This window comes from Orcinus orca, chromosome 6, assembly GCF_937001465.1.
Source record: "Orcinus orca chromosome 6, mOrcOrc1.1, whole genome shotgun sequence".
Classification (NCBI taxonomy): Eukaryota; Metazoa; Chordata; class Mammalia; order Artiodactyla; family Delphinidae; genus Orcinus; species Orcinus orca.
In genome coordinates, this window is record NC_064564.1 from 115,305,455 (window position 1) to 115,856,150 (window position 550,696).

Genomic DNA, 550,696 nt, shown 5'->3' on the forward strand with positions numbered 1-550,696 from the left:
CGGCGCGCTCGAGCCGGAGCTGCAGACGGCCCCCGGGACCCATTTCTTCCCTCGTCTCACAGAGGCAGGACCCAGGCCCAGGCCGCAGAGTCTGTTAGTGGCTGAACCATCACTTGACACCAGACCTCCCGAGTCCAGGGCTTTTCCACAGGCAACGCGCTCTTCCCTTGAGTGACAGCTCGCAATCTGAAAGAGGGCGTAGAGCGATTATGTTGACAGCCACACTGACGTGGACCCTTCACGGAATCCTCACAGCAGCCTCTTAGGCAGGGTGCGTTGTCCCGTTTTCCCCACGCTCTATGACTGGAGTTTACCTGTCCAGCCACAGCTCACACGTGGTGAGGCCGGGACGCAGCCTCGTGTACACGCTAGCCACGTGGCGGCTGTGCCGGTGTGAAATAAGGGTCTTAGAAGACTCTTCTCCAAAGTGAGAATCTTCCATGAACGTCACCCGAGCCCAAGAAACTTTCTTGGGTCTAGCCATTCTAGGACAGTGGTCCTTAACCTGTTTTTAGGTCAGAGAAACCCTTGAGGACCAAATGAGGACTGCGGATTTAGCCCCAGGAAGATGTACCCGTGTGCGCACACAACGGTGTTCAGAGGATTCTGAGTCCCGCCCTCAAGGTGCAGAACCGAGGAGTGAGTACCCGAGGGCCCAGCCCCCCGCAGGCGGGCAGCTGCTGTTGGTGCTACCGCAAAATACAAGCCTCGAGTGTCAGAGTGTTAAAAACAAAACACTTGCTCTTTCTGACTACCGAATGTGAAATAGCTAGTGGGTAGCAGCCTCATAGCACAGGGAGATCAGCTCGGTGCTCTGTGACCACCTAGAGGGGTGGGATAGGGAGGGTGGGAGGGAGACGCAAGAGGGAGGAGATACGGGGATATATGTATACGTACAGCTGATTCACTTTGTTAGAAAGCAGAAACTAACACACCATTGTAAAGCGATTATACTCCAATAAAGATGTTAAAATATATATACACATAACAAAAAAGAACCCCAAACATTGAAGAACCCCAAACGGGAAACAACCCAAGGTCATGAAGAGCAGGGAGGATAGGTATGTGCGGGGTGTTCACTCCGTGGAATGTCGGGGAGCAGTGGGGTGGGACAAACTCGCCCCACTCCATGGTGTGTCATGCCGGGCGACATGGTGATGCGTCAGCTCCCATGTACTTCAACGGGCATGTAGTCCGGTGTAGAAGTCAGGGGGCGGGTGATCGGGGTGTGGGAAGGAGGCTCGTGCCTGGTCGGGGCACAAGGGAGCTCTGGGGGCAGGCAATGTCCTCTTGCTTAGTCTGGGTGGTGCTGGCTAATGGGTGTGTCACTGGGTGAAAACTCATCAGACTACACTTAGAATTGGGGCACGTTCTGGATGTGTGTTATATTGCGATGAAAGTTTTCTTAGCATTACAGCTCACACGTGAGTGCTTTTAGATATTATAGACGCGCTCTGCATTACTACGTGGAACACCCACACCTTTTTTTTTGTTTAAATGAGGGAGGTTCTGTCACTGTCTTCATTTAATGGGTGAGAAAGCTGGCTTCAGAGATGTGAAGCAACTTGCCCGAGGTCACACAGCACGTGCCAGCTTAACATCTGCTGTGCCAGACGAATTTGTCGATGGTCCAGATGGCCCCAGCATGACTAGCAGAGACCTGGGCTCCAGGGCCAGGCTCCTCCCTTCATCATGGAAGAGAAGAATTCAGAATGACAGCTAGCCCAGCTTTTTGGGTGTCGGGGATATTTTATAGACAGGGTTCCCCAACTGAGTGCTCTGGGGGATCGATTTCTAAATGTCATCTCGGTACAGAAGACATCAGGTGGGACAAGACTGCCCAACCACCGTATCCCCTGCCCATGTCTGCCCTCCTTCCTGGTCGCCCACCATCTTGGGCGGGGCCCCAGCTCCCTGCCTGGAGGGTGAAAGCCCCTTGCCTGGGTTGGGGTCTCCAGTGGAGTGTGTCGTGCAGCATCTTGGGCACCAGCACCAAGTTAGGACGAGGTGGCCTCTTGTTTACTACAGCAGTGCCCTGATGGCTTGCTGGCCACGTGAATCTCTTTTTTTCTTAGACATTTTTATTAACATTTCAAACATACGAGAAAACATAGACAAATATTCCCTGTCTGTTTTAATAGCTAAATACCTTGAGATCTACACACCAAGATGAAGCCTTTTTTGTGTCTTGAATGTATAAAATGGGTGAGTGCAAAGAGCTCTCGGGTGCCTGGGCTGGAGGAGAGAGCACTGCCACGCCAGGTGGAGCGGACCTGGCGGCCCTGGGGAGCTTCATCTCCCCGCTTCCAAAAGAAGTGTTTTCCGAAGAGCCTCACCTTCACTAATCTGGGGAGGAAACTTCCCCACCGAGAAGAGAGCGAGGGTGTGGGGTGGCACGAGAGGCCCCCAAACCTTGACAGAGCCAGTAGGGTGGAGAGGGTTGGGGGGGGGGGTAAAGAGGAAATTTAGCCAAATGTAGTGGGAGTGGATCTAACAGATCAATGCCCTCAGCAGTTTGATTGCTCTGACTTCCAGGGTTATTGAGCTCAAATATACAAGCAACTGGAAAGAACAGCTTTGTTGTTGATTTCTGTTCAATGATGAAAGACTAATGACAGGATATCCTCTGCTTTGAAGGCTCTCCCCCTCCCCGCTTTATCTCAGATTTCTCCATCAAGGCTAATCTAATCCTACTAAATTAAAAACCAGCCCGTGTATACCCAGAGTGGCTGTAAACACATGCAGGAGTGTCTCCACCTTGGTGACCTCCGCGTTCTCACAATTAGTGACCACAGGGGCGGCTCCTTTTGTCCTAAGAGTAGAAGTTGGCGAGAGAACGTCAGCCAGGGGACCTTGCCACAGGGCGTCCCTCTGCCCTTGGCCTCTGGTCTGTTCTGTTTCACCTGGTCTTTCGTGAGCACGTTCTCTGGCTTCTTTGTGTGTATAAATGAGCTAAGGGGTGGGGTAATCCAGGTTGCTGCCCCCGCACCGCCCTTAACAGAGTGGAAATGAGCACATGCTTGGCTCAGAGCCTGAGCTGGGACCGTACTTCCTTCATCCGGCCACGCTGTAGTGCAGTCTCAGCACCAGGGCTGTCCTTTATGGACACCCTGGGGCTCGTTTTCTTGAGATTTGCCTTCCGTGGCTGGAGGGCTGTTTGCCTCTTTCACCAACAGACAAAGACCCACCCCTGTCTGTCACGTTGGCAGGAGGCATCCTGGATCATCCCTTCCTCGACAGTGGCAGAGGACAAAGAGTATGATGTGCCTCCCAGACTCAGTGTCACCGTCTGGCCCCTGTCACAGCGGCCCTGAGCCCCAGGGCCCGTATACCAAGGCATCGGGGGGAGCAGGGAGGAGCCCCAGGAGAAGGCGGCTCGCCTCAGCATAAGGTGATGTTCTGACTCCTGTGTTCCCGTCCCGTCTCTCCAGCCCATTACTGCTCCCCAGTCAGCCCGCCTCTTGTGTGGCTCAGATCCGTCACCCCTTAATGAAGTGGCTTTCTGGCTGTCGAGGACTGAGAGCTGCTACTGGGGAGAAAAGTCTCTAATAGAATGGAAAACACGGTGAAATGCTCCAAGGTGCCAAGCTGGGCCCTGCCTGCTGCGGTTCTAAAAGGCTAATAAAAATCTACCAATTAATTGTGACAGCCCAATGGAAAATTACTCAGTTGTGAACCAGGGGCAAGCAATAGCTCTAAAGGAGGAGGGGAGATGTTGCCATGGGAACATCAATACAGGTTCTCATCTCAGCAGTTGAAGCCAGCCTAGGAGTGAACAGCATCAGACTGCTGGATCTGACTCGGGATGGGATGCAGGACACACCGAAGCAGCCAGCGTTTGAAAGAGGTGCTCTGGCCCCGCCCCCCGCCCCGGGCTGCTGCCACTCCAGGCCCAGCACCGGCTTCCCTCAGGGTAGAGAAGTTGTTTTCAGAATGCTCCCTGCTTAGAGAAAACCAGGGAGAGAGCAATCTAGTGGGAGAGGAAAATGCACTTTGTGTGTGTTTCCCTATACTTTTGGCCATGGGTGTTTTACCAACTGCCAATTAAGGGGATGCTGGGAGCAGTGTGTGGGTACATGCAACACGATTTCCATCTCCCCAAAGTTAAGGCACTTGCAGCTCAGGAAAGCGAAGTTCCTGGGGCACAGAGGACCTGTAGCCAAGAGTCAGGCGGGCTTTCCATTACAGTTTTGCAGTTGTTACCACTTTTATTTCAAAAGATACAACACATTCATAGTCTGAACATTGGAAATGCAACCTTGCTACAGCAAAAATGTATTCCTTCCTCGTTCATCTCCCACGGGACTCCTGGCTTGGCAAATGCTACACCACCGAGGAGGGGAGCTGTCAGAAGGGGATGGGCAGGTGGTTCCGAATGGCATCTCAACACCAGCGGGATGAGGTTTTCCTGCCGGGGGATGTTGTGTTAATGGAATGGAGAACAAGATTTTTCTTTTCCATTGTTAACTTTCAGAACCATACTCTGTGCCCAGCGGAACGTGCTCGCTCACAGTTGCACTTTGGATGTCAACCACTGACGTCCCGATGGAGGCGGTCAAAACTTTGATTATCCCACTGTAATCGCTCAGTCCACCAACCTTCAACTCGGGGCCAGCACGGCCAGTTCTGCCTATTCATGTTGACGGCCCAACGGCATCCTCAGGCATCCTCGGCTCCATGCCACCCCGGCCAGGGGACTGCTCAGAGCCAGCCCCGCAGCGGACGGGGCTGAAACACAACAGTCCGCCAGGGAGCTACACCAGCAGCAGTGTTCTCTTCTTAACTGGGACTTGCTTTCGGTCACCTCGTTTTTGACACCATCCAGAATTTTGCTTCAGCAAAGTTGGAAATCAAAAGTAAGCACCCACCTAACCAAACCCACTGCTATTATAATTCCTGTTATAATTCATTATGCTAATACCTACACCTTCTCAGCGTCTTGCTCGAGGAGAAGATGGGAATGGAAACGGCAGGGGGGCGGTGCGGGTCGCAGAGGAGCCCTTTCTGGGGTGCTGTGGCCCCTTCATCCCCGGCCGAAGCGGAAGCTGAAGCCGCCTTTCTCCCTACTGTAGCCGTCGAGCTCCTCTGCCCGGGTCCCTAACAGGCCACCAGCTTTCTCGCCGTCACCCAGAAGGAAGCCGGTGGCCTCACTGCCATCGTCCTGCTGCCTCCCGAGCCTCAACGTGAAGCCGGCACACGCTCTGCCCAACGTCGGTGGCTCCTCGGCCATGACGAGCAGGGCGTGTGGGTGTGGCGCTCTGGGCCACCCAGGGGAGCCCCAGGGGAAGTGGCGTCCCCCTGCCAGGTCGGCCCAGCATATTTCGCCTCGGATGCTACCCACGGCGTCCACGGGCTCTTCTGTGTCCAGCACAGGAAAACAGGCAGCCAGCGGCAGGAAGAGGAGGTAGGGCAGCGACTAAGGGCTCGCCCTCTGGGCCAGGGGAGAGAAGGGTGGGTCACGTGCTGCACTCCTGGGCCACAGCACACGTCCCAGGGCCCAGGCAGCCGTCAACGGCGGAAGCTGGTGGCTCGGCTAAGCCCCGCTCGCAGGCAGCGAGAGGAAGTGTCACCCTGTCGGGTGTCTTAGCAGGCTCAGGAGCCCAGCGCACCAATTAGGCTGGCTCTGCCTCTCCTGCAGTCTTTGACGGCCTTGGCAACTGAACACTTGTAACGCCGCTGCTGCTGGGATGGCTTACAGACAGCCCCGGGAGAGCCGAGCAAATTTGGGCTCGTTCTTCCTGTATTATAATTACTGATTCTTGGGCCATATCATCTCAGAGCCGTGGGCTAGAAAATTAATAGCATCAATCCCTCGTAGTTTTCAACTTGATAATGAATGGGTCTGGTTAAGCTGTTTAGCCGGGACGCTCTGCTAATGTCTCCCTGACGTGGAAACGAGTTACTCCTGCAAGCAGGCCTAACTCAGACGTCCCCCTGGAGAGGAGTGGCCGCCAGTCCCTGCTGAGCACCACCTGTGTGCCAGGCTGTGAGCGAAACCTCTACGTGCACGGTTGCACTTTAGCTTCACGATAAACCTTATTTTAAGCACGGTTATTCCCATTTTTTTCAGGCAAGAGCACTGTCAGAAAGGCTAAGAGATTGTGCCCAGACCACACAGCTAGAAAGTGGGGGCTCTGGGGTTCCTGATCCTAACGGCCAGGGGGCTTGTTGGCGTGCCAGGCCTGTGGGCAGTGCTTTCCGTCCGTACCTGATACCGTCCCTCCTAGAGGAGGGCATCCCTTATCCCCATTTACAGAGGAGGGAGCGGTCTCAAAACAGGTGACTTGCCCAAACTTGTCACAGTCTTGTAAGTGACAGAGCTGGGATGCTAGCCCAGGTCTAATTGGGCCTGATGCAGGAACTGCCGCTCTACCCCAAGGATGGCGGTCCATGGGGGATTTGAAACAGAAATAGAGCTTCCCAAAATGCCCCTCCCTTGGCAATAATTGCTCGTTCCCTTGCAAAGGAAGCCTTTTTGGTAACGACCACGGTGAGCCTATGCTGGCTGGTCCTCTGAGGCGTAGAACCGAGGCTAGAATAAAGAGAGTGGGTTCTGGAGACGATGGCGCAGACCCCCCAGAGCTCTTTCCAGAAACGGCTCCCTTGAAGACATTTTGAAGTATACTCAGCCAGAAAGCTTAAAAAAAAAAAAAATCATAAAAGCAGCCCTCCTCTTCCCAAATGCAGTCCTCCTAAGCTTCCCTCATCCCCTCTCACCTGCTTCAGGGGAGCCTCTCCATCGGAGCCTGGATGGAGCGGGGGCTTTTCCCAAGGTGTTTCCTCCCCATAGAAAGCAACGCAGACAGCTTTTGGACTGGGTGGGATTCCATCTGGTGGATGAATCCACCTGGGAACGGCCTCTGGGTCTCGAGAAGGGGGGCCTCTTGATGCACAGAAGGAAGTGACACTTCTCCCCTTTGGGGGGACCATGGACCTCTTCAAGAACCTAGTGGAAGCTTGGGACACTCAACACCGAAAATTGGGCCCCAGCACAGAGGCAAGACCGGGGGCCAAGCCCTGGAGGGCACCTGTGGCCAATCTCTGTGCTGCCCTGGGCTGCAAGATGAGGTGCTGGTCTCCGCCTCTGTGGGCCTTCCCAGCCCGGTGGGTCCCCGTGGTTCCTACTGCCCATGCCCAGCTCCTGACCTGGAGGAGGGCCTGAGTGGGGCTCCTGTTGGGGGTGGAGCGGCTGTACTCACCATGCTGTAGGCCTGCTCCCAGGAGGGCCGCTGGACCCTGGGCCGGGCTGGGCAGGGCTGCTCTGGGTTCCCTGCCCAGGAGGTGTGGCTCCCGGGTTCTCCCTGCTTTATATAGGCCCCCTGGGTGCACTTGTGTGGCGCGCTCCGACTGTTGCACATTCCTGACCCTGGGATTCCACTGGGGACCTGGTGGTGAAGGAGGGCGCAGTGTGGACCACATTGATAGAAGACCCAACACAAACAGGATGTGGTCTGATGAGAGGGCCAGACGGGGCTGCCCTTTGCCCAGAGGCCCGCCTTGTTCGGAGGAGTGCAGGCAGCATCCTTAACTATGAGCCACAGGCGTGGCCCTTGAGTACCCTTGGAAGAGGCATCCGAGCCCACCCTGCAGAATCCTAACAGGGGTCTGCCTTTGTGGGGCCCGCCTTGCGCTCGCTGCTCACACACCCGCCGCCCAGCCAGCACCACCGCTGCCGTGGGCTCCGGAGGTCAGATGCCTGTGAAGCCGGCCCTGGCCTTTCACTCTGGTTCCGTGTGAAGTTCTGTTCGGTGCCGTAGCTCACCTGCTCTGGAGCCTTAGAGGGGCATCCGGTGCCAAGAGCCTGAGCTGGGCAGTGGGAGAGGGCGCAGAGGGGGTTTGGCGAGCCCCTCCCTCAAGCCCATGGCCCCCGAACCGTGGTAGGTTTGCTCCTTAGAAGGGAAGCTCAGTCTTCCCATCACCAGAGCCCCAGGGCCTGGCTCGGTGTCTGCGGCCCACTCGGGAAAGGACAGACGGACCAGCGAGTGTTTTCAGAACTCCTCTGCCTCTCTGATGTGACTCACGGAGAAGAGGCTGTTAACCCACTGTGGGGTTTGCCAAGGGCTGGGTGAAGGTCCTGGTCACGGAGGACACCAGCGCTTGTCATCTCCCCAGGTGAGCTTACGGGCCAGGATGGGGCGCGTCACGAGTTGTCCCCTGCACCGCACCCCCACAGTGGGCTTTGGGGCTGGAGGGGGCTGTGCTGTGGGCGCCGAGTCCCTGTGGGATCCACGCTGGTCCAGGCGTGGCCACGGCCGGGCATCCCGCTCACGCCTCAGGGCGCCCACCCCCACCTGTTCACAGCAAATCTGCTGCATCCCTCCCCCTGCACCCGTGTGATCGCAGAGCGTCCCTGGAGTCTGCTCCGGGCACAGGGGGCTGTGCGGCTAAGCCAGGGTGCGGGTCCCGGCTGGGGGGAGCGCTCTGCAGAGTGTTCTCCAGCCACCAGCCAAGGGGCAGGGCCGGCGCCCAGGACGGGGAAGCGCTGCCCATGGGTGCCCTGCTGACTGGTCCAGGAGCGCCCCTCCCCTGCCCGTCCCCTCCTCCTGTCCCACCGCTGCTGGGAGGCCAGCAGCAGACCGAGAAGGCCCAGCGCTGCCCCAGCCTCTGCTTCTCGCCGGGCCTGGATCTTCCCTCCGCTGAGAGTGATCAGGTGCTCGGTGAGGCTGCGGCCGCCCTGCAGCTGTCTGGGGGGAGCTGCGCAGGCCAGGCCGGGGACTGAGCACAGAGCATTCCGTCTCCAGGGCCCCCATCCAGCTGGCCTGTCACCTTTGCCTGTGGGGTTGAGGCAGTGGAGGGACTGAGGGGCGGAAAATCACCCCCCACGGGAATAGACGGCCTCGGAGACCCTTCCCCGCCCCCAGTGCCCTAAGGGAGGGGCCGGAGTCTTTACCCCCTCATGGTGAGAGGGTGGGGAGACCAAGGCTCCCAAGTCAGAGCCCTGTCCTTCGCTCCCCTCTCCGGCCCCGTCTGCGGCAGGAACGAGGTCAGGAACAGGCAGAGAGCGTGGGCTGCCTTTGGACCCCTCGGGATGGGGTGGCGTGCACTCTGGCCTCCCTTGGCAAGGGTGAGGACTTTGAGAGCAGGTGAGGGCAGAGGGTGCACCCATGGGCCAACCGGAGCAGGTGCAGAGCAGGGCTGCCTCTGAGGGGCTGGCATGCGCGTGCATGCACGTGTGCGCACGTGTGTGCATGCGTGCACGTGAGATGGGAGGGGCGGTGTCATTTTATCTCCCTGGTTAGTGCTGGTTTGTTGAGACACCGGGTGCTGGTTAACGATGGCGTGCAGCCTGCAGTGGGTCACCAACTCGCTGTGAGGCCTTGGGCCAGACGCTTGCCCTCTCTGTGCCTCAGTTCCCTCGGGTGTAAAATGAGAGGTTTTGGTTCCCAAGCTGCGCTCTGCGGAATTCCTCAGGGACAGCTGTGGAGAGTGGGGAGGGCAGAGGTGAGGTCGAGCCCCGAGGGCCACACACCCCCCCAGGAGGAAAGCTCCGCTTGGCCGTTGACACATTGGACCCCAAGAAAATTCTGCTGTGAAAACCACCACTGGCCTGGCTCCCTTCAGGACGGGGGCCTGGGGCTCTGGGAAGTGGCCATAGAAGGTCCCAAGTGTTGGGCATGGGTTGCCTGGGGGGCAAGACTGGGGGCGAGTATGACTCCTCGGCCCCAGCCCTCAAGTAGGGGCACCTGGAGCCAAGTCTGATGCCAGATTTGGTGCCAAGCTTCCCAACTCCAGGGGCTGCCAGGTGATCTCCAGAACTCCTGACCCAAAAGGTGGTTTGCAAGCGCACTTCACTGGATCTGGGAAAGATTCCGTGAACCGGGCCAGAGCAGCTTGGCTTGGCGGCGGCAGGAGAGGGACCCACCTGGGGGGGGGGGTGGCCCCTGGGGAGCAGGGTGGCCACAATCACCTCAGTGACTTCCCATGGCCTGGCTCAGGGGTGTCACCCCCAGGCGTCCCGGGGGGCCTGATACGAGCCATCCGTGGGCAGGAGGGCACGCCTGTTGGTGAGAATACTTTCTGGAGGGGAGTAGTTAGTGCTGAGGATGGTCTGGGAGACCTCGGGCCGCACGGCAGAGACCTCTGTCTGCACAGGCGGGCAGTGCGGACGCTCCAGCCACGGGTGCCCTCGCAGGTCGGCCCGAGGCAGGACGTGGGGCACATTCACTTCCCCTGGCCCTGCACACGGGCACTCGATAAATATTGGATTTCATCGCATAACCTCAGGAGATTGCTTTGTCCTTAAGCTTCACATTGGTTTTATGAATAAACAGGCATCAGGGACTGTTTTTTCTTAATAAAGAGTCTCGACTCCTCAGGACTGCAGCCCCGGCCACAAGAGAGACCCACTGGGACCGACTGTGACCCTGGGGACCGTGATGGGAAGCGGCCTCCCCTCCACCCACGCCAACCCCCGGGGCTGCTGGCCAGGTGTGGAGCCGGCTCTGCCCAAGGGTCTCGGGCAGCTCCTGGGGGCACTAAGCTGTCTAGGGAACACTTTCCCATGCAGAAATAAAGGCGCTGGGGAGTCTGGGGAAATGGTGCAGGAAGCGTCTTGGAACGCTGGGGTGTCTGATCCACCCTGTGGGGCGCTGAGCAGGGTGGGGGGCAGAGGCCCGAGTCGGTCACCACGAGACTTTATTGGAGACAGGACCACACATACGACAAGTGCACACAGGTCGCACTAGCATCTGTCCATCGCAAGCTGCGCTGGCCTCTAGCTCCCTCCTAGCCCCGCCCCTCTTCCCACCACAGGTCTTGTGTGGAGTCAGGCAGCCTGAGGGCACAGCAGGTCAGAGCCCGGTTCCCCACTCCCTGCCCCCCAGTCCCGCCGAGGTCCAACTTCAGCCCTCCGGGTTTGCCGAGTCCTGCCAGCTGCGTGGCCACTCAGGGTTTGGGGACGGCCCTCTCCCTGCTAGCGGATGAAGAGACAGGCCCTGGGGAGGCCCCAGCACTCGGACCAAAGCCTCATGTCCTTGTCTGTACGTCCTCCAGTGTGTCCTCCGGTGGGCGTGTGGCTCCTTAAACCCCGCCGGTCCGAGCCCTGCTCCCGTGCCCCCACCTCCGCCCTCCCCTTCTGCTGTAGCAGAGGCAGCTGGCAGTTCTGTTGATGAACCCCACGAATCCTCCGAATCCTGGGTGGCGGGGCTCCCACCTTCCAGGCCAGAGGCCTGCGTGGATGAGGGTGGGTGGCCGTGGGGGACCCAGGAAGAGGTGGGCCCTGGGATATGGATATCGCTTCTGCCCCAAGGCAAACATTATACAACCTATTTACATGCAGCTGCGGGGGGAACATGCAATTTGAGAGCTGCCCACAGCTCTGTCCTCAACTGCTGACTGTGCTGAGGCCATCAGGGTGGAAACCCAGCGTCCGTCCCTCCTCTGGACTCAGGGAGCAGGGGTGGCCAGCTGGGTGGCGCCCCAGAGATGTATCCAAAGTTTGCAGGACAAGGAATGCGGCCATTGGCTGATCCCACAGAACCTACCTGTGCTTGTGGAAAGGAACTTTCGGAAGCTTTGGGGGCATAAATGCACTGCCTGAGGATCCCAGTGTAGAGCGCACCCCTCCCCTGCTTGGCTCTCTCCTCATGGGAGAAGGAAGGAAAGGGGAGGTGGGGTGTCAGCCCCGTCACGTGGTACAACTGGGCCGCAGGTACCCCACCATCAAGCCATCAACTCAGGCATCGTGGGTCAGGGTTCGGGTGCAGTGACCATGGGTCCTGGGTGACCTTTGCACCCATCTGTCATCCCTCGGTCTCGGCAGAGCTGCCGCTCCCCCCGGCTTTCCCAGGGCCCCCTTCCCTTTGTGGTCACTCCCATCTCCAGTGATAGCCATTTGCGCTGAAATCACACTGGGAGCTCCTCCAGGCCAGGGCCCAGGCCTGCCTCGCTCCCCTCAGCCTCCCGGCCCAGGTACTGTGTGTGCTCAGCGCCAGCCTGTGAAGGGATGCCCTTTAGGAAAGGGGGTGCGCTGGCCTTACTGTCCTCACCATGACGGGCTTTGTGCCCATTCAGCCAGCATCTGGTCCGGCCGTGTCCCCAGTGGTGCCAGGCCTGGGCTGGGACCGGGGCTGGTGCTCTCCGGCGGGAAGGAACCAGTGTCTGCAGGTCGGCCAGACGCTCCTGAAACACCCTCACCCAGCCCCCCGCCAGGCCCAAGCGGTGGCACGTCTGTTCCTCGGCCAAGCCCTGGCACGAACGCCCGAGCTTCCTGATGTGCACGCGCATCTGTGAATCCATGAACATCACGCTCACCAGGAGTGTGTTTGATGACAGACCAGAAAGCGCTTGGCACGTTCTAAACAGTGGCTGGCACTGTGAGGCTGGCAGCAGCGGCTCGCCCCAGCCTGGAGCGGGAGGGAGGGGGAGAGGGGGCTCCCGGGGTGAGGACGCAGGGCCCATCCAGCCTCTGCTTCGTGGCGGGGGGCCCAGCGGCCCAGGTGGGCTGCTTCTCTTGGCTTCTAGAGGATGGGAAAGGAGCCAGCAGGGGGTCTCTGGGGTCTTCTTACACACACCCCTGCCACACTGCCCCTACCCGCCCGCGCCTGTGTGCTCCCGTCACCGCCCTGGTGACACTGAGCTGTCATCACCTGTTCCTTGGCCGTCTCTGATGTCAGCTGAGGGCCAGGAGGGCAGGGATGGCGTCTCGCCCAGCAAACCTTGCCAAACGCCGACAGCCAGGTGGGGCTAGAGGGGACCGGCCAGGTCACGTGGCCAGCCAGTGGCGCTCGGGGCCTTTCCTGCTTCCCCTGGGGCCTTTCCTGCTTCCCCTGGCCGTCTCTGAATTATTATTATTGAAGCACAAAGCTTGGGGGGAGGGGAAGGGAGAGCCGAACCCCGCACTCCCCCACTTGGCTGCCTTCAGGTGTCCTGTATCGGAAGCCAGAGGAGGGCTTCCCCCCTGCCTGAGGAGGGGTCGCTGGGCTGCCCACCCTCTGGGCGGCTCTCCAGGCTGACCTCCTGGCCCCCTCGGGTCCCCTCAGGCGGGAACGTGGAAAAGCAGCCCTGCTCGTCCTGGCCGCTGGCCTTGGGAACCTGTGCTTCTTGTTGGGGGCAGCAGTAACAGTACATCGGGCGTTGAGAGGATTCAGTGAGAAATGTCTCTGAGTGCCTGGCGGGCACCTCAGGCTCCCCCACTTGCCCGGCGAGGCCCTCCCTGCCCCCGACTCCAGGTGGCAACACCCCCAGTCACCAGCAGGGGGCGACCTCCCCACTGAGACAGCAGTGTCCGGGCTGACCCGGTAACAGCCACCAAACCCATCTGGGTCCAGGCTTCACCCTCCAGGCCTGCTCCTAGGAGGTCCTAGGGTCCCAGAGTCCCTGCCTGGAAATCGGAGGGCGGGTGGTACAAGCCCAGCCCAGCCCAGCGGCGCAGGCCCCGCCCCTGCCTTCCACAGGCAGGGGAACGGGGTGGGGTGGGGCGGGGCTCCAGCCGCCCGGGGAAGACAGGAGGCGGGCGGGCACAACGGCCAAGGGGACTGGGGACGTCCCAGGCCTGCAGAGACAGCGGGTTGGCTCGGGGGTGGGGAAGGGCTCCAGGGAACTGATCTCAGTCCCCTTGGAGAGCGAGTTCCCGAAGGCAGCTGCACCCCAGCCTGGCCGAGGGGCACGGCGGGATGTGGCCACCCAGCCCATGGGCACAGGCAGCCCTTAGCAGCTGCCACTCCCCAGTCCTTGGGAGAGAGGGCGGACCTCCAGGCACCAGAGGAACGAGGGGGGGTCCGGAGGGCCAGGGAGGCTGGCCTCAGACGTGACCCAGAAAGATCTGACCCTTCCCTCTGCTCAAAGGGCTCCAGGGGTACCATCTGCCCCTCCTCTGTGTGCCCATCACTCCAGGTGTCTGGGCTGGCAAAGTGGAAGGGCTGCCAGGAGCACGTGGCAGATTCCTGGCCCAGGGAAGGCAAACAGCCCAGGAGCCAAAGTCTGGGCAGGCAGAATTTGGGGTGGTCAAAATTGCCCGGCCCGCAGCAGCCGGGCAAATTGTGGGTGGGGACAGTGCGAAGGTGATGTGTGGCCTCACTTGTTCAGGGGGTGCTTAGTGTCGGGGCTGGCCTGGCCCACTCCATCGCGAGAGCGGGTCAGTCATGTGCGGGCAGGCGGGCGGGCGTCTGAGCAGGAGCGGAGTTCGGGGTGGGCGTGGGGATGGCGAGGGGACGGGCGGGGGCGGAGACGGGCGGTGGGCGGGGACGGACAGCGCGCCCGTCTAGCGGTCCTCACGGACCGGCCGAATCTTCATCTCGGAGAACTTGAGTGAGTACTGCCAGCCGGTCCAGGAGGACCACTCGACGCCGTCGGCGTAGGAGGCGTGCGCGCCGCGCAGGTACTGCCCGTTAAGGTTGGATGTGTGGCAGTTGCGGTACCACCAGGCGCCGCGGTAGAAGGCCGCGCAGTTGTTCTCCGAGTGGTCACTGTCTCGGTCCTTGGTGGTGAACCTCATGCCGCTGTGCTTCAGGAGGGAGTCCCCTGCGCAGGTGCACACACAGGTGTGTACTCACGGGGGCACAGGGGCGTGCATGCGTCACAGCTTCCCGTACACAATGCAGTCCCCTGGACGTGCGTCCAGGCTGTGCGCGTGCAGACACGCAGACATGCGCGCCCCCCCACAGGCACACTGGTGCACACCTGTGCGTGCACACCTGCCCCGCCGCCACGCTCGGTGTCCACGCAGCTCACAGGCACGCACGGTGCCGCCTTGGTGGTCCCTAAGGCTGTCCCTGCGTCTAGGCAGCCTCTCCCTCCTCCTAGCTTTGTCACACACTCCCTTTCCTTGCTTTCTTGCCTTGGCCTGAGAGGAGAGACACAGCCCAGAGGGGGTCTAGAGGCTCAGCAGAGCCCAGACTCCAGCTGTCCTGATTCCTGGCTCTGGGCTCACTTTGTTCATCTGCAAAATGGGTGGTTTTGCAGGCGAGGCCCTGCAAGCTTCATGTGGCTGGTGTGAGGACCAGTGGGGACTGGGAGGTGGCAGTGAGAAGCCTTGATCCTGGCGGGGAAAGACCGCCTTTGTCCTCCCAGCTGGGGAGACTGCTAGGCTACCCTTGCCCTTCCCCATCCCCGCCGTAGCCTGGAGCCCCACCTGCAGTGCCCGAGTAGCCGGCCACAGTGAGCGGGTACCCATCTTCCTCGGGGTCCACGGAGAGCAAGCCCACGCCAAAGCTCCCATAGTGGGCGTAGGCTGTGCCGTTGTCAAAGTCCTCCAGGTCCACGTGTAGCTCGTAGGCTGCCTGCGTGGTCAGGGCGTGGATCCTCTTGAGCCCTGGAACGGGGGAGAGAACGGTGGGAGACGTTGGGGGGGCCTAGGAAGCGACCTCCCCAGAGAGAACCAAGGAGAGACAAGAGTTAAGCTCACGTGGCTGCTGAGAGAAAGACAACCACCGCCAAGTGTATGCTGTCAGTCCTGGGCTACTTCCTTCTTCCTGCAGGCCTGTGTTTGGCAGGAAACAGGACTGACAGCTTTTCATGTTTCGTGTTCTCTGTGCTCGCTTTAAGTCAGACTGTGCCTTCCAAATGTTTTAAGCTGAAGGCTGGTAGAAAGACTGCAGGAATCAGGAAGAGTCTGGAAGCTCTTCTGGATTGGGGGTGATGCCACCTTTATCTTCTCTGACACTCTGGGCTCCAGCCAGACGGGATCTGGTACTCACATGCACTTCCCTGGCCTCTGAGCCTTTGCACATGCTGTTCCCTCTGCCTGGGACACTTGGCCCTACTCCTCACCTGGCTACCTTCTGTTCATTTTCAGGTCTCACTTCCTCAGGAAGGCTGCCTGACCTCCTGTGGAGGTTGAGGACCTCTGCCAACCCAGGTGCCCCCATCGGTGGTTATCATTCTGGTCCTGGCCGCCTGTCTCCTTGTCGGGCCTCCCCCCCGTGTGGAAGCTCCATGAGAGAGCAACACAACTGTCCCGCTCACTGTAGAACCCCAGCATCTGAGGGTGGGTCCAGCGCACAATAGTTGCTCAATAAGTGCTGGCTTCGTGGATGAGAGGCAGAAGACCGTGCCCTCTGCCGTCTCTGGGGCCTGGCTCTGGATGGCCCCTCACCACCCCTGGCCCCCTTCCTCCCCCACCCCACCCCAGCCCCCGTCCCTCCCCTCCTCAGTTCTCCTGCGCCCTCCTTGGGGGTCTCACACCAGGCCCTCCCCATCCCCCTCCCCACACTCACTCACACTCAAGGTGCTTCCCTGCCGCTTTGATTACCTCTTGATTAAAAGGGCATTTAATTAAATGCCTTACAAGTTATCAGCATTGAGTGACATCTCATCAGCCGCTCCCCCCCCCGCCCCCCCGCCCCGCTTTCCTTTCCTGCACGGGTCAGCGGGTCAGCGTGTGCACGCCCCCAGGGTGTGAGGGCTCTGCGGCCCCCCCTCCCCACCCAGCCGAGAGGAAAGCCTCTGGTCCAGGGTCCAGGTCCAGGGCAAAGGAGAAGGAGCCATGAGAAGAGCAACCGCCGTACAGACAGCAGACCCGCCAGAACCTCAGAGCAGCCACCTGCGCTCCTCACCGAGGACCCGGCCTCGGGAGCATAAGGGCCTCGTCTCCCTGCCTCTCTCGCTCCTCCCTGGGTGGGAGGCTCACAGCCAGCTGCTGTCCCTCTCTGGGCCCCAGGCTGCACACCCGTGGAGGGAGGGCCAGAGGGCTTTCCAAGCTGTAAAGGGAAGACTATAGGCAACAAGGACAGCAGCTGCCGCCCTACCTGGACGGCACTTACAAGTGCAGGCACTGCTGTGAGCGCTGCACGTGGATTCGTGAAGCCAGTGGGATGAAAACGAGTCCAGCGTAATTGAAGTGTCCCTGTACAGCTCTTAGAACAGCGCCTGGCCCATTGCACACATTATCCAGGTGTTTGCTGCTTCTGTCAGGATCCAATGAGGCAGGTGCTATTATTTATTTTTATTTTTTGCAGTACGCGGGCCTCTCACTGTTGTGGCCTCTCCCGTTGCGGAGCACAGGCTCCGGACGCGCAGGCTCAGCGGCCATGGCTCACGGGCGCAGCCGCTCCGCGGCATGTGGGATCCTCCCGGACCGGGGCACGAACCCGCGTCCCCTGCATCGGCAGGCAGACTCTCAACCACTGCGCCACCAGGGAAGCCCCGGCAGGTGCTATTATTATCCCTGTTTTAGAGGTGAGGAAAATGAGGCACAGAGAGGTTAAGGAACTGGCCCAGGTCACACAGCTGGTAAGTGGCAGATCTGGGATCTGAACCCAGGCAGACTTGCCCAGACTCTGTGCTCTCATTCAGTACTTTTGTTTTTAAGGTATTTCTTCCCCAATTTTAGAACTCTATTTATTTATGTTTTCAAAATGGACACTGCTTTACATCATCATCATGAAAATAACGCATGGTCTTTGTTCCTTTAAAGGAACAAAATCCAGTAGTACGTGAACAATGAAGTGAAAATGTATCTTCCCAACCCATCATCTTTTGTAAACAATTATTTAGAATTAACTACTGTTAACAAGTTGATTGACGTACTCCAAGACTTCAAAAATATGTCCTTCAGTTCTTGCCCAGGACAAGTAATCTGATCCAGGAAGAGGGCAAGAGGGAGAGCAGCCCAGTGGGGATGCTGGAAGATTCCTTTCCCCACCACTGAGTGGTCGCTGGTGCCCATCATTAGCACCCCACTCCTGCGGGCGAATCAGGGCTCCATGCGCAGTCCCAGTGCCCATGAGGGTGCCCTGAGGGAGGGCCGGGTTCCTCTGGGATTTGGTCCCCCTCGCCTCTACCCTTCTTCCTCTGAAGGCCACCTCCCTCCCTGCCTCTACCTCCCCCTCACTCTTTACTCTCTGGGTTTCTCCAGCCCTTGTTGATCTGCCAGGATGCTCACAACACTGGGGGTGAGCCAAGATCCAACCCCATCATCTATCAGAGTTCAGATCACAGACAGTGGGGAGGAAGACCCTGGTGGAAGAATACTGAGATGCCCATCATCACCCCAATGAGCTCCCAGGTGGATTAAAGACCTGAACCTACCACCTAACACTGAAAAAGCATTTAAAAAATACTCCTATTTAAAAAATTTTTATTGATATAAAACTAGGAGGGGAAAGCAGGGCCTAAAACTCAGAAGATATGAAGGAAACGACTAGCAGCATTGACTACATAAAAATTGAAAACTTCTAGGAAATAAGCAATAATGTTACCAAAAAAAAAAAAAAGCTGAAAGACAAATGACCAGGAGTAACTACGTATCATGTGTATCTGACAAAGAATCAATAACCTTAATATATAAAGAGCTCCCATAACTCAATAGGAAAAGACAAAACACACGATGAGAAGGTGACAGGAGAGTGTGGAAAAGCAGAGGCAGGGAACAGCGCAGGGCAGTCGAGGGCTGGGCTCAAGTTGACATTCTCGTCAGGGCTCCCTGTCTGTCAGGAGCTAATCAGGGCCCCGCTTAAATGCTTCTCCCACACCCGGTGGCTGCCGACAGATTTCAATTAAGATGCCGGGAGTGGCAGAGGCACCAGTGCTGCTCCAAGTGGGTGGGTGGTGCTGCAGGAACAGGGTCCCCACCTGGCCAACTTCTCCCTATCTTTATACACCCACCTGGGTGTAGGGGATGGGGAAGGGACTCGCCACCTGGAAGCTTCTCTCCCCTGACCCCTATCCTGCCCTGCTTTCATTCACTCAGTTCAGAGTATGGTTCAGAGCTTGGATGGACTCCAGCGCGTGAATCCGGCTCAGGCTTCCCTGACTCGTGCGCGTGCGCGTGCGCGTACACACACACACACACACACACACACACACACACACACACCAGCCTATGACCTGGGTTACTTGCCACCTCTCTGGGCCTCAGTATCTTCATCCCTAAAAGGAGAGGACACAGCAGTCCCATCCCCCTTGTGTGGGCATGCGGTGTCAGGGCTGATGTATATAAAACGGGCTGAGCGCACAGCAGGAGTGCGGTACGTAGGGGCTGAGGTCACGAGGTCCATCGTGGGGTGTCTGGCCTTTCCTGTGGCTGGTGGTCGCCTGGGCACTGGGGACACAGTGGAGGTCAGGGCAGAGAGGGTCCTGACCCTCTCATGGACTCCAGGTGGGAGGGAGATAGACATTAAGCATATGACAGTGCAAAGCAGGTGCCTCTGTGCACAGGAGAGTGGGCACGCATCTGCATCCCGCCCCTGGGACCCACCTTCTCCTGGGTTACCTGGGACCCTCCTGACCCCCACCTGGAGCCCAGACCTGGGCACCCAGCGCCCCCTGGTTAGTGCTCCCGGCCAGCCACATGCCTCCCCCTTGCTCTCCCCTCCTGCCTGGCTGGGGAAGACTCCCGAAATCCGTGCCCAAGAAAGCTGAAGGGGGACAGGTATGCCATGAGGTGTTCAAGGTCATTCAAACGATGCTCGGGGGTGGGGCGGGGGCCGGGGGGGCACGTGGCTCCAATGACATGTGTTTATTTTATGTTAAAAATATAAATGGGAGATGACTGCTAAAGGGGCACAGGGTTTCTTTTGGGGGTGGAGAAAATGTTCTGGAATTAGATCGTGGTGACGGTTGCACAATTCTGTGAATATACTAAAAACCAGAGGGACTTCTCTGGCAGTCCAGTGGTTAAGACTCCACGCTTCCAACGCAGGGGGCATTCCTGGTTGTGGAACTAAGATCCCCCGCGCAGCGCGGCCAAAGGAGAAAAAAAATAATGATAATGAAAACCACTGAATTGTGCCCTTTAAAATAGTGAATGATATTTCAAACAAACCAAAACAGCCCCAAACCTGACCTCAGGCCACAGCTTGCTCCCAAATATATACATGACCTCCGACCTGCGATGTTTACAGATGTCATTCTTTAGAATGAAATTATGTGAGATATTTACATTTTAAAATACTGAGTGAATTTCAAGATAAATAGTAAGTAAATAATAGTGATAATAATAATATTAACATAAGCTCATTGAGCCCTTACTTTGTGCCAGGCAAGGAATACGTGCCGGCCCCGGGACCGTGGGAGCTGTGGCCAGGAGCGCCGACCGGCCGCTCTTTGGGGAGATGCGCCCGCGGTGTCCAGAGCACAGCATCGGGCAGTGCTGACCCCCAAGCGCAGGGCAGCACTGGGGTCTTCCTGGTCCTCCAGCACCTGGAACAGTGCCCTTGCACTGGCCACAGCTGCCTGATCCGGGACAGCGACCAAGTCCCAGGGCGTCCCCGGCAGGAAAAGCACACGTCTCTGCGGGACACGCCCCCCCGCGAGCGCACCGCCTTTGGTTTCATGCTCGTGGAGCTCCTTCACACTGGACACGCTGACCCCCTCCGCACGTAGCACCAGGGAGGCCCGGACGGCATCCACGTGAGGACGGGGCTCGGACGTGACGGGGCATGGCGCACAGGGAGAGGGCAGGTCACCCCGCGGGCTGGGCATCAGGAGGCTCACCTAGCCAGTGCTCGCCCGTGAGCTTGCCGAAGCCATCCCGGTACGCCTCCCAGCCTCTGAAGAAGTTCACGGAGCCGTCCTCCCGGCGCTGAAACACCTGCAAAGCAAGGAGGAGGATGGAGAGCTAGCTCCAGCTTTCCCAGGACCCCACGTGCGTCCCCCTGCTCCACACTCTCCCTTCACCTGCCTGCTTGGGGACAGCAGGGGCTGGGCCTCCATTTCCCTCCACAGCTCCCACCGGGCCCCAGAGCAGAGCAGGGACTCGGGAGTCTCGTGGTGGCCCGAGGGGGGACGGACCGAATGCCCCCAGGCCCTGAAACGTCCCCTCAAGAAGGAACCGGGGTGGACTGGGGTGCAGTGGAGGAAGCCTGGCTTCCAGGCCCACCTCTGCCGCCCCACTGTGGGACCCTGCACGGGTCCCATCCCTTCTGGGGCTTCGGTTTCCTCACTGGTCAAATAATGAGGGGGTGAGCAAGGGTCCCTATATCTTTTCCCAGGTCAAAACAAAACTGAACAAAACCCCATTCTCAAGTTTTTAAAACCCGATAACACACACACACACACACACACACGCCTGGCCGCCAGAGCTCTCTCTCGATACGCCCCTGCTGCAGTCACGCACTGCACATCCCCCCTTATAGAGAGCCCGGGCAGGGGATGAATGGGGGCTTGGGAAAGCAGAGCCCCGGCCACCTCTCAGGGGAGGACCAGGGGTCCACAGCCAGCGGGGGTGTGACTCGGGTACTGACAAGCAGCCCGGCTGCCTCTGTTCTTCATTTTAATAACATTGCTGGTTTGGGAGTCGGGAATCCCATCGGTTAAATTGCATTGAAATAAGTACTGCGCTAGTCCAGGCCAGAGCTGCCTCGAGTCTCTACAAGATCCACTGGCAATCCTGTTCCCAGCTCGCCCCCCGCCCCGCCCCCCAACTCTTTCTAACAAGCCTTTCTCTTGCTCATTTGCAGAGGGAGGCAGCATCCGCCCCCAGCACCCCCATCCGCGCCCACGCCGGACGTGTTAGAGATCTGGCCGCGGCACCAGCGAGCCGCCCGTTTCATCCCTAAGCAGCCGGATTTCAGCCGCCCGGAGCTGCGTCTGCCCGCAGCCCCGCATCTGTCCGCGGGGACCCATCCGTCACAGCGCTTGGGCAGCTCTGACCTCAGGTGGCAGGAGGGAGGTGACACCTTTTTTTCTTGTTCCGCTACCTGCAACCTGGCCCAGCCCTGACACGTGAAAGCCCTCAGAAGGGCCGGGCGCGGAAGGAAATTTGATCAGCCTCGGAGATCTGAGAGCCGGCGGAGAGAGGTATTGATGGCTGCAGATCGGGACCCTGAGCACGCGCCCCTTGAAAGGCCTGATCCTGGCAGAAGCTCAGATGCTCCCCCGAGAAGGCATCGGACAGCGGAGCCTGTTTCTGCAGGAGGAGGCGGGGGAGAGGGGGGCTGGAGGGGCCGGGGAGGGGGCATGGGGGGGCAGTGGTTACAAACCTGGGCTCTAGAGCTCGGGCTCTGCCCCTTACAGCACCGGCCAGTTACCCCACCTCTCCGAGCCTCAGTTTTCACATCTGTAAAATGGGGGCCCCGGCAGCACCTCCCCCATCGGTGACCCACCGAGAGTAAGCTCAGGGGGCCAGGGCCACCCCTCCTCCCCCTCCCTGGCCCCTGCCCCAGGCCACACCCAGTCCCTCCTTCCAGACTTGGGCCCTTCTCCTCCCGAGCCTCCTGTCCCAGGGCACGTCCCCAAGCCTCATTCATTTGCTCAAATGTTCCACTGAGCATCTCCATGTCAGGAGCAGGGTGGTGAGACCAAGTCAGGGCCCTCGGGGCAGAGGAGCACGGGGAGAGGCCTGGCTCAGGGGACCCCCACCCAGGCGGGAAGTAGGACTGGTCTGACGAGTGGCGTGTGGCCAGCGGGGCCGGCATCTGGGAAGGAATACAGGGTGGCCCTGAGGAAGGGCCGGGTCCTGGGCCCTGCATTTCCCAAGGTGTGGTCTGGGAAAATCATTCCTCCCTCCGCCGCCCCGCGCCCCGGGCCACGCTCTCCTCGCCCACTGACCAGCCCACCTCCCGGGACCTCAGCGAGGAATAAATTACCGAGTGGCTGGTAGTAGTATTGCCATCGGTATTGTTGTTCCTGTTCCCGCTATTATGAAGTAGAAGTGGGGTTACCACGCTTCCAGGCACGGGCAGGACCCGAACCCCAGAAATGGGGACGGACGGGCAGAGTGGCCAAGACCGGCTGGGGTTGAGAGCTGACCACAACATATGCTCGGCGTAAGTCTTCCCTGCCCGGCAACACGCACGTCCTTACCCCAACCCTGGGAGGCTGGTTCTGTGTCCCCTGGGCCCCCTCCTTGTTACAGGAGACAGAAACTGGCCAGAAGTTAGGTGGCCGTGAGTGGGCAGTCTGAGCCACACCTCACCCCTCAGCCTGAGGCCAGGCTGGACACCCGGAGGCCAATGTCCTACCCCCACGTCCACGCTCTCACTTGTCACTGGCCAGGGCTTCCCAAGCCTGCCCCCTTGCCTCCTCACCAGGCCTCTCAAGGCAAGAGCTGACCTCTAAGCCACTGTCCTCGGTCCCTCTTTCCCTCTGCCCTGCGGGGCTGGGCGCCAGTAACAGGCAGGGCCCCTGCTGGAGCTCGGTCTGGGTGTATGATCAGAGGGGATGAGCGCACGTTCAAGGCCACCTGGGCCTCCCTGCCTTTCTCCTCTACCTGGGAAGGTATCTGAAGTCAGCCGCGAGCGGCAGGCATCCCGCCGAGATGGCTCGAGTCCGCAGCAGCTCAGAGGCCACAGCATCATTTGCTAACACGAGCGCTTTACCCTGAGTGGTAACGAAGCATGAACCACCCCTTGAAGACACATCCACGCCGCGTGGCTTTTAGACTTTTGGACCGTGGTCCAGGGAAATGCAGTTCACATCACGACACATACACTCACAGCTGTTCGTATCTGAAACAAAAGCTTCCCAAAGGATATATGCCTTTAAGATGAATAGGCACTAATATTTTCTATCCTGTTCTATTCTATTCCACTCTATTTGATTAAAATAATAATGTCGATCACAACCCATTAAATTGATTTCCCCACCTGCCCACGGAGCACAACGCGCAGTTTGATGTTGCCGGCCTTTGCCACGGGCTGCCCTGATTCCTTGGTTCGAACGCTGAGTGACAGAGCATGCTGGGCCCTGGCTGGGATCTCAGACTCGAAACCCTGGCCTTGCCCTCGAGCCGATCGCAGTGCATCGTGGTCAGCGGAAGCATGTTCCAAGTGAGCACAGGGCACAGGTCATCCACGGGTCCTGCGAGGCTCCCAGGAGTGTGTTTCCTCTGATTCAGAGGCTCAGGGTGAACTGCAGCTGTGGCTTCAGATTCCTGGAAACCAGCTGGACTTCAGGGGACGCCAGATGGCAGGATGTCACCAACGAGAAGGCCTTCAGTCACAGAGCAAGGATCAGCCAGATAAGAAGAGGGAAGCGAGGAAAGGATTGATCCCCCTCCTCCACGCTGCCCACAGAACAGGGGTCTCCACTTAGGCAAAAAGTGGGGGAAAGGTAGGGAAACTAACTGTTAATTTTAGGGCTAAAACATTCATCAGTCTGGCTCCTGGGGCCTTCTCCCTAGGGTTCCGGCTGCAAAGTGATTGATGTAGAAACGCTTCCGCGGCCTCTTGGGCAGGTGCCACGAGTGGGAAGACAGACGGGGTGCGTTTTCTTGGTGCGGATTCTCAGAAGCCAGCAGCCTGCTGCCCGGCGTCTTCCAAGTGCCGCTTCGTGAGGCTCTGCCAGGGGCGCGCTGGGCCCACACGGTCCTGCAGATGGTGCCGGGCGGTTTCAAAGGAAGGAGCGGCTGCACTGGGGCGGCAGGAGACAGGGGGTGCAGCAGAGCGGCTGACTCTCCCGTGTGTGTCAGACGGGCTCCCGGGGCCTGTCTCGTGCTCTGCAGGTCTGGTCTCTGCCGGGGGCCCCTTCCTCAGACGGGCCCTGTCCGACCTGCTTCTTGTTTGCCACGCGGCCCAGAGTGTGGAGTCTTCCCGAGTGTCGGGGCCCGGCTGTGTGGTCACCCCGGTGCCTTCAAGGACAGTCACAGCCCTCCCCGCCACAGCCCGGGAGGGAGCGGTTCGTGCCCTCTTTTGGCAGATAAGAAGAGTAAGGTTTGGAGAGGTGGGGCGACCTCTGCAGAATGGGGGTGCCTCAAGGTGGGGGCCCACTGAGACCAGAAGAGGAGAGACTGACGGTACACAAAGACTGAGGGCAGCCGAGGGGCACCCCACGGCTGAGCGGGTGGACATTGCTCCCCTACCCCCATGAGCCCCCGTGGCCCTTATCAGAGCTGAGCCAGATCTGCTCCAAAAACTGCCCTGGGCTGGCACTCAGGAGACTCAAGTTCTAGCCAGACTCCAGCCAACAGGCAGGATGAGCATCTAAGTCTTGGCTCCTCTCTTCTGCAAAATGACAGGTTTGCTGCTCCAGACCCCGTACGGTGTGCCTGGACTCATGCGGGACTCTGGCCCTCAGAAAGTTCACAGCCCCAGGAGAGATGGACGGATGCACAAGCCAGCAGTCTCAGGGTAGAGCAGCTCCCAACCTGGCATGTTCTTTTGATCCTTGTGCTTCCGTTTCCTCATCTGTAAAACGGGAATTATAACAGCCCCAACCCGCAAGGATAAGTGTGCTGGTTGATACGGGGCATTCCGTAAGGGTAACAATTGTTGTTACATTTGTTGGGAGCTCAGAGGAGGATGAGCCACCTGCTGGGGTGGGTGGGAGGGTGTTCCTAGAGGGCCTCCTGGAGGAGGAGATGCTCAGCTGAACTGCAGACTGAGCAGGGTCTTGGTAGGTGGTCAGAGGAGCTGAGGCGCAAGAGATAGAGGCGGGGTGGGTCCAAACGCTATGAGATGGGGAGGGTGTGTCTCTGCCGCCTGAGAAGTGTCCCCACGAAGCAGCATCTGAGATTTTCCCTCAACTCTGGTGAAGCTGCTGCAGAAACCAATTACAGGCAGAATCGTGTCGGCTGTGCGGCTGCGGCGTCCGCCAGCTTCCCAGGCCTCCCGAGCAGGCGATCCCGTGAGAAGGGGCGGCGGGCTGTGGCAGACGCGGGTTCTTGTCTCTAAAGCGTAGAGAACTTGGACAGGCGAGCAAACGCAGCCCTTCAAGGGCGGCCCCTGGGGAGACTCTGCCCGCTTTCCCGGGAGACAGTCACCCCTCAAATCCTTTCTGGACACCTCTGGATAGCACGCCCCCCCCAGCCCCACTGCCTGGGCTCGCGGCAAGAGCACGCTTTCTGGACTGAGGCCGAGCTGGGTTCACATCCCGGCTCTGCCTCTCCTGGGCTGTGTGACCTCGCACAAGTCCCGGACCTTTCTGAGCCTTAGCTTCCCTCTCTGTAAAAAGGCCCCACCAGCAACGCCTTGGGACCCCTGCAGGATCACGGCAGAGACGCAATGAAGAAAAAGGTGTACGCGTGGTGCGGGTGCGGGGGACGGAGCACAGTAGGTCTACCTTCCCTCCCCTTCAGAACCGGCTGCCAAGCCCAGAAGGAAGTGGGCCCACTCCTTGTTTCTGACTGCAAATGGTACCCCTGGGCCTGGCTCCCCGCCATGCTTCCCAGGCTTGGCAGTCGGTGCCTGCCGGCTCCTGGCAAACACCGCTCAGAGCTGCCGTTTATCAGACGCCGAGGCCCTGGGCCGAGCTCCACGTGCATCACCCCGTCTACGTTCAAAGCTTGAGAAATCCAAATTGCTCTGGACAGAGGCAGATTTCTCTGACCTAATGGGTCAAGGACCAGAGGGGTGCTGTCACCAGTCGCCGTGGTCGTTGTCAGCGTGTGCAGACCTCCGAGGACCCCCCAGAGCAGTTCGGAGCCCGACAACAGCCTGGGGCACTGATGTCACGGCAGGTCCTCCTGCCACCACAGCCTGTGGGACACAGGGAGGAGACAGCACCCCCGGTGGACTCCCAAGTCCCGGCACCCCCAGCACATCCCGAGGCATGCTGGCTGGGGCTGGGGAGCTTTTCATCTGTCCGGAGCCTGATCCCCCAGCTGGGCTGGGCTCTGCTCAGGTGGCGGCTTCTTAGATGAGAGAAGGATTTTCCTCCCACCTGGGGAGCTCAGGTAGGGCAGGAATGGGCACGGTGGGAGGGGAGGGTTTCTCTCGCAGTGGGGCCAATTAGAGGCCTATCTGAGCCGCCTACCCCGCAAGGCAGTAAAGTGCCTGGCAGAGGACGCAGGTTCGGGCCACTCGCTCATGGCGCTGGGGAAGCTGGCTTTGCGGTGGATCCGCGTGGGGGCGCAGAGCAGAATCAATCCTATCGCAGGTCCCCACTGTGGAAGATGCTGAACTGGACCCAATTTCTCTGGCCCCGGCTGGTGATTATGCAAAGATGAGGGCTTGGCAATCAGGCGCAGTTTGCCGCACAGCGGAGGCGGATCTTGGTGGGGACAAGGCTGTGCCTCGGGGCAGGATAGCAGGGGACCCAGTCTGCTGAGGCCGGGCTGGACCCTCCTTCCAACCATAAAACACACATGGGGCCCTGGGCATGGTCACCCTGTTCCCTAGGCCCTGAAATGTGGCCACGTGACATACAAGGGCCACCCCACTGGCTGGACGAGGAAGGGGGTGCCCCAAGAGGGAAGGTGACCTTCCCAGTCCCACAGGGCCGGGGAGATGAGCTGGAAACGGCTGCTTCGTCCCATGCGTCACCTTCCAAATGAGGAAATTTGGCCTCTGATTTTACGAATCTTCTTCCCCTTTAAAAACACTGCTTGAGGGCTTCCCTGGTGGCGCAGTGGTTGAGAGTCCGCCTGCCGATGCAGGGGACGCGGGTTCGTACCCCGGTCTGGGAGGATCCCACGTGCCGCGGAGCGGCTGGGCCCGTGAGCCATGGCCGCTAAGCCTGCGTGTCCGGAGCCTGTGCTCCGCAACGGGAGAGGCCACAACAGTGAGAGGCCCACGTACCGCAAAAAAACCCAAAAAAAACAAAAAAAACCACTGCTTGACTGTAAGATCCTGCAGGGTGGACCCCTGCTGTCCCTTCCCCCTTCCCCTGCTCCTTCCCTACCGGTGAGCACCCTGTGGAGGATTCTGACTGTTCCCACCATGAAGAGCACTACATTAACCCATTTAACAGATGAGAAAAGTGAGGATCCGTAAGGTGAAGTTACACTGCCAGAAGATGCTGACAGTCACCTGTCCGGCAAGTATTTAGGCAGCACAGATGGTGTGCGGGAACTGCGCAGACCCCTGAGCTGCAGTGGCCGCCAGATGACAAGTCGCTGCCCTGCGGAGCGCAAGCCTGGCTGGGACATAGACGGTAACACCTGGGCAGCGATTGCTTAGCCGCACCTGTGACAGGTACAAAAAGGGAGCATGAGGGGTAGACCCAGGAGGCCTTGTACCAGAGGACCTGGCGACCAAGCTGGGCCCCTTGCCCAGGGTCACAGGTCAGCAGGGGCCGGCCTTTCCTTCCTGCCTTCCCCCTTCTTTTCTGGGGCAGGGGTGGGGTTGGGTGTACGTCTTAGGTTCAGGAGTGGCCTTGCTGATCAGCGTGACCCTCTGTGGCCTGGGTCACTGGGGTCGTTGGTTAGTGTAGAGCAGGGCTGGGGCTCAGCCAGGGCCAGTGGCCACATCAGCGGAAAGGCCACCTTGAGGCGTGTGTCCATCTGTCCCCGACCTCATTCCCACGTGGCGACTCCCACGCCCTCAGCAAGGGTTCAGGGCCCACGGACCTCACGCGCCCCCTCCACCCCTCAGCCCCACGTTTCTGGGTCACTCCCTCCGTGGGGAAATTCTGAGGGCAGCAGGAGCCCACTCTGCCCCCCAGGTAAAAGCCCGATTCCTATTGCACCTGCAGAAGCCACTCGACCCAGGCCCTGCCTGCCTCTCCACCTGGCCCTGGCCCCGCGAGCGCCACACACCAGCGGAACGGAGCCACCGCGGTCCCAGAACAAGCCCTGCCACCTCCCTGCTGACCCCGCACGTTTTCCCTTTGCCTGGAACACTGTTCTTGCCTCACCTCCCAGAGCTCCAAACTCCCAGTGCAGAAGCCTCTCTGGTAACCCCAGGTGGCGTGAGGGGCTCCACAGCCCTCACACAAGGCAGCGGATGCGCCCAGCTCCCCGCCCGGCCGGCAGCTTGCTGTGGAATCTTCTGGCCTGTGGTTGGCGCCCTGTGGTTGAGTCCATGAACTGACAAGTGACACCGTGTGACAGTCAGTCCCACGGACTTGCGTGAGGCTGGGCTGCGTGTTTGCTGGGTGGCTCTTGCCCTCTCTGAGGCTGCCCGGCTGGCCTCCAGGGGCTGGAGGAGGGCTGGCGCAGTGCCAGGCAGGGCCGTGGTATATAAACTGTAAAGTGTCCCTGAGGGGGCAGGGACGCCGAGCCACACCCTCGCCCAGGCACGGCCGGCTCTCTGGGAAGCAGGCTCCGGTTGACGTGTGCGGCCCCAGGCGTCCTGTGCACCGGTGTTGGCACTTGAGGCCCGGCAGCTTGGACGTGGAGCCTAATGAGGATGGATGGTATCGGGGTCCAGCAAGGCGGCGGCCAGCTCCCTCCCAAGCAGTTGGGTTTCCAAGCGATTCCGTGCAGCAGGGAGGTAAGCCTGACAGATGCCCAGAGGTATCTGGGACGAGATTGCTTTTGATGGAATACCAAATGGATATGAACGTCTCTCGGTCTCGCAAGCACTTCTCAGCTGAGAATGGCCTTTCTTCCAGGCCAGCTGATCCAGATGTTCTAGAGGGAGGGCTGAGCAGGCCGGCGCAGCTCATCGACTCCCCTCTAATCGGCCCCGAAGCCCGGGCCCGAGGAATTACCCGCCTCCCGGCCCCAATCCTGACCGACTTCCCAGGAGACTGGCTTCAAGTCCACTGGAGTGGAAGATGCATGGCCCAGGCCGGCGTCTTGGTGTTTCATTTAGCCTGTCCTAACCCTTAACTCTGATTTCTGGGCTCTGACTGGTGCATTGGAGCCGTTCTGCCCGCCGAGGGGTTCCCAGACACAAAGGCCATAACTCAGATGTTCCGAGTTAGGAAAACAAAAGCGCTTTTAGGCCCAGAATGTGAATCCAGCACACTTAAACCCTCTCCTCTGGAGCTCGAAGAGAGGTTTAGAGGTGTGTCTGTCTCGGGGTCCTCGGAGGATTCTCAGCGGCTCTCCCACCAGCTCCTAACAGTAGGCTCCGCCCCCCGAGAGAAGCTGCTTGCCCCGCCCACCCGCCTCGCTCAGGCCTCCCGGTCTCGCCTCCTGCTTGCATGGTTAACGATGTCACCCTCACCCTTGCATCCACCATGCAGCCCCCAGGCGTTTTTGCTTTGTGGCTACGTTTCCCGCCCCCGCGAAGGCAGAGCTGAGCAATTGCGACAGAGACCGTGGGAGACCAGTGGGCCGACCCTGCTCTAGAAGGGGCTTCCCAGCTGGCAGATCTGAAGACCCCTAGGTCTTCAAGCCAGGGCCTCTGCCCCACCACCTCCACCCCTTCCTCCTGGCACAGGGGAGGTCTCAGGGCCACCTACGGCTGTCTCACCCCTGCCTTTCCATTGCTCCCACTTCCCTCCCAGGCAGGAACCAGAAGGGGCAAGGAAATCACGACGGCTCCTTGCCAGGAGACCACCAGGGTCTCTGCTCAGGCCAAGGGTGGAAGGCTGGGTGAGAAGCCTCTCAGAGCACCCCAGGTTCATGTGCACAGCCTCCTGGGTCACCCCAGGGTCTGCCCTGACCATCTGCAGGGCCCAAAGGAAGCGGGGCCTGGCCGAGCTGGCCACACAGCCCCGGAGACTCACCGTCCAGCCACCACCGTCAGTGCGCATGTCACAGTAGACCTGGAAGCCAGCGGGGTCGTGTGTGGGGAAGACAGAGTAAACGCCGTCCTCCTGCTGTCCACTCAGGAGGACGTCCAGACAGTCGCGTGGCCGAGAGCCTGAGGCAGGGAAGGCCGTCAGGGCACTGGGCCTGGCACCCGTGTCCCCTCGCCACGGCCCCCCGCGCCGTCCCCGGGTCTCTCTGACTTGTCTGTCCATCCAGCAATGTCAAGTGGGCTCCAGAGCACTGGGCTTGGGGTCAGACCGTGGTCCTGCCTCTCCCTGGGTGAATCTGGTGAGTGAGCACCCTCTCTGAGCCTCACTTTCCTCATCTGGAAAATGGGTACAATGAGCTCCGCCTCATCAGGCTGGGAGAGGGGTCAACAGGAGGGTGTAGGTAGGGCGCTCAGTGCTGCCCAGCAGCAGGAAGTCCTAGCAAACAGCAGCAGTGTTTCCTTGTTAGTGGGGCAGGTGGGGACGAACCTGGGTACCCAGGTCACCCAAGGAAGGCAGCCCCACCCCACTCACCGTTGGCGCAGCCCCGGGGCCGCGATCCCCTGGCAGGCGCCCTCTGAAGGTCAGCCTTGACGTGGAGCCGGCCCAGCCCTCGCTCCCTCTGCAAGGCGTCCAGGACGTCACTGACGGAGTTCACTAGGTGAGCCATGTGGCCTTGGCTCTCGGAGAGAAGCTGCGGAGCACAGGGGTGGGTGGAGCTCCGGGTGGGTGGAGCTCCGGGGTGGGTGGAGCTCCGGGTGGGTAGAGCTCCGGGTGGGTGGGGCTCTGGGAGGGTGGAGCACCGGGGTGGGCGGAGTGCCAGGGTGGCAGGGCTCTGGTGGGCACACAGCCGTCCCAAAGGTGGAGGTGGGCTCCTTGTGGGATGGCAGCCCCTGCCCTACTCTGGCCGCCATCCGAGTCTGTCTCAGCCCCACTGCTCAGAGGGCAGGGGCTCGGGTGGGAGGAGACAGAGTGGCTTCAGCAGACACCTGTGCCCCCGCTGCCCCCACGCCCTGTTTTTCATCCAGTTCTGTGCCTTCAGCCCAAGTGAGCTGACTAAAGGGGGCCCTGTTGCTCAAAACCCCAACTCACCCACTGGCCAGTTACACAGCTGCGGGTGAGTGATTAACCAAGCCTCAAAACGGGGCTAACCTGGCCTCCCGGGCCCAAGTGCTATGGGGACCGGTGACAACGTGGGGAGTACCTAGCACAGCGTGGGGCCCACAGCAGGCACTCAGTACTCAGTACCTGGGTGCCCACCTCACTGCAAGGCACCTTCCAGGTTACAAAACACCTTCACCCAACGTCTCTTCTGACCCCCCAGCGAGGCTGTGAAGGCAGGGGTGATGGGTCTGCACTGGACAGGTGGGGCCCTGGGGACTGCACTCCCACCCATGCCCCATGGCTCTGACTTTCCAGGGTCCTCTGGCGTCCACCCCTTCTCCTGCCCCCCACAGTGTTGCCAGGAGGGAGGGCTTGAGGCGTCATACGCTTGTTACAAATGGGGAAACTGAGGCCCAGAAGGAGCGGTCCCCCGGGGCTGCCTGGCGGGAAAGGAGCGCTATGGGACCCGGAGGAGGGGAGACAGGGTCACGGGCAGGCTGCAGCCAGCGAGCGTGGAAGCATGCTGGGTTTTACACACTGAATCCGTCACTTGTCAGATAATAATAGCTCGTTGGAAGAAGGAAAGCAGAAATTTACAGCGCCGGCAGTTTACAAAATATGATTCTCGGCTCGTCTGGAAGCAGAGACCCTGCAAAGCTTTTAGTTGCCCTGTCAGTTTCTCCTCGACTGAGCAGATGATTCAGTGGGGCTGAGGCCTCGGGGAGAGGCTCTGAGAGGGACGGCGGGAGCATCGGGGCAGGGTGGTGGGCTTCTCCCTGGGCTCTATTGCAGGGTCCAGTAGACAGGCCCTGTTGGGGGAGCCCTGAAGAGGGATGCGGGCCGCCCCAGGGAGCAGGGGGCAGGGGGCTACCCTGCAGGGTGTGGGCAGCAAAGATCACCGGGTGCATTGGTTAAGTCGGATCAGTACTGCCCATCCTTCTGTGACAATGCAGACATGCTCGAGAAACTCAGGCACGGCTGGCTCTTGCTAACGGGCAAGGAAGACCTCAGTTTAAACCAGCAAATGATTAAAGTTGAAAATGTACATATAAACATGCCCGGAATTAATGGGGAAAGTCGGTCCCTGCTCGCTGAGCCGCACAGATGCATTAAGGAGGGATTGGCAGGTTTTGGAGGCAGTGAAATCGGAGTTGCTGCTTCCAGCACTTCTCAGTGGTTTGAGTTTAAACAAAGCACTTCGCCACGCCGAGCCTCAGTCTGTCACTCCGTAGAATGGGGTAATGATCCCCACCTCCTAGGGCTATTGTGCTGCACAGCGCTTATTAACACCCGGTGTGGACCCAAAAAAAGATTTTCAGTGGCGGTCCCCCATGGGCTGAAACTTCAGTTTACAGACAATTTCCACCATCATAATAAAAGAGCTGCTGATATGCAAACAGCCCCTCTCACGTGCCATACGCCAGCCGAGCCCTGTACAGCCACGAGCTCCAGCAACCTATCAGGTATGGACTGTGCTATCCCTGTGTTACAGGTGAGGAGGCCCAGCCCAGGGAGGGCACCTGACATGCCCAAGGTCCCACAGCTGGTACTTGGTGGAGCCTTCACTGTGCTGACTCCAATCGTGAGGACAGAACCTCTCAGCTCTTCCGCTCCCGGGCCAGCGGGCCTCCGACATCCGTGCGCATGTGTCACCCGGGTGGGTGCTTGTTGAACTGTTGGGGCCCTGGTGGGGTTTGGGGGTGAGGTCTAGGGACATATCTTTTAACAAGCAGCTCCGGAGACTCCAGGCATTGCTTTGAAAAACCTGGGTCTGGGCTGATCAGCTAAGGGTCTGGGCAGCTTGTAGAAGGGGAACTAGGAGCTATGGTGACCTAACTGTGCAAGACACATGGTCTCTGAAATCACCTGGAGTCTGTGGGAAATGAGTCAAATTAAACATTCTTGTGAGAAGTAAATATATCAGGGAAGCCAAGGCACTGCTGGGTCCCGGAACTGTTAGTCTCACAGGAGCAGCTCTAGGCCTCCGCATGGGTGGGCGGGTGGGAGGCCCCGGGCCCCTCCCCCCATCCTCCACCCCTGCCCTAAGGGTGAGCGTTTGAGGGCGGGTCTGGCTGACCAGGAGCTGAGCCATGTGGAGAGTGGGGTGGGGTACCCAGAGCCCCCCAAACGTCTGGAGGTCTCCCCGAGCCCTGCTGATGAGGGCGAGGATGTTGCAGATGGAGGGGGGGGGCAGCAGGAGGGCAGCTGAACACCCCACCCAAGGATGGGGAAGCCGCCTTCCCATCAGTCACCCAGACAGGATGAGGAAGACTGTAATTTCTCCAGCTGTAGCCTTCAGAGGGAGGGAAGAGGCCCACTGCTCTTGAGCTGTTGGGTGACCGAATGCCTGGTCACCTCGGGTGTCTGGAAGGGCCTGGGACCAATGGCAGTGGCGGGGCTCACCTCCCAGTCCCGAAGGACCTAAGTCACGGGGGGCATGGGGTACAGGGCTGGAGGCTGGGCGGCGCTCCAGAGGCCAGATGCCAGGCCTGACTCTGGACAAATCACTGCCCCACTCTGGGCCTCAGTTTTCTCTTCTGGAAAATGGCAGAGGGCAATGAGATGATCCTGGATCTCCGATCCTATGAAGGGGGAAGTTCTTGCTGGTGCACAAGGCGTGCTCAGTGCTGGAAACCTTCACCCAGATCTACCTGGTGCTTGCTGGGACCTGGCTCGGCTCTGGGAGGGGGTGGGCGCGGGGGTGGGGTGGAGGTGGTGAGGACAGTCTGCGGGTCTGGTTGAGCTCCTCAACTGGTCCCTCCTTCCCTGGAAAGCTGTGGGCATCAAATGGCAGCGAATGGGGGGATCTGGGGAGGGGGTGCAGCTCTCTCTGGCCACGTGGCACAACTGGGGGGAGGGCTTGCCACTGACGAGCCACATGACCTTGAACCTCCATTAGCCTGACGGAGGCCACGTCCTGCCTTGCCGGTGTCTCACCTGCTCTGGAGCGCCTGGGAAGCCCCTGCAGCCCTGGATTTGACTCGACTGTTGGACGCCGTGGATGCTACACAAATACCCAGGTCACCAGGAGGGCGTTCAGGTAAAGGTTTGAATCCTGGCCACACCAGCTGTGTGGCCTCGGATGACACTCTCACCTGCCTCATTTGCTAGTCCGTGGACGGGAATGGCCACAGCCCCCGGCCCCGGGGCACTTGGGGATTGAGTGATGCCGCGGGCCTCAGGCACCCAGCGGGGCCGGCGTGCCCCTGACTCCCGCCACCCCTGCCCAGACCCCGAGGCACAGAGCCCACCCTTACCTGGATGAAGCGGCCCTGCTCGCTCTGCAGAGCGCTGAGCCCCTGGCCCAGCACGCTGTGCCCCTTCCGCAGCCCCACGCACTCCGCCTGCAGCTCCGAGGCCCGGGCCAGCAGCCGGGGGAGCTGGTCAGCCAAGGTGTCCAGCAGTTCCCGCTCCTGGTGCCCCGCCAGCCACGGCTCAGGCTGGCGCTGGCTCAGCGCCTGCAGCACAGAGGCCTGGGCGCCCTCCAGGCGGGCGAAGCCGTCGGCGAGGTCAGGGCAGCGTGGGTCGATGAGGATGTTGAGGCGCGAGGCGTCGGCCCTGTCCACGGTGACCAGGGCGCTGTTGGCACCGGCTGGCCCGGTGCTGACGAGCGGCGGGGGCGCCGTGCCCGGCGCATGGGCGTGGTTCAGGAAGAGCACGGCGCCGGTGACGGCCACGGCCAGCAGCACGGCCAGGGATAGCAGCACGGTGCACAGCGCGTAAGTGCAGCTCGGCCGCTGTGGGCCAGCCCGAGGCACATGGACATAGAGACAGAGGGACAGACGGGAGAGAGAGGGGGCAGCATCAGGGGCAGACCGGGGCCTCCAGCTCTGCCCGGTGAGGAGGGCCCAGGCAGCCCTAGGATGGGGCCTCTGGCCTTTGTGAGGCCTGGACGAGGCTCAGAGGGTCCCCTTCTTGGGGACGGGGGAAGGGAGTCACACAGAGATGAGAAACAGAGTCCCAGAGGGGAGACAGAGACAGGAACACACCAAAGATAGCAAGATGGAGAGAGCGAAAGTTGTAGGGAGACAAAGATGGAGAGGATGACAAGAGAAACAGAGGCAGAGCCGGGGAGACTGATGGAGAGAGAGGCACCCTTCCCTCGCTACCCCTGTTCTGGCCCACGTGGCCCGCCTGGGGTAGGCACATCTCCCCACGTGGAGCCCTCCTGGGTCTGGTAAGGGCGGGAGGTGGAGACTCCCACTCTGCGGCCAGACGGGCTGGACTCAGGTCCCCAAGCTGTCATTTCCTGCGGGGTGACCTTGGGTGAGGGACTTCACCCCCCTGAGCCTTGTTGTCCTCATCTGTAAAATGGGGACAATACTGACATGCCCACCCCATATGCAGGTACCCGCTGTGCAGACTCAGGAAGAGAGCTGTAACAGTGACAGCAGTGATGCTACAAATCACTGCGCTGTCTCAGCAGAATGAGTGCCTTGGGGTCACGGGCGCCCGTCACTGAAGGTCCCTTTCCACCCAGAGCGCCCACATCCCGAGTCCTGAGGCCGTTGCAGGCGCACAAGGCTGCCACGAGTCCCCAGGCAGAGGGTGGCCACCTGAGCATCTCCCCTCCCCCTTTCCTCTCCTTCCTCCTCCTCCCCCCACCTCTTCACAAAGCACCCCCTCCACCCCCCAGACCCAGTAGGGATTAAGTACAAAGGAAGCTGGAACCCAGTGCAGCTTGTAATTAAAGGAGGCACCATGATGTATAGCAAATCCAGACTCGCTAGACCGAATCACACATGGCCCAAAAGGAGCTTGCAAAGCGATCACTGAGCATTGGACACATGGGGAGACTAAGGCCCAGAGAGGGCCAGGGGCTTGCCCACAGTCACACAGCAGATTAGAAGCAGAGCTCAGACTGGACCCTCAGCCTCCTGCCTCCTCCCCAGGGCCAGGCATCTCGTACCACTGAATTTCCCCCACATTTTCAACTTTCTGAATCCAAGACACATCTTTAAACGGATTAGTATATTAAAGCACTTGGAGCCGTGCCTGTCATGCTGTGTTTAGGCAATAAATATTAGCGGCTTTTATTATCTCATGATCAATGTGCACAGAGCATCTGGAGGTGTTGGGTTTTTTATTTTCCACCCAAAGTGCTATTTCTGTGTCACTGATGCTAGGACGTACCTTCCCTGTTTTATTTTCTTTCGCTTCGCATTTTAACATCTCCGACGTTTGGGGGGAATCTTACAATTGTAATTGACAACTTTCCTTTCTTTCTCGGTGATATATAAAATAGCCTCTTACATCCCGCGTTTTACTATGAGAAAATATGGTAGAGCAAACAGCTTCTTTTCCATAAATTCAAATTCTACAAGTAACTCCTGAATCTCCTACCTGGCACCAGAGGAGGAAGAAGGAGGGGGTCTGTGTTGTTGGCAACATGAGGGAGAGGATTCCTTAGCCTGTCGCTGCAGTGATGGGATTCAACACTCCACCCTTCCCCTCTCCACCCCTGCCCAGGCCCGGGGGGCACATCCATCCTGGGCTCCCCACACCTACGCGATTTACTCCAGCCAGACCCTAAGGTGTCGTCAGCTCTGCACAGGCTGCTCCCCCAGCCCGAGACATCCGCTTCCTCTGCTTCTCTTCCACCGGCCTAAACTTGATCTCTTCCTTCAGGGCTCAGCTGGATGTCACCTCCTCCAGGACAGTTTCCTCAGCCCTTCTCCCGGTATGGGATACAAGGAAATGTGGGACTTGGGGACCCGCAATGCCCAGGTCCAGGAAACCTGCCCTAGACCATGAGCCCCTCCACGCCACAAAAGGCGCAGCGCGCCAGCTGTTGGACTGATGGAGGGACAGGCAGATGGACCAGGTCATTTCTCCGTGACCCTGCTGGCTTGGGGAGGAGGCAAAGGCCCTGGGACCTACGGTGCTTGGCAGGGCAGAGGCCATAACCTCCACGCTGAGCCCTGTGCCCACCTGGGATGGCCTGGCAGAGAATGAAGGCCACCTCCAGGCCCCCCCATCCCTGTCACTGCAGGTCAGCACGTCCCACACGGGCCGGCACTGCCTTATCACCGCTCATCCTTGAGCGCATACGGTGTTCCTGCCACTGAAACCTCCAACACCCGCCTGCTGTGGCTGGATTCATTTCGCAGATGGGAAAACTGAAGCTCAGACAGAGAAGACCCTTGCCCAAGGTCACATGGGAGGCAAGCGGTAGAGCCAGCATTTGAACCCAGGCCCGGGTGACTCTGGAATCGCCCATCTGTGCCGAGACTGTTTGCTGAGCCATCTGACCCCATCCCCGCCTCTGCCAGAAGTGTGACTGGGGTTTGAGAGACAAACCCTGTGTCAGCAAGTGAGTCCCTGTCAGGCTCCTCCCGGAGTCCGCTGGGCGACACCTTGCCCCGAGCTGCTCTGAGCGACGTCCTCCACTGAAGAGCATTAAGGTCCCCAGCTGGCGAGGCAGAGTGGCCGGCCTCGTCCCTCCTGTGCCCCGGGATCCCAGCCCTCTCGGCATCCACTTCCACCCAGGCCCTTGGTCCCTGGCGGGAAGACAGAGGGCACAAGGGAGGGGAGGGGCTGGAGAAGGCTACAAGGTGTCCCCTGAGGGGCAGGGGGACGACGAGCCTGGAGATGAAACAGGCCACTCAGCAGAGGAGAATCAGTCTTCAGAGATCACCTTAAACATGAAGTGCTGTTCGCTTTTATAGGCTGCCGCTTACGTGCCTTGCAAAGAAATCTGCCCGAGATGCTAAGGGGGGGCTTCAGGCGTGAGCAGCCCAGCGGAGCGTGCGGGGGTCTGGCGCTTACTCATCAGCCCTGGGCTGGGGAAGACTGGGTGCCCACACCCCTGGGATCTGCGGGAGGCGGGGGGATGCACACAGGGCCCCCGCCTCTCAGGGGCAAGGTGCCTGGAGATCGGGAAGGTATCCCAGGCGGTGAGCCTCAGAGGAACCAGGGTCTGAGACCCACTGCTGGTACTAAACACCTGTGTGAGCTCCCGGCTGGAGGGATGTGGCTTCGTCCCCTGTGTGAACCCCAGTGCTGGCCCCCGGTCCAAGGCTGCCCGGGAAGTCCCAGCCAAGGGGAGGACAAGATGGGCTCGTGCCCGGGGAGGTGGGGGGCAGGAAGCCCCAGAGCTGCCTCGGTGGAGGGGTGGCATCCGTCCCAGCTGCCTCCTCTGAGTTCCCAGCCTCCAGAGGTGGCCATGGGGTCTGGCGGAGGCCAGGAGAGCTCTGGAGGAAGAGGCTCACGGCCACCGTGCTCCGCCCAGCCCGCACCCCCTCTTCTTCTTTGTTTTTTAAGGAAGCTGGGTCGTGGTCCCCTGGGTAGGCTGAGACTACACTCCTTGTACCAAAGGGGGAAGAAGAAAGTCTCCCCCCTGGGGGAGGCCAGGCAAGGCTGCTCCCAGCCCCCCATCTCCTAGGCACACCCCAGCCACTGGCAGCATGGCTGTTCATCGTGGCAGAAACACACTGTGCGGCTTTGGATTGGGAAATCCAGGGGGGACGTGGTGTGTGCTCTGGGCCCAGCAGGGACTCAGAGCTGCACATGGGCTCATGGATCATGTAGGGGGCAGGCAGCCCAGCCCCTGCCCAGCCTAGAGCCCCTGGGGAAGTCTTCCTCGCCTCTCCCCAGGAGCCCACATCTGCTCCCACGGCCAGGCAAATGACTCCTGACCTGGGCTGGACTCTGATCCCCTGACCCTGGCAGAAGGGGGATCCCAGAGACCCCTTAAAATGAGGAGCTGGATGTTCTGCTCAAAACTCTGGGGTCCCAAAGACTTGGGACTTGTTCTATGAGCCCTGAGGAAGAGTGCCCTGTCCTGCCTCTTTTTTTTTTTTAATAAATTCATTTATTTTATTTATTTAATTTTGGCTGCGTTGGGTCTTCGTTGCTGTGCGCGGGCTTCTCATTGCGGTGGCTTCTCTTGTTGCGGAGCACGGGCTCTAGGCACGCGGGCTCAGTAGTTGTGGCTCGCAGGCTCTAGAGCACAGGCTCAGTAGTTGTGGTGCACGGGCTTAGCTGCTCCGCGGCATGTGGGATCTTCCCGGACCAGGGCTCGAACCCGTGTCCCCTGCCTTGGCAGGCGGATTCCTAACCACTGCACCACCAGGGAAGCCCTGTCCTGCCTCTTAATGTGACCTATGCTGAGGGCCATCTGAAGCCTCAGGCCACCGGGAAGGCCCTGGGGGGAGTGGCCAGAGGTGTTCTAGGGGACAAAGAGAAGGGTCTGGGAGCGGCTCACATCTGCCCCCTCCCGGAGGCTCCAAGCCACCCAAGCTCGGTCACTCCCCCGACAGCACTCAGCTCCGGGTCCGTTTCAGATGCGGGAGGGTCTCCAGGTGTTTCTTGTGAGGGTCTTGCTCACCCTCCCCACCCCCCACAGCTCCAGGCCTCCAGCCCACGGAGCCCCAAACCAGGCTCACTCCACCCCACACCTGAGCCCTCCTGCGATTCCCACCCGGGGATGGTACCAGCCTCACCAGCCGCCCCCTCCAAAACCTCCCTGTGCTCCCCTCCCTCACCCCCGCGCTCAGCCAGCACCTGGCTCTGTCCACTCCACCTCCTCTAATCCCCTGGTCCCCTCTGTCCCCACGCCCCCAGCCCTGCCCTGGTCCAAGCCCCGTCATCTGCTCCTACATCACCACAACCATCTCCTCGTTAGCCCCCCTGCCTCCTCCCGGCCCCGCCAACCAATTCCCCACCCGGCGGCCAGGGACGCTCCTGATGGCAAAGGGCCCAGGACACTCGTGCTCAGACCCCTCCAGGGCTGCGGAGGCCCAGGAACAGGTCCCACCCCGCCTCCCCCATACCAGCCTCAGCTATAGCTGCCCTCCTCCAGCCTCCGCCTGGTGGTTCTCTGCACCTGCCTGGCTTCTGTCATTTCCCCCAACACACCTTGGTGTCCCTGGAGCACAGATCTGGCAAATGCTGCTCAGCTTAAGCATCACCTCCCCGGGGAAGTGGTCTCTGCACTCCCACCCCTGGCCTCCCCTGGCCTCCTGGCCTCCCCATCACAGCCACACCACTGGGCTAGTGGGTGAGCTCCGTGGGGCAGCCCGTGGCCAGAGGAGGGGCGCAGGAAATAGGAGAAGGAAGGAGTCCTTGACTTGTAGCCCCTGTTCTTCACTTACTTCACCCTCCTTCTCTCTCAACCCAGGCACAGTGACCTCAGCCCAAACCCCAGGCAACAAGACAACAGAGGCGTGCATTGTTTCCTTTTTAGTGCCCATCGTGGTTTGTAATAATCCCACGATGTGAGTTTGTCCCTCCCATGAGACTCTAAGCTCCCGAGGCACAGGTTCACAGCTACGTCTCCTAGATGAAGCAGGGACTCTATAAATAGTCACTGAGTGAATTAAATGCAGCAGGCTTTAGGTTAGACATCAAGAAGAACTTCCCAACGAGAATTTTTTTTTCCTTTCTGGAATATTTTTCAAAGTTTTGAAAATATTAGGAGACATGGCCTGGGATAGTTCAGAGGTCGACCTCCCTGTGGAGTGGCTTGACTCAGGGACTGCTCAGAAAAAAGCCCTCCCTTCCCCGCAACAGGGGAGAAGGTTACAGGGTGACTTCCTGCCCCACACTCCAAGACTAGGAGAATCATGTCTATTTCTAGATCCTTTTATCTGAGCAACTCCAAACTCCTGGCAAATATTCCACCGTAATCTCCTGCCCTAAGGCTGTGAGAGCCCCTTCATTCTTCAAGGGGAGAAGGGACGTTCTCACGAAGTTGGCACCTTGTCCAACGTCACCCAGCCAATGAGGAGCTGAGGCCAGACAGGCCTGGGACAGAGCCAGCCTAAGGCTGTCCCTGAAACAGCAACACTTGGATGCAGGCCCTTCAATGGCACTGGGTGCCGCGCATGCCCTGGGATCACACACTGGGCGCTGGAGCCCTCTCCTTGGGAATTACATAATGTGCCTGAGTGAGCTGAGTCAAGGGCAGTCAGCGTCTCTCCCTGCATCTTCCCAATAAGGCTCATCGGCCACCCTGGAGGACCCAGGTTCGAGTCCTGGCTGCGGCTCTCTTAGCCTCAGTTTCCTCATCTGTCAAATGGGTTGATCGTTCCTGCCGCCAACCTCCCAGGGTGGTTTGACTAAGAAAGGAGAGATCTGCAAATGAACCCAGCTGGCACTCAAGAGTGTGGCACTGGCGTCTTTTCTGGAGGAAGTGCCCTGTTAAAGAACCTCAGCCAGGCCCTTCTGGAGGGAACTGGGTGGTCAAGTTGCTTTCCCTGGTGGGCAAAGGGGGGATCGGGACACTGACAGCCTGTAAAAAGGGACAGGCTACTTTAAGAGCAACGCTCCTCAAGGGTGCACGGAGCTTTACAGTTTGCAAAGCACACCAGTATTTCACTCGGCCCTCGTTAACAGCCCTTGTGAAGTGAGGAGGAAGCAGGGATTGCTCTTCCTGTTTTGCAGATGGTAAAGCCCAGACTCAGAGAGGGGGAGTAACTTACCCAGAGTCACACAGCATGTCAATAGTCAAGATGAAACTATTGGAGAAGCAAAGGAGGAGAGAAGGCCAGGCCCAAGGGAACCAGGGCAGGTGAGGTTCTCTCTTCCAACAGTGGGCACAGAAAAGGCCTTGTCTCGTATCTGAATCTTCAGGCGAGCCTGGAGCTGGCATAGGACAGCCTGTCTATATGCTGGATCACCAAAGGAGTGGAGTGGGGAAGTGGTGCTTGATACTGGCCCAGGCCTCTAGGACCACAAGCGCTCGGCAGCCTCCAATGCCAAGGGGCAGACGGCTGGGCTCTGGCCTGGTGTCAGCTGGAATATATTTTCCAGGAAGCAGCGGAGAGGCTGGGGCCTACCCAGGAGGCCTTAAAGCCACATTTCAAATAGATCCCCCAGAAGCCACCTCCCCTTGAGACACATCAGCACTTGCTGGCTCCTCTCCCACAGTTCCTCCTGGCAGGGCTTCATGCAGTTCAATTCAGCAAATATCCCTCAGCTCCCAACCTGAGCTGCATGGAAGGACAGGAGACTGGACTCAGGGGGAGACCCCAGGATGGGGGCCCAGAAGGAGTGCATGTCCACAGGGAGCTCCTGATGGAATAGGGACTCAAGGCTAGGGAACATGGCAGGGAGAGATAAAGGCAGCTGAGCAGCACAGGCTAAATGCTGCTGGGACTTCAAGGCAGAGCCACCAGGCAACAGGGAGGGCTTCCTGGAGGAGGTGGCATCTGAGTAGGTTTTGAAGTATAAGTAGGGTTTTCCTGAGTGAAGTGTGTGTGTGTGTGTGTGTGTGTGTGTGTGTGTGTGTGTGTGTGTGTGTTTGGGGGAAGATGAGACAGCAAAGGTTTGGAAATGGGCAGTCTGGTGTGGGACCAGAGGCTGGCAAAGGACAAGATGACAAGCAACCAGTACCTGTAAGGAAACTAACGGGAAGGGAGAGCGGGCCAGGCTGGAGATGGCTTGAACAAGTCGAGGAGGTAAGACTGCTCTTGCTAAGCTGGGAGAAAGTCAGACCCCAGCAGGAGAGGACTTTTTGTCTGGGGCTGGCTTGGGTGTGCACCTGATTTAACAGAGGAATAGACCAGCCCGGGAAGGCATTGGGACAGGCTTGGGGTCAGACCTGGCTTTGAATCTTTGCTCTCCTGCTAACATGCTGTGTGACTTGGGTGCATGCCTCGACCTCTCTGAGCTACCATCCCCCTGTGACGTGGGCATGTGCATCCCTGCCTAGCCCCCAGGCTGCTGCAGAAAGTGAGATTGTGCAGACGGTTGGGAAAGGGCTTTGCAAAGTGTGGAGGCATGCCACGGCAGTGTCACTCCAGACAGAATGCGCAGGCTGCCGCTCCTGGGAGTGAGGGGCCGCCAAGGCCCGCCCCTGCCACCCCCTTCCTGCCACTGCAAACAAGAACTGTTCCTTCCCCAATGACATCTGTCTGGGAGAAATTTGAAATTTAAAACGGGCAGCTCCATTATTTCCTCTCCTTGCCGAGCGGACTCCTCATCTCGCCTGCCTGCCCCAGTTCCTTGGCAGCCCAGCCTGGGGCAGCCTCAGGGCTGCCCCTCCATTCAGCTGCCCATCTCCAGCCCCCTCTCTGGCCAGCCCTGGAGCTCTGCCCTCACCCCCTTCCAGGCCACAGCCCTGGGCACCCTCCACTGCCCCTGAAGAGGCAGCAGGAAGGCTGGAATGAACAGACCTGGAGCCCAAGGATCCAGGTTCAAACCCCAGCAGAGCTGCATAGCCTCGGGCAGAAGCAACCCTCGCTGAGTCTTACTTTCCTTGTCTTAAAGCTGGAGAATCACAATATCCAGGGTTCTCACATGAGGCAAACATCTATTGATTCTCTACTGTATGGGGTCGGGGGTAGGCTGGCTAAAGTGTGAGGATTCAGAGGAGATGGGGGTGATGGGGCGCATGCCAGCCGCCTAGCACAGGGGGTGCTCAGGGTGAATACTTAGTGGTTCAGATGCCCATTGTAGAGGTGAGGAAACGGAGACTCACACTTAAGGGCCGGTGACACTGTAAACTCCGTAGGTCCCCTACTGCCTCTGCGCAGATGTGCACCTGAGTCCGTTGTGGAGCAAAGGGGCTTCTGCAGGGGTGCCGCCCCATCCACAGCCCGAACCTCAAGTTCAAGCCTCCTATGGAGGAGGAGGAGAGGAGGGGGCCCGCCCCAACCCGGGCCTGTCGAGCCTCACGGGGGTACGCCCCAAACTCCAGCCCAGGTGCCCAGCCCGCAGGCCAGAGAGGCCACTGCCTCGCCCACCGCCCCATGTCCCCACGATCCGGGCCGCGCGTACCTGCGGCTTGTCGCGCGGCCGGTCTTCAAGTTGGGAAGCGCCGCCCACGGTCTTCCACCGGTCGTTGACCATCTTCCGGCAGGACTGGCGGGGACGCCGGGCGAGGCGCGCCGCTGCGGAGCGCAAAGGCGCCGACGTGGGCGCGGGCTCGGACGAGGGGCGCGTTCTGCTCGCCGGCTTCCCGCCTCGGCGCCCAGCGCCGGGGCGGCCCGGGCCAGCGGGCGTGCGTGTGCGGGTGTGCGAGTGTGTGTGCCTGCCGGCGTGTGCGCGGGTGTGTGCGGGCGACAGCGGGAGCGGAAGCGCGAGAGCCGCCGGCAGCCAGCCGCCTGCCCGCCGCTCGCGCTGCGCGCCGTCCCCGCTCCCGCCTCCCGCGCCTCCCCCTGCGCGCTCCTCTCCCTCTTCCCTCTTCCCGCCTCCCTCCTCCCTCCTCCCTTCCTCCTTCTCAATCTCCGTGTCTTTTTTGTCTCGTACTCTCTTTGCCTTTTATTGCTCCCCCGGTCTCCCTCTGACACACACGCACACACTGCGGACGGCGATAAACTCCACCTCCCCAAAGCCTAATAGAGAGGAGGCAGACCGGCCCAGACCCCCGGGCCCAGCCCGGAGGGCAGTAAACAGCCGCGGGCAGCCAGGCCCTCGCCGGCTCCGGAGGGGCCCGAGAGCCCCTGGGGCCGCCTCCTCGCAAACTTCCTCCCGGGCCGGACCCTCGCCAACTCACCGTGCGCGGGGGGCGCGGCGCCGGGCGGGTCCCGTGGGCGCCCGGGATGGGCCGTCGGGCGTGTCTGAGGAGAGGCGCCGCGCTCCTCCTGGCCCCCTCAGGGCGCTGGGCTCACCCTGAGACCCGGGCTGGGCCTGGGGTGTGGGCCGGCCGGCGTGCGCCTCCTGCCGGTCTCCGAGGTCTGAGTCCGGACCCCGGGGCCAGTGCGCCCAGTCCCGGAGTCTCCAGCCACCAGGGACCGCCCCCTCCGGACCCCGACCCGCGAGCCGGCTCTGGGGGCGCTTCGGCCACAGTCGGTAGACCTGTGTCCCGGCGCTCGCGGACGGTGAGCCGGCCCGACGCCTCCCAGCCCAGGCGGCCCGCGGGCTGAATGGGGGTCTCCGCCGCCGCGGCAGCCGCCGGCGCCGCGGTCTCGAGTACCAGCGGCTCCGCGCTCTGCCGCGCTCCCGGCCGATCGCCCGCGTTTGCCGGGCGCGCCCCGTGCTGCCTCAGCCCCCGCCTCCTCCTCTGCCCGGTAGAGGAGGGATTTGTGCCGGTTTCTTAGAGGTTTCTTAGTCGCCCCTTTCCATCGGCAGCACTTTTAAAAGCATTTAATCCGCCCGGTGCAGCCTTCAGAGGTAATTGACAAAGTCCTTAATCTGCGCTGTTAACGAGCTGCCATTGTGGCTTCTGACCGGGAGGCGCCCACACGACCCGACGCCGCGTTCCTGACGGGCCGCCCCCTCCCCGGGCCGCCTCGGAGGCCTGACCGACTGCCACGCCCGTCCCTCTCTGCAGCCCCTTATCTTCTGCTCCCCCAGCTTCAGAATAGACCCCCCTATTCCCTGCCCCCTGCTTCTCCCCAAAGCTGTTTCCCGGCTCCCAGGGCGCCTTGGCCCGCCACGCTGTTCCCTGGCACCATCTTCGTCTCTCTCCTGCCGGCTGCCAGTCTGTCGCCCCATCTTCTTCCCTCTCCCGGCCCCTCACGGATGCAGCAGACTACCTGGGGCTGGGGGTCCGGGGCACCCCTTGCCCCTTGCCACCTAAGCAGACTGTCACTCACCCACAGAAGCTGGGTTCACAACCTGCCAGCTGTTTGTCCCCAGCCTCCTCTTCCTTCCAGGGCTGCCAGCCGGCCTCACCTGCTGCCCCACCCCCTCTGCCCCAAGGGAGGCAGCCCAGCGACCCGGAGTGGGTCCCACGGCACTAGCTGGGAGTCAGGGGACCCGGGTTGGAGTCCTGGCCCCATGGCTCTTTCTGGATGGCATATCTCCCCGGAGGCCTTTCCTGTGGATTGGCAGGTGATGGCTTGGGCCATCAGGCTTGGGCAGAGGGGTGTAGTGGAAAGCACAGGGCCCTGGCCAGATGGCCTGGGGCAATCAGCTGTGCCTCTGAGCCTCAGTTTCCCCATGGATGCTAAAAAGTTAACAGCACGTTCTTCAGAAGGGCTCTCGTGAAGTTCTGAGAGGTAGTGCATTGAAACACCTGAGCAACTTTCCCACTATGACCTGGGCAGATTTCCTGTCTTCTCCAAGCCTCAATTTTCTCATTGAATAAGAAATCACAATCTCCCCCTTCTAAATGGGGGAACTGTGAGGTTTGTAGGCATGAGGATGGGACTGCAAATCGATTCCAGTTTGGGGAGAGGATGTAAACTCCAGACGTGTCTATGCACAGACAGAAGACCACCCTGGGGGGACCCTGAACTGAGATTCTAAGTGTTGGGAGGGACACTAAGGACCGAAAGAGTTTCAGGGTATCTGCTCTGGGTGGGCAGGGAAGGCGTCCTGGAGAAGGAGGGGTGTGAGCCAGGCTGTGAAGGTGGGGACAGCTGCATGTTGGGGGGAAGGCATTTTGTGAAGCCAAAAAGCAAAGGCAGAGGATGGAGAGCGACAGCAGCCTGCACGGGTAGGTGCCAACCGGAGGCCGCTGGCTGGAGCATCGCCTCCCAGGCCTGCAGAAGGGCGGTAGGACAGCTAAGCGGGGGCCACCTAGCGGCTCCTCCTGGCACTTTTTGCTGTCAGGCTGTCTCACGTGCTCGGCCGTAGACTCCTCACTTTCCTGCCCGCGGGGCTGTGGTGAGTGCACGTGTCGTGGTCTTCACCCATCACCCCCTCTGTGATGAGGCCCCTGCTCAGCCCCCCAGAAGAACAGTCAGCCCTGGCGCAGCTCTGCCAGGAGCCTGCAGGCGTTTGCTCAGCGCCTTACACACTGCCCTCACCTGACACGCTTGGGGTGGTGTCTTGGGGAGGGGAGGGGCCCCCCTGTTCAGCGGCCCAAGGAGATCTCAGTGAGCAAAAGTGCAGCTGACCCCGCAGAGGGGACAGTGCCCCGCCCTCTGATTTCCTTTGGACAAAGTTGGTGTCCACAGAGCCCCAGGGATCAGCCCACGTGTGCTCAGCGGGATAGAGTGGGATCAGGGCTTTCCAGCCAGCCCAAGACAGGGCATTCCAGGAACCAGCCAGGACTTCAGGGGATCTGGAACCCAGGACCCCCCAGGCTGCTCTGGCGCCCCAACCGCCCACTCCCTGCGCATCCACTCACCCTTCTCCCTCTGGCTCACCGATTCCCCGTGTTCTTGTCTTTCCTGCCCGTGGCCACCTAGGTGTGATGGCCCCACCAACAGAAAATTCTCGTCTGGGATTTTTAGTTTAAATTCCAGAGAGACGGGCTGTGATTCGACCTGCTTATCCCTTGGAGCCGGGACATATCCATCATAGGTCATTAGCCGGCCGAAGACAGCTGTCCTTGGTCAGGTGCCCACCGTAGTCCAAAGGAGGGCATGGCTGTGGGATCCTGACGCAGGGCACCCCCCTTAGCAGGCAGTGGGTACAGGGCAGGCAGTGAGACATGCCGACATGAGGAAGGTGGAAAGGAAGATGAGAGAGTGTCCAGAGACGCTGGGTGACAGCATCCAGGTTACTTCTGTTTGACTGGCTGTGAGCCGTTGCCCATCTTCCCTACACTCAGCCCTGTGCCAGGCACGCTGTATCCTCCCAGCCACCCTCATAAACAAGAGCTATTGGTATCCTCATTTTATGGATGACAAAACTGACTCCAAATGGTAAGTTACATAACTTGGGTAAGAGTGCTCTTAGTAAAATGATGTAAATAATAGCTACTTTCCAGGAAGCATTTTTCATGTTCTGTGTACCATTCATTAGCAATATATCTCTTTTTTTGTTTTTTGGGTTTTTTTGTTTTGTTTTTTTTCTGTGGTACGCGGGCCTCTCACTGTTGTGGCCTCTCCCGTTGCGGAGCACAGGCTCCGGACGCGCAGGCTCAGCGGCCATGGCTCACGGGCCCAGCCGCTCCGCGGCATGTGGGATCCTCCCGGACCGGGGCATGAACCCATGTCCCCTGCATCGGCAGGCGGACTCTCAACCACTGTGCCACCAGGGAAGCCCCAGCAATATATCTTATTTCATGTAATCCTCACCAAAAACCTGTGGGTGTTATTAATATTCCCATTTTATAGATGAGGCAACTGAAGCTCAGAGAGGTTAAGTAACTCGGCCAAGATCACACAGCAACTAATGGGACCAGAATCTGAACCCAGGGCTCTGCACTGCTGGAGTGTATCTCCCTTTCTCTCCTGCCTCCATCCTTTTGGTTGGCTAGAGATGGGCCTGAGACCAGTGAACGTGGAGCTCAGTGAAAGTGGGCTGAGTGTTGAATACTTTTGTCTCATGGGGCCCCAGGGACCGGCTGGCAGGGTTGTTGGGACCACTGGCCTTCGTCCACCCAGCCTCTTCCCCACGCTGCCAAGGGCACTCGACTCTCACTGAAAAGCTGTCTCAACTTAACTCTGACAGTCACATTTATCATTAAAAATAAATTTATCTTGGCTTCCCGTGGCATGGAAAGCTACTGTGCAATGATTCAATGGGCTTGTCACCCCTCACGGTTAGGCACGGGGAGAGAAACAACTGGATGGTCTCCAATGCCAGCTCCTCATTTTCTGCGGCTGGAGCCAGAAACGTACAGTGCGCTGACATTTAATTTAGCATCCAACATACCTTGACATAAACCCATAATACAAAGGCGGGGGCGGGAGTGGGGACTGCCAAGCCCGGTGGGTGTAGGGACATTCCAAGTGACAGGGCGGATTTCTTTCTTTCTATTTTGTATTTTGCTTTGTCAACACTGAGTGGCGATGACAGACTAGGGGCCGCGATCAAAGGCGAGAATTAGTATGGAGAGAACGTGCGTGTGTGAGTGTGTGAGGTCTTGGCGTTGATGAGCTGTGCACGGGCCGGTGGGTCTGCACCCCGAGTCCACTGGGATTCTGTGTGTGGCATCTCTGCGGCGTGCCCTTCGGAGGGAACCAGAGAAACGCGTGCCAAGGCTGGGCCCTCAAGGCTGCGTCTGGAACCCGGGAGAGGGATAACTCAGGCAGAAGGGGCGAGATGGGACCTCCCCATGGGTCTCCGAGACATAATCAGTGCCCTGGAAACATGGAGCAGGACAGGAACACTGTTATTTTAAAAGCTGGAGGCACAGTTCTGGCTTTTTATTCAGCAGAACATCCTGATGGAATATTTGGGTGTGAAAAGCTGAGGCTCAGGCTTGGCCAGGGAGGGGAGGGCAGGACCCAGGAGGGAGGCTAGAAACCCAGGGAGAAATGTGGTTTTGGCAGAAGCAGCTGGAAGGGGAGGGGCCGTGAGGGAGGGAGAAGGGAGGCAGAGGGAACAAGAGAGGGAGAGGTTGAAGCCCACCCAACCGGATGGGGACCTCGGGAGGAGGCTGGCCTGGGGACCCCATCGCGGTTATGAATACGAGAGGCAGGTTTGTGATTTCCATGCGGTGCTGCAGGAGATCCCATCTGTTACCCCCCGGTCTTTGGTAAGAGTCTGCTCTGCGCAACAGCCTGTGTTCGCAAGGCTTTGGGGGAAATGGAGGGAGTGGGCCCCGCCCCCGCCGAGGTCAGCGCAAGGCGAGGTGAAAGAAAGGTCCAAAGGTCCAAAGGTCCGGCTATGGGAGGGCAGGGGAGGGATGCTACAGAGGTCCAGAATTCAGGCCAAGCAGGAAATCCGACCAGCAGGTGACCTGAACTGGAGCCGTTTCCGTTTTCATTTTAGAGGAATCAGGATAAGTGCCGTTTTATTGAATGCCCACTGTGCCAGGCACCATGCAGGTGACTTGGATTTTCTCACTGAAACCCTCCCAAGAACCTAAGAGGCAGATGCTCTTACTTCTTACGCCATCTCACAACTAAGTACGTGAAGGCCAAGTACCTTGCTCAAGGTTACGCATCTGATAAACATCACAGCTTGAATTTGAGCTCTGCAATTTGGCCCCAGAGCCCACTTCTCCAGAACCCACAGCTGCTGAATTCCCTATGCAGCGAAAGCTTGGGTTCCCAGTGCTTGTTGTTGAATGAAAGGAACTGGGCGTGGAAAACAAAAATCTTGTAGCCAACAAAAATCAACCAACCAAACAAAAATCCCAACTTACAAGCGGCCAGACTTTCCAAAATGGCACGACTTGTTTTCTGCTGCTTTCTGTGTGCTGTAAGATACTGGATCCACCATTCGAGTTCCCGCAGTGTTAATCCTGTCGGTCACTATGTCTGCCAACTCTCACTCATGGTGATTGTTTCCCCGTGTGTTTTGTAATTTTGGATTGTGTGTTCCTTCTTTGTTAGAGCTTTATTTTTGGGAATCCGGTGTGTTCTGGGATGAGAATTTGTCCTTCCCTAGAAGAATGGCTTTTGTTTCCACCGGGCACCTGAGGATGCTCTGAACTCAGGGCTACTTTAAGTTCTCACCCTGCATGTAGAATGAATTCAAACCCCAAATCTTCATGAGAACAGACCTGTAGTTTTTAGTCTAAAGTGGAAACTTTTTTAAAAAAAATTATTTATTTTAAATTTATTTTTGGCTGTATTGGGTCTTCGTTGCCGCACGCAGGCTTTCTCTAGTTGCGGCGAGCGGGGGCTACTCTTCCTCGTGGAGCACAGGCTTCTCATTGTGGTGGCTTTTCTTGTGGAGCACGGGCTCTACGCACACGGGCTCACTGGTTGTGGCTCCCGGGCTCTAGAGCACAGGCTCAGTAGTTGTGGTGCACGGGTTTCGTTACTCCGTGGCATGTGGGATCTTCCCGGACCAGGGCTCGAACCTGTGTCCCCCACACTGGCAGGTGGATTCTTAACCACTGCACCACCAGGGAAGTCCCTAAAGTGGAAGCTTTTACACACATTGTAAAGCAACTATACTCCAATTAAAAAAAAAAAAAAAAGTGGAAACTTTTTCCTTGTTCTCTTCCCTTCCCCCAAAGCTGGAATTTTTCCTACTCTCTGCCCATCTCCATGCAGGTTCCCTGCCACCTTTTGGTTTCTGGCCACTGTTGATCTCCTTTTTTTTTTTTCAGTTTAGCTACACATTTAAAAGAATATTTGTGATATCATATCCAACTTTTGTAGGCTCTTCTGTTGTAGGCATCTAGTCTACCGTATTATTGGAAAGTCCCTTCTTCTCTCATGCCTATTTACCTTTTTTAACTTAAAAGAATGAAGTCTAATTTATAGATGATAAAATGCACAGATCTCAAGGGTAGAGTTTGGTGAATTTCGGCCACCACACCTGTCATTTCCATCAGCCCAGGAAGTTCCCTCACGGCCCTCCCCCGACGCACTGCCCACCCGCCGTGGCCCGAGGTAACCAGAGCTCCGATTTCTATCGCCATCGCTTCGTTCTGCCTGTTCTTACATTTCATGTAATGGAAGCACATGGCACGTTGCTGTTTTGGATCTGACGTCCTTCGCTCAGCATTAGGCTGCTGAGATTCATCCACGTTGTGTATTTCAGTAGTTTGTTCCTTTTTACTGCAATAGTATTTTATTTATGGTTCTGCATAATTGGCTTAACCGCTTTCCTGGTGATGGACATTTGGGACGTTTCCATTTGGGGCTGTCAAGCCCAGTGTGGCTGTGAACATTTGTACGCCCATGCTGGTGCACACGTGTACACATTCCTTGGAATTGCTGGGTGATGGGATGGGAGTAAGTTTAACTTTATGCGAAACAGCCAGATTGCTTTCCAATGTGGCCATACCGTCTGACACCCCACTAGCAGTATCTGGGCTGCAGGCGCCCTGTATCTCACACCTGGTTTTCTCCCGGTGTACCTGTGGGTACCGCGTGGGTAATGGTGGCTCTGGTGTGCCTGCTGGAAGCCCCCTTGCTCACTCACTCAGTCATTCCCCAGATATCTCCTGAGCACCTGTCCCGCAGGCCTACCCCACCTGCCTTGCCCCATTCATCTGGGCCTCAGGGTGGCCGGGCAGCCTTCCCCCATGTGCCGCTCTGCTCGTGCGGGTGGTGTCCTTTCCTATCACGCCTGCCAGAGGGTCTGTGTTGCAGCCGTGGCCGGCTGTCATCTGTGCTCCAAAGTTGGCATCCTGGTCAAACCTCAGAAATGTGTCAGCGTGGGGAGGGGCCTGTCGATCATCGTTCTATCTCCCATTCCACCACTCCCCCACTTTCCAGGTACACTGCCCGGCACCCACCAGCATCAAAGGCCGAGGGCCGGGCCCTCATGGAACAATGGCCAAATGGCTTCCCAGCGTGCTCATAGCACTTGCTGTTCTCATTAGCACCATGAGGGGTAGAATAAATTCAGAGCTTAAGTCTCCATGAGAACAAGCCTGTGGCCACACATTTGCGGGAGACACTTTTTCCTTGTTATTCTCCTGGCTCCTTTACCTGCAGGTGGATTTGTTCTCAGTCTGCCTGTTCACTGAGGGTGTGGCCCTGGCTTTCTGCTGGGTTCTGACTCCCTGCCTTCCTGAAGCCTAAGGCCTTGGAGTGGGAGGTTCCAGGTGCCCCCCATCTCATGCTCCAGGTCTCACCCGGAGTGCCAGGTGAGGCCAGATAGGGAGAGCCCAGCAGGTAGACCGGCCCCTGAGAGCTCCTGCGGGTGAGAATGTCCCAAGCCTCAGCAGGGATTGGACCACCCTCTGGCGGGGCCCAGGGCTCAAGAGCCGTGGTTCCCGTGCAATCCATGCCCCCTTCTGGAGACCCATCTGAAAGCCTCCCACACACCCCCAGCTCCCTGCACCAGACCAGCTGAGCTCCAGGGAGGGTGCTTGCTCTCTCACTTCTTCCCTCACTTCCCATGTCCAACCCATCAAAGAGTTCTTTCAACAAATATTTATTGAGCACCTCCTATGTGGAGCTTAATTCTAATGAACAAATAAGATACTTTCAAATGGTGATATGTGCTCTAGGAAAATAAAACAGGGTGCTGTCATACAGGGTGGTTGGCGAGGAGGTGGTGCTTGAAGGGCAAGAAGGAGCCATGGGAGGCTCTGAGGGAGGGCTCTCCAGGCAGACGTGCTAGCAGGTGCAAAGGCCCTGAGGTAGGATCGAGATCTGCATATGTTAAGACCTGACAAAAGCCTTGTGGTTGGAGCACAGTGGACACGGGGGCAGAGGTGAGGTTGGAGAGGGAAGGAGGGGTAGATGATGGCAGGGCAGGGAATGAGTTTGGATTTTACACTGGTTGCATTGAGAAACCATCAGAAGAGTGTAACAGGGACATGGTGTGAGCTGATGGATGTTTTTGCGAGTTCATTTTGGCTGCCCTGTTGAAGCTGGGCTTCAGGAGGCTCTGGGTGGGAGGGCAGGGACCACGGAGGTTGCTTGCAGCCCTCCTAGTAAGAGATGGAGGCAGCTCAGACTGGGGAGTTAGCAGTGGATATGGAAAGAAGTGGACAGATGTGGGACACGTTTTAGAGATGGAGCCAGTAGGCCTGGCTGATGGAGTGGGTGTGGGAAATGATGTAAAGGGAGAGAGCAAGGGTGATGCTGAGGTCTGGGGCCCGAGACCCAGGTGGACGTGTGGTGGTGCCACTTACCAAGATAGGGGAAGCCCAGGGGAGGCGTGTGGGGCTCTTTGATCAGGAGTTCTGTCCCTGCCATGTTAAGTGTGGGGTGCCTGGTAGACCTCGCAGAAGGGTATGGAGTGGGCATCAATACCAAAGCCTGGGGTTCCAGGGAGAGGTCCAGGCTGGAGTCATCAACTCTGAGCCATGAGACGAGGTCACAAGCAGGTGGTGGGCTCTGGAGTAGATGGAATTATTGCTCCCTCTTAGGGAATCACACAGCCATGCCCCTCGCCTGGTAACTCTCCTGTGTCTCCCACCCCATTGACATTGGACTTGGCCATGTGACTTGCTTTGGTTCCTGGAATGCGCGCAGAAACGCAGTGATGTTCTGAGCCCAGACCTTGAGAGATACCCTCCTGCACTTGTCTCATGACCTTCAAAAGCACATGCCCTGGGAAGCCACTGGTCCAAGGGGTTGAGAGACATGAGGCACAGGCCTGAGCCCAGCAGAGCCACAAACCAGAAAAACTTATGCTGCTGCAGTAAGTCATCGAGTGTTGGGAGTGGTTATTACACAGCATTGCTGCAGCCGGAGCTGACTAATGCACAAACAGAGGCAGGGCCAGCTCCTCCTTCCCAGGGCAGCGGGGAGGAGGAAATGCAGCCGTGCACTTGTGGGCTCAGTGCAGGTCCTGGTGAGTGTGCAGCCAACACCAGTTAGTGTCACTGACATGGAATTAACTGTGAATCTAAACCAGAGATGCTCCCCTAAGTGTCTTCCCAACGCTGGGTTCCTCATGGTCGCCCCTGCCACAATCTGTCCTGTCTATGTTTCTTTCTTCGATTTCATCAGTTTTTCCAGTTGTAAAAATCACCTGTTTTAGTTGTGCCCAGAGACAATCCTGGCTTCCATTTGGGGTTCTTCCTTCCAGTCTTTTCTAAGTAGTTATCGGACACTATGGGCCACGGGACCAGCAACGTCTTGGGAATCTATTTGTATGTACTGATATAAAACACACACGGTGGGGGGACTTCCCTGGTGGCGCAGTGGATAAGACTCCGCACTCCCAATGCAGGGGGCCCGTGTTTGATCCCTGTTCAGGGAACTAGATCCCACATGCCTGCCGCAACTAAGGAGCCCGGATGCTGCAACTAAGGAGCTGGTGAGCTGCAACTACGGAGCCTGCCTGCTGCAACTAAGACCCAGCGCAACCAAATAAATAGTAAAAATTTAAAAAATAAATAAAATTAAAAAAAAAAGAGCATTAGTAAAACAAAACAAAAACACACACACATGGGGAGAGGATCTTGGTGGTGTTTTTTTTTTTTTTGGTGGTGTTTTTGTGGGCAGGCCCGTGGAATTGAGATGGGAAAATACCAGCAGCATTTACTCAATGTTTACCAGATACCAGTGCAGCGGGCACTGCTGGATCTCTGCCCACGTGGGCACTCACCACGCACGGTTCCAGAATGTGCGGAGACCAGCAACTGCACCCTCTCCCCCAAGGGCAGCCCTTGGCGAATGATAGAGGGGAGTCGGGGGAGAGTGAAGGGTAAATACCCCAGCTCCCTCACTCTCTGGCAACGGCATGGTCTACCCCGTTTCCCAGAGTCCCCCTGGGGACCGGTGCTCCAGGTGCCACGGTACAATCTGATACACGACACACCCAGTGCAGGCTGCCTTCCCTCCCCTGCCTCACCCTCCTACTCCCCTGGCAGCGCTTCTTGGGATCACCTCCAAATAAACCTCTTGTATTTACATCTCTGCTTCTGGGGAAGCCAACGTAAGGCACCCAGGTGCTGTGTATATAGGCTTTACGTGTACCTCTGTCCCCTCTCACAGTGAGCCAGCGAATTCTAGCGTAACCATATTCTTGTGTTACCTCTACTGCTACTGTGCGCCAGACACTGACCGTGGCCAAAGCGCTGATGGAAGTGACCCAGCGTCTGTGCCCCAGTGACCAGGTCTCACCCTCAACCCAGAGGAGGGCCTCAGGCTGAAGTGGAGAAGGTTATTTCCGGCGCGCGTCGTGTTCTACCATATGGAGATCATACCATACATACCATTGCATAACCTGATCGTGAGGATTGTCCCATGTTCTTAAAGCTTCCAGAACTCACTTAGAGTTAAGCCTGCGTAATGATGCTATTAGCTAATATGTACGGAAGATGATCTCTCTTTCAGGAACTGAGCTTAGCCTGCGCCGGGTGCTAACTCATCAAACCCTTACAGGGGCCCGTAGCTAAGTCCCGTTATTCTCCCCATTGACAGAAGAGGAAGTAGAGGCACAGAGAGGTCACAATTGTAGACTGGAGATTTATATCCGGGTCATCGGACTCCAGAGCTGGGGCTGGGGACACAGCGTTTATAAGCCTCGCTTATTTTTGGACATTTACTTCTATTTTCTAGTTGTTGTAAACAGTGCCCAGCTAACAGCCTCCCCTCCCCCTCCAGCCCCCCGCCCGGCCCCCATTGCTGTCGGCCTTGCTGATTACTTCCTTAAGGTGGATTTCCAGGAAGAGAATTACAGGGTCAAAGGACGGGACTGTCTTTAACACTCTTCAATCCCAGTTCCCCTGCTCTGGCCTTGCTTTTGGAATCTCTTACCTTCTTTCCCACACTTTCTTGAGCCAAGCATCACTGGGAAGCGTCAAGCCTTGGCCTCTCTCCACCTGGTCCCAACCTGCCCAAGTCTGCACCTGACCTCCAGCCCGACGTCCCAGGTCCTGACTTGTGTCCCCACTGAGGAGGGCCGAGGCTCTCAATGAGGCAGCTTTCTCCCGGAAAGGATGGGCGAGGAGGGGAGGGTCTTAATGGAGGGATTGTGGCTGCTCCTGGCACACAGTAGGGGCTTGGTTATCATTGAATGAACGAGTGAATGAATGAACAAGACCCCTGGCCTGCCTGGATCCACTTCTGGTTCCCCAGCAGCTCCTTGTGAAGCAGAACCCCCACACTCTGGAGCTGGGTGGGGAGACAGGAGGGAAGGGGACATGCAGACCCAAACCCCTCGGTCTGCAACCAAAGCCCTACGGCTAGCCCTGGTTTCATCCCCACCGTGCACCTTTCCTGACAAGTGCTTTTCTTTCTGAGATGGGTGCTCCAGCCAGGGCACCTTTGCTTAAGCCAGACCTTCTCCCCAGGGTACCTTGGAGCTCTGTTTTCAAGTCTGAACAACCAGGGAACAAAAATACCTATTGTACTTGTTATCGACTGTGGCATTACAAATTACGCCGAAACTAAGCAGCCTGAAACAACAAACGTTTATTATCTCACACAGTCCATGAGGGTCAGGACTTCAGGAGCAGCTTTGCTGGGTGGCTTTTGCTCAGCGTCCCCCAGGAGGATGCAGTGAAAATGCCGGCTGGGGCTGCATCATCTGAAGGCTTGACTGGGGCTGGAGGACCCACTTCCAAGGTGGAACACTCACATGGCTGCTAGGCGGGAGGCCTCAGCTCCTCACCACATGGTCCTCTCTAGAGGATGACTTGAGCATCCTCACAGTATGGCCCCTGGCTTTCCCCGGAGCAGGGGATCAGAGAGAGCAAAAGAAGCCACAGTGTCTTTTATGACCCATGGTTAGAAGTCACACTCCACATTTTGTTCATTAGAAGTGAGCACCTAGGTACAGTCCACATTCAAGGGCAGGGGAATTAGGTTTGCCCTAAAAGAGGAATGGAAATTCTTTAAACCACCAGAGCTGCCTCCCAAGGGTGCTGAGAACACATGGAGATGTGCCTGACAAGCACTGAGCCTGGTGCTGGGCACCTGCAGGCCCTCAGTCCATGGTGACTCTTGTTTTATTGTAACTACCAGCACTCAGCCTTATTACAATTACCCAGCACCCAGCACCCAGTCTATGTCAAATGGCACCAACAGTTGAGTCAAAACTCGGAACCAGATTTGTTCACAGCCTAAAAGAATGGTGCACCTGGGAGATCCAGCTGCATGCAACTAATGCAACAGGACTTTCTGCTTTAGGGGTTCAGGAGGAGAAATGAGGCAGAGTCGCCTGGAACACTTGTCCAGGCTGTGCTCTGCACAAGGGCGCCTGGCCGAGAAAGGTGGTGGGAGCTGAAACGGGTGCCTTCTTCTAATTCATTCAAAAGCACCAGGTGGGATGGTGGGGCCCCAGAGGCATTAGCGTGTGTCTAGAAGTCGAGGGTTTGGAGGCGATGGGATGGGCTGACCCAGAACGTTCGAACCAGCAGCAATTCCCAGGAAAGACTGAGACTCTGGACACAAGAGTGTGTCTGACGGGTGGGAGGGGTTGAGTTCAGCTCAGCAAGGGGAAGGGGACTTCGCTCCATGTCAGACCTGAGATGCAAGGCTGAGCCCAGCACTCACGTGGACACAGCTATCAGGGCTGGGTCCTTCTCGCACTGCTGCCTCCTGGGGCTGGGAGAAGGGCCCTGGCCAGGAGCCTGCTCAGGGGGGCTGGGGGTAGGACCTGCAGGCACAGGACCGGAGCCCCCTGCTCCTGCGGCCCTGAGAGCCCACCCCAAAGACTCCAGCAGTAGCCAGGACTCTGAGCGAGGGCTGGGGCCTGCGCTGGGCCAGGCGGACCCTCTAGAAGCATCTGATTCATCCTGGGAGCCTACACGTAGCTGTCATCACCACTACCACGACCGCCACTTCTGGGGGGTAAGGGCAGCTTCTGGAACTTAACCCCAAAGCAGGCACCATTCAGCCACCACAAGCCCCACAGCGTCAGGAGGGATGGTGGGAGGTAAAGGCCCCTCCCCGTGCTGACCCCTGCCCCTCCGGGGTCAGAGACCCCTCGCTCTGACGGCATGAGGATCCCTGCCCTCTGGGCTCACCTGGTCTCTTGCTCCCCGCTGTGTAGTCAATTCAGAGCCTGGCTCAGGCATAACTCCACTGGGCCTCCAGCTCCTGGCTCTCCCCCTGGGGACTGCCATGCCCCCTTGGCCTGAGCTTGGGGGTGCTGGGCCCCCCAAGGAGTGCACCTCTAACACAAGCCCACGCAGCCAGCCCTGCCCACCTGTCATAGCTGCCCCCGCTGAGTTATAGGTTACAAACCCCCTGGCCCAGGGCAGGGGAAGGACAGCCCTGCCCAGAGTGTCTGCTCTGTACCCGGCAGTTATCAGGCAGACTGTCCGCTCCCTCCAGGTGCTCAGGTGATGGGAAAGAGCAAGGAGTGGGGGAGCCATAGCGGGAGGGGTGGCTCAGGGCTGTGTGGCGGAGCCGGGGCCTCCCAGCTGCCCCCAGCTCCTGGCACCAGCTCTGTTCTGCCCGGAGCCCCATGGCTGAGCCCCCGGCTCAGACCTGACAGCCATTCGAATCCCGTCCCAGGCTGGCGGCCGCCCCTGGCCGGGAGGGGGCACTGAGCCACCCGGAGAGCTGGTTTGGAGTCCCCATTCGTTGTGGGTGGCATCACGGTGCCAGCAGACTATCTACACCTGGCGGGTCCCCGGCAGCCGGCCCCAGCGCCCCCAGAGAAGGCAGCTACCTATTAAGGAGAGTCCTGGGAAGGGGGCCAGGTGGGAGGAAGGTTAATCAAGCCTCCTGACTGTAAATCGTCCGAAGGTGCTGCCCTCGTCGCGAACAGGCAGACCGGGGCCTGCCTCTGCGGCTCAGCGGGGCTGCTCCCTGCCGGCACCGCGCTGGGTAATGCTCTTTCGGCATAACTCTATTTAAATTCACATTGCCGCCATCCCCCAGAGGAGCCGGCAAGAGAGCTGAGCTGCTTGGTGTAAAGGATTAGGTGGGGTGGGTGCGAAAGCCGGGAAAGGATTAGGTGGGGCGGTGCGATTTTTTCCCTTTTATTTGCCCTTAGTGATGGAGATGAGGTTATAGGGGGCGGCTGTTCTAGAATCCTACAGCATCAGAGCCAGAGGGCCGTGAGAGGCCATCCAGCCTGAACATCCCCCCAGTGTCCAGATGGGAAACTGAGGCCACAGAGGCCCTCAGCACACGCAGCAGAGCCCCCTCGCCGGCTTCCTTGCCTGACTAACCCCGGGGCGGGTGTCGAGGAAAGGCCCAGAGCCCAGGCTTTTGCCCCTTTGCTAATTGGCAGGTGGGACAACTTCCCTCGAAGCCGCCTGAGCAACATGCCGACCAGCTGAAACCCCCCAGAGACCCAGCCCTTCCCCTGCTGTGCTGCTGGGCGAGCTCGTCAGTCACCTCTCTCCGGAGCACAGCTGGGGCCTCATTTCCTCTGCAGGAGGCCCCCAGGGCCTGGCAAAGGCCGGGGCCTCCCAGGAGCGGAGGAAGGGGCAGGCCCAGGCGCAGGGCCAGATCTAGCAACCAGGAACGTGGCTCCCGGGGGAGGCCGAGGCCTGACAGAGGGCTGAGTCTACAGGAGATGGAGCGTTGTAAGGCGGGGTGGGGGGAGCGGGGAGGAGGCAGGGGGAGGCAGGGAGAGGGGGATCCAGAGAGGGGAGCTGGCCCTCCTGGCCCTCTGCTGCCCACCTGGAGGGTGGGGGAAGCGTAGAGCTGAAGGCAGGCGGCAGCAGGGGAGAGGATGTTAGCCGCATTTGGGATGAAACTCTGAGCCTTACGAATGCCAAAAATGTTCAAGGAAGCATCTGGTTTTGTTTTTTTCAATTTCCCCCATTATCAACAGCTTGGGTGCTGCGGAGGGGGCTGCAGCCCAGCCTGGATGTGCCCACTGCCAAGAGGCCTTGCCAGCCTGGTGGCAGCGGGTTGTGTGTGTGTGAGGACCTCCTCCTCCGAGCAGCCCGTGGGACCCGCAGCTCAGCCACTCACGTGAGGCCCGGGAAAGCTCTTCACCTCCGAGGCTCCTCCTCTGAGACCCGTAGGAGGGGGCTTTTGGCTTGTCCTTAACTGGACTCCAACCCACTGGGATGTACTGGGTCCTCTCCTCTAGGGTGAGCACATTCCATCCAGGGCGGTGGGTGGCAGGGTGGCCTCCTGCATGGATCCCAAGGCTCTGGGCTTCCACCACTCGTGCCCAGCGTGGGCACCCTCCTACAAGTCCGTGGACCAACATTTTGTCCCGTTCCAGGGCCTGTGCTGAGTCCTGACCCAGGCTCAGAGCGGTTGAGACACCCACCTATGGTTGCACAGCCAGGCAGTGCCCTCACCTCTACCTTGTGCTGCCCCCATTTGGGTGTCCCCGTGACCAGGCTGACGGCCCCAGGGAGGTGCTGGGTAGAACCTGGACTGAGAGTCAGGCACCTTGCATTCTAGACCAATTGCCTCCTGAACTGTGCTCCGTGACATCTGTCCAGTCACATCCCCTCTCTGGCCCCAGTTTCCCCATCTGCTAATCAGGTTTACCTCTTAGGACCACTGCGGAGGTCAAAGAAGACAAGGGCTGTGAAGTCAGTCTGTGGAGGAGGTAGTGAGTCACACACTCAGATGCTATCGGGGCAGGCGGGTATGTGAGGTGGCCCAGGGAAGGGCGACTGGGGGGGCGGGAGGGGACAAGGGGTGTGCCAGTTTCCTCCAGCTGGTCTGCCACCTTCTGGCCACCTTTGTCCCTGCAGCGGGGGCCAAATATGAGAGGTTAATGCAGTGCTATGTAGGCAGGCAGACACGGGTTCCTGTCCCTACCTCACCACTTACCAACTGGCCTTGATCTTGAGGAGGTGACTTTGCCAGTCTGAGCCTCAATTTTCTCATCTGTAAATAGGATGATAACACAGGAAGCCACACCTCCTTGGGTGGCCATGAAGATGCAATGAGATAAGGCTCATTGACTCCTTAGGACAGGGCTTGGCACACAGCAAGGGCTCAGTAAATTTTGGGTGCTGTTGTTACTATCATTACTACCACCACCACCACTATCACCACCACCACCATCATCACTACCACCACCAACACCACTATCACCATCATCACCATAACCACCATCACCACCACCATCATCATCGTCACCATAGTCACCATCCATCATCATCACCATCATCACCATCACCACCATCACCACCACCACCATCACCACCACCAACACCATCACCACCACCAACACCATCATCACTACCACCACCATCATCACTACCACCACCATCACCACCACCATCACCACCACTATCACCATCATCACCACCACCACCACCATCACCACCACCACCATCACCACCGTCACCACCACCACCATCACCACTATCACCATCATCACCACCACCATCACCACCATCATCACCCCCACCACCATCATCACCACCACCACCATCATTACCACCACCATCATCACCACCACCACCATCATCACCACCACCACCATCACCACTATCACCATCATCACCATCACCACCACCATCATCATCACCATAGTCACCATCCATCATCATCAACACCACCATCATCATCATCATCACCATCACCACCACCACCATCACCACCACTATCAGCATCACCACCACCAACATCATCATCACCACCACCACCACCACCACCACCATCATCACTACCACCACCATCATCACCACCATCACCACCATCACCATCATCACCACCACCACCATCATCACCACCATCACCACCATCATCACCACCACCACCACCACTACCATCACCACCACCCCCATCACCACCATCACCACCACCACCATCATCACCACCATCACCACCACCACCATCACCACCATCACCACCATCATCACCACCACCACCACCACTACCATCACCACCACCCCCATCACCACCATCACCACCACCACCATCATCACCACCATCACCACCACCACCATCACCACCATCACCACCATCATCACCACCACCACCACCACCACCATCACCACCACCACCATCACCACCATCACCACCACCACCATCACCACCATCACCACCACCACCACACCTCCCCGTTACTTTTACACAAAAGTCCTCATTCCCCCCCTTTCACCCCAACCCTACTCTCCCCATAGACCGTCAGGTACACCCCCAGGGCCTGGGCTGACTCTGAGTGGGCCCTTGAGCAGTGGAGCTCTCTACCCAGCTCACAGGGCCCAGTGTTAATGCCTTGATTATCATCCCAGCTCAGGCCCACCCAGTGGGACCTGCTTATGAAGTAAGGGTCTATCTTTAGCCCGGATTTCCTGCTGGCCTCCCTCCACCCCCCGCCCACCAGTCAGCCCCCTTTTCCATAAATTATCAACATCAAACCTAAGAGGGCTCACAGAGGACCAGGATGGGGTAAACCATGGACATGGCTACCCCAGGGCTCCAGCCCCAAAGGCACCTGGAAAAGGGGATGAGACAGACTCTGCAGGATACGATTTGGCCAGGAACTCAAGGATCCTGCCCCAGACCCTGGTCACCCCACCCCAGAGGCCCCTGAGGGAGATTGGTTCCAGGGACAATGATGGTGAATGGGAGGTGAAATGGGACTTGAGTGTGCCTCCAATTCCAGAAGGTTCCTTGGAGAGTTCTACCTAGTCCTGAGCAACTTGGGTCTAAACTGCCCCGACTAAAGTGAGCTGAGAGGTTGTTCTGACCCCCAGGTGTCCACCCCGAGTCTCTGCCAGGATAGGAAAAGTCAGTTCTCACCTCAGGCCCCTAGAGAAGGGGTATGGGAACCGGGGTGGGGTGGGGTTGGTCTGCCCTCCCTGGGCCGGGGCCTGGACTGCCCGCTCAGGCTGTGACGGGAGGACAGGGCCCCCAAAGGCCGAGAAGGAGAGGAGAGAGCTGTGGTCATGGGCTCTGACAGCCCCACACAGCTCCCTCAAGCATGGTGGCCCAGGGGAGAGGCTTCCTCTGGACGCTGATGGGGGAGCAGAGTGAGGGCGTTTGGCCTCCTCTCCCCGGAGGCCAGCAGGTGCGACCTTGTCTCTCAGCTCACATGACTGGTAGGGAGGGCTCAGGCCAGGGCAGAGAGAACAGGTGGCCTGAGGCCAGGATGGGCTCTGCCGTCCACAGGGCAGAATGGGAATCTCCAGCTCCTAGAATCTTCCAACTACTGAATCTGGGGACCAGAGGATCTTAGAATCATGAAATCATGGGCCTCCCAGGATGTTTGGGATAATATATATATTTTTAAGAGAGATAACAAATGGCAAAGGAATTTGGTAATTCTTCCCAAACGTGAGGACGGCTGATTGCTCTGTGCCATCTTGGAGGGTGGGCGTGGGGTATCTGGGAGGGGGTGGAAACACAGAGGGGGCTGCAGAGGCTGCCAGGACACCTGCTGCTTCCTGGGTGAGAGCCAGAGACTGACACCCACTCCAGATGTTGCCAAGCCCCCCCTGCTCCCTCCTTCTCCTGCTAACTCCATCCCTGCGGCTGGGTCCCCGCTGGCCTGGGATGTGGCTGAGGCCAGGAAGAGCCCCCAGCCCAGCGCCCCCTCCCCCAGGCCCAGCTACACTTTCCCCATCTTCAAATGAGGTCTCTGGATCCGATTTCAGCTGCCACGCTCTGTTTAAAGGAGACCTTTTAAGGAACCCCGCAGTCTAAGAGCAGAGTTGTTCTGGGTTGGGGGGCAGGGGGTACTGAAGGGCCCTGGCCCCCTCCTGGGCTCCCAGTTTCCTCCTTCAGCCCCTCCTGCCTTCAACAGCCCAAAGCCACCCCACAGAACCTGAGACTGTGAGACGCCTTTAACCCCTGGCCTGGATGGGTGCTCTGCAGACGTAACACCCACGCTTCTGCACATTGGAAAGCCCTCGGATTCTAGGATGATGGGGGAGCCCCTCGGATTCCAAGGGAGCCTGGGCTCCTTGCCAGCCTGGCCGTCAGCTCTGTTCGTGTCTATAACCACCTGAGCAGGGACCCCAGATGTCAGCGGGTGGAGGTGACTGAAGGAGGTGGGAGTTGGCGTGTCTGCTCCGAGGAAGGGGCCCTTCCGAGGGCTGACCTTGGGACGCTTGGGGCTACGCGGTGCTGCTCTGGGACCCAGGGCACCAGGCCTGGCCCAAAGCAGGTGCTTAATAAATAGAGATTGAATAACTGGCATGGAAGGGGGTGGCCCATCTCGCATCTTGGCCTGAAGCCAGCTTCCTGGGTGATGCCAGGAATCTTACAGTGGAACCAGCATGCTGTGGGCATTGGGAGGGTCAGCTGGTGGGGGGGGGTGTCCCCCGAGAGCTATCAAGTGCCCTCTGTGATGTGTCCTGAGGGAGAGAGACCCCAGCAGGGTGGGAACTTGCTTGGGGGTCTGACCTGGTCAGGAAGGGTCCCCTGAGGAAGTGACAAACAGCAGGTGAGATGGGAAGGCTAACAGGTGTTACAGGTGAGGAGAGGAGGGAGCCAGGGCCCTGTGCTGTGGTGGGGGGCTGTGGGGGAGGGGAGGAGAGGGGAAGGGTGTGTAATGGGGGCTGCAGGGCAAAGGGACCAGACTCTGTGTCCCCTGCAAGCCCTGCTGGGGAGAGAACTGGGAACTCACCGATGGTTTTAAAGAGGGACTTGATGTGATCAGATGGTGCTTCTTAAAGTCCACTCTGAGGGTGATAGGAGACGGACTGGGGGCCAACCAGGGGCTGCACAGGGGTCAGAAGAGGTGCTGGCCACCTGGGCCAGCCTGGGGAGAGGAGACGGAGTGCGGAGGACAGAGCTGCAGGGACTTAGGAAGGACAGTGTCAGAAACAGGTGAAGGAGAGGCGGGTGTCATGAGTGACCCTAAGACTGGCATGTGGCCCAGGCATTTCAATGACGGGGTGCTAGTCACTTCAACAGGAAACCCGGGTGAGAACCAGGCTTGGTGGGTGGATCTGAAGCTTCCTACTGACACAGTGGTTTGGGGGAGCCCTTGAATCATTCCATGCGGCAAGTTAGAGACCACGGTTAGAGGCAGTTAGAGGTCCAGGTGCTGGACTGCAGGTGCAGGTCGTGTATCATCGCTGCACGCGGGGTGATCATGGGTGCAAGATCTCGGGGCCGAGTCTCAGGGACTCCCAGCTTGAGGGTCGCCATCCTGGGCAGGTCGCCATCCTGGGCAGGTCGCCTGCCGCCTGGCTGAGGGGAGCTTCCTTCGTCAAGGGCCGGTGCGGGACATCAGTCAGGACTGGTGGCCTCCTTGTGGGAAGCCCCCAGGATCTGGGTGGCTCTGAGAGCAGGCTGCAGCCACAGAGTCGTGTGGATGGTGGAGAGCGGCAAAGCGAGTCCTGTGGCCCACGTGACTTTGTCAGAACTCACAGCTGCCTGGACCATTTAGATGCAGGAGGGTCCGCAGCAGCCCTTCCAAGATGCCGTGAATCTGAGAATCCGTGACCTCTGATTCTCAGACGCTGATCTCAGAGTCAATGATTGGAACCCATCACAAGCAAAGCTCCTGGGGGACCGTCCCCGTGCCCCTCTCCTAAGGATGCCTCCAGCTGAACTTCCACCCTCAGCAGTGGCCCCTGACACTAGTGGGGGGTCAGAAGACGGAGGGAGAAGTGGGGGGGATGAGGGGCAGGCCTCCCGCATCTGTCCCCCAGGCTGGGGGCTGCTTGGAAAGGGACCAGGCAGCCTGCGTTGCATCCCTGCCCACGCAGCCCCTCAGACATCCTCATAATATTAATATTATTAATATTAATATTAATCATGAAAGGGCCTGCACTTGGCTCCAGCAGGAGCTTGGAATGCCAAGTTGTCCCCCGCAGACAGATGAGGGAGCATTTGGGCTGCCGCGGGCAGGGCGGCTCGCCTGCAGCCTGCACCCGCCCCTGCGGGGCTGTCTGGGCCGCCTTTAAGAATGCTTTGTTAAGCGCCATTAAATATGCATCGTCCCCATGAAACTTTAATGTCCCATTAAAGGTGTCACATTTTTCACCTCCTGGGATGAGGGAGGGTTGAGCTGCTGAGTGCTGACATCTGGCACTGGGGACCCAGGCCCAGCCTCTCGGCCATCGCCTGGGCCTTGGACGAGGCACAGCTGGGAGACACTGTCCAAGGGTATGGATTGTGCCCCAAACCTCATGCACCCACCCCTGCCCTGAGGACGGGGGGCTCCTCCATAAGAGTTTCTCCTCTGGGCAAAGCTGGGGTCAGCAAACTTCTCCTGTAAAGGGCTGGCAGTGAATGCTTTAGGCTTTGCATGTACATCTTTGATTTCTTTTGGCAACCCTTTAAAAATATGAACACCCTTAGCTCACAGGCTGGAGTTGAATTTAACTCTGGGCTGTAGTTTGCCAACCCCTGGGCTACCATATTGTGCCTAGAGACGGGGGAGCAAAGGACTTTGGAATCAGGCAGACATGGGCCAGGGCTGGTGACCTTTGAAATATTCAGCAACTTGTTCATCTTTGTTCCAACAATGATGCCACCTGAGACCCGTTACCCTGCCTGGGTCCTCCTGGCTTTGCTGCCCACCACCCATCCTGTGGAGAACCCTCACCTCTGGCCATCTGTTTTCTCTCTTAGTGTAAAGTGGGTACACAAACAACGCCTCAGAAGACTGTCATGAGAATCAGAGATAAGGTGGGGAAACACTGACCAAAGCATGCTAGGAGTTTATACCACAGGCTGCCCATCAGAACCACCCAGGTCCTGAAAAAATTCTGGGGGCAAAACCACAGTGAACCAACAAGGCAAGGTTGTCTGCTCTAACCACATCTGTTCAATGTAGTATTAGAAGTTCTAGCCACAGCAAGAAAAAGAAATGAGAGGCGCCCATCAGAGAAATGAACATCAAAACTGGAGATACCACTTCACAACCATTAGGATGGCTATGATTAAAAACAAAACAAGGGGGCTTCCCTGGTGGCGCAGTGGTTGAGAGTCCGCCTGCCGATGCAGGGGACGCGGGTTCGTGCCCCAGTCCGGGAGGGTCCCACATGCCGCGGAGCGGCTGGGCCTGTGAGCCATGGCCGCTGAGCCTGTGCGTCCAGAGCCTGTGCTCCGCAACGGGAGAGACCGCAACAGTGAGAGGCCCGCGTACCGCAAAAAAAATAAATGAAACAGAAAATAACAAGTGTTAGTGGGGATGTGGAGAAATTGGACTCCTGTGCACTGCTGGTAAAAATGTAAAATGGTGGTTCCTTAAAAAATTAAAAATAGAATTACTGTATGATCATCAATTCCACTTCTGGGTATATTCCAAGAAAAATACATTCCCAAAAGAACTGAAAGCAGGGTCTCAAAGAGGTATTTGTACACCCGCATTCCTAGCAGTATTATTCACAATACCTAAAAGATGGAAGCAGTCTAGATGTCCATCAGTGGATGAACGGATGAACAAAATATGGTCCATTCATACAATGGAAAATTACTGAGCCGTAAAAAGGAATGACGTTCTGATACATGTTACAACGTCGATGAACCTCAGAATCGTTATGGCAAGTAAAAGAAGCCAGACACCAAAGGCTGAATATTGTATGATTCCATTTATACGAAATACTCAGAATAGAAAAATACACAGAGACACAAAGTAGAATAAGTGGCTGCTAGAGGCTGGGGGGAGGGGCTGGAGGAGGAGAGAATGGAGACTGACTGCTTTCTGGGTTTCCACTGGGGTGATGGAAAAGTTCTGGAACCAGAGAGTGGAGACGGTTGCACAGCACTGTAGAAGTATTGAATTCCATTGAACTGTACACTTTAAAATGGTTAAAACGGGGCTTCCCTGGTGGCGCAGTGGTTGAGAGTCCGCCTGCTGATGCAGGGGACACGGGTTCGTGCCCCGGTCCAGAAAGATCCCACATGCCGCGGAGCGGCTGGGCCCGTGAGCCATGGCCGCTGAGCCTGTGCGTCCGGAGCCTGTGCTCCGCAACGGGAGAGGCCACACAGTGAGAGGCCCACGTACCGCAAAAAAAAAAAAAAAAAAAAGGTTAAAACGGTCAATTTTACGTTTTGTGTATTTTACCACTGTAAACAAATACCAGATATCCGGGCTGGTGGAACCGGACTGTGCCGTGTGGGACCCAGGAATCTGGGCCTCTGATGTAGAGCCAGGGTTGGGGGGCAGCCACCTAAGGGAGGGGCTTCAGGAAGCGTACGTTTGGAGAGGAAGCTCATGGGTGGGGGGAATAAGCCAGCGAGGGGAGCAGTTTCCCTCTAACCCTCTGTTCTATTGAGCCCTTGGGGCCGAGCAGCATGGACGCCGCCCGCTAAGACAGGAAGGCTGTGCGGTCGAGCTGGTAGTCTGCAGAGAAAGGGCGGGCGGAGTCGGATCGCCGCTTAGCTGGGTTATGGTGACGATTCGTAGACCAGGGTGGCGAAGACCTTTTGCTCCACGCAGAGGCAGGACTCCAGGACCAAGCCCCAGAGACGAGCCTGAAGGGGCCACACCTGTGCAGGCCCTGAGCGAGGACACAACGGCTGGGGGCACGGGCAGGAAGTGTTGCTGGGCGAGGGCCCCGGCCTGATAGACGGGAAGGTGGCCCAGAGCACGGGCCGGGGTCCCAGTTCTGCCGCCACAAGCTGTGCGACCTCGGATGGGACACCTCCCTCTCCCAGCTTTTAAATGAGCCGTGAAGGCGCTCTCCTTCCTGCGGTGGCAAAGCTGAGAGGGGGCCGCGCGTGGGCCTGGCACGGGGTGGCCATCCAGCAGGCTCTCCCGGGGGTGGCTGGAAGGGCAGCCTGCACATTGCTGCCCCGGCCTGACCTGATGGGGTGCGGCAGGCAGGCCCCCCAAGATGGATGCCCAGCTCCAGCCTCCCCTCCCCTCTCTCCTTCAGGGTGCACCAGCCGGGGTAACATTACACGGAAGAGGCTCCACGCGGTTTCTGAGCTCGTAGAAGGAGGCCTGAGGTGGTCAAAAACACTCAGAACAGCCTCTGAGGAACAGTGGAAGGGGCGGGAGATACCTAGTTTCCAAAATTGTTTATCAGGAATCTACACCAGCCAGACACCTCACACATGTTGAAGAAGTGAATGAATGAGTGAGTGAGTGAATGAATGAGTGAGTGCACGGGGGAATGAATGAGTGAATGGCTCTCTGCCCCTGGTGGTGGACATTTGCCTATTTTTTTTTTTTACTGAAGTATAGTTAATTTACAATGCTGTGTTAGTTTCAGGTGTGCAGCAAAGTGATTCAGTTATACATACACACGTATCTGTTCTTTTTCAGATTCTTTTCCCATATAGGTTATTACAGGGTACTGAGTTCCCTGTGCTATACAGCAGGTCCTTGTTGATTATCTAGTGTATATATAGTAGTGTGTATATGTTAATCCCAAACTCCTAATTTACCCCTCCTCCCACCCTCCCTTTCCCCTTTGGTAACCGTAAGTTTGTTTTCTATGTCTGTGAGTCTGTTTCTGTTTTGTAAATAAGTTCATTTGTTTCATTTTTTTTAAGATTCCACATATAAGTGATATCATATGATATTTGTCTTTGTCTGACTTACTTCACTTAGTATGACAGTCCCTAGGTTCATCCACGTTGCTGCAAATGGAATTATTTCGTTCTTTTTAATGGCTGAGTAGTATTCCATTGTATACGTGTACAACATCTTCTTTATCCATTCCTCTGTCGATGAACATTTAGGTTGCTTCCATGTCCTGGCTATTCATTCACCCATTCTTTTTTTTTTTTTTTTTGCGGTACACGGGCCCCTCACTGTTGTGGCCTCTCCCGTTGCGGAGCACAGGCTCCAGACGCGCAGGCCCTGTGGCCATGGTTCAAGGGCCCAGCCGCTCCGCGGCATGTGGGATCTTCCCGGACTGGGGCGCGAACCCGTGTCCCCTGCATCAGCAGGCAGACTCTCAACCACTGCGCCACCAGGGAAGCCCCATTCACCCAATTCTTAACAAAGGACTTGGGTTGCTTGGTCCGCCTGCTCCTAGGACTTGGGTGGTAGAAACAGATTTAAAAATGGAAAGAACAAGAAGGGTCCGTGTCCCGATCTCATCTCTGCAGAGGTAGTTCTGTGGCCTCGGTCGTGTCACTTCTTTTGTTGGCCTCCTTATTCTCATCTGGAAATGGGGTCTCTGTGCCTCACTCTGAAGGTCCTCAGGTCCCCAGATGGACCTGGCACCTCAGAAGCTTCCAGAAAGCATAGCTGCTGCTGGACTAGTGGTTCTCATCGTCTTCACCTCGTTTAACCCTCGAGACCACCCTGGAGGCAAGAGTTGGGGCCTTCCCCCTCCATTTTGCAGATATAGAAACTGAGGCAGGAGAGCGGTGAGCTGGCCTGGGGTGGGAGGTCACAGCCCCGCCCATCCCTCTGACCTCAGGCATTGCTGGCAGGTGGTCCATCGTTCTGTGTCCTGAGCACCGTGTCCTGAGCACCGGGGCAGGGGGATGACCACACACACGCCCCTCACCTGAGGACCAAGGACACTACCCCATAGCTGGCATGACAGTGGGCCCAGGACTCCAGCAGCTTCACCCAAGCTCCCCTGAGGAGGCTCAGACCCCATAGCTCTACTCCCCCCAGCGCCCCGGATCTCCGGTGTCCCCCATTCTCTGGGTGTCCCCCCGTGTCCCTGTCTCTGTTTCTGGGTGTATGTGTCGTGGTGGGGGTCTCAGTCTCTCCCTTTCTCTGTACTGTATCTCTGTGTGTCTCCGTGTTATGTATTTATCTGTGTCTGTCTCTCTCCATCCCTCTGTCTCTGTGGATTTCTGCCTGTATCTTTCTGTGTCGTTTCTCTCCGTGTATGAGTATCTCTCTCTGTTTTCGGCTCTGTTAATCTGTGTTTCCCTAGGTCTCTCGTGTCTCTCTGGGTCAGTCTCTCCCCCTCCCTCTGTCCCTCTCCTTCGGTGGAATATCGATCAGCCTGGCTTATTAAGCCTCATTATCTCTCAGAACATTTGCCTTTGAAATTCCAGCAGGTGGGCTGGGGCCTCGGGGAGCACAGCCCACTGGGGGCCCAGCCGGAGGGGTGCTGGGTCCACTTCCCACTTCCCATTTGTGCAGATGTCAGACCAGCCTTCTTGAGGTCTCTGCCAGCCCCTGTGGCTCCCAGGCTGTGGGCAGCTGTCACCTGTGACAGTGACGGTGATGGTGGCAGGGCAGGGCCATTCCAGGAAGCGTCGCTGTAGAAGGGAGTGGTGTGCAGGGAGAAGCAATGGTCCCAGCACCATGGCTGGGGGCTCCCCTCCAGGCCACCGAGGGCTGATCCCCTCCCGGCGTGCCGTGGGGAAGAGGAATTGACCTAGGTCTGAGGGCACCGGGGTTCACTGAGGCCCCAGAGCAGCAAGTCCCTGGCTGCTAACACAGCCCGGCTTTCTTCCAGAGCGTAGTTGCCCACCCTTGGGCTGGGGGTGGTGGTCCCCTGCTCCCAGCAGCCTCCCATCGGCCCCAGCCCCAGCCTCTACCTCCTGCGTATCCCCAGGTTGTTTAAATGACAGTCCCTCCATCAGGCCTGGAGGCTGGGGGCACAGCTGTGGCCACAGCTGGGACCCTTCAGTGCAGACCCTGCCACCTCCCCGGTGGGACAGGAGGGGCGATCCCCTCCCTTCCTGGCTCAGCCCCACCTCCAGGACAAAGCCCAGACTTGTGCCTGTGGGGCTGCCCACCTCTCCAGCCCCGTGTCTCCCTCCTCCCCCAACCCCCGCCCCGCCAGGAGCAGCCAGCCAGCCTTCCCTTCACACACACTACACACAGGTACTCTGCGTCCTTATTTCCTCAGGGCCTTTGCACAAGCTGCCCTTCTGCCTAGACCATGCTTCCCTGCCCGTCATCAGCAGCTGACTGTAGCTCTGGTTGACCCTTGGGTCCAGTCTTCCCCGACGGCCTGTGCCAGCCCCTGAACTTCCATCACAGCCCGTGGCCAAGGACTGCTCACTCTGCTTCCTGCAGCTGTGGCCAGAGTCATGTCTGTGTGCATCCCCGTGGTATCCCCTCCTCCAGTTCCACTGGCCCCAAGCGGGCCCCCATTGAGGGAGGGGTGGAAATGCTTCCAGAGCTCAGTGTAGGAGGACCTGCCTCTCCGGGGCTTCCTTGGGGACCACACAGCCTTTCCCTGAGCCGTGCTGTCACCTGTAAGCCCTGCCTTCCCAGCTCTGCCCCTGTGGGAGGAGACAGGGAGCGGGAGACACAGAGGCAGCCCCTCGACGGCCCCATGGTGGGGACTCCCCTGCCTTGGTCCCAGGCAAGTGGGAGGCCGCGGGGAGCTCCCATGGGGCAGCAGGAGCCAGGACAGCGATGTCCACCGGACCACGAACCCTGGCCGTTCCGGCCGCTCCCACCTTTTGCTTTGGGTCAAAAATTCAAATTCTGAACCAGCCCACGTTTCACGCTCACTCCTTCCCAAACTCCAGGGACTTCTGCTCATTGTAGTTGATCATGGCCAGGGGATCACAGGTTTGGAAACGTGACCAAGACTTTCTCTCTCAAGCCCTGCCTGGGGTCAGAGAGAAGAGAGAAGGTTCACCTAATGATCCCTCAGGCCATCACCTGATAGCTGCCAGCCTGGTGAGACGTGGCCCTTCTCTCAAGGTGAGACCACACAGGCTCTCGGGGTGGGAGCAGTCTCCAGCAATGTTGGTGTCACACCTTCGATGGGTACGTCTTCCTTGAGAATGCAGACAGGTGAGTGGTTTCTTCCAGATGTGAAACACACCACCATCAAGGCCCCTCGGTGGGAGAGGCAGTTTCCTCAGAGGGCCAGTCCATTTTAACACCCTGTGAATCTCTCGTGGTCAGCAGTACCAGCCTGGGGGAGCAGGTCCAAAGGGCAGGGCTGGGTGGCCATGGTCATAATAGTAACAACTTCAGACTCTGGAAGTTGGCTCCCCAAATCCTCATAATGGCCCTCGGAGGTGGTACCATTTCATACCCATTTTACAGAGGAAAAGACTGAGGCTTCCACCGAGTTGTCCAGTGACTTGTCCAAAGTCACACAGCTAGTAAGAGGGACTGGAAGGGAGGTCTCTCTGGCTCCAAAGGCCAAGGTCTTTACTACCCAGAACCAGCGTGAGGCACATGCTCAATGCTGGAGGCCTGACTCCTGGGGCCACAAGGGCTTCTGCACATGAACTTCAGAGAACACAGACCCTGAGCACAGGGGGCACCAGGCGCTGCCAGGACTGTGGGCAGGAAGGTTGAGTTCACGAGGGTGTTGCCCTATGAAGGGCATGGCTCGTCCATGAGGGGGGGCGGGTCTTGACCTGGGTGTGGACCCCAGGACAGGGGCAGCTGGGTCTGTGTCCCAGTTGGGACAGGCAGAGAAATTCAAATATACCTTCATTGACTCATGGCCACTCGAGGTGTCAACCAGTACAAGACATTCATTCATTTATTCAGTGACTATTTAAATGCCTCCTTTGTACCAGGCACTGGGCAAGACTCTAAGGACACACAGTAAAAAGGCAACGTCGCCACCCGCATGGAGCTTCTGTTCAAGTAGGGGAGGTGGATTGGGAGGAAGCATGGCTTGATGCAGTGGGCACAGGGCCTGGGCAGAGACTAGAGCATCTGGGGAGGGGTGTTAGGGAAGATGGAGGTCACACACGCACGCACACGCACGCTCACATGTGTGCACCCACGGTTCCTGGGCCCCGACTCTGGGCTCTGGGGCTCCTCCACCCTCACGTTTACTGGTTTTTTACTGCAGAGGCCTCTTAGACGTCTGAGATGAGGCCTGAAGGAGGTGTGAGAGCGAGCTAAGATCGCAGGGATAAGTGTTCCAGGCAGTGGGAACAGCCTGTGTGTGGGGTTTTGAGGGACTGAAACAAGTCCAGATTGCCCCACGGCTAGAAGGGAGCTGGGCTGGGGGTGCTGAAGGGACTGGATCCGGGTCCTGCCGCCCCACTTCCAGGGGCATGACCTCGGGCAAGTCTCCTCTGGCCGCTGAGCCCGTTTGCTTATTTGTGAAATGCTCCATCAGCATGACTGTTTGGTAACCAGCCCAGAATTGCCTTAGCTTAAAAGCTCTGGGGACCAGGCGAATGGAAGCTCCACCATTTGGAGGGAGAGCAGAGCCGGGGGTCCCACACACACATGTACCTGCTCTGGTCCAGAAGTGGCCCCCTACCTCCCCGTCAGCTTTCCTTTGCCACACGTCTACGTGTAACTTCGAGAGGTGACAGCCCCCAGAAGCGGGGTGTTGGATCCCACTTCCCAGGGCGTTGTGAGAATGGCAGCCGCCTTGTCTGGGACCGATGCCCCGTATAGGCAGGAATGACTCTTCCAGGAGTGACTCCCCAGCCCTGCCCCTCTGTTTCCTCCTCCCTCCACTGGGCGGCTTGATCCAAACCTGTCACCCGGCCCTATCCATGGGCCAATGGTCACATCATCTACAGAATCGTTTTCTTTAAACCCACTCGTTTGTTTGCTCGCTTTGCAAGGCAAGGAGAGGGGCCCTAATCCAGGAGCGTCTAATTGTCCCTCTGCGCGTGGGGAGTTCTCCGAGTGTGCAGGGCCATAGGGGTATATATCCAAGGCTCCCCCACTGTACCCCCGCCGAGAGTCCCATTGCATAAAAGATACATGAGGCCCTGAGCTACATTTTCCATGGTGAGACGTGTATTAGACATGATACAGTGCGTGGGATAATGAAGGTGTGTCACTTTGGCACCTAAAATATGCCCCGTGGCTTCCTAGTAGAGAGCAGGGAACAGAGGGGACGCCGGCCTCTGAGTGAGGACATGCCAGCCCCGGGAGAGCCCATGCAGGACAGTGGGTGAGAACCCAGGGCTTAGCACCTGGCTGGACTGGGTTTGAATCCTGGCTCTGCCACTTTCCAGATGTGTGACTTACAGCAAGTAAGGCAGAGACTTTGGTGTTCGGCCGGGTCCCCAGAGTCCCCTTTACTGGCGCTGTTGCCCACCTGCCAGCTTCTCTGGCTTTGCTGGTAACAGTTTACAGCCACTGGCTGGTGGGTGGGTACAGAAGCCCAGCCTGGCCCTCGGATGAGACAGAGGCCAAGGGTACAGTCCCGGCTCCAGCGCTCCTCCCGGCATCAGGCTGAGGCCGGGCCTCACCTGAAATCACACCCTTGTCTGCCTTCTCTCCCTCCCCGTCCTGCTTCCCCCACTCCTTCTGGCTTCTCCTGGGAGCTCTTCCTTCATAAAATCACTTGCCCTGAAATCCTTGGCTCAGTTCTGCTCCTGGAAGACCTCGCCTAAGACAGCAGGTGACTTTGCCTCTCTGAACCTCACTTACCTCACCTGTAAAATGGACAGACATAACATTCCCTGCTGCATGCAGTTAGCACGAAGGGCCTTAGCGTAGGGCCTGGCACACAGTAAGTGCTCACTAAATGAAATCTCTTCTGATTGCTGTGGAATGCATAGCAGTCCTGTCAGTATGGACACTCAGGAACGAGACACTGGCCCTCGGGCAGTGGAGGGTGTCCGGGGTCACCTGCACAGTGGTTGAGCAGAAGCAGCTTCAGAAAACGTCTGTAGCCCCTCTCAGCCCCGTCCCGCCCACCCCTCCCCATCAGAGGAGTTCTCATCCTTGGCTCTGTGAGTTAACAGCCCCTCTGGCTCTCAGGCCGAGCGTTGGTGCCTTGGGGGGTGGTCAGTTACGAGAGTGGGTTTGGCCTCTGACACGGTTATTTCCTGGAGCTGTGGTCTAGGCCACGTGGGGCTCTGGGTTAGAGAGTGTGGGCATTTTACTGTGAAGCCATCCTCATTGCGGGGGGACTTGAGGGTCTCTGCACAGACGGCAGAGCCGATGGGCTGTCAGAAAAAAGAGCCATCGGTGGGGGCCACCTGGATCTCATTCCCACCCTGGGCCACCCACCTCGGCCAGAGAAGACTCAACTGGCTGGAGAGCCCAGGGCAAGTCATATGGTCTCCCGGGGCTTGTGGCCACGTCTGTAAAGAGGGACATAAGTGAATAAGGGATCAAGGTAAGAACATGCCCTTGCCCCAGAGCAGGCCATGGTGAGCCTCTCTTCCAAGTCCAAGGGAGATGATTTTGCAGTTCTGCAAACTGCTTCAGAAAAAGAAAAGGAGGGACTTCCCTGGCGATCCAGTGGTTAAGACTCCTCGCTTCCAATGCAGGGGACGTGGATTCAATCCCTGGTTGGGGAACGAAGATCCCATGTGCCGCGTGGAAAGGCCAAAAAAAAAAAAAAAAAGAAAAGGTCAGGCTGGGGCGAGGCCGCACCCCACCACATCCATGATGAGGGCAGTGCCGGCCGTTGGATGGGGCTCCCCACTAAGGGCCTCACTGTGCTCTCTCAGTCCACCCCCACCCCCCAGCCCCGGGGAGGGGTGCCACTACTCCCCCAGTTCTGATGAGGAAAAGGCCGCCCAGCCTGTGAAAAGAGGGGACTCACGGCCAACCAGAGCTGAACTCTAACCACTGGCCGGCCGTGCCCACCTCTCAGGAGCCACACTGGTCCCTCCAAGGCTCTGCTCCCGCCTGGGGGGGTGTTTGGGACTGAGGACTTTGCTCACACCTGGGCCTGGCTTCCCCGGCCCCCAGGCCACATCTCAAACCTTCAGTTGGTGTTTCCTGCACCATCAGAGCTGCCTTTATTCTTATTAAGTCAGCAGCCCCGTGGAAGGAGGGCGTCAGCCTCCTTCTGCCTCTCCCCCCACCCCTCCCCCTGCCCCACGCCCCTCGCTGGACCTTTCATCACAGGGAAAAAAATCCCAAGAAGATGACTAACATCAACTCAGCCCGAGTTACCAAGACAACCTTCCCTGCCCACCACTGGCGGGCAGGGAGGAGAGGCTGGAGGGGCGACCCCACCCACACGCGCGGTGCCCACCCTCCAGCGGGTCCCGCCAGGAGAGACTGGGGCGGCGGGCACCCCTGTGAGGTGCTGCCTTTGCAGCAGATATGATTCTCTCAGGCTCCCGGTGGCAAGATAATTGAGGAGGGGGTGACGAGCTGACGGAACGAAATCCTCTCCACTGTGGAAAGAGCTCGGTCATGGCTGCTTCCCCCTGCCGTTTGCTGCCTCGTTCGGCCCAGGCCCGAATTTGGAGGTCCAGAGCCCTGGGGAAGGACAGCACATGGGCCAGGACCAGGGGCCCGAGGGGTCAGACCTGCCTGAGTGCGAACCTCAGCTCCGCTGTTTCTAAGCTGTGTGACGTTGGGCAAGTTACTTAGCTTTGCTGAGCCCCAGGACTGACCAGACAGCAGTTACAGCCTTCATGGGGTTGTTGAGACATCAAACAAGACACAGTGTGGACAGTCCCTCCCATGACCCTGGCACCTAGGAAGCGCTCAGTCGATGAAAGGGGCTACTGTGGATGCCAGAACTGTTTCTGTCCCCACCCCACCCTCTGGAAGGGAAGGGGACAGATGTTTACGCAGAGCCTGCGGGCCGCCAGCCCCTGTTCAGTGTTGCAGCAGCGATGCCCAGCGTTAGACCCTGTCTGCGGTTGGTTTGTGTAACGGGTGGGGCTCAGAGAGTGAGCTACTGCCCACAGCACTCAGCAGGGAGGGGGAGGCAGTGCAAGCCTGCCAGACTGCTGTGATTCGAAGCCCAGGGTCTTCCCCAGAGCCTGCCTTCTTCAAGCCGCCCCAAGTTTCCGTGGCTTCAGCAGCAGGGGATGCAGGGCCTGCAATTAACGGTGGGGACACTGGAGTCTCCATGAGGGTCCACGGCCCTCGGAGAGCCCCAATCTCCTCATGACCACCCCTTCCTCCTACTCTGGGCCTCTTCCTGGGTGGTGGCCAGGCTTTCTACCCACCTCCTGTCCTTGTGGTGACCTCAGAACTGTGACAGAATCCCTGAGAGACACACAGAATCCAATCACCTGTCATTAGGAGTTCTCCATGGCAGCAGCCCTAACTGAGAGGAGGGATATGAAGAGCTCAGGACAGAAGGAATCAGTAAACTGATTAGCTGAATCCAATCTACTGGGGAAGGGGAGGACAGGATGGGGGGCTTCAGGCTGGGCTGAGCAGAGAGGAGAATGAAGGGCCCAGGGGCACATCCCCACCAGCCAGGGAGCCCCGGGAACCTGATCTTTCCAGGCTGGGTTAGCATCTTTCAGCCTCAAGAAGCTTTAGAATTAAGAACAGGCACCTTTGTGACTTCCCTGGCCGTCCAGTGGTTAAGACTCTGTGCTTCCACTGCAGGGGACACTGGTTCGATCCCTGGTCAGGGAACTAGGATCCCACATGCCGCACGGTGCAGCCACAGGGAGAAAAAAAAAAAAGGCACTTTTAAGAGAATCAAAACAACACTAATATCTTTGTCTTTAGTGTGTGCAGGTTGGGTGGCTTAAGCATTTGTAAGTTTCAGGATTTGCCGATTAAAGCACTAGTCAACCTTGCAATTCGAATTTAAGATATGAAATTGAGTACTTGATTAAGACTTGGGATTTCAGGTTATACTCTTGGGAAGTTTGTAAACAGTGCTGGAGTTTACCACATTTACAAATTCCGTGTATTAGATGTGCAAAGGAGGTACTTAATTTTGCTGAGAAACTGCCTTCTCAGTCAGATCGTTCAAGTACTTAAAAGAAAACTGGATCTATCCAATTTATTTATGCAGTTTCAAATGCTTAAAGGAGTTTGATGAACTAGTTTTGTACATGGGACCAAAGAGTAATCAAATGGCCCTTAAAAGAGACTGTTCAGTTGTGTTACATTTATAAATATAGAAATAGAATAGTAAGATGTAAGGTGAACTTAAAAACTTAAGAAAGAACAGCATTTTTGTGTTTGGTTTTTTTTTTTTGGCCACACCATGTGGCTTACGGGATCTTAGTTCTCCAACCAGGGATTGAACCCAGGCCCTCGGCAGTGAAAGCACCAAGTCCTAACCACTGGACCGCCAGGGAAGTCCCAGAGCAACATTTTTTTAATATGGCACTTTCATGAATCAAATCTGAATGTTTAAAGCCAAAGTCATTGTCTCAGTCATCTTTTCTGTGCACAAAAGTCACCCAGTTTAAAGCCAAAGTCATTGTCTCAGTCATCTTTTCTGTGCACAAAAATCCCAAGCCTACATTCCTGCCCCCATTCAAAACTTATCCCTCCCGTGTACCCCACCTGCCATGTCCCTTCCCAAAGGTGAGTTCTGGAGGTGACAGGCCTGGCTGTACTCATGGGTTTATGGTTAACAGGCTAATGTCTGGCTTCAGTGGGAAACACTTGGCCTTTTGACCCTGGCCTTGGTCTCTAATGGTGGGGCTGCCCCGAGGCCTTTAGTTGACCCTCCTGTTCAAGGGGGGGACAGAGCTCCAGTCGTAACTAGGAAGTGTTCAAGGTACCCAACAAGGTAACAAAAGCTAACACGGCTATGGTGTTATTAACGCCAGGGATATTAACTCATGAGATGGCCAGAGCAACCCATTTCACAGATGAGGGGGCGGAGACACAGAGCTGTGGGTGGCAAAGCTGGGACGAGGCTCCCAAGAGTCTGGTGGCAGGACTCTGGGTCTTCATCACGCTCTTTTCCTTCAGTATCTCCTCCATCCTCCCACCTCTGGGAAGTAGACATCATTGTCCCATTGTGCAGATAGTCAACTGAGGCTCAGAGAGTCCAGAGCCTTGCTCAAGGCTGCATGGCCAGCATGGGACAGAGACTCAGTAGCTTCTGGCCCTTCCAACCTCTGTGTAACCCAAATCCGGTGGGGGGAGATGGATTTCCACATACAGTCCTCAGATGGTTTTGTAATAGTTATTGTCATGGCCAATGTTTTGCAGGCAGAGGACAGGGGCTCAGAGTGCGCGCAGCAGGGAGACCTGGACGGGTCTGGGGACAGGGGAGGCCGGGTGGGTGCAAGGGAGGGAGATGGGGGGCAGGCTGGAGTGGGTAAAGGGACCAGGATGGGCAGCACCCTGGAGGTGCTTCCTGCCTTTGGACTTTCTCCTGAGAAGAGCTGGAGGTGATTGAAAGGCTCTGAGCACGGAAGAGACATGGTTGGTCTTATGTGTGTAAACCGTCCGTCATGGGAGGGCAGCAAGACAAGAGAGGGGCTGCCTTTGGCGTCCAGGTGAGGGAGCTGGAGCCTGGGCCAGCCTAGTGGCTGGAAAACTGAGCCAGCTGGGTGCGTTGAGGTTGGTTCAGTTGGCAGCCTGGACGGGGTTTGGCAAGGGTGGAGTGGGGGAGGGACTGGACATCGAGGAGGACCTCCAGGGCCTGCTTGGGCCCTGGCGCGTGTGTGGGCCCCCTGGCCTGCCATACCAGGGCCCCAAGCCGAGGGCCTTCTGCTGGCCTGGAGTCCAGCGTGGAGGGCAGCCCGAGGGACAGAGAAGGCATAGCCGCAGGGCCGGCTACAGCAAACTGGCCTCCGTCGAGCCCCCCAGCCTGGCTTGAGGTGCCCTCACAGCGACCCGCACCGCTTAACACCCCCCAGAGGCATCTGTGTAATTCAGTCTCTGTGTTTATTCCTACGGTGAGTGCCTCCGAATCTTTCAACTTGACTGCTGACTGTGTCAAAATTCCCGTGGTAATTGGATCAGGTGCAGTCTTTTCCATGAGGATTAAATCAGGCCTTCTGCCCGCATCCAGAACGATCCGCTTCAGAATATAAAGACGCAGGAGATGGCATTACCCAAGGTATTTTTCCTCCTTTAAACTTTCTCCCCCGCTCTTAATCACGGCAGCTCTTTATTTGTTGCCAAATAAATTGGGTCGTCCTCCCCTCCCCCAGTTATCAGCCAAATGAAAGGAAAGATTTCTGCGGGTCAAAGAGGGAGGCCAGGGGTGTGAGGGAGGCGGGCAGCGGTGTGGGACAGCAGAGCCCAGGTTTGCCCAGGACTGTCCCACCTCTAGGGGACCTGTGGTCCCAGGCAGAGTGGTCAACAGTGTGTGTGTTGGTGGGTGGCGGGAGAGGCGGGGGGACAACCAGCCCCTTCCCTGCCCCCAGTCTCCGCATCAGGCCCCTGGGAAGGCCACGTGGAGGGGGACGTTCTGGGCACGGGGATGGGAGCCCCCAGTCAGCCAACTTTCAAAGTGGGACGTTTGGACCATCTGTAAACACCGTAGGAGAGAGCTCCAGGACACAGCAAGACTCAGGGCTGGGAGCTGGAAACTCAAAGACATTTAGTTGTTTAAAAAAATAAAGAGGGGAAACTGTTAAGGTCACATCAGAAGTTGAGGAGGCCACGTTAAAACCGCTGTCATTTGGAACAAGACAGGGATGGTGGTTGCACGACAGTGTGAATGCGGTATGTGCCACTGGACTCTGTGCTTTAAAATGCTTACTTCTACGTTATGAGTTTCATGTTCATTCAGAACAGGGGCTCTGCTAAATGCCATGTTACCTGCCACTGACTCGTTTCAACTGTTCAGCCAGTATTGACTGAGCCTCTGCTCTGTGCCAGGCGCTGACCTAGGCTATGGGGATGCAACAGCGAGCAAAACACAGGTGCTGCCCTTGGAGAGCTGGCACCAGGGAAGGGGGGACAGATGACAATGGTGGGGGAAGGCCCGAGCACAGCAGGACCCATCAGGACCTCAGCTTTTACTTTCAGTGAGCTGGGAGCTATGGGAGGGTTCTGAGCAGAGGAGGGTCTTGACCTGGCAACAGTGTCCCTCTGGCTACAGAGTGCGGGATGGACTGCAGGGGACAGGAAGTCAGCCCAGGGACCCCAGGTGGGAGGTCAGTGCAGTCATCTAGGTAAGAGTCGGTGGTGGAAATACAAATTAAAACGGGCCCAGCGCTCCGCGGCATGTGGGATCCTCCCGGACCGGGGCACGAACCCGTGTCCCCTGCATCGGCAGGCGGACTCTCAACCACTGCGCCACCAGGGAAGCCCATCCTGGTGGTGTTTTTACATACCCATGTAAAAATTCATCAAGCTATGTACTTATGTGTGCATTTCACCGAACGTGAATTACATCTTGGGAAAAAAACTGTCATAGGATGAAAGAGAAATAATCCAGGCTCCAACCAGGTGCCAGGGTGGTAGGTGTGCAGGTGGGAGCAAAGGGCCTGCAGAAACTTACTTCCCTCCATGGGCTCACTGCATCGGGGCCTGGGCACCTTGTAATTCCAGCTACCGCCTGCCCTTTCCCAAGGACCCCGCCCCTTACTCTGGGTGAAGGCAGCCCGGGTGACCAGATGCCTGTCTTAAAGAGGGCAGGTGGCCTGAGGAAGTGCTTATTTATTTTGGGGACGCAGCCCGTTTGTCTAATGGGAGAGGGGCTGGTGGTGAGCATCGCGGGACCGGCTTCCCGATTATAATCTCATAACGGGCACCGGCTATTCGGGAGGTGTTGATATTTATGGAATAAATACGACGTGATGTATGGCTGTATCTCCCTCTGATGTCCCATCTGATATGCAATTCAATTTCTTTTATTGTCTTTGGGCTTTTGCCATGGAGGAGAATGCATAAATAAATAAATATATGGGTAAATGGCAGCCGGCAGGCCGGGCCGGGGCTGCCAGCCCGCTGTCTCCAGTCCCATATTAGGCCCATCTATCACGCTTTATGAAGCCTGAGCCTGTCCCCCGGCTGGGACGGGAGCAGTCATGCTGGTCACTCCCTGTTATTTAGGGGTCTCTGCTGGCAGGCTGCCCTGCCCACCTTCTGCCTGCCACCGGGCCGAGGCGTCCCTACTCAGGACCGAAACCAGTGCCACTCGCTTGCAGGGACCCCTGAGGTCCAGATGTGCCAGCTCTGCTGCGGGTGGAGAACACTGAAGACTCGTGACATGTGCCCCCTGCCCGCGCTCCCGTGGGGACCCCACGCCAAGTGGCCAGGCCGTGCTTCTGCTTGGGAGACAAACCACATCTTGAAGACCAAGCAGCGGCCCCTCTGAGCCCTGGGGGCCTGGGTAAGTCACCCTGCCTGACCCCTGTCTCCTCATCTGAGGAGGGGGCAGCGGCCTTTATCCCGGGGCTGCTTCCAAGATGCAGGGAGGCCCTGCGTACGCTCGCGGCACAGGGCTGGGCGTTCAGTCCGCACAAACGTTGCCCGGGCACTGACTGGTTGAGGGGCCTAGGGAGTGGGCAGACCCCAGCCCTGCCCTCAGCCAGCCCTGTTCTGGGGGTGACAGAAGGGCTCAGTGGCTGGTTCCCTGCCCCTTGCTGAGGACACAGCTGGAGAGCCCTGAGGCTGGCTTCAAGGCTGCCCTCTACAGCCTCTCTGTGGTCCCCCATCTCATGTGGACTCCTGTACCCCATGATTTGAGTAGCCTGCAGTGCCCACCCTGTGCCCCTCGGGGACTGTCCTCCAGGGGCCAGCCTCTGGCCTCGAGTCCCACTCCGCGAGGTGCTCCCATCCTGTGTCTCTCCAACCCAGCAGTAGGTTCGGAGCCCCGCACGCCCCCAGCCGGGCCAGGCCACAGGGTCTAGGACAAGCACCGCTAACTTCAGGCTCCAGGGGATGCGTCCCTCACCCCCCCATCAGTTCCCGCCACTCTTCCTCCTCTACCTCCCACGGAGCCTGCCTGCGGGACCCCACGTGTCTCAGGGCTCCACGGACTTCAGACCATGTCTGTGCCCACCCCCAGCCCAGGTCCCAGCACACACACCACAGTCACACCCATACAAGCACACACCACACACACACAGACGCACACCACACACACCCGCCCATACCCCACATCGATCTCACACACATGGCTCACACTCACAAAGCACACATCGCTCATGCATGCACACACACGTGAATGCACACACACGTGCACGCGCGCGTGCGCACACATCCAAACGGAAGCCTGACGGCTCCAGCACACCCCTGACACAGCCATGAGGGAAGGGCGATTTGCAAAGATGATCCCCATTGAAGAGATAAATTTCCCTGCTGGAGAGCAGGACGGACAATCGACCACAGCTTTGGAAAGGAAGGGGGTGCGGTGGGGAGGTGATCCAGTGGCAGGAACAGCGCATGTGCAAGTGTTCCGTGGCCCAGGCAGAGCACCCAGGATGCTCTCGGGGGGAGAGCATGCTGGGGGGCCGCCCTACATGTGGTTTGTTCTGGAAGTCAGGAAAGGTGGGGGAGGGCAGGCATGGAGGTTGCTAGAGAATCCGAGAGAACTGAGTTCAAACCCCACCTGACCCCTCCCAGCCAGGTAACGCTGGGCTAGTTACCTTGCTTCCTGTGCCTCAATCTCCCCATCCGAGGCATGGGGCCGATACCTGCGCCCTAGTAGGATCCCCGTGAGAAGGAGCCAGATGGTTTGTGTGTCAGGTGGTCAGGGACAGGCCCTGTCCGAGGCGGGGAGGGTGAGCGGTGCAGCAAAGGGGGGCCCCTAACTGCCCGGTCCTCACGGCTACCCTCACCTGTGGGCGGTACCCTCTCCACCTGCCTGTCCTCCAGGTGCCCCACCCTCCTGGGGGAGGCACAGACTCGGCAGCCTTACCGTTTTATTTTCTAGATGCTCCTGCCCCTGCCTTGGCCTTGGACCGGCCCCAGCAGGCGGCACAAATTTCCCGCAGCCCCTGCAGAGCCCCATTAGGCTGGCACCAGGAATGCAAATGGCTCCTTGTGGCCCCAGGCTGAGAACCCCAGCCTCTCCCTGACATGTGTCAGGTTCACGTTTTCAAAATAAAGCCACGTGAAGGGTGAGGTGCATTTGCAGATCACTTCCCAGTCATGGGTCATGGGCTTGCGAGATCCTTCCCCGCCCTTGGCCTTCACCCCCATTTACGGGCAGCCTCACCCCCAAAGAAGAGCCCAGCTGGAGCCTGGGCCTCGCTGCCAGATTTCTTTCTCCTTCCTTCCCTCCCTCGATCCAGTCTGCTTTCCTGCACTCATTCATTCACTCTGTACCATTTATGGACCTCTGTACACCCTGCCTTGGGTGCGCGTCAGGGACAGAGCAGGAAGCCACAGGATTCTTGTCCTCTGGGACCGGGAAATAGGGACATGAAAATAATGATGGGTCTAGAGGTGCCATGAAGCCAGGGGGCAGGGCAACCTGAGGAAGTGACATTATCCCGAGGCCTGAGCCCTAGAGGAGGAGCAAGAATCAGGCTGGTGAGAAGAGCAGAGGAGCGTTTCAGGCAGAGGGACTGGCAGGTGCCAAAGTCCTGGGGTTGGAGGGGACCTGGAAAGCCTGAGGGTCGGAAGGTGCTGGCCGACGATGTGGGAGTTCTGGAGTCTTAGGAGCTGAGGTCTCAGAGACCGCCCTTACCCGAGAGCAATGGGAGCCTCTGCAGGGTCGTGCCAGGCCCTGGGGACAGACGGGGGTCCAACTCAGGCCTGGGGGTCCCATCCTCGTTCCAGCGGTGCTCACGGCAATGTTTAAGAATCCCTGGGGCAGCTGGAGTGCAGGTGTGGCTTATCTGCGCCTTCCCTTCCCTTGCTAGGTTCTGCTGTTGACTTATAATTTCCATTTCCTTGTCCTCAGCAGAAAGAGCTTGGAAGTGAAATTACTGTTTAAGGGTAGCTTCCCTGCGGTGGGGACTGCTGGCACAGACAAGTGTCTGCGTGGAGCTCGTCACTCCACTGGGGACTCTGTGCCCTCATCTGCTGCTTTGTGCCCCATGGATTCATCCCACAAGTGTCCCTGCTGGGCAGAGAAAGGGGGGCGGCACAGTTGCCGCCCTCAGGAAGCTCCCAGTCTGATGGGAGAGACAGACCACAGACAAACAAGCAAGTGTGTGTATGTGTCACAGGTTAGGAAGGAAAACACTGCCCAGTGCAGGAGTAGGAAGCACAGGGGAAGGTCAAGGAAGGTCTGGGCTGGACTCTCCATATCGGGACCCTGGGGCAGAGAGGGACACAGAAATCTGCAGGAGCAGCGCTCCAGGCATAAGGCACAGCACGTGCAAAAGCCTTGAGGTGGGAATGCGCTGTGTGTGTTTGGGAAGGAGGCCCGTGTGGCCGGAGCTGAGTGGCCAAAAGGAGAGGGTGGTAGGTGCAGTGGGAGAAATGGCGAGGGGGCTATGAGGATGTGCCTACTGCTGAGAGGGCAAGGGCCCCAGAACTGGGGGCAGAGGTTGTGTGGGGAGAACCCAGGGAGCAGAAACCCTCATTTCCCACATGCATGCATTCATTCATCACCATCATAATCACCGTCATCATCACCATCATCACCATCACCACCACCATCATCATCACCAACGTCATCATCATCATCACCATCATAATCATCACCATCATCGTCACTTCATCATCATCACCATCATCACCATCATCACCATCATCATCACCATCACCATCATCACCAACGTCATCATCATCATCACCATCATAATCATCACCATCATCGTCACTTCATCTTTATCATCACCATCACCATCATCATCACCAATGTCATCATCATCATCACCATCACCACCATCCCCATCACCACCATCCCCATCATCATCACCATCCCCATCATCATCACCAATGTCATCATCATCATCACCATCATCGTCAATCACACTTACACCCATTCGTTCACCATCCATCCATCCATCCATCCCTCCATCCATCCATCCATTCATTCAGATGCTCTCATTCTTCATGTACTTTTCATTCACTTACCATCCATTTAACATTCGTCATCCTTCATTCATTCACTAGGCATTCTGCAAGCACCCACCCAGGGGATGAGTCACACCTCTCCTGCCTACCCTCCAGGGGCCCCTAGTTGGGGGAGCAGTGCAGACAAATAAGAAAACCCACTGAGGAGCAGCTGGGCTCTGTGATCTACCCACAGGGTGGGCTCCATGGCCTCGTGTTCCTGGCTGGCCTGTGTTGTGGGTGACTTTGGCTGCATGTGGGCAATGTCAGGCACAGCAGAGACATGTCTGTGTGGACTCGGCCGTGGGGTTTCCCCAGAGAGTGCCAGGCCCAAGGATTTCCGTGCTGGACCCTGAGTGTCCAGAGGAAGTGGGAGGGGACCAAGCAGGGGCCAGAGGCTGGATCTAGGGCAGGAGCGTCTCACTGGGGAGCAGGGAGCCTGGACCCCTGGGAGAGGTTGGAGAAGGGAGGCTGCTCTCTGGCAGTCCCCACATGGAGTCCGGCTCTTCATCAGGACATGTGGGGCTGGCCCTTGCCCACCCCACCAGCCCCAACCTGCTTCTTCCCAAACTCCCATCTCCAGCCACCCTGGACTTCCTTCAGTTCTTCGGTTTTGTCTTCAAGCCTTTCACATGCTGTTTCCTCTCCTGGAATGCTCATTCCCATCCCCTTTACTGGCTATCTCCTCCTCTCTGGGTCTCAGCTGAGACCTCACCTCTTCCAGGAAGCCTTCCCTGACTTCTCCAGACTGGGGTAAGCACCTTCTCTTTACTCTCTCTTCCCCAGTGCTCTGATCACTCTGTGTTATAATCACGAGTTTCTTATTGGGACCCCCCAAGTGCAGGGACAGTTTCACCAATTCATCACTCTGTCCCCTGTGCCCAGCCCAGGGCATGGCATGCGGACTAAGTAGATGTCTGTCCAGCGAGTGAATGAATAATGAGTGGACAGCCTTTTTTTTTTAGAAATTTATTTATTTTTGGCAGCGTTGGGTCTTCGTTGCTGCGCACGGGCTTGCTCTAGTTGCGGCGAGCGGGGGCTACTCTTCGTTGTGGCGCGCGGGCTTCTCATCGCGGTGGCTTCTCTTGTTGCAGAGCACGGGCTCTAGGCACGCGGGCTTCAGCAGTTGTGGCACGTGGGCTCAGTAGTTGTGGCTCACGGGGTCTAGAGTGCAGGCTTAGTAGTTGTGGCGCACGGGCTTAGTTGCTCTGCAGCATGTGGGATCTTCCTGGACCAGGGATCGAAGCCGTGTCCCCGGGCATTGGCAGGCAGATTCTTAACCACTGCGCCACCAGGGAAGTCCCAACAGCCATTGTTACCTCCTTTGGAGCCCAGCCTCCGGCCCCTGCACCCCCCACAAGGGGGTGCATCATTTATCCATCTGGGGCCCTTGGATTTGAAGGGCTATCCAGGGTTGACTCAATCCCAGGCCCAGGCCCTGCTCGGGCTGGGGACAGAGGAGGGTTGAGACAGTTGCTGTACTGAGGGGTGGCATGTCCCAAGGCCAACCATGTCCCTGGGCCTGTCTGAACTTGTTAACTCCAGGGAGAAGATGTTCTCTGAGGGTGACAGCTGAGGGGTCCCTGTCAGCTCCCATCAGTGTGAGCCCTCCCTCGCGACCTTGCCTCTCATCCCATCTTTCAGGTCTCCACTGTGCTGTCACCTCTTCCAAGAAGCCTCCCCTGATTGCCCAAACTAAACTTAGCCCCTCATCCTGGCCCCTTAGTGTGGTGTGGTCCCCTCAAGAGCGATTGCCAGGAGCTGGGCAAGGTCAGGGAGCAGCCGGCTGGCGCCTCTTAAAGGAGCCATCATCTCCGGCCCTGCCCCTGTAGGATCAGCCTTTGCCAGCCATGTGGTTCCTGCTTGTTCCCCAAACATGCCCTGAACTATGCTCAGCTCAGGTCCTGGGGACAGGGGGTGAGGCACACGAGGTCCCTGCCCGTCAAGAACTCACAACCCACGGCAGCCGCAGATCCTCTACAGGACGAAGCCCCTGCTCATCACCATGGTGCCCAGCACCCCACATCACCTGGCCTCTGCACCCTGCTCCAGCCTCAGCCCCAGGACCAAGTCCCCACCCAGAGCTGCAAACACACAACAGGTTTGCCCTCCCCATTCAGACGTCTGAGCCTTTGCACAAGCTGTGCCTCCTGCCTGAGATGCCCTTTCCCCTACTCATCCTTTACAACTCGGTCTATTTATCACTTCTTCTAGGAAGCACCCTCCACCTGCAGGCAGAACTAGCCACCCCACCCTCCCTACACCCCAAGCCCCCCATGCACCACTTTCCGTTACATCCTATCAGCCTCTTCATGGACATCAATGGATGTGGTGTCTCTCCCTCACTAGGGGGTGGGATGGGGGTGTCTAATTCACCTCTGTGTCCCCAACACAGTGCAGGGTACACAGTGGGCAACAGTACATGTTTGCCGAGGAACAAACGAATGGAAAACACGTGGCCACAATCCAGTCTTATAAAACAGGCAAGAACAAGCCTTGGAATGTCATCAGGCTGTTTCTTAGTGCCCTGTCTCCCTCTCCAGTCAGACCGAGGGCTCATAGAGAGCAGGATCTTGTCTTCATTGTAGTGATAGCAATTTATTGCCCACCCTCTCCACCCTCACCATGCTGAGCTCGGCACCAAGCACTTGGCAAGCGCTTAGGTGTTTGCAGCAGGAAGGACTGAATGCAGAGAGGTAAGTGCTCAGGGGATGAATGGAAAGACACCAGAAGTGCTGACATCTAGGACATTGCAGAACTGACCCACCTGGGAAGCTGCCACCACCTGAGGCTCTGGGAGCTCACTCTGTAACTGCAATCCAGGGGGCAGAAATAGGAGTCAAGATGCCACGGCTGCTGCTACCACCACACAAAGCCCTCTCGACCCCCACAGAGCTGGAGAATGGGAAGCGCGCTGCTGCAGAAAGCCTCCTCTGTGACCTCGCTTGCCACCAGAAAAAAATCAGCAGAAGGGCAGAGGATGGCCTCTGCCCACTTTTACGTTCCCAGTCTCAAGCAAGGACATCTGATGGGAAGGACCTAGCTGTAAAGGCTGCAGCTGAAAGATAGTCCTGAGCGTGTTTAGGAAGTTTATTACTATTTTCCTTAGAGTTTTTCTGGGAAGGGCTGCTAAGTTTTATCAAGTGTTTTCTCTAGCATCTATTGATATGAGCATCTGGCTTTCTCCTTTGATTTACTAATTTTAATGAATGGAGCATATAAGGGGGCATCTCCTGCGGGTGGGGGGAGGGAAGGTCTCTCTCTGAGGTGATGTTTGTGATGAGACCAGGTATCCTTGGTCACAAATGTCAGCTTAGAATCTCTGCTTTGAGAGCAGAGAATAGCCAGCAGCAGAAGGACTTTTCAGAGTTAATGGAACAGTGGAAACTTAAGGATCTACCCCTAGGGTGACTTCATTGCTGGGAGGAGACGTGCAACGGGAAAGACCAGGTAAAGACCCTGATGCCCCCTTTTATTTCAGGACTTGAAAGGCACTAGTGAGCAGTTTCCATGTCATGAACAGCCATTGAAACCTCACAAGCACGGTAATGAACCTGCATCATTACCAATCCCTTTTTACAGACGAGGACACCGAGGGTCAAAGAGCCAGGGTCCCCCAGCAGAGCCAGGGCAAAGCAGCTGGGGCTGACTCCCAAGCTGAGCACTCCCGGGCACGACCACCAGGAGGCGTGAGCGCCCAGGGACGGAGCGGTCGGGAGGTTGGGGGGCGCTGCCCGCCGTCTGTCCCTCCCTCCCGCCATGGGTCCCGCCCGCCGGGGGAGGCGCGTACTGGGGCCCCGCGCGCGGTCCGCGCCCACCGGAGCGGGAGACGAGGCGGGCGCGCGGAGCCGGGCGTGCACGGCCGGACCGCAAGGGCGTCGGTGCCCTTGACCATGGCGGCGGTGGCCGCGCTCCTGCTGGGTCTGGCGCTCCTGGCGCCGCGGGCGGCCGGCGCGGGCATGGGCGCGTGTTACGACGACGCGGGGCGCCCGCAGCGCTGCCTGCCCGTGTTCGAGAACGCGGCGTTCGGCCGGCTAGCCGAGGCCTCCCACACGTGCGGCCGCCCGCCCGAGGACTTCTGTCCGCACGTGGGCGCTCAGGGAGCGGGGGCGCAGTGCCAGCGCTGCGACGCCGCCGACCCCGAGCGCCACCACAACGCCTCCTACCTCACCGACTTCCACAGCCAGGACGACAGCACCTGGTGGCAGAGCCCGTCCATGGCCTTTGGGGTGCAGTACCCCACCTCGGTCAACATCACTCTCAACCTGGGTAAGCGCGGGCTCAGGGCACCGCCATCACCTCGTCCCCTGTGCGCACCATCGGGGGCTCGAGGCTGCGCGCCCTGGGTTAGCTGTAGGATCCAGATATGGGAGGCCTCAGGAAAGGGACCTGTGCCCCCCACTATCTGGAAGGATAGACTGATGAGTGTCTCTTGGGGCTGGGAGGGGTGGGAAGCCTCCTGGGAGCCCTTTACAGAGCAGCGGATCTGGGTGCGAGGACCATGCCCTGTAATGATTGTCCATCCTAGACCCAGAGCTGTTGTGGGCAAAGAAGGGAGGTGACCCACCAGGGGGTGAACTAGTCGACTTTCTGGGGCAGGGGCTCCTAACCTTGGGGCATCTGGTTGACTTCTGGGGTTCAGTGAATCCCTGAGGCTGTGTGCCGTCCCTGGGGGTGATCTTGGGGACAGAGCCAGCGTGTTCATCACCGAGAAGTTTGCCCTCAGGGCAGGAGCCGAGTTTCACCCGGCTGTTGGGTAACTGGACCGGATGGCATGGCCTCTCTGCTGTGCCCAAGCCTTTCCACCCAACCACACGCCATGGTGCAAGAGCCCTTAGGTCCCCGGGAGTCACAGTCCCGAGTCTGGACCCAGCACCACTCATGGCACCTCCCCCATTTCAGGGAATGGGAATAACCACCTCCCCCCCGACCCCTGGCTCCGTAGCCCTTTCAGGGAGGGAGTGTTTCTATTGGTCCACACTCCCTTATCTGTGGGTTCAAAATCTCCCAAAGCTCTGAAAACTCAAAGTATTTTTTTTATATTTATTTATTTATTTGGCTGCGCTGAGTCTTAGCTGTGGCACAAGGGCTCTTAGTTGAGGCATGCATGCTGGATCTAGTTCCCTGACCAGGGATCGAACCCAGGCCCCCCACACTGGGAGCATGGAGTCTTAACCGCTGGACCAGTGGGGAAGCCCCTCAAAGTATTTTTATAACTCATTTCGGCTGCTAAACCTGACCTGAGGCTACTTATAGACCTTGTTGATCCTAGCGTGAATAGTCATACGTTCTGTTCCTGAGATGTTTGAACATGGCTGTTAGCCCCAGACCCGGCTGGAGGTGTTAACGCAATGCATGGCATAAGGACTGCATCATCTCTCTAAAGTCTGAAGGGTTCTGAATTCTAAACCACATCCGGAGCCAAACGGTTTCGATAAGGAATTATGGGAATGTATCCCTATTTTTCAGATGAGAAAATTGAGGTTCAGAGAGGTTAAGTCTTTTACCCAAAGACACACAGCTGCTAAATGATACTGACATCCGTGTGTATCCAAGATCAGAGCATAAACTTCTTGACGTGAATTCCACCCATTGGTGGAGTTGGCTTTTCCTAGCTCTGGGTGACAGTGCCTTGGGGAGGGCTGGGGAAAGGCACTGAAGTGGTAGGGGGGACACCGAGCCTTCTCAGAAGAGCAGGCTGGTTCCCACTGCCACCGCAAGAAGCTCGGTTGCTCTGAGGCCTTGTTACCACCCATTGACCTGTCGGGCTCTCCAGGTGGGGCTTGTCGATGGGATGGGAGGGATGGGATGGGACGGGTCTCTCTACCCAGGCGTGCGACAGGAAACCAGTGGGGGGAGAGAGGTTGGGGGAGCTGGCTAGACTGGCCTGGCAGGACCCCAAGGCCACAAGGGAAGGAATCTGGGATAGGATGGGGTCTGTGGGAGACAGTTTGTTCCATGACAGAGGATGCGGGATTGGCTGACGGTGTTGCTTGTGTGGGTGGAACCTGGGTCAGATGAGGGGCTCAGGCCAGGCACAGACGAGGCAGGAGCGGGCGGGGGAGGGTCTACGTGTTTGGATTTGGGGCAGTTCCCGTTTACACTTGGTGTGTGCCAGGCCCTACGCCACACACACACACACACACACACACACACACACCATTGTTCTTCCCGTCGTGTTGTGCAACACCAGGCATGTGGGAGGGGCTCTGGAAGGGTCCGCACAGTGAATGAATGAAGGAGGCCCCCACCTCCTCCGTCCTGTGCCCCGGGCCCAGCTCAGGTCTCTCTTTTGCCTGCCTCAGGCCACAGAAGAGGCTTTACACTCAAGCCCAGCACAGCCACTCACTGGGCGGACGCCACCCCCTCCCCGTGCCTCGGCTTCCTCCCTGTGAAATGGGGTGAGAGTTGCCACCTCTCGGGCAGTGTGCAGGTCCTGTGAGCTCAGGTCAGCCAAGCGCTTACAGGAGCTGGGACAGTCCTTGTGTGTGACCAGCAGGACTCTGCTGAGAGCGGCTCAGGCTGAGGTTCCCCTTGGGGTGGCCTCTTCCGAAGGGATTGAGAAATGTTCTCCCAGCTGGCTCCCCAAAGACATCCTGACCCTGGTCCCATTTATGCAGGAGGGGTTCTGGGCACCCACAGCAGCCCCAGACAGACGCGGCCCACATTTGGTTCCGTTCAAATTTGGTTTTCTCCACGCTGAGCCACAGGTCGCATAGTATCAGGGGAGGAAGAGTGCTGGGACCATCAGGGTATCGCCGGTGGGGGCTGGGTGGGTCCTCAGTCAGGGTGGGCGGGAGCCTCTCCTAGCCCTCAGGCCGCCTCTGCTGGCTCTGCCCCCTCTCTCCTTGACCTCATTGGAGGGAGGAGTGGGCAGCGGCTCTAGCCCCGGTCTCCTGGAGGGAGTGGGGTGAGGCCGGGGGAGGGCCGGTCAGCCCTGGACGGAGGTCGCTGCTTTCCCAGCCCCCTGCGAGCTCGCAGACATCTGTTCCAAATCCCTGAGTCCTGTCGCTAAGCTGAGCCTTCCTGTCTGGGATGAAAGGCAGCCTTGGGGTCTGGTGGCTCCCAGCCCTCCACGGAGGCCGTGGGAAGTGAGCAGGCTGGAGCCTCGGAGTGGGTGTGTGGGAGGTGGGTGGTCATCAGGGGTAACACAGTATTCAGGGGGCCCTCACCACGTGCTAGGGACCCCACTAAGTCAGCACCCCATCCCAGCACCGTTTGTTCTTTTTCTTTGACCACGCCGTGCGGCGTGTGGAATATTAGTTCTGCGACCAGGGTTTGAACCCGTGCCCCCTGCATTGGGAGCGTGGAGTCTTAACCACTGGACCACCAGGGAAGTCCCCGTTTGTTCTTTTATAGACAGGGAAACTGAGGCTCTGAGGATGAAATCAGTGCCTAGGGTCCCACCGCAGACCCTGGGACCCTCCCCGCAGTGCGCTGCGTTTGGGGATGATACACGTCCAGGTTATGCCTCAGCTTTCGGCTGGCCTCAGGGGAGTCTCCCTTCTTGCTTGTACACTTTCTTGGATTCCTGAGAAGCTACTGGAAAGACCATTAAGTCCCTGAGCAGGTGAGTTCTGAGCCCCTGAGCGAGGGGAAGTTTTCTCCAGCCTCAGATCCCGGCTGGGGGCTGCCCGTGTGCAGGGCCAGTTCTCCCTGCATCCGTTCAGCATCTGCTCCATCTTCATGGAGCCAGAAGACGAGCTGGGCCCCGGGAACGATGTGGATGAAGATTTATGCTCAGGGGACACACCCGGGGTGAGCGGGCCTCTTGGAGATGTGAAGGGTGGTGGGAGTTGACAAAAGAGTGGCGGGCATCCCAGGTCAAGGGGAGCCAGGAGGCCGCTCTGTGTGTTCTTGGACCTGCACGGCCTGGATGGCCAGAGCGGAGGGGACAGAGGACAGCGGGGCCTGGCCCAGTGGGAGCTGGACGTCAGAAGGACCTGCCGGCCCCAGTGGAGCCTGACGCCGGCTGTGTCTCCTGAGCTTTGACTCCACTGCGTCTTCCTGTCGAGTGGGCGGCCGTGTTTGCATTGGACGAGGCCAGTGCCGGGGCGCCAAGTCCTCCTTCCTTCTCCCTGGGGGTTCTGGCTGGAATGCCGGGCCCCAGTCAGGTCAGGGGTCAAGGCAGCGGCCCTGATTAGCCTCTACCGCCGAAGCAGCCCCCCATGGCCCTGGGCCCAGCTGGCCCTGGCTGGCCTCGCCCCCATCTGGGCTCAGGATGGACCCAGCCGTTGCAGGAGTGGGAAGTCCCAAAGCCCAGGAAGGATGCAGGCAGCCTCCAGATCTCCCCTCCCTCCCCTCCCGCTCTGGCTGCACCAGCCGCACTTCAGCAGGGCTGAGGATGGGCCGAGACTGCCTCTGTCCTCCTGGTCTTTGCCTTTGCTCTTGCATCTGCCCGGCAAAACTTCCTGTTCCCGCCTTCTCCTGGATAACCCGTATCTCATTCATAAACAGAACAGCCTAGTGCCTACTGCGTGCCAGTCCCTGTACCAAGCCCTGGGGATGCAACAGCGGACAGGCCACTATCTGCCCCACTAGGCTTTGAGGTCACCTCCTACAGGAAGCCCTCAGCCCCCAGGATTGGGCAGAGAGCCTGCCTGTATGCTCTTGCAGCCCCTCACCCTTCCCCCGTCACAGTCTAGATCATAGGCGTGAGTTGCTTGTGTCCATCACTGGCTCCAGGCTACAGAGGGAATGCCTGTTTTCACAGCTGCACCCCAGCGCCCAGGGCAGGGCCCCCTGCACAGTGGTGCTGTTGGTTGGGTGGATGGATGGAATGACAGCATTTAGTCATGCGTGTGCCGGGGACTGTGGTAAGTGCTTTGCAGGCATTTACTCATGAAGCCCTTTTATTGTGATACCCATTTTGCAAATGGGGAAATGGAGTCACTGTGTTCAAGACACTTGCCCATTTCACTGGAGGGAGGTTAGGTCTTTTGCCCAAGGCAACAGAGCTGCTAAGCAGTGGAGCGGGGATGTGAACCCCAGCACATCATGGCTACACTGTATTTCCTCCCTGGAAACAAGGAATGAGTGGATGAACGCATGAATGAATAACTCCCCAGCCTTCCAGATCCATCCCAGACTCTTAAGCTGTGGCCCCGCCCTTCCTCCTGGCCCTGCCCCGCACCTGGGCACCCCAGGGCTCCAGCCGCTTCACCTGCCTCCCTTCCCCTGCTCTCTCTCATCTCCCCGCCAGCTATGCCACCAGCTGTGCCCTCTCCCCATCTCATGCCCCTGGCTTTGCCTGTTGGGATCATGGTCGACATTTGCGGCTCCACCTGCACCTCCAGCCCAGTCTCCCACCTGAGCCCTTGACCAGGTCATTCAAGCATCCTCCTGAAAGCCGACCGTTGAATGTCACGCATGGGCCCCAAACGTAGGGTCCAAAAGTAAAGGTGCACCGTGTAAACGATATTCATAGCAGCATCGTTCACAATAACTGAAGAGTGGAAGCAACCCAAGTGTCCACTGATGAACGAATACGCAAAATGTGGCACCGCCGTACGATGGCATATTTTTCAGCCTTCAGAAGGAAGGAGGTTCTGACACATGCTGCTACGTGGATGTACCTCGAAGACATTATGCTCAGGAAGATAAGCCAGACACAGGACAAACACTCTATGACTCCACTCATATGAGTCCCTAAACGAGTCACATTCATAGAGACAGAAGGTAGAATGGTGGTTGCCAGGGGCTGGGGGAGGAAAGAATGGGAAGTTAGTGTTTGATGGGTATGGAGTTTCAGTTGGGAAGATGAAAAAGTTCTGAAGATGGATGGTGGCCACGGTTGCACAACAGTGTGAATGTGCTTAATACCAGTAATCATATGCTTAAAAATGATTAAGATGGTAAATGTTATGTTATATATATTATGTTATGTTATATATATTTTATGTTATATGTATATATTTAAAATTAAAAAGTAAAGGCATCCTTCTTCCTTCCCCCTCGTCTCTCCATGCACCAAAGCAAGGAACTCAGGAATCCGCTGCAGTTCTTCCCTCCTCATCCTTTGACTTCAGCATTCGCCAGATCACTAGATCATTCTCTGGAATGTTCCTTGTCTTTGCCTTCCTCTCCATCATTCCCACTCAGCCCCTCATCTGTTCCCTGATTGATGGCAATGGTCTTAAATGCCCTGACACCTCTCTTGGCAGACTTGTAGTTTGTACATTTCAGTCATGGCTCCATTCAGACTGGACCTCAGAATCCTTCTTAACACAAAGCCCTAGGCAATAATCAATCAGACGAAATCTGTTCACGCTCCCCAGGTTAGACAATAGGCTTGACAATCTTGATATCCATATTTGGGGTTTAGACTCTTGGCCCAAAGTTGAGGGAACTGTCGTGGGCCTGGCTCTGATTCAGCCAGGCTCTCATGGTGTCTGGCACTGTGGTCACAGGGATTCCCCAGCTCTTCGCAGGGATTCAGCGAGCCCCAAATTGCCAAGAGCTAGGATGGGAGAGGAAGACGAGAACAGTGGATGGCCAGATGCTAGGGCGGAGGAGCCCTGCTGTGATGCCTCCTGCAGGCTGGGAGCGGCTCTCCCCACCTGGTTCTCATGCCCACAGTGGGCAGGGCAGCCTCGCCCACGCATTTCCGCTCAGCTCCCCACCCTGTCCCCTGCAGCCCCATCCCCAGGCCACTGCTCCCCAGATGGCTCCAATTAAAGGGCTTTGTTTTGTTTCCATTTTCCCAAAATAAGCCTCTCCTTCGGAGCTCGTTCTGCTCGGTCAGTGCCGGATGTGGGCCAGCCTGCTTTTATGGCCGCCCTGGTGTCATTCCTGTTGGGCTTTACGTCCCAGCTGGCTGGAGAGGACATGGCTTGGTCTTCCTGGTGCTGGCTTGGGCGACCTCTGCAGTTTTCATGGGCACTGGCACCTCCTTCCTCGGCAGCCCTTTCTCTCTGAGCATTGAATGGAGGGGTGGCTCGTTTGGCAACCTGGGGGCAGACAAGCCTGTAGTTGAGCAGAGACTCAGCTGTTTTCTACGTGACCTTGTGCGAGACCCTTTCTCCTGCCTGAACCTCGGGTTCCTTGTTAGTAAGACGTGCACGGTTATGGAACTGTTTGGGAGTCTCTGAGATGGAGTGTGCATAGAGCACTTAACAAGGTGCCTGGCACATAGTAGGTGCTCACTAAATGCTGGCTGTTGTTCAACAGACTCATTCGGGGGGTCGTGATTGGCAGAACCCTGTGACAGCCTCAGTCATGTTGTCAGGCCTGCCTGTCTCCACTTGTTCACTGGATTGTAACCTCCTTAAAGGTACAAATCATGCTTCATCTGGCAAGCATTTATGGAGCGCCTGCTGTGTACCTGGCACTGTGCTCAGCTCTGAGGATTCACTGCCCCGTCCCAAGGAGGGCACAGACTAGTGGGAGGGATGAGCAGGTCTTTACAGAACAGGGTGAAGAGGCTCAGGGCAGCTGGGGAGCACCAGTGAGGCACCCATACCCACAGCTCCAGGGATGAGTAGCCATCGGGGAAGGTGGGAGAAAGGTGTTCCACACAGGACTCAGGCTGGGGTATTTGATCAGTCTGCTAAACCAGTGGGATGAGCAGGGATGCACGGAAGCCAGCCAGGTGAGGAGCAGAGGGAACAGCGTTCCAGGCAGAGGGAACAGCCTATTGGGTGGCTGGGAGTTGAGATCCGTGTGGTCCCAAGCAGTGTCACTCCGCAGTTAACAGGTGGGGATGACGTTTTGGCCCAGCTTTTTTGATGGGAGCACACCTGTCTCAATCACCCTGAAGCTTCATTGGCCCCTGGAGCTTGCAAGGGTCTGGGTTGAGGCTGCAAATTTAATTCTTGTCACTGTTCAGAAGATCTCAGGGCCAGTTCCTTCCCCAGCCTTCGGGTTGCCTTTGGCAGAAACCTTTTCATCGCAAAGCAGGGATTAAGTTGCTTTCTTAGCCCTTCTAATTAACTCTTGGCCCTTCTGTTAACTCTTGTAACAGAAAGTCCCTGCTGCGCCTCTGTGACGTACCTGCATCTTCTCGCACCTGGCTTGGCAAGGAAAGGGAAAAGCCGCGATGTTTCTTAGTGTGCGGTGTTGCTCATTTGCATGAAATCCCGGTGGCGCCTTTTTCCAATCACGCTTCTAGCTGCCAGCTACCTTTTAAGTGACTCCAAGTTCCCCTCCTGAGAGGTGTCTGGCTGCGAGATGTTTACAGAGGAATCTGGGCCCGTGGACCCACGGCGACCTCCACACAGCATCCTTTCGTGAACGCGCACCTGGGGCAAGTCCTCACCTGGTTCCGAGGTCTGACGCCTGCTCAGAACAGAAGCGGCCGCCCCAGACACCGGCTCCGTTGGCAACACATGCTTTCTTTGAAGGGGCTTGGAGTGACAGTGCCAGGCTGTGCTGCAATGTAACTTTGAAAAGCATCTTAAAACAGAACATGGCAAGGCGGTTGCTTTTTAAATTTTTTTTTAATTTGTGTTTTCTCCAGTTTTTAAATTAGAACAAACTTCATGAGAAAAAATTGGGAAAATGTAGAACACTTGAAAAGGGAAGAAAAGTCACTGAGTCCTCTGCCCTGAGGACAGTCATGCTTATGCATTCGATATCTTTCTTTTCTGCTCGTTCTTTAGGGATTTTTAAATATCATCTGACGATTCTAAATGTAAGGTCGTTTGTCTTTTTTTTCATTCAACATTTTCACTTTCCCATGTAATATAAACTCATTGTCAGCTGTTTCCGTGGTTTCAATCATCCTGTGAGTTTATCCCTACAATTTATTGAATCCTTATGGTTCCACTTTTTTCCCTATTATAAAAAAATTCCTTGATGAACTTCTTGATGTAGGTCCCATGCCTTGTTCGAATTCCCAGAAGTGGGATTTTTTTTTTTTTTTTTCCACCAAAGGCCAGGAATATTTTCATGGCCCTTCATCTGTGTCACTACACTGCATTCCCAAGGGGCCAATATGTATACTTTTGCCGCAGCTTTTTCTTTTATTGTGGTAAAATACACATAACATAAAATTTATTACCTTAACCATTTTTAAGTGTACATTTCACTGGTATTAAGTACATTCACACAGTTGTATTATTGTTGTATATTCACCACCATCCACCCACAGAATTTTTTCATCTTCCTAAACTGAAACTCTGTCCCCATTAAATACTATTACTCTCTCCCCTTACCCACCATTCTACTTTCTGTCTCCATATATTCGACTCCTCTAGGGGCTTCATATAGGTGGAATCATATAGTATTTGTCTGTTGATGACTGGCCTAATTTGCTTAACATCATGTCCTCAGGGTTCATCCATGTTGTAGCATGTGTCAGAATTTCCTTCCTTTTTAAGGCTAAATACTATTTCACTGGGTGGATGGACCACATTTTGTTTTTTAATTCATTAATTTAGTTTTGGCTGCGTTGGGTCTTCATTGCTGCGCGCGGGCTTTCTTTAGTTGTGGCATGAGGGCTCAGTAGTTGTGGTTCGCGGGCTCTAGAGCGCAAGCTCAGTAGTTGTGGTTCGCGGGCTTAGTTGCTCCACGCCATGTGGGATCTTCCCGGACCAGGGCTCGAACCCGTGTCCCCTGCATTGGCAGGCGGATTCCTAACCACTGCACCACCAGGGAAGTCCCTGGACCACATTTTGTTTATTCGTCATCTGTTGATGGACACATGGGTTGCTTCTACGTCTTGGCTATTGTGTGTAATGCTGCTATGAACATGTGTGCCCAAATATCTCTTCAAGACCCTGCTTTCAGTACTCTGGGGTCTATACCCAGTAGTGGAATTGCTGGATCATATGGTAAGTCTATTTTTAATTTTTTGTGGAACCGCCAAACTGTTTTCCAAAGCAAATGCACCATTTTACACTCCTACTAGCGGTGCACAAGGGTTCCAACTTTTCCACACCCTCACCAATGCTTGTTACTGTTATCTGATTTTTTAAAATATATTTATTTATTTATTTAATTTACTTATTTTGGCTGTGCCGCGTCTTAGTTGCGGCACGCATGTGGGATCTAGTTCCTCGACCACGGATTGAACCCGGGGCCCCTGCATTGGGAGCGTGGAGTCTTAACCACTGGACCACCAGGGAAGTCCCTGTTATCTGTTTTTTTAAAAAATAATAGCCACCCTCATGGATGTGAGGACCAATTCAGTGCTTTTTAGTGCTATTCATAGACTTGTATACCTATCACCACAATCCATTTTTCAACATTTTTATCACCTCCAAAGAAACCCTGTTCCCGTTAGCAGTCACCTCCCCCTGCCAAGTATTCACCCAACACCCCAGGCCCTGAAAACCACGAATCTACTTTCTGTCCTTCTGGATTTGCCTATTCAGGACATTTAATATAGGTGAAATCATACATTATATAGTCTTTGGGATTAGCTTCTTTTATTTATCACAATATTTTCAAGGTTCATCCACACTGTAGCATGTGTCAGGACTTTATTCCTTTTTCTTGCCAAATGCTATTCCTTTGTATGACATACCACATTTTATTTATTCATTTATCTGTGGACGAACATTTGAGTTGTTTCCATTCTTTGCATTTTATGAGTACTGCTGCTCTGAACATTGGTGTCCAGGTTTTTGTGAGGACGTATGTTTTCATTTCGCTTGGGTACACGCCTGGCAGTGAGACTGCTGAGTCATGTGGTAACTCTGTGTTTAACATTTTGGGAAACCACCAGACTGCTTTCCAAAGCAACTGCACCGTTTTACATCTCCACCAGCTGTGTACGAGGCTTCCGATTTCTCCACCTCCTTGCCAACACTTATTTTTGTCTGTCTCTTTTATTTTATCCATCTTAAGGGAGTGAAGTGGAATCTCATTGTGGTTTTGGTCTGGCTAATGATGTTGGGCATCTTCTCATGTGCTCATTGACCATTGATATATCTTTTTTGGAGAAATGCCTATGTAGATCCTTTTTTCTGTTTTCCATTTTTAAATTGGGTTATCTGTGGTTGTTTTTTTTTTTTTTTTTTGGCTGTGCTGCACAGCTTGCAAGATCTTAGTTCCCCGACCGGGGATCGAACCCTTGTCCCCTGCAGTGAAAGCGCCGAGTCTTAACCACTGGACCTCCAGGGAATTCCCGGGTTATCTGTCTTTTTATTTTTGAGTTGTAAGAATTCTTTAAATGTTCCAGATAAATTCCTTAACAGATTTAACGCTTTGCAAATATTTTCTCCTATTCTGTGGGTTGGCTTTTCATTTTTCTCAGTGGTGTCTTTAGAAGGACACATTTTTTGATTTTGATGAAGTTCAATTCATCTGTTTTTTTTCCTTTGTCAGCTGTGCTTTTGGTGTCACGTCTAAGAAGGCTTTGCCTAACCCAGGTCATGAAGATTTACTCCTATATTTTCTTGTAAGAGTTTTATAGATTTAGCTCTCACTTTGGGCCGAGATGTTTAAACAGAGGATTGAAGTGACTTCTCCTCAGTGCATGAGGGAGACCGTGGACGGTGACAGAGGTGGCAGCAGTGGGAAAGACCTCCTGGGGTATCTGGGACCAGGGCAGAACAGCCAGAGGGAAGAAAGCAGATGTGGGAAAGGGGTGGAGAGAAGTTCTGTGCTGCTCTGGGGAATGGGAGGGCTCCCTCCCTCTCTTGGTCATTCATTCGTTCATTAGTCCATCGGTTTTTCTGTTCTTAGGCATTACTTGCTGACACCTGTCGGGGCAGATGAGGATGTAGGCGGCCGTCCTCCCCACCCTCCCTGCTCCCCAGCCGCATGCCCCTTCCCATCCCAGCCTCCCAGCTCTGAGTAACTGTGGTGGATCTGGAGCCATTGTGAGCGCTCCTGCGGCATAAAGGTGGCAGCTGGGCAGAGAGGAGGGCAGGGTGTGGCCTGAAGATCCCACATCTTGATGTCAGCAGGGTTGGGGAGGGGAGCAGGACTGAAGCCGATGGAGAGGCCACTGGTTGGGGGGGATTGAGCAGAGGGGGCCGAGGAGGGGACTTAGGGTGGGCTGGAAGGAGCAGCCCAGGAGCAAGACCCAGGAGGCAGGGCCAGGAGTGTGGGCTGCACGGAGGCCTGGGGAGGGGGCTTCCAAGTAACAGCGATGATCTATGGCCCAGGAAGTAAGGCAAGGCGTGGTCCCCTGGCTGTGACCACAAGGGGCTGTGGTTGCAAGAGCAGTTTCTATTGAGTGACCCAGAGAAGCTGCACAGCAGTGGACTGAGGGTTAAATCGGGAGATGAGACCATGGGGCCAACAGATACAGACTTCTCTTAAGAACTTTGGATCAAACAGAAGTTAGATGGAAGCAGGAGACAGAGAGGGGTTTGGGGGGGTTGTGTTAGGATTTGGGGGGCTTGAAACAGGCATGTCTCCAGACTCCAGGGGTCTAAAATCACTGGAAGGGAGTGAGACCAAAACGCACAGGTGGAAGGTTTGGTTAATTGGAGCGTAGTGAAAGAAATGACTTTCTAATGGTAGAGCAGGCTTCTTCAGGACGTGGCAACATCCCATTGCTGGAGATAGTTGAGCAAAAAGAGATGGCTGCCTGTCAGGGGTGTTACTCTGCAGATTCCTGTGCAGGGAGACAAACGGGCCTAGTTAAGGGATGGCAAGTACTTGGGAAGCATGCCGGCATTTTCCTCTCCTGTGTCCTTGACAGGCATCACTAATTAATCATGGCACATCCAGCACAGTGCTCCAGGCAGCCTCTAACGATCCATCCAAGATAGTACACGCAGCACAGCCGTTCTGCTCTCCCTGGACCAGGATTCTGACGCTCCCTTCCCTTCTGTAAAATGGGTCCATGTCTTCCCATTGCAGGGAAAGCTTACGAGATCACCTACGTGCGGCTGAAGTTCCACACCAGCCGCCCTGAGAGCTTCGCCATCTACAAGCGCACCCGGGCCGGCGGTCCCTGGGAGCCCTACCAGTACTACAGCGCCTCCTGCCAGACGACCTACGGCAAGCCCGAGGGCCAGTACCTGCGCCCCGGCGAGGACGAGCGCGTGGCCTTCTGCACCTCGGAGTTCAGCGACATCTCCCCGTTGAGCGGGGGCAACGTGGCCTTCTCCACCCTGGAGGGCCGGCCCAGTGCCTACAACTTTGAGGAGAGCCCCGTGTTGCAGGTCAGAGAGGAGTGGGGCTGGGCGGGGGCCGGGTTGGGGCAGGGGCTGGGCTGGACACTCGGGTCCAGGGGACCCCAGGGAAGTCTAAAAGGGCAGGACGACACAGGGGACTGTGAGACCTCCTGTGGTTTTCAGATTTGAAACAACAGAAGCTTTTGTTGTATCTGAATCTTTTGTGGATGACTGATAATGAAATAGATGGAAGAGGGTGCCCTGTGACAGCCACCAACTCAGCTGACCCCTTCCTTAGGCAGGTGTGGGGAAAGGACTTCCCAAGGGCACACATGGGTTGGTGGAAGGGCCCAGCGCAGACCCTGAGGGTCCTGACTCCTAGCTGGGGGTTCTGCTAGAACTCCCTGCTGGGAGCCCCGCTTCCCCACTCTGTGATGGATGGCGTTGCCTGCCCTGTGTGTCTCCAAGGGCTGTGACGGGGATTAGAGGGAAAACACGAGAAGAACGTGAGTTTGGAGTCACAGAGTCCTGGGATCTGTGCTGTCAGGCAGAGCTACGCAGCAGAACCTCTTGCAGCGACAGAAATTATCCCTAGCAGCACCCTCCGGTATGGTAGCCACAAGCCACGTGTCTGTCTGTAGAACACATGGAATGTGACTAGCACGACTGAGGAATTGAATTTTCATTTCAATGAAGTTTAAACAGCCACATGGGGCCAGCAGCTGCCACGTTGGACAGCCAACTGTAGAGTGACCAGCACAGTGCGTGTCCTAGAAGAGATGCTCATTCACGCTTTGAAGATAAGAGTTCGTGAGCTCACCCATCTTATGGCAGAGAGCATGGCAGGCTTGTGGCTGTGTGCATCCATACAGGGCCCCATCCTGCCCACCTGGGTCTACTCAGCTCTGTGGCCCTCCCAGGATAAGCACTCACGCATGTCCACGTTTCTGTGCGTCCGTGACGGTTCATCTGTGGAGGTGGTGGTCTGTTTCATGTTCTGGGCCATTGGACGGCCCTCTAGTCCACTTCTCTGCATTCCGACAGACCTCTGCCGAGAAAAACTGCTATCTTCTTCCCTCGACGTATTCAGAGCATTTCCTTTGCCTGTCTGGGATAATGAGGGGGCTGGGATTAGAATCCCGTTTGTTTCTGGAGGGAACACTGAGGCCCAGAAAGAGGTTGTGCCCCACCCAGGCTGTCCAGCACAAGAAAACACGGTGTCGGCTGGCTTGAGGTCCCCAAGGCCACCCTCAGCTTCAGTGATTCACTGGAAGGACTCACAGAACTCAGAAAAGCCGCTGTACTCACGGTGATGATTTATTACAATGAAAGGATACAGGCTGAAACCAACAAAGGGAACAGGTGCATGGGACGGGTCCAGGAGAGACCAGGCATGGGGCTTCTGGGTGTCCTCTCCTAGTGGGGTCATGGGGACAGTGCTGATTTCTCCCAGCAACTGCATGTGACAAGTGCATTGCCAACCAGGGAAGCTCCCCTGTGCCTTGGGGTCCAGCCACATGCACATGGCGGACAGCCTATGTCTGACCTTGATCTCCAGCCCCTCCAGAGAGCAGGCGGATTCTGTGTGGCCCAAGGCCTCCCCATAAATCACATTGTCAGCATTGACCAGCTGGGGTGGCCCAGGGCCCCAGGTGAACAAAGTTACTCTTATCAAGGAGGACATTCTGAGGGCTTGCAGGTGACCCCCCAGGAGTGGGGGGCAAAGGTCAGAACTCTCTCAGGCAAGGTTAATCCTTTCTGGCACAAAGTCTTATCTCCAGACGCCCAGGCCCTGCTTATCTCATTAAAAACGTTCACTTGTGGGCTTCCCTGGTGGCGCAGTGGTTGAGAGTCCGCCTGCCGATGCAGGGGACACAGGTTCGTGCCCCCGTCCGGGAAGATCCCACATGCCGCGGACCGGCTGGGCCCATGAGCCATGGCCGCTGAGCCTGCGCATCCGGAGCCTGTACTCCCCAACGGGAGAGGCCACGACAGTGAGAGGCCCGGGTACCGCAAAAAAAAAAAAAAAAAGTTCACCTGTGCTCATCACATGATTCTGTTGAAAATGACAATTTCTTCTCCATGGGGCTCCAAGCTCTATAGATTAGAAAACATTGGCCAAGGGCATCTGAAGACAAGCACAAGGGCGGGGCACCTGCTCTGCCTGCATCTGTGCTATCTGGACAGAGGGGCCCCCTGACTCGTTGCCACTTATGTCCTGGATGCTGTCCCTAACGGGAAAACAGCCTTTTCAGAAATGAGACCCTTGCAGCCCCCAGGCAGAAGGACAGAGAAGGTCAGAGAAGGACAAAAAAAGCCAAGCCGCCCCCTCCCCTTCTCTCCCCTCTGGGCACCCCCAGGGTGGCGCTTCCTCTAAGGACGTGGAGCCTTGGGGGTGTGGGGTAACGAGGGATGTGTCCATGCGGCTGCTGTGTCTTGGGTCCCTCTGTCCTCCATGGGGGCCAGGGACCTTGGGGAGAAGGCTGACCCTCTCTGGGCTGCTTGGAGACAAAGCTCCTGCCTGCCGCTTCTGCAGTTAACGCTGCATCCTGGCTCCCACGTCTGTCCAGAGTCAACCCGAGAGCCCACTTGTAGTTTTAGCTGGGCCACTGCAAGTTGCACGAGGTCCTTGCCTCTGCGTACTGGGGCTCCGGTTTGCCCCCAAAGTTACCTCTAAGGCATCGGGGAGTGACCGTACGGTTTGGGCTAAGGGAACAAATTCCCCTTCTCTCTCCCAGCTCCCTTGCTGGTGTCTCAGGGAGATTTTGATGCTGTTCCTATCACCATTGCCTTCAAGACTGATGGAGCAGGTCATAGCTACAAAGCAGATGCAGGAACCCAAAGAGGGGTCACTGCAGGCCGAGACCTTGGGCAGGTCATTGCCCTCTGGGCTCCATTAGTATGATGAGGGCGTTGGAGCAGATGCAGGAAGGCAGGCTACCTAGTAGCGAAAGCTGGGACCCTGGGGTCAGATAGACCCGAATCCCAGCTCTGCGTGCACCAGCCGTGCAACGAGGAAGCAGAGTACTTACCCTCACTGATCCTCAGTCTTCTCATCTGTAAAGCATGGGTAAGAATAACACCTCCCTGTGGGGTTATGGTGAGGACCTGAGCCATAACCACACAATACGCGTCAGCTACTGCACCTTCCAGCTTGGACATCAGCTGGTTTGGGTTCTCTAGGGGCACTTTTTCTGCAGAAAGAAAAGACTCTTAGACCATCAGCTGTGCTCTGCTGGGTTCCCACCCCGGGCCTTAGCCCCCTTGCTCCTCAGCTGCTTCAGGGACCGACCAGCAGCATCAGTACCACCTGGGCACGTGTGGAAATACAGAGTCTCAGGCCCCACCTCTGATCAGAAGCTGCATTTTAACCTGATCCCTGAATGCACACTGACGTTTGGGAAGTGATTCAGGGAGTGACTCCCCGGAGGTTTACAAACTCAGCTGAGCGCTGAGGTCCCCTCTGAAGCTTTCTGGTCCTGGACCCCTCCCTGGCTGAAGCGTCCTCAGGCAGAGACCCTGGGCCCCAGGCCACGGGCTCGAGAGTTGCTGAGCCCAAGGGGATCGGAGAGGCCCGCTGGCCTGAGTCACGCTGGGGTGAGAAGTCAGACTTCGCCAGTTCATTTTCTGTCCTGATGAGCCTGATTGCTAAACCAGCAGCTGCTGGGCTGAATTAAAATGCTGATTAACATTCAGCCTGAGCTACCCCTGATTATAACAGCAGGCAGATGAAAATGTCAGCGTTCACGTGGGCTCTCCCCCACCCCCCACCAGCTCTTCCAGGGGGAAGCCTCTCATTCCGCCACCAGCAGGTATTTATCGAGTGCCTGCCGTGCACCCGGCAGAGCCCGGGCTGGGGGTGCAGCGAGAACCAGGGGCCCTGAGTCCTTGTTCTCTTGGGGCTGTGTTCTGGTGGAACAGACGTCACCTGGGGCAGGTGCCTTGTCTGTGGGAGCCTGATACTTGGAACGTGAGAAGCCTGTAAACCCAGGGCCCACCCCACGCCAGGGCGCTGGGACGCGTCTTCCCTCAGTTGCCCTCTAGAGCGGGGGTGCGGTCCCGCTGAGGAGTCAGGTAACCTGCGTGACACGGTTTTAGATGGGCTGCTCCGGCACCTCGACCGCGTGCCAGATTCCGTGCCCCGCCGCTGACACTGGCCGTCCTCCTCCAGCACCCTCCTGGAGCCGACATTATTCCTTGTCCTATTTTACAGATGGGGAAATGGAGGCTCTGAGACACTGAGCAAATTCCCCAAAGTTGCACAGTTAGGAAGGGGCCGGGCATCCAGGTTGGTGTGACCCAGAAGCACAGGCTCCTTATTTCTGCAGTGTTCTCGGAATTTGTTTGTGTCTGGCGTGTCCCTGTGTCCCAGAAGATGCCCCGGGGAGCCGGCAGACACTCAGGAACCTGCTGATGGAGCCCTTTCCCTTGCATCTTGTCCGCCAGGACTGGGTCACCAGCACCGAGTTCCTCATCTCCCTAGACCGGCTCAACACGTTTGGGGATGACATCTTCAAGGACCCCAAGGTGCTGCAGTCCTACTACTACGCCGTGTCCGACTTCTCTGTGGGCGGCAGGTAGGCGGGAAGCAGGGCAGCGGCCGGGACGCTGGACGGGGTGGCTGCCACGTGGGCTCACCCGGTGGCTACCGTGGAGGGTAAAGAAACCACTTCTGGTGCTCCAGCGGGGGGAAAGAGCAGAAGCCTGGTTCCCGGGCCCGGCGTTCGAGGCCTCCATGACCCGCCTGCCTCCCGCCTCCCAGCCCCGTTCCTGCTGCTTTTCCCACGTCAGCTGTGTTTCCGCTGCCGTCAGCGGGACACACCAGCCCTTTGCACCTGTGGTTCCCTCTGCCTGGTGGTCCGTCCCCCTTTCTTTTCTTTCTTCCTTTTTTTTTGCATCTGACAGTACATTCGTTGACGCCACATGTGCCCGTGTGGGGCAATGTTCCACACTCTCGTCTAACACGTAGAACCTGCTTAAATTTCCAGTCGGACCACCGTTCTGTGGGACAAATGAAGCTGGTTAACAGTGACCATAAGCAGGCGCGGGACCCCAGGCTTTCAAAGCTTCGCTTCTTTCATCAGCCCTCATGAGCTTATAACTGATGGAGCCCGTCAACCCCATTCTTCCCCAACTCTTACGGTAAACTTGGGTAGAGTAGGGCTTCCTGGGGACCCAAGCATGTTTTTTTTGTTTTTTGTTTTTGTTTTTGTTTTTGCGGTACGCGGGCCTCTCACTGTTGTGGCCCCTCCCGTTGTGGAGCACAGGCTCCGGACGCGCAGGCTCAGCAGCCATGGCTCACGGGCCCAGCCGCTCCGCGGCATGTGGGATCTTCCCGGACCGGGGCATGAACCTGCGTCCCCTGCATCGGCAGGCGGACTCTCAACCACTGCAACACCAGGGAAGCCCCAGGCATGTTTAATAAGGCTTTGAGCCATCTCCAAACAGTACGAACGGTTCAGGCCACTCCAAAGCCCCACGGCCGGTGACCCAGAAAGGTCACCGAGGAGGGAGGCACCGCACTTCTACACCCTTCTCATGTGAGGAGAGTCGGGCTGTTCCGTCGGGACCCCTGGCCCTGGCCTACATACTCCTCCAGCTTCGATCAGTGCACATTGTAGTTTAAGCATCTCGCCTCTCCAAGAAGCAGGGGCCGTCCTGTACACACGTGGCCACTTGGTACTGGGCCCTCCAGGCACAAATGACGTCTTCAATGTAAACACTCCCTCATCAGGCTCCTTCTTGGAAAGGAGAGAGGAGACAGATGTGTTCCCGCCCCAGGCAGACAGGAACCAGATCAGTCCCCAGTAATCATGTCGCACGCCCCAGATTAACAAGGATAGGAAGCCAGGGCAGGGTGTGCTGGCTGTCAGGGGGACCACCCTGCAGATGCGGACCCTGCGGGAGGTCAGGGAGACCACCCTGCAGATGCGGACCCTGCGGGAGGTCAGGGGGACCACCCTGCAGATGGGGACCCGGCGAGGCTGGAGATGTGAGGGGCGAGCATCCCAGGTGGAAGAGCCAGCATGTACGAGACCCAGGCTTGACGAACGAGGCAACAGCTCTGCAGCTGGAACAGGGGGCGTGGAGACGGCCGGAAGATTGTCGGGGCCGTGGACCAAGTTTACGCAGTCAGTGGGAAGCTGCTGAGGATTTGGCCAGGGTAGCGACAGGGTTAGATTTCTAAGACACCCCAACCCTTGACATCGCAGGGGGGCAGATGAGAGGAGAGAGAAGGAGCTGGTGGTAGGATGGGAGAGGTGTGGATCTGAAAGCTATTTAGGGTGGCAAGCCAGCTCCACGTGGGAGTGGTGGCCCATGGGGGTAGGGGGCGAGGGGCTTCCAAAATTCAAGGACGTTGAGGTGGCGTTCGGAGAGGTGAAGATGTCTGGGAAGGGAGCACGGGCACAACTGCCTACACGCAGGGTGTCTGCACCCTCTGGAGGCTGGCGCTCGGGAGTGAAGGGGAAATGGGGGTGTCTGTGGGGGCCCCTCTGCTTCTCCTCCTCCCCCGCCACTCCCACACTTGATTCAGGTCAAACCGCCCGGGAGCAGGGCCTCTCCACGGATGGCGGATGGCGGTGAGCTGCAGCGTCTGCCGTCAGGGGGCTTCAGGACAGAGAACATCCGGGCCCCAGCTGCCAGAGCTGGACCACCCTCAGGCCAGCAGCCGGCTGGGGGGCAGTGGCCCGGCAGCCTGTGTCCCATAGCGGCCTGTAGGAATTTCACTCTTTCCCTTGGGATCAGAGGGCTTCGTGGAGGAGGGAGTGTTGGCGATATCCCCTTGGGGCCGTGGGTGGTCCCTTGTCCCAAGACTGCCTGGTGCCCGCCTCACCCCTGCCGGAAGTTCTGGGCATTACCTGCCTACCCTGAGCTCCCAGGGAGGCCAGGCAAGGAAACAGTGCTCTGTGACCTTCCCAAGCCCTGTGTCCCCAGTACCATGGGTACTGGCAGTGGCCAGAGGTTCTTCAACATCCACTTGGGACAGAGCGTGGAGCAGAGCTTATGGGGAGACACCAGGTGGCCGTAGAGGAGTGTCTAGGAGCTCAGGGTTTGCGTGGAGTAGGAGAGGACGGGGTTCAGATTCTAGCTCTGCCGCGTAGCATTCATCACCTCATGGTCTGAGCCTCAGTTTCCTCATCTGTGCAACGTGGCTAGTTATGGCCCCTCCTGCTGCAGTGATGAAACTCCAGAGACATGATGTGAGCTGATTGCTCTGTTGGGGGCCGCTACAGAGGAAGTCTGGGAGCTGGGAGCCCTGGCCATCCTCCGTGTGCCTCAGTCTGGCCCCCCGGGAGGGGGGCGATGACCCCACCGGGTCAGGCTCAGCTGAGCACGCTGTGTGGCCCCTGAGCACCGTCGTTCCTGCCTGATTCCGCCTGTCTGACTCCGCAGGAGCGGGGGTGGGGCAGGCCCAGGGCTGCCTTCAAAGGCACAGGCTCACTGGGGTCTTGAGATGAGCTGGGGGCCGTCCTGTGTAAGGCGCAATCTCCTTCTCATCCCTTTAGACACGAAGGAGGGGGCATGAGGCGCCGCCCTGGCTGCCTGCACCTCCCACCCCCTGCCCTGAGAGCTGGCCCGCCCTCTAGCCAGGAGACTGAGATGACTTCTTCCCGGGTCCCCCTCGGCCCCTGGGTGTGGTGCTTTCAGTGGCAGCATCGAGAACTTGACCGTTACTAAGGGGTGGCCTCGGGCAGCCTCTCTGGGCCTCGGTTCCTCCGTCTGTTAAATGGGGATCGTTGTGGGCTTGTGCAGATGCGGTGGGTTGACACGTGTACAGAGCTCAGGACAGCCCAGCGCGGTCGGTTCCGTGACTGTTGCCCCGGGCACGTAGCAGGAGTTCAGTAAAGCTCCGTAGCTGAGCCGTAGAATGAGGGGCTCACCCGAAGGCGGGGCTCCCTGGTGATGAAGCCCTTCTCCGCCGGCACCTCCCCAGCTTCTGGACACCCCCCACCCCCGTGTTCTTTTCCCAGGTGCAAGTGCAACGGGCACGCCAGCGAGTGTGGCCCCAACGAGGAGGGCCGGCTGGTCTGCCGATGCCAGCACAACACTGTGGGCACGGACTGCGAGCGCTGCCTGCCCTTCTTCCAGGACCGCCCGTGGGCCCGGGGCACAGCCGAGGCGGCCAGCGAGTGTCTGCGTGAGTGTCCTGGGACTTCGGTGGCCGGAGGCAGGGGGTGCAGGCCAGGAGACAAACTCCCCATCCCTGGCAGCGGGGCTGCTCCTGGGGGGCCTGGCCGCAGCTTTTGGGGCTCTAAATCCTGTGCAGGTATGAGGAGGAGCTGGGGGAGGGCTGGAGGGGGCACGTGATCCTCCGTCCTCACCCCCCCAGGCAGCCCCTCAGACCCAGTCTCTCCAGGTAGAGGCATGCGTGGCAGGAGGGCTGAGAAGGACCCCCAACTTGTTCCTTTGTGTCAACTGCTCCAACCACAGCTGTCGATCAAAGCCAGGCCACCCCAGGTCCTGGGGTGCTGACCTGCCCACCCAGCCTCTCCTGCAGGCCCCCAGGCAGCCCTTCGCTGCCCCGGCCCCCATGCGACGTGGCTGGCACTGCCTAACCTCACAGACACGCTGGAGAGGATGTTGCCATCATACTTTTTCCAGGGACGGGGGCCGCGCATGGGGTGGGGGGCTCCTCCCAGCCTGGCGTGCCCCTCCAGCTTCCCTCTGTCCCCAAGCCCTGCCCTCCGACAGTCATCTGGCTTGCTCCGGGCTCCCATGTGTGGCTGGTCGTCACTGGGCACCAGGCTCCAGCTGGCTCTGCTGCTGGCAGGAGGCATGTCTTCATGTGCAGGCACTCCTGACGGCTCAGCCTCTGGACCCACTGTGCTCCTGGGCTGCTGGCATGTAGAGCTGGGGTGGGGAGAGGACGGCTTGTTCCATGGAACAGGATGCTGTCTGCAGGAGCTTCCCGGGGCCACTGTGGCCCTAATGAGTTCCTGCTGCCCTTGCTGGCCTGCCTCCACCAGGAAGTCCTCTCGGGGTCAAGGAAGCTGGCTGGCTCACCCGTTCTGAGTCTGGGGCTCTCTCCATGGTGGGGACACAAAAGGCCAGATTGCTTCTCCCATCAGGTCCTCACCCCTGAGGTCATATCTCCTTCCTCCCAGCCTGGAACCTGCATTTCGTACCTGACCCCTCGCGCTCCCCAGTCCAGGCAGCCCCTGAGCCGCATTCACATCCCCCCAACCCGACTGTGTCCTTCTACACGGCTGACACTGTGGTCCGGCCGGTCACCCCTCCTCTGGGCATCTGAAGCCCCCACCTCCCTGCTCTCCCAGCCCCCATACCCCGCCTGCCGCCCAGCTGAAGGCACTTCACATCTGAAGTGCAGATGCAATGATATTCATCCACGGAGCCCCTTGCTCCAAGGTGAAGTCCACTGACCACGGCTGGCTGCCCAGCCTCCCTGGATCAAGCCCTGGCTGACCCCTTGACCTCATAACTGCCCCTGCGCCCCTCCCTGTCCCGGCACAGTGCACAACGTCCCCACCCTCTGCCCTGCCCATCACATGACATGCCACCCTCCCACGCCACACTGGGTGAACCTTGCTTCTCTGCCTGTGCCACAACTATCCTCTCCCCTCCTGCCTGGGACTCTCCCTTCCCTCTCCTCCCCTCCTTTGCCTGGACACTTCCTTCCTGCTCACCCTTCAGGTCCCACTTAGCTGTGACTTCCTCCAGGAAGGCAGCTGTAGGGCCCTCCTTTCACCTCCCGGAGCCTCCCTGCCTCTCCCATCACAGCCCTTCACCTGCAGGATATCCACCTGCTTGCTGCATCTGACCTCCATCAAACAGTGGGACCATGTGTGCGGGCACTGGTCCACACCATGCTGGGCTCACCACGGGAGCCAAGACGGAGCCGATCTTTGGTACATACTTTTTTTTTTTAACACGAATGTACTTTGTTTTTTATTTATTTAGTTTTGGCGGCATTGGGTCTTCGTTGCTGCATGAGGGCTTCTCATTGCGGTGGCTTCTCTTGTTGTGGAGCACGGGCTCTAGGTGTGCAGGCTTCAGTAGTTGTGGCACGTGGGCTCAGCAGTTGTGGCTCGTGAGCTCTAGAGCGCAGGCTCAGTAGTTGTGGAGCACGGGCTTAGTTGCTCCGCTGCATGTGGGATCTTCCCGGACCAGGGCTCGAACCCATGTCCCCTGCATTGGCAGGCGGATTCTTAACCACTGTGCCACCAGGGAAGTCCCTTTGGTACATACTTTTTAAAAACGTGGGAAAAGTAAGCTGGGACGAAGTGAGAGAGTGGTATGAACTAATATATACTACCGAATGTAAAATAGATAGCTAGTGGGAAGCAGCCGCATAGCACAGGGAGATCAGCTCGGTGCTTTGTGACCACCAAGAGGGGTGGGATAGGGAGGGTGGGAGGGAGGGGGACGCAAGAGGGAAGAGATATGGGAACATATGTATATGTATAACTGATTCATTCTGTTATAAAGCAGAAACTAACACACCATTGTAAAGCAATTATACTCCAGTAAATATGTTTTTTAAAAAATGTATTTATGAGTGAATGAAAGGTGACTTGTATTTTCCGTGCTTCTGAGTGACCTCATGGTCACTGGGGATCAGATTCACATACTCTTATGGCTCAGAGGATCCACAGGAGATCTTGGAGGGAGCCACGCTGCCACTCGAGAAGGTAGCCAGTCTGTGATCCATGACCAGGTGACTGTACGTCCTGGCTTGCCTGGGAGGGTCCTGTGTGGGGGTATATTTATTAATGGTGCCCCCTTTGTTCTCGAGAGTGTCCTGTTTTGGAAGATCAATTGACTGGTCTCCAGATCCTTGATCAAGCCAGGCCTGAACTCCATCCTTGCCCTTCCTCCAGCTGCCTGCTCACTCACCACAAGGAAGCTGATCGGCCCATACTCCCCTCCTACCATGTGCTGCGGCCTCTCTCACACACCCTCCCCTGCCTCCTGCCCACAGCTTGCAACTGCAGCGGCCGCTCTGAGGAGTGCATGTTTGACCGGGAGCTCTTCCGCAGCTCAGGCCATGGTGGGCGTTGCCTCCGCTGCCGTGACCACACAGCCGGGCCACACTGTGAGCGCTGCCGGGAGAACTTCTATCGCTGGAAGCCACAGATGCCATGCCAGCCCTGTGACTGCCACCCAGCAGGTGAGTGGGCCGCACTGCCCCGGCCCCCACCCTCGCCCACTGCCACGGGCTCCTGCTGCCCTGTGTCCTTCCTCCCCAGGCTCCCTGCACCTCCAGTGCAATGACTCCGGCACCTGCATCTGCAGGCCCACGGTGACGGGCTGGAAGTGTGACCGCTGCCTGCCCGGGTTCCACTCGCTCAGTGAGGGCGGCTGCAGGTGAGGGCGGTGGGGACAGTGGGTGTAGATGACCCAGCAAGGGCGCACGATGGCAGATTTGGACTGAATGATGGGAAGCAGGAGGGAGAGTCCCAAGCCCCTCAGAAGGCAGAGTTGGCAGCAGGTGGTTCCCCGGGGGCGGAAGAGGAGGAAGGGATGAAGGCTGACCCCCTGGGGTTCTGCTTCAGGCACCTGGGCGAAGGGAGGCCATTCATGGCAAGGGGAGCACAGGGTGGGGAGAGGCTGAGTCTGCAGTGCTCGTGGGGCATCCAGGGGGACAGAGATGGGCAGGGGCTACTGGGGTCTGGACCTCAGAGGAGGGTCTAACGCTTTACTATCACTTGATTGAGAAAATACACAATGACCAAAAAAAATAAAGCCCTTATAAATTCAGAAGTACTATTAAATGATCTTGGCTTTGGTGCATTGTACCAGTCTCCTTGTATATTTGAAAGGCCGTGGAAATGCCGTTGGGGAGGTTTGGGGAGTCTCAGATCTCTCTCAAAATACTCAGTCGTTCAGGCATAAAACTGGCCATTAGGTGGGGACCTGGATGCTTCCCCAGGGTCTCTGTGGCCTCTGGGCCTCTGTACATGCCACTTCTCCTACCCTGGAGCATTCTCTTCTCCCTCAACACCCTGCCTCTCCCCAGCCTGTGTCTGAACAAAGTCCTACTCATTCTTTAATTTTCAGTCAAGGTACAACTCCCCACCTTGTTCCCACTCCAGACACCTCATTGGTGCTGCCACAGCCTCTTCTTGTACCTTGTCTCCCATAGCTTGTATCAAAGTACAGCATCTACCTGTTTGCCCGTCCATCCTCACTGGACTCTAGGCTCTGTGAGGACAGGGACCGTGTCTTACCAGATGGGGGATGGATGGGTGGATGGGTAGATGGATGGGTGGGTGGATGGAAAATGCATGGATGGGTAAGTGAATAGGTGTGTGGGTGGGATGGATAGAAGGATGGAAGGATGAATAAATGGATCAGTGGTTGGAAGCATGCACAGATGGATGAATGCGTGGATGGATAAGCAGGTGGGTAGGCAGATGGATCACTGTTCAGGTGAGTGGGTGGGTCACTTCCTTCACTCAGTGGGAACAGTAGAGCCAGGGGGCAGGCTCTTGGGTCAGCCTGCCTCCTGTTCCTCTCGGGCGTGGGGAAGGATAGAGAGATTCCTTCCAAGGAGGGTGGGGTATTCCCACGCTGGAGTTGCTCGTTGGACGCTTTCCTCTTGTCCTCTCTCTTTGGCAGACCCTGTACCTGCAATCCCGCTGGCAGCCTGGGCACCTGTGATCCCCGCAGTGGCCGCTGTCCCTGCAAAGAGAATGTGGAAGGCAACCTGTGTGACAGGTGGGTGAACCGATCCAGTAATAAGCCTGCTGGAAGTGACCTCAGTGGTGGTGGGAGGAGCAGGGGCCATCATCCTCCCAGACTTGGGCAACCCCACCACCTGGCACCCTTCCTGGAGCACCATGGATCTGACACCCAGGAAGTTATCTAAAGACTACAATACCATTTATACTTTGACCCACCACCACTGAGAGTTCATAAGCTGTGAAAATACATCTTTTTCCCCCTATCTCAGAATCCTGAAAAGAAAGAGCTAGAAAGGATAGGAGAGACCATCTAATCCAGGGAGAGCAGATACATGGTACTCGTACCACAACCCTCCCATCTCACACTCAGGGCAGACATCACTAGTAGAGCGCTACCACAACCCTCCCATCTCACACCCAGGGCAGACATCACCAATGGACCACAGCAGTTTACCATGAGCTCTACTGTAACCTCAGAATCCTTCTCTACGTCCTGCTCCAAGAAGCTCCCACCAGTTGAGCTGAGATTCAAGCTTGTTTGCCATCCTTGCCATCCTGTCATGGTACAGGCGGAGCTTCTAAGGCTCGACGAGGCAGAAGGACTTTTCCCTGCCCTTCCTCCTTGATGTGTTTAGGGGGCCTCCTAGCCCCAGCAACGGGCTGGCAGACAAATGTGCGTTTACGTCCTTGGGCACATTCTGTCCCCTCTTCCTGGCTTCATCTCCAACCTCTGAAGCCTTTGCAGCCAGCGTGGGGTGTGCCAGGGCCTCTTTGATCCTCTGGCCATGGGAACCTGACATGGCAGTATATTGTGGACTCTACCCTTGCCGGACTGTGTTGGGCCTCTACTGGTTCAGGAAGAAGCCCGGCCTTGACTCTCACCTTGTCCACGCGGGGCCTGTGGGTCCTGGGGTGGGAGGTGGACTCCCTGCTGGGTCTTCCTCCCCCAAGACCCCTCAAGCTGAAGAGACAGAGTGGAGTTGGGGGACTAGATCCCACTAGCTCTACTCCACTGCCTCGTACCTTGAGGAGGTCTGCCTCTGAGCCTCACTTTACCTGTTTGTGAGATGGGGGGGCTGGTGAGATGTGTTCGTTGGAGCTGGCCCAGCTTTGGGGTAACTGGCATCTTCTTATGAATTGGATTCCTCCACCTGGGTCGGCCCGAATGGAGCCCTCATGGTGCAAACCAGGAATATGTGTTTGTAAAAGGCCTCTGCAGGGCTCCTGGGAGAAATGGCTGATTCTGGGACTGGGGCGGGGAAAACACAGGATGGGCCCGAAGCATCTTGTAGAAAGCAGGGAAGTGCTTAAAAACAAAACCAGACAAAGACAAACCCAGAAAACCCCAAACCAGGATGGGGGCCCGTGTCAAATGGACACGAGCGCCAACCTGAAAGAGTTCCCAGAGCTGGAACAAAATAAATAACAACAATATCGGATTATAACCCAAAGTATAAAATAAACATCCACGAGTCCACACTGATATAAATAGATGAGTGAATAAATAAATACAGGGGGATGAAGGGACAACTCTTCCTGGCAGAAGAATTCCACATTAGAAATGGAGAAGGGATGAGGGAAATATTAAAGTACTGTTACGATATCAGAGTAACGATCGCTGTAGGCCAGAGCCGCTGATGAATGCTGACATTCGTGGGCAGAACTTGAGGGAGAAACAGGATATTTGCATGGCCCCCAAATATCTCCCTCAAAATATTTACTAATTACTGTGGTGCTTTCACCATAGGTCCACGATTCTTTTTACTGCCTCCCTCCCAGAGGTGGAGCTTAATTCCCTTCCCCTTGCTCCTGGGCTAGATTTAGTGACTTTTTTTGACGGCTAGAATATGGCAGTTTTGCAGTGGAGAAACCTGGCAGGGACTTCCCTGGTGGTCCAGTGGTTAAGACTCCTCACTCCCAATGCAGGGGGCCCGGGTTCGATCCCTGGTCAGGGAACTAGATCCCACATGCCACAACTAAGAGTTCGCGTGCAGCAACTAAAAATCCCGCACGTGGCAACGAAGATCCTGTGTGCTGCAACTAAGACCTGGCGCAGCCAAATAAATATTTAAAAAAAGAAAGAAAGAAAAGAAACCCGGCAGGCAGCACCTTAACTAAATGGTGAAGGTTAACTTTACCAGTGACGTCATACATGACCAGTGATGTCATACATTACCAGTGACATCACACAGGTATCGTTTACCCTGATATGATGTGAGAAGACGGGCACTTCGCCTCTATTTCTTCCCCAAACCCACAGCCCCAGTCTAATCTTGAAAAACACCAGACAAACCCAAATGGTGGACATTCTACAAAATATCTGACCAGTACTGTCAAAAGTGTCCAGGAAAGACCGAAAAGCTGTTACAGATGAGATTAAGGACACCGTTAAATGCAATGCCATGTCCTGGATGGGATCCTGGAGCAGAAAACAGACGTTTGTGGAAAAGGGGGAGAAATCCTAATAAAATCTGGGGTTTAGGAAATAACGTTAATCAGTGTTAACTTCTTGGCTTTAATAAACGTACCCTGGTAATGGCAGATGTTAACATTAGGAAAAGCTGGGTGAAGAGGCCATGGGAACTCGTGTCTACAATCTTTGCAACTCTTCTGTAAATCTGAAATTAAAACAACTTTCCCCAGTGATTCTGGGCTCCGGTTAGTCTAGCTGGGATCCCCCGAATGTAGCCAATTCATCTGGCCCCCGTGGGCATGTCCGCCTCCATTGCAGATGTCGCCCGGGCACATTTAGCCTGCAGTCCCACAGCCCAGCCGGCTGCAGCAGCTGCTTCTGCTACGGCCACTCCAGGGCATGTGCGGTCGCTGCCCACTTCCGGGAGCACCACATCCTCTCCGACTTCCGCCGGGGTAAGAAGCGCCCGCCCTGCAGCCACCTCCGAGCGCAGCTGGGACGGGCGGTCCTGGGTCCTGCTCTGGGGAGATCCTGCGATGGTGGTATGGGTGGGTGTGGAAAGGAGGGGGCAGCCTCGGACCCCAGCCCGGGCGTCTCCCGCAGGCCCACACACCGGCCGTGCGCCTCGGGGTCCTTCAGTACCCCCAGCACCTACCTGCATCCCTCGGCTCCCTCCTGGCCGCTGGCGTCTTCCTCAGCCGCCAGCAGGGGTGGGGGGTGGGCACCTGGCAGCCTTTGGAGCCTGTGGGGGAATTTCCAGTTGCTCCTTGGCCCCCTAGTGCTGGGGATCCGGGCTCAATCCCCTGGCCCCCATTTATTGAGCACCTGCTATATGCTAGGCACCATGCTGAGCTCGCTTTGTCCATGGAACCTCCTGGATTCCCGGGCAGGTAGATATTCTCATCCCCATTTTACAGATGAGGCACCTGAGGCCCAGAAAAGGAAGGTCACGTAACTTAGTTGTTGGCACCTTGGGTTCATCAGCTCCCGAGTTTTGCTCTTCACTGCTGCGCAGGTCTCTCTAGGTCCAGGGGTGCTGTGGGGACCTGGGTCCCCAGCTCCAGGTGGATCTTTGGGGCAGGAAAGCAGTGGAGCTCTGAACTCTGCATTAAATCATGGCCTGCGTGGGTCCCTGCCATGCCCACCGAGTCTCCCCACCCCAGCATCTCCCCCAGGGAGCTAGAACCTCAGGGCTGGCTCTGGGGCGCCCCAGATGCAGGGGGAGCAGTGCGCCCTCTGCTGGACACTACGCAGAAAGCAGGACCGAGCGGGGCTTGGAATGGGGACCGCCTTGTGGTCACTTGGGCTGTAGTCCAGGATGTCAGCGTCAGAAGGGACTCATTTTATAGATCCTAGAATAACATCACGATCCTCCTCACTTGGAGCCAAGCCCTGGGTTTGGCCCTTCAGTCTCAGCATCTCACGTGATCTCACTAACACCCTCGGCCAGCAGTTCTCAAACGTTTTGATCTCTGGATCCCTTCATGCTCTTGAAAATTAGAGAGAACCTCAAAGTCCTTTTGTTTATGTGGGTTGTTTATACGGATATTTTCTGTATTAGAAATTAAAACAGTAGTTTTTAAATATCTGTGTATTAATTCATTTACGGATGACCGTAGTAAACTTATAACAAAATATAACTTCTGCCTGCGAAAAATAACGCTCTTTTTAAAAGACAAAAAACTTTGAGAAGAGTGCTACCCGTTTTACATTTTTGCACATCTCTTTAAGGTCTGGCTTAATAGAAGTCAGCTGATTCTTACCACGGCTTCTGCCATTTAGTCTGTTGTGATATCACACATCCTGTAGCTTCTGGAAAATTCTCACTGTAAGAAAGAGAATGAAAAACGCAAATAACATTTTAATGTTATTTAGAAGATAGTTTGACGCCGTGGACCCCCCTGAAAGAGCCTTAGGGATCTCCCAGGATATTCAAACCAACTTGAGAACTGCTGCCGGGACCACAGTACCTCATTGCCTCCATTTTGTAGATGAGGCACTAACCGGCTTCAGAGAGGTTAAGTAACTTGCCTAGGGTCACACAGCCAGCAAAGGGGCAGAGCCTAGTCTAGCACGGAGGAGCCCCGGACTTCCCCTTTCTGACCTCTTTCTGTTTCTTCATCCCTCCCTCCTCACCCCTTGGGTGCCCCAGGTGTTGGGCCTCCACCATATTCTCCAGCTGCCCCCCTAGAGAGCACCCTCTGGAGGTCACTTGCTCTGTGCCCGACTGTGCCTGGTGTACTGCCATCACCAGAGGGAGGGTGGACTGAACTGGGACTGGGCTCCCACCCTGACCTGGCCACTTCCTAACCAGGTGGCCTCCCTGGGTGCAGTGGGGCTCGTGGCACGCATACCTGGAAGGACGGGGTGGTGAGGTCACGGGCGAGGAAATCCTCTGAAGACCTGAAGACAAGGTCTAGTCCAGTCTTGTTAGAGACTGCCCACAGTGGGGTCTCCGGGCTGTCCTCATGTCATCATGTGCTCAAAGCCCAGCGAAGGGGACTTCCCTGGTGGTCCACTGGTTAAGACTCCATGCTCCCAATGCAGGGGGCCCAGGTTCGATCCCTAGTCAGGGAACTAGATCCTGCATGCTGCAACTCAGAGCCTACATGCTGCAACTAAAGATCCAGTGCGCCACAGTTAAGACCCAGCGCAGCCAAATAGATAAATATATTTTTTAAACAAGAAAAAAGCCCACTGAAGGGGCAGGGCAGGCCCGGAGGTCTGACTGTGCCCCAACAGAACCGGGTCTCTGAGCCTCCCAGCTCCTCCTGGAGCCACCTCCCACCCCAAGACCCCCATCCTGATCTGGAATGGGGTTCCGAGCTGCCTGGCTCTGGGCACGGAGCGTTTGCTAGCACCAGCTGGCTCTCATCCCCCCCGGCCTGTCTCTAGAACAGTCTCTCCCCTCCCTGGGTCCTGGTGTTTCAGGCTGCACTCAGGCCTCTGGGGGTCGTCCTTGGGACCCGGGAAAGGGTGTGAAGTGGGAGCGGGCAGAGGCCACCCTCCAGGGCCTCACCTCATAGGGGCTCTGTGTGTGTGTTTGCTGTCCAGGAGCCGAGGGCTGGCGGACCAGAAGCATGGGGGGCCCAGAGCATCCTGCGCAGTGGAACCCGAGGGGGCTTCTCCTGGACCCAGAGGGCAAGGAGGAGCTCACAGCACCAGGTACCTGCCTCCACAGGCAGGGGCAGGGCTGCCCGCGTCCATTTCCTGTGGCTGCTGTCGCAGATCACCACCAACTTAGTGGCTAAAAGCAACGCAGATGTATTCTCTTAGTGTTCTAGAGGTCGGGAGTTGAAAACGGGTCTTTCTGGGCTGAAGTCAAGATGTCGGCTGGGCTGGGCTCCTTCTGGGGGAGGCTCCGGGGGAGAATCCTTCCCTGGCTGTTTCCAGCTTCTCGAGGCGGCCTGCATCCCTCTGCTCGTGGCCCCTTCCTCCTCCTCCAAAGCCGGTCAGATCTTTCTCACGTTGCATCTTCCTGACACCACCTCTTTTGCCTTCCTCTCCCCTCTCTGAAGGCCCCTTGTGATTACATTGGGCCCAGCTGGATAATCTAAAATAATCTCTCTACTTGAGGTCCGGCTGATTAACAACCTTAACTGCCCCCACCACACAGCATAACATATTCACAGATTTCGGGGATCAGGACCCGGACACTTTGGGGGGCCATTTTCCTGCCGACCACGTGCCCCGCAGCCTCTGCTTCCTCATCACAGCCTTGCCACCCAGGGCTCCCTCAGGCCACTGTCGCACCCCAGACAGTCCCTGCGCGTCTCCCATCAGCGTCTCACCCCGCCAGGCCACCGCACCCTCATGCCCGGGACCATGGTATTCCTGTAGAAGCAAGAAGTTCTAGATTATTCTGAACCACTCCCCACCAACTAGGGCAGCTTTGGTCTCCTGGAAACTGTATCAGACCAGGAGCCTCCTGGAGCCCATTCTTAGCTCCACTGTGGCCAGATATGGGGTCCGCTGGCTCCCTTCACCCAGTCCTGCCCGTTCCCTCTCTCTGCAAGAGGGGCTAGAGAGGGGCACTCAGACGTCTGAGGATGCAGCACCCGTGTGCCCTGCAGCCAGGAAACAAAGACCATGGGGTCCTCGGGTCCCCTCCTGGGGCAGGTGTTCCAAGTTCAGAAGCCCGAGAGCAGAAAACACGCTCTGTTCCCTCGTTGCTTTGTCAACGGATTTAAGAAGGAGTTATTCACTCAAGTGTTTGCTGGGTTCTCTGCTGGGTGTGCTGGGCACACCGCAGTGGGCAGGGCAGGTGGTGGGCGAACTCAACCGTTTTGATTTCACTTCTTTTTACGCACACATTCAACAAACACTCTCGTGAGTACGGAAGGCCTGAAGGGAGGAAGGATGGGGTGTCTTTCGGTCCCTTTCCTTCTGTGTCATGATTTTTCTGCCTAAGCACTTGGCTAATACAGAGAAATGACCAAGTAAGACGGGCTATGACAGGGCCCCTCGGTCCTTTATGCGTCTGCCTTCTTCCCGCTGGAAGCGAGTTCTGATTCCCGTGGAAAGTGTGGCCCTTGGGGGCTGTCAGTGCCCCTGCTTAGTCACACGTGTAGCGCGCTTGCCTGGTACTCGCTCTGAGCCTCACTAAATGCCATGGATGCGGCTCCCTAGGGATTCTGAGCTCACGGGGTTGGGCGCCATGAGCGCCGTGTGCACGGGCAGGCCTTGCGTACTGTGAGCTTCTCCTCTGCTCCTGTACAGACTCCCTTGTCCCATGACACCACACTTACAAAACCCAAGTTCCAAGATAAAAGTCTTAAGAGTGTCAAGATAGGGACAGCAGAGCGTTAAGCCAGGCGTGGGGCCCCAGGTAACTGCCAGGGTCACATGCCCAGGAAGCCAGCCCTGTCTGCGGAGGTATGAATGGGCCACCCTCAGCGTCTTCTGTGCAGGGACCCTTTGATTTTGTAGTTTTATCTTACGAAGGTTTAATTGGCAATAAAATCATTGTAGACATTTAAAATCCAGCTAATTAATTGAAGACCGTCAAAGCTGCCCTCTCTTGTCTTTAGAGAAGTTCCTGGGAGACCAGCGATTCAGCTATGGGCAGCCCCTCACACTGACATTCCGGGGCCCCCCCAGGGGCTCCCCCATCCCTGCGAGGCTGAGGCTGGAAGGGGCGGGTCTGACCTTGACTCTGCGGCACTCCAGCTCGCCCAGCCCCCTGGACACCAGGCAGCCAGGGGAGGTACAGCTCAAGTTCCTGTAAGTGTCCCGCTCTGTCCTGAGAGATGGGGTCGAGCAGTCGGGGTGGTCCCTGAGGTCCAGGCACACCTGGTTCCCTGGGGTCTGGGGGCTCCCACCCTCCCCACTCCTGCTGGAGGATTCCTGACACCACCTGCCCCGGGCCTCACGTTCTGCTTTGACCCCGTCCCCCTGCCAGGTTGCAAGAGACCTCCGAGGACGTGGACCCTCCGCTGCCGCCCTTCCACGTCCAGCAGCTGCTCACCAATCTGACTGCTCTGCGCATCCAGGCCAGTGGCCACAGTGCCAGCCCTGCCGGTGAGTTAGGGACACCCCCAGCCCCCAAACCAGCTAGGCTCATGGGCTCTTTCGTGCATAGCCTTGCTGAGTCCTCACAGCAGGCGATCATCGTCCCCGCTCTACCACGAAGGAGTCTGAGGCTCAGAGAGGTTGGGACACTTGCCCAAGTTCATATAACCAGTAAGGGCAGCTGGAGGGGATGCTGAGTACAGAGGCAGGGGCTGGACAGGTGAGGGGCCTGAGGATGGACAGCTCTAAGGGACAGGTGCTTGGCCACGAGGCAGCCAAGAGCCTGGCGTGGTTGCACCATGGCAGAGTCCCCCGCTGCCAGGAGGCCGCACCCTAGAGGGCCCTAGGTTGGTGCTGGCCGCAGGGGCTCGGCCAGGGTTCCCAGGGTATCGCTTCCCCCTGCTGGTGATCGGAGGTGTTGCACCTAGAGAAAGCCTGGTTTCTAAACCCTCTGAACCAGCCAGCGAAGTCATCACGACTTCAGTCGGGACCTCTAGCACCTCCCATCCTGGTCACTGGGTGATTGCCCTGATGGTCCTCTGACTGTTCCTGGTTCCCCCCTTTTTCCTTAATATACTTTCTCCTCTCCCCACCCCGTGCCTGTACGTGCCTAGACCAGGGATCCTCCATGCCCCTTTTTAGAACAGATCTTTCATATATAGCACCCCTTTTACTATCTGGAAATGAAATTCACAGATATTATAACCTAGACACAATTTTTAAAAAACAGTATAATATTCTAACTGTAGTACACAGAATAAATAAAAGGAAAGTAAATGATATTTTAAAATAACCGTATGAATTCCAGTCACTGCTTCTAGGAGGGTGATTTGCTCCTTTTGGGAACCCCTGGCTTAGATGGCCAGCCTTTCCTGGGGCGCCTTTGAGTCCAAGGCTTGGGGGTTGTAACCCAGCCCCCTCCAGCCCCAGACCTTCCTCCTCTTTGGGGCTGTGGTTTAATTGCCTTCACCCCCATCATCCTTGCCAGTACTCCCTGCTCCCCAGACCCCCCCTTGCAGGAATTTCATTTTTACTCTTTCCAGCAGCTTCCAGAACTTCCTTCTGTCACTCACTCAGCCGTCAGTTAACAGATGTTTACAAAGCACCTACTTAGGCCAGGCCCGTGCTGGGGGTGAACTGGACACGCACGTGGACATATTGACACTCATCTCACCCCACCCCCCCAAACCTCCTCTGCCCACTGATAACGTTCCGGGGTGTATCACTCCAGACCTTTCTGTGTGCAAGTACTTACATTTGTATTTTTTTAATACAGAAATGTGATCCCACAGTATAGTGATCTGCCGCTCGCGTTTTTCAGCTAACAGTGCATCCTGGAGGTTGCTACTTGCCTTACACGTAGAAAAGGCTGGCTCTGCATGTCCACCGCATATCACTCCGTGGTAGAGACGCCCCATAAAGTCTTACCCACCCCCCTACTCATACGTATTGAAGTGGTTTCCAGCTTTTCACCATTGCCAACAGCGCTGCAGGGAACACCTTCGTATAAAGGTCTTTTATCCTCGTGCAAGTGTGTCTTTAGGACAGATTCCTCAAAATGGAAATGTTAGGTCAAAGAGTGTACATTTTACCCTTTGACACATGCTATCAAATTTTGCTTCAGCAAGGCTGTACCAATCTATATTCTGATGACAAGTGTCCACGCTCCTTCCCTATTTACCTGCTCTGGTTTTCCTCCAGTGTTTGCAGAGAGTTTTTATATTTTGTCCCAAGTTGCTAGTTGTTTTCTGTGGGAAGGTTGGTCTGAGAGGAGCTACTCCCCTGTTACTAGGAGCAGGACCTCCTGGTTTGTATTCCCACAGTCCCGTGCCTGAGTTCCCCACACCCACATCCTCCACTGTCACTGACTGTAACATGCTCACCAATCTGAGGGTCGTGAATGGTAGCAGTCTTTATTTATTTATTTATTTTTTGCGGTACGCGGGCCTCTCACTGTTGTGGCCTCTCCCATTGCGGAGCACAGGCTCTGGACGCGCAGGCTCAGTGGTCATGGCTCACGGGCCTAACGGCTCCGCGGCATGTGGGATCTTCCCGGACCGGGGCACGAACCCGTGTCCCCTGCATCGACAGGCGGACTCTCAACCACTGCGCCACCAGGGAAGCCCGATAGCAGTCTTTAAATGTACACGTCTTTAATAACCAGTGAGAGTGAATGTCTTTCTGGAAAATTCCCAGCCATATCTATTTCTCCTTCTGAAAATTACCTATTTTTTCCTTTGCCCTTGGTCTGTTTTTTAAAAACTATAAGTGATCCATGGACTGCCTCTGTATACGTGGGCCAATAACCCTTTGCCTTTTACATATGTGAATAGGAAGATTTGGGGGAGAAACATGTGCATGGAACTCTCTCCTTCTCTCTCTCCTCGATCTGCAGGCCCAGTGTTCCTGACTGAGGTCCGGCTCATGTCGGCCCGGCGGGGACTCTCCCCGCCAGCCTCCTGGGTGGAGACTTGCTCGTGTCCCAGGGGCTACACGGGCCAGTTCTGTGAGTCCTGTGCTCTGGGATACAAGAGGGAGACACCACTGGGGGGTCCCTATGCCAGCTGTGTCCCCTGCACCTGTAACCAGCATGGCACCTGTGACCCCAACACAGGTGAGTCTCCCTGCATCCCCCCCACCCCCGCAAGGCCACCTGGGCAGACAGAACAGCGAGATGAGTACTGACCTGCACGGGGTCAGCTATGAGCATGTAAGTGATCACGAAAAACAATACCGATAAAATGGTGTCCTCGAGTCCCTCCAATTTTTATATGCTATGTCATTGAATCCTGCAAAAACCCCTGGCGGTGCCGGGACCATTCCTGTCCCATCTTACAGATGAATGACCTAAGGTGCAGGGAGGCTGCACGGCCAATAGATGGCAGAGCTACTCCTCCCACAAGTTCAGTACCAGCTATTCATCCCCACTTGTAGCGGAGGAAACCTGGGGAAAAACCTCGCCCGCAGTCACTGGGCAGGAGATGCCCGACAGGGGCTGGACGCTGGTCCCTCACACAGGAGGTGGGAGGGTCAGCGCCCTGCTGCTCTCCTGGAGCTGCTGGGGTCTCTGAAAAGGGAATGCCTTTTCTCAGCTGGCAAGCACAGTAACCTGGGAATGAACCGGCCAGCCAAGATGGGCATGCACCGGCAACATGAGGGGCCTCCCCGCTTCTTGTGCCCACGGCAGGCATCACTAATCGAGCCAGATGAGACCTCATAGTCCTTCTATGCAGTGCTCCAGGAGAGTTGTCTCATGAGATGGGACTAGTTTGTCATCCCTCAGAGCCCCTCGCCTTGGCATGACTTCCAGCTCCATGTGGGCGAGTCCTCATCTGTAAAATGGGCGCAGCAGCCACTGCTGTCCGCCCTGGATGGGAGGAGGAGTAGTGAGCATGTGGGTGCTGGGCCAGGAAAGCGGGGCAGGTGTGACAGCTCCCCCTGGATGCCACCCCTGCTCCGCTTGTCCGCCCTGCGTCCCCTCTCCTCCTGTTCACCTCAGTCCCTGCTGGGTGCTGCTGGGGGCCTCTGGGAAGTGCTGGTCTTGCTTATCCCCTTCTCGGCCAGGCTCCTCCCTTAGTCCCTGGCAGTGGCTCTGAGAAGACTCCAGATGCTGTGGGGCTGGAGAAGGGGGTTTGCAGAATCCCCTTCATTAGAAACCAGTGGGCAGAGACGGGGGTTCTGTTCTATGAGACCAGGAAGCCTCTGGAAACCCATAGACCCCCTAAACGGGAGCCTCATGTCAAGGCCAGAATCCTGGATCTGTGTCACTGTCCTTGAAGTTAAGAGGACACGGAGGCTTCAATTAAAAAGATAAAGAGGACACAGAGGAAGAGGAAAAGGAAAACTGACAGCAAATGTATCGTCAGCTGGTTCGGTTACAGGTTTTGGAATACAAAATAATAATGACGACAGTGATAATAATTGTGTGCAAGAGACTGTGCAGGGCACTTTGACTGCGTGGCCTCGTTGAATCCTGATGAAAACCTTTGGAGGTCAGAGCCATTTATGCCCATTTTGCAGGTGGGGACGTTGAGGCACAGGGGTGCCCAGGTTCACACGGTCAGTAAGTGGTGGATGTGAACCTGGGGTGGACACTTCATCCCTGGGCTATGCTGCCTCCACCTTGGAAGTGTTCCCACCCCTTTTCTGCCTGGGACGTGCTCTGTGACCCCCATGGCCAGAAGCCTGCCTGCTGTCTCTGGAGCATCTGGGCTCAGGCAGTGGTGACCAGGCGCTCGTCTTGCCCCTCAGGGATCTGCCTATGCGGCCACCACACCGAGGGCCCGTCCTGTGAGCGCTGCTTGCCAGGTTTCTACGGCAACCCCTTCACAGGCCGAGCCGATGCCTGCCAGCCCTGTCCGTGCCCTGGACAGTCGGCCTGCATGACCATCCCAGAGAGCAGAGAGGTGGTGTGTACCCACTGCCCCCCGGGCCAGAGAGGTGAGTGGCTCATGCCCTGGGGCCCCTGCCTCTGCCCGGCCTCCAGGAGTGAGTCCTGGGTCTGGAGTGTGACAGATGACGGAGGGCCCAGCTTAGGGGTGACAGGCCTGACTTCTGGGTGCACTGAGTCTCGTAGCCCCATAGCCAGGAGCCCGGGCTGAATGGGTTCCCGTCAGAACTTGGGCCACTGAACATACCACGTGGGATTTTGGAAATCCTCATGTCCGGTCCTGGCCCCACAGAGCCTGGTTTAGTAGCTTAAGACAGAGCTCAGGAATCCATATTCCTATCAATTTTCCCCCATAGTTAAAGTGGAAAACCTCTGATTGAACTTTCAGCTTTAAAAAAATGTCGCCGTGGGAATTCCCTGACAATCCAGTGGTTAGGGCGCAGTGCTTTCACTGCCGTGGGCCTGGGTTCAATCCCTGGTCGGGGAACTAAGATCCCGCAAGCCACGTGGTGCATCAAATAAATAAATAAAATTTTAAACTGTCACCAGATAATGTGTGAAGCGGAAGTGTCCCCATCCCCAGCTCTCTCCCTGTTCCTCATTCGCGCTCCGGGACTCAGAGTCATCCTAGACATATGATTTTTCTAAAAAAAAAAAACAGCTTTATTGAGATATTATTCACATACGCTATGATTCACCCATTTAAAGTGTACAGTTCAATGGTTTTTCAGTATATGCCAGTATTGATTTTTTTTAAATTTTGGCAAATACACATAACATAAAATTTGCCATTTTAACCATTTTTAAGTGTACAGCTCACTGGCCTTAAGTACATTTACAACATTGTGTAGCCATCACCACCATCCATCCACGGAATTTTTCTTCATCATCCTAAATAGAAACTTCACACCCATTAAATTACTGTTTAACAGTTCTCCCTCATCACAGCCCCTGCCATCCACCGTTCTAGTTTCTGTCTCTGATTTTGACTATTCCGGGTACCTCATGTAAGTGGACTCAGACAGCATTTGTCCTTTTATGTCTAGCTTCTTTGTTTCTTCCTTCCTTCCTTCCTTCCTTGCTACGTTGGGTCTTCATTGCTGCGCGCGGGCTTTCTCTAGTTGCGGCGAGCGGGGGCTACTCTTCATCGCGGTGCACGGGCTTCTCATTGCCGTGGCTTCTCTTGATGCAGAGCACGGGCTCTAGGTGCGCGGACCTCAGTAGTTGTGGCACGCGGGCTCAGTAGTTGTGGCTCACGGACTCTAGAGCACAAGCTCAGTAGCTGTGGTGCACGGGCTTAGTTGCTCCGCGGCATGTGGGATCTTCCCGGACCAGGGCTCGAACCCGTGTCCCCTGCATTGGCAGGCGATTCTTAACCGCTGCGCCACCAGGGAAGCCCTGTGTCTGGCTTGTTTCACTTGGCATAATGTTCCAAGGTTCCCAGACATCTGGTTCTACATCTAGTACCTGTGGCTGCATCAGGACAGCCCATTATCTTGGTCCTGTCAGATGCCTGCTTTGTTGAGACCACTCTGAAAGCAGCTCCCTGATGGCTAGCAGGACTGGGGAGATGCCCCAGAGCAGGGGTCCCAAGAACTGAGGGACTGAGGTCCCACCACAGGACCCTGCCCCCTGCCATCATGATGCCCCTTGGTTTCCATAAACTTCCCCACATTTTCTGGCTCCCTACCTGTGGCTTCCTCTGGTCTGCAACATGAGGGGATCCCACTCAGTGAGAGGGTGGACACTTAGAGAAGTTACCCAAGGGAGGATTTTTGGGGAGCAAGCCACTGCTGTCCACAGAGGGAACCCTGGGAAGGCTCCCTGGGGTCGACGTTAGGCCCTGGGGCTTTGTACCAGTTCCTGTCTTTATCACACCAGCATCCTTCAGGTCCCGCCAAAGCCCTCACCCAGACAGTCTGAGCCGGGACTGACCAGGGTCAAGCCCTGATCCCTGCCTGCCTCACTTGTCTACCATCCTGAACCCTTGCAGCTGCCTCCTACCTGGGAGCTGTCCTCACCTGGTCCCAAGTGGATGGCAGGTTAACTATGGGGACCACATTCTTCATCACCAGCTTCAATCTCCCCCTTGCCCGTCTTACTTTTTTTTTTTTGGCCGCGCTGCACAGCTTGTGGGATCTTAGTTCCCTGACCAGGGATTGAACCCAGGCCCTCTGCAGTGAAAGCATGGAGTCCTAATCATTGAATTCCGCCCTCTTATTTCATTTCTATTTCAGAGTCTCAAAGCCAGACACTAGCCTCTACCTTGAACTCCATTCAGATTTTTCTTTGCCTTCCTTTTCTCTCTTTTTTTTTCATCTCTTCCTTAGTATTCCTCCTCTCCATGTTCAAGGTTGCCTGCCTTTAGTTGCATTACCTTGATTTCAACTGGACCAATGAACTTTGAGGATGCAGGGAGCCCACAACTATCTTTCACCATGACAGTAGCTATTTTTTAAGTTATAAAGTTAGTAATACTCATGGTAACAATGTCAACTGTTTGTAAACGTGTAAAGAGGAACGTGAATGTGCATACAAGCAAGAAGACGACTTAAGATGCCCGTCATCCTGCCACCCCCAGAGTCCCCGCAGTCGTCTGTTTCATGCAGATATACACAGAGAGGTACGTGTACTTACCAAGAATGAACTGACACCTCTTGAAAGCACATAGTCCAAGTGTGTCCTTTTATGCCCCCTCTGTGTTCAGAGTGAATCTCCCAGGCAGTGACCCTCCAAAAGCCTCCTCACACACCTTCTTTTCTGAGACTCACAGTAACCCTGGGGCTGGAAGATGAAGCAGCAGCCCCAGATCAAACCCAGGAAGCAAGGTGGGAGTACGAAATAAACAGTCCAAATGGAGTTCAGAAACCGTGAGAAGCAGAAAAGGCAAAGGGGTCAGAAACCGCAAACGAAAAAGCAACCGCAGCTGAGGGAGGGAGATGGGGGAGAGGATGAGGTACAGAAGGGTGAGGAGGAGGGTGACGGTGATGTTGAAGATGGAGACAAGGAAGATGATGATGAAGGTGATGAATGACCAAGATGATGGATGATAATGATGAAGATGGTGGATGGTAATGATGACAGAGATGATCAAGATGAAGATGACGTCGACAAAGGCAAGAATGACGATGATGATGAAGATGGTGGTCAAGGCGCTAATGAAGAGAATGGTGATGATGATGAGAATGTGGGTGATGACACGATGACAAGGAGGGTGATGATGGTGAATGGGTGATAACAGCCACTACTGTTGAGCACCAACCATGTGCCAGGATCTGTGCTAAGTGCTTTGCACAAGTGATCTCACCAAACCTTCTCAACAGTCCTTTGAGGTAGCTGCCATTATTGTCCCCACTCTGCAGACAAGGAGCCCAAGTTCAGAGAGGCACAGTGACTTGCTTAAGACCACACAGCCTGCTAATGGCCCAGCTGGGCCCTGGCCCCAGGTCAGACTGACCCCAGAGCCCCTGCTCTGCTCCACAAGGAGACTTGAGGGAGCTCACTTTGGTTCATGCCCGGCCTCACCCTTCATGGACCCAGCGGGCTGGGTTCCTCAATCACACAAGATTTCTCCTTTCCCAGGGTGGCGCTGTGAGATCTGTGATGATGGCTTTTTTGGGGACCCACTGGGGCTCTCTGGGGCCCCCCAGCCTTGCCAGCTGTGTCAGTGCAGTGGGAACGTGGACCCCAACGCAGTGGGCAACTGTGACCCCCTGTCCGGCCGCTGCCTGCGATGCCTACACAACACGACAGGTGCCCACTGTGAGAGCTGTGAGGAAGGCTTCTACGGGAGCGCCCTGTCCCCTCGGCCCGCAGACAAATGCGTGCGTGAGTACCCCCCTCTCAGACCCACAGGGTGGGGCGTGGTGGGCCCCTTCTCCACCAGATCCAGCTGGCTGCTCTGCAAGGCTGTGCAACCTTAGGCAGATTACTCACCTTCCCTGTTGCCTTGTCAAGAAAGTGTAAGGGTTTGCTCTTCTCCGAGGTCTTTCAGCCTTGGGATCTGATCAACTCTGACCCTGTGATTTTTTTTTTTTTTTCCTGCCCGGATAATTTAGCACTTACCTCACGCTCCACAGTTGGCATGCAAGACTGTCCCAGATGGCCTGCGGCACTCATTATGTTTGTCCTGCCCCTGGGCTTCCTGTCAGGCCGAGATGCTCAGCCCTCCGTGCCCTCTCAGAGGGCCACAGTGTGCGTGAGCTCGTGGGAGGCTTCCAGAAGTGCTGCAGGGAGCAGCTCAGTATTTGCCCCAGACTCACTTGCTCCTGAGTCCTTCAGCACCTGTCGCCTCTTGTTTTATGGGACCCAGGAGAGCAGAGACAAGGGGCCCAAAACAGTGGGAACAGAGGTCTGCCCCTAACCCCCAACCAAGTTTCTGGCCTTCTCTCCAGCCTGTGGGGGCTCAGGGCAGGCTCAGAAGGGCCATCTGCCACCACGACTGTTCTGGGCTGTCTCTCCAAGGACATAGAAAATGGGCTGAGGCTTGACCCCAACCCTAGAACCTTTTTTCAGAGATGCTTAGGCGTCTGAGCTGAACGTGAGTCATCTCTGTGGGCTCCCCATCTTCTCTGCCGCTCCTGGGTCCCCAGAGGTTGAACAGATGATCGGCATGGTTCCCCACCACCCTTTCCTGCTCCCACCCCCAGCCTGCAGCTGCGACCAGGCGGGCTCAGTCGGCGAGCAGAGACCCTGTGACCCGGTGACCGGCCAGTGCACCTGCCTGCCTCATGTGACCGGACGGAACTGTGGCCACTGCAGCCCTGGCTTCTACGACCTCCAGCCTGGAAGGGGCTGCCGGAGGTGGGTGGGGCGAGGCTGTGGGTGCCCTTCCCCTGGGTGTTTCTCCAGGATGGACGAAATCGCCAGGGAGCCTCCAGAGAGGGACCTGGCTTGGCATGTGTCGTCCCAGGCCCACTGCCAGGTACACTGTGCCCTGCACTGAAGGGGGACAAAGGGACGGTCCCTTGGGGGTCAGATTCATGGCCCTGCCAGCCCAGGCTGCAGGCCAAGAGCAGCCCTAAGGGATGCCCAGGTGGGCAGGGGCTGGTTGGGTCTCTGATTCCCTTCTCGGTAACTCTGTCGCTCTGTGACCTTTTGGGCCACAGCAGCAGCTTAGATACCATCTTTAGGGAGCAGTGGAGAACTCCAGGGAAATGCCCAGTGAAGCAAACAGGTTTCTTCCTGACCAGACTTCTCAGGCCTTTAATATGCTAATTGCATTGTGACTTTCCAACTGAAGGGTATAGTCCAAATGTATATATGTCCCCATACCTTTTTTTGTGGGGGGAGCATTTTATGAGACTGTGCTTTCCGGGGCCCAGCCTGAGGGAAGCTGTTTGACATGTGCAGACACAGAGATGGGACCTTGTCAATAGAGGCGTGATCACCAGCCCTGGCCGGCAGAGGTGGGACTGGGAATGGCCCAGAGCTGGACTCAGACCTGGGTCCCTTCCCTTGTCATAGCTGCGAGTGCCGCCCGCTGGGCTCCCAGGGGGACCAGTGCCACCCCAAGACCGGGCAGTGCCCCTGCCGCCCAGGCGTCGAGGGCCAGGCCTGCGACAGATGCCAGCTGGGTTTCTTCGGCTTCTCCATCAGGGGCTGCCGGGGTAAGGAAGCCGGGTCCTTCCCAGGCTGCCTAGAGAGTGAGGCTTCTAGGAAAGAGGACCAGTGGGGCAGATGGCCACGCCGCAGGAGAGAGATCAGATACGGGGCAGGTTTTCTTAGAGCAGCCGTGGGAACATGGAGTGAGTGAGCAGCGCAGAAGACGGCATGGGAGGCCAAGAATCTAGTCCTAGACTCCACTGCTAAATCCCTGTGTGCCTGGGGCCATCAGGTCACCTCTCTGGGCCTCATCTGTATGGTTAGACTGCATGGCAGTCCTAAACCTGACTGGTCCTCAGATCCCAGGGGCACTGAAATAACTCAGGCTCTCAGCCGTCACCTCCAGCCTTCTGAATCAGTCTCCCAGGAAGGACCCAGGAATGTACTTGAGCTGCCCATGGGGTCTGAAGCAGCCAGGCGCAAGGGTGCGGGGGACCTGGGGGTTCCAGTGTGGAGTGGCCATCAGGGCACCCAGCGCCGTCTGCCCCGCCCCCCAGCCTGCAGGTGCTCCCCGCTGGGCGCCGCCTCGGCCCAGTGTCACGAGAACAGCACGTGTGTGTGCAGGCCCGGCTTTGTGGGCTACAAGTGTGACCTCTGCCAGGACAACTTCTTCCTCACGGCCGGCGGCACACACTGCCAGGAGTGCCCGTCCTGCTACGCCCTGGTGAAGAAGGAGGTGAGCCCTCCCATCCAGGCCCTGCCCAGGGCCGCCCCACCTTCTGTTCATTTCACGCCCCCAGTGAGCACCAGCTCTGTGCTGGGCACCGGGAAATGCCCACTTACCCACAGCTCTCAGACCTTCTGGGACCACCGGCCACCTCCTTCTTGTGCCCACCCAGCCATCTGGCCCAGCCCCACCTCTGCCCTTCCCTGGCTCCTGAGCGGACAGGAGAAAGGTGGCTTCTGTTGCATGTCCTTCCCCACCACCCAGGCCGAGGTCTCACACTTTCTCAAGTTCAATGGGAACGAGACCACAGAAGGCCCTTTGGGGGAGGGTCAGGAGGAGGGCAATGCCCACTATGGGACACAAGCAGTATCTCAGGCAGGGAGGTGGTGTCGTGCAGGGGTCAGGAGCATGACCTCTGGGGTTCCCCTACCCCCCCAACCCTGTTAGTTGTCACATGCCCAGGCAGGTGACAGCCTTGGTAAGTTTCAGTGTGTGTCTCCTACTCCAAACTGAAATAGTTCAGGCCTGCAGCCCCTTAACCTGAATCCAGTGATGGTTCTGTAGAAAGATAGGATGGTGTGTGCTGAATATTAGGTACCACTCCCAGCGGTGCCTGGGCCGGCCCCCTAACCAAACCCAGTGATACATCTGCAGGGGAACAGGTGAGTAGTCACACCAAGGGGGTAAATCGAGATCATAAGTAGCCTTGTTCAGAGCAATTTTTTTTCTAATTGAGTGCAGGGTTTTTTCAACCTGATTCTGCCACCCAGTAAGGAATGGGAAGCTTTGCAGGTTTTCAGAGCATTTTGGACTTTGGAATCGAGGACTGGGCTCGGGACCTGTATCCCCTGCCCCTTAGGGCGGTTACAAGGTGAATGTGAGCTGGTGCGTGGCCAGCGGTCGCTCACACCTGGCTCCTAGCAAGTGCTCCGTAAATGCGTGTATTGTTCATATGATTGAAAGAATGGGGCTAGGAGACGTTGCAAAGCACACTCACTCGGCCTGCAAGGATCACATGCCTGCTCTGTGCCAAGTCCTGGGAACATAGCAAAACAGACAGAAATCCTCCTGGGGCTTCCCTTCCCATCCCTCCCTCAGTAGGGCAGAGGTGTGGTCGGCTGAATGCCAGCAGGGGCTGTGGGTATGAGAAGGGAAGGGGCAGCTCTGAGGACAGGGTGGGCACAGCTGGTTCTCAGAGGTCCTGTGTGTGCTTAGCTTTGAGGCCCAGGGTAGGATCGGAGAAGGCAATGCTTGGGGTGGGCAGGCCAGGCAGAGGTTTCCAAGCAGGACTTTAGGCCACCAGCCTCACACACCGTTCCTTCCCTGACCTCTCCAGGCTGCCAAGCTAAAGGCCAGACTGACCCTGATGGAAGGGTGGCTGCAGGGGTCAAACTGTGGCAGGCCCTGGGGACCACTGGACATTCTACAGGGAGAGGCCCCACGGGGGGACATCTACGAGGGCCACCCCCTGCTGCAAGGTACAGTGGGAGAGCAGAGAGGAAGACTGGGAGGCAAGGGGAGGGGGCTGGCTGGTCAGATGCCCCCTGTGGAGCCCTTCAGTCTGACCTCAGTCGGGTTCACCCCTAGGAGAATTCACTTGCTGGGAGAGCCTGTCTGACCTCCCCAACTAAGTGAGTTCTTGCTGCTATGCAGTCCTGTCATCCCACGAACCTCTCTTTCAATATCCCTCACCCAGTTGTACTTTGTAGCTTTATACAAAGCTACAGAATATAGCTCTGACTACAGCCTCGGTCCCCATGCCCCCTGCGCCACCTACACTGCACCCATAAAGCTCAGTGAGGACGGGGGGTGCGTTTATTCGTTGAGTCAGTCACACAACAAATAATCATTGGGGCGCTGTCCCAGGTGCTGAACAGGTAAAGTTCCTGCCGTCTTTGACTGTTGGCTGTTTTGCTCACTGCTGTATCCCCAGCACAGAAAATAAATGGGTAAATAAGAAAAAAGATTGTCATTAGGTCCACGTGCAATTTGTCCCTGGGACACTGAAATTTAGGAGCATCAAACGTGAATTGCTTATTTTCTTAAATTTCGCGTTCACAAGCACCTGTACTGTAGCAGCCGTAGGTGAGCTGAGCACCTGTTTGCAAGACTAACAAAATAGGGAGCCATCAGATGCTGTGTGTTGAAACTCCCACACTGAGCCACGCTGCGAACTACGGAGCTGACTCAAGGCGGGTTTTACTGCTGTCTCAGGTTCAGGAATTGTTCGCTGTGGATCTAGAAGGCCTGGATTCCTTCTGGTCCTTCCTGTGTGGCTGACTTCCTGTGTGGGGGACCTTGCGTCATGATTTGCCGTCTGTGGGCCTCAGCCTTCGCATCTGTAAAATGGGGAGGCCTTTCCTTTGGAACCAGTGCTCAGGCCTGGTGATGGAGTCAAGCTGTGCCCAGGAGGAGTAGAGGACACAGATGGGGCCCCTTGAAGTTGCAGGCTTTATTGTGATATCTCGACTGCTCTGTGACTTCTGGACTCTGGGCTTTCTGCAGGGGCCCAGGAAGATTTCCTGGAGCAGGTGACAGGCCTTGAGGGTGCTGTGAAGGCTGCCCGGGAGCAGCTGCAGGCACTGAGCAGGAAAGCCCACTGTGCCCAGGCCAGAGCTGAGAAGACCTGCGTCCAGCTGGCAGACCTAGAGACGGTGCTGGAGTCCTCAGAAGAGGAGATTCTGCATGCAGCCACCATCCTTGCATCTCTGGTACCCCAGGGGACCCCTCCCCAACTCCTCCCCTCTGCTGAGCCTGGGGCATGCCCCCGCCCCCTGCTTTGGGAGGCTGTTTTCTCATCTGCAAAATAACGGTCACACAGGGCCTCCTCTGCCGATTCAGTGAGATAATATTTGCAAAGAACGAGCCGTATTCCAAGTAGACAGTGAATGCCCAGCAAGTGGTAGGCGTTGTTATGGTTATTTCCAAGCTCTAGGGCTCTGCCCACTGGATGCTGACTTTGTAGCTGGCTCTGAGCGTTTATGAAATAAGTGACATGGCCCAGGTCTGCCCAACAAGTTAGCCAGATGTGGGCCCTGCCCCTCAGGGATGGACCATCAGCTTCCTCCTATTTCTCTCTCTTCTCTAAAGGCGATTCCTCAGGAAGGGCTCGGCCAGCCCACCAACTGGAGTCATCTGGCCATAGAGGCCCGTGCCCTCGCCAGGAGGTGAGCCCCCGTGCCCTGGGAGCATGGTGAGGTCCTGGCCACACAACCATGAAGGGAGCCCAGCCCTTCTGCTGGGGGCTTCCAGGGTCAGGGCCAGCCCCATAGGTATCCCCACCCCGGGAGTTGGAATCACTTGAGTACAGAGCTGACGTGTCATTGCCATGGGAAGGAGAGGTGTGCAAGGATGGCATGAGATGCAAGGGGTCGGGGTGGGGGTCTGCCGACATTGGTCGCCTGAAGGCATCTGAGAGCCTTCCCTGGCTATTTTTTTTATAACAGCTTTACTGAGATATAATTCACATGCCACGCAAGTCAACCAGTTCAAGTACAGTTCAGTGGTTTTCAGTGTATTCACAGAATTGCACAGAATTGTGCAACCATCTCCGCAGTCAGTTTTAGAACAGTTTCCTTACCCCAGAAACAGGTACCCATTAGGCATCGCTCCCCATTCCTCTTCGCCCTCCTCAGCCCCTGGTAACCACCAATCTACTTTCCGTCTCTATAGATTTGCCAATCTGGACGTTTCATATGAATGGAATCATACACATGGTCTTTTGTATCTGGCTTCTTTCATACAGCAAAATATTTTCAAGGTTCACGCCTATTGTACCATATATCAGTACTTCATTTCTTTTTTACAACCCAGTAATGTTCCATTGTACCAATATGCCACATTTTGTTTATCCAGTCATCCGTCGATGGACATTTGGGTTGTTTCATCCACTGCTTTTAAGAAGCAGCTTAAGATTCTAAAGACACAAGCTCTGAAGCGATTTGTCCCTTTAGCTGTACTTTAGGGACTGTAGACCCATTTTACAGATGAGAAAAGAGACTCAGAGAAGTAAAGTGACTTGCTTAAGGACACGGGGTTAGAAGTGATAGGGCCAGATTCAAACCCAGGCTGTCTTTTCTATGCTCTCTTTATTAGGGTAACCGTATAATTTATTGTCCAAGCTGAGATCTTATGTGTGATCAAAGGCCCTATTATTTATTATGCCAGGACAACAGGCATAAACCCTATATAACAGGAGCAGGGGCACGGGTCCCCTTCCCATCAGTCTTCACTGTGCGTCAGGCAGAGGGAGGACAGGAGCCTGGCCCCCGTGGCTGTACTCCCTTTGGGACGGCAAGAGGCCCATGCGGTGGCGGGGGGTGGGGTGTGGGCCCGGGCCCCCTCTGTGTCAGCCCCTGGTGATGGTCGGGCGGGTATTGTCATACAGTCACAGGGACACCACCACCAGGATTGAGGCCACTGCTCGGAGGGCCCTGCTCACCTCCAACAGCAGTTATGCGCTTCTCTGGAGTCTGGTGGAGGGGAGAACAGCCCTGGAGGCCCAGCAGGAGCTAGAGGACAGGTGAGGAGACCTCCCAGGTGTGGGTAGGAGCTTGGGTTGGCTTCCTGAAGCCGGCAGGGCCTGGTCAGAGGCCACTGGTTCCAGAAGCGGCCTCCTTCCCTTGAGTCCTGATGTTCTTTAGGGTGGGGTGCGATGCCTAGGGTCTTAGGCCTGCTTGGGGGTGCGTTAGAGGAACCCACTCCTGCCGGGGTGCAGCTTAGCCTCTGGAGAGAAGGAATGAGAACCTAAACAAGGAGGTTCCAGGTCAGCTCATCCTCGACCCCCTGAAGCTCCCCTGCCCCTCCCCAGACCCCTGGGGAGCTCCTGTCAGGCACCAGCTTTCTTCTTGGCCTCTGCTTCTCTGCTGTGGGTGGCCCCCTTGTATCCAGCTCATTCAGAGGGTCAACGGAGACCCACCAACGTCTCAGTGAGCCCAAGTGGATTTCCTAGATGAGAGAATCTGATTGGCCCAGCTTGGGTCAGGTGGCCAGTCCTGAGCCAATCGGTATGGTTGGGTGGATCACATGACCCACTCCCAGGGACGGGGTGGGGGGGGGGCGGGGGCGGGGGGGCTGGCCCTGGGGATGAGGGATGGGAGGCACCCTGGGGACAGGGGGTGGTCCAGCAGTACCCATGGTAGGGGGAGCTGGGTGGGGCAGGGTGTGGACAGCTGGACAGGAAAGCTGTCCTGGTTGGTTGATTACAGCATTTCAGGGAGAAAGGGCCCCAGAACAGTCATGCAGCCCAGAGGTCTCCATTTACCTGGAGAGCAACATGCCCAAGGTCACTCAGGGGCATCAGGGCCTGGGCCGCTATCCCTCCAACAACACCAGGCATTTTCCTCTTCATCATTCGTCCAGAGAAGCCAAACATTTGCAAAACATGTGATTCTCAAGTGGAAACCAAGCGGGAGCTCCTTCAGAAAAGCGTGATTGAATTCAGTGAATGAGGAAACAAGAAGGCAGCCCCTCGGCTGCCTTCCCCATTCATTAGACAGCTGCGGAGCAGCCAGTTTCCGAGGCCAGCTGCTGGGTACCAGCTCCGCAGACGGCGGTTCTGCCCGGGAAGTTGCCAGAGCCCCTTCAACCGGGAGCTCCACTGGGGGGGCCGGGACAGCAATGGGGAGGGATGGCCTGCGTCCTGCTCCTGGGCCATCCTGCCTCTGTCTCCTCCCAGGTACCAGGAGGTACACGCGGCCCAGAGGGCGCTGGGCACGGCCGTGGCAGAGGTGCTGCCTGAAGCTGAGAGGGTGCTGGCCGCCGTGCAGCAAGTCGGCGCAGATGCAGCCCAGCGCCTGGCCTCACCGGCTGCCCCTGCAGCACCGGTCAGCTCAGCTGTCCTTGGAGCTCTGCATGCGGTGGTTGTGAGGGAGAATGTGGCAGCTGGGAAACCAGTGCGGCCCAGGCAGAGGCAGAGGACGTGGCTTATTTCTAACTCTCTAGCAGTTGATTAAAAGTTCCCAGCCAATCTTTGTTGTTGATTATAATGACAATATCAAGGCCGAGGCCTCTTCTTCATCATAGTGGCATTGGCAATGACACCAGACGGACATGGGGCCAAATCCCAGCTCCGCCACTCTGGCTCTGTGACCTTGGCAAAGGACTTCCCATCCCTGTACCTCGGTTACTTTGTCCGTCTGTCGGCTAGAGCTCACCCATTTGGTTATTTCAGGCCTGCGTCCATGAGGGGCTGGAGGGGATTCCTGAGCAATGCCCTCATCCTCTATGTGCCTGTCACCCTATGCTGCTTAACCTCTGGATAAATCAGCTCCTCAGGCCTTCTCAGTAATCCTGAAATTCCAAAACTTGGGAGCTAAACTTTAAAAAAAAAAGACTAAACTTATAGAAATGCATCTGGGGCCCAGCCTGCCCAGGACTGACGGCTCCCAGGCTGTTTACTCAGGGTGTTTGATCCTCCCACTGTGTGTGAAGAAGGAAAATGTAGGTGGTGACATGTTTGGCCCTGAGCACTGCCCCAGATACTGCTGAGGGCGTTAGGTAATAAGAAGTCCCCGCAGGAAATTCTGAATTCAGAAGTACGTCCGGCCCCAAGGTTTCAGCTAAGGGATTGTGAGCCTGGGGAAGGAAACACAGGTCCGGGAGGTTAGCTGAGTCTGTGCTTCTAGAAATTGCTGGTGCTAGAATCAGACCTCAAGTGACAGCTTCCCCAGTTTGGCTTCTCTTGCCCTGGCCCCTCTGCTTCTTAGGGTCCACATGCAGCCCTGCCCCACACGGTCCCTGCCCCTGGGCTTCTCCCACCCAGTAGAGGACCTGCCCCTCGGACCTTCCCATCAGGCCTTGTCTGAGCCCTCCATCTCCCGGCAGCCTCAGAAGTCCCAGGCCAGGACCCTGGGCCTGAAGGTGCAGGCCCTGGAGAAGACGGTCACGTCGAGAGAGCGCGTGGTCACCGAGGCTGCCGGGGCCCTCCAGGCCACCGCCCAGGCCGTGCTGCACAAGACAGAACCCCTTATGCAGGTGGGCTCTTGTCCTTTGAGGCAGCACCTGGAGAAAGTTGGGGCTGCCCCAGGCATGATCTGGGCTCAGGGGTTGCAGGGGGAGGGAAGGGCAAAGACCAGAAGTAGTTCTTTCCACCCCTCCAGTGCCTTCCCCCAAATTCCAGAGAACCTCAGTTAGCTCGTGCCAAGGCAGGAGGTCCCGATTTCCCGAGAAGGCGTAAAGGTGTGAGAGGAGGCAGGATGGACAGACAGACAGAGCCACGCCCACCACCCTTACTCAGTGTTAATTACAGCTGGGATGGGTCTCATTCACTTATTCTTGCGTTCATTAGTTCACTTGCCAGATATGTTAGCGAGCACATACGTTGCTCTAGTGCTAAACCCCACTGTTTGGCATTTACAACCCAGGAGGGGAGGCAAGACTAAATAATCAGGGAATTCAAGAATCATGGAGTGAATTGAGCCCCAACCAGTGGTTTCCAACCTATTAAAGTATAAGCACCCCTTCAAGTGTTTTTTTTTTTTTTAACTTTCCACCTTTCATCTAGACTTAGAAAAAGGTTGCAGAGAAAGCACAAAGAAGTCCCATATACCCTTCACACAGATTCTCCTTCTGTTAATGTTTTACGCAGCCACCTTACAAGGATCAAAATAAGGAAATCAACATGATATAATACAATGAGCTAATCTACAGACCTTTTTCAAATCCCAGCAGTGGCTTATCCCGTAGCCATCTTTTTTTTGGGGTGGGGGGAGGCACGGAAGATCTTAGTTCCCCGACCAAGGATCAAACCCATGCCCCGTACAGTGGAAGTGCGGAGTCTTAACCGCTGGACCGCCAGGGAAGTCCCCTGTATCCATCTTTATTTTCCTTTTAAAGACAAGAAACAAGGCAGAAAGCTGTTGCCTGCATCCGAACAGCTGGGCCTGGTGCCTGTCACATACTGGGAGAGCTGTGCTGTGTCGGGGCCCCCTGGGGTGGTACCCATTGATTTAGTCCATCACCCTGGTCTGGGGCACAGATGAGGCCACAGCAGAGTCAGGACCAGACCCCAGTGCGCAGTGCCCCAACACAGTGCCTCCCACCTTCCTCTCCCATCCTGCTAGGCATTTGGAGTAAGACTTAAGACACAAGGGATCCCAGGGCAGCATCTGATGGCTCTTCAAACCCACATGATTGTGACTTCCCTGGCGGTCCGGTAGTTAAGACTTCTCCTTCCAATGCAGGGCATGCAGTTTCCATCCCTGATCGAGGAGGTAAGATCCCACATGCCTCACAGACAAAAAAAACCAAAGCATAAAACAGAAAGAGTATTGTAACAAATTCAATAAAGACTTTACCAAAAAAATTTTTTAAACCCCGCATGACTGATGATGGATTGAAATTCACATCACATAAAATTACCCATTTGAAAGTGTACAACACAGTGGCATTTAACACATTCCCAATGTTGTGCGATCACCACCTCTGTCTAGTTCCAAAACATTCATCACCCCAAAGGGCGACTGCTTATACCCATTGAACAGTCGCTCTTCATTCCTCCCTCCCCCCAGCCCCTGGCGACTGCCCATCTGCTTTCTGTCTCTATGGATTTTCCAATTTCAGACATTTCATATAAATGGAATCGTGCCATATGTGACCTTTTGTGTCTGGCTGCTTTACCATAATATTTTCTAGGTTCATCCACATCGTAGTATATGTCAGCACTTCGTTCCCTTTCATGGCTGAATAATATTCCGTTCTGTGGATACACCACATTTTGTGTATCTATTCATCCATCAGACCCGTATTCTTTAAGTATCCAGCCTTTTTTTAGTGGCAATGGGGAAGAAACTAATTTTCTATGAGTAAAAGTTGTCTAATAAACAGATTCACTACTTCACATCCTCTGGCTGAGACGCGGCAGCGTTCTGACAAGAAATTTTCAGTTGTTCATCTTTCTTTTAGTTCTTAGGTTTCAGTTTTTTTTTTTTTTTTTTTTTTTGGTTTCAGTTTTCCTCGGAGCTTTTGTGAGACAGGTAACTTCTTGGGAGAGATATTCAAGGTTTAATATTGGAATAATAAAACAGATCAGATGTTCCTGGTAAACAGCGTAATTCAGTGTCAGAGTTTTGGTGATGTTTTGGGACCTTGTACATGTGGGTTTGGTGCCCACCTGACCCCTCTCTGCCCAGCACGCCTCCAGCACCACCTGACCAGCCTCTCTCTCTTCTCTCTCCAGCTGCACCAGGAAGCCAGAGCTGCCCTGACCCGGGCTTCCTCATCTGTCCAGGCTGCCATGGTGACTGTCACAGGAGCCAGGACTCTGCTGGCTGACCTAGAAGGTATGTGTGCCCTGCTTCGCCCCAGGCTCATGGATGCACAGATGCCCATGACAGACACTGGGGCAGGCTTGGCGGCAGAGGACAGAAGTCCAGTCATGTGGGCATAAGCCAGGAGACCATTCCCTCTGCCTCTAAGGACCTCCCTCTCCTGTGGCTGCTTTGTCCCTCCCCATCTCACATACCGCTCACCAGGTTCTTGCCTACGTGGCCATCCATCATCAGACCACACACGCAGAGCCCCTCAGGACCAGATGGGAGGAGAATCTGATGCCATCAGCTGTCCATCCCTGATCTAGGCCACTCTGGCTGGGAGTCTGGTTACCTGGTACAAATATGGCTGCCCTGGTCCAATGTCCAGTGGGGCTATGGGAAGGGATGCAGCGTTTCTCTTTAGAACGTGGGTTGATGGGTTGATGCCAGTACAGGTCTCTTTTGAGCTGTAGGAAAAGGAGGCCAAGTACCCCCATTTTACAGTTGGGTAGACCAAGAAAGGAAATTTTACTGAATGAAATGTGGAACAGCCCCTAGCCTGCAGCTGCTCTGCCAGGAGAGGATCTGTGTTCAAATAAGCTTAGGAAATGTCACGTGCTATAGATCCCCCCGAGGCCTTGCAGTGCACACCTGAGAATATTAAAGGCTCTGAGAAGTCCTTCAATAAAGAAACCGGGTTCACTTTATGTAAACTTAATTTCTCCTAGCATTTATCAACACCCTGTAGAATTAGGGCTCCCCAGTGTGCACTTTTTTTCTTTTTTTGGCTGCGTTGGGTCTTTGTTGCTGCGCACGGGCTTTCTCTAGTCGTGGCGAGCGGGGGCTGCTCTTTGTTGCGGTGCGCGGCTTCTCACTGCAGTGGCTTCTCTTGTTTCAGAGCACGGGCTCTAGGCGCGAGGGCTTCAGTAGTTGTGGCATGAGGGCTCAGTAGTTCTGGCTCGCGGGCTCTAGAGCTCAGGCTCAGTAGTTGTGGCGCACGGGCTTAGCTGCTCTGCGGCATGTGGAATCTTCCTGGACCAGGGCTCGAACCTGTGTCCCCTGCACTGGCAGGCGGATTCTTAACAGCTGTGCCACCAGGGAAGTCCCCCCAGAGTGCACTTTAAGAAATGCCAATTTTGTGTACAGGAAGCAAAGTAGATCTAACTTTTGGATTATCTTCATAGAATGATTATGTAGTATTATGTCCCTGGATATTAGAAGCCTTGATTCTTTTTTTAAAAAATATTTATTTATTTATCTATTTGCTGCATCGGGTCTTGGTTGCAGCCCACGGGATCTTTCGTTGCGATGCGCGTGGGCTTAGTTGCCCCGCGGCATGTGGGATCTTAGTTCCCTGCCCAGGGATCGAACCCACGTCCCCTACACTGGAAGGTGGATTCTTAACCACTGGATCGCCAGGGAAGTCCCCTTGATTCTTTTTAAATTTTGACTTTGTCTACTATAATCAGTACTCCTTAGGATAAATCTCCCTTAGAATTTTATCTGAAAGGAAATGAAAAAGCCTTTCTTTCTATATAGAAGGAAACTACTTCTTATTAGATAATAAAAACCTATGTGGATTGTAGAATTTCTCTTTTTGTCTTGGCCGCTAGGGGCTAAAAGGTAAACAGTGCATTCGGTACCTGCACCGTCATTATCCTAACTTTCTGGCGCTTTTCACTTCTCATCATCCCCCTAGTTACATACGGCCTTTGGTTTATCATTTTAATGGTCCAGTGTTTGGTCTGTTCATCACGATAAGCTGCCTCAAAGCCTATTAGAAATGCGTGGTATGTAAAAACAAGGAACTTAATGGATCTTGCTGTGTACCGTGCTATAGCTCCCATCTCTACCACTGGCCCAGGCATTGACCAGCATGCAATTCTGTGACTTTAGTAAGTATCATAATATAACATGAATCTTTACACTCACAGGGCAGTATGTCTCACTCATTTGTTTTCCCTGGGTGAGCCTGAGAAGTTTACACACAGATCTCATGCATCTCATACCTCTGCTGACGTTGTCCAAGGGTCTGGGGTTGGTCAGACATCTGGCAGTGACCACCCCATGGGCTCTCCAGGCATGAGCCCAGCCCTCCTGACACAGCCTCGGTTGGCTTTACAGGAATGAAGCCAAGGTTTCCTCGGCCCAAGGACCAGGCCGCACTGAGGAGGCAGGCAGCCGTTGTCCAGGACAGGCTCCTTGCAGAGTCCAAAAAGAAGACCAAGCAGGTGGAGAGGATGCTGGGAAATGCGGCATCTATCTCCTCCAGTGCCAAGAAGAAGGGCAGGGAAGCCGAGCTGTTGGCCAAGGACAGTGCCAAGGTCAGGGCCACGGATGTGACTCCAGGGGCGTCCCTGCCTTCTGGGCGTGCGGGAGGCCTGTCATAGAAGAGATGCCCTTCTGTAGGGTAAATGCCCCTTCTGTATGCAATGCTGAATACTCTGCACTTACTAAGGGGTCCCAGGCTCTGAGCTCTGGCGCTTCACGCGGGTGACCCTGTTGATTCCGCATGAAATAGATGTCACTGCTGTCCCCATGGGACAGGTGAGGACCCTGACGCCCAGCCCAGTTCAGTAACTTAACATAACCAGGACTCACACCTCAGTCTGTTTGGCTCTACTCCCTAAACTTCTAGACTTTTCTTGTTTAATTCAGGCCAAATTTGAATCAATAGGCGTCTTCCCAGCACCGTCACTCAGGGCCCAAGTGAACTGCCTCTACAGCTCCCTAGAGACAGTGCTGGATTGAAGGCGTCCCCAGGCTTGGTTTCTGGTCCCGCCATTTTGAGTTTGGCCAGCTCCTCCTCTCTGCACCTCTGTTTCCCCATCTGTAAATTATTGGAATTTCTCCTCTCGGGGGAGATGGGTAGTGTCCAGCAATCTGCTCTTTGCCGGCATCTGGTACACAGCTGTTGAATGAATGAATGAATGATCTGGTGCGTGAATCTATGACCACTGGGCAGGGCGGTCACCCTTTACCTCTAAAAGGAGTTTCTCCACTCACACTCCCCTCCCTGCTGCTGCCGCCCACCCCGAACGTAGCTCGCCAGGGCCTTGCTGAGGGAGGGGAAGCAAGAGCACCGCCGGGCTGGCCGGCTCTCCAGCCAGACGCAGTCGATGCTCCAGCAGGCCTCCCAGCAGGTCCTGGCCTCAGAAGCACGCAGAGAGCAGCTAGAAGCAGCTGATCAGGTACGTGTGCTGAGACCCCAGCACTCCTTCTTTTGTGGTCCCGGGAGCCAGCCAGGAGCCGCTCAAGCTTTTCTTCCCCTCCCCCCCCAAAAGGTGGGTGCCGGGCTGAGCGAGATGGAGAAGCAGATCCGGGAATCACGCACCTCTCTGGAGAAGGACATCAAAGCCTTGTCAGAGCTGCTTGCCAGGCTGGGTAAGGAGACCCCAAGGCCGGGCCCTGGCCCCCTGGGTCCACGGTGCATCTCCGGGAGCTTCCTGGGAGGCCCCGTCCTGGGGAAGCTTGCCTCCTAGCCCTCCTGTCCATGGTTCCCCCATCCCGAGCCTTGTGCTCGATGACAAGCATTTGTAACCCCTCCAGACCCCCTGGGGCGAGGCAGGGATGGTGTCCAGAAGCATGCTCACTTCGTCCTCCAGGGGCTGCTAGTCAGGAGGAGAGGAGAGACACAGAACACTCACCACCCACAGAACACCTGTAGGTACCAGGTGACTAGGCCCTGCCTCAGTGGAGGGTTTCAGAGAAGGAGAGAGAATGTCACAGAAGCAAGTCTGGCATCGAGGATCAGGTGCTGGTTTGGAATCAGAGAGACTGGCATTCCAGTCTGGCACTTTCCCTTCCTTGGCTGTGGGACCTTGGGAAAATCACTCCACCTCTCTGAGCCTCAGTTCCCCCGCCCGGGAAATGGGAGTAACAGTGGGGTAGTTTCGAGAGTGCTTTCCACACTGTGTGTGATGAGACAGTGAATCGTGAAAGGGACAGCCCCCAAGACGTGGCGCCCTCAGAGCAGGGGCGAAGGGACAGTGTCAGAGCAGTTCGGCGGAAATGAACAAGCAGTTTTCAGAGTTGGGGTAAAATACACAAAACCTAAAATTTGCCATTTTAGCCCCTTTCAGCGTACAGTTCACTGGCATTAGGCACAACCTTCACCTTACTGTGCAGCCATCGCCACCATCCATCTCCAGAACTTTCTCATCAGCCCAACATGAAACCCGCCCCCCTTACACACAGACTCCCCATTCCCCCCTCCCCCAGCCCCTGGCAAGCCCTGTTCTACTTTCTGTCTCAGTGAATTTGGGACTGTAGGCACCTCACCTCAGTGGAATCATGTAGCGTGTGTACTTTCGTTCCTGGCTTACTGCGCTCAGTGTAACGCCCTCAAGGTTCATGCATGTAACAGCGTGCATTTCGGTTACCGTGATCGATAAGACGAGGAAGAATCAGCAGGTTCTGCATTGTGGCTGGATGCCAGGCTCCACCAAGCTATTTGCACACATGATCGTAGCTCATTTTAACTTCCGAGGCAAGGATCCCCGTGCTCTTGCTATTTTGCAGATGAGGAAGCTAAGGCCCAGAGAATTTAAATGATGGGCCCAGGGTCCCCCAGCCAGTCAGTGGGGAGGCTGTGGATCACGCTCAGGTCTGACCGATTCAGAGCACCCGCTCGTAGCCACAGGTCTCTACCCGCAAGAACTCAGCTCGCTGGACACGATGCCCAGCACGAAACAAACGCTCTGTGTGGGTAAACCACGCTGGCCGTTGTTGTTGTCATTTATTCTTTCACATCGGCACTATGCTCGACTCGGGGGTGCAGGAGTGACCACGCACACCTAGACCCTGTCCCCGCCCCAGGAGGCCCAGCTGGGCAGTCAGAGTGGAGGCTGTAACCTCCTCAAAGGCCAGGCTGTTTGGACTTGCCCGTGGATGGTGGGACCTCTCCGAGTCTCGGCTGGGAGCAGGGCCTGCCCGGCAGCAGGGCTCAGCTTCTCTCTGCTTCTTCCTGCCCTGGGGCTCAGCTCTTGCAGTCGCCTGTCCTCCAAACCAGCCTTCATTGCCCAGGAGACTCAGGGCCATGGGGAGCCCTGGGGCCCAGGGGGGTCCTGTGGGATTCGAAGGCATTGAGGATTTGTTTCTGTGACTCCAGCACTCTCCCACCTGGCTCAGCTGTCTTTCCATGGAATGCCACCTTAATGACAAGGTGACAAAGGCCAGGTGGGGGAGACAGCCCGTGGATTCCGTGCCACCATCACCAAGTTCATATGTGAGCACCTGGCCCCACCCCCTCGGTTTACACTTGGAGAGGCTCCTCCAGGAAGTCCTAATGTGTGCTAGGCCGGGACTAGACCCCCGGGGCCTGCTGCCCAGGCCTGCAGCCCCTCCTGCCCTGTCTGCCTCACACACCCTCATTCTGATGCCAGAAACCTTTCTTTTCACCCTGGCCCGCAAGTACCATCTGTAAGTGTGGGCTCTCAGTGAATTGAAACAGTGTGTGGGAGCCGCAGGCATTATGGGGCCTCTCCCACTCACACTGCTTTACAGGTGAGGAAACTGGGGCTCGGGACTCACCCAAGGCCTTCATTTTTTAACAGTAATAGTAATACCAACAACAAAAATTAACAGTTGCCCAGTGCCACCCAGGGGGAAAGTTCCGGGGCCTGCACGTAAGCCCGGTGGGGTGCCCAGGCCAGGCCCTTACCTGCCTCACCACGCCGCCCTCTCGGTCCCTTGCCTCCTTGTAGATCGTGGGCACTCGGAAACCTGGAGGGTTTGGGCTGGGGAGGGCTTCTGGGGATGGGGCCTGAACAGGCTTCTGGGGCCTGCAGGGGAGCCAGCCCACCCTGAGGCTGTCCGTGCCCCTCCACAGGGTCACTGGACACCCTCGGAGCCCCCGCCCGGGCCCTGAATGAGACCCAGCGGGCACTGGAGCGCCTGAGGCTGCAACTGGGCCCACCAGGGGTGCTGCAAGGGAAACTGAGGCTCTTGGAGCGGGAGTCTGAACAGCAGCAGCTGCAGATCCAGAGCTTCGAGAGCAACCTTGCTGAGATCCGTGCTGACAAGCAGAATCTGGAGGCCATTTTGCAGAGCCTGCCCGAGAGCTGCGCCAGCTGGCAGTGAGGGCAGCCCGGACCCACGGTGCCCCCGGCCCAGGGCATGCACGCCCGCCACAGGTGCGCCATGCAGGCACGCTGCCCAGATCCTGCTGCCGCGTACCCGCCCGAGTCTGTGCCCACAGCCCCTCCACACCGGCAGGAGTGAGTGTGCATTCAGAGCTCACCCAGGCGGCTGCGGTGCGCACACACCCATCGGTGTGCTCTCCCACCCCACACACACGCACACACGCACAGGTACATGCGGACATGTGCCCGTGTGTGCAGTGCACACGTGTGCATGTCCATCCATGTGTGGTGCCCCCCCCGGATGCTGGGGGTGTTTGTTATGTTATGTTATGTTATGTTATGTTATGTTATGTTATGTTAAATGCCCTGTGACACTGACATACTCAGGCAGGGTTGGTACCTGGGAGGCTGGGACCGGGCAGGGTCGGGGGGTCATCCGCAGAGATCCAGGGCGGGTTCAGCAAGAGCCAGAGCCCCCAGTCCCAGCCCTGCCCTCTGTCCTGCAGCCCCCTGACCAGTGTGTCACCCGCCACGAACACCCAGCAGCTCCGCATAGCTGAGGGACCAGGCAGGTCAAAAGACACAGGATTCTGGGGGGTTCTCAGCAGAGGAACCTGAGGCCCAGGGCTCCTGGGGCCGTGGTGCAGCCTGCTAGGCCGGCCGGGCCGTGGCCCACCCATGCAGGGGTATCTTTGGCTTTGTGGAATACTTCCTTCTCAAGATCCTGGGACTGGGTCAGACTCACTGAAGGAACCCCCTGCCCCAGGCCCGGTGCCCCTTTTGGGCCATGGCCTCGTGACCTGAGGGCCTGGGGCAGGGGGCTCAGACAGGTCGCTTTGGATCTTCCCTTTGTGACCCTGCCCACCCTGGCGGGCCTTTGACCGATCGACACTTCCCAAACTGGCCCTGCAGCCCTGGGGCCCCATCTGCCACATGGGAGGCCCTGCTGGGCGTGGAGACCTGGCTGCCTTTCTAACCTGTCAGGCTAGGGTCTCCCCCTGTGGCTAGGCCCTGCCCAGGGTTCCCGGCATCTCCTCCTGGCACTCCTCCCCTTTCCTGGGCCCTCTTCCAGCAGACTGCGGGGCCTTGGCACTGGGAGGATGGGTGCCTCGGGGGGCCCAGCCCCTTCCCAGCGTTCTTCCTGCCCCCCAGCAGGGGTGACAGGCAGCAGCCCAGACCATTTCTGTTTACCCAACTCTGTTTAACGTGGCAATAAAGGGCCCCTTTACTAGCTGGTGGTGTGCCTTTGGTCCTCCGGTGCTGGTCGGCAGCAGGAGCCCCGGCTGTGGGTACAGACTCACCGCCTGGCTGTGGGTGCACGTGCCCCCCCCCACGAGTGAGTCAGTGGCAGAGGGTTCAGTGATTCCTCTTGGCCCACATGAGGTAGAAGGAAGGTGACAAAGCTGAGCCCATCGGCTTTGCCAGTGTCTTCCCACTGGGGGGACTCTGCTGGGGTCCTGCAACCCCAAGCATCTGCCCTCTCCTCTCTGCTCCGGGGGGCTTATTAGGCAAAGTCTAGGGCCTGGGGGAGTTTGCGGGGTGGGGTACAGAGAGGTCCTCAGGTGACCTCTGGCTCAGGCTGGAGACCCCGAGGCAGGAAAGGAACTCAAAACCAGTGTCCAGCAGCGCAGAAAGGCTCAGGGAGGGACACCAGTGAGGAGAGGAGGAGGGCTTTGGGCCAGGCCTCAAAGGGTGGGGAGACAGCGGGGAACATTCCAGGCAAGAGGGTGGGCAGCAGCGCGGCACTTGCAGGGTAGGGGCCTGGCCCGCACGGGCCACTCCAGGAGCTCAGGTCGCGGGCGGGATTATGGTACGTGCTCAGTCAGGGCTCTTGACCACGAGGCCTGCCCCCCTCCTGGGTTGGTTTAAGCAGAAAAGGGGAGTTCGTTGGGAGGACTTGGGAGAGTCTCCTGGAATCCTGGGGTAGGAAGGGCTGCCAGGCTCAGAGACGGTCAGGGGCCGGGGGCTTGCCTCGCCCTTCCTCCCGCCCCTCCCCTGCCTCGACCTTCCCTCCCGCCCCTCCCCTTGGTCTCTGTCTCTGCTCTCTCCGCGTTTACTTTGTTTTCTTCTCTCTGCAGAGCAGCTTTCTTTGCTTTTCTTGTGCTTGATGGGAGAGAATGTCCCCACTGCCCCCACTTGGACCCACCATGGCCCCCATGTTTACTTGTCATCAGGTCAAAAGCTTGGCAGAGACAAGCTGGAAAACTGACCTGATTCCAGCTTCCCAGGAGGGACCAACCCAGCTTAGGCCGGGTCCCCTCCCTACTCCTGTTCAGAAAATCAAGGGTCTCTGGGTCCAAGGCCATAAAATGAGAGCTGGGCTGTGCCTTCCCCACCCCCGCAAACTCACTGGGGGAGAGCATTCAGAGAAGAGGTGCGCTCCTCCACGGAGAAACTGAAAACCGAGGCCAGGGGTAGGGGGGTTGACGTGATGCACGTCAATGACCCAGGGAGTAAGCTGGTAGGTTTGGGAGGGAGGACAGGGGGTGGGGAGGCCAAAACAGGAGGTTGCTGCTCTACTGTGAGTTTGATGATTGATGTCTGGTGTAAGTGGTGTCAAGGAGATGGGGGTGCTTTGCAGACCTCTGGGGCGGGGTCTGATGCCCCCAAACCCTCTTCCCTGTTACCCAGCTTCTCTGCTGACAGAGGCACACAGCTGTCCTGATGCCTGCTCTTGGCCTTAAACCTTTCTCTGCTCAAGCCGTGGGGGGCTCAGCAAGGCCCAGTTTCAGCATCCCCAATGGGTGGAGAACAGGCTTCCTCTCTGTCCCGCGGTGACATACCTCAGACCTGACATCTCATGACTCATGCAGTCCAGTCATGCTTCGGGTGTAGAGAGCCACTCTGTGGCCCCAGAGGTGGGGCTGTGGCTGGGTGGAATGTGGCAGCTGCTGAACATCTGGCTAGCAATGCAGCCCAGCAGCTGAGCAGTTGAAGATGGGGTGGCCTCTGCCCTGCAGAACCAGTGACTGGGGCCAACCAGCCCAGGGCAACAGGCTCTCTGAGCCTGAACCAGGAAGTGCATTATGAGGGTCCCATTCTATGTCAGCTGTCTTCTCTGACCTCCAGACGGGACATCTCCCAGCAACTAAGGGTTATAACTCCTATCTGCTTAAACCACCCTGATGGTAATAAAATGTATAACAGCCCCTGCTGGGTGAAAAGCGTTGTTTCCTCCATTCCATTCTGCAGAACAGAAATGCCGAGTCCTGTTTCATAGAGGTTTGAGAATTAAATGATGTAACACATATATCCTGGGTTGTGGCAAAGTGCCTGGTGCCCAGTGAGCGCTCGAGAAAAAAGGTTTTATTAACAAAACACTAATTCGTTCTAATTGATTTCAAGTGTCACTGATACCCTAGAGGCACTTTGTCATTATGCATTTTCTCAAGAAACTAAAAGTTTGTTCATCTTTCAAGAGTTCAGAGTAAAGTTTGGGAACCTAGGCCTCCCTTCCAAAAGTGCGTGCTGCGCAAAAGGCGAAAGGCACGTTACAGCTCCCGGCAGCTGGGACCCGCATTTGATCTTTATAGCCATCCCACGAAGTGCGTACTAAGGTCGTCCACGGTCTGTTTAAGGGGAAACCGCGGCCCGGAGCGGGAAGGGACTGGTCGAGGTTCCTGCAGGAGCGGAGAGGGAGGTGCTCACAGGCGGCCCCCGCGCCGTGCATTTTCCGCGTCCTCCAGCAGAGGGGCCGGCGGCGGGCTCGGCGTCCAGCATAATAGCCGCTTTGATGCCGGGCGGCGGGGAGGGGAGGAGAGGGGAGGCGGGTCGGGAGGGGTGGGAGGGAGGGGAGTGTCCGGCCGCCCGCGCCATCCCTCCGCCCCTCGGTCCCACCGCCACACGCCGCGCGAGCTCGGACCAGGCGCCGGCCCCTCCTCCTCGTCCTCGCCGCGGTCGCGAAGCCCCGAGCCGGCGGAAGCCCGGTGCTCACCATGTCGGTCGCGCTCAGCAACAGGTTCCAAGGTAGGCGCCGCTGTCCCCACGCTGTCCCGCGCCCCTGCCCACACCCGGTGTCCCCCGCCCGCCACCTGTGCGCACGGGGCGGTCGGTGGGGTCTGCCGCGCGCGGGAAGCGGGCGCGAGCCGAGGGCGCGCGGCCCGGGGAGACCCCCGCTTCCCCGGCCGCCTCTTTGTCTCCTCCAGGAGGGAAAGCGTTCGGTTTGCTCAAAGCCCGGCAGGAGAGGAGGCTGGCCGAGATCAACCGGGTAAGCGCGCGCCGCCGCCTTCGCTTTTCCAGCCCCGCCGCCTCCGAGGGCAGCTGGCGAGTCGGCCCTAAAGCTCCCAGCGCTCCGCGGGTCCCACCTCCGTCTGCGCGGCTGTGCCTGCCGCAAAATCAACCCCCCTTCCTCTCCTTCACCCGGGCTTCCCCCGATTTCTTTCCTCCAGCCCCCTCCCTGTGCCTCCAGGTAGGTCCCCCTCCACCCCGTCCACCGCCCTCTGGTCTCGGGTTGCAAGTTGTTACTCATAGACTAGGGAGGTAGGGCCCTCCCGGGAGCTCTGAGGCCAGCCTGGCCCACCGGCCCCGGGCTCCCCAGGAGCCAGCCTGGGACCAGCTGCAGGGACTTGGCGCTGGAAGGGACCCCTGATGTCTCGAGTAATTCCCAGTTTTACAGCGAGGGACGGAAGAGAGGCTCAGAGAGGTGAGGGGGCTGCCCCTAGATGGCACAGCAAGTCTGGGTCAGGCTGCAGTTAGAACCCTGGGCTCCAGACTCACAGGCCAGTGCTCGCTCCACCCAAAAAAAGGTTGGCCTCCGGCCTCTCCCCACCCCCCAACACACACACACACACACACACACACACACACACACACACACACACAACTCCTTCTCACTCAGGCTTTTAGGAAAGGTTGCCTTAGAGACTTGGTGCTTTTCATCCTGATCCTAGTGGATTTCTAAAAAGAAATCCTTCCGGCTGTTGCCAGGCACACAATGGGACGTTTTAGACCTTTGCTTAAACACCATTCAAATGGGCTCCCCTGGTGGCGCAGTGGTTGAGAGTCCGCCTGCAGATGCAGGGCACACGGGTTCGTGCCCCGGTCCGGGAAGATCCCACATCCCACATGCCGCAGAGCGGCTGGGCCCGTGAGCCATGGCCGCTGAGCCTGCGCGTCCAGAGCACACGGAAGAGGCCACAACAGTGAGAGGCCCGCATACCACAAAAAAACAAACAACAAAAAAAAAACACCACCATTTAAATTCTAGAAGATATGGAAAACTGTTAGGGCCTGCCTGGATTGGCCAAAACTCAAAGGCAGCACAGCAAGACTGGGGCTCAGATCTGGTCTCCATTATGTACTAGCTCTGTGGTCCCCAGCGAGGACCTCTCATCACAGAGCCGGGGGCTCCGTGAGGGCTCCATGAGGGAAGGCATGTTACGTGATTGGTCCAGCACCTAGCACAAGAGAAGACCTCCATGGATGGTACTAGGATACTTCTTGAGGAGGATGTCTCCAGGTTTCCTTCTAACTGGTTGCAGAATCATGCCCACTGAAACAAGGCTGGACATTTCCCCTGCAGGCTCCCCCGGGCCACTGGGCACCCAGCTCAGAGTCCCAAAGTGGAAGGCTGGTGAGGGTCAGCAGGGCCCTGGTGGAGTCCATGTGGAGGTGGGTCCACGGTTGGCAGCACGGTTGTAGTATAACTCTTGACAGGGGCTTGCAGTCTTTATTCGCTCCTTGATTTCCTTGGACTGCCTAGAGCTAGGCAGCCTGCCTGGTTTCATTCCACTGGCCGTAGGAATCCCATGGAGGGTTCTGGGGACCCCAGGGTCCCTCCAGGTAAACTCTGGCCTCCTCATCGCCATCCTCATCTGGCCTCTTAGTGCCATGTTGAGCACAGCTGAAAGGGAGCCTGGGCGTCTGGCTGGGGCTCTCGGGGGTCCAGGCTGCTGGGCTCCCCCCCAGTTCACTCTGCGGCCAGCTCAGCCTTGGTCTTGGCTGCTTTGGTCCTCTGGACAGGAGCCTGGAACCCTGACCTCATACAGCCCCCTGGGCCACTCAGCAGGCTGGGTTCCAAGCCAGTTGAATCCACCCACAGCCAGCGGACCCCGAGCCAGAGACAGCTGGAGATGGGGGAGAGGGGATTGTAGTTGGACAGACCAGAGGAGCTGAGAGCGTGTGGGACTTTCCATGCCAGCCCTGCCCTTGGGGGGATGGGGGGATTAGGTGGGGTGTGGAGGTGAGGCCACAGGGCTGTTTTGGGAGGTGTACTGGCTTGGCTCAGAAGGGGGAGGGGCTGTGGCTCTCTGGGGCTGGTCTGGATAGCGCTGAGATTGGGGAAGGTGAACAAGAGGGGGCTGTGTCCAACCACCTCGGGACCCCAACGCCCAGAGAGGGCAAGCAGCTGGCCAAGGCCACACCGAAGCCGGTGACAGAGCTTCCAGCCTAGCGTCCTTTCCCCGACTGGATGCTACTCTGAGACCCACCGTGTGAGCCCGGGCTACTGTCAGGTTGCTGGGACCCAGGCTCTGGGCTCCCGGAGGAAGGAGGCTCAAACCAGAAGCTTGAGCTGCTTCCCACCACAGCAGGTCAGGGTGGCCCCACCACAGTTTAGAGTCATGGGCAGAGGGGGCTGTTCACTGGCTCTGTGACCTTGGGCAAGCCACTTGAGGTGATGGTAGCAGGTTTGTTGTGATTTTGCAGCGGAGATAATCTATGTAAAGCACACAGGAGAGCGGGCTGCTGTCTTGATTGCTATCATTGGTTTGTTTGGGACTTAAAAGTGTGGGAGTGGAAACCCAGGGGCAAGGTCTGAGGTAGACTGGCTGCTCGGCCTGGACCAGACCCCTTTGTCGGGCAGAATCTTATCTTCCCGTGTCTGAAATGGGAGCAGAGACCCCTGCTCTGCTCTAAGTCCCTGCAACAATCGGAGGAGATGAACAGACGGAAGCTCCTTGCAGACACTTCAGGGAGTCGCTGTGTTTGAGGGTCTGAGTCGGTTTTACCCACGGCCACGGCCATGGTGGAAGTTCCCTTGGGTGGATGGATTCTGGAGGGAACCACGTTGGCAGTCCAGATTGCCTGCCTTTGGGCTGCAGCTTCACTGCCCCACTGGAGGGGGGCTTCCGGGGGGCTGGGCTGAACAGCTGCCCCAGTGGTCCCGTGGAAGCCAGAAGGCGTGAAGGATGGGGCTTCGTGACTCACTGTATGTGCTTGGGCACCGCTGTGGCTGCTGCCTGGGGCAGAGCCCAGCCTGGCTATGAGCTCTGGAGGCTTCTCTGGGCCAACCGTTCCTCTGGGGCCTTTCTCCCCGCTGGGATGGGCCAGCTTCCAGAGGGCAGTGGGGTAGCTCAGTCTTGGCTATTGTGCTTATAAGGGATTCAGGAGTCAAAATAGAAGGGGACTTGGGTGGACCTAAAGTCCTGGTGGAACTGTATGAAAACGCACTTTTTTGGGGTTTCGCTCTAGATTTTGCTCTCATTTTCTGAGCCCTTGGCGTGTGCCAGGCAGTGTGCCAGGCGTGCTTCAGACATTATCTCGTCGGATGTGCACTCCAACCCTGCGAGTGTCTGTTCCCATTTTGCAGGAGACGTCAGAGGGCCTGAGTAAATTGCCTGGGTTTAAACAGCCACACTTGAACCCAGGCTCTTCTCTCCATTTCTGGCCTTGATTGGGGCTCCTCTGTATGTGCCCGCCCCACCTCCGGGCTGTATGTGTGTGCGCGCGCGTGCGTGCTCGCGCGTGCTCTGCACCACTGGAGCGGGCAGGACCAGCGCGCGTCTCCTACTCCCCCACATAGCTGACATTCCCCGCGCCCTGATGGCATGGCAGGTGACCCCGGGCCAGCCGGGGCCGGCCTTATATGGCAACGGGACAAATTCCCTCCAGCTTCCCACAGGGACAGGGGGAAGCTGTGGGGCTGGGTGGGTGCCCCTCAGAGTGCCCTTAGCCTTGGAATGGAGCAGGAAGACACTGGAGGATGGTGAGAGCCGTGGCTTTGCACCCGCCAGAGGCCAGGATCTTTAACAAAACAGCATGAGTGGTGCCTTTGCTCCGGACCTGGCACTTGACGTAAATCATCTCACAGACTCCTCTCAATGGAACACTGGATTAGATAGATGCCCAGCCAGAGTCTGTAAACTTCCCCATGAGACAAGGATTACTAAGCCTCCCATTTTACAGATGAGGAAACAGAGGCTCAGCCAGGTGAAGTCACCCAGCCAGGAAGTGACACAGCCGGGATTCTGTCTCCGGACGCTGCCCCTGGCCCGCCCTGGCCCCTGTCCACCAGGTGGCTGTGGCCTCGCTGTGACACAGGCCTCTCTTGCTTATGTGGATAAGGATCTCTGGCTACTGTCTTGCCCTCTCAGCCGTCCTAGGTCGAATGAAGGGCACTCAGCATTCCCTGTAGCATATCGGTGCCTGATGGTTATTTCAGAACCCACGTGGCACCTGTGCTGGGAAGAACTGGGTACGGCAGGCTGGATAGCTCTACCTGGGGTGAGGCTTGTCCCCAGCCCTTCCCCCAGTAGTGGGGGACCTCTGAGACCTGACCCAGGCACTACACAGGTGTGTCTCTTTTCCTGTGTACTGGCAGTGCCACCCTGTCCCTGCCCAGGTGAATGTGCCCAGCTGGCATCGCCGGGCACCCGTCTCTCTTGCTCTTCCTTAATATATTATAAGGGAGATGGTGATAAGGGGCCACGTGAGCTTCTGAGGATTCAGTGTCCCCGCAGGTCCAACCAGTCTCGACCTCGGTGTGGCCATGTCGCAGGAAGCTGGAGATGGAATTTCTGCAGGGTCTGCTTCATTTGTGTAGTCAGTGGGGGTGTTTTTCTCCAGCTGCCCCATCTATTGGCGAGGGCACAGCGTCCGGATGAGGCCCCAGAGCTGCCGTGGGGAATGTGAGCCTGCTGTCCTCGTGGGTGCATGTTACAGGCTCCTGCTACACGCCAGGCACCAGGCCGGGCGTCTGTGGCCTGGCCCTGGCCCTTTAAGAGCCTGTGGGCTGCATCAGAGGCCACATGGCCAGGCATCGTGCTGCCTGTCCTTGGGGTTTTCCCCCAAGGCTTCAGCCACCAGCCCCTTGGATGGCCTCCGAGATGGTGCTTATCTGCCAGCCCTAAAATTCTGCTGCGGCTAATTCATAAAGGCAAGCCTGGAGGGCCAGGAGCAGGTGCTAGAGGTACCAGCCCAGAAAGAGAGTTAAGTCAGGGTGGGCTTTGGGGGGTGCAGGCAGGTGGCAAAGGTCTGGAGGCCAGGACACAGCAGGGGCTGCCAACCTCTGCTGGTTGGGGAAATAGCCCCTCCTGGTCATGAGCACTTGGACGGGGCTCTCAGGGGGTGGGGGGAGTCTCTGATGTGCATCGGAGGTTGCAGATGACCAAGAGAGGCAGCAGTGAGCCCGTGCAGCTGCAGGCACCGTCCCTCGGGGCTGAGATGGGTGCACTCTGCCCTCCGTGGATGGCCAGTCACGACCAGTTCAGCCATAGGTATCCAAGGACAAAGCAAAGTTTGTCCTCGAGGAGGAATGACCAGAGAGAGGGTCAAGACTCACCAGGAGGACTTCGTGGCACAGTAGGGGACAAAGAAAGTTGTGGGTGGGTCTCTTCTCTGCCTTTCCCCAAGAGTTGTCTCTCGGTGTGGCTTGAGTTTGGGCGATCCAAACGCACAGTGATAATCGCTAACCGTTAGTAAGTATACTAGGAGCCAGGCTCTTTCTATGCAGTTCGCTCATTTAATCTTTACACCAACCCAGTGAGGAGGTTCTATCTTTATGATTCCATTTTGCAGATGAGGAAACTAAGGCCCAGAGTGGTAAGGCAAGTTGCCCAGGGCCACAGAGCTAGTAAGTGCTGGAGCTGGGATTTGAGCCCTGGCAGCCCGAGTCAACCTCCCTGCCCCGTCCCTCTGCCTTGCACGCCCTGTACTTGCCTAGAGGAAGGATGGTTTGATCAAGACCTTGCCCTCTGGGCCTCAGTTTCCCCAGCTGTTGAACAAAGAGAGCAAGCCGGATGCTCTGAGGAGTCCCTTCTGGGTTCTGTGACTGGGTGGATGTTGGAACAGCTCTGCCACCTCCCTGGGCCTGGCCTGTGGACACTGGCTTGAGAAGTGACTGCCTGGTTCAGAGCTTCCTGTTTTCAACCCCAGGCTCCTCCCTGCTTGCATTTCCTGGTTCTTTGCCAGGGACTGACCAGGCCACCAAGGCCTCTAGACTTGCCACTCTCAGAGCCCAGGGGACCCCTGCATCTCTCATACCTGGAGACCCTGACAGCAGTTTCTACAGCCTGAAGAACTTGTCTTTTAGGACGGTGGGTTGGAGTGGGAGAGGGGCTAGAATAAACCATCTACACACACCCCCACGCCCCTAGAGGGCTATAAAGTGGTTCCCTGGCCTCTGGAATAACATCTTTCTGCCCAAGAGGAAAGGTAACTCCCAGTATTGACTTTCTTTGCCCAGAAACCTGTGGCCAGGCCTTGTTTGGGGCAGGGAGGGAGCTGGGATGGTGAAGGGAGATAGACCTTGAATTGTGAAAACGTTGTGATCTTTAGTAAGTTGAGCAACCTCTCTGGGCCTCAGTTGTCCCATCTGTCAAATGGGAATACCCAAAAAGGAGAAAGAGCAACCATAACCAGCCTAAGTTAGGGGAGGGGTTTCCTTCCTAATCTATTTAATAGTCAGTGATGGTCTGGATGATGAGCTGTGGGTTGTAAGTGGACTGAATGTATATAGATGTTAGCCGATAATAATAATAAATGACTAACATTTATTTAACATTTACTAAGTGCCGGGCACTGTGTTAAGCACTTTAGATCTGTTTGCTTACGTACTGTAATTCTCAGGACAAGCCTATATGGTTAATACTTTTAGCTTTCCTACAGATGAGGATACTGAGGCACAGGTAAATGAAGTCATTTTCACACAGCACTAAGTGTGCTCAGACCTAGGCATTCTGGCTCCAGTTTGCCCTCTTTTTGTTTCTGTTTTTGTTTTTCTTCCAAACATCTGGAGCAACTTCTAGCTCCATCTTCTCTGCCTGGGGGCCCAGAGTTAGGGCAGGGCGGGGCGGGTACAAGGGATCCGCCCAGTGGGCGTGGCTGCGCCCTGAGGCTGAGCTAGGAAAAGGGGGGAGGACCCCTGGAGGGAGGAAGCTGTGGGCTGTGCATGAGCAGGAACCAGGAATCCAAAGCTCGGAGGTGGGGTGGGAGCTGGCAGCCCAGCCAGTGGAGCCCCTGTGCCTGCCACCCGCCTTCCTGCCTCCCTGGCCCCCTGGTCCACACAGCTGCCCACCCACACGTGAACGAGTCAGCTGCTTCTCCCACCCCCCCGTCACTCTGTGGCTCAAGCATTTGTCTCTGTTGGCTCTAAGGAAATGTGTGTTTCCAACCTCTGAGGCCTTTCCAGCCTCTGTCATACACACACACATGCATTTGCAAAGCTGCCTTTCCGTTGCAGGGCTGAGAGTGGAGAACGTCATTCTGGGCTGAACGGCAGTATTCTCCATTCATTCAGTAATGTTTATTGAGCACCTACTGTACGCTGGACACTGCTGGGTGCTAGGCATCCGTGGGGCAGAGACAGTAAACACATCCTCCTGGATGTGTCCTGTGACCAAGGACCTGCCTCCTCTCAGCATCCTTCCAACACCCACTTCCTTGGGTCACTTCTACTCCCCAGCTCTGCAGGGAGGGAACCCAAGCGGCCTCTGCAGTGGAGCTGAATCCCAGCTCAGCCACCTGTGAGCTGTGCTTCCTTGATGAGCAAGTTGTTCATCCTTTCTGAGTCTCAATCCATTGACCCTTCCTGCAAATATTTATTGAGCACCTACTATGCAGAACCCGGCAGGGGGAGACAGATAATGGACAATACCCTTAGTAAGCAATTACACCGTAAATTGTGTTAGGAGATGACTCATCATGGTATAAAAGGTGTTATCTTAAGGTGGATTGGAAGTGGAGGAGGGGACTCCAGTGGACGGAGTGGATGGGGTTGGCCTCATTGAGGTGGCGACAGTTGAGTAAAGACTTGAAGGAGGTGACATGCAGATATGTGCGCTCCAGGCAGGGCACACAGCTGGAGCAAAGGTCCCATGGTGGGAGCACGCCTGGCATGGGAGAGGCACAGAAGGGAGGTCAGGGTGGCTGAGGCTCCCACTCTGGTGGAGAGGGGTGGGGAGTTGGGGACAAAAATGAAATACCATGTTAGATGGTGATTGGTGCTAAGGAGAAAACCGGCTTCATCAGCGAAAAGACAATAATCCTGGAAGCCCCGGGGCTGCCGAGCGCACGGTCCTGGGGTCAGGTCCAGGGAGGGGTGTGGCTATCAAGCACCCTGTGAGCTCTTGTCTGTCTCTGTCTGTGTCTCATTTGTCTCCAAGACCCAGGACCATGTCCTACCCCTCGAACCCAATCTGTCTGGATCCCTAGAGGTGATCAGTGTCTATTACAGACAGGCTCCAGGCTGGTGCGGGATTTCGGGTCCACCAGAGCCTGGGAATTTGGAGGACCCCCAGGTCTTTCCCCAGAGGTTCCCAGATGTTGAGCCTTACCTGGGTTCTTGTGCCTCCCCAGGAAGGCTTTCCAGTTCCTAATGTGGTGAAGTGAAGGGAACATAGGGACAATGTGGTGAGTTGAACGTAGGCTAAATGGGTTCTACTTAAAACTTCGGAGATGGTGAAGTTCCTACTTTTACGAAATATCCTTTTCTGAACTCGTGGCAACAGTCCATGGTCATCATTTAAAGTCTTTACTTGGCAAAATAAAATCTTGAAAGCCCAGTATTAGCACCTTCCCCCACGCTTTTGTGTTTTTTTTGGAAACGTTTCTTTCTGTTTCACCCCAGAGTCTGGGAACCATTGGCCAATTTGTACCTCCGCTGGACAGATATGGGATCTGTGACCCCAGGAGGTGCCTGGGTTGCTCAGGGTCACAGACAAGAGTTAATTGCCCTACTTTTGGTCAGGGAATGGGGGTGGGGGCCTCAGTGGAGAAGACCTACGAGAGGAAGCCAAGAGGAAGGGAAGGACAGACAGAGCCAGCCGACAGGAGGGCAGCCTTCCAGGCTGCAGGGGAAGGTTCCAGCTCCGTGGAGCTAAGCGCAGACAGGGCTGTGCATGGCACACAGTAATGAGGCTCTGAGTGAGGCTGTGGCCGAGCCAGCTGGACCCCATGGGCCCTGGAGTCTGATGGACACAGGTTCCAAACCAACCCTGAGCTTCCCCAGGACCTGGGGACCCTGGACATGTTATTAGCTCTCTGGTCCTCCTGTTGTCACCTGTAAAATCAGATAACAGTGGCTGTGAGGATTGAATGGGATAACATAGTGCCTGCCAAAAGCAAGGGGGCTATCAGAGGCCCCCTGACCCAGCGAGGGAAGCCACATTGGCGGGGGGTTCCTTCTACTCAGTCAAAGGCTGCTGAGTTAGTGTGGAGGAACTTGAACCCTGGAAGGGATCAGATTCTGCCCTACACGGAATTGTACCTACTGTTTACTGAGCACGGACGCTCGAGCCAGGTGCTAACTGCCCGCAGTGGGTTGTCTCGATTGAGGGGTAGGTGTCTGAGGAGGTGGGTACCCGTGAGCCCCTTTGACAGCTAGTAAGGAGGGGGCTGAGGATCCAAACCCAGAGGGCTTCATCCTCACTTAGGTTCTTGTCCTTGTCCCATTCTACCTTCCATTTACAGTGACTGGAGAGGTAGTGAGTTCCCTGTCCTAGGAGATGTGTAAGTACAGACCTGGTCATCATTTAGTGGGAAATGACGGCAGGAATTTAGAAACATATTGAGTGATTGACCCAGATAAATTTTTTTTCATTTAAAAGATCATTTATTGAACTACAAGTACATATTTGTATGGAATGTTCTAAAATTTAGAATTAGAATTTTTTTAAACCCCTCAAAATTCACTTATAAGATGTCTTTGGTTGGCCTGGTCATAGTAGGAAAAACATTCAAGATGGTAGAAAAACCAAGTTCAGCATAATGATTACCTCTGGGAAGGAAAAGAAATGGGATTAGGGAGGGGCAGAAGGGTCCTTCAAACTGTGTATCAGTTAGACCTAGATAACATTTAACATCATTTTGTTTTGTTTTATTTTATTTATTTATTTTTTGGCCGTGCCACGTGGCATGCAGGATCTTAGTTCCCCGACCAGGGAACGAACCCGTGTCCCCTGCAGTGGAAGTGTGAAGCCTTAACCACTGGACCGCCAGGGAAGTCCCTAACATCATTTTAAACAGGGACTTCCTGTAATTTTAGGATAAAGTTTAAATTTATCCTAAAATTATCCTTTAGGATAAGGACCTTGTCTTATTCACCTTGGTCTCACCTGCTCCCTGGATGCCTAGAATAGAGCAGTGTATACTGTGGTTCCTCAAAAACTGTTGAAGGAATGAAGGAGTCACAGCCATGTCCAGTTAACTCAACGAGGAAAGCAAGGTCCAGGGAAGTAGAGGGGATTTGTGGACTCTGGTGCCAGGATGGGAACACACCCTCTGTTTCCTCATCTGAATGCAGGTTCTAGGGACGCTTAAAGATTAGCAACAAGGCAAGTAAGATACCTGGCCACTGCGCCCAGCCTAGCAAGTGCTAATTGTTAGTTTTTTGTTTTGAAGCCGGGCGAATACCTGCTCACTGCCCATCTTTAAGCGTCAGGGTTAAAGATAGATGCAGGCTCTAAAGTCAGACAGAGCTGACTTGAAGTTCTGGCTCTGTGAACCTCAGTTTCCTCATCTGTAAAATGGGAGTAATAATAGTTGCCACCTCTTGGGCCCACTGAGAGATCCGGAGCGACCATGTGGGTTAGTGCTTCGTTCTGGGGGCTGTTGTTAGTCCCCTCCCATCTCCTCCCAACTCCATCTGGTTCTGAAAAGACTCATTTGAGTCTCTCCAAGCATCTGAGGGGAAGGTGGGGCCTGTTTTACAGGTGAGGACACAGGTGAGAGGGTAAGTGATCTCTCAAGCAGTGGACAGTTATTTTCTGACTAGAGAGAGACTAATAATAATAATATAGCAGTTGCTGCTTACTGAACACTCTCCTTGGATGCTCATGCAAGAAGACGCTATGACCGTTATACCCATTTGGCAGATAAAGCAATAGAGATTCAGAGAGGGATCAGTGTGTTCAGGGTCACACCCCTAAGACGTTAATGCCAGGGCCAAGCCACGTGTCTTTGGTTGCTCATGGCTTCATGGATCTTGGAGCCGGGGTGCCCTGGGGGGAAGCCCAGGTCCCTGCACCCGTAATTCAGAGGTTGACTGAAGGTGTTTAGTCTTCTACAGCGGAACCTCTGGGCCCCACCCCCAGCTGCTGAGCAAACTTCCTACCCATGGGGTGGATTGTACCCATCCGCCTCTGGGGGTTGACAGGAGGCCAGGACTACCACTGCCCTGCGCGGCCAAGCCCAGCCACCTGGCGGGAGAGGAGGCGATGGGCAGTGGGCCTGTGTGTTGGTGAGTTCTGCCTGCTGACCCCTTGCTCAGTGCTGTCCTCTCTCCTCTGTAGGAGTTCCTCTGTGACCAGAAGTACAGTGATGAAGAGAACCTGCCGGAAAAACTTGCAGCCTTTAAAGGTGAGCTGGGGCTGGCTGCCCACCCTTCCCCCCAGGAGAGCTGGGTGGGCCCCTCCACCCCCTTATACAAATCCTCGCCCGCAGGGCCAGGCTGCACCCGTGTTGCATCCACAATACCCCTCTTCCCGACGGGCTGTGAGACGGGATGCCCAGCCTGGGGGCACAGGCCCCTCGTCCCTCGCCTGCGGGCCCCGGCCGGCCCTGCCCTTCCCTCCCTTCTGCTGCCCAGCAGGGCTCAGGTTGGCTCCTGCCCGCCCCTGCCCAGGCCCTGCTCGCTCCCGGGGCCCCAGCACACAATCAGCTCTTTGTAGCAGCCCTTGTCTCTCCCCCTGCGCGGTGGAGCATCTTGGGAGCCCCTGCGGAGAATGGACGTTTGTGTCACCACAGTGGGGCAGGGGGCAGAGTTTCTGCCCATTGAATCTCGGCAGCACAGGATGAAAAGAAAACAGGGCCCGGGAGTCCGCGCGGGGAGGGGGCGGCATAAAGGTCCTTCTGTTCCGGGCCCTGGCGCTTGGTTCTCAGCCAGCAGCTCGAAAGGAGAGGAGCTGTGCACATAAGGAGTGGGACAGACCCACCTTTCCTGTCCGGGAGATGCACTCGCGCTGCGGGGGCCCTGGGCGCGCTGGGGGACCACGTGAACATCCTCCAGGCTGCGTCCCCCCTCCCCCCCCAGAGTCTTGGCAACGTGGACACCCTCCCTGCTCCAGGGCAAGGAACCTGCCAATGCTCCTCAGACCGCTTATAACGTAGCCATCCTTAGGCAGGACACCAGTGGCTAAGCATTTGCTGAGCGTGACCTTGTGTTCAGGGTTGCGATCTTCCTGCCTCATCCCAATCCAGCCAGGAGGGAGATGGTGAGAGCTTTAGTTTACAGATGAAGAAACTCAGGCTCAGAGAGGTGGGGTCATCTGCCTGGGGTCACACAGCTCACCTATGGCAGAGTTGGGGCTTATACCCATATTGGTTTCACTCCAAATCCCCTGCTTGTCACCGTTACACAATGGTGCTTTTTACGTGGGAAGGAAGGAAGCGAGGAAGGAAGGAAGAGAAAGAAAGAAAGAGAGAGAAAGAGAAAGAGAGGGAAAGAAAGAAAGACGGAAGGAAAGAAAAGAACTAGAAGAAAGAAAGGAAGGAAGGAAGAAAGAGAAAGAAAGAAAGGAAGGAAGGAAGAAAGAGAAAGAAAGAAAAGAAAGAGAAGAGAAGAAAAGAAAAGAAAAAAGAACTAGAACGAAGACACGCCCACCCCTGGCTGGTTCCCCTGCCCCATCCCTCTGCCCCTTCCCCTCCCAGTGCAAAGCAGGAGCAGCCAGTCCTTTCCCTTCTCCCTGGATACCAGTAGGGTCACTCTTCAGAGGTGGCTCTGAGAGGAGGGACAGAGGTCCCAGGGGTCTAACGACCGTTCTCCTTGTCTTCATTGGGCTGTAGGATAAGGGTCCATCCTGGGACCACAGGAGGTTACCTTGGAAGCCAAGGGACTACGGAGGTTTCAAATCATTCACTCATTTGATCTCCAAATGAGCCTTACTAGGCACCAGGCCATCTGGGGCCTGGGTACACAATGGAGAAAACACAAGACGGCCCCTGGCCAAAGGAGCCCGTGTCCTAGTGGGGGAGGGGTGGTGAAGAGAGAGCAAGGAAGTAGAAAGTGTGTCAGATGGTAGCAGGTGCTTTGCGGGGGTGACTGACGGTGCCCAGTTAAAAAGGCTTGGGGGCCCTGAAGGCGTGAGGAGGAGCCCTGAGAATGCCCAGGAGGAACATGCCAGGCAGAGGGGCGGCAAGCCTGGGCTCAAGGGTCACTGGCAGGACCTTGGCTTTCTCATGCTGGCTGCTGGTGCAGAATAGACCCTGTGGCTACTCAAGGCCGCACGACTTGTTTGCCCCCACTGCCTGGTCAGGAGACACCAAGCTCGTTGCTCCGACCCCTTGATCAGGGAGGTTTAACTCAAAGTCTGCAGGTGAGGTTTGCGGGGAGGGTCTCTGCGCCCCGGGCACTGTATTTGCCACTTTGTAATCAAGGGCAGGTCTGCGGGCATTTCTCCAGAGAGAGCATCAGATTCTCAGTGGTAGCCATGACCGCCCCCCCACCACCAAAAGTTCAGAACTACAGGGACTTCTTAAATTGGGGGTTCTCACGCCTAGCTGCCCATCTGAATCGCCTGAGATACTCTGAAAACACACCAATTTCTGCCTCCCAGATCCTGCAGATCTGCATCTCCAGGGCCGGGAATTTATTCTGGTCACTTTACAGCCGATTCGGATGCAGCCAGCCCACACTGGGGGCCTGGGGGGAAGCCGCTGCCCTTCTTGGTACAGGGTCAGAGTGGCCCCCGGGCACCTTTCTCCATGGTGCCTGTGAGCAGGTGATGCAGGTGGGCAAGCCCTTTTCCCAGAGACAATGGTTTTCCCCAGAGGAATGACGGGACTTGTGTCAAGACCCCAACGTGGGGTGAGGAGGATGGTGTGGGCACCCTGGGGACCCAGCCAGCTGCCCTCAGGGGAGTCCCTGGGACCCTGCAGGGGGCAGCCCTGCTTCCCAGTTAATGCCAGTTTTTGCTCTGTGATTTCCAGAGAAGTACATGGAGTTTGACCTGAACAATGAGGGCGAGATTGGTGAGTGAGGCCTTGGGTGAGCGGGCGGGTGGGGTGGGGGAGAGTGCTCCGTGGGTAGGGGGTGTGGGCGTCCAGAGAACCCCACTGACTCGCCTGCATGGGTGAGCGGCCTGGGGCTATATTTTGAGGATGACAAGCACCGACTGAAGCTTCCCCGATGGGCCAGGCCAGCCAAGCTGGCCTTGAACTTGTCTGCCTTTCACCCTGGATCCCCTGCCCCCCAAACTCCTCTCCCCACTGCTTCCCTCCCCGACCCCAGCTCCCTGCCCACACCCCAGCCTCCCACCCCAGGTGCTCCCCGGACTCAGGATAGAGGTGCCACCCAGCCCAGGGCTGGAGATGCTCAGGCTGTTGCCACCCTGGCCCAGGGGCCTGGCATTTCCTTTGTCCCCAAGCCTGTCCTTCCATTTGAACACTGTCCTGCAGTTGACAAGGGCCTTCCATGGACATTGGTCCTCTCTTCCAGCAGACCTTTATTGTGTCCTGCCGTCCAGGCGCTAGGGGTGACAAACACCTTTTCCATGGCACTTATGTTCATGACCATACCTTGACCTTCACCAGTAGTGACACGGTCAAGGTCGGTTTAATTGTTCCCATCGTACGGATGAGGAAACCGAGGCTCAGAACGGTGAAAGGACTTGCTTGGGGCATGTGGTCATTAAGTGGCAGCCAGGGCCCAGATCCCAGCCTGTGGTTTCCGAGTGGGTTCTCCCTCCAGCGTTTCTCCCCCTCCTCTGTCTTCTCACATTTTTCTCCTTTTTGAATATTTTTATCCCTTTTTTTCTTAAAGCGATGTATCAAATGAATACATCGTCATCCTAAAACGTTTTGGCAATCACAGCAAAGCACAAAGACAAAAATACATCGCCACAATCCCACCTCCCAGAAATAACTGTGATAAAGATTTTGGTTTATATCCTTCCATTCTTTGTTCTAATCACAAACACCGTTCGATACCATTTTAGGACCTCCTTTTAAAATTTTGTACAATATATTGTTAGTATTTTGACATATAATTCATTTTTTTTTAATATAATTAATGGCTGCATGATATCCCATTTGGGGACAGACTGTAATGTATTCAGCCAATGCCTTAGTATCACCCATTTAAATGATGTCTGGTTTTAACTCATTGACAATCCTGTGAAGAACGTCTTTGTACATGAATCATTATCCACATTGCTGATTATTTCTTTAGAGTAAATCTCAGGAATTAGACCTTCTGGGTCAAAGGCTTTTGAAGCATCTTGCCAAATTGCCTTCCAGAAAGGTCTTGCCAATTTAGAGTGTGGCCAGCAGCGTGTAGGAGACCTTTCACTTCTTCCTGTAGAACACTGCCCAGCTTTCTTTGAAATGTCCTGGACATCCTGGCACCTAAGGGTCTGGCACCAGTCGTGCTGGCCCTGCCTCTCCGGTGAGCTGGCCCACTACTCCCCTGATCCTAAAATTGGCCCCTTGCTCCACCCGCACTCCCACTGTCCTTTGCTGACCTGACGCATTGTTCACGGAACAATCCGAAGGAAATTGCCTCAGATCTTGGGAGCCAGGAGGTCAGAGGCACCAACTCCTCGGAGTGTAGTGACTTTGGTGCCTCCCTTGTTTTTCTTGAATTTTGTTCTTTTGTTGGTTTTCCTGCTCTGCGGGATGTTCTTGGCATCCTCTCCCTTCCAGCGAGGTGGAGCCAGGGACCGCAGGGTGGGAGTGGCAGGTGGGGAGAAGCTGCCACCGCGCCCTGGAAAGTGACTCCTGATGCCTGGGTCAGGCCGACGCCCTGACCCCACCTCACTGGGCCGTGACTTCCCGGGTAGCTGGAGCCGCAGGCTCACGGTCACCTGAACCTTAGGCAGCAGCAGAGAGAACAACAGAATGAAGAAGAGAGGCTGTGTTCCTGGACACCTGCTGTGTGCCAGGTGCTTCTGCTGCATCCTCGCTCCAGATGATCCCATCAACCCATTTTACCACTGATGGGAGGAGGGGCTCAGAGAGGTTAAGTAGTTTGTCCCAGGTCCCACAGCCAAGAATAGCAGAGCTGGGTTCCAACCCAAGTCTGTCTGACTTTAGAAGCCCAAGTCCCTAACCACTAGTCCATACTGCCTCCACAGAGAGCAGGGAAGGTGTGATGGGCTCATTCTCCCTGGAGGAGAAAAGCTGTCGACTGCAGTCTCCAGGGATGGACTCTCCTGCCGGGCTTGTTCTGGGCATGGGGGTGCCAGAGGGGAGCTTCCCCACTCAGCCGGGCCCCCTGACTCCACTTAACGGCTCTGCTTTTCCTCCGGCAGACCTGATGTCTTTAAAGAGGATGATGGAGAAGCTTGGGGTCCCTAAGACCCACCTGGAGATGAAGAAGATGATCTCGGAGGTGACGGGCGGGTTCAGCGACACCATCTCCTACCGAGACTTTGTCAACGTGATGCTGGGGAAACGGTCGGCGGTCCTCAAGCTGTGAGTACCTCCCACCTCTCCTGGGACCTCTGGAGGCAAAGTCATAGTGTGTGGAGAGGCTCCTGGCTTGGGCGCCTCAGCCAGTCCCTAGCCAGGAGGTAATTCACTATGTGATCTGCTGGGCAAGATGCTTAATTTTGATGAACATGATTTTCTTATTTGTCAAATGGTCACATTAATATGTACCTTGCAGGCAAAATGAGCCTGTAGCAGAACCTCTGGTAGAATCAGTGCTCAGTAAGTGGCCGACTGTGACGGTGACGATGATGATAAATGCACTGCTGAAACCTTCTGAGCCTCAGCTTCCTTGTTTGTAGAGCGACTCTACCACCCCATGGGGTTGTGAGCATAACAGAGTCAAAAACCGGCTCTAAAGGGAGGTATTGTTCAAATTTTGATGCTATTTCTTGCTACTGAAACGACCTTGGGCAAATTACTTTCCTTCACCTATAAGACAGAGATGGTCATAAATATCTTTTTTTTTTTTTTTTTTTTTTTGGCGGTACGTGGGCCTCTTACTGTTGTGGCCTCTCCCGTTGCGGAGCACAGGCTCCGGACGCGCAGGCTCAGCAGCCATGGCTCACGGGCCCAGCCGCTCCGCGGCATGTGGGATCTTCCCGGACCGGGGCACGAACCCGTGTCCCCTGCATCGGCAGGCGGACTCTCAACCACTGCGCCACCAGGGAAGCCCCGGTCATAAATATCTTGCATGAAGTGTTGTCCTGAGGGTTAATGAGATAATATATATGAAGCGTCTAGCCCAGTACCTGGCTGACGGCAAACACCTAGTGTATGGTGGCCAAAGTCACACTTTGCGGGTACTTCCCCACTGGAGAGCAGCAGAGAAATTCCTTGGAGAGTCCCATGGTATGTGTTCAAGCTGTAAAGGACACTCACTTGGCTTTTACGCGATAAGATTAACTTTTTCTTAAAAAAATTGAAGCATAGTTGATTTACGATATTGTGTTAGTTTCGGGTATACAGCAAAGTGATTCAGTTATACATATGCATGTTTTTTTCAGATTCTTTTCCATTATAGCTTATTACAAGATAGTGAATGTAGTTCCCTGTGCTACACAGTAAATCCTTGTTGTTTGTCTATTTTATATATAGTGGTGTGTATCTGTAAGATTAACTTCTTCAAATGTACCAATGTAAAATATACCTGTCTCATTTTACAAAGCGGGAAGCGGGGTGACCTGCTGGTAAGCCCACGGTTCGGGCTGGTCTGGTTGGAGTGTTTATTGTCGGGAGGGATGGGGCAGGAGGGGTGGTGGGAGAACCGTCCAGGTCAGATCATGCTGCACCTGAGAGGCCAGGTGGTAGCAATAAGAGTGGTGATGCTATTAAAAACCACACCTAAGATTTAGTGGACATTTACTATGTATTGGGCACTTCCAATCTGATCCATCTAGTCTGCATAGTGACTCCTTAGATGAATCATTCATTCATTCAGCAAATATTTATTAAGCACCACCTGTGTGCCAGGAATTATGCTCGGTGCTGGGGACACATGAATTACTTACATTCTGATGGAAAGAGACAGACAAAAACAAACCACAACACCAGATTGCAACAGTGCAATACAAAGAAAAATAAAGTGGGCGAGAGGAATAGAGAGGGGTGGCATAGTAGGCAGAGAGGGTCTCATTGAGCAGGTGACATCTGACCTCCTGCGCGAGGGAGATGTGAAGAAACGAGCCATGTGAATATCTAGGGGAAAGCATTCCAGGCAGAGGAAGCGGCAAGGGCAGAGGCCCTCTTACGCTCAAGGAATAGCACAGAGGCCCGTGTGCCGGAGTGCAGTGAGTGAAGGATGAATCTGCAGAGATGGGCAGGGGCCAGGTGATGTGGGCCACGGTTGATTTAGCATTTTGTACTGCCGTGGAGGGATGCCATTGGAGTACTCTAAGCTAGGAGCTGCCTTTTAAAAGGCCCCCTCCGACTGCGGTGGGGACAAGAGTGGCAGCAGGCAGGCCGGTAGGAGGCTCGTGCACTTGTGCAAGTCAGAAATGGGGCTCTCAGCCTGGAGAGGCTGTAGTGGAGGTGGGCAGGGGCTGTCAGAGTTGGGAGTGATTTTGGAGGTAGAGCTAGAAGGGTTGTTTCCAGGTTTAAAAGAAAACAAGGAGTCTGATGGTTGTAAGGTCTGGGGTCTGAGTTAACTGAGTGATGGTGCTGTTTGCTTTGAGAAAAGAGCAGGGGGGAAGGTGGGAATTGAGCTCAGTTTTGATGTATTGAATTGGAAGAGCCCCTAGACACGCAAGGGGAGGGGTTGAGGAGGGAACTGGCTGTGCAGATCTGGAGCTCAGAGGTAAGCCGTTTGTGGACTATCACGCTTTGTTGTTGTTTTTTTAAATTTTATTTTTTAATTAATTTATTTATTGGCTGCGTCAGGTCTTCGTTGCTGTGCATGGGCTTGCTCTAGTTGTGGCGAGCGGGGGCTACTCTTCGTTGCGGTGCGCGGGCTTCTCATCGCGGTGGCTTCTCTTGTTGCGGAGCACGGGCTCTAGGCGTGTGGGCTTCAGTAGTTGTGGCTCGCAGGCTCAGTAGTTGTGGCTCGCGGGCTCTGGGGAGCAGGCTCAGTCGTTGTGGTGCACGGGCTTAGTTGCTCCACGGCATGTGGGATCTTCCCGGACCGGGGCTCGAACCCATGTCCCCTGCATTAGCAGGCGGGTTCTTAACCCCTGCGCCACCAGGGAAGCCCGACTATCACACTTTGGATGGGATTTAAAGCCAGGGACTGAAGGAGCCCACCCAGGGAGGGAGTACAGAGGGTGAAGGGCACTGTCACTTGGAACAGCTCCAGGATGCAAGTGCTTTTGACATCCTCACTTTCAGTTGGAAACATTGAGCATCGGTGGGGTTGAGTGTCTTGCAGGAGTCACCAGCTAGGAAGGAGTAGGGCTGGGATTCAAATCCAGGCAGTTTCCCTCCAGAGGCTATACTTTGAACCCCCATCCTCTTCTGCTGCCCAGATTTTACTGTCAGAGTAGTGGGAGGTTTTTGAAGATCTGAAGGGGTTTTGAGCAGAGCCACGGCCCAGCCGAGCTCTGCTTCCTCCAGGCAGTGTGCTCAGGGGAAGGCGCATGACCTAGAAGTCCAAGGTCTCGAGTGAGTGTCGTCCTGCCTCGGGCTGCCTGTGTGACTCGGACGAGTCTCATTGCCCCTTTGTGTCTCAGCTTTCTCCTCTGTAAAATGGGACTAGCAGCCCCCTCTGTGGAGTTGCCGCATGGGCTTCTGGGAAAATCTCGCTGGAGAGTGGATGCAAGGGCATTCTGTGGAGGACCCTGCAGACGTGAGGGCTGGGATGATCTTTCCCTGGACGAGGAAAGGAGTCCTAATCCTGTTTTGTGTTTTCTTTCTTTTCTCCGTTTCTGAACCAGAGTCATGATGTTTGAAGGAAAAGCCAACGAGAGCAGCCCCAAGCCAGTTGGCCCCCCTCCAGAGAGAGACATTGCCAGCCTGCCCTGAGGACCCCCGCCTGGACCTGCCCCGCCCTCCCCACTCCTCTGCCTCCCTCCTGATCTCACTGCCCTTCTCGACTCATTGCGATGTGTCTTATTTGTTCTGTTTGGTCGTTGTGCGTTTGTTTTTTCATCAGCAGAGTCAGTGATCTCTTTGTATAGCACAAGTTATCTGCCTTAAAGGGGCTCTGGGTTGGGGAGTCCAGATCGCCTCCTTCTCTTTTTCCATGCATCTCCCCTCCCTGTGCAGAAGGGCTGACATTAAACCAAAAACCAGAGGGTGCAGGGCCAGGACAGGGAGACTGGAAACCTGTGATTCCCGCACTTGAAGCTGGTACTGTTTGTCCTTCCAGGTCACTGAGCTAAGTCCTGGTACCCTGGCCTGGCCCTGGTGAGGCCCTCTGCCCGTTTCAGAAGACCCTGGAGTCGGGATAAGGCTGCAGGGCCTCGTTAGGGTATCCTCGGACAGCTCTGTGGTTCCAGTGCTCTTGGGTGGGCCAGGATGTGGCCACACAGTGTCCCACCTCCTCAGCTGGTGCCCTCTCAGTCCACACTTCGTCTTATCCTTAGTGAGGTGACAGAAGGAGAAAAGGAGAGGGACTTGGCAATTTGAGCCCTTCAGGAAGGTTCCAGAGGAATCCTCTAGCCTTGCCCCCTGGCCACACCTTTACAGGCAGCTCAGAGGAAGGGTGCAGCTCCCCCTGACCCTTGCTGGGGCTTCAGAGGCAGAGGGGGTCCAGGGGCCTTGGGGGAGGGGATTCAGCTCAGTCTAGTCCCACATTTTATGGAGGATGTTGAGGGCTACAGGATAGGAGGATGAGGACTTAAATGCTCATGGCAAAGAGAGGCAGCACCACTGTTAAGCCAGGAGCTGAGAAATAGGTTGCCTTTCTGATCCCAATCTGCTTGAAACCTGACTCTGCTTCCCCATTTGCCTTCACACCTTCCTTACACCATTCATTCATTCATTCATTCACTCACTCCGTCATTCAACAGGTATTTATTTACAACCTATTATAAGCTTTAAGTCCCCCCACTTTGTCCTGACATGTGCCATGTCCCGTGTCTCTCTAATTCATCATTCTGTTTCCAAATCACTCAAAACCTTGAGCTTGGGGATTAGATTGTCACCTGTGTTTTTTATTATGGACTAGGGTTTTAGAGCCCTGACTCACCCTGTAGGTTAGCTGGGCCAGGCCTCTCAGTTCACAGGTGAGGAAACTGTGGTGACCCACAGGGATTAAGTGCCTTGCCCTAGGGCAGGGGTCAATCTGGAGATGGAAGATCCGACCGGGGCCCAGGTGTTCAGATGCCCTGCCCATGCCTCAGTCAGTGATGAAAACAAGGGAAGGGGCGGAGAGGGGCAGTCTCCTAGGTCAACCCTTGGGCGAGGCCCTGGGCCAGGATTCACCCTTCCCAGTGCCTCCGAGGCAGCATCAGCAGGGACCCCAGCCTTGACCCCACCTGTATTCTGGAGTCCCTTCCCCTGCCCACTCAGGACTTAGATGCACTCATCCATTGAACGTGTTTATTAACCACCTGTTATGGGCCAAGAGCTAAGAACCCAGTAGTGAAATGGACAGACTCATGGAATTTAGAGTCTAGTGGGGAAGTCTGACCCAGGTGATGAAAGTTAGGAAAGAGGAGGATATGAGGTGACTGCAGGGCAATGCTGGGGGGCCTAACTGGGCCCAACACTGGGCAAGGGTCTTGGAGAAGCCTTCACAAACCTGAAGAGGAGAGCTGTGGGGGGCGCTGGAGCCCCTGGGAGCTCCCTGTGACTCCTCTGACCTGTAATCAAGGCCAAGGAGCTGACTTTACAGCAGCTGCAGGGAGTGGAGCAGGTAGGGGATGGGGAAACGGCCAGGCTGGGTTAATCCACTGGTCTCGGCCAGTTCAGGAACAAGATTATTTGGCCACGACTGGCTGATCTTCGGCCTAAGAAGGTACTTCAAATGCATAAGCCTAGTTGAAGTTTAAACCCCAGCAGAACATTCCACCCTGTAAATGTAAAATCTGACCTCCACTCCCTCCCCTGCCTTTTTTTTTTTTTTTCTCCTGAGATCCTTAGGTGAGCAACTGCCTGTCTCCACCCCTTCCCACTGCCTCTCCTTTCTGGGACAGGCTGAGACCTTTGAGCAAGGTAATGCCTTCCTTGACTACCCATCATAGTCAGTGTATCTGTACCTCACTCAGACAGGAGGACAGAACCAACCAGGCTTATTTCAGCGGGTTACACACTTTACAAGACTGCAGGAAACCTTCTTAAGGGAGGAGAGCAAGTGGGTGTGTCCCCAGCTTCTAGAAAGGGCAGGAAAGAGTTCTCTCATTGGATGGGGAGTGTCCTGGGGAAACTTTACCAGCTCCTTCCTCATTTGGAATTCAACTTCCAGAGGGAGAGGGTCTCAAGAGTGGTCCCTGGAAAGGGGGTGTGGTCTGCATGTATTTCAGGTTGTGGCTATTAGCTCTAGGACTCTTACTTCTCTGGCTAAGGGCTCAGCTTCTAGGAGTTCAGCTGTCTTCTTTCTGAAAGACCAAATCTAACTAATGTAACCAGCAGCTTGGGGACTGCCGAGTATGGCTCTGTCCCTGCCATTCAAAAGGAAGGAGTGTGTCGGGCAAGTTCAAGTGGATGCAGTATGTGTGTGCGGGTGCGTGTTGAGTATGTGTGGTACTGGACTGGAAATAAAACAGACAAACTTATCAACGTCTTGACTGGTGTATTTTGGGGGTGGTTCCGGGGTCAGCAAATTCAGAAGAGCTAGCTGATATAGTGACACGACTGAATGTGTCCTGTGTGCCTTTACTCCTCACAGCAACCCCATGAGTAAGGTTCTATCATATCATCCTAGTTTGATAAATGAGAAGCAGGCTTGGAGCAGAGAAGCAGTTTGCTGAAAACCAAATAGTAAGTGGCAGAATACACCCCCCCTCCCGGAGCTGACCCATGGGCTCCAAGTTAAGAATCTCTGTCCTAGAGCATTTATAATATAATTCAACTACAAAAATCTCCACGTAGGACTGTGTAATAGCCAGCAATCAGCAAGGCTGAATTCTAATCCAGCCTTCACCACTTTCTGACTGAGGGGCATTGGGGAATTTTCTTAACTTCTCTGTGCTCCCAGCTGCCTCATCAATTAAATGGCAATGATAACTGCTAGGTGACTAGGATGTCTTTGCGCAGTGTTTCGCGCAGTTTCCAGGCTTGTGACTCCAACGAGTAAACAAAGCTGATCGCTGGGGCCCTTTAATATCCCCTTTCAGCCTTCAGACACGTAAGGGTCTCCTTGGCGAGAACCCGGCCCCCCGACTTTCTGAGAACCTTTTTCTTCCACACTCCTGTAAAGCCTTTCTCAGAAGCTACAGCCCCTTGGAAATATTTGTCAAGTTCCCAACTCCTCTGAAATCGGAACTATTAATAACCACCTACATCCAAAGACTACTACGAAGTTTCAACGAAACGAACGTGGAGGACTCGCGCCTGCACTTCCCAGTATGAGAAACCAACAGGAAGCAAGCGCGCTCCACCTGAAAACGCGGTGGCGGCACCTGGACGCTCCCGGGCGCAGGCGCACAGACCCCGGGCCACGCCCCATACTCTGTCAGAGCCGGCCAATGGGAGGCGACGGCCAGAAGAGCTCGCGACTTTAGACGGTCCCTCCACCTCCCTCGGCCCGAAACGTGTGATGTCATCAAAGCGCGCCGGAAAATGCGTCATGCCCGCGCGCCGCTAGAGCTGAGGGAAGGAAGTTGGCCTGGGGGCCGCCTGGGCTGTGTCTGCAAGGACGCGGGCAGCTGCGGTAGCTGCTTTGACCTGTTGAGGGCGGCGCGATGGGAGACGAAATGGATGCCGTGATCCCCGAGCGGGAGATGAAGGTCAGACACTGGCCGGGGCCTCCCTCCCTTCCTTAGTTCTGGTGTTGCCTTGGAGCCCCGCTGACCCGGGAAGCTCGGACGTCCGCTGACCCGCCCCGCCCCCCCCCGCCCCCGCGCCTCCTGCTTGAACAATTTGCCGCTTTCAGAATTCTCTTTACCGCGTCCTGGAGCGCTCTTCAGTGCAGTCGGCGTGAAAGCCCCACCGAATGCGGTTTCCGCGTCCCCTGTTGGTCTTGTGCGAGCCTCTTGAGTTATCCTAGCCCCTTTAATGTGGTGATTGGAGTACTGGTACTAACTACTGTTTACTGAGCGTTTACTGTGCAAGGCACTGATAATTATCACAGCAACCCCACGGAATACTTGTTAATGTAGAGGAGCAAATTGAGGCTCGGAAAGTAACTTACCCAAAGCCGCATTTGACAAGCGGGCTGAAAACCAGATTGTTGTTACTGTTTTTAAGACCCTCCTCTCTCACTGTACTAGTAAGGCGGTCTACGCTTGCCTAATGCAGAGCCAGGGTTCATCACTTATCCTACAAGAGCTTTAGTTAACTAGAAGCGGAGGGCTGTTTCGGGACAGGAAATCAGCCTGAAGTCAGGAAACTTGAGAGGGCCAGGTGATCCAAATGATGGTTGTAAACACCGGAAAGGAAATAAGTTGTAGGAATATTTTAGGCATTTGAACAACAAATCACTGAAATGCATTAGGGAGTAGTAATCCACACCATGTTTAGAATAGTGATGCCCTCGTTCTTCTTGAGAATCACCGCCAAGGGTGAGCAGCCCAGTGAGAGTGTGCCATATTTCATATGCTGGAGCAGAAGGATGAAAAGGTTTTAGAACCACAGACTTAGAAAATGATGGCCTCCCTTTGCGTTTCTGATTACAAGACCCAAGTAGGATATTTGGGATTATCAGGATGAGAATTAACAAAAAAGGTTGAAAATTTTGTGGTCTGACCTGGAAAGCCGTGTGGATTTCTGATCACCATACTCAGTGGGAATTAAAAGAGTATTTCAGTTAATCTTTTAGCAAATCTGTATTAAACATTGAATCCAAGGAAATTAGTATGTGGGGTATGTTAGGGATCCTGGATGAAACACTGTAAATGGACACAAATGAAGGCTGAGAAAGGCTGTCTTTGGCTTTTACAATTTTTAGAGTGTAAGCAAAAGGAGATTCATATTCTTTTCACCAAAACCTTGACTTAAAGATAGGTTTAGAGGGCTTCCCTGGTGGCGCAGTGGTTGGGAGTCCGCCTGCCGATGCAGGGGACACGGGTTCGTGCCCCGGTCCGGGAGGATCGCACATGCCGCGGAGCGGCTGGGCCCGTGAGCCATGGCCGCTGAGCCTGCGCGTCCGGAGCCTGTGCTCCGCAACGGGAGAGGCCGCAACAGTGAGAGGCCCACGTACCGCAAAAAAAAAAAAAAAAAAAAAAAAAGGATAGGTTTAGAATTGAAGAAAAAAAATGTGTATATATATAATACAACAACATAATGCTTGGTAAACGTATGGAACTCTTTTTACCAAGAAGTGGTACGCACTGAAAATACTTTGAAAGCAGATCAATAAATTCATGGAAGACTGGATGAATCAGACGTTGACAGGAGGTTGGGGAAGGCTCCCAGGCCCTGAGGGGCTAAGGACCATGATGGGAGGAAATGAAAACTGGAAATAGGTGGGGGGTGGGGGTGGCACTGGATGTGGCAGAGGTGATGGCGCAGTTGTGGGAGGGAAGCAGAGTATTGTGAGGTGAGGCTCTGGAAGTGGACGAGTCAAGCCATGTTGGCCTTATAGCCTGTGTTAAGGGGTTTGGACTTGATTTTAGATGTCCTCATAGCATCTAGGTATGTTTATAGGTCTTGAACACCAAGAGATTGACCTCTTCTGTGGTGGGAGTTTTGTTTAGTGTCTGATGCAGGTAAGCCAGTTTGGGATTTGGTTACCGTTCAGTGGCCATTATTTCCATGTATCTTTGTTGAGTACTGCACTGGTAGTTTGAGCTTACAGGGTAGTTGAGTGATGCTTTCAATATTTAACAACAATTTATTAAGCACTACTCTGTATCGTAAGACATACCACGAAATAGGACAAGATTGTAAATAAAAAAGTGCAGCTTGTGTGGTGGTTCAGACAATAAATTAGCTAGGAATTCAGAAAAGGAAAAGATCAGTGTTATCTGGGTTAGTCAAGGAAGGCTTCATGAAAGAATTTTTTTAATTTAATTTATTCAGTAAATACTAATAAGCACTATACCGGGTGCCACAATATCACAGGAAGCTTAAAAATGACTGAGCCACACAGCCCTTACCCTCAGGGTAATGTATATTTTGTTGTACTGGAATTGGGTGTACTGAAATATAATGACAGGTGTGATTTAATTTCCTGTCTTCCCTGAATTGATCTTGCTTTGACCCCGCACCACAGGATTTTCAGTTTAGAGCCCTGAAGAAGGTGAGAATCTTTGACTCCCCCGAGGAGTTGCCCAAGGAACGCTCGAATCTGCTTGCCGTGTCCAACAAGTATGGCCTGGTCTTCGCTGGTGGAGCCAGTGGGTTGCAGATTTTTCCTACTAAAAATCTTCTTATTCAGAATAAACCTGGAGATGATCCCAATAAGATAGGTAAGTTCCTTGGTTTGTGTTGCATGATAGAGGAGTGAAGTGCTAATGTCACTTGATTTACAAGAAATCATTCTAGTAGTAAAACTGCTGTTAGTCCTGAGATTGACCTCAAAGAAGAGGAAGTTCTAGGTAGGCTTCTGGAAGCCCTCCTGGGTGTTCTCTTTGGTCCATTGTATTTCTCTTTTGATGAGCTGTCCCTCTGAGCTCAAAGGGAAGAACAGCTTACCATTGTGCCATGCTCAGTTGAACTTGGGTTCCAGCTCCCTGGGAGGAGAGTTTCATGGCGTGGCTTTTTAGTTGTCACAACAGTGCCATCCAAACAAATGGGAATGTGTGCTCTTTGGAGCATTGTGGCAAAAATACGGTACAGGGCACTGTTTCCAACAAGGGCTACAGCCATAGTTAGTTTTCTCAGGTCAGATGAGGAAGAGTCCCTATGATACTTAATGCGACATTATACATCTGTAAGAAAGCTACGATTTATCTGTACAACTTGTTATCAGGGTGTGTGCATATTTTTATGTAGATGTAAAAATCGTTTCACATAGACCTGAATAGAGAGTTTGTGGCTTATGCTTAGAACATTCCATTTTCTGCTTTGTGTTTTTTTATGTTTTCATAGTTGATAAAGTTCAAAGCTTGCTAGTTCCTATGAAATTCCCGATACATCACCTGGCCCTGAGCTGTGATAACCTCACACTTTCCGTGTGCATGATGTCCAGTGAATATGGTTCCATTATTGCTTTTTTTGATGTTCGCACTTTCTCAAATGAGGTAAGCTGCTGGCAAACTGTAGGGACCTAAGAAGATTTCCTGGTATTGAATCATAACCTAGAAGTTCTTGGTTGGCCTTTGAATTCTTTTTCTAGATTAAAATATGGATTTTTAAAAGGCCCTTAATTACAGAATCATAGATCTTTGGAGATAGAGGTGACTTCAAGAAATTATTTCATAATACCACCTGCCCCAAGATGTTACCATTTCTCATTTATATATGAGACAGCCAGAGCCCAGGGACCCTTAGGTGACTTGCCCAAGGCCATAGAGTTAGTAGTTAATGTCAGAAGTTCCTACATCCTGGATCTCTGGCCTCCTAATATAGTGTTCTTCCATTCCAGGCCGTTTAGTAATGATAATAGTCAATACTATTGAGTGTTTATACTGACTTTGTGCCAGGCCCTGTACTAGTGCCTGACATGCCTTGTTCTCATTCATGCCTACCCTTCATGGCCTTATGCAGTAGGTACTGTCATCTTCATTTCATAGGTAGAGAAACAGGCCCAAAGAGTTTTAAGTATTTGGGGTTCTTGTGTGTCTGTTTGTTTGGGGTACCTTTTATATCAATAATCTTTCATTAACCTTCCACAACAAATCTTCAGTGAAGCTCTTTTGGAATTTTGAAGCCTTTGGTGGTTTCTGCCTACCAGTTAAAATAGGTATAATATTTTAAGATGAGAGCTCTCTAAAATTCAAGGGCCCAACACTATTAAGAAGCAGAGCCCAGATTTTTATTTAGTGTCTGCTCTTTATGGATTATTTTGCATTTGTGCACTCCTTTGTTGCGAGTCCCTCTGAGTGTGCTATAACGATTGATTGCCGTTTTCAAAGCTGTGTTAAAATTGTCTGTAACAAATAGACTGTTGTGCAGAGCTGCATTGTTTTTCATGGTCATGGAGAAAGGGGAACCGTAATTCGAGAAAACTTGCAGATTCAGCAATTTTCTTTGACTATTAAATGTCTCTGTACTTATTAATTTACTGATTTATTTTTGCTTCTGGGCATGTGTTTTAAAAGGCCAAACAGCAGAAACGCCCGTTTGCGTATCATAAGCTCCTGAAAGATGCAGGAGGCATGGTGATCGATATGAAGTGGAACCCTACTGTTTCCTCCATGGTGGCAGTTTGCCTGGCTGATGGCAGCATTGCTGTCCTACAGATCACAGAGACAGTGAAAGTGTGTGCGACTCTTCCTTCCACAGTAGGAGTAACATCTGGTGAGTAATAAAGTCTTCTCCTCTGTAACATATGGTAATGGTGATCTAGTTAAAATTTAATCTCTGGAAAAAAAGCAAATGGGGTTTTTTGTCATATTTGTTGTTCTTTGGTAGAAGGAGAGAGTGTTTTTTATTTCCGTAGTTAATGTCCTTGAAGCCAAATAGCATACATGATTTAACTTGAATGTGCTTGGGTTTTCTGGAGAAAGAAATATTTTAGTATAGCTGGTTTAGAACTGTGTTGTTAAGAATAATTGTTTTGATCTAAAAGGGTTGTACTCTGAAACAGTCATTTGTACCTTTGAGGAAAAGCATTAGAAAATATCAAACAGGAGCAAGAGAATGACATCTTGATATTTGAGAACCTTCTGTATTCTCCTTGTTTTATCTAAAGACTACAGAGTTTTCTGTACTTTACAGCTTTCTGGGCAGTACTCCATTGAAAAAGCATTTTTAACAGCTGATTCAGTGGCCCAGTGATAAATCACAATCGGCTTGTATCATCGAAATGATCTTTCTTTTTTCACTGTGCCAAGTAAGGATGATCTCACAGTCTTCCATGGACTGACAGAGGAACAAGAAGTGGTTATTATGTAGCTGTTTCGGTACAGATCTCATTGGTTTGCTCCATTTTATTCAGTTTTTAATTGGTAGCATTCTCTTCTTTACCCAGTCTGCTGGAGCCCCAAAGGAAAGCAGCTGGCAGTGGGGAAACAGAATGGAACTGTGGTCCAGTATCTTCCTGTAAGTCTTGCCTTGGACTTCAGAACTTTTTTACTTAAGTTACCCACTGTTTTGGGGGTGGTTTCGGAGTATGTTTGCTGTTTTTTCCTATTAAAATGTAACTTACACTCATTGCAACAAATCTGTCAGTACACAAGTGAATGCAGGAAAGAGTGTTGCATGTGCACTCGGTCAGCTCTCCCTGTGGTGAGCTGCGTCACCTCTTCCAGAGGTGATATTCATGAATATTCTTCAATGTAAATCGACAAAGAATCCATATATATCTGGTCACACCCGAATGGGAAGGAGGGGTTCACAGGCAATGCCGAGGCCTGTGCTGTTGTGTATTCCTCCTGTTCTCTGAGGGGTTGCAAAGTGGTGAATGTGGTGGAATAGGTTTGAGGTTAAGGTTTTGTTTCTTCTTTGTCATCACAAAAAGTTGTTATGTGACATTTGGTACATATTCTTTTAGGACATTAGCCTGTAAAAAGTTCATACAGGGCTTCCCTGGTGGCGCAGTGGTTGAGAGTCCGCCTGCCGATGCAGGGGACGCGGGTTCGTGCCCCGGTCCGGGAAGATCCCACATGCCGCGGAGCGGCTGGGCCCATGAGCCATGGCCGCTGAGCCTGCACGTCCGGAGCCTGTGCTACACAACGGGAGAGGCCACAACAGTGAGAGGCCCGCGTACCACAAAAAAAAAAAATTAATACAGTTGGTTTAATTTTATTGTTTGCTTTTTTTTTTTTTTAAACTTAATAGTGTATTGGAGGGACTTCCCTGGTGGTCCAGTGGTCAGGACTCCGCTCTTCCACTGCAGGGGGCATAGGTTCGATCCCTGATCGGGGAACTAAGATTCCTCATGCTGCGCACTGCGGCCAAAAAAAAAAAAGTGTATTGGAGTCTTTTTCTTCCAGCTCATTACATATAGAGCTACTTCATTCTTTTGAATGGCTGCATAGGACTCCACTATGTGAGTATCTCTGTTCCATTATTGATGGTTATTTGTATCAGCGTGAGTGGTTTTGCTACTCTGAGTGGTATTGCATTGAGCATCCTCATCACCTACGTTGATCACGTTGCTGTGAGTGTTTCCATAGGGTAGGATTCTAGAAGTAGGCATCCACTTGTCTCTGTATTCATTCTCTCCTGGCTGGGGAGATGAGACTTAAGTGGTTTCTAGGGGAACTTATTGGATTTGACAGTTTCATTGGTTTGGGGATTGTTTCATTCGACTCTGTTTTTTTTCAAATCTCTTTCAGACTTTGCAGGAAAAAAAAGTCATTCCTTGTCCTCCATTTTATGAGGCAGATCATCCTGTCAGAGGTAACACATCTGCTTTTCTTACTGGGCTGACCTCTAATGAGGTGCTGTCCTTATTGCAGAAATTTCAGATCATGTGATGTACCTGCATACCTGATCAGGGAAGTGTTGGTGCCTCCTGTATGAAAACTCCCATTATTTCAGTTAGCTAATTAAGTTGCTGTAACAATAATCCTCTGGTAGACACCTGTGTCTCTTGGTAAATGACATTAAATGGATCCTGATTTTTTAATTAGAATTCTTCATTATTTGCCTTGATTATAATCCACCAGAAAAAAAAAATACCACTTTGGGATGAATTTGGGCTTCTTGAGTCTTTGTGAATTGTATTTAGTTAGTGAAATCTGGACCTTTTTAAAAGCTATAGGAGTTGGATTTTTCTTTTTTATCCATGAGATGGTAGTATAATGTACAGGGGTTATTCCAAGCACAAGATGGTTTATTAGGATGTGTGTCTTTCAGTTCTGGATGTGCTGTGGATTGGTACATATGAATTCACAATAGTATATGCTGCTGCAGACGGGACCTTGGAAACTGCTCCAGATGTGGTGATGGCTCTGCTCCCGGTATGTCTATGCAAAGGATGTCTCTGTTATTGGAGAATTTTAGAAGTCTTCTAATAAAGTTTGCAGTTAGGCTTCAGTTTCCTTTTCTTGCTGGCAGTGGTCGTGCAACTTGAGGTGTAAGATTTTAATGCTGCACTGGGAGCCTGGGGACCAAAATGGTGGTGTTCACTTAGAGCGTGTTCTACTGTTGAGTCACAAGGTGGAAAAAGTCCTAAAACTTACTTTGCTTAAGTTGCAAACTATGAGTTGTGGTAGATGTTAACATGATAAAGACATTTTAGAGAAGCAAGAAAGCACCTTGATTTTCAAAATTCGTTCACTTATTTATTCATCAGATATTTATCAAATGCCTACACAGTGTGCTTTAAAGCTGAGAATACAGCTGCGACCAAGGCAAAGTCCTTGCTTTTGTGGATCTTGCATTCGGATGAAGGTGCTAGTCCACAGACAAGGGTCGGATCAAGGAGTGATAGGGGTGATGGAGGAAATAAAGCAGGGTAAGGGGTGGTTGGTTGATGACTGGGGTGTGATTTAGCTTGGGTGGTCAAGGAAGGCCTCTGAGGAAGAGCCATTTGAGTGAGGGAGTGAGTCATTTTGAAGGACAAAGAAGGACCTGAATGATAAGATCTACACTTCCTAAATTGCAGTGGCATTAAAAACAGCAAATGAGGCAGGGCTTATATTTCCAAATCATGTTAACTTTCAAAGTCTAGAAAAACATTAAATACATACATAAAAGTCTAAGTATAACAAAAGTGGAAGTGGCACTAGCCATTCTGTTTTGCAACCTTGTTTTACTTAGTAAACTGCAACTACCTTTCTACCTCAGTAAATCTGAATTTTGCTTTTGGGCAGATAATCAATTTATTTAGCGCTTCCTCTACTGTTGGATACTCAGGTTGCTTTCAGTTTTTCCCTGTTTTAAAGAATACTAACACTCTTTTATGTACACTTAATGGGATTATGTTTATTTTTTAGGATAAATACCTAGAAATGAATTTGCTAGGTCAAGCAGTGTATGCTCTTTTGATATAGGCTTTTGAAAACACTGCCGAAGTATCTTTTAGAAAAGTTGTATCAGTTTGTACTCCTACCACGGTTGGAACTACCAGTGTCCCAATATGTGTGTCAATATGTAATGGTACCATTTTTAATCTTTGCCAATCTGATAAGAAAAAGTGCCTTGTTTTTATTAACTCTTTTGGGTTCCTGACAATATTGAATTTTAAAAATAAGTTTATTAAGATGCCTTATTTCAAGATATCATTAAGATTTTCTTTTCCCAGGGATCATATTAACACTAGCGTTTATTGAACACTCCTTATGTTCCGGGTTAGACCGGGTTACGTGCTTTATGTGTATCCTTTCATATCTCACAGCGGCCTTTGATGTAGGTTTTTTAGGTCCATCGTACATGAGAGAAAACATTATCAGAGAGGTTGAGTAATCTGTCCATGCTAAAGTGACAGAAAACTTTGAATTCAGTTTGGTCAGTGGCCAATGCTTCTGTTCTTTGTACTGCTCAGTGCTGCCTTTATATAGTGTCTATATATTTTGAATGAATTTTCTCATAAAACTTAAATGATTTTATCTTTAGAGATTCTTAACTGTGTAGGATTCAAGAAAAATCGCCCATGAGATTTTTTTTTTCTCGTTCTGTTCATTGTAGAAAAAAGAAGAAAAGCACCCAGAAGTGTTTGTGAACTTTATGGAGCCCTGCTACGGCAGCTGTACAGAGAGGCAGCATCATTACTACCTCAGCTACATTGAAGAATGGTGAGCCGGGTACCCAGGGAGGGTACAACCTGCCCTCACTGTCAGGTCACCCCTGAGTCACGTGGTCCTGCTTGTTCTGTTTTGTTTCCTTTCTGTAAGGAAGGAAAATAGAGGCTGGAGATACCCCGAACGTTTTCAGCTCATGCTAGATAATGCCTTTCTGACTACTACTTCTGTTTTCCCAGTCTTGAATTATTTAGCTCAAATACATACTAAACTTAGAAATCCCATTTTCTCATTAACTCCGATGATGACTTAAGAAAATACTGATATTTAAGGAACATACTGAAGTTTCCCTCTGAGCAGAAGTGTCCCTTTGAAAGATAGATGACTTGAAGCAAAGCTTCTGTTCCTCTAATTAGATTATTCTCTCTACAGGGGGGTATTATATTTATTGGGAACTCTGACTTGATTCTGTTGTGTTTCTCCTTTGTCTTAAGTAGGGAGGCAGTTGGCTGAGTCTCCAGGGCTCTAGCCTATGAACTAAAAAATAAAGCTTTACATCCAAAATCTTCTTACCTTTCTTCAGCCAGGTAGAAAACCTTGCTTTTTTCCTTCACGTCCCAATGAAAGCCTTGTAGATGCTACCAGTGACTCAAGTCAAGGTACAACTGTTGCTGTTTGAATTTAATGGTCTTCCGGTTTTATTCTTTGAAGGGATTTAGTGCTGGCAGCATCTGCAGCTTCAACAGAAGTTAGTATCCTCGCTCGACAAAGCAGCCAGGTAAGTGTCTCTCTTTTGTCACTTTTATGTGATACCTTTCTGAGAAAGATTTTGGAGGGGTTTAACTGAAGTTAAGATTTAGATGAAGTCACATGAGTTTCTGATGAGAGCACAGCTTAAATGACCAAGAGCCCTGGATCAAATGGCTTGGATATTGCATTGGACAAACATGGGTGTCAGATTTAGCCGTTCCTTCAGTGTCATCAAAAGCCCTTCTGTTAGGTTAGGATGTATCCACTGTGTGTGGAAACATACTAGTAATCAGCCTCCAATAGGAGTGTACCTGGATGTGTAGGAGGTTTTTTCTGCCTTGTTCTGTTCAACCGTCTTTATTTTCTTCCTATTACTTGAACCTGCCTCTTCTATTTGGTTAACTATAACCCATCCTTGACTATGGAAGAGAGACATGCAAATCAAACCAAATTGTGACTCATCAGAAATACTTTCTGTTTGACTTTGGAAAACGGCCAGAAAGCTAAAAGCACCTGTGCAGTTAAGCACCATCTCCCTTCTTCCCCTTTGTGCTCTTTGCAGGCCAGGGTGGGCTGAAGTTGTCATGGTAAGCTCTCCTGAGCTCTGGTAGATTATGCACAGTGACTACACAGGAGACACAATGAAAGGGAAGCTTTTCTTTCTTTCTTTATTTTTTTAATTGTATAATTAGTAAAGGCCAGGTAATGGTTGTATTAAATTTGGGTACACATCAAGAATAAACTTTTTTTTTTCCAGAAGCCACAAAACATTTTTTTTTTAATTAATTAATTTATTTATTTTTGCTGTGTTGGGTGTTTGTTTCTGTGTGAGGGCTTTCTCTAGTTGCGGCGAGCGGGAGCCACTCTTCATTGCGGTGCGCAGGCCTCTCACTATCGCGGCCTCTCTTGCTGTGGAGCACAGGCTCCAGACGCACAGGCTCAGTAGTTGTGGCTCACGGGCCCAGTTGCTTCGCGGCATGTGGGATCTTCCCAGACCAGGGCTCGAACCCATGTCCCCTGCATTAGCAGGCAGATTCTCAACCACTGTGCCACCAGGGAAGCCCCACAAAACATTTTGAAAAATTGATCATATCAAGTCAGATGTAGAAATGACATTGCACTGTTTCTGACATTGTAATAAAGCTGGATAATGACACAATTTTAAACAATCAAAACAAAATTACAAAATACCGGCAAATATATATACATGTATATGAAGTCACTAACTGAAATAACTCAGGTCAAAGAGAAGCTCAGAGCTACAGTTGCAGACTACTTAGAAATAATGGCAGAGACAAACTAAAAACATACGGAGCTGTTCTTAAAGAATAAGAGAGAATGAAAACTCAATAAGCTACAGAAGACCAAATCAATAAAATGTTTTATTTAAAATGTGAGCCAAATTTTAGTGCCTCTGCTGCATTTTGTAAAGGATTATAAGAAAAGGATGCAGAGAATTTTGAATATGGGTCAGTTACCTATTCACCTAATCAAAGTGAGTACAGAATTCTGCTAATTTTAAATATTTTTTCTTACTGCTAAGAAAACCAGGAGAATGACCTAAAATTTGTTTCGCTTCTGAACATTAAAATGATGAGCTATTTTTCTGCTACTGTCTTGGTGTTAGGTGTGGCCACGTGACTGAGTTCTACCTATTCCAATGGGAGCAGCAGTTTCTGTGCTAATTCTAGGCCCGGCCCCCAGGAACTATGGGCCTTCTCCATTTGTTCTTCTCTTTGTCACCTGGATACAAAGTTGGTTAAGGACTAAAGTAATGGCTTGTGTAGCCACAAATGAGGAGCTTGGATCCCTGAATAAAGCTGGTAGGACAGCCACTCTGCCAACTTGAATACCCAGTCAAACTCCAAAAATCTTCTGTAATGTTGGCTAGTGCATACTTGGATCTATATTTGTTACAGGGTGTTGGTATACCCTAAATAGTGAACTAGGCAAAAAGAAACAAAATAATACATGGACCAATAAAATACAGATGAAGTAGTATGTGTATCAGAATTTGACATTGCAAATTAAATACCACTACATTAAATAACGCATTAAGCAAAAGAATTATATGCAATAAGCAAGTGGAGTTTATTCCAGGGGTATTTTTCTATCTCATATGTAAATGTCTAAGTGGCAACTCCTCTTGTATTTTTAAGAGGTATCTTAAACTAATACTGTCTGTAACTAAACTCTTGTTTTTCTCCCAATACCTGCTCCTCCCTCAAGTTTTTCCCTTCTTTGTAGGTTAATCTCCATTCCATCAATTGCTCAAGCAAAAATTATGGTGTCACCTCTGACTCTCTTTCTCTCACATCTCACATCTATCAAAAGGTAATGTTTGGTCTACTTGCAAAATGCATCTGCATTCTGACCATTTCTCACAACTCCTCAGCCAGAAACTTTTCTTTTTAAAAGTCTACCTTGAGTTTAAAAATGTTTTGTGCACCCCATGCACAGGTACATATGCCTCTTCAGTCATTCAACATTTATCCATCCTTCTCTGGGCAGCAAGATGGCTAACCATAAGTGCGTAGTCCTCAGGGTCACAGGCGAGAGTTCAGCAGTCTGATTTGCTGCTCTTGGATTAACTTCAGTCACAATTTCTTAGTAGCACAAATACTTTATGTATTCACACATTGAAAAACACTTTTATTTTTGCTTTTTATCAAAATAATTATGTTCATGGTTGAAGAATCAAATAGTGGAGAAAGGCTTATAAGTGAAAAATCACCACTGCCCATCCTGTCCTGATCTGTCCTGTTCTCGAAAGGGGACCACTTTTTTTGCGGTACGCGGGCCTCTCACTGCTGTGGCCTCTGCCTTTGTGGAGCACAGGCTCCGGATGGCAGGCTCAGCGGCCATGGCTCATGGGCCCAGCCACTCCGCGGCATGTGGGATCCTCCCGGACCAGGGCACAAACCCGTGTCCCCTGCATCGGCAGGCGGACTCTCAACCACGAAAGGGGACCGCTTTTAACTTGTAAACTTTTTCTTTTAATGGTTACCTCCTTATCCCTAAATAATAATTTGCTTTATCACTAGTTGTTGATTATTAATGTTAAACTATTGGGCTGTTAGGGCAAATGAGGATTTAGCTCACATGTGGCCTTCAAACCCTCCCTCCTTCCTTTCAGTAGGGTTATAGCACTGTTTTAGTTTCTTCTATTTGTTATCTTTGAACTTTAAGTAATCATTTTTACCTTCATTTCTTATGGTATTCCCATACAGCATCTCTCTTGATCTTCCGAGCTGTGAGAGGAACATGTCAGCGCCCCACCCTTGCCTTTAGCACACCTTCCCCACTCCCACCTGTAAGCTGTTGTCATCTGTGTCTCGTCTTTCGCAAAATCAAAGCTGATACTGTTTGTATTCTGTTCTGTAGTGATTAGCAAGCCTTCTTTATTTTGTCTATAGATTGTTTTTCCAAGTTGGAATCCATTTTGTTTACGTTATTATGAATGTGACTATTGACTCCATAGCTAAGTCATGGAGCATAATTATGTTCCCTTTCCTGAGCAGTTTTTTGTTTTTCTGTTTCTCATTGAGCATTATTCCCCTTTGATTCATGCTGCCCAGTTTTGGTCAACGTTGAAAGGTTAGATTTTTAAAAACCAGGAATCATTTGTTGCAAGGAACAGATCCCACTCGAGCAAACTTGAACGAAAGGGGAGTTTATTGGAAAGATGTGGTGGTTTCTCAAGGAATCCAGTGGCAGGATGATTGGCCAGTGTGAGGAACTGACACCAGGAACTAGGAAGACAAGAACTAAGGTTACCTTCTGTCTCTGTGGTCGAGTGAGCACAGGGCATTTGGCCAGCTTTATAAGCTGCTCTGCTCAAGACCTCACTGGAGATCCCCTGGAGATCCTGGTTCCCGTCCCAGATTTCTAGGAGCAGCTACTGACTGGCTTCGTGCAGCTGTTAGATTCACCCTCTGTGTTCAGGAGTCTACCTGGTTGTGGTGGACAGTACTTCAGAGAGTGTTCACAGTAGTGGTTATTTATTCACAAGGCAGGAGGTTCGTATGCCAGGAACAGACAGAGAGGTTGACTTGGAAAAGTAACCCCTCGCTTGCTGGAGGACTCACAGCTTTTAGACTGTTTTTCCAGATTTCAGAGTCTCAGTCAACATACAACTCTAAACCATGTGAGCTGTCTTTTTTCTTCTCTCCTGTTGAGCAGTGCTGGAGAAGGCTCTAACCAACATGGCATTTTCTTCTTCTCCTTGTTCTTTTGTCCAGAGTAATTGGGAATCTTGGCTGCTGGAGGATTCTAGCCGAGCTGAACTGCCTGTGACAGACAAGAGTGATGATTCCTTGCCCATGGGAGTTGCCATAGATTACACCAACCAAGTGGAAATCACCATCAGTAAGTATAGTCTGACACAGCTTAGCGCAGAAGTGGTCTTCTTCCCATCATGGTTAATATTCAAATCCAGCTCTACGTTTTCATGACAGAATCTATCTGCTGTGCACTTTTAACTTGTACCATGTTTCTACTTAAAGAGTGAGACGGTGTGTTGTACAACGCTCATCTAATTTGAATGGATATTCGTTGACCGAGGTCACATACTCTGTGTGTCTGAGTGTCTGAGTGTTGGCGTGTCTGTGTGTGCTTTAGAATACGGCTAAAATACACAGTGCTGATTTCATAGTTTTGTCTCTGTGCCCCTTCCAGGTTCCCAGTGCCTCCCAAGGGGACAGCGCCCCACGGCACTTGGGTGCTACATACCAATACTTGGTTCGAAGGCCTGGTTAGAAAATGGAGGCCTCAGGCACAGGCTTCCAGATGGGGCCTGAGCACATGCTTTGAGTCTGTCTTCTCCCCTGCTGAGGCTCGGCAGGGCCGCAGTCTCCTGAAATGTGAAAGTGAGACAAGACTTTTTTTCTCACAGATCTAGAGAACAAACTAGTGGTTACCAGTGGGGAGAGGGGAGAGCTGGGTGATATCGAGGTGGGGGAGTGGGAGGTACAGACTGTTGGGTGCAAGACAGGCTACAAGGGTGTATTGTACAACATGGGGAAAATACAGCCAATGTTTTGTAATAACTATAAATGGAGTGTGACCTTTAAAAATTGTATAAAAAAATACAGTAAGAGAATAACAAAAAAGAGAGAGAGCAAAGGAAACAGGATAACCAACAACATAACGAAAAGGCAGCCTGTGGAATGGGAAAAAAAATTACAAACCATATATCTGATAAGGGGTTAACATCCAAAATATATAAGGGACTCATACAACTCAATAGCAGAATAAAACAAAGTAAACAATCTGATTAGAAAATGGGCAGGGGACCTGAATAGACGTTTTTCCAAAAAAGATGTACAGATGGCCAACAGGTATATGAAAAGGTGCTCAACATCACTAAGTACCAGGGAAATGCAAATCAAAACCATAATGAGTTATCACCTCACACATGTTAGGACGGCTGTTAGCAAAAAGCTAAGTGATACCAAGTGTTAGCAAAGATGTAGAGAAAAGGGAATCCTTGTATACACTGCTGGTGGGAATGTAAACTGGTGCAGCCAGTATGGAATGGAGCATGGAGGCTCCTCAAAAAATTAAAAATAGGGCTTCCCTGGTGGCGCAGTGGTTGAGAGTCCGCCTGCTGATGCAGGGGACGCGGGTTCGTGTCCCGGTCCGGGAGGATCCCACATGCTGCGGAGCGGCTGGGCCCGTGAGCCATGGCCGCTGAGCCTGCGTGTCCGGAGCCTGTGCTCCGCAACGGGAGAGGCCACAACAGTGAGAGGCCCGCGTATCGCAAACAAACAAAAAAATTAAAAATAGAACTCCCATGTGAGCCAGCAGTTCCACTTCCCTTTCCAAAGGAAGTGAAATCAGGATTTTGAAGAAATAGCTGCACTTCTATATTCATTACAATGTTATTACCGCAGACAAGATATGGAAGCAGCCGAAGTGTCCATCAGTGGATGAATGGGTAGAGGGAATGTGTTATATATACAATGGACTGTTCAGCCATGAAAAGGAAATCCTGCCATTTGCAACATGGATGGACCCTGAGTGAAATAAGTCAGACACAGAAAGACAAATACTGCACGATCTCAGCTATATGCGGCGCCTAAGAAAGTTACACTCAGAGAAGCGGAGAGCAAGAATGGTGGTGGCCAGGGGCTAGGGGGTGGAGGAAATGGGGCGGTGTCGGTCAGAGGGTAGAAACGTTCAATTATATTAGGAATAAGGTCTGGGGATCTATACTTGAAATTTACTAAGGGCGTAGATCTTAACATAGACACACTCCTATATATAAAATAGGCAACTAATAAGGACCTACCCTATAGCCCAGGGAACTCTACTTAATACTCTGTAATGACCTATATGGAAAAAGAATCTTAAAAGAGAGTGGATATATGTGTGTGTATAACTGATTCAGTGTAGCAGAAACTAACACAACATTGTAAATCAACTATACTCCAATAAAAATTTTAAAAAAAAAAAGTTTTCACCACACACACAAAATGGTAAAGTACGTGAGGTGGTGGATGTGTTAATTAGCCTGGTTGTGGTGATCATTTCACAGCGTATACATCCATCAGACCATCATGTATACCGTAAACACGTGCGATGTTTGTGTTTTATCCCAGTAAAACTGGGAAAAAATATTTGTTTACAAAAGGCCATATTCTTTGTGCTTTGTGCTTCATTTTAGAAAGGTGTACCCGTCAGACACCACTAAGTTCCTTGTCCTTTCCCTGGTCAGGCTGTTTGGTCTGATTAGCTCATTTACTCTGATTCTCGTAAAGACTTAATTGACAAAATACATGCTTATGATTCAACTGTGAATGAATATAAAGTAGTGGGACTCACTTCTCTGTGCCCTACCATGTGTTTTCCAAAGAGGCTCATCTGTCATTTTTTTTTTTTTAACTAAAGGAGTCGCTTCCTGGAGACTCCTGTCTTGGTCAGGGGAATGCTAAACCTACCTCCCAAACACCGGGACACACGTAAAAATCAGAGGTTTGGGAGTCAGAGCTACTGCAGGACTGCTAGGGCTTCCCTGTAGGGCTGGTGGGACGGTGCCATCTGATCATGGCAGTAGCTCTTCTTTAAGGAGCTGTTTCATAAAAGGTTGTTCAGATCCAAATCAGAACAAACCAACTCGAGCTACTGTAGAGATGAGTCCTGTGAAGCGTCTTTTGCTTCCGGCAGTCTTCCGCTTCTGGGCCCAGGCCCTTCAATCTACTTGGCCCTTTTATCACCTTTGTTTTCTTTTTTAACAGATGATGAGAAGACTCTTCCTCCTGCTCCAGTTCTTATGTTACTTTCAACAGATGGTGTGCTTTGTCCATTTTACATGATCAATCAAAATCCTGGTGTTAGGTCCCTCCTCAGGACACCAGAGCGGCTCTCATTGGAAGGAGAGCGACAACCCAAGTCATCAGGTGCGTGCCTCCCCCCATTTTGGCCGAGAAGGGGATACCGAGGGCTTGTACAGGAGTATTTGCTGGGATGAATACTGTGAGGACACACAGTGGTTATCTTTATCAGCCAGTCTATCTTATCGAGGCAGGACTAATCTTTTCCTCAGACACATGCACATACTTGCCTTCTCTCCCCCCCAAGCTTTATTCTCCAACCTTTACTTTAGAGAAAAAGGAATCGCAGCCCGATGGATCCCATTAGGTAATTTACTGACAGTATCCTATTATAAGACCCTATATTATATGGTCTGAAACCTAACATGTTTAATCATGAGAGGTTGGTTAAATAAATGATTGTACATCCATACAGTGAAATGCCATGTAACTATTAAAAATGTTATATTTATTGACAAGGAAAGGACAGAACATATTGTAAAAGAGCACTGTATACTCTGATTCCTTTTTTATGAGAAAAATATGTACATAGAAAAAATACTTGAAAGATGTTAAAATCTAAACAGTGGCTATTGCTGGGTGATGAGAACATGGGAATTTTCTCTTTGTATTTAATTTTCTTTAGTTTATTTTCCCCCTCCTCTTTGAAGATATCGCTTAAGTAATATATGTTTATTGGAGAAAAATTAGAAAATACAAAGACAGAACCACTTCAGAACCCGTCAAGCAATATAGCCAGTCAGCATTTTGGTAGCTATGCTTCACATACATAAATGCATGCATGTGAGTGCCCATCTGCGTCTTCAGAATTCTCACAACGGCAGTGGGTCACTTGTGAGAACAGAATGAACTTTCTAGAAGGGCATTGTTTCATATTGTGGAATTTTACTAATATTTCTTTTTTTGAATTTTGTGAGTATATAACTAGTAAGTTTTTTCTCTTCTAATATAGCTTAAAAAGCTCATACTGCCACCAATTCTATATCTAGGAAGAAATGTTGACCAGTTGGGTTAGATGTGGTGGAGAACACTTAGGGGATCTTTTCTCACTGCTTCCCAATGCAGAGTGAGTTGTACTTCATAAATAGAGCCACTCAGATACTTGGGCTCCTATCAACTGGCAGTGTGACCCCAAGTAATGTACCGGGTGCCTTGCATAGACTGTATCAGTGTTGTTGTGTTGGGATATCTCCTTATCTGCAGTGTGTACTCTGAGTTATTTTTTCCCCTTTAAGTGGTCCTGAGTCCCATGAACTACCTATACTCAGTTGCTGGGTCTGTCTGTAACAAGCAGTGTACCCTGTGAAGTCGGGAGCCTGTGGGATGTTTGTTTCTGAGCACAGTTCAGTGTGAGGGGCTTGCTACAAGCCCCTTATTCCCTGAGCGCGAGCGAAGACCAGTTTTACTGTTTGCCTCTCCTAGAGAAACCCCGTGTTCCCTCATGCTTAGCCCAGAGGTAACAGCCATGTTTAGATGAGAGGAAGAGGGCCACTGAAGGGGGAGGAGGTGTCCCACCAGTTCACCAGCTCTAGATGAAGCTGGCTCATGGGTTCAGAGGACATCAGTGCTTCTGCTTGCTCCCACACTCCAGCGCCAAGGATGCTGGGTTGAATGATCACAAAGAGCAGCATGATGGTTTTCAGATATTTAGTTCCATTTTCAGTGGGGAAGATGCCTGTGATTTCTTTGGGGTTTGGCATATGCTTTTTGTATTGGTCTACTAAATGCATGGAAGTGATTGACACATATGCTTGGGTCTCTAAAGAGGTAAGCTGTTGTTGGTTCCATATTTATTGTGTAAAGGAAGTATTAACAGAATAGATAGGCTTGCATTATATACTGTCATCGAAGTGACAATTTACCTGGGGGTCGTTGTTTTCAGAAAGTGGCGTTTTCATAGTTGTACCCTAAGCATTTCCTTGCTTTAGACATAGTGAAGGTAAACTGTCACCTCTGACAAGTTGGAAGAACCAAGACCCATAAATGTATTGACAAAAAATACTGCTTTCTTAGTTAGTTATTTACTTTGGAGAATTAACATGTTTATAGAAAGTTTGGAAAATAGAAAAAAATTTAAACTTGCCTTTTATGGTATTCTCTCTCAGTGTTTTTTCATAAACATCTTCATAGTTGTGATTATATTGTATACAAAATTGGTATGCTGGTCTTTTATTTAAATTTTAAGTGTTTTCCAGGTTCTTAAGTAATTTTTATGATTCATTTAGGAGTGTTTAACACTCTGTTGAATATATTTTACCATTTGGGTTGTATTAAATGTCTTTTTCATTTTTTAGGTTATTTCCGTAGTCTTTATTCTTAAAATTGGGATTACTAGGTACATGTTCTGTGATTTTTGAGGCAAAATGCTAAAATGCTTTCTAAAAGACTGTGCTAAAAAGGTACCTAGTAGTGATAAAAAGTTTCAAGTTTGTTTTACCCTTTCAGACATCGGGGATTATATATATTTTTATTTTGATAATTTAGAGGACAGCCAAAAATATGCCTCTTTTAAATTTGTATTTCTTTGATTAGAGAGACTGAATATATTTTCTTTTTATGAATTAGATTCCCAACTTATATCTATTAAAGTCTCAAATTTTTTTAAATCTCAATTTGTATGAACTTTAAAAAAAATAAAACATATTACTTGTCATTTGCTGCAAATTTTTTTTCATTTACCTTTTGGTTGTATAACTATTTCTGTACATAGTCAAATCTTTATCTTTTGTGTTTTTTTTGGGGGGGTCACTTTTAGGTTTATCAAGTTGATAGACTAAGAGACAACTCACTTTTTGCCTCCTTTGTGTTGAGATATAGTTATATATATGCTTTTGTATATGTGTGTATCTTTAATTAACCTAGAGTTGTTTTAGTGACTATTATGAGGTGTAAGTCTGAATTAAAGGTTTTTCCTGATAATAAAATATTGCAGAATAACTTATTTTTCACTGTAACATTGAGAAGTGTATTTTTTCTACATTACTCAAGTGGGTGTTCATGAAGTCCTATTAATCTAATGTCTTTTTGCATTTCCTTTTTCCTTCAAAGTTTTAGACATCTTACCATATGGAATGTTTGCTATGGAAAGTCCAACATCAACTCCATTTCCCTTTTTTTTTTCCCTTGTGGAATGAGAACCGTTATTTCTGGCTTCATTCTTCCACAAACCCACTTGCTTTCTGTGATGTGGACCTCCACTGTTACGGGGTTAACTTCTCCCTTCCTTTTTCTCCATATTTCCCATTGCAGGAAGTACTCCTACTACTCCCACCTCCTCTCAGGCCCCGCAGAAGCTCGATGCGGCAGCAGCCGTAGCTCCTGCCTCCGTTCTGCCTTCATCACCGGCTGCTCCCACCTCCACCTTCTCTTTGCCTTCCGCCGTGGGAGCCCCTGCTGTGTTCTCCTTTGGTTCTTCATCCTTGAAGTCATCTGGTTCTGTCACTGGGGAGGCCCCTCCGTGTTCCAGTGCCTCTGACAATTCCAAAGCAGCCTTGGGCCCTGGAGCATCCTCCTTCTCTTTTGTTCCTCCTCCTCAAGCCTCCCTCGTGCTCACCCCTGCGGCCTCTCCCATGGCACCCTCGGCTGCCTCATTCTCCTTTGGATTGTCGGGTTTTAAGCCTACCCTGGAAAGCACACCAGTGCCAAGCGTGTCTGCTCCAAACACAGGAATGAAGCCCACCTTCCCACCATCAGCCTCTGCAGTCAAGGTCAACCTTAGCGAAAAGTAGGTAACACTTAAAGTTTGACGGGTAGAAATATCGCTTGTTGTTCACTAGAAATAGAGTCACTGTGAGTGGAGTTATTGAATAGATTTTCTTTTCCTTTTTCCCATGGTAATACTTGCAAGTGGTAAAAATGCAAACAACATAAAGGTTTGCATTTCATCAGTGGACAGAGTCCAGAGATGTCTCTTAGAATTTTTTTTTTTTAACTGTTAGAAGTTTATATTTAAATGCTTGTTTTGCTTTTGCAGGTTTTAAATGTAGGAGGTATTCCTTACTTTTAAAAAATGAAGCAATACAGACTATATATCCCTTAAGGAAATTGAATCTCTCTAGTCCTTTTTCTCCCTTGTGTCCACTCTTGACTCTCTGAACTGTTTTCCACATAGCCACTGAGCGATCTTGTGAAATTGTAAATACATCAGATGACAGTCCCCAGCGGCTTCTCATTGCTCTTTGAGTACAATCCAAACACTTCAGCGTGGTATTCCACTTTCCTCCAGATCTGGGTCCTACTAACTCACTCATATCTTACTTTTTACTTCTTTATCTGCTTGTTTTGTTCTCACCAGTAGCATGTAAGCTTCTTGAGTGAAGTAATCCCTTATACCTTGTAACCCTTCCTAAGATAGCCATTGAGTGTAAACGCTACCAGTTTTCCCCCACTCTTCTGTATTATCTCTTATTACTGTGAAGGGGCTGCTGGCCGCTGTCATTGTTCATATTAAATTTGCCACACAGCCACTTCATTCTAAAGGTTGCCTAGTATTCCAGTTTGTGGCCACACCGTAATCTATTTGACCAGTCATCTGATGCTGGTTGTTTACATTGTTCACAGACGTTTGCCCTTTAGGTGGAACTTACCTCCCCTCCCAGTAGAGGGTCAGCATCCCAAAGAGGGTGACCTGCTCTCCTCTTCCTTCCTCATTCCCCAGAGATGATCACCCCACAACGAGTTCTCAGTAATTTCCTTGGCAAAGGGAGAGCACTAAACTCTCCTAAGTCCAGTAGAGTCCCACCCTCTTTCTTTACTCAGCTTGATAGAATCGACAATAAATGTTTTATGCCGTGATAAACTTAGTTTCATCATCATGTTAAGTACTTATTAGATATTTTCACTGACTTTTTCATTCCAAATAAGCAGATGATAAAAGTTTTCATGCAGCTTTCACCTTTTATAAGAAATAGCTAAATGTTTGCATTTCCTGAAGGCAAAAAAGTATGGATAGTAAGTTATCCTTTGATGATCGCTCATGACCAGTGTGAAAGGATCTCACAGCAGCAGGCCATTTTGATCCATTCGGGCTTCCATTTTCAGGTTCACGGCCGCGGCCACCTCTGCTCCTGTTCACAACTCACAGAGCTCACCCTCAATGCTGCCATTCTCCTCGGTCTCCAAGCCAGCATCCTCTGGACCTCTCAGCCACCCTGCACCTCTCTCGGCATCATCCAGTTCCTTGTCATCCAAGTCCTCAGTCTCTTCCTCAGTATCGGGTATGATTTTAAGCAAACTGCTTTAGAGCTCAATCCTGAATTCCCAGATGTATATTTCTCCAAGCTGTGGGACTTCCCTGGCGGTCCAGTGGTCAGGACTCTGCGCTTTCACTCCCAGGGGTGCGGATTCAATCCCTGTTTGGGGAACTGAGATCCTGTAAGCTACACGGCACGGCCAAAAAAATTTTCCCAAGTTAAAAATCCTTACTTTTAAGGACTGTTGTTTAAATCCTTTTTCTTGCTTCCTGTAACTCACACTGAAGTTCTGTGGCTTTTGTACTCTGGATTGGGAAGGTTCACAGTGGCCTCAGTGCTGCCATGCTGTCTCCATCTTGTTGTGGGACATTTATCTTCATGCAGAGCCTGCCCTACGTGAAGGTCAGTCACAGAGCAAGTCTTTAAGCCACATAGAGGAGAAGGAGCCTACGGTGGCTTTATGCTTATGTCCTCTGATGACTGTCTTTGGGTTTTCACACTCAGCCCTACCGCAAGCAAATTTATTAAATAGAGATCATAAATGGGAATAACGATTATAGCCAAGTTGAAGTGCGTTATAAAACCCCATGAGTAAATGTTCTCAGCCTATCTCTTTCTTCCTTCAAACCTACAGAAAGGTTGCATAAATTATATTCTGAATACCATGCCCTTCCCTGAGAGTCAACACTTGCTAATATTTTGCACCATTTGCTTTATGTCTTTTCCTTTTTAATGTAATTTTTTTCTAAAACATTTGAAAGTTAATCGCAGACATGAAACACTTCACCCCTAGGAACTTCAGTATGTTTCCTAAAAATAAGGGTACTCAATACATTGTCACACTGAGGAAATTTAAGAGTAATCCAGTCTACAGCCGATATTCGCATTTCCACAGTTGTCCTTTTAATGTTCTTTGTAGTCGTTTTTTCCCTCCCTCCACTCCAGGAGCCACTCAAGGACCACATGTTATGTTCCGATTTTGTCTTGTTAGTCTCAACCAGTTTCTCACCTTTTTTGTCTTTCTCAACATTAACATTCGTGAAGAGGTCAGGCCAGTTAGTTTTGTAGACAGTCCCTCAGTTTGGATTTGAGTTTCCACATGGTGAGATTCGCATGAAACGTTTTGAGCAGTAATACCACATAGGTGATGTGCATCACATCACAGGATTTCTTTTTGTCCTGACGTAAGTGATGTCAGTTTGCTCACATGGTTGGGGTGGTGTTTGTCAGATCTGTCTCAGTTTGTAAGTTGGTTGCTTCTGTGAATTCCAGTGGTAATACCTAGCCAGACATACTTGGGTAGCCATTTGGTGTTTGAGCGTCAGGAATCATTTTATCTTGATAGATATTGAGCAAGCATTGAGCTGTGAAATTCCTGAAATCTCTCTTACCTATTGCTCAGGAGAAAGAGCTGCCTTGTGGCGTTTGCCAAAGTCACCTCATTCTGGGACTTGTCATCAAATTCTGGAAAGCACCTGTCTGTGACCCAAAAAATTAACAAGCCTTCCTCTAGTCTTTTCCCATGTCTTTACAGTTTGGGAGAGAGGAGATGTACCGTAACACACGTACATTTTCTCCGTTTCCACCGCTTACCACCCAGATCTCCCTACCCCCATTGACATATTTAATTCTTACAGTTTGGTGGGTCTTGCATTATTGGATTGCAATCCCAGTTGTACACTGGACGCAGTGGGGGATCCCCTCCCTATCCGTTTAATCAGGCTCTCTGGAGATGAGGCTTGGGTATGAGTTTTGGTGTATTTTTTTAAAGAACTCCTAGGTGATTCTAATGCACAACAGGGTGAGACTTGTCCTAGAGGCTTCCAGGAGGGTCCTGAAGACCTGTGAGTTCTTACAGGGTGATGGGGATTACTGTTCTGGTGGTCTTTAAACTTTGCCCCCAGTTCCCAGAGGTGCATCAGGAGCCTCTGGGGAGTAAGGATGGGCCAAGTGGGCAGCCTCCTGGGCCTGCACACCACCCACACACCTATGATCAGAGACACTCCAGTTCTACCTGCTTTACAAAGGAGTTTCCCGTTTTAAAATGTAATACGTGTTTTTTAGTTATTTGGGAACTGTGGGTGTCACTCTTGGTAACAAAGATCATAAACGGGGGCTAGGGACAATGAGAAACTTTTTTTTTTTTAGGTTTGAGGAAAGGATGTTTGTGATAGGAGAAATAATGGGAATAAATACTGTTGGTTTTAACTGACTTCTTGTTCTAGCAGGGCGGTCTGCTCAGGGTAGTCCAAGTGCAGTGCCGTCAACGGTACAGAAATCACCCAGGATAACCCCTCCAGTGGCCAAGTCAGGCTCTCCCCAGGTATGTTTAAACTCAACCTACAATGCTGTGTTTATTAATTTACTGCCCAAAACATACATGTTTATAAAATGGGTTTTTGTGTTTTAGAATTCACACCTTTGAAATAGTATATAGGATTATGTGATAGGAAATACCAAAGTATGATCTTTGAATATTTGTAATGTGAGCTCATAAAAGCCATTTATCTCAACCCTAGAGTCTTAGAATTGTTTTCTCTGCTGGTTCCTGAGCTTATCCATGTTATGTTCCGTTTGTTGAATTCTCTTTATGTCTGAAGACTGTGGTGTAGCACCTGATTTTTTTCTCTCATTCCCAAAGTAACCAAGAAATCTACCCACTGCCTTCTTTTTCTTTTTCTTTCCATAACAACTCAGTTTATTTTAGTTACTTAGTTTTTTACTAACATAGAATACACATGGGGGTAAAAAAGGATACACGTGACACACGTCCACCTCAGTGAATTGTCACCAGCTGAATACACCTTGGTAACTAACACCCAGATCAAGAAATAGAACATACTAGGGTCCCGGAGTCCCCCTCATGTTCACCTTTCTGGTCACAACTCTTGCCAAACGGGTCTCACTATATGATTTCTAATAGCATAGCTTAGTTTAGCCTGTTTGTACCTTCTGTAAAGTGGAATCATACAGTATATATTCCTGTGTCTGACTGTTTTGCTCAACATTATGTTTGTGAGATTTTTCTGTATCATTGTTGCTGTATGGAATTCATTGGGCGACTCTACTACAAGTTTCCTTCCATCCTTGACAGGCATTTGAGTAGTTTCTGGGTTTAAGTCATTGTGAATAGTGTTGTTATAACCATGCTAGCTGACGTCTTTGGGTTAATATGTGTATGCGTTTTTGCTGGGCAGTTACCTAGGAGTGGAATTGTTGGGTCATAGAATACTCATATGTTCCTCTTCAGTACGTTCCTACTAGGAGCATGTGAGTTCAGCTGCTCCACATCCTCGCCAGCCTTTGTATTTTTCATTGTTTATTGTTGTTGTATTTTGTGGTTTTGATTAGTATTTCCCTGATGACTAGTAAAATTCAGCTTTTTTTTTTCATATGACTCTTAGCCTTTGACTGTCTTCTTTTACAGGGTGTCTTTTGGGTTGTCTTTTTCTTACCGATCTGTAAGAGTTCGTTCCTTGTTGGATATGCACATGCATGTGCAAACACATACGTATAATGCAAATACTAATACTTTCTCATTCTCTGAATTGCCTTTACATTTTCTTTGTGGTGTCTTGTGATGACTACAGTTCTTAATTTTACTATAATTCAACATATCAATTTTTCTTTTATAATGAGTGCATTTTGTGTTCTGTTTTAGAAATCATTTCTTATTCCAAGGTCAAAACGATGTTTTCCTGGGCTTCCCTGGTGGCGCAGTGGTTGAGAGTCCGCCTGCCGATGCAGGGGACACGGGTTCGTGCCCCGGTCCGGGAGGATCCCACATGCCGCGGAGCGGCTGGGCCCATGAGCCATGGCTGCTGAGCCTGCGCGTCCGGAGCCTGTGCTCCGCAACGGGAGAGGCCACAGTAGTGAGAGGCGCACGTACCGCAAAAAAAAAAAAAAAAAGATGTTTTCCTATGTTTTCTGAAAGTTTTATTATTTTACTTTTCATACTTAGATCTGCAGTCTGTCATCTCCATTTATTTTTATGGTTTAACTTAAAGAGCATTTTCTGTCCATTTCCCACTTGATTACTTGAGTGTCCTCAGAACAGGAGTCATGTCTTTTCCTTCTGTCCCTCTCCCAGTCAACCTCTTCCTGCCCCCAGCATACACCTGTACAGGCTCCACAGTAAATGGCCAGTTTACAGGTGTAGGTTTTGGCATAAAGCATGACACATGGCATTTATGAAATAAAGCTGTTTTAATGAATGCTTATGCAGTCTGAAAACTCTCCATGTGTTACTTGCTGTAGGTATCAAATAATCTGAAAGCCATCTCAAGTTATAACATCTCCAAAGCAGAATCCTTGATTTCCGTCTTCCCCAGACCCTGTTCCTTTTCTAGTGTTCCCATGTCAGTAAGCAGCACTAACCAGGTAGTTTGCTCTACCCCCAGTCCAGAAGTCATCCTAGATTCCTCTCTTTAGTAGCACCTCCCCCAGTCCATACTAGCAAAGGTCTCGCCAGCTCTGCTCTGTGATGTGTCATATGTCATAAATCCACATCTCTGTCCCCTGCTAACATCGTATTTCAGACCATTATCATCTCCTCCCTCATTAGCCTCCTGACTCCTCTTCCTACTTCTTTTCCTACCTGTCACTGTCATCCATGCTCTATTTAGCAGTAGGAGGGATCTTTTAATATCGTAAATCAGAATAGTTTAAACTCTCCTAAAACTCCGCTAGTACTTTTCCAACACACTTAGAATAAAATCCAGACTCCTTGGAATAGCTTTACACGACCTGCCTCTGCCTGCCCCCAGCTCCCTCCCTGACTTGATGTGCCCACATTCACTTTATATCTTTGCCTCAAACTTGCCGGAGTGTTTCCTGCCTCAGGTTCTTTGCACTTGCTCTTCTCACTGCCTGGAGGTGCTTCCCCTAGAGCTTTCCATAGCTTTCTCCCTTTCTTCAGGTTTCAGTGCAGAGGCAGTGATCAGTGAGAGCTTTTGGGCTGTCTCATGTCAAGCAGTGCCCACTTTTATTCTCTCTATATGTTCCTGTTTAGTTTTTTCGTATCACTTATCACTAGCTGAAATTACCTGAGTTGTTTGCCTCTTATTATATGTCTTGTCCCAATAGATTGTGAGTTCCATGAGGGTAGGGACCTCATCTACCTTGTTTACCTCTATCTAGAGCATATCTTTTTTTTTTTTTTTTTTTTTTTGGCGGTACGCGGGCCGCTCACTGTTGCGGCCTCTCCCATTGTGGAGCACAGGCTCCAGACGCACAGGCTCAGCGGCCATGGCTCACGGGCCCAGCCGCTCTGCAGCACGTGGGATCCTCCCGGACTGGGGCACGAACCCGCGTCCCCCGCATCAGCAGGCAGACCCCCAACCACTGTGCCACCAGGGAAGCCCTAGAGCATATCTTATACCAGGAAGGTGCCCAGTAAATACGGGTTCAAAAGAGTGAATGGTGGAACAGTGATGGTATTGTGAGAGCGCCACACCTGTGATAGACACTGAGCCACCTGCTCCAGGAAGCCATTACTTGGGGGGTGGGGTGCACTTTAAAACCTTTGCCTTTCATTTCAGGCAAAATCACTTCAGCCTCCTGTTACAGAAAAGCAGGGACATCAGTGGAAAGAGTCAGACCCTGTGATGGCTGGAATCGGGGAGGAGGTAAATTTGTTCCTGCAGATTTTTCCAGAAGTAGCTCTGATAGTGAGACTTGACTGGCTCTGAGTGTGGACTCATACGTGACTGTTTTATTCTGGCATTGAGCCTTGGCTTGTCCCGGGAGTCTGTGCTGTTAGTGGGCCCAGGAGCAGTGACATGACTGCCATGCCATTCAGACTGAGCCGTCTCCTCATCTGTGGCCTCTGCAGATCACTCACTTTCAGAAGGAGTTGGAAGAGCTGAAAGCCCGAACCTCCAAAGCCTGTTTCCAAGTGGGCACTTCTGAGGAGATGAGGATGCTGCGAACAGAATCAGATGACCTGCACACCTTTCTTTTGGAGATTAAAGAGACCACAGAGGTTTGTGTTTTTGATATTCTTCCTAAGTTGAATTGCACATTTGCAAATTGTTGTCCTAATACTCCACGGATATATATATTTTCTCTCTTCAAGAACCACCAGTGTTGTTTTTTATGTGGCTGAGTGGTTTACCTAGGAATGCCTGACTTCAAACCCTACCTTTAGCACTTAATAATAAATTATGTGACTTTCGGCAAATTATTCCAGCTATTCTATGTTTTAGTTTTCTCATGTGGAAAATGGAATAATAAGTACTTTCTACCCCATTGACACTTACAAGGCACTCCATAAAAGTTTATTCTAGTTGTTAATTTTGTTTACAGATATATATATATATTTTTTTTTTTTCTTTTTTTTTTGCGGTACGCGGGCCTCTCACTGTTGTGGCCTCTCCTGTTGCGGAGCACAGGCTCCGGACACGCAGGCTCAGTGGCCATGGCTCACGGGCCCAGCCGCTCCACGGCATGTGGGATCTTCCCGGACCGGGGCACGAACCCGTGTCTCCTGCATCGGCAGGCGGACTCTCAACCACTGCACCCCCAGGGAAGCCCTAGTTTAGATATATTTGAAAATTTACTCAGTCTTTTTTCTTGGTATAAAAGCAGACTTTAATGAAGGTACTGTGGGTCATTTACAGGAGAAAATTTACTGTTTTTTATAGTAAATTGTTAGGTTATAAAGGGTTAGGTTTAAAGTAAAAGCAGGATACTTAAGAGCATATACAGTATAAAAGTAACAAATATTTGTTGTTAACTGTTTATTTACTGTGTTACAATTATTACTACTTACTATGTGCCAGGCATATCTATATTATCTCATTGAATCCTCACAGCTTTTCTGTGTGGTAGGCACTATTATTCTTTTTGTTTTGCAAGAACAGGAAACCAAGGCTTAGAGAGATGAAGTAATTTGCCCAAAGCCACCCAGTTACTGAGTTATAGAGCCAGGATCCCAGTTCAGACCGCCTGACTCCAGAGCTCTGGTCTTAAGTAACACACTTGGAAAGAGGAAAGTTCTCAAGGGTGGGGAAGGGATAAATTGGGAATTTTGGATTAATAGATACTACTATATGTAAAGTAGATAGACAACAAGGACCTACTGTATAGTACAGGGAACTATATTCAATATCTTGTAATAACCCATAATGGAAAAGAATCTGAAAAAGAATATATATATATATGTATATATAACTGAATCACTTTGCTGTACACTTGAAACATCGTAAATCAACTGTACTTCAATAAAATTTTTAAAAATTAAAAAAAAGAAAGAGGAACGTTCTCCACGGTTTTAACAGTGATCATCTTTAGATGGCAGGATTACCAGTACTTACCTTATTTCCTGAGTTTCTGATCATTAGAGTATGTATTTTTTTTAGTGAGGAAGGAAAAAAAAATGAGCATTAGTATCTTTCTTTCCAAGCAGTGAAATTCACTTTTTGCTATATTCATATGTTCATCACGTTAAATATTTGAGAAATACCACCTTCCTTGATCTAGAAAGAAAGGTTTATTTCTTGGAAATAACTTTTGTATCAATTCATCCTCATACCTTTTCTAGTCTCTTCATGGAGATATAAGTACCCTGAAAACAACTTTACTTGAGGGCTTTGCTGGTGTTGAAGAAGCCAGAGAACAAAATGAGAGAAACCGTGACTCTGGGTATCTGCACTTGCTCTATAAGAGGCCGCTGGACCCCAGGAGTGAGGCTCAGCTCCAGGTAAGGAGAGCCCCGCCAGAGCTGCTGAGAACAGACTCCTAGACAGGCACTCCTTTGGGAGGTACAGGCTTGCCCAGCTGCTTGTAAAGTTGTTCATTGCCTGCGAGTGTTGACCCACTTGGCGTAGACTCCCTTCACCGTCACAAAGAAAATGCCACTTTCCCACTTAAGGTTTTCTGGATTAAACAAAAACGTAATTCTTAATTAAACCTTGGTAGAGAGTAGCTGTTGAAAAAGATACATTTAGAAATCAAATCAGGAATAATAATTATTAAACTAGCAACTGTTCACTGGGCACCAAGTACCCAAGTACCCTGTGAGGTGTGGGGTTTTTTTGTTTTTTTTTTTTTTTATAAATGTATTTGTTGATTTATTTATTTTTGGCTGCATTGGGTCTTCTTTGCTGCACGCGGGCTTTCTCTAGTTGTAGTGAGCAGGGGCTACTCTTCGTTGCAGTGCACGGGCTTCTCATTGTGGTGGCTTCTCTTGTTGCGGAGCATGGGCTCTAGGTGCGTGGGTTTCAGTAGTTGTGGCACACAGGCTCAGTAGTTGTGGCTCGTGGGCTGTAGAGCACAGGCTCAGTAGTTGTAGCGCACGGGCTTAGTTGCTCCGCAGCATGTGGGATCTTCCTAGACCAGGGCTCAAACCCGTGTCCCCTGCATTGGCAGGCGGATTCTTAACCACTGTGCCACCAGGGAAGCCCTGTGAGGTGTTTTTTAATACATTATTTCTAGTCTTCAAAACCTGCTGCTCTGCAAGGTGAGAGTTACTGATCCCATTGTACGGATAAGGAACTGGAATATCATAGGCTAAGGAGCTTGCCCAAGGTAATGTTGATACTAGTAAGAGTGGGACCAGAATCGAAACTTCTACCTGCCGGGGCTCCTTCCTGTAACTATTAGCAAAGTTACTTTTCTCATTCTTAATTATTCCTATATTCTCTTTGAGCGAAATCTGAGTTTTGTTTCCATCTTTCAATTTATTCAAAATTGTTGCATCACAGCTTTAGTAGGGGTCATCTCCCACCACCTTGCATTTCCCTAGAATCAGGTAGGAAAGGGTGCAGGGGTGGCAGCACTGGCCTTCCTCACCTGGGACCTGAGGGCCTGTGAGTGTGGTGAACCCCCTCCTGCCTCGGAGGATTGGAGGCTGCAGACTCTACTGTTGCTGTCATTTCCATCCCCCACCTGGTAAGCATACTGATAGTAGGAAAATGAAAGAAGTGGAGGCCTCCCGGAAAGGTTGAGGAACCCCTGCTGTGTCCTGCCACCCTTGAGGTATTCCTAGGTGTGTCCTTCTCCTGGGGATGGTAACCCTCTTAGCAGAGAGTGCCGACCACCTGCCTACCACTCATCAAATTACAGGCCTCCACATTGAATCTGGTTACTCTTTCTTCCTATGTGCCTTTTCACCCCTTGCTCTGTGTGCAAACTAAAAGAATTCAGCTTTGGGTGAACCAGTTTCCCCATTCAAGGGAAATAATTTTCTCTTTTCCACAGTGCTAAGTAGATAATAATAGCTAGCATTTATTGAATGCATACCATATACAAAAGAAAGATAAGGAATCAGAGACACAGGAACTACCCAAGTCTCACCACTAATAAATGCTGGACCCTGGAGCCTGGGGGGTCTGGCTCAGAGCCTATGGTGTTCAGCACTACACTACAGCTGGATTAGTAGCAGCAGAAAGATCGACTTGTAAATATAACGTGGGGTGTGTTGCTATGGGATTGCAGATGGGGGAGCAGCTAAGCCACAGAAAAATATTTGTGATAGGCCTTAAAAGAAAAGGTTTTTTTCCTGGCAGACAAAGTTGGGAGGGCGTTCAGAAGAAACAAGATCAGTTAATGCACAGAGGTATGGTCACATTTGAAGTGTCCACAGTAAAGGGCCTCCCTGTAGTCATGGAGCATTGAGTTGAAATTTGTATTTGATGCTAAGGTTACTGCTGCTTCCTGGAATCAGCCTGGCTCTCTTTACATGACATTTTCTTCTTCAGTTAGGACACATACCCTTATCCGAAAATAATTTTGAAAATACAGTTAAACACATTAAGATCTTTGTACAGATGTAAAGCGTGTTTTCCACTGTAAAGTACATTGTCTTCATTTGTACACATGTTTAATGGAATGCTATATTTTTTTAGTTTTTGAGAGTCAAATGGTATAACCATGAAGGTTAACACTGGACCAATATTTAAAGAAAATTATTGCAGGCCTAAAATGAATTAATAGGTAAGACTTTTAATAATGGCAAATTCAGTTTCTAGTGCTGATACTATTCTTTGTTTTTGAGAAATGGGTTTTTCCCCACTGGTGAGATGACTTATGTGTTCTACTCTATGAATAGATAGGTGCAGAAGTATTTTCAGCACTGTTTTGTAGAATAATTTTGTCTGTATTACAGTTAATTTCAGGGGTGGGAGAGCAGAAGCTAAATGGGTGCCCTGTCGGAGTAACAGAGTGCAGTGGAAAATTCCTAGGCCATGTGGAGGTACTTTACAGGAGCTGAAAATGAGAACTAAGCAAGAACATTGGCTCCCTAGAGGCCCTAGGCCGATACGCCCTTTCTGTTTCCCTTTTCTTCACACCACCTCTCTGTCACACGCTTTAAAAGGTTGAGTTGCTGTTTTTCATTTCAATTATAACATTCTAATATTGTATTAAAGCCTATTACGTTTTCCTTGTTCATTATGGTTCTCAGTATAAAAAGACTTCAAAGTCATTTTAACTGTTTTGATACACCTTCCTGCAAGCTACTGGACAACTGAATCATTTTGACGTTTCATTTTTTTCTTGTAGGAAATTCGGCGCCTTCATCAGTATGTGAAATTTGCTGTCCAAGATGTGAATGATGTTCTAGACTTGGAGTGGGATCGGCATCTGGAACAAAAGAAAAAACAAAAGTGAGCGAGGTCTCTCATCCACTGTGTAGATAATTGCTGTAGCCCTTTTAAAAGATCACTTAGGAGGATTTATAAAAAACCCTACAAAGGTTCATTCTCTTTGACCCAGTCATTGTACATCTAGAAATTTGTTCTACATAAATAATAGCAATATTCACAATAATTTACATAGAACAGTTTCTATTACAGCGCAATTTGTGAGAGTGAAAAATGGGATTCAACCTAGTTACCCAGAAGTTAGAGGAGTAGCTAATAAATCTGGGCACATTTTTTTCTTAATGCAGAATACGGTGTAGCCATTGAATCTCATATTCTCAAAAAAATCATATTAAGTATATTGTGTTACATGAACTATACAAGATACATAATTCTGTAACTATTAGGTATAAAATACAAAATATGAAAAAGGTAAGACATAAAATCCTACTAGGTGACCTCATTGTGGAGGTCTAATGTAGAAAAGGCTGGAAGTAAATCTGTCAAAATACTCATAGTTACACCTGCAAGACGAGATCAAGAGGAATGTTTCTTTTATACTTTTCTGTATATTCCAAATTTTCCTTTGGAGGAAACATTCCTAATTAGTATGGGTAACGAAAAGGATGAGAGGAGTGGTAACAGAGGTAGAGGAAAATCTTCTATCCTGATCTTCCATCCGTGGATATTTGGTTTTATGCCTCGTGTTTTCCAGAAGGAATAGAATGCAGTACATTGTGAAAGCAGTAAGGTGCCCACAAGAAATGTGAAAACCAGGTCAGCCCTCCAAATGCTAGATTTCTGAAACACCTATACTTGATTAATGTGATTAGCCTTGTAAGGAAACAAACCAGGAAATGGTCTATTCACTTGTTTACAAAGCCGTGAGGTCACAGACTTTTAAGTGGGGCAACCTGGGTGTTGTGTCAGGGGCAGGGCTAGAAGGTGTTTAAAATTCAGTAAACAAAATTTAATACATTATATTCCACAACGTGGAGAAAAGGCTTTGTGCCCGACATGAGGAGCATAGATATGGGAAGACAGAGGTGAACATTGATCCTCCAGACACTGGCAGGGGGAAGGTTCTGTGGCCTGGAGCACTTGTCCCCGTGGGCAGTTGGGCCCCTTTAGAGATTTCAGAGCTTACTCCCCTGGTTCTGAATTCATGTTCCTCCCCATGTGAGAGAATGGCTTGACCTGACAGTGAGAACATTCTGCTCTGCTTGACAGTTGGATTTCTCTTTGCTAATTAATAGGTTGGCTTTTTAAAAAGTGCATCATGGGGAATTCCCTAGCGATTCAGTTCTTAAGACTGAGTGCTTCCACTGCAGGGGGCACTGGTTCCATCCCTGGTTGGGGAACTAAGATCCCACAAGCTGCACGGCCAATAAAATAAAATAAAATAATAAAAAATTTAAAAATGAAAATAAACAATAAAAAGTGCATGATGCAAACAGAGAAGCCAGGCTCTTTGTTCTCCTTTAAACAACCCCATGGATTTTCTACTTAACGTGCTTTTTTTTTTCCCTCTGCACTTGGGCTTTCTCTAGTTGCGGCGAGCGGGGGCCACTCTTCGTTCGTTGCGGTGTGTAGGCTTCTCATTGCGGTGGCTTCTCTTGTTGCGGAGCACGGGCTCTATCTAGGCACATGGGCTTCAGTAGTTGTGGCTCGTGGGCTTAGTTGCTCCCCAGCATGTGGGATCTTCCTGGACCAGGGCTCAACCCGTGTCCCCTGCATTGGCGGGCAGATTCTTAACCACTGCACTGCCAGGGAAGTCCCTTAATGTGTTTTTTTTAAGTTCCCTTTCTGTAGAGTTCAGATTCTTAAATCTGTACAATTTTTCTAGCACTTCTCTGTTTGGGGCCCTTCTCTAAATATTACCTTGTACCCTATTGAAATGCCTGTTAAAAATATATGTTGAACTAACTACCTTGTCACCAGAAAGAAGGGGGACAGTTGTCCCTGTCTTCTTGTAATTCTTTTGGGTGGGTGACCCCCCTGTTGCTAAATCGTGTGCTGTTCCTCTGTTTCCTTCTTTTTTTTTTTTTTAACATCTTTATTGGGGTATAATTGCTTTACAATGGTGTGTTAGTTTCTGCTCTATAACAAAGTGAATCAGTTATGCATATACATATGTTCCCATATCTCTTCCCTCTTGCGTCTCCCTCCCTCCCACCCTCCCTATCCCACCCCTCCAGGCGGTCACAAAGCACCAAGCTGATATCCCTGTGCTATGCGGCTGCTTCCCACTAGCTATCTACCTTACGTTTGTTAGTGTATATACGTCCATGCCTCTCTCTCGCTTTGTCACAGCTCACCCTTCCCCCTCCCCATATCCTCAAGTCCGTTCTCCAGTAGGTCTGTGTCTTTATTCCTGTCTTAACCCTAGGTTCTTCATGACATTTTTTTTCCTTAAATTCCATATATATGTGTTAGCATACGGTATTTGTCTTTCTCTTTCTGACTTACTTCACTCTGTATGACAGACTCTAGGTCTATCCACCTCATTACAAATAGCTCAGTTTCGTTTCTTTTTATGGCTGAGTAATATTCCATTGTATATATGCGCCACATCTTCTTTATCCATTCATCCGATGATGGGCACTTAGGTTGTTTCCATCTCCGGGCTATTGTAAATAGAGCTGCAATGAACATTTTGGTGCATGACTCTTTTTGAATTTTGGTTTTCTCAGGGTATATGCCCAGTAGTGGGATTGCTGGGTTGTATGGTAGTTCTATTTGCAGTTTTTTAAGGAACCTCCATACTGTTCTCCATAGTGGCTGAACCAATTCACATTCCCACCAGCAGTGCAAGAGTGTTCCCTTTTCTCCACACTCTCCCCAGCATTTATTGTTTCTAGATATTTTGATGATAGCCATTCTGACCGGTGTGAGATGATATCTCATTGTAGTTTTGATTTGCATTTCTCTAATGATTAGTGATGTTGAGCATCCTCTCATGTGTCTGTTGGCAGTCTGTATATCTTCTTTGGAGAAATGTCTATTTAGGTCTTCTGCCCATTTTTGGATTGGGTTGTTTGTTTTTTTTGTTATTGAGCTGCATGAACTGCTTGTAAATTTTGGAAATTAATCCTTTGTCAGTTGCTTCATTTGCAAATATTTTCTCCCATTCTGAGGGTTGTCTTTTGGTCTTGTTTATGGTTTCCTTTGCTGTGCAAAAGCTTTGAAGTTTCATTAGGTCCCATTTGTTTATTTTTGTTTTTATTTCCATTCCTCTAGGAGGTGGGTCAAAAAGGATCTTGCTGTAATTTATGTCATAGAGTGTTCTGCCTATGTTTTCCTCTAAGAGTTTGATAGTTTCTGGCCTTACATTTAGGTCTTTAATGCATTTTGAGCTTATTTTTGTGTATGCTGTTAGGGAGTGATCTAATCTCATACTTTTATATGTACCTGTCCAGTTTTCCCAGCACCACTTATTGAAGAGGCTGTCCTCTCTCCACTGTACATTCCTGCCTCCTTCATCAAAGATAAGGTGACCATATGTGCATGGGTTTATCTCTGGGCTTTCTATCCTGTTCCATTGATCTATCTTTCTGTTTTTGTGCCAGTACCATACTGTCTTGATTACTGTAGCTTTGTAGTATAGTCTGAAGTCAGGGAGCCTGATTCCTCCAACTCCGTTTTTCGTTCTCAAGATTGCTTTGGCTATTCGGGGTCTTTTGTGTTTCCATACAAATTGTGAAATTTTTTGTTCTAGTTCTGTGAAAAATGCCAGTGGTAGTTTGATAGGGATTGCATTGAATCTATAGATTGCTTTGGGTAGTAGAGTCATTTTCACAATGTTGATTCTTCCAGTCCAAGAACATGGTTTATCTCTCCATCTATTTGTATCATCTTTAATTTCTTTCATCAGTGTCTTATAATTTTCTGCATACAGGTCTTTTGTCTCCTTAGGTTTATTCCTAGATATTTTATTCTTTTTGTTGCAATGGTAAATGGGAGTGTTTTCTTGATTTCCCCTTCAGATTTTTCATCATTAGTGTATAGGAATGCAAGAGATTTCTGTGCATTAATTTTGTATCCTGCAACTTTACCAAATTCATTGATTATCTCTAGTAGTTTTCTGGTGGCATCTTTAGGATTCTCTATGTATAGTATCATGTCATCTGCAAACAGTGACAGCTTTACTTCTTCTTTTCCGATTTGGATTCCTTTTATTTCCTTTTCTTCTCTGATTGCTGTGGCTAAAACTTCCAAAACTATGTTGAATAAGAGTGGTGAGAGTGGGCAACCTTGTCTTGTTCCTGATCTTAGTGGAAATGCTTTCAGTTTTTCACCATTGAGGATGATGTTGGCTGTGGGTTTGTCATATATGGCCTTTATTATGTTGAGGAAAGTTCCCTCTGTGCCTACTTTCTGCAGGATTTTTATCATAAATGGTTGTTGAATTTTGTCAAAAGCTTTCTCTGCATCTATTGAGATGATCATATGGTTTTTCTCCTTCAATTTGTTAATATGGTTTATCACATTGATAGGTTTGCATATATTGAAGAATACTTGCATTCCTGGAATAAACCCCACTTGATCATGGTGTATGATCCTTTTAATGTGCTGTTGGATTCTGTTTGCTAGTATTTTGTTGAGGATTTTTGCATCTATGTGAATCAGTGATATTGGCCTGTAGTTTTCTTTCTTTGTGACATCCTTGTCTGGTTTTGGTATCAAGGTGATGGTGGCCTCGTAGAAGGAATTTGGGAGTGTTCCTCCCTCTGCTATATTTTGGAAGAGTTTGAGAAGGATAGGTGTTAGCTCTTCTCTAAATGTTTGATAGAATTCACCTGTGAAGCCATCTGGTCCTGGGCTTTTGTTTGTTGGAAGATTTTTAATCACAGTTTCAATTTCAGTGCTTGTGATTGGTCTGTTCATATTTTCTATTTCTTCCTGATTCAGTCTTGGCAGGTTGTGCATCTCTAAGAATTTGTCCATTTCTTCCATGTTGTCCATTTTATTGGCATAGAGTTGCTTGTAGTAATCTCTCATGATCTTTTTTATTTCTGCCGTGTCAGTTGTTACTTCTCCTTTTTCATTTCTAATTCTGTTGATTTTAGTCTTCTCCCTTTCTTTCTTGATGAGTCGGGCTAATGGTTTATCAATTTTGTTTATTTTCTCAAAGAACCAGCTTTTAGTTTTATTGATCTTTGCTATTGTTTCCTTCATTTCTTTTTCATTTATTTCTGATCTGATTTTTATGATTTCTTTCCTTCTGCTAACTTTGGGGTTTTTTTGTTCTTCTTTCTCTAATTGCTTTAGGTGCAAGGTTAGGTTGTTTATTCGAGATGTTTCCTGCTTCTTAAGGTGGGCTTTTATTGCTATAAACTTCCCTCTTAGAACTGCTTTTGCTGCATCCCATAGGTTTTGGGTCATTGTGTCCCCATTGTCATTTGTTTCTAGGTATTTTTTTGACAGCACTCTGAAGAAATGACTGACTCCCTAGATTTCCCTGTACCCTTGGGCTTTTTTTTTTTATTTCATATAATTTACATACAGAGAAATATGCATATCCTAAATATATAGCTGGATGAATTTTCCCCCATTGCTTCCCTGGAACCCATCTGAGGTTCTGTCTGGCTGTGCTGTCCTCTGCTGCAGGCCCGGTCCTGCACATGCTAAGCTGCTCTTTCCTCCTTACACTTTATCCTCGTTAGGCTTTCATCCCCTTTTTATGTTCTAATAATTTCTTGATGTTTCTTTCCCACTAGTGGTTCTCCAGTTCAGTCTTCTCACTGTTACAGCTGTAGTCTTTTTTTTTCCATTCGGTGGGGAGTTCCTTTACTTGAACCATTCACATTTAATTCTTTCCTCCTTGCTCTCAACAGGCGCCTGTTTGTGCCAGAGCGAGAGACGCTGTTTAACACCCTTGCCAACAACCGGGAAATCATCAACCAACAGAGGAAGAGGCTGAATCACCTGGTGGATAGTCTCCAGCAGCTCCGTCTTTATAACCAAACCTCCCAGTGGGGCCTTCCCTTGGATGTCCCCTCGCAGAGCAGCACTCACAGGTGTGCAGGAGGATGGGCCTGTTAATGCCACGTGCACTCAATAAATGTGGTTTGATGAATGAATAAATAGAGTTAGGTGGAGTAGTCTTAGAATGGTTCACATGTGGCTTTGAAAGTGACTCTGCTGTCTTTCACCTGTGTGAGCCTGGTCAGATTCCTCACCCTCTCTGATCCTTTGTTCCTTTGCCAAAAAGTAGGGCTAACAGTACGTGCCTCATGGCATTACTGGAGAGTTTAAAACTGAGTCTTTAAAGCACCTAGTAGTGTGCCTGATGAAACAGATGCTCATTAGATGATAGCAGATACTATAGTCACAGTATTATTGTTCAGTTGAAAATTAACTCTCAGGATTAGGTTGACCAATTTGTCTTGAAGCTCAGATTTATCATTTTGCAAGAGTGTGGAGATTTCAGACTCTGCAGTTAGAAAGTTTACCCCCGAAGTTACCAAGGTGGTCTCGTGTTTCTGCCTTTAGGCTGAATGTGTAGATTTTAATTGCCCTTCCTGCTGGAGCCCCGTTGGTGGTGTGTTTGCTCTGGGGATCGGATATAATATTGAGACTGTGATCTCTTTCCTCTTGGATTAATTTCCTTGATTGGTCAGATTTTCCATTTCTGTATTGGGATGCTCTCACATCTTGCCTTTATATTTAGGAGGATAATGTACCACCACCACCACCCCGATTTCTCGGGTCGTAGTTGGTTCATATGTAACACTATCCTATTTCAGTTTTGACAGCGACCTCGAAAGCCTGCGCAATGCTTTGTTGAAAACAACCATAGACTTTCAGACCAAGCCCTTGCCCAAAGTCGCAGGTAAATGAGTTCTTCCCGGTCTTTAAACTCTCTTTGTTCTCTTTCATCTACTGACATCTTAAAATCCGAGTCTTACGCATTTATGGGTTCATGAATTTCTTGCAGCTAAACTGTCCCCCGTGAAACAGGCACAGCTGAGAAACTTCTTGGCCAAGAGGAAGACCCCACCGGTGAGATCTACTGCTCCAGGTAGAGGAAACTGGTCCTGAATTTTTAGGATAAACCATATAATATAGTACATGGTGTGGGAGTAGGATGGTGTGTGTGTGTGTGTGTCTGTGTGTGTGTGTGTGTGTGTGTGTGTGTGTGTGTGTGTGTGTGTTTTCCTTTCGTTCTTGATGGGAGACAGAGATCCATTTGAATATTGGGGTAAGAAGCAGCTTATACATGGTCAATGAAGCAGTTCAAGGTAGTTATTCTGGCGTTTACACTGTGTTTTCTGTGGTCCTTAGGTTCTGTGGCAGTGGTTCTCAAGGGTTTTGGGGGAAGCTGAGCTGGCTCCAGGGGTCCTAGCCTCTGCTTTACCTAGAGAAGCTTTACTTTTCTGATTGGTATGGGGTTTTGAGTAAGGCTGCATTTGAAAAAAAGATGTTCTAAGAAAGAAGAAAAAAAACCTACAGATTAGGGAATGATGGCTAAAAACACTTGCTGAAAAGAAGCCATATACCTGATAAATATTTTGTCATGAAATTGTCTATATAATTACCTGAATCTGCTTTTAAAGAAATATTTGTTAGATGCAACTTTAGGCATAACCCTGCTTTGCTCTAGTGCCTATAACTGCTTTTTTCTTTGAAACTATGTTTTGAGTTGAAATTTTTATTTTTTTGGCTGCATTGGATCTTCGTTGCTGCACGCGGGCTTTCTCTAGTTGTGGCGAGCAGGGGCTACTCTTCATTGTGGTGCGCGGGCTTCTCATTGCGGTGGCTTCTCCTGTTGCGGAGCATGGGCTCTAGGCGCGGGCTCAGCACGCGTAGCCAAGCTTTTTGGTAAATCAGGATCCAGTTCAGGATTGTACATTGCATTAAGCCGCTGTCCTCCTTAGTCTCCTTTATTTTTCCTTTTTGATAGTTTTACTGCTTAAGCTTGCCTCCCCAAACACCGTAATTTGGTTTTGCCTGTTTTTGGGGCTTTGGATACTGCGGAAGTCCATTTATTTATTCTCTGGATGGGTTTCTCTTACTCTACATCAGGTTTCTAAGAGTCATCCATGTTGCTGCATGTAGCTGTTCGTTTTTGTTGCTTCGGTGTATGAATATACTGCATTTGTTTATCCATTCTCCTTTTGGTGGACATTCACTGTTTGCAGTTTTTAGCTGTAACATAGTAGAATGTTGCTCTGAACATTCTTGTGCTTGTCCCTTGAGGTACACGTGTATGTCTTTTATGTGGTCTTGTGGCTCCGAGTGGAGTTGTGTCTCGTACTCTGTCCCTGTGCTCAGCTTCAGATTCTGCGTGCAGTTCTCTTGTAGCAAGTCACACTTGGCCATCAGTGTATGAATATTCCAGCTGTTCCACAGCCTTGCCAAGCTTGATATTATCAATCTTTTTCCTTTTAACTCTGCTGGTGTCACCCTTTTATGTATTTAATTACCATTTGGGTATCTTCTTTTGTGAAGTGCCTGATTAAATCCTTTGCTCATCTGTCTGTTGGATAATCTGTCCTGCTGATTTGTAAAAGTTTTTATCAGTTCTTGATACCAGCGTTTTGTTGGTTATACGAGTTTGTAGTTATTCACTTTGTTGCTTTTTAGCCTCTTAGTATCTTTTGGCAAAGAGAAGTTCTTAATTTTAAAACAGATTTTTCAGCCTTTCTTTTATGGTCAGTTCCTGTTGTTCTGTTGAAGAAATCTTTCTCTACCTCTAGGTAACAAGAGTATGTATGCACCTTTATTATTGTCTAGAAATGTTAATGCTTTGCCTTTCAAATTTAGATCCGCTATCTACCTGAAATTGATTTTTTTAAACAACTTTATTGAGGTATAATTTGCGTATCATAACATTCACCTGTTGTAAGTGTGTAGTTTGACGATTTTTGGTAAATTTACTGAATTGTATAACCATCACCACATTCCAGTTTTAAAACATTTCCATCACTTAAGAAGTTGCCTCATGCTGTTTGTAATCAGTTCCTATTCTGCTCCCAGCAACCACTGATCCGTTTTCTTGCTCTGTGGAACTGCCTTTTTTAGAAACTGCGTATAAATGGAATCATATGTAGTCTTTTGCTTTAGCTTCTTTCCCTTAGTATAACTTTAAGGTTCACGCATGATGTGTATCATGTATTAGTAGTTCATTCCTTCTTATTGCTGAATGGTATTCCATTGTAGGGGTAGACCATATTTCGTTTATACTATCTGGAATTGATTTTTGTGTATGATACAAAGTATGGCTCTCATGTCATTTTTTTGTATTTAGATATCTGATTGTCCCAACACTGTTTAGTGAAGATTCTTCCTCCCCGCTTAGTGCCCGCCTTTGTTGTGAATCGGTTTTCCTTATACTGTAGGTCTGATGGTCTGTACACTGATTAGAAACCACTGCCACCACTCTGCCTCAATTAACTGGTGCTAAAATAAGTCTCAATACTGGTTTTTTTCCTAAATCCTAAAGCTATGCTGTTCAGTATGGTAGCCTATTCAAGTTTAAATTAATAAAAATTAAATAAAGTAAAAAATTCAGTTAATCCCAGCAGCCACATTTCAAGTGCTCACTAGGTACACGTGACTAGTGGCTACTGTAATGGGAAACGCAGACATAGAACATTTCATCATCACAGAAGTTTCTACAGTCTCGAGTATGGGTTGGCAAACTGTTTCTTAAAGAGCTGGATAGTAAATATGTAGTAAATATGTAGTTTCTATGGTACCTAGTGAACTCTGCCCTTGTAATAGGAAAGCAACCACAGACTGTATATAAACAGATGGGCATGCCTATGCTTCAGTAAGACTTTATAAAAGCAGGCAGCTAGCTCATGGTTGTAGTTTGCTGACTCATGATCTAGAATGTTCTGGCTCTTCTTGGTGCTTTCCGTTTCCATATTAATATTATAATTGCCTTGTTAAGTTCTACCACCCTCAGCCCTCAAAGAGTTGAGATTTTGATGGGGATTGTGTTGAATCTCTAAATTGACTTAGAAGAATTGACATTTGTACAGTGTTGATCTTTCATTTCCTAGACATGGCGTATGTTTATTTGGGTCTTTAATTTTTCTAAATGTTTTCTGCATGGAGGACGTGCACATCTTTTGTTAGATTTATTCCTAAGTTTGATATTTTTGATGCTTTTATAATGATGGGGGCTTTTTCCTTAAATTTCACTTTATTTTATGTTAGATATAGTATATAGAAATGTACTAGATTTTTTGGTATGTTGACTGAATCTAGCATCTTGGCTGACTCATTTCAAATAATATGTCTGTAGCTATTTCTTGGACTTTCTGTGGAAACAATTATACCTTCCATGGATATGAACACTTTTGTTTCTGCTTTTTATTTAATTTTCTTACCTTATTTCACTGGCTAGGACCTCCAATGCAAAGTCCAATAAAAGGGGTGAGTGGGCATCCTTGCCTTTATCTCAAAGGGAACACTTTCTGTAGTTCCTCGTAAGATATGAGGTTTGCTGCGTCTAATGACATGATCATGAGTTCTACCCCTTCTTCTTCCTGTTAATGTGGCTTTCTGCCTGTCCTGATCTGAGCTAGCATTTAAGCAGAGTAAGATTCTTTAGGTTTTGGTGGGGCCCCCTTTCTAGTGCCAGGAAGGTAGCTGCAGCCTTGATCACAGCAGGAAGCAGCATGTGTCAGCTGTGGAGGCAGCACCATTGGGACAATTGAGCAGACCAGGCTCCTGGCCTCTGCAAGTGAGCATGACCATTGCATTTTTCAGTTGATGGGTGTCCCTCCACCCAAATCCAATGAATGGCATCAAAAAGATGAAGGAAGGAAACTGAGAGCACCCCCAGGCGGTATCAGACCTTGGGAGTGAAAGTTATTTCCATTTTCTATCCAGTTCCTGAAGGTGGTGAGTCTGAGTCATCTCTTGTTGCTATTAACTCTCAGGAAGTGGGATTTTAGAGAAATTAGTGAGAGCAGTGTGGCCCTAAGAGAGTGTGGGGTTTATATTAGTTTTCTGTGGATGCCGTGTAACAAATTATCACAAATGTAGTGGCCTATAACACCACCTGTTTATGATCTCACAGTTGTGTGTGTCAGAAGTCCAGGCGCAGCATGGCCCTGCTGGGTCCTCTGCTCGGGGCTCACAGGCTGAAATCAGTGTTGGCTGGTCTGAGCTCTCATCTAAAGGCTCTGGGGAAGATCCCGCTTCTGAGTTGTTGGCAGAATTCGGTTCCTTGCAGCTATAAGACTGAGGTCCTCATTTGCTTTGCATGTGCCCCCGGCCCCCTTCCTCTGCAGTCCAGCAACAGCGCATTGAATGCTTCTGTGCCCCCACTTCTGCCACCTCTCTCTGCTTCCTCTTGTGCTTCTTTTCTCTACCTTTAAGGGCTCTTGAGATTTTACACTGGGCCCACCTGGAAAATCCAGGCTAACCTCTCTGTTCTAAGGTCAACTGATTAGTAACCTTAATCGTGTCTGCAAAATCCCTTTGGCCGTGTAATATAACCATCTAACAGAACATAACCATGGGTGTGGCACTGGGGGCAAGGGTCATGGGGTCAAAATTCTACCTAGCACAGGGTGTTTTATGTATAACAGAACATGGTCTTTCGAGTCGGATACACGCCAAGTTTGAATTCCAGCTCTACCACTTACCAACTTCGTGACCTTGGGCAAATTACTCAGCCTTTCTATAACCATAAAGTCAGATAACAGGAATTTCTAATTTAGATGCTTTGAGCAGTACCTGGTACCAGGTAAGTTCTCAATAAATGTTAACTGCAGTTTTACTGGTGGTGCTGGTGGTTATGGAGGGACTTGCTAAGTGACCCTGCTGCACACTGACCTGCATCAAAACGCTTTGGTACAGTGCTGTCCCGTAGGACTTCCTGCAGTGGTGACGATGTTCTGGGTCTGTGCTCTCCAGTATAGCAGTTAAGCTGTGGCTCTTGAGCACTTCAAAGGGGGCTGGTGCAACTTAGGATTCCAAGTTTTCATTGATTTACTTTACGTTACTTTTAATCTAAACAGCCACGCATGGCTGGTGCAGCAGCAGCAGCGCCAGCACACAGCGTTGGTTTTCACTTGCATTTATTTATGTTCCGGTTCCATTATGACAAATAAAATCTTGCAGAGTGATGTGCCTATAGGGCAAATAAGCCAGTAAATATTAGCAATACTTTAACATAACTTGAGGAGGAGAGAGGGCTGTTTTTTGTTTGGTTTTGGGTTTTTTCCAATATACAGACAGTAACATGACTTCTGAAATTCACGGTAGAAAGTAACATGGCATATTACCCCATCATTTATGGAAGGAAAAAAACAGGGAAGGTGAAAATCAATCTTCGATTTCAGTGATTTTTTTGTTTTAACCGAATTGATTCAGAAGAATGATTAGATTTATGTGGCAGTGTTTGAGACCCTCAACATTGAGGACATGATGTCTTTTCCAGTTTGCGTTAGGCCTGTTCTCAGAAGTTTATTGATGGAAAGCAGTGGCAGCACTGCGACTGTTTACTCTGCTCTGGAAGCTTGTCTGTTGCTTTTCTGACACCGTGTTATTGCCTGTGAACTTCCTGCTTTTACACCAGCATGCATCCCCTCTCTCACCTCACATCATTTTTTTTGTTTAACAGTCAAAATGTTCTTGTCCTACACAGCTCGGTTTTGTAAAGCCCATTTGAGCAAAAAGTATCTTTGTTCGCATTCAGCAGCAGCTGCTTCCACATAAAATAAGTAATAATTAAGTCAATTTATAAATTGGATATTTCTCTAGCGGCAGTGAAAATTACATAGCTTTTGGACTTGAATTGTCTTTTGGACTTGAATTGTCTAAGTTGTGTTTTGTTTTGGGCTTTGTAGCCAGCCTGTCTCGGTCAGCTTTCCTGTCTCAGAGGTATTATGAAGACTTGGATGAAGTCAGCTCAACGTCATCCATTTCCCAGTCTCTGGAAGGTGAAGACACACGGGCATCCTGTAAGGATGACGACGCAGTGGTCCAGGTTCCCCGGCATGCTCCCGTGGTGCGGACGCCTTCCATCCAGCCCAGTCTTTTGCCCCAGGCGACTCCTTTTGCTAAATCTCACCTGATTCATGGTTCACCAGGTGTGATGGGAACTTCAGGTAAGTAAACAATGAGACAGGAAATGATCTTTTTTTCCCTAAGAGATCTCTAACTCCTGTAACTGGGTTTTATATTATCGCACCCATAAGTCATGGGTTCCAGCCCATTTCTGTTAATATTCTAGAAATTACAGGACAGATTCAAGAGGTGTGTTCCCCTTGAAAGTGGTTGGTAGGACCTGAGGGAGAGGATACCCTGCAAGGTTCACAGTTACTGCTTTACTGTGGAGCACAACTTGTGCCTTTCACGTCCCACCTCCTTTCAGCTCCTCCATTGTAGCCATGGTGTGCCTCAGAGTTCATCAGCCAGAATGCTCATTGTCTGTGTTGGCTCGCTGATGTGACCTGTGTTGTGCTGTCACACCTTATTTCAGAGCATCAGGACTTTGTATTGCAGTGACTTCTAAGAGGACAAAGCCGGGCATGAGGTACCAGAATGGAGAGATTTTATGAGAGGAGAGCAGGACATTGCTCTGTTTTGGCACAAAAGTTATGTCTTGCTCAGTGTCAGAGGAAATGATCATGTGAAGTATTTTCACTAACAGAAGTAGGCAGGCAAATTGCCTGCAGCATCTTTGAAAGGTAAAAGTGCCAGCCTGTCAAGTTGCCAGTACTTTCCTGTGTTAATGCTTAAGGATTTTTAATCTTAAGATTTTCCCTGCAACCACACATGGAGAATTTACCATTTTAATTTTTGTGTTTTCTTCTTCTCTGACCCACTCTCTCACTTAATTTATCTTTTTTCCTCAGTGTCTGCACCTGCTAGCAAAATTATTCCCCAAGGGGCTGATAGCACAATGCTTGCAACAAAAACCGTGAAGCATGGCGCCCCTGGCCCTTCCCACCCCATCTCTGCTCCCCAGGCGGCCGCTGCAGCAGCCCTGAGACGGCAGATGGCCAGTCAGTCTCCAGGTAAAAACATCTATTGCAGGGGCTGATGGTGAGCTGTCTGAGCCCCAGGCCAGGACACAGGTGCCAAGAAATGGCGGGCTCTCTTTGCTGCCCTTCAGAAGAGAAGGCTGATGTGACAGGTCTCTCACCTTTTGGGGGAGAGAGTTCTGCGAAGGCAGAGGCTTAGTCGGGAACTTTCGTTTGAAGGGGCAGTATTATCTGCCACATTCAGTTAAGTGGGAGATCAGTGGGGTTTTTTGATGGAGTTGTTAATCCCTACTTTGGAATAATGTCTGCTTTAAGCCCAAAATTAATCTTCGCAGTTAGATCACCTAGTAACTTTAGAGTTGTCTGATGGTATCTGAAGGATCCCAGCCACCCTCTGAGGTGGGTATAAGTATGCCCATTTTGCTTTTGAGTAATGTAAGGTTTGGAGAGGTGAAGGGCAGCTGACCAATACGTAACAAAACCCAGACTCCAACCCTGTGTAGTACAGCTTTTTCTTAAGACTGCAAATTTAAGATGGAAACTTGACAGATGAAAACTCTAAGAAGCTAATCAGCTTTTGCATTTTGTCAGTGGTTTGTGGCTATCCGTAATTTTCTGCATTAAGATTTATAGGTAGTTCGCCTCGGGACCTCAGTTATCACTGGCTATCAGTCTTTACAAGCCAGTGGTTCTCAGCCAGAGGCTATTTTGCCCCACCCGTCTCCCCTCCAACAGTTGGCGGTGTTGCTGCCATTTAGTGGGTAGAGGCCAGGAATGCTGCAAAAAAATCCTAAATGCACAAGACAACCCCACAACAAAGGATTATCCAGCCCCAAAATGTCAATAGTGCCAAGGTTGAGAAACTCGGCTGTAAATCAAATATTTTTGTTTTAGCTGAATAAAATTATTTTTTAGTTCTGTAACTGCTTAGAACACATACCAATTTAGACTAAAATTTTAAAAGACTAAAAAAACATGATGGTTTTATTTAGACAAAAAAGAATTACCATTATATAATAAAGATTTCTAAGAAAAGTTCAAATATTAAAACACTTATTTAGCCATCTAAAATAGAAATGAAAGAGCAAAAACCGGAGAACTTTTAAGGCACTTTTGAGCCGTCTGAAAAAATAAGAAACCTTTGATGTTTTAAATATTTGTTGGACCAAGCAGAATCTTAGCATTGTGCTGAACAGGCCCCAAATAAAGCTGATTGAGTTGGTTATTTATAAACCTAAATCTGTCAGGATTTAGGATTATTCCACTCTCAGCAGGAGGTGGTGTGATGTCTATTATCATTTTGGAAGCAAATATGTCTAAGGTGTAGGCACCTCTGAATGTGAAGGATGAAATACATGCGGTCATGGGCAAGATGTCCCTGGTTACCTCTCTGAACAAGGGAGTGAAGTGAGCTGCCATGGACCCACCGTCCTACCTGGGCTGCAGCTTTCAACTTTGCCCAAAGTATAGTTGGAAGAGATCTAAGAGCTTTGCTTAGGCCTTCTTAATAGTTAATTATGAAATATCATTGTCTTGGGCCACAGCTTTAAATTATAAGACACAAAAAAGGAGATATGAAAGCTGACAAGCCTAAGATAGGTAAGGAGGTGTCAAGTCAATCCCTGTTGCCATTCCTTAATTCAGGCCTCTTGGCCTCATTTTTCACATTTTATTCACCATGTCTGTCTCACTAAGGCATGAGCTTCTTTAGACAAGGAACTATGTTTTAGACCTTTTTTTGTATTCCCAGCACCTGAGTCCGACAATAATAAGCTCATGCGAAAGAGTGGTTGAATGAATGAATGCATGAGGGATGGCAGAAGCCCTTAGTCCGAGCACTGCTAATCCTCTAGCTCCTTCTGCCCTTTTCGAGGGCGAGCCAACAATATGGCAGGTATCTCAGCTCTACTGTATAAAAGCTGGCTAGGGAATTCCTTGTTTCTAAACTAGTACATTTGCTTAAATTGCATGAAGCTTCACCAAGTAACTTTTCTGAGTGGAGTAGGCCAGATGCTCCGCTGAGCACAGTGCTGCAGGACGACCTAGATTTCCTTTATATAGTAAGTGCATTCTGCTTGAGTTTGTGTCCTAGTGATTCATTATACCTAGAATTTTTGATCCTTTACTGCAATTAATGTGCCTTTCTCTTCTCTATTTAAATAGCTGTCAGTACTTTGACCGAATCAACTTTGAAGAATGTCCCTCAAGTGGTAAATGTGCAGGAATTGAAGAATAATCCTACAGCCCCCTCTGCAGCGATGGGGTATGTTACTACTTTTCAGTGTGTTTAAGCCCGTGAATTATTCTGTAATAGTCGTGAACTGCCTGCAGGGGGCAGCATTGCCATTGTCAGAGTGTGCCTATTTTTCCTGCAGAAATTTAGGTTATAAGAGGGGTGGAGTGGACAGCTAATCTTGGGTACACAGTTGGGTTTTCAGGAGATTGTCCTCTTCAACTGGCAGTAGCAGTTGCCTCATAAACTTTCAAAGTCTTGGTGATATATACTCAGTATGCTGTTTGTCATGTGTAAGTCTACATACGATACACATTACAGTTGTTAAGTCAGGTAAGGTGTAGGGTTTGATTTTTGACTTTTTTTGTTTTTTAATACTCTTGGGGCTCCTGAGTTGGCAGTTCGACTCTAATGCAGACTTGATTCTGAAAACCCAGTGATGATCTTGAGATTGACCGTCTCTCCTCCCTTCCTTCCTGTCTCCAGGCATTCCTGTTCTTTCAGGTTTCTCATACCTTTTGTATGAAAAAACAATCTTTTAAAAGACACCAGCTCTGTTTGGAGACTTCTAGCTTGACTTCCTGCCATATCTGAGGGCCAGATCATTGCTGCCAGAGCTGACTTTTCTTAAGTCTGAATCTGTGTTTAGAATTCAAGGTATTGAGTCCGTGTCACTGTTCTGGGCAGCACAGTTCATAGAATATGCTTGTGCCCTGTTTGCTCTGTGTATTTGTAGCCAGGAGCTCTTCAGTGTGGCTGAAGAAGGAAGAGTTGAGGGCCGTTTCCTCAGTCTGAATGTAGGGATCGTGAGAACCAGTGTCATTCAGGCATTGAGAGTCTGGTGCCCATTACTAGTCCAGCGGTGAGATGAACAGCCACAGACCCTGTGTTTTTTCCAGTTTACATTAGCTCTCTCCTACTCCCCTGCCCCCAGGTCTGCTCACTGTTCTGTTTTGGCTTTATCGAGTGGCCCTGCTGCACTAGGCCACTGGCCTCTTTTTGCCACATTGGTCCATTTATCAACACTGCCAGGAATTTCTTAGTTATCTCAGGGCCATACTAACAGCCAAAAACAAGCCTACTCGCTTTCCTATCTTGTAGTGACCTTGAAGCTTTGGTATGCTGTTTCGACCAAGATGGCATTTGTGGTCGTTGTGAACTTCTCAAGGGAAAGAACTATGCATTAGAGTTTGGGAATTATAGCCAGATTCCTAGTGTAGGGTAGGCAAAGAAAAGCCACTGCAAGGCAGAATATTACATAAGATAGGAAAATCCAGCTTAATGGTGAAAGAAATATGGTCTGGTATTTCTGAGATATTTTAGCTGTTAACCATGTGTGAGAAGCACCTATTGGTGATTTCCTTTATCTTATCTCAGGCTTTGTTTCCCTCCAGGGTTCATCTGAGCTAATCATTGATAAGGGCTTTGTTAAAGGAGCAATGCTGAGTTTGCCCTTTTTTCTGACTTAAGAAAAATAGACACAAAACTTAAAAAGGAATCAAAGAAAATCTCTTCCTTTCCCAACAGAATTTGGACTGTGGTGCAGTTATTTAACTCGTAAGCCCAGAGTGGTGCCTGGAATGCAGTTCCTTTTTAATAACCACTTGTTGAATAATAGGTGAATCTAAGCATAATTGACAAGTGGAAATTGGTATTTACCACCTCCCCCAATAAGAAAGCTTGAGAGGGAATTACATTCATTATAAAATTACTTTCAGATTCTCTTAAGCAGTAGTTTGGTAAGTGTATTTTAAATATTTAATTTTGCATTTAACTTTTTCTGAGTAATATCTTAAAGAGATTTATTATAAGATGAGCTTACACATTTCTTGCAAATCAAAACTACAGTGAGGTATCACCCCACACGGTCAGAAGGGCCATCATCAAAAAAACTACAGGGCAGGGCTTCCCTGGTGGCGCAGTGGTTGGGAGTCCGCCTGCCGATGCAGGGGACACGGGTTCGTGCCCCGGTCCGGGAGGATCCCACATGCCGCGGAGCGGCTGGGCCCGTGAGCCATGGCCGATGAGCCTGCCATCCGGAGCCTGTGCTCCGCAACGGGAGAGGCCACAACAGTGAGAGGCCCACATACCGCAAAAAAAAAAAAAAAAAAAAATCTACAAACAATAAATGCTGGAGAGGGTGTGCAGAAAAGGAAACTGTCCTACACTGTGGGTGGGAATGTAAATTGGTTACAGTCACTATGGAGAACAGTATGGAGGCTCCTTAAAAAACTAAAAACAGAACTACCATGTGACCCAGCAATCCCACTGCTGGGCCTATACCCGGAGAAAACCATAATTCAAAAAGATACATGCATCCCAGTGTTCATTGAAGCACTGTTTACAATAGCCAAGACACGGAAGCAACCTAAATGTCCGTCAACAGAGGAATGGATAAAGCAGATGGGGTACATATATACAATGGGATATTACTCAGCCATAAAAAAGAACAAAATAATGCCATTTGCAGCAACGTGGGTGGACCTAGAGATTGTCATACTGAGTGAAGTAAGTCAGACACAGAAAGGCAAATATCATATGATATCACTTATATGTGGACTTTTTAAAAAAAGCGTACAAATGAACTTAACAAGACAGAAGTAGAGTCATGGAGGTAGAAAACAAACTTATGGTTACGAGGGGATAAGGGGGGGAGTGATAAATTGGGAGACTAGGACTAAGATATACACACTACTATATATAAAATAGATAACTAAATAAGAACCTGCTGTATAGCACAGGGAACTCTATTCAATACTCTGTAATGACCTATATGGGAAAAGAATCTAATAAAAAAGGAGTGGATATATGTGTATGTATAACCGATTCACTTTGCTCTACACCTGAAACTAACACAACATTGTAAATCAACTGTACTCCAATAAAAATTTTAAAACAAAAGCAAACAAACAAAAAAGATGAGCTTACACATTTCTGCCGTTGGTATGTCTTATGTTCATTGGCCTCATCCCTTATATTCACCTCCTGTTTTCAGGAAGAGGGTTTATCTGGAGCAAACCCATGGCTATCTAGACTCCTCTCCAGTGCTCAGTCACTTGATTCAGCAGGTTCCTAAGGGGTGTCTGCCATGAGCATGATAACACCCTGGGTATTTGGGATCCAGTCGTGAGTAAGACATACCAGGTCCCCACTTTCCCGGCACTTAGATCTTAGCAAGAAGACAGCCACTAAACGACCCATTACATCGACAGTTCTCTAACTGCAGTGTAATAAGTTGGATGAAGGAGATGTACAAGGTGCTAAGAAGGCACACAGTGAGGCCATCTGGTTGAATCTGGGGCTGATGAGGAGGTTGGGAAGGAAAAGGTGTTTTAGCTGAAAGTTGAGCAGTGACCAGAAGCTGCTAGGCAGAGTAGAGAGAAGATTGTTATAAACAGAGGGTGCAGGATGTGTAAAAGCCCAGACCTGGGAAAGGACAGAGCATGTTTGAGGTGAAGGTAAAAGAAGGCCAGTATGTCTAGAGACCTGGCAGGAAATGGAGGATGAAGAAAGTAGGGCTGAATGAGGTTAGAAATACGGTGGGATTTTTGGTTGGTTGGGTTTTTTCCCAAAGCACACCGGATAGATCATTACTTTCAGGAATTTTGGCATTCGTTTATTCATTCTTTCTACAAATACTTTATGAGCATTTCCTGTATGCCACACACTGTTCTAGGTGCCAGGGATAAAGCAGTTAACAAAACAGATTCCCAAAAACCCCCAAACCTTGCCCTTGTCACAAAGAGACAAATGGTACGTAAAATATATAGTATTTTAGGTGGTGATAGATATGATGGAGAAAATTAAAGCAGAGAAGGGGTTTAGGGACTGTTGTCTGGACATGGGTTACAATTTTAAATAGGAACAAGGAAGGCGCTATTCATACATAGCTAATGACTAAAATATTTCAGAAATATCAGACCATATTTCTTTCACCATTAAGCTGGATTCTCCTGTCTTATGTAATATTTTGCCTTGCAGTGTCTTTTGACACTTAACATTTGAATAAAGACCAAAGACCAGAGAGCAGGTCACATGAATATCCTAAGGAAGAAAGCCCCAAGCACCAGGTGTGTAGTGAGAGCATGTCAGGCAGGTTCAGGAAGGAGCCAGACAGCCACTGGTGGCTGGAGGGAGAGGGATAGCAGGGTCGGGGCCCAGGATACAGGTCTTGTAACATCTAGTAAGCCTCGGTCAGGACCTGGCTGACCAATGGATGTTGAGCAAACTGATCGGATTTATGTTTCCTTTATTAAAAGCAGTTTTAGCAATTTTTTAAAATATTGGGGCGTGGGCTTCCCCGGTGGCGCAGTGGTTGAGAGTCCGCCTGCTGATGCAGGGGACCACGGGTTTGTGCCCCGGTCCGGGAAGATCCCACATGCCGCGGAACGGCTGGGCCCGTGAGCCATGGCCGCTGAGCCTGCGTGTCCAAAGTCTGTGCTCCGCAACGGAAGAGGCCACAACAGTGAGAGGCCTGCGTACCGCAAAAAAAAAATAAAATAAAATATTGGGGCGTAATTAACACACAGTAAAATTCACCTTTTTTTAGTGTAAAACTCTATGAGCTTTGATAAATGCAGATAGTTCTCTTGACCTATGGTTTTAGCAGGAAGCTTCTGGTTCTTATATTGAGAATAGATGAAAAGGGCTGGAGTGAGGAATGGTAGAAACAGGGAAAACAGTTAGGAAGCTTTTTTTTTTTTAATTGTAAAATATATGTATAACAAAATTTATTAATTTAACCATTTTTAAGTGTACAGTGACATTAAGTACATTTACAGTGTTGTGTAACCTTCACCACTATCTGTTTCCAGAACTTTTTCATTATCTCATACAGAAACTGTAGCCATTAAATAGTAACTCTTTACTCCCCCTTCCCTCTAGTGTCTGGTAGCCTTTATTGTACTTTCTGTCTCTAAGAATTTGTCTGTTCTAGGTACATCATATAAGTAGAATCATACAGTATTTGTCCTTTTGTGTCTGGCTTATTTCGCTCAAATTTTCGAGATTTAGGTATGTTGTAGCGTATGTCAGAATTTCATTCCTTTTATGGCTGAATAATATTCCATTGTATGCATATGTCCTATTTTACTTACCCATTCATCTGTAAGTTGACACTTGGGTGTTTCTCCTCTTCTTGTACAAGTATCTGTTGGAGTCCTTGCTTTCAGTTATTTGGGGTAATGTTTTAGGAGTGGAATTGCTAGATCATATGGTAATTCTGCATTTAGCTTTTTGAGCTAAACGTAGTTCAAACTGTTTTCCAAAGCAGCTGCACCATTTTACATTCCCATTAGCAATGTATGAGGTTCCAATTTCTCCCCATCCTCACTAATATTTGTTATTGTCCATCGTTTTGATTATAGCTATCCTAATGGGTGTTACATGGTATCTCCTTGTGGTTTTGATATGCATTTCCCTTATGACTAATGAATGATAATTGGGAGTCTATTCATGTGCTTATTGGCCATTTGTATCTTCTTTAGAGACATGTCTATTAGATCCTTTGCCTGTTTTTTAATTGCGTTATTTATCTTAATTGTTGAGGTGTCATATTCTTTATGTAATCTAGATTCAAGTCCCTTATCAGATACATGATTTGTGAATGTGTTTTCCCATTCTTTGCATAGTTTTCACTTTCTTGATAGTGTCCTTTGGAACAACAAAATTTTTAATTTTGATAAAATTCAGTTTATGTTTTTCTTTTGTTGCTTGTGCTGTAGGTGTCTTACATATAGGTATGTGTTTAAGAAACCATTGCTTAATCCAAGATCATAAAGATTTACTCCTGTGTTTTCTTCTAAGTTTTATTGTTTGAGCTCCCACATTTAGGTCTTTGATCTGTTTTGAGTTAATTTTTGTAAATAGTGTGACTTTGTGGTCCAAAATCTTTCTTTTGCATGTGGGTATTCAGTTGTCCCAGCACCATTTGCAGAAAAGACTCTTTTCTTTTCCCCCTTTGAATTGTCTTGGTGCCCTTGTCAGATTGATCAGTTTTCTTTTTTTTTTTTTTTTTTTTTTGTGGTATGTGGGCCTCTCACTGCTGTGGCCTCTCCTGCCGCGGAGCACAGGCTCCAGATGCACAGGCCCAGCCGCTCTGTGGCATGTGGGATCCTCCCTGACCGGGGCACGAACCCGTGTCCCCTGCATCGGCAGGCAGACTCTCAACCACTGTGCCACCAGGGAAGCCTGATTGATCGGTTTTCTAATGTTAAACCAATTGTTGGTAATGATGTATTGTCCTTTTTTTTAATATATGGTTGGATTCAATTTGCTAAAATTTTGTTAAGAATTTTTTCATGTCTTAATGAGCGATATTGGTCTGTAGATTTTGTTTTTTTGTAATATCTTTGTTTAATTCTGTTATCAGAGTAATGCTGGCCTTACAGAATGAGTTGGGGAGTGTTCCTTTTCAGTTTCGTGGAAGAGTTTATGTAGATTTGTTATTATTTCATCCTTAAGTGTTTGGTAGAATTCACCACTGAAGTCATTTTGGCTTGGAAATTTCAGTTTCTTTAGTAGATATAGGACTATTCAGCTTATCCACTTCTTGAGTGAACTTTGGTAGTTTGTGTCTTCCAAGAAATATGTTCATTTCATTTGAGTTGTCAAATTTATTGGCATGACATTTTTTGTAATAGTCACTGATTATCATCCTTTTAATGTGGATAGAATTCATGATTTCAGTTCCCTCTCTCCTGTTAGTGGTAATTTGTGTCTTTTTTTACCTCATCAGTCTAGCTAGAGGTTTATCAATTTTATTGATCTCAAAGAAACCAGCTTTTGGTTTCATTGATTTTTTTTTCCTATTACTTTTTTACTTGGTCTTTATTATTTCATTTTCCTGCTTACTTTGGGTTTTATTTACTCTTTTTTCTAGTTTCTTAAGGTAGAAGCTAATGTCATTGATTTGAGACTGTTCTTTTCTAATACAGGCATTTTAGTGCTATAAATTTCCCTCTAAGAATTGCTTTGGCTACATCCCACAGATTTTGTATATGTTATTTTTCGTTTTCATTCAGTTCAAAATACTTTTTTTTTATACTTATGGATTATTTTGAAGTGTGTTATGTAGTTTCTAAATAGCTGGACATTTTCTAAATATCTTTTTGTTATTGATTTTCAATTTAATTATTGTGGTCAGAGAACATGCTTTGTATGACTTGAATTCTTTAGATTTATTCAGACTTCTTTTATGACCCATAACTGGGATCAGCAAGGGTTCTTTTTAAGGGCCATATAGTAAATATTTTAAGTTTGTGGGACATATATTCTCTGTCTCAACTACTCAACTCTGCCATTGCAGCCTGAACGCAGCTGTAGACAAACTGTAAATGAATGGGCATGGGCTTTGTTACAGTAAAACTTTATTTACAAAAACAGGCAGCCGGTCTTTGGTCTGTAGTTTGCCAGTCCCTGACCTAGAATATCAGTCATCTTGGTAAATGTTCTGTGTGCACTTGAAGAGAACATGTATTCTACTCTTGTTGGTTGGAGTGTTCCATAAATGTCAATTAAGTTAAGGTGGTTGATAGTGATAATTTTCTGTCTGCTTGTTCCATCAGTTAATGAGAATGGTGTTGGTATTTTCAACTATAGTTGTGGATTTATTTTCCTTACAGTTCTATCAGTTTTTGCTTCATGTTGAAGTTCTGTTATTAGTTACATAAATGTTTAGGATTGTTACATACTCTTGAAGAAATGACCCAGTTTGTCATTATAAAATAACTCTCTTTCTCCCTTGTAAGATTAATTGCTCTGAAATCTACTTTCTCCTATGTTAATGTAGCCAGTCCAGCTTTCTTTGTTTAGTGCTAGTGTGGTATAACTTTTTTATCCTTCCTTCTATTTTAGACCTATCTTGTGTCTTTATATTTAAAATGGGTTTCTTGTAGACAGCATGTAGTTGGATCTTTTTTTTTATCCAATCTGACAGTCTGTGACTTTTAATTGGAGTACTTAGGTCATTTACATTTAATGTGATTATTAACATGTTTGGGTTTTAATCTGTTATATTGCTATTTGTTTTCTGTCTGTCCCATTTGTTCTGTGTTCCATTTTCCTCTTTTTCTGCCTTCTTTTGGATTGAGTGATATTTTTATGATTCTCTTATCTTTTTCATTGGCTTATTAGCTATACCTCTGTGTGTTATTTAAGTAGTTGCATTAGGGTTTATAGTACACATCTTTAACTTATCACAGTCTATCTTCAAGTGTGATTATACTGTTAAAATATAGTAAAAGAATCTATAACAGTATTCTTCTATTTCTCCCCTCCCCACCTTTGTGCTATTGTTGTATATTTTCCTTCTACCTATGTTATAAATCCCATGATATGTTGTTATAAATAGTTGATTATCTTTTAAACAGAACTAAATTAGAAGAAAAATATCTTTTCTTTTCCCATATAGTTATCATTTCCGGTGTTCTTCATTCCTTTGTTCAGTCCCAGGTTTCCATCCGGTATGATTTTCCTTCTGCTCAAGGACTTCTTTAACATTTCTTCAGGTTTAGATCTGAATTCTTCCATCTTTTGTGTGTCTTCCAGAGTCTTTATTTCATCTTTATTTTTGAAAGATATTTTTCCTAAGTAAGGAATTTTAGGTTGACAGTTCTTTCCTTCACTGACTTAAAGATGTTGCCCCACTTTAAAAATAATAACTATAGTAATTACCATAACCTTAAAAAAAACTTTCATTCTTTTATTTTTCTTACTACAAATGTTCATTGTAGATAGTATGAAAATCTCAGATAGTTAAAAAAGAACAAAATTTAAATTACCTTTATTCCCACTGCAAATGTTTAATCGCTGTTTGCATGTGTCTTCATCTTTATTCCATGAAAATTTAGTTTTTTAAAGTAAAATTTGGAGGGAGTTCCCTGGTGCTCTAGTGGCTAGGATTCCTTATTTTTACTGCCGTGGCCCAGTTCAATCCCTGGTCAGGGAACTGAGATACCGCAAGCTGCATGGTGTGGGCAAATAAACTTAATTGTTAACATTTTTCCGTGTCATTATAAATTCTTAACAATCCTGTTTTCATATTTAATATAGGTCTTTTTTAAAGCTCTAATACAGTTCCAACTTGCATTATTTAAGTTACTTGGCACCTAGACATGTGTGCAAAAACTACAGTTTGATTTAGCAGACTTTTAGATGATATTTTGGAAAGCATTTGAGTCTTCAGAGACATAAAATTTACCAATAGGGCACAATAGTTGGTGGTAACAAGACATAAGAAATGCCTAAAAGTGAACTGATAGCTTTTTTTTTTCTCTACTGACTGATATTCAGGGATGTGCTTCTTATGTTGTTACCAACAATGCTAAAATAATTTGACACTTAGATAATTTTGCATGCTTGCAGCCGTATCTGTTGGATAAATTCTCAGTTGTAGGACTGCTGAGGCAAAGGAGATATCCATATATGTGAGTGTATATACATACATATAATTCTTACAATTGTTGTCAACTTTCTCTCAGTAGAGCTTATACCAATTTCTCCTTCCCACAAGCAGTGTATGACAATCTGGTTCCCCATATCTTTGCCAAGATTATCAAACTTTACGATTACTACAGTCTGATAGGTGAAGAAATGAACTGAGAGCTTTTGTTTTCAATATCTTCTATTATTTTCTTTTTCTCTCCTGATTTATTTCTTCAGTTGCTCTTGTTAAGTAGTCCTGTCCCCTTACTTGCTTCACCTTTAAATAATTACAAAAAATTCATAGTTCATTAAATAGTTAACTTTAGCAGCTTTCACAGTTTAGATCCACTGTGTCATATGTGAATTTATAAAAAGGTGTACATGATAATGAATCAGACTTACCAAAATAAAACATAACCAGGTCTGTTGTTTTTTTAAGCTCTTTAAAATGTTGAAATAGGTAGAAGAATGAGTAGTTGGCCCCTTTCACAACAATAGTATGAATATTTGCCTTGTTAAAGTTCATTAAAGTTTAAGGGACCACTAAGAAAGGGCCTAGGCAACATTTTAATGCTTCACAATCTTAACAACTCAATTTTATCATTGTGTGTAGAGTACACAGCCCTAGAATGTGTGCATTAGCCTGCCTGTGTCAGCAGGCAGTGCTGATAGGGTGTGGCAAAAAAACAAAAAATGGCTTTCCTGTGTTCCAAGGCAGTGTTTGAACGAGGTTTGTTGTGACATTTTTTGATGTTTATCATACTTGATATGTTCACCTCCACTTGTGTATTAACTTTTATCAGGATGGTCTGGGTAATGGAAAGTCGGAGAACTTAAGTTCGGTTGCAGTTGTTTTTCTCCAAGAACCTAATTTTACTACTCTTAGTGACCTGTGTAACTCCATTCCTCCTTTCTAAAGCAGTGCCCTAGTGTTGGCAGTAGTTTAAATGTCATTTGTAGACTCATGTAGTAAATATATGTGACAGTGCCATTTTCTGCCTGTGGTCCTTTGGCTTCTGCTTTCAGCTGTGGAACAGAACATTTCAAATGAATTTCCAGTGATCTCTTTTCAGGTCCATACTGCTAGAAAGTAGAATACAGTCCTCCAAAATAGGACAATTCCAAGTTTAGCATTTCCATCTTCTCTTGAACATTGCTAGCTGTTGATTTCCATTGTTTTGGTTCACAGTCCCGCACAGGTCTTTGAACACGTTTGTTTGGTAGTATACTGTTCTTTTCTGTTTGTGCTCTTGGATCATCGTGGGTCCGATTAGTCAGTAGGTTTGTTAGCTGATGGCACTGAGCAGCATTTCTCTGCAGGGTTGTCATATGGCCCGGTGTGTAAGTACTGTGAATCCTAATTTTGTGTGTTTGGGGATTTAGGACACCCAAGAGATTTATAGCATTATCACAAGTAAATAGAACAATAATTACACTCAGTCTGCTTCATCCATGATTTAATTTACCGTCATGTCATAACTAAGTTTAGGGTGCAAAAAATGTTCTAAAATTGGGTGAACTGCTGCTTTTCTTTTTATTTGTAGTTTATTTTTTGCTTATCTTTAAGAAAGCGTGCAAGATTTTCATTGCCCTCGTGACTCGCCTGAGCTGCAGCCATTTTTCCACCTAAGTCTGCTGTGTCTGCCCAGGGATTTCTCAGTCCCAGCATCTCACTCACACATTCCTTTTCTCGTTGGAGAGTCAGCAGATGAGGGGAGCAGTGTCCCTGCGTACCTCTTTGGTAGAACATCTCAGGGGCACAGGGGTGTGTCTCTTCAGAGAGGCACACATTTACAGCTCCTTCTCTCTTCAGTAGGAAAATAAAGAGGTTCTGTTTCATTGAAAATAACTGCCTTTTTTCTTCTCTCTGAATCTAATAAAGTTTGTTTGGGAAGGTTCCTGTATTATTCCAGGAGAGTATCCTGAGGTGACTGTAAGATTATTAAAATGTTTGATAATTTTTTTCTATGAGGCATGGGCTTATTTTTGTCTTTCCTCTTCCAAGTTAATCTTTCAATGGAAAATTATTAATTCTCCCTAAATGAGAGTTCTGAAAAATAAAACCAGGTCCTATAATTGCTATTCCTATGCATACTAGTCAAAGTAGCTCTGCGCTGAGGACAGATAGATTGATGGAAAGAATTGCTCCCAGGAGCCAAGAATAGAGCTTTGCGTTAAACAGGTGATTTTTTTTCCGTCACATATTAATACTAAGTAATTATTGAAATAACAGTTCCCTGCTTACTGTGTTCAGGGGTAACAAAAGATGGTGAGAACTCTTTCTACACACACTGGATGCACTTTTCATACCATAGCAGAAGTGCAGGTCGGGAACGGAACCGTGGTATGTTTGACTCTTGTGTGCTGACGTCGTGAGCGCTGGGCTCCCAGGGCTGGTTGCTGTGAGAAGCTGAGGTCTCTTCTTTGAGCCCGATCATACACATCCCATAGATCCTGTTGAACATTTTCTCGGGCCTGGAAAACAGAATCAGGAAGTCCCCACGTGGTCCGGAATGGCGGTGGGTGTTGGGGAGGAGGTGCAGAAGGCTGAGTCTCCAGATAAGAAAAGGATCTACTTCTGAATATTCATAATTTTTTCCTAGGATTACAGGTCGCTGCTTTGACTTTTATGCTAAAGACCCAAATGTCATTTAAAGAATTTAGTCTGCAATCCGAAAAATGTCAAATGACTTTGATTAGGGTCCCAGACATCTATATTCTACCCGCAAATTGATATTATGTTTTGGACAGAAGGTTGGCTCAGGGATGAATGAATGTGATTTACACCCAGTCATGCCTTTCTCTTGAGCATATGCTTTGTGTTTTTCAGTTCTTCAGTGCCGTACTCTGCAGCCAAAACACCTCACCCGATGTTGACCCCAGCGTCTGCTCACCAAGCTAAGCAGGTAACCTGCTGCTTTGGGCTTTGCTAACGTGGCCTGCAGTGACCGTCTTTGTAACTGAAGACAGTGCTGTACTAGGTCCTCATGTTGTTTAAGGGAACTGTAAGTCTGACAAAGGCCTGTGATCCTTTCCCCACAGTTTATGCCAGTCTTGACCTGGTAGGTCAGTTAGGACCTGATACTGTCTCTGTAGGCCATGTGACATCCTGCACCTAGTAATCTTGGGTCATAATTCTGTATTTGTATATGGGGTATCTGTATGGAGTTGAAATTTACTTTCATTTAACATTGTCTTAGTTAACCCATACAACAACCATATAGACAAGACAGGTGTTCAGCTATGTTTCACTAATGAAGAAGCCGGGGCTCAAGTGACTAACGCAGGCTTCCACGGTTTTTATTAAATGATGGAACCAGAGCTGGAACCCAAGTCTTCCAACTTCTTCCTGTCCACTGCTTTGTTCGTTGTACCTTCCCGTGTCAGCATCCAGGGGATAGGTTCTCTTGCTTTCTCTTGCAATCCGTGTTTTTCAGACCTTGCATCTTCAGTGATGTGTGTTATGTCTACTTTCAGGCTGTTGCCTGATAAACATTGTCTCTTACAAAGATAGGTTATATTATAAACAGTTATGCAATCCAGAAGAAAATCATAGGAGATGGTGAAAGGTAGACCAAGCTCTCTCGGAGACTTTCCCTAAGAAACCTGGTTGCTCTGCTACTCATCTCTGTCTCTAGAAATAATGGTAGATTGTGTTTGAGATTGAACATCAGAACTTGCCTATTGTGAGTTCTCAGACGTGGCTGTCTACTCCTTAGCTTGCCGTGACTTAACATGACACTTAAGCGGTTAGCATTTGGTCTTTCTTCTGGAGGTTTCCATGTTCACCTTGGAGGACACATGGTAAGGCACAAATCCTCTTGCCTTGCCAAGAGGAAAGGAACATTGACTGGAGGTGGATAAGTTGAACAGTTTTGCTTTCTAACCTTATTATAAGTTTTGTTGAGAGCCAGGACCTATTTCATTCATTAACTTCTTCCTTCATTTGTGTATCAAATATCCCAGTGCCTTTTACGTGCCAAGTCTTGTGTTAGGCACTGAGGAAATAGCCACCAGCTAAACAGGCCTGACTCTGTTTTCTTGGTGCTTGTGGAATATTCCCATCTCTGATACGATCTTACATGTGGTAAGCATTTAAAAATACTGACTTAAATTGAAACGGAAAAAACAAAATTAAACTAAATCAAAGTGTTTGTGCTTGCTTATTTTAAATTATGTTATCATTTTACATGTTCCTTTATTCCAAAGGCTCGTTTGCGGTTTCACATAAATGTCTTGCTCCTGTTATAGGGATCTCTGATAAACGCCTTAAAGCCGTCTGGGCCCACACCAGCGTCCAGTCAATTGTCATCTGGTGATAAAGCTTCAGGTAAGTTTGCCCTTTTGTTTTAGTGAAAATAAAGGTGAAAGATATGCTCCACAGTAGAGTTCATTGTTGTGGATCACAGAGGCAGCTTGATGTGAAATCACGTACAGTAAAGACATATTTGAAAGGCCTCAGTTGATGTAGAATATTCAGGAAATTAGTGAGCCCTTCAGCAGCTCTGCAGACTTCTGAAATATGAGAGCAATAGGAGAAAGCCTGCCTTTAAATGTTTTTCCTAAAAAGGAGCACCTGCCTTGCTGGATAATCAAAGTTTAGAGAGGAGTGGATCAGAGCATTGAACTCTACTTCTTCTACTACAAAGGAAAGAAAAACTCTCTGGGTTTACGAGGACAGTTCAAAAGCTGGTAAAACACAGAAAGTAAAATGGATCTGTTACAATATAAGACCTCAGAGTAGATCAAATTCAGTATTAAAAGACTGTGGCTTCACATGCTTCCAGCAGTCACTCAGGCGTAATTACTCTTAACCGAAATTAGTTTTTACAGTCACCATAAAGTGCTCTGACCAGGCATCCACGCCGCCCTAGCCCACTTGACATAGAAGTGTGCTTACACGTAGTGCCTAGTTTAATGTGGGCTCTTCCTCAGCAGCCCCTTTTGTTGACCCTGTGTTAGAGTCCGCTTCATTTGACATGTGTTACTTTCTGCTACGGCCCAGAAAATGCTAGACTGTGCTGCCTGCGGTCCAGCGTTCTCACCATGCTCTGGACTCTAGCTTTTATTCTGATTAATGCTCTCCAGTGGGTCTTCAAGCTAGTAAATTCTGTTCGAGATGCTGAACTTCACACTTTAGCAGCCTGCTTTCCGTAATCTCTACACAATCATACCATCATCCCAACTTCTCTGTAGTCAAATCTTTCTCATTGGATATTGGGTTTATCTTCAGAAGTATTCCTTGCACTCAGAAGAAAACCATTATTGTGTAAGCCCAAGTTGTATTCTAGAATTCGGATTAATGGAGGAGCACAGTTTTTATCATGTAAGCCTTCCATGAGAAGGTGTATAGCACTTCTTAACTAGCAGCTAAAACTTTATGTTAGAAGGGAAATTTCAGTGGAATTTGTCGAAGACTTTTGAATCGGTTAGGATTCAAATTAAGCAATTTGTTTCCATTTCTAGCTAATATTTTAGAAAAAATTTTTGAAAGATTATGTATCTTAACCCCTTTCAAGGATTTTATTGGAGAGTTTTTTGTCACTCCTGAAGTTAAGAATCAAGGACATCTAAGGGGCTTTGTTTTGTGCATGTCTAGGCAGTTAGCATGACTTGCAAAGAGATTTCTAGGATTCACCATTCAGTGATGATTGTGAAATATTCTCTGTCCTTGCTGTGTGTTTCATTCTGTCCTCACTTTCTGGAAACAGACTTTTCTTAAGTAGGAAAATTTCCCTGAAAAGTACTATTTAAGAGTTTGCAAAAACTTTCTTTAAAAAAAAAATGCATTTCTGAAACTTCTGTAGAATAATTGCCTTATTACTTAATAATGGAAATACCTTCATTGTTTTACTGATTATAGAACTATTACAAGTCCACAAAAAGTCTATGGTGTAGAGCTATATAATGTAGAAAACGAAAGCTGCCCTATAAGTTCCCTGTTCCAGAGATAACAGCGCTCAGCGATTTGATGTGTATCTCTTGGGGTTTGATGTGTATTGTTCTTTTAAACAAAAATAGTCATTTCCTGTATATATTGATATGTAATCTGTTTCCCCGCCCCCCCTAAAGTAAATATCGTGTTCATCTTTCCAGATCTGATACAACTCTACCTCACTCATTTTAATGGTAGCCTAAGACTTCACTGTGTAGTTGTACCCTGTTAAGTTTTAATAGTACTCTGCAGATAGTTTAGATTGTTTTTAACTTTTCAAGATTATAAGTCAGGCTGCCTTGGACAGCCTTGTACACATCACATTGTATTATAGTGGTTTGTTAGATAATTTTACAAATATTTATCCCATACTTACTTAAAGGGAGGTGCATTTTCTTATTGTTTGGTTTGGTTTGATTTGGGCTTTTTTTTATTTTATTTTTTTTGCGGTATGCGGGCCTTTCACTGTTGTGGCCTCTCCCGTTGCGGAGCACAGGCTCCGGACGCGCAGGCTCAGTGGCCATGGCTCACGGGCCCAGCCGCTCCGCGGCATGTGGGATCTTCCCGGACTGGGGCACAAACCCGTGTCCCCTGCATCGGCAGGCGGACTCTCAACCACTGCGCCACCAGGGAATCCCTGATTTGGGCTTTTTAAATGTAATTCCCCCATTCCCGTCCTCCTTTTAAAAGTAGAGCGATAGGGGAAAGATTGTAGGTAATACCCCAGACTATTAATAAGTAGTTACAGTATATTGAATGTGGGAAGGATGATGGATTGCACTTTTAACTCTCTATACTTCTCTATATTACAGCAATCATATGTTACCTCTGTAATTAAAAAAAAAAGAACTATTATTTAAATACAAAAAGTCTATGGAAAATACAGAAATGCAGAGAGAAAGCAAATAGCCATGAAGTCACTACTCAGAGATATTAAGTTATCCTATTTCTCTTTGGAATTTTGTTTTTCCTTTGGTATATATTACTTTTCGGTAATTGTAAAAGCTACTTTTAAAGCCTTAAATTTGAACTGCACTCCAGCTATTTTGACCTCTTTCCTGCAAAGGGGCAAGCGTGGCATGTCCTGGTTTGGAATTGACAGTGACTGAGCCAGAGAGCAAGTTCAGAGACCTTGAGGCAGCATGACTTAGGCAGCGCTGCGGCCACCGACTTGTCATAGAAAGTGCGTGACCTGGGGCTGCGCTCTACACGGCACCACGCATTCGCTGCCACAGAGAATTAAACTAAAATGGTGATTCTAACTGGTTTTTTGTAACGTTCTTATTTTTTTCCATAATTTCAGGACCAGTGGCAACCAAGATAGAGACAGCTGTGACGTCTACCCCGTCTGTTGTTGGGCAGTTCAGCAAGTCTTTCTCATTTTCTCCGTCAGGGTCAGTAGTGAACTAAATTTTGTGACATCACCAGCAACCTTACAGATAGCTGTCCCAAATCCTACAGTCAGTAGGTATACTTACATGAAGCCAGAGTTCTTATCACTGCAGTGATGCGTTTGGTAATAGTGACAGTAGTTTAGTGTCCTGATGTAAATCTGTTTCCCCTTTTGATTCCGGTTTATACATGTGTCATTACATACTGGCTTATTTGTTCTGTTTTCTAGGATACGCTCCATTTTCTTTGGATAGTGAGTCTGGTTGATCAGGTTTATCACACTGAGGTGTCCTTCTGACACCGTTGGGGGCTGGGTGAGAAGCTTGGATTGGCTTTGCTGCCTTGAGAGGTCACGTCATATGCAACTTCTGAGAGAGCAAGACAGTAGCCATTTGAAAATTTGGGTTTTATATAGATGTGGGGACATACATTTCTGTTTCATTTTTTAAAAGTAATGATGGCTATACTTGTCAAGTTGAGTCATCTTTAAAAACAAAAGGGTCTTCTAACCCTCATTCCAAAGGGAGCTTTTATTAACCTTGGAAGGAGAGTGCCTTTTCTCTGTGCTATAAGCACTCATCTTGAAACCTGTGAGAGTCGCCAAAGCGTCCTTCCCCTTCAGGGGTGGAGTTAGGCTCTGTGTGGCTGAGATAAAAACCCATCCAAAGATTGTTTTTACTGTGAAGAGTTGCATGTTCAGTTCCATTAGAAAAGCCTCTTAAGCTCTTTCAGGTCATGCTTTTGTAACTGGAATCATATTGACCACAATCTCTTTTTTCCTGACGTGAATTTGTTTCTTGAGCATCCTTCAACCTAACCCCTTAAAAGAAAGGAGGTGGTTAGAATAGAATTTGAGGGGAGGAAATTATATATATTTTACTGTCAATCGTTATGTTTTCTACTTCCCAAAGGTAGTTTGGAGCAAATTTTAAAGAGTAGGTCAGTGCCAGGGGTTACTGCATCTTTTTTTTTCCTTAATAAATTTATTTATTTTATTTATTTAATTTTGGCTGCGTTGGGTCTTCATTGCTACGCGCGGGCTTTCTCTAGTTGCGGCGAGCAGGGGCTAATCTTTGTTGCGGTGCGCGGGCTTCTCACAGCGGTGGCTTCTCTAATTGCGGAGCACGGGCTCTAGGCACGCGGTCTTCAGTAGTTGTGGCTCACGGGCTCAGTAGTAGTGGCTCACGGCTCTAGAGCACAGGCTGCAGGCTCAGTAGTTGTGGCGCATGGGCTTAGTTGCTCCGCGGCATGTGGGATCTTCCCGGACCAGGGCTCGAACCCAAGTCACCTGAATTGGCAGGCAGATTCTTAACCACTGCACCACCAGGGAAGCCCTGGAGTTACTGCATCTTTTAATCTTTACTTCTGTGAACGGATAGTCTTCTTGCCATTTTTAAAATAACCTGAAAAGGTTTGGGTCATTGGGTCAGTGGCTTACCTCTATTAGATAAAATTTCTTCACCAAGTTTGAGAAAAAGAAAGAGAATTGTTTTCTTTTTTGATGTGATGAAATGTTTAACACATCCTCTTAGGTGGTCTTGGTCCATTTGACGAAGCCAATGATGGGTTAAAAAGAAAACTCTAAGTCCAGTCCTTACCATTTCTTACCATATTTGGTATGCTTGGTCCCTTACATTTTAAAGCTGTAGAGTTTTAAATTTGCTGTTTGAACTTTTCTCACAGTGAATAGTCTGTTCTGGCTCAGCTCGTGCTGCGTTTTCTTCTTTGGCCATGGTGTCTTCATTCATGGTGTAAAGAAAATGTACAGAAAGAGACGACGTGATGACAAGAGTCAGAAAAGCTTTTGAGGGCCGTTTCCTGGTGGTCTAGTGGTTAGGATTCGGCGCTTTCACTGCCAACGGCCCGGCTTCAGTCCCTGGTTGGGGAACTGAGATCCCGCAAGCCGCGAGGTGTGGCCAAAATTTTAAAAAAAGAAAAGAAAAGCTTTTGAACCAAATTTCCCAGCCCAGAACTAAGCATTCTGTCAGAACGGCAGAGACAGTGGCTCCTGTTCCGTGCTGTCCGTCACCTCCCTGTGGCGTGCACTGTCCTGACGCGCTCTTTGGTCTCGGTCTGGGTCATAGAGGTCCTCCAGCCTGTCTCGTCTTCCTCACTAGGTGGGCCATCTGCTCTGGCCACTCTCCCCACAGAAACATTCCCAGTGCATTTCTCCTACTCCTTTGCTTTCCTTGGAATAGGTCCCCACCCCAGCCTCCCCCGTGGAAAGCCCAGCTGTTCCTCCAAGGTCTTCTCACCTGCTTCTCCCTTCTTACCTCACCCACAAATTGTCTCTCCCCGCTTAGAGAGCTTGCGATGGCTCTGCTGCTTCAGAGATAACGTGCTTTCACTTTGTTGACGTTTATCTTCTAGATTGTAAGTCCCTCGAGAACAGTTTGTGTGAATGAATTATAAAATGTACTTTAAAAGGGCAATGTTGTGCCTTGGGTTTGTTCATTTTTAGCTTCTTTTCTTCCCCTCCCTAGGACTGGCTTTAATTTTGGGATAGTCACACCAACACCGTCTTCTAATTTCACGGCCACACAAGGTACAGTCTCTGCATGGCATAGCATTACTTTTGTGTTTCCCCCTAAACAAGTGCAGGTTTTGGGGGTCAGATGTGTTGACATTTTGCTTGCTGCTGCGTCTTGCCTAAAGTATCTGCAATTAACCTGGTGTTGATATTATGCATTAAAAATAGGCTAGATTTACAAAACTAGGGAAGGACTTCTACTCTTCATAATTAAGTACAAGGAAAGGATTTGCTTCTAGAAAAGCAAGGCTGTGCTTTAAATGTGAATGTTTACATGTGAATTATTTTTTTCCATCTTTTTCCTATGTCATTTAAAATTGTATCAATTCATAGGATGAGATAGACTTAGTACTATAGATATCAAAGACTGAACTCATCTTTTTTCCTTGATAACCTAGCAGAAAACACACTGGTCTCATGCATGTTGTTACAGATCTACCAACCAGCATGTTTTTAATGTTTAAAAGAATTTGAAGACCTATAAGGAAACCAGATGTACTTTTTAAGTGTCTTCCAGTTCTCAGTTTAAGTAATTAAGCTTACTTTTCTTTTATTTTAAAAAGAAAGCTTTTATTATAAAAGTGATTGTTATATTTTATTATAAAAGTGATGTGTTCTAGAATCACACATTGTACCTTAACCATTGCCATTCGGTTATATTTCCTTCTGGGGTTTTTGCTTCCACTCTTATTTCATTTAATACAATCTCTTGTGAGTTTTCCAGTATTATTGAAAATCTTGTGTAAATGTCATTTTTGATGGCCACATAATTTCTGTCTTGTGGATATGCCGTAATTTATTTAACTATTCACCTTTTGGACATTTAGGCTCTTTCCAGATTTTCCCTATGATAAATAAGACAATGACCATTTTTCATCTCTTCATTCAACACATATTTTTATGAGTGCTTTCTGTGTGTCAACCCAAGTGGTAGAAGTTTTTTTTAGTAAAAAAGGGATCTCCTAAAACCTCCTGGAGGGAGATTAGGGAGCTGAAAGCATAGCAGACTTCCTAAACCTGAGCTGTGTGTGGCACTGAAAGGGTTGTTGATCTCATTCCTTTCTCTCTGGAGCAGTGATTCTTAAACTGTTCTGCCCACTTAGATGTGGCTGAATACCCTTGAGGCCTGCCCTCTCCCCAGTCTCACTTTCTAGAAGAAAAACAACTCAATGATATAAAAAGATTGGAGAGGAACAGAATAATTTCAAAAATCCTAAATGAAATAAATCAGTACTAAAACACAATAGTAATTCCATAAACATTTTCACTAATACAAGAATAGACAACGATCCAGAATCATAAACAGCTCAGTACAACACCAGTGATACAAAGAGGGGTTTCTGGAAATTACCTGTATACAGTAGGGGCTTTGCAGTGTTCTCAGGAGTTTGTGATAGACAGACTTTTTTTTTTTTTTTTTTTTTGCGGTATGCGGGCCTCTCACTGCTGTGGCCTCTCCCGTTGCGGAGCACAGGCTCCGGACCGCGCAGGCTCAGCGGCCATGGCTCACAGGCCTAGCCGCTCCGCGGCATGTGGGATCTTCCCGGACCAGGGCACGAACCCGTGTCCCCTGCATCGGCAGGCGGACTCTCAACCACTGCACCACCAGGGAAGCCCCTAGACAGACTTTTTTAAAGAGCATGGAGTTAGAAACATCAACCAGCACTTTCGATAGACCAATTTCAGTTTGTAAGTATCAAATTAGTCTTTATTGATCAGTTTTTTGACCAGGCCTTGTGAATGCTTTACCTGTATTTCATTTAATCTTCATAACAACTCTGTGAGGTACGTACTGTTATTAGCTCTCTCTTCCAAATGGAGAAATTGAAGCCCAGAGAAGTCAATTAACTTTTCCAGAGTTGCACAGCCAGCAAGTGGCAGAGCCCCCAGCCTCAGAGCCCACGTATGTCCTTGACCATCTGGCCACACTGCTGCCATGAAAGCACTTAGTGAGGAGAGCACTAGGAAGTAGCCCTTAATTATAGGTAAAAATGATTGCCTGTGGATTGACACTCTATCTGTCCATAAAACCAAAGGAGGAATTCCCTGGTGATCCAGTGGTTAGGACTCCGTGCTCTCACTGTCAAGGGCCTGGATTCAATCCCTGGTTGGGGAACTAAGATCCCACAAGCCGCATGGTGCGGCCAAAAAAAAAAAAAAGGATCAATTCCTGGTCTCTCAGGAGGTCCATATGCTAGTACTGTTGCCAGGAATGTTATTGCGGCGCACACACGGGGGAAATGTGGGAAGATGCCTTTTCTTTCTCTTTTGGGCCACTAGGTTAATTTCATGTACTCTAAATAGAGATGTATTTGTTATTATTTAATGGTCATAAAGAGAACATTCGTTCATCCCACCTCAGTGAGATGACTCAGAGCTAACGTTCCTGCGGAGAAGCATTTGTTCTGTCTGCTGCTGTCAGAACAAGCTGTCCCTGACAGTATCAAGGGAGGAGAGAGGCTTTGGCTTAGAAAAGTCAGTGAGACTGTGATAGGTCATATTTTGTGAAATCCAGTCCGTTTCCTAATTTATTTTTCTTGCTAGTGGCAGCACCCCCCGGCAAAGAGTCAAACCCGCTGGACACATTCTCCTTTGGCGGGACAGGCAAACCTTTTTACGAGGCCATTCCTGAAAGCTCCCCTCCCTCGGGAATGACGACGTCAAGTAGCACGGGAGCTGCTGGTCCCTCTCCTGGGGAGTCTGCTCCATCCAGCGGCAGGCCTGTGGCACCTTCTGGAATTGCTCTTTCCACCCCCTCTGGCAAGGTGGAAGCTCCGCCGTCCAAGTTGGGAGAGCTTCTGTTTCCAAGTTCTCTGGCTGGAGAGACTCTAGGAAGTTTTTCAGGACTGCGGGTTGGCCAAGCAGATGATTCTACAAAGGCAGCCAGTAAGGCTTCATCCCCAGGCGGGACTGGTGCTAGTGCACAGCCCACCAAGACTTCGGCCGTCCCCTCCGGGTTTAGTTTCACCGGCCCCGTGGTGCTGGGGAAGCCCGTGGAGCCTCCCGTGACCTCCTCTGTGGCTGCCACCACAGTGACCCTGGCGGCTGCGGCCGGCCCCAGCCCCGGCAGTTCCTCAACTGGCGTCTTTGGCAGCCTGCCGCTCACCAGTGCGGGACCCTCCAGCGTAATCAGTTTTGCGGGGCTATCGCTAAGCGGTAGCAAGACCAGTTTTCCGTTCGGAGGCCAGCAGACAAGTAGTACAGCGCCGTCCTCTGCCGCTGCCGCTGCCACACCCCTTCCTACATCCCTCCCCGCCTTGTCGTTTGGCAGCCTCCTGAGTTCAGCATCTGCTCCCACCGTGCCCACGTCCTCCGCTAAAAGCACGGAAGCAGCCACATCATCGGCTCTGCCTGAGAAGCCAGGTGGTAGTGAGGCCTTGGTGTCAACAGCCTCCCTCCTAGGGCAGCAGCCATCCGCCCAGCTTCCCCAAGCTCCTTCTCAAACATCTGACTCTGTGAAGAAGGAGCCCGCTCTCGCCCAGCCTGCGGCCAGCAGCCCTGGTACAGCGGCGCCCAGTGCCACCGTCCTAGCGCCGTCCGCGGAGGCCGCGCCGTCCGCGGAGGCCACTCCGGCAGCCACCGGGGCCCCGGACGCCAAGACCGAACCGCCGTCCCCTGCCCCCACCCCGGCAGCGCCTGGGCAGATTGCCGTCGCAGCACCTGCCGTCCCAGGTGCCGGCCCCGTGGCCCCAGAAACATCCAGGCCTCCCGCCACCTCCAGCGCTGTTTCCGGTGATGCTCCAGGCCCAGCCACGGAGCCCGCAGTGTTTGGGGCGGTCACTTCGGGCTCGCCTGTCTTTACTCAGCCACCGGCCGCCAGCTCTAGCTCGGCTTTCAGCCAGCTCACCGGCCACACAGCCACCGCCCCCTCGGCGACCCCCATGTTTGGGCAGGTGGCCGCCAGCACTGCCCCGAGCCTGTTCGGACAGCAGGCGGGCGGCATCGCCAGCACGGCGGCTACCGCGCCGCAGGTCAGCGGCTCGGGGTTCGGCAGCCCAGCGTTTGGCACCTCCGCCCCGACGGTCTTTGGACAGACGAGCTTCGGGCAGGCCCCGGCCTTCGGGCAGCCGACCAGCAGCCCCGCGAGCGGCTTTTCCTTCAGTCAGCCCGGCTTCAGCTCCGTGCCGGCTTTTGGTCAGTCCGCGTCCCCCACCCCCGCGTCCACCAGCGGGAACGTGTTCGGTGCATCTTCAAGCGCCAGTAGCTCCAGCTCCTTCTCATTTGGACAGTCTTCTGCCAACACTGGAGGGGGACTCTTTGGCCAGAGCAGCCCTCCTGCTTTTGGCCAGGGCCCTGGCTTTGGGCAGGGAAGCTCTGTGTTCGGTGGCGCCTCAGCCACCACCACGACAGCGCCATCCTCTGGGTTTAGCTTTTGTCAAGCTTCAGGTAAGAATTTATGGAAGATTTTTACTTTGTTGTCCTCTGTATTATTTGAAACATTTGCAGCAAATCTGCATTAGTTTGGTGATTAAAAGAAAGGAAAGGAAAACAGAAGAGGCTCTGAAAAGTCCAGAAGGGAGCCTGGCCACTGGCAGTCTCGGGCATTTCTTTGGTCTAATCACTGCAGCTCCAGTTGTGCTTCTCAGCAAGTTCTCCACTCTCCTAGCCACCGGAGTGCCAGTTTCATGGGGGGAGAAAAACAGATGTAAAGTCATGGCAAATAACAAATGACTCATAAGTATGAAATTTTACATTTGCAAGGTCATTATGTCCAAACCTGTCAGGCCTCGAGGTGACTGATCTAATGTCATTTAGTGCCAGTACTGGAGCCAGGACTAGACTCCAGAGCTCCTCATCCTAGTCCTCTGCGCTGCCGGTATTTCATATTTCCACTGACACCACCTTGCTTTCTAGAAGGGCAAATAGTGACATTTGAGAAGTTGGATTATTTTTCTATTTTCAGTGTAATTCTTTTTTTTTTTGCGGTACGTGGGCCTCTCACTGTTGTGGCCTCTCCCGTAGCGGCCTCTCCTTTTGCGGAGCACAGGCTCCGGACGCACAGGCTCAGCGGCCATGGCTCACAGGCCCAGCCGCTTCGCAGCATGTGGGATCCTCCTGGACCGGGGCACAAACCCGTGTCCCCTGCATCGGCAGGCGGACTCTCAACCACTGCACCACCAGGGAAGCCCCAGTGTAATTCTTTTAAAAAAACAAATCTTTAAATTTTACTATTTTTGAAAGTAAAATGTAATCCTCACTATTGCATGTCCAATCTTAGCAGCTGCTTTTGCTCCTAAAACCAGTAGACAGGACAACTCAAATATCTTTTCTAATTTTCCTTTCTCCATGGTTATCTTATGAAAGGCATTTCTTCAGCCATCAGGCTCAGGGGATGGGGGGCGGAATCAAAGATTAATGATTTGGTGGACAGGATTACAAGTAACTGCGCGTTCATTCCTTTGGTGAAAATTTATTGGAAACTGGTTCATAACTTATTAGAAAGGAAGTCATTTCCTTCCTGCCTTCAACAAATGTTTGTGAAGCTCCCACTATGTTCCACTACAAGAACACAGTGGTGCACGACAGTTTGGGGATCCACCTGATGCCCTGTGAAGAGGCTGCTTGGCCTGTTTGAGTGACGGGAGGAGATGTGATAAGTTGGTCTAGAGAACGGGCAGGGAAGAGGCCTTGTGGGTCTTAAAAGAGACTAGGATAGTTAACGCTGTCGCTAGTCATCTTTTTGTTCTGCAGTCAAAACTTGAGAATCCTCGTTCACAAGTATAATCAAAACTATTTCAGTACAACTGAGAACCTCTGAAAAACCCTTCTTTCCTGCAGGAGCTAGGTGGAAAGATAACCTGAGCGGCCTCGTCCAGCGCTGGTTGAGGAACTGAGCCTTGCCTGAGCTCCCCTGCCTAGACCAGTAGCAGAAATGAGCGTGGAACTCTTGTCCTCCAGCTCCTCATCTGGGGCTCTTTTGTTATAAAATATAGTTCTTCCTGATTCTCCCAGGCCCTGTTAACTCAGCACCTCAACCACGTTATGCCACCTAGAAGAAAGATAAACTACCCTGAAAGAATCTGGTATTTGAGATTAGAGGTAACCAGGAAGTAGGAGTATTCATGGTTTTAAGTCAGACACTGGAAGCACTTCTTGGCAGCTCTAAGTCTAGGGGAGCTATGCTGAGAGACCTCACCCACCTGGGGTTTGGTAGGAGACAAGGATTCAGTCCTTGGGACTTTTTTTTACTATTATAAAATTCTAGCAATGAAAAAAAGGGTTTCTTTAAATTATTTACTCATAATTTTCTCCATTTCCTAGGTAGGAAAACAGATTTTCTTCATGAGTTGATTTATTGTGAGGCACTTTAGCACACCTAAATGCCATTTAAAAAGTAAAAAACAAAACTTTGATATTATAGAAGGTTCATCCAAATTAAACTTTGGTTTTCTTTTTATTTTACAGGTTTTGGGTCTAGTAATACTGGTTCTTTGTTTGGTCAAGCAGCCAGTACTGGTGGAACAGTCTTTGGCCAGGTAAATATGGATGTTTGCCTCTATTCACGTCAACATGTATCAAACCCATTTGCGTCGTTCCTATAGGATACAATCAGTCATGTTCCCGTAGGATGTAACCGGTCCTGTAGGATGTAACCAGCCCCAACAAACAGCCCTGTTGTTCTCAAGCTCTGCCTTCTGTAGCTCCCTTGGGGATGCAGAAGTCTCAGCCTCTGATTTGAGAGAATCACTACAGTTTTGATCCTTGTGTGAAAGTCCTCTCGGGAAGCACTTTAAAGCACATTGCCTGATTTCCATCAATCTTCTGCCTGTTGTTAGGCCAGGGATTGGCAAACTATGGCCCATGGGTTAAATCTGCTCCTTGGCCTTTTTTTTTTTTTTTTTTAAGGCCATTGAGCTAAAAGTTTTTATTTGTTGAAGTCGTTGTTTAAACAAGATGAAGAAGGATATGCAACAGAAACTGTATGTGGCCCCTGTGCGAAGCAGTATATAGTCCAGGGACCTTTCGGTGACCTGAGCCGTTTCACTTTGTCTAGCTAGTGGTTATCTATGTGCTGGGTGTGGTTTTAAGTGCTGTACACGCACTGAGTCCTGGAATCGTTAGTACTTGTATAAGGTAACGCTGTTATTATCCCCATTTGACAGATGAGGACACGGAGGGCCCAGAGGGGTTAAATTTACTGTTGTAAAAGCTAGCTGCTGCGTTTAGATCACAGTAACTTCATAAGGTACTCTGATATATTGGAAACGATTGAGACTTTCTAAAGGTGGGGTTGGTACTTGTCCAGTAGTTAAGAAAGTGGTAGCCATATTATGTTTCTTCCAAGTCTTCAGTAGGAGATTTTCTCTATCACCTTTTTCCTTAGAAGATGGGCCCTGCCCTAGTCAGTGATCCTTGACCGAGAAACAGAACTTCTGGTTTTCAAGTTCCCCACTGAAAACAGCTAAAAATGGCTACATAAAACGTACAAACCAGTTTCAAAAGCACTTATAAACTAATAAGGTATTTAACCAAACCAGATTAAAGGGAAAATGGGAACCTGTAGAAGTGAGTGGAGCACAGAAGCCAGTTCTGCCCTGAGAGCATGTACTAATCTGAGAGCACCTGAATTGCCTACGTTAACAACACCAAAAGGGCAAAGGGGCAGACATCATCCGCCAAGACGTGTACAAAGTGGGAGGGCTAAAAGAGACCCTCCCCACGATAAGCTGTGATTCCAGATTCACCGGTCTCGGCCTGAGAATGTGGCCTTGACCCGATCCGAGGATGGCGGTGTCTCCAGATGTCTGGCAGAAGAGCACAGGCCACTCTGAAGAAAAGTAACTGTAGGCCTCAGATAATTTTTAAGGACACTGATTCCCACACGTAAATTCATCACAACAGGAAACAAGGAACTATGATCAAGAGCCAGAATAAACATGAGACACACATTTCCAAAGACTTCCTAGACTATAAAACAGCTGTGTTTTACGTGCCGTAAAGACATAAAAGACAAACTTGAAAATACCAGGTACGGGAAGATCCCACATGCGGCGGAGTAACTAAGCCTGTGTGCCACAACTACTGAGCCCGCGCGCCTAGAGCTTGTGCTTCACAACAAGAGAAGCTACCGCAACGAGAAGCCCGTGCACCTCAACGAAGAGTAGCCCCCGCTCACCACAGCTAGAAAAAGCCCCCGCGCGCAGCAACGAAGACCCAACGCAGCCAAAGAAAAAAAAAGTTGAACATCATAAACAGTTATATGTCAAAATTCATTGAGCTCTGTACATAGAAAACTTAATAGAAAACACAACAGAAAGAAAAAGGACAAGAGACGTCATAAAAAAGGGTAGTGTTGGTTACACAGCATTGTGGAATGTACTCAATGCCACTTAAAATCCTTAAAATGTTGCCCCTGACCTGGGTCGAGTGGCACCTAGTTGCTGGTGCCTGTCTCATATCAGCCGGGGACAAAGCAACTCCTTGTTTATCCCAGCTTGGCTTTTGGTTTGTGCCCATGCCTGGTTCATGCCCCAGACGCATGGGGGAAAAAAGCTTAAAATGGTAAGTTTCATGTATATTTTAGCACAATTGAGAAAAAGAGAGAAATAAGAAAACATTTTTTAAAAAGGATAGCCAGAGGACCGTAAACATATTCAACTTAAGTAGTAACACAAAGTAAAACCACTAAGAGATGCACACCTGTAACGCAGCAGAAATTTAAAAGTCCAACAATACCAAATGTCAGCAGATATGCAGAGCCACAGAAACTCACGTACACTCTTAGCTGGGGCGTAGGTTGGCACACCACCTTGGAAGATAGTCTGGTGTGATCTAGTAAAGCCCTGTGGTTCCACTCCTAGTTTGTTCTTTAGAGAAACTGATGCACCTGTGCGCCAGGGTACACTGTTACAATAACAGGACTAGAAGCAACCCAGACAGCTATGGCCATTCCACTGGGCAGATGAACTTATATTACTCTGTAGTAGAACGTTACTACATTGTGGAAATGAACAAATTAGAGCTACATGCGTGACTTTCACAGGCATAAATTTTTTCTCTCTCTCGCAGGCATAATTTGAGCAAAGAGATTTAAAGCTCACTGTCATAAACTCCATATTGGTTACTGCCCTGCACCTCATGTTCTTCCTTCACAGAAATTATATTTGCAATTGGAGGGGCTAGAAATTCAAATGAGTTTTTTTTCTATCATGGCAGGGGCTTTATCTGTTATATTTGTTGCTGTATCCCCAGTGCTTAGGACTGTGGCTAGCACAGGATAAGCATTGTAAAAATGAATGAATTTTCAGGTAGTAGGGGTATTCTCAGAAAAATCTAAGGATACAGGTAGATTCTGGCCAGGATATAGAAGAACTTCATTTTCATCATAATACCAAGAAAAATCCAGATGGTGTGAAAATCACACTAATTCTGTGGATATTAGAATTATCTAGTGCTGTGTAACAAATTACCCCAAAACTCAGTAGCATTCTCCAGTGGTTGGCTTGGCTGTTAGTTCCAACCTTAACTGGAACTCTTGGCTACAACATCTACATGTGGCTTCTCTGTATGGCCTGGGCTTCCTTGCATCATGGTGGCTGGATTCCACGGAAGAATATTCCAAGAAAGAGAGGGAGCCAGGCAGAAGCTGTCCTCAGAAGTCACAGAGCATCATGTATACTGCATCTTCTTGTTCAAGGCAGTCACAAAGCCCCACCCAGGTTCAAGGAGAGGGGAATAGACTTCACTTCTTGCTCTAGAAGAGCATTTAGGTCTAGAAATACTACTGTGACCATCTTTGGAAAATATAATCTGTCACAATGGGACCATGAAAACATGGCAGAAAGCCTTGTTGAGTTGATTTCCAGACAGGGGAGTTAATCGTAGGTGAGCTTGATAGTACAGCAGCTTTTGGGGGCAAATGTCAGGTCTGGGTTTAGGAAGTGGAAGAGAGGCCTTGCCGAAGGAAATTTACTGGCTGGAGAAGCCAGAGGAAGCTATTGGCAACAATGAGGGCAAACAAATGACCAATAAACACACGAAAAGATAATCAGTAGTATTATAAACATTAGGAAAATGAAAATCAAAACCATAATGAGATACCACTCCACAACCACTAGGAGGGCTATAATTTAAAAAAAAAAAAACAAAGAATAACAAGTATTGACAAAGATTGGAGAGATTGGAACCCTCGTATATTGCTGGTTGGAATGGAAAATGGTACAGCCATTGTGGAAAACAGGTTCCTTGAAAAGCTAAACATAGAACTGTCATATGACCCAGCAGTAGAACTCAGACACTTGGTCACCATTGCTCATTGCAGCATTATTCACAGTGGCCAAAAGATGGAAACAACCCAGTGTTCATCAACAGAGGATTGGATAAACAAAAGGTGGTCCGTTCATACATAGGAATATTATTCAGCCTTCAAAAGGAGTAAGGTGGTGATTCATATTACACATGAATAAATCGTGAATACATTATGTTAAGTAAAATAAGCCAGATATAAAAGGACAAATATTGTATGATTCCACTTGTATGGAATATTTAGAATAGGTAAATCCCTAGAGCCAGGAAGTAGATTAGAGCCTACCAGGAACTGGGGGGAGGAGGGACCAGGGAGCTCTTGTTTAATGGTTACAGAATTTCCGTTTTGGTGATGAAAAATTTTAGAAATGGTGGTAATTGTTGCACAACATTGTGAATATAATTAATACCACTCAATTGTATACTAAAAGATGATTAAAAGGGCAAGATTTATGTCATACATATTTTACCACACGTTTTAAAACTTAAAGATGTAATATACCAAAACCATTGAATTTTATACTTTATAAATTTATTTATTTTTGGCTGCGTTGGGTCTTCGTTGCCACACGCGGGCTTTCTCTAGCTGCGGCGAGCAGGGGCCGCTCTTCGTTGTGGTGCGTGGGCCTCTCATTGTGACGGCTTCTCTTGTTGAGGAGCACAGGCTTTAGGTGCGCGGGCTTCAGTAGTTGTGGCGTGTGGGCTTCAGTAGTTGTGGCTCGCGGACTCTAGAGCTGAGGCTCAGTAGTTGTGGCGCATGGGCTTAGTTGCTCCACGGCATGTGGGATCTTCCTGGACCAGGGCTCGAACCCGTGTCCCCTGCATTGGCAGGCAGATTCTTAACCACTGTGCCACCAGGGAAGTCCTGAATTTTATACTTTAAATCAGTGAGTTGTGTGGTATATGAATTATATCCCAGTAAAGCTGCTTTTAAAAAAACAACAACAACAACAAATTGGAGTCTGAAAGACTTGCAAGTTCAGTATAAAAATCCTCTATTCACCTCTCCCCCAATTTTGCTGAGAGAAAGAAAGTAAAGCAGAAAGAACTTGCAGTCTTGCAACCTCCTGTTCCCTGAAACTGTTGAATCCAAAGGTAGCACTCCAGCCTAACTGCCCTCTGGCTCCAGGCTCCAACACTTACATGACAAATAAGCTAAGCCCTAAGCAAAGGCAGTGTTTGGCTAACCAGAGGTGGGTTCGGTCTAAATCTGTGAACCAGTTCCCGATCAACTGGACACTTAGGGAGATCTGAATAATTGGTCTCTCACTCTCTGGGGAACACGCTAGCATTCCTCAGTCACACACCACCGTTCCTCTGTATAAAGTCCAGTATACCTAACAAACAAAAAAAGGTATGTAACACGTGAAGAAGCAAAATGAAAAGGGGGACCTACGGTCATACTTTAGAAATCAGCCAAAAAATAACCTACAGATGATCCAGTATTAGAACTAACAGGTAGAGACTTTATAATAACTGTCGTGCTCAAGGATTTACAGGAAAATTAAAGAATGGTTGAATAAGGAATCTCAGAAGAGAAATGGGAATTACAAAAACAAATAGAAAGTCAGTCTGTATCTGAAGTTTAAATCTAATATCCAAAATAAAAAACGATTAGACAGGTTAAACAACAGAGTGAATACTACAGAAGAACAGTGAACTTGAAGATATGTCAATAGAAATTACCTAAAATGAAGCTCCGAGAGACTGAAAAAAAATTGGACGGAACGTCAGTGACCTGTGCAACAGTATCAGGCAATTCAGCATAATGCAATCAGAGTCCCAAAAGGAGAGGAGACAGAATTGGTGAGAAAAAAATTTTTTGAAGAGACAATGGCCAGGCTTTTTCAAATTTGTTGAAGAACAGGAATCCACAAATCCAAGACACTCTGTGAACCTCAGAAAACCACCCCTGGACACAACCTGGTTAAGCTTCTGAAAACCAAATACAAAAAGAAAACTTTTAAAGCAGCTGAAGAAAGAATATTGATGACATAAAGAGAAACAATGTATTGTGCAGTTAATAACAAGGTATTAAATATGTGACAACCGTGGCAAAAAGGCAAAAAGAACATCTTTGCTACCTTGGAGTAAATCAGTGCTTCTCAACCGGTATCGATTTTGCCCCCCGGGGGAATTTCACAATCACAACATCTGGAGACACGTTCCCCGGGGGAATTTCACAATCACAACGTCTGGAGACACGTTTGATCCTCATGAGTGGGGGACGCTACTGGCATCTCGTGGGTAGAGGCTACACATCCTACAGCCCTCCAAAACAAAGAATTATGTGGCCCAAAATGTCAATAATGCCACTGTGAAGAAACCATTAGGAAGACAAAGATTTCTTAGAACACAAAAAAGCACTAACCATAAAAGAAGAAATTGAAAAATGGGATTTCATTAAAATTACAAACTTATGCTCATCAAAAGACTTTGTTATGAAAATGAAAAGGCAAGGTATAGACTGGGAGAAAATATTTACAATACATAAATTAAAGGACTTCTGTGCAGAATATGTAAAGAACTCCTATGACTCAAAAATAAAAAGACACCTCAATTTTAAAATAAGCAAAATACTTGGACAGCTACTTTACAAAAGGGGCTATGCAGATGGCCAATAAGCACATGAAAACTTGCTCAGCATTGTTAGTCATCAGAGAAATGCAGATTAAAACCATGAGATACTATGTCATACCTGTAGAATTACTGAAATTTAAGAACCAACAAGACCAAATGTGGAAAAGATCTAGAGTGACTAGATCTCTTAATGTGTTGCTGGCTGGTGGGAAGGTAAAATGGTGCGGCCACTTTGGAAGACCATTTGGCAAATTCTCAGTAAGTTAAATATACACTAATTTTAGGGTTTAGCAATTCTAGTCCTAGGTATTCACCCAAAAGAAATGAAAATATATACTCACAGACTTCTATCAGAATGTTCATAGCAGCTTTGTTGATGATAGCCCACACCTGGAAACAGTCCAGATGTTCATCGGCAGGGGAATAGTAGACCCTGGCGTCCTCACACAGTGGAATACTATTCAGCAATAAGAAGGGAAGGACGGCTAATGGCATGCAACCATAGGGGTGGCTCTCAAGAGCATATGTTGTGTGTAGCGAGGTCATTTAGGCAAGAAATGAAGTAAAGGCATCCGGATTGGCAAGGAGGAAGTAAAACTATGCATCTGCAGGTAACATGATCATGTATATAGAAATCCCAAAGGAATCCACTACAGAACTAGAACTAATGAATGAGACCAGCAAGTTTGCAGGATGCAAGATCAATATATAAAAATTAATTGTATTTCTGTACATTTTCAACAAACCATCTGAAAATGAAATTAAGAAAACAGTTCATTTTCAGTATCATGAAAAGGAGTAAAATACTTAGAAATACATTTAACAGAAGTGCAAAACGTGTGCTCTGAATACAATGAAACATTGTTTAAAGAAATTAAAGGTGATCTAAATAAGTGGAAGGACATGCTGTGTTTATGGATCAGAAGATTTAATGTTGTTAAAATGGCAGTAGGGAACCAGGACTGTGAAAATTAATTTAACATTCATGCCGGGATTCAGTAATGAGTAAGACAGACAAAAGTGGTTAGCTATGTCCATAGAGCTTACATTTGGCGGGGTGGGGAGGGGTGTCAGTCTTTATTAAAACAGTTTCATTTCAAATAGTTAATTTAAGTACTATGAAGACAGTAAAGCAGGATGATGTGGCAGTAATCAGGGAAGCTGATTTAGGTTCGATAGTCAGGAAATGCCTTTCTGAAGAAGTCTCATAAATGTCTGTTTTTACGTTTGTTTCTTTGAATCAGGATCAAGTCAGTCTCACTCACTGAGATCGGCTGGTAGTTCTCTTCAGCCTCTGTATCTATAAATTGCCCTCCCAGGACCGCCTCTCTTTTATTTCCCCTCATAGTACAGTTGATGAACAAAGCAGATCATTGGTCCTTTGGAGATCCCCGCAGTGTAGCACCCTGTTACTTCCTGTGAAATGGTGCTTGGGTCTGGAGGCTGGACGAGATTCACAGGGTTTTTTGGCAACTTTATTAGGCTGGATCTTGAACACTAGCTCTCTATTCAGTGATATAAAGGAATTAATTTTTTAGACACGATAATGTTATTATGGTTATGGTTCATGTTTCAGAGCTTTATGCTGGAAGATCCGTGGATGAAATGGTGAGATGTCTGGGATTTACTTCATACTAATAAAGGTTGAGGGGAAGAAAATGGGGCTCTAGGTAACACTCAACTGGCTGTGAGTTAGCGGGTGAAACTGGGTGATGGGTACATGGGTTCATTATGCTCCTCCATCTATACTTTTGAGATTTTCCATAATTTAAAGTTTTAAAAACTATTGTTATTTATTGTAGTTAAAATGAATGGAATACTCTAACCCGCTTCTGAGGATGCAATAACTGTCGATTCACATTCACTTCAGTGAAGTGCTACCCGTTTCTATTCATTTCTGCAGATATCCATTACTTTTCAAATGATGTTTTTAAAAATGAGTTGAGCCATCTGAAATTGCTGCGTTCGGTGGGGTTTTTGTTTTGGTTTTTTCCTTGTAGGGCGAAAATGTCCGTATATTGGCAGTTTCCTATGTTTCAGCCTGATGCGTGGAAGTCAGCCAAGAAACCTGATATTTTCTGTTTTCCGCGTGCATGCGTAGTTGTCACGTCTTCATTCCTTTGAAAGTCAGTTTACTAGTTATCAAAGCCTGTGCTCTTATGGTTGGATTTCATTCCAAGTTTTAAAAAGCTGTTACTCGTCATTAAATGGTTGTAGTAAACAGTTACTGTTGTTTTTAAAGAAGTTTAAAGAGGGGGAAAAAAAGGAGAGAGACAGGTAAGTGCATTAAGTATGTTGCCCTCAGGTAAAAATTAGCTTGTCGTGTCCAAGGCACAAAAGACTGGTGTGACTGTACCAAGTGCGGGGGGGTGATAGAAGACGATGCCAAGAGATGGATGGGGCCAAGTCATGTGTATCTTTCAGAATTTGTAAGCAGGAGTGAAATGTTTTGACTGCCATTTTCAAGGATTAATCTAGCTGCTGTGTGAACACAGATTGTAGGGGAAGCAGAACGTCAATAAAGTTGTCATATGGTCCAGGCAGAAAGTCACGGTACGGGGGCTCAGAGCAGGGATGTGCTGGGGCATGTGTCAGGGGCAGGCTGCTAGAGGTTTGACCGTTGTGGGGATTAAATAATTATTTGTAAAGTGCGTAGAAAAGTGCCTAGCACAGAGAAAGTGCTCGGTCATTGGTTCATTATCGTCATTGTCAAAATACTGAACAGCAACCATTTTTTGAGTGTGTAAATTACATCTTAGGCACTTTTCTGAAGGGCACTACCTTCCTAGCTCATTTATTGATATTTCACTCACTGTTTTGAGGTGGGTGGTTTATTTTGCCAGAAAGAAGAGGGACTTGTACACTTCTCTGGTTCCCCCCCCCTCCCCTTTGAAGGGACTCCTGTAAGGTTCCTGTGCACAGCGACCCATTTCTAATGGCCCATCGTATTCCACGTTATCAGCCAGGGAGATATCATACTTAACTAATCATTAATTGTCCCTCAAATCTAGCCCTGGTCTCCCTTAAAGAACCAGTTTCTAAACAAAAATACAGTGTGTGGTGCCTGATACAGCTTTGTGTCAGCACGTGCTCACCATCCTCTGAGCATAAGATTTGCAAACTTGGACAGAATTCAGCTGTGGTCATCGTTTCAACAGTGGAGCTAATTTAAGCTCATTTCTGCAGTACTGGGGAAGTCATTACGAAATAAAAGCGCGCAAATTGGGAGAAAAGACAGTGTGAATCCCTTATCGTCGGTTGCTGATGAGGTCAGCCAAACACTAGAGGAATTAAAATAATTGGTGCTCATCATAACCTAGACATGTTTTTAAACTTTCGCATTTGGGGGCGCTTTTGAGGGTTTGGTTTTCCTGCCCCTGGCGTCATGTCCAGCAGAGACTGCAGGCAGCAGGGCAGATGAACTGTTAAAACTCCCACCTACCATAAATGATGTTTTCAGAGAACTGTGCACATAGAAGAACTTGAGAACTTGTGATTGTAGAGAGTGTTCCTGTGCAGAGCTCAGCTTCCTTTGTGGGTGTTAGAGCATCTGCACCAGAACTAATCAGCGTTCTCTTGCTTCTTCCACTTGCGCAGCTGGGAGTGCCTCCTCTCCGTGGATGTGGCCTGCCATTGTGCCGTGACCTCTCATCTTATCGTGCTTCCTGTCCCTTTTGTTTTTTAGCAGTCGTCCTCTTCCAGCGGCAGCGTGTTTGGGTCTGGAAACACTGGAAGAGGGGGAGGTTTCTTCAGTGGCCTTGGAGGGAAACCCAGCCAAGACGCAGCCAACAAAAACCCATTCAGCTCGGCCAGCGGGGGCTTTGGAGCTACAGCCACCCCAAGTAAGTTAAGAAAGTTTTCCCAGTCTCTTGGTCCCCTGACGTCATCGTCATCCTCGTGGTGTTATCAAAGCTTCAGTGACAAGTGTAGAAAGGAAAGAAAGGTCTAGAAGGCCCATTTAAAATATCTGCCCCGAAGCAGTGTGATCTGTTTTGATTTTGTTTTTTATTTTTGGTTTTCTAATGAGATGTCCTATATAATCATGGAAAGACATCAGAGCTGCAGGGAGAGAGGATCTGTGTATTGAGCAACTCCCCTCTTCTCTCCCAAGGCCCAAATTGCTCTGTTTCTTAGGATTGAAATGACTTGAAATGAATGCAAGCAGACAGGCGTAAAAGAGCAGCAGAACCAGCTGGGTGTGCTTGAAGGAGCATCTGGATTTTCATTTGTGTTGGACTCTCTTTGAATTTGCTTTAAAATTCAGCTACTGTAGAGAAATGTCACACAAAAGTTGAAGCCGTCATTATTTCTCATCTCTCAGGTTTTCGTCTTGTTTTCAAATGAAGCTGTATCTTTCTGCCGGCACTTTCTTCTCCAGCTGATTCCTTGTTGATGTCTGTTCATGGTTGGAAATGAAAGAAATGTGTTTGTTTAAATCTTCTAAAAATATATATCCTGCTGCCAGTAGAGACTGAGATGGGAAGTCGGGCACCTGTCACCTTCATCTTAGCTTCTCTTGTTTAATACGCTCTACCAGAAGCTTCTCTCTTCTGTTGTGCTATACGCGATCTTCATGCGAGAGCTCGTGTTCCATAGACAGAACAGATGTTTCCTTGATATTAAGGCTCATGTAGTTAAAAAGCAAAACTCTTTGCTGAGACTCCTGGAGTCACAGATCAGTTATTTTGATGTCACTGTTCATCTAGTAATATATAAGGAGAGATTATAGTGAAGACACACATAGCTTTAAACTTGTGAAATTATATAATCAGAAGTTTGTGTTCTGCTAGGAGGAATTTAGAACCCTTGAATGAAGGGATCTCAGAAGTCAAGTCCAGTAACAGTTTTCAGAAGCCGTTTCTGCAGATGAACTCTTACGCAGAATCCTGATACATAAAACAGAGAAAAACAGGGTATTCAGAAGCAGGGGCCAAGAACCAGCAATACTCCTGGGTGGTTTCCCCATCTTTTTCCCAGCTATCAGCACACAACTGCAGGGCTCCATGGCACGTACTTTGAAAACATGATCCTCGGGTGTCAGTCTCCCTTTTCCAATCAAGAAACAAGCCCAGAATGGTTAGGTGATTTTTAGTTACAAAGCCAGAAAGTGGCAGACCTAGAACTCAGCTAGATCGTGCATAAGGTGCCAAACACAGCGTCTGGCACAGAACAGGCATTTGATAAAACATGCTAGTGAGAAATGTGGGTTTGTCCCATGGGCAGATTATTGTCTGCAAGATTGTGTTACTAGCCTATTTTGTTAAAACGTGGGTGTGTCGTATCTTTGTAAAAAATCCTTTCCTCCTGTCAGATTCACCTTTAATGCCGTGGCTCTTACTTGGCAGAAAACGGCCTTCTCTCAGTGCTGGGCTGGAGCTGGCCTGTACCGGCTCAGGAGAGCCAGCTTGCACGTTTCTCCCCAGCTCCCTGTTCAGTGACATCAGGGAGTAGTTACGTACACCATAGTAACTGGACAGTGCTACAGATCGGGGACAGACGCCCCCTGCCCAGCCCCGACCTGTTGTTCGTAGGCACACCATTGTTTCTAATTCTTTAATTCTGGTTTAAAATAAACATATATCTGTTCTTGATACCAGACACCTGCAGGTCTTCATCTCCTAAATGTCAGCTGTTGTAAACCAGCAGTTTACTTTCACATTTAAGGGAAGTTTAAGTGAATTTGAAAGTATGCAGGAAAGATTTAGCATTATTTTGGTTTTTAAAACTGCGTAATTTGCTAGTGAAACGGACAAGAGCTTCTGTAGCCCTGAGGACCAAGTGCAGGATGAGAGGAAGGAACAGTGGAGAAGGAGCTGGACGGCCCCTGGGGAGGACACTGGCCTCGCCACAGAACTGAGAACGCTTTCTGCAGGTCACAGGGGCGGCCTCTTTCTCCTCGGGCGACCGTGCGGTGTGTGATCCTCTGAGCAGTACAGTTTCCTGCCCTGTGTGGATGGGCTCCCGGCTCTTTTCCTGCCTGCCAAACACTTCCTTCCCTGCTCTTTCCCTCTCCTTTTTCCCTGTCATCGTGGGGTGTGTCCCCATTGTCATCCAGGTTATCACAGGAGTCTCCAGACTCCCCTCTCTGCCTGCTGTCTCCTACACTGTGGTCTGGAAACCTGTACCAAATTGAATGTCTTAAAACTCTTTTGTTTTGCCACTCTCCCTACTCAGAACCCTTTGGCAATGTCCCACTAACTATAGAACCAAGTCCAGACCAACTCCTTGGGCTATAATGCAGGGCCCTCCATGAGCCCTGACACACTTTTCTGACTTCGAATTCCTTCGCCTGCGCACGCGCTCACACACACACACACACCCTCACTTCTCCCTGCTTCAGTGCCAGGGTTCACACTGCTTCCCACACGCCGCTCCTCTGAACCTGCCGCTCCTTTCAGCATGAATGTACGTCTTCCTCTGCAGCGTGGCCGAAAGGTCACGAGGATGCACAGTGATCTCTCCCTCTCTGGAATCCTGCAGCCCTTATGCTCTGTTCTTTCACGAGCCATCAGCAGAAGGGAACTCATCTTTACTGATCACCTGCTGTGCGCCAGTTGTTCAGTGTGTGCGGTCTAATCACCTCTCACAACAGTATTTTCAGATGTGGCCGTCCCCATTTTACCAATAAGGAAGTAGGTTCAGAGTGGGAATGTTGACTTCCAGTGGTAATAGCCATTAAGTGGCATAAGGAGGGTTTCATCCTGGCATGTGTGCAGAGCTCTGATCCACTGTGTTGCCTGCTGAGATCGTCTGGCCTCGCCATGGAATGGAACACCTCCCCATGCGCCTTGTCTGACAGCCCTTGTGATCACTCCGCATGGCATCGAACATGCTCCCCTGCAGATAGATATCTGAGCACAGATTGGGCGGCCAGCAGTTCCCTTGGTGACATTTAGGCCCCAGGCTGCCTGGTCCTGGAGCTGCCCTCTTTAGGCCTGAGGAGTAATTGGAACTATGCATTGATCGAGAAAGACAAGCTAGGAACATTGGTGCTTGGAGCTGGCGTGTTCTATATCCAGAAGCTCACACTAGAAAGGTTTCTTCTCTCTCTCTTCCCCGAGACTCTACCATAGATACAGTTAACCCCTGGGGGTCCTGTGAATTGCTACCTGTAAGGCCCTATTGCCTCCTTGAGTCTTGTCCTAAAGACACTGGTGAGAACAGTTCTCAGCACATTCTTTCTGCACAGGGGCTTGAAAGACATGTTTGTGTGAGGATGAAGGAGTCATTTGATGAGAATCCTTTGGTCCCACAAGGCTCCTTCTACTACTGTTCTTTAAGAGAATGTCTTGGGAAGGTATCCTGGACGAGGGCTTCCTGAGAACTGCCTTCTCAGTGTGTGTTGAATTCTCGTCTAGTGACTTTAGACCTGCAGAATGACGTGGGACCTGGTCTCTGTGATGTTATTTATATCAAGTATCATTTAATTTAAATTGGGTCAGACCCTGTTGTTGGATTTTGCTAGTGTTTTTGCCAAATAAAAGACCATGGAGGATCCACGTTGCACCAGTGGGGGGAAGCCCAAAGCGGATGCCAGTGTGACCCATTCTTGGAACCCCCAGTGGAGGTCATCCGGTGGCTCTGCAGAGACAGGCTTTCTTACTGGCTAGTTCACAAGTGAAGAAGTCTCTTCCACAGTGAAATATTGTTCCAACAGCCAAGACACCATATTCTCAAGAGCCAGAGACTGTTATTTTGGAGCCACTAGGAGAAAACTGAGAAGCACATTGTTGGCCATAGAGACAGAGAGAAGCAGACATCCCATCGTTTAATGCTACTTTGTTTCAGAGCAGCTTAAATAAATCCTAAAATGTTTCAACATGCAGAGCTCCTTTGGAGACTACAAATGACAGCTGTTACAACTTGAATGGCTTGATTCTAGTGATCTTTGCAAAATGAAAAGGATTTAACTTTCTGCAGCTGACCTGCTCTGTTTTATTGTATTAAACTTGATTGGGATAGGAAACATGATTGGCAGGAGAAAAGTTAAACAGAGAGGGAAGTCCTGTTTTCTAGGACTACCTTATGCCTGACTAGGGGCTTTCCATACATTAATTCATTCAGTCTTCCCAGCAGCCTTGCCTGGGCACAGTGGCTGTCCCATTATATGTATGAGGAAACTGGGACTCGGGAAGATTAAGTCCTTGCCCCACAGTTATTAGGTTTTCGAAGCCAGGGCTGACTGCACAGCTCATTTATTCCACTGTCATATCTGTGAACATCTTAAAGACAAAGGAGTCTTAAAGAGATAAAGGGATAAAGAAGCCCGAAGACTTCTAAATGTTCTCTGACTTCTCTAGAATTTGTCTTCCAGCACTGTCCCAGTAAAATCATTTCATCTCTGTATTTCTGATTTCTCCAAGAGGAGATCTAGCCTCTAATCTTGTACTTGAATTTGTTTGCTATTTGGAATTTTTGCCTTGGTAGCGCTAACAAAGTCAGAAAATTGCAGTCCTCTGTTCTTGAAATACCAAATAAAAGGAATGGCTGAGAAGCCTGGTTTTGTACTGCCATTGGAGGAATCTGATGTAACCTCCAGCCGGCTCACTAGGGGAAGGATCAGACTGCTCAGGAGGGCATTTTGCAGACTCTACCCGAGGGTATATAGTCCCGTGCGACCGTATGTGAAGGTGGTGAAAAGGAATCCGTTATCCACTCCTGCTCTCAGTGCCTGACCTACTCACAGCCAAGCTCCCACACTGTCAGCAATAGCTTTACAGAGCAGGTGAGCCTGCGGTGGTCCGAGGCTCTGTGTTATTGGTGCCTACAGACATTTGAGGTGGTTGTGTCCCTGAGGTGAGGCTCCTCACTTCTTGGCCTGCAGGTCAAGAGCACTGCAAGCGGAAGTAGTAACGGAGTTGCATCTCACACTGGGGTGGGATTGGCAGCAGAGCGAGATGAGAGACCCTGGCGCTGACGGGCTAGTGGTAGACCACCTCTGCAGACGGCCCGACTTGCAGAGTTATTCGCCCTCCACTCTTTTCCTTTCCGTCACCTTCTCCGTGAGCGCCTGACAGGCTTGGGGGAAGACTGGCCTGTGCAGGTGCTTGTAGGCCTCGCTTGGTGACGTGGAGTCAATGCCCCGTTGCCACCCGGAGCACGTCATTTCAGCCTCCTGTCCATGCCTGTGGCTTTGGGCAGTGATCCCATTTCAGCAGAGCTTCTTGCTGCCTTACTGTGGGTGCAAACTCATTTTAATAAAACACGCATCCAAACATGGTGGGGAAATGTGAGTTATCCCTCCCCTCTCCCCCCGGAAAAGAGTTAAAGAAAAATTCCTGTTACTTAGTGTGCTGTTTGTACTCTCTCCAAGCACTTCTGTGTATTTGACTTTGGCTGTTTATACGTTGCCTGTCAGATTCACATTTCTTGTAACAAAATACTTCTCACCCATCTTGGTTTTTAGTAGTTCACTTATTTTTTTTTTAATTAATTAATTTATGTGGCTCCAGTGGGGTTTAGTTGCGGCACGCGGGATCTTCGTTGCAGCATGTGGGGTCTTTTGTTGTGGCACGAGGGCTTCTCTCTAGTTGCAGTGCACGGGCTCAGTAGTTGCAGCACACAGGCTCTCTAGTTGTGGCTCGCAGGCTCTAGAGTGTGCGGGCTTGGTAGTTGGCAGCGCACGGGCTTAGTTGCCCCGCGACGTGTGGGATCTTAGTTCCCCGACCAGGGATCGAACCTGTGTCCCCTGCATTCGAAGGCGGATTCTTAACCACTGGACCACCAGGAAAGTCCCTCATTTCCGTTTTTCCTTTAAGTCTTGGAGCCGATTCAGTGTGTAGCTGCAGGAGCGACCCACTAGATAAGCCTCTGAAAGGTCAAGGGCTTAACTTGAACCTCTTAGAAAGAGGAAATCAGACTGGAAGTCTTGCTGGCCCCTTACATTCTTCAGAGCATGCCTAGCTCCTATCAGATCAGAGGTAGGAGCAGCAGGGTTTTTCCTGTTCCGTCTGCCGTTCTCTGCACAGATCAAGCAGTGGCAAGCATGCCCAGCTAGACGGTAAAAGCAGAACGCTGGAAGCCACCGCGCTCGGTTTGGATTCGCTCTTTGTCTTCTCTAGTTTGACAAAATTTGAAGTTGGTCTTCATACGAGGAGATCCATGAAAACCAGCCCTGTTCTTCAGAAGCAAATGGTCTCGTGTGCAGCTGCGGGGTTGGTCCTGTGTTGGACATACCTGTGATACCTGTGGGCACGCAGGTACCTTTCTGCAGAAGAGCCTCTTCACTGGGACCTGTTGCGGCCCCGTTGTTTTGTGCCTGTAGAATCACGCCAGGAAGTCCTGAGCCTGAGCACCGGAATGATTAAAGACTTGTCATCAAGATGCATGCAGGGCTTCCCTGGTGGCGCAGTGGCTGAGAGTCCGCCTGCCGATGCGGGGGACGCGGGTTCGTGCCCCGGTCCGGGAAGATCCCACATGCCGCGGAGCACACAAGGTCGTCTCAGCGACCTTGGATCCTCGACTTCTCTATCGTTCCCTTCTCCGCAGACACCTAGTGAGGTTCCTTCCTTCTCTGTTCTGAGAAGCAGATAAGGACATTTTTCTCCCTCTGATCTCCCTCATACGTGTTCTTCATCTCTTCAGATACCTCTAACCTTTTTGGAAACAGTGGAGCCAAGACGTTTGGTGGCTTTGCCAGCTCATCATTTGGAGACCAGAAACCTGCTGGCACCTTTAGCTCTGGAGGAGGAAGTGTGGCCTCCCAAGGCTTTGGGTTTTCCACTCCAAGTAAAACAGGTACTCCTATGCCTGTTAGCTGTGGTTATTGTTAGATGCGTATTTAACATTGCATAGACCTCTGGAAGGAGAGCTCTCTGGGGTGTTCTCAGGGGAGAGTATGGAGTATGGATGAAGGGACCTTTTCCCCAAAATTCATTTTCTAATTATCGAGCATCTACTGCGTTTCTGACGCTGTTCTAGGTCTCCTGAGACATGTTAAAAAGCACAGAATGCACAGCATGCAGCCCTGAAGAGAACTTCATGTTTTCTTAGGGAAGAAAGCATTGTGAATACTTAGTTGCATTTAACAACCAAAGTGAGGGAACATATAAGACCGTGATAACTGAAATAGAAACAAGAAAGCATCCTAAGTCAGATTTGCTTGGATGCCCATTACCTGTGATGGGCAAGACAGATTATTTAATTTCTTATGTCTATATCATTTGTCCTCCTTCCCAAATCACTTTTTTTTGTACTTGTGAGTGTAACATACATAAATGTATTGATATTCCTGTACATATACAGTATCCACATATCATAACTCTGCAGCTCAATTAATTTTTGCAGTTGGAATATACCCATGTAGTCAGGAATAAAGAACGTTACAGTACTACTTTTTATCCCAGCATTACTTTTAAAGTATACATTTATAAACTGTGTGGCTTCTTACAATCATGTATTATTACACTTATAATTAAAAATTTTAAAGAACAATATATGTTTACCTGCAAAACCGTACTTCATCTCTGTCAGCTGCCCCTCTATCCTATTTCTGTCTCTGAGATCTACAGAGGGGATCTGTGCATACCTGCCCTTGTTGTGTGGAAGATTGTGTGAAAAGACTTTTTTAAGGCAGGGGGTCAAGGGGGAGGATATTTGCTGAGCAAGCAGTTCTTCAAAATAAAGCAATTGCCCCGCAGGTGAGCGGGCAGGATACTTCTCCCTTGTGTGTATCTGAATTTATGGGGGGGGTTGCAGAGGAAGGACCCTACCCGAGGAGCAGATGCCTGGGTGGCTCTGACTGAGGAGCAGAACTGCCCCAAATTAGTACCTGGAATCCCACCTTTTAGAACCGAAATTGCTGAGGTTTCTGCACGCACTGTGCACCTTTACTCAGACCCGTGCCTGGGCTGGGTTAGTCTATGAGTGCTAGTTTTTTTAAACTCCTTCCTAGAATCTAAAATGGACTAGAAATGAGCATCACAGCTTTATTCTGCCGCCACCCTTCCCTGCAGTGAATGATTTAAAAATGAAAGTGCTACAAAGGTTTTGGTCCTGCTTGACAAGGCAAATATTATTTGACTAAGAAATTTTAGGTTATTAATCATCAAGACTTTTAAATTTACTTTTTCAGGAACCTGATCATGTTTTCTTCGATTCTTGTGTTTATCTTCTATGTTGTTCCTTATCCTGGGATCATGTCCCAGTTGATCTGAGAATTTGCCCCTTTTATTTTTGCAGTCTGAGAGAAAATGTGTCCTCCCATGTTTCAGGATATTTTTCCTATTTGATTACTTGCCCCATGAAACCACCTAGATTGAGGTCTCGAGGGATTTTTAGATTGATGGTTTGGATGGGTCTCTGAAATCCCAAAAGTGCCCATCCTCCCTTGAGTACAGTTGCAGTAGAAAATAATACCACTGGAGATCATTTGAGGAGAGAACAGGAAGTGGGACAGACTGAAAATGACCTTCCTGCCACCCCCAGTCCACTGGGGTCACCCCACTGCTCTGTCAGTGGAGTTGCTGGATTTGGTGGTAGTGGCAGGGGGCAGCGTGGCATGTAGTGGTGAGGGGATGGGTAGTCTTGTGAGTCACTCAGCCCTGTTCCAATCCCAGCTCTACTGCTCACCAGCTGGCTCAACGTAGATGAGAGACATGTTCTCTGAGCCTCGGGGTCCTCACCTGTGAAGGAGGGAGTCCCAGGTTTGTTGGGAGGATTGAAACAAACTGGTGTATAGCACCTGGCACGTGGAGGGCCCTCAGTAAATCAGAAATCTTATTATCATTGAGTGCTACTAAATTTCTGTCTCTTCTGGAGGAGAAAAAATATAAGCATCTAATAAAATTGGAACCCCCCTAGCATCAGGAGTGAGTTGCCTGTCTCCAGAAATAAAGCCCAAGTGACCATTCTCTTCTGTTTCACATAGCTGTGACATGGATTCGTTGTTTTGGGGGCATTTTGTGTGTGTGTGTGTGTGTGTGTGCGCGCGTGCATGTGTGCGCTTAATCTCCTCCCCTTCCTGTCCAGTATACTTTCTGTATCATTGTGACTTCTCATTTTTCACTCACCTTCCACCAAGAACTCTGAACACTATTGAGTACAAGGCACTAGATAAAGGCCTGTGTGTCCAGGAAGAAAGTGTAACCAGATCTGTGATCAGTCTTAAATAATTCAACTGCAAGGGTTTTTTAGCACTTTTTTTTTTTTTCCAGTCTGTTATATTTGTAACCCAACAGTCTCCATTATCATGGCTTGGAATTTCACTCAAGGTTTTAAAATACAGAATGTAAACCCAAGCGTGAGCCCGCACAGAAAGCACCTTCTCAGTTGTGCTTCTGCTGTTCATGGTAAATAAGCAAACGATTGAACCACAAAGTAGCAGCTAACTAAGGCGTTCAGCTGACAGCTTTTCGTGTCCAGCGGTTGATCTTCCCTGTTGCAGGTGGCCGAAGCTTGTGCTGTGATTACGCTCGTAGTAAGAAGGCCTGAGTGATCCCTCTGTCAACGGGATTCACTTTCTGAAGGGACGAGAATGAGGTCCCCGTCTCCCTGGGCAAATCGCCTCCTGGCTCTGCCTGGGCCACCACTCCTCCCTTCAGCATGTAGCTCCTGGGCCGATGGTCACTGTAAGAAATGCTGCCCTTTAGAGCACACGTCCTGTACCGTTTTGCTCTGTTCTGCTCAATAGATACTCAGCAAGTGTCTCTGCTAATAGCCTAGAGTGATGTATGCAGTATCTTGGGGTTTGGGAACCCTCCCCAGGAGCAGAAGGAACAGTTAGGGAAGGACCTTCTGTCTTCCCGCCTGATGGGCATCCGGCAATCAGGGGAGGTGGCCTGGGCACGCCTGGCCCTTCCTGTGCGGTCACCTGCATGCGTGCCACCCCTGCAGGCCTGTGTCCACGTGAGTGAGAGCGCTGGGAGCCTGCCCAGGGGGTCGTGGACTCAGGGCTCTCCTCCCGGCTGATTGATTGCCTTATCACATTTATGCAGCAGCCTTCCTCCAGACAAGAAACGGCGTGCTTTTTTATTGAGGAGTAGTTCCTGACTGCAGAGAGAGAGCATTTTTTAAAAATTCTTCTGTACAGGGAGAGAAAGACTCCTGTGAGAGATGTGAGAGCTCTCAGGCTCTAAATAAGTAAAAAGCACCTGGCCGAGCGTCAGCCTCTCCATCTCCTCTGTAACCCGGCTCGCAGATTCTCCCTGAGAGGGGATTTGAGCCTCTAATTTTATAATTTGTGTTTCCATGAAGCGAGATGCCTTGCCTATGTGATGATAAGTAATAAACTCTGACCACTTTGACAGCTGGGTAGGGATTGGCGCTTTTGAGCGTGACTTTTCAGTGAGGAGTCTCAAAACATGGCAGAGGGTCTGGGCGGGGGTCTGCCGTGCGTGGGGTTGGTTCTTGGTGGCAGTCGGATCTCACGAGACTTGGAGCTGATGAGTCCAGCTTGCCTCTGGGAGGGCCAGGGAGCTCGCAGACAAACATGGAGTCTGCTGGATTCTTAGAACTCCAAGGAGCTCTCCTACATGGACCCCAGACCCCTCTGCTAGAAATGGAGGGGGTGGCGGGTTGGGTTGGGTTTGGGTTTGGGTTTGTTATTTTGCTGGTAGAAAGGGTGTTGCCCTTTGCTGTAGTGTTTTGAATCTGAGTTTCTAACGTACTTTCCCCTTTCTCCTCCCTCTTTTGATTTGGTTTCTCACTGCTCATTGTCTTCTCTTCCTGTCTCCTTCTTTCTTTCTCCCTGTTTCTGTTTGTTTGCCTCTGTTTTGCTCAGGTGGCTTCGGTGCTGCTCCAGTGTTTGGCAGCCCTCCTACTTTTGGGGGATCCCCTGGGTTTGGAGGGGTGCCAGCATTCGGTTCAGCCCCAGCCTTTACAAGCCCTCTGGGCTCGACGGGAGGCAAAGTGTTCGGAGAGGGTACCGCGGCCGCCAGCGCGGGAGGATTCGGGTAAGCCCCCCATAGAGGCCTGGGCAAACCCACAGGCTCAGGTCAGCAGAAGCACTGGGGCCCAGTACTGCTGCTTTGAAAAGAAAGTTCTTGTTTCCCCTACTCTCGACTAAGCTGAAAGCCCCTCCCTTGAAATCAGCAAACCAGTCGCTCCAGGATTCCTGTTGTCTCCAGGGGAAGGTTCGTGTCTTCCAAGGCAGACTCTGTCCAGTACGCGGTGGACGTCCGCCGTGTTGCTGTCCCCTGATACGTGGCGTCGTGGCTGGCAGATCCCTGTTCTCCTGGTGGAGCTACAGGGTTGGTTAGAGGAAGAGAAACAGTCTCACCGTGGCTGCTTTACAGCCAGGATTGCCCCTTGTGTGGTGACTTCTGTTAGGAGACTCTGAATGAACAGTTTCTAATCACATTCTTTCCTCTTGGGATTGTTGTGCAGAAGGCCCATTGTCCTTGAGCAAACAACTCCTTGTGTCCCCTGCTCCGCTCCAGACCCCCAGAGTGGGTCTTCGGTGCACAGTCCCCTGGGCCAGCTTCCTTAGGCACTGCCTGGGCCCCGTGCGTGTTTCAGAGTCTCCACGACTGCTCAGCCTTCAAGGCGGCTCTCACTCCCTTGTGCATATCCTCACTTGAAAATGCCATATTAGAGATTTGCTTTTAAGGGCCCCAGAAATTTGTTCTGGTTACCAGAACCCCATGGAGAAAATAGCCTTCACCACACCACAAATTCCCAGTAAAATATATGTGGTGATGACTACAAAGTGTCTCCTTCAAAGGAGGTGTGGAGTCGGAGATTAACGTCTTACAGGCCTCTCGCTGTCCCTGTCCTCAGCACTGGCTCAGGATGTGTAAAGCTAGAGGGTTGGGGAGTGGAGCCAGGGGCTTGTTTGGGAGAGCTGTCAGGGTACATGGGATGAGGGTTGGCCAGGTGAAAGCATCTTTATCTTGAAAATAAACTCAAGTGGACTCCTTATTCATACCCTTTCCTCTCCATGAAAGATGCTGGTGCAGCAGTGCTGGCGAATTTCAAGGAAAGTGAGCAAGTTGATGTATTGCTTCTTAGATTTCATGCAGAGACCAATGCGTCTTTTAAGTTTCTCCCAGGAAGTCAGGAAACCCCAAGACTTAAAGTTAAGAAAAGCTTTTAAAGGAGAGTTGGGATCGACTTAAGCCAGTATCCTGGCAGGTTCTGACTGTTCTCGCCAGTGACCGCCCGGCACATAATGCTGCAAAGTTGGTGGAAGGTTCGTGGTTGACTAGGAATCTTGAGGTTTTTATTTATTTATTTGAAACCAGCTATTTTCTTCACTAGTTAAAAAAAAAAAAAAAAAAAGTATCAGATTCTGCCTTGGCTGGGGGCTCTCCCACATAAATCCTGACTGGCTGGTTCCATTTTTTCCAGCAGAGCTGAGTACCAGCCTTGGTTTGAAATCTCCGAAAGAGCCTGTCACCTTTTTTCAGGTCCCTGGCCAGGAAACTGTATCTGACCCCGACTGACATCTGAGGAGTTCCCACAGGCGTACACGAGAGACCCGAGGCAGGAGAGGGATTAGAGTAGGACCAGTGACCTGGAATTTCCAGACAGTGGAGGAGAACTCAAACACTGGGCAAGGGGGGGATTTCATATGGCGTCCCTTTATTTTTCTTCCCGAAGCTGAGGTGAAGGTTGGCTCTGGGCTCTAGCCTGTTTGTTCTGAGAGGCAGCCACTTTAAACCAAGCAAGTTACCTCGAATCACGCGAGTCTCACTTCCTGAGACTCGGGAGGGGGGATGAGGCCGTCGGGCGGCAGAGCGACCGCGTGGCCACGCTTAACCGCAGCCTCATTTCTCGCCGGAACCCAGGTTTGGGAGCAGCAGCAACACCACGTCCTTCGGCACCCTCGCCAGTCAGAACGCCCCGACGTTCGGATCGCTGTCCCAACAGTCTTCTGCGTTCGGGGCCCAGAGCGCGGGATTCTCCGCCTTCGGGTCAGGCAGCGGAGGTAGGCAGCCAGACCTCTTCCCTCACCGTGGTCCCTCCTTTCGTCTCCTCAGTAAATGCCTGGACACCCCCGGCCCAAAAAAACAAGAATGAGTGGTTTTACCTGGTTGTTCAGTGTAGTATTTTAAAAGCCAAAAGTACTTGAAAGACAAAATGTTCTTTTTAGGTTTTAATTAGATTTGTAACGCTGTGCTGTTTCTTACCAAGTAAAGAAATGGCTGACCTGATTTTTCTCTCAAGATTTGAGGACCCCCCAAAATAACCTTGATTTAAAAATCAGGTTCTACTAAACCTTAAAAATCAGACTCAAAAAATAAGATATAGAAAAAAATAAAAATAAGACGTAGAGACTTTACAAAATGTCTTTCATTTGTTTGACACTCCGCTTCTCCACATAGTACAGTGTGTGCATTCTGCTTTTATCCTTGCACCACACTTATTAGACACAGAAGTTAGGCATCGTTATTATTTTACAAATGACACAAAAACTCCAAGGAACCAGTTTGCCCAAAGGGCCAGACGGTGAGCAGCAGAGCCAGGCCTAGAACCCGCGTGTCTTGCTGCTCTGGCCTCAAGAAGGAGAGGAAGCAAGTGGATGGGAGAAGTAGAAAAAACATATTTTCCCGACGCAGTGGATCTGTGTGGCATGGTGCAGCAGTGAGAGGGTGCCTACCCAAGACCCTCTGCCAGTGCCTGCCAGGGAGGGGGGAAGAACCCTGAAATAAAAGACCACAGCACTTCCTGCCCGCCCGGACCTGCAGGCAGTGCAGGAGGAGGGAGACAAAGGGAGGGAAAGAATGCAGCCTAGAGACCACCTTTGTCTTCCAAGTGTGTGGTGGTGGGTTTTTTTGGGGTTTTTTGTTTGTTCTTTTCTTTTGGCTGCGTTGGGTCTTTGGGTCTTTGTTGCTGCGCGGGCTTTCTCTAGTTGCGACGAGCAGGGGCTACTCTTTGTTGCGGTGCAGGGGCTTCTCATTGCGGTGGCTTCTCTTGTTGCAGAGCACAGGCTCTAGGCGTGTGGGCTTCAGTAGTTGCAGCATGCGGGCTCAGTAGTTGTGGCTCGAGGGCTCTAGAGCGCAGGCTCAGTAGTTGTGGCACACGGGCTTAGTTGCTCCGCGGCATGTGGGATCTCCCCGGACCAGGGCTCGAACCCGTGTCTCCTGCATTGGCAGGCAGATTCTTAGCCACTGCGCCACGGGAAGTCCCGTGTGTGTGTGTGTTTTAACTGCACCCTTTTCCTCTTTTTCAGGATTTAGCTTTGGATCATCTAGCTCGTAAGTATCTATCTTCAGTTATTTTGAGTCATTAATGAAGGATGAAAGAGTGTGTGGTATGTGAAAATACTAGTTTCTGCTCTGTTTGTACGTTTTGTGCCCATTTTTCCTGGCTTAAAAGCTTGTCCTAGCAGCATGGTGGTCTGGCAGCAGGCTTTGGGTTCTGTGGACTTGCTGATCTCGGGCATGTGGCAGGAGGTGCCCGGCTTGGCCTCTCCTCAAGGGCTGAGCCTGAGAGAGGAGATCTTGCCTTCTGATGAGCAAAGTCTGGAAGGCAGGACTCGAGAGATGCTTTTGCTTATTTTGCTGTTGGTGTCTCAGGAGCTTCCTGGGCTCCAAGCCGATTACCAAGTCTTATTTTTTTGATCCTCGCTCTGTGCTTCTGTGTAGAACTGCATGACATTAAAAATTCAGGGTCCGGAACTTTGAACACAGGGAGTGGCACAAGCCCCGAAGCCCTTCCTCAGAGCAGGAGCTGATCTGCCTCTCCCGGCGCTTCCTTGCAGGTCTGTCCAGGGCTTTGGTGGCTGGAGAAGCTGAGTGGGTGTCGGTGTTCCTTTCCGTTCCTGTGACCAACTGCGTTCTCAGCTCCCCTTCACTGAGAAACGCTGGAGCAGTCCTTTGAACTGGACGTTCTCATTGAAATACACACCCCGAAAGAAACAGCAGAAACCAAACTCCAGAGATGCTTGACTGCTTGTTTTGTTTTATATTTTGTGTTGGTTGTCCCCCCACCCCACCCCCCGCTATTAAACTGTTTGGCCTGTTTCCATACAGAATGTATGTGGGCTTTTTCAGGTCACAGCCAAGGAGAGAGGTTTCCTCATTTCTGTGGGTCTGAGAAACCTGCACAGCCTGCCATCAGCCAGCAGCATGTATCTTCAAAGACGGCTGCCAAAAGGATCCAGCATAGGTTACGGATAGGCAGGCGCTTCTCCCAGACAGTCTCCCCTGGTCTCCTCGGACTGGGGCCCTCCCCAGGGGGAAGAGGTTGAGTGCTGGCCAGCGCCTTTTTGAGGCCATAACTCGGTGTCTTTTCTTCACGTCCTTTATGCTATTGAGTATGAGGCCCTTCAAGGTGTCAACTTCGTGATTGAGTAGAGGGAAAGAAACTCACTTATGCAGGCATTAGCTGAGTTTCGGAAGAGGTATTAACACCTCAGAGTACAGGTAGCTGTGAGGCAGGCGTGGAAAACCTGCCAGGGGGTGCTGGTGACAGGTGTGCTGCCCTTGGAACACCTCTGCTCATCCTCTCAGTTTGGCTCTTGGGCTCTGTGTGTCCCACGGCTAATTTCTTATACTCTGGCGGCGAGGTGGACAGTTGATTGAGAAACAGCTTTTATCTCCAGTAGGTGACGGTGACATTGGTGACCACTCCTTACTCCTGTCTATGAACCGCAGTGCACATAACCCTTGGGTAGACCCGGGAGTTGAGAAGATGTTGCTACTGCCCGATGCCACCAGGCAGGTGTTGGCTAGGGTGGCCTAGAGGTCGTGACTTTGGTCTCATTAAAGTGCTTGTAATGCAGTGTTCTTAGGCCTGTGATGTCCTAGCCAGTTGCTGGCAAACAAGGACTGCCTTGCACCAAAGCATAGGCATAAGAATTTGTTATCTTTCAGGCTCAGAATAGGACAGCGCTTTGGCTTGGGTCATCAGCAGGGGAGGGTTGGAAAGGGACAGTTATTTAGATTTTTATATATTGGAAAGTTGTATTTTGAAAGGTGTTAATAAAAGTTTTCCATGTGATTGAATTTGTCACATTACAGCCAGTATGACCTGGCTGGTTCTGTTGGCTCGTTGGGAGGGTAGACCCTGGGGAGGTACCCTGGGCCACAGCCTGCCCTGCCGGTCCTCGCTCTGCTAGGGGCTCTGTGTAAAGTACAGACTCAGAAGCCCCAGTCTGGCAGGTTCTGATTCAGTAGGACTGAAATTGGTGCTGGACGCCCTCCGGCTGAAGGCAGTAGTTTCTTACACTCATCAGAAGAGGAGTCTCCTAAGTGCGGCACGTTGGGTTTCAGGAATCCCAGACCGGAATTGGGCCCCTGGGTGACTTATCCTGTTTTCTGTGCAGTTTATGAGAGGAGAGTGAGAGTCTGTTCGTATGTTCCATTAATCAGGGTGTCTGCCTCCTTCAAAGAGCTTGGACTTCAGTCATTTAACGGGTACCCTTTTTGGTTTTTGTGGAACTGAAGAGCCCGTCTCCACCTGTTCTCATGTGAGGCCCCCCCAGCCACAGAGCCAGTCCCCAGACGTCCACACGGGGCTCATTCCTCCCACGTGTGCTCTCCCTAGTTCGTACACAGGGCCATCTTGAGACAAAGGAATTCGAGCGTTGATGGGAACAGCTCACGGTGGAGGGCCTTGCTTTAAGGGAGCAACGTGACTAAATGGCAAGAGCTGACCTGCCTCCGCGTGTCCTCCTCCTGACCGGCACCCAGACAGAGCCATCTCCTGCGCTTATGTTTCCCCCCAGAGGCTCTTTTTTATAAATAGAAGCTGGTTTGGCCTAAACCCTTGACCTCAAATTCTATGTGTAATCCTCCATCGAGGTGGCATGTGACATCTCTCCCTAAGGCCATATCAGCTGAGCTCGGCCAGATAACGCCCCCGCACTCACTGTGGGGCGCGGCGGCCACCAGGGAATGGATGGCTGGTGTGGGAGCCCCTCTGAGTTCCTTTTTTGGGGTCGATTTCGCTGGTGGGTGACAGGGGTCATCTCAGAGCGCAGCCAGCATGCGTCCCCTGAAACCCAAGCTCCCAGGATGCTGGGCAGGGAATGCACGGTGGCTCCAGCCTGCCCGGGGAGGAGACGGTGGGGCTGCGCCTTCCCCAAATAGGGGCAAACGGAGAGCAGCCGCGAGTGTGAGGGTCATGTCCCCGTGAGAAGGGACCGTGACCGCAGATGGGCCCGGGAGGGCACCTGCTTAACCAAGCTGTGGCACAGGAGGCCTCCACTTCAGTCTTGAGATTCTGCCTCAGCAGAGCTGAGTTGGTCCCTTCAAGCTGTGTTTTCGATAAGCTTCACAGGTGATTCCCACGCAGATGGTCCATGGTCCACATTTAGAGAAACCTGTTAATGGCAATAACTATAAATATCTTCTTCCTGTGGAGCGTCTGAAAGAGACCCGCACTCCCACGGCTGTGTTGATTTTGCCGTGAGTCCAGGGTAAGGGATCTTTCTGAAACTGTTGATGAGGGGCACTGAGTTTAAGTTTCAGCTGCATTTTGGGCACCTGCTCAAAAAGGAAACACAAAAGCACAGGTGGGCTGTCAGCGCCTTCCTGTTCGGCAGCTTCTGAACGCCGCCTCTGTGAGGTCTCCCCGATCAACGGGTGGGAGGAGGTCCCCTCCTTGACCTCATCCTGCCTCCCGACGCGACTCAGTCCCTCTGTCTCTGGTCGCCACGTTGTGCTTCAGACAAAGTCCTGGAGGACGAGGGGCAGGTGTCCTGCACCCTCCTGAGCTTGGCTCTGTCACCCTTTCCTTTTCTCTTCAGTTCCCGCTCGGTTTCCTCACAGAGCGCCTGCCCAGTGCTCCCGGGCATCGGCCGGCTCTCCTGCTGCTTCTGGGTGTCACCTGCTGGGCGGAACGCAGGGGCAGGTGTACCTCCCGGCCCCGGGCTTCCGGGATCAGTCTCTTCTTCCTCCTCCTACCCCGGTTCGCTCTGATTTGTCTGTTCCTTCATCACTCACAGGAGGAAAAAAAAGCAATTAGACTGAGATGGTTTTAGCCCCCAAACCTCCTCTGTCTTCAGAATGTTTCCTATACTCAGCCAAAATAAGAATGGTTCCACGGTCAGATAAGTTGGGGAAAAGAATGAACAGAATGAAATTTAACACGTCTTTTTATCGGACTCTTTTGAGCCTTTAGTACGCACATTTGCTTTGTAAATCAGTAAGATGCAAGAGTCTGCCATTTCCCAAATACTTTTACCGTGGAACCTTTCTGCTGGAGCCAGCTTCCTTGAAACTCATCCTTGCTTCATCGTCAGTGTCGCTGGACAAAAGCAGAGCTTATTTACTTCTTGCAGGTTGTGTTTCCAGTACACATTCCTCTCTCTCGTATTCAGTGATAATAGTAGTGATAGTTCGTTGAATGATTACTGTCTGCATGTTTAACTTAACATCTTCCAGATGAGAGTGAGACCAAGAGAGTAAGCAGTTTGCTGAGTCCTAAGCCGGGCAGCGGTGGAGCCAGAAGGAACCGGGGCAGTGCCTGCTGCCCTGCCCCGCACCGCACCCACCTGCCCTCGGCTGGGCCCTGGCCGTCCACCGCTGGCTCTCGTGATCGTCCTCCCCCAAGGTGGTCGTTCATTCTAGAGGCAGTACCTACCCAGTTGTGCCAGGGACACTGCCGAGCCCCTCACATGCCTGTTGTGTCTACCCCCACGGAAAGGAGCTGACATTGGGTGTGGACCACGGTAAACGCGCTGCCCGTTGTGTAGTCGGTTGCCGCCGTTCTGCTGCTCCAACTTGTGTGTGATCGTCCGACTGAACCAAAACCCCAGCGGGGCGGGACGGGGGCGGGGCTGAGTCTCTGGTGCCGGCGTTGGCGCACACCATGTACAGATGGGGGCTCGCGTCCGCTTCCGGAGGAGGAAGGCGATCAGACCCCGGATGAAGCAGCTGGCCCCACGCCCTCTGGCTGTCCAGGCCCCTCCTTCCTCCGCTGTTTCCTCCGGGCTCTGGCTTTGAGGCTTTCCAGAGTCCCACAGGCGGTCGGCCACAGACCCACCGAGGCGGCAGTTACTCCATTGTTCCGCCCCTCTCTGCTCATGAGTGGAGTCCCGTCCATTCCACAGCCCTGGCCAGAGATTCTCCACGTCGTTCGCGGCCCTAGCCCGCCAGCTGCAGAGAGTGAGTCAGTGTGGTGATGGGGGCGCGGGGCAGGCCCGGACCGCACGTCGCGGCGAGTCCAGCTCATCGCTCCTCCCGGCCTCCCTCCACCTCCGCTCCCGCTGGCCCAAGCGGGAATCAAAGAAGCCGGCATCTGGGGGCCGAAGATGATCCTGTTCGATTCTATCCTCAATACAGAAGGGAATTCAGACCCAAAACAGGGAAGAAAGTGACTCAATCTAGCAAGTAGAGTTTATTGCTTAAGGTCATGTGTGTGTCTGGGCTCGAATCCCATCCTAGCTGTGTGACTTAAGGCAAGTCACTTAACCTCTCTGAGCCCCAGTTTTATCATCTGTAAAAAGGGGGAATGATAATATATTTGTCTAGGTTTGTTGACGATTAAATGAGACATTATATATAAAGCTGGTGTTATTATTATTATCATCATCATTTATTAGAGTGAGAGCAGAAGGCTAAGTTCCCCATTCCTGACCCACTTCTCATTTACGGCACTCAGTATAATGGCAGTAATCAAAGAGCTAAAATGAGTCTGCTGCAAGATCTGAGTCGCTTGCTCTCTTAGCTGTTTATACTCCAAAACAAATGAGCTCAACTGTCCAGAGGTAAAATCTTGCTCAGAGCATTACAACTTAAAGATACACATGATGGCTCAGCTTGTGCAATAGATGTTCCCTGGATAAGAAAAGTATCCACAGTTAAACTCGTGGTGAACATTTTATTTTCATGTTTTCAGCCATGCAATAAAAATCAATTATTGAAAGTCACGGGAATTCCCTGATGGCACAGTGGTTAAGAATCCGCCTGCCAATGCAGGGGACATGGGTTCGAGCCCTGGTCCGGGAAGATCCCACATGCTGTGGAGCAACTAAGCCCATGTGCCACAACTACTGAGCCTGCGCTCTAAAGCCCGCAAGCCACAACTACTGAGCCCGTGTGCCACAACTACTGAAGCCCGTGTGCCTAGAGCCTGTGCTCCGCAACAAGAGAAGCCACTGCAATGAGAAGCCCGCGTACCGCAACAAAGAGTAGCCCCCGCTCGCCGCAACTAGAGAAAGCCTGTGCGCAGCAACGAAGACCCAACACAGCCAAAATTTAAAAATAAATAAATTTATTTTTTAAAAAAAGTCTCATCATGGGAATCTAGCTATAACGTGGGTCCCTGTGGTCTCTGAAGGACTAAGGGGTGGCAGGAACACGTGGTCCATTTGAGACTTTGGCTTGTCCACGGGTGCCTGTCGCTCAAAGGTACAAACCAGTGGGCCCTGCCTCCTCCCACTTTTGGCAGTTCACCCAGAGCTGTCCCTCATCGCTCTTGGGTGTCCCTAAATGCCCTCTCTGCACAATTTTCCCCAATGGAATGGCACCCATGAAGGTGAGATTTCACTTTCCAGTAGTCCATGTTAAAGTGAGGTCTCTCAAAATGCTCTGGGCCTGAAACTGGAACCTGCAAATACACAGAAATTAAAACCCTGCCTTTGAAGAAGCTTCTAGTCTGATTTTTACTGTACAGATGAGCCTTTTCATGATGGTGTCCATCCACTGCCTCTTGGATATAAAATCAGAATGTACCTTGGGCTTCTCTCAAACTCATTTTTATTTCCAGTGGCTCATCTTACCTATAAAGGAGTATTTTGTGTCACAGTGATTGGATTGGGGTATCTGGAATGAGAAGGGGCCCCAGCTCTGCTCATCATTTAATGCTGATCAGGGCATCAGAGCAACTTGCCTGAGTAGATAGAGTTATTCTGTCCGAAAGTCAATTTAATTTCCAGTTGGATTCTTAATCAAAGATGTTTATTTTATCTTAAAGCTAAACTTCTATCAAGAACAAATAGAATAGTCAAAGTATACTTGACTTAGCTGCCTAGTAACAGGAAACAGGACCATGGGGACCTATGTTATGGTGATCCATTGCCATTTGTAAGTTTATTAATACTATCAAATAGTGAGTGACTCCTGTTTATTTCCTAGCACTAATATCAGATTGGAGAGGTAAGAGAGGCCAGAGGGCTAGAGAGGAAGACAAAATTTACACTGCTCATCCTTAAAGTAAAGCTCCTTCAATCTGTATCTTGGCTACTGACACCAGAGCTATGGACCAAGTGCCCAAACCTCTAGGCAACATCCTTTAGAAGGGTCTATGGATCTAAAATGGAAGTCTGTTCTTCAACACAGAACTCCTTAGGTTTCCTTCACATGCAAGGAAAATGACTTACTGAGTTAGAAAAGGTTACCCGTATTAGGTATTCACAGGTTGAAAGCATGGGGAAAGCCTACAGAGAACTCTAGTTCCCTGTTGAGATGTCTAGCTGTCGTGCAACTCTCCACTGCATGAGCGCCTGTCAAGAGGGTGGGAATTCTTGCAGTTTGGGGGAGGGCCAGATGTTTTTCAGCGAGCAGCGTTGCCTTGAATTGGTCATGGTTTTCAGTTGCTGCTTATGGATGAATTCATAAATTTTAGGGTTACTGTGGTTTTCCCTTTTGGTAGATCATTGTGTTCTTGTAAAATTGCTGCAGTAATAACCTTTAAAAAAAAAAATCAGTCCCTCTAATTCTTGGTTATTTCAGAGTTCTTTTCCTCCAGAAATTGTGGAAATGCGTGACCCTGGCCTACAGATTCTTTTATTTCCAAGTAAGGTAACTTTGTTTCCAGCAAAATGAGTTAGTAGGTACCAGATTTACCTTCTTTCTGAAACAACTAAAATACCAGTCAGTTTTCAAAACAGTTTGACATCAAGCAGCAAACAACAATGACCCCTGGGATTCAAGAAACAAATGAGGTGAGCCCTACAATTGCCCTAGTTTCCTGCCTAGGGAACATTTCCAGGTCACAGCATTGGGAAGAAGCATCCAAGTAGAGCCCAGTGGTCTTTCTGAGTTCATACGGCAAAGTATCAGAGAGGACAGGGCTGCACAGAGAGAGCTCTGGACTCTGCAGAGGGACTGTCTCAGGTACGAAGTACTGATCAGCGCATGCATGTGAGGAAATCCCATGTCTGGAGAAAAAGCAACATGAAAGGATTAGAGGCAAAATCCTAAGAACTTTAGGGCATAAACTTAGGGCATAGGAACTTTTGGTTCCTATCAACCAAAGTGGAAAACCACATTCACTTAGCATTAGATAGAGTACTCAGAAGGGTTTTACTTCAGTAGTAGGGGAAAATCAGTCATAACAAGATGCCAGTCTTATCTAACAAAGCTTAGAAGCAAAGCCCAAATGAATAAGATTGTTTCCAAGTAAGATCCCAGAACTAAGCTCAAGAAACTTACAGGAATACAAAAGTACCCAGTACCCAACAAAATAAACTTCATAATTTCCAGCATCCAATCAAAAATTACCAAGTGTGCAAAAGGAGAAGTATCTGTAATGAGAAAAATCAATTGAAACTAATCCAGAAGTGACCCAGATGATAAAATTAGTGGCCGAGAATTTTTCAATCATTATTAAAACTGTATATGTTTAAGAAGCTAAAAAAAAAAAAAAAAAAAAAGACTGAACATGTTAAATAGAGGCATGGAAGAGACCCAAATCAAACTAGAGATGAGAACTGTAATGTCTGAAATGAGAATATCCTGTATGGGATTAACACAATAGTATACACTTCAGAGGAAGATTAGTGAACTTGAAGACATAGCAATAGGAACGACCCAAAATGAACCACACAAAGAAGCCTGAGAAAAAATTGGAATAGAGCGTCAGTAAACTGAAGAACAACTTCAGGCAGCCTGAGATGTGTGTAATGAGAGTCCCTGAAAAGGGAGGAGAGATGGGGGGGGAAATACGAAAGACATCAGAAATGGTAACTACATGAGTAAATATAAAAATTGGGAGGGGGGGTATTTTTCAAGTCTCTAAAAGATAACTATTTAAAGCGAAAATAATAACGTATTAAGGGCTTTATAACATGTAGGAAAAAATTTATGACAACAATAACAGAAAGGCTGGGAGAGAAGAAATGAAAATACACTGTTGTAGGGTTCATCAACTACCCCTGAAGCACTATGTTAGTTAAAGACAGATTATGGTAGGTTAAAGATGTATTGGTAAATCCTAAAGCAACCACCAAAATAGCACAACAAAGAGTTATAGCTCATAAACCAACAAAGGGGATAAAATGGAATCATTAAAACTAATCCAAAAGAAGGCAAAAAAAGAAGGAAAGTAACAAAAGGAAAACGAACAACAAGATAGTTGATGTAAACCCAGCCATATCAATAATCACATTCAATGTAAATGGTCTAATTCCCCAATTAAAATCTCAAGATTGTCAGATTGGATAAAAAAGCAAGATCCAACTACTACATGCTTGCTGCCCGTAAGAAACCAACTTTTTTTTTAACTTTTTATTTTATATTGGAGTATAGGTAATTAACAATGTTGTGTTTCAGGTGTACAGCAAAGTGATTCAGTTATACATACACATGTATCTATTCTTTTTCAAATACTTTTCCCATTTAGGTTGTTACATAATATTGAACAGAGTTCCCTGTGCTATACAGTAGGTGCTTGTTGGAAGAAACCAACTTTAAGTATAAGACACAAGTAGGTTAAAAAGAAAAAAGAGGGACGAAGATATCATGCCAACATAGATTTTTCTGAAAAGCTGGAGTAGCTGTATTTATATCAGTTAAAGAAGATTTCAGGGCAAAGAATATTATCAGGGATAAACACGGTCATTTCATAATATGTCAGTTCATGAAGAGGACATGAGTCCTGAATGTTTCTGTACCTAATAACAGCTTTAGGATACATAAAGCAAAACCATTAGAACTGCAAGGAGAAATAGATAAATCCACAATTCTAGTCAACGGGTTCAACAACACTCTCAGTAATTGATAGAACTAAACAGAAAATCAGTAAGTCTTCAGAAGAGTTGAACAACACTATCAACCAACTTGGACCTAATTGACATTTATAGAACACTCCACCCAACATCAGTAGAATATATGTTCTTCTCAAATGTACCAAGATAGACCATATTCCAAGTCATAAAACAAGTCTCAGTCAATTCAAAAGGAATCAAATCATAGAAAATATGTTCTCTAGTGTATGAAATTAAATTAGAAATCAATAACAGAAAGATACCTGGAAAATCCCTAAATATTTGGAAGCTAAATAACACATTTTAAAATAACCCATTATTCAAAGAAGAAATTTAAAAGGAAATTAGAAAATGTTTATAACTGAATGAAAAATGAAAACACAACCAATCACAATTTGTGGTGCTAAGGAAGTACTTAGAGGGAAATTTATAATACTAAATGCCTATGTTTAAAAATGAAGAAAACTAGGAAACTAGAAAAAGAAAAGTAAATGAGACCCAAGATAGGCAGAAGACAGGAAATAAGGATCAGAGCAAAAATGAATAAAATAGAAAACAAAACAGGACAAAAAGGAGAAAAATCAATGAAACCAAAAACTGGTTCTTTGAGAAAAATCAATTAAGTTGATAAGCCTCCAGCCAGACTGATCAAGACAAAAATAAATAACAAATTACCAATGTCAAGAATGAGAAAGGTGACGTCACTACAGATTCTTCAGATATTAAGAAGACAGGTAATATTACAAATATCCTATGTCAATAAATTCAACTTAGATGAAATAGTCTTTGAAAAACAAATTATCAAAGCTCAGTCAAGAAGAAATAGATAATCTGAATAGCCTTACAGCTACTAAAGAGATTGAATTTATTATCCAGAATTTTTCCATAAAGAAAATTGCAGGTCCAAATGGCTTTCCTGGTGAGTTCCAGCAAATACTTAAAGAAGAAATAATGCCAGTTATATACAAACTCTTCCAAAAACATTGAAAAGAATGGAATGCATCCCAATTCGTTCTATGAGGCTAGCATTACTTTTATACCAAAACCCAACAAAGATATATAATATAAATGAAAATGACAAATATCACTCATTTAGATAGATGTAAAAATTTTTAACAAAGTTTAGGCATCAAATCCTAAATAATATTATATTAAAATATATAAAATATATTTTATATAATATATTTAAAAAGATAATGCATAATGACCGAGTGGGGTTTGTTCTAGCAATTAATGGTTAAACATTTTAAAACCAATCAATACAATTAACAGAGTCAAAAATAAAAACCATATGATCATCTCGATAGATACAGAAAAAGCATTTGATAAAATCCACTGTCCATCTCTGACAAAAATTCTCAGTGAAATAGAAATAAAAAGGAATTTCCTTGACCTGATAAAGGGCATCTAGGAAAAACCTACTTTTAATATCATGCTTAATGGAAAGAATGCTTTCACATCAGATTTGGGACAAGGCAAGAATATTCATTACCTCTTCTGTCCTACATTGTACAGGAAGTTCTAGCCAATGCACTAAGGCAAGAAAAAGAAATATAGGGATCCAGATTAGAAAGGAAGAAGTTAAGCTTTGTTTGCAAATAACATGATCATCTATATAGAAAATTCTATAAAATCTATAAAACTACTAAAACCAGTAAGTGATTTTAGCAAGGTTGCAGGATATAAGGTCAATATAAAAAAAACCAATTGTATTTCCACATACTAGCAATGAATAATCAAAAATTGAAATTTAAAAAGCAAATACCATTTACAGTAACATCAAATACCTATTACTTAAGTATAAATCTGACAAGATGTACAAGACCTGTACACTGAAAACTATAAAATAATGCTGACTGAATTTAAAGAACACCCAAATAAAAGGAGAAATATATACTTATGAATAAGAAGACTCGATATTGTTAAGATGTCAGTTCTCTCCAAACTGATCTATAGATTCAGTGCAATCCCATGAAAATTCCAATAGGCTTTTGTGTGTGTGTGTGTAGCTGATTCTAAAATTCTTATGGAAATGAAAAGAACCTATAATAGCCAAAACAACATTAAAAAAGAAAAAGAGAACTTAAGCTATTTGACTTCTAAACTTACAAAGTTATGATATTTAAAACCATGCAATACTGGTGTCAAGATAAGCAAATAGATAAATTATACAGAATAGAAGATTCAGAAATAGATGCACACATATGATCAATTGATTTTTGACAAAGGTGAAAAGGCAATTCAGTGGAGGAAGGGTAGTCTTCAGCAAATGGTGCTGAACAATTGAGGGTATATAGAAATATAATTGATTTATATTAATTGACTGTGTGCTCTGTAACTGTGATAAATTTGCTTATTAATGTGTGTGTGTATGTGTAGATTTCTTTGGATTATCTGCACACAGAGACATTTCGTTTCACTGCGAATAGTTTTCTTTTTCCTTAACCATTCTTTACGCATTTTATTTTTCTTTCTATCTTGCTCTGTGCACAAGGTAGAACAGAAGTGGTAAGAGTGGCCATCCTTATCTTGTTTCTCCTACCTGCCCTCCAGGCAGCCACCGTGGTGTGCCATATTGCTGAGCCTTGGCGATGGAGAGTGTGGGGTGGGATGAAACTAGTACCCAAAGGGGTTTTCTGTAACACCCAGCTTTCTGGATTCTCAGGCTGGATTTTCAGGACCCCTGTCCAGCTAACAAAGAAGAGGTGCTTCTTCCTAGGGTGTCCATCTCCCTCAGACCCCCCAGGGAAGGAAGATGGATTGTGGGCAGGATTCAGGCCTTTCTGGGTTCCCCGACCATCAAACCCATCAATTCTGCCAACCCTACCACCATTTCCCACATCTGTAGTTCCTATAGGAGCATCAGCTTCTATAGGAGGAGTTGGATTCTACTCCTCCGTCACCATCAGAGGGTGAAGGAATGTGTCCACATGGCAGAATTACTGTGCCACACAGTGTGGAGCCATGTTTTAGGAGGACAGCTGAAGAAGCCTAGTCAGCCGCCCCTCATTTACCTTTACAGGAATTGTCAGGCTGTTTACAGGGCAATCCCTTCACCTCGCAGGTAACAACATCCTAAGTGCTGCGTTAATCACTCAGTCCACCTTGCCAGCTGCCATACTTATTCTCTGAGACCCCGCCGTGCAGAGCTCCTAACTGATCAGAGGCACCAGAAGAAGTCCCAAAGGGAGCTCGTTTTCCATTGCTGACAGCCAGATCTGCAGGCAAAACCAAGTGATTGCTGAAAATCCGGGCAGATGCCCCTGCCCCTAACCACAGCCTCTGGGTCCCCCTCCTGTCTCCACCACATCTTGTGATGGGCTTTATCCAGATTAAAAGAATCAGGGAAGCCCAAGGTTATACCTGTAAACACCTGCCCCTGAGGATATAAGAAAGGACCTTATCAAAGGTCACCCTGAAGTCCAGATTCACTATGGCATTTCGGAAAATGCTTCCTCATACTCTTACCTTCTTCATGCGTAGAGCTAATAATTTCATTTCATGGTGAATAGCCTTTTATAAATGAGTTTTCTAGATGAGAAAAATTTCTCTCTTTAAGCACTTTGTATCTTATTATTTTAACCAGTTGGAGGGAAATCTTCCAAAGTGGACCACACACGGACGTCCTCGCACAGCTCTAGAATTTACCCATGTGTTGATGACTCGCCGTGAGCAGCAGGGACGGGGCTGTAATTCTGGGAAACCTCTGGGTAGTCAGGACCCATGGAAGCATGGGTCAGAGAGAAATGCCTTAAAAAGGAAAGAAATGCTGACACCTGCTACAATATGAATGAGCCTTGAGGACAGGATGCTAAGTGTAATAAAGCAGACACAAAAAGAAAAAAGTGTATGATTCCACGCATATGGGGTCCCTAGACTAGTCAGATTCATAGAGGCAGAAAGTACAGTGGTGGTTGCGAGTGGGACTGGGGAGAGGGGGATGGGAAGTTATGGTTTTTTTTGTTTTTTTAATTTATTTTATTTATTTTGGCTGCGTTGGGTCTTCGTTGCTGCGCACAGCCTTTCTTTAGTTGCAGCGAGCAGGGGCTACTCTTCATCGCAGTGTACAAGCTTCTTGTTGCGGAGCACGGGCTCTAAGCACGTGGGCTCAGTACTTGTGGCTTGCGGGCTCTAGAGCACAGGCTCAGTAGTTGTGGCACATGGGCTTAGTTGCTCCGCAGCATGTGGGATCTTCCCGGACCAGGGCTTGAACCCGTGTCCCTTGCATTGGCAGGCAGATTCTTAACCACTGCACCACCAGGGAAGCCCCGGGAGTTGTTGAATGAGTATAGAGTTTCTGTTGCGCAAGATGAAAAAGTTCTGGAGATAGATGGCAATGATGGTTGCACAGCAATGTGGGTGTTGTGCAGTGTTAATGGCACAGAACTGTACGCCTAAAAAGTGGTTAAGGTGGTAAATTGTATGTTACCACAATAACAATAATAAACAATATACCATCCACATTCTCAGCTAAGGATGCCAACGATGTTCAGGGAGGGTAACCCACAAGCCAAGATGGCAGACGGTGGAGCCAGCAGTCTGACTCCACGGCCACACGCATCTGAGCTCAGGACAGTGGTAAACATTAACTGAGCCTTAAGCACCTGGTGGGCACAGGGCAAAGCCCAAAGACACAGGCTGGCATGGCTGCAGGGAGGCCTGGCTGCCCATCTCGGGGAGGCTGCCACGAGGAGGGGTGCTGGAGTGAAGTAAACACGCTGCATCCCAAAGGACACACGGTTCACCACTGGCTCTCTCCAGGACAGCCTTTATTCTGCCTCATGTACGCCCCTGAGCGTGACTGGACAAATACTGGCCAAAGTGATCCTTGGTCCCTCAGCACATCCAGCACAGAGGAGCAGTACTGCTTGTATTGTATTTTACCTTCCATGTCTCAGCTGAAATTGGGGCAGAAAAGAAAACCATTTTAACATCCGGGTTACAAGGTCAGTATCAGCTAATGCCAGTTGGGCACCTGGCTACATGTGAGCACAGTAAGGCTGTGCTTACTGATCCCACTGAGTCCTTCCCCATGAAGAGAGCCCCTTAGCCCCATCTTGCAGATGAGGAAACTGAGGCTCGGGGGCTTACCCATATTAATAGCTCAAATGCCCTGAGCACTTACTATGTGTCAGGTACTGTTTCACATGCCTTGTATCCATTGACCTTTGAACACCCACCACAATCCTGGGGTAAGCTACCTTTTGCTTTTCCTTCATGCAATTTTAAAGTTTAATAATTTCAGAACCATAAATTCTACAAGCTTAATAAAAATTTGACTGTTTAAGTATTTACAGTTCTTCTACACTTACTTAGGTTTGTGTATTTTGAATGATAGATTTTTTTATTGAGGTATAGTTGATTTACAGTATTATATTGGTTTCAGATATACAACATAGTGATTCAAAATGTTTATAGATTTTACTCCATTTAAAGTTACTATGAAATTTTGGCTATATTCCCTGTGCTGTACAATATATCCTTGTAACTTATTTATTTTATACATAGTAGCCTGTACCTCTTAATCCCCTACCCCTGACCTGCCCCTTCCCTCTTCCCTCTCCCCACTGGTAACCACTAGTTTGTTCTCTATATCTCTCAATCTGTTTCTGTTTTGTTATATTCACTCATTTGTTTTATTTTTTAGATTCCGTATATAAGTGTTAACATATGGTATTTGTCTTTCTCTGACTTATTTCAGTAAGAATAAACATTTCAGATCCATCCATGTTGTTGCAAATGGCAAAAATTTTATTTTTTTATGGCTGAGTAGTATTCCATTGTGTGTGTGTGTATGTATGTGTGTGTGTGTGTGTATATATATATATGTGTGTGTGTATGTATATATAACACCACATCTTCTTTATACATTCGTCTATTGATGGACACTTAGGTTGCTTCCATATCTTGGCTACTGTACATAATGCTGCTATGAACATTGGAGTGCATGTGTTACTGAACCAAACTTGGGTCTCTTTGACTGTGTGCAGTAAAGCCAACCTGTTGACACTGGGTTGTGGTGAAGGAAATTGCAGCATTTATTGCAGACACCAAACAAGGAGTCCGGGCAGCTAATGCTCAAAAGATCTGAACTCACCAATGGCTTTCAGGGAAAGGTTTTTTAAAGACAGGGTGAAGGAGAGGGTTGCAGGGTGTGTGATCAGCTCGTGGACATTCTTGGGATTGGTTAGTGTTGAGTTAATAAGGAGTTAACATCATCAACCTTCTGATTCCAGCCAGTCTGGGGTGTCTGTGTGCTTGTGGGCACTATACTGTTAACTTCTTCCACCTGATTGGGGTTTCAGTATCTGAAAAACAGCTCAAAGGATATAGCTCAGAATACTATGTAGCCCCTGAGAAGGAACTAAAAGTCCTTGACTTTGTTTAACAGCTAAACTTATTATTTTGTCTTATTTGTTTCATTTGTTTCTGCATTTTCTCACTTCTCTGATTAAACATGTTATTTGAAATGTAGGGAAGGCCTGGGAGGCTAAAGTTTGTCTATAGACAAGAGGTAGGCAGGGGCGTCCCTGGTGGCGCAGTGGTTAAGAATCCGTCTGCCAATGCAGGGGACACAGGTTCAAGCCCTGGCCCAGGAAGATCCCACATGCCATGGAGCAACTAAGCCTGTGCACCACAACTACTGCCTGTGTTCTAGAGCCCACGAGCCACAGCTACTGGAGCCCACGTGCCTAGAGCCCGTGCTCCTCAACAAGAGAAGCCACTGCAGTGAGAAGCCCTTGCACTGCAATGAAGAGTAGCCCCCACTCACCGCAATCAGAGAAAGCCCGCGCGCAGCAACAAAGACCCAACGCAGCCAAAAATTAAAAAATAAATATATAAAATAAATAAATTTATTTTAAAAAAAAGAGGCAGGCAGAGGACATGGTGGGGGGTGGGGGTGGCAGGTGTCTGTCCCAGGAAGGCCCCATAGGGTTCTGCTTGGTTACACATGTATCTTTTTGAATTAGTGTTTTTGTTTTCTTTCGATACATACTCAGGAGTGGAATTGCTGGATCATATGGTAGTTCTATTTTCAGTTTTTTGAGGAACCTCTGTACTGTTTTCCATAATGGCTGCACCAATTTACATTCCTACCAACAGTGTACAAGGATCCCTGTTCTCCACATCCTTGGCAACATTTATTATTTGTGGTTTTTCTGGTGATAGCCATTCTGACAGGTGTGAAGTGATATCTCATTGTGGTTCTGATTTGCCTTTCTCTGATGATTAGTGATGCTCAGCCTCTTTCCTGTGCCTGTTGGCATCTGCATTTCCACTTTGGAAAAATGTCTGTTCAGTTGTCCTACCCATTTTTTATTCAGGTGGTTTGTTTTTTTGAAAATGAGTTGTATGAGCTGTTTATATATGTTGGATATTAATCCCTTATCAGTCATATCATTTGCAAATATTTTCTCCCAGTCAGTAGGTTTTCTTTTCGTTTTGTCAATGGTTTCAGAATTTCCTTCCTCTGCAATTTGTTTTTTCAATAGTTTGAGAAAATAAGTGTTAACTCTTCTCTAAATGTTTGGTAGAATTCACCTGTGAAGCCATCTGGTCCTGGACTTTGTGTTTATTGGGAGTTTTTTAAATTGCTGATTTAATTTCATTACTGATAATTGGTCTGTTCACGTTTCATATTTCTTCCTGGTTCAGTCTTGAGAGATTGTACATTTCTAGAAATTTGTCCATTTCTTCTAGATTTTCCATTTTATTGGCATATAGGTGTTCATAGTAGTCTCTTATGATCCTTTGTATTCCCATGGTGTCAGCTGTAGCTTCTCCTTTTTCATTTCTGATTTTATTGATTTGGGCCCTCTCTTATTCTTGATCAGTCTGGCTAAAGGTTTATCAATTTTGTTTATCTTTTCAAAGAACCAGCTCTTAAGTTTCATTGATTTTTCTATTTTTTTGTCTCTATTTCATTTATTTCTGCTCCAATCTTTATGATTTCTTTCCTTCTACTAACTATGGGTTTTATTTGTTATTCCAGTTCCTTCAGGTGTAAAGTTTGGTTGTTTATTTGAGATTTTTCTTGTTTCCTGAGGTAGGCTTGTATCACTATAAACTTCCCTCTTAGAACTGCTTTTGCTGCATCCCATAGATTTTGGAACATTGTGTTTTCATTTTCATTTGTCTCCAGGTGTTTTTGTTTCTCCTTTCATTTCTTCAGTCACCCATTGGTTGTTTAGTAGCATGTTATTTAGCCTCCACATGTCTTTGTTTTGGGGGGTTTTGGGGGGCAGTTTTTTTCTTATACTTGATTTCTAGTCTTCTAGCATTATGGTCGGAAAAGATGCTTGATACGATTTCACTTTTCTTAAATTTACCAGGACTTGTTTTGTGGCCTAGCTTGTGATCTGTCCTGCAGAATGTTCCATGTGCACTTGAATGTGTATTCTGCTGCTTTTAGATGGAATGGTCTATATGTATCTATTACGTCCATCCGGTCTAATGTGTCATTTAAGGCCAGTGTTTACTTATTGATTTTCTGTCTGGATGATCTGTCCGTTGGTTTAAGTGGGGAATTAACATCCCCTACTATTATTGTGTTGCTGTCAGTTTCTCCCTTTGTGTCTGTTAATATTTACTTTATGTATTTGGTGCTCCTTTTTTGGGTGCATATATATTTACAATTTGTTATATCTTCTTGGGTTGATCCGTTGATCATTATGTAATGTCCTTCTTTGTCTCTTGTTACAGTCTTTGTTTTAAAGTCTATTCTGTCTGATATAAGTATTGCTACCCCAGCATTCTTTTGATTTCCATTTGCATGGGATACTGTTTTCTATCCCGTCACTTTCAGTCTGTGTGTGTCTTTAGATCTGAAGTGAGTCCTGGGGTTAGTGCTGGCTCACTAGTGGGCAGAACCAGGTTCTGAGGTGGGTGGTTGTAAGGTCAGAGTTCCTAGAGCTATTGTCACCCTGCTGGTGGAGGCGGGGGGGCAATTCATGACACAGCTGGATTCAGGTTCTGGGGTGTCCCAAAGCTGGTGCTGGCTCACTGGTGAGTGGGGCTAGATCCCAGGGTGGCTTGCTGAAGAGTCCAAGGTATCTCACAGATGGTGTTGGCCTACTGGTGGGTGGGGCCCAGGCCTGGAGGGTCGCAGGCTGGTGCCAGCCTGCTGATGTGTTATCTGGGTCCTGACAAGGCAGATCACAGGGCTGCAGTGGTCCTGGGGCTGGTGACCACTGATAGTGGATGGATTTGGGGCCCAGGAGATTTCAGGGCTAGTAGACTACTGGTGGGCAAAGTCTGGTCCTGGAGTCTCTGGCTGCAGGGCCCAGGGGTCCCAGAGCTTGTGTTGGCCCACTGGTGAGTGGGGTGAAATCCCAGGGCAACTGACTGAGGGGCCCAAGGTGTCTCAGAGCTGGTGGTGGCCTGCTGGTAGGGAGGGCCAAGGCTCAGTGGGTCCCAGAGCTGGTGCCAGCCTGCCAGTAGGTAGACTGGGTCCTGCTATGGCAGGTTGCAGGGCTGTAGTGGTCCTGGGACTGGGGTCCTCCCACCAGTGGGCAGGCCAGGGCCCAGGGTTTCCTGAGTCTAATACTTGCCCACTTGTCTGTGAAGTTGGTCCTGTAGCTAGATCTGGCTCACTTATGGGCAGAGCCAGGGCCTAAGGGATTCCGGGACTGGTACCTGCCCACTGGTGTGTGGAGCTGGGTCCTGGAATCTCTGGCTGCAGGGCCCTAGGAATCCTAGGTCTAGTGCCCGTCCATTGGTGTGGGGGGCCGAGTCCTGGGCCTTCAGGTGAACAGGACCATGTCCAGGGACAGCAGCTGTAGCCTCAGGGGATCTTAAGGCAGCCTGCCCACTGGTGGGTGAGGCCGTGTTCCTGCCCAGCTAGCAGCTTGGCCTGAGGTGTCCCAGAACAGGCGCCGACAGGCTGGTGGGCAGGGGCAGGTCCTGGCACTAATAAGCTCGAGGGACGATTCCAAAATGGCCCTCGCCATCCACATGGTAGAAAGAGCTCCCAGAAGTGGTTGCTGCTGGCATCTGTGTCCCCAGGGGGAGCTCCAGTTGCCTCCTGCCTCTCTGGGAGGCTCTCCAGGGTTAGCAGGTGGGTCTGATCCAGGCTCCTTTCAAATTTCTGCTTCTGCTCTGGGTCTCAGAGTGTGTGAGGTTTTGTGTGCACCCTTTAAGAGTGGAATGCCTATATTCCCCACAGTCCTCTGGGCCTCCTGAATGTAAGCCCTGCTGGCCTTCAAGGACAGATGTTCTGGGGGCTCATCTTCCCATTGCAGGACCCCAGAGCTGGGAGCCTGATGTGGGGCTCAGACCCCTCATTCCTTGAGGGGAACCTCTGCAATTGTAATTATTTTCTCGTTTGTGGGTCACCCACCCAGTGGTGTGTGTCTTTCCTATACTACGACTCTGCCTCCTCTGCCCGTCTCGTTGTGATTCCTGCTTTTATATCCTTTTTTTTTAATTTTTTTTACTTTTTAAAATTTTTGACCGCACCGTGCATCATGTGGGATCTTAGTTCCCCGACCAGGGATCGAACCCGGGACCCCTGCATTGGAAGGCAGAGTCTTAACCACTGGACCACCAGGGAAGTCCCCCCACTTTATATGTTTAGTCATAGATCTTTTCTGCTAAATTCTGGTCTTTCTCTTGAATAGTTTTTCCGTAAATAGTTGAAATTCTGGTGTACCTGTGGTAGGAGGTGAGCTCAGGGTCCTCCTACGCCACCATCTTGGACCAGAACCTCATTAAGCAACCATGTTTATCCCCATTCTCCGTAACCGTATCCGTATATCTTGCTCAAGGTCACATGGCCAGGGAGGGGTGGAGCAGGCCTGCAAACCCCGCTGAGGTTGCCGTGACCCTCTCCTGCCTGTGCAGCCGGCCGTGTCAGAGGGAGCAGGAGCTGCCATCTGGGGAGGCCTGAGAGCTCCCCTTGGCAGGCAGGGGCTCCTGCACGTGGCCTCCATCGTTCTCTCCTTCACAGAATCGTTTCTCAGTCATTCACAAGTGATGGGCACCACGCTTACCCCGGGCGTAACCTGGCACCCCCTTCCCTCGCTGCTCCTAAAATAACAGGAGCTCCTTCACCAGGCCTGGCTCTGCACCCGGCTGCTGTGTCTCCAGTTGGTCTGCAGCCCCCAGGGCGCTCTCCTAACTCAGAGCCTCTCCAGGCAGCCCTGCTTCCTCTCCCCGCGCTCACAAGGCCCAGACTCTCCGGTCCATTCTCCAAGTCTCCTCCAGAAGGCCTCTTCCCCGGGGAAGCCTTCCCCACCTCCCTTCGCAGCCCCTGCTGACTGTCAGCATCGCGCTAGTCCTTTGTAACATTTCATTTGTCTTCTCGGGACTGTATGCTCCAGGCTGCTGCTTCTCAGGCACCCAGCAAAGCACCTCGTTCACGGAAGATGATCAAAAGTGCGTTTGTCAAAAAGGAGGTGCTGGTGCGTGCCGTGGCACGGTGAACCTGAAAACGTGCTCGGTGCGGAAGCCAGGCACAGAAGACCACCCGTCACGTGATTCCATCTGCATGAAATGTCCAGAAGAGGGACATCTATAGAGACAGAAAGTAGATGAGTGGCTGCTTAGGTCTGGGTTGCTGGGGAGAGGGGCCGCGGGTGATAGTTAACAGGTACAGGGTTTCTTTTTGAGATGAAAATACCCCCAGATTGACTGGTGATGGCTACACAACTCTGTAAAGATACTAAAAACCGTAGAATTATACACTTTAAATGGGTGAATCATGTGGTATGTGAATCATATCTCACTAAAGCCGTGAAAAAAGTTTTTTTAACACACCTGTCTGGCTGACGGGCTGGCATTCGGTGTGTGTGTGTTGAGGATGCCCAGGGTCCTGAATAACCAAGTCCTGTCATCGGGATGTTGCCGTGACTTTTAGGCACATTGAGAGAGACGTCTCTGGTCTCTAATATAAACCAGGGTCCAACGTGACTGTTTTCAGGCAGCCCCTCCTGCACATTCAATACCAAGCACCACACCCCTACGCCTGGCTGGGTCCCGACAGGGGAGGGAAGGCTCGGGGTGCGTGTCCCAGCTTGCAGATTGGGAAACAGGCATGGGAGGTCTGGCGACCAGCCCGACCTCACTCAGCAAGACAAGTGGCAGCCAGGAATAGCGCAGGGCTTCGAACTGCGTCCCGCTTGCTGTAAACACCGAGCCACGCCCCGCTTCACGTGTCTGATTTTAAAAGGGGCCATAACATGGGAGCCTGGTAGCAGCGGCCCCGAAACCGAAGTCGGGCTCGAGCCGCTGGAGGCACTAATCCCGTCTCTGCGTTCCAGTCTGCAGGGACAAGTGGGGAAGGCCCGCCGGGTCGGAGCTGGGCCGGCTTCTGCCAGGACCGGTGTCAACTGTGTGCATGTGTCTCTCCAGACACGGGCGCAGAGGTGGAGCTCATCACTCAGATGTGTCTTTTGCATTCAGTAATTTCCTTCTTCCAGTGCCAGCGGGGCTACTGACGACTCCTGTGAAGCCTCGTGCTCAGGGACCTTCTGTGCCAGTTAATGAAGGAATGGTTAAGGGCAGTGTGGTAGAATCGGGGTGTGGAAGAGCTGGGGATGGTGTAGCCTAAAGAGCAGTGACAGAGCCGCGTCAAGAGACAGCTATTGGAAAGCAGCCCAGCTCTGTGACTTCCCAGCTGAGCCATCTTTAGCAGGACCCTCGGCCCTCTGGGAGGGTCAGTTTCCTCATCTGTAAACGGGGTACCATTCGATGAGGTTTGGGGACAGAAAGGGGCCGTGGAGGAGGCAAGCGCTCGCCCTTTGCACGTGCTTTGTCTTGGGGGATTTCGTCGTGTCGATGATTCGGATGTGTCCTTAGTGGATGGTGTGTGGGCACTGGGGTCTGTCGCTCCCCACAACGTTTGCCTTAATTGAGGGCCCGGACCCCAGCCATGTGGGAAACGGTCTCTTTGGGGCCATTCAGGCAGGATAGATGAGGACCAAGAGACAGCTCAAGCCGCAGGTGCGAGAGAGTGCCTGGGCCATTAGAAATGTCCAGGGACCTGAGAGCGCCACCCGCCTTCGCCTTTCTGCAGTTGCCAGCAAGCTGTCTCCCTCTCGGACCCAAATGGGGTTTTCCTCTAGGCCTCAGGGCCGAACCTACAGGGACTCTTTGTCCAGAGCAGAGGTTGGGCTCTACCCAGAAGTGACTTTACTGGTAGAAGGCAGGCTGGGTGTGAGGTTGCAGTGAGCCTGTTTCTCCGGGCGTCTTGGGGCAGGTCGGCCTGGCCCAGCCTGGACAGCCGGCTCCCCAGGCCTTGGCTCCTGGCAGGGGTGGGGAGAACGCTGCAACAGCTGGCTGGAGCCTGGTGTCTGTGTCTCATCCCAGTCTGGGACTTCTAAATTTAACCTGCTATCAGCTTGAGAGGCTGGAGGCTTCCACTGTGTGACGAAATGCCACTTGGAATCCATTTTACTTGTAACCACTCCCCCTGCGCATTCCCCTCCCAAATGTTACCCCCAAACGCAGGCAGCCGTCTGAGCGTCCTGCCATGTCAGTGTGAAGGCTCGATTGCCTGAGCAACTCTGAACCCTGATGGGATCCGGCTCAGCTCCCTCCTGCCATTGGCCGGGGCTGCACCCCGTTCTCTGTTCACACACACGCACACGCACACGCACACACCATGGTCTCACAGGCAGAGCGCAGGAGCTGAATCCACAATCGAAAGCCAAACCACGACAGTGAGCTGCACCACCCATAAGCCATCTGGGTGGAGGGCGGCCAGTGGAGCCTATTATGCAATTTCCTGCTTTGGTGTCTCAGAGGAGACACCCAGGAGACAGGATGCAGAATGCCGTTGGGTTGCTGCAGTGTGGGAAGCCCAGGGAAGAAACCAACTCCCCGACGCCCAGAGTGAACGGGGCGCCTCGTGCTCCGTGGCGATGTTGAGAGCCCACCGCCCACCCAGCCGACGAGCCCGTGGCCTGCAACTGACCAGGCAACCCCTCACAGGCAGGGACCGAGCGGGCTCACCGTGGGCCACGGAGAACTGACAGCACAGACTTCCTGTGGCGGGGGAGGAAGGCACTTCCTGCCTGGGGAACCCAGGATGGAGTGAGCCGCAGGCGGGGGGTTCTTCTTATTAATAGGTGCCGTTAATTATTGAGCCCAGAACGTGTGCTCCACAATGACTCGCTGAGGTTGAGAGCACACAGGGGAAGGTTTGGGCCCTGGGGCCGGGGTTCAAATCCTGACTCTGCATCTTCCCAGGTGCGTGGCCTTGGGCAGCTTCTGGACTTCGGCTCTCCCTCAGTTTCCTCATCTGTGAAATGGGGATCGGGATAACATCTGGGGTGTTGTGAGGATTTGGTGAGTTAACACCCAGAAACCGAGTAGAATAGGGTGTTCTCACTGTGTCAGGTAGGAGGCGGCTACTCAGAGAACCCCCATCTTCCATACAAGGTAAACGGAGTCAGAGGGGCTCAGTGTCTTGCCCAGACTCACAACAATGACCTTGAATCCATGGTCCACCTTCAGAGCCCACACCCACTCCAGACCTCTGGGCTGCCCCACCTCTCATCCTTCCATAAGGAGGTTCCAGTAGGAGGAGAAGATATTTACTGTCAGTGCTCTGGCCACACGACCCCTTTCAGCAGCTACAGGCGAGGGCAGGTGCAGGGCCACGGCCTAGGTTGACCTTGACTTAGCAACCGCGTCTCCATGTGAAGACGGGTTTGCAAGTCTGTGGGTAAGGACCCAGTCTAAACACTAACCCCTCTTGTCGCACAGGTTTCTACTGTTTGCCAAAAAGCCAAGCTGCCCCCAGTCCTAGCTGCACATCCAAGTCTCCTGCCCCTCCTCCACACAGGGCCCCAACCAGGGGGCACTTTGGTGGGGACTGAGGTCCAGAGCTGTGGAGAGCAGAGGATGCCATCTGTGAAGTGGCCCACCTCCTCCTGGGTTCCTCCAAGGCCCTTAGCACCAGAACCCCCAGGCTCCAGCTGTATACCCACCCCCCCCCCGATACATTCACTCCCCAGGCCAGAGATCCAGGGCCGTCAACCCCCAAATGAACCGCCACTTCAGAAGCATCTAGCTCCTAGCCAGGCCTACTTGAAAATTACATTTTATTTCTCTTTGTGAATATTTGTTGTTGTTTTAAAAAGGTTCATTTTACATTTTCTTCAGGAGTCTTGTGCCTCCTAGTAAGTGCATTGGTCTGTTTTCACAGTACTCTCCACGACCACAGATGGTCCTTATTGCTGGAGGAGTGTGTCCACGCCGGGGAGGGGGACACCAGAGGGATCGGGGACCCAGAAGCCTGCGCTCTGCATTCCTGACATGAGAAGCCGAGGGACCAGACCCAAGCTAAGCCGAGCTTCCTCAGCGGGACCTGGAGCCTCCCCAGGGCCCTCCCAGCCCTGTCTTCCGAAAGGCTAGGAGGGGCAGAGAGCAAGGGGCCGGGCAGTGAGGGGCGGGGCGGAGCAGCAGGGCTCCTCCCAATGGGCCCAGCTGTGGGCCCCTGCCCAGGGCCTGCTCACACGCAGGAAGCGCGGGCTTGGGGGACTCTGCCCCCAGACAGCTCAGGAGCACCACTTACTGTTGGTTCCTACTCCCACCCCTACCCTAGTAAGAACTCCTTAGCGATGACCCAGCCCAGAACCAGCACTCCGGTCCCTGACCCCTCGCCCAGGGCCCTTTCTCCTTTGTAGTGCAAGAAAGACCTGAGTGCAGAGAAGGGCCGTGCCGTCAGGAGGCCAGGTCCCGTCCGCGGCAGCCGGCCACTGCCACCCTGACCCCTCCGCAGCCTGTGCCCAGAGGGGGAGCTGGGACCCATCATGCCCCTCACTTGAGGCTGTGGCCTCTCTGGGTGGCAGGCCTCCCTCCGAACACACCAGGGGGAACTGGCACTTTCCAGGGGGAAGGTCCCAGTCCTGACGGGTTCCCGAAGCACCAGGCCGGCAGCCGGCCGCACGAAGCTGTTTCCCGTCCAGAGGTGCCAGGAGAGCCGCACGCGTCCCGTCAGGAGCGGGGCGCTCGGGCGATGGCTGGACGTTAAGCACCCCTCGAATAAATACAGTAGCCCGTGGGTAGAGGAGCAGAGCAAGGACTCCGTGAACCACGCCCGCCCATGCTGTCCCTGGGGCTCCTACATACGGCTCATCTGCAGCAGAGATGGATTATTTCTCTCATCTGACAGTTTTCTGGGCTCGATCATTATCGGTCCGAATGAGGAACCCAGGCGATGTAGCTGTGGGTTTGTCAAGCTTGGAGGAAGGGGGCCTCCCTCAGCAGGGTGTCCCCTCAGCTCCTGCAAGCAGCCTTCAAGGCAGGCATTGCTAAAAAAGCTTGGCGACACTCAGGACCAGGTCCTGGGGCTCCAGAGGACCCAGGACCCGAAGGAGGGTGACCTCAAGGACCAGCCTCAACCCCAGGCTCACTTCATCACCCTGGCCGTGGGTGCTGGCTCGCTTCTGTGAGGGCCGGCAGCAGGGGGTCTGCCCCTTGCCTCCCGCCTCCCCAGCCTTACCAGGTCCAGGCATGCCCATCTGTGGGTGCCCTCACCTGCAGCACTGCGGTGCTTGGAGCCCATCTGCAGGCACCCCCCGGAGAGCCCGGGAGGGGCGTCCCCGAGAAGGTGCTGGGTGGCAAGGGCAGGCCTTCTCACCTTTGAACTAACTACAGCTGGGTAATGTGGCTGGCCCTCCAGGCGTTTGGGACAGTGTGGAGGGAAACAGAAAAGCTGCCCACTGAGATGTGCCGACAGAGCCAGCTGGCGATGGGCGCTGAGGACCGAGACGGTGGGAATTCCCTGGGCTCAACCTATAACTCACGGGACACTCCCTCTCTGCTCCTAGGCCCACCCAAGGCAAGTTCCGGCTGCAGAGGAGAGAGGAGAGAGAAGCCCCCCGCAGATCTACCCTGAGCCCGAGCTCACAGCTTGTCTCTGCAGGCACGGAGTAGGGTAAGGGTTCTACCTGGGGTGGAGAGAAGGGACTTTGGGGGCAGAATCTGCCTGTGGTTTCGGCTCAGCTAAAACGGAAGAATGAGCAGCCAGTTTTAGATCTAAATCTGTAGCCCAACCCCCTCCTCCCTCACCTCTGGCGGAAGATGCAAAGTCCAGCAGAAAAGACAAACTGCTCTCTTTGTTTCCGGTTTTTTCCTTTAAAATCGGCTTAAGGCAAAAGTTTGGCAAAGCAAGTCTACATAAGGCCGCGTGACAGAGGATGAGGGGAGCTGCCCGGGCGGGGCGGGGCCGCCGCGGATCAGCCCCGGTGGCATCAGCCCCGGTGGGATCAGCCCCCGTGGGATCAGCCCCGGTGCGGTGCGACCAGGCTCCTCACCAGCTCCTCCTCGTCCCACCCCTGAACCTCTTAAAGAGGCGTTAAAAAAAAAAGGAACAGAAAAAGCAGTTGTTTCAGGGAGTCTGTTGCAAGTGAATGACGGAAATTGCGAGGAGAGGAAAGGAGACCCAAGGTGACACTGAGGGCGCACGTGGAGTGGTCGGTCCCGCCTGGGTCTCCCCCCTCCGCCAGGGAAGCAGGTCCCAGGAGGGCGGGGGGCCATCGCCGCGCGTTCGCACAGTGAGATCCGCCCGCTGGAGAAGGTAGAAAGGTTGTATTTTGCTGAAGGACTGCAGAGTCCGTGCGGGGTGTTTGCGTGGTGTTATTATTTGGGGGTCACCTCGCGGGTGCCCTGGCTGTTACCGGTGCTTGGGCGGGATCACCACCAGCGCCGGCCCGTACTTGGGCCGCCACATGAGGACCTGAGCGTCGTTGGCATTGGGCTTGACCAGGGCGCTGGGCGGGATGGGCTCATTCTTGCTCAGGATTTTGGGCTGGTCCTGGGCGATGGGCTCCCGCAGCTGGGCGCGCTGGCCCAGGGGCCGGTTGGGGTTCACCTCGATGCTGAGCTGCATGCGCCAGTGCAGCGTCTGCAGAATGATCATGTCGTTGGTCGAGGTGTTGGTGGCTACCAGCCACGTGATGAAGCTCTGGTCCCGGTAGACGTTGGTCAGCTTGGCCACATTGCTCTCGCTGACGGGCACGGCCCACGTGACGCTGGGGTAAAAGTTGTCATTCATGCTGATGATGAACTTGGAGTCTCTCTTGGTGGGGCCCACGATGGTGCAGGTCTCCGTGGTGTTCCCGTACCAGGGGTAGTTCACCCCGTCCGAGTCGCTGATGGCCTCAATCTTGCCCTCCTGGAGGTCTGGGAGCTCCCAGCTAGACCTGAGGATAGGAAGGCCAGTTTACTCAGCCAGCCATGCACAGGCTCGTCTGCATCCCCTTGTCCCTGGGGCTTACCTCCCCAGGGGGCCAGACAGTAAACAGACACCCAACATCATGTCAGGGAACTGGGGCTCCCCTAGACATGGCCCCCCTCAAAAGCCACATCCTGTTCTCTTGCATCATCTCAAATTGGTCTCCCCCAGAAACCCCTGTAGACAGGGCTGGATTCTGGCTGGGCTTCGGGAAGCCCTAACTGCCCCTGCCCTCAAGGGAGGGGCCTGGGGGCAGCACAAAGTAATGGGGGGCCCTAACCTGCACTGTGCCCCCCCGTCCCATGTCCCAGCGGCTGGTGGGACGGCCACATGCGACCCCGTGACCTTGGTTAGGGCGGAGGCCACTGGCGCCGAGAGGCTGGGGTGGGGCTCCTCTCCTGGCCGCACAGCGCGTCAGGGCGGCCTGGGTGGGAGTGCAAGTGGCAGGAGTTTCTTCCTCTTGCTTTAGGGGGGCCCCCAGGGGCCGTGGGGTCGGCACATCTGGGAGTGATTTCAGCCCCTCATTGACCAGCGTGTGACCGGGGTCAAACGCCCGCCTGCCCCCGAGCTTTGGTGTCCAGCACCGGGGCCAGGGGCATGGGAACCAGCGCTCAGGGCCCTCGCCAAGGCTCTGGCCCCTCCCCTCCACATCTCCTCCACCACACGTGGGCCTGGGCTCCCTGGCCCTCCGCCCAGCAAGACCAACACCGTGGGCGGTGCCCTCTTCTCCCCACCACCCACCCTGCCCCCGCCTCGTTTCTGCTCATGCCTGCCTAGAATAGGAAGCACAGCTCAGCCAGAATGGCTCCCACCTGGCTGGCCCCTGTCTGCGGAGCAGTAGAACCAAGAAAACCTAACCAGCCAGTCTCAAAACTCTGCTCTCAGTCCCAGCCTCGGGGCCAGCTTTACAATCAATGCCTCCTGGACTTGCTGCAGCTGCCGGGGAACCTGCACTTGCAGCTTCGGGCCGGGCTGAGAACCAGCAGCACTTGGTCAGCCCAACGTGCTTGCAGGGGGCTCAGCCTCCTGGCAGCCGGGCTGTCCAGAGCTCGGACTCAGGAAACCTAGTGACCTTGCTGAAAGTCTCAGCCACCCTCTCACTGGTGTGAGACCCTGGGCAAAATCCCAGCACTCCCTGGACCCCAGGCTCATCACCCACTTCCCACCTGAGGTCATGGAAGGACACAGGCAGGAACATGCCAGTCCAGGGCAGGGCACAAGACAAATGCCAGTGATTGGTGCCTGCTAGCACCATTGCTGTCACTATTGTTACTATAATAATAACTCTCTGACAGAAGAGGACTGTCCTAAGTTGCTCTGAGGACACGTGGCTGGGGGCACAGCAGCGTCTGGGGAGCCCACCCCTTAGAAACTCATCAACAATCACATCCACCCCACCAGACAGATAAAGTAATGACAGCTGGGGGGGGGTGGTCTTTTTCCCAAGTTGATTTAGCTAAGCAGTCAGGCCTGGGCACCTGCCATACCAAAGATCAGGACACTTTGACCCCAGAATTCCGCACACCTGTGTACACCAGCGGTGCTCTCCAGAAATACTCCTTTACAGAATGCATTCCTGTTCATAGCAGCATTATTCACAATAGCCAAAAGGTGGAAACAACTGAAGCGTCTGCCAACGGATGATGGACAGAGTGGTCTATCCATGCAATGGAATATTATTCATCCTTAAAAAGGAAATTCTGACACACGCTACAACATGGATGAACCTTGAAGACATTATGCCAAGTGAAATAAGCCACACACAAAAGGACAAGTGCTGTGTGATTCCACATATATGAGGTCCCTAGAGGAGTCAAATTCATAGAAACAGTAGAATGGCGGTTGCCAGGGGCTGGGAGAGGGAAACGGGGGAGTCAGCGTTTCATGAGTGCGGAGTTTCAGTTGGGGAAGATGAAAATGTTCTGGAAATAGACACACAACAATGTGGATGTACTTAATGCTGCCAAACTTAAAAATGGTTAAGATGGTAAATTTTATGTATATCTAATCACAATGTAAAAAGTGCATTCCCCTACTGAAATGCATCGTTTAATGTTAGCAGTTAGCAAATTTGGGGCCACTACAGGAGGGATGATCAGGAATGTGATTTTGCTAATTTGTCTGTTTATTTCATTAAAAAGGTCACAAAATTAGGGTAACACCTGCCTAGTAGGCCATCTCCTGCCCGGGGCCCTGAGCTCATCAAACGCCAAGGAGGAGGTCACAGTCGTGAGCCGGCAGATTCGGCTGCCCCCGGGGGTGGCCGCCATGGACCAGAGAAGGGGGCCAGGGTCCCTGTCCCGAATTTCTCAGAAGCCTGTGCCCCACCCGTGCCCAGCCTCCTGTGGTGGAAGGCACCCATTCTGTCTTCTCACAGTGGTTACACTTGCTTATAAAAGTGGCTTTTGTTTTGTTTTGTTTTTAAGGCAGAAAGCCGTCTTGCCAAAAGACCTTTTCTCTTGCCTTTGCCCTCTTTCACTTCCTAAGAGCTGGCTTGTTGTGGGACGCGGGGTTGCCACCAGAATGGCCTCTCTCTCTCAGCCTCTGACCCCCAGCTTCAGGTTTCCTTTTCCGCCTCCCAGCCCCCAAATGCCCAGGTGCTGGCTCAGTCACAGATGGGTGACAGTCCCCATGAGCTGGCAGACAGCAGTGTCTCATGTGGGGTATTACTCAGAACCAGGGCCAAGGGCGTCTGTTTTCAAATCATCACAAACCAGCTGGGCTGGCTCTGGGCCCCGTGGTCCAGTCTCCCCATCAAGGTGGTGTAGGGAGCATGGTTAAGGGCACAGCTTCTGAGGGACGTGGACCAGCCCGGGTCCAGTCTCCCCCCGGCTACTAGTCACAAATCTCTGAGCCCCACATTGGTTCACTGTGGATAACCGCACCCACCTTCAAGGTTTTTGAGATGATTAAATGCGTCAATATATACTACCTGGTACACAGTAAACAGCAATACGTGGAAACTTCCGGAGACCATTGGAGTGAGGCTTGCCTCTAACACTAATGGATTTGCCAGCCCTGATGTGACCTGAAGCCTTTTGACCTCATTTATGTTTTCAGATTATCCATGCTCTGAAAGGAATGATCCCATACAGCTCCTGCCTCTAAGACTTCCTGTGTGTTCTGGAATGACCTTGGGCTTCAAGGCAGACCCTCAGTTTTCCAGCTTCTGGGTGGAGGGGTGAGTCTGGACCCTGGTCCTGCACACCCTGAGCCTTCCTGTTTGCACAGCAGGGACAATACAGGTGCACAGGCCAACGAAAGGTGGAGGCAAGGCTCCCAGCTCCGTGCCCGGCACGCGGAGGCCCAACCAGCAGGTTTAGGTGGAGGAGGGGCATTTTGTGAACACGAGCAAACGCCCATTTCTGCCCCAGCACCTTCTCTCCAGACCTCAGGGCAGGTCGTGTCAGGCCTCCAGGCCAGCAGGAGGCCCTGGTCTCCCCCGTGTCCTCCCCCTTTGCTCACTGGCCTGTGCTGGTCTTCAGGGCAACACTGGCTACAGAATTTGTGGGACCAGGGGGTGAAGTGAAAATAGGAGGCCCCTTGTTCAAAAGTCAAGAATTGCCACGTAGTGACAGCAGAGCATGGAACCACGCAAGGGACCCTTCTGAGCACGGGGCCCAGTGGGACGGTGCAGTCCCCACGCCCGGGAAACTGGCCTGCTTCCGTGGACCCCGTCACACTCCCACCCTCATCCCAGGGCTGTGGGAACCCAGAGGACAGCAGGCAAGTCCAGGCTTGAAGCTGGACCTCAGAATGCTTTCTGGGGCCCCCGTGCAGCACATCTGAGACAGACTCCTCAGCGTCCCTCAATGCCCATTCCTTCTGCAGCCCCATCCACCATGCACTCAACAGATGTTTGCAGGGACCTGCCATTGACGCTGGTCACGATGCTGTGAAAGGGAGACAGAGCTGCTGACCTGGTCATCAGTGATGCCAGGGGGGCCTGCACCCTCTGGGCGCCCAGTACCATCCCTGACTCCCTCTCGCCTCCAGACTGCCCCCCTTCTGCTCTGCCTTCGCGCTGGCCACGACCCCTCACCTCTCCCAGCCTCCTCTTGCCACCTGCCATGCTCTCCTCCCTGAAGCCTGAGTGATCTTTAAACAGAGATCTGATGGCACTGTTCCTCCCTCCAACCCTGTTAAGCCTGCCATGACTCCCCAAGGCCCTGAAAGCCAGATGCAGGTGAGGCCAAGGGTCTTGCACGCAAACACACACACACACACACACACGCAAACACACACACACACGCAAACACACACACGCGCGCGCACACACACACACACACACACACACACACACACACACACACACACACACACACACACACACACACACACACACACACACACACACACACACACACACACACCCTGCCTCCCTCCCTCCCCAGGCTCCAGACCCACCAGCCATCCCTCTAATGGTCTGTGCCCTCCCGACTCAGCGTCTTTGGCCACGAGCAGCGTCCCCCGCCCCCCTCCTGTCCTAGCCAGTGGTACCTACGGCTCATCTCTGGAGCCCCCAGGGAAGCTCACCTGGACCCTTCACACGAGGCCTGGCGCCCCCATATTCAACCTTTGTCCCACTGCTTCCTGGGACACGCACGGGGGGGATTTAATAATCATGCCACCCTTTGTTGACGACCTCACTCCCAGACAGACCACAGGGGCCGAGAAGCAGGGGCCAGGCCTCCAGAATCTATCCTGGTGCCCGGCCTAGAGTCAGACACAATAGAGGCAGGTGGCCTGGATCAGTGGCGGTGGGCAACCTGCCCCGTTTCTCCTTCAGGGCCTGAGCCCCACAAAGGGGTCCCAGTGATGAGTTTAGGGTGCCCAAAGCTGCCTCTGCTTGTGTACTTTCTCACCTGGAGCAGCTGCGGCTGGGACAGCCATGCCCAGCACAGGTCGTCCCCACTGCAACACTGGTGACAGTGGTCACGTTCCCTGAGCGCATCAGACGTGCTGGGCGCCCTGCATACATACATCCACACAGGCTTCTCCTCAGTCACCCCAGGGCTGCAACTGAGGGTGTTTTATAGAGGAGACTTGGGGACATCAGAGGCCTGACCCAGGGAAGCCACCAGGCAGGACCCACAGCCCAAGCGAGCTCTTACCCATGGCCTCCAACGGCCCCTCACCCAGCACACACACGCATACATGCATATGCACGCACACACACATATGCACACACACACGTGCACGCACATACACGTAGACACGCACATACGGGTTCTTACCCATCTGGCTTCCAACAGACCCTCACCTGAAATACACACACACACACGCACACACACGGCTCTGAGCAACGTGACCTAGAGTGTAAGTCTGAGGGCCCTGGGAGCACACCTTTCCCAGCTACTTTGTGCCAGGCAGGGTGGCAAGCCTGGGCCTGAGCTCTCTCCTAGGCACGGGTGGACCCTTGTGCCCCCATGGGCCCTCGTCTCTCCCAGCTCTCTGACTGCATTTTGAATTCTGGACAACAGAGCACCTGGTCTCAGAGCAGAGTTCCCAAACTTCACATCTCTTTCCTCATTTTGGTCCTGTTTACATATCTCCTATGCTATTATTCACTTAATTGTTTTTCCTTGAAATTAATCACTTTTTAAAAAAACTCAACTAAATTTAGCTTTTCCTATGGAACACCTTTGAAATAACAGGTTGGATATATTGGGTATATATATATTTTTTTTTCTAATACACATTAGAATAAATATGTGGCTTTAAATTACAATCATACTTAAGCTGAAACGAGTTCTCCTAAATATTATTTCACTTCCCACAAGTGGCACCGTTGGACACTCTAAGAAACACATTTACAGATGGCGACTTGGGGCTCGAGGGCAAGAGGGCTGCCCAGGGCACAAGGTTCTTCTGCCCAGTGCTGGTTTCAGTGCCCTCCTGGGGGCCAGATGGGCGCTTAGGGATTTTCTCACCTGGTCCCCAATTTTACAGAGCTTACTGTTTTTTTGCAATTTGCAAAAAGTTCCAATTTTGTAAAATGTTTGCAATTTTACGAGAAATGAGGCCCAAGAGCCCCCTTCCAAACCAGACTGGGACCCTGGTTTCCTGACTCCTGCCCTGGGCGGCCGCCCACTGTGCTGGCCCCTGCCCACCAGACAGGTCACCAGAAGCCCCTTCCCTGGGGGAGGAGCTGGAGGTGTCCCCTCCCCGCCTGCCCCTAGGGTTCCCCCAAACAACAAACACCACTTTTTCTTCCCACCTTACCCTTCTTCGCCCAGGCCCCACTCCCAGGGCCTAACACGAGGGGGAAAGGGCCAACAGCGTTTTAGTTTTTAGTTATAAAAGCTGCGTTTTTGTTTAAAAAAAAAAAAAAGCAAGCCATCGAGAAGTACAAAATGTGAGAAACGATGGGGCTTCCCTGGTGGCGCAGTGGTTGAGAGTCCGCCTGCCGATGCAGGGGACACGGGTTCATGCCCCGGTCCGGGAAGATCCCACATGCCGCAGAGTGGCTGGGCCCGTGAGCCATGGCCGCTGAGCCTGCACATCCGGAGCCTGTGCTCCGCAACGGGAGGGGCCCCAGCAGTGAGAGGCCCGCGTACCGCAAAAAAAAAAAAAAAAAGTGAGAAACGAAAGTCCTGTCTTCCGTGCTTCCGCCTCCCTCGCTGAGGTTACTCACCACATACACTCTGATAAACATCCTTCTAGAGCATCCTCCCTGCACACACACACAGTAGATGTTCCCGTTTCTAGCGCTTTTAACAGAAATGGATTCCTACCCTACATCTTTTACAACTTCTTTTAATGCAACGACGATAATCTGATAGGGAATCTCTAGCTTCTCTTCTTCATGTGTAAGAGCCTCGGCCTGTTCTGCCCTGGAGACAGACCATAGTTTCACCCCCCTACTGATGGACACTTGGGGTGCTCATGGCTCTTCAGTGATGGACAGGGCTGGAGTCTCTGGCCCCACACATACGTCCTTCTGCCCTGCTTCCTGCATTCATGTATTCGTTAATTCACTTACTTGGGAGATTTCTGTGTGTGCCTGCCATACTCCAGGCACCAGGCCAGGGGCTCAGTTTCTCTAAGACAGACTCTAAAAGTAGGACAAGAGAGTTGAAGGGCACGTGTGCTTGAAATTGTAGTGGACAGAGCCAAGCTCACCTTCCGGAAGCTGCGTAAACTGTACCCCCAGGAGCAGCACCGGAGGCTGTCTACTCCCCCCGCCCCACAGCAGGCATTACTGATCTTTTGTATTTTTACCCAGATCCGATCAGCAGAAACGAAAAGCATCTCCGTATGTCATTGCCGGTTCCCTGATCGCTGTGCTGTCAGAGCCTCCTCACATGTCTCTGGAAGCTGCCAGCTTTTGTCTTCAGCCCTCAGAAGGTGAGGGTGGGTGCGATCGCTTGGCCGGGGCCGGTCCAGGGGGAGTTCTATTGGGGCCAGGCCGTCCCCCCAAACTTCCTCCCACCCCAAAGCCTGGAAACAAGAACTTCCCTCTCCTGCCTCCGCCAGGGCCCTGCAGATGGGGGAGGCTGTCTTCCGCTCGCAGAGAGGAAGCATCGTCCTCAATTGTTCTGCACGGGCCCAGGCTGCAGGAAGAGGCCACATGGTCACAAGGGCCATTCCTCCTGACCCGGCCCCTGACCACTGGGGCAGAGCAAGCCTCCTGGGGCAAGTGGCCTCAGGTCTCAGCGGCCCTGGCCTCACCATAAAATCGGGACCTCACGGGGTCCTTGGGAGACCAGAGAGTGAACGGGGAGCTGGGGCAGCCACACAGCATCACCTCAGCTCCAGCATCCCCTGGCCAGAGGCCTCAGGTCCCCCCACCCCTGCCCAGCCCTTTCCCACCAGCCTCATAATCCTGTGACAGCAGATGTCACCACAGGTTCTGGCTGGAAAGACCCTCAGAGGTCTCGTCGCCCGACATTCTCATACTGTAGGCGGGTATGTGAAACCCAACCCAGGAGAAGAAAGAACAGTAATGACTCCAACACGGCAATCTCTGTGCTGACTCTCTGCCAGGCACTGTGTAATTGATGATGAATTATTACTAGTTACGGTATGGAGAGCGACCACATATAGTATCTCATTTAATCCCTCAAACAACCCTGCGATGAGGGACTGTTCTCCCCATTTCATAGGAGGGAACAGTGAGGCTCAGAAAGGTTGAGAGCCTGGCGCAAGCTCGCCACACCCGTGGACGGTGGAGCTGGAGCCACGCCTGGCTGGACAAGGGCACAGGCGGGTGGCACTGCCAACCCAGAGAGACCCCGTCTCCTGAGCTGCTCTCCTCCCCTCACCCCAAGCCTGACCTGTGGCAGAACCCTGAGCCAGAACCAACCTTGACCTTGGCCGTGGGCCAGATTCTCTGGGGGCTCCAGAAGAGGGCAAACTAGGGATAACGTGAAGCATCTCCCACACAGGGGAGAAGCTGTGACTCGTCACTCGGAAGACTGTGCCAGCTGACAGGTGGCAGCTAAGGATTGTGGAGGATGGGGTGGTGGATGCAGGCGGATTCAACAGTGTTCTGGGGGGGGGGGGTGGCTTTGAAAGCTATGTGGGTTGGACCCCAAACCATATAGAATCCTCTCAAGCTGGCACAAGAAACTCGCCATCTTCTAGCTCTCGTCTGTAAGTCGGGGTATTACTGGGGTGGCATGTGGCATTGTTCCACTGCAAATATTTCCAACCCACGACATTCAAAAGGGTTCTCCTCCTGGATTAGAGATTAATTTCAAGCAGGGATAATGTTTGGGGGTATTATGGGTTTTGCTGAAGTATTTGGAATTAATATTTTTAATACAAGCCCATTTGGCAAGAACAGAAGCCCTAACCTAACCTTTGCTACATTGCCGTTCCCTCCCCAGGCCATTAAAGCCCAGTGCCCATGTGGGTTTCGTTTTAAGCCTTCAAATTGTCTGGGTCTAGCCCAGTAGTTCTCAACCAGGGGTGACTTCACACCCCTCCCGGGGACATGGGGCAGTGTCCGGAGACACGTTTGGTTGTCAGAACAGGGGGAGGGAGGCTGCTGGCATTGAGTGGGTAGAGACCAGGGACGCTGCCCAACATCCTGCAGTGCACAGGACAGCCTGGTCCCGGCGAAGTTAAGGGACGGTTCCGGGCAGCCTGGGGCCGCTGGTCATCCCAGCGCTCACCATCCCTCACTTTCTTTCACGTCACGGGTCTTAAAAATATGAAGAAGCTTAGTTACCACAGGAGGTTTGGGGTAGCGGAGATGGGAAGGGTATTTTCATCACATCAAAATGCTTCCGTTTACATTCGAGCAGGTGCAGCTGTCCAGGCTTATTCCGGAGGGCGCCAGTTGAATACAGAGCCTCCCCATGGGCTGGAGGAACCGTGCTATTTGGTAATTCAGTTTCTTAATATAATTTTGTTGATTAATAATCAATCGAGCAGTTTCCAACTCAGCATTTCAGCCACGGGTGACCTACACCTGTCCTCTCCCCGAATCCTCCCAGCAGCCTAAGGGGGGTTCTTACCCTGTCCACAGATGGCAAAAGCAAACCTCCTAGAGGTGACCCGCCGAGGCCCCAGAGCCAGTACTGGGCCGTAATTCTGACCCCGGGGCCTGAGCCCATTAATGACCAGTCCATCCTGCCCCTCCAGGGAGCCTCGAACTCTGCCCTTTCTCCAGGGCTGGTCCTATCCCAACCAGGAGTCCAGTGGACCCAGGAGAACGAGGTATGCGGGACACAGGGGTCCCTGCGCTGAAGGCGTGTCCCGAGAAGGGGAGGGAACAAAAGGGAACACATGGAACTCAAGGAAAACAGCCTTCAACCACTTGAAAACTCAAATCATCCATGACTTACACTATTATTAAATTCTTAAAAGTCAGGGAGTGGGCCCTCTGTGAAAGAGGAAGACCTGGGCTGGGGAGAAAATTCCACACAAAGAGTAATTTACATCTGTCCAAATTCTGTCGTTTCGGCCCTGATTCTCAACTCGTTACATATCCCATCACCCACTTCGCATCCGATAGAAGAATCAGAATGGTAATAACACTGTTAAGGACGACAGTCACATGCAGTAACTGTTGACCGTGGGCTTGGCGGAGTGCCGGCTGCTTGACCAATGTCATCTCCCGTAATTCAATAAGCCGTGGTGCAAGGACTGTGACTGGCCCCAATTTGCAGACGAGGAAACCGAGGGTCAGAGTGGCTCAGGTCACACCCTGGAAAGTGGCACAACCTGGACTCAAGCCCAGGTCTGCTTGACTGCAGTCTAGATGTGCACTGGGTTCCTCTAACCGGGAACCAAGGACTGGCACAGACAGAGAAAGGTCACCTCAGGTCTCCCGATGCACGCCTGTCTCCAGCCATGGCGCTTGGATGGACTCAGAGCCAACAAAGGGAGCACAGGGCCTTGAAGACTCTGTAAACATCCCCCACCCGCCCACCCCCGTGCACAGATGGGGAAGCTGAGCCTCCAAGCCAGGCCCACTCCCTCCCCACCGCACACCACGTCCGTCTCTGCAGAACTCAGTCCCTTTAGCTTTCCCCAATGTTCTTCCTCTTGGAGCTTGCATCTTTCCAAGTTCAGAAGGACCTCTGGCTTCCTTACCCTTTCTAGGGAAGAAAACAAGCGGAGCCCAAAAGCCCTAGGAAAACCTGTGTGTCTTGCCAGTTGCCCCAGAAGCCTTGCAAAGCCTGAGGAGGTTTTGGGCTTAAGGCTTCTTAGGGAAGGTCCACAGCAAATAACTAAGAACCATGTTTCCCTTCTTGGGATGGAAAGTCAGCCCCCAGCCTGGTTTAAGAGCCACTTGGAGAATTAGACTTGGATGTAGACGTCGGGTGGACAGAGGGGAGCCGATGAGTGTCCAGATATGCGCCATGTGCACCTCTGGGGCGGTCATGGTTACACCTAGCTTTAAGTTTTTCCATGATCCTCCTGTTGCCCTTGCAACTTCAGTCATCTAGTGGAGAAGCCACAAGATTTGGTGTCCCCTCCCCACCCTCTCTAATTTCAGCTGGCCCAGAATATTCTCTTCTTTTTGTGGTACGCGGGCCTCTCACTGTTGTGGCCTCTCCCATTGCGGAGCACAGGCTCCGGACGCGCAGGCTCAGCGGCCATGGCTCACGGGCCCAGCCGCTCTGCGGCATGTGGGATCTTCCCGGACCGGGGCACGAACCCGCGTCCCCTGCATCGGCAGGCAGACTCTCAACCACTGCGCCACCAGGGAAGCCCAGGATATTCTTAAATCAGTGAAGAGTTCCAAGTCCTGGGGAAAGTCTCCTCCATTCCTCACCTGCGGGACCGGGGAGGGATGCTGCACAGGGTAGAGACCCCGAGAGACAGGCTGTGGGCGAGTGTCCATGGCCAGCCATGGGAGTCACAGGGGTCAAGTTGGGGGGCTGCCCTTGGGGCCTGCCTGGTGCTCTCAGAAGCATCCTCGTGCTCAGAAACAGCTATTGTCACCACCCTGTCTTAGGCGGCCCTTCAAGTTAAGTCACCTCCCCGTCTGTCTACAGCTGCTCTTGCCACACGCAGGATGACCATCTCTAGGGTCAGAGAACATGCCAGGGGCTCAGGGTGCCGCACCGAGAGGTACACCCTCCTGGGGACATTCTGGGGACTGGGCTGGACAGAAGAGGTCTGTGGGCTCCTCTCAGCTCTTAGGGGCCCACTGGAGCCTTCTGGACACAGACACTGGCTGTCCACATAAAGTGGCCTTCTGCTGTGGAGAGAGAAAACACTGCACTGAAAAGCACACCGGGTTTCTAAAACCCTCTCAAACAAAACTCCATCCGGAACAGAGCAGAGTGTTCCCCCAGGTCCTGATGTGCCTCTGAAAACACCAGGGGACGAGTTCAGGTCCAACACAGAGCCCTTCACACTAAATCTGGAGGCTGCAGAGGCCCAGCTCTCCTTCCCTGAGTACCTGCCGCGTGTGCAGGTCTGAGCCAGGCCAAGCCGCAGCCTCTCTAGTGACCCAGGACAGCATGCATGCTTTGCCAAAGAGGAACCTAGTGGAACGTCCCTCTGCTTTCTGGGCGTTTTGCAGGGAGGGTATGGGAACCGCAGGGGGCCAGGGACAGTGGAAGGGACGGTCCTAGAGCCGTGACCCCAATCTGAATCAACAGGCAAGCCCTCTAGGTCACCTAGCCAAGGAGGAATCAGAGGCCACTTCCATGTCTGCCTAACACTTCCCTCTGGCCCTGATGGGACCCCTCTCTAACCCCGCCGAGCTCACCCCCAGACCCCCAAGCTCCCCCATCCCAGGGGCCCCCCGAAGCTTGCTCCTGAGCAGTACTCACATGCCCTGCTCCCCATACTGGTTGTAGAACTCCATGTGGCTGCACGCCTGAATCCAGCCAACTATCCAGGTCTCCTTCTTGGGGATGGGCGGCATGACCACCTGGGCCGAGGCACGGAAGTGGGGTGTCCGGTAGCGGAGCACCACGCTGGAGGACTCATCGATGCTGGTGGGGACGGGATCGATAGAGGCCTTGACGTCGATCACCGTGATGCCTTCCCGGAAGACTCTGGCTTTGCCCCCGATGCTCTGAATACAGCCCATGGCACACAGTACGAGTCTGATCTCCAGGGAAGGCCAGCAGTCCCAGAGAAAATCGGGCATTGAAAGGATGGAGGCTGCCGGACCCAGTGCAGACGGTACAGCTCTCCAATCTCAAATCTCAAGACTGATATCCATAGGATAGAAAATTCACTGAGTAGAGGGGGTTTGCATATCACTACCTCGGGCCTGATTATAAATAAGGATTTTGCTGCATTTCAAGGGCCCTGGGTTCTCTCTTCTTCTGCTAGCAGTGGACAAAAATCACCGATATTCTTTGGGTTAAAAAAAGAAAAGTTTGGAGGTTAATGGATAATCATGTTGTTCAGACATCCAGCCCTTCCTTCTGTGCCTCACACGCGGGGAACGCAGCTCAGAGACGCTCCCTGAAGTCTTGAGGCGAAGAAGGCAAATGCCGGCAGGCACATAAATAAGGAAGGCTCCGTCGCCTGCGCGGTGCCGCCACCCTCGCTGCAGAAGACCGACTTCCTGCCCTTCTGCCTTCCGCACGCGCTCGGGGCACACGCGCCCGGCCGCTCGCCCAGCCCGGCCGAATCAATGGAAGAGCAGTTTCTGTTCAATCCGCCGAGGTCTGGGCGCCCTCGGTGGCTTCCAGGAGGCGAGCGCCCGGCTCCCGCGGGGTCCCCAAGGAGCGCGGCGCGGATCCCCGTCGGCGACCACTCGCGAGCACGCCGCGTCCCCTCGCCGCTGTCACTGTCGCCGTGCGGGGCCCCAGGGCTGCGCTCGGGCCGCCGCCTGGTTCGCCGCGACCGCCGAGGACCTGGTGGGAGGTGGAAGGGACAGGGCGTCAAGGCCCGCCTCAAAGTTGAGCCGAACTTTGCTGCGGGGGGCGCGCGGGGCGGCGACGCGTCTGCGCGGGGCGCGGGCTGCGGAGCTGACGGCGCAGCTCTGTGAGGTCTGCCCGGAGGCGGCGGCCCGCCCCCCCCCCCCCCCGCCCAACCCGTCAGTGGCGGCCGCACGACCGCGCGCACCAGCGAATAATCGCCGCCGGTGACATCTCCGCTGACCCCTCCCGGCCCGTAGGCGGGGTGGGGCGGGGGGCGACTGGCTGGCACTGCAGTGGGCCTCGTGGACTTTCGGGTCCTGGCACTACTCCCACCAACTAGCCGCCGGCGCCCCTTCCCCGAACGGGTCCCTTCGGCCCCCGGGGGGCGCAGTGCCACCCCGCAGGCCGGTCTGATCGGGCGCACGCCCCTTCCCGGGCCGGGGTCCCCCGACTCCCGGAGGGCGCAATGCTCCAGCCCCGCCGCGTCCGGGGCTTCTTGCCCCCCTCGCCAGCCCCAAGCGGCCCCTGATACCCGCGCGTCCGGCGCGCTCGCCGCTGCCGGGAACTTTGGCGCGCACACCCCCACCCGGGCGCCGCCGACTCACCTGCCCCTCGGGCCGCTCCGCGTGCCCGGGCTGCCGCCCTCCGGACGCCCTGAACCCGCCGCGGGCACGTCCTCGGGGCGCCCCCCCACTTCCCCAAGCAGTGTCCTTTAGCTCTACTGGGGTCTGGCGCCGGAGTGGGCGCCCCCGGCCCCCACGTCCTCCTAGCTCGGGGCTGCTTGGGGGTGGCCGGGGGCGGAGGGGTGAGGCTCGGAGCTCTCTCGCCCCCACCCCGCGCGCCTGCTTTATTTTATGATCATTGTGAGCGTGCTGTAGCCGCTCAGCCCCGCCGCCGCGCCGCAGCCGCCTGGCGCGCCCCGCGTTGCCTCGCTCTGCTGCAGCATCGGAAAGGCAACCAGGTCAAACTTTGCAGAAACTCAGCCCCTGCGCCGGCCTGGCCCCGTGTCCGCCCGTAGCCGCCGGCCGGAGCGCAGCGCACGCAAAGACCGCCGCCCGCTCGCCGGCCCCGCGGGGATGCAGGTCCGCAGGCGGCGGCGGCGGCGGCGGCGGCGGCGGCGGCGGCGGCGGCGGCGGCGGCGGCGGCGGCGGCGGCGGCGGCGGCGGGCGGGCGCCGCCTCCTCCTCGCCGCCCGCCCTGCTCTCCACCCTCGCTCCCCGAACACAGCCCGCCTCCCCCTGGTAATCCTCTCTCCCTCTTCCCCCCCTCCCTCTCTCTCTCTCTCTCTGTCTCTCTCTCTCTCTCTCTGTCTCTGTCTCTCTGTCTCTCTCTCTGTCTCTGTCTCTCTGTCTCTCTCTCTGTCTCTGTCTCTCTCTCTCTCTTTTTGCAGCTGCGGGGGGGGGAGCTCAGCCTCTCCTCGCAGAAACGACATTTCCTTTTCGGCTAGCCGCGGGAATTCTGGGTAGTGTAGTTCGGCTTCTGTCTCGGGTCCAGGTGGGCTGCTCCTCGTGCCCTTTGAACTCAGCTGGCTTTCCGGGGCTCAGGGTAGGCGGGAAAGGGTTGCTGTTGCCCTGGCATTCCTGGCCTGGCTGGGTGGAAACAGTGCAGGGCTCTGGAGGTTCCAAGGCTGGGAAGTTTGGGGGTGGGGAGAGAAGTTCTAGGAAAAAGGTCCCCGTGTTTCTTGCTCTGTGCTGGGCTTCTGGGCGCCCTGACAGGTGGTCAGGCCAGTCGATAAGCACTGTACAAGCTTGTGATAAGCACTGTACAAGCTTGATCACTTCATCCACCATCAACCACCCCTGGGTAGGAAGCCTATGGTGTGTACTTCACAGAGCAGGACTCCAAAGCTGGGTGATTCCCAAGACCTGCCCAAGGCCTCCCCCAGATGGGTATCCCAGCCGAGACCTGGGAGATCTGTGTACAGAGGTTCAAAGGGGTTTGACCCTGGATGGGGGAGGAGAGGGGGGATCGCTGTTCACCTCTCTAAGCATCTTCAAGCGAGTAGCCCCACCCACACCTGGTAACTACCCACCGCCACTCGCAAGCCAGAGCATCTTGAGTGCCAGTGAGGGCAGAGATCGGAGGAGCAGAAGGTTATGGCCACTTCGAGGTGTTTTCTCTGAGGGGCGATCAGCCAGCCAAATGACCCATCTGTACCAGCACCAGTTCAGGCCACAGGCAGGAAGTGGCCTGTTGAGGTGGCCACTGCCTCTCGGCCAGCTGCACCCCTGCCCTCGCCCTCAGCCTAATGAGGGGTCATCCCTTTCCAGGTCAGCTAGTAAGTAGTTTATTCCTAGCCCTGCTGACTGAGACCAAGGTGGGGTGGCCTCATGGTCTGCTTACAGCCAGAAGATGGGAAGAGCACGGGTCTCCGAAGGACCCCATGTAAATTTCCATTTCCAGGAAGAAGCCTTCCCTGGCCTCTAACCCACAGCGTCCTCTCCCTGCTGTGAACTCACGGCCTCCACAAAGCATTCTGCCCCTCTTTGACGCACTTCAGCCTTCACATAATTATTATGCTAATAACCTTGGGGGTGTCCATCTCATCTGCCCACACCATCACCCCCGGTTCCTGGAACAGAGAAGACCCCCCTGGCTGGGGTGCCCCCTGAGGGCAGGGACACTGTCCTGGCCACAAGGACGTGAGCGCCCCGTGCACATGTGCTGAGCTGCACCTGCTCATCTGACGTGACAAGAGCAGAGGCCAGAGCCCTACCTGCTCACTAAGCGGCCAGGCCAGAGGGGATTTCCTGGAGTCCTCGATGCCTGTTGGAAGTGAGGTGACACCCTGCAGCCCTGGGCTTGGTTGGCCTGGGTTTGTGATGATGATAAAGCGCTCACTGTGTGGTCTGCACTGCTGAGTGAGCATTGTCTCCGCTATCCTCCTTGACCCCAGGAGGAGGGCTGGACAGAGAGACCCAGGGGTCACGTGACAGTGGCTTTCCGGAGTCTTGGACGCACACTCAGATCTGGCCAAGTTCAAAGCCCACTTATTTCCTCCTCCAGGCACGCCGCCCTTGCCTGGGGGCCAGCCCCTCCGAGCCCGGATGGAAGTGACGTTAGAAAGCCCTGTGTCCGGTAAGTCCCACCAGAAGACTGCTTGGGTGCCCACGGGGTGAGCAAAATAGAAAACCCCTGTCCCTCGGCCCCAGAGCTGTCTCCTCCGCTACGTCACCTCCTATGCAGTACTTCGTCCTGGGCTGGTTCGAGGGCCAGTTCTGCAGAGGGAGGGCCCAGGCGGCGTCTTTTTGCCAGGCTCTGAGCTGAGGATGGGACCCCCCGGGGCCAGCTCTGACGGACGGAGGGTCTGAAAGGGCTTGGCCCACGCCAGCATCCCCTGTCCTGGCTCCCCACTGGCCCTCCAAGGTTCCAGCTGCTCCCCCAGCTCTCAGCCCCTCCAGCCCTCCTGCAGCCCTGCTTCCTGCTCAGCGTTTTCTGGAGTCTGTGGGTGTTGGGCACAGACCCACGGCTGTCTCAGCATATGTGAAGGCCCGTGATACAGCCACACGAGAGGGAAGCGCTGGCGTCTGCAGAACCAAGGAAGGGGACATCTGTTTGTGATGTGCCCAACACCACGGGGACACCCGCACGGCCCCCCAAACCTCTCCCCCTCCCTCAGACCTCAGTCTCCCCAGCCTCCTCTGCCTTGATGTCACCAGTGAATGGGAAGGAGCAGGGCTCTGGAGGCTCAGCCGCCACCCTCCTCGGGGATGGTGAACCCCCCGGTGTGGCAACTTGGGGGTGCGAAGTGCTGTCGGTGGGAAGACAAGGTCCCTCAGTTCCCAGCATGTTGGCCCGGAAAGGCCGTGAAAACCCGAAGTCACACAGCAAACCAGAGGAAGAAACAACCTGACCTCACCCAGCTGGGTTTTAACACGCAGCCCCAGTGAGTCCAGAGTCCTCCCAGGTCAGCAGAAAGAGCCGGATGCAGGGTCTCCTCACTGAGCATCGCTGCGGCAGGGCCTTTGCATGCATCACCTTCGTGGCTCTCCACGAGGACCCCGTGAGCCAGTCCCGTTACCATCCCATTCCACAGGTGAGGATACTGAGGCCTGGTGAAGAGGGTGGTGTGGATGGAACCCGCCCCCTGGCTCTGAGACCTGGAGGCCGGAGGATTTGATATAGCAGGCGCTCTCACCAGCGTTCCCTGCAGTTGTAGGGACCAAGATCTCAGGGCCACAGCTGATCCTCCAAGAGCTCTCAGCCTTCAAGGGTGCAGTCATCAGGAGACCGGAAAGGCACTTCTCAGGTGGGAAAATCCCTTTGTTCTGCAGATGCAAATGCTATGTGCTGGGATTCTGTTGCCCTGGGAGACAGGGTTATCTCCTTAACTGTTTAGGACCAGGCCGGAAGCCAATGGTGAGGCTTGAAATGTCCGCCTGGGAGACGCGGGGGCAGGGTTGGAGGGCCAGGTAGGTGGCTGGAGGGGATGGTGCATCAAGAGGCAAGGAGGGGCTTCCCTGGTGGCGCAGTGGTTGGGAGTCCGCCTGCCGATGCAGGGGACACGATCCCACGTGCCACGGAGCAGCTGGGCCCGTGAGCCATGGCCGCTGAGCCTGCGCGTCCGGAGCCTGTGCTCCACAATGGGAGAGGCCACAGCAGTGAGAGGCCCGCGTACCGCAAAAAAAAAAAAAAAAAAGAGGCAAGGAGGCTGCAGGGCCCACCTGGCACCACTGAGGCACCTCACCTCTGCAGAGAGTGGGCTCAGCCTGGCCGAGCTAGCACATCCAGGATCTCCGAGAGGGCTGGTCCCACAGCCTCCCTACAGATGGGGAACACGGGCCGGCAGGGTCATACAGGGAGGGCTCCAGAACTAGATTCCAGGTCTCCTGGCCCCCAGGTCCCTGATAAGCTCACTGTCCACAGAGGAGCAGAGGTGTGGTATGGGGCCCTGCGCAAAACCAGTGCCTGGGGTGGCCACATTCTTGTAGGTCGTGTTAGGTTTGGGACTGACCAGCTGGCCTCCCCACCACCTCACGCCCGTGCATTCCTTCCCCAGTATTGACTGGGCACCTGGGCTGGCCGCTCAGAGACACGAGGGAACACAGCCAGGGCCTGGACACACAGGAGGCATGGTCTTCTCAGCACTCACATCCCTGTGGGCCAGAGAGATGCCAAGGGATAACTCCGAGAATGATGAACGGAGATGTTAATTAACACGAATAATAAATGGGTACAACTTCATGCTCAAAACGATTGCTATAAATCAGGACGTAGATGGGTAAGTTGTTTTGATGTGTGTGTGTCCAGTACTGAGCTTGGGGAGGGGAGGGTGTGAGGGGTGTGACGGTGTGTGAGGCAGTTAGAGTGTGTTGGTGAACGTGTGTGTAGATGAGTGTGTGATGATGTGAGTGTGTGTGACAGTGTGAGTTTGTGCGTGTCTGTGTGTGAGGGTACATGCAGCAGTTGTGTGTGACTGCTTGGGGGTGGTGGTGTCTATGTGTCTGGGAAGGTGTATGTACGTGTGTCCATGTGGGTGTGTGTATGAGGTGTGTAATGGTGTGAGTGACCACAAGTGGTGTGGGTGTAGATGAGGGAGTGTGTGTATATTGTGTATGGCAGTGTGTGCCTTGTGTGACGGTGTATGTGAGAGTGTGTGTGAGTACAGAAGGACACGTTTGTGTTCTGGTTGTGCGAGTGCATGTCTGTGTGAGTGTGCCCGATGGTGCGTGTTCACGTGTGTCTGTGAGGTTGGATGCGAGCGCGTGTGTCTGTGGGTGAGAGTGTGTGTCCGTGCAGATGTATGGATGTGTGTGTGATTGTGAGTGGAGGTGAGCACGTTTGTGGGTGTGAGTGGGTGGGATGTAGGAGCGTGTGTGAGTGTGCATGTCTGTGCACGCGGGTGTGTTGGATGTTATTTTGGGGCTGGAGGGGATCGTTAATGTGCCTGGGGGATGGAGATCCAGGGCCAAATCGGGGTCAGGACGGGCGGGGGAGGGGTTGCTTCTCTCAGCCTGGCTCACAAGGGCGGTCCCTCTGGCCCCGCTTCCCCGTCGGAGCCACAGTTCTGAGCGAGAAACGCCTGCTCCTCCCGGGACGGCCTCTTGAACGCACCACCGTCCCCCCAGGCGAGGAGCGGAGGCTCAGCGGCGCCCCGGGTCCGGCGGCGGCGGGGGCAGTGAGAGCAGGTGCCCGCCCTCCCGCCGCCCACCCCGGTCACCTGGCGCCGCCCCCGCGCCGCCCGCAGCATCCTCGGGCCCCCCATCACTGTCCCGCGCGCCGCAGATGCGGGAGGACGCGGGCGCCGCGCTCCGGCGGGGCCCCCCGCGCGCCCCGCCGCCCGGGCAGAACGGGGACGGAGGCGGCGTCAGCAGGCTGGGTGCGGCCCGGGATCGGGTGCGGCGCTGGGAGTTCTCCAAGGTGCTAAAATAAACCCAGAGAAGGATCAGGTTTCCCGACCGAAATAACCCAGGAGCGGCCTTAGAAATGCGAACTGACAAAGCGATCCGGGGCGGGAGCCGGCGGGGTGGGGAGGCGGTGACGAAAAATGCTTTTCTCAGGGCTGCTTCGCCGTCCTGGCAGGGACCCCCCGCCGCTGCCCCTCCCTGCTCTCCCCTCCAGCTGTGCATCTCCCCAGAGTGGAGCTTCACACCCCTTCCCCTCCTGTTTTGGGGTCATTACCCCAAATAACCCGACTCCTCTTGGCCATCGTCTTTGATGGCAAGGTTTGTAGTAGATCAGAGTCCAGCCTTCAGAATCAGACAGCCATTCATTCAATACATATTTATTGAATGCCTGCTAGGTGCCACGCGCTCCTTGGGCACCTTGCCCCATAAAGGAACAGATAGACAACAGACCCTGCCTCGTGGGCTGACACTCTGCTAGGAGGACACAGACGCTGGGCACACACAGAATAAATAAGTGTATGGCATGTGAGAAAAGAAACTGGCCAAGGAAAAAGGAAAAGAGAGGGAGAGGGGAAGGGGGGTTGGGGTGATGTCTGAATCCCGGGGTACCTCGCTGGCTGACTCCGTGGTCCAGAGAGAATCCCTTAACCTCTGAGCTTTGGTGTTCTCACGTGTACCACGGGGACTAAGAGCCTGTTTATGAAGTTGCAGGGACTGTTGAGACACACGTATCTCTGAGTCTGGCACGGAGCCGTGTGAAGTACAAATTAATGATGAATATGCTCAGTAGTAGTCAGCCTATCTTAAACATTTAAAGACCACAAATAACAAGTGACTACAGTGTCCAAGTGGCTCTAGGTCCCAGGATGCTGCCAGAAAACCTCTCCTGCTTTCAGGTGACAGGCAGTGTATCCAAATGCTTGGGGCAAGGGCTTTGGACTGAGGCCTGAGTCACTTCACTGCATACCACACCCCTCTCTCAACAATGGACAGTGCTACAATAGGGAGGTGATGTGGACCTAGGGCCAGGTGGGGCAGTGATTCAGGGCAGGCCAGGTGGTCTGCACGCGTGGGGCCACCTCAGAGCCATCTTTGGACTTCCCACTGGTCCTTGCATGCGGAGAGGGCCTGACACACAGCAGACCTCAAAAAGTATTCCAGGGATCTCCAGTGGTCCGGTGGTTAAGACTCAGTGCAGGGGGCGTGGGTTCGATCCCTGGTCGGGGAAATAAGACCCCACGTGCTGCATGGCCAATAAATAAATAAAAATAATGTTTTTAAAAAAGTGTTCCAGGAGTGAGTGAGCGAATGAGTGAGTGAAAGATGAGGTCAAGCAGACAGGGAACGGAGAAGCTGTGGGATACCTGGCCAGGAAGACAGCCCACAGGCTCAGAGTTACAGGGACCAGCCAGCCCACATCCTAACTCTGGCCTTGCCTGACCAGCTCTGGGGCCTCACAGGTGATGTCACCACTCTAACCTTCTCTTCTTCAACTCTAACAAACCCAGGAAACGTGTGGTTAGACTTGCCATGTTGGCTGGAAGTGTCTCCGACCCTGTGCTGCTCTTCCAGGTCTGAGCGCTGCAGTAGGTAGCTCAGGATGACCCACTGGACTTCATGGGGTTGCATCTGAACACACTTTTATTTGGTACTTGCCACTTTAACCACTTATTTATCTCCTGCTTTAGTGCACAGGGGTGTATATAGAAGGATAGCTAGGCCATAATAGTTTCAAATAGTCACAAAATGCAAACAACCTACATGTCTAATAATAGGGAATGGCTTACATAAAGGATGGCCCATCCACATGACAAAATGCCAAGGAGCCATCAAAAAATGATGGGTTGTCATGGAGACATTGCCAGGTTTATATATACATTTTTTGTTTATTTATTTTTGGCTGCATTGAGTCTCTTTTTTTCTTTTTCATAAATTTATTTATTTTATTTATTTATTTTTGGCTGCGTTGCGTCTTCATTGCTGCACGCAGGCTTTCTCTAGTGGCGGCGAGCGGGGGCTACTCTTCGTTGTGGTGCGTGGGCTTCTCATTGTGGTGGCTTCTCTTGTTGCAGAGCACGGGCTCTAGGCACATGGGCTTCAGTAGTTGTGGCTCACGGGCTCTAGAGCGCAGGCTCAGTAGTTGTGGCGCACGGGCTTAGTTGCTCCCCAGCATGTGGGGTCTTCCAGGACCAGGGATCGAACCCATGTCCCCTGCATTGGCAGGCAGATTCTTAACCACTGCGCCACCAGGGAAGTCCCAGCAGGTTTATATTGTTAAGTGAAAAGGGGAGGTTATTTTTTAAAGGATATATAATACAATCATATTTTAAAAGCATATATCTTTATATATATAATATATATAGGTATAGTTTGTTTAATAGATATTCTTTCTGATCATTAAAGTAATACTTGGTTGTCATAAAACATTTCAATCATTGGAAATGAGACAAGTGAGAATCCCTTTATAACCTGACCACCCTCATGTTAACAGTGGTGGTCTCCAGGCAGTAGGATTATATCTAGATCATCTGTATTTATTGAATTTATTGCAGTAAGACCATAACATTTTGACAGTAGGAAAAAAATAAGGCTATCGGTAAAAGTATATTGTTTTATAAACTGGCTAGCTATTTCACGGGTGTTTATCCTATCTCCCCAACTAAACTGCAGGAAGAGATCAATGAAAGCATCAATTCAATGAATGAATGAATTCTAAGACTCTTGAGAAGTGGAACTGTGTGGACTATGGTAGGTGCTCATAAAGGGATGGTGCCTGCTTCTCAGCTGTCTGAGAGTGTGAACAAGGTCACCCTAACTTACAGATGGAGGAGAAGGTCTCAGTCTGAGTGAGTGGCTCTCACCAGCCCCCTGAGGGGGAAACAGAGGCCAGGAGTGCTAGCAGCACTTGCCTGCAGTCACTAAGGTAGAGGTTGCTGAGGGGTTTGAACCCAGGGTTGTCCCAGCCCAGAGCCCACTTTTCACCACTCTAGGCCAAAGTCCAGTCAGACTCCATGGCCCTCCCCAGCATGGAGCCCATTGTAGCCCTCAGAACCTGCCAGCAGCTCTTTCCAGGCCAAAGTGCTGACACAGGCCTCTGGGTATTAATAGCCCCTTTCTGGGCTGGGCTCCTCCTCCCCTCCTGAGGTCAGCCCAGGTCATGGGCCCCACCCAGGGAGAGTGGGGTGAGTGCCCTGGTGGACAGCTAAGTGGGCACATCCAGGTCCCTGTGGTCTGAGGCATCTGAGTCTGGAGGCCCTTGTATCCCACCCCAGGGACTTCTTGGGAGTTGGGCCTCACCTCTTTTGGGTCTCACCCCTCTGAGCCTCAGCTTCCTTGTCTGTAAAGTGGGGATGATGTCCTGACTTCACAGGAAGGTTGGTTATATGGTGTCAATAAACTAAAGCAAATAGAGAGCACAGTACACTGCCCACTACCCATGCATTCTGTGCACATCTTCATGTGCATCTGTCCAGGGTCCAGGATGAGACAGCACAGGTCATTTTGGCCACACCCAAGAGGGAGGGATGTGACACAGCCTGGGACGTCCCTCTCTGTGGGTGCGTGTTCTTAGGGGAACACTCTGCAAGAGAGGTGCCGGGGAGTCCACGAGGAGCCCCAGACTGAGGGTTCTTGGTGTCTGGCTTCCCAGCCAGGTACAGAGTGGGGGCCAGACCTTGGGGGTGAGTCCTTCTGAAGGGGGCGCTCAGAGGGAGAGAGGACTTTGCCTTGTTCGTTAAACAGGACCAATTCCTAACCCACAGGCTTGAAGGCTCACTATGAGGCAGGGACCCTTCTCAGCAGTTTACAAACATCAGCTCATTGACTTCACAACAGCTCTTGGAAGGTGGGCACTAGTGTCCCCATGTTACAAGAGGAGAAAACGAGGCCCAGAGAGGCCAAGTGACCTGCTTGAGTTCCCACAGCTAGTTGGTGGCAGAGCCCCAGGTTATTCCTCATCTGTCTGACTCTGGAGACCCCAGGCTGGTGCCCGGTGACCACAGAGCACTCACTCCCACCCCAGGCAGCTTCCTGTCCTTGGGAGGCTCTGGCCCTGGTCCCTGGGAGGCTGTGGGGGTGGGCCTGGGGCTTCACGGGGGTCTCCACGCTTGGAAGGACTCCCGCCTTCATCCCCGCTGGGCAGACAGGCCTTGGGTGCCGCGAATCATGAGACCAGGGCGTTCACCCCTGACTCTGCTGCTTGCCCTAAACCAGTGGCTTCCCCTTGAGGCCTGCAGTCAGGGAGGCCAGACTCAACCCCAAACCCTCGGCTGGGCCCTCGTGGTCTGCCCCTCTCTGGGTCTGCAGCCTCTCTTGCCCCCTCGGTCCATGTACTGCCACACGGGCCCCCAGACCTCGCAGGAGGGCAGGAGGTAGGCTTTCCCTCGCCCAGGGCCTCTCACCTGCCTTTCCTTCCGGGGGAAAGCCCTCCACAACTCCCAGGCCAGGCCCAGAGCCCTGTTCTATGATCCTGCAACACATCTGCACGCTTGCAATTATTCACACGTGTCATTCGTTTAATCCCCTCTGAACTGTGAGCTTCCTGGGGACGGGGACGCATGCGATGTGTTCCACTCGCTGCAGTGTTCCAGGCACCTAGCACAGGTCCAGGAGCTCGGGAACTAGTTACGGGGTTGCCTGAAGCTGCTTTAAGTGATCCTGTCCTTCGCAAAGCTTCCGGGCAGTGGAGGCCACCTCCGAGGGGCAGATCCATTACCAACCAATTAATTACCCCTCCCTCTAATGGAAATCGAATCTTACAGATTGCCCTTTGATTGAATGGTCATGCCCTGAGGCCCGATTCAAGACTGATTGAAAATAGAAAAGCCCAGCCTGCCAGCTTAATGAAATGCTGTCACAGAGGGGAGGGGCTGGGCCCAGCCCCAGTGGACCCAGGGTGATGCTTTCAGTGACGTCATTCACTCCATCTGGTGTCCGGAGAGGCCTTTGGCCTGGACTCCACCGTCTAGTCCATGGGACCAGGTCCAAGCTGTCCAGGCCAGTGGGTCAGGCGGGCCTGGCTCACAGGGGTCTGGCCTGCTCAGAGGGAAGCTGGTCAAAGCAGGGCTGAGTCGGGGGCCGCCATCTAGGCCTCTGGCCTGGGGCACAGCCGAGGCCAGAGCAGCAGGAGGACTACATTTCCCAGAGTCCCCCAAACCCCGGGAGCGAGCCATTGGAAGATTTAAATAGCCCAGGCCCGAGGCAGCCGGGCTGCAGCTGTGGACGTGTCCACCTCCTGGGTGGCTCCATTGGCGCTGGCCCGCACTGGGGGGCTCGATTGGCTGCCCAGCTGGCACTGACATTCCCTGGGAGCCTGGTGGCAGCCGGAGGTAAGGAGCCATGTGCAGTCCCGCACTCTATATTTAACAGCTGCCGCAGAGCAGGAGGGGAGGCCGGGAGCAACGGAGGCTCCAGGCTTCCGTCTTTGGAGAGAAGGGCCTCACAGCCAGGCTGGCACCGGCCCTCGCTGGGTGACTGTCACCATGCCTGCCTCCCAGAGCCGGGCCCGGGCCCGGGACCGCAACAACGTCCTCAACCGGGCCGAGTTCCTGTCCCTGAACCAGCCCCCGAAGGGGGCGCCGGAGCCCCGCAGCTCGGGCAGGAAGGCCTCGGGCCCCTCGGCACAGCCCTCGTGCCCTGGCGATGGGGCCCGCGAGCGGCGCCAGTCTCAGCAGCTGCCCGAGGAGGACTGCATGCAGCTGAACCCCTCCTTCAAGGGCATCGCCTTCAACTCCCTGCTGGCCATTGACATCTGCATGTCCAAGCGCCTGGGGGTGTGCGCCGGCCGGGCTGCGTCCTGGGCCAGCGCCCGCTCCATGGTCAAGCTCATTGGCATCACAGGCCACGGCATCCCCTGGATCGGGGGTACCATCCTCTGCCTGGTGAAAAGCAGCACGCTGGCCGGCCAGGAGGTGCTCATGAACCTACTTCTGGGTGAGTGTGCCCGCCGTCCACCACCCACCCCGCCAGGCCCGGGGAGGGAGCCCACCCCAGCAGGACCAGCGGGGCCCTCAGAAACCGACTGGAACAATTTAATGAGGTTAGGCAGGGAGGGTGCCCCAGAAACAGGCAAGCCTCCGGCTTGGGGAAGAGAGAGCTGAGGATGCCCAGATGACAGCCCCCTGCAAAGTGAGGGCCTTGAGAATGCGGGGCCCCAGCGGGAACTTCTAAGGAAGGGCCCTGCTCTGGGGAAGGAGTAGCTTGAACCGCCGCCCCAGAAGCAGCTTGAACAGGGGTGCTGGAGGCCGTGACCTCGAGGGAAGTGGCCAGGAGTCTGGCGGGTGCTCTGCAGTGAGGTGTCTAACCCTGTAACACCCCATCCCATAGGCTGGGGTCCTTGAGTTCCTAGGCTTCTTGCAGGCAGCACTTGTGAGCTGCTCCCATCAACCCGCTGCTTGGCTCAGGGACCCTGCAAGCCGCCCAGGATCCTCCCACAGGGCCTGGGGGTGCAGGGGTCCAGTCTGGGGCTCCCACCCACTCATGGCCTTCTGGAGTCCTTACGTACCGCTTCCCTGGGTGAGTCGCTGGAGGAGAGGAGGGCCTGGTGAGCTTTGGTTTGTTTTTGCAAAGTCTTCGTCACCAGCGTCTTTCAGTTGAGCTCTGCCCTGTGCCAGGTGCCACGTGGGCGCCATGTGGAAAGCAGGCCTTCCCCTCTCTCCAGGAGGTGATGCCCAGCCCCCATGCGGCCCACCCTCTAGCCACCTCCAGATCCCCCAGGTGCTCGGGGACCCAATGCTGCCACCCTCCACGGTGGGCCATGTGGATCTCCTGGCCCTTCCCAGCACAGCCACGATCTGGGGCACAAGTCGGGGGCGGGGGGAATGGCTCAGGCTAAGCAAACACTGACAAGGGGTCCCACTTCCAAAGGGGTGTGTGTTGGGCCACTGAGAACTGCCATCCCAGGGGAAGTTGCAATACAGTGTGGCTCCCCACTCAGGTCTCAGAGCATCTGGGGTGGACACTCTGTGGGTGGGATGTAGGGAGGGGAGAACAGCAGTTGCTCGTGCAGGAGATGGCTGGGTCTGGTACCATCTTGTTCTTATTCCTAAATGGTTTACATTACTTGTTACTATGCCAAACAGTCCCATGGGACTGGTGCTATTACCATGCCCACTTTACAGATTAGGAAACTGAGGCTCCTGTAAATAAAGCAACCTGACCAGAGCTTCAGAGCGGGAGATTTGCACCAGGTCTGAAGATCTGCACCTAACATCCAGGCCTGTGCTCTTTTCAGGCAACGTGCCCTGGGCTTGGGACAGAGGGACAGAGCAAGGTGGCCCAGGTGCTGGGCCGGGTGTTTGCGGGGGGCACAACCCTGGTCTCATTACCCACAGTTTCCCCGGTGCCCGCTGCAGCCTGACACAGAGCAGTAGCTCAAGAAAACTTGTGTTGGGGGTCAGGTGTCCAAGGATGGGGGTGGGAAAGCATCCTTGAGCCACCCCTCAAACCTGCTCCCTAGACCTTGTCTGCACATTCCTTCCGCGTAAGATGATGGAGGTGGTGAAGCTGTGTTCATAATTTGCTCAGCGCTTACTCCGGGCCCGGTTTTGCATAAACCACATCATCACTCCTACAGGGAGATGATTTGTCCACAGCCACGTAGCTAGTCATTGATGGGGCCAGGACTAGAGCTGGGAACAACTCTTAACATCTTAACAGTTTGTTGAGATGCGGCTTCTGACTCTTTCCAGCAACCAGATTCTGAGGACACAAAGGAGTTTGCTTCATAGGGTGAAGAGCAAAGTTCGAGTTGCCTCCCTTCTTGAATAAGAAGGACAGTCATTTCTAAGTTTTTAAAATCATCATGTATTGAGCTTCACTATGTACCAAGTACTATGCCCTGAATGTCCTGTATTTCATGATTTTAAAATCTTTTTAATACCGTGTAATGTAAATATTAATACACCCACTTCACAGAGTTAACTGAGGCTCAGAGGGGTCAAGGGACTTGCCCGCCCCCACGTGCCCGTAAGTGGTAGATCTGGGAAGCAAATCCAAGTCCTCCAGGCTGCAAACCCCTTGCCCCCCACCGCCCTCGCCATCCGTCTGCGGGTCGGGCTTACCACGCAGTCCATGCTGAAGCTTGTGAGTAGCGAGGAGGCGCCTGGGAAGAGTTTTCTCTTTTACCAGCACCTTTGCTGGCGCATCCAGGTACCGACATGACAGAGAGACAAGAGCCCGGCACAGAGCAGCTGCTCAGAATGGACAGGGTGGTCTGTGGGCCTGGGGCATCTCGTGGGGATGTGGACCCTGTAAACTGCAGCAGATAGCCAAGGCGGGTTAATCCCACAGCTCTGACCTGACCCGCCAAGAAGAGCTGCCCGCTCCACTCTCTGCCCAGGGAAGAAAGACCATCCGTGGAGCACAAACTGTGCACAGATCTGTCTTTGCTTTCGTCTTTGGGGGCCTGGGCGGCCTTTCAATCCTGGAGCTCTGAGGTTGGAATGGACTTTGTCCGGGTCCTCACTCTGACCCTTACTCGATCTGCTCAAGTCCGTTCCCATCCCCGAGCTTCAGTTTCCTCATCTGTACATGGGGCTTCAGGACTGTGGTGGGGATTCAAGGGGAGCTGGTGAAGCCCTTAGCACAGTGGGTGGCAGGCAGACCTGGAAGCTTCAGGGCCCTGAGGGATGAGGGGGCCCTGCCTGGTCCCGCCCGCCCTGCTCTGAGCACCAGGGCACCCAGCAGAGTCCTGAGGGCAGAGCCCTTCCCCTCTACAATTGGCACTTGGGCTCTCCTTGGCCCCAAAGCGGAAAACTCAGGAGCCTCGGGAAATGGAGCTCCAGACACCGGACCCGGGAAGAGTCCCAGCTGGGCCGGGAGGAAGTTCTCTGCTCTGGTCCCTGCGTTCCTCCCCAAGAGTGTGCGGTGCTGCCTAGACTGGAAACGTCAAAGCCAGAAGGGATCTTGGCAGCTGGCACAAGCTTGGCTCCAGAGTTGGCCGGACCTGGGTGCAAATCCTGGCCCAGCTGTGGGAACCGGGGCAAATGACTTTGCCTCTCTGAGTCTCATTTTCCTCATCTGTCTAGTGGGCTGCTGGGACACTTCCCTGAAGCATTACACGAAAGTGCATGGCTCATACGAATGCCAGTTGATGCTTGGGCATCAGTGATCACCATCCTCATCGCCATTGCCAGCATCAAAAGAAGTCCCAGGTCCAGGGTCCCTCCAGGTCCCCTCCAAGATCTAGACACCTGTGAGATGACCTGATCCCCTCCTTTGTCCTTCCCCTGCAACACCCGACTTGATGATCCCAAAGGGGGCCAGGTGACAGGGGACCCAGGCCATCCCCATTCACCAAGCCCACCCTGGTTCCCCCATGGGCCTGTCCTTGGTGGAAAATGGCTTCCATGTCTTATTTCCATGATCTATAAAAGAATCTTTATTGAAATGTCCCTGATTATAAAAACTATACATTCTTTTTTTTTCTATGTCATTTTTTAAATTTTGGTTAAATAGACATAACATAAAACTTACCATTTTAACCATTTTTAAGTGTATACTAGCATTAAGTACATTCACATTGCCAGAACTTTTCCATCTTCCCAAACTGAAACTCGGCTCCCATTAAACACTAAATCCCCATCCCTCTCCCCACAGCCCCCAACACCCACCATTCTGCTTTCTGTTTCTATGACTCTGACGAGTCTAGGGACCTCATATCAATAGCATTATACAGTATTTGTCTTTTTTTTTTTTTTTTTTTTGCGGTACGCGGGCCTCTCACTGCCGTGGCCTCTCCCATTGTGGAGCACAGGCTCCGGACGCGCAGGCTCAGCGGCCATGGCTCACGGGCCCAGCCGCTCCGTGGCATGTGGGATCTTCCCAGACCGGGGCACGAACCCGTGTCCCCTGCATCGGCAGGCGGACTCCCAACCACTGCGCCACCAGGGAAGCCCCCAGTATTTGTCTTTTAATATCTGACTTATTTCGCTTAGCAGCCTGTCCTCAAGGTTCATCCGTGTCGTAGCAGGTGTCAGCATCTCCTTCTTTTTTAAGGCTGCATGATACTCCATGGTATGGACAGACCACATTTTGTTTATCCATCATCTACCTTCTGGCTATTGTGAATAATGCTGCTATGAACATGGGGGTACAAATATCTGTTCAAGTCCGTGCTCTCACTTCTTTTGGGTATAGAAGCAGGATGGAATTGCTGGATCCTATGTTTAATTTTTTGAGGAACCCCCAGACTATCTCCCACAGCAGCTACACCATTTTACATTCCCACCAGCAGTGCAAAAGGGCTCCGGTTTCTCCACAAGTGTTCTTTGCCAGCACTTTTCTTTTTATATAACAGCCATCCTGGTGGGTGTGAAAAGTGGCATCTCGTTGTGGTTTTGATTTGTGCTTCCTTAATGAGGAGTGGTGTTGAGCACCTTTTCACTGCACTTCCTCACGGTAAGGAAAATTCAGACGACGACAGGTGATGAAGAAAGTGACTGCTTCCCTTAAGCCCTTTCCCCAGGAATAACCTCCGTTGCAGTTTGGGTCATGGGTCTCCGGATTTTTCTCTGCGCCCAAACTAGCATATCATATGCTTCTAAAATGACCTCCTGTGGCGTTTTGCCCAGCTTGGCCTCATTCTCATGGCCCTACTGGGCCTTCTGGGCTATGAACCTCCCATCTCGGCCCCACTCCTCCCTTCACACCAAGCACGAGGGGTTCAGAAACCAGAACCTGCACCCTCAGCCTGGCAGCGCCGCCCCCACCCGCCCCAAGCATCTCACAGCATCCCCTCCCCCCCGGCCCTTGCTCACCCACCCTCCATATAATCTGTCGTGTCAGCTGTCTCATCCCAGCCCACCGGCCCCTGCTCTTGGGCACAGCTTAGGTGACAAGCCCTCCAGGAGGTCTGCATAGCCTGTCCCTAGTTGATGGACCTTTAGACTCTGATCCCAAACCTTCACGGTCAGGAGCCCTCCTGCTGGAGACACGAGCGCAGCTCCGCAGAGGTAGGACGCTCTCCACCCTGCCCCCAGCTTCACTTCTCATCATCGCAGCGGGGCTCAGCGAAAGGGTCCCTCCAGGCTAAAATACACATGACATAAAATTCACCATTTTTAAGTGTCCAGTTCAGTGGCATTAAGTACATTCACATCGTTGTGCAATTGTCCCCACCATCTATCTCCAGAATTTCTTTCATCTTCCCCAACTGAAACTCTGCACCCGTTAAACACTAACTCCCCAGCCCCCCTCCCCAGCCTCTGGCAACCTCTAATCTACTTTCTGTCTCTATGAATCTGCCTACTTTAGGGACCTCATAAAAGCAGAATCATGCAATACTTGTCTTTTTGTAAAAATAACTCTTTTTTTTTTTTTTAACTTATTTTATTTATTTTTGGCTGTGTTGGGTCTTCGTTGCTGCGCCCGGTCTTTCTCTAGTTGCAGCGAGTGGGGGCTACTCTTCGTTGCAGTGTGCGGGCTTCTCATTGCAGTGGCTTCTCTTGCGGCAGAGCACGGGCTCTAGGTGCGCGGGCTTCAGTAGTTGTGGCACGCAGGCTCAGTAGTTGTGGTGCACGGGCTTAGTTGCTCTGTGGCATGTGGGATCTTCCTGGACCAGGGCTCGAACCCGTGTCCCCTGCACTGGCAGGCAGATTCTTAACCACTGCGCCACCAAGTAAGCCCAAAATAACTCTTTTTAAATGTGCACAAGTCATGCACCTTCATGCTAAGAAGAATTTTAATGCAGAATTACAGAAAGACACCAAAAATCGCCCTCATCAACCCACCCAGCTAGAAGCGCTGTTAACATTTAGCGTGGTACCTTCCAGACTTTTTTCTCTGTATAAACACATTAACATCTTATTTTAGAAAAACGGCATCGTACTGTAAATCCAGTTTGGTCGTTGGCCTTTTCCACTTAAACCCTGTAGCTATCCTTCGGTGGCTATAAATACACGTCAGCTTCATCATTCGCCCCAGAGTGGCCCCAGAGAGCTCCACCGCAGTTTCTCCCATCTGTCTCCGACTCAAGGGCATTGGGTTGGTTTGGGGTTTTCAGTGTTACAAAAAACGCTGCAGTGGACATCCTTGATGTGGGGCACATCCATAATTACTTCCCAAGGAGATAGTCTTACAGATGGAAGGCCTGAGTCAAGGGAGGCCTGTTGGAAAGACTTCTGAGTCTGAAGCCAGATGCCCTTCAGAAAGTTTAGACCGATTTACAGCACCCCCACAGCACTACCGGGGCTGGTTCCCCAGCTCCTGGAGAGGCCAGAATGGGGGATCAGAGGCCAGAAGAGCTGGGACCCCCTCCTCCCAGCCCCAGCCACTAAGAGGTATCGGCTCTGTCTTTGCTCCTTGCAGGGTCCATAGCTACCCCTCCCCCACCCCTAGCCCAGCCTTATTGCTGCCGAGCTGGTCCCATGGAGCACATCTCAGGGGAAGCAGCTGAGCGTGAGGGGCCATGAGGAGTCGTCCTGGCAGCCCCCCAGCCAGGCTGAGAGAGAATAGTGGCCACCAAGGCAGCACAGCAGGGCCTTGAGAATGGGTGTGCTTCCTACAAGGAGGGTTCAGGCATCTCAGCCCTCTGCTCCGTGAGAGGGGTGGAGAGTGGAGATTATTGGGAGGGAAGGCGTGAGAGGTGATGGGGCCCAGCCCTGCAGCCCAGGCGGCGCTCAGAGTAACTTCTGGAATGATCCCCATTTTATCAACCAAGGGAGAAAGCTCAGCGGGAGAGACGTGCCAAGGTCATGAAATTCACAAGCAGTCGACCTTGAGGCCGGTCTCTGATCCTGGAGCCCAGGTGTGCAGCCTCTGCCCTGAGGCCCAGGGAGGGTAGGTGAGCAGCCCGGGTCACACAGCAAGTCGGGGCAGGTGGCGTGGCTTCGGCCCCTCCTGACTCTGGCCCCTGAGCTTGCTGCCAAGAGGACCTTTCCCCACAGGGGCTCCCTGCCCCCCTCCCATTCCAGGAGGGAATGTAGGTCAGGGAGCTCAACAGGCCGTGTGAGTGGAATTCACGGAGCCTTGAGTGACGGGGCCATTTGCTTCTATTTCTGGGCCCCAGATTATGCGCTGACAGTGTCAGAATCAGAGTCACACGAGGGATGGCCGTGGTGCTGGAGGGGGTGCGAGCAGCCTGCGGGAGTGGGGGGAGGGGCTGTGAGTGGAGCGGCGAGGCCCCGGGGGCCACCAGCTCTGCTGGAGAGCCGTCCCCCCATGGCCTCTTCTACACCCAACTCTCAGAACCAGAGAGCAGCAGTGTGATGTGGGGAGAGGCTGTGGGCGTGCCACACCTTGAAAGGAGCCCCCGTGTTAACGACTGCACATCTTCCCCACCCTCACCGCCCAAGCCACCTGGCACCCTGCCAGCCTGGTTCACCAGCCCCAGGCCTGGCCCTCGCCTGCCATACTCAGGAACCAGCGAGGCCCAAGACCTGCAGCTCAAGTGAATGAATGAACCAAGCACAGGCTGGGCCGGGCCAGCTGGACAGCCAGGCTGACCCGATGGTCCCGAGAGGCCCAGGTCAGTGGGGCCGTCCCCACCTCATTATGGCCACGAGGGACAGAGCCAGCCAGGAATAGCAGATTCCCAAAGGCCCAGATGTGGGGTTCTCAAGTCACGGCACACAGCCAGCCCCAGAAGCTTCTCGAGGGGGCAGGGGAGGGTCCCCCACCCCCCCAGCTTCAGCCACACGGCGGCCTCTTTCATCTGCTCACATACTGAGTCTCTGTGTATCCTTACGTTGGGGAAACATGTTTTGCTGCTAAAACAGTTTGAAAGGTGTGGGTCTTGCTCCTTCTTGGCCTGTGGGTCTTGACAGCCCACGAGGAGCAGTGGGACACCTGGGGAGGCCAAGGTACAAGCCCGCCTTGCCTTCAGACACCACGCGGGAGCGAGGCCCTGAGCATGGCTTCCCCCCTGGGCAGCCCGTGGACGCACGATGCTGCCCCTCCCTTCCGCCTTCCTCCTGAACCCAGCAGCTTTCTCTGGGCACCTCTGCTGTGGTTTACACTCGTCTGGGAAGGCAGATTTAAATCGACAAGAACTTGCCAACTTGCTGAGCCCTGGTTTTCAGCTGAGAAACTTGGGCACCAATTAGATAGATGACCCACACCTCCCAGTGGCTAGTGTCATGGTTTGATCTGCCTTAGGGCCTGATCCTGGCCCCCATTAGCCCGCTCCAGACCCTGGCCCAGGATGCTCTGACTTTCCTCCAGGTGGTGAGGGTCTCGGAATTTGGGCCGCATCATTTTTTTTTTTAATTTTATTTATTTATTTATGGCTGTGTTGGGTCTTCGTTTCTGTGCGAGGGCTTTCTCTAGTTGCGGCGAGCGGGGGCCACTCTTCATCGCGGTGCGCGGGCCTCTCACTGTCGCGGCCTCTCTTGTTGTGGAGCACAAGCTCCAGACGTGCAGGCTCAGTAGTTGTGGCTCACGGGCCTAGTTGCTCCGCGGCATGTGGGATCCTCGCAGACCAGAGCTCGAACCCGTGTCCCCTGCATTGGCAGGCAGATTCTCAACCACTGCGCCACCAGGGAAGCCCTGGGCCACATCATTTTGATGCTGGTGAGACCTCAGAGAAGGAAACCCTCTCACCAATGCCCCTGCTTGATGACACCCAGCCTGCAGGGTCTGAAAGCCTTAAGTTGCTTACCTGGGTCAGGCCAGGCTGGGGCTTAGGAGTAATAACAGCAGCTATGGCATCAAACGCCCCATACCAGGCTGTTCGAAATACTTCGCAGACACTAAGGAGCTCATTTCATCCTGTGATAACCACTGTTACAGGTGGGTAGACGGAGGCTCTGACAGGTGAAGGGACTTGTTCTTAATGAGCAGAGGAACTTGAACCCCCCCCTGTGACTCTGAAACCTGCAAGTTTAACCCCCCACCTGTGAACTGCCTCCTCCCCAGGTGGAGAGAGCCTGTCACAAGGTGAGGGAGGGGCAACTTTCAAAAGCCTGGCCTCCTGCCTGGGCTGCTCCGTCAGCCTCAGGGTCCCTGGGGTCAGGTGCAGCCGCCTCCCTCCAGCTCCCACCTGCCCTGTTGGTCCCTCCCTCCTGCTGGGACTGTGACCGCCCCCCCCCACCCCCCCACGGGCTCCAGATGGCTCCCAGCCTGGGCCTGGCCTCCACCTGGGTCAGCAGCATGCAGGCTGGGAGGCCTGGCTCCCGGGAACCAGTTGCCATGGAAATACGGGGCGGGGTGTGGAACAAGGTTCCCTCCCTCCCTTAGGCTCCTCCCCTCATGGCCTGGCAGCCTTTCCATCCACCATTTCCTGCTTCTGCCCCTTCCCTGGCTGCTCCGGCACATCCCAGGGTGGGCAAACGTCAGCTGGCCCTATGGCTAGTGAGAGGGGCAGGCCCCGGGGAGGCCAGGACTTCAAATCCCAAACCAAGAGCCCAGACTGCGAGCAGCACCCCTGCAGAGGGCAGGAAGAGAGTTCTGCACCGACCAGGGAGCACAGTGTTACCCGGGAGCAGTGTAGACATCCAACGCTGGGACCGTCAGGTAAATAAGCCAGGGCACTTCGGACGCTGCAGCCATGGGTGTCCCGGGGGGTGTGACCCGGCATCTTTCAAAAGCAGGTTACAGAACGTTGTGTGTAGAGCACGTTACAGCTTTTATTAAATCTACGCTCTATAGATGGAGAGAAGGTTCTGGAAAGGTGGCTACCTCTGGGTGGCAGGATTACAGGTGATTTAAAAATCTTATTTTTGTCTTCTATTTTGTAAATTTTCCACAGTGAACATCTATCGTGTCATTTTTTTCCCAAAAGGTTTTTTTTTTTGTTTTTGGGGTTTTTTTTTCATTTCTGAGCAGCAGGGGTTGCAGCAGCAGTTTCGGTATCTCCTGTAAAGTTTCCAGGGAAGTTCCCAGAGCCAGGCTGCACTGAACTGGCATTTGGTCATAATCCTCCCCCCTTCTCTGGCCCTCCTGGTGCGCCAGGCACCCGGGGGGACCACCTCGTCTCGTTTGCTGGGACTTCCCTGTTTTAGCCCTGAACTTCTTATGTCCTAGAAACCCCTGTGTCCCAGGCAAACCCAGGACAGTCAGTCACCCTGTAGGCACTGTGTCAGACCCCGTCTGGGAGGCAGGTGTTTGGGATACCTTGTTACAGGTGAGGGAAGTTAGACGACTTGTCCAAGGTCACAGTCAGGAGGCTCCGAGGCTGGGACTCGAACCCAGGTCTCTGTGGCACTCGCAAGCCCCCACTTTGGCTGACCGGGTGCCACTGTGATCAGCTGGATGAAAGTGGGCCCTTGGCGTGGGCCTTCGTCTAACGGCACAGAGAGGCAGAGCAGCCTCTCCAAGGCCACACAGCGGGGTGGTGGTGAACAGGACGGACAGAGATCCAGTTCTCCCCCAAGCTCCCCAAATGGGAAAGGAGCCCGCCCCTCTGGCTCCGCACCCCAGGCCAGCGACTCAGCTAACATTTGGAGACTGCCGTCCTGTGTCTGGCCCTGGGCATATGCCTACGAACAGAATAGATTTGGCTTGACCCCCCTTCTGTGAAGTGATGGTGGTGGGGAGGAAGTGAGGCGTTAACCCCAAACCTCTCACCACCCAGCGGGTTCCTTAGTTGCGGCTGGGTAAGTGCCATGAGGAGAGCGTGGGCTGTCTGGAGGGCAGGGAAGGTCTCGCTGGGGGTGTGACGTTTAGGCTGAGGCCTGGCAATGACGGAGAAGTCAGAGGGAGGGAAAGGGAAACATCCAGAAAGAAGGAGGAGCAGGCAGGGGTGCTCCAACCCCCAGGGCTTCGTCTCGTCTTCTGTAAAATGAGGACAATATGGTACAGCTGCCATGGAAAAAGGTTTGGTGGCTCCTCAAAAGACTTTACATAGGGAATTCCCTGGCGGTCCAGTGGTTAAGACACGGAGCTTTCGCGGCTGAGGGCCCGGATTCAATTAATTCCTGGTCGGGGAACTGAGGTCCTGCAAGCCACGAGGCGCAGCCAAAAGAAAAAACAAATTATACAAAGTTAACACGTGATGGAGCAATTCCGCCCATAGGGATGTGCCCAAAAGAACGGAAAACGGGTTCTCCACAAATACTCGTACACAGATGTTCATAGCAGCATTATTCACAGCAGCCAATATGTACAGACAACCCAGATTCCATCAGCAGTGAATGGATACGCAAATTGTGGCAGGTCCAGACAATGGAATAATAGTCAGCCATAAAAAAAGGAATGAAGTTTTGATACCTGCTACAACATAGATGGGCCTCAAAAACATTACGGTACGTGAAAGAAGCCTGACGCAAAAGGTCACGTGTTGTCTGATTCCATTTACGTGAAACGTCTAGAAGAGGCAGATCCATAGAAACGGGAAGCAGCCTGGTGGTTGCCAGGGGCTGGGTGAAGGGGGGACAGGGACCACCTGCTTGATGGGAGCTGGGTTTCTTTTTGGAGCTCGATAGAGGTGACGGTTGCACAACATTGTGAATATACTAAATGCCGCTGAACTGTACACTTAAAAATAGTTAATTGTGGGGCTTCCCTGGTGGCGCAGTGGTTGAGAGTCCGCCTGCCGATGCAGGGGACACGGGTTCGTGCCCCGGTCCGGGAGGATCCCACCTGCCGCGGAGCGGCTGGGCCCGTGAGCCATGGCCGCTGAGCCTGCGCGCCCGGAGCCTGTGCTCCGCAACGGGAGAGGCCACAAGAGTGAGAGGCCCGCGTACCGCAAAAAAAAAAAAAAAAAAAAAAAAGTTAATTGTGTGTTATGTGAATTTCAGTTCAACTTAAAAAAGATGGCGATGGTAACACCCTGTTCTGGGAACTGGTGGGGGCTTCAGTGAAGTCCTTTGAGAAAAACCACCAGCCCAGGGCCCCATTTGTCAGGATGAGATCCTCCGACGGGCCCCCAGTGGCCCACAAAACCCCTGATGGCCACTCTCTCATTCAGCACTTTTATCTGTCCGGATATCCCAGGGGAGGGCCTTCCAGGTAGAGGGAACAGCACAAGCAAAGGCCCCGAGGTGGGAACCTGCCCGGAGGCCCGCGTGGTTCAAGTGAAGGAAGCCCGGGCGCAGTGGGGGGAGAGCACGCAGGAGGCGGCGCTGACGGCCTTCGGGGCCTCTCTCTCCTGCCCGCAGCCCTGCTCCTGGACATCATGACGGTGGCTGGCGTGCAGAAGCTCATCAAGCGACGCGGCCCGTTTGAGACGAGCCCCGGCCTCCTGGACTACCTCACCATGGATGTCTACGCCTTCCCCGCCGGCCACGCCAGCCGCGCGGCCATGGTCTCCAAGTTCTTCCTCAGCCACCTGGTGCTGGCGGTGCCCCTGCGCGTCTTGCTGGTGCTCTGGGCCCTCTGCGTGGGCCTGTCCCGGGTCATGATCGGCCGCCACCACATCACCGACGTCCTCTCCGGCTTCGTCATCGGCTACTTCCAGTTCCGCCTGGTCGAGCTGGTCTGGATGTCCTCCAACACCTGTCAGATGCTCATCTCCGCCTGGTGAGCCGTTCATCTGCGGCTCCGGGGCCGGGGGTGGCCCGAGGGGCAGCAGGAGGACATAGGGCTGGCAGGGGAGGGGGGACCAGGCAGCCCCAGCCCATCTCCCCGTGGGCCGGTGGAGGCTGGTGACCTCAGGTGGGCCCACCAGTGACTGGCACGTCCCTCCCATCACGCTGGGTGCCCCCTCCTCCTTCAATCAGACCCTGAGTCCCTCTGTGGACGGGCTGGGGCCCAGCCGTGCGGATAGCCCTGCTCCGCTTCTGCTCTGGAGGTACCAGGTGAGAACCGGGATGGCGGGAGAGGGGCCGAGTCTCATCTTGTCCTTTCACCATCACGACTGTTGAGTTCCTGGCTGTGCCCACCTGACCACAGCACACCGCCCAGCGAAATGCCCACAACCCACCACCCAGCACAGGTGCCATTGCCATTAATGGTCATCGATAGCTTAGGGCAGTGCTTTCCAAAGGGTGCCCCACCAGACACCAGCCTGCAAGACACGTTGGGAAGAGAAATGGTCTTGTGGTCAAATAACTTTGGGAAATGCTACACACTCTGTTGGACATTCACGAGGGCTGGGATTGTCGTAAAGGCAAAAGTCCTGTAGAAGAGCTTCCGTGGAATCTTGTTTAATCCATGTTTCCTAAACTTATCTGACTACAGAACCCTTTTCTCAAGGAACAGCTATTAACGCCCCCCCAGGGAACCGCATTTCCCCAGACGCATTTTGGGAGATGCAGCCCAGGAGCGGAAGGGCCTGAGGCGTGAGCTGGCCTCTCCCAGCGCTGGGCCCCAGAGCCCGGGGAGGCCAGGTGTCTGTGCCACCGCCTGTGGAAAGCCCAGGGCCCATGGGCATCGGTGCCACTTTGGCCCCCAGGGGCCGGACTCCGTGTGACCTAATAGGTCGTTTCCAAGTCAGCCGTTCTGGACGTGCACTTCATGTGACAATACAGATGTGCAAACAGGCCCTCTCCTGTGTGTTTTTTTTTCCTCGTTTGATGCAAGATTCCAGGTGGGAGAGTCCCTGTTAACATGGGGGTGGGGAGTGATTTCTTTACCCCCAGTCAGGCCACGGTGTCAGGTGGTCAGGGGGCAATGGGCTCCTAGGCGTTTCCGGGCTGCCTGGTCCCTTCTCCCTGAGAAGCCCTGCTGGGGCTCCCTCCATCCCCGGGCCCTGCACTGGCCACCCTGCCCAGGGCCTGCGTCGTGATTCGTTTGGAAAAAGCCCTCACTGTGGTGCTGAGGGGCTCTCCCCTGGGGGCCAAGACCCTCTCACTCCCCGCTGACCCAGACCCTGCCCCCAAGGAAGTGGTCGCTACCAGGACAAGTGGGCTCAGGGCGAGGTAGACATTAGCACCGACAGAGGATGGGTTCGTTTCCTGTCTACCATAAGGAGTAACCACAGCCAACCGCGTGGCTTAAAACAACAGGAGTGTGTTCTCTCTCAGTTCTGGAGGTTAGAAGTCCAAATTCAAGGTGTCTGCAGGGCCACGCTGCCTCTGAGACTCTGGGTAGAATCCTTCCCCGCCTCGTCCAGCTTCCGGTGGTGGCCGGCAATCCTGGCTGTGGCCACGTCACTCCAACCTCTGCCTCTGTCGTCACAGGGCATGCTGCCTGCGTCTGTGTCTTCCTCCTCTTTTGTTTTTTTTGGCTACACGGTGCGGCATGTGAGATCTTAGTTCCCCGGCCAGGGATCGAACCCGTGCCCCCTGCGCTGGGAGCACGGAGTCTTAACCACTCGGCTACCAGGGAAGTCCCCATCTTCTCTTCTTACCATGACAGCAGTCCTATTGGATTAGGGCCCACCCTACTCAGAATGACCTCATCTTAACATCTTAATCACATCCGCAAAGGACCTTTCCAAACAAGGTCACGTCCGTAGATACTGGGAGTGAGGACTCCAACATCTTTTGCGGGGACACAGTTCAGCCCATAACACGCAGGATCCTTTGGGGGGAAAGACAACTTCCTCTCCCAGCCGCCCCACTGGGACAGGACAGGGGTGTAGCGCAGTCCCATCCGAGGGTCCAGCTGCTGCTGACGATGAAGGGCATCGGATCTCCTGGGCCCAAGCCCTCTGCAGGCCCAGCCCTCAGGCCTGAATACCTTCCCCTCCCGCTGCAGATCCCACACCCTCAGGGGTCATGGTCCCCCAAGACCGATGGCCCTGCAGGTAGGACCCAAGCCGCCCCTGCTCGCCCTCCCAAGGCTCCTCTCTGGAGCCTCCTTTGCGTCCAGCCCTGCTGGGGGTGCAGGAGATCTGCACCTTGTCTTTTCCCTAAAGGAGCTCGGGGATGCCAGACCCGGCTGGGCCACCACAATGAAGACCCCCCAACCTCCAACCTTGAACACTGGCTGGTTGCAGAGTCTTCAAAATACATTCTGCCCGTTCCCATAGATGCTCCCGGGCAGCGCGTCCATGAGACGCTGAGCAGGAGGGGTGACCCTCGGGAATCCGGGAACCCGTCATCCAGGACGAATCCGGCTCCAGCTTTGGGCTGGGGACGGGCTGCTGCCCTCCAAGGCCCACATCCCCAGCGGGTCCCCAGGGCCTCTGTCTCTGCAGGGGTGGATGGTGGTCTCTGGAGCCTTTAAGATGAGGAGGGGGTTTCTGAAGAATGGAGGGCTCTCAGCAGACCCCTTAAGCTCAGGGTGGGCAGTGGAATCCAAGTGCCTAACAACCGATTAGGAGAAAAGTCTCCCTGGAGAGGCGGTCGGCATCCTGTCCTGTGAGGTGTCAGCAACACCAGGTGCTGGAGCCCTGGGCTCAGCGCCAGCACTGACACAGCAGTCACATGCCCTCTCCAAGCCTGGTGTCCTAATCTGTCAGACAGGGATGACAGTGGTCCCTGTCGGGTCATGTATGACTCAGGGATACTCCCTACCTGGGCACCTGGCGCAGGGTCCACCCTGCCATCCTGGACGGACCCCCTGGGGGAGCCCTCAAGAGCAGAGCCGGGGAGGGAGGGAGGAACTCGCCGTCACACCCGTTCCTGGAGAGACCCTGGGCGGAGGCGGGCAGGCGGCGGGAGGTGGGGTGACAGCCGAGAGGGCCCCAGTGATGGAACCGGAGACGCGGAGTGTGTGTGCTGCCTCAGACATAGTTAATGAGCTTTGGTGATCGAAGCCAACAGCCACTCCCCCTTTTTTACGGTCAATTATAATATTTGGTTCTCAATGGGTAAACCTATTCTGCGTACCTGGGGTAAACCCCAAGTGGTCAAGCTGCACTGCCTTTTCTAAATATCACTGCTTTGCGTTGGATAAAGGTTTTGTTAAGGATCTTTGCCTCTCTATCCATGGGGGGTGTTTGTGTTGTTTCCTCGATCTGTCTGTGTCCGCTTCGGTTGTCAGGGTGAAGCTGGCCTCTTCTGTTTTTCTGGAGGGGTTTGTATAGAATCCGTATCATCTCTTTTTTTACCCCTCGATTTCTGTCTATCATTCCTGACCTCTCAGAGACCAGCCTCTCCATGGAACTGACGTCCGACTCATGACTTGGGTTGGGGGTGGGGTGCGGGGGGTTACGACTTCCTAAATCCTCCACCTGCCTCATCTCGCTGAATCCTTATGACGACCTTACCCCTATTTTACAGGTGGGGAGACTGAGGCTCAGAGAGCAAAAGTCATTTCTCCAAGGTCACTCAGGTAGGACGTGGCAGAGTCAGGATTAGAACCCAGGCTGCAGAGCAGAGAACCCTCTGGAAAACAGAAGCGCAGGGCACGCACCAACGTTGAAGGGAGGCTGGACTGGTGAAGCGGCAGCACAGGGGTGGGTTGGCTTTTGTCTTTTTTTTTCTTTTTTTTTTTTTTTTTTTGTGGTACGTGGGCCTCTCACTGTTGTGGCCTCTCCCGTTGCAGAGCACAGGCTCCGGACGCACAGGCTCCGCGGCCATGGCTCACGGGCCCAGCCGCTCTGCGGCATGTGGGATCTTCCCGGACCGGGGCACGAACCCGTGTCCCCTGCATCGGCAGGTGGACTCTCAACCACTGCGTCACCAGGGAAGCCCGGCTTTTTTCTTTTTTTAACAGAGTCAAATCCCACTGTGCTGGACGGCAGCCTGTGTTGTCTGAGGTCCACCTCGGCCGGACTCCGTGGGTCCCGCCTGACCCGGATGTTGGGTATGGTGGGAACAAGGCCCCCCCCAGCCCCTGAGTAGCCCCCAAAGCTCTCCCTCAATGTGAGGCGTCCTCCCCCACTTCCTTGCTCCAACCCACCTGCTCCTCCTGGAGCCTGGAGTTGGTCCTGAACTTGCCCAGTGCTCTCCTGCCTCCTGGCACCACCCCCAGCTGCCATGGCCAGTGCCATCACTTCCCAAAACACAGAAACCTCCCTGCATTTCCTCTGTCGAGGTCACGTGGTTGGAGGGCCGAGGGGGCTCAGGGACAGGCTGGGGTGGCGGTTTGAGCAGGGTGGTCTCGAGGGAGGAGCACACACATGGGAGTCAGATCCCCGGGTTCAAATTCCGGCACTGACAAGTCGCTGAACCCTTCTGAGCCTCAGTTTCCCCCTCTATAAAATGGGGATGATGCTTACCTTGCGCAGGTGTGAGGATTAACGCTAGAGCACCCAGAGCACCCAGCCCTGGGCCCGGCTCACAGAAGGGTTGAGAAAGGAAGGCAGAGCTGCTTGGGCCACACATACCCCCAAAGGACCATGAGTCCCCGCTGGGCACTTGGGACAGGACAGGATGCTTCGGGGCTTGGATGGGCAGGGGTCAGTGGGGACTGGAACCTGGAGATGGGCACCTACCCAGGTCATGGTGGGCCCAGCGGCCTCTTTTCACACATGGAGACACTGAGGCCCAGGAAGTGTGTCAGGGCCATACCAAGTGCCCCAGGCACTGTGGAGCCTGCCCTGAACACCCCCCCCTCAACCCCGCGCTCCCTGGCTTCAGGCTAGGGGTGGGCAAAAGGGGTGTGAACCGACCCCTCCCACCCTGAGCTGTCACGTTTCCCCTCCATGCTGTCCAAACCATCCTTCCCACAGAAATGGGGCTCAGGGCTGAGGAGGTCACCTCTGACCTGGCTCTGCATCTTTGTAGTGTGTCTGTTTGGCCCCCAGTAAAGTTCTCAGTTGTCAAAATAAAAAGCAGGAAATTGGGGTTCTGAAGACCCCCGACAGCCATTGCCTGGCGCTGGTGCAGCTGGGAGAAGCCCGCTCCCAAGAACACTCTACCGTGGGTGCTAACTGGCTGCATTGTGCCCTCACCCCCACCAAAACATTCGTATATCGAAATCTCAACCCCCAGGACCTCAGAATGTGACTGTATTTGAAGATAGGACCTTTAAAGAGGCAATGAAGTTAAACTGAGCTCATTAGGATGGGCCCTCATCCAACAGCACAGGTGTCCTTATAAGAAGCAAAGCTGGACGGAGACACACAGAGGGAAGACCGTGTGAAGACACAGGGAGAGGACGGCCCTCTGCGAGCCAAGGAGAGAGGCCTCGATCTCGGACTTCCAGCTTCCAGAACAGTGAGGAAAGACGTGTCTGTTGTTAAAGCCACCCAGTCTGTGGTCCCTCATGGTGACAGCCCTGGGAAACTAATACGTGGGTTTATTAGGTCAGCTGGCTATCGCCTGTCACCTGGAAGAGGGAAAAGCTCGGGGGAGAATGGGACACAGGCCAGGTGAGTTGGGGGCAGGTCTGCTCTGGGGCGATGTAGGGAGACCACTGAGCTAAGAGCTGCCCTGGGGGCGTGGGCATCTACCAAGACACCATCACCGAGCCCCTGCCTGGGGGAAGCCACTTCCCAGATGAGGCAATTGGTCCAGTTCAAGGTCCCTGTGTCCCCAGCCCCTGCCCTGCCTGGGGAAAAGTCCAGAAAGGGCAGGAGAAGGGGACGGCAGGAGCTAGAAAAATGCAGAAACTCCCAGATCAGCCGCCATCTGGCTCCAGGAGGAGACAGAACATCTGGCTGCAGCTCCGGGCCCCAGCGTTTACGTAACCCACGTGCAGGCACACGTGTCTGCCAGACAGGGCGAGGCTGGGGCTCTGGCCACGCTGCACCTGAACTTCCCCTTGGGAAATGGGCCTCAGAAGAAGGCGGCTGCTGTGGTGATTGTGGGCCGCAGTGCCTGGCACGAGGTGACAGTCAGAGAGCCTTCCCGTGCTTGCCACCACCCCCAGAGCTCAGGCACACTCACGTGCGTGCACACACACAGGTGGTCTGGCTGGCCGGCCTCGGTGTTCTCACATTTACAATTACGTGCGCGAGATCTCCACGCTTCCTTCCAGCTTCAATGTCCTGTAACGTGCATGTATGTGAACACTTCCACATCCGACACTTCATGTGCTTTGGTGTACACACACGTAGATGCAAACGTGGAAACACGTACATGATCATCTTTGTACACAGATACTTTTATACACTCACTTAACATACCAAAGGTTTCACAGCCATGCACCGCTCACACACAGTGAAATCTCTACACCTGCGTTCTGGTGTGCACGCACCTCAGTGTCTATGCACACACCTGGCCTTGCCTACGTTTATACACACACGTGTGTGTTCTTGCACAGTGTAGACACTTGCTAGTTCTCTGCAAGCCCATGTTTACAGGTATCAGGCTTGCCAGATTGAGAAAATAAAAATAAAACAGGATGCAATCTTTGCTTATACTAAAAAACTGTTCATTTATCTGACATTCACGTTTAACCAGATGTCTGTATTTTATCTGGCAACCATAACATGTATACATTCGTACACACACACACACACAGAGACACAAATTCATGAAGTCATCATGAGGCCCAGCCCAGGACATGCTGTTTCCCTGGGAGAATTTCTAAGACCTTCTCTTGATCTGGTAATTAGAGCCACAGCTGCTCCTCTGGCCACAGCGCAGCTCCAGGCCCCCAGTTACGGTTTTCAATAGTCTGGCCCAGGACTCAGCTTGCTGGTGGGAAAAGGAAGGGCTTCCGGCAGGAGTGGGGGGCTTGCTGGGACCCTGGGAAAGCTCCTCTCACCAACAGCCCAGCCGTGAGATGTGGCAGCAACGGCCAAGCCCTGGGAAACCCCACCCTGACCCGAAGCCTGGGCTGGGCCTCAAGCAGGGACATCCAGCTGGGGTCAGAGATGCAATCTGAGCCCCCGAGGCCAGCTTGGCCTCATCCCCATCCGGTGCTGCTTCTATTGCTGGGGGACAAGTCAGGGCAAGTGTGTCTTGAAGTCCTGATTCCTCAGCTTAAATCCTTCAAGAAAGTTTTGTAGAGGGACAGGGACCAGCAAGTTCCTAGGAGGGGCTTAGCTCAGGGAGAGGGGGTCCTGGGGGAAGATGCAGACCTGCCCCTCCACACGTGACCTGGGCAGCCTCCCCGCCTCCTCCCTGGCAAGAGAGGAATTCTAGTCCTGAGCCCGGGGCCAACAGATGTGTGATGAGTCTCCTGAGAGTCTCGCAGAGAACAGGATTAATTTCTTTAAGGAAGTATCTGGTTATCATGCTTTTTGGTTACATAAGAAGACATTTTCATTATTTCATGACAAATACAGGAAAACCAAAAGCAAACATGTTTTGCTTATTCCTTGCAAACGTTTTTCTTCGCGTTCATAAAAACAGAGACGTATTTTGACAAAAAAGCCATTATACGCCATAGTTTTGTAACCTGCTTTTATCATTTATTAACGTATTGTGAACATCTTCCTGCACCAATAATTCAACATCTCCATCTTGACTGATAGCAGCCTCAAGTGGTTCCTTGTGTGGAAGAGACCCTTATTTGATATTCAGATTGCTACCAGTTTGTTTGTTTGTCTTTAATTGCAGTGCAATTCATATAACATAAAATTAACCAATTTAAAGTGTACAGGGGACTTCCCTGGTGGTCCAGTGGTAGAGAATCCGCCTTGCAATGCAGGGGATGCGGGTTCTATCCCTGGTCGGGGAACTAAGATCCCACATGCCGCTGGGCAACTAAGCCCACGTGCCACAACTACTGAGCTCGCGCCCCTCAACTAGAGTTCGTGTGCTGCAAACTCCAGAGCCCACGCGCTCTGGAACCTGCACGCCACAACTAGAGAAGAGAAGAGAAAACCCGTGTGCCACAATTAGAGAGAAGCCCGCACACCACAACGAGAGATCCCGCATGCCTCAACGAAGATCCTGTGTGCTGCAACTAAGACCCGGAGCAGCCAAAAAAATTAAGTGTACAATTCAGTGGCACTTAGCACATTTGCAACGTTGTGCAACCACCACCTCTGTCTAATTCCAAAATATTTTCATCATCCACAAGGAAATCCAGGACCCATCAAGCAATTGGCCCCCGTCCTCCCTCCCCCCAACTCCTAGAAGACATCAGTCTGCTCTCTGTCTCTATGGAGTTGCTTATTCTGGACATTTCATGTGAATGGAATCATAGACTATGTGACTTCCTGTGTCTGGCTTCTTTCAATTAGTGTAATGTCTTCAAGGTTCATTCATGTTGTAGCAGGTATCCGTACTTTGTTCCTTTTTATGACTGAATAATGTCCCATCGTGTGGATGGACCACAATTCGGCTCTCCATTCCTCCCTTGATGGACACCTGTGTTGTCTGCCTCTCTTGGCTGTGGTGAACAATGCTGCAGTGAACATTTGTGTACAGGTTATTTGCTGAGAACCTGTCTTCAGTTCTTTTTGGCACATGCCTCAGAGTGGAACTGCTGGGTCATTGGTAATTCCATGTGTGATTTTTGGAGGAACTACCAAAGTGTTTTCCACAGTAGCTGTGCCATTTTACATTCCCTCCAGCAGCGTATGAGGGCTCTTGTTTCTCTCCATCCTCGCCCACACTTGGTATCTGTTTTTTCATCATAACTATTCCTAGTGGGTATTGAAGTGGACCCCAGATTTTCTGCAAATATGGGTAATGCAGGTATAACCCTTCTCTGTACCTCTCCGAACAGGACAGCTGCCTTATTTTGTGTTGAATTTCTGGCAGTGGAATTGCTAGACCCAGCAGTGTGTGTGTGTGTTTGTATGTGTGTATAACTTTTTAAAAGGTTTTTGATATTACCAAACAGATCACCAGAAAAGTTTCACCAACTTACTCTTTCTCTAGTAGGGTAAGAAAATGATCACACAAAGAGTTCTCTACCTTTATAACCACGTCAATCTGATTGTAAGAGTTTATACTCCCTTGTTTTCTTTTTGCCTCTCACAATCACTGTGCTAAGGAAACTGCTATAGGCTGAATTGTGTCCCCTACCCCAAATTCACGTGTTGAAACCCTAACTCCCAGGACCTCAGAATGTGACTGTATTTGGAAATAAGGCCTTTTAACATGTGATTAAGTTCAAATGAGGTATTTAGGGCGGGCCCTCGTCCAATGTGACTGGTGTCCTTATAAGCGAGGCACGCACACACCCAAAGGCCACGTGCAGGCCGAGGAGCGAGGCCTCAGGAGAAACCAAACCTGCTGACACCTTGATCTTACACTTCCAACCTCCAGAATGGTGAGAAAGCAAAAATTCCGTTCTTTAAGGCAGCCGGTCTGTGGCATCTTGTGATGGCGGCCCTGGCAAACTCATACAAAGACTAAACCTTTTCTCTTAAGCTTGTTAACCGTTTGTATTTGTTCCTTGTGAATTGCCCACCCCGTCACGTGCCCTTCCCTTGTTAAGGAGTCTAAAGTGTGTTGAAGGGCCCTCACCTGGGCAGGTCAGCCGCCTGCCACGCTGAGAGCAAGGTCACACTAGTGAACAAAATTAGAAGTCCCTGGAGGGAGGTGGCTTCTCCTGGAACGTGAAGAACAGGGCGGAGCACGGGCTTTCCAATTATTAGAAAAATAAGGAAGCCCAGGTCCCACCTGCAGAGGGTTGGATGTAATTGGTCTGGGGTGTGGTCTCCAGACAGGACATTTTTTTTTCAAGCTCCCCAGGTGATTCCACTTACAGGCAAAGTTGAGAACCATCAACCCTGACCTCCAGGACCCTCAGCTGGAAAAGCCAATGGCGTCCATCTCGGGCATGGCCTGAGCCTCTGAGACTTTAGTCTCAGGTTTCGGAAGGTCTGGGCACCTAACTCTACCGTCCTCACTGTGCATGAGAAGGAGGGAAGGATCCCCCCCGGAAACTGGTTTGTGTGTATCCTGCTTGTGGAAGACGTGCTACTGCCAGAGGCGCTGGGCTATTAGTTCAGTCGTGTTTGCTCCTGCAGATGAACCTAAACACCGGCTTTGGGTCAGCAGGTATGGGCTGCAGCACTGACTTCCCACCAGTGTCTGCGCGACTTTGGGCAAGTCTCTTGACGGCTCAGATCCTCAGTTTTGGCATCTCTAAAATGGGGGGAACGGGGTTGCTTTGAGAATCGGCTGCCCCAGAGTCTCCATCCTTGGACATAACTCTTGGACATCTCAGGTGGGTAAGCAGATCAAGTCTCTTCAGTTTCCTTTATTAATGATTTATAGTCCTCAGCATATGTCTTTAACCTCCTTGGTTAGGTTTATTCCTAAGTATTTAATTTTTTGGCTGTGACTTTTAAAAGAGATTGGTTTTTTTACATTCCCTTTCTGATATTTCATCGTTAATGTAAAGAAACTCAACCGATTTCTGTATGTTAATTTTGTATCCTGCTACCTTGCTGAATTCGTTTATCAGTTCTAGTAGTTTTTGTGTAGTCTTTAGGGTTTTCTATACATAGTATCATGTCATCTGCACATAATGACAACTTTACCTCTTCCTTTCCAGTTTAGAAAACGTTTATTTCTTTTTCTAGTCTGATTTGCTGTAGCTAGGACTTCCAATACTATGCTGAACAGAAGTGGTGAGAGTGGGCATCCTTGTCTTGTTCCAGATTTTAGCAAGAAGGCGTTCAGCTTTTCACCACTGAGTGTTACATTGGCTGTAGGTTTGTCATAAATAGCTTTTATTATGTTGAGATATGTTCCCTCTATACCCACTTTGGTAAGAGTTTTTATCATGAATGGATGTTGAATTTTATCAAATGCTTTTTCTGCATCTATTGAGATGATCACGTGATTTTTATCTTTTGTTGATGTGGTGTATCCCATTGATCGATTAGCGTATGTTGAACCATCCTTGTGAACTTGGGATGAATCCCACTTGGTCGTGGTGTGTATGATCTTTCTAATGTGTTGGATTCGGTTTGCTAGTATTTGTTGAGAATTTTTACATCTATATTCATTAAAGTTATTGGTCTGTAATTTTCTTTTTGGTGGTGTCTTTGTCTGGTTTTAGTATCAGGGTGCTGATGCCTTCAAGAATGTCTCTGGGAGTGTTCCCTCCTCTTTAATCTTTTGGAAGAGTTTGAGAAGGACTGGTATAAGTTCTTCTTTGTATGTTTGGCAAATTCGCCTGTGAAGCCATCTGGTCCTGGACTTTTGTTTGTAGGGAGTTTTGGGTTTTTTTGTTTGTTTGTTTTTTGTTTTTTTTGCGGCACGCAGGCCTCTCACTGTTGTGGCCTCTCCCGTTGCGGAGCGCAGGCTCTGGACGCGCAGGCTCAGCGGCCATGGCTCACGGGCCCAGCAGCTCCGCGGCATGTGGGATCTTCCTGGACTGGGGCACGAACCCGCGTCCCCTGCATCGGCAGGCGGACTCTCAACCACTGTGCCACCAGGGAAGCCCGAGAACTGTCATTTTTATGCTATCTGACCCTCCTGTCCGTAAGCATGGGTTATCTGTCCTTTTGTTTTAGTCTTCTTTAACTTCTTTCCATGAACTAGTATAATTTTCTGCCTAATTCTTACCACTAATGAAATATTAGACTAATGAAATTTTAGACTTATTCTTAGATACTTAAAATTTTCACACTCTTCAGACTGGCCCCACCCCCTTTTTTAAAGTACATTTTCCATTTGCTTGGTCCTAGTATCTAGAAATGTAGTTAACTTTCGTGTATTGTTCTTATATCTAGGTATCTTGCTAAACTCTCCTTTTTGGTTTTCTATGTCGTTGAGCATATCCGAAATAACGTGTTTTGTTTTCTCTTTCCCAATCCTTGTGTTTTTTAATTTATTTCTTATAGTCTTATAGTTAGGGGAGGATTTCCAGTACTCAGTGTTAAACAAGAGCAATAATGGGAAGCATAACATTTCTTAGTTCTAATCTCAGAGGGAATGCTGCTAATGTTTCCCCATTTATCAGGCCAAGGAAGTTCCCTTCTATTTCTGAATTACTGAGAAGTGTCTATCACAAATTTATGTTGAACTTTTTAAAATACTTCTTCAGCATCTGTTAAGATAATCCTGTAGTTTTTCCTCCTTTAATCAGTTAATGTGTTAAATGACATTGATTTTTCTAATATTAAACCATCTCTTGCAATTGTGGGATAGAGCTAATTCCATCATGTATATTCCACTTTTTATATACTATTCTATTCAGCTTGCTAATGTGTTAGTTAGTAGTTTTACCCTTATGTTCATGAGTGACATGTGTCCATAATTTTCCTTTCTTGTACTGTTCTTGTCTGGTTTAGTGTTTCAGGTTATATCAGCCACGTAGTGTGACTCTCCATCATCTCTTCCCTTGGAAACTGTGTGTGATATTAGAAAGATCTGTTCCTTAGATGTTCAACAGAACTCACCTGTAGATCACTGACTCCTGGTGTTTTCTTTCACTCTTTTATTCTTTAACATGATACTTAAAAGAATATTTAATTCTCTTTAATAGTTATATTCAAGTGTTCTACTTCTTGGATCCATTTTGGTAGGTTATATTTTTTCCAAGTTTTGGACCATTCCATCTACATTTTCAAATTTATTGACATAAAGTTATCGATCGTATTCTTGTACTATCTTTTTATTCTCTGTTCTTTGTAGTTAGACCCCTCTTTACGGCCATAATGTTGTGCCTGTGTCTCTCTCCCCTCCTGGTTAATCTTCTCTATAATATTATTTTCTTTTAATCTCCACTCTATCATTAATATCTTCTTCCTTCTACTTTGGTTAGGATTAGTCTATTTCTCTTTGCTTAGCTCTTAGGTTGGGCACTTTTTTACTTTTCAGCCTTTCTTTGTCATATAAACATTTAAACTTTAAAGTTTCCTTGAGGGATCATTTTCGTGCATCCCACACATTTTGTTTGTTTGTTTGTTTGTTTTTTAGTTTTTTTTTTTTTATTTGGGGCTGCATTGGGTCTTTGCTGTGGCGCACGGGCTTCTCATTATGGTGGCTTCTCCCGTTGCAGAGCACAGGCTCTAGGTGCGCGGGCTTCAGCATTTGTGGCGCACAGGCTTAGTTGCTCCGTGACATGTGGGATCTTCCCAGACCAGGGATCAAACCCGTGTCCCCTGCTCATTGGCAGGCGGATTCTTAACCACTGCGACACCAGGGAAGTCCCCATCCCACACATTTTGATAGGCATTATTTTTCGCTTTTTTTCAGTTCTATGTATTTTTATATTTTCATTACAACTGGTTCTTTTATCCATGAGTTACTTGGAAGTCTTTTAGTCAATTTTCCAATATAGGCAGATTTTATAAGACATCTTTTTGTTATTAACACATATGAATTGTGGTGAGAGAATTTTTTATTTATTTATTTATTTATTTAGGCTGCGCTAGGTCTTCGTTGAGGCATGTGGGATCTTCATTGCAGCTTGTGGACTTCTTAGTTGCAGCATGTGGACTCTTAGTTGTGGCATGCATGTGAGATCTAGTTCCCCAACCAGGGATCGAACCCAGGCCCCCTCCATTGGGGATGTGGAGTCTTACCCACTGGACCACCAGGGAAGTCCCCCGTGGCGAGAGAATTTTTTAGAAGAATAGTATCTTAAATTTTTTTGAAATGTTTAGGGTCTAATTTCGATTGATTGTTGTAAACGTTCCACCTGTAAAGAAAGTAATTTCTCTAGTAATTAGATATAGAATTCTATATATGTCAACTACATCCATCTTGTTATCTGAGCTGATCAGATCGTCTATGTATTTGCTGAGTTATTTTATTTTTATTTTACTTTTTTGGTAAAGTGATTGAGAGGGGTGTGTTGAATCCCTGTGAAAGTGAACTTGTCTGTTTCTCCTTGGTGGTCTGTTAGGTTTTGCCTTAGGTATTTTGAGGTTATTTCAATATATATATTAAGATTAACATATCTATATATAAATATATATATTTAGGGATTGACATATACACACTACTATATGTAAAATAGATAAATGATAAGAACCTGCTGTAGTGACTTCCCTGGTGGTGCAGTAGTTAAGAATCTGCCTGCCAATGCATGGGACACGGGTTCGATCCCTGATCCAGGAAGATCCCACATGCCGTAGAGCAACTAAGCCCGTGCACCACAACTACTGAGCCTGTGCTCTAGAACCCGCGTGCCACAACTACTGAAGTCCGCACACCTAGAGCCCACGCTCCACAACAAGAGAAGCCTACACACCACAACGAAGAGTAGCCCCCACTCGCCACAACTAGAGAAAGCCCGTGCACAGCTACAAAGACCCAACGCAGCCAAAAATGAAAATAAATAAATAAATAAATTTATTTTTTAAAAAAACAAAAAAGAACCTGCTGTATAGCACAGGGAATTTTACTGACTACTCTGTGATGGCCTATATGGGAAAAGAATCTTAAAAAAAAAGAGTGGATATATGTATATGTATAACTAATTCACTTTGCTGTACACCTGAAACTAACACAGCATTGTAAATCAACTATACTCCGATAAAAATTTTAAACAGAGGGCTTCCCTGGTGGCGCAGTGGTTGAGAGTCCACCTGCCAATGCAGGGGACACAGGTTCGTGCCCCGGTCCGGGAAGATCCCATATGCCGCGGAGCGGCTGGGCCCGTGAGCCATGGCCGCTGAGCCTGCGCGTCCAGAGCCTGTGCACCACGACAGGAGAGGCCACAACAGTGAGAGGCCCGCGTACCGCAAAAAAAAAAAAAAAGAAAAAAATTTAAAACACAAAAACAGAAACAAAAAAAAACCAGACAGATCAAAATAAAATTTAAAAAATAAACAAATAAGGTATTTAGATTTATTACAACTTGTGGATAACTTGAACCTTTTTCATTATGTACTGACCGTCTCTATTCTTGATGATGCTTTTAAAGTACAAGACAAATTTGCCTGATATCAAAATACATGTTTTCATATGTATGTATATATGTGTGTGTACGTGTGTGTGTGTGTGTGTCTGTGTGTGTGTGTGTGTGTGTGTGTGTGTTTATGTTTAACCATCCTTTTATGTTTAAACTTTCTGGATCTTTATGTTTTCAGCACATCTCTTCTAAACTACATCAGTCTGGATTTTCTTTTTCCCGCTCAGCCTGACAGTCTCTTAACTGGTGAGTTGAGTCTATTTACGGCTATTCATATTATGGATATATTTGCACTTGTTTCTACCATCTTTTTTTTCCCATTTTCTATGTGTTCTACCTTCCCTGTTTCTCTCTTCTCCTTTTCTTGCCCTTTCCGGAACTGAGTTTGTAGCTGGCTTTTTCTTTTCACTTTTCTCTCTACTGATTTCTATTGCTTTGTCACTGTCAGAAGGTTGGTAAATTTAGCTTCAAGTTTAAAGGTTACAGGTCTTACCCTCCTTCCCAAACAACACAGGCCTTTAGCTTCAAACCACCTCCATCTGGTTCGTATAGATCACCAAGTAAGCCGAGTGTGTCCTTTTGTTACCCACCCCTGAGGAAACCCCCGTTACTCCACGCAGTATTGGTTTTGTGTGACCTCCACAGTTAGCCCTTTACTATTTACGCTTCCTTCTCAGGCCCTCAGTCACCCCATCATTACCCTTCTTCCTGAAAGTGTACTCCAAGCACATCCTCTAGAGCAGGAGGCAGCAGACCTTGCAACTGTGTTTATGTATAAATGCAAATGTCTTCATTCTCATTCTGGCCTTCGTGTCTCGGCTCTCTTTCGTGTTTTCCCATTCTTCTCTATTTTTTATTGCATTCTGAGAAGGAATTCAAAAATATTTTCCACTCCACTTGTTTTTGTTCCAGTTGTGTCTCTTTAGTCAATTTACAGTTATTGTGTCCTAAATCTACTCTTCACTCCTAGAAGTACCATCTCTGTTTGCTTCTTAAATCTGCCCATCCATGGGAATTCCCTGGCGGTCCAGTCGTTAGGACTCCGCACTTCCATTACAGGGGGCACGGGTTCGATCCCCAGTCAGGGAACTAAGATCCCTCAAGCTTCTTAGTGCGGCCAAAAACAAAGACAATCTGCCCATCCATCCCTGATGGTTGCTTTGTGTCTGCTTTATCACTTGCATCCTTGGTCTCTTTACCTTGGTAACACATCTGCTGCTCTGCATTCTGGATCTGACCATCCCAACAGCCACTGTCCTTGAACACTCTTGTTTCTACTGACTTGCTTCGTGTGTCATTACTGTTTAAGATCAAGCCATGAGTTTATGAATAATCTGTGAGCATCCCGGGGGCCTCATTGGGCCATGGCATTTTCCTTCAGAGAAGATTGGCTTTGCTTCTGCTCGTAGCCTGGATGTCCACTCCGGGCTCAGAGCTGGAGCCCCAGCTTAGCCCACCGCTACCTGCATCCCTTGCCATTGGACTGGCTTAGGTACCCCACAGCCGTGTTGCCATAGGAATATGGCCTCCGGGCACCCCTGCCTGCCTGGGTGCTCACTAGGCTGGACCATTTTGGGACTCTTTCCAGCTCCCATCCTTATGACCCCAGTACCTGGCTACCGGTCACTCTTCAGTCACTGAGGACCCAGATCACATTTGCTTACATGTCTTTTTTGGGGGGTTGGAGTTCCATGGAATTTTCTCCTTTTTATGAGACCTGCAATGCTTCCAAAAATAGTCTCCATCTAGGGCCAGTATGGGGAAGGTATATTCCTTAGAGCTCCGAGAGTCGTAATTCAAAAGTTGAGGACCTCAGATTTCCCTGGTGGGCCAGTGGTAAAGAATCTGCCTTCCAATGCAGGGGACGTGGGTTCAATCCCTGATCGGGGAACTAAGATCCCACATGCCACGGGGCAACTAAGCCCACGCGCCACAACTACTGAGCCCACGCACCACAACTAGAGAGCCCGCGTGCCGCAACTAAGACTCGACACAGCCAAAAATAAAATTAAAATAAATTAAATAAATAAATTTTTATTTTAAAAGCTGAGGCTCTCAGGAGCTGAAATTTGAGCCTGCTCGCGTGCAGCTGGAAACCGCCACCCTCTGCTGTGTCTCAGGCTTCTCATGGTTGGTGACTCTGCCGTGACCCCCTGGAGGGCTGACGCCTTGTCACGGGCTACGTGCCCCACGCTGAACGGCCAGCCTCCTTTGCTTGTAGAGTTCTCACGCCTCCCTTCGAAAGCTTTCCTGCACCTGCCTTGCTGCCAGACCCTCTGGGGGCACTTGGTGCCGTGGCCGAGTCTGCCTCACCTTTGGGTCCAGGCTCGCTGCAGTTTGTGCAAAGCGCAACCCAGGATCGAAGCGCCGACCCTTCTGTGCTGACTTTGTGCAGGCCTTTTTCTGCATATTTTCTTGGCCACTGTTAGGGTGAGACCGCTGGAGTAGGAAACTGCTGTGTGGACAAGGTGATAAGTGAATTCATTTGAAGGCATGGGACTGTGGCCATGGAGAGCCAGCACGTTGAGGTCAGACAGACTGGGACCCAACCCTGGCTCTTCCACTTAGACCTGGGTGACCCTGGGCTAGTAACCTCATCCGTCTAAGCCTCAGTTTCTTTTTTCTTTTATTTTCTTTTCTTTTCTTTTTTTTTTTTTTTCTGACTGTGCCACGTGGCATGTGAGATCTTAGTTCCTTGACCAGGGATCAAACCCACGCCCCCTGCATTGGAAGCACGGAGTCTTAACCACTGGACCACCAGGGCAATCTGTAAGCCGCAGTTTCTTCATTCCATACGATGGGAATCACGTCAGTCTCCTGATCAGGGAGGCTGGGGACTGTTAACGGTGCTCGTCCACGTGAAGAGGCGGGCGTACACCTGCCATAGAGTTAGTGCTGAATCAACGTGTGTGCACGCCTGCAACCCACAGAGAGAGGTTTCCAGGGGTGCCTTCCGGGTACCAGCTCCATACTTGGCCCTCTGCAAGCATCCAGCTCACAGCCCTGAGAGGTAAGCACTTCCATTCTCTGTAATTTGAGCCTTGATTCTCTTATCCTTAATGGGTTGGACAGACAGGTGTGTGAGGACAGCAGTACTTTGAGACCCTGCCCAGAGGGACCTCCAGCCTCTGGCTGAAAGCCCCGCCCTCCTCACCAGCCACATCCCGGTTCCCGGAGCAAACATCAGGCCTGCAAAGCAGCAGCTGTCCCTCCCCCAGCCCCACCCAACAGGGTCACCTCCTCTGAAGGGTCACGCTCCAGCCTCCGGGGCTTTCTCACACTGGCTGAAGAACCAAGCCAGTTCCGGGGCTTCCTGTTGTGATAACCCCCTTCCTGCCCCTGGAGCGCCCCTTCCCCACTTGGCAAAACTCAGAAGCGGGGCCGGAAGGTGGCAGGCTTTATCTTCCCCTCCTTACAAGGGGCGGCTGGCTTGGAATGTGTTTCCTGATAACGGGTTGCGAGGGGCTGGGGCGGGGCAGGCTGCCCGATGTGTGGGGCTGGCTGATAAGGGCTCTGGAGAGCCTTCAGAGCCAAAGCCCCCTTCGGACAAGCTGTGAGTAGCGTCTAAGGAGGGTCCGGTATTCATAGAATTCCTTCCGTCCATCAGTGTGCAGGGGGCACAAACTTGGGAGGCCAAATGAGCAAGGGGGGCCGGGACAGAGAGGACCCAGTGCAGGGGCCTGAGGATAAGGACACAAATAGAGGAATTCTCTAGGGATGAGATTTTTATTCACTCATTCATTCCGTCAACCAATGCTGAGCTGAATGTATGTGTTTAGAATCAAGGTTAAGAGTAAGGGCTCTGGACTCATCCAGACCTGGGTTTGAGTCCTAGCTTTATCACCTAGTGGCAGCTGACTTTGCCTTGTGGGCCTCAGTTTCTTCATCTGTAAAATGGGGAGAACAGGCATCTTGTGAGGCTTGGAGGAGATGACATGTGTATCTCACTCAGGCCGGGCTCTGGCACCTGGGAGGTCCTCAGTAAATAGTTTTAGACCATGATTGCAGAACTCCGAGGGCCGGGTGGTCAAGAAATGATCCCACCACCCCCGCCTTTACAGGGCTATGAGGAAGTCTGCGGCAGCAAGGAGGGTGTTGCGCGGGGGATGCAAGGCAGCCTCCTGGAGCCTGGGGCAGGAAGTGGGTACAGAGGGCTGGGAACCAGGGGCTGGGAGGCCTCTCTCCTGCGTCAATTGTCTTCTGATGCATCTGCCTCATTTCACCCTCTGCAGTCTAGCCCCCTCTGTTGCCATGGACACCCCCACATGGGTCCCTCACCACCTCCCTCCCTGAGTCCAGATGCTCTTCCCTTCAGCCAGTGCCCACCCCACACGACCAGAGTCCCCAAGAGCCAGTTCCAAATGTCTGGGAGAGCTGATCAGTTTGGCCATCGGAGGGGTCCCCGGCTGAGCCCAATCAGCTGTGGCTGCTGTCTGGGGGCCCACACTGGGCAGACAGTGAGCTCTGTGAGAACCGGACCGAGCTGCCCCCACTGCAGGACGCCCAGCCACAAGGACAGGGCTGGCCCACAGCAGGGCCTCCGGAAAGGGCCTTTTCTGGAAGAGCATCTCCTGCCTCTTAGCTCCTCCTGTGTGCCAGGCCACGGAGGAGCAGTGTCTGAACGGGCTTCCTGCCTCCACTTCGTACGTAGTCCGGTGAAGTGACTTGCCCCCAGGCCACATGACCACTCAGAGCACAGGGCCCCCAGCCTGAGGTGGGAAGGTCAGGGGGAGAGAGGATGCTGGAGAGTCAAGAATATCCCTGTCGTGCTCAGCCTCTGGGTCTTGTGATGCCGAAACTCAAGAGCCCCTGACTCAGCAGGATATTAATAAGCCTGGCGGGCTCCCAGGGGGCCAGCTCTGTCAGGGGCAAAAGCGGAAGGACTGCTCCCAGCGCTGTGACCTGGGATCTCCCTCCCCTCATCCACAGCTGGCTCCACAGCACCAGCTCCTTCCCCGGGACCCCCTGGTGACCCCATATCCCAGCCTCTCTAGGTAGGGAGACCCCTCCCCACTGCTCAGTAGACCTGGGTAAACCTCACTGAGTTAAAGGGAACCATCTAAACGGGACCCAGGAGGAGAGAGAGGCAAACAGCAGGGGGGAGCGGGGGGCATGTGCTCAACACTTCGGGTTCTGGGGTCAGAGTCAAGTTCAAGCTTTAGCTCTCCCACTGCTAACTTGGAGACTTGGGACAAATCGTTTAACAACGCTGAGCCTGTTTCTTAATCTGTGAAGCGGGGTTCCTAACAGTACCTAGTCCTGGATTTACTGCGAGGACCCAATGAGGTGGTTGTCACAAAGGGCAAGTCTCGGGAATGACAGCTGTTTCTCACCTGTCACCACTGCTGGTCTCAGCTGACGAACTGATTGGTCCATTCCGGATCGGGTTTCTGTCCCACAGCGCTCTCTAGTGGGAAAAGGTGATTATTGCAGAGGTTCCCTACAGGTTGTGTGGGCTTTGCTGCTTCTCAGCCCCAAAAGGTCCGAGAGGTGCCCTTTCTGATTGCCTCAAGTTCATGGCCCCTGTGATGCACTGGCAGGGCCGGCAAAGAGGAAGAAGACCCGCTCCCTTCCCTTTGAAGTTCAAAGTACACGACAGCCTGGTTTGGCGTCAAGGACCTATCTAAGTCCTGTCCTGGGTCGTGCCCCCTCCAGCCTGGACAAGCCCCAACCTCCCTGATCCTCACAGACATCATCTACAAACGGGAACACGAAGACGTGAGTGCCATGCACAGGAGCTGGACACTCAGAAGGTGGCAGTGGACAGGTGCCTGCACACCAGCACTTAGGGGCTGTGTGATTCACTCCAGCCAGAGGCCCTGATGTGGGTGGATTCAGAGAGCACGAGGCCTGGGTCTCTGGGGGTCCCTTTCCAAGGCTGCCCCAGTGGAACATTTGCCAACAGCAGAGCCAGCGTGTCTTCTCGCTGCCTCCTAGCCCTGCCGCTCCCCAGGCTGAGCACCCTGTGCGCTTAAACAGTCATCCGCTTGCCAAGGGTCCCCAGGGAAACCCTCCCGCCTCCCTCGCCCCCACCCAGGGTACTTTCTAGGTCTCTTCTGTTCCCCACCCCGATAAAACCCTTTCCATCTCTGGAGCTGCCGAGGGCAGAATCGGGCCAGTGAGCACAGGCAGGCAGGGAACAGAGCTCGGGGCCGCATGGCAGGTCCTGGTGACCCCCCAGGGCAGGCAGTGAGTTCCCCTCTTTGGAGGTGTTTATGCCGAGCAGTCGACCACGTGACCAGCGTGTCAGCGAGCTGAGCCCATTTCTGGAGAGCTGAACGAGCTGAGCTCAGGGGCCTCTTCCAACCCAGAGGGTCTCTGTTTTCTTCAAAATTAATTTCCACTAACTTATGTTTTTACCAAAGTAATAAAAGAACGGAGTTCAAAAAGAAAAATGTGGGGCTTCCCTGGTGGCACAGTGGTTAAGAATCCGCCTGCCAATGCAGGGGACACGGGTTCGAGCCCTGGTCCAGGAAGATCTCACATGCCGCAGAACAACTGGGCCTGCGTGCCACAACTACTGAGCCTGTGTGCCACAACTACTGAGCCTGCGTGCCATAACTACTGAAGCTCGCACGCCTAGAGCCCGTGCTCCTCAACAAGAGAAGCCACTGCAATGAGAAGCCTGCGCACCGCAACAAAGAGCAGCCCCCGCTCGCCACAACTACAGAAAGGCCGTGCGCAGCAAAGAGGACCCAACGCAGCCAAAAATAAATAAATAAAATTTTTTTTAAAAAAAGAAAAATGTGGCACCCCAATGTTCATTGCAGCACTATTTACAATAGCCAAGACATGGAAGCAACCTGAGGGTCCATCGACAGATGAATGGGTAAAGAAGATGTGGTACATATATACACTGGAATATTACTCAGCCACTAAAGAGAATAAAATAATGCCATTTGCAGCAACATGGATGGACCTGGAAATTATCACACTAAGTGAAGTTAGTCAGAAAAAGACCAATATTATATGATATCACTTATATGTGGAATCTAAAAAATAGTACAAATGAACTTATTTTCAAAACAGAAACAGACTCACAGACATAGAAAATAAACTTGTGCTTACCAAGGGGGAAGCTGGGGTGGGGAAGTATAAATTAGGAATTTAGAATCAGCAAATACAAACTACTATATATAAAATAGATAAACAACAAGGATTTACTGTATCTCACAGGGAACTGTATTCAATATCTTATAATAACCTTAGGGAAAAGAATTGAAAAAATATATATATATATATACATATATATAAGTATAACTGAATCACTTTGCTTTACACTTGAAACTAACACAATATTGTAAATCAACTATATTTCAATTTCAAAAAAGAAACATATGCATAAAAGACATAATGAAAAAGAACCGCCCCACTTCTCCATCCCCCCCAGCTGGTTCCCCAGAGGCACAACCGTCAGGTTTCCAGCTGTTTCCCTGAGTATTTTCCTCCATCTTCCCTAATAACATGTTTATCCAGCTCTTTCTTGATTTATCAGTTTCCAACCTTACCTGTTAACTTCCCATCATGACACCTAAGCACTTACCTTTCTCACCTACCCCCTACCCCCACTGCTGACCTTCCCTGTATCCCCCCCACCAAATGCTACAACCCACCCTCCAAAATGGTTTCTTCACAGGTCTGGTAATAACCAGAGTTTATCATGATTATGCAAGTATTCTTCCCTGCTGAATCAAGTATTTCACTAAGATCTAGTGAAAAGGCTACAGATTTTCTTTTTTACTTTTTTTTTTGAGATTTTTTTTGACGTGGATCACTTTTAAAGTCCTTGTTGAATTTGTTACAATATTGCTTCTGTTTTATGTTTTGGTTTTTTGGCCGCGAGGCGGCGTGTGGGATCTTAGCTCCCCGACCAGGGATCGAAACCACACCCCCTGCATTGGAAGACAAGTCTTAAGCACTGGACCACCAGGGAAGTCCTAAAAAAGGCTACAGGTTTTTACCGAGCACATTTTATGTGCTTCCCACTGGGGACTCGGCAGTGAACCAAACCAAGCATGTGCTTACTTTACAATGGGGAGAGGGGTGGTGGTGATATATATGTAAACAAATAAATATGTAACATTTCATGTGATGAATTGTGTAAAGAAAAGTAAAAGGGGTTAAGGGAGGGTGAAAAGTGACAGATATACTATTTGAGGCCACATGAGAGGGTTCCATCCTATTTAACATTTAACTGGACTTTTCCTTGAATGTCATATTTTCTTTTTTTTTTTTTTTTGCGGTACGCGGGCCTCTCACTGCTGTGGCCTCTCCCGTTGCGGAGCACAGGCTCCGGACACGCAGGCTCAGCGGCCACGGCTCACGGGGCCAGCCGCTCCACGGCATGTGGGATCTTCCCGGACCGGGGCACAAACCCGTGTCCCCTGCATCGGCAGGCGGACTCTCAACCACTGCGCCACTAGGGAAGCCCCGTATTTTCTCTTTTTTTTCTTGCCTTTCCTTAGTTCGAAATATCTTGTATAACATGAGCATGTCCCCACGGTTCTGACCCCACTGTCACATGTCTCTTGGGGAGTTTCCACACACGCACCAGTGGTCCATTTCTCCCGAGGAGGCCTTCCTCTCCCACCAGCCAGCCTCCTGTTCCTCCAGGGCCTGCTGCCCGCTCTCCTCCCGGGGCTGGAGCCTGCTTTCCAACGGTAAGTGCTGTGGAGAGGGGCTCAGAAGAGCCAGGAGGAGGCCTGCACTTTTATTTTTTATTTTATTTCATTTTTAAAATTGTTTTAGCTATTGTAGTTCCTTTGCCTTTCCACATACATTTTATTTATTATTATTTTTAAAATTTATTTTCGGCTGCGTTGGGTCTTCGTTGCTGCACGCAGGCTTTCTCTAGTTGCGGCGAGCGGGGTCTACTCTTCGTTGCGGTGCACGGGCTTCTCGTTGCAGTGGTTTCTTTTGTTGCAGAGCACGGGCTCTAGGTGCATGGGCTTCAGTAGTTGTGGCAAGTGGGCTTCAGTAGTTGTGGCTCGTGGGCTCTAGAGCGCAGGCTCAGTAGTTGTGGTGCACGGGCTTAGTTGCTCCGCGGCACGTGGGATCTTCCCAGACCTGGGCATGAACCCGCGTCCCCTGCATCGGCAGGCGGACTCTCAACCACTGCGCCACCAGGGAAGCCCAGGAGATTATTTTCAATAACTACATACTATAGCACTATTGTATATATTTTTTGGAGAAATGTCTATTCAAGTCCTTTGCCCACTTTTTCATTGGGTTATCTTTTTGTTGTTGAGTTGTAAGCGTTCTTTCCATATTCTGGATATTAAACCCTCATCAGATATGATTTACAAATATTTTCTTCTATGGGTTATCTTTTCACTCTCTCGATAGTATCTTTTTTTTTTTTTTTTTTTTTTTTTGCGGTACGCGGGCCTCTCACTGCTGTGGCCTCTCCCGTTGCGGAGCACAGGCTCTGGACGCGCAGGCTCAGCAGCCATGGCTCATGGGCCTAGCCGCTCCGCGGCATGTGGGATCTTCCCAGACCAGGGCACGAACCCGTGTCCCCTGCATCGGCAGGCGGACTCTCAACCACTGGGCCACTAGGGAAGCCCTCGATGGTATCTTTTGATGCACAAAAGTTTTTGTTGGTTTTTTTTTAACATCTTTATTGGAGTATAATTGCTTTACAATGGTGTGTTAGTTTCTGCTTTATAACAAAGTGAATCAGCTATACATATATCCCCATATCTCCTCTCTCTTGCGTCTCCCTGCCACCCTCCCTATCCCACCCCTCTAGGTGGTCACAAAGCACCGAGCTGATCTCCCTGTGCTATGCGGCTGCTTCCCACTAGCTATCCATTTTATATTTGGTAGTGTATATATGTCCATGACACTCTCTCACTTCGTTCCAACTTCCCCTTCCCCCTCCCCGTGTCCTCAAGTCCATTCTCTACGTCTGCGACTTTATTCCTGTCTTGCCCCTAGGTTCATCAGAACCAATTTTTTTTAGATTCCATATATATGTGTTAGCATATGTTATTTTTCTCTTTCTGACTTACTTCACTCTGTATGACAGATTCTAGGTCCACCCACCTCACTACAAATAACTCATTTTCGTTCCTTTATATGGCTGAGTAATATTCCATTGTATATATGTGCCACATCTTCTTTATCCATTCATCTATAGATGGACACTTAGGTTGCTTCCATGTCCTGGCTATTGTAAATAGAGCTGCAATGAACATTGTGGCACATGTCTCTTTTTGAATTATGGTTTTCTCAGGGTATATCCCAGTAGTGGGATTTCTGGGTCACATGGTAGTTCTATTTTTAGTTTTCTAAGGAACCTCCATACTGTTCTCCATAGTGGCTGTACCAATCTACATTCCCACCAGCAGTGCAAGAGGGTTCCCTTTTCTCCACACCCTCTCCAGCATTTATTGTTTGTAGATTTTTTGATGATGGCCATTCTGATACCTCACTGTAGGTTTGATTTGCATTTCTCTAATGATTAGTGATGTTGAGCATCCTTTCATGCGTTTGTTGGCAGTCTGTATATCTTCTTTGGAGAAATGTCTATTTAGGTCTTCTGCCCATTTTTGGATTGGGTTGTTTGTTTTTTTGATATTGAGCTGCATGAGCTGCTTGTAAATTTTGGAGATTAATCCTTTGTCAGTTGCTTCATTTGCACATATTTTCTCCCATTCTGAGGGTTGTCTTTTCATCTTGTTTATGGTTTCCTTTGCTGTACAAAAGCTTTTAAGTTTCATTAGGTCCCATTTGTTTATTTTTGTTTTTATTTCCATTCCTCTAGGAGGTGGGTCCAAAAGGATCTTGCTGTGATGTATGTCATAGAGTGTTCTGCCTATGTTTTCCTCTAAGAGTTTTATAGTGTCTGGCCTTACATTTAGGTCTTTAATCCATTTTGAGTTTATTTTTGTGTATGGCGTTAGGGAGTGTTCTAATTTCATTCTTTTACATGTAGCTGTCCAGTTTTCCCAGTACCATTTATTGAAGAGGCTGTCTTTTCTCCATTGTATATTCTTGCCTCCTTTATCAAAAATAAGGTGACCATATGTGATGCACAAAAGTTTTTAATTTTAATGAAGTCCAATTTATCTATTTTTTGTTTTGTTGCCTGTGCTTTTGGTGTCACTGCCAAATCCAAGAGATCATTGCCAAATCCAACTCAGGCAGATTTTCTCTTGTGTTTTCTTCTAAGACTTTTATAGTTTTTCCTCTTAAATTCAGGTCTTTGATCCATTTTGAGTTAATTTTTGTAGATAGTGTAAGATAAATGGCCAACTTCAGCCTTTCACATGTGGATATTCAGTTTTCCCAGCACCTTTTATTGGAGAGACTTCTTTCCCAACGAAGGGTCTCAGCATCCTTGCTGAGCATCAATTGACCATAGATGTGACTGTTTAGCTCTGGGTTCTCTCTGTTCCCTTGATCTGTGTGTCTAGCCTTATACCAGTACCACCTATTTGATTACTGTCGCTTTGTAGTAAGTTTTGAAATCGGAAAGTGTGAGTCCTCCAAATTCGTTCTTCTTTTTCAAGATTGTTTCGGCCATTCTGGGTCCCTTAAAATGAAATATGAATTTTAGGACGGATTTTTCCATTTCTGCAGAAGCACCATTGACGTTTCGGTAGAGATTGCATTGAATCTGTACATTTCTTTGGGTAGTGTTGACATCTTAACAATACCGTCTTCCAATCCAGTCACACGACATGTCCTTCCATTTACGTAGATCTCCTTTCATTTCTTTCAGGAATATTTTGCAGTTTTCAGTGTACAAGCCTTACACTTCCTTCACTGAATTTATTCCTAAGTATTTTATTCTTTCTTTATGTGATTATAAATTCATAATTGTTCTCTTCATTTCATTTTCGGATTGATCATTTCAGCATACAGAAATACAACTGATGTCTGAATGATGATTTTATATCCTACAACTTTGCTGAATTCAGTTATAGCTCGAATAGGTTTATTGTAGACCCTTCTAGGATTTTCTAGGTATAAGATCATGTCCTCTGCGAATAGAGAGAATTTCACTTCTTCTTTTCCAATTGGGATTCCTTTTACTTTTTGTGCTTTTGCCTAACTGCTCTGGCTAGAATTTCCAGTACAACGTTGAGTAGAAATGGCAAAAGCGGCATCCTTGCCTCGTTTCTGCAGAACCTGAGCCTTAAACCTATGCCAGACTCTCTCTTCTAGTTCAACCTGATTCTTGGTTCAGGCAGGAGATTAAAGTGTGTGCTTCTAAAGCTAAAGGAACAGGTGGAAAGGGAAGAAGCCAGTCCATTAACCAGCTGTGTAGGCTTGTGGTATTTTTGTCCCACCCAAATGCCCTAATGGAGGGGTGAGAGGCAGCACTGGTCTCAGCTGTGGAATGAAGTCGGATTTTGGACAAGTGCCCCAAAGCCTTTGCCCTTGAAGGCTGAGTCACTGATGGAGGACAGCCTGGCCGCCTTATGGGCCCAGGGGAGCTGTGACGGTGCAGTGGCACTGTGAGCCCCTGCTCTTCCGGGGGTGTGTCTTGGAGGAAACCCTTGACCACATTAATATAATATATTGAACAACCCACAAGAAAATGAAGTTTAAAGGGTGGAATAAAATAAATAGTATTTTTAAAGGATTTGCACTTTATTTTCTTTTTAACATACAAAAACATTTCAGCTCTCACATTTAAATAGGACTTATAATATTTAATAAGATAGCTATAATAATATACTTTATTTTCTTAAGTCTTGGTTTAATGCTTTCATAGAGCTAGACCCCCAAATTCAGTTCAACACTTGGCCCTAATGTCCATGACAACTGGAAAAGACACTCATCAGGGGCTTCCCTGGTGACACAGTGGTTGAGAGTCCGCCTGCCGATGCAGGGGACGCGGGTTCGTGCCCCGGTCCGGGAAGATCCCACATGTCGCGGGGCGGCTGGGCCCGTGAGCCATGGCCGCTGAGCCTGCGCGTCCGGAGCCTGTGCTCCGCAACCGGAGAGGCCACAACAGTGAGAGGCCCACGTACCCCCCCCCCCAAAAAAAAACCAAACAAGACATCAGGACACATACTAGGTCTGAAAGGAAGAAGAGCCCCCTTGCCATGCCCAGAAAATCATGCCACTATTTTTTTTTCAGTTCCATCTACCAATTACACAAAAGTTCTTGGTTGTTAACCTCAGCTTGTTAACTTTCTTTTTTTTAAACTCTGCATTATGCAGAATTGTGAATATATCCAAGAGTAGACACAGTAGTATAGTAAACCTCCATCGAACCTAATACCCAGCTCCATCCGTCCTCAACCAAGCCTGCCCCATCCACTCCCTGGCTCCCATGTTATTTTGTTTAAAAGCCAAACATTGTATCATTTCATCCACAAATAATTCTATATGTAGCTCTCAAAAATGTTTTAAGAAAACACACCACCACCAATATCACACTTAAAATAATAATTCCTTAATATTATCCAATATCCAGTCTGTTCAAATTCCTTGTCATCTCACAAATATCATAATTGCATAAGATGATGATTATTATTAATAAGGATACAAATAAGGTCACAAGGTGGTTGATTGATATGGTGGTGGGTTTACTTTTTTGTGTGTGGTAAAATACATGTAACTGATTGATACGGTTTTAAGTGACTTTTAGTCTATAGGTTTCCCGTTCATATTCCCTCCCTCCCTCTTCCCCTCTGTCCCCTCCTGTGTTAGTCGGCTCAGGCTGCCATAACAGAATACCACAGATCGAATGGCTTAAACCACAGAAATGTATTTTCTGACCGTTCTGGAAGTTGAAGTCCAAGATCAAGGGCCAGCACGGTTGGTTTCAGGTGAGGCCTCTCTTCCTGGCTGTCAGACAGCCCCTCCTCACTATCAGATTAGGGCCCTAACCTATGACTTCATTTAACCTTAATCACCTCTTTTAAAAAGCCCCGTATCCAAATATAGTCACATTAGGGGTTAGGGCTTCTACATATGAATTGCCAGGGGACAAAATTCAGTTGGTAACACCCCCCCCTCACCGCCCGCCTTTGCAATTTGTTAGAGAAACGTGATCATTTGTCCTGGAGAGTTTCCCACACTTTGGATTATGCTGACATCACCCCCTTGAAACTTTAGTGTGTTCCTTTGTCCTCTACCACTCCTATAACTTGAGGGCTGCATCTAGAGGCGTCGATGAGATTCAGGTTCAGGATCTTAGTTCCCTGACAGGGGCTTGAACCCATGCCCCCTGCTGTGGAAGCACGGAGTCTTAACAACTGGACCACTAGGGAAGTCCTGAGATTCAGGTTTGGTTTTTCTGCTTGTGAAACTATTTACTAGGAGATGTAGTTTTATTGCGTCAAGAGACACATGATGTCTGGTTTGTCTTTCTTTTTGTGAGATTAGCAGATGTTGATGTTGAATACCTAGTTTTGACTAATAAGGTTCATCTTCCATGATGTCAACTAGCTGTCCTGACAAACTAAAAAGGTGTCACATTCCTATGTTATTAATAAATGGATTGAAAATCCCCTTAAATTGTTTGGAAGATTTTTAAACAAATTAGGAAATTCCATTTTCGAGTTCTTTAAGCTTGCAGATAAAAGAGCTTTTATATGTGACCAAATCATATAATAAAAGAAACATTCCCAAACATCCATTTTTCACCATGCCCTCTGAATAGCAAAAATTTCTGTCAGAACAGTTTTTGTACCATTCTGTGCTAAAATGGCCCATTAAATTTCAGACAGCATATTTGTTTGTCTATATGTTTATTGTGAAGTTTCTATTGAATAGCACACTCCTGACATCTACATGTCATCATTGAAAAGACCAGTAAACTTGAAACACACAATTTTTTGTAAAAGAAAAATGCAAAACTCATGTTGAAGTGAGAGAGTCCTTGTAGAGTCTTTACCTTGAGATGACCGATGAGCTTTTCTGTGGTACAAAAATTGCTATGGTCACCCCCTCCTCTTTGAAAAGTATTGAAAGAGTCTAGGGCTTCCCTGGTGGTGCAGTGGTTGAGAGTCCGCCTGCTGATGCAGGGGATGCGGGTTCGTGCCCCGGTCCGGGAAGATCCCACATGCTGCGGAGCGGCTGGGCCCGTGAGCCATGGCCGCTGAGCCTGCGTGTCCGGAGCCTGTGCTCCGCAACGGGAGAGGCCAGAACAGTGAGAGGCCCGCGTACCGCAAAAAAAAAAAAAAAAAGAAAGAAAGAGTCTACTATTTCAAGTGTAATTTGTGCCCTCCTGGCTTCATTTCTTTCCCAGGAATGAGACATTGAGTGACTTGAATGTTGCTGCCACCTCAGTAGCCACACCCCAGGATCCTTGCTTTACTCTAGTCCGAAGCAGCTGCTTCATCAATAATTATACTTTTCCTGTGAAGCACAGTTTTTATTAAATGAGTCCCTTGCTGCTGAGGCTATATCTCCTCTAGTTCATCTTTGTTTGGGGGACTCACAAAAATTAAGTACTGCTTTGATCTTTCATTATAGAAGCAGAATCTAGCAAATGTCACCTGCAGAGACACCCTAAAAACATCTGTAAAATCCATCTGACTGTATGGTACCCTGCATATTTCGCCCCGATATGTGTTCCCTCAGCCGTGCTTTCTGCCATCTTCCTTCCAATAACATTTGCTGGAGAAATACATTTTAGTTCTTTGCCAGATTGTTTTTTATTTTTGTTACAGTTTTCACTGCAGACATTTTTACCACAGCAGGAAGAACAAACGATTTCCAATGGTTCTGAAATGTCTGCTTTGGCTATTAAGAAACCTCAACAAAGGCTTCAAAACACTTATTAAGTTTAAAGAAATTTTGGAAGTTACTGGATTGAGTATGACACAACTTTAAACATCACTGGAAAAACTTGAGGTCTGTCTGAACGTTTGACTTTTACATGTGAGGTTCTTCATTTAAAGAGACTTGCTATCAGGAATTCCCTGGCAGTCCAGTGGTTAGGACTCTGCGCTCTCACTGTCAGGGTTTGATCCCTGGTCAGGGAACTAAGATCCTGCAAACCATGCAGCATGGCCAAAAAAAAAACAAAAAAAAAAAACAAAGAGACTGACTATCGATCCACATTTCAAAAGTCTTCTGGATTAATTCCAACCCTGGAACTAGCAGAAGGGTCTGCTCTGACATATTTTTATTGTATCTCCTGCTTTTTTTTTTTGGCTGCGTTGGGTCTTCGTTGCTGCACATGGGCTTTCTCTAGTTGTGGTGAGCGGGGGCTACTGTTCATTGCGGTGCACGGGCTTCTCATTGCGGTGGTTTCTCTTGTTGTGGAGCATGGGCTCTAGGTTCGCAGGCTTCAGTAGTTGTGGCACGCAGGCTCAGTAGTTGTGGACCACGGGCTTAGATGCTCCGCAGCATGTGGGATCTTTCCAGACCAGGGCTTGAACCCGTGTCCCCTGCATTGGCAGGCGGATTCTTAACCACTGTGCCACCATGGCAGCCCCTGTATCTCTCCTGCTTGTATCATCGGTACTATCCTCACCTATTCGTTTCTTTTTCCTAGATGGCATACGGTAAACTATACATACTTAAAGAATACAATTTGATGAATTTTGACATAGGTAGACACCCATGAACCCGCTGCCACACTGATATAATATTTCCACCTCCCTCACAAGTTTCCTTGTGTCCCTCTGCAATCCATCCTTCCCTCCTCCCCACCTCACCCCCAGGCAACCACTCATTTGTCACTATAGATCAGTTTGCACTTTCTAGAATTTTATATAAATTGTATTATACCATATGGGCTCTTTGTCTTACTTCTTTCATTCAGCCTACTTAGAGATTCAGAAACACTGAGTGTATCTATGGTTCCTTGACTTGTGGCCCCTTCCTCCAACCTCTGCTCCCGTTGTGACACCTCTCCAACCCTGGCCCTCCTGCCTCCCTCCTCTAAGGACCCTTGTGATTACATTTGGGCTCACCTGATCATCCAGGATCATCTCTGTATCTCAAGATTCTTAATTTAATCATATCTGCAAAGTCTCTTTTATCATGTAAGGTAACATATTCATAAGTTCTGGGGATCAGGACATAGACATCTTTAGGGGCCATTCTGTCCCAGCTGCTATGGACATTTGTGTACAAGTATTTGTGTAAACATATGCTGGCATTTATCTATGAATAGAATAGTTGGGCCGTAGATAAGTGTATGTTTAACATTTTAAGAAACTGCGAAGGCTTCCCTGGTGGCGCAGTGGTTAAGAATCTGCCTGCCAATGCAGGGGACACGGGTTCAAGCCCTGGTCCGGGAAGATCCCACATGCCGTGGAGCAACTAAGCTTGCGAGCCACAACTACTGAAGCCCGCACGCCTAGAGCCTGGGCTCTGCAACAAGAGAAGCCACCGCAATGAGAAGCCCACGCACTGCAATGAAGAGCAGCCCCCGCTCACCACAACTAGAGAAAGGCCACGCGCAGCAAAAAACACCCAACTCTGCCATAAATAAATAAATAAACAAACATTTAAAAAAAAAAGAAAGAAAGAAACTGCGAGACTGGTTTCCAAAGTGGTTGTACCACTTCACATTCCCACCAGGGTGAGAGTTCATGTGCTCCACATCCTTGGAATGGTCAACTTCTTTTTTTTTTTTTTTTTTTTTGCGGTATGCGAGCCTCTCACTGTTGCGGCCTCTCCCGCTGCGGAGCACAGGCTCCGGACGCGCAGGTTCAACGGCCGTGGCTCACGGGCCCAGCCGCTCCGCGGCATGAGGGATCTTCCCAGACCGGGGCACGAACCCGCGTTCTTTGCATTGGCAGGCGGACTCTCAACCATTGCGCCACCAGGGAAGCCTGGTCAGCTTCTTTTGTTTTGTTTTGTTGTATAATTCTAGCCATTTTAGTAAGCGTGAAGTAGTAATTCACAGGCGTTTAATTTGCATTTCCCTAGTGACTAATAGTGTTGAGCATCTTGTCATGGGCTTATTTGCCATCCATATATCTTCTCTGATGAATTGTCTATCAAAATCTTTTGTCATTTAAAAAACTGAATTGTCTTATTACCTAATTGTATCCTTTATATATATTTAGATATGAGTTCTTTGTTGGATATATGTTTTGAAAATATTCTTTCCCAGTCTGTGCTTTTTCATTGGAAAAAATTCAATTTATTCATAATTTTAAAAAAACAAAAACAATTCTCAGTAAACTAGGAATAGAAGGGAACTTCCTCAACCTGAATAAAGAGCATCTATAAATACCTTTCAGCTAACATCATACTTAATGTGGAAACATTGAACGTTTTCCCCTAAAATCAAAAACAAGGCAAGGGGGGCTTCCCTGGTGGCACAGTGGTTAAGAATCCACCTGCCAATGCAGGGGACACGGGTTCGAGTCCTGGTTTGGGAAGGTCCCACATGCCGTGGAACAACTAAGCCCGTGCACCACAACTACTAAGCCTGCGCTCTAGAGCCTGCGAGCCACAACTACTGAAGCCCATGAGCCACAACTCCTGAAGCCCACGTGCCTAGAGCCCATGCTCCACAACAAAAGAAGCCACCGCAATGAGAAGCCCACACACCGCGACGAAGACTAGCCCTCGCTCGCCACAACTAGAGAAAGCCCATGCCCAGAAACAAAGACCCAACACAGCCATAAATAAATAACAAGGCAAGGATATCTGCTCTCACCAATGCAATAATGCAAACCAATAAAAGTCCTGCATATTGGAAAGGAAAAAATAAAACTGTCTCTCTTGGCGGACTGCACGATTGTCTACATAGAAAATCCCAAAGATATACGAGGAAGGTACTAGAACTGATAAGTGTGCTTAGCAAGGTCACAAAATAGGGTCCGGGACTTCCCTGGTGGCACAGCGGTTTAGAATCCACCTGCCAATGCAGGGGACATGCGTTCGATCCCTGGTCTGGGAAGATCCCACATGCCACGGAGCAACTGAGCCTGTGCACCACAGCTACTTAGCCCGCGCTCTAGAGCCCGCGAGCCACAACTACTGAAGCCCGTGCACCTAGAGCCCATGCTCTTCAACGAAAGAAGCCACCACAATGAGAAGCCCACACACTGCAATGAAGAGTAGCCCCCGCTTGCTATAACTAGAGAAAGCCCGCGTGCGGCAATGAAGACCCAACGCAGCCAAAAAATTAAAGAATAAAAAAATATAAGGTCAGTATATAAGAGTCAATTGCATTTCTGTATACTGCTCTTATCAGTTATCTCTCGCTACATAATTACTCCAAAATTCCGCTTCCTAAAATAGTAAACTTTCATTATCTCACACAGTTTCTATCGGTCAGGAATTGGGAAGTAGCTGAAATGGGGATCAGGTGCTCTCAAGAGGCTGCCGTCGGGATGTTGGCTGGGCTGCAAACATCTGACAGTTTGGGACTGAAGGATATGATTCCGTGGAGCTGGCAAGTTGGTGCTGGCTGTTGGCAGGAGGCCTCAGTTCCCTGCCACATGGACCACTCCCTAAGGCTGCTTGAGCATCCTCACAACCAAGAGACAGCAAGGCAGAAGCTGAAACGGTTTCTGTTTTATGATCTAACCTCGAAACCACAATCTGTCATTCCTATATTATCCTATTGGTTGCATAGATCGGTCCTACTTAGCATGTAAGGGAATTGCACAAGGGAATGGCCACGGGGGGCGAGAATCACTGAGGGCCATCATAGAGGCTTGTTCCTATGCTAGAACTGAGCAACTGGACACCGGCATTTTAAAAAGTACTGTGACCTAGAATAGTCAAATTCATAGACTCAAAGTGCATTGGTAGATGTCAGGGGCCAACACTGGTAGATGTCAGGGGTAGTGGGGGAGGAATGGTTAGTTAGTGTTTAATGGGGACAGAGTTTCAGTTTAGGAGGGTGGAAAAGTCGGGAGATAGATGATGGAGAGAGTTGCACAACAATGTGAATGTACTTAGTGCCACTGAACTGTACAGTTAAATAGGGTTAAAATAGTATGTTTTATATTATGACTTTTACCACAATAAAAAAAGTGTTTTTAATGTAATAACCTATACGGGAAAAGAATCTAAAAAAGAGTGGATATGTATGTATGTATAACTGATACACTTTGCTGTACAGCAGAAACTAATGCAACACTATATATCAACTATAATAAAAAAATTTTTAACGGAAATAAAAATAAAAAGTACTGTGTAGGGGAGTTCCCTGGTGGTCCAGTGGTTAGGACTCTGTGCTCTCACTGCCGAGGGCCTGGGTTCGATCCCTGGTTGGGGAACTAACAGCCCACAAGCCACACGGCATGGCCAAATAAATAAATAAATAAAAATTAGAAAGTACTGTGTACAACAGCACCAAACACATGCAGTACTTATGTGTAAACTAACAAAATAAACATACTAATACCCAGTGGAGATTTGCTGCTCATCGGCTATACTCATGCAAAAGGTGCATTTTTAACCCTTTAAATTTTTAACAAAAGGAAGAATTCCTCTGCATAGAAAATGAAATGTATAAGAACCAATCCCTGTGCTTTGGCCTATTCTACAACACTAGGGAATTAAATGCTGAACTTTTTTTTACCTCCTGAGTGGATTTCAGAAATGACCTTTTACCAAGCCCAGGGCGGATGGGGCCCCCATTGTTGTCTGACGTGGGACAGAGTTTTTTCTTTCCCCTGGCAGTGTATTCATGTAGTTTACCCAAGAGTTGGTTCTTTCCCATCTGAAGGCATTTATCTTACACTATGTGAAGTAATTTGCAAATTTCTGATTGCAAAAGATTTCAGATTATCAAATGCTAGAGCAGGATTGGGCAAACTACAACCTTTGGTCCAAATGTGGCCACCAGTCTTTGCCGGAGCATGTCCCTGTGTGCCATCTTGGGGAGGTGGTGTAGCACAGTAACTGCCTAAATTCTCTAGCCCTCAGTTTCCTCATTTCTAAAGTGGAGGTAATAATAGTACCTGCTTCATAGGGTTGTTGTACGGATCTAATGGACTAATGCATATACAGCACTTGCCCAGTGCCTGGACGCAAACAGAGAGCCTTGGCTATTTGTGTAGTATTAGTTATTATTATTGATGTTTCAGCTTATACGCCCCCTGCTGGTTCTGAAGAACACACAGATTTGTCAACTTTGGTTATCTGACAAAAGTAAAAATATGAGTAGTCCTAGACAGTACTCACAGAAAAATCTCAAGTGTTTTTATTTTTTAAATTTAAATTTATTTATTTATGGCTGCATTGGGTCTTTTGCTGTGCGTGGGGCTTTCTCTACTTGTGGCGAACGGAGGCTGCTCTTTGTTGGGGTGCATGGGCTTCTCATTGTGGTGGCTTCTCTTGTTACAGAGCACGGGCTCTAGGCACGCGGGCTTCAGTAGTTGTGGCACTCGGGCTCAACAGTTGTGGCTCACGGGCTCTAGAGTGCAGGCTCTTAGTTGCTCTGTGGCACGTGGGATCTTTCCGGACCAGGGCTCGAACCCGCGTCCCCTGCATTGGCAAGAGGATTCTTAACCACTGTGCCATCAGGGAAGTCCTCAGGTGTTTTTAATCTTCCTAGAAAACTTTAATGCTCTGGAATGCTCTTAATGACCTGATTTGTGAGCATTTTCAAAACAACTGTAAAGCAGAAAGCTCAAGTTGTCTTAGTTCTATCTTATACGGCACCCCATTATGTGCATCAGTCTCACTGTTTCCACAAGTCTCTTGGAGATACTATCATGAAGATGACTGGCTCAGTGGACCTCACCTTTTAGTATCATTATGTCCTTCTGGTATGGTATGTTATGCTGGTTCAAGGCCAGAGAGCACCCTTTGCAGGGATTTTCACTTTCATGGGAAAGTCAGCTTCAGCTTATTAAATGTAATCAAGTGGTATCACAAGATCTATCATTATTGTTTTCTGTTACCTCTGATAACATGGAAATTTTGCCCTATATTCAGGCCGTTGCTGTTGCCATTCTTACCACTTCAATCACACAGGCAAGTACACTGTGAGTCACCGAGAACTTGGAGTAAGTCTGCAAAAACACTTCTCTCAGAAAGTGAATCGGCTCTGTCTCGAGCCTCAGACATCTCACAGATAAAAAGCTAGATCCAGAAAAACATCTGGCTTTTTGTACTGATGTATGGAGTCTTCCATTTAACTTCTTCAACAACTTTATTATGACCTTTGCAGATAAGCTCATTCCCCCCAGATGTTTGCTCTTCTGCAAGGATTATGTCCAGGACAGGGTTTATTTGCCCCCACGTCGCAGAGCTTCAGACAGGAGAAGCTGTGCACAGAGTTCTGGTCATATTTCTCCTGGATCCTTCTCCCCTGGCCAAATGTCTTCAATTCCCCGACTTGGCTCTGGAGATGAGTTTGTAGGCTGAGGCCTCGCTGTTAGCAATTAGCTTTTTGATTTGTTTCTTCCAATTCCCTTGCTCATAAGCCACTGGCACGCAGGTCATTCGTCCGCCATGGAAGCTCCACCAGCTCAGTCAGACTCATTTTCCTGTAACTGCTCCCGACGGGTGGTGGCCATCTGCTTGAGCAGAAGCCTCCAATCCTGGGTTCCAATCCATTTAGGGCTTCCCAGGCTGGGTGGCAAGGTGGTGGTCTTGCTAGGGGTCTCGTGTCAGACCACGACGTCTAGTTTAATCGCAATCTCCTCCACCACGGTGCCCACTGGCATCCACGCAGGTCCTTCCCGGGACAACGGCCGCCATCCCGCCTCGCCTGCAGCCCCGGGTTCTCCCGGCCCCTCCAACCTCGGGCCGCACCTCCTAACCGGCCCCCTGACACCCTGGGCCCTGGGCTCGCCGTGCGCCCCCAAATCGAGGCACCCGTTACTGAGCGCCCAGAGCGGCGCAAGCCCACTCCTAGCGTCTCAGCCTGGGTGACGAGTAGGTTCGGCCAACCCCTCTCAGCACCTCGGCCAATCGAGGCTGTCCACCGGTCGAGGGGCGGCGACTCTGCCCAATTGTGTACCTCCGACAACCCGCGGCTCGCCCAATCGCAACGTGAAGCACCCAATGACGCCTCCGGAAGAAACAAGGAAGGCGGGGGAAAGTGAAGGGGTGTGGCCACAAGGCCCCGCCTCCCACTCTGCGATGTAGGGGTTCTGGGCATGCTCGAGGGAGCCTGGGTTGTGTAGGGTGGAGGCGGTGCCTGAGTTGGGCGTCTAGTCATCGTTAATTCTTTACAGGAATCTTTTAAAACCATTGGTCCACACTGTGAGAGCTAGCTCAACTAAAACTAAACATACCACACTGATCCATTTATCCAAACACAAGGTGTGTAGGTGACACTTTCTGTTTCTGTTTATTGTAAAAAAAATAAAATAAAATAAAATCAGTGATATTAAATTTTACTAGTATGTATTATGCAGATTGATCCTCAGCTGAGAGAGGGCGACAGGGTCAAGCTGTATAATACATATTAGCAAAGTTTAATATCACTGATTTTTTTTTTAATTTTTATTGAAGTATAGTTGATTTACAATGTTGTGTTTAATTTCTGCTGTACAGCAAATTGATTCAGTTATACATATATATTCTTTTTCATATTCTTTTCCATTATGGTTTATCACAGGATGTTGAATCTAGTTCCCTGTGTGATTTCTTTTTTTAAAGAATAAAAATAAAGGTGAATAGAAGGATCATAGTTCCCTCTCGCACCCCACTGGACCAGCTGGACTCCTCCCCAGGGTACTAGTGCCTCACTTTGGAGACTGTGCCCTACAACAATTCCTTTTGTTTGCGGAGGCAGGAGCGGGGCAAAGCTGGAGCCTCTGGAGAAAGACTGCCTAGAATGACCTCAGGCAAATCACTTAACTTCTGTGTGCAATTTCATCATCCTTAAAATAGGGGGATTGGGACTTCCCTAGTGGCACAGTGGTTAAGAATCTGCCTGCAGGTGACACGGGTTCCAGCCCTGGGCGGGGAAGATCCCACATGCTGCAGAGCAACTAAGCCCGTGTGCCACAACTACTGAGCCCTCATGCCACAACTAATGAAGCCCGGACACCTAGAGCCCATGCTCCGCCACAAGAGAAGCCACCGCAATGAGAAGCCCGCACACCGCAACGAAGAGTAGCCTCCGCTCACTGCAACTAGAGCAAGCCGGAGCGCAGCAACGAAGACCCAACGCAGCCAAAAAAAAATTACAAATTAAAAATAAATAAATAAATAAAATAGGGGGATTAACAGTATTTATCTCATAGGCGTTTGGGGAGGATCCAGTGAGTTGATACAATATTAAAGTGCTTTGAACAATGCCTAACCAGCACACTAATAAGCTCTTAAATGATGATGATGTCGAATGAGTAGGTGTAGTCTCAGAGCAGCTCCCTAGTGTTAAGCTGTCCTTACTTCTTTTCAGTTACAGGCTTTGGAGTTAGAACGATCTGGTTCCACATTGATTCTCCAAGCATGAGCCTTTCGCCTCATAAAATGTACTTAAACTTTATGAGCCTCTGTTTCCCTCTCTGTAAATGAGAGGTGATGTAAGGATAAAATGACAACTGAATGTAACTTATTTATCACGGTGCCTGACATTTAGTAGATTCTCAGTAAAAAAAAAAAAAAAAAAAGAGCTACAGCAGAGACTAATGTGTTTAGCAGTCCTCACTTCCTTTACCTCCGGGGTACTCCGCTAGACTACAATCCCCAACCTCCCCTCCCGGTAGGTGGGGCCACAAGACGGAGTTCTAGCCAATGGAATGTGGGTAGAACTGATGGCGCACACTTCCCGGTCTGCCTTTCTCTGGAGTGAGAGTGGAACAAGTAATAGCGGAAATAGTGATAGTGATAGCGGATGGAAGGTTCCTGAATCCCCACAGCACTACTTGGAACGGAGTGACTCGATCAAGAAAACCCACGTGGGAGAAATAAAAAATAAACTTGAATTGAGATGCACCGGTAAAATGCGGGGGTTGCTTGTCACAGCCATTAGCCAACCTGACGCATAGCCGTTTCTCTTATTATTGTACTTTTTTTTTTTTGGATCTCTCAATGACCTCACTTGGCACAAGATTCGTTGTACCTTTTGAAGGTATGCTGTTTGGTGATGGCATTTTAACTGTGTGCACGCTGCTCCTCAACAGGTTTGTAAACCCCTCTTTGAGCTGTTTCTTTTATGCACCCTCCCCCCAGCCCTATGCCCTGTATCCACAGAGCCAGTTCCTCCAGCACCGCCTGGGCAATGATGAGAGTGTAAGTATCCGTAGGTGGGTGCAAAGGTTGTTCCCTACTTCATCACATTCCTATTTCACCTATTTTTCTCCTCTCCTCTCCTCTCCTTTTCATGGGTTCCTTTTTCTTTTTTAATTTTTATTTTATATTGGAGTAGAGTTGATTTACAATGTTGTGTTAGCTTCCGGTGTACAGCAAAGTGATTCAGTTATACATACACATATATCTATTCCTTTTCAAATTCATTTCCCATTTAGGTTATTACAGAATATTGAGTAGAGTTCCCTGTGCTATACAGTAGATCGTTGTTGGTTATCTATTTTATATATAGTAATATGTATATGCTAATCCCAAACTCTGAATTTATCCCTCCTCCCCCCTACCTTTCCCCTTTAGTAACCATAAATTTGTTTTCGAAGTCTGTGAGTCTCTTTCTGTTTTGTAAATAAGTTCATTTGCGTCACTTTTTTAGATTCCACATATAAGTGATGTCATATGATATTTGTCTTTCTCTGTTTAACTTACTTCACTTAGTATGATCATCTCTAGGTCCATTTGTCTTGCTGTAAATAACATTATTGCATTCTTGTTTACAGCTGAATAATATTCCATTGTATGTAATTACCACATCTTCTTTATCAATTCATCTGTCGATGGACCCTTAGGTTGCTTCCATGTCTTGGCTATTGTAAATAGTGCTACAGTGACCATTGGGGTACACATATCTTTTCAAATTAATTGTTTTTTCCAGATACATGCCCAGGAATGGGATTGCTGCATCATATGGCAACTCTAGTTTTAGTTTCTTGAGGAACCTCCATACTGTTCTATATAGTGGCTGTACCAATTTATATTCCCACCATCAGTGTAGGAGGGTTCCCTTTTCTCCACACCCTCTATGGATTCCTTTTTCATTTGCTCATTGAGTTAGCAAATGTTGATTGAGCTCCTTCGTACTCTGTGCCAGTGTGAGATTCAGGGATATAGCAGTGAACATGCAAACGCCATCCCATTCCAGAGGAGCTTACAGCCTAGTGGGCAAGTATTTTGAATGTAAAACACTGGCCCATAAGCTCTGTGAGCATCATATCTTTCTTGTGAGCCTTGACATCCCTGGTAATGGTGCCTAACAAGCAATGGAGATATGGTGTTTGGAGGTGGGTAGCAACAGGAAAGGGCTCTTAAAGAAGGTGATGTCCATGGGAATTCCCTGGCGGTCTGGTGGTTAGGACTCTGCTCTTCCACTGCAGGGGGCACAGGTTCAATCCTGGTCAGGGAACTAAGATCCTGTATGCTGCGCAGCACAGCCGAAACAAAATAAATTTAAAAGTAAATAAATAGATAAATAATTAGCAGGGAACATTAAAAAAAAAAAGAGAGAGAGAGAGGTGAAGTCCAACCTGAGTCCTGAGGTTTGAGTAGGATTCCCCCGAGCAAAGGAGGTTGTGTGGGGCTGGGGACAGTTTCTTCCAGGAAGAGGGAACTGTTGGTACCAATTCTGCAGGCTATGACTCTGGAAAGTCAGGAGGTGAGAGATGAGCCTGGAGAGGTCAGTAGGGGTCAGATCATATTCCAGAAGGCCAAGGAGTTCGGCCCGAGGCATTAACGAACACCTGGGAAGACTAGCAGCTGGTGTTTCACTGGTGAAAAGAATGGGTATAACCTCAGGAGTGATCCAGCTTAGCTTCTCAGGGAAAAGCCTGAGAGCAGCCTAGCTGCTCTAGAAGAACTTTGGTAGGTGTGGCCCCTGACCTGTGGGGACCCAGCCCAGGGCAGTCCAATTGTCTCACTATTTTTGCTGCATTTTGGATTCCACACCTGGGCCCCAGTGGCATGTCTTTCTACCTCTGGCTGTTGTTTGTGTCTGGTCCTCCCCTGGCATGAAAAAGGCCTGTACACCCAGCCCTTGTGCGGGATCTTGGTTCCCCAACCAGGGACTGAACCCGGGCCACGGCAGTGAAAGCATCAAATCCTAACCCCTGGGCCGCCAGGGAATTCCCCATCGTTCTTTTTTTTTAAAAAAGATTTATTTATTTATTTATTTATTTTATTTTTGGCTGTGTTGGGTCTTAGTTGCGGCACGCAGGATCTCCCTTGAGGCACATGGGGTTTTTCGTTGCGGCGCGAGGGCTCTTCATTGCGGCGCGAGGGCTTCTCTCTAGTTGTGGCATTCGGGTTTTCTCTTCTCCAGTTGAGGCACGCAGGCTTAGCTGCCCCGCGGCAAGTGGGATCTTAGTTCCCTGACCAGGGATCGAACCCAAGTCCCCTGCACTGTAAGGCGGATTCTTTACCACTGGACCACCAGGGAAGTACCCCATCATTCTTAATATACCCTCTTTAGACCAGCCTTGCAATTAGCTGCTAACCCACTGGCCCAGGCGAATGGGACACATATGTCTTCATTGAGTTTGTTGGCTAGGAAATAACCAATAGATTTATGTAGGCAGCCTAGTTATTCAAACTTATTTCCAAAACTTTCTTAAATTTTCCTCTCTTTTTCTCAATCTAACTCTTGTCCAAAGATTTTTCTGCCAGACAGATTTAGTATGGCACAATGGTTTGAAGTCAGACAGAACTGGGTTTGACTCCTGATCTGGTCATCTTTAGCTGTGTCGGCTAGTTCCTTACCCTCTCTGATCCTTGCTTTTCACATCTGTCAAATGGGGATGCTAGACCCAATGAGACAATGTTTGTAAAATGTTTAGCGCAACACCTCGCCTGTAGTAAGCCCTGTAGGTGGCAGCCACTACTCAAGATTCAAAAAGTGTTTATTGAGCACCTAGTAAGAATCATGTGCTCAAAAAGTAACTCTACATGAGCCTGCTTCTTCTGGGTAGATTTCTCTGTTCTGCTTTTAAATTACCAGGAGAAGGACTTCCCTGGTGGTTCAATGGGTAAGACTCCATGCTCCCCATGGAGGGGGCCCAGGTTTGATCCTTAGGGAACTAGATCCCGAATGCTGCAACTAAAAGATCCCACACGCTGCAACTGAAGATCCCGAGTGCGGCAACTGAGACCCGGCGCAGCCAAATAAATAAATAAATATTAAAAAAATAAATGACCAGGAGAGAAACATGCTTAGGGAGATAATTTCCAAATTGTGGTCTACAGACCCCTGGGGGGTCCTCTCAGGGAACTGCAAGGGTCAAAACCATTTTCGTAATAATACTAAAACATCATTTGCCTTTTTCACTGTGTAGACACTTGTACGGTTGGTGGGTAAAACTGCTGGCCCCTTAGCATGAATCAAAGCAGTGGCTCTAAATGGTACTATTAGCCATTGCATTCTTTTTTTTTTTTTGCGGTATGCGGGCCTCTCACTGTTGTGGCCTCTCCAGCCACTCCGCGGCATGTGGGATCTTCCCGGACCGGGGCACAAACCCGTGTCCCCTGCATCAGCAGGCGGACTCTCAACCACTGCACCACCAGGGAAGCCCCAGCCATTGCATTCTTCATTGCCATGCTCTTGCAGGAAAAAAGGAAGGCCAGTTCTACTTTAGAATGTCCCTGATGAAGCAGTAAAAATGATTTTATTAAAGCTTAACCCTTGAGGACATACCTTTTTAGTATCTTGTCCGACAAAATGGGAAGTACACAAAAGGCACTTTTCTGAGGTGTACCAAGGTACGATGGTTGTCTCCAAGAAAAGAACTTGTATGACTCAGTTGCCCGCTGAACTAGCTGCTTTTCTCCGGGACCACCATTTTTAGCTGAAAGACAAACTATGGCTATTCAGATTGAGATATAAAATAGATCTGCCATCCACTTGACTGCCCCTCAACCTGGCAGCCTTGTCATCATTGGGGCATCTAAACCCACATGGGGACCCAGGAGCCTCCTCAGATGCCACAGGATGAAGGGTCGCTGGCTCCACAAACCCCACTTCCCCTTGGACCCAGACAAGTGAGCATTTTAGAAATAGAAGGAACTCCCTGGTGGTCCCGTGGTTAGGACGCCATGCTCTCACTGCTGAGGGCCTGGGTTCAGTCCCTGGTTGGGGAACTAAAATTCCATAAGCTGCAGCGCGCCCAAAAAAAAAACCAGAAAATGTATATCTCCCTTAAAACCTAAATATCACCAGGAAGGTTGGAAATCTAAATGATAACGCACGTGAACAAATGACGGTAACGTAACTGACCAGGGTACCAGCAAAAGTGCCATTTCAATGAGATTATTTTTATTGTGGTAAAACACACATAACATAAAATTGACCATTTTAACTACTTTAAAGTGTGCAGTTTCGTGACATTTAGTACACGTGCCATGTGGTACAACCATCCCCTCTAGTTCCAGAACTGTTCCATCATCCCAGGAGGACATCCCACAGCCATTAAGCGGTCAGTCCCCATCCCCCCTCCCCCCAGCCCCTGGCAAACACTAATCTGCTTCCTGTCTCTGTGGCTTTGCCTGTTTGGGGTATTTCGTATAAATGGAATTATATAATATATGGCCTTTTGTATATGGCTTCTTTCTCTTAGTGTAAAGTTTTCAGGGTTCATCCATGTTACAGCACGTAACAGAACTTCTTTCCTCTTTTTTTATTTTTTAAAGTTTTTTTAAAATTTATTTATTTATTTATCTTTTGCTGCGTTGGGCCTTCGTTGCTGCGCGCGGGCTTGCTCTAGTTGCGGCGAGCGGGGTCTACTCTTCGTTGCAGTGTGCAGGCTTCTCACTGAGGTGGCTTCTCTTGTTGCGGAGCATGGGCTCTAGGAGTGCAGCTTCATTAGTTGTGACACGCGGGCTCAGTAGCTGTGACTCGTGGGCCGTAGATCACAGGCTCAGTAGTTGTAGCTCATGGCCTTAGTTGCTCTGCGGCATGTGGGATCTTCCCGGACCAGGGCTCGAACCCGTGTCCCCTGCATTGGCAGGTGGATTCTTAACCACTGTGCCACAAGGGAAGTCCTAGTACTTCTTTCCTTTTAATGGTTAAATAATATTTCAGTATGAATCTACCACATTTTGTTTATCCCCTCATCGGCTGGCAGACATTTGGGTTCTTTCTATCTTTTGGCTATTGTGAATAATGCTGCTATGAACATTCCTGTATACGTTTTTGTTTGAACCTCTGTTTTCTACTCCTTTAGGTATACACCTAGGAGTGGAATTGCTGGGTCGTGTGATAATTCTGTGTTTAACTTTTTGAGGAACCACCACACTGTTTCACATAGCAGGCACACCAGTTTACATTCCCACCAGCAATGTATGAGGGTTCCAGTATCTCTCCATCCTCACCAACACTTGTTATTTTCCATATAGCCATCCTAGTGGGTGTGAAGTTGTATCTCACTGTGGTTTTGACTTGCGTTTCCCTGATGGCTAATGACGTTGAGCATCTTTTCATCTGCTTATTGGCCATTTGCTTATCTTTGGAGAAATGTCTATTCAAGTCCTTTATCCACTTTTTCATGGGGTTGTTTGTCTTTTTGTTAGTGAGTTGTGTTCTTTAGATATTCTGGATGTAGATATATAGTTTGCAAATATTTTTTTCCCATTTTGGGTTTTCTTCTCCCTTTCATGATAGAAAGTTATATTTTGAAATCTATTATTTCTCCAGTACCTACATTTCTGGGATCCTGACACAGAGGGCAAGACCTGATTCCTAAATTCTCCTGCCAGTGACCTTCCTTTATTCTACCTTTATCCTCACCTCCCCATCACGTGTCATATCCCTCAGTTGGTATGGCTTCCCGGGGGGCTCCATGTTGAGGAAGATTCTGACATGGTTCCTTGGGAAGGAGGTCCACAATTTGGGAACTCTGCCATTGGTACAGAAGGGGAGCAGGTGGGATGCCTTTCCGGTACTCGCCATCCCATCCTTTATTTAGGATCCTCCTTAGTGAGCTTCTTCTTTCCTTTCGCTTCCCAAGCCATATCCCTCAATAATTTTTCACTGCCTTTTCTCAGCCGAAGTTGCCAAGTTTTGTTTTCATGAAACAATATAATCAGGCAACTTTGAACTCTCATGAGTTATTTGACAATGTTAAAAAAATGCTGGGGGTTTTAGGTGTGATTATGATATCATGGTCTTGTGATTTTTTTTTTTTTTTTTTTTTTTGCGGTACGCGGGCCTCTCGCTGTTGTGGCCTCTCCCGTTGCGGAGCACAGGCTCCGGACGCGCAGGCTCAGCGGCCATGGCTCACGGGCCCAGCTGCTCCGCGGCACGTGGGATCTTCCCGGATCGGGGCATGAACCCGCGTCCCCTGCATCGACAGGCGGACTCTCAACCACTGCGCCACCAGGGAAACCCCTGATTTAAAAGATCTTTACCTTTCTAGAGATATACACTGACATAATAATATTCCTTCTACTTTTACATACATTTGAAATTTTCAATACAAAATAAAATAATACAGAAAAACAATCACACCGAGTGCTGAGCAGAAGGAATGGAACGAGGTGCCCAACGTCTTCTGCTGTGTAAGGTGGTGATTTGTTTTACTTGCCCGAAGTTGCCAAGTTTTAAGTCTTATCCTCACACTTCTTTTATTCCCCAGTCTTGGCTCTCTCCTTTTCCTGGGTCTTTCTCCTTAGAGGAAAATGGAGGGCACATTCCTAAGACTCAGGTGTGATGTGACTAGAAATTGCCGGCATTCCCTGTCCTGAACTCCCTTTGGCATGAGCCCCGCAGAGGAGACCTTGCTTTTAAGCCCACCTGTGTCAGGTGCTGAGACCCAGATGCTGTCCACCTTGATGTGAGTGCCAAGGTCTGTGCTGGGCCCCCTGCTGCCTGTTCAGATCCAAGTGTCGTATTTTTACCTCAAGGCTCCCATTCCTACTGGAATGCACATTCCCTGGGATGTGGCCACTTTTCTGATGGCCAGCAGCCAGCCCGTGGTCCCCTCCCAGTGCCCAGATGCTCCCATCTCCAGGCCTTTGTTCAAGCTGGTCCCTCCATCTGGAATGTCCTTCCCCAGTCTCCTCTGATGAAACTCCAGTCTTCCTTCAAAGCCTGGTGTCAAAAGCACCTGCCCCAAGAAGGCTCCCCCAGCCTCCCCAGCTGGAACCGATTTCTCCCCGGAATAGGATTCTTTTTTCCCTCCAGTTAAGATGACTACATTTTCTGAACTGTAATTGGGACTCACACTCTCTGTCATTAGTACAATTGCCTTTTGGAGAACAGGTGCAGAGAGTATGAGAGCAGGCCCATCCAGGACTCCTGGCACATACGATCACTGCACAAATTGTAGGCCTCACATTCCTAGATTGTACTGCAAGTTACTGCAGTTCTGGGCCAGGAGGATGCACTAGACCAGCTCAGAGCCAGGCTCCAACGATTCAGACCCAGCTCGGGCCCATGCCTATGTGATAGGAAAGAAACTTTGTATTCTATTACAGGTTGATCACTAAAGGGATGTTGCCTATAAGCTTAAATTATACATCATGGCCCATCTCTGGGAACCCTGCCTCCCAGGTAATGAGCATTAAGCTAAAATATCTTTATTTAGCTCACAGGAAACATCCTGATCAGGCCCACCTGAGAATGACTGCAGGAAGGAAGAAATTAACACAACCCTCCTGGAGGCTGACCTGAACCAGGAAATATTGACTTTACTCCTTCCCCTTTCGGTATAAAAGAAGCCTGAATTCTAAGTCAGGCAAGATGGTTCTTTGGGACACGAGTCCACCGTCTTCTCGGTCTGCTGGCTTGATAAAGGTGCTATTTCTTGGCCCAACAACTCATGTCTTGATTTATCGTCCTGTCTTGCCACAAGCAGTAGGAGCTTGGACTTGGTAACACCTGGAGGTAGTGAGAGCTTGATGAATCAGTTTTTATTATTGTTGGGTTTTTTTTTTTTTGGAAAACCCCTTCACTTGAGAGTTTCTTGAACAGAGGGATGATTTATTTATTTTTAATTAATTAATTAATTAGGCTGCATGGGGTCTTAGTTGTGGCACCGAGATCTTTGTTGCAGCGTGTGGGCTCTCTAGTTGTGGCATGCGGGCTCTAGAGTGCACGGGCTTAGTTGCCCTGAGGCATGTGTGATTTTAGTTCCCTGACCAGAGATCAAACCTGCATCCCCTGCATTGGAAGGCGGATTTTTAACCACTGGATCACTAGGGATGTCCCAGATGATTTATTTCTCATCTTGCCATTTCTCAGCACTCTGACTGGTCTTGCCATACTAGATCTCAGTAAATATTTTTTGCAGTCAGATGGAATGTCTTCGTTAGACAGAATGAGTGGAGGTTTGGATAAGACATGGGGTGGGGAAGCACAGAAGGTCCTGAGAACCAGAAAGATTATCTACAAATAATCCGCCATCAGCCTTCCCCTCTCTGTACACATATGCTGCTCCCTCCATTGGCAGTGGGGGTGGGGGAGTTCTGAGGTAGCCCTGTGACTCACTTTGACTGACAGAATGCACTCCTGAGAGGCCTGTCAGCTTCCACGTACACTCCTTTGGAAGCCAGTTGCCATGCTATAAGGAAACCCAGACTGTTCTGCTGGAGAGAGAGGCCACAAGGAGAATCCTGGAGCATGAGACACCTCATGGTGGAAGAGACAGTGCAGCAGCGTGAGTGACCCCTGTCAGTACAAGGTGGAAGAGAAGACCCTTCCAAAACACCACCAAGTGGTGAGAAATTACAATTTGTTCTTTCAAGCCACTAAGTTTTGGGGCTGTTCGTTACACAGCAAGTGATCACTGACAAGGGAAGCTCCAATGTGTCTGAGATGAAAAAGGAATAACAGTAAGAACCAACATGTGCTGAATGCCCACTAGATGCCAGCTTGTGCCAACAGCCAATATACGTCATCTCGTTCAACTTCTCACGACAGACCTCTTCCCCAATTTTCAGAGGCTCAACAAATCAGAGGCACTTGTCTAAAGACACACAGTAAATGAGGATAGAGACAGAATCTAACTCAGGTCCGTCTGACTCCAACTCCCGCACTTTTTTTAAACCATGGTTCCATGCTGGGGGCAAGTCCAGGGGAAAGGCATAGACCCAGTGCCTGATTCTGGCTTTAGCTTGGACACCCACTGAGGAGGTGAGCTGAGGTGAGCTGGCTGGGCCTCTGTGCTTGCTGGAGCCTGTGGGTGGTGTGCATGGCCATGCTGTGGACAAGATGCAGGCTCTGAGTGGCTGAAGGGCGGCTTGGCCTTGAAGCTAGATGGGGCCCCCAGGAGAGGCTGCGGGGGCTGCCCCCAGGCTCTGGGCTGGACCAGCGCTTTTAAGGCTGGCTCCCTATTTGTGGTCAGTGTCTAGTGGTCCTCCGCTTCTCTCCCCTTCAGTTGGACACTGATTTGCCAGAGCTTTCTGAGGTCTGGATGGCCAGAGAGGCTCTCCTATCCATCTGACAGCCAGGCGGTGGTGGGTGAAGATCCGGTAGCCTCAACCGATTGATCTGTAAAATGGGGTTGATGATAGACCCTAACTCACAAAATCATGGTGAAGAGCCTGGGATATACAGAAAGTGGGTGCAGCCACAACAAACCCTCAACAAATGTGCGTTCTCCTTCCTACTCAGCTCTGTCACCAGCTCCCTGTGGGAACTCAGGCAAATCACTGAATCTGTGTTTTCATTTCCTTACCTGAAAGTGCTCAATAAAAGGGGAGTATTCTTGATGGAGGGATGAAAGAAACCCAGCAAAATCTTAGACTCTCCAGGCAGTGGATTGATGAGGGAAAGCTTTTCTGGCTTTCTTTTGAGGCCGGGACTGGACAGAGCACTAGCAGAGGTCAAATTCTTTCTCTGAGAGTCTCAAGATTCTCTCTCCCTTCATTTTTTTTCTTGTTTCGTTCAATCATCTTTCGTTAAGCACCTACGAAGTGTCACAGATTGTGGTCCAGGTGCTGGGGAATTAAAAAATGAATAATTCAGTGAGTCTATTTGGATGAGCTCCTAGTCTTGTAGGGGACACAGATATGTATAAAAATGACGACCATCGGCAAGACTGGGGCTGTGATCGAGGGAATGTCGGAGTGTCCAGTGGGGGCTAGAGAAGAAAAAAGCAGAGAAAGAGAAAGAAAGAGAGAAGGGAGGGAGCATAAAGGGAGGCAAATTTCCAAAGGAGTGAAAGGAAAAATAAGACCTGAATCTGACCAATGACAGGGCTTCCCATATTCCACGTGAAATTAATGCAAAGGAGATCCATATCTAGCCATAACATGGTTTTAAAAAAGAAAATCATGAATAAAGAAATATATTTAAAAGTATTTTTTAAATTAATTTATTTATTTTTGGCTGCATTGGGTCTTCGTTGCTGCACGCGGGCTTTCTCTAGTTGTGGCGAGCGGGGGCTACTCTTCGTTGCGGTGCACGGGCTTCTCATTGCGGTGGCTTCTCTTGTTGCGGAGCACGGGCTCTAGGCGCACGGGCTTCAGTAGTTGCGGCTTGCGGGCTCAGTAGTTGCGGCTCGCGGGCTCTAGAGCGCAGGCTCAGTAGTTGTGGCACACGGGCTTAGTTGTTCCACGGCATGTGGGAATCTTCCTGGACCAGGGCTCAAACCCTTGTCCCCTGCATTGGCAGGAGGATTCTTAACCACTGTGCCACAAACAGGGAAGTCCCAAGAAATATATTTATAAGTATTATGCAAAAATATTAAATTTCAGTGTAACAAAAAACAGTGATCACATTTTGGGACAAATAAAATTATGTATTCAAGAAATCTGTAATTTGCTGTGAGAGGTAGATGAAATTCTCCCTTGGGCTCAGTTTGGGGGTCCAAAGAGATTTCTCCACTCACGGGCAGAGCTGCAAGTTTCCTGATATGTAAAAGCAGCAGAAGAAAAAAAGAGCCTAAACTGAGCAAACTCTTGCCCATTGGTTCATGCCAGCTCTCCCCAGCTTTGCCCTGCTCGGTGCACTCATTCCATACCTCCTTTCAGTGTTCCAACCCTGGGTAGTGCTGTTTACTTTTTAATAACTTTAATGAAATGAAACCGTCTCCTTGAATGTCCCTCTCTACATCGCAGGCAGTCTCTTGGAGCTAAATGACCCCAAGGTCCAGCCTTGGTCCAGGCTTCATGCTCTGCTCTCTTCCTCCTCTTTCCTATCTCTGTCCTCTCTGGGTCCTGGGTTCTGGGAGAGCTTAGATGGGCACCTTCACAGTCCTAGAGAAATCCCAGGTGCCAGCCCCGGTTGACGGCATCAGGTCACAGACAACAGCCCCCCTACTTGCCCCAGCATCTTAGCCTTGTTTTCCCCAGGAAAGGCTCAAACGTCAGAGTAGAACTGCTGGGTTCAAATCCTTGCTCCACCACCTATGCCATTAGTGACCTCGATTTCCTTAAAGTGGGAACAATAATAACTGTCTCCCAAGCATTGAATTATCTCTTGTAAAGTGCCTAGCAGCCTGCCCAGCTGGGAAAAGTGCTCAATAAACAGTACCCATCATCGTGGCTGTTGTCACCCCAGAGAAGTGCAGAATGAGAATGATTTCCTGAATCCGTGACAAAACCTGGGGTTTGTGGTACAAGTGAAGCACCCGCTGCCATTTAAATCCCACGGACTTAGCAGCCTTTGCTGTCCCCAGAGGGCGTCACTCCCCTTCTCGATCTGCCACCAGAGCAGAACACTTGTCCACTTGACTTTCTCTCTGCTTGCCATCTGTAATATTTCCTCACCTGTCTTTCAGAGCACTCAAAGCCCTCCAAACTTTTCATCTTTTTTTTGGTTCTCTCTCACCAGATAATAAAAAGAGGTAACCTCCTGGTTCTTAAAGAGTTCCTGAGTCCCTTACCTCCCAGCCAACAAGGTCAAGGGCCAGACACTCATTCCTCCATTCAACAATACTCAAATATTAAAAAAAATTATTTATTCATTTTTATTTATTTATTTATTGGGCTGCGTAGGGTCTTAGTTGCGGCATGCGGGATCTTCTCTAGTTGCCCCACTGCATGTGGGCTCTTAGCTCCCAGACCAGGGATGGAATCCGCGTCCCCTGCATTAGAAGGTAGATTCTTAACCACTGAACCACCAGGGAAGTCCCCAACTACATTCAAACATTTATTGAGCGCCTACTGTGTGCCAGGCACCTTGCTCAGTGCTAACCATAACCTTAACCGTAGTCCTACTCAGGCTGAAATGGGTTAACTTTCCTCCCAGGTCTGACTGTGTGGCCTCAGGCAAGTTACTTAACCTCTCAGAGTCTCCATTCCTCACCTGTGAACTGGAACAATAATATCTGCCACTGAGTTGGGATTAAATGAGACCAACCACTCCCCTGCGGCTGGCGTTCACCGTTGGTGTTTACGGTGTATATGGACAATTGCCAGAAATGATTTGGATTCCAGGCTCCAGATACGTTTCTTTTTGTCTTTGCTTTTTCAAATCGTTTGTTTTCCTAATTGCCAAAGCATCTAGAATTAAAAAGTGAGTATCCCCCTCAGCCCTCGCGACCTCACACCGCAGAGGTAACCAAGAGCAGAGCGCATTCTCCCTGACCTTTTGTCTTGCATTCACACAAATACACAAACACTCAAGGGAATTGGTTTATTACGTTTCATCTTACGAAAATGGAATAAAGTATCTAGACTGTGCAACAACCTTGCTTTTGAAGTAACAATGTATTATTACTTCAGTTTCCTTTCCGTGCTTACATCAAATACGTATTTTAACAAGATCCGGGCTCACGGTCTGGCAGCAGGCGCTGCGGTTCTGCAAGGGGAGGGGGCGGAGATCCGGGCTCTCACCCCTCCCTTCCCAACCCTCCCTGCGTCAGGGCCTCACCCGCCCCGGCCCCCTCCAGCCTAGCCCCCCTTCTTCCGGACCTCTCTCCCTGCCTCTCGCCCCAACCCCCTTCACTGGGCCTCCTCCCCTTCCCCGCCCCCCCCCCACCCCACGGATCCCTCCCCCTTCTCTCCGCGGGCCCCTTCTAGGGCCCCCACCCCGGGTCCTCTTCCCAGGCTCCTTTTCCCGGCTCCGTCCCCTGGGCCCTCCAGCCCCTCCTCCGGGCCCCTCCCGCGAGCCCCTCCCCCTCCCAGGTCTCCCGTCTCTCATACCCCTCCCCCTCCCGGGACCCCAGCCTCCTCACGGGCCCGGGGGCGGGGCGGGAGTCGCGGATCCCGGGAGGCGCGGCAGGGGGCGCTGCGCTGGCCGAGGCGCGGCTGCGGGCGGCGGCGGCGGCGGCGCCAGGAGGAGGCGGGGGCGGTGGCAGGCGGGGGGCGGGGAGCCGAGCGCGAGAGGGAGACGAGCGGCTAGACATAGGCTCCGAGGCTCCAGCGAGCGAGCGACGAGCGAGCCCGGGAGGGAGGGAGCGAGCTAGCAGCCGCGCCGCCGCCTCGCAATCCGCCGCCATCCCGCCGCCTCCGCGCCCGACCGCCGCCCGACCGCCATCGCCCGGCCCAGTCGCGCCCGCGGAATCAGACCAGGTGGGCCTGGGGCGCGGGGCGGCGCGGGGCCGGGGCGGCGGCGGCGGCGGCGGCGGCGGGCGCGGCGCTAAGATGGAGGCGGCGCGGCCCGGCCGGCTTTGTCTCGGCGGCGGCTGACTGACAGCGGCGCCCGGGCCCGGCCGACCTTTGTCCGCGAGCACCGGGCTCGGCCCGCCCCGCGCCGCCGCCGTTGGCCCGCGGGGCCGGGCCGGGGGCGGCCGGGGGGCGGCGGGTGGCCAGCTCGCCATTGTTGTGGCGGCGCCGCGCGGCTTGGGCTCGGCTGACTGCGGGGTCGGGCCGCTCCCCACGCCGGGCCCGCAGCCCCCGCACCCCGGGGCCGGGCCTGGGCGCAGCGCGGCTGGGTGCCTCCGGGGGAGGGGCCGTCGGGGCGGACAGGTCCCCGGAGCCCCCGGAGTCGCCTTTCCACCCCTCATTCCGGCGGCCGCGAATGCTTCGGCGGTCGGGGGCGTCGGGGCTGGTTTCCTGCCGCCCGGCCCCATCTTGCTTCCTAGCGAGAGCGGCTCCGGGTTGCAGAGCCGGGGTCGCGGCGACCCTCGGGGCCGGCGGTCGGAGGTGGAGTCGCCTAGCCTTTTCGGGTCCCCCCGGGTGTCCCCGAAGTTGATGGTCAGGGGTGGCTGGCCTGTGTGCCAGGGACAGGGGGTTAACAGCCGCCCAGACGGCCGCGGTTTGAGTGCGGGAAGAAGAGGATTATTTTCAAAACACTTAATGCTCTGTTGCTGAAAATGTTTAATAATAAACAGGATGTCGCTGCTCAGGGCCTGCCAGATGGGTTTTTTTTCCTCCTTTCCTTTCTTTTTTTTTTCCCTGCCTCTGCCTTCTGAGTAAAACCTAGCACTGTTGAAATCGCGGGTCTCTGAAGAGTGTATTTGCCTACGTAAAATTGGAAGGCGTTTTTTTCCTTTTCTCCCTCTTTCTAAATATCGTGGGAGGTCCGAGCCCACCTTAGGCAAGCCGAGGAGGTGTTTTTCAGGGGAATGGTTCGCTTGAAGGAAGTGGGAGAAGGGCTGGGGGAGGCTCTCCGGAGTGTGTCATTTGCTAAATGGCTGCCCGGGAGAAACCTTTAGAAGGCTTTGGTTTACAGGATTGTTACATTGCCCCTGAGATTTTTTTTTTTTTCCTTTAAGGTTTGGTATGCATTTTAAGTGCTTTGTATATTATAATCTACTTTGGTTTTTGTAATCATCCGTTTGAAGTCTTAGCGTGGTTTCTCCGAATACAATTGCAGCCATCTAGCCCAGTGTGCGCAGTGCTGTGGTGGAAGGAGGGACTGGGGAGGCCCAGGCTTTGGGGTGCAAATCCTGCTTCTGTCGGAGAGCTCTGGAATTCTCGGAGCCTTCATCGGCATACGTAGGGACATTGCATCCTCCCCCTGAAGGTGGTTGAAGGACCTACTGCCACACAGTTGGTGCTTAATAGTTGCTTCTCCTGTGGCTGTTTGTATGCCTGCCATCAAGTCCTAGGGTGGAAGTTAGCCACTTGTGGTGCCACCCGTTGTGCTGAGCCGTCAGGTGGATGCCACAGGTGCTGGGCTAAGGCATGGCCAGGGGAAGACTTCAGGGCACAGAACATCACTGGGTTCCTGCTTATTACGTGCTGGGCCTCTGTGGGGAGACAAGGATGGGAAAGAGCAGTATTTGGAGCCCTCAAGGACTACATAGACCTGGGCTGTGTGGTGGTAGGTCTCTGTCCTTGGATCCGAGGTGCCTGCCTCTTCTGAGGCTGTTCCTGCAGCTCGGGTTAAGGCACAGCAGAACAGTACAAGATACTAGATGCTAAGGACAACAAGCAGAGGCCCAGGGAGTCTCTGCCTCTTGGGGATAACTGTTTTCCTTTGGGAATGGCAGAAAATCATTTGCTTGTTTGGGCAAGTGTGTCTCTTGGAGCCTGGATTCTGGTCCTCATCGGGTTACCGTACACAAGTTTCAGTCTCAGCTCCTGCATCTGTAAAATGGGAATAATTAAGTCTTGCCTTGGGTATCTGTTGGGTCCCTTGGGAGCCTCACATACTATTTGCAGCAAAGCACTTCCGTCCACTGGAGGATGATGAAAATGTATGGTTTCGGTTACCTAGTTTTCTGGTTTTTTTCTCCTAGTTCCTGATCTTTTTCTCCTGTTACCTTGGTTGGTGGAACCACCTCAAATTCTATCCGCAGCTAACGTTTTGATTTTGCCTGGAAGCACCAGAATGGCCTAGAGGAGCAAGGCTACTCAGCCAATTCTGGGTTGTGTGCTGTTTATGGGAGACCATAGGAAGGACTGAGGCTAATCCTCAGGGAGACTGACCCAGCCTTGGTCACGGGTGAGGGCTGAGGCCCAGGTTACCTCTGGGCCAAACCTGTAGCTGTTTGTAAAGGGCCTTGGAGACAACTCTGCTTGGACACACGGTGGTTCTGCAGTTTAGTGGGAAATTTGTTTTGGTGCATTTTGGCATTCCCACAGACATCTTGGTTGTGTTGTGTTGTGTTTTTTAAACCTCCTTGGAACCTCCTCCTGGCTGTGTGACTGCGACATTCTAGCGGGTCAGGTCATCCTTTTCCTGCTTCCTGCCTCTTGGCCCATTCTTTATATGTGATTTCAGTCTGGCTCTGCACTGTTGGTTAGCTGGTTGGTTAGGGGAGGTGATGAATTAGCTCCGTCTCCCACAAGCCTTTTTGATTACCTGTGAATTTCAGTTACCACTGGCTCCCTAAAGCTGCTTGCATGGTGGAGGGGCCTGTCATGCCCTGCAACATTCTGGGTCCTCTCCGGGCTCCTTCAAGTGCAAACGGTTAAAGGAGAGCCTGGGGAAGGAAGAGCCGGAAGACCTTGGGAGAGAGGAATTTCAGGAATGGCAAGTCAGAACCAGTTCCAAGGCAGTGTAGTTGCCTGGAGCCCAGCGGGATGTTTGTTATGCCTTTTGGTTGGTCCATCCCCCCACCCCCTTTTAAATTTCACTTCTTTTTTTCCTGAAGGATTATTTTATTGTGCTTTCAGGATTTTTTTTTTTTTTTTTGCCTTGCACAAAGTACTGACTCATGTTGCTAATGGCTGTATGCTGGTTGTGTGTCTCTTTATTCTGCTGGTTTAGGATTGTTCATTTCTATGTTTGTTTCTGTTTCAAACCAGAACAGGCCAGTTGGGCCAGTACACGTATTTCTAAATTTGATAATGAGGCTTCTCTACTTTCAAATGTGCGTATCTTGTTATGGGTGGGCAGGTGTTAAATAGGCCCATCTACACTAGATTTTAAAGCGATGCGTTTCCCTCTGAAGAATAAAATTTCCAGCAGAGATGTGTCGGGGTTTGTGTCCTGAAATCTCATATTTTAGTCAGGGCGAACTAGACTATCTTCTTTTCCAATCATAACTTGATTTCTTTCTGAAGAGCCTTTTCTGGGGCTTGTACAGACTTGGGAACCTTGGGTCTGTCATTTGAACAAATAAATAAGGGCGTAATCTGAAAAATACATGTATGTATAACTGAGTCATTTTCCTGTACACCTAAAACTAACAATACTGTAAAGCAACTATACTTCAATTAAAAAAATAGATAAACAGCGAGGATTTACTGTATATCAAAGGGAGCTACATTCAATATCTTGTAATAGTGTATAAGGGAAAATAATCTGAAAAAGAAAAAAATATATAACTACATCACTTTGCCTTACCCCTTAAACTAACACATACTTTAAATCAACTATATTTCAAAGAAAAAAAGGTGTGGCCTGTGGTGCTGGAGATGAGAGCGAGGTGAGAGGTGGTAAGCCTTCTGGTGAAATAAAACTGTTTATGACAAGCTTTTGGGTGTACAAAGTGCAGTTTGGACCGGCCTCCTCCCCTGGGAGCGTGGAAGACCTGGGCTGTGCTGTCGGTGATATCACCGAGTCTCTGTGGGTGGCACGTCGGAGTCTGCTCGGGGAGGGAGGCCTGCCCTCGTGACTTGAGCCAAAAGTCTTGGTCGAGTTTGTTCTTAACTGTACTTGTTGATTTTTTTGTTTCATTTTTTTCCGTGTGGCCTGAGCTGAGGGCTGGGTTGCTCTGTAAGGTGCCAGCAGCGTGGTTGGCTTGTGAAGCTTGTGCGTGCAGCAGGAGGTGTCTGTGGGCAAAGTGCAGTCTGAAGTTGCTGGCTGTCCTGGTCCTTCACATTCTTTTTCAGATGACTTCTTTCCGCTCTCACCTCTACAGCTGGTTTTGTAGCTCTGCTCTGTATCCTTTCTTCCTCCTTTCAAGAAAACTACCAGCCTTTTTCTCCTTGTGGTGGTGCAGAAGCAGTATGTATTGCATTTAGAAGTCACTGCCGCACATCGGCCAGGCACGGTGCGTTTTTCCCCATTCATAAAAGGAACATTTTCACTGAAAAAAAAAATTGCAAAATACTGAAAAGTATAAAGACAAAAATAAAAACAAAAATCACCTGTAACTTCACCATCCAGAGATACCTGCATTAAGACTGGTGTATTTCTTTCCTTTGATTTTATGGGTTTTTTTTCAAAATTAGAAAAATATACTATATACACTATTTACGGATCATAGTTCCTCTTAACGTTATAGTATGTTTCTCTAAGTTACTGAAAGATGATTTTTTAATAATTGCTATTATATGGATATGCCATGATTTGCTTAATTCTCTGTTATTAGACATTTAAGTGGTTGTTACCCATTTTTTGTTATTATAAACATAACTTTAGGGAGCATCCTTGCACGTAAACCTTGGGGTTCACATTGCTGATTATTTCCCACAAGTGGAATTTCCCGGTCGGAGGGTGTGCAGGCCCCTGCTTTGGCTCTCTCTGGGGCAGCACCAGTTTCCTCCTTGGTCACTCCATCTTCAGCCTTGGGCACAAGGCAGCCTCCTTCGTGGACCACTGAGTTCTGGGTGTCTCAGTCCTGGCCAAGCCTTTTGATGAGTGGGGCTTGGGGTCTTACTCCATTTCCTGGTATGAGCCTGGACGAGTGTCTTGACTTAAACGTTTATTGTTCTGGGGACGCAGATGTGGATGCCCCACTTGTGTTCCTCAGGAGCTCATGGTCCGGTGCGGGGAGGCAAGCACCTCCTTACAGAGGCCTTCGGGAGCTCCTCAGCCCAACTGCATCATCACCGCCTGTTGCATCATCTTTCTTAACCCTGTTGCTTTTCTATTTTTTCTTTTTTAAAATATTTATTTATTTATTTGTCTGCATTGGGTCTTAGTTGCGGCACGCGGGATCTTAGTTGCGGGCATGCGGGATCTTTAGTTGCGGGCATGCGGGATCTTTAGTTGCGGCATGCGAACTCTTACTTGTGGCGTGTGGGATCTAGTTCCCTGACCAGGGATCGAACCTGGCCCCCCTGTATTGGGAGCGTGGAGTCTTAACCACTGGACCACCAGGGAAGTCCCCCCTCTTGCTTTTCTTTACAACTCTTTTCACAACTTTACAGTTTTTTTAAACAATTATTTTATTGTGGTAAAATACACATAACATAAAATTTATCATTTTAACAATTTTTAAGTGTACAGTCCAGTGGCATTAAGTACATTCACAGTGTTGTGCAACCACTGTCCATCTCCAGAACTTTATCATCTCAGTAAATTGAAACTCTGCACCTATTAAATACCCGCCGCCCCCCCGCCACCCATTCCCCCTGCCCTAGGCCCTGGCAAGTGTCATTTCACTTTCTGTCTCTATGAGTTCGATTAGTCTGGGTCCCTCAGATAAGTGGAATTATCCAATCTTTGTCCTTTGGTGAATGGCTTCTTTTACCTAGCATAATTTTTCAAGTTCATCTATCTGTGGTGTTGTGATGTGTGTCTGGATTCCATTCCTTTTTAAGGCTGAATAATATTTCGTTACACACACACACTCCACATTTTCTTTATCCATTCATCTATCGATGGGCGACAACTTGGAAATAGATTTTATTTTTAAATTTATTGAATTGTCCCTCTGCCCCGGTGGAGTGAATGAGTGTCACATGAAGCAGATTCTTTTGCTTCTGTTCCTCCCTGTGCTCTGTGTCTCACACAGAGGGCACTCCGTCAGCACGTGTAGGATGAGCGATGGGGCTACTTAAGGGGGTCTGGTGGGAGCCCACCGAGAAGTCGAGCCCAGCTCAGCCTGGGTTCCAGTGGTCAGGGAAGGCCTTCTGGAGAACGTAGCAGACTTGAAGCAAGCACCTCTCGCAAATCGTCAGCGAGCCCTGGAGTATTAAAAATGTGTTTCTAAGTTGAAATCAGAAATGCATGGGCCACAGAAGAACGCTGGTGGGTCAGCTTGCTTTCCAGAGTCTCAGGCCCTTCGACTGTGGACGTGGTGGGAGTGCTCTGGTGGGGCGGGGGCCGGGGCCACCCAGGAGGCAGTTAGGACTTCACCTCAGTCATTGAGTTGATTCTCCCAGCGTGCTTTGAGCTCATCTCCGTGTGGAATGGGGGGTGAATCTCACTGCAGGACCAACTGGAAAAAGGAGGTCATCTCCTGCGCTCTTTCCACAGTTCCTTTGTGTCTTTAGAGCTTTTTTCGGCAGGTGTTGTTTACATCCAGTTCAGAGCTTAGAGAACTGCTCTGTTCCAGGCCGCGCAGAACATGCAGGCCAGTATGGGAGGGCCGACCTGTCAATGGGACTGAATGGGCTGAGTGTTCAGAAATAGTTGGGGAGAGTGGAACGTTGCCCTGAAGCATAAAGTGGGATTCTTTCTGATACAAAATTAATTACAAAAGTATACTTACTGGAAAAAAAATTAAAAGAAAAAGCAAGGGTACATAGAAAAGTGACAGCTCTTCCTTCTGTCTTCCCAGGTGGTAGCCACTATTTATGGTTTGGTGTGTTTATCCTTCATGTGAATATGGCCCTTTGTAGGCAGGTTTTTTTGTTGTTGTTGCGGTACGTGGGCCTCTCGCCGCTGTGGCCTCTCCCACTGCGGAGCACAGGCTCTGGACGCGCAGGCTCAGCGGCCATGGCTCACGGGCCCAGCCGCCGCGCGGCATGTGGGATCCTCCCGGACCGGGGCACGAACCCGTGTCCCCTGCATCGGCAGGCGGACTCTTAACCACTGCGCCACCAGGGAAGCACTGTAGGCAGGTTTTTTAAAGAGCAAAAATGAGATCATACTAGTCTTTCTTCATTTTTAAACTTATCATGAGCATTTTTCTGTACTAACATATACAGATCTATCATACTGTTAATGTTTTAAAAATAATACTTAGGAGGTTTTTAAAAATATGCAAGTGTATGGAAGAAGAAAACAAAAATAGTTCTTAATCCCTTGGTCCAGATATTCCCAGTTGACTTTTTTTAAAAAGTAGTTAGAAAAATTCAATCTGTATTGAAATGCATAAGGGTTCCTCTCCAGTCTCTCTGAAAGGAAACCATTATTTGAAGTTTCTTGTGATTCCTAATAGAAAAAAAAATTATGCATATCATCCATCCATATATATATATATATATATATATATATATATATATATATATATTCTTCTTAAAGCAGGTTGCCCTTTTCAATTAATGTCCTGGTGTGCTCCACGAGGGCCTTTTTAGATGTATTACATCATTTATTTTAGCAACTACGGAGAATAGTCTGTGGATATACTTGATTTATCCCGTTTCCTATTGGTGGACAGTTGGGCTGTTTCTAATTTTGGGATATTACACAATTTTGGTAGAATTCAGTCAAATTTCTCTTCAAAAACATGTAATTTGTATATAATAGCATGTGAGAGCATGTTCCTGTAGTGTGGACTCTTCCTGTTGAATAGCGTTTTGGTAAGAATTCTGTTAAACTCTTTTTCAAAAAACTTTGTGCCAGTTTATATACAATAGTATATGAGAGCGGGTGTTTCTGAACTGTGGGCTTTCCTAAATGGACAGCTTTTGGGGGTCATTTTGGGCATGCGCATTTCCCAAATCAAAAGCAGTGACTGTTTCAGGCTTCCTGTAGTCGGTGTAGGATCTCAGGCTGTGATTGGTGTGGACACGTGTATCAGAAATGGCGTTTGCTGTGGACTCCCAGTGCAGAAGTGGCCCTGGGCATCTCATTAGGTAAGGCCAGTGGGGGAACCGGCGGGGGGGTTGTGGGGAGGGGCACAGGAAGCCAGATCTTAGTTTGATTTTCCTTATCGACTAAAATGATGGTACTTGGCACAGAGAGCCTGGCAGAGAGAATTCAGAGGCCTCCTCTGTCTGGAGTTCTCACATAGCCCTTCTGGAGATTTCTGAGGCTCGCATTACAGCCCTTGGTAGTCTTGTTGTTAATGCATCTTACTGTGGAATTTATCCGGAGGCCTGTGCTCTGTTGTGTTCAGTTCTCAACTCAGCCAGTTGGCCGCCGGCCCCGACTTTCCCGGCCTGGTTATTCTAGGAGATCACACCTAGTGGGCGAAGTGACTGTGGAAGTGAAGCCCCTGGAAACGCCTGGGTGGTATTTCATCAGGCTGGGGCCTCTGGTGAGGTGAGTGCCCCGGGGAGGTGCCGACTGGCCCTTGCGGGCTGTTATTGTTAGCGCGAATCTAGAGAGAAATCGCGGGGAGAGTTGGGGATGCCTCGCCCCCCTCCTCTGCTCCTTTCCTGAGGGAGAGTAGCCCTTGCCTTTGATGGTCAGCTGCCTTCAGATCCAGGTTCTTCCACTTGCAAGCTGGGTGATTAAGATTATTTAATCTTTTGGAGTCTCTGTTCTCTTTCTCTGCAAAATATCACAGTAACGCCTGCCTCCTAGAATTGGGGGAGGATTCAGTGGGTCCTACACTGAAGTGTTTCTAAGGTGCCTGGCACGAGGCGAGCAGGCTCAGTAAACAGTAGCTATTAATGGTTCCTGGATTCAGCACTAGCTGAGGGCCTGGGGGGTTGGAGTAGGCAGGCTTATACACTTGGGGCTCTTTTGTTTACTAGATGCTGGCGTTTCTAATTGTGTGCTAAGCCCTGTGCTACATGCTGAAGATTTAGACCCAAGTCAAACAGCCCCTGCCCTCACCTCCAGGAGCTCAGACACCTTACCAAGGGCCTCCCCTTGGGGCAGGGGCATCGGGGCTCTTGAGAGGAATGAAGATGAGATTTGTTAAAGTTCATGGCATCAGGCAGACAGGAGTGTTCATTTTTGCTGTTTACACCTTCCTGGACCTTGAACAGGCCTCCTTTACCCCTTTGAGCCTCTGTTTCTGTATCTGCCGGGTGGGGATGGGACCTGCCTCTCCGTGTTGCTGTGATGATGGCACGTAGTCAGCCCGGAAACAGGACGATGTGTTGCTACTATATTGCTCAGTTTACCTGGATCTTAAAACAATGTAACAGTAACATACAGGCTTGTTACAAAAAACCCAAACACGCCAGAAGTACACAAAGCAGAAAGTAGAAGTCATTCCTTCTTGCCGCTGTCCTTCAGATTGAGAGATGATGAGTGCTGTCTTGAAAACAGTTTCGTTTTCCAGTAACGGGAATGTTTTAATTGAACGTGTGAGTTTCATCCCTGAAGTGACCACCGGAAAACAGGAGATAGGAATGTTTATAGGTGTACTTAAGACATTTCATATGTGGTTCCCCAGCACTGTCACTTCGGTCCTTTCCTGTCTTCTCAAGGAAAAAAGAAAGGGCCGTGGTAATCCTTTGTCCACCTGTATGAATCCTAACGCTGTGTTGGTCCTACTAGCGGCGGCAGAGAGTAGCTTTAACCAAGTGCTGCCCTCCAGAGATCTTAAGGCAATGTGATGAGCTTTTGATGCGGGAGTTTGGGGGAACGGGGGCAGGGTGGGCCATGTGGTCTGTGATGTGGACTTGGTAGGGGAAGGGGCAGCAGAGTCTGTGATAGTTCAGGAACTGGGGAGAGATGATGGAGTGGGACGGGACTGGGGGCTGTGAGAACAGAGTTCTATCAGGATGGGGAAGGTCTTGTAATGCCCGTTTATCGTAAATAACCAATGAGTAAAGTTGGTGTGCTTAGGTGAAGGCACATGTTCCTCTTTTCTTTTGCTGAAATGATGGGCTGGCATCCCTCTGAAAGCCCCTGGGCAACACTTGGCCCTGAATTTTGGGTTCTTCCTTTTCATAACTTCAGACCTGCTCTGCCTGATTGGTGGCCCAGGGACTGTCACCATCCTGGGTTTCCTCTAGAGTCTGAGGCTTGGAGAATAAATAGCATATGGGTTCCGGGGCTGTAGTCGTTTGGGCTTGTTGGAGATCATTTAAACCAACCCAGCCCTTTTAGCCCCCCCGCCTTCAGTATATTTTCTGAAGAAAATAAGTATTTGGTTTTATTTTCTTAAAAGAGAAGGTGGTTTGCGGGGGGGTGGTGGTGGTAGTTAGTTGTTGAAGAACCATCTCTGTATCAGCAGACAAGCTCCTGCATGTGGCTTAGCTCTGAGATGGCGTGATAGAGTGAGAAAGGGCGCAGGGCGACACCGCGGCCTGGTACTTCACCCCTCAGCCTCCGTTTCCCCAACTAAGTGGGGCCGACAGTGAGGACAGCCACCCCGGCGGTTGTTGGCATGATCCTCTGCACAGCTGGAATTGCTGTTCCTCCAGCCTGATGGAGTACTTCCTCACTCCATTAGTGGGAGGCATTACCGTCCAGGCGGAATGGTTTGTTGATAAGAGGTCTCCTTTGGGACACCTCTTCTGCCTCGTGCAGTCTGAAGGTGGGAGGCTGCAGGTGGAGGAGGGCTCCTGGAAGGCACCAGGGTCCTGTTGTTTTGAGTGAACTGGGTCCTGCACCCCTGTGGGCTTTCGCTCCTGGAGGGCATCTGCCTCCTGTGGTGGGTGCCTGATTAGAGGTCGGGGTCTAAGCACTGCTGGTTTCTCAGGGCAGGGTCGCAGTTCTCATCTCCTTCCTTACCTTTCTGTCTGCCCTTCAGTTCTCTGGGCACAAACTAAAAATATGCTTCGTAGAAATGTCAGGTGGTACACGAGTATTGGCCCAAGCGTAAAGTTACACGTACCGGGACTTGGGTTGTAGCGTTATCTGTCACAGCACACGGTTGGAGATGATTACACGTCTGTCTGTAGAAGGTGGGTAAATGAAATGCGGCACAGCTATGCTGTGAAATGCTAGGAAGGCACTAAAGAGTCTCAGATTGGTACGTGTTTTCTTGAAAAGATGACCACAGTGTATTAATAAAAGAAAACAAGTTGCAGCATAATATAGCAACAACCCACATTTGTAGAATAAAAATTGAAGACCACACACAAATTGCTGATAGTTTTATGTGGGCTGAGAAGAAAGGCGTGGAGGATATCCACCAAGTTAACATTGGTTACCTTTTGAGTTGGATTGACTAGTTTTGCATATTTTAATACCATTTGAATTTGTTATAGTGAATGTGTATTAGAAACACTTATTACTTACAGAGATAACTAATTACAGAGGTAACTCATAAATGTAAAGAAAGAGACATGCCTGTGGGCCAGGCCCAGGGGCTGGTGCATTATTGGCTTTTTCCTGGCAAGAGCTTCCTCCCGGCTCCTTGTTTTACTCAGACCCACCCCGAGTGCCTTGGCTTCTGATGCTGGGACCCTGATGGTTCACAGGAATCCAACCAGTTCAGTCATGTCTGTTTATGTGTCAGTGGTCCTTGGAAACTGCTTTGTTGATCTGGTTAGAAGGAACAATCCAATACAAATCCTGTCTCCAATTTCTGTTCTCTCCTGAATCAGATTTTATAATATAGAGCATAGATTTTTTTTTTTAATATCTGTTTTATTTTATTTATTCATTTATTTATTTGGTTGCGCCGGGTCTTAGTTGCAGCTGGTGTGCTCCTTAGTTGTGGCATGCAAACTCTTAGTTGAGGCATGCATGTGGGATCTAGCTCCCTGACCAGGGATCGAACCCGGGGACCCCTGCATTGGGAGTGCGGAGTCCCATCCACTGCACCACCAAGGAAGTCCCTTTTTCTTTCTTCCTTCTTTCCTTCCTTCCTTTCTTCCTTCCTTCAAGTCATTTAAAATACATGACTTCTTACTAAAAATCTCCAGTTCATATAACCAAGGGGTTTACAACTTCTTTAAAAGTTGTATTCCTGGAACTTACCTGGTAGTCCAGCGGTCAAGACTCTGCGCTTCCAACGCAGCAGGCATGGGCTCAATCCCTAGTCCGGGAGCCAGGATCCCACATAGAGCATAGATTTTGATGGCATTTGCAGAGTGCTTCTCACTTGCTAATTCACCATTATTTGTAGGTGGAAAAGGAAGGAAAAACGGAAATAGAGCTATGTGTCATGTGTTTCTTTTATTTGCCATGTCCTTGGTAAATTTTGCCCCTGGGCAGGGAGGCCTATGTGTGGCACATCTGTCCAGCTATCCATCCCTGGCTGTATATTGAAATTGCCTTTTTGAGTTTTTTATTTAAAATTTTTTTCTGCTTGCTGGTAAGTTAACTGCATATTCAAAAGGTGAGATAGTCCAGTAGCTCTTTGCAGACTGCAAATAGATTTCTAGCTGGAGTCCTCTCAGGCTTCAGCTCAAGCCTGTGTGCCTGTGAGCTAGGTGGGTAGGGACTGACCCCACTGCTCATGAAGGAAGGAGCTGTAGCAGTTTAAGTTGGTCACTAGCGATGACGTTGGTCACTGGAACCATCAGGCAAGTGCTGTGCTTAGGGAGACTCAAGACAGACCCCTGTGGGTGAGGAGCCCGGAGCCCGCGCACACCCTGGGCCCACTGGACCCTGTGTTAAGAGTAGAGTTCCTACCTGATGCGGTGCACCCCGGGCCAGACTTGCCCTGCACGTTCACCACAGCCCCAGGGTACACACAGAGCCTGGGCCTACTGTGGATATTTTATTCTGGGCCTCAGGGCCCCTTGGTGGCTATCGTGGACCTCATAATCGCAGTAGCAGGCGTTTCTCTGAGTGCCAACTGAGTGCCAACACTTCTGGACCAGTGCCTAGATGTCAGACTGACCTGGGTTCAAGTTCAGGCTTTGCTATGCCCTAACTTGAAGATAGTGACCTTGGGCCAGTCATTTAACCTCACTGAGCCTTGGTGTCTTGTCTGTAAATTGAGGGTACAAATACCTTTCTCATTGTGGTTTATCTATTTTTTTCTTGTTTCAGGGACCTGCTGTTTTAAAATTCAGCTTTATTCAGATGTATTCATTAAATTACTTTTGGCTTTTTTCTTTGTGAATTATTTCTGCTTTCCTTCGTGTTCAGTTGTGTCTTTTTTTCTGACTCCTCGTATCAGATGCTTAATTTCATTCTTTTCTGTTAGGAATTTTAAGTTTTTAGATGATTAAATTTCCTCTGAGAACAAATTTGTCTCTGTTTCAAAAGTTTGGTGTGTAGTGTTCTTTTCTCCATCTGTGCTATTTTCAAGGTATTCTGCAGCTATGGTTTTGAATTCCCCTTTGAGTCAAAAGTTTTTTAAGACGGAGGTTTGAGTTTTCCAACTGATAAGGTTATTTTTTCTTCTGCCTTCATTATATCTTATTCTGTTGCGCTGTGGTCAGAGATTTTTGCTTTTCAGAATTTGGGGTTTTCCTTAAAGTCTCATTTGTAGTCACTTTTTGAACATGTTTGCTGATCTACCTTGATCAGATCATCTATTACTGTCTCTGTTACTGTTTTGAGTGGGCTTTGATCTATCAACGTGTAGCGATTGCTGTGTTTTCCATTTAAAATGTTTTTTTTTTTTTTTTTCATTTTAAAATTGCTCTGCAAATACAGGTTCGTGCTAGTTATATTTTCATCATGGATTGTCTCCCGACCCATGACTTTGTTCTGCTTCTTACTTTTTTTGTGTCTGGCTTCTTTTGTTCAATGTTATATATTTGTGAGTTTCACCCATGTAGTTGTGTGGCGTTTATTCCTTCTCATTTATTTTTTTTTCCAGTTTTATTGAGATACAGTTGATAAGCTGTACAGGATAATGATTTGACTTACATACACTATGAAATGATTACCACAGTAAGTTTAGTGAACATCATTTTATTGAATATATGGATACAAAATTAAAGGAATAGAAAAAAATTTTTTTCCTAGTGATGAGAACTCTTCAGATTTCTTCTCTAACAGCTTTCACATATAACGTACAGTGTGTTAATTATATTTCCATGTTGCACGTCACATCCCTGGTACTTATTTATCTTATGACTGGAAGTTTGTACCTTTTGACCACCTTCATCCAATTCCCCTTCCCCCTCCCTCCACCTCTGGTAACCACACATCTGATCTCTTTTTCTATGAGTTAGTTAGTTACTTAGTTACATAATTACTTTGTTTTTGGAGTATCATTGACCTACAACTCTGTATTAGTTCTTGGTACACAGTATAGTGATTCACTATTTCTGTGCATTTCAAAATGATGGCCACGATAAGCCTAGTTACCATCTGTCTGTTCCTTCTCATTGTTAAATAGTATTTTGTTATGTGAATATAATGTTTATTCATTCTAGCCGTGATAGACTTTTAGCTTGTTACCAACCGTTTTGAGTTATCCTGAATACTGCTGCCATTAACATTCTCACACATGTCTTTCGATTGCGTGTGTGTATGTGTTCTGTTGGGTTCATACCTAGGAATGGAATTGCCAGGTCACAGGGGAGGCATATGTTCAGCTTTAGTGGATGGCTGCCTGTTTTCCAGAGATGGTACCAATTGGCACGCCTACCAGCAGTGCAGGAGCCATGTCCTCCCTCCACACACTCACCTGCACTTGGCGTTGTAAAGATGTCAGTTCTCCCTGCACTGATCTCTAGATTCCATGTAATTCCAACCAAAATCCCAGCAGGCTTTTCTTTCCTCGTTGGTTGTTTAGAAATTGACAAACTGATTCTGAAATGTATATGAAAAGGCAAAGGGGCCAAGAATAATCAAAGCATCCTTGAAGAACAAAGCTGAAAGGACTAGATGTCAGGACTTTGTAAAAGCTACTGTAAGTAAGGCAGCACAGTGTTGGCAAAAGGATAGACAAATAGACTGATACAATAGAACAGAGATCTTGAAACAGACCGCACATAAGTAGTCATTTAATTTATGACAAAGGTGCCACTAGACAGATGGAAGAGGTGGCCTTTTCAAAAAAAAAGGTACTGGGAAAATTGGATTCTCTGTATGGGGGGCGGGGAAAGAATTTTCTACCTCAAATCGTATCCAGAATCAGTTTTAGGTAGATTATAGAGCTAAACATGAAAGAGAAAACAGAGATTCTAGAAGAAAACAGGAGAGTTCGATCTTGGAGAGGACAAAATTCTTTAAATAGGATACAGAAGGCACTACCAAGATAGAAAAGATTGACAAATTGAACTCTCTTAAACCTTCTTCTATCTTCTACTTTTTACAAATGCTTCCGTAAAATGCAACAAATACTGTTTTATAATTGCCCAGATACATTAGATAACCTGTTCCGTTTATCCGTTGGAACCCTCTGTCCTGCTCTCATCAGGACCGTTCCTCTCTTGCTGTAGTGCAGCTGCCATCTTGGGCTTTCTGTGGTTGTCACTCTGGTCTTGTCCTTCTGTGTTGGATCTCTTGTTTCTTTGATCCTATGTGTATGTATATCAGCTGGGGAATGTGAGCGTCAAATAACAACAACTGTCTTAAGCTGCTTTCAACAATAAGGAAATTTATTGGTTCAGGTAAGTAGAACTCTAGAGGTGGGCAGGTTCCAGATTGGTTGGTCCTGTGTGAGGTGTTGTCCCTAAGGAACCAGGTATCTTATTTGTCTGGGTGGGTCACTGGCAAGGGGGGGTGGGTTTCTCCCTTAGACAGGCATGCCCCTCCCCCAAGCTGGGTGTGGGTCAGCCTTCCAGCTGCTGTCTGCCTGGGAGAGGACTAGGTCACTTCCTCTGGAAAGGAAGAACGGAGAACTAGCTTCCAGAAAGGCAGGCAGGAATGGCTCCTGCAGCATATACCTCTGTCTTGGTTTTCTCTCTTGTTCATTAGAGTATCTTTCTCTGCAACTTTCTAAGAAGGTAAATAAATGTTTTGAGTCCTTGTGTGCATCTGAAAAAGTCTTTTTCTATCCCTGCACTTGACTTGGTCAGCTGGGGACTGGATTTCCGAGTGAAAATTGTTTTCTGGGGCGGGGGGAGGCGGGGATGATGCTGATGAGAATCACGGTGCTCCTGGGGACTCACTGCCGTTCCCCTTGTTCCTCCCTGGGACCTTTTTTGTGGGGGTGGAGGGAAGGTCGGCTTTCAGCAGCTTTTGGGTTCTTGTCTTCATCCCTAGCGCACTGAAGTTTCGTGTTGTACCTTGTGCTCCTTTTACACGCCTTACTCTGAGCACTGAGCGGGCCCTCGCAGCCTTGGGTACTTCAGCTCTGGGAATTTCTCTTGTAATTTTTATTTGATAATTTCCTTCCTTTTGCCTCTGTGTTTCTAGAAATCCTAGTTAGATTTGGATTCCTGGATTAATCTAATTCATCTCCTTGTTATATTTTCTGAGAGATCCTTGACTTTATCTTGCATTTCTTCTATTGAAGTTGAAGTTAAATTTTTAAAAAAAAATTTATTTATTTTTGGCTGCGTTGGGTCTTCGTTGCTGCGCTGCTGCGCGTGGGCTTTCTCTAGTTGTGATGAGCAGGGGCTACTCTTCGTTGCGGTGTGCGGGCTTCTCATTGCGGTGGCTTCTCTTGTTGCGGAGCACGGGCTCTAGGCGCGTGTGCTCAGTAGTTGTGGCGCACGGGCTTAGTTGCCCCACGGCATGTGGGATCTTCCCAGACCAGGGCTCGAACCCGTGTCCCCTGCATTGGCAGGCGGATTCTTAACCACTGCGCCACCAGCGAAGCCCCCCTCCAGGTTCTTTAGTTTACTTGGTTTCTGTCTTTTATTTGAGGTCTCAGACACAGCTGATTGGAAACTGGGTGGGTGGGTCAGAGGGGGCTCTTGGGAGTGAGGTGGGTGGGTGAGAAGCCACCCTTTTATTCTCCAGCCCCAAGGTCCGCTCTGTAGGTTTTCGAGAGAAGACTCCCTCTTTGCCAAGGGTGTGGAGGGAGGGAGGTAATTGGTTTGTCTACCAGCTCTTCTGAGAGGCCAAGAGCAGAGGGAGCCTCAGGCGCCTCTGGTTTGCTCCTCAGGTTTGTACTTAGCTTCTTTTTTTAGCTCCTTTCCTCACCCCCACCCCCTTTGACCCTGGTGTTCTCAAGTCTAGACTTCTCTTGTTTAATTTATCTGGGGGGGAGGGGCGGGCAGGGAGGCGATGTGGAGGCAGGCTCTTGCACATGCAGCCTCTCTGCAAGAGCTCCCAGCTTTACCCCCCCGTCCCCCCCGCAGTCTTCCAGGGCACCCACTACTCTTAGGACCTTCCCAGCTCTCTGGGGTCCTCAGTTCCTAGGATCTGTAATCTCCTAAGTCTATGACTACTTATGTCTGTTCTCTGCCAAAATCGTCCCTGTCTTTGGGGGTCTCTTTGTTGTCATTTTAGAGGGTTTTGGAAGGGTGAGCTATAAATGCCTGTGGTCCTTCTGCCATGTTTAAACAGAACATCCCTGTTTTCTAGATAGTTTCTGTGAATGAAGTGGAACTGAATTAGGGTCATTTCTGGGGTGTGTGTGCACATGTAGATAAGTACACAGTCACATTTATGTACGTATGTGTTTGCATAATTGTGTGTGTGTGTGTCAGTTATACCGCTCGGCTGCCACGTGATCAGCGGTGGTTGTCTTTTTGTGTCAGAACCTCCGGAGCCGCCGTTTGCCATAGAGGCTGCAGAGTGCTGTGAGGCCCTGAAGAAAGGGGGGTGGGGATGTCTGATCATTGGTCACTACCTCCTTGCAGAAAGTGAGCTCTCAGTCCCTGCTTTCTTGAGAAGGGAGGGAGCCTCAAGGTGCAGAGAGTGTAGAGGGGTGGGGGGGAGGGACAGGGCCTGTTTGAGGGGTCCCTTGTCTGTGCCACCGACTTCTCTTCACACCTTGGGGCCATTATCTCCAGTTCCCGCAACAGCCTTCCAAAGTAGAGCTTCTGTCCCCACTGTGGCATTTGGACTCACAGGCTCTTTCCATCCTGGCAGTGTGTGTGGAGAGAGAGCTGCTGCCTGGAGGAGGGAATTCATCCTTGTGGGGAGGGCTCGTGTCAGGGAGTTCATGTAGGCAGCAGTGGCTGTTACTTGGTGGATGATGGAATCAGTCTCTCTCTCTCTCTCTCTCTCTCTCTACCTCTCTACCCCCCTGTGTTCTTTCAGCAGTGAATGAATCTGTGAGAACCTGGGGTTTGGGAAGGTGGAAGGAATGCTTTCTCCTGGGCTAAAGAAAAGTACTTCCTGCCAAGTAGTCCTCCCTCTTCTAGAGCCCAGATGCTAGCTGCTACAGGTGACGTCATTCCTACGGGAAAGGTTTTGGGTGTAAACAAAGTCCCCGCTGGCTGGGACAGCATCCTGCATGTGCTTCTGCTTGGCCTGTCTGCGGTACTCCCTAAGCTTTCCTTAAAATCATTTTCAAAATTTTTTTAGACAAAGAGCAAATCTGTTTAGAATTTATATAGTGTCTTATGACCTTCATTGCTAAACTCTTGAAATAGGAAACAAAACCACAGTAGAATAGAGTAGCAGGAGGCAGGATAATTGGCACTGCAGCATGGTGGCCCCTGAATTTAAGTGACTTGTGCTGGTGAAGAGACATCCAGCAGTGTGACTGGGAGCTGGCCGACGGGTGACCACTTTTTACTTTTTTAAGGTTTTGCAGTTTTACTATATCAAGCGTACATTCCTTTTGTTGTAAAAACGTTATGGGTGAGCAAATGAGCAGGACCGCGGTTATCCACCTCCATGAGGCAGTCAGTCCTAACGCCAGCGTGTGCTTGCGTTGCATATCCCTGCTTATCGCCCCCAAATGGGAAACCTTGAGACTGGGGCAGTTTAGTGCTGTTTAAAATGGGGTCACAGTGGAGTGTTGATCTCGAGGGTCTTCTGAGCATTAGAGTGCATCTCTGTCTCCTGAGAATTAATTAAAGGGGTCCACAAGCAGATCCTAAACACCCGTGAATTTTCAGTCGTGGTTTTGAAGGTCTGCTCTCTGCACCAGGGCCCTTAAGCTGTGAGATGGCAAAGTGGGGTCAGGTCCCTGGAGCCCCAGGAGCCCAGGAGCCCAGAGGTAGGCGGGGAGTTGGAGGCTTCGCTGGTTGCATAGGAGTCTGGAAGGGTGAAGGAGTGTTGCAGGGCTGATGGTCGGGCAGAGCCAGGGTAGTAGCTGCCTACGGTCGAGAGCCTTCTAAGGGCGAGCGAGAACTGGGTCACGTGTTGTTCGTTCTTTCATTTATTCCTGATGTCAGACCTGTGAGGTGGGTAACAGTATATTCATATCCATTAAGTCAACAGAGAAACAGGCGAGTGTGGAGGCAAGATGCAAACCCCTGTTTTGGAGAAATGAAAGTGGCGGGGGATGGGGCGGGATGAGACTGGGTGGTGGTTTGGGGCCGTGTGTTGGCTTAGAGCAGCGGTCCCCACCGTTTCTGGCACCAGGGACCGGTTTCACGGAAGACAGTTTTCCCACGGACGGGGTCTGGGGGGTGGGGTGGGGGGGGCGATGGCTCAGGCAGTAATGCCAGCACTGGGGGAGTGGCAGATGAAGCTTCGCTCGCCTCCTGCTGTGCGGTCTGGTACCAGTCCACGGCCCAGGGGTTGGGGACCCCTGGCCTAGAGGGTTTGGATTTGACCCCGGAGCAGTGGGATGAGGTTGGAGGTGTCTGAGCAGGTGCTTGTGACCTGGTTTGGCTCTGGTGGAAGGGTTGAGGGCAGGACGGGGAGCGCTGACTCTGAGGCTCAGGGAAGCAGGGGTGGGGCTTGCAGCCCCTGAAGTGTGCAGGAGAGCTGGGGATGGGGAAGTGCTTTGGTCCCTGCAGCTCAGGCCTTCGTCCTTATTTTTAATTGCTGTAGGTTCCTAAGGTGTTGCTGTTCCCTCAGAGGTGTGGACCTCTTCGGGTGGTGGCTCGAGTCTCCTTTAACCCCAGCCCTTTGTTGGTCCTCAGGCCTTTATTTGCAGGCAGCTTGTTCTTGGAGAGGTTTGTGCTGGCCTGTCCCGCAGAAACCTCACCTGCCTGGGCTCCTGCAGGTGGGTTGCCTGGGCCCAGGCTCCAGCTTTGCAGGTGGGCCAGCTCCTGCCTCCTAGGGGCTGGAGAGGTGTGGGGCCCTGTGCTTCTGGTGGGCCGCCCTGGTTTTCTGACTGGGGCCCTGTAGGGAGCCCCTGGAGGCTGGAGGTGTGGAGTTGGTCATGCTGTTGCTGAGTGAGGGTGCAGAAGCTTCCCTGCAAAGCCAGGTGGGATTCCCCATCCCCACCCCCCACTCCTGCCTCGTCCTGGGGCATAGTCCAGGGGGATACACGAACCCCTTTTTGTTGAATCCATTTTACTGTGATGTATTCTTTTCCACATCTGATTCTCCCTTTAGACTAGGAGTCAGCCAACTGCAGCCCCAAATCCAGCCCCCACTCCTGTTGTTGTAAATAAAGTTTTATTGGAACCCAGCTCTGCTGCTTTGTTTATGTTTGTGGTTGCAGCAGCGCTGGGCGGTTGAGTGGCGGTGATGGAGATGCTGCTGTCTGGAGCCTGCTCTGGAGGGCAGGCTGGGGTCTCGTTGCTTCCACACCCCCAGTAGCCCCGTGTCTGCTACACAGAGCGGGCAGCACACATCTGATAACTTGAACTAGGTGATGTGGGGCGTCCCCCGTGTTGAAGTTTTTTTTTTTTTGGCAGTGTTGGAGAAGGATGGAATTGTTTATTCATCTTGTACCCAGATTTTGTGGGGGATGGTTCTTTATGTTCTGACTGAGACTGGACAAGCATACTGTCTGACGCCCAGGGCCTTTACTGACCCACGTGCTTGTTTCCTGACCTGTTTATCCGGACTGCTCTCAGCTTCCCTTCCTGTTTGATTACGCTTTCCTTTTTCTCCACGCCGGCCGGGGGCTTCTGCTTGTGTCTCGAGCCGGTGGCACTTAGTCTGAACGTGCTGTTTCTGTGGCTCGTGGGTCTTCCCCGGTGACTGACCACCTCCACTCTGAGAGGTGGGGTCCAGGCTGGAGCTCGCATTGGGTCCTTCATTGTCGGTGGTGATGGCTCCAGGTGTCCTGAGGATTGAGGACTGCTTAGGAAAGCAGGTGATGTGACCAAGTGTTACCGGGCTCAGGGAGACCTGTGAAAAGCCGGGGTTTGCCCCGGTGTAAATCTGGCTGTGGGCAGCACCTGCGCGTATAAAAGGTTCATCTTTGAATGGCTTGTCCGGTCCGGTCATCCGTGCAGTCGCCCAGAAGGCAGCCTTGAGCTGGCGCTGCCCTGCGTCAGAACCAGTGCACTCGCCCTCCCATGGACAGAGCCTCAGCAGCCTGACATCAGGGCCCCTCTGTGGCCTGGTGTTCCTGCCCAGGCTCCAGCCTGTGACCCTGGGCAGGGACTTAGTGTCCTCCTCTGTAAAGCAGGCTGATGACAGTAGTGTCTTCCCGAGAGGATGGAGGGCAGTGAGTGTCAGCAGGATGCCGGCCTGCCTTGAGCGCGGAGCGCTTCCCCGGGGAGTCCCTGGCTGGGCGGGCGTCTGCCGCTGGCTGGTACCCAAGTGGGAGTGAAATGAATCCTGTTACTCGGAAATGGCTTTTGATAAGCTGGAGGGCGGGAGGTCCTCCCTCTGGTGGACCGAGGGCAGGCGTCTGGTGACCTGCTGGACGGCTGGGCCTGCCGTCTGGAGGCTCGGCGCCTGGTGACTAAGTTGCCCTTGTTGGTGAATCTTTCTGGTTGTATTGCTCCAGCAGAGCCTGGGCCTCTCAGCACTTCTGTAGGTGACTTGCCAAAACGGGCAGACTTGGAATTGTGTTAAAATGTCCTTTGCTTCGTTCCCCAAAGCTGTCTTCACACGGATTTGGGGTCCTTCTTTCCTGTTTCTTTTAGGCGAGCCATTTTCACAGCCTCGGGGCCCAGGCGGGGCCACAGGTGGCTGCGTGGGAAGGCAGGCTTCCAGCAGTGGGGGCAGGACTAGGGACGGTGCTCCCTTGGCTCGTAGCTGCTTTATATGTAATACCGAGCTTCCAAATTAGATCTTGTTTAGGAAAAAAAAAATACAGAAATGAATTCTGTTGCCTAGAAAAGGAAGAGCAAGCAGCGTGAAAGCCGTGGCTGTGCTCCAGGCTTGGTCTGTGCTGCCTGCAGAACCCGGTGTCTCAGCCGACTCGTCCGGATCCTGGCACCACGAGGCAGGCTGGGATGGACACGCCTCTGACCCACCCAGAAGTGTGTTCCCTCGCCTCCCCAGCTTCATGAGTCACACCCCCATGTTTGCCTGCAAGTCTCTCTGTTATCTGACAGGCTAATGGAGCACGTGCGCAGCGCGTGTGTGTGTGTGTGTGTGTGTGTGTGTGTGTGTGTGTGTGTGTGTGTGTGTGTGTGTGTGTGTGTGTGTGTGAAAACCGAGGGGCAAGCAGAGTAGCCAGATGGGTGTGGGGCAGAGCTGGGCCCCAAACCTGACACGGATTCGCTGGAGGAGGTACATACCTGCAATACCGTTGGGGAAACCAGAGTGTTCTTATTTGTATTTTGGATTTGTATCCAGTGAAATCTGGCTTAATAAATGAACCCTTGCATGCCCTGAGGCTGGTGTCTGTAATCTTGCTTTGTAAAGGGCCGGGTAGTAAATAGTTGTTGCTTTGTGGAGCATGCTGGCCTCTTGCACATTCTTTAGGCTGACTGTAATTTGCCCACCCTGCTCTAAGAGAGAACTGGGGCTGAAGGGTGTTCATCTGTGCAGTCTGACTGTGGAGCGCTGCAGTGAACGACCATCGACCATCAGGCCCCCTCCCCACAGGTGTTGTCTCCGTAGCAATGGTGGCTCAGTAGCGTTGCTTGTTAGCACCCCAGATTGCTATAGAAATACAGGATCCAGTCCGATGTGTGGTGAGACATGGCTGCTTTGACAGTAAGTTGTGTGATTCCATGGCTGTGGGTTATTAACATTGACATGGGTTTTTTTTTTTTTTATCTTTTTTTGTTTACATTGACATGTTTGATTTTAGAACCCGCTGGCATTTGTGAAATCTTGTCTTGGCCCCTCAGTTCTGTAGGTGGGGAAGCTGAGGTCTAGAGAGGCCAGTAGTGTGCCCAGCAGGTGCAAAACTTGGTTAAAAAGTGGGAGAAGGGTCCCTCCAAAAAGTGCACGTATGGGTTTAGTTGCAGACGTTAGTCCAGTGTGCTCCCTGTTTTGGCTTCACGGAGGGGCTCTTTTCAAAAGGAATAGAAAGCATATTCCCTGAACATAGTAGGTGCTGAGTAGGTGTTGGCTGAATGGCTGAATTTATTTAGAGGACGTAGTTCAAGCAACAGCTGTTGACCAACTGATACCTCTTAGTGCCCCTTGGCCAGGGTTTTCTTTATTGTTTTCTGGGGTGCAGGAAGCGGGGGTACAGTCAGGCTCCGGTCTCCTAGTGCTCCCTGAGGGTGAGTGTGGGGACTGGTCAGTTCGGAGAAGCGTGGTGTCACCGGGAAGACCCACTGAGAGCTCTCTGTGTCTACTCTAACCTCTGCCCATGGACCCAGGAAGTACAGAATCAGAGAAAGATCGGTTTGTATCAGTGAACTGGCAGAAGTTTGGACTGACAGGCTTTTTTTTTAAGATTTATTTTTTATTGAGGTAACATTGGTTTATAACATTATATGTTTCATGTGTACAACCTTATATTTCTACTTCTGTATGCCCCAGTGCGTGCCCACCACCATGTAGTCTCTGTCCGTCACCAGACGTTGATCCCCTTTGCCCATTTCGCCCTCTCCCCACCCCTTCCTTTCCGCTAACCATTGCTCTGTTCTCTGTATCTGTGTTTTGTTTGCTTTGGTCTGTTCATTTATTTTTTCTGTTTGTTGGTTTGGTTTTTATACTCCACACATGAGTTGAGATCACACAGTGCTTGTCTTTCTCCGTCCGACTTATTTCACTCAGCATAATGCCCTCAAGGTCCATCCATGTTGTCACGCATGGCAGTTTCATCTTTTTTATGGCTGAGTAGTATTCCATTGTGTGTGTATACCACATCATCTTCATTCATCCATTAGGCTATTGCAAATAATACTGCAATGAACATAGGGGTGCATGTAGCTCTTCAAATTCGTATTTTCATATTCTTTGCATAAATTTCCAGAAGTGGGATTGCCAGCTCATATGGTAGTTCTGTTCTTAGTTTTTGAGGAATCTCGATACAGTCTTCCATAGTGGCTACACCAATTTACATTCTTGTGGATTGACAGTTTTTTTTTTTTTTTTTTTTTTTTTTTTTTTTTTTTTGCAGTACGCGGGCCTCTCCTGCTGTGGCCTCTCCCGTTGTGGAGCACAGGCTCTGGACGTGCAGACCCAGCGGCCATGGCTCACGGGCCCAGCCGCTCCGCGGCATGTGGGATCTTCCCGGACCGGGGCACGAACCCGTGTCCCCTGCATTGGCAGGCGGACTCTCAACCACTGCGCCACCAGGGAAGCCCGGATTAACAGATTTTAAGAAGACTTTCTAGTACTATCTATAGAAACAAGAATTTTTCTGGTCAAGTTTCAGAATTATAAGACATTTGATTTTTTAAAATCAAGCATGTTGGGCTTCCCTGGTGGCTCAGTGGTTAAGAATCCGCCTGCCAGTGCAGGGGACACGGGTTCGAGCCCTGTTCCGGGAAGATCCCACATGCCGCAGAGCAACTAAGACCGTGTGCCACAACTACTGAGCTTGCACTCTGGAGCCCGTGAGCCACAACTACTGAGCCCACGTGCCACAACTACTGAAGCCTACGCGCTTAGAGCCTGCGTTCTGCAATAAAAGAAGCCACTGCAATGAGAAGCCTGCGCACCGCAGCAAAGAGTAGCCCCTGCTCTCTGCAGCTAGAGAAAGCCTGTGCACAGCAGCAGAGACCCAACGCAGCCAAAAATAAATAAATACAATAAAAAAAATTTTTTTAAATCAAGCATGTTAAGATTTAATGTAGCAATTTGATGGCCCAGGATGTCTGGTGAATAATTTTTATTTCTCTTTGTTGGTTTGGTTTTTAATTTAGTAAAGAACTAGTTATCTGGATTTAAATGAATGATGCGGCATCTGTAGTCCTGCAAGTTGTGTGGCTGGGAAGGAGACATCACTGGCTTTGTTCAGAAGTGTTTGTAGGTTCAGTGGTCAGGTGAAAGTTGTGGTCAGAGACAGCAGAGATGTAGCTGTAAGTTAGCATTTTCCATCATTGTGCTGAAGTGAGGGATTCTGGAACGTGCTTCTTATTAATCGGCTGTGTGACCGTGGGTGAGTCCCGTCATCTCTGTAGGCTGGACTTTGGGTGGAGCGTGTGTCCATTTTATCCTCTGCTGTATCCCAGTCCCAGCTCAGGGCTTGGGCACATGACAGTGCCTGCCTAGTAAAAACGTGTTGAATAAACGATTGTAATACTTTTCTGTGGTCGCTGTGACAAATTACCACAAATCTCGTGGCTGAAAACAGCACAGATGTGTTCTCTCCGAGTTGTGGAGGTCAGAAGTCTGAAATGAATCTTGCTGGGCTGAAATCGAGGTGTCGGCTGGGCTGGGCTCCTTCTAGGGCATGCTCTGGGGGAGAATCCGTTCCCTGGCCTTTTCCAGCTTCTAGAGGCGGCCTGCATCCCTCTGCTCGTGGCCCTCTTCCAACTTTAAAGAGCACCCCTCCGGCCTGTGCTACTGTTGTCAACCGCTTAGGGTCTGACCCTCCTGCCTCCCTCCTGTAAGGACCCTTGTGATTACCTTGAGCCCACCCAGGTAATCCAGGATAATCTCCCCAGCTCAATATCCTTAATTTCATCACACCTTTGCCTGAGAAGGGGACATATTCTCGGGTTCTGGGAATTAGGACGTCAACGTTTTTGTTATTCAGCAGGTCACACTAGTTTGTAAAGAGTGCCAGCAGTCCCTCAGTATCCCATTTATAGCCCATGGAATGGTCTCCTATGGATGAATAAAAGACTCCATCCCTCTGCCGGGGCCCCTCCTTGGACCCCCGCTGGAGCTGTAGGGCCTCTTCAGGGCTGCCCTCTCAGGCTGCCCCATACATTTCCCACCTGGAAACCTTCAAAAGTGCTTATTTAAGGCTTTTCCTTTTACACCCAGAGTCAGCAAGTTTGCAGGCCACTTGTCCTGTTGCATATTTTTTGTTTCTTTAAAAGCAGTATGAAAAATGTAAAAAAGCAAGTAATTTTTAGCTTGAGGGCCTTACAAAACAGGCCATTGGCTGGGACCCTGACTGGTGTTTGCCAGCCCCTGTTTTAGACTGAGCTGTGCAGGCTGGGGCCACGTGTGGCCGTCACCTTGGTGGCAGTCTCAAGGACTTTTGTTCATAGTGGAATGTGTGTGTGCCCATGGGTATTGGGAGGGATTCATGTTCCTACCCCAGTGATCTTTTCTGTTGGTTTGATATGACAAGTGTCTAAAATTAAGATCTCATCTAGTCTTAATGGAGAAGTTCAGGTTGTTTTCCATTTGAAAGCCTAGTAATTACTGGTCTGACACAGACACGATACAGTCCCTTTCCTGGAGGAGGGGCTTACAGCCCAGTCGGGGGAAGCAGCCAGGGGAGGTTATTACTAGTTCTGACTTTGGCAGAAACTCACTGGATCCAGCTTCGGGGAGGGAGATTTAAAGATAAAGGGGTGTGTTCTGGAACCCTTGGCATCAGAACTCGAATTTGGACACTTTTGGCTGGTTTCCCTCCCTGTCATCGCTGTTCCTTGCTCCTGGTACGGGAGGCAGGCACTGGGGAGGGTGGCTGGCATCGAGTGCTCTCACGTGTAAACTTGGCGAGCACCTGAGCGTTTCTGCTGGTTTGTTTCTTCGTGGAGCCCTGTCTCCTGGACACTGCAGTGTGGTCCGCTTCCTGGGGATTGGGTGCTGCACGTGAGCCTCTCCCTTGGCTGGCTCTTGCTGCACCTGGTAGGTGACCCCTGCACATCCTGTGCAGCTCAGGACGCTCACCCCTAGGCATCCATTGAGGTGCCTGAGTGTTTCCGGATACACATTGCGTGCTTATCTGTTCCTGTACCTGAGACAGTGACCAGCGGGTCTTGAGTATCAGGTTTCATGTGAAATGAATGAAAGGATGGATGTACCCAGCTCACTGGATGTGCTCTTCTGGCCGGCGTGGCTTCAGAATAGGATCAAATGACAGACCTTCGTGCTGCAGCTGCACCAAGTGCCTGTTATGAGTCATGGATGTTTTCACAGTTACCTCCGTCCTGTCATTTTACCGACATGCCCAAACTGGTGCTTTAGCTTTCTTTTCCATACACTAATTCTAATGGGAGGTAATGGTCACTTGTACAAGTTTTAGTTTTCCATGGTCAAGTTTAGAGCCAGTGAGGCCAAGGGTGAGGGTGGAATAAAAGGCACTGGAGCTGGCACGTGGCCTTACTGAGTATTGAAATGGATGAGCGAGGAAGTGAATGAGGAAAGTGCTCCTAGAGGAGCCTGTAGAAAGTTAGAAGGTGGCAGAGGGGAAAAGCTTCTTCCTTGGTCGGTTTTTCAAGACGTTCTCTGAGTGGAAGGCAGGAGTGGATGGTGAAGCCGCGGGGGCTCTGCACCGGGAGGCCTGCTCTCTGTTTGCCCCGTCTGCATCTCGGAGTGCTGGTCCTTTAGTGTGAAAGGTACCTGCACCCGGCTGTTCCTGGGTGATTTCCTGACTGTGTGCTTCCCTTTGCTTTGGGTTTGCTCATCCTTGAAATGGACAGTAGCCTTCCATAAGGACGACCTTATTTTCGATGTGACGCGGATGTGCTACAAGGGGCGAGCATTTGTTTTTCCACCTTGCGGAGCTGTCCTTGACTCAGGGAGCGGACTCGGTGTGCAGAAGTTTACATCTCAGTGTGGCTGGTGAGTGATAAGAGTCAGCTGCTTTTCAGGCAGGGAGGGTTCTTAGCGTTGCTCTTTAAATGTGAGCAAGGCTGCCCGTGCGCGCTAAGGGCAACTTTCTAGGGACAGAGTCCGTCCAAAGCGTTCTTCAGATCTTTAAGGAGATCCGTGAGCCCTGAACGATTCCGTCCACTGGATCAGAGGTTCTGGTGGATTAACACTCTTTTTGTTTTTTTTTCCCCCCACTTCAAAGGCAGATCAGGAGCGGTGCCGAGAAAAATTTCCTTACTAGATGACATTTCATCGCAATGTCCGATCGTTTGGGGCAAATAACCAAGGGCAAGGATGGGAAAAGCAAGTATTCGACTCTCAGCCTGTTTGATAAGTATAAAGGAAAATCAGTAGACTCGATCAGATCCTCAGGTAAGAGGGGGTTGGAGGCCAGTTCCTTATGCTTTCCCTTAAGCGAGAAGCTCCAGGTCAAGGATCAGGAAAACCTAGAGTCCCCTGTCTGGTCAGACAGGAATGGTCCATGCAGACCAGTCTGCTGGGCACGTGGAGGTCATCCTGTAGTTCAGGGGAAACACGTCACCCTCTGCTCCTAATTGATGTATGATTTCAGAGCCTGGAATATCCTGACTCTGCTGTACTAGGATTATTTCCTCCTCTGTCTTATCTTATTGAAGCCATGGATATTTTGAGCCCGATGGGCAGAATGGAATTTAATTTGCATTAGAGTTACCCCTTTAGGTTTCATGGTTCTAATATTCCGGAGCTTGGCGGGGAAAGTTCCTGTTGATTCTGTCCACACCCCTTGAGAATTTTATGAATGCCGGGGGCCCTGCTCAGGCTTGGCTTGGGTCTAGGCGAGGCTGTCCCTTCAGTCCTGCTGTAACGAGGCCAGAGCAGTCTCCCCTCTGCACAGGGCTAGTCATTCTGTGGGATGGAGGTTTCTAGGCCTGGCCCCTCCCCCATGTCCTAAACGCCCTGAGCCTTCTGCCCACGAGCAAACTGGAAGCCTCCGCACAGACTTCAGCAGCTCCTGTGTCTCTGAAGTCCTCGGTGAAGGGCTTGTAAAAGGACTGACTACAAGTGACCACCAAGCACTTTTTGTGTGTTTGCGTGGCGGGTCTGTCCCTTGTTTGTTGTTTGGTTGCCTCTGTCATTATCCTCTAGAGTTTGGAAGAGCAGCTGAATGAACCCGGCATCTTTCCTTCCATGACTTTCTGTGCAACATCTCTTTCCACCTCTCCCTCCACACAGTTATTCCTAGACATGGCTTACAGAGTCTCGGGAAAGTTGCCACAGCCCGGCGTATGCCACCGCCTGCAAACCTGCCAAGCTTGAAGTCTGAAAACAAAGGAAACGACCCCAACATCGTTATAGTACCCAAGGACGGGACGGGATGGGCAAACAAGCAGGATCAGCAAGACCCAAAGAGGTGAGAGCAGAGGGGCGGGCGGAGGGCCGGGAGCTGGAGCTGCGTCCGTGGCCGGCCCCCTCTCCTCCTGCAGGGGCAGCTCTGGAGAACTGGGCAGGTTCCAAAGGAAGCTTCTTTCACCCCGACTCCTGCTACTTAGCAGTTTCTTGCTCCCTGCCTTCATTTTTCCTGGCTCTGGGAGCCGATGCAACAGTGTTTCTGTGAGCTGCCTTTCCCTGGTGACCAGTGTCCCCTGTGCCTTGTTAAGAAGGGCTCACCTCTCCCAGAGGAGCCACTGTGGGGAGAGCTGAGTGCTTCACCTGGTTGGGGTCCCTGGGTGCTGGGCCCCAGGTAGAGAAGGTGGAGCCGTCCCAGCTGTTGGGGCAGCAGCGCCCCACACAGGTGTCTGCACATGCTCTGTAGGACTCAGTTACGAGGACAGCCGCCCCAGTCCAGGCACTCGGGGTCAGCGCGCAGCCTCCCTGCAGGGCCACCCTCTGCCGGCACAGCACTTACGGGAGCCTTAGGAGGCCCGGGATCTGGCACAGAGATCATCATTAGAGGGAGGTTGTGTGGTGGCGCTGAAAGCACGAGTGTGCCGCCTGAGCCTTCGTTCCTCCTTCCGTGGCCCGTGGCCCGGCTGCGTTCCAGCCAGCGGTAGGGTGTCCAGGAAAGAGGATTGGGGTTTGCGCTGGGAGGGGTTTGGGGAAGGACGGGGCCTCTCTGAGGCTGGCAGGCAGAGCCCTGCTGCTGGGCTTGGCCGTGAAAACAGAGCAGTCCAGCCTCATACCCTCTCCTGCCCTGTGTTTCCCCTGTGGTCTGGCTGCTGATTGATACTCAGGACCCAGAAAGTAAAAGTGGCCCAGAGCACAGCCTGCCAGCCAGGGTCCTTTTCTCTAATTGGAAGTGGCCAATAGCTTCTGTAAAACTTCTGTAGTTACTTCAGACAATATGTAGAGAGTGAGCCAATAATTCGCTCAGATGATCAGTAATAACTGAAATTTTAAGACAGTTCCTAACCGTTGGCTTAGGGATCATCATCCTGATTGACGGTATAGTGTGACTTTTAGAACTGGACAGATGTGTGTGATTTCCAGCCAGGCCATTTGTGGGACCTGGTTTATTTGACTTCTGAGCATCATTGTCCTCCTGTGAAGTACAAATAACACCTGGTTCCGGGGGTGGCTACAGGAAATGGATGAGATTTGCCCAAGTCACGGGTTTAGCACAGGGCCTGGCACAGAGGTGATACGTGGCGGATGTCCTCATTCTGTTCAAGTGTAGACGCTGCAAACAGCTCAGTGTAAGCGTTGAAATGCCTCTGCTACTGAAAGTTCTAGAGAGAGAGGACAAAGCCTTGCTCCCTCCTTTTATCCAGTCTTATGTACCAGTAGCATCGAAAGCGTCAGGCATCTTCAACGAGGCCAGTGTGCTGAAGCATGTTTGCCAGCCAGAGGTGAAGAGTGAGTGTTGGCGGGGGCAGCAGACCCCGGCGCTGCTTCTCTGCCTCCCCTGGGCCACATCCTCACGAGGCTGTCAGGGAGGTGGCCGAGTAGGGGGGCCACACCTGCTGGGACTCAGTGTTTGGAGACCACAGAAGTGACACCACCTGGAAGCATCTATTTCAGGTAGAAGGTGATGTGAGAGAGGAGGGTCAGTGGCCTTCATTGTGTAATAATCACAGGTGGTGAGTTACTCGGTTGAGTAAGCCTTGGATGTGTGTAGAATTTGCCTTCAGCTGAGCCACCGGCATTGGGTGGATTCTGGCCAGGGGATTGCTGTCCTCCTTGAAGCTCGTCGCATGGAAGGTTGAACAGAACGAGTGACTGGAAGGCTGCAAGTTGGCAGAAATCTTCCTTCAGAACCCTTTCTTATTGCTCTCAGAATATGACTTGTGGGGTATAGATCGACAGACGCACCTTTGCTGGAGGGTAGCTCCACGGTATCTTTTAAACTTTAAAACGTCTTTTGATCCAGCTGTCCCACTTCTAAGAACTTAGACTACTGAATTGCGTACACACAAGTTTGCCAAGATGTGTACACAAAAATGCTCATTGCAGTTTTATCTGTAATAGAAGAAAAATTGGAGGTTGGCACTTTGTGGCCCATCCACCTGTACTGTGTCATTAAAAGAAAGCAGTAGATCCATGTGTGTTGTCACGAAAAGATGTCAAGGGCATTGAGTAAAACACGAGTTGCTGGACTGTGTGTATGGTGTTACCCTACTTGTGTTACAAAATGCTATGCTAATATACGTAGAAAAATCTGCTTGAGTTTCTCTCCGGAGGATGAGATCGTGACAAATTCTGTGTTACATGTATTTATTTATTTTTATCATGAGCATATATTTCTTTTATAAGCCAAGAGAAGGTTTAAAAAAAAAAATCTGCTCATGCTTCAAAGAGATCAGCCCCTGAGGAGCTGTGAGCTCTTGGTCAGGAGCGAGGGGCGGGAGCTCCGAGCCCATTCCCTGCCCCGACGCAGTCTCCCTCGTGACATGTCCTCCATCACTTCGTTGTTGGCCGTGAGCTTTCAGTCTTCGCAGACAGAAGGCTCTGTGGAAAGGCAGAGGGCTGGCCTGTCCTATCAGGCGTCGGTGAGCAGACCTCACAGGTGGTCCAGTTTCTCGTTGCCTTGGCCAGCCTAGGAGTCCGCCGGGGAAGGTATCTTTATTGGCCAGAGGAGGTCTTGCTCCCAGCCAGCGAGCAGCCGTGTCTCTCGGGAATGTGGAGGGACCTTGTGGGCTTGGCCGGTGCCTGTCTAATTCCTGTGTGTGTCCTGCCTTTGTCTAGTTCCAGTGCGACGGCCTCTCAGCCGCCGGAGTTGCTGCCGCAGCCGGGTTTGCAGAAATCTGTCTCCAATTTGCAGAAACCGACACAGTCGATCAGTCAGGAGGTAGGTGCTGGGGACCCGGTCCCGATGCTTGCCTAGGCGTCGGCGCCTCTGAGCTCCCTGGCGCTGGGGACCGATGGGAGCTGTCGCTGAGAAGCGTGGCTCTGCGTGACGTGCTCATTCCAGAGGCAAACCTGATGAGTGACTCTTGAGAAAGACCCCAGATGCAGAATAGAATATAGACGCCTAATTTGATTCCAGTTGCCTTAGCTTGAGGTGAGTCACTCTGGCAGCTACAGGCTAGATCGGGCCCCCCGCAGTGTCTCCCCGGAAGCAGGTGTCAAAAGGAGACAGCAGGTGTTAGGCTACAGAAGGTTCAGTGGTCTGGTGAGTTTGGAAAACAAAATGAAGCCAGCTCCTTTGCTTGGTTTTCTTAATGTCATACTTTCTCTCGGTGTCTTCAGTATGCTAATGTGTCCTGTGAGTCTCCGAGAAAAGGACATCATGGACAGCGGTCCCGAAATGTATTTATCCTTGGAAACCTCTTTTCGTCGAACGTCTCTAGAGACTAGTGTCTCTCAGAGCATGCTGTGGGAAATACCAAGCTGTGATCCTTTATTTGTTGCTGCACTTCATACGCCTCTAAACAGAGTCATGATTTAATCAAGAGCTCATATCCTACTTGGCCCACTGGTGTCTGTCTGTGGGTACAGAGGCCGGTATCTGGTAGCTAGAAATCTAGGCAAGGTGTCTGAATCTTTTAGAAGACCAGAAAAAATCTAGACAGATACCTGGCGTTCACTGGCTCCCTTGAAAGAATGACTCAGTTTGCATTGCTGCCTGGGCAGTAGAAGGACCGAGGTGCCGTCCCCATCTGCGGGGAAAGCTTATGGCTTTACCAGAGGAACACCCTCCCTGCCCAACACTGAACTGTGCTTTGAAATTAAAGGAGAAGCAAGAAGAAATCCACATTCATGCGAGACTGCATGTTCATTGGCCTAAATCCACTGGGACCTGCTGATCAGTCAGAGCATGTAGTGTGGAGTTCGTATCTGTTTCCCAGAATTTGAAGCTGAGTGCGATTAAGGAGCCCTGGTTGTTTCTGGAGCCCTGGTTGTTTCTACAGCCCTGGCTCTACGTCAGACTCACCTTCCAAGCTTGTTAGAGACAAACAGGCCTGGGCCGGGCCTGCGTGCGGCTTGGGCACCTGTGGAGCACGGGTGCCGCGGGGACTGCGGTCGGGTCGGGCCCTGTCCTGCAGCTGGCACGCGGGCCCTCCGCCTGGCGCTTACCAGCTCTCCTCTCGTGCGGGGACGGTGTTGGGAGGAGACCCCCGGTGGTTCCCAGCTTTGGGGTGAGATTTGCCACAGTGTTGTTAACGCCTTCGTGGCCCCTAGGCCTTCTCTTCCGGGGGTGAGGGTGGGGGCCATCCCTGTGGCTTCAGGCTTGGCTGCAGACCCCGAGCCGGAGGCTGTGGGATGGCAGTGCCCTGGGGCCCCCTGCTTCCCGCTGGTCTGGAGCCTCGCCCTTCCCAGCAGGGGCTGCCCTGCCCCTGTCACGGTGCTGGCGTTTCCCTTGTGTGGTCTGCACGGGGGACCCTGGGCGTTCCAGGCCTCTCAGGTCAAGCACTCAGGGCAAGTCTGTGATAAATACGTGCGTTATTGCACCTACTCAGCTCTGCATCGAAGGCAAGAGAGACAGCTGTCTGCCTTGAGTGTGTGTGGCGGCAGAGGCAGGGGGAGGATGGGAAGGGGTAACTGTTTATCCAGGATCTAGTCCAGTAAGTGATGGAACGTCATGCTGCATCAGCTTGGATTTGTGTATCTTTACCTTCGGTTGTTAAGTAGCATGTTGTTGGGAAGACAGCTGAGTTCAGTGGTTGGGGACCTGAAGGGGCTTTGGGCGCGGGCAGGGTGGGGACAAGTCCTGGTCCCGCCTCACTAGCTGAGTGTCTAACCCAAGTGACCCAGGTGTGCCTAGCACCATGCCTGGCGTGCGGTGAGCTTTCAGCAGAGGTGAGCCGAGCCGGGCAAGCCCAGATGAGTGGAGGCGGAAGGCCGCGCACCTGGGGAGTGGTGCCTTGTGGCACGGCAGTAATTGTGGAAAGTGGTGCTGCCGCCTGGCCAGCGACTCGTCACGCACGTGAGCCTTCTCGCGCGCGTGTTCTGTTAGCGGCGCCACCCAGTTTTTCAGACACACTAGAATTGGGGTTTGGTCTTGTCCCTGGAGCAAGACAGAGTAGCTCTGTGTGGGCATGAGGGGCAGCCTGGCAGCATGTTCCGAGCGCACCGCTGGCTCTGCCGTGGGACCCTGAGCTGGCCGCTTGCCCTCCGGCCTGCCCCTCGTCTGTCATGTGGCCGTGGGTCCTGACCCTGGACTGTTGCCCGAGTGGGAGGCTGCGTGGAAAGCCCGCGTGGTTGGACCTTACCCCGCTGGTGGTGGTGGGTACATCAGTGTAGGGTCTGGACCTCAGGTGAGGATCCGAGGGCACCTTGTTCTGACTCGCTCAGGGAGTGGACCGCAGACCCTGTTCTCATTGTCTTCCTTCTTTCAGAATACAAATTCAGCGCCAGGTGGACCAAAGTCATGGGCACAGCTGAATGGAAAGCCAGCAGGACACGAAGGTGGTAAGTGTGTGTGTGGCGTGGCGTGGCGGTGGGCGGGTGGGAGGGAGGTGTGCCTTTTCTGGGCTGCTCCAGTTCTGTCCAGGCAGTCTTCGGCTTGCAGCTTTGTGGACTCTCCTCCCAGAGCGAGTTACTGCCTTTGCCCCGGCGGTGGAAGTGCTGATGCTGCAGAGCACGTCAGCTCTTTGGTTTCACTGAACATTATTGCTAAGGACAGCCCTCCCAAGGTGTGCGGAGAGACCGGGCGCTGGCCCTGGGCTCCCTCGTCGGCTGAGCCGCCATTGGAGCGAGTCCCCAGCCCCCAGGGAGGAGGTGTTGCCTGCGGGGCACTGGTTTTGTACCTGGGTTTGCACATCAGCAGCCTCGGGAACTGCTTGCTTTTGGGCAGTGACACCAGAGCATGCGGAGGTTGCGTGGTGTTTGTTACCATTGGTGTCCCGCCTGACAGAGGGACTCAGACAGCTGCAGTGGTTCTGCACAGCCGATGTGGGGTGAGTGGAAGGGGAAAGCATCCCGAGTTTTAAGTGAATGCCGAGCAACAGACTGAAATGGCTCCAAGGCAGGCCCAGAGCAGAGCGGCCCCCGAGTGGCATGGCTGAGGGGCGCTGGGGCAGAGGGAAATCTGGCTCCCCTCCAGCATCTAGAGCCCTTTGAGAATGTGGGCCCAGGGTCCACGGGTGTTCTTGAGAGGAGCCAAAAACCCAGATTCTTCTACATGAACTCTCCTGGTTTCCCAGTGTAGGCGTGCGTATTTCTAGCACACTGTGCAGAGCACGCTGGGCGGCGCCCCAAGCTGGATGGAGAGGGACGGTGGTGTGAGTGGCTACACCGCAGTTGCTTTTTTTTCTGTAAACCAACACGGGCTGCCTTTTTTACCCTTGGCTCCTGTCCCGGCACTGCCCTCTGTCTTCTGCGTATCCCTGCTGGCCAAGGCCTGGCCAGACTTTACGTTTTATGGCTTAGAGTAGAAAACCAGCTCCGTGTGCCACCTTCCCCACACACCCCTGCCACTCCGATGCCCCAAGGACGGGCCCCTCTAGCCTCCGGTCGCTGTGCGGTTGAAGGCCCACCCCTTCCTCAGCCCGAAGGTGTGCCGGGGGCTTTGGAGCCGCAGCTCGCCTAGAGGAGAAAGGGCAAGGGGAGCTCAGCTGGCTGCCCCAGCCTGGAGGGTGAGCGGGGCCAGGTGGGGCGGGGATGCAACAAGGCACTGCAGACGGGAAGCAAGGTCTTCACAGAGGCATGACGGAGATGATTCACTGGACTGTTAACAGTGGTTCTTTGCTTTCTATAGCCTTCATTTCCATAAGGTTGCAATTTCCTTAAGTAAATGGAATATTCATTTTAATCTAACAAGAACTTACAGAGATTAAAAAAAACTAGTGTAAATTGGCACTGCCCGTCACACACCAGCACGAATACCCTTTGACCTGGAGGTTCCACTTGGAGGAAATCACCCTGTAGATGATACTTAACAGCTGTGTGAAATGACATGCACGAGATTATTCATTGCAACGTTGTAATAGCAAAAGATTGGACACAGTCCCTTGAAATGTGCGTCAAAGGATGGTACTTTAATGAAATACTACTTGGCTGTAAGGAAAAAAAGCAGTTTTCTACCGATCTGGCAAGATCTCCAGGACATATTCTTAAGTGAAAAAAAGTGTGGAATAGTACGCAGAGTATATTACCATTTGTGCAAACAACTGGGGAGAGGGAAAGTACGCTTCTAAAAATGTTGTATGCGCATTAAAAAAAAATCTCTGGAAGGAAACATAAGAGGAAGGGAGAGAAGGAACGAAACAGAAGACTACCTGTTTTGTGAGGGTGTTTGAAGTAGGCAGATGGGGCACGAGGGTAGGAGGTAGGCTTCTGTTTATGCTCTTTTAAGGCTTTTTACCTTTGAACCTTTTGATTGTATTACCTATCAAAAGAAAACTTGATTTAGAAAATAATCCTAAAACACAGTAAAATACTCCGTAAACATGTGATAGCTCGTCTGGGAGACGGCAGAGCCCAGTAGCCCAAGAGGAGAGAACAGACACGTGCCGACCAGGTGGGGCCGGGGCGGGAACCCGGCTTCTGGTTCCCCTCCTATGCCGGGGTCACAAGCCCGCGATGCCACCAGGGCTGTGGGATTTGGGGGTGTGGCCCACAAACATTTTCATGACTCTTTGGAACTCAGAAGGGTTCTTCCTGAGTTGACAGACTCTCTCCATGTAGAAGGTGGTCGTTTGGTCTGTTTCACTTGGATCAGGCCCAGGAGGCCTGCTTGTGTGGTTCAGGCAGAGGCCAGAGGCACATGGCTCGTGGGCTCTGCTGCCAGAGCACCACCGGCGGCTCCATCTGGGGCCTCAGAGAAGCCCCTGATTTCACTGCCTCACTTTCTCATGGCAGAGAACAGATGGTAGGAGGGATTGGTGGGTGAACATTACAGGGTGTTCAAACCTTAGGAATACTACTACTTTGGTTTGAGATTTTGAGTTCTTCACTTTATCTTTTTTATCTGTGGAGGGTAAGTTTAATTCATGATTAGAATAATACCTTCATGACTGTTGAGGCAGAAAAAAAGTACTAGGCATTTGCTGTTGTTGTTGCTGTTGTTTTTTAACTTCAAATTATCTCCTTTTTTTCTTTTCTTTTGGCCGCGCTGCACGGCATGCAGGATCTTAGTTCCCCGACCAGGGATGGAACCCGCTCCCCCTACAGTGGAAGCGCGGGGTCTTAACCACTGAACCGCCAGGGAAGTCCCTCTACCATATTTTAAAAGCAAGACTTTCGTATTTCATTCTTGCCAATGACCTTTTAACATAATGAAGCAACTATGTGAGCAGTAGTGCTCCTTTGCGACACTTGGCGATTATCTCTCAGGTTAATCATTGGTTAATAATGTGTCCAGTTATCCCCCCCGGCATGTTCATTTGACCCTGGACCTTTTTACTAAGTGGGATGGTGGATGAATCACCGCCTTGTGCATCTGCACTAATCCCTGCTGCATCTTTCCGGCAAAGTCTGCCTGAGTTAGCAGGTCCTCAGATCAGTAATACCTAGGGACAGATTTGGCTGTATTGTCTAGGGATCAAAGCATGTCACAGTTGGACATTTTACTGTGTGATGTTGCTGTTATTAAGTTTGTGTGGTGCTGGACATGCGCTGTGTATTCCAGGAGAGGGACCAAATCCCACTCTAGACCCTAAAATGCATCGTTTATTATTATCTATTCATTGAAAAGACGATTGCGGGTTCCCGGTGCTAAGTGCTGTGAATGATTGGAACAAAGTTAAGAAAAGGCTTCTTCTCTGCAGAGTTCATAGTGTAGGGGAACGAATGAAAGAACAAAGAAGTTGTTCCCAGATCGCAAGAGTGAAATGTTTGGTCTTGTAGGGCTTGAGGATCTCTGTAGAAAATAGTCAACTGGAGTGGACAGACGAAGAGGCATAAATCTAGGGTGAGGGTGTAAATCTAGGGTGGAGGCGTTGGGGGCCAGGGCATTACCTCCACCCAAAAGCAGTTGGCTTCACTGGGCTGATTTCACCAAAGACCGTGCTTATCCGCCCCCCAGGGCCACTGGAAGGACCTTACTGCCTTCTTCCAGGAGTGGGAGGGAAGGATCTGGGCTGGAACCGCTGCCATACCTTACCCCCTGCCCTTTGTGACCAGCTCCTGCAGGGTGGCTGGCAAGGGACCTGGTGCGGTCTGCGGGCAGCCTCCCTTTGTCAGGGAACCCTAGTGCCACTCTGCGGGCACAGAAGGCCAGCGCAGACAGCGCCCCAGGAAGGAGCTCCCTTCAGGGCAGCGTGGCTGCCAGCGTGTGCCGTTGTTAAAGCAGAGAGCTGTTGATGCCCATCTCACTTGCTCCACACGTCTTCCCAATTCTCTTGACAGGTTTAAGGGCCTCAAGCCGACTATTATCCTTCTCTCCCGAGGAATTTCCGACGCTGAAAGCAGCTGGAGGGCAGGACAAGGCTGGCAAAGAAAAGGGCGTCTTAGATCTGTCGTATGGGCCAGGACCAAGCCTCCGCCCTCAGAGTAAGTGAACTGCAGCCCCTGTCTGGGCACCCACGGGAACAGCAGAATTTCCCCTTGTCTTTCTGCCCTCGTAGAAGCATGCCGTTTCTCGAGGAGCCAGGCTCCCTGCCTGGAAAGCACGCCCGTTGATCCTGCACCTGATCCATGCGTCTGCTGGACTTACTCCCTGGGCTGGGCTGGAGGTCGCTCCTCCTTTCTTGTCCTTTGGGTCAGGCCAGGCCTGTCCGCCTTCCCAGCAGGCATCAGATGTTAGTTCTGCTGTGCCTGGGTGGTCACGGCGAGGACAGACAGACCAAGGGTCAGTTAACTGGATTCCCGACTCAGGAGCTTGTTTTCTAACCAGCGGCTCCCAAACTTGGCTGAATCCTGTCAGAATCACTTGGGGCGTTCGTTAAAAAGTCTTGATTTCCAACCCTCGCCCATCCCCAGCCAAATTAGAATCTGGTTTTTTTTTTTTAACACGTTCCCCTGGTTGAGTAGCCGGCCCAGCACTAGCCTCCACGACCCCTCATCTGGGGTCTGGCCAAGGGGTCAGCAGGATTGTGTAGCAATTCTCACTGGTACTATTTTTTTCTTCGTGGTCTTGGGTGGTTAGTATTCAAGGTGTTGTTTAGGAATGGGATTTTCCATCTGTTCTAATCACGGATTCTGAAGTAGCCCTTGGGGGGGGGAGCTGATCAGGTTTTGAAATACGAGAGACTTTTATCTGCTTGTTTTGATTAATCCCCAAGGTATCCCAAAGTGAGAACAGATATCCTATAAATGAAACAATCACCGTGCAGCTCTCATAAAACATACGGCCTTTTCAGCGGCCTATGCTGGGGTATTTTGGCTGCTCCAAATACATAATCAAATTCCTTAGGCCAGGAACTCTAACTTTCTGGGATTAATTAAGATGAGCTGCTATAGGATTATAACCGTTTAGAAGTAGAAGCAGCTTCTGGGATCACTCCCATCTCCTCGTTTGAGAAGATGAAGAAGCAGATGGCCTGAGGGGTGACCAGGGCTTGGCCAAGATCACGCACAAGGCACCTGAAGAGCTGGGAGCAGTCTGTGACCTTGTGGCTCCGGTCCTGGGTTCCATTTTCTTAGGGGTCAGGTACTCAGGGACCTCTTTCAACTCCTAACTACAAGTTGACTGGAAAGAGGAGTCTTTTTGGCTCATCTGATTCCTCGTTGGCCTCTGAATTCCACCAGGCTTTGCTACATTTGCAGTGGAAAGCCTCGTCTTAAAAAGATGGTCACAGAGGGTTGGCAGGTTTCAATCTGTGACCTGTGGGAGGGCCCCACAGGCCGCTGCCAGAGCAGGTGGGGTGAGGCCCGGTGGGTAGGGCCCCAGACCCTTCCAGCCCCCTCTCGGAGAGGGGAGAGCAGCTCTGCTTTACTTCACAGCTGGGGAGTCTCTGACTAGAGGTGCCACTGCTGAATGGAGCTAGAACACGTGTCCGGAACTCTCTCTGGTTCTAAAGTCCAGTCCAGTGCTGAGCACAGTGCTGGTCTTGTTGGGGTCAGCATGATTGTGGAAGAAATGACCCAAGGCTGCTTTCACTGGGGCCGTCTTGGTTTCTTTGGAGTGTCAGGTCTGAGGTTGTGTAGTTTCTGAGAGTCGATGAAGACCACGTCTCGTTGACACTTGCCTTCTCTCTGAGTGGGCCTTATTTTGTGTCTCTCTGACAGCCAGACCCCCTCAGCACGTTCGTACTCGTTGGCCAGGCGCCTGCCCACCTTCCCTGGCAGGCTTGACCCGTCGACTCGATTCTTCACTTCCGTTTTTTTATTTTTTTAAATTTTTTGGTGAGTGAGGGGGGTCCCTTGACCTTCAGAACCTCATGCAATCCCTCCTCCCCCTCCTCTTTCCTCTCCCCTTTTGCCCCCTTTCAATTTCCAGATGTGACAAGCTGGAGGGAGGGCGGTGGGCGAAACATAATTTCTGCCACGTCTCTGAGCGCCTCCCCAACTGAGCTGGGCAGCAGGAACTCGAGTGCGGGAGACGGAGCCCCCTCCTCGTCATGTACCAGCGATTCTAAGGACCCCTCTCTCCGCCCGGCTCAGCCTGTCCGAAAAGGGGCTTCACAGTTCATGGGGAATGTATACCACCCACCTACATACCATGACATGCTTCCTGCTTTTGTAAGTCTTCGGAGTGTGCATTTTTTTCCCCATGAGGTCCGATTGTTCATGTCCAGCAGAACCTACTTCACGTGGTTGAATGTCCACCTTGGGTTCTCCCTCCCAGTTTCTTTGCCCTGATACCCTACTTTGGAGGCTTCCATTACTTTTGCATTTTCTCTCCTTCTTTTCAAATCTTAAGGGCCTCTGGCTTCTTTCCCTGGTGATGTGGATGTTATCTTAGCCTTAGCTCTTTAGAAGAAGGAGAGGCAGGTATATTCCCCAAGGCACAGGTCCCCAGATTTGCATACTGACAGCAGGAAAGAAATGGGGGAGATGGTGATTGATAGGATTAATTGGAAAACCCCAAGACTTTCCTGTTTCTTTTTCCCATTTTCCATTTTCCAAAACAAATTTTAATGCAAGTGGAACTTAGAATCTGGGTCATTACCAGAAAACCCTGTTCATTGGTGTTATGTTTCAGATGTGTTCGCCACAGTCATCAGAGAACCAGGGTACAGTGGAACGAGGATCTTTTCCCCTTCCCCAGCTCCGTCTTGAACCCCGTGTTCCTTTTAGACAGTTCCAGATGAATGACCAAGACGGGTAAGGTTATTGCATTATAGTCACGTATGTAGAAATTAGCCTGGTTGGTGATACTGGACAAGATACTGGGCTTACATATGAAAGTGCTTAGTCTTCTGGAGACCTCAGAGAAACCAGCTCAAGACCCAGGGAGTGTGAGAAGGCTGGGGCAGGACAAGAGATTTCAGGTTCCTGGCAGGTGAAGATTTGGCATGTGTTTATTGCTGCTACCCTAGACATCAGCCTGAGCATATAAAACTGCAGAATGAAGCAGAACTTCCTTCGAGGATGTATTTGTTCACTGTGTGTTCTTTAAAAAGGAGACGGTTTTAATATTAGGGGCACACATGAACCTTTGCAGTGTAGGATTTAGTTTTGGAAAAGTACTTGGGTTTGCTTCCGTATGTATACTTGACACGAGTCCAGCATCTTTACCCTTCTCTCTCTCATCAGAAAAGAAAACAGGCTGGGAATGACTCGCCCGATCCGTCCGCTGAGGCAGCTGGTGGAACGGACGCCGAGGCCCACCATCATCAATGCGGAGAACCTGCGGGGCCTTGACGACCTGGACACCGATGCTGACGACGGCTGGGCAGGTGGGTGGGGGTGTTTGCTGGTGGGCTCACAGCTGAGGGTTTAGGAGGGGAGGACTGCGGTCTGTCTCTGCTTACCAAGGTTGGAAGTCCTCTGACACCAAGCCCACTGTTTTCCTCGGCAAGGTGGAATGAAAACAAGGGGCGGGGAGCAGCCTCGGTGCCCTGAAGAGATCCTTATTGGTTGGCACTCAGACGAGCAGTTGCTTCCTGACAGAGCCATGTCTTCTTTTGTCTTTGGTCTTGACCTTAGAGGGGGAAAAGAGACTTTGTATAATGGAAAAGTTAAAACAAACAAGTGTAATGAACCCCAGGTAGCTCCCTGTCACCGAGTTTCAGCATTTCAGCAAATGCCGACATTCTGCATTCTTATCTTCACCCAACCCCACCCCCCAACCTGATTATTTTCTTTTAAAATTCTTTTGGATTGTTTGTTTTCAAGTAAACTTTAACGGCATTGAAAGGCACACATTTAATTTTACAGTTTTGACAGATGTATACGCTTGAGTAGCACAGCCGAGTCACGATACAGAGCACTTTCCTCACCACCCAGCCCCTCCCTAGCCAGTCTCCCTCCCGGACTGTGTCCAAGACTCGCCCAAGGCCTCCCTGTCTTACGATGAATCTTAACTGCAGACTGCAAACGAATGGAGTCCCACAGCTTTCCTTCTCCTGTGACGTTTGTGAGATTCATCCACGTTATGTATATCGATAGTTGCTTTTAATTACGGAGGTATATTTCAGCATACCTCAGTATAGTATCAAATACTATCATTTGTTCAAATACTATAATTTGTTTACCCATTCAAAAGTTCCATTATGAATGATATGTTCATTTCTCTTGGGTAAATATCTAGGAGTGGAATTGTTGAATTAAAGGGTAGGTGTGTGATTAGTTTTATAAGAAGCACCCAAGCCTTTTTCCATGGTGGTTCGTGATGCCATTCCCAGCCTCGATTTTGAGAATTTAGTTGCTCTGCATCCTCACAACACTTTGATGTGAGTCTTTTTATTTTTAGCCATTCTAGTGGGTGTGTAGTGGTATCTCGTTGTGCTTTTAACTTTCATCTTGCTGATGACTAATGATGATAAACACGTTTTCATGTCGATTTGCCTACTGGTGTCTTTGTGTGTCTGTGTGTGTGTGTGTTCGGATACAAGTCCTTGGAGACTTAACATTTCACAGATATTTTTTCCAACTGCCTGCCTTGTCTGTTCATTTTTTAGCACTGCGTTTTGATGAGCAGAAGTTTTCAGTTTTGATGAAGTTTAACTTACAAATTTGTTGTTTTTTATATGTTTTTTACTTTTGTGTCCTTTATAAAAAAATCTTTGTCTCTCCTTGGTGGCAAAGATACTCCCTTATGTTTTATAGTTTTAACACTTATTTTTGGATCTGTGATCCGTGTTGTATTAATTTGTATATGGTGTAGGATAGGGGTCGGAGTTCATTTTAATAAATTGGGTTGTCTAATTGTTCTGCACTGTTTGTGATAAGACTTTTCTTTCCCTATTGAGTTGCTTTGACACCTTTGCCAACAATCAGTTGATTGTATAAATGTGGGTCTATTTCTGGACCCTGTTTGTTCCTTTGATCTGTTTATTCATCCTTATGCCAATAGCACGCTGTAGCTTTATAGTAAGTTCTAAATTCAGTGGTGTAAGTTCTCCAGCTTTGTTCATGTTTAAGATTATTTGACTATTCTAAGTTCTTTTCATTCTCATGTAAATTTAGAATCAACCGGTCAGTATTTTAAAAGCCTGCAGGCATTGTGGTTAAGATTGTGTTGAATTTATTTCTGGATAAATGAAATCTTAATTTTGAATCTCTTGTCCAGTAACTTGGTGAAACTTTCTCTATTAGGGCTTTCATTTCTCTCAGCAGTGTTTTATAGTTTTCAGTATAGAGGTCTTGAACATCTTTGTTATGTTTATTCCTGAGTATTTTATGTTTCTTGACGCTATCGTAAATGGTACTGGTTTTAAAAAAAAAGAGAAAAGTTTTGTTTTTTAGTGTTTGATGCTATTATATAGACATACATAGAGCTGATTTTTGTGTGTGGACCTTGTACCAGACAGTTTGCTGAATGCATTCATTAGTTTTACTAGCTCTTGTTGATTTCTTAGAATTTTCTGCATAAACCATCATGTTGCCTGTAAATAGGGACAGATTAAATGCCTTTTCTTTTTCTTGCCTTATTGCAGTGTAGTACTTCCAGTACAATGTTGTATTCAAGTTCTGTATTCCTGATCTTAGGGAGAAAGTGTTTAGTGTTTCACCATTAAATATGATGATAGTTGTAAGGTTCTTGGAGATGTTCTTTATCAGATTGTGGAGATTCCTTTCTATTTCTAGTTTGCTGATTTTTTTTAATACATTTATTTATTTATGGCTGCGTTGGGTCTTCATTGCTGTGCGCAGGCTTTCTCTAGTGGCGGCGAGTGGGGGCTACTCTTTATTGTGGTGGGCGGGCTTCTCATTGTGGTGGCTTCTCTTGTTGCAGAGCATGGGCTCTAGGCTCGTGGGCTTCAGTAGTTGTGGCACACGGGCTCAGTAGTTGTGGCTCACGGGCTGTAGAGCACAGGCTCAGTAGTTGTGGCGCACGGGCTTAGTTGCCCCGTGGCATGTGGGATCTCAGTTCCCCAACCAGGGATCAGAGCTGCGTCCCCTGTATTGGAAGGTGGATTCTTAACCACCGGACTACCGGGGAAGTCCCCCTGATTTATTTTTTTAATGCTAACCAACCTTGCATCCCTAGAATAAATTCCACCTACGTCTAGATTCAATTTGCTGATATTTTCTTAAGATTCTTGGTGCCTGTGTTCATGGCGGATATTGGTCTGTAATTTTCTTTTAATATCGCCCTTGGGTTTTGATATCAGGTTTTGCTGGGCTCATAAGATGTGTTGGAAAATGTTCCTTCTCTACTTTCTGAAAGAGTTTCTGTTAGATTGGTATTAGTTTTTTCATAAATGCTTGATAAAATTCGCCAGTGAAACCGATTGGCCCTGGAATTTTCTTTCTAAAGACATTTGTGATAATAAATTTAACTTCTTTGATTAGTTATAGGGCTGCTCAGATTTCCGATGTTTCTGTGTCAGTATTTCATAAGTTGTGATTTTCAAGGGATTTGTTCCTTTCTTTTGAGTTGAACTTAGTGGTGTAAAGTTGTTGATAATATTCCTTTTTTTTTTTTTTTCCCTGATGTCTGTAGGGTCTGTAGTGATACAGGTATCAGCCTTTTTCATTCCTGATAATTAGCTAATTTGTATTTTTTCTCTTTTTCTTGTTCACTTCTGCCAAAGGCTTAGTAGTTTAATTAATCTTTACAAAGAGACAGCTTTTGGCTTTAGTTTTCTCCATTGTTTGATTGTTTTCTAGTTCACCAATCGTTTTAATTGGAGCTTTCTAGAGTTCTCATTTAATTCCATTGTAGTCAAGAGACCATATTCTGTATGACTTCAGTTCTTTCCAACTTATTAAGACTTGTTTTATGACCAAGATATATGGCCTATCTTGGTGAATATTCCAAGTGCATTTGAAAAGAATGTGTGTTCTATAAGTTGGATATCACATTCTGTAAATATCAGTGTAGTCAAGGTGGTTGGTAGTGTTGTTCAGATCTTATATACTTACATTTTTGTCTAGTTCTACCAGCCTACTGAAAGTGAGGTGTTAAACTCTCTACTATAATTGTGGATTTATCTATTTCTCCCTTTAATTCTGTCAGTTTTTGCTTCATTTATTTTGAAGCTGTTATGCACATTTATCATTTTTATGATTCTGACATATTGTCCCTTTATATTGTTTTCAAATATCCTTTTTTATCTCTCGTAACACTTCTTGTCTTGGAGTCTGTTTTGTCCTATGTTAGTATCATTGCTCTGACTTAAATTATTTATTGTTGTCATGGTGTATGTTTTCCATCCATTCCCTTTAACCCACTTGTGTTTGTATATAAAGTGATGCTCTGGGAAACAGCATGTAATTGCACTTGCTTTATCGTCAAATCTAACTTGCCTTTTAATTGGATTGGGCTTTTTGTCGTCGTCTCCTTTTTTTAACGATATAATTCACTTGACAGATTTTCATATTACGTAAAATTTACCCTTATAGGGCTTCCCTGGTGGCGCAGTGGTTGAGAGTCCGCCTGCCAATGCAGGGGACATGGGTTCGTGCCCCGGTCCGGGAAGATCCCACATGCCGCGGAGCGGCTGGGCCCGTGAGCCATGGCCGCTGAGCCTGCGCGTCCGGAGCCTGTGCTCCACAAAGGCAGAGGCCACAGCAGTGAGAGGCCCGCGTACCGCAAAAAAAAAAAAAAAAAAAAAAAAAAATTTACCCTTATAAAGTCTAAAATTCAGATATTTTTCATATATTAACAGGTTTGTGCAGTCATCCTCCCTGTCTGATTCCAGAGCATTTCTGTCTCCCACGGAAGACGCCCATATACCCATCAGCAGAGTCACTCCCAGTTACCACCTGCCCTCCACGCACGCCCTTCGGCAAACGCTCATCTCCCTTCTGTCTCTGTGGATCTACTTTCTGTCTCTGTGGATTTGCTTGTTCTGGATGTTTCCTATCCATGGAATCCCACAGTAGAATACCTGGCTTTTCACATTGGCTCTGTCACTTAGCATAATGTTTTCAAGGATCACCATGTTGCAGCATGTGTCTGAACTCTTTTAAAATCTTTTTTTAGTGGCCAAATACTCTTCCATTGTATGGCTCTACCGCATTTTGTGTACCCACTCATCAGTTGATGGTGACTTTCTGCCACCTGAGCCACTTGGGTAGGGGAGGGCCCTGGGGCAAAACGGCCACCCACGAATCTCACTGTTCAGGTGTCTGTATTGCTAGGGTGGCCTCCTGGCTGGCTTCTGCCTGCTTTTGCCCACTCTCCTCACCTCCAAATACACTTGCAGAGTATTTTGTCTAGATTTAAGAGCTGTTGTCTTAAGTCTAACCGGGGGGTGTTAGTCTAACCAGGCTACTTTGCTGTTAGCTGTGCCAGCACTGTCCTTCATTTTTTTTTTTTTTTAATAAATTATTTATTTACTTATCTTTGGCTGCGTCGGGTCTTCGTTGCTGCGCGGGCTTTCTCTAGTTGCATTGAGCGGGGGCTGCTCTTTGCTGCGGTGCGCGGGCTTCTCACTGCAGTGGCTTCTCTTGTTGCGGAGCACGGGCTCCGGGCGCGCAGGCTTCAGTAGTTGTGGCTCGCGGGCTCTAGAGCACAGGCTCAGTAGTTGTGGCACACGGGCTTAGTTGCTCCGTGGCCTGTGGGATCTTCCCGGACCAGGGCTCGAACCCGTGTCCCCTGCCTTGGCAGGCAGATTCCTGACCACTGCGCCACCAGGGAAGCCCTGTCTTTCATTTTTATCCACAGTGTGTGTTCTGGTGGTGGCAGCTGGGTGGTGTGCCTTACCCAGCTGGGTTGGTGCAGTTCCTGACTGGAGGAAGCTCCCCAGTGGCGACCTTAGCACTGCTGAGACGCGCATTTTGTCTCACTTTCCCTGGCCGTGCTCCTGTTGCAGGCCTCCATGAAGAAGTGGACTACTCAGAGAAGTTGAAGTTCAGCGATGATGATGAGGAGGAGGAAGTTGTGAAGGACGGCAGGCCAAAGCGGTAAGTGTCCCTGTGCCGCTGATCGCTCCGCTCCCAAGGAGCGTGACCTTAGCGGGATGTAAATGCACCCGTGTTCGTGGTGCTGCCGTGTGCCTGTCACCATGCCAAGTGCATTTCCTGGTTACCCCAGCAACCTCACAAGGGCAAATACTCCTTCCATTTGCAGATGAGAGGGCCATAGCTTTTGAGGACAGCTGTTCAGGGATGGAGCCAGGATTTGCACCCAGGCGTGGCTGGCTGGCTGGCTGAGTCCTAGTGATTTAACCACTGTGCCAGTATTTTCCCAAGGGTGTCTTATAGACTGCTTGTTCCATAGATTGCTTTGGGTGTAGTGCCCCAGGAGGCTTCTCTGGCCAAGCAGATTTGGGAAACTTTGCTTTCCACTTAACTGTTTACTAATAAATAGTTCCAAGGTTGTCCAGAGCCTAGAGTGTGCATACTGCCATGTGCTGGGAATCTGCGGGGAGGCGGGTATGCCACATTTCCTAAACTTATTTGACCACTTTAATCTCTTCTATCTTTTTTTTGTTTTTGGATCATTCCATTGGACTGATTTTTACTCACAGCACCTTTTGGAAAATGCTTCATTGTAATCTAGTCCCTCTAGTTTTTAGCATGATACCAGTAGTATTGGCTAGTACTTTTAAAAGAGCACCTATGGTTGCTTTAATTTGCTCCCCCCCGCCCCAGTACTGGCAAGAATGCTTCTTTTTGCGTGAAATTGCCTGTTTCCTTTGTATATTTATCTGTTAGACTTACTCTGCTTTCCGTTAAAATGTGATTACTGTTTTATATTGCTTAGATATTAGTGCTTTAATATTTTTCCCTTTGTCTCTTTTATTGTCAGTAATTGAATGTTTATGTAGTTGGGTCTGCAAGTCTTTGTTATTTCATCTTTCGCTTCAAAGCTCCTCTTGCGCAGGGAGCTGGTAATGATCTTCTGCCACTCTCTCAGATGATACACAAACAATTAAAGAATTGAGGCTTCTGTAATTTATTTTAATGTTGCTTGATTTCAGCTGAAGCTTTGGATGCACTTGGGAAATAAATATCTATGGGTCAGTTTTTGGAACACTAAGCTCAGAAGGAGACGTGATCAAGAATTTAAATCAATGGCAAGCAAAGTTTTGCAGATTTATTGGAGCAGCAGGCCACTCTCTTCTTGTCTCTTTGAGTTGATGTGAATTGAATGTTCATCTGAAAGAGTTAGACCTGGGTTTTGGACCCAGTTCACCACTGGCTGTGACCAAGGACACATCAAATTGAGTCCACCAGCCACGACCTCAGTGTGTTCCCTGAGCTGGTTGAGACTCCTACTACAAGCTCCCCAGTCTTCTTTGACATTTTATTTCCCATCCACGATGGGTTCCTGAAACTTTCCTGTTCCATCCCTTCCTGTTCATTGTCTCGGGGCCACTGGGACCCACATCCTTCCTTTGCTGCACCATCGAGAGGCTGGCCAGCTCATGTCCTTCCTTCCCTCTCACCCTCACACTGTTCCTTAGTTGTCTTCTGCAGACTCGATCTCTCCTGGTGGGTCAGGAGGCTTCGTGTGGGCGCCCGCCTCTGGCTGCAGTCCGGAGCCGCTAGCAGTTGTTGCCCCGTCTGTGGTGTCCCGATCCTCACCCGCCCCACCTCCCTTCCACCTCCCGTGCGTGCGTGTGTGCTTGTGTGTGTGTGTGTGTGTGTGTGCGCATGCATGTGTGCTTGTGTGTGCGTGTGTGTGTGCGTGCGTGCGCACCTGCGCAGACATGTACATTAGCCAGGTCTGACTCCCTGCCTTCCTCTGCGCTCCTGCTGGGTTTAGTGGGCACCACTGAAGAAGAGGTGCTGAGTAGATGCACATGTGTTTTGCCCCAGGGCCTTTGTTTACACTGGGGCATGTGAAGGTGAGCGCTGCACAGGCCTCCCTTCGGTTCGAGCCTTCCCGTAGCCTCCGCTGGGCATCTCTCCTCCTTTTCCACGCTGTGTGTGCTTTCCTTTGTTCCTCCTGCTCTTTATCATGAACCAGCCAGTGAGCCGCCTTTTGCTGTTGCGAGGAGCATTTATTAAGCAACTCCTTTATGCAGAGCACAGGGCGGGAGCTGTGGCGTAAAGAGAAGGGCCTTCAGTGGGAGTCCTAGGCTCAAATCTCTTAGCTCTTCCTTGTGAAAACAGCTCCCCAACCTGTCGGAGACTCAATTACCAACTCTTTAACATGGGGGAAGTAGAGACTTTTTTTTTTGGAGTAAATAAAGTAATGGGTGTGAGGCATCCTGCCAGGAGCTGTGTGTGTAAGGCTGACTTGGTAAACATTGGTGCTGATTTTGGTGCTCTGGGCATATCCTCTCACCTATAGAGGGGGTGCGGGGTAGGTCTGCTCTCATGAAGGAAATTGGCATGTAGACAGCCAACTTTGGAATTCCTAAGGGCCTGACCAGTGAGGCCAGACCATGCTTGGGCAGACTGGGAGAACTAACGCTCTGTGTGGTTTGTCCCAGGAACAGTTGGGACCCCAGGAGGCAGCGGCAGTTGTCAGTGAGCTCTGCAGACAGTGCTGATGCCAAGCGCACCCAAGACGAAGGAAAGGACTGGGGCGAAACAGGAGGCAGAACCCGTGTCGTCCGGAAGGTGCCAGAACCTCAGCCGCCTTCTAGGAAGCTTCACAGCTGGGTGTCAGGCCCTGACTACCAGGTACCGTGGGCACTGCAGGGGTTCTGTGCCTGTGATTAGCTGGGACACACACACACACACGCGCGTGCGTGCACACACATACACACACAAACACACACGCGCCCTTTCAAGTTCATTTGACCGGAGATACACACACACACACACACACACACACACACACACACACACCCTTTCAAGTTCATTTGACCGGAGATACACACACACACACCCACACACACACACCGCCCTTTCAAGTTCATTTGACCGGATACACACCCACACCCACACCCACACCCACACACACACACACACACACACACACACACACACACACACACACACACACACCCCCTTTCAAGTTCATTTGACCGGATACACACACACACACACACACCCTTTCAAGTTCATTTGACCGGACACACACACACACACACACACACACACACACACACCCCCTTTCAAGTTCATTTGACCGGAGGTCCAAGGCAAAGACTCCAGCAGGTCATTTAGTTGGCTGTCCTGTGTGTTTATGTCTCACTGAGTTCAGTGGTCGGGCTTCTGAAAAAGCCTAGGTGGACATTCCTTTTTTTTTTTTATTTAAAATTTTTCTTTTAAAATTTTGAAAACAGTCACAAACTTAACAGAAAAGTTGGTGTAATACAAAGAGTATTTTTTCTGAACCATTTGAAGAATAAGTTGCCAGCCTGATCAGCCCGTCACCACGGAACACTTTGGTATCTATTTCCTACCAAAACATGACATTCACTCTAGGTAACCAGTCAAATCCAGGAAATTAGCATTGATACATCACTGCCATCTAATCCTCAGACTCCATCCCCCTTTTACCCATTGTCCCATTCATGTTCTTCATACAGAAGGATCCAGTTCAGAGTCACACACTGCCTCAGGTATCCTGCTCTTGAGTTCCCTTCAGTCTGAAGCAGCTTTTCAGCCTTTGCTAAACCTTCATGACATTGATACCTGGGAAGATGACAAGCCAGCTATTTTGTGGAATGCACTTCAAATCGGGTTTGTCTGGTGCTTCCTCATGATTGGGTTCAAGGTTTCCATTTTTTTGGCTAGAATCTCTCAAAACTGTCACTGACTCTTCTCATTGCATCCTACTGGGTGACCGTGATTCCACTCTGCCCGCTCTGACAACCTTCACTTTGATCTCTTGATTAAGGTGGTGGCTACCAAGTTTCACACCATGGAACTTTCACACACTCTTCCAGATTTGTAATTGATAGCAATTTTGTGGGGAATTACTCTGAGACTACGAATATCCTGTTTCTCATCAAATTTTAATTAATTAATATCGGTGGGTTATAGTCTGTTGCTCTCATTGTTTCTTTTGATGTTCAGATTGTCTTTGATTTGGGAGCGTCTTCAAGCTGGCAGCTGTGTGCTTTTTACATCTCCATTCTTTTTTTGAGGAATTCCTTGCTTTCTGATAGAACAAGTTTTTTTTAAGCTCCTTTTGTCCTTATGCTACCTTGGCCCTGGAGTCAGCCTTTAATGATATTTAGAAACTAATATCTGGGCACCAGGAGTACTACTGCTGTTAGAGTGCCACAGCTCCTGGACCTTCTCCGTGGACAGTCAGGAAGTGTAGGTATGTGACACACACACATGAATCACAAGGATATCTCAAGTTCCACAGAGGTCATTCTAGCTGTTTGCCATTGTCCCTAGTATTTGTACCTATTCGGTCAGGCTCCCTGTTTCTGCCCCCACCCTCTCTCCCTTGCACAGGTGCCCTCCTCAGCCACTCAGATGTCAGTGCCCCCCACCTCCACGTGGCTCTGAATTTCCCTGCTGGGCCATCTCTTCTAGGGGTTTCTTCTTCACCCTGCTTGGTTGGGCCCCAGCTCCCACACCAGCCACATCTCCATGTGCACACTCTCGTCACCTGCCCTGGGCTCTAACCACCTGCCCTGAGCTCTCTGACTCCCGGGCACCAGGTGCCTGCCTTGTTCTGCCACCTCACGTGACTTTCGGACTAAATTGAGCAGGAGGGGCAGAGCTGGGGATGGGAAGGCGTTAATTTAAATACGCTTTGGCAGAATTGCCCTTTTCGATGCACTTTGCTATTTAAAGGGCTCCTGTTCCGCATCTCGGTATAAAGTAACAGTGCTCGGTACAGGGGACGCAAGTGAAGATAGACACAATACGACTCTTGTAAATTACCTTGCAGTTAATCCAAATTTCATTCACATACTGGGGTTGCTCAGTGTTCAAAAGAAGGTTTCACTTTTATCTGCTTATAACAACACTGAATTACCTGAATAGAGTCAACAAAGATAAAATCTCTATAACTTTTATGGATCCAAATTTCTGAAAAGACTTTCATACTTTAAATATTTTGCAGAACATTTAGTTTATAAAATGATAGCTCATCTTCGGGCAGCTCTGAAAGGCACATCTGTAGTCTTGATGATGTGCCTCAAGAGTATAGCCTTTGATTCTGCTGTTTCATTTCTGGGAAATTCTGAAGGGAATAATAGTCAGGGATAGGCCTTAAGGATCATCTGCAAGGATGTATTGAACACCAGGGGATAAGGTAGGTCATGGGATAGATGAGCCATGGGGTGAGACAGGGCACAGCCTTTATGGAGCATGGACAGATGGCAGCGGTCAAGGGCAAAGGAGAAGAGTGCACACTTTGGTAAAAAGTACCTTCGTGCTTCTAAATTAGAAGTTTTTAATCTTGTGATTGTAGCAATTGTCTCTGGATTATGAGAAGTTACTTTTTAGGAGAAAACTCCTTGGCTACAGTCACTGTGTGACATATTGCTTTTATGGAGGTGTAATTAACATACACAAAAAGGCATAGATCTTGTTTTTTTATGTTTGATGACTTTTTGACAATTATATACATCTGTGTAACTACCGCTTAAAACAGGAAGTTGTATATTTTTTTTTGCTAGTCATACCTCATTGGAATTCCGGTGGCTGGGGTCCAGTTAAACACGCCCGTCATCTATTATTGCATGTTCTGCCTGCAGCTTCACTTCCTGCCAATCAGTGAGAAATCTTCCCAGTGTTGGTAGTTTTTCACGCTGCATTGGTGGCACCCTGGTTGTTTGTCCAGTAACTGACAACGAGCGGGAGATTCAAAAGTGGATGAAATATCCAAAAGGGATGCTTTTAGAGATGCTTATTTATTTTTATATATAAAGAATCCCTTTGAAACCTTATGACTGAGTGTGAATTTCACTTTCTTGTGGCCCTTCATATCCAGAGGTGTATGTATTGTCGTGGGAGAAGCAGTAGAGCAGTTTTGTGGCTAAGAAATGATGAGTGTGTGCTTTCCTGCTCTTGGTATTTAGCTGGGGAGGCCCTAATCTTTTTTTTTTTTTTTTTTTTCTTGGTACACGGGCCTCTCACTGTTGTGGCCTCTCCCGTTGCGACGCACAGGCTCAGTGGCCATGGCTCACGGGCCCAGCCGCTCCGCGGCATGTGGGATCCTCCCGGACCGGGTCACAAACCCGTTTCCCCTGCATCGGCAGGCGGACTCTGAACCACTGCGGCGCCGGGGAAGCCCGAGGCCCTAATCTTGTGTGCTCAGTAGTGGTGGTGAGAGCGTCCATTTTCTCAGTGTTTCCTGCGTGTCTGTCACGGCGTTGAGTGCTTTGCAAACGACTCAATGTACCTTCACAATCCCGAGGGCTTCCTTTATTACCGTTCAAAACGAGAAACTAAGGTGTAGAACATTGGCGCTCACCCAAGCCTCATTCCAAATATAGTAAAGGACAGAGCAGGATTGAAACCCAGGTCCGCCTGCCGCGGGGCCGCGCTGCCTCTCTAAGGTGCGTGAGGGTCCTGGGAAGGAGAGCCCATCCCATCCTGGGGGCGCCGTGCCCGGGTTTTGATGTGCATTTCATCTGAGACCGTCTCCTCTCGGCAGAAGTCCTCCGTGGGCAGTGTGTTCCGGCAGCAGTCTGTCGAGGACAAAGAGGACAAGCCACCCCCGAGGCAGAAGTTCGTCCAGTCGGAGATGTCCGAGGCCGTGGAGCGAGCCCGAAAGCGCCGGGAAGAGGAGGAGCGCCGGGCCCGGGAGGAGAGGTTGGCCGCCTGTGCCGCCAAACTCAAGCAGCTGGACCAGAAGTGCAGGCGGGCTCAGAAGGCGGGCGGGGCCCAGGAGCCGGCGGGGAAGGAGGCGCCCCGCTCTCCAGGCACCCCACAGGAGAATGGCCCAGCTGTCCGCAGAGGTGAGCTGTAGGGCCCCGTCCCATGACCTGGAAACCCTACGCTGTGTCGCTGGTTGGTTGTCTGCATCTCCCTGGCTTTGTAGCACCACCGTGGCTCACAGCTGATGTGTGGGGGTCCCGGTCGTTAAGAGTCTCGGCCTGGGCCAGGTGCCTGGGTTCACATCCCATTTCTACCACTTAAACCAGCTATCCAGGCGCCTCACGTCTCTGGCGCGCGTTCCCGAGTCTGTGAAGTGGGTTGACGAGAGCTTGTACCTCCCCGCATGCTGAGGGGCCACGGGGGAGCCGTGTGCACGAAGCCCTTGGCGATTTCTAGATGCAGAAAAGCACTCACGTCCTCACGGCAACGCCACCGGTTTTGTCATTGCCGGTGTTACCACCCGGCTCGACTGAAGACGCGGGTGCCGGAGGACTTCAGTAGGAGCACGGGATCTCTCTCGGGACGTTGAAAGAAGCCTGCCTGCTTGTCAGCATACATTTTCCCCGACAGTTATTCTAAGAGGAGTGGATCGCGTGGCTGCGCAAGAGACGCTGAATAGCGTTAGGTGGTGGAGGGCGTCTCTTGCTGCAGTTTTAAAGAACGGGATCAGCTGTGTTTTTTGTGACTTTCTTGAATCAACTAAAACCAACTCTCAAGTAGAGAGGGGCCTGATGTTAGTTTCAGTCGCTGAGAGCTTCTCCAGGGAAGTCTTATTGGTGATACGATGGCCATCAGAGCCCTTCTGGCCGAGGAACTCAGAGAAATCGACCCTTGTCCTCCTGTAAATAAATGTCCTGTCACTGAAGTCTGAGTGAAGCCTGGGCCCAGTGTCAGGGACTCACTGAGCGGGGGCAGTGGAGAGTCCAGGAAGTAGATGGCGGGGAGCGAGCTTGGGCCTGGGTGTGGGGTGTGCCCTGAGCCCCTCTGCACCTGCCCTGCCTGTCAGTGTTCCGCTGGGACGCTGGGTCCCCAAGGCTTTGCATTGGCGTTTGTTTGCCTCCTGCGGTAGATTTAAGAGCACAAAATGTCAATTATATCTCAATAAAGCTGGACAAAAAAAAGAATGCAAAGCTGGGATGGGGCAAGAAAGAAGGGACTTTCAGGGAGAAGAGTGATATGGCAGGCTGTGGTGAGTATTTACTTCTTGTCAGGCACTATTTTAAGTGCATTATGTGGATCGTCTCAGCGAATTAATTCTCCGGAGGCCCGGTGGGGTAGGTGCAGTTGTTGCCCTCATTGAACAGATGAGGACACGGGCCAGCGGGGCTGCCTGGCCGGCCGGCTCACACAGCCTTGGGTGGAGGGTGGATGTGGGGCTCTTGTTGAGCCCCGACCGCTCTGCTTTACTGGGGTCTGTTTTAACAGAGCCCCTCCCACCCGGAACCGCATCCCGGCTCTCCTGCTGACTGTGTGCCCTCAGGCGGTTCCTCTGATCTCTCAACCCTTAGTTTTCTCCCCTCTGGAGCGATGACGATGTGGGGGAGTCCGTGAGCTTGTGCGTGGGGAGCATGTAGCACAGTGCCGGGTTTGAGGACTGCCAACCGGAAAAAGCGTCTGCCCTGGACATCGCTCAGCTGAGCTTTGGTGAGCTCACCGGGCCGTTTCCCTGCTTCTTTGTTCTGCAGGCTCCCCCGAGTTCTCTGCCCAGGAAGCCCCCAGCACGTTTTCGGAAGAAGCCCCTACAGCTCCTCCAGCTGTGGCTCAGAGCGGCGGCAGTGACGAGCGGGCCAGGGAGCCTGGGTCCCCCGCGCAGGAGTTCAAGTACCAGAAGTCGCTTCCGCCCAGGTTCCAGCGCCAGCAGCAGCAGGTAAACAGGAGTCGCTCAGTAGGTGTGAACAGACCTGCCCGTGGAGTGGCTGTCTCCTCTCCTTTCCCCACGCCCCCTTCCAGTAGAACAGACAATAGAAACCCACCCTCGTATATGCCAGTCAGCAGCAGGGGTGCGGGGGTGAGGGCCTCGGGGCGTCAGCCCCTGTGGATGAAAGCCCCTGGTGGCAGTTCATGGACCCTGTTGTCTACGCCGGTAAGGACTGGGTAGTGGTGCCTGAGTGTATTTCATCCAGAGTTGCACACGGTGGCCACTCCCTACACTGACAGCGGCCGCACCCTGGGTGCCTCCCAAGGAGTAAGGAAGGCCTGCGAGCTGCTTGGAGAGCCTCCGAGAGAGGCGTGTTAGCGTTCCGTTAAGAATGTAGGTTTGTAGGTTTTGAATCAATACAGCTTTGGGTTCTGGTCCTGCTGGTGCAGCTTATTCAGCTGTGTGTGGCTTTGGGCGGGTCAGTGTAAAGCGGAAGGAATGAGTCCCTGCCTCTCGGCACAGCGGTGAGGGTTCTATGATGCCTGTAAAGTGGTTTACCGGTGTGATCAATATCATCTTTAATGGTGCTCCATGAATCTTACGAAGGACCTACTCTTTGCTCTGAGGAAGATCGTATGGGTAATGGTTGTAATTCCAGCAGTCTCTTACAGGCCTGGTGATATTGCTGAGCTGGAACCACTCACCGGCAGTTGTTTGTCTTACAGGCATAATCGGTGAAGCTTATTACTGATGAACAATGCATTTTGGTGGGAAACAGGTCACGCGTGGACGTTACTTAGTTCAGCAGCTAGGCGTGCAGTAAATTATTGTTAATAATCGAAAAAGTTTCAGAACGTGGGTGCCCTGGAGACACAGATCAAAGTCTCCGCCTTTCCCCAGAATCTCTTTTAGTTGCCTTTAAAACGTTCACCCCCAGACCCTACTTTCCTTGGGCTCCTAGGAAGCATTCCAGAAGCTCACCATGTCCTGTGCTCTAAGCAGTAAGTTACATTCATCGTGCTCGTGTAGCATTGTGCTGTGAGCAGGCGCCGTGCAGTTACTCCCGGGCTTGGCGAAGAATTACTGCTGACTGGAGAGATCTCTGGAGTAACTCGAGCCAGACACAGTAGTAACAGTTGCTCTAGGTAACTCTTCTGTGGGGCAGTGACAGGTAAATCCGTCCTTAAGATTAGAAAGAAGTCTGACGTGTCAGAGCAGCCTGAAGGAGTCTGGAAAGCAGACTGTCTGGTCAGCTTCCCTGGGGAGCTGGGGTCTAGACAGGAGGAGGAGCTGTGGGCAGAGACCAGCGGAGTTCTGCTTACTGAGTTCTGAGTGCTCCGAAGAAGTGCCCTGAGCCCTGGCGAGCCTTCCAGGGAATCCAGCCCAGGCTGGGATTGTGCCAGCCGGCTGGCAGGAAAGGGTGTGTCCTCCTTGTCTGACTCTGCACCTGCATCCTGCCAGAATGCTGGTTCGGGACGCAGTTGTGAGGGCAGCCCTGGAGGTCACTGGTGCTGTGGAGCAGGGTCTGAGATGAATCCTCACTGGGTCCAGGTTCTTGATTTTTAACACTCTATTGATGCTCTACGTGTGTCCTTTTGTGCAGTGAATTTTCCTCCTACCAAGTCTGGTGGTAGAGGTGAGGATACTGCAGTGAACTTGCCATGTAGTCTCTTGGTTTAGGGAGGGAAACAACCAACAGCAGTTCCACAGGAGAAGCACCAGTGCCGTGGGAGCCGAGGACGGGGGACCTGGTCTTGCCTCAGGAACTGTGGCGGGTTCGCAGAGGCAGTGCTCTTTAAGCCAAAACCTGAAGGATGGGTAGGGCTGAGCGGGTTTGGGGCCGGAGGGAACAGAGGGCCCGGCGTGTTTCCAAGACCGGAAGCGGGCGGGCGGGCAGGCAGGTGTGTGGAGTGGAGGGCCGGGGCAGTCGTGGGAGGCGATGCTGGAGAGGCGGGTGGGGCAGGACCCGCAGGGCCCTGTAGGTCATGTGCAGCCCTGTCGGACGCGGGCTGTTAGAGGCAGAGCTGTGGAGGACCCTTGAAGACTCCTGACGTGGTCAGGGCGTCGGAGTGAGGAGGGTGGATTGAAGGGGCAGAAGGAGGGGAGGCGGAGGAGTGTCGTCTGGTGGCGGTGCCGACAGGGAGATATGCCCTGGGAGCTGTGCCGGTCACATGTCAGCTCCAGGAGAGTGTTTGATCTAAATGAAAGCCCAGCCTGCAGAGGAGCCTAAGGGCCCAGTTGCGATGATGGCACGACTGTCCGTCAGTCCTGGGAGAGAGCCAGAGCCTGAATGCTGTAATGTCCCTGGGGCCTCCCCTCTGTGGTCTTCTGTTCTGGGTGGGTTGTCTCTGCCACCTGATGGAAAGCTGGAAGAGTGTGTGTGCGTGCACACGCACTGCCTCTCTGCCCCGCAGCACCTGCCCAACTGGGTGTCTCTCCCTGGTCAGGAGCAGCTGTACAGGATGCAGCACTGGCAGCCGGTGTGCCCTCCGCCGCCCCACCCGCAGCGCACCTTCTACCCGCACCATCCTCAGATGCTGGGCTTCGACCCCAGGTGGATGATGATGCCTTCCTACATGGACCCACGAATCCCACCCACTCGGACCCCAGTGGATTTCTATCCCTCAGCCCTACATCCCTCGGGTAAGCACCGTGGTCCAGTGGGCCATCCCTGTGGAACTCAGGACAGTGTGGTGTTTAAGGGTATTGCCTTGGGAGGTAGACAGACCCACCTGGATTCCAGTCTGACCTCTTTGCAAGTCACATATCCAGTCTTGAGTTTTACTTCCCAAAATGAGGGTACGGTAGTACCTCGCACAAAGAATCGTCAGGAAGAGACCTTAAGATTATGCATTGTAAATTGCTTTAATTAATTTTTATATCTCTGCCATGTTGTTTTGTCCGTCTTTCCATTCTTTAATGTTCTTTGTGTTTTCTCTCTTATTTTCCTTGATTAGTCTTTCCCAAGGTTTGTCTAATGCCCTTTTTTAAAAAAAAATTAATTTATTTATTTTTGGCTGCATAGTGTGTTCGTTGCTGCGTGCAGGCTTTCTCTAGTTGGCGGTGAGCAGGGGTACTCTTTGTTGTGGTATGCAGGCTTCTCACTGGCGTGGCTTCTCTTGTTGCGGGCTCTAGGTGCGCAGGCTTCAAGTAGTTGTGGTTTGCGGGCTCTAGAGTGCAGGCTCAGTAGTTGTGGCGCACGGGCTTCAGTAGTTGTGTGTGGGCTCAGTAGTTGTGGCGCACAGGCTTAGTTGCTCCGCGGCATGTGGGATCTTCCCGGACCAGGGCTCGAACCCGTGTCCCCTGAATTGGCAGGTGGATTCTTAACCACTGTGCCACCAGGGAAGTCCTAATGTCATTTTTTTAATGCTGGTTTTTTTTTTTTTAAATAAACTGAATTTATTTTTTATTTATTTATTTATTTTTTTGCGGTACGCGGGCCTCTCACTGTTGTGGCCTCTCCTGTTGCGGAGCACAGGCTCAGCGGCCATGGCTCACGGCCCCAGCCGCTCTGCGATATGTGGGATCTTCCCGGACAGGGACACAAACCCGCGTCCCCTGCATGGGCAGGAGGACTCTCAACCGCTGCGCTACCAGGGAAACCCCTAAAGCTACTTTTAAAAAGCATCTTTTGGATTTCTTAATTCCTGTATTTTATTTGGTTTTTATTTCATTAACTTCTGCTTTCTTTTCCCCCTCATTATTTCCATTGAAAGTATTTTGTTCTTTTTCTAACTGATTATGTTGATGAGCTCATTAGTTTCTGACTTTTCTCATGTATTTAAGTCTCACCTGAGCTATGAGCCTCTATGAGTTTTAAGATACATTTTTATTATCGTACAGTTCTAAATGTTAGTCTGATTTTATCTTTTTTTGAGTGACTTTTTATGGCATGTTGTAAAATTTCCAAATGTAAAGTTTTAATACCATCTTTATGGTGTTAATTTCTAATGTGGCTGCCGCGTGGTCGGATAACATGGTCTGTATGATATAGACCAGCGGTCACAAACTTTTTCTGTTAATGCCAGTTAATAAATATTTTAGGCTTTGAACTGCTACTCAGTTTTGCTGTTGTAGAGCAAAAGCAGCTGTAGACAATAGTGAGTGAATGGGTGTGTTTGCTTTCCAGTAGAACTTTATTTTTAAAAGAAGTGGCAGGTCGAATTTCACTCAAGGGCTTGAGAAGAATGTATTCTCCAATTGGACGTGGTCCATTACATCGTGCTTGCTAATTGTGCTGTACAAATGTCTGTATCATCACAATGTTTTATCCCCTTGATCAATTACTAAGAGGTGTGTGAACATTTCCCACCATGATGTGGATTTTGTCAAATCTTGTAAACCTGTCAGTTTTTGCTTTATCTGTCTGGAAGCCGGACTTCATCTTGTTCCTTTTATCTTCTTATAGCACCTTTGTTATCATTAGTTGTGCTTTCTACCTTTAATGTCTACTCTACCTGGTAATCATTTTATTCCAGTTTTCTTTCGATTAGTATTTATGTGGTATCTTTCCCCCAACTTTTTACCGTCAGGCCTCTCTGAGCCCTTTTTGGAGGAGAATATCTTTGTACGTGTAAGGTGTGTATGGTTTTATCCACTTTGAAGCTCTGTGACTTCAGTTGCCGAAGTTGTTCCCTTTAGATTTATTGGGATTATTATATTCAGATTTCCTACTCTCCTATTTTATGCTTTCTGTTTATCCCTCTTTTCTATGCTTTTCTTTTTCTTTTTTTGGTGATAAGTTTTCCTATTCTTTTTGTTTGTTTTCCTTCTACATTCTATTTCTACTGTGTGAATGGTTGCATTAAATTCTAACATGTACCCTTGACTTAGCAAAAGCTAATCAGTATCGTTACCCTGAACCTGAACTCTAACTACCTCCTCATCAGTCTTGTTATTTTTGCCTGGAATTTTAGTTCCACTTTTTTTTTATGCCCACCAAATCAGCTATTATTTGTTGTTTTGTTCGACCTGTTCTTGTTCAGATTTGCCTGGATGTTTACTAGTTTCTTTGCTGCTTATCCTTCCATCTGGGTTCCATTTATTTCTTCATGAAGTACATTCTGTCCAGGTCTTCAGGAAAGTTGTTTTGGCAGTAGATAGTCTTCGCCTGAGAAAGTCTTGATGTCACTCTTTCTCTTGAATGATAGTGTAGCTGGGTATAGAGCTCGAGGTTGGCAGTTACTTTCTTTGAGTACTGTGAAGATAGTATTCCTTGTTTTCTGGCTCATGTGTCTGATTCGTGTCTGGGTAATCTGCTGTTTTCTTTCTGGCTGCTTTTAAGATCTTCTCTTTGTCTTTGGTCTCCTGTAGTTCCTTCTCAGTATGCTGTGTCTAGGTATATACCTATATCTATCCTTACCTTATTCTGCTTAGAACTCACAGTGCTCAAATCTGAGGATGTATGTCTTTCATCACTTCTGGAAAATTCTCTTCTAATTATGTCAGATTTTGCTTTTTCCTCATTCTTTATATCCTTTCTTCCTAGGTCGCCCACTTAGATTATTTTGTGCCTTCTCATTCTGCCTTCCAAGTCTCTTAAATATATAAGAGAGCTAACCTCTGTGGTGCCTTCTGGGAAAATCCTTCAACTATTTTCCAATTCTCTTTTCTCTCCAACTGTGTCTGATCTGCTCTTTTTTTTTTTCTTTTTTTTTTTACTGTCCAGTGAGTTTTTAATTTCAGTGACTCTGTATTTTTATTACCAGAATTTTTTCCTCAAATCTGTCATTTTTTCTTGTGTCTTATATTTTTCGTAAGTTTTTAATTCCTTCCTTTATGCTTGTAATCATTTAAAACATAATTTTCTAGTGCTTCACATTTTAATTTGTTACCTGAAGTTCTTGAGGAAGGTATATAATCCCGTGGGCTTACCATGGACTCATAGCGATTGTTTTCCACACAGTGTTCTGGTAATTTTGGATTGTGAGTTCATTTTCAGCAGAGCTTTATTTATTGTGGGGATCTAGTGTAGCTTGGTTTGAGGGTATATCCCTCCAGTGTGGTTTTATGTTTTCTTCCGCCAGCCTAGAGCTACCCTTTATTTTAACTCAGGAAGTTTCTGGAACATTCTAGGGGTATAAATCTGAAGTTCACCCTCCTGCCTCCAGACCTGCATGAAAGCTGGCATGTGGGTATGAAACAGTCCTCACGGAGGACTGTTTTCCCTACCCTAGCCCAGGGCAAGACACAAATTCAGTCATCTCCCTGTACTAAAGGGCATATATTTTTCTGATGCACCTTTTAATTGAGGGCATAGCCCTTTGAGGGCCTTTGTTTAAGCAGCATCTCAGCTGCAGCTCTCTGCCTTGTGCGGAAAAGCCCCGTCTCCTGTCCTGGGGGGCATTTAGGAGCATGCCCGTGGGTTACTAAATCTGATGGATGTGTCCCTGGCTCCCCTCTAGGGAGCACCAGCTTGTGGCTTTGGCCGTGGCTGTGGTTTCAGCTCCCTGGGGGTTTCCCGGTTTTGGGGGAACAGAGCTCTGCGAGTGAAATGTTTCATGTGTTTTGTCCAGCATTTTTGTGACAGGAGGTTTTTTCAGGTAATATGAGCTGCCATATTGTCAAAAATAGGTCCATGTACTGTGTGGAGCAGTTCCGCACACCTTGTAGTCAGTACTTAATAAATGGTGTGTAGTTCTAGGATTCCAGAGAGGGTCCCCACCATCACCTGACTCAGCCTAACTTTGTGCTGGAGTCATATATTGATGGCATTGGAACAGAGCACTCCACAGCTATAAAAGAAAGGTTAAAGCCGTTGGTCTAATGCAGAACCATTTTCCTGGTCAGATTATCTCAAAAGATGGGCAGAAAAACACTGGGGGCCAATAATTAGCTTTGTGAAGTATTTGAAAAATCAGATCTTCTTTTCTCCACAGAATCTGGCCCAGTGAGAGACCTTTAATGTCGTCTGCAGCAGCCCAGCCCCCTTGTTTGATAGATGTGGACAGAGGGGCCCGGGGAGGGCGGGGGTGCCATTTCCCTGACTGGTTTATATCTGGTAGGACTGAGACATCAGCATGTCCCAGTCTCCTCGGGCCAGCTAACAGTTTAGTGTCATTTGTGTATCCCCCACTGCCCTTCCATGTACAAAATGTGGAGTGTTACTGTCGAGCTTAGGGGTAGAAATAAAAGGAGCTAAAGCCCCAATCCTTTTCTGAATCTTCTTGCAGGGGATTGGAAGCAGGTAGACGCTGGCTCCTTGTCGCATGTAGGCTCCCTGGAGCGTAGCTCATCTTCCTTGTGTCTGTGCAGAAGACCTTCAGGCATCTTGCGTTGCTGGCTGACTGGCCCCCCAGCGTTCCGCTGACACCCATGAGCTCTCCCGTTTGATAGTTCCAGTTTCCATTTGCCAGTTTGGTTTTTTTTTGTTTGTTTGTTTTTTGCTGTATGTGGGCCTCTCACTGTGTTGTGGCCTCTCCCGTTGCGGAGCGCAGGCTCAGCGGCCATGGCTCATGGGCCCAGCCGCTCCGCGGCATGTGGGATCTTCCCGGACCGGGGCACGAACCCGTGTCCCCTGCATCGGCAGGCGGACTCTCAACTGCTGCGCCACCAGGGAAGCCCCATTTGCCAGTTTTTTATAGCCTTCAACACAGGGGCTCTTCATCCAGGAACTAGCATTGGACCTTACAGGTGTTTGAACAGGCCTTTCAGATAGCATGTGTGTGTGCCTTCAGAGGTTCTGTGATCAGAAAGATGGGACCTCAGTGATGTTAACAGGTGGGGTCCATGTGAGAGTTGGGGCAGCTTGTCTCCTTTGGGCCTGTGGTTGACCCATGGCTTGCTAAACGAGGTGACTGATTGGTTCTTTGCCTTCTTCAGGATTGATGAAACCCATGATGGCCCAGGATTCTCTCAGTGGAACGGGCTGTCGCTCTGAGGATCAGAGCTGTGTGCCCCCACTGCCAGAAAGGAAAGTGACCACCATCGATGCAGCCCCTGTGTGGAGCCCCGAGGGTTACATGGCGTTGCAGAGCAAGGGCTACTCGCTCCCCCACCCGAAATCCAGTGACACTTTGGCCATGGACATGCATGTCAGGTGAGGCGAAACTTGGTCCTACTGACCTGGAACTGAAGGAGGGGTCTCCAGGTCCTCACTGAGATAGGGCTCTGGGAAGAGGCCCTGTCCCAGGAGATGGTGCCCCCTGGGGAAGGAGAGTGAGATAAGGATGGCCGGATGCTTTTGTGTGAGAGGCGCTGATGGCAGCTGAGGGCCCGGGAGAAATCCTGGCGTCAGAGGCAAATCCCGCGGAACCTTGGGCAGGACCGAGGGGTGGGGGCCTCACAGGGCATGCGGGGTTGAGTGCGTGTGTCGTGGCTCCTTCCTGTGAAAGTAAAGGCGAGCTGGCTGTGCTGGCCCAGCGCCCCAGCCTCTCCGTGGACGCCCCGGCTCCAGCTTGTGTGAACCAGAGGATCCCCGGCTGCTCGCTGAGTCCACCGGCCACTGACTTCTTCACTCTCTGGACTCCAGGGGCCGCCACCAGCCCATGGCCCAGCATCTCTGAGACCTGTTTAAAGATAGAGCGAATGTTGGTGCCTATGTTTTTTTCTTTTTCTTTTTTTTAAAAATTTTTTTCTTTTTAAAACTAAACTGTGTTCAGCATGGAACCCAGGAACCAGGCTCCAATCACATTGACTGATTTTTCTGGTTCCTTTTCAGGAATGAAAGCTCTTACTCTGCCTCACCTGGAAGGTCAGGGGGCGTAAGTGCCCGGCGCGATCTCCTTGAGGAGAGAGGGGAGGAGTACTTGAGTGCTTTTGACAAGAAGGCCCCAGCAGACTTTGACAGCTGTGTCTCTTCTCAAAGAATAGGCCAGGAGATTTTGTTTCCACCCCAAGAAAATGTTCAGGAAGCAGGCGCGCCTGGGAGTCACACCACAAACCTCAGGTGTTCCACACTGGAGCCCGACTTTGCCCCGGCTGAGAAAAAACCAGAGTATAGCGATTGGGACGTGAGCCGCCAGCCGAAGGCCGCCGACCCAGACACCAGGGTCGAGAAAGAGGCGCCCCAGGAGGAGCTGTCCTTCAGTGTCTCCTCCTGGGAGAAGGAAGGGAGCCCTGGCAAACAGCCGGCCCTGGAGCCCGAGTGGACACCAGAAGCCCGGGGCACCGGCAGTCAGCACCCGGAGCAGACCAGCAGGACCCGGAGGTCCGGCCCCATCAAGAAGCCCGTCCTGAAGGCCCTCAAGGTGGAAGACAAGGAGAAGGAGCTCGACAAGGTGAAGCCGGAGCTGGGAGAGGGGAGCGCCCGCCTGGCTCGGGAGACGGGGCCCGTTTGCGAGGCGGCCGAGAACCAGGACCAAGAGAACGCCCCCGCGCTGGCCAGCGTGGCCCCGGCCGCCTCAGAGGACCGGGGCTCGGCCCGTGCTGCCTTGGGCCGCGAGGCCAGCCGGCCGGAGGAGGATGGCCAGCCCGACGGGGCCCGGGCGGCCAGCCACACCCCCCCTACCAGGAGGAATAACTGGATCTTCATTGATGAGGAGCAGGCCTTTGGGGGCCGGGGGCAGGCCCGGGGCCGCGGCCGCGGGTTCCGAGAGTTCACTTTCCGCGGGCGGCCCGCGGGCGGCGGCCTCTGTGGCGGGGGTGTCCTTGGGGCGCGGGGCCTCTATGGCGGCAGCCAGAGGAGCGGCCGCGGCCGGGGACCGCGAGAGTTCGGGCTGGCAGATGACTTCCCCCGGGCCAAGCCCCGGCGGAGGATCGCCAGTGAGACCCACAGCGAGGGCTCTGAGTACGAGGAGCTTCCCAAGCGGCGACGGCAGCGGGGCGCCGAGACCGGGGACGAGGGCGCGCTCCCGGAGAGGGAGGAGGCCGCCGGGAGGAAGGGTGACTTCAGGGAGTCCTGGAGGTCCGGCAGGATGTGCCCCGAGGAACACGGCGGGCCAGAGGCCAAGAACCGAGGCCCGCGGGCCTTCGGGCGCGCCCTCCCCCCGCGGCTGAGCAACTGCGCATATGGCCGGAGAACCTTCGCGGCCAAGGAGGCGGCCCCCTGGCCGAGCCGGGGTCTGGGCGCCTCCTGGCAGGAGTCCGGCCCCCCCGACACGTGCGGGGCCCGGCGGCCCTCAGACAGAGACTACATCCCGGACGCCTACAGACACCCCGACGCCTTGGGCACCCGGGGCTTCGAGGATGGCCGTGTGGAGGACAAGAGGGCCTTCTTCCAAGATGACCACGCGGCAGATTCCGAAAATGCCGAGAACCGGCCCTTCAGGAGAAGACGGCCCCCGCGCCAGGACAAGCCCCCCCGCTTCCGGCGCCTTCGGCAGGAGCGGGAGGCCCTGGGCCTGTGGGGGCCGGAGGATGAGCAGCCCCTGCCAGCGGGCCAGTGGCCGGGCCGGCCCAGACCCTGTCCCGGGGACAGGAGCGGCACCACGGGCCGCAGGTCCCCCGAGCTCGCCTGCCAGAACTCCTCGGACCACGCCAACGAGGAGTGGGAGACGGCCTCCGAGAGCAGCGACTTCAGCGAGAGGCGGGAGAGGCGGGACGGGCCCGGGCCCGGGTCCGAGCCCGACCCCCAGGCCGACGGCCTGCCCGGGGCGAGCACGGGCGAGAAGAAGGAGCTGGCCAAGCGGAGCTTCTCCGGCCAGAGACCCCTCGCTGACAGACAGAGCCGGAAGCTGGAGCCGGGAGGGTTCGGGGAGAAGCCTGTTAGGCCAGGTGGCGGTGAGACTTCTCCCCGTTATGAGAGCCATCAGAGTGGGACGCCTTTGAAAGCCAAAAGGTAAACCGGAAACAGAGTCCCGGGTTCTTTTTTGTTGCTGTCGTTCTGTTAGCCGGTTGTCCCAGCGGCACTTCATGCATGCGTGTCCCGCCGTGTGTCAGGGCCCCGACTCCTTCCCCCTCGTTGTGCTCCAGGAGGGCGCCTGCCCGCCGAGGCCATTGTCCGTGAGCGTCTCCATCACTGGCTCTCGCACTGCTGTCTGCTTCTTTTGTGGCGTGCTGCTGCTGCTGTGGCTTCAGAGCTAAGCCTAGAGCCCCTGCCCCGCCGGTCCCCCTGTGGTTGTGGTGCCCATCCCAGTCCTTGTCTCACGAGCTCAGCCCCCGTGTGTCTCCTCGGAGTCCAGCCGAGGGGCCACCGCCACAGAGGGGCGCTCCCTGTTCACGGCCCTCGTGAGTACCAGTCAGTCCACCAGGCTCCTTGGCTCCAGGCTGCTGCCAGGCGGCGTCCTCCAGGAACACGTGGGGCAGTGCTGGCCTCCTGGCCCCCGCAGAGATCGCTCTTCCCTGAGTGGCTTTGCTTCTCGACAGTGACGAGAAGCAGCGCCGCTTTGGGGATTGCCACCTCGGCCTGGTGAGAGCCAGGCAGTAAGCGGAGGGAGTGAGCTGCCTGAGGCCTGCTGAGCACGTCTCGTTTAGAATTAGAGGCTTTGGTGGGTGGTGACAATCGTTGCTCGGTGTCGGCTCAGTGCCCAAGCCTGGCCCGGGATCAGGGCACGGGCAGACGCTGTGGAGCCTGCATTCCTCATCGTGCACAGGCCACGCCCCAGCATGCTGAGGAAGACCGCTTCCCACCTCCCAGCCTCCTTAGAATTCAGGGCACCGAAGCCTGGCCTGTAATTAATCCGTACCCCCAAAGAAGGAAGCACAGAAGAATGCGGGTTCTTTTAGGTGTCCATCTAGACTAGCTTTCTCGGCCCCAGATGCCAAGACTTGGCTTTGCTTCTGATTTCTACCCCAGTAGCTGGGCTGGCGGTAGGGCGAGGCCTGGGCTCCTCTCTGGTCAGTCTTAGGAGAGGAGCAGAAAGTTCTGCAGCCCCTTTCTAAGCATTCCCCCTTCTCCCTCTCCTTTCTGTAGCCCTACTGGGTTTGGCACACAGTGGGAAAGGACAGAAGTATCAGCCCTGGGAAGGGGCTGGGGAGAGAGCAGTTTTCCCGTGGGCTCTGCCGTAGCAGTGGTGCTGGGGCAGCCTCCACACGGGCTTGCAGAGCGCGCTACCGCCAGCAAGTGGCTTCTGCTGAGCGGAGGGGACGCTGAGAGGCAGTGACAAAGATCAGGGCGCTGTGCTTGTGTGCGTGCTGTGCGTGCATGTGCAGTTTTTCCTTCTCTCTCCTTCCCCAGCCTCTGGTCACTTCTGAGCTAACGAGACCCTCCTTCCTTTGTAGGTCCCCGGATGACACCTTGCCTGGAGGTCTCGGCTGCAGCAGTGGGAGCGGCCACTACACGCTGGAGCGGGCAGCCCATGCCACCTCTGACATCCCTGAAGCCTCCTGTGAGAGGGCAGAGAAGGAGGCCCAGCTTGCTGCCCAGAGGGCAGGCGAACAGGGAGAGACCATGAAACCGTTTGACCTGAACTATGGAAGTGAGTGTCACCTCACATCTTCAGGGGAAGAAGAATCCGGGCCACATGGGGAGCCGTGGCCGCCTCTGTGGGTTGCCGGGTTTGCCCTTTCACTGAATATCTTAGCTTCTGGGCACGTACTGGGTTAAGAGCAAAACAGAAAGGATTCCTGCCTTCATGTCGCTCACAACCTTGCTGAACCCCCGTAACAGCCCTGCAGTGTCCCAGTTTTAAAGATGGGGAAGCTGAGGCCCAGAGAAGTTGAGTGGTTTGTGCAAGGTCACACAGCTGGTTAGGAGCGGAGCTGGGACTTAAGTATGTCTGTCTCCGAAGACTGTTTTCTTAACCGTAGCCTCTTTGATTTGAGGTAACACTGTGTTAAAGAGGCCGTGAGAAGGGTGTAGAAATCATAGCTGGGTTTCCTAGACCCTGGTGAATATGCTGAGGCCCAAGCCAGCTAAGAGCCTGGCCTCTGAGCTGAGCCGGTCCTTAGAGATCAGGTATCTGTAGGGTTGGGTTATTCTTGGCTCCCAGTAAATGGAACCACTCACTGTCTTTCCTTGTGAATCTTGGTTCAGATGCCGGCGTTGAAAACTGCGGATCCAGCCCCGGAGAGGAGGGTGAGGTGGGCTCTGTGGTGGGGGAAGGCTTCATCGAAGTCCTGACCAAGAAGCAGCGCCGTGTGCTGGAGGAAGAGAGGAGAAGGAAGGAGCCAGCCGTGCAGGTCAGGGCGCGAGGCGTGGGCGGGGCCGGGGCGGATGGGGCTTCTGAATCAGGCCCAAGACAGGAGAGGAAGAAGGCATGTTTATTAAACACGCACTGCCTTCCAGGGCCCGCTATCCCCGTGGCTCCACGGCAGCAGATGGTGTTAACCCTACTGTCCGAGAGGGGGACTGGTCCGGGGTGACACCCGCCGAAACAGGGCCGAGCAGGACGCAGGCCTCCATCAGCCCCGAAGTCCATCCTCCTTCCACTGTGCTCCGGCCTGAGTGGGACGAGACTCATCACCCTGGGAGTCACGAGGGTTGGCGACTCTGTACTCGAAACGGAGTCGGGGCCGAGCACTGCTCACTTGCCCCGCAGTCCCAGGTCACAGCCCACCGGTCGCTTCCGGGGGCGGTTTGGTTGGCACTGCAGTTCCCACGTGGTTGAGTCTTGGCTGACGCTGAGGTCTGGCTGTAGCGCCGCTGGCTGTAGCGTCACTGGAGCAGTTTCCGGGGGTGTGGTTCTGGTGCCTGGGATAGTCTTCCTGGGGAGAGCTTGTTATCCTTCACGTCTGAGGTCGAGGCTGGACCGCATCACCTTTCTTCTCCTTAGGTACCTGTCAAAGGCCGAAATCTTTCCTCTCGTATTCCTCCTCGGTTTGCGAAAAAGCAGAACCACCTGTGCCTGGAGCAAGGTGATGGAGCTGTGCCTGGCAGTAGCCTGGGTACCGAGATCTGGGAGAGCAGCGGCCAGGGTAAGAGCCCGGGGTCTGGGCCCAGCCGCTTGGCCCACGGCCGCCTCACAGGCTCAGGGCCTCTTATTAGGGAGCATCCTGCTTTGGGGCCGTGAACGCAGACGGAGCATTACCTGTTTCCTGGCTTCCTCTGCTGAGTCAGGGTGTTGGATGCCATCTTAGCACCACGTGCTGCTGCAGCCTCTGAACGGATGTCAGATTTTCCCTGCCTGAGATTTGGTGGAGAGGAGAGCATTCCATATCCAGTGATGGGAAAGGATGGCCCCCACCCCCGCCCAGCTGAGGTCGCTCGGGGAGTTGGCTTGACTCTGCCCACACCAATTATCCTTCCTTCTTCCCTTGAGGAAGAGCAGCAGACGACTGCTCAGAACAGGAGTCCAGAAGCTTTCCTGTCTGTGCTGTGTGCTCTTTCCTCAGCAGAAGGAAGTTTCTGTCAGCTCCTCCCCAAATGCTGTCTTAGGTTTGAAACCAGACTAAGGTGGCCTTTACCTTTTAGAAAATTTGTTTCCCTGAAAAAATTTCTTACCCAGTGCTATTTCTCTGGTAATTTTTCATTTTATAATACAAAACCATTTTAATTGAGCAGATCCTTCTTGAACGCCTGCTTTCGGCAGGGCCCTGCAGGGTGTATAGGGGGAGCTCGGAGAAATCATCCATTTGCAGCTCTTTTATTCCAAGCAGCCGAGGCTTCCAGAGTGAAGTGACAACCTCAGAGCCATGTGACAAACACCCAGGAGCCTAGGTTCTGGGCCTGGTTCTTTCAGTTTTACCTCATGGCCTGTCTTCACGTTCCTGGTTAAAAGCTTGCTTCCAGCACAGTGCAGAATAACAGGGAAATAGGCAACTCTGACTGAAAGTACGATAATTTTTAATAAAATCTTGATCGGTCAGTTTGGTTGTGAGAGTGGTGGGTGTCATGGTATAAATGTCCAAAGGTACTTACCCGCCGTGTTGCTCAAGCAGAGTGGGCTAACTCCGGAGTCACGCTCTCCCTCCAGGATTCTGCAGCATCTCATTGGTTGCTCGGACCAGGGGTCTGTGGGTGACTTCAGAGGACCCCTGGATCTTAAGAAGAGCATGTGAGATTTCATATGCACACACAGGGTCCATGGCTTTTGTTGGGTTCTCAGGGTGGTCTGTGAGCTAACAGAAGTTGAGTAACATCAGCTTCAATTTTTCAGAGACTTGTAGAGGCGCCAACGTGTAGAAATAAGTGGTTTATGGCAGAAAGCTTCACTGCAGCAGAGGTAGTGATAGAGCGTTCTAACTGGTGTGAGTGAAAAGTTGCTGGTGTGTTTGGTAGGGCACATTGTCAGTGAAATCACAGGAAGCACGTTTACCGAGATCCGCCTGAGGATGCTGGGAAGTCGGGTGAAGGTATCAGACCAGCTCCTCTTTCGCTAATGGGTCGATTGCGGTGGGAGCGGGGGCGGCTCAGAGACTTGGGTTTGTGTGAGCGGCGCCTGTGCTTGTATTTCTGGCTTGGTTGTTCCTCTTCGACGTCCTGACTCTCTGTCTCTTCCTCCCTAGCAGCCCTCCCCATTCAGGCCTCGACCGGCGACTCCTGGGCCAAAGCCGCCACTGCCTTTGCCGGCACCGAGCCCGGCTCTGCCGAGGTGAGTGGCCGCCGGGCGCCGGGCGTGTGCTCACGTCCGCCGCCGTCCCAGAGGCCCGCCCGTGCTCTCCCTGGCCGGGCAGTGAGCCTGGCTCGTCACTGGTCTGCAGTCTTGCTTTCGGATCTGCGGGAGGGGCCTGTGTGGGAGGGAGGAGGAGCAGAGATGGCCAGGGAGCGGCACCCACCCTGGGTAGGCGGCGTGAGGGCCTCTCCTCGGCATCTGGCGGCGGTCACACGCGCAGTGGGTTTGTGGTCTCCGTCCAGGGCCCACGCGTACCTGTGATCGTGGGCTCGGGCCGGGAGACGTGTCGAGCGGCCTGGGCTCTGACCCTCCTGTGTCCTGCACAGCAGGGCTTTAAGAGCAGCCAGGGAGACAGTGGCGTTGACCTGAGCGCCGAGTCTCGGGAGTCCTCAGCGACCTCCTCGCAGCGCAGCTCCCCGTACGGCACTCTGAAACCCGAGGAGGCGAGCGGGCCTGGCCTGGAGCCCAAGGCCGATGGCCACAAGGAGCAGACTCAGAAGCAGTCGGAGCCGAAGGTAACCTGGGAGTCTGGCTCTCAGGGGCCGGGCTGGGCGGAAGGGCTGGTATCTTTTGTCTTCTTCCCCGACTCCTGGTCCCTTGGAAGCTGGAGATCAGGGTCATTTCCAGGCTGTGCGTCTCAGCTTCTCTGCTTTTCCATCAAGGATTCCGAACAAGGCTCAGGACAGAGCAAGGAGCACAGACCAGGCCCCATCGGCAATGAGCGGTCTCTGAAAAACAGAAAGGGCTCCGAGGGGGCTGAGCGGCTGCAAGGGGCTGTGGTCCCCCCTGTCAATGGGGTGGAGATTCACGTGGACTCTGTGCTGCCAGTGCCCCCCATTGAATTTGGAGTCAATCCAAAGGTGAGGCTTTGATTTGTTTTCTTCTACCTGTGCCCCCACTGCCGCCCCGCACCTTTGGTGCTTGGAGAGGAAGGGGGGAGCTTAGGGTGGGCTCCTAGAAGGAGCGGGGACATGGGCGCTGGCAGTGCTCCAGGGGAGCGTGGCGGGTGGCTTTGCAGGTGAAGAGGTGCTGTGAGCTACGTTCTCCGTCTCCCTGGGACACCAGGCAGGTTCTCAGGCCGAGCAGGGAGCCGGGCAGAGAGAAGGGGGCGGCCTCCTTTCTAGGGCCTTCGGGAAACATCTGGCCCTCTTGGTCATGTGGTGAACGCTGCTCAGTGGGTGTTTGAGTTGCTGAGACTGTGGATCACAATAACGTGGGTCTCTGACAGAAGGTGAGCCACAGTGATTTCTGTGGGCTTTGTTCCCTTTTTTTTCCAGGACTCTGATTTCAGCTTGCAGCCCGGTTCTGCCTCTGGTCCCGCGGGGAATCCAGTTGTCAAACTTCAGGACGCGTTGGCCAGTAACGTAAGTCTGTGCTTCCACCTCCAGCTCTGTCGTCCCCGTGCCAGCAGGCCCTGGGCAAAAAGAGCCTCGTGAGGTGTTCCGAAACCAGAGGGGGCGAACCAGCCACGGCTCTGGGGTTGGGCGGACGTGGTTTGAGTCCTGATGCTGTCTCTAGCTAAGTTACACGTCCTTGAGCAAGTTGTTCCACGCTCTGGTTTTGTGAACTTAAAATGGGAGAATGTAACTCCTAAGGTCTGGTTTATCTGGCACTTTGTGATTTAAAACCTCCCAGGTTCTGTGGTCGCACATGTTTGAGAATGCTGCACTAAACAGGTTTCTTTACTCTGAGGTTTCTCAGAATCCCCGTATCGTGCTGGTGGGCGCTGGGCACTGCAGGAGGAGGGCCTAGCAGTTGCATTTCCGAACATGTGTTACCAGGACCTCTTTTTCACAGTTTTTGGGGAGGGGGCTGAGACAGGACCTGGTATCTCCATGCCACGTATTGGTGCCTGCGTACTGGCAGTTGGCGGCCCTGCTGGAGGGCTCGGGGTGCGGGGATGAGGGAGGCTCTCCACGGCCTTCTTTCGAGAGAGTCGGTGGAGGCAGCCATTTGGAGGGGTCTCGCGTGCACACGACCAAAATGGAAGGCGCGTTTGGACACGTCGTCTCGCTTTCTCTGGGCCCGTCAGTGTCCTGTGGTCTCCTTCCCCTTCAGGCTGGGTTGGCACAGAGTATTCCCATCCTCCGGCGCGATCATCACATCCAGAGGGCCATCGGCCTCTCCCAGATGTCCTTCCCCACCGCTGACCTCACTCTGAAGGTAACACTGGCCCCGAGCAAGGCGGGGCCACCGGTGCCTTGGCTTGTGAAGGGGCAGGAGCGGGTGGCCCCGCCCACCTCCCCGGGCTTAACTTGTGCTGTCCGCTGCCTCCCGGACGGTAATTTTCGTCTCCCCCACCTCCTTGCTTCTGAAGATGGAGTCTGCGCGCAAGGCTTGGGAGAACTCACCCAGTTTGCCGGAGCAGAGCTCTCCAGGAGGCACTGGCTCGGGCCTGCAGCCTCCATCCTCCGGGGGAGCCTCCAGCGGGGTCACCTACAGCTCCTTCGGTGGGGTCTCCATGCCCCCCATGCCCGTGGCCTCGGTCGCACCTTCTGCGTCTCTTCCAGGTATCTCCCCCGCGCGCCAGCTCAGGGAGCCTTCTCCATTCACTCGAGAGAAAGGCTGGATTCTCAGCCCTGAGTACCACCCCCGCCTTGACTTAAGGAGTGTGTAGAGGGGGGCGTGTTCTAGGCTGGGGGTCGTAGCTTCCCACGTGCTCAGGTCACCTGCCTCCTGGGCTGGGAAGCAGGACTGTGCGACTTTGGTGAGGCTCTTCCATCTCCTGCAGAGGGGACTGATCAGAGACTTGGCTTTGGGTCAGACCGTGCCGCATGAGCAGCTCTCTGAGCTGTGCCCCCTCCTCCGCGACATCACACAGGGTGACGGTGGCCCTGGGTGGGGTCGCCACGCCAGTGAGACGAGCTCACGTCTGGGAAGTGCTTTGTATCAGCTGAGCCCAGTTTTATCCTGTCACCATCCTTATCACTATGTTGGTGCCCCAAGGGAGCCTGTGGGGGTTTTGAGGGCCTGGCTGCCAAAGTCTCAGTGATGTAATTCCAATAGATCCTTCTGACCCTCCACTGTGGACTCAATAGCAGGGAGATGAAGAGGAAGGCGACTGAGAGACCCAGGCAGCCTTCCTTTATAACGAACCCCCCTGGCCCCTGTGTGCGGGGCCGTGGGTGAATGGGTGAGGTGGGAAAGGCAGGCTGCAGCCAGCCCCTCTTCCTGGGCCCTGGGCCACGCAGGAGCACAGGGTCAGCAGTGCACACACTCCCTCCTCCCACTGATTCCCAGCACCTTCTGGAACAGTGAGACTTGATCCTGTTTCACCCCCTCGGATTCTGTTTCCAGGCAACCACCTGCCACCTCTCTACCTGGATGGCCATGTGTTTGCAAGTCAGCCCCGGTTGGTTCCTCAGACGATACCTCAGCAGCAGAGTTACCAACAGGTGATGACAGCGAGCCAGGTGGCCCCGCGCGGGGGTGGGGGAAGGGGTGCAGCACACGGTGTAGTTACCTACCTTCTTCATTTATTTGTTCGTGGTGTGTCTCATTTTTTGTGCCCCTCGCGTTAACGCTCAGTACCTGGCACGTATGGCAGCCAGTCAGTATTTACTGGATGAGTACATGAGAGACGAGGAGGAGGATGGAGCTGAGTGCTCCAGACTCTGCTTAGCTTTCCCTTCTCGAAGCGCTTCTGTGCCCTAGCTGGGGAATTCACTGAAACGGAATTCTCTTTGGTGATCAGGTATCCTTCTGATGAAGAGAAGAAAGGCCTAGACTCCCAGGCATGGATGCGTTAGAAAGAGGTAGTTGTAGAAGCGAGCAGGTGTTTGTTTTTACGCAGAATTGGCACACTTTCTGTGCCGCGAGGGGGTGCTTTTTGGAAGTCTTCCTCCTGAAGCTGGTGCTGGGCCTTCCTAATCGTCCTGCAGCCCCACCGACCCGTGTGCCCGCACAGACCAGGATGAAGTGCTGTTTTGGGGACGGAGGACTTGGCCTGTCCTGATCTCTGTTCATAGCATATTCTTAAGTATTACGTTGTTTGGTTTTGCAAGACCTCGCTCTTCGCATAACTGGATCATACTGCACGTGTTTTTCTTCTTCACGCACATTTTCCATCCACCGTTGCGTTTCTGAAACCCACCTCTGTTGATACGTGTAGCCAGTGTTTCCACCACTGTACAGAATCCAGTATAGGGATGTGCCCTGCTTTGGGATTGCTGCCAGTTTTCTGCTTTCTCCCAAGAGTGAAGGAAGCACAGGCAGGACATGAGTTTGCATCGTGGGCGGTGTTGGCTGCCCGTGGAGAAGGGCAGGCGGGGGTGGGAGGCGGGGGTGAGCGTCAGCCTGGAGGGCAGCGCGATGATGGCCTGGCCCGCCGTCCACAGGCTGCCGCTGCCCAGCAGATCCCGATTTCCCTTCACACATCTCTGCAAGCTCAAGCCCAGCTCGGGCTGAGGGGCGGGCTCCCCGTCTCCCAGTCTCAGGAGATCTTCAGCTCCTTACAGCCCTTCAGGTGAGACGCCAGGACTTGGGGGCTGGCAGCTCGCAACAGGGCTTTCTGCCTACCCGGCCTGTGGGCCTTTTCCCTTTGCCGGCTGCTGCTCTGCGCTGCCCCGCTTGGGGGCGGGTGTGGGCGGGGTGTGGCCCGGCCTTGCCCTTGCTCTCTGTGTCCTCCGGCCCCCTCCTTGCTCTCCCGCCTCGCCGTACCTTGCCGCCTCTGGCCCACTCTTTCAGTGTCTCCTGTTCTGTGCTGTTCAATCCAGTGATGCTCAAACCGTGGGCCCGAGACCAGCAGCACCGTCTAGGAGCTTGTTTAAGTGCAAGTTCTCAGGGCCCATCCCAGACCTTCTGAGTCAGAATCCCTGGGGGTGAGCCGACAGCCTGTGTTGGAGCGATGAGCCCTGCGGGGATTCTGAGGCGTGCCCACACGTGAAATCAGCTGGTGCAGTCGTGCACCTGCCCCGACCGTCTGTCTGGCTTTTGCAGATCTCAGGTGTATATGCACCCCAGCCTGTCACCGCCCAGCACCATGATCCTCTCCGGAGGCACAGCCTTGAAGCCCCCCTACTCGGCGTTCCCAGGCATGCAGCCCTTAGAGATGGTGAAGCCCCAGTCCGGCTCGCCCTACCAGCCCATGAGTGGAAACCAAGCCCTGGTCTACGAGGGCCAGCTCGGCCCGGCCGCCGGGCTCGGCGCCTCCCAGATGTTGGACTCCCAGCTCCCGCAGGTCAGGAATTCACTCACTCCCACCTCAGAACACAAGGTCTCTTTTCTTTTTTTTATTTTTTTCTTAATTTTATTTATTTATTTATTTTTGGCTGTGTTGGGTCCTAATTGCTGCGCGTGGTCTTTCTTTAGTTGCGATGAGCAGGGGCTACTCTTGGTTGCAGTGTGCGGGCTTCTCATTGTGGTGGCTTCTCTTGCTGCGGAGCACAGGCTCTAGGTGCGTGGGCTTCAGTAGTTGGGGCACGCGGGCTCTAGAGCACAGGCTCAGTAGCCGTGGCACACGGGCTTAGTTGCTCCGCGACATGTGGGCTCCTCCCAGACCAGGGCTCAAACCTGTGTCCCCTGCATTGGCAGGCGGATTCTTAAGCACTGCGCCACCAGGGAAGCCCTAGGTCTCTTTTCTTCACGATCATTTCCCCTTGTATCTGCCTCGTGATGCCCACTGACTTACATGCTGCTTGTAGCCACTGCCACTAGTCCTTGGGCTGCCAGACCAGGGCCAGCTGCTCCGCCTCCTGTGAGCAGTCCCGAGACTGGGCTTTCCCCGAGAGCGAGGGCGCCGCTTCTCCTGCAGCCTCTCTGCCCTCCTGCTGTGGCCGTGGGGGTGGCTGCGTGTCTCCTCTGCGTGCACACGCGTGCTTCGAGGCCACTCTCCCTGCCTGCCCCTCACACCCTGGCTTTGGAGCCCACCCCGTAGACTGTACCCCCGCTGGCCCCCGTGTGCCACGGGCACCACGTTGCTGAGTCCGTGTCCGGTCCCACATCCTCCTCCCCCCGACCTGTGGGTGCATTAGACGGTTCTGAGGGTCACTCCCCTCCTTTGGCCCGTGGCTCAGTCTCCAGCACGTCTCCCGTTGTAGTTCTCAGGGGTTTTGGTGTCTCTGTAGGTGACCCCTCACCCCCAGGTCTCTGCCCCCAGTTCCACGGCCTCACCACCAGTGCCTGCTTGCCTCCGGTCTGGACTGGTCACTGCCAGTCGCTGTACCTCTCCCGTGGTCTCGGGCCGAAGGGTCCTACCTGCTCACCACCTCTGACTTTTCTCACTCCCTCCATCTAGTGACCCACGTCCAGCCACCTTTTAATTCTCCCTCCCCCATCCCTGCCCCCCGCCCCCTTCAGCAGAACCGCAGACAACTTCCTAGTCTTTTTTGGTTTTTTGACCGCGCCGCGGCACGCAGGATCTTAGTTCCCCAACCAGGGATCGAACCCGTGCCCCCTGCAGTGGAAGCGTGGAGTCCTAACCGCTGGACCGCCAGGGGAGTCCCCCTCTCCTTGTCATTTGCACTCAGCTCCGCCCCGCCCCTCCCTCCCTGTGCTCACCTGGGTTAAACCCTGGCCCGCCTCTGCCCGGCTTCCTGCGGCTGGCGGGAAACGGACCCTGTCAGACTGGATTCAGGTTAAATACAGCCGCCCTCTGGAAAGCCAACGTTTGGGCACCTCCCCACCCTCCTCATTGCCTTCTCCCCCACCGTGATTTTGCATCCTGTGTCGTCAAAGAAATGAGTTGTAACGAGGAAAAGAGAACATCTGCAAGCTCCCAGCGCCACGTCTCCGAGCCTGCGAGGGGCCCTGGGGTGAGAGCGGGCAGCCCATCCTCTCCACCCGCCTGGGAGCTGCTCCAGCTAGCGTCTTCTTCCCGCCATCAGCACGTAGAGGTGCTGCAGTGCTGCCGTCCGGCTGTGAGGGTCCTTCCGCCACATCCCCAGGCAGCCCAGCCTTTCCTCGTTTTTTAAGAAACAGAACGCTTCTTTAGGGACACCGGCAGATTCCACGTTCCTGAACCTGGCGGTTCTTCACCCTCCTCCTACTGACCCATCAGTAGCATTTGACCCAGTGGTCACTCCTTCCCCCGAACCACACTCTCTGGGTTCCGAGGACACTGCTCCTGGCTTTCCTTCCACCTCCCTGAGGCCTCTTCCCGGTCTCCTTTGCTGTTTCCCCGTTGCCTCCCCGGGCAGTAACTCGCTGTGCCTTCTGGGCGCCATCCTCGGGCCTCTTTCTAGACCTGTGGCTCTAAGCCTGACCCAAATCCAACGCTTCCTGGTTCTCCCGAATTTCTGTCTCCTGGACCTGAACTCAGACCCAGTGGGCTGCCCGTCATCTCTGCTCAGGTCCGGCATGGGGCATCCCTGGATCCCTGCTTCTGCCACGCCCCCGCTGATTCGTCACATCCCGGCAGCCCTACCTTTGAAAAGTATTCAGAGTCTGGCCCTTTCTCTTCCCCTCCACCCCACCCCCCACCCCCCACCCCTGCGCCCAGCTGCTGCTCTCGGCTGCCAGTTTGTTCTCAGCACAGCAGCCAGGGCGCCTCTTTAAGACTCACATCGGCTCACACCGCGCCCCATGCCAGCGCTCCAGAAACGCTGAGCCACCCCTACCTTCTTCCCGCACCCAGCTGTGCGCAAGGAGGGGCCCGGGCCTTGAGGTCCGGCTGCCCCACGTCTCAGTGATGCCATTCCAATAGGTCCTTCCGACCCTCCACTGTGGACTCAGTAGCAGGGAGATGAAGAGGAAGGTGACCGAGAGACCACAGTTGGCCGGCCCGCCCGCCCCGTCCCGAGGGTATCCTGGCCCACCTCCTTCCCTTCTCGCACCTCGTTCTGGACTTCAGGAGAACAGGCTTAAGAAGGCTCCAAGACTGCAGGAACCCTAAACCCCAGACCCCAGTTGTTTTCTGTCACCTTCGGAGGCAGAGCATGAAGTAGTCTTGCCTTTTTGTGCTGCGAAAAGGGGCACAAGGATACCCCTCCTGTGTAGCTCCCATCTTTGGGGACTCGCTTGGGCACTGCTTCCTGAGAAGGCTTCTAGACCTTCCTGACCTTTCTCCCCGCCCCCCGCCCCCCAACACGCACACGGGGTTTGCCGCCCGCCTTCCGCACTTGACACCCGTAGCTGTCCTGCTTATTTTCTAGCCGTCCGAGTTCTTTTCTCACCAGCTAAGGCTTGCCCCCTACCACTGAGAGTATGCAGTTTAGGGTGATCTCTGCTGTGTTCTATCCAGAATCTGTCCTACTGTGGGAAGGCCTTGCTTCCTTTCATCTGCAATGAGAACGTGAGGTGGGATGCGCGGTTGCTCTTGGACGCGTGTGTAAGTGGTGGTTTGTGGCCTCCTCCCCCTGACTATCCCTGTTGTCCAGCAGCTGACGATGCCGCTGCCTGGCTCCCAGCTGCCCCTGCCTCGGTACGGCTCTGGGCAGCAGCCCCTGCTCCTGCCGCAGTCCATCCAGCTGTCACAGGGGCAGAGCCTCTCTGTTGGGGCCCCCCGAAGAATGCTCCCACCTGGCTCCCAGCCTTCGGTCCTTAACACCAGCAGAGAGGTGAGGATGACTCCGTCTTGCTGTGGCCCTGGGGTGGGGTGGGGCTCCCGTCTCGGAGACCCTTTCTGGCCAGTCAGGAACCACTGTTGCGGGGGCGAGTGCCGGCGGTCTGGGACGCAGGCTCCGGGCCTCGCCAGACCGCCGGTGGCCCACTCGTTGCCCAGTCCTCTCAGTCCCGTGGCAGGAAGCCCTGGTCACGTGTTACTAACAACGTGAACAGGCCTGCGTGAGCAGGGCAGGGAGGAAGGTGCTTGCGGCTGAGGTCTGGGGGGCCGAAGTCCTTGCCAGCTCCCGGGGTGCTGCAGCGGGTGGCCTCCGGGGCAGAGAGGGCCCGTTCACTGCGGCCGGTGCTCAGGGGTGGCGCACAGTCTGCCCTCCCAACCCGTGCCAAGGGAACAAACACACGTGGTCGCTCCTGCCTCCAGCCTGCACTGGAAGGCCAGGCGTGCACGCTCCTTGACGAGATGCCTCTCTGTCCTGAAGCCCTCGTGGCCCCCACTGGCTCTGCCCAGGGTGGTTGGTGGCGGGGGCAGCTGTCCCCAGGGCGTTCCAGTGACAGCCCATCACTTCCTGGTGTCTTTAGTCCTCTCAGATGGAGATGAAGGGCTTCCACTTTGCCGACAGTAAACAGAATGTTTCTTCAGGAGGCTCCATGCCATCACCGCAGACCTACAGGTAAAGAGACGCCCTGGGGGTCGGATGCTCACAGCTGAGCCCTCGCTGTGGAATCGCGGGCCCAGGGAGAGCAGCGCGAGGGCACTGAGGCTGGGTCGCCTTTGTCAGCCTGTGTGTCACCGTGAAGTTCCAGTGCTGGGACACAGGAGACTCAGGAACTCTGGGGCATGGCTTTGCTTTTAATCATCATCATAAAATGTTCTGGTATGGAAGAACTTTCTGGAAAGGCAGGGAAAGGAAAGGCTCATGTTATAATAGCGTCAGGACAGACCCTGGCTACTAACAGCTTTCTCACCAGATGTTTTTTTAAAGATTCACTGGCAGAGAGGGCAGATACCCTGGAAGTGGGGGGCGGGGGTTCCTCTCCTGGGGCCACATGTCCCTTGAATGGCCTTGTGACCCCACCAGGGCTTGCTGCTGCTGGGCTCGTATGGCGAGAGCTGTACCTTCTTTGCCTTCTCGGGATCTGTCTCCGCCTCCAGTAACTGTCCCGGGTCCCTCGGCTGGATTCAGAGGGGGGCTTTGTATCAGTCACGATGTTGAGTTACAGTTGACCCTTGAACAACGCAGGGGTTAGGGGCGCTGACCCTCCATGCAGTTGAAAATTCAAGTATAACTTTACGTTTAGCCCTTCGTGTCCACAGTTCCACATCCGAGGACTCGACCAACTGCAGATCGTGTAGTACGTGTTTACTGAAAACAATCCACGTGTAAGTGGACCCATGCAGTTCAAACCCGTGATGCTCAAGGGTCAGCAGGGCTTAGCGTGTTAGAAAGTCAGGGAGCGTCTGCTGCTGATGGCTCTCTCACCCGCGGAGAAGTGTGCAGCTGGGGAGGCAGCACACGGCGCTTGGCCCGAGGGTTGGCACAGTCGACTCTTGTTACGTGTGGGAGATTCCTGGAGATTCCTCCTGTCTGCACATGAGTAAAACAGGTGTGCGTGACCCGCAGTGCCCTGCGCGAGGCTGCCGGCGTGGCTGAGGGCAAGGTTGCCTGCACGGCCGCCCGCCCTGCCCCGTTGCGCTCAGAGTGTTGAGGCCGAGTCCTGCCCCGTGGTCATGTCAGTCCGTGCTCCAGCTGCATTTCCCGAGAGAGGGCTTTTTGTGAATTTCCCCCCGTGTCGTTACTTTCCTGTTCTTATTCCCACTCTCTTGGCTTGACTTACTTTTGTTTTGCTTTCCAACCATATTTTTCACATAGGCCAAAATAACAGACCTGTAAGAAAAATATACATGGACAGCAGCGCCAAACCATGGGTGTGATTTGGAAGGAAAAAGGAAGCTTCAAGCATAGAGAGAGGCTGTCGATCCCCTGCTGCCCCAGGCAGGTTTTAGCCTCCTCTGGCTGCAGAGCCTTCCTCAGAGGCAAATCCGGAAAGGGACGCTCACATAACAAGAGTCGCCTGTGTCCGTTCACTGTAGGAATGGCAGCAGCAGTTTTATTCTGTGGAGAATCTTTACAAAATATAAGCCTTACTTAGTAGCCTTTGTATTGCTGGTGTCTTAGTGGGGTGGGGGAATTGGTATATTTTTACAGTGCAGTGTTGCCTGACTTTTCTGGAAACAGGGCTTCTGAGGCATGCCCTGTCAGAAAGGCGTTCCCTGGTCAGCTACTCGGGGGGCGTGCATGCCCGAGAGGGCTTGCTGGGGAGTCGGGGTGCACCTCGGCACAGGGCCTGAGCGGCCCGTGGCCCCCGGGGGAAAGTCCTATAGAACTTCGCACACGTAACTACCTAACGATTTTGACCCCAGGATCTTTTTTCCACGTAGCGCCTGATTAACATCCCTGGGAGCTAGTTGTCTGGTCGGTGGAACACATTTAGAAAGATGTTCTCCATTTTTGTTATTTTGGTATCTCTCTTTACCACCCCTACCCTCCACCCCACAAGAGAAGACTGGAAAGATACTCAGCATAACTCACGCATCAGGTTTGTTCGTTTGTTCGTTCGGGTTTTTTTTTGGCTGCGCTGTGCGGCTCGCAGGTTCTTAGCTCCCCGACCAGGGATCGAACCTAGGCCCCCGCAGTGGAAGTGCCAAGACCTAACCTCTGGACCACTAGGAAATTCCCTTTTCTTTTTGAAGTCTAAACTCCTGTTGGAGTTTAAGTTCATTTTTGTTTCTTTTCTAATTTTTTTTTTTTTGCTGTGCCACACGGCTTGTGGGATCTTGGTTTCCCACCAGAGACTGAACCTGGGTCCACGGCAGTAAAAGCACCAAGTCGTACCCACTGGGCCGCCAGGGGATTCCCTCGTGTCAGGCTAATAGACCTTTTGTCTGGAGCGTCATGTCGGTCTAGACCCTCCAAACCTGAGAGACGGTTGGTGTCTGTCTGTCGTCCTGACCGGTCAGTGTCTGCCCGTGGTGGGGACCTGGCCTCTGCCCCTCAGGTGTGTCCCCATGAGCTGGGTTGGAGGTGCCAGGGCCCAGTGGCGACCCCCTCGCCCCCTGCGCTCTGGCTGTCTGGGTCTGTTTCCTCTGTTGGAGGCTTGACTCCGTTTCTGTGGTGACGCGTGTGTTCTCATCCCCTCCTTTGGTTTTTTCAGGCCTAGCTCTGCTAGCCCCAGTGGGAAGCCCTCTGGATCAGCAGTTAACATGGGCTCTGTGCAGGGACACTACGTTCAACAGGTAGAAGATGGCTTTCCAGACCCTCCAGCCCCGGACGCTTAGGCCCGTCTCCAAGTGCCAAAAGAGGAGGGACTGTCCAGCCGTTTGCGTGCTCCTCTTAGAGAGACGAGCCCTGGCGCTTAGAGCATGGCGTGGGAGCCGGGGAGCCCGAGCCCCCCCGGAGAAGGCACTTCTCCTCTTGGCGGGCGTCTGGGTCCTTCCTTGTCCGCAGAGAAGGGAGGGTGCGGGTTCCCCTGAGGAGGTGGTGCCGGAAGGTGGACTCTCCCTCCGCAGCCATTGGGCTGTGAAGGCGCTGGGACCCACTTAGCCCCGTGGGTCAGCTCTAGAAGCCGGGGTGTGCGTGCGCGTGCGTGCCTGGCGTGTGTGCCTGCGCGTGCTGGCCTCGTAAGTGCTGTGTCTCGTCCTCGTCTTGGCCGGGTGGGATCCAGACGGAATGACGTTTCCCCGTTTTATAACGAGACGGGTCTCTCGGCGTCTTGGCCTTCAGCGTGGTTCTCTTCGCTCCTCTCAAATGTGACCAGGCTCCAGAGCTCAGGCTCGTCAGGCGGGGGTGTTAGTAACAGCGCTCCTGGATGGTGGAGCTGGAAGCTCGATTGTTCATTTCGCATCTCCTAACGTGGTCCCCGAGGGTCGCTCTTTGAGTTGCTTGGACTGAGCTTCTAGAGCCTTCTTCAGAGCTCCCCCCACTGTATGAGGGGCCGAAGGCAGGCTGCTCACTCTGCGACACACCTCACTGTGCAGAGCTGCAGAGTGACGGGGCCCTGACCGCGGCTCTGGAGGTCAAACTAGGGGCTTGGGGAAAGGTTTCCACACCGTGGGAGTCGGGGAGGGTGGAAGATCTGGGAGACCAAGTTGGGCGAGAGGCCCTGCGCCCCCTCAGCACAGTCGGGAGCTCTGAGGGGCGTGGGGTGCACTGATCTGAAAAAGGTCCCTCCAGGCGGCCTTGGGTGTGCCGCCTGCAGAGGCCCCTGGGCAGTGCAGAATGCTTCCCGGAGGACCCGGGGTCCTCCCACGGCTCTGAATCACTGCGCTCAGCGCCCGTGGGAGGGACCAGAGCAGCCTCATGCCAGCGTCCTTCCCAGGCCAGTCACTTCTGAGTTTGGTCCTTCGACCGAAGGATGGGCTTCTTAGGGTGGCTTTCCTCTGACTCAGGAGCAGGAAGCGGGTGGTGGGACCGCGGATCCTGGCAGGTGTGTCTGCGTAAGGGTAACTTTCTTTGTCCCCATCCGTCTGTCCAAAGGCAAAACAACGAGTGGATGAAAAGCCCAGCCTGGGAACCGTGAAGCTGCAGGAGGCCCCCTCAGCCGCTTCCCAGCTGAAGCGAACTGGAGCGATCAAGCCCCGGGCGGTGAAGGTGGAGGAGAGCAAGGCCTGAAGATGCTGGGCCTGGCCTGCCCGGAAGGACTGCCGCCCCTCGACCTCGCTGCCACCGGACGCTGGGGAGTCTCCCAGGTGGATCCACCGTCCACCGACCTGGCCCGGACTGCGAGATCTCCCTGCTCTCCTCCACTCCTGAAAGCTCCGTTGTCCAACCAGCTTGCACCCGTGGATCTGTGGCATTGACCTGCTTGGCTTTAACACGAAAAAAACAAAAAAGCAAATGACTCCATTCCCGCCTCCTTTGCGCCACGACCGTGGAGTGACCGAGCCGTTGTGCCGTGCAGATTAACCCCGCCCTCCCCTCCTCATCCTGCTTCTGGCGGCCAAGGCGCCCTCCACCGAGCTTCCTTCCCTCCCCGCTTTCCGTCCCCGGGCACAGTGGTCTGGCAGCAGGGCCGTTTTAGTTGAGGCTTTTTGTTCTAAAAAGCAGCTAAAGGTTTTTACAAAAGAGAAAGGAAAAGAGAAACACAAGCTTCGTCTGTAAGAGCTGGACTTTTATATGTTCTTTGCCATCCTCTCCCTGACCCCTCTTCTGTTGTGGTAGTTTCCTTTTAACCTCTCTCCTGTTTCATTTGATACATCACTGCTGTGATACCTTAAGAGGTGACGCGTAGGAACGTGCCCTCTCCTCTCCTGCTCTCTGTGTCTCGGTTGGTTAACCTTTGAGGTTACTTGCAAAAAGAAGTGGTGACTTAAGACACCGCTCCTGAGCTTGGGAAGCGGTGGTGGGAGGGAGGGGAGGGGGGATGGCGTTTTAGTCGGGAAGCCGCTGGCCTGGTGACCACAGCGACTTCATGGGCGGCCCGGCTCGGTGAAGTTGACGCCGTTTTTAGCATAAGAATTACACAGAATTTCTGTCTTGAACTCTTCAAAACTGGTGGGGACACTGACCGCTGGGCACCTGAGGTGAATCATGGAGATAGAAGGCCCTGGCATTTTCCAGTCTGGCCTGGACGGTGCGAACTGACAGCGCCAGCCCCCGTCAGTGTCTGCTTCTGGGACTCCAGCGCCCGCGGGGCCTGATGTTTTCCCACACGCTCCCTCCCCTCCGAGCTTCCCTCGTCCTTCCTGAGCTGTCCTTCCTGAGCTGCCTCCGTGTCTCTGGGTCCTCCTGTCCCTCCACCTCTCTCACAGCTCGTCACTGGAAGCCACGCACTTCCTCTGTGGTGACGGACGCGTGGACAGTTGTCACTAGAGACCGTGCACTTCATCCGCGTGGCCGTGAGCACATGGACGGGGGTTTGGTTGGGTCTACGACAGAGGCGTGAGCTCTGGGAGGCTGCTGGGAGGGCTTCCTTTTCTCCGCTCCCAGCAGCAGACCCAGGCTGTGGGGACAGAGAGGCCTGAGCTGGGCAGTGGGTCTCTTCAAGGACAGAGCAGTGTCCAAGGGGAGGATGGGTTGCAGGGCTGACGGTGACTCCCAGAACAGCCTGGGTAGCCTCGTAAGTCTGCAGAGCTGCCTTTGTCAGAGTCTGTGTGAGGCATTTTATGCTAGGCTTTTGTTTTTTAGATAAGAATTAGAAGGAAATCATCCCAAATTCTGTCGTTCCAAGGAAAGGCGAGGGGAAATTTGAAGTTTTGCTCACGCTCTTGGGAGTAACTAACGCGCCATCTACCTGCCGTTGCTGGCGGGTCCAGGGAAGACCTGCCTCGGAGAATGGGCAGTAGGCCATCGGGGGCGTGCCCCACAGAGTCCACCCGCAGTGTCGCCACAGGTGTGTGACAGTCACTCGGGCAGTGGCTCTAAGCTCTGTCCAGTGTGGAACACGGGGAAAGAAGCGCCTTAGGAACCGCCGAAGTCACTTGTTGCTCTTCAGTGCTTTAAGGAAGTGGGGGAGCAACAGCCTCCTGGCAGAGGGTGCAGGGCTCCTCCGGCGTCATCCGGGGAGGCCGGTTTTCCTGAAGGATGCTTCGCTGCTTGTTCGATAGTGTTCAGCACTCCCTCCTTGCCTCCACCCTCAGGCCTTACTTCTCACTAGCTTTTTTTTTTTTCTCCTTCATCCCCTGACTCTTTACTCGGAAGGCCCTTCTTGAAGGGCTGCCCACTGGCTCACCTGCTCTTGTCTCCCTTCCCCCGCGAGTGCCTAGCTGCCGTCCCTGCACCCAGCCGCCCTGACTGAGCTCCTCTCCGCTCCAGTCGCCCCTGCAGAGGCCACACACTCACTCTTAGAAACACGGCCAGACCCCTCACACCTAATTCCAGTGCACATTGTTTGTCAAAAGGAAAAAAGGCTTTCTCATTTTGAAATTGAACAGGACAGTCCTGGATGCTGTTACAAACTCTCAAGCTGTATGCTTCAGGTGAACCTGCCATCGGAGTGACGGTACTTCCTGTTTGAGAAAAAATAAAAACGAAAGGGTCACCTGTTATCCAGCCCTTTTCTCTACCCCTGTATTTCCCCACCCCCACCCCCCAATAAAAACAGAAAACACTAGAATTTATTTATATGTATTGATGTTGTAGGTCTAGGTGAAAAAAAGTAAATGTTTCACTGCTCTATTTATATATAATGTCTGAATTATTCTGTGCAGGAAAGGCCAGGAAATTGCATGTGAAGTTCAGTGCGTTTACCACCTTCGTGTGCCCAAGCTGCAGTCTCTTCCCCGCTGAGATACAGATTTTAAATTGAACTCTGGAGGCAGAGGGCAGGCCTTGGGCCCAACCAACACCCCGTCCCTTCCTTGGTCTGATGAAATGCAGTTTTTAGTGCAGAGATGTCTTAAGGTGCAATCTCTCTCCTCTTTTCATGTGCTTTTAGAGCCAAGCTCAAGGTAATAGGACTTAGGGTCATATTTTGCCTTCAAATCCCCATCCTCAGAGTGCGTGTCCATGCCAAGGCCTCTGGCAGAATGCCTTGGGCCTTTGGCGGGAACAGGTGGAGACTAGCGCTTAACCTTTTCTGGGGGTGGGGGTGGGGTGTCAGGGTCTTCTCGCTGAGCCTCTGCCTGCTAAAATTACCCTCCCTTCCCATGCTGGCCGCTTTGCCCTGGCCCGCTGATGGTGCAGCCCGTTGTTCAGCAAGCCAGTGTCCTGAGTATGTCCAACATCAGTTAGCGGGGTAAAAGCCAAGAGCATGGGTTCATGTGTCCTTGTCCACCCACTGAAGACTTCTTTGGCATGTGTATTTGGTCTGGTTCTCTTTGCTTCCCCGTTTTAATCATCATCATTATGGTTTTCAAACATGGGATTCATACGCTTTTGGCTCTGGGTTCCTTCAGGGGGAAAACTAAAGTACGACTATTGCACATTCAGAAAATCTCGTTGGTCCAGTTCCAAAGCCACGGTCATTCCAGCCACTGCCAGGGGATATTGGGGCATCTTGTCATTAAATAACGGGCATCAGTTCTCTCCGGCTCTGCCCTCGCCCTCCTGTCTTCTGGACCTGCTTTCTGGATGGTTGATGAGGTTGGTGACTGATGGTCAAGGGCCGAGGAGGCCAAGGGTGCACACGAGGGCATGGCCACGCCCAGAACTGGCCTGCCGAGGCAGTGTGTGGCCAACTGCTGAAGCCCCCTCCCTGCTGTGTGGTTCCCCTCCACCAAGTAGCTGCATGTTGCCTCTCAAATCTGCATTTGTCCCATTTCTCCTGCAGAGCTAGCCTGGGTTAGAAGGTGTGTTGGAAATGGCCTTCGGCAACCAAGGACACTAGGGTACTTGTTTGTACTGTTCTGTGATGACTGGGAAATGCAGACTTCCAGAAAGCCGGCTCTTCCTGTTTGAAAAGTGAACTGGACCTAAGACGAGCAGATCACCCGGACAGGAATGGCTCAGTGTTGGGGTCAGACACTCTGTCCCCCAGCCGTGCCCTCCACCGGGACCACCAGCGCATATTTGACTAGTGATATTACAACCTGCTGTTCACCATTTCTCCATCCCAGTTAGGTGGTCTCCAAGATGGTGCAGTGTCCCCGGGGCCCCGTCTTCAGCATGCCACAAAGCCTCGGGGTGGAACTTTCTGTTAAGGCTCTCTGTGGATGACTTTCTTCCATTGTGTAAAGGGGTTCCTGTACTCCCAAGCTTTTGACCTCATGCCTTGTATAGTAATAAGGGTTCGGGTTTTTTTTGTTGTGTTTTGTTTCCTTTTGTTCTTATTTTGGCCTTTCCTCTGTGTCTTTTCACGTAGACCAGATATTTGAAAGGGCAGACGATGGCTAAAGGTGTAACGTGCAGCTTGTTTCTACGTTGTCTGGGGGAGCTTTCACCTTGGATGGGAAACGGAACCGTGGATTCAGCAGGCCATGGTGGCACACTCACCCCTCACCCTTCCCTCCGGTTCAGTACCTACGGTTTCTCCTTTCAAATATGTGATTGTACTAGCTCTTTCCATACGAAAGAATTCTCCGTATTTAAATAAAAAAAAAAAAGTAAAAAAAAACCAAAACCCACTGAAACTGAACATGCTTTGTCAGGTTGTGTGTCCCTCGACTCTCTCATTTGACTGGAGACTTAGAGATGGAAGAGTTTTCCTTTTACGTGGAAGATAGGAGTGACTGGGCTGAAGTGCCCTACTGCGATGTGAGGGCGAGGAGGGGGTGAAACCCGAGGTTAAGGTGCATCGTCCCAGTGGGTGGGCGTTAGCACTGCCTGCCCCCTGCCCTTCCTCACCCCACGCGCCCCAACTCCCCGTGAGAAGTGGGTGGGTCAGAGGTTAAGCATTTGATTTGTCGTGTTTTGTTGCCACTTCTAATGTCCCTTTTCTTTTGCTGCACTTGGGCTTGGCTTGGAAGGAAGAGCAAGCCAGGCGTGGGCAGTGAAGGATGGAGAGCTTGGATTTGGGTTCAAGTGGTAGTTCTCGGTTCTGCAATCCACTGTGTGCTGTGTGACCTTGGGAAGGACACTTCATTCAGAGTCACAATTTCCATAATTGTAAAACGTGGGTTGTAAACAGTAGCTACGTCGTCGGGTAGTGTGTATGCACAGAGGTCATGGGCAGCATCCAGCCCGGTGCCTGGTCCCAGGTAAGAATGTAGGAAACGTAAAAATTATGCCCGAGTATATTCAACACTTTCCAAAAGGAAACCCCGCCGGCTGATTCCTTCTGAGCCTCTCCACTGTGGAAGCAGGGGACCCGGGTAGGGCGCGCCCTGCAGCTCTCAGGGCCACACCCACCCCCTGGATTCCTTGCTCCTGGGGACCGGCGGTCCGCAGACCTCCAGGGGCCTGACCGCGAAGGAGCCCGAGGGCCCGCAGGATGGAAGCTCTGGATCCTCGAGACCAGACGGCCCCTGCTTTCGTATCAAAGACCACAGGCTGAGAGCCCGGGCCCAGGACGCCCTCCGGCCGCAGGCGCAGGTGAGCCCGAGCTCCCTCTCTCCCCACAACCCGGGTAAGTCAGAGTCACCTGCACTGCGCTAATGCTGGGTGACGGACATGGGAAAACAGGAAAGAACCATAATTCCAGTTATTAAACCTGCAGTACCCTTCTGTCCAGGAGTATTAACTCCCATATAGACGAGGGGAGGAAGAAGGGGTGGGGCTGGGCAGCAGAGTTGCCTTCGTGCCGGTTAACCGTCCGGGTCACTCCCTTGATCTGGGGCCGTGTCCCGCTGCAGAGCAGGCTCGGCTGGGCCGCGCGGGCCGGAGGGTGGGGGGCACCGCCGGGGCAGGGGGTGGACCCTGCCCGCCTCCACCTGCGCGCGCGTCCGCGCCACACTGAGCGAAATGCCCATACGGTCCCACTGTGTCGTCTTAAAAAGGCAGACGTGTGTCTAGTGTGCCCAGGAACCCTGGGTTGCCCAGCCGTGAATCAGACTGCAGACGGTCCGCTGCACACCCTTCGAGTCCGGGTCTGGGCTCGCCCAGTGCGCAAGCGCGCCGCTCTCGCCCAGTGCGCACGCGCGCTTCACCCCCGGCGGGCCCCGCAGGCGCGGCGAATCGAGCGTCGAGCGGGCTAGTGGGCGGCGAAGAGTGCCGAGCGGCCTCGTCCCCAACGGTCCGCGCCCCAGCCCGCGGCCCTCAGGCGTCCGAGGCGTGGCCCGGCGCGGGGAGCGGCTCTGAGGAGACTGGAAGAAACGCGAGTACGTTTGGGGCGCTGTGGACCAGAGCCCAGGCGCAAGCGGGAGAGTCAGTGCGGAACGCGCGTGCGCGGTCTGTGGGGCACTGTGGCGGGGGGCGGCAGGTCTTGCCTGGCCCGGGGGTGGGGCCGGGGCAGGTGTGCCGGCGGAAGGGGGCGTCCGAGGCGCAGGTGAAACCTTCGGGAAAGATAGCGGCCTGCGGGAGAGAAAGGGGAGTGCCGGGAAGAGGAGTGGGGGCCTCCCAGGGCAGACAGGGTCTCTGGAGAGAAGGGGGTGCTCAGGGCAGATGTAGCTGCAGGGAGAGAAGCGGGCCTCCAGGGCAGATGCAGCCTTGAGAATAGAAGGGGACCGCCGAAGACCAGATGCAGCTTTGATGCGGGAAAGGCGGTGCCCAAGGCAGATGCAGCCTTAAGAAAAGTGGAGCCTCGGGGGAGGAAACGGGGTTGCCCAGTGCAGATGCGCCCTCGGGGTGAGAAAGGGGGCGCCCAGGGGACGGTGCTGGCCCGCGGCGGGAGGGGAGGGGAGGGAGGATCTTGGCGCAGAGGTGGAGGCTCTGAGCCTCAGGGGGTGGAGGTCACCGCGCTGTACGCTGGCCACACTGCCTAGGTGGGGAGGGGCCAGGAGGCCGTCTCATTGACCGGAAGTGCCCAGCAGGTGTTGGTGGAGTGAGTGAATATTGAGTCCTCAGATTCCCGCCTCGGTTGACCGCTCGTGAAAGCAGGGTCTTGTCACAGCGTCTTTCGAGCCTTCAGGGGGCCACCTGTGTTCTGACGACAGCTCTTCCCTGCTTTTCCAGGGCATCCTCCCCGGCCCGCTTTTCTACAAGATGTTGGGATTTTTGCAGCGCCCTGTGGTGGTGACAGCTGACATCAACTTGAATGTCGTGGCTCTGACCGCGGTGGGGTTGCTGAGCCGACTGTGGCAGCTTGCCTATCCAAGGGCCGTGGTGTAAGCCAGGCAACTCCATTTTGGGTGCATCGGAAGGAACCGTAATTTGTTCAGTGCATTGGTGACAGGAAGTGCCTTTTTGAACAGCGTAAACGGGAGAGTAAAATTCCGGGCTTCCTGGTGATGGGTGTCTTTGGCAGTTAGAGGAGAGACCAGCTTGTCCCCAGGACAGCCCCTGCAGAGGCCACCTGTTTGGTCTTGCCCCGTAGGTCAGGAGTGGGTGCAGTAGCCTTGGGTGACCTTTGACAGTCTGGAGAGTGGAGGGCTTAAGATTGAGGAATTTGGAAGTGAGTCCTCACTGATACTAGAGTGTGTTCTTTGTCGTAATGGGAAATGATTGCTGTTATTATTAAAGGGCTGTTCATTATCTGATTAATACATGGGTTCCTTTTCACTTAACTTTTTATTATGGCAAATGTCAAACAGATACACACATACAGAGAATGGTATCTTCATCACCCAGCTTCAACAGTTACCAGCTCATAGCCAACCCCTTCCCTGCAGTGGATTGTTTTGAAGCACATCATAAACACTGTGTTTCATTTGTAAACAATTCAGTATCTATCTCTAAAAGATCAGGATTCTTAAAAACCACGTGACCGCAGTAGCATCATCACACCTAACAAGTTGCCAGCAGTTCCTTAATGTCAGTGAAAGTCCCTGATTGAAAGAGGTTTGTTGCGGCTGGCGCCTGCATGCCTCCCTGTTACACCTGTTTTGTCGGGTCACCAGGTCTGATTCCGTCTCTTAGCTGCAGGCACGCTGGTGGACAGGCAGACTAGCTTTGCGTTCAGGAGGCCTTTTGGAGACTGGCTCACAGTACACCCTAAACCCAAACATAGGGAGAGAAATAGAACGTGTGTCAGGAAAGCCTCCTGAATTCCCAACTTTCGTGGGGCGTTTCCCTTCCTGTCCTTATGGATGTGTGATGCTGCACACGTGTCTTCATAGTTGGGGCAAAAGTCTGACCTTTGCTGGTCACTCTCCAAAGTCCTTTGGAGACACAGGTGTGCATTTATCCTCATGCCTTTTGTGTACGGTTAAGGTTTCCAGTTGACTATAACGTGGGTTTGCTTTGCAGATTTGATGAAGTGTATTATGGGCAGTACATCTCTTTTTACATGAAGCGGATCTTCTTTTTGGATGGCAGCGGACCACCGTTTGGCCACATGCTGCTGGCCTTGGGAGGTAGGATTCATTAGTAAGAGAGGTGGCCCTTTAACACTTATAGGTGAAATTTCTTCAGGGCAGAAGCGGTGTCTTATTCTTTATTATTGTTCCCTTATTGACTGCCGCAGTTTGGTGCTTCAGAAATATTTACTGAACAGGATGGTTACTGATTAATCTTCTGTTTTAGGTTATTTAGGAGGATTTGATGGTAACTTTTTGTGGAACAGAATTGGAGCAGGTAAAGCATCGTTTTCGTTTCCCTTATTAACTTGCTTATATTAGATTGGAGAGGTCGTAGCTTTCATAGGGATTAACAACTATGGTCTATTCATCTGAATCCAAGGTATGATAAATGTTTGGGTACAAGTGAAAGATTTTCAAAAAGTCCGGTAAATTCCTTAGTGTTTAGTTACAGTAAGTATTTTATCCCTGGTTTTTGGTACGCATAGCATGCTCGCCACATGTGGCATCTGATTGCCGTTATCTTTTGTACGTATGAATGTTATGTGTTGCCACAATGTTTTTGGAAATAGATGGGGTAAACTTACAAATAAGGATTAACTCACTTCAGAGTCCTCGGCATCACTCCCGTACTTCCTGAGAACTGGCCCTTGACCGCACGGAGCTTCTCAAGGCCCCTGCCTGTGGCCTGCACACTCCGTCCCTGATGGGGCCCCCAGCCTTGCACTGTAGTCTGTGAGCCTGGTAGTCTGTGTGAAAAGACACTGCAGTGTAGGGAGGTGGTGTGTGCGCAGTGCTCTCAGCCCCGCTGTGGTTCTCTTCCAGAATACAGCACCAACGTGCCCGTGTGGTCCCTGCGCCTGCTGCCGGCCCTTGCAGGGGCCCTGTCGGTGCCCATGGCCTACCAGATCGTGTGGGAGCTCGGCTTCTCTCACTGTGCCGCCGTGGGGGCCGCTCTTCTGATTCTGATCGGTAAGGCCTGGTGGGGCGCAGGGAAGATCCCAGCGCCAGCCCTTGTTTATGTCTGTGCGGCCCCGGAGGGCTCAGGGTTTAGTAGACGTGCCCCCTGCAGTGTCTGCTGCTCGCAGGATGGAAGGACGCACATCCAGTGTGTCCAGATTGGACTCTGGGAGTCACCCCACTCCCAGGCCGGGGGATTGTGGAGCTGTGTGTGCAGACTGTGACGTCATGGAGGTGCAGCCGTGTGTAGCGGGGCTGCCCCAAGCGATACTCCTACGCGCGCCCGCCGTGAGCACCTCCCCCTGCAACCAAGTCTGTCCTTGAATGAGAAGCTACCCCGTACTCCCACCTCCTAGGCCTTGACCGGTGGAGATGGACTCAGGAATTTGTGGGTATTCCTCAGAAGGGATCTCTTGGCCCAGGTCTATGAACAAATGACATTAAGTCAGATGAAAACAAAAAGAATTCATGTCTGCTGAGTGACGACCCTAACTGGGCCCCTGTGCCCACAGAGTGTTAGAATGTCCAGGCGGCCTGCGGAATCTGTATTTCTTTTCTCAGACGAGGAAAACGAAGGCTCAGGAAGGGCAGTGACTTCCCCAGAGTCCCCCAGGTCTCGGGAGGCTTGATTCACACCTCAGAAGTGGCCTTCGTGGTTCCGGGGCGTGTCCCCTTCCAGCCGCCCCGAGCCCGAACTTGCCACCCTCACGCTCTGGGACGTTTGACAAGGGCCCTTTCTTGTGGACGTTTGCCCTCGCTGCCCAGCACCTGACGCCCGTGTCATTTCCCCGACAGAGAACGCTCTGATCACTCAGTCGAGGCTGATGCTTTTGGAATCAGCGTTGATATTTTTCAACCTGTTGGCCGTGCTGTCTTACCTGAAGTTCTCCAACTCCCAGAAACACGGGTATGGAAAATGGGACGTGCTCTCCTAGTTACTAAGAAAGAGGAGTCCGGGGGGTTGGTCGACCTGAGCAGGTCTGATGCCTTTCCACGCACGGGAGCCGCCCCAGGCACCTCGACTGGCTCTTGGCTGACTTTACAAATAATCCTCATCTTTCTGTAACTCAAACTAACTGGAAAGATGTTCTGGCCAAAAAGGAGAATTCTGTCAGGACTGGCTGCTCTCTGGGGAGACGAGGAGTCCTTTCCTTGCACCCAGAGCCTGGTGCAGCCAGCTGACCCCGAGATCTCTGAGGGGGGCACCTTCTCTGGCCTTTGGGAGACATTCTGATCTCCCAGCTCGGCTTCTGTGCTTTGCTCCAGGCCCTTCTCTCCGAGCTGGTGGTTTTGGTTGATACTGACGGGTGTGGCCTGCGCCTGTGCGGTCGGGTGAGTTTGCTCCACGGGTCTGGGGCAGCAGCCATGTCCTCCGTGCTTGTCTCGTCTTAACTTTCTCTCTGTTGTGTCCCTTCAGCATCAAGTATGTGGGTGTGTTCACATACTTACTGGTGCTTGGGGTTGCCGCTGTCCACGCCTGGCACCTGATAGGAGACCAGACGCTGTCAAACGTAGGTGCTGACGTCCTGGGCAGGGCGAGGCTGGCCCTGGGGGGTCGGGGGGCAGGGAGCGCCTGATGACAGGCCTCGGAGGGGGACAGACCTGGGCCCGCCTTCCCCAAAGCAGGGGTGACGTCCCCTCCATCTCTGGCAGGTCCGTGTGCTGTGTCACCTGCTCGCCCGAGCGGTGGCCCTGTTGGTCATCCCCGTCCTCGTGTACCTGCTGTTCTTCTATGTCCACCTGCTGCTGCTCTGCCGCTCCGGGCCGCACGACCAAATCATGTCCAGTGCCTTCCAGGCCAGCTTGGAGGTAAGAGTGACACCCCAGCCATCCTAGAAAGAAGGCCACACTAGACTCAGAGTTTTCTTACGAAACACCGCAAGTGGGCCTTAGAGGAAAAACCAAAACGAGAAGTGAGGCATCGCTTCACTACTACTACACGAATTCTGAACATGCTGACGGTGTAGGAGGGAACGAGGGGTCCGCTCTCTGCAGTGTGACCTGCTGGGCAGGGGCCAGGCTGCACAGGACAAACGCGACTCTGGCATTCGCTCAAGTAACTTTGCAAAAATAATAAAATGCTCCAATTGTGGTGTCAGCAAGGTAGACTCTGAAGTCGGACAGAACTGCTCTTAAGGGCCGGCTCTGCTGACAGCCAGCTCTGTGTGTCTGGGGAAATTTCTTCACTCACCCACACCCCAGAGTTAGACAGACATAATTGCTCTTATCACAGGATGCCTGTAAGAAGTAAATACGGACGAATGGGGGGAATTCCCTGGTAGTCCAGTGGTTAGGACTCTGCGCTTTCACTGCTGGGGCCCGGGTTCAACCCGTAGTGGGAGAGCAGAGATCCTGCAAGCCACAAGGACGAGCGGGGAGGGGCTAGGTGAGCGCCTGGCCCAGGGCAGCCTCCGGTCGGTGGTCATACAGCGTAACATGTCAGGATTATATCACATGCAGTCGTAGCTAATTGTGAGATACAGTGATAACTGCCCCCACCCGGAATACACCCCGGCTGTCATAGGGGCTGGCGGAGGGGCTGGCGGAGGTGTCACGCTCTCGCTTTCTCTCTCCCTCTCACCGGCCACCCCTTTGCTCCTGTCTCAGGGGGGACTGGCGCGGATCACACAAGGCCAGCCCCTGGAGGTGGCCTACGGTTCCCAGGTCACTCTGAAGAACGCCTTTGGCCAACCCGTGCCCTGCTGGCTTCATTCCCACCAGAGCACCTACCCCGTGATGTAAGGAAAGTGATGTTTTTAATGCGAAGATTATAACGTGTTTTGTTTTTTCACATTTTTGCTATTACCAACTCTCGCTTTCTGCGAGTAAGTTTGCGAGACAAAAAAACTGAGCTCTCAGGTCCCGATTATCGACGAGACTAGTTATTTCTGCGTGTAAAACCACTAGAGGGACGGGCACTGCCTGGGCTCACATCTTCAGCCCCGCTGGGACGTGAATGGATCTGGACAGCTCACTGGGTGGTGTCTGTAGGGACCTTGGTGGGGGGGGAGGGGGAGGCCGCGGGCCCCTTGGTGCCCCACCCGCAGATGTACCCTCTTCTCGCAGATACGAGAATGGCCGCGGCAGCTCCCACCAGCAGCAGGTGACCTGCTACCCCTTCAAGGATGTCAACAACTGGTGGATTGTAAAGGACCCCGGGAGGTGAGTACAGGTCCGGGGACACCTCACCTTGGTCCCGGCCTCCTCTCTGTCCATGCCCCGTCCGCGAAGCCTTGGGACCGGCTCTGTGCCGGCCAGCCCGCGGTCCAGGACTTAGGAGCCCAGCATCTCCTCCAGGTGTTGCCAGGCGTGTCCCGACTCTCCCCACCCCGTGGTCTGCCCCCACTCCCCGCCGCCCTGCAGACGCCCGCCTTCCTGCCATCATCCCCACCTCCAGTCCCAGCCAGTCCTGTTGGTTCTGCTGTCAGGGTGTCCGTCTCCCCCATTGGTCTGTTTCCACGCCTGCCTCCCCGATACCCCACAGCCCCCCCAGGTGTCAGGTCAGGCTCCTGCTCAAACACCTCCCTGAGCTCCGAGCTCCACGGCCCTTAGAACGGATCCAGTCCCCAACTGGTCTGCAGGGCCGCGCCCTCCGGCTCCAGCCCCACTCCCCTCGCAGTGCTCACCCTGCCCCTCATTTCTGCAGGAAGGCAGGCTCCTGCCACAGGCTCTGCACCACTGTCCCCACAGCCTGGAAGGGTCCCACCAGGGCCTCTTACTCAGCACCTGAAAGTCAGCTCCTCTGGGACGCTGCCTGGCCGCCTCCCAGGCTCCCCACCTTCCCCACTGTCAGCATCCCGTTGGCTTCCGCGTGTCCGCTGTCTGGCTGCCCATATGTTTGCTCCCTAGTTCCCACTCAGTGCAGTAACTTGAGGGTGGTGGCCACGTCCGTCTGGCTCCGCCAGATGCTCAGCTCCCAGCCGTGGGGCAGGGTCTGATAGGCCCTTGCCACTTTCACCGAGCGAACGTGGAGCCACAGTCTGTTAGAAGGATTTTGGGGCAGGTGCGGGCATTCGTAGCAGGTATGGCGCAGTTGCGGTCAGTGTGAAGGCGGCTACTAGTGGGGCCACGCCAGGAAGCTTGGAAAGTGACCTGAGGTCTCAGAAGAGAGTTAAAGAAAACGTACGCGCTGTGTTTTCACACGCTTTCACCTCACACAAGGAACACGGTGACCGGGTGGCTGTGCGATTCCACGTTGCGCGAGCGAGGACCGGGGCCCCTGCCGCCCCATGAGCGCAGCTACACTTTCTTGCAGGCACCAGCTGGTGGTGAACAACCCCCCGAGGCCCGTGCGGCACGGCGACATCGTGCAGCTGGCGCACGGCATGACCACCCGCCTCCTCAATACGTGAGTCCCCTCCTCTGTTCAGAGCAAAACGTGACCGCTGCTGTGCGCCACTGCCTCTGGCCTGGCTCTGCCCTCGATGTCGGGGGGTTGGGGGGGGCAGGGGACCCCTAGTGGTGGTCGCAGGGTAGGGGGAGAGCCTTAGTGATCTGAGTGGGACAGCAGCCTCTCACCCGTCCTGCAGGGGGGGCTGGGGTGACGGGCCGGGGTGACGAGGAGAGTCCTGCCTGGTATGAAGTGTGGGTGTCCTTGCAGATGGGGGACCAGTGAGAAGGAGAAGTGAGTTCAGGAAGGATCTCAGCTGGGGGATGGAGTCAGGAACCCTCCCTGGCTTGACCTCTGGGCAGCCTCCGCATATTGATGGGCCCAGGCCGCCTCTGCTCTCCTTCCACCCGGCCTCTCGGGCCATCTCGTGGGTCTCAGTGACCCCACACTCGCGCCCCAGCCCCGGCCTCCCCGCTGGGTGCCTGGGCTCTCTGCCTCCCCTTCTGCTTCCCGGGGAAGGAGCCGGTTGCTCAATCCTCATCCTCTTCCGCCACCCCTGTAGTCGCTGTGTCGGGAAATCCACGAAGGTCGCTTCCTTCTCTCTGCACGCCCAGCCCCGCCCAGGCCCCGTTCCCTTTGTCCTGCGATGCTGGGAACCCCCCTGCCTGCCCCCTTCTGCACGCGGCAGCCACGGCTCCCTCTGAAAAACACACACTCTACTCAGTGACCTCACGTCTCTGCGGAGATCCCAGTGTGACTGTCACACTCAGAATCACACCCCACCCCTCCGCTGGCTGCAGGCCCCCCGGGACCTGGCCCCGTGACTCCAGTCACCCTAGCCCCCCACTATCCCCAAAATGACCATGTGCAGCCCCCCTGGGGCCTTCAGTTGCTCTGTCTGCCTGGAACGTTCTTCAACTCAGGTCCCCCCACACACACCCCACCCCGTGGCCCACTCGCTCACTTCATTCAGGTGTCAGCTGAGATGTCGCCGCAGCAAAAGCATTGCTGTGTGCTGTGCCTGCCCTGGTTGGGTGTCATTCGTAGCACTCACAGGGCCTGCGCTCGTGACTGACTTCCTGCTCGCTTCAGGGTCCCCGGCTCCTCTGCGGGGCCTCGCGCAGAGTCTGGTGAAGCGCGGTTTCCTAGTGCGTGGGCGAGGGGAGCCGGGGTTTCTGGGCGTGTTGTCCTCCAATAGTAGTCGTGGCGCCCCAGCCATTTCCGAGAACTGACCTCAGGCTGCTGCCGGCTGGCCGGGTGAGCTCCCGGGCTCAGCCCGTCCTCTGAAAGGGGGATGACAGGCCCCGCGGTTTAGATGGGTGTCTGCCAGATTCCCCCAGAGATGTCATGATTGCAGAGTCTGCCCTCTCGTGTTTGATTTATCGCCCAGCTCCTACGTGCTGCATCCTCGGAGTGGCAGCCGCGGTGCTTGAAGGCTGACTGGCTTTGTTTCCTGAGGAGCGTTTTTTTTCCCATAAAAGCACAGTGAGCGCCTTTCAGAGGAGCTCGGGCAGCCCCTCGGCAGCGCTGTTTGGTTTTCCAGGCACGACGTCGCGGCCCCCCTGAGCCCTCACTCCCAGGAGGTGTCCTGCTACATCGACTACAATGTCTCCATGCCCGCCCAGAACCTCTGGAGGCTGGTGAGTCTAACCCCAGCGACCGTGCGCGCTGGCAGCACAGCCCGTTCCAAGCTGCCCCTTAGGACAAGTGACTGCCTGTTCTACGGAAAGGGGGAACTGGGTAGTTTTCTTCTATCAGAGGAAGGAGCTTATGGTACGATGGATGGGTGGGCACTCTGTATGGGGCTCACGTGGCACTGCTGGCAGAAGGTCCCTCCCACTGTTTGGCCTCCAAACCAGTGCCCTGAGCACACTGGGAGCCTCTTTTGTCAACCCTCACCAGGGATTAAGAAGGGTTTCCCTGGGGACAGGCAGGGCCATCTGGGGGTTGATTCCTGGCACTGCCCTCCTAGGCCCTGGGCCTGTGGTCAGGCAGTGCCCTGGGCAAAGTGGCAGGAGGAAGGTTCTGTCACTGGGCCGTCGGACCGTCTGAAGTCAGGGACACGCGTGAGAAGCGCAGCGGCGGTGCAGTGGCTGCACTGGGCTAACCTCCGGGGGAGCCGGGCTCCCCTTCAGCCCGCACGGGCTGCACGCCTGTAGCACTGGCCCCCCGCCGGGTTCTCGATGGTGTGAGGCCAGGCGCTGCTGGCCCTCTGCGAAACCAGGGGCCGGGGAGCCCGCCTCTGTCTCTGTGCTGGCGCTCTGTGCCGCACGTAGGTGTCTGTGCAGCTGCCTCTCTCCCCTCCCGCAGTGCTCCTCTGATGCGAGTCGTTGCACCAGCCCCTCACCACCAGGACTCTCCTGGAGGCCCCGCCCACTCCCCTTGCTGCTAAGGCCCATTGCCGACCCCTTCCTGCTCCTCACCCACTCCCCTTGCTGCTAAGGCTCATTGCCTTCCTGCTCCTCAGCCCCTCTGGTGGCACTTTGAGCCCCACACGCCCCTGTTTCCAGGAACTGAAGCTCCGGGAACAGGCAGAGAGGACGGCTGACCGGAGGGTGAGGCCCGGCCTGGCCTCCTCGTCCTGTCCTCACTTAGCCCCTCGGGTTCTTTCTTGTCAGTAGCTACGTGACTTCCCGGGGTCATCGCCAGGCTCCAGTAAGTTAAATATGGCAGCGCCAAGCTCTTCAGATGTTAGTTTTCTATTACCCAGCGTCAGGAGTGCCCTGTAAGGGCATCTTTTCAGGGACAGTCTCTGACCTTCCTTTGCGCCATCTTTGCGCAGCATCAGGCGTTGCAGAAGCTCAAGGGTGAGCGTCCGTCCTTAAGTCCCCACTGAAAAGGCTGCCCTGTGCAGTCTCTGGAGGAGGGCAGTGTCCTCTCCCCCGACCACCCCCTCCAGCACCTTGCACAGGCGTCAGCAATAAAGTTGATGGTACCGTCTGGGATCAGCCGTCAGCTCCCCTTGGGGGACTGTCCCCTCATATCAGACCATGTCAGTCTCACCGTGGTGACTGGTCTTCGGTTTTACACTTAAGGAAATTTGAAAAAGAGTGAAATAACGGACCAGACCTGCTCTTACAGGACATCGTGAACAGAGAGTCGGACACGGACGTCTGGAAGACCATCGTGTCAGAGGTCCGCTTTGTGCATGTGAACACCTCAGCCATCCTCAAGGTCAGTGATGCCGCCTCCCACGGTCCTGCCAGGTGGGACAGAATGACGTGTTGCGGGAGTGGTGAGGGCCCTCTGTGACTGCTCAGAACCGAACCCTATCGTGACGCTCCCCAGAGCAGAGCCGGCCGCCCTTGTCAGCTGCTGGCCAAGTGACCGGGGGGGGGTGCCCCGGGGCCAGGCTGAGCCGGGCCCGCCCTCACACCCTCCCCACTTCTCTTCGCCAGCTGAGCGGGGCGCCCCTCCCGGACTGGGGCTTTCGGCAGCTGGAGGTGGTCGGGGAGCAGCTGTCCCGGGGCTACCACGGGAGCACCGTGTGGAGCGTGGAGGAACACCGCTACGGCAGGAGTGAGCCCCGGCCGCGTGGGAGGGGCCGCGTGCGCTCCGTGCTCCGCTGCAGACCCTCGCCCTCCCCCTGTAGCTGGAGCGGTGATAGGACTCGGGGTGGGGGCGGGTGTCCCTGGAAGGCAGGGCAAGCCGAGCTTTCTGACTTGAAGGGTGCTGAGCGGGTGGGTGGGCCGTGTGCTGTGGGGAGAGCCACGTGGAGAGGCGCACTCTGAGTCCTGGCGGGTTGTTTGGAAAGCAGCTGGCGCTGCCACTGGGAGCTCCCTGACCTGGTTCTGCTTGTATCTTGTGGGTTCTGGTGTGTCTGCCAGGCCAGGAGCAGAAGGAGAGGGAACTGGAGCTGCACTCCCCTACGCAGACGGACGTCAGCAGAAACCTCAGCTTCATGGCCAGATTCTCGGAGCTGCAGGTGACAGGCGGGCGGGGGGTGGGCGACCTTGCCCACTGGGTGCTGGCTCCTCACCAGGGCAGGCACTGCAGTCTGTAGAACTCCCGCCTGCCCAGTGTCAGCCTTTAAACCGGGACCTGACTCGGCAGGGAGGGAGCATTTCCCTCTGTCCACTCTAAGTACTTGCCTGGCACTGTCGGTCCCCTGCCTCCTGGCTGTCCTGCCTTGTGGCTTTGCCGGCAGGAACAGTCAGGAGCCAAGGAGACTGTGCAGCAGAGTGACACTGCACGCAGGGCAGGGCAGGACGGGCCACGGTCAACACGGTGCAGCCCCAGAGGACTCAGGGTCCCAAATCTAAAAGCACCCTTAGTGCCCAGTCCCATCCCTTAAACAGACGAGGCGACCGGAGCCCAGGGGTAGGCGCCTCCTGGGCTCATCGGCCCGTTGCGCTGCCTCTGTGGCATGATCTAGATGAACTTGAGGTCGGACGCCCACGTGAGAGGGGCAGCGGTTTACTCTGCCCCCTGGCAGATCCCTGAGCGATGAAGGCGGCTGGCTGTCTGTGTGACTCCCAGCGGCCTCTGCTTTCCGCAGTGGCGGATGCTGACAGTGAGAAGCGACGATTCCGAACACAAATACAGCTCCACGCCGCTGGACTGGGTCATGCTAGACACCAACATCGCCTACTGGCTGCACCCCAGGACCAGTGTAAGCAGAGCGTCTGTGCGGCAGAGCTGTCTTGCGCCTGAGAGTTCTGTGATGTTAAGAGCAGCTGTTGCATCCGACCAAGTCCCAGCCTTCCTGCGCTTCCCTAACAAAAGCCTGGGACCTGTTTTTAGTGCTTTGGCAGCTCGAGGCCAGAGCTCCCCTGAGATGCCAAGGAGTCGGGTCCTAGCTTGTCCACAGGTCGAGGGAAACCAGGCTTGGTGGCTGCGGTGGGAGCGCATGGCTCCCCTTCTCTGGCAGACGTGGTATTTGAAACAGCCCTGCTTGATTTCCCGTGTGGCACATGGCGTCTGGGCCGGTCAGTGCTCTGTGTCCCTGTGCATCGTCTCTCTTCACCTGGGAGAGCAAACGCAGCACGTAGCGGGTGCCCAGTAATCACCTGCTGAGGGGGGGTATGTGCTCAAGATGCTCACCCTTTTCCTCCCCCCCGGAAGTGGGGGGCCACGGCTCGCTGGGAAGCGGGGTCTGAGATGAGCGTCTGCATCAGCCCCCTGGGAGCAGCTCTGTTGTCAGAACAGAATCCCGTCTACTCCCGGCTCTCAGTTTCAGCTTACGGAGCTGAGAACCTTCGCACGTCCGTCCCGGCAGCGAGGGCGGAGGGTGTGGTGGTGCCCGTGTCTGCTCTGGGCTGTGGCGTCTTGGCTGAGGTGACAGGGTCTCTCTGTGCGCCCGCAGGCACAGATCCACCTGCTCGGAAACATCGTGATCTGGGCCTCGGCCAGCCTCGCCACCCTGGTGTACGCCCTGCTCTTCATCTGGTACCTGTTCAGACGCCGAAGAAGAGTCTGCGACCTCCCTGAGGGTCCGTGCAGCTGCCCACACGTGTCTCACGCCCACTCTTTCTGGTTCTGACGGGAGATCCTTGTGCTTCGGGTGTCAGCCCGGCCGCACCAGCAAGCAGGGCCTTGAGGCCACCTCTTTGTTTCTGCCTCGAGGGAACTTCTGTCTCTTCCCCAGAGACAGCACGTTGCAGTCCAGTCCCCGCATCGCCTTCAAGGCTTCTCTGGGGACGTGCAGGTGTCGGGCAGGAATTGCCTGACACCCTGGAAGTGGCTGATGGGACAGAGGCGCCAGCGGGCACGTAGTCAAGGGTGGTGGTTTGCAAGGACAGAGACCCCATTCAGACCATCCTGAAACAGGAAAGGAGCAAACACCCAGGGCAGGGCCGGGCCCCGAAGGCCGTCAGGGGCAGGGAGGCGCCTTCTCTGGGCTCAGCTCCGAGCTGGTCATTCTCTCCACCGACTCCCGGCTCTCCTGGGCGGGTGCACGGGTCCAGCCCCTCCACTGCTCCCTGAGTAGTGAGACCCAGCTCGGAATCTCCGGGTGAGCCAAGGCCAGCAGGCAGTTGGGAATAAGCTGAGCCTGGCCCCCAGGAAGCTGGCATTTCTCAGGAAGGGGACGGTAGTACCAGCAGGAAGTTACAGGAGGTTCTTAGGACACAGTCTGTCCTTCCTCCAGAAATGTGGGAAGGCTGGGAGGGGACACAGAGAAATCAGGAGCTGGAGCTCGCGTGTACCTTGCGGATGAGGAGGCCGGCCTGCTGGACCGCCGGGAGCTTCCCAGCTGGACCGTCAGCAGCGCCGGCTCGAGATGACCTTTTCCCACAGATTGCTGGCTGCGCTGGGCACTGGCCGGGGCTCTGTGCGCCGGGGGCTGGGCCGTGAACTACGTGCCCTTCTTCATGATGGAGAAGACGCTGTTCCTCTACCACTACCTGCCCGCACTCACCTTCCAGATCCTGCTGCTTCCTGTGGTCTTGGAGCACGTCAGCGACCACCTGTGCAGGTACGGGACCTTGGCAGCCACGCCCCCCTGGGGGTATGGGTCCAGGGGTGTCTTGAATGGTGATTCCAGTGTGATGCAGATGGGGTTAGGATCACAAGCAAGGCTCTGCAGGGGTTCAGAGGATGAAGCTAACGAAGGCTGCCGGGAGAGGAAGGTGGCTGATGTGCACGGGAGATGGGGAAGGCCCTTTGGGCCTGGAGAGCACCAGGAGCAAAGAGAAGGACAGGGAAACATGGGGCGTGACCCGGAGCAGCCGGTGGTTCGTGGCCGGACTGCGTGGTGCATGGCAGAGATAAACCAGGAAGCTTTGTAAACCGGAGCGAGTTCGGGAGGCCAGGGCAGAGGGGGAGCCCTCTCTCTTTGGTCCCCAGGAGCCTCGTAGTACGTCAGGAGGGCTGCACTCTGCTCACGGGGGGTTCGGGGGCAATACCCCGGCATCCGACCTTAGATGGAGCAGAAGCTGTGGAATTCTGGAAGAAGAGCGAATGAGGAGAGTGGGGCTTAGCGCATCGGGCAGGACGTGGTGAGGGCTGATGGTCAGGCAGGGGGTGGCCGGAGGAAGGAAAGGCCGGGGTAGGTGACCACGTGGGCGACGGATGCCCAGAGGACATCGTGGTGGGGACGGGCCGGCCTCCCCACGCCCGTGCTCTGCCCTGGGCCGGCAGGTCCCAGCTCCAGAGGAGCCTCTTCGGCGCGCTGGTCGTGGCATGGTTTGCCTCTGCCTGTCATGTGTCCAACACGCTGCGCCCGCTAACCTTCGGGGACAGGTCACTCTCACCCAGCGAACTCAAGGCCCTTCGCTGGAAAGACAGCTGGGATATCCTGATCCGGAAAAACTAGTAGGATGCGGACACAGTGACGGACGGCAGGGCCGGGTCAGGACAAAGTAGAACCGTCTTTTGTGAGCACGTTTCCTTCTGACAAGGCTCTGAGCTTGGTGGGGACTCAGGCTCGGCAGGGGTTCTGTTCTGGTTTCGCTGTTGAAACAGTCCTCTGACGAGCACCTCGTTTTGAGCAAAGTCTGTTTTCCCCCGGACCATAAAGATCAACGCCCTCCATGTCTGCTGACTCCTAGGAGCCCCGTGAACTAGCTGAGTGTGGAGCGGCCGGCGTGGGGCTCCTGTCGGCCTAGATGGAGGCAGGGAGGGGCCGGCTTGGGGCGAACCAGACGAGGCCCCGGTCTTGCTGTCAGAGGCTGGCGGTGGGCTTTGGCTGACTGGCCCGCTGACCTGCTGACCCCGTGAGGCCGCGGGGAGTCACCCTCATGGTTCAGGGGCACACGAGCTATTGCAACGCCGGCCTGAGGAGGTTGTGCAAGGCTGGCCGTTCCTCCTCGCCATCGCTGACTCTTTAACCGCTGCCCGGAGAGCCTGCTGAGAGGTGCGTGAGCGACTAGCCTCCTAACCGTCAGGGTTTGTGTCATCCATACATTTCCTCGTCCTGAATTTGCCTTTTCTTAATGTAATTAAAAAGGGACAAAGTGACATTCATATTTGGTATTATTTATTGGATCTCTCTCCGAAAGGGCACAGTAAGTTTGACAAAACTTTCACAGTCATCAGAAACCAGCCACCGTGCTCAGCTGAGCTCAACTGATGTCTCTGTGTAACTACAGTTAGAACTCGACAGCTGGTGGCTTTTACAGAAACAGCCACGTGGGAGGGAGGACAAACGAGGACAAGACCATGACTGATTGTGAGGCGCGGACGCTGCGTGAGCACAGGAGACCGGCCACCTTTGGGCCGCGGCATCTGCTCACGCCTCTCTGGTCCACACACGCCTTGACTGGAGGTGACGTGCCCTTGACCTGGCCGAGGGCGACACCAGGAAAGACCTGTCCAGACAGCAGCCTGGGCTCAGGGGCCCTGAGTAGGCCTGCGTGAGGACGCTCTGCCCGCCGGAAGGCAGACCCCCAAGCAGGCGGACTCGGGCTGGGCAAGCGGGGGCCCCGCCTGTGCTTGGTGCTGGTTAAGGAAAAGCTTGCTCCCCAGGGCTCCCTCCTGGCTCTGCCTTCCGAGCACAGGCCGGAAGGAAGGAAGCCTGTCTATGGCCCCTGGTGTACCAGGTCAGTGTGTACCAGGAGCACAACCCTGCTGGTGGGTCATGATATTGGGTTACTAGGTCACAGCGAGCATGGTGTCAGGAGACGGACTACAACAGAAAACATGTGGTTGTATAACACATAAAAAGGAAGAGAGTTACCTCTTCACACTTTTCAGTTACACGTGTGTGAACCAGATCATACTAGTCTCTCTTGCTGTGGGTTCACCGTCAAAATCACAGCGTCCGGGCTATTTCTTCAACGTTCCCCAAATATGTGACTCGCTCACCACACGTTCTGTGGCGTTTCTCAGTAACTAAAGAGACCTTTAAGCCTCTGTGATGTGAGGAAGCGGGTGGAAAGGTCAGGGCTGCCTGCAGACATCCTGTCAGACCCAGTCTGAATAACTCGTCCAGGTTTCCTGAATTAGCGAGGGACGCCTGGACTCCAGCACCACCCCGGCCACGGTTGTGTGTTTAGGGGCAGGGGGGCATCTCTGGACCCGCGGGAGCTGAGCACCCCACTCCTCAGTGGGGCCTGCTGCTGGACTCCAGGTGCGACCGTTTGCCAGAGGTCAGCACTGCGGGGTGGTCTCCCGGCTCAGGAAACGTCCTCTTGTAGCTGCGCCCGTTGGACCCTCCGCGATGCCACTTGCAGATGTCGCCGTTGAGGATGTCTTGGATGTGCTGCACGATAAGGTTGATGGCCACTGCAGCAGAGACAGACAGAGCTGGGTCAGCTGCCCCCACTCTCCATCGCGACACGCCGGGAGTGATGCCCGCCCAGCGCCAACCTGGCGTTACTGGTGAAGCACACAGTTTTCCTCCCTGAAGCATCTGTGTGGCGCTGAGTCTCAGCAGACAGACAAGTGCACGCTGGGGCCTGAGCACAATAAAACCTACCTGGCTCGGTCGGCGAGGGTTTCTGTTAACTAACTCTGGTTAAGATACCTTCTGCTAATGAGTGACTCCCTGTCAGTTTTCCATATATATATATATTTTTTCCCACCAGCTTCCCGGAGATATAATTGACATAATGCATTGTGTCAGTTTAACGTGTACAATGTGTTAACTGTTTTTCCAAGTACATTTGAAACCTGTGCCCCAGATGTACACAGACAGGCCTCACGCGCTGGGGGTGTCTCAGTAACCACGACAGGATGGGCAGTGCCTGCCTCCTGGTCCTGGGAGGAGTGGGGGCAGCCGGCAGGCCTGGTCCTTACCCATATTGTCAACCCCTCGAGGGATTATCACATCAGCGTACTTCTTCGTCTGCAAGGCAAGAAAAGGAAAGTCTCGTAAGGATCTGTCCCCCAGATGGTTTCAGCTTGCTTGGGGCTAGATGCAGGGAAGCAAGCCCGGGCCCGTCATGGCAGATGGGGGGGCAGGGATTCAGGGTATCTGTCAACCAGGTGAGAGACGGTGACCCCAGAAGTGAGGGAAGCTGAGCTGAGATAAGCTCTAACAGCACTTGTCTCCCAGCGTCTCTGAGATGCTTGTCTCTCATGAGCACTGCTATAGGGGCCAGTTCTCTGTGCTGACCACCTGGTTCTCTGGGCCGAGTGAAGTGGGGCACCCTCCCACTACACACAGGGTTCTTGACCCTGTGACAGCAGGGCTGCGCTGCACGCGAGGACCTGCTCCCCTTCCTTCCCCGCCCCTCATCTGCTCCCACGCCGAGGAACTCACTCCCTGTTGGGCACCCTGTGGCACCACCGAGGAGGGACCCCGACCAGATGCTGCTGAGGGCGCCGAATCTGAAGCAGCGGAGGGAGGCAAGGGAGGAAACGGTCTGGGCCCAGAGACAGCCCTGCAGACCGCTGAGTGTCGCCAGCGTGTGGATGTGGGCCAAGGAGGCCTGTCACACAGATTAGCCAAGTCCTGGGGCAGCTGTGTCTGCAGGCAGTGGAGACCCACGGGAGACGTGAGCACGAGAGGGCCAGGGCTGCCTCCCATGGGGCTTGTGGACAGTGGGCTGCGGGGGGCAGGGGGGTGGAGTCCAGCAGAGCTGAGGAAGGTCTTCCCTTCGGGGATGCGGGGCACACGGCCAGCTCGTCAGCTCGCTGTGTGGCTACAGGTAAAGGGGAGGGAGCGACGGAGGGTCCGGCCCAGAGTGGGCCTGCTTCCACCCAGGGGCACCCGGTCACATCTGGAGTCTGGAGTTTTTCCGTAAACGACCTACTTTGCCAAATGTCTTTCTGTAAATAAGAGAGACTGCAAAATAGTCAATTTACTTTTCTGATCACTTTCCAGAAACTTCAGAGAACATGAATGTAAAATAAAAAATGTTTTCTTGAAATAGCAGAAACAGAACTCCTTCGTCCTGTTTATCTAAAGCAGGAATCCTGGTTCTAATTCCTTTGTGCCTCATTTTTCCCTTTAAGAAGCAAAATATTGTTCAATTCCCCTTTAAATCCTTACGCAAGTCCTATCTAGTGACAGTGAAGACTGTGAGATGGAGGAAGACAGATGGCCACAAGCAGTGAATTCCTCCTCTATAGGCCGGCCAGCCTTCCAGTGCCAGCCAAAGGCAGCCCAGAGAAACACACGGCAGGGATGAAGTTTCTGAGCACCTACTGTGTGCCAGACACCACTTTGGCAGCCAACAGACAAAAATCCCTGCCCCTGTGGAGGCCACCGTTCTAAGGGGGGTGGGAAATGCACAGTGTGGGTCAGGGGAGAAGCAGCGCCCTGGAGAAATGCAGACAGGCCAGGAGGGAGGCGGTGCCGGTGCCAGGGGTGAAGCCTGCGGGGAGGGGCCGGCCGGCGAGGAGGAGGCAGTGGGGAAGGGGTGATGGGGAGAACAGAGGACACATTCACAGCTGAGAACGGCTCCTCGGGAACGTGGGTACAAGAAGCTAACTTCTCCATTTATACAGCAGACCACGTCCATCCATGGCTTGGCTCTCAGAGAACGGGGAACCGGGGGTCCTTCTGAAAAGGGAGAAAAGGAGGTCCCCAAGCAAGCGGAAGGCGGTACCGGCAGGCAGAACTCCTCGAAGGCCGGCTTGACGAAGGTGGTGTACTGTGTCAGGATCTGCTCCAACTCCCGGCCACGGTGCACGTCCCGGAGAACTGTGGCGACAGGAGCAGGGTGGGGACCTTCAGACCCCCGGGACCCGTGGCCGGGCCGGCCAGGGGCAGAGAGGCCCGTGTCCGCCTTACCTCTTCGCGACAGCCTGACATCAGGGTCAGTGTCCACAAAGAGTCGCAGGTGGAACATGTCCCGGATCTCCTGGCTGTAGAAGACCAGGATGCCCTCGAACAGGACCACGTCTGCGGAGTAGACCACCGTGGTCTCCGCTAACCTGCAGGGTGAGACCAGGAAGGGGCCCGCCATCAGCTTCAGTCCGCGGGTGTGGACTCCGTGCTGGGGACAGATCGTGGTGGCGGGGGGGTGTCCTCACCAGCCCCCAGCGCACAGCCCTCTCCTCCCAGGAGCCACCTGCTCACCTTGAGTGGGTCACAAAATCATAGATTGGGACCTCGACTGTTTTGCCCTCCACAATGTTTTTCAGAGTTCTGTGCATCAAATCGTTATCAAAAGCATCTGCAGGGATGGAACAAAAGGCAAGACAAGCCTGTGTCCTGGTGCTGGGGACCGCAGGGGACTCGCTCTGCCTTGGGGTCAGCACAGCTGGGTGCTGCTGCTACCAGTGACCCTAAGGAACAGCTGGACTGGGAGCTGCCCCCTACAGTTTACATTTGCAGGGCCCTCTGCAAACCACAGGGTGGACCTGTCCTCGCTGCCCTTGGGCAGTGCCACCACCCAGGGATCGGCCAGCCCTGGGAGGTAGGTGGGCTAGGCGTCTGCTTCTCTCTATTTCTGGGAAATAACACAGACTGACGCTTCTCAGACCTTCTTCCCATGTGTCCCCTGGAAAGGAATGAACATGGGAGCCAGCCACTGGGTGGAATCTTCTAGTAGCAGCAGGGAGGGGCAGCCTGGCTGTTCCTCCTCATCCACCCCATCTCCACCTGTTCCCCCGGCCCCCGACCAGACCAGGAAACAGAGCTTCAAGGCCTCTGGTTCTTGTTTACCCACTGCTTCCACTGCTGGCCTCTTGAGGACTCTGCCCCAGGGCAGGTGGCGGAATGAAAGGCCACAGTGGATGCGGTCTGTGCAGAGGACCCTTAACATGGGAAGACGCATGGCGTTCTCCGTGACCATAGTCGTGGCAGAGAAGTGGTTCTGAAGGCCCTTCTGAGGCGCAGACTCCCTGACTGGCTCCAGGGGAGCCTGGAGCTCCGGCAGGGCCACCCAGGGCCCAGAGAGCGCGGGAAAGACGCGCCACCGCGGGTTATCTGCGTGATTTCATGGAACCGCTTAGGTCTCCTGCTGTCCAGGTCCAACCCTGGACCCAGTCTCCGTGGTCTGCCCTCCTTCCCCACTCCCTCCCCACCCTCAGGGTCTCTACCTGGATGGTCGAAATTGTACTGTCCCTTCAAGGCCTTGGCCTTCTGTTCCGTGGTCAGGACCTTATAGAACCTGTCTTGACTCAGGATGACCAACTTCCGCTGCCGGTGGTCTACTTCATTCTGTCCCAGCAGCTCCATGATCTTCTCGCACACAGTTGACTGGGAACACACAAACAGGATCCCCGCCTGGAGACGCTCACCCTGACCCCCGAGCTCCAACGGGCCGGCCAGTGACAGCCCAGCCAGTGACGGGTGGGGCTGCGCTTGGCGGGAAGGCCTCGGGGCACTGGCAGGGGCAGCGCGGACCTGGAGGCCACGAGAGGCCAGGCCAGCGGGAGGCTTGCGGGGGGGGCCCCGAGGTCCAGCGCCCCGCTCCCCGCTCCCCGCCTGCACCCCGGCCTAAGCTTGGCCAGCCGTGGCCGCAGCCCACGCCCGGGAGGGGGCACCTCGGCAGCCAGGGGCTGGGGTCTGTCTCTGGACGGAGGCCGGAGTCCCAGGGGGCCAGCGTGACACTCAGGCCCCGCCTCGCCGCCCAGCCCCTTACCTTGCCGCTCGCGGTACCGCCGCTCACCCCGATCAAGAAGGGCCGCTGGTGAGGACGGTCGGCCTCGTGCGCGGCGCCCTCGCAGTCGCCGCCTCCAGCCGAAGCCATCTCCAGCGCCGCTCGCCCGCATCGGCTTCCCAGCTCACGCAGCCTCCCCCAAACCTGCCGGCCCGCCCCAGCGCAAAGGTCGGAGACGCCCCCCCGGAGCCCCACTTCCGGGAGGCGAGCGGCGCGGTGGGAGCGGGGGTGCAGGCGCGCGCGGGGCACCGCGAGAGTTGTAGTCCCTGGCGGCTGTGGGCGCCGCGCATGCGTGGGCTGGGCCGGTGCTCCGGGAGGCTGCGGAGGCAGCTGGACCGGCTGCGGCGCTGCCCGGTTTTTTTTTTGCTGCAAAGGACAGAAACAACTCAATATCGCAACTGGCTGCAGGAGTCTCCAGACGCCGGGCGGCCTCCGGGAAGGTTCCCTCCGGATACACCTCCTCTGACTGGGGCTGTCGGAATGATCCCACGGGACTGCAGGACCGGGGTGGGGACGTGGGCCAGCGCCCGCACCGGCAAGTCAGACTCCTGAGCCCTGTGACCCGGGTCGGAAGCTGGAACGGGTTCAGCCTCCTCGCGTGCGGTCACCCCGAGAGCGCGCTGTCACCTATGCACCTGCCCCTTGTGCCCCGCCCCTGCCTCCACCTCCCGGGTCCCACGCCTCTTGCCTGGGCACAACCTTAGCGCCGCCTCGGCTCACCCCCCTCCAGCCCAGCCTCCACGCTGGCCACCTGAGTTTCCTGACACTGCCCTGATCGTGTCACCCACCCATTTCCCCGCTAGAGCCTCAGTGCTGCCTCCAGCACAAGTTCCTGGCCTCCTCAACCTTCCCAGGACGTGGTGGGCAGAAGTCATGGAATGACTTTTTAGACTCAGCATTAGACAGGGTGTGAGCCAAGAAGACAGAGGCCCTGTCTGCTGGATTCCACCTGTACCCCCAGTACCCGGCACAGAGGAGGCAAACACCGACCTGTTCCAACTGCATGTTTCCCCAAGGCATCAGGTCTCTCTTTGCAGGTCTAGCTCCTAATGCATCGTGAGCACTCCATGAATATTTGATGACGTTGAAATATGATGCAGGAGAGGCTAATGCACAGACATCTGGCGAAGTCACTGTTTACGCAACTTCAGGGGCCTTAACCCACCTCAGGAAGGGTTACAGGATGGTTCTTCTGATGGGGGGGGAGAGGGTACAAGGGAACTTGGGCCTCCTGAGCCCAGTGGACCTGGACAGAGGGAAGCTGAGGAAGGAGCGGCTGGATGGGCATGAGAAAGCCACCCCCTGCCTGAGAGGAACTTACGCAGAAGCTCAAAATAGGGAGGGCCGTTCACACATTCACCTCGGGGGAGGCGAGTTTAGGCACTTGGCTCTGGGTTTAGAGTTGGGTTCAAACCTTGCCTCTGCCGAGTGACCTCGGGCAGTGATGTGGTCATGGTGTTTCCTTACTTCCCAGATGTTATGGGGGAAGTGTTATGACTTCATGAAATTAACACGTGTGAGTGGAGCTTGAGGAATCTGATGGTGGGCAGAGATTCAACAACAGACCACAAGAGAAACCGAAGTAGAAAAGTTTATTACTCACAGGTCTTGGAGGAGGTACACGGCATGCCTCAAGGGGCCACACAAGAGGTCAAGGCAGCGTGCAGACAGAGAGGCAGGCCCTGGGGCATATTCCTTTATCAGGGTCTGTGGGTGGAGTGCTCTGGGGTTCCCAGGCTAGGGCTGGATTGGTTAATTCAAGCCGAATGAGTGGGGTTTTGGTAAGTTGCACGGGGGCCTTATCTCAGGGGCGCATAAGGCATACAGGCAGGGGAGACCGTTGAGCACAGGCGCATACGTTGGCTGGTGACTCCACAGGCTGCTGTCTAGGGCATGCGCGTGTATGAAGGGACGTACTGTCAGCGTGAGGCTTCTGCAGGCCGCTTCGCCAAACAAACTGGATGCCAGGGCGGCAATACCATGGAGTAGCTTAGCTAAACTCTCAGCAGGGAAATACCGCGGTGAGGCTCCCATGCCGGAAGGCACGCAAAGGGCCTGGTGTAAGGCCTGGCCCAGAGCGGGTGCTGGGTGCCTGCTACGTGTTTTCTTCATTTGTGTATTTGTCTATTTGGCATCCGTGCCTCACGGGGCCAATTATATTAATTATATTTTCTTATTTTCTGTATTCTTTTCGTTTTTAATGCTGACACTTTTTTCTGGGGGTGGGCCGTGCCACGCGGCTTACGGGATCTCAGTTCCCCGACCAGGGATTGAACCCGGGCCCTTGGCAGTGAAAGCGCGGAGTCCTAACCACTGGACCACCAGGGAATTCCCGTTATTTTTTGTATTCTTTTTTTTTTTTGCGGTATGCGGGCCTCTCACTGTTGTGGCCTCTCCAGCCACTCCGCGGCATGTGGGATCTTCCCGGACCAGGGCACGAACCCGTGTCCCCTGCATCGGCAGGCGGACTCTCAACCACTGTGCCACCAGGGAAGCCCTACTTTTTGTATTCTTGATGCTGTGGCATCTGGGGGCTTCCCCCCAAGGCCTGCCACTTCTTAGTGATAGCAAAGGGAGCCCATCTTTCCCATGTGCACCAGCCAATGCCCAACCCCTTCTCATCTAACCCTACACGCTCCCACCAGGCCCCAGGCCCAGACACCCTCCTAGACCCTCCACTCTACCCTGTGCCTGGCTGACTCTTCCCACCATCCCTACCCCGAGGATGCTCCGGCCCCTCCCCAGCTGGACCAGGCTAGCCCCTGTCAGTGTTCTCTGCAGCCCCGGAAAGCATGGAACACAGTTGCAATTATGTAGCAGATTCTGCAGTCATGGGCTTGATGTTTGTCCCTAGAGCTGAGCGCTATGAGGGCAGGGCGGTGGCTGGCTTGTGCTGCCGAATCTCTCTGCCACGCACAGGAAGCACCTGTTGTTGCTGAATGAGCAATGGGGTTGAGACTCATAGGTTTGGCTTTCTCAGAACCAGGTGAGGCAGAATGCTGGGATTCTCTGCTCCCATCTGTACCATCCCCCCACCAGGTCAAGTTCACAGGAGCACAGGCAACACAGCTTTCCAACATGGCCCCCCTCCCCCAATCCCCTTAGCCAGCCCCACCGCCTGCAAAAATGTCCGTTCATTCCCCTCAGGTCTTTAAGCTTTTGTTGAACACAAGCTGGCGCTCAGCACTTAAAGAGCTGACCAGGTGCCCATCGTTTTAAGAGTATTTGTTGCTATTTTCCCAATCACGGTGTAACCCATGCTCATTGCAGAAAATGCATAGGCACAAACACACACACAAATAAAACTAAAATCAGCTGTAACCCCTCACCCAGGGAAGACCGTGGTTTTGTATTCTAGTGTTTGCTTTTCTGGTCTGATATGGCCATGGCTAGATAGTGCAAAGTTAAACAAGGTTTGGTTACATATCTTGAATAGCAGTAAAGTCTCACACAATCCGTCAAAAGGGCAGAAATAGGAGTAAACCCATAAATAACCAAAGTGGCCATTAGTGAAAGTCGATTGTGCAAAAGACAGTTCTTGAAACAAGAGCTCTCAAAACATGGACTAAGCCTCGGGGTACGTTGTTATAAAGCAGTTCGTATAGTGAGGAGGCAGTGACTGTTTATTCTTCACCATGATTGGTTATAATATTAGGATTTTCTTAAATGATAGGGAATTGGTTACCTCATACCAGTTTGGGGAAACAGTTTCAGTTGTGCTTACGATTTCCAGAGGCAGAAGGAAGGAATGACCCTGGTCAAGTTACTCTTGCAAAATAAGCTAAATTAAACTTTATGTGTACAAGTAAACCGTCACCGAACCAAACCGGGGTCTGTTTGCCTGCACACAGTAAAGCCAATCTACTGACACTGGGTTGCGGTGAAGGAAAATAAAGCGTTTATTTACTGCAGGTGCCAAGCAAGGAGTCCAGAGCAGCTAGTGCTTCAAAGGCCCAAACTCTCCAATGGCTTTCAGGAAAGGTTTTTAAAGACAGGGTGAGGGAGGGGGGCTGTGGGGTGTGTGATCAGCTGGTGGACATTCTTCTGATGGGTTAGTGGTGAGGTCATCAGGAGTCAACATCATCAGCCTTCTGGTTCCAACCGGTCTGGGGTCTACGTGCTTGTGGGCAGCATGCAGTTAACTTCTTCCACCTGGTCAGGCTTTCAGTATCTGCAAAACAGCTCGAAGGACGTGGCTCAGAATATTAACTGTAACCCTTGAGGAGGAACTAAAGGTCCTTGACTTTGTTTAATGGCTAAACTATTATTTTGTTTTGCTTGACTGTTTTCCTTTCTGCATTTTCTCACTTCTCTGATTAAATTTGCTCTTTGGAACTTGGGGAAGGCCTAGGAAGCTAACGTTTTTCTACAGCCAAGACGCAGGTGGAGGACATGGCGGGGTTAGGGTGTGTGTGGGGTGGTCTTCTTCGGGAAGGCCCCGTAGGGTCCTGCTCGGTTACAAAACTGGTTTTGTCTGCTCAGGCAACTTTCAAGGCTGGTCTTCGTTTGTTTTTTACTTTAACAAGCCCATTTTCCTGATGGGGAAATTGAGGAGCAGAGAGATTACATGGCTCGCCCAAGGCTTGCGGCCGCAAATGGACCTCCAGTCAAGATAGCTGAGCTAGAGTGTTTGCACAGATAACACGCTCCAGACACGGAGGAGTGCATCATCGTCCCGTTCCAAGACAAGAAAGGTAAATATGGTATCCAGGCCCTTGAGAGAAGAAGGTCCTCGTTGCCGTGTGCCCATAAAGGAGCCGGGAGCAGATTGTGCCTTGCGGGGGCGGGAGTCAAAGCCACAGCCCCACGCACAGCAGCAGGGTTGTGGGACTGGCCCTCTGCGTTCCGTGCGAGCCTGAAAGGGTCTGTGCTTTTGTGAAACTGAAGCAAACTGCTACCCCAATGGCTCTGAGTAGAGTCCTCTCCCAGAAAGTGGAACGCTGGGCCTGACAGCACGTGGGCCACCTACATGGTGCAGAAACCCCAAGTGGAGAAATAAAAGATGGTCCAAGCCAGTGACCTCCTTAGAATCCACCATAGAAGCCACCTGCCTCATACCCCAGGGCACACGTGCGGTACACACACGGTGCCTTTAGCAGTTAACTCCTGCTGACCATGAAATCATGATGTTGCTGAAGGCCACGAGGAAACCCCCCTACTGTGCAGCAGTCAGCAGGTGTGGCAAATGGGCTGAATCGCATCTAAGAAACGACAGTGATTTGAAAAGGATTTAAAACCAGGTCTATAAAACTGTTTGAAAACATGGCAACTAAATGCAACACATAATCCTGGACTGGATTCTGTCCTGGCAAAAAATGCGCTGGAAAAGGCGTTGTTGGCTCATTTGTCCCATTCTTGCAACTTGTCTCTGAGCTTGAAATTATTTTCCAAGAAAAAGTTTTAAAAACCATTTGAAGAGAAAGCACATGGAATAGAGTGCATCACCACGGAAAAGACATTATGAAAAACATGCAGATTTTAAAAGAACCAAATGAAAATTTCAACCGTGAAAAGTAAAGACATCAAGATGCTTTGCAGAGCCCCCCCCGACCGCCCAGCTGTGGTTTGTCTGAGGTTTTCTCTCGTGTGATTGAATTTATGGATTCTTGGAAGGGATAGACGACATCAGAGCTTCAGAATACCTGCATCACCTCTGTTTCCTCATGGTTACTCTTCCCATTTGTTTATTTCTGTCTTTTTCGATGAGATTTTTTCTTCCCATCTAAGGTGGATCATCCCTGTCCCCGTTGATACTGTAGAGCAGGGGCCTCGAAAGATGGTTACAAGTTCTGAGCGTGTGGGGGAGGTTTGTTTGCCTGGGTACGTTCATTGAGGAAACTCTGATATTTCTGTACGTCTGTTGGTCTTTTCTCTGGGGCTGGTCCTAATCCCAGGAGAGAATGCTTCCAGTCTTCTGCCACAAGAATGAAGTCCTTGCTGGCTTTCTGGGAGCACAGGAAATGAGCACCACAGCAATGGTTTTAGAACTGAGACCAACAAAATATTCTTTCCAGGGAGGAGTATTTTGTCACTGACATTGTTTAGAACTACTGTCCCATGGTGATTAAAAGCAGAGCAGCTTTTAGCCAGTTTTATTATTGTCTTCAAACAATGCACCCCCCTGTTGCCTGCACCCACGCAGGGTGCCCCCTTCCACGCTGCTGCCCGTGGTGTGGGACATCCTCCCCCTCCTCGGGCTAAGCTCTGGGTTGTTTCACTCTCTCCGGGCTTAGCTTTTGCCTCTTCCATCATCACCAAAGCCAGCTCCCTGCGTTAAATGTCCCGTTTCTTTTAAATACTCCAGGTGTTTCTGCTTTCCCAGTTGGATACTGATTGCCCCACAATCAAGCCCTGCTTCCTTGCCTGGAGACTCTCTCTCATGGTGAGTTAGTTGTTTGCCTGTGCATTTTGCCTTTGGGGGTTGTGCCCGTATGTTTAGGGCGCTTTTTCTGTGGGAATCTTGTCATCTTGGATGGGGGTTGTCCCACCAGAGTAGTTTTGCTTGGGAGAAATCCCAGCGCTCTTTCCTGCAGCCACTTTTTTTTTTTAATGTCAATTTTTAAAGTCGGCGTTTCTGGACCACAACAACGGGCTGAACTTGAACCCCAGACCCATGTGAGGAATAGGCCTGTGGTTATAATGCCCAGGGAGACTTTGTTTCCTCCAGACCAGCTTCCTCGTCTCCTCCGTGAGCCATGGGCAGATTTATTTTGTGTTCATCGCTTTCATCCCAACTCCCTGCTTCACAGACCCAAGGTTTCATCTCCTGTCCACGTCTGGGTGTAAAACTTAAGCCTAGAACAGCGTAAGAGACCACTAACCCACCACAATGCACAGACAGCACCCGCCTCCATCCCCTCCAGGCTGTCTTCCTTGGTCCCTGGGGAACTCCCGTACTATCTTGGGAGCTCCGCCATTAATTTAAATTGCCGTCTGGCTTGCCTACGTAGTCTAGCATTTCTCGGTGTTTGGAGTGAGACCTGCTTTGAGTTCTCCAGTCTGGTAAGTTTCAGGGACTAGAAGTCTCACACACATTGTTTTAAAACCCAGGAGATTTCATATGACAATCTGTATTTCTGGCTTGTCTTGCTGGGCAAAATAAAAGGGAGGATTCGGCAACTCGGATCCCCAAGGCCTTTTCTGGCCACAGATGCATCCAGCCGTGCTCTCCGGCTTGCCCCAGTCTCCCCCTGCCCTTTTCCAGTTGGGTCTGGGCTGCTTCCCTCCTCCCACCCGCCTCCAACTCGGCTTCCTCCCCGGGGGGCCGCCGGGCGCGGGTCCTGCCGAGGCGGCCAGGCTGGCGGGCGCCCGCAGGTTCGGGCCCCAGCGCCGGGGCGCGCGCGGAGCCGCCTGTTGACACAGCCGCGGGCAATCCAGGCGGTCAATGATTAACCGGCCGCGCTGCCGGCACCAGGAAACCCGAGCCGCCCGCGAAAGCGGAGCCGGGCCCGACGGCGGCGGCGGGAGGCGCCGGGCGCGGGAGGCGTGCAGCCCAGCTGGTCTCGCCATGGACGCAGGTAAGAGCGGCGGGCCCGGTGCGCGCTCCCGGGGGTCCCGTCCTCCGGGGAAGGCGAGGGCGACCCCGCCCCGGGCCCCGAGGCTGGCCTGCCCTGGGACGCCTCTCTCTCCCACCCGGAACTGAGGGGCCCGGAGGCCGCTGCGGGGAGTTCGGGCACCTTGGCCGCAGCCCCCTCCGCCGGGGAGGGGCAGCCCTCGGGCGGGCAGCAGATGCCCGGCAGTGGCGATGTGGGGGGCACGTTCCTCTCCCTCCCCCACGCCCCGTCCTTCCTCTAATGACTGTTCACCGGACAAAGGTGGTGAACGGGCTAGGCTGCAGTCCTTGGAGCGGGGAAGGGGGCCACCCTGGCAAGGGGAGCAGAGACAGGGCCAGGGAGGGAGAGAGAGCCGGGAAGAGACGGCAGGAGATCCCGCAGACTGAATCGGGGACCGAGAGAGGCGGGGCGGGGGCCGGGGGCGTGCTAGGTAGCTGGGCAGACGGGGTGCGGGGCGCGGGGAGGCTCAGTCCGGCAACTCCGGCTGCCCGCGGCGCAGCCAGCCCTGGGCGGGGCGGGGGGCGGTGAACTGAGACCCCGGCCTTGCCCTCGGGAGTCCCAGGCTGGCCGGGCAGGGGGTGGTGGTGACGGCGGCGGGACCCGGAGCGGCGGGCGGTGCGGAGTCCGCCTGACCCACCGCCCCCGCGAACCTGGGGCGGGGCGCACCTAGATTGCTTGTGCAAGGGGCTCCCGAGGGGTTGCTGCTGCGAATGGGGACCGGCCCCGCCTGACTCATCTGTCGCCAGCACCCCGGGCCCTCGAGCACCTCCCACCAAGCTCCCGGCCCCCCTTTCCGGCTGGAATGTCCCGCCGAGGCTCGGGTGTCGAGAACCCGAGAACCCGAGGCCATGGCCGGGCAGCCCCGCCAGCAAATTTATTTATTCTGCAGCCCTATCTCCGCGTCATCGGGCCAGGTATTTACCCAGGCGGCCGGGGTAGCTGTGGTTTTTGTTATGATAACTGGGGCAGGGGCTCGGCGTCTCCCCGGGGCACTCCCGTGCCCGCAACCGAGGGAGCGCCTCCTAGGCTCAGGTTACCTGCTGGGAGCCTCAGTTCTCTCACCTGTGAAACGGGATAATAAGACACACCTGAGGCTGACCTGAGCTACTGTAAGGAAGCTCAGAACAGAGCCTGAGCATGTGTCCACTGTTACTATTTTTATTATCTTCTTTTATTTTAATTAATTTATTTTTGGCTGCCTTGGGTCTTAGTTGCTGCCCGCGGGCTTTCGCTAGAGCGGGGGCTACTCTTCGTTGCGGTGCGCAGGCTTCTTACTGCGGTGGCTTCTCTTGCTGCGCAGCTCGGGCTCTAGGCGCGCGGGCTTAAGCAGTTGTGGCTCGCGGGCTCTAGAGCGCAGGCTCAGTAGTTGTGGTGCACGGGATTAGCTGCTCCGCGGCATGTGGGATCTTCCCGGTCCAAGGCTCGAACCCGTGTCCCCTGCGTTGGCAGGCGGATTCTTAACTACTGCGCCACCAGGGAAGTCCCTGTTATTATTTTTAAATGATGGTTACTATTATTATCCTCATTTACAGATGAGGAAAGGGAGACGTGGAGAGTTTGTCCCTAAGGTCACAGAGCCAGGGTTCACAGGGTGGCAAAGCTGGCTCAGGGTTAATGCAGATGTCATGTCTGTTCCTCAGGGCCTGGCACCCGATAAATGCTTAAAAATGGTAGCTGCAGTTCCGAGCACTATCACTGCTATTCCCTCGGACATCTTAGTGGCAAAGCTCCATCCACTTAGCAGCCCCACAGGCACCTGACCCTGCTGAAATCATGGTATTTTTGTGGGGTTTGTGTAGAGAATTCTTTTTTTTTTTTTTAAAGTATAGTTGATTTGAAGTATAGTTGATTTCCAGTGTTGTGTTAGTTTCAGGGGTACAGCAAAGTGATTCAGTTATGTATATATTCTTTTTCAGATTCTTTTCCATTATAGGTTATTATAAGGTATGGAATATAGTTCCCTGTGCTCTACAGTAGGTCCTTGCTGTTTATCTATTTTATATATAGTCGTTTGTAGCTGTTAATCCCAAGCTCCTAATTTATCCCCCATCCCATTCCCCTCTGGTAACCATAAATGTGTTTTCTATGTCTGAGTCTGTTACTGTCTTGTAAACAAGTTCATCTGTATCAGTTTTTTAGATGCCACCTGTAAGTGATGTCACATGATACTTGTCTTTCTCTGTCTGACTGACTGCACTCAGTATGATCATCTCTCGGTCCGTCCAGAATTGTATTTCTGAGCCTAGAACACTAGTCCACAGGAGTTGCCCAGTGGAAACGTGTGGGATTGAATGGCTGGCGGCTGGGTGCCTCTGCCTAGCTGCATATTCAGAGGGTGGTCTGGGGGTTTTGTGTACCAAGGGTGGTGGATTTTGGCTGAGAGCTTCATAAGTAGGTCAGCCAGTGGCCCCTGGGCTTAGAGGAAGGCCCTCTAGCGTAGACAGCAAACATAACGTCTCATTTTCCCCACAATGTTCCTTTTGTTCTTGCTGCCTTATTTGAAAACTCCAGCCCTTGGCTGGGTCGGTGAGGTTGGGAGCTGCCCTGGTGTCTCCCGCAGGGATATTTAGGCCACACCCACTCTCCAATAGATCAGCAACCCTGAAGCCCCCCACGGAGGTCCTCTTGGAAGAGCCCAGCTCTCTGGATCAAACTCAGAAGTCGCAAACCTTGCTGACGTTACGTGTGATCTCATTCCTCATTGGCTTTGGTTTCCCCCACTTCTTACCGATTCCCCAAACTGGCCGGAACACCCTTCCAGTTTCTCATCTCCCAGCCGCTTCCTAACCTCAGATGACGGTAGCCAGGGTTAGCGGAGCGCCCAAGCACTGTACATGCGTACACTCATTTCATCCCCACAATAACCCCGAGAAGTAGTGATGTTCCCCTTTTAAGGGTGAGGAAGCAGCCCGGGCAGTCTGGCCCCTGAGCTCCAGCCGTTGATCGTGACCCAGAGCCTCAGCCCAGGGACTTCCCTGGCGGTCCAGTGCTTAGGACTTGGTGCTTTCACTGCTGGGGCCCCGGGTTCAATCCCTGGTCGGGGAACTAAGATCCTGCATGCTGCGTGGCATGGCCAAAAAGAACCTCATCCCATATCCACCAGGCCAGCTCTGCCCTGGGCACTGAGAGGGGAGAGAAGAGAGATCTGATCTGCCCTGTTGCTCTTGTCAGCTCCCTTCCCCTCCTCCCCCCGGATGCTGCCAGGCCCAGTGCACCGCCTCCGTACTGCCCAGGTCCGTCCTTTTGGCTGCGTTGGGTCTTCATTGCTGCGTGCAGGCTTTCTCTAGTTGTGGCGAGCGGGGGCTACTCTCCGTTGTGGTGTGCGGGCTTCTCATTGCGGTGGCTTCTCTTGTTGCGGAGCACGGGCTCTAGGCGTCTGGGCTTCATTAGTTGTGGCACAAGGGCTCAGTAGTTGTGGCTCGCGGGCTCTAGAGTGCAGGCTCAGCAGTTGTGGCGCACGGGCTTAGTTGCTCCGCAGCATGTGGGATCTTCCCGGACCAGGGCTTGAACCGGCGTCCCCTGCATTGGCAGGCAGATTCTTAACCACTGTGCCAGGAGGAAAGCCCAATATTTTCAACTTTTGATGGGTTTCTCAGGAGGTAACCCCATCGTGAGTTGAGGAAGATCTGTACCCTCAACACTTAGGTTTTAAACAGCCCCCATTTATTACTGCACTGCCTGGTGTGGCTGGGCTGGGTGCCTGTGGCTTGAGTTTCTCCTGAAGTTGTAGCCAAGTCATCAGCCAGGGTGCAGTCACCTCAAGACTCAGCAGAGGCTGAAAGGCTGCCTGCAAACGCACTCACCTGGTTGTTGGCAGGTTTCGGTGCCTCCTGGGTCATTGGCTAGGGCCTCAGTGTCCTGTTGCGTCACGTGGGCCCCTCCCACCATGGTTCACTTCCTCCTGGAGTTGCCAGAGACAGAGCAATTGACAGGAAGTCATGATCTTTTTAAAACCCAATCTTGGGACTTCCCTGGTGGTGCAGTGGGTAAGCCTCCACACTCCCAACGCAGGGGGCCTGGGTTCGATCCCTGGTCGGGGAACTAGATCCCGCATGCGGCAACTGAGACCCGGTGAAGCCAAAATAAATAAATAAACGAATAAATAAATAAAATATTAAAAGAAAGAGCACCTAATCTCAGAAGTGACCCCATACCTGCTGCCATAGTCTCTTCTTTAGAAGTCATGCACGGAATTCCCTGGGGGTCCAGTGTTAGGGCTCTGTGCTCTCACTGTCGAGGGTGCGGGTTTGATCCCTGGTCGGGGAACTGAGATCCCACAAGCCGAGCAACACGGCCAAAAAAAGAAAAGTCACGCAGTAAAAAAGTCATGCAGTCCGGGACACTCAAGGGGAGAGAATTACATGTCAGGAGGCAGGGAGCATAGAGCCGCCTCTGCAGACACATTCCAGTGTGGATACAGCACAACTGCCTTATCCATTCATCTGGTTGTGGACTTTTGAGGTTGTTTCCAGTTTGGGTCTCCTGCAAACAGAGTTTCTATACAAATTTGTGTGGTTCTATATTTTTATTTCCCTTGAGTAAACACCTAGGAGTGGAATAGCCGAATCTTATGGTATACGTATATTTAACTTCTTAGGAAATTGTCAGACTGTTTCCCAGAGTGGTTTTTACTATTTTATTTTCCTACTTGCAGCGTTTGTTTACGTCCTTACCAAACGTGCCAAGGTTAGCTTGGTTGGTTTTGTTTTTAATTTCAGCCGTTCTAATGGATGTGTAGCGATATCTCGTTTTAATTGGCATTTCTAATTTTCATGGCATTTCTGAGGACTAAAGACACGGGGCATCTTTTTATGTGCTTATTGGCCATCTGAGTGTCTGCTTTGGTGAAGTAGACAAATATTTCGTCCACTTTCTTATTGGGATATTTGACTTAGTATTGAGTTTAAGAGGTCTTTATACAGTGTTGATACAACTCCTTGGTCTGATGTATGTGTTATGTTTTCTCCCACTCTGTGATGTGACTTTGTATTTCTTAGTGATGTCTTTTGAAGAAAGTATTTTACCTTGAAGTCCAATAGATGCATTGTTTTCTCCTGTGGATCATGCTTTTGGTGTCATACATAGTATTTATTTATCTAGTCTAAGGTCACAAAGATATTCTCCTATATTTTTTCCAGAAGTTCTCTAGTTTTAGGTGTTACATTTGGGTTTATGATGTATTTTAGTTAATTTTGTGAGGAAAGAGTCAATATTCACTTTTTCCCCACAAAGATAGCCAGTTGCTCTTACACCAGTTATTAAAAAGACTTTCCTTTCCCCATTTGGCAAAAAATCAACTGACCAAATAGACATGTGCGTCTGTTTTGATACTCTTTTAGTGCTACATTGATGTACGTGTCTATCATTTCATTAATATGAACTGTCTCGTTTATTGTAGATTTAGAATAAGCCTTGAAATCAGGTACAGTCCTCCAGTTTTGTTTTGTTTTTTTAAAAAATGTCCTTTTTATTTATTTTATTTTTCTAAAAGCCAAGCATTTATTTTAATAAGCATGCATGGTTAATATTTTTTTTTTAAGATTTTTTTTGATGTGGACCATTTTTAAAAAATTAATTTATTTATATTTATTTTTGGCTGTGTTGGGTCTTCGTTTCTGTGCAAGGGCTTTCTCCAGTTGCGGCGAGCGGGGGCCACTCTTTATCGCGGTGCGCGGGCCTCTCACTGTCGCGGCCTCTCCCGTTGCGGAGCACAGGCTCCAGATGCGCAGGCTCAGTCGTTGTGGCTCACGGGCTTAGTTGCTCCGCGGCATGTGGGACCTTCCCAGACCAGGGCTTGAACCCGTGTCCCCTGCATTGGCAGGCAGATTCTTAACCACTGCGCCACCAGGGAAGCCCCATGGTTAATATTTTTAAAGTGAATTTAGTGCTTTACAACAGCTAGAAAACTTTCTGTTTAGACAGAAAACTTTCCCCAACTTCTTTACAGTTATTTCAAAAGGATTACATGAATTTATTATACTCTGTCCTGTGTTTCATCCTCTTATATTACGATAATGCTAATATTTTATGCTAATTCTTACTGAACTTCGATAATCTACGTCATATTTGAAAAGTTAGAATTACACCTCCTGGAAATCTTCAAATAGTTACAATCACTGAGAACATTATTCTCACATGTCCATTTTAAGAAGAATTTTAAGGAAAGAGAAGTCTTCCCCACTAATCCCTCCATTCCTCACACCATCATATATAACATATTTTTTCACCTGCTTGGAATCGAGAATTATGTGGTCAGCCCCAAATCCTTCCTACCTAAAATACTCTTTCATCCTTTAAAGAGTTTTTTGTTTATTTTTTTAAACCTGTATTTTTTTTTGGCCGCGCTGTGCAGCTTGTGGGATCTTAGTTTCCCAACCAGGGATCAAATCCGTGTCCTTGGCAGGGAACTCCCCAGATATTTTTTCCTTGTGATGAGAACTCCCAGGATCCCCTCTCTTTAACAACTTTCATACATAACATTCAGCAGTGTTAATTTATCATGTTGTACGTTACATCTCTAGTACCCATCTTATAACTGGAAATATTTTTATAATTATAATTTTATCTTATAACTGGAAATTTGTACTTTTTAAAAAAAATTTTGGCTGTGCGGCTTGTGGGATCTCAGTTCCCCAACGAGGGATCCAACCCGCGCCCTTGGCAGTGAAAGCACGGAGTCCTAACCATTGGACTGCCAGGGAATCCCCTGTTTTTAAATTTTTTAAGCCATTAAAAAAAATTGAAGTATAGTTAAATTACAATATTGTGTTAGTTTCAAGTGTACAGCAAAGTGATATATATATATGTATACCCTTTTTCAGATTCTTTTCAATTATAGGTTATTACAAGATATTGAATATAGTTCCCTGTGCTGTACAGTAGGATCTTGTTTATCTCTTTTATATATAGTATTATAGTTTGTATCTGCTAATCCCAAACTCCTTACTTATCCCTCCCTCCTCCCTTTCCCCTTTGGTAACCATAAGTTTGTTTTCTATGTATGTGTCTGTTTCTGTTTTGTAAATAAGTTCCTTTGTATAATATTTTAGATTCTGCATATAAGAAATATCATCTGATGTTTGTCTTTCTCTGTCTGACTTACTTTACTTAGTATGATCATCTCTAGGTCCATACATGTTGCAGCAAATGGCATTATTTCATTCTGTCTCTCTTTCTTTTTTGGTTGAGTAGTATTCCATTGTGTGTGTGTGTGTGTGTGTGTGTGTGTGTGTGTGTATTACACATACATACATATATATATACACATACATATATATATATACACCACATCTTCTTTAACTCTGACTTTTTTTTTTTCTTTTTTGGCTGTGTTGGATCTCTGTTGCCGCGCGCGGGCTTTCTCTAGTTGCGGCGAGCGGGGGCTACTCCTCGTTGCGGTGCGTGGGCTTCTCATTGCGGTGCCTTCTCTTGCTGCGGAGCACGGGCTCTAGACGCCTGGGCTTTGCCTATTTTATTTGATATTAAAAGAGCCACTCCAGCCTTTTTTGCTTACTGTTTATTTGGCATATCTTTTTCCACCCATTTACTTTCAGCTCTGTGTCTTTATATTTAAAGTTTATCTATTGTAGGTGGCTTGTAAGTCTTGGTTTTTATTCATTATGTCAATCTCTGCATTTTAACTGGAAAGTTTAGACCATCAACATTTAAAGTAATTATTGATATGGTTGCATTTAAGTATATAATGTTATTACTGTTTTCTCTTTGCCTCTGTTTTGTGCCTCTGGTTTCCACCTCTTCCACTCCCGTGCTGTGCCCCACTCCCTACCTTTTTTGGGTATGACTTAAATATTTTCTAGTATTCCATTTTATCTCTTGGTGTCATGGCTGCATAGCTTCATGTTATTTTTTTAGTGGTTGCTCTAGGGGTTAAAATACATACCTAACTTTTTATAGTCTACTTAGAGTTGGTATTGTATCACTTCCAGTAAAATGTAGAACCTTGTAATCTTAGAGGTCTCTTTACCCTCATGCCCATCCATTTATAAGCTTAATAAGTGTTACAGTTTTCATGCGTAATACATCTGTACACATTGCAAACTCATCATAAAATGTTATAATTTTGGCCTTCCACCGGCATATATTAGAGGATTTAAGAGGAAGAAATTATCTTTTATATTCACCCCCATAATTATACATCTGTGGTTCTTCCTTTATTTCTGAAGTTTCAGGTTTACCTCTGGTATTATTTCTTTTCAGCCCAAAGAACTTCTTTTAGCCTTTCTGTTAACAGAAGTTCTCTGGCAAGGAATTCTCTTAGTTTTCTTTCATCTGAGAATGACTTTATTTTACCTGTGGTAGGCAGAGCTCTAAAGATGACACCCAGGTTTCCCTTCCCTAGTTATTCAATCAAACACTAGTATAGGTACTGCTGTGAAGGGATTTTACAGATGGAATTAAAGTCTCAAGTCAGTTGATCTTAAAATACAGCGAGTGTTTCTGGGTGGGCCTGACCTAATCAGGCGAGCCCTTTAAAAGCAGAAATATCTCTCTACCTGGTAGTAGAAGGGAAGACAGGGAATTCTGAAGCATGAGAGAGATCTGATGTGCATCCCTGGCTTTAATGATCGAAATAGTCACATGGGAAGGACGGTGGGCAGCCTCTGGGAGCAGAGAACCTCAGACCCACAGAACTGGAATTTGCCAACAACCTGAATGGGCTTGCATAGAGATTCTTCCTTAGAGCTCCAGGTAAGAGCCCACTACAACTGACACCTTGACGTTGGCCTGGTAAGACCCTGAGTGGAGTCAGCCTGGACTTCTGACCTACAGAACTGTGAGTTAGTACATGAGCATTTTGGTAATTTTTCCCCATTAAGAAAATTGTAAAAGACACATAACATAACATTTATCATCCTAACAATTTTTAAGTGTACAGTTCAGTGGTACTGAATGCACTTACATTGTTGTGTAACCGTCACCACCATCCATCTCCATAAGTTCTTTCATCTTTCCACGCTGAAACTCTCTACCCATTAAATAATGTCTCCATTCCCCCCCCCCGCCCCGCCGCTATCCCAGGTCCTGGTAACCACCATTCCCCTGTCTGTCTCTGAGTTGGACACCTCTAAGGACCTCAGACGGTGGAATCATACAATATTTGCTTTTTTGTCACTGGCTTATTTCCCTTAGAGTAACGTCCTTAAGTTTCCTCCTTATTGTCATAATTTCCTTCCTTTTAAAGGCTGAATAATATTCCATTGTATGGACAGACCACACTTTGCTTATCCATTCATCTGTCGGTAGACACTTGGGTTGCTGCCACCTTTTCGTTTTTGTGAATGGTGCTGCTATGAACATGGGTGTATAAATATCTCTTAAAGCTCCTGCTTTCAGGTCTTCTGGGTATATACCCAGAAGTGGAATTATTGGTTAATGTGGAAATTCTATTTTTATTTATTTATTTATTTAAAACATTTATTTTTTTATTTAGCCGCACCATGAGGCTTGTGGGATCTTAGTTTCCCGACCAGGAATTGAACTCAGGCCACAGCAGTGAAAGGGCCGAGTCCTAACCACTGGACTGCCAGAGAATTCCCTGGAAATATTCTATTTCTAATTTTTTGTGGAATTGCCATATGGCTGCACCATTTTACATTCCCACTAACAGTGCACAAGGGCTCTGATTTCTCCACATCCTAGCCTCTGGGTTTTATTTATCTATCTATCCGTCTATCTATTTATTTATTTATTTTTGCTGTACACGGGCCTCTCACCGTTGTGGCCTCTCCCGCTGCAGAGCACAGGCTCTGGACGCACAGGCTCAGCGGCCATGGCTCACGGGCCCAGCCGCTCCGCGGCATGTGGGATCCTCCCGGACCGGGGCACGAACCCGTGTCCCCTGCATCGGCAGGCGGACTCTCAACCACTGCGCCATCAGGGAAGCCCGGTTTTATTTATTTTTTGATTGTAGTCATTATATGGATGTGAGGTGGATGGGTGTTGTAAGCCACTATATTTATGATAATTTGTTATACAGCAATAGAAAATGAATACATGCCTTTATTCCTGAAGGACATTTCCTTTATGTTTTATTTTATTTTTATTTTTTTGGGCCTTGTGGCATGTGGTACCTTAATTCCCCAACCAGGGGTCAAACCCGCCCTCCCCTGCTCTGGAAGCACAGAGTCTTAACCACTGGACTACCAGGGAAGTCCTTGAAGGACATTTCCTTTAGATATCGATTTCTGGGTGGATCCACTGTCTTCTGACCTCGGTCGTCTCTTGAGTATGGAAATTCAAATTGTTGTTCCCCTGTATATAACGTGTCATTTTTCTCTGCCTGTTTTCAAGGCTTTGCTGTTATCCTTGGTTTTGAGAAGTTTTATGGTGATGTATCTGGGTGGTTTGCTCCCACAGAGTGCCTGTTCTGGATTTTCTGAGTTTTATGAATTTGTCTTTCACCACATTTAGGAAGTTAGCAGCCATTATTACTTCAAATATATTTTTCCTAAAATCTGTCCTGGGACTTGACTGGTACATAGAGTGAAGACCTTCTTGTGTTACCACACAGGTCCCTGAGGCACTATGCTTTTTTTTTTTTTTTTCCCTTCACTTTAATCTGTTTGTTGGATTGGTGCTTCTTCAAGTTCACTGACTTTCTTCCCCTGTCACCTCCATTTTGATATTGAGACCAATCAGTGAATTAAAAAAAAATTTCAGTGTAAAGCAATTATACCCCAATAAAGATGTTAAAAAAAAATTCAGATACTATGTGTTTTAGTTGAAAATTTCCAGTTGGTTCCTTTGTTTTCCATCAAACTTTCTAATTCTTTATGGAGAGCTTTTCTCAAGTGTGTTTATCTTCCTCATGGAGCCTGGTTATAACAGCCGTTTTTTCTGATAATTCCAACGTCTAGGTCATCTCCAGGTGGACATATGATTGTCTTTTCCCTTGAGGACTGGTCACATTTTCCTAGTTCTTTGTATGGTGAATGATTTTGGGATTGTGTGCTGTACATTGCGAATATTATGTTGTGTAGGTTCTCAGTCCTGTTATAATTCCCTGGAAAGTCTTGATATGTTTTGTTTTAGTAGGCAATCAACCTTGGTAGTTTCAGATCACTAGTTGTTTCACCTTGTATGAGTAGCATGTCCAGTCTTGGTCCAGTTTTCTGTTTTTGTATTGAGGTACAATTGCCATAACATTACATTAATATCAGGTGTACAATGTAATGATTTGATATTTGTATATATTGTGTAATGATCACCACAATAAGTCCAGTTAACATCTATCACCATAATAGTTAGAAAAATTGTTTTCTTGTGATGAGAACTTTCAAGAACCACTCTTCTAGCTACTTTCAAATATGCAATACAGTATTTTTTTTTTAAGGTTTTTTGTTTTTTGGCTGCGTTGGGTCTTTGTTGCTGCGTGCAGGCTTTCTCTAGTTGTGGCGAGCGGGGGCTACTCTTCGTTGCAGTGTCCGGGCTGAGACATTGCTGTGGCCTCTCTTTGTTGTGGAGCACGGGCTCTAGGCGTGTGGGCTTCAGTAGTTGTGGCACACAGGCTCAGTAGTTGTGGCTCACGGGCTCTAGAGTGTAGGCTCAGTAGTGGTGGCGCATGGGCTTAGTTGCTCCACGGCACGTGGGATCTTCCTGGACTAGGGATCGAACCTGTGTCCCCTGCATTGGCAGGCAAATTCTTATCTACCACGTCACCAGCGAAGTCCCAACAATACAGTATTATTAACTATAGTCACCACGCTGTACACTACATCCCCAGGACTTATTTATTTTATAACTGAGTTTGTACCTTTTGACGCCCTTCACTCATTTTGCCCACCTCCATCCCCACTTCAGGCAACCACCCATCTGTTCTCTATATCCATGAACTCAGGTTTTTTATTTTTTAATTTTATTTTCAGATTTCACATGTAAGTGAGATCATGCAGTATTTGTCTTTCTCTGTCTGACCTATTTCACTTAGCGTAATGCTCTCAAGGTCCATCCCTGTCATTGCAAATAGCAAGATTTCATTCTGCTGAATAATATTCTCTTGTGTGTGTGTCTAGATATAGACCATTTTCTTTATCTGTTCATCCAACGGTGGACACTTAGGTTGTTTCCACATCTTAGCTATTGAAAATAATGCTGCAATGAACGTGTGAGTGCGTATAGCTTTTTGAGTTAGTGTTTTCGTTTCCTTCAGATAAATACCCAGAAGTGGAATTGCTGGGTCATACAGTAGTTCTATTTTTAATTTTTTCAGGAATCTCCACACTGTTTTCCGTAGTGGTGGCACCAGTTTATGTTCCCACCAACAGTGCACAAGGGTTCCATTTTTTCCACCTCCTCACCAACACTTGTTATTTCTTTTTGATGATAGCCATTCTAACAGGTGTGGGGTGATATTGTGGTTTTGATTTGCATTTCCCTGATGGAGCATCTCTTCATGTACCTGTTGGCCCCGCTTATGTCTTTGGAAAAATGTCTGCTCAGATCCTCTGTCCAGTTTTTAAAAAATATTTATTTATTTATTTGGCTGTGCCAGGTCTTAGTCGTGGCACACGGGATCTTAGTTGCAGCATGCAGGCTCTTAGTTGCAGCATGCTTGTGGGATCTAGTTCCCTGACCACGGATCGAACCTGGGCTCCCTGCATTGGAAGCATGGAGTCTTAACCACTGGACCACCAAGGAAGACCCCTCTGCCCAATTTTTAATTGTGGGTTTATTTTTTGCTATTGAGTTTTATGAGTTTTTTATATACTTTGGATATCAACCTGTTGTCAAATATATGATTTGCAAATATTTTCTCCCATTCAGTAGGTTGCCAATTCATTTTGTTGATGGTTTCCTTTGCTGTGCAGAAACTTTTTAGTTTGATGTAATCCCAACTTGGGTGTTTTTGCTTTTGTTGCCTTTGCTTTTGGCTTCAAATCTAAAAAAATTAGTGTCAAGACTGATGTCAGGAAGCTTACTGCCTATGTTTTCTTTTGGGAGTTTTATGGTTTCAGGTCTTACACTCAAGTCTTTAAACCATTTTGAGTTAATTTGGGGATATAGTGTAAGATAGTGGTCCAGTTTCATTCTTTTGCATGTGGCTGTCCAATTTTCCCAACACCATTTATTGAAGAGACTGTCCTTTCCCCATTGTGTATTCTTGGCTCCTTTGTCATAAATTAATTCATGATATATATGTTGGTTTACTTCTGAGCTTTTTCTTCTTTGACATTCATCTGTGTATCTGTTTTTATGCCAATACCACACTGTTTTGATTGGTGTAGCTTTGTAATATAGTTTGAAATTGGGGAGCATGATGCCTCCAGCTTTGTTCTTCTTTCTCAAGATTGCTTTGGCTATTTGAGGTCTTTTGTGGTTCCATACAAATTTTAGGATTGTTTCTCCTATTTCTGTGAGAAATGCTGTTGGAATTTTGATAGGAGTTGCATTGAACCTATAGATTGCTTTGGGTAGTATGGGTATTTTAACAACATTAATTCTTCCAATCCATGAGCACAGACTATCTTTTATTTGTCTTCTTCAATTTCTTTCACTGAGGGCTTATTGTTTTCAGTGTACAGATCTTTCATCTGCTTGTTTAAATTTATTCCTAAGTATTCTATTTGATAGGTATTTTATTCTATTTGATAACGGGATTATTTTCTTAATTTCTCTTGTAGTTTGCTATTAGTGTATAGAAATGCAACAGAGTTTTGTATATTGAATTCATATTCTGCAACTTTACTGAATTCATTTATTAATTCTAAAGGTTTTTTGGTGGAGTTTTTAGGGTTTTCTATATATAATATCATGTCATCTAAAATAGTGACAGTTCTACTTCTTCTTTTCCAATTTGGATTCCTTCTATTTCTTTTTCTTGTCTGATTGCTGTGGCTAGGACTTCCAATACTCTGTTGAATAAAAGTGGTGAGAGTGAGCACCCTTGTCTTGTTCCTGATCTTAAAGCAAAAGCTTTTCAGTTTTTTTTTTTTTTACCATTAATGTGATATTGGCTGTGAGCTTATCGTACGTGACCTTTATTATTATGTTGAGGTACATTTCCGCTATACCCACTTTGTTGAGTGTTTTTATCATATATAGATATTGAATTGTCATGCTTTATCAACATCTATTGAGATGATCATATGATGTTTGTTCTTCATTTTGTTTATGTGGTATACCACATTGATTTTTTTGCAGTTGTTGAATCATCCTTGCATCTCTGTAATAAATTCTATTTGATGATGATGTATGACTCTTTTAATGTATTGTTGAGTTTTGTTTGCTCATATTTTTTGTTGAGGATTTTTATGTCTATGTTTATCAGGGATATTGGTCTGTAATTTTCTTGTGGCATCCTTTTCTGGTTTTGATATCAAGGTAATGCTGGCTTCATAAAATGTGTTTGGAAGTGTTTCTGCCTCTTCTACATTTTTGGTAGAGTTTGAGGATTGGTATTAATTCTTTGAATGTTTGGTAGCCATCTGGTCCTGGATTTCTGTTTGCTGGGAGGTTTTTGATTACTGATTCAGTCTCCTAGTAATCAGTCTGCTCAGATATTCTTTCTTATGATTCAGCGTTGGCAGATTGTATGTGTCTAGGAATTTATGTTTTCTAGGTTGGCAAATTGGTTGGCATGTAATTTTTCATAGTAGTCTCTTATGAGCCTTTGTATTTCTGTGGTATTGGTGGTATTGTGTCCTCTTTCATTTTTTATGTTATTTATTTGAATCTTCTCTTTTTTTCTTAGTCTACTAAAGATTTGTCCATTTTATCTTTTCAAAGAACCAGCTCTTAGTTTCTTTAATATTTTCTATTGTCTTTTTAATCTCTATTTTATTTATCTCCACTCTGATCTTTGTTATTTCCTAACTTCTGCTAGCTTTGGGCTTCATTTTTTCTAGTTCCTTGAGGTATAGAGTGTTTTTTTGAGATTTCTGATGTTGTATAGGCATTTATTGTTATGAACTTTCCTCCTAGAACTGCTTTTGATGCATTGCATAGGTTTTGGTATGTTCTATCCATTTTCATTTGTCTGGAGGTATTTATTTATTTATTGGCTGCACTGGGTCTTCATTGCTGTGTGCAGGCCTTCTCTAGTTGCGGTGAGTGGGGGCTACTCTTCGTTGCTGTGCCCGGGCTCTCTCTTGTGGCTTCTCTTGTTGCAGAGCATGGGCTCTAAGCACACAGGCTTCAGCAGTTGTGGCGTGTGGGCTCAGTAGTTGTGGTGCATGGGCCCAGCTGCTCTGTGGCATGTGGGATCCTCCCAGACCAGGGATTGAACCCATGTCCCCTACATTGGCAGATGGACTCCTAACCACTGCACCACCAGGGAAGTCCCTGAAGGTATTTTTTAAAATTTCCCTTTTGATTTCTTCTTTGACGCATTGGTTGTTCAGTAGCATGTTGTTTAATCTCCATATTTGTGAATTTTCCAGTTTTCTTTTTGTAATTGATTTCTGGTTTCGTACAATTGTGGTTGGCAAAGATGCTTGATATGATTTCAGTCTTCTTAAATTTATAAAGCTTACTTTGTGGCCCACCATTATTTATCCTGGAGAATGTTCCATGTGCACTTGATGAGAATGTGTGTTGTTTCTTTTGAATCGAATATTCTGTATATATCTGTTGAGTTTATCTGGTCTAACATGTCCTTTAAGGTTGCTGTTTCCTTATTGATTTTTTTCTTTTTTGTTTGGATGATTTTTCCATTGATGTAAGGTGGGTATTAAAGTCCACTATTATTGTATTGCTGTCGATTTCTTTCTTTAGGTCTGTTATTATTTGCTTTTATGTTTAGGTGCTCCTATGTTGGTTGCATAAATATTTACTAATGTTATATCTTCTTGTTGGATTTGACCCCTTTATCATTTTGTAATGCTCTTCTTTGTCTCTTATTACAGTCTTTGTTTTATAGTCTTTTTGTTATATAAGTAGAGCTACCCCAGGCTTTTTGGCTTCCTTTTGCATTGAATATGTTTTTCTGTTCCTTCATTTTCCGTCCGTGTGTGTGCTTACATATGAAGTGAATCTCCCGTAGACGGCATATAGATGGATCTTGTCTTTTTATCCATTCAGCCACTCTGTCTTTTGGAGAATTTAGTCCATTTACATTTAAAGTAATTGATAGGTATGCACTTATTGCCATTTTGTTCATTGTTTTCTGGCTTTTTTAGTGGTCCAGTTTTTTTTTTTTAAAAGGAATTTTGCCTTTAAAAAAATTATTTATTTATTTATTTATTTATTTATGGCTTTTCGTTTCTGTGCAAGGGCTTTCTCTAGTTGCGGCAAGTGGGGGCCACTCCTCATCACGGTGCGCAGGCCTCTCACTATTGCAGCCTCTCTTGTTGCGGGGCACAGGCTCCAGATGCACAGGCTCAGTAATTGTGGCTCACAGGGCTAGTTGCTCCGTGGCATGTGGGATCTTCCCAGACCAGGGCTCGAACCTGTGTCCCCTGCATTGGCAGGCAGATTCTCAACGACTGCGCCACCAGGGAAGCCCTAGTGGTCCAGATTTTAAAGTCTTTCTTATGCTGGTCTAGATCTGTCTGCTACACATGCAGCTTGGGGGTGAGTCTAAGACTTTTGTGGATCCATTCTAAGATGACTAACCATTCCAGTTTGCCTGGGACTAAGGGGTTTGCCTGGGTGCGAGATTTTCAGTAGTAAACCCGGGGAAGTCCTGGGCAAGCTGATATACGTTGGTCACCCCAGTGCACATACAAAACTAGGGGATCCCCCTCTGAAGCTACTTCCTCTCTAGGATTTCCCCACTGTTTCCACTCTGCAGGGGCCCTTTCCTGGTTCCTCTGGCTAGAATGACCGAGTTTCCAGTGGAGTTTTAGCTGCTCATTCTGGTGCTCTACCACATGGCTCTGTGACTGGAGCTTTGAGCTTCAAGGGAAATGAGAGGAAAAAAAAGGGAAATTCACCCCCTTTATGGTCACTTCTGCGTTCTGACTGCACTCCACAATCTGCTTGCTTTTGTTCACTTTTCAGGGTCTCTGGGTAGTGTCTTCTGTATTTTGTCTAGCGTTTTTAGTAGTGATCAGCAGGAGAGAGAGGCTTTAAAAAGCTGGTAAAATATATGTAAGATTTACCATTTTAACCATTTATAAGTGTACAGTTCAGAGGCATTAAGTACATTAATGCTGTTGTGCAACCATCACCACCGTCCACCTCCAGAATGTTTTCATCATTGCAAACTGAAGCTCTGTCCCCATTAAGCACAAACTCCTCATCCCTCACCAGCCCCGGTAATGTGGAGAGATGTAGGTTTTTATTTTTATTTTTTTATTTTTTTTAACATCTTTATTGGGGTATAATTGCTTTACAATGGTGTGTTGGTTTCTGCTTTCTAACAAAGTGAATCAGTTATACATATACATATGTTCCCATATGTCTTCCCTCTTGCGTCTCCCTCCCTCCCACCCTCCCTATCCCACTCCTCCAGGCGGTCACAAAGCACCGAGCCGATATCCCTGTGCCATGCGGCTGCTTCCCACTAGCTATCTACCTTACGTTTGTCAGTGTATATGTGTCCATGCCTCTCTCTCGCCCTGTCACAGCTCACCCTTCCCCCTCCCCATATCCTTAAGTCCGTTCTCCAGTAGGTCTGTGTCTTTATTCCTGTCTTACCCCTAGGTTCTTCATGACATTTTTTTTTCTTAAATTCCATATATATGTGTTAGCATACGGTATTTGTCTTTCTCTTTCTGACTTACTTCACTCTGTATGACAGACTCTAGGTCTATCCACCTCATTACAAATAGCTCAATTTCGTTTCTTTTTATGGCTGAGTAATATTCCATTGTATATATGTGCCACATCTTCTTTATCCATTCATCCAATGATGGGCACTTAGGTTGTTTCCATCTCCGGGCTATTGTAAATAGAGCTGCAATGAACATTTTGGTACATGACTCTTTTTGAATTTTGGTTTTCTCAGGGTATATGCCCAGTAGTGGGATTGCTGGGTCATATGGTAGTTCTATTTGTAGTTTTTTAAGGAACCTCCATACTGTTCTCCATAGTGGCTGAACCAATTCGCATTCCCACCAGCAGTGCAAGAGTGTTCCCTTTTCTCCACACCCTCTCCAGCATTTATTGTTCCTAGAATTTTTGATGATGGCCATTCTGACCGGCGTGAGATGATATCTCATTGTAGTTTTGATTTGCATTTCTCTAATGATTAGTGATGTTGAGCATTCTTTCATGTGTTTGTTGGCAGTCTGTATATCTTCTTTGGAGAAATGTCTATTTAGGTCTTCTGCCCGAGATGTAGGTTTTTAAAGCCTCTGTGTGCAAGATGTTTGTTAATGAGCCATTGGCCAAAGCAAGTCACGTGGCCAAGTCCGGGTTCAAGGGGTAGAGAAATAGAGGGAACGGCATGGGTAGAGGTGTGGAGGCACGAACACCAGATGGGTGTGTAGGAGATGCCCTGAGTGAGACCCTGCCTGCTGGAGGAAGAGGGTGGGGAGCTCTCAGGGGCTCAGTACTCCCTGCCATTGGGGGTCTCTCCCCTAAGGACCCCTAGCCTCTGACTCCGCCCACCAGCTGTATGGGAGGTGGAGGTGGGGGGAAGGATGGGAGGGGGATTTCAGCAAGGCTTCTCCACCCTCAGCAGCACTGTCACTGTCATGTCTGATTTACTTAATTCTCTGCCTTCTATAACCCTTCAAGACACTTAGGAAATGAACCTCCAAAGCCATGCCCTGGGCTGTCTGTCCCTGCTGTGGGTCCTTGAATGCCCACCCAGGTCCAGGGGGTCTGCCCCAGGACCCTTCCAGGTTGTTCCTCCAGGACCTACCTGAGGCCTAGAGGTGCTCAGCTGGTCAGAACTGCTCTTAGGAGGTGCAGGGGGACCTTCAGGAGTTGCTGGGACCAGCTGGGGTGCCTCCAGAGTTTATGGTACGGATGCTGGAGGCCAGGACCAGGGAGGGAAGGCAGCTGGGCAGCTGAGGGCCTCTGAGCGCCCTCCAAGCTGCTGGGTGGGCTGCTCTCCGCCCACTGCTCCTGGCAGCTCCCTGCCCCTCCCCCACCCCATTCCTGTTTCTGTTCCTTCTCTGCCTCAGAAGGCACTTGGCCCTTAGTGACCTCCTGCCTCTTTGAAGTCACTCGCTTGGCTGGGGGGCCGACCACTCCAGAGCCGAGAACCTGATTGGCTCAGCTAATCTCCTCAGACCAGCCCCCATTGGACGGTGTCTCAGCACAGCCTATGAGGGGGCTGCCCTGGGCTGAAGCTTCTTCCGGGTTCCAACGGCTGCGGCAGCAGGACTGTGGGGACAGGGCCACCTCCCAGCAGGGGCAGTCTGGACGAGGGGCTGGCAGGTGTGGGCAAGGCCTGCCTTCCATCCCAGCCGGCCATGCGTACTGGCTGTGTGCTCACCAGGAAGGCACCTCACCTCTCTGAGCCTTAGTTTTCTTGTCCTATTGTAGCACTCTGGGTACAAGGGCCCAGCTTGGAGAAGCCTGAGTGCGGGCTTCACCAGGGGTCAGGATGGGCACGGTCATCGTGACTTTCTCCTTGGAGGCGCTGTGTTCTGGGGTTTGCGGGGAGGACTCCCACCTGGCCCAGCAGCCTCTTGGGGGCTCACCACCCCTGCCATTTCTTCCCAGGAGCGGACGCGAAAGGGGGCGGCAGCCCCGAGGACGCCGGGAGCGCCGCGCGCCCAGAGCTCCCGCAGCTCCCTCGCCGCCCGCAGCTCCTGGAGGAGGACGGAGGGCCCAACGAGGAAGCGGCCGCGGACGGAGGCAGCGCCCCGGCGCCGGAGGGCACCCCCGGCGACCCCTCGGCCGAGGCCTCCGCGACGACCCCTGACCAGGCCCAGGCCCAGGCCGCGGGCGACGGCCGGCAGCCGCCCAAGGCGGCGGCCGGCGGGGTCCCCAACATCGGCTTCGTGGGCGAGCCCCCGCCCTACGCGCCGCCGGACCCCAAGGCCACGCACCTGCTCTACCCGCCGCCGCCCTTCCCGCAGCCCGTGCTCTTCCCGCCCGCGCCCTCCGCCTCCGCCCTGTACCCCCCGCCCGCGCCGCTCTTCCCCGGGCCCACTGCGCAGCCACTCTTCGCTCCCTTCCCGGTGGTGAGTCAGGCCGCGGGCGCCGCCCCCCTCCCTGTTCACTCCCCCTCCCTCCTCCCCTCGCCCCTCCCTCCTCCCCTCGCCCCTCCCTCCTCCCCTCGCCCCTCCCTCCTCCCCTCGCCCCTCCCTCCGTCCCTCCCTCCCTGGGCTGGAGAGTTTGGCGCACAGGAGGTGAGAGGTCACCACAAGCGGCCGGCAGGGGGATGCTTCTGTGCCCAGGGGAGCAGTAGAAAAGGGCTCCCTCAGCTTGGGGATTGGGCGGGAGTGGGAGGCTTCCCAGCAGTGGGGGCATTTGAGCTGGGTTCTACGGGATGAATAGGAGAGTTGAGGCAGAGGAGAGAAGGAGGGCACAGCACAGGCGTGCAGGGGGCCAAGGTCCGTGTCTTCTGGCAATGACGGTGGTTGGTTCAGCTTAGTGGGGAGGGGAGGATAGGAAGGTGGGATCCACCGTGAGGGTCCCCAGGGCCTTTGGTAGGAGATGACTTGACTAGATTTTTAGGAAAAAACAAAACACTGGCTGCCTGTGGAGGATAGCTTCGAGGTCCCTCCTGGTGGGGACCCAGTGGGGACCCAGTGGGGACATGGAGACACTGGTGGCTGGACCCTGGACTGAGCACTTTGTAGAGGGCAGAACCCTGAGACTTCTGGGGGCTGAGTGATAGGCTGGGGGTGCCGAGGGAGCGGGCAGAAGGGGGGCCTTGACCCCTGGGCGACCCGCAGCCTCACTGGGTGGGGCTTGGCAGTGGGTGGAGTGACGGGTCCACGGCTGTCGCAGGCTGCGTGCTCCCTAACCACGCCGTGGCCTCTGCCCTCACAGTACAACAGCGCCGTGGCCGGTGTGCCAGCCCCGGCCACGGTGGAACACAGGCCCCTGCCCAAGGACTACATGGTCGAGTCCGTGCTGGTGACCCTCTTCTGCTGCCTGCTCACCGGGCTCATTGCCGTCGTCTACTCCCACGAGGTAGGTGGGCGTGGGGCGGTCCTCGGTACAGCCCTCCCAGCCTGCAGCCACTAGGGCCCAGGTGGGGTCCACACAGCCCCTTCCCCAGCAACTGGGCCCCTGGTGTTTCCCCCTGAGAAGGGGAGCAGGATTGGGAAATCAGTGCCCAGTTGTCTGTGCGGTCCTCGCCCTCTCCTCGGCTGTCTCTGCTCCCCGTCACTCAAGATCTGCCCTAGAAAATTCAACGGAAACAATTCACACTGAAGGTGTGGATGATTAAGGCCCAAGGAACAGCCCATCCGGTGGGGGCTTGTGTTTACTCAGGTGGAGACTGCCATCCATCCATCCACTCACTTCTACCCATCCACCTCCATCTGTCTAGCTACCCGTCTGTCTGTTCAGCCCCTACCCACCCATTCATCCACCATCTCTCTAGTCTCCATCTATTCATCCATCCATCCACCCCTCTGTTCGTCCATTAATGCACCCATCTGTCTACTCATCCAACCACCTGTCCCTGTCCATCCGTCCATCCACCCCCCCCACCCTCTCGATAACACTCTTTCTTCTTCCTCCGTCCCTCCCTCCTGATTGTTTCTGACCATGGCCAGGCAAGAGGTTAGACCCTGGGGACTTAGCATGATGCCAATGTGAGGACATGCTAATAGACAGAGTAGGAAGGCCCTGGGGCTTTTGCTCAAGGCTGACCTCCCTCCATGGCCAAGCTCCCCCGTCATAAGCAGGACAGGACTGTGGGGAGAAAGACGCTCTCAGGACAGCTCAGAGGCAGGACTCCGGAGGCTGCTGCCTGCCTGTCAATTCTGGCTCCACCACCAGCTGTGTGGCCCTAGGGTGGGTCACTTAACCTCTCTGAGCTTTCGTTTCCTCATCTTCAAAGTGGGGACAACGATGACACCAAACTCGGGGTTGTTGTGAGGATTGTAGGCAATGGGACGGAGGGTGTGGATCTGGGTCAGGCCCGTGGCCAGAGCCCAGGAGCCGGCAGCCGCCACCCCCGTCGCTGGGAAGGCCCCTGACCGCCTCACGGGGTCAGCTGTCCAGTCTGCGCACTGGGGCCGGGCCCGATGGTGCCTCTGGGAGGGAGTGGGGACTCTGTGTCCGCTCACCCCCCATCTCGTTGCAGACTCGTGCGGCCCTGGGCAGGGGGGACCTGGCCCAGGCTGAGGAGGCCTCGCGCAAGGCCCGCTCGCTGGTACTCTTCAGCCTGCTTTTTGGGGTCTTCGTGTCCACCAGCTGGGTCATCTACGTGGTGGTAGCACTCTACCTGCCCTGAGGGCGGGTGGCTCCTTCGGGGACGTCAGGACACCTGGGGACTCCTGACCTGGCCAGACTCTTTCTGCGGACTTGGATCCCTGCTGGTGGCCATCTGTCACCTAGAGGGGACCTGGGCAGGCTCAGAAGAAGACGGGCTTTGCAGCCTTCAGCGCACGCATGGCTGGGCCTCTGCCCCTACAGGTGGCCTCAGGCAGTGTCCTAGCCCGAGGTGGCCCCAGGGCCCAGGCCCAGCTGTGCTACAGGGGCCTGAGGTCTTCCTGGCACTGTGCTGGCAGTGCCCCCATGCCCCTGGCCTTCACTTGACCCCTGAGAGACCAGCAGAGGGACCAGTGCCCTCACTGCCCTCGGAGCCATCTGGAAGGACATTGCCACCTCCGGCCTCCCCATCGCCCAGCCCAGCCCTGGGATTGCAGGGCAGAGCTGCTGGGCTTGCTTTCTCCCTGTTGGGGAGTTGAGAGGAGCGGCCTCCTCTCTCCTGGGTCGCTCCCGGCCGGTCGTGCTGCGTCCCAGCCCCGTCCGGGGGGGCAGGCTCTCTCCTGATGACCCCCTGTCCAGAAACCAAGGCCACGACGTCCGGTCAGTCGCGAACGAACAGCAACACCCTGGGCGGAGCGTCTCATTGCCGCGTCGGGGCTGTTGCTCACCCTGGGTCACCTTAGGGTGAGCGGGACGCCTCTGTCCACAGCTGGGCCCTGGGGCTCCCACGCCGGCCCCTCTGAGATGCTGGGGTTTGCCCAGTCTGTGCAGCACGGTGTCTTGTGCACGTGGTGGTGGAGCCGCTGGGTACCGATGGTGGGAATTTCTGTAGGGTCTTTCGCGGGCCAAAGGTGATGGGAGAGGAAGGAAATCCATCTGCATCTAGAGAGGAGGAAGGGGGCCCCCTGGCTGAGCCGTAAAAGATCGACAGCTCAAGTTAAATCAGGTGTTTTCTGAGCACTGACCAGGTCTGGGAGCTGAAGCAGGACAACCCATCTCGGCCCTCGAAATGCTCCAGGGGCTGGAGAGATGGGGGTGCGGGAGTAGGTGGTGAGGAGTGATGATGCTTGGAGCTCGAGAGGTGGCCTCACGGTCTAGGACGTGGGGCGGCCCAGAATTAGGATATCAAACCCTAAAACGCACGATTGCCGCGAAAAAGGAGGAAGCTGTATTTTAGGGGTCCGTAGATGCCAAGAAGCACTTGGTAGACCCCAACTGCCATAGCTCTTCCTGTTACTAAACTCTTACCTAAAATCAGAATAGAAAGAAGTCATCTAGACCAGTGTGCCTTGAACCTGAAAGTACATTATCAGACACCTGGGAAATCTTATTAAAATGCAGATCCTGATTCAGTAAGTAGGGCCTGAGAGCCTGCATTTCTCATGAGCTCCCAGGTGCCGCCGAAGCTGGTAGATGCACCAGCAGCATATGGTGTGTTAAGTGGGAAATTACTAAACCACTGTAACCAGGACCAAGCCATGGGTGCCCCCTAGAGTCTCTGTGCAACATTGTTTTGAGGTTCTAGCTAATGTAAGAAACAGCAAAATGAAATTTGTAGTGTGAAAACTAGAAGAGACAAAATGATACTCTAGCTAGAATATCCAAGAGTCAATGAAAAAATCAAAGTAAGAACTCAGAGAAGTGACTGGATACAAAGTATACAATAGTCAATAGCAATATTCAGGTACAAGTGGAAGAACTTTAAAATTCCACTCACAGTAGTGATAAAAACAGTAAAACCTAGGAATAAACTCAACAGGAAAGACCCAGATCCAAATGAAGAGAATAATTTTATTTTATTTTATTTTTTTGGAAGGAAAGTGCATGTATTGTAAGGTACAAGGAGTCCGGGACAGCCAGTGCACAAAAAGGCCCAAACTTCTCTAAAAAGAGCAAAGAACAAAATATCTGGATGGGAAGACGTAGTATCATGAAACTATCTATAGCCTTCTTAAGTAAACAGATTTAATGAACTTCCAACAAGAAAGCCAAGCTTTTAAAACTGAGAAAGATGTTTTTAAACATTAATGTGGAAGGAAAATGTGCAAAAACTGCTAATAATTTTTCAAAGTTTAATGAGGGAGGACTTTCTTCACCAGATTTTGAAACTTACGATAAAGCTACAATAAACAAGGCACAGTATGGCTTTGCCACAGAGATGGATCGGTGAAAGACAAAGTCCAGAAAACATTCCAAGTATATATGGGACATTAATACCTGACCAAAATGGCATTTTAATTGAGTGAGGCAGGGAGGGCAGAGTTGGCGCTCTGGTTGGAAAAATAATTCTTCTTCTCCTATTGTATGTAAAAATAAATGCCAGATGGATTAAAGAGCTAAGTAGTGTGAAATAAAGCTCTACCGATCGTAGATGGAAGCTTAGGGGAATATTTGTATAACTTCAGGGTGTTAGGCAGTATGGAAGGGGAGACCTCCTAAAATCTGGAATTCCAGATACGAGGAAGAGATGGATTTGAGTTCTGTGTATAAGGGAAGTACACACTTAAACCATGAGATGATTTTTACTTATCAGATTGGGAAAAAATGAGAAAGATTGATTCTAGAGGTGGCAAAGGCCTGACCCTCTCATTTATTACTGGTAGATGTGTTGCTACCATCTTTATGGAAAGTAGGCTAATGGTAGCTTCTAGTAATATGTGTACCATATATTAATATGCATGTAAGTGCAAAGAACAGAGTCTAGAAGGATATATTGCAAACTGCTGAGAGTGGCTGCCTTTGGGGAAGGACTGGTACTAGGAGGGTTTGTGCCGAATTTTAAAATATGGGTGTATTCATGTGTTGTGTAATTAAAAAATAACTGGAAAAAATGTGCATGTCTTTTGACCCAGTAATTCCAGTTTCAGGATTCCCAGGAGTGAAGAAGGAAGTCCATTTCGACAGACATGTGTCAGTGTTGTGGCTACCGCGCCATGAAGGAGAGGTGACTGGGGCAAATCTGGAATGAGAGCTCTGATTACATTAGGGCGCACCCTGATTTCAGAGATGCTCAGATGTGTGTCTTAGAATCACTCCGGTGTGGCCTAGAGGTGTTTGGCCTTGGAGAGTGGTAAAGAAAGGCTCTCCTGAGGAAGTTGTGAGTGTGTAAGATAAAGCTTCAATCAGATGCTGCCATTCCAAAGTGGTTGCATCATTTTGCATTCCTACCAGCAACGGACGGGAGTCCAGTTGTTCCGCAAACTCATCAATCCCTGGTGTTTGTCAATCTTTTACATTTGAGTGCTTCTGGTCGTTAAAACTGTGGTATTTCATTGTGGCTTTAATTTGCATTTTTCTGACGAATTCTATTGAGCTTTTTATCATATGCTCATCAGCTGTTTGGATCTCTCTTTTTATAATGTACTTGTTTAAGTCTTGTGCCCGTTTCTATGTCTTTCTTTTATCAGTTCAGAGGAGTTCTTTAGTGTTTTCTAGATATGAGTCCTATGTTAGATTCAGGGATTGCAAATATCCTCTTCTACTTTGTAGCTTCCCTCTTCATTCTCTTAATGGTGCATCCGATAGAAAAGAAGTTCTCAATTGTAATATATATTCAAATTTATCTTTTCCTTTATGGATAATGCTTTTTTTTTTTTTTCGGTATGCGGGCCTCTCACCGTTGCGGCCTCTCCCGTTGCGGAGCACAGGCTCCGGACGCGCAGGCCCAGCGGCCACGGCTCACGGGCCCAGCCGCTCCGCGGCACGTGGGATCTTCCCGGACCGGGGCACGAACCCGCGTCCCCTGCATCGGCAGGCGGACTCTCAGCCACTGCGCCACCAGGGAAGCCCAGGATAATGCTTTTTTGAGGCTTAAGAGAAATTTCCCTACTCCTAGGTCATGAAGATGTTCTCTTATGTTGTCTTCAAGATCCAGGAGCTTTTCGGGTTTTCCACATTGAGGTCTGCCACCCTCCTGGACTAGATCCTAGAGATCCATTTGTCTCTTCTTGTTACCACTATCATACCTCATGCCTGGGGCTTGATAGTAAGTCTGGACATTGAGTGGGTCAGGTCCTCCCGCCATCTTCAAGATTCTTGGTCATTTAAAATCATTTGTATTTATAATAAATTTTAGAATTAATATGTCAATTTCCACCTCCTAAAAAACTGGGATTTTGACTCTGCTTTGAATCTATGATTAATTTGGGGACAACAGACATCTTAACAGTGCTGTTTTCCAACAAACACGGTGAATCTCCTTATTTGTTTAGTAGGTCGTTTAAACAGCTCCCTTGATTTCTTTGTGTGTGCAGAAAGTTTGCGCATTTTGTTAGTATCCCTAGGTATTTGATTTTTTGATGCTATTATAAATATGATCACTTTTATATTTTTTTTGTTACTTGCTAGTGTACAAAAATGCAGTTGATTCCAGGTGATTGACTTTGAACCCAGCACGCTTTCTAAATTCACTTATTCTGGTAACTTCTCTGGAGATTCTGTTGAATTTTCTATTTACACAGTATTACCATCTATATATAATGAGCTTCTTATCTTCCTTTCCAGCCCTTACTCTTTTCGTGTGTTTTCCTTCCTGCACTGGCTGGGGCCCCCCAAGTACAATGCTGGATAGCAGTGCTGACAGTGGGCAACCTTATCTTTTCCCTTGTTTCAAAAGGAAGGCTTCAACATTCTGTTTTTTGTAAAAGATAGATATCCTTTTTCAGATTAAGGAAGTACTCTTCTATTTCTATTTTGCTAAGAGTTTTTTTTTTTTAATAAATTTATTTATTTATATTTTTATTTTTGGCTGCGTTGGGTCTTTGTTGCCGTGCGTTGGCTTCCTCTGGTTGTGGTGCGCGGGCTTCTCATTGCGGTGGCTTCTCTTGTTGCGGAGCACGGGCTCTAGGTGTGCGGGATTCAGTAGTTGTGGCACCCGAGCTCTAGAGCACAGGCTCAGTAGTTGTGGTCCACGGGCTTAGTTGCTCCGCGGCATGTGGCATCTTCCTGGACCAGGGCTCGAACCCGTGTCCCCTGCATTGGCAGGAAGATTCTTAACCACTGTGCCACCAGGGTAAGCCCTGCTAAGAGTTTTTAAAAATCATGCATGGATATTGAATTTTATTAAATGACTTTTACATATCCACTGAGAAAATTATCTGACTAATTCTGTTAATATGGTGACTTAATGTCGATTTTCAGATGTTAAGGTAACTTTTCATTCGTGGAACAAACCCGTCTTGACCGTGATGTATTATCCTTTTTCTATATCGAACATTGTGGATATTTTGTTCAGGGCTTTTGGCATCTGTGTTCATAAGTGAAATTGATCTGTAATTTTCATTTTTGTTTATGGTTTTGGTAGCAGGGTTATGTTGGTCTCATTACAAGAGTTGCGAAGGGATTCTCATTTTCTTTTTGGAAGTGCTGTGTAAGATGAGTCATTTCTTATAGTGTTCCTCAGAGGGGTGTGTTAAAACTCCCCATTAGCATCTCAGATTTGTCCATTTCTCCGTGTCGGCCCTTGCTTCAGATATTTTGAGGCTGTGTAGTTAGATGCATACATATTTAGAAATTGTTAAATCTTTTTGACGAGTGAACCTTGTATCTTTTCTCTATTGGCATGGCAGTTATGCATTCTTTCACTCTATAGTGGTGCCCTAGAGACTGCACACTTGCATTCTTGACTTCTGAAAGCCTAGTACTTTTTCTCCTTTCTAGACAATTCAAGAACTAATTCGAGAGGGCTTCCCTGGTGGTGCAGTGGTTGAGAGTCCGCCTGCCGATGCAGGGTACACGGGTTCATGCCCCGGTCCGGGAAGATCCCACATGCCGCGGAGCGGCTGGGCCATGGCCACTGAGTGGGCCATGGCCGCTGAGTGAGCCATGGCCGCTAAGCCTGTGCATCCGGAGCCTGTGCTCCGCAACGGGAGAGGCCACAACAGTGAGAGGCCCACGTACCGCAAAAAAAAAAAAAAAAAAAAAAAAAAAAACTAATTCGAGAATACTCTTAACTCCATGTGCCTTCCTGAATCACACACTGTTGGTTTGTATTTTAATTCTCCATATTTTAAACCTCCATGAGACATGATTATTGTTTATACAGTTCATGCTCATTTAGGTTTACCCACATGCTGACTGGTTTTTGTGGCTTTTTCCTTCTCTCCAGCACGTCTGACTTTCCATTTGGGATTATCTCCCTTTGGCCTGAAAACACGGTTCAGTCTTGTCTTGGAGTAGGTCTGCTTGTGATGAATTCTGTTTCTGTTTGTCTGACAATATCGTGATTTTTACCTTCATCCCTGAAAGAGATTTAGAGTGAGGATAGAAGTGTGGTTGGTGACTTTCTTTCAGTACTGAAGATACTCCATCGACTTGTCTCCCCAGGTGCTTCTACTGGGGAGTCTCATTCATTGTTACCTTTGAAGGTAATGTGTCCTTTTTTTTTTTCCTTCTCTATCCACTTAAAGATGTTCTTTCTGTCTTTGTCTTTCAGAAGGTTAACCATGCTGTGCTTAGATGTGTACAGTCAGCCCTCCCTATCTGTGGGCCCAACCAGCTGCGGGGTCACATACTGTTTAAGATTTGAGGTTGACTCTGCTGCTGACCCCGTGGGTACAGAGGGCTGACTCTGGGACCTGAACTTCGGTGGATTTTGGTATCCAGAGCGGGTCTTGGGACCAATCCCCTATGGATACTGAGGGACCCACTGTATTTCTTTTTAATTATCCTACTTGGGATTCATAAGGCTTCTTGAATTTAGGGCTTGATGTCTTTCAGTCAAGGACCAATCAGAAGGCATAAACTGGAGTAATTTGAACAGAGAAAGATTAATATAAGGAATTATTAACTGTGAGAGAAAAGCGACTATGAAGGTGTAGAGGGAATGCTAAAGTTACCCAAGGGTGAAGGTGAATGCCCGAGGAAAGCAAAACTCAGGAGGGCCCAAGTCCCTATGCTGGGATTCAGAGCTCGTTGGAGAAGGTGTGGTTACTGACAGTCCACTGGGGGTGCTGAGAAACACACTGGGTCACCCAGGCCAGAGCTGGTTCAGAGCTGGGTGAGCCGAGGCTGGCAGGTGGGCATGCGTGCAGGGTGGCACAAGGCCTGGGGGCCACAGTGAGAGGATGAGCAGGCCAGGCTGGGCTGCAGGCTTGCCGAGAGGCAGCAAGATGCGGGTAGAGGGTGTGGCTGGGGCAGAATGCGCTGGATGCCTCCCGACACGTTCCTCTAGTAGCCCTGCGGTCAGAGTGAGAAGAAAACAGCGGTCTCCACACCTGGAGCCGGCGCCTGCTGCAGGACCCCTCCAGGGACAAAACCCTGTGCTCCCTGCACACGGGAAACGCTCACTTTAGAGGACCAGATAAACGGGAGACGTGGACATGAGGAATGAGAAACTGGTAACTGGCACGATCAGTTTTGGAAACTTCTTTAAAAACAGCTTTATTGAGGTGTGATCTACATATCACTTTGAGTATAACAAGAAATTTAGTACATTTATAAAGTTGTGTAACTATCGCCATGAACCAGTTTTTAAACAATTCCATCGCCCCAAAGGATCCCTCATGCCGTCTGCAGTCTTTCCACTCACAGGCAACCACCGGTCTGCTCTCCGTCTCTAGATTTGCCTTTTCTGTACATTTCATTTCAACAGAAGCAGGAAGTACAGAGTCTTTTGTGTCTGGCATCCTTCACACCCATGTTTTTGAGGTTCATCCGCGTTGTGTGTCAGTTCCTTCCTCTTCAGTGCTAAGTGGTGTTCCGTTGTATGGAAGTATGTTTTGTTCATCCTTTGACCAGTTGGTGGACATCTGGATTATTTCCACTTTTGGGCTATTGTGGAATAATACTGCTATGAACATTGCTTCTACTGTGTTTTTTCCTTTTCTGTTGGTGCTCCAGTTGGACTTCTCATCCCGTCTCTTCCTGCCCTGTGTTTTGTCCATACTTTTCTCTCTTCATGCTTCATTACACATCTAGCTCCTAATCTATCTCCAGTTCACTAATTCTGTTTTTTTAAAGATTTATTATTTATTTATTTTATTTATTTTTGGCTGCATCGGGTCTTAGTTGAGGCATGCGGGATCTTCGTTGGCACACAGGCTCTTCATTGTGGAGCGCGGGTGTCTCTCTAGTTGTGGTGCACGTGTTTTCCCTCTCTGGCTGTGGCGCGTGGGCTCCGGGCCGCGTGGGCTCTGGAGTTTTGGGCACGCGGGCTCTAGTTGAGGCGCGCAAGCTCAGTAGTTATGGCTGAGTGTGGGCTTAGTTGCCCCGCGGCACGTGGGATCTTAGTTCCCCGACCAGGGATCAAACCCGCGTCCCTTGCATCGCAAGGCGGATTCTTTACCACTGGACCACCAGGGAAGTCCCAATTTTGTTAAACACATTCACTGAGTTCCTTATATCAGTTAATGCATTTTTTGGTTCTAGAATTTCCATTTTCCCTCTATTTTACATCCAATTACTTGCTGAAATTCTCAGTCCTGTCTTACACCTAGACAGAGTATGTGTTGCGCTTTCAGCCCCTGCAGGTCTGATTATGTCCATTGTTTCTGGTCTTCTTCTGTTCATGCTTCTTTGTCCCCTTTGTGTTCCTGGTTAATTTTTGTTGTATATGAAAAATTAAATATATTGAGGCCTAGGATGATGTCAGCCTCCTCCAGGGAGGCTTTGCATTTGCTTCTGGCAGGTGCCTGGGTGCTAGGAATCCAGACTGAAGCTGGTTTGGTACAGGGCTGTGAGGGCTGGTATACTCGTAGTCACACAGCTGCAAGGTTATCTCCTTTGGGGTCTCAAAATATGAATTCTGGACTTTTTTTTTTTTTAAACCTCCCTTTTCTCAGAAGTGCTGCCGAGCTTCTCAGACACCTCTTCTGGAATTGGCAGGAATGTGACCCCAAATGTCAGGCTTCCTCCCTGGATTTCTGTCTCCTCCTGAATCCTGGCCCAGTAATTCTTCCTTCACCTGCTAGCTCTCTGATGAATGCAGGCAGGGATTTAAAAATACTTGGTATAGCTTTCCTAGCAGGATGGCTGGTCTGAATTACCTAGTGTGCCATTCCCAGAAGTGGAAAATTCCTTCTTAAACGTTTTTAGAATAAACTTGTCAAGAACCGTATAAAATCCTGTTGGGATTTTCGTTGGAATAGTTTTGAAATATATACATTAATATGGGGGGATAATTGACATCTTTAAGAAACTTAATCTTCCTACCCATGAATATGTGTATCTCTCAACTATTAAGGTCTTTATTATTTTAAAATGAAACCTTATTTTTTCATTTAAAAATATATAATTTTATTGAGGCATAACTGACATATAGTGTTAGTTTCAGGTGTACAGTGTAACGATTGATGTTTATATATTTTGCGAAATGATCACCACAGTAAACCCAGCTAACATCCATCATCACATAGTTACAAAAGTTTTTTTCTTGCGATGACAACTTTTAATATCTACCCTACGAGCAACTTGCAAATATGCAGTACAGTATTACTAACCATAGTGACTATGCTGTATATGACACCCCCATGACTTACTGTACAACTGAGAATCTATACCTTTTGACGCCCTTCACCCGTTTCGCCCACCTCTCCTACCTCAGGCAACCACCAGTCTGTTCTCTATACCTGTGAACTAGGTCCTATTTTTTTTTGCTCCAGATTCCACATGTAAGTGAGACCGTATGGTATTTGTCTTTTTTTGGCTTATTTCACTTAGCATAATGCCCTCAAGATCATCTTTGCTGTTGCAAACGGCAAAATTTCATTTTTTCTGGCTGAATAATATTCTATTGTGTATATATACACCACATCTTTATCCATTCATCCGTTGGTGGACTCTTAGGTTGCTTCCATGGCTTAGCTATAGTAAATAATGCTGCCATGAACCTTGGGGTGTATATAGCTTTTTCTGTTTGTTGTTATAGAAAGATAAAAATGTATCTGCTTTCATGACCCCTCCTACACCCACATATAGCTTTTTAAAATTTAATTTAATTTTTAAATTAATTTTTATTGGAGTATGGTTGCTTTACAATGTTGTATTAGCCTCCACTGCACAACAAAGTGAATCAGCCATACACAGACAGATATCCCCTCCCTTCTGGACTTCCCTCCCATTTAGGTCACCACAGTGCCTTAGGTAGAGTTCCCTGTGCTATGCAGTATGTTCCCATCAGTTGTCTATTTCATTCATAGTATCAATAATGTATATGTGTCAATCCCAGTCTCCCAGTTCCTCCCACCCCACCCCACCCCTTTCCCCCTTGGTATCCGTACATTTGTTCTCGACGTCTGTGTCTCTGTCTCTGCTTTGCAAATAAGATCATCTGTACCATTTTTCTCGATTCCACATATACGTGTTATTATACGATATTTGCTTTTCTCTTTGACTTACTTCACTCTGTATGACACTCTCTAGGTCCATCCACATCTCTACAAATGACCCAATTTCATCCCTTGTTATGGCTGAGTAATATTCCATTGTATATACGTACCACATCTTTATCCATTCCTCTGTCGATGAACATTTAGGTTGCTTCCATGTCTTGGCTATTGTAAATAGTGCTGCTATGAACATTGGGTTGCATGTGCTTTTTTGAATTATGGTTTTCTCTGGGTATATATGCCCAGTAGTGGGATTGCTGGGTCATATAGTAGTTCTATTTTTAGTTTTTTAAGGAACCTCCAGACTGTTTTCCATAGTGGCTGTATCAATTTACATTCCCACCAGCAGTGTATGAGGGTTCCCTTTTCTCTGGCATTTACCGTTTGTAGATTTTTTGGTGATGGCCATTCTGACTGGTGCAAGGTGATACCTCATCGTAGTTTTGATTTGCATTTCTCTAATAATTAGTGATGTTGAGCATCTTTTCATATGTTTGTTGGCAATCTGTATGTCTTCTTTGGGGAAATGTCTATTTAGGTCTTCTGCCCAGTTTTTGATTTGGTTGGTTGTTTTTTTTGATATTGAGCTGTATGAGCTGCTTGTATATTTTGGAGATTAACCCTGTCAGTTGCTTCATTTGCAAATATTTTCTCCCATTCTGAGGGTTGTCTTTTCGTCTTGTTTATGGTTTCCTTTGCTGTGCAAAAGCTTTTAAGTTTAACTGGGTCCCACTTGTTTAAATTTTCATTACTCTAGGAGATGGGCCAAAAAAGATGTTGCTGTGATTTACGTCAGAGTGTTCTATGTTTTCCTATAAGAGTTTTATAGTGTCTGGGCTTACATTTAGGTCTTTAATACATTCTGAGTTTATTTTCGTGTATGGTGTTAGGGAGTGTTCTAATTTCATTCTTTTACACGTAGCGTCCAGTTTTCCCAGCACCACTTACATATGGCTTTTTAAGTTTGTGTTTTTGTTTTCTTCAGATAAATATCTAGAAGTAGAATTGATGGTTCATACAGTAGTTCTATTTTTAATTTTTTCAGGAATCTCCATACTGTTTTCCATAGTAGCCACACCAATTTACATTCCCACCAACAGTGCACAAGGATTCCCTTTTTTCCACCTCCTCACCAATCCTTGTTATTTCTTTTCATTTTGATGATGGCCATTCTAACAGGTGTGGGGTGATATCTCATTGTGGTTTTGATTTGCATTTCCCTGATGATGAGTGATGTTAAGCATCTTTTCATGTAGCTGTTGGCCATCTGTATGTCTTCATTAGAAAAATGTTCAGATATCCTGCCCATTTTCGAAAAGTATTTTTTTTTGCTACTGAGTTGTATGAGTTTTTTCATGTATTTTGGATATCAACCCCTTATTAGCTATATGATTTGCAGATATTTTCTCCCATTTGATAGGCTGTCAATTCATTTTGTTGATGGTTTCTTTTGTGCACAGAAACTTTACTTTGTTGTAGTCCCATCTTGTATTGTTTTGCTTTTGTTGCCTTTACTTTTAGCTTCAAATCTAAAAAATCATTGTCAAGACTGATGTCAAAGAGCTTACTGCCTGTGTTTTCTTTCGGGAGTTTTATGGTTTCAGGTCTTACATGCAAGTCTTTAATCCATGTTGAGTCAATTTTTGGGTATGGTGTAAGATAGTGGTTTTCCCAACACCATTTATTGAAGAGACTGTCCTTTCCCCATTGTGTATTCTTGGCTCCTTTGCCATAAATTGACGATATATGTGTCGATCTACTTCTGGGCTCTTTCTTCTGTTCCGTTGATCTATGTGTCTGTTTTTATGTGAATACCATACTGTTTTGATTACTATAGCTTTGTAATATAGTTTGATACCAGGGAGCATGATGGCTCCAGCTTTGTTCTTCTCTGTCAAGATTGCTTTGGCTATTCAAGGTCTTTTGTGGTTCCACACAAATCTTAGGATTATTTCTCCTATTTCTGTGAAAAATGCCATTGGAATTTTGATAGGAATTGCATTGAATCTGTAGATTGCTTTGGGGTAGTATGGACATTTTAACAACGTTAGCTCTTCCAATCCATGAGCACAGAATATCTTTCCATTTATTTGTCTTCTTCAATTTCTTTCACTAATGTCTTAAAATTTTTAGTGTACGGGTCCATTCACCTCCTTGGTTAAATTTATTCCTAGGTATTCTCTTCTTTTTGATGCAATTTTAAATTGTATATTATAAATGAGATGGCTTTCTTTCTTTTTAAATTCATTCATTTTTTTTGGCTGCGTTGGGTCTTCGTTGCTGCGTGTGGGCTTTCTCTAGCTGCGGCGAGTGGGGGCTACTTTTCATTGCGGTGCGTGGGCTTCTCATTGTGGTGGTTTCTCTTGTTGCAGAGCACAGGCTCTAGGCACACGGGCTTCAGTAGTTGTGGCTTGCGGACTCTATAGAGTAGTTGTGGTGCACAGGCTTAGCTGCTCCACAGCATGTGGGATCTTCCAGGACCAGGGATCGAA

The 550,696-nt window shown here is 51.4% G+C and overlaps 11 protein-coding genes, 3 non-coding genes and 1 pseudogene across 68 annotated transcripts; 10 read left to right on the forward strand and 5 right to left on the reverse strand.

The window, feature by feature from the left end:
• Positions 1–10,629: 10,629 nt before the first annotated feature.
• Positions 10,630–44,337, reverse strand: FIBCD1 (fibrinogen C domain containing 1). The gene is made up of 7 exons (XM_004269087.3): positions 43,996–44,337; positions 34,530–35,009; positions 30,703–30,862; positions 30,157–30,293; positions 20,374–20,470; positions 15,071–15,250; positions 10,630–14,460 (listed from the first exon to the last, which is right to left on the reverse strand). The coding sequence occupies exons 1-7, from the start codon at positions 44,065–44,067 to the stop codon at positions 14,201–14,203; spliced, it is 1,386 nt and encodes a 461-aa protein (XP_004269135.1). The 5' UTR covers positions 44,068–44,337; the 3' UTR covers positions 10,630–14,200.
• Positions 44,338–90,391: 46,054 nt separating this feature from the next.
• Positions 90,392–153,333, forward strand: LAMC3 (laminin subunit gamma 3). Of its 2 annotated transcripts, XM_049711409.1 has the most exons (29): positions 90,392–90,846; positions 103,336–103,640; positions 108,039–108,169; positions 111,566–111,732; positions 114,535–114,723; positions 114,803–114,920; positions 116,175–116,273; positions 118,971–119,107; positions 119,492–119,542; positions 121,707–121,817; positions 123,683–123,875; positions 124,054–124,172; positions 126,559–126,777; positions 128,415–128,603; positions 132,136–132,381; positions 133,203–133,356; positions 134,020–134,162; positions 134,655–134,833; positions 136,161–136,302; positions 137,330–137,535; positions 137,915–137,991; positions 139,212–139,346; positions 140,502–140,649; positions 141,650–141,799; positions 144,003–144,105; positions 146,200–146,399; positions 147,120–147,266; positions 147,360–147,459; positions 149,906–153,333. In XM_049711409.1, exons 1-29 carry the CDS (start codon positions 90,471–90,473, stop codon positions 150,154–150,156), a joined length of 4,785 nt encoding a protein of 1,594 aa, XP_049567366.1. In that variant the 5' UTR covers positions 90,392–90,470; the 3' UTR covers positions 150,157–153,333. The 2 variants fall into 2 exon arrangements, with proteins under 2 accessions (XP_049567366.1, XP_004269134.2); XM_004269086.3 differs by lacking the exon at positions 119,492–119,542.
• Positions 108,615–109,030, reverse strand: LOC125964752 (ATP synthase subunit ATP5MJ, mitochondrial-like). Its single transcript, XM_049711235.1, has 2 exons — positions 109,009–109,030; positions 108,615–108,775 (listed from the first exon to the last, which is right to left on the reverse strand). The coding sequence occupies exons 1-2, from the start codon at positions 109,028–109,030 to the stop codon at positions 108,615–108,617; spliced, it is 183 nt and encodes a 60-aa protein (XP_049567192.1).
• Positions 153,334–153,964: 631 nt separating the features above from the next.
• AIF1L (allograft inflammatory factor 1 like) lies at positions 153,965–176,890 on the forward strand. Of its 4 annotated transcripts, XM_004269085.3 has the most exons (6): positions 153,965–154,124; positions 154,304–154,365; positions 165,605–165,671; positions 168,240–168,281; positions 170,561–170,723; positions 174,107–176,890. In XM_004269085.3, the coding sequence occupies exons 1-6, from the start codon at positions 154,094–154,096 to the stop codon at positions 174,192–174,194; spliced, it is 453 nt and encodes a 150-aa protein (XP_004269133.1). In that variant the 5' UTR covers positions 153,965–154,093; the 3' UTR covers positions 174,195–176,890. The 4 variants fall into 4 exon arrangements, with proteins under 4 accessions (XP_004269133.1, XP_033282832.1, XP_033282833.1 ...); XM_033426941.2 differs by lacking the exon at positions 168,240–168,281; XM_033426942.2 differs by lacking the exon at positions 154,304–154,365 and having other exon boundaries at positions 153,967–154,124.
• A 790-nt stretch (positions 176,891–177,680) lies between these two features.
• On the forward strand, positions 177,681–303,863 carry NUP214 (nucleoporin 214). 10 transcript variants are annotated; one of them, XM_049711405.1, is made up of 38 exons: positions 177,681–178,063; positions 180,490–180,685; positions 181,308–181,459; positions 182,480–182,678; positions 183,352–183,422; positions 184,661–184,724; positions 185,184–185,287; positions 186,957–187,063; positions 187,721–187,787; positions 190,007–190,093; positions 192,001–192,127; positions 194,998–195,159; positions 198,343–198,817; positions 200,134–200,309; positions 202,511–202,608; positions 205,826–205,912; positions 206,119–206,268; positions 207,829–207,987; positions 210,789–210,892; positions 216,706–216,888; positions 217,618–217,703; positions 217,809–217,892; positions 223,684–223,944; positions 224,695–224,856; positions 226,987–227,086; positions 239,310–239,385; positions 240,731–240,809; positions 243,718–243,808; positions 246,290–246,351; positions 248,881–250,722; positions 252,742–252,812; positions 262,850–263,003; positions 269,746–269,898; positions 273,881–274,052; positions 275,889–276,028; positions 277,274–277,298; positions 302,130–302,213; positions 303,755–303,863. In XM_049711405.1, exons 1-38 carry the CDS (start codon positions 178,019–178,021, stop codon positions 303,822–303,824), a joined length of 6,525 nt encoding a protein of 2,174 aa, XP_049567362.1. In that variant the 5' UTR covers positions 177,681–178,018; the 3' UTR covers positions 303,825–303,863. The 10 variants fall into 10 exon arrangements, with proteins under 10 accessions (XP_049567362.1, XP_049567363.1, XP_033282827.1 ...); XM_049711406.1 differs by having other exon boundaries at positions 248,887–250,722; positions 262,847–263,003; XM_033426936.2 differs by having other exon boundaries at positions 177,682–178,063; positions 262,847–263,003.
• LOC117201122 (small nucleolar RNA SNORA48) lies at positions 254,685–254,819 on the forward strand. Its single transcript, XR_004483078.1, has one exon. It is a non-coding gene; the product is annotated as a small nucleolar RNA SNORA48 (small nucleolar RNA).
• A 294-nt stretch (positions 303,864–304,157) lies between the features above and the next one.
• Positions 304,158–317,727, reverse strand: FAM78A (family with sequence similarity 78 member A). 4 transcript variants are annotated; one of them, XM_049711429.1, is made up of 3 exons: positions 312,387–314,580; positions 306,688–306,792; positions 304,279–305,130 (listed from the first exon to the last, which is right to left on the reverse strand). In XM_049711429.1, the coding sequence occupies exons 2-3, from the start codon at positions 306,744–306,746 to the stop codon at positions 304,602–304,604; spliced, it is 588 nt and encodes a 195-aa protein (XP_049567386.1). In that variant the 5' UTR covers positions 306,747–306,792; positions 312,387–314,580; the 3' UTR covers positions 304,279–304,601. The 4 variants fall into 4 exon arrangements, with proteins under 4 accessions (XP_004269130.1, XP_049567386.1, XP_049567385.1 ...); XM_004269082.4 differs by lacking the exons at positions 306,688–306,792; positions 312,387–314,580 and adding an exon at positions 317,405–317,727 and having other exon boundaries at positions 304,158–305,130; XM_049711428.1 differs by lacking the exon at positions 312,387–314,580 and having other exon boundaries at positions 306,688–309,368.
• A 1,948-nt stretch (positions 317,728–319,675) lies between these two features.
• PLPP7 (phospholipid phosphatase 7 (inactive)) lies at positions 319,676–344,146 on the forward strand. The gene is made up of 7 exons (XM_049711427.1): positions 319,676–321,311; positions 321,457–321,528; positions 322,332–322,486; positions 322,604–322,862; positions 323,450–323,671; positions 330,165–330,728; positions 342,833–344,146. Exons 5-7 carry the CDS (start codon positions 323,668–323,670, stop codon positions 343,195–343,197), a joined length of 933 nt encoding a protein of 310 aa, XP_049567384.1. The 5' UTR covers positions 319,676–321,311; positions 321,457–321,528; positions 322,332–322,486; positions 322,604–322,862; positions 323,450–323,667; the 3' UTR covers positions 343,198–344,146.
• A 52,271-nt stretch (positions 344,147–396,417) lies between these two features.
• PRRC2B (proline rich coiled-coil 2B) lies at positions 396,418–483,693 on the forward strand. Of its 28 annotated transcripts, XM_049711380.1 has the most exons (34): positions 396,419–396,554; positions 420,704–421,406; positions 424,508–424,677; positions 425,518–425,695; positions 428,467–428,569; positions 431,061–431,133; positions 435,013–435,156; positions 437,045–437,286; positions 437,750–437,871; positions 438,304–438,446; positions 443,976–444,066; positions 446,547–446,739; positions 447,594–447,626; positions 450,629–450,932; positions 452,538–452,719; positions 455,155–455,353; positions 460,532–460,748; positions 461,370–463,427; positions 464,810–465,006; positions 465,564–465,709; positions 466,303–466,444; positions 467,975–468,060; positions 468,408–468,596; positions 468,744–468,941; positions 469,359–469,445; positions 470,140–470,244; positions 470,399–470,591; positions 471,379–471,476; positions 472,419–472,546; positions 473,020–473,260; positions 476,397–476,576; positions 477,160–477,251; positions 479,794–479,875; positions 481,116–483,693. In XM_049711380.1, the coding sequence occupies exons 3-34, from the start codon at positions 424,563–424,565 to the stop codon at positions 481,248–481,250; spliced, it is 6,696 nt and encodes a 2,231-aa protein (XP_049567337.1). In that variant the 5' UTR covers positions 396,419–396,554; positions 420,704–421,406; positions 424,508–424,562; the 3' UTR covers positions 481,251–483,693. The 28 variants fall into 28 exon arrangements, 27 of the variants coding, with proteins under 27 accessions (XP_049567339.1, XP_049567350.1, XP_049567337.1 ...); XM_049711382.1 differs by lacking the exon at positions 420,704–421,406 and having other exon boundaries at positions 396,418–396,554; positions 424,512–424,677; XM_049711393.1 differs by lacking the exon at positions 420,704–421,406 and having other exon boundaries at positions 396,418–396,554; positions 424,512–424,608.
• On the forward strand, positions 471,065–471,150 carry LOC117201117 (small nucleolar RNA SNORD62). The gene has a single exon (XR_004483073.1). It is a non-coding gene; the product is annotated as a small nucleolar RNA SNORD62 (small nucleolar RNA).
• On the forward strand, positions 475,701–475,786 carry LOC117201118 (small nucleolar RNA SNORD62). Its single transcript, XR_004483074.1, has one exon. It is a non-coding gene; the product is annotated as a small nucleolar RNA SNORD62 (small nucleolar RNA).
• A 620-nt stretch (positions 483,694–484,313) lies between the features above and the next one.
• Positions 484,314–485,649, reverse strand: LOC101281324 (uncharacterized; annotated as a pseudogene).
• A 916-nt stretch (positions 485,650–486,565) lies between these two features.
• POMT1 (protein O-mannosyltransferase 1) lies at positions 486,566–506,106 on the forward strand. Of its 9 annotated transcripts, none has more exons than XM_033426910.2 (20): positions 486,922–487,273; positions 488,067–488,218; positions 489,300–489,406; positions 489,576–489,626; positions 490,175–490,321; positions 491,105–491,216; positions 491,576–491,641; positions 491,727–491,820; positions 491,963–492,118; positions 492,917–493,047; positions 493,376–493,471; positions 494,565–494,657; positions 496,183–496,279; positions 497,721–497,813; positions 498,038–498,158; positions 498,467–498,564; positions 499,138–499,251; positions 499,945–500,071; positions 500,877–501,054; positions 505,974–506,106. In XM_033426910.2, the coding sequence occupies exons 2-20, from the start codon at positions 488,097–488,099 to the stop codon at positions 506,104–506,106; spliced, it is 2,136 nt and encodes a 711-aa protein (XP_033282801.2). In that variant the 5' UTR covers positions 486,922–487,273; positions 488,067–488,096. The 9 variants fall into 9 exon arrangements, with proteins under 9 accessions (XP_049567379.1, XP_033282801.2, XP_033282799.2 ...); XM_033426912.2 differs by lacking the exon at positions 505,974–506,106 and adding an exon at positions 502,130–502,544 and having other exon boundaries at positions 486,924–487,273; XM_004269079.4 differs by lacking the exon at positions 505,974–506,106 and adding an exon at positions 501,720–502,544 and having other exon boundaries at positions 486,927–487,273.
• Positions 502,541–508,440, reverse strand: UCK1 (uridine-cytidine kinase 1). Of its 4 annotated transcripts, none has more exons than XM_004269077.4 (7): positions 508,085–508,440; positions 507,513–507,672; positions 506,548–506,644; positions 506,260–506,402; positions 506,075–506,169; positions 504,318–504,366; positions 502,541–503,804 (listed from the first exon to the last, which is right to left on the reverse strand). In XM_004269077.4, exons 1-7 carry the CDS (start codon positions 508,163–508,165, stop codon positions 503,623–503,625), a joined length of 807 nt encoding a protein of 268 aa, XP_004269125.3. In that variant the 5' UTR covers positions 508,166–508,440; the 3' UTR covers positions 502,541–503,622. The 4 variants fall into 4 exon arrangements, with proteins under 4 accessions (XP_004269125.3, XP_004269124.3, XP_033282807.2 ...); XM_004269076.4 differs by having other exon boundaries at positions 508,058–508,432; XM_033426916.2 differs by lacking the exon at positions 506,075–506,169 and having other exon boundaries at positions 503,665–503,804; positions 508,058–508,437.
• Positions 508,441–533,977: 25,537 nt separating this feature from the next.
• PRRT1B (proline rich transmembrane protein 1B) lies at positions 533,978–541,471 on the forward strand. The gene is made up of 5 exons (XM_049711869.1): positions 533,978–533,987; positions 534,811–534,918; positions 535,207–535,670; positions 536,485–536,628; positions 537,752–541,471. The coding sequence occupies exons 1-5, from the start codon at positions 533,978–533,980 to the stop codon at positions 537,899–537,901; spliced, it is 876 nt and encodes a 291-aa protein (XP_049567826.1). The 3' UTR covers positions 537,902–541,471.
• Positions 541,472–550,696: the final 9,225 nt, after the last annotated feature.

Bases quoted from the DNA above. Each gene is read 5' to 3' on its own strand.
- FIBCD1 (XM_004269087.3), bottom strand. From the start codon at position 44,067: ATGGTCAACGACCGGTGGAAGACCGTGGGCGGCGCTTCCCAACTTGAA. The intron at 35,010-43,995 runs GTACGCGCGGCC...GCTGGCCCACAG, and splicing joins GGCCGCGCGACAAGCCGCAG to CGGCCGAGCTGCACTTACGC. The intron at 30,294-30,702 runs GTGAGTGGGGTG...TCCCTGCCTCAG, and splicing joins GCCCCGGGGCTGCGCCAACG to GCTCTCGGCCACGCGACTGT.
- LAMC3 (XM_049711409.1), top strand. From the start codon at position 90,471: ATGGCGGCGGTGGCCGCGCTCCTGCTGGGTCTGGCGCTCCTGGCGCCG. The intron at 116,274-118,970 runs GTGGGTGAACCG...CCTCCATTGCAG, and splicing joins GAAGGCAACCTGTGTGACAG to ATGTCGCCCGGGCACATTTA. The intron at 134,834-136,160 runs GTGAGCCCTCCC...TGACCTCTCCAG, and splicing joins ACGCCCTGGTGAAGAAGGAG to GCTGCCAAGCTAAAGGCCAG.
- LOC125964752 (XM_049711235.1), bottom strand. From the start codon at position 109,030: ATGGCTCAAAGCCTTATTAAAC. The intron at 108,776-109,008 runs ATGCCTGGGGCT...AACAAAAAAAAC, and splicing joins GGCTCAAAGCCTTATTAAAC to ATGCTTGGGTCCCCAGGAAG.
- AIF1L (XM_004269085.3), top strand. From the start codon at position 154,094: ATGTCGGTCGCGCTCAGCAACAGGTTCCAAG. The intron at 154,125-154,303 runs GTAGGCGCCGCT...TGTCTCCTCCAG, and splicing joins GCTCAGCAACAGGTTCCAAG to GAGGGAAAGCGTTCGGTTTG. The intron at 170,724-174,106 runs GTGAGTACCTCC...TTTCTGAACCAG, and splicing joins CGGTCGGCGGTCCTCAAGCT to AGTCATGATGTTTGAAGGAA.
- NUP214 (XM_033426936.2), top strand. From the start codon at position 178,019: ATGGGAGACGAAATGGATGCCGTGATCCCCGAGCGGGAGATGAAG. The intron at 210,893-216,705 runs GTGAGCGAGGTC...TGCTCTCAACAG, and splicing joins GAACAAAAGAAAAAACAAAA to GCGCCTGTTTGTGCCAGAGC. The intron at 217,704-217,808 runs GTAAATGAGTTC...AATTTCTTGCAG, and splicing joins GCCCTTGCCCAAAGTCGCAG to CTAAACTGTCCCCCGTGAAA.
- FAM78A (XM_004269082.4), bottom strand. From the start codon at position 317,727: ATGCCCGATTTTCTCTGGGACTGCTGGCCTTCCCTGGAGATCAGACTC. The intron at 305,131-317,404 runs GTGAGTACTGCT...TCCTATCCTCAG, and splicing joins CAGTATGGGGAGCAGGGCAT to GTCTAGCTGGGAGCTCCCAG.
- PLPP7 (XM_049711427.1), top strand. The intron at 330,729-342,832 runs GTGAGTGTGCCC...TCCTGCCCGCAG, and splicing joins GCTCATGAACCTACTTCTGG to CCCTGCTCCTGGACATCATG.
- PRRC2B (XM_049711382.1), top strand. From the start codon at position 424,563: ATGTCCGATCGTTTGGGGCAAATAACCAAGGGCAAGGATGGGAAAAGC. The intron at 437,872-438,303 runs GTAAGGTTATTG...CTCTCTCATCAG, and splicing joins CAGATGAATGACCAAGACGG to AAAAGAAAACAGGCTGGGAA. The intron at 469,446-470,139 runs GTAAGTCTGTGC...CTTCCCCTTCAG, and splicing joins AGGACGCGTTGGCCAGTAAC to GCTGGGTTGGCACAGAGTAT.
- POMT1 (XM_049711422.1), top strand. From the start codon at position 488,097: ATGTTGGGATTTTTGCAGCGCCCTGTGGTGGTGACAGCTGACATCAAC. The intron at 491,821-491,962 runs GTAGGTGCTGAC...CATCTCTGGCAG, and splicing joins GAGACCAGACGCTGTCAAAC to GTCCGTGTGCTGTGTCACCT. The intron at 494,658-496,182 runs GTGAGTCCCCTC...TTGGTTTTCCAG, and splicing joins ACCACCCGCCTCCTCAATAC to GCACGACGTCGCGGCCCCCC.
- UCK1 (XM_004269076.4), bottom strand. From the start codon at position 508,165: ATGGCTTCGGCTGGAGGCGGCGACTGCGAGGGCGCCGCGCACGAGGCC. The intron at 506,170-506,259 runs GTAAGGCGGACA...CTGTCGCCACAG, and splicing joins TGTCAGGCTGTCGCGAAGAG to TTCTCCGGGACGTGCACCGT. The intron at 503,805-504,317 runs GTAAGGACCAGG...TCTCTGCTGCAG, and splicing joins TCGAGGGGTTGACAATATGG to TGGCCATCAACCTTATCGTG.
- PRRT1B (XM_049711869.1), top strand. The intron at 535,671-536,484 runs GTGAGTCAGGCC...CTGCCCTCACAG, and splicing joins TCTTCGCTCCCTTCCCGGTG to TACAACAGCGCCGTGGCCGG. The intron at 536,629-537,751 runs GTAGGTGGGCGT...ATCTCGTTGCAG, and splicing joins CCGTCGTCTACTCCCACGAG to ACTCGTGCGGCCCTGGGCAG.